Source organism: Pelecanus crispus, chromosome 4, assembly GCF_030463565.1.
Source record: "Pelecanus crispus isolate bPelCri1 chromosome 4, bPelCri1.pri, whole genome shotgun sequence".
In the NCBI taxonomy this organism is placed as follows: domain Eukaryota; kingdom Metazoa; phylum Chordata; class Aves; order Pelecaniformes; family Pelecanidae; genus Pelecanus; species Pelecanus crispus.
Genome location: NC_134646.1, coordinates 49,219,445 through 49,796,160, shown reverse-complemented (window position 1 = coordinate 49,796,160; position 576,716 = coordinate 49,219,445). Strand labels below are relative to the sequence as shown.

Below are 576,716 nucleotides of genomic sequence, written 5' to 3'. Positions count from 1 at the left end.
AATATTACCAGTGAGAACATTTAGCTTTTTGAAGGACTGCTATTGTTGTACAAAATAGAATCCAATTATACTGTCTGGTTTTGCTCTTTTGCAATTTGGACTGGTAGAAAATAATTTCTTCCACTATCCTTTAATATTTTTTCATATGTCTAATATAGAAAGGCAGAGCAGATGTTCATAATGATCCTTTTTAGCCTAAAATATGCTATAAATTCTAACTAAAAGTAGTTTTGCAAGTATACCTCCTACATCTCAACTGATAACCTGTGTAGCATTTTGTGCTGACATTGTCAGCTGACAGCATACCACAGATTGTTTGGCTTAATTACATAAGACAGCATAGTTCAGAAGATGTAAGCATGCTTTATTCAAAAGACAGAAGGGTGCATATGAAGGAGTTGTCCAAAAGCATGAAACAATGTATCTATGGCATGATTTAAGTATTTATCAGTAAGTATGATAAATAACAAGATATGCTCAACAAAAAGGAGCTAATTATTCCTCTCTTTTGCTTTGCATATGCATATTTAACCGGTCTGGAGAAGTTCGTGCTGTAAGTAGTACATAGTTAAAGGATTGAGTTAAAGGGAATTAGAATCATAACTATTTTGTGTCTTTTCTACTTACTGTTATCAGCTAGGAGAAAAAACGTCTGTGTGAAAATTTGAAACACAAGTGTGGAAGTGGCTGAATCCAGAAAGTGGGTCTGCAGAGGCAAATAATTGTGCCCCATCACATAATGAGAAGCATACCCTGCTCCAGTCTGTACTAGTGAAGTTAATCTCCTGATACTCTCTGCTTGCTGCTTCTTTCACAGTAAATCTGTTCTTGGGGCTGACTGTGATCAAAAAAGGCATGTTTGTACCCTGTCCTTCCATAACAAGAGACTCCCTTAACTTGATGATCCACTGGAGTGACGTCCCGGAAGAAATTTACAGCTGTTACAACTCTAACATGTACTAGCCACAAATGGCTCTGAATCAAGAGTCACAGCTGTCTCCCTGCAAATCTACATAGTTCAGCCTCCACCGCTTTCAAACAGAATTTGAGTGCAGAATGAATTACGAAGTATGCTGACAGAATTAATTTCTAAAAACATCTGACAAAAACGTTTGAAAAATTTATATTGGTTATGTTGGGTTTCTTTAGACACATAAACACAGTGTTTATTGTTGTCAAAATAGAGACGAGTCTGAATTCACTCACATATAGCTACTCTAGAACTCTAAAAAATAGTATTTTCAGCATTAAAAATACTTATTTATTTAACAACAGTGAATTTTATCTGACAGCTGTGTTTTCAAAAAAATAGGACTCCTTTATGCTGTGAGATTTTTAGTTTTAAAAAGGATTTTAAAAGTCCTGTAAAGAAAAACAGTGCACACGTGTGAGGGAGGAAAGGAAGAGGAGTGCTACTTAATACTGTTGTCAGCTTCTGATGCATGTATACGTCTAAGAGTAAAAGATCTTTGAATAATATTTTTTCTGGTTGAATTTATGATGAAGATCTGCAGAAGCGATGGAGCCAGAGAACAGCTTTGATAATGTTTATGCTCATTCGGCTTTTCTCTCCAAAGCCTGCTCTTTCCACTGATACTCAATTGGACAGCTTGCTGCTAAAATAGGGGGTCCTACAAAGACTTCGAGAGTATCAGTGAAAAAGACCATACCAGGTTCTGCTTCAAATGAATATATACTAGCTTTTTTCAGAATTTTGGCCTTATTTTTGTCTTCAGGCATGCATAAGAGAAAGTAATGAGCAATTACAAATTTTGAGTCCTTACAGACATAATTCTAATCCTATAAATCTGAAAGTAAGTGCACAGAACTTTTAACTGATAGTTAGTCTGATTAAAAGTTTAGGGTAGGTAGAATGGAAATGATGCGGTAAGCGCTTTGCCTCAAACCTAACTATGGAAATGTGAGTAATGTTTTCATGGTAAAATCTTCTCAAACTCACCCCAAACCACTCATTAAACTAACTTAGCATTCGGTTCTGTTAACTGATTCATACTGCTGATATTTCTGTGGACAAAGAAAAAAGAAGATGGAGAATTTTGGTTGTTCCGAAACCCCTGGGATTGATGAGATCCTAATTAGCCTCTGAGGCATATTCCCACAGAATTTCTTGATGCGGCCTCGGTATGTTGTCTTGCTGTTACATCTTCCATAGAAACAGTCTCGCTGTATTTTTTAATATATCTCTGATGCTTGTACACACAAATTTAACTTTCCTACGTTTCATCATATCTGTGGAATTGTGGTGTCTATTCACTGCTGTCTAATGGCTTAGGAGAACCGCAAAAGTATGCCTGGTCAGCCAAGAAGGTTCCCAAGAGCCTGGTCTTCTCTTTTGGCTGTGTGTAAGACCAAAGTAGGCCAGTAATAGAGGGTTTCTGCTCATTGGCAGGGAGGGAAGAATGACGGAGTTTCTCAACAACAGCTCATTTGGTGGAGAATAGCAATTAATTTCTTAAAGTACTTAAGATACTCCATCAAGTAGTATACAAGTGAACAGGTCTACAGAGCTAATGCTTTTAACAGTCCGTCTCTACTGGTACAAGGAGTAAGTGCTCCCACCACAGGCAGAAGAAAGGACTTAATGTACATCTGCTGTGTTCTATCTAAGGAGGGCAACGGACGAAATACAAAAAGGAATGGTTTAGCAACAACATCCTGAAGTATGCTGCTTCTCTGTATCATCCGCGTACTTTCAGAAACACAGTGCAGTAAATGAAGTAGACTGGACTAACTGACTATTTAACACCTGCATTACAAAAAAAAAAAAAAAAGATCCTGATGATCTGACTGATGGAGAGGCTTAGGGAACCTTTCTTCTAACAAATAAAAAGTCTTATTTGAAACACAAAACAGGAACGAACCTGTCAAACTATAATATGAAAAAAATTGCTTCTTTTCTCTTTCACCCACTTTTCACCTCTTTTTTCCCCGCTCAAAAAAAGTACAGTTTATTTGCATGAATGCAAAGGACTTTGACTTCTATCCTGTCCAACAACAAAGGAGCCTCAATGCGGTCTTATTGCTAACTGAGGCTAAAACCCGTGCTGCGAAAATAAAATCTGAATCTGTGCAAATTTATGGCAAAAATGGGACCGATGCATCAATACCAAGATGTAGCACTGCTAGACTGCTAGAGATGTTGCTGACTTGTATGACTCATCCCATGGCGATTTTCATTCTAGTCTGGTTATCCAAAACCCAGAATCCCAATGTTTGCACTTTTCACAGGACTGAAAAAATTTAAAGAACACAGCACTTTGCAGTGGACATAAAAAAAAAAGTATTAAGTGACTTGATGGACTAAAAAAATATCTAAATGAAATAGGATAGGGATTAGAACACAGGATACTTTCAGCTTCTGAGATGAATTTTTTGAACTGCATTGTGTCATTTTTATTATTTCAATATGGGGTCTCAGAAATGCTTGGGGTAAGCTTTCTTATCACAGGGAAAAGATTATAATTCATATGAAAATTCCTTTTATTCAGTATCTCATTTCCAGGTAAAATGTGATGTATAAAAGTTATCAATTCCATATGGTCAAGCATATGTTATGAAATGCTTGTGTCCACATACAAGACACGTGACAATATTTCAATGGCACTCTCCCCTGAATTTCTTGGTGGAGAAACATAACAAAAGCATAAATTGTAGTTAGCTGTACTTGTGTGTTCATAAATGAAATACACTAATAAAGAAACAACCTCCAACAGCATAAAAAGATTATACTGAACAATAATTCAAAGAAAATAATTCAAAGCTAGGCAAAGACTGCAAAATTTAGGTATTAAAACATAATCCTTGGACTATGAAATGTCAGAGCTGTTGCCGATAATCAGCTATTCTGTAAAGGTGTGAATGTAAAGCCACAGGATATACAGTTGATGCTTATACCAAAGGAATCACAGGATGGTTGAGGTTGGAAGGGACCTCTGGAGGTCATCTCGTTCAACCCCTATGGTTAAGCAGGGCCACCTAGAGGTGGTTGCCCAGGGCCATGTCAGACAGTTTTTTTAATATCTCCAAGGATGGAGATTCCACAACCTCTCAGGGCAACTGGCTCTAGTGCTCGGTCGCCTTCAGAGGAAAAAAGTGTTTCCTGATGTTCAGAGGGAACCTCCTTGTTTCATTTTGTGCCTGTGGCCTCTGGTCCTGTCACTGTACACCACTGAAAAGAGCCTGGCTCCATCTTCTTTGCACCGTCCCATCAGGTATTTATATACATTGATGAGATGCCCCTGAGCCTTTTCTTCTCCAGGCTGAGCAGTCCCAGCTCTCTCAGCCTTTCCTCATACGCTCCAGTCTCTTAATCACCCTTGTGGCCCTTTGTTGGATTCTCTCCAGCGTATCATGTCCATGTCTCTCTTGTATGGGGGAGCCCAGAACTGGACTCAGCATGCCAGGTGTGGCCTCAGCAGTACTGAGTGGAGGGCAAGGATCGCCTTGGCAGCACTACTAATCCAGGATGCTGTTGACTGCCTTTGCTGCAAGGGCAGTTTGCTGGCTCATGGTCAGCTTTTTGTCCACCAGGACCCCCAGTCTTCTTCTGCAAAGCTGCTTTCCAGCCAGTTGGCCTGGAGCGTGTACTGGTGCATGAGGTTATTCCTCCACAGGTGCAGGACATTGCATTTCTCTTTGGTGAACTTCATGAGATTCCCATTTGCCCGTTTCTCCACTTCTTTAAAGAGCACAAAAGTGTTCCACATAATTCAAACATACCAAAACAGAGAAACTACTACACTGCACACTGGCTTCTTGAACCCTAGACCAGAGGTGCCCCTGCAAGCGAGCAGCCGGGTGTTTAGAATCAGTGCTGCTTTCCCTTTAGTCTCGCTAGACAATCAGAAGAAGAGGTAAGCCTCCTCAGGATTGCAGTCTCTGCAGCCTTCAGCGGTATCGTGGACGTCATCACTCACAAAAGACCTTGGTTCTTATATTAATACATGTTTCTACAACTCAATATGCCACCTTCAGCAATAGAACAAATAAAAGTGTTCTTTTATATAAAGAAGAAAAATGGTGTTTTCAAATACTAGCTCAGAAACTCTTTGATTACTTAACCATTGATACCTTTTTTTCAGAACATAACAAATGTGGAAGAAGTACGATACTCTTACATGGCAGCCTACTGCCCACTCCAGGAACTCAGAAACAATTAGTTTGGGCTTTTTTTCAGATTGCAGGATTAGGTCTTTCAACCCGGGGAAATAAAGTGGAGTGTATCTTCAAAATGTAGCGGAACAAGGGTTGGTTGTTCTACAGCTTTCCATCTAGTTTCGCCCCATATACTTAAACCAAGATTCACAGTAATTTTTTATAGATGACTGATGGGGGGGGGGCGGGTCAGAGAAGGTTGTGTTGCCTTTTTCCATGGCAGATGCTGGTGCCTGCTGTTTTCCTTGCCTTCCCTTTCCCACCTCCTTTCTTCTTACACCTGCTCTCTCTGATGCTCCCATTGCTCTGCAGCCCTCAACTCTTGATCTGCCAGGGCTGGAGCAACAGCAGAGCTAACAGTGATGGACCCGGCTTACTCCGTGCAGCTGGTGTGTCTCCACGCTGTGCTCCCCACTGTGTGCTGTTGTACTTGTATCAACCATGCTGCTCCCTTCTCCGGAGCATCCCGCATCCCCACTCCTTGGAACAGTCTTGTCAGTGGCTGTAGTCACCTCCATAGCTGTTGCTGTGAACAGCCAGCAAAGGACCGAACTGCCAACAGTGATGTCTGCTGTTAGTCAGTGGCTGGGGTTGCCACTCAAACCATCCCACTTTTGTGAGACAGAAAAATAGGGTCAAAGCCAGAACAGGAGTGCTCGCTCCCTGCATTCTGCCCGGGAAGGGCTCTGACTGGAGGGGAATATGCTGCCTGTCCTTTGGTGGCCTTGAAACAGCACCAATGCCTGGCTGATAGCCACACCAGCAGCTTCATCTGGTGACAGCTGGAAGAAGAGGCAACTGGAGGTTGCGAGACATCGTCACCCCTGGATTTGGTGTGCCTTCTACACTAGTGGCAGGGAAAGAGCCGTTCTCAAGTTATACTTAACATCACTAATCACAGGCTCTGAGATGCTGTTAAGAGCAAGCAAAGATCTGACCAATTAAATACATATCTTTAAAGTTGTAGGTGGTTTTCATAGATCATGAGCAAGCTAACACAAGCTTTTGTTTTGTTTTGGTAAGAGCAGGCAAAGAAATGCACTGGGGCAAGGGAGAAGAAGGTAAGGAGTTGTTTATGAAAAGAAGTTTTCTTGAATCAAAGAAATCCTTGAAGGAAATCATGTTTCAGAAAAAAAATCTCAAAAGGAACATAAAAAAGTCTCAAAAGCACATATATGCACATTTTGTGTCCATAACGCCACATGAAAGATTAATGCTTTTCTGTTTATCTCTTTAAAGGATCTTTTTCAATGTATCAACATAAATGAAGAAAAGCTAAAAATAGAGAAAACTTGTCTGCTGTAGTGAACCTGTAGTGCTACTCCTGTCCTTTATCCTGTAAGGCAAGAAAGAAAAAGTAGCGTACGCTGCCTTTTATTGCAGTGGAGGCCTCTTGCCAGTCGTGTTGTTTAATCTCCCTTCTCAGTATTCCACATCTGTGGAATACACTTCTCCAGCAATCTCATTTTAATAACATATTCTAATCCATTAAACTCACTCTGGTGAGCTTGCAGTGAACCGTGACATTTCCAAATCAAAGTAAAATCAAAGGCCTTAAACCAGACTGCAAAGCTAAAATTCTTTCATATCCCTTCACTTTATTTACAGAGGATTCATATGCTCAAATATACCAAATCATCATGACAGAATAATTATGATGTCTTGTCATGTCATATTTTTTGAAACAATGTCAAATACCGAAGGACCTGCAGAAAACTAAGAAATAGCAAAAAACCCCAAAGCCAAACAATGATGGATGAAAGACAACCCATAATGAGCATGTGAAAACTTTCTGTTTTCTCTGCTGCTTTACCTGACAGTTGATACTTTTGCAGCACCAAGTAAAGTCCTGTTAGTCCAATGTTTTAAATCCTTAACATGATCCCTGTTCCAAATGCCATCTAGCTGGGTACAGGGCAAACATTTCAGGGTATGACAGGGCTTCTTAACCTCTGCAAAGCCTTGCTTTTCCTGACCAACACTGGGATATAATCTACATGGATTGTTACACATGATTTCTGAGATATGAGATTGTCTCAAACTGTAGCCAGGCTTATTCACATTTTTAATCTGTGTACCTGTATAAGCAAATTGTTACGGGACAAGTCACAGGAGCAGACTTTCTTGAAAGCAGACACGTAGCAGGTAGGAAGAAAACTACATTGGTAAAGTAAGCAAGGATAATGGAATACCAAAACAAATAGAAAAAATAATTTTTAGGGTTGCCTCCAAATGATTGCAGGAAACCCGAAGAGCTGAATGTTAGTAACTGTTGAATTTTTATTTGAAGCAAGTCAAGCAGGTGATTTTTGCATCCTCTTCAAATATTGGACTTTAATTTTAGCACTCTATACATAGCAGAATTAAGCATAGCTATAGAAAAGAGGTAAGCATTTCCATGTCAGCATTCTTCACTCTTGTATTTTATCAGATGTGTTTAAATCTCATCTTGCACAAGTGGAAGTGACTATTTCTATTTTGCAAATGTACATAATATGATTAAATCACTTCTTAATCTCTTTTTTGGTAAGTTTTCACTATAAAGTTCACTTTCCAGTCTTTTAATCATTTTCATTTCTCTTCTCTGACTCCGCTCCAATTAAAGGAGATCTTTCTTCAGTTTGAAATATCAGAAATAGAACTGACTCCCCAGCAATAGTCACACTAATGTCAAATATAGGGTATGTGGCATCTGTCTACTTCTACTGTAGTTTCCACAGTTTTTTGGCCATGAATTGGATTAACTCCTTCTGCCACGGCACCTCACTGGGGTGTGCGTCCAAGGATTGCTACTGTGACCAAAGCTGCTCTTCTGTGACAGGGATTCCCAGGACTAAGGCCACTGTCCTCTAAAGATAACCTGCATACTTGTTTCCCAGATACATGATTTTATATTTTTCCTATTGAAACCCATATTGTTTACTTTTGGCCATCATATTCAAAAACTCTAATGCCTGTCCCAGTGCCATCACACCTGTTTTTTCACAATTTACTGTCAGAGCGGGAAGTATTTTGTCAGCATCATTTATTAATAGTTAATGTGCCTTTTCCCCAGCTACAAGACAGAAGTATTTCTTGAGCATGTCTGCTTTTTTCTGCATTATTTCTAATTCTGTTGTTACCATCCATGATTGGACCAATACCACTGAGGATAAGAATGTGAAAAGCTAAACTACACAAAGTCAAAATACAGGGCTGAAGGTAGACCTGCCTTTCTGAGCTCCGATGCCATCAGAATTATTCTATTGAAGTTGGCATACATTTTAAGGTTTTCCAGACAAGGATTTGTGTATACCTTTATTCTACCAGAGTCCATTTTGATTTAATTAATGTAGCATTAAAAATTAAAAGGGGATGATTTTTCTTTTGTCACAGTTTTTGGTATAATCTTAATACTTAATCCATTAATCTTAAAATCCATAAACTTTCTCCAGAAAGGCCACACAATTTCCTATAATTTTCAAAAAATAAGGGCTAATAGTTATAATAATAACAACAAAAATATCATTCAAGACCTTACTTTGCACTACTGCTCTTGCTTTATGTCATTGGTACTTTATTTCACAATGTGTAATTTTAGACTAATGACAAAACAATTTGGACTATCTGTTTATTAGTTAGTCTGGAATTGTTTTGTAAAGATACAATAATTATATTTTTATAAGGTAAATTTGCAACCCAAGAAAACATGCTCAAAACCCCCTGGGCTTAGAGAAATTCAGTAATCTTGAGTTTCTTCTGCTAAGGATCCCTTTGACATTTTAACAAGTCTCCTGAACACTTCCCGTTTCCCATCTATTCCTATTCCTCAGTCATCTTTCCTTCAGGGACAGCTTGACGAATCAATGCAGTGATAAAGGTTTATCACTCCTGGTGCCACTCTGACTCTCCCCGTCTGCCTGGAAGAGCCATAATAAGAGCACAGAAATGGACACAACTCCTTGCTGTAGCATATCACCTTCTGGACATGTACCTGCCGTATGAAATTGCGATTTATGGCTCAAATTAATGAACTACCGCCTCCCCCGGGGAGGGATTGAGAGGGACATTTTGGAGTCACCAGTCTGTGACATTGGAAAGCAGCAGATCCCTTTGGTTTCTGTAGGAGCAACACCTGGACTTCCTCTCCTTCCTGCTGGGAGCACTAGGAACAGCACTAGGAACAGCACCAGGTATTTTGTCTCCTGGACCATGGAAACGGGCAGCTTCTGCCTCAGCAGCCAGGCTGCATTGCTTCACTGAGCTGCCCTGACTGATTGCATCCTCATCCTCCTGCCGTCATCACAGTTCTAAGTAGGGAGGATTCTGGCATGCCTCTCCCCTCTCAGAAAAGCAGATTAATAGGACTTTTCTTGCTCAAGGTTTCATGTTTTCTACAGCCACAGGCAGACATTACAACAGGTATTAAGCCTATCAAGATCTACTTTCAAACTTCTTTTCAAAACACTAGCCTAGCCACTTAACAAATACTGATTACCATCTGATAATTTAAAAATCATAATAATATGACTCTGGAAGGCTCTAAAAGCAAGTTTATGTCTAAAATGTATGTAGGAAGGGGATGAATCAGAATCAATTTTGTTAATACATTAATTATTGTACTCGTATTAATAAATCAACATGTTCATATTATCATAACCAGGTTTATATTATTAAATCCAGAGGGGAAATAAGTGTCACAAACAGGTGAACAAAAGGTTTCTCCTGTCAGGATGAAACAATGCGAACCTAAAGATCCACAGTGTTTCAGAAGACTTGAGGCACTCTCAGAATTCACTCTTTTTAACTGCCTGTGCGTAAAAGATTCAAATCTGTTTGCATGCTTAGATTTTAAGATAACATGTAGATAACAAGTCACATGCAGGGATAGTAGAGTGTGTGGAAGAGCTGAACCTTGTAAATTAGCAGAAGCTTGGAAGCTTAGAAAAATATAACTTTAAGTTAAATAGCAAAAATAATGGTATGTGTATATATGTATAATTTGACAATACTTTAGGTTTTGCTATACTCTGCTAAGAATGATGCCTTTAATCTCTTGCTGCATCTGAACATTTATTTGACAAACATAACCACGATTTTTTTCATCAATATTACAGAAATTGTGCCTCAAATAAAAATATTGTTGTCGTGGGACAAAACTTTAGATAATATATGCAGAAGTTACAGTAGCATCCAGGAGTTCACATTTTGTAGCCATTTTCATTAGGGAAAACCTTTGTTAACAGTTAGCATTTTTTTCTTCAGCAAAGTGCTTTCAAAACATTTGCTAATTAAAACCTTTATATCTTTTAGACAGTCAAAGTGCTTTTTCCAACCTGCAACAGCTATGTAACTTATTTTATTAGTGGTTTAGTAATAAAGTCAGATAAACCTTTGATTTAATAATTAGCATTTATAGAGTGCTTTCTGCCTTCAAAGCACTTTGCAAACATTAACTAATTAATTCTTGCAACTCCTCTGTAATTTGGGGAAACAAGTACATCCGTACACGTTTGCATATGGTTTGGGGAAGAAAGTATTCTTTCAGACATTTTATGAAACAGAGAATTAAGACGTAAATTAAGTTATTCACTTAAGTCCACAAAGATGGAAACGTCAGAGTAGGAACTGAAACTAAATTGCTCTCCTCATCCTCTTCTGTACTCCGGTCACTCGGCTCTTTCACTGGAGAGGTCCAGCCAGGTCTGCCAAAGCAAAGCAAACCTTTGGATGCTAAGCAGGTCCTTCCATCTTCTCTTTACCCAGCGTCTCAGGCCCCTCGCTCGTGGTGCGTGTGTACCTCAGGAACACGTGGCGGTTCACACGACAGGTTTACCCATGCATGCTGGCTGCGGGCGTGCGGCCATCAGGCAAGGAGGGGGCCACAGCAGAGGGTTGCAGTGGGGCCCCTCCCTGGGGCTCCCAGCCCCTGCACCACACACAGGTGGTCACATCCGACAAAGCGGGCGCACGGGGCCGGGAGCAGGGAAGGGGTGACGCGCAGGAGCCTCAGTGGCAGGGTGCAGCACGGGAACCAAGCGTTAGACTTCATAGGTCTCGCCCAGGGATGCTCCTCTGGGCTTTCTGACCTCACTAATGAACTCTGCCCACTCTGGTCTGCCTGGTGTTGTCTCTCCCTGGCCATCACCACAAGACAAAGACAAAATTAAAAAAAGAAGCAGTATTCTCCTGCTTGCTTTATTTCTTAAGTACAACCTGCTACAAGTATTTATTATTGTAGAAGAGGAATGTTGTTTGTTCCCTTTCCTATGGGCTTACTGATTTGGTACCAACAATAATACAGCTTTCCCGTCCACTTCAACCCAGCTAGCTACGATGTTATACTGCATTTTAGTCCTATGATAGATGTGTACCTCTGCTTATGCTGCAGGTGAAATGAGGAGACTGCGAGCTGCAAGAAGGCTGTGCCATGGACCTGATGGTATCAGAGGACAATGAGGGGTGATTTGCAGTGTTTCGACTCAGCAAAGCAAGTAAGCTCTCTTGACTTACAGGCTTTAGGAAATTTCCTGAAATTAAGATACTTTTTTTACAGCAAGTAAAGGCCAGTAACAAGACTTCAAATTGAGTGGCTTGATTTCAGTGAATTTAAGAATTCTATCAGGTACAAAGGCCAAATTATTTATCATTCTTTGGTTTTGCTCAGTCTTGGGACTTAATATTACTGTGTAAGTTTTTGTGTATTTTTGTAAGAGTATTTTTGTTTGAATGATGAAATAGTAAGCCAGAAATTGATTGTATCACTGCTGTGTATCAGTTTCTCTTCAACCACATTTTAAAAATCCAAGAAACTTCAGGACATTTTTAATAGCTCAACTGAGCCAAGTTTTCGTATGTCGTCCTCTTCAAGCAAGAGAAACAGAGTGAAACAGCAACAGAGAGATATCTGCTAATGCACACTTCGTCATTACATTCAGATAAACAATACAATTAAATAATGTAGGAGGTCTGTAAAGATTAGAGAATTAGGGACTAAGCATTCATTGGTGATCAGCTATTTGTTAAATATTGAAGAATAACTCTTTATGATTCTGTTTCTGTAAGCTGAGTCTGTCAAGTGGAGACTACTAGAAAACAGAACAGTGCTGCATTTTGTATTTGGTGTGCCAAGCACTATTTCTCTATGGAGATGAACAGATTTTTTTTTAATTTGCTATTTTATTGTATTTATAATTAGCCGTCTGGAAAAAAAAAGTTCTCTTTTAGCATCTGCAGTGATGCATTGATTCTTTCATTGCAGCAAATACACATGACCCCCGGTGTTCAACTGTAAACAATAATAGTTACTGGCTTCATTAGGAAGCTAGCAGATGGCTTATAAGTTCTCATGGTAGCTTTTATCCATTTGAGGCTTGCAGTGTGCAAATATTTGTCTTTTAAACAGGATAAAACAATGTAAAAGGGACTCTGTGCTTTGTTTTTATTAGTAGCAATTCATTTGTATTGCAGATTTGAATCAGAGTATCTGAGCGCACTGTCAATTTTTCCTGGCTGCAGGTAAAATACTTGCTGGGCCTTGCCTCTGCCTCTGTGGCATTATCTGCACCAGAAGAAATGAGGTCAAATACCACTTCTGGAGCTTTGACAGAGCGGTATTTTTCTTAGTAGGACTCATGTTATAAACCCAACTCCCTTTCCCTTCCCTTCCCTTCCCTTCCCTTCCCTTCCCTTCCCTTCCCTTCCCTTCCCTTCCCTTCCCTTCCCTTCCCTTCCCTTCCCTTCCCTTCCCTTCCCTTCCCTTCCCTTCCCTTCCCATCCCGTCCCGTCCCGTCCCGTCCCGTCCCGTCCCGTCCCTTCCCAAATCAAGTGGTGCCCCCTTTCAGCAGAGAGGCAGCACTGCCTCCAGTTTACCCTACATCTGACTATGGAAATCGTTAGTGCCATTTTGTCATTCCAAAACATTATTTACACAGCCAAATTTTTGTGTACCGTTTTGGAATACCTGATGAATAACAGCTCATTTACTGTCACCGCCAGTCAGGTGCCTGGAGTGTGATGAACTTCAGGATGCTTCCCCGATAGGCTGCAGGCGGTTGCAATGACTGTCAATATAACCGCCGCATTTAACTGGGCAGAGCTATCTGAAGACCAGTTAATTTTCAATAACATTTGGTAGAGCACAATAGCTCTTTTAAAGCAGAACGGTTTAATTTTAGTCTGTGAGTCTTTGATGGCTTTTTCTCGTACTTCTAATACAGCCCAGGCTCTCATTACTATTTTCATGTACTCAATTTTGTTGGTAGGTGGAATCAAGCTACTTTATCAAGAAATAGAAGCAGAGGTTGTATGTTAAAAATGGTGTTAAATACCTTCAGTTCTCTTTGAAAGCACAGGCACATGGTGGTGCAAACTCCCTCAAAGTGTTGCACCACTGTGTTTCAACTGGATCTGCACATGGAGGAGTCAATAGATAGTTCATAGTTCATTCAGTATTGGCTGCTCATGGTGTCTTCACACTAAGGCATAAGCATTTGACTGGTTGATTTTACAATACAAATGCCTCTCTTCAGATAGAAATCAGCTATTTGTTTCAGAAAGGACCATCAAAAGTTAGAAACCTTTGTATAGGAAAAATCTTATTTTGAGGTCTTAAATGAACCTGACTGCCTGGGCCTTGTGTTTCCTTACTGTACAGTAAGGGCATGACTATCAAATTAGGGGGCTTTTTTTGAATAAACAGTGATCTAGTGAATCTTGAGGGTTTATATTCAGTTTTAAAGTTCAAAATTACTTTTGTTTGGAGGGGCATCTGTATCTCCCAGAAGAGATATTGGAATTTTGCTTTCAGAGCATGTATTTTCACTTTTTATCCTCTTCTGTTTTATTAAAAATAATATTTGCATAAAAAACTTCCTTTCTTCTAAGCACATCTGCTCTTGCTTCTACCTTACCTGAAGATCTAACCCTTTGCATGTGACATCTTCAATGAAGAATAAGCAGCAGGAGCAGATGAGCTTTCAAGAAATAAAGATCCTATTTTCATGCAAATGCACTAGTAATTAAAAATGATGGGAGAAAAAAAAAAGCAACTCAATATGCAATACTTTCAAATTTAATTTGAAGTATAATAGTTTTAAACTTTTCCATAAGAACTGCCAGACTCTTTAAGTGGTTTAGTTTTGAGAACAGTAGTAATTGTCATTCAGATTAATGGGTTAGTTTTTCTTATCAAAAGACACCTTTAAAATAAGTTTGGGGGTAATAGTAAGAAGTTTTAAAGGTTTTTTTCCCTGGGGTTTGAAATAAAGTTAATTAAATTCCTAAGTAAACTGAACTTCCATTCAAGTCTGTGGGTGAAGTATAGCTGTACTCAAAAAGCCAGCCTAAGGCCTCCTACAAGCCCCACATGACTTCCACTACGGAAAGAATGCCAAGCTGTATCTTCAACATTTACTGTTGCTTCATTAACCATCTCACCTTTCCTGAAGGAAGCATTTTAATGAAAAACAAAGATCCTGTTTTTATTAAGTTTTACCATTCTTTATTAATCACTTCAAAGCTTACAAAATCAAGAAGGGGAAGATACTTTGTATATCCCACAATTCTATCCTTTTAAAACCACTGCAGAAACTGAGAGAGATTTAACTTACACCTATTCTATTCTACTCTACTCTATTCTATTCAATTTTATTCTATCCTCTGTCTACAGTAAAATAGAGTTTGAGATCTTGAGCATTCTCAATTCTCATGACACATGAAGAGAGTGACAAGTGCAAAATTCACAATAAAATAAAAACATTGCCTAAGCATTGGACCTAGGTCTGTTCATCTTCGAAGTTGTAAGGTTGCAGAGTTGGGATGCATAAACAACTTCTGCCATTTTACTCTATGCTTTTAAATTCATTACTCAGTATATAGAATTAGTCACAGCTCCCAAATGATAGGTGTGCCTTTATTGATTAGAAATAATTTTATTTCTGATGAGTTTGGAAAGGCTGGGCATTATATATATATACATAGACACACATATGCATTTATATCTATAAAAACAATGGAAAGCTGCATAATTTAGATCCCACAGAATAAAGAAGTGAGGTATTGATGATTTATTGATTACAGCTTACATTTAGATGAAGAGATGCAGGAGCTGATAAATAATGTAAATATTTTAAAATTCTATCAGTGATAATCTAAAGGGAATATTGTGATTTGCAGTAATACTTGGAAAAATTCCTTCACTAATGCTTGCAACTAGAATTTCTTATACAGCAGGCTGAGGTATGGCCCATGGACTTCACAGGGACTTGGTAATACCCCATCCACATCAGCTAATTCTTTCTTCCTTTGCATTTCTGGCTTGTTTTTTGGTTTTGGTTTGTTGTTGTTTTTTTTTTTTCCCTAGGGGAGGGAAGTGGACCACAAGAATAAAGTGAGACAGCTCTATGGAAAACCATTACTGTAAATGTTATGAATAGGACCTACCACTACATTTCAGTGCTTCAGATTTCTGTGGAATTAAGAAATGGTGGAGGCTAATAGAGGCTGGGTGTAGCTATGATGGGTATGGCAACCCATGCTTTATTAATTTGTTTCTGGATAAAATTTACTCAAATATTTTAGCTTCAGTTTCATGCAAACTATTGGAACTTCATCATAGGTTTGCTTAGTTGGTGCCTTAGGCAGCTACACCACGTGTTTGAGTTTCTTGTGATAATGAACAATTAAAGCTAACTGAAAGTGCCTATATTTTTATAATTGATTTAGCAGTTGATTGTCTCTCAAGATTAATGATTCCCCTGTGCTCAGAAAATAATGTTGTCAGTTGATGCCTGAAGCCATATTATTTTTATTGCAAACATCATGGATGAAACATAATTTTTGTCAATTATGATTTGAGGGGACGAAACAGGTTGTTCATAAAAGTAGAGAATATAAAATACAATTTTCAAGACCACCATGTAGACCATAGCTGATGACCATTTAGTTATAAATGAGCTACCAATAAGTATATTTGATATATTAATTCTTCTCCATATAATAACATAAAGCAAGGAACTCGCGGTAAGTCCTTTTTTTTTACAGTACAGTAGTAAGATTGTTTCCATTTCTGCTTCTACCCTCATTTCATTTTCATAGCTTCATTCACTACATGCCTATTAAAAACATTATTATATTTCTTCCAACCTATTAGAAAGACTAATAAAAAATTTCTGGATGTCTTGAAAGCCTTGTAAAAGAAACAATTAAATAGAAAATTGTCCAGAACAGAATCCCAAGAAACTATTCGCAAATGCATTGGGCCTATTTGTATTCATCACTGTACTCACAAAGAGTAGGAATAATACCACTGATGCCAGTCGTGCTAACAGCAGATTGCTCTATTTTGCATATTCTACCAAAAATGGTCATTAGTATTGCAAAACTGAGCGTTCAAAAGTTAGAAACTGACAATATTATGAAAAGAAGCATTAGAGGATTGCTTTAAGGAGGGAGAATAGGGATAATTTGCATCTTAATGTGCAGATACAAAATCTGGAAATCTACCAAAGGTGGGTATCTGAATGTCTTTGAGGAAAAATTCTTTATGAAAATATTAGATAAGAAGTATAGATCTAAGATTCATCAGAGAGTTTGACAGTGCCTTTATATTTCCATCACCCAGTAAGATGATGGAAATATCTGAGATATGTTAAGAATTAAGCAAGAACAGCCATAGGCTAATTCAAGACAATCATAAAAGAAAACCATCACAGCAGTCTTCCAACAAGTACTGTCCTCTATCTGTATACTTCTTTCTAATTTTCTGAGAATAACTGGAAGATTCTCAGAGAAAGAGGAAAATTAATTTTGCAATTCTGTCAGTCACTAATGTGTCTGCTGGTGTAATTACCAGTTCACTGCACAAAGACAGCCAAACAAGTAAACTGAGGGAAAGAACTTTGTCTTCCTGGGACAGATTAAAACTAATATTGTACTTTTCAATTCTTTTCACTCTCCTTTGTACTTTGAGTCTGGATTTAGCATTCTCCATCTTCTGCATATAATTTTTGTCCTTTCTAGCTGCTGCCAGATATTGAATGGCTAATTATATTTATGTGGTATTTTAGATTCTTACCAAATGGTCTGAACATAATTTAATATAATAATTTATCTAATTACCAGATGTTTTAAACTTTGTATTAAACACTGCCAGGTCTTGGACATGCTCAGTACAGCCCATAATTTAGGGTATGATCTCTGTTATTTTTTTAACTTCCTTATGCTTACCTTTTTACATTTTAAATTTTCACTTCTATGGCATATACATATCCACTTTTTTCTGTTCAGTTTGGACTATATTTTCCTCCTTTCTGTTCATGACCAGTTGTTACCTGTATACCTGACACATCAAATTGCACACCTTGAAGCTCTGTCACTTTTCCAGTTCATTAGTATGATGAAGAGGAGGATCTAATGCTAAGCTCTGTGGTGTGGCATTTGTCATCTTCCTTTTACATTTATGGTCACTCCTTGACTTTGTAAGCAAGCCAGTTTGTTATCCAGTTGAGTATTACCTCCTTACCTTCTTACCCGGTTCATTAATAATGTATTTGGTACTGGATTAAAAGCTTCCTTGGAATCCAAGCGAATAATGTACACTTCTTTACTCGTGTCTGCTTTTATTGTCATTTCCTCAAAGAAATTAAGCTAGTTTGTTATGCATGATTTCTATTTTGGTAATCTTCACACTGAAATATTAAAAATTCTATTTGCATGGAAGGTCTGGGCAGTTTACCAAAATAGAAATGTTCCTCTTGTATTTTTAGATACCTGTCATAATGCCATAAGCAATATTTAACATTTTACTGACATGTAAAATGTAGATAAAGCAGTGTATTTGGTACTGTACCCAATGTAAAAATATGTTTTCACATAACAGAAAGAAACTACAGCCTAATAGAGAACAAAGTAGATTCCATCAAGTAATACTTTAAAATGTCATGAAACATATATTTTACACACAAAAATCTGCCAATCAAGTTTTTACATCAGTTACAGTTTCATGAAGTACCCTGGGGTGCAACTCTGTAGTAATGTGAAGACAACAAAGGAAATATGAGTCTGCAAAAATGTCACAAACACATTAAATCTAAAAAGTACCCATTGAATTTGATGGAAGAAGAATTACTGTTCCAACCTATTAGGCTGCTATATATTTAGAACTGGAATTCCTTTAAAATTCCTTGCCACTGAAACCCCTATGAATTCCCCAGGGATTCATGGTGAAAAGAAGTCTGATTTGAGACTTTTGCCGTATGCTGTTCTTTTGACTTCACTGAAAATTTTGTGGGCACGTTAAGGGTAATACAGACTTTTGTTAGCAACACTTTTTTTTTCCTTACATACTTTGTACTTCTTTTTTTTGTGCTTTATTGTCTTTTTTTGTGCTGATACGGATTTTAAATAATGACAACAGAGAAACAGAAAAATGTGAGCATCTTCTCTTTTGGCTGCATGAAATCAGAAGAACAAAGCCTGAGTTCATGACTCTCCATGCAGAGAGAACATAGTTGTGTTCCATATGCAAAGCATGGTCCCATACACTTGACCACTACAGCCAACTTCACAAATTGGTAGTCAGCCTCAGACTCTAGCTTAGAGGACTGGTTCTCCAGCCATTCATGTGACAATGCTTTTACCACACTGGCTGATGTGTCCCATTACTTCTTGAAGTTTTCTGGCCCCTGGTGATTGTCCATCATGACAACTGATATCTTGGACCATGCAAGCCCAAAGCCTCCTGAACCACACTAGATATATTTGTAACTGTGGGGCCAAATAGTGAAGTGACAGAGTTGACATCCTCCTCTATATAATCTTGGACCACTGGGTATCCTTGCTGGCATATTCTGTCCCTCCCTTCAAAGGTGAAACATAGTTTGTATTGTATGTTTAGGGACTTCACCAGTCTCTGGGACTGCAGCAGTTCCTCAGAACAAACCTTTGTCCCACTAACCATTAATTTCATGCTATCAGCAGCACACACTGTCATCTCATTATTGGCTCCCATTTCGAAGTAATTTATGAATATGCTAAAGAACATATCTCAGGAAGACGACTGTGAATTTCCACTTGTGACCTCCTCCACTATGAAAACTGACCATTTACTCTGATGCTCTCCTCTTTATCTTTTAACTAACTATTTATCCACGCAGAAAGCTTTCCCTATCGTTGTTTAGATAGGTTCAGGATCCCCTAGCCTAATGTTGTCCTTAAGGAACCTCTTAAGGCCTGCCCTCTACTCCCATGGAATTCCAGTTCGTAGTCTCAGTCCCACCACCCCTGTCAGGATTGTATTGAAACAAACCTTAATCATAGCCTAGCCAGAGCTCAGGTTCAAATGCACCAAAAAGAGTAATATAGCAGAAATTGTCTTGGAATTTACCTGTGAGAGGTCTTTTCTGTTTTTCTAGACATTTTCTTCCATGTTGAATCAAGAAGCACACTCTTTTCAACCAACTTTTCTGAACTTTGTTAAAGGCTAACGCTAGGCTCAGGCTGAAGCCTGGTAGCATGCTTAAGGCCCCTTGTATAATGTTCTCCCTGGGAATCCCCTGGACACCTGCCCTGCATTTCCTTGGAGTCCCTTTTCTACCATCAGTCTCATCACCCCTTGTAAGTTTTCTAGTTTTTCAATCCTTAACCCTAGCCCTTAGGACTAGCCCTAGCCTGACGCTGTATTCATATTACATTCAAATCCTGTTATGGGCTAAAGGGATCATGCCTTAAAACAGGAGGTAAGAATGTAGTGTTAGTCCTGTTCATGTTTTAATAGTCTAACGGTACAAATTACCCCATTAATACAGAAAGAATACATTAACAATACAGATAAAATTGTTGTATAGGAACTTCTTTGCTTCTACTTGGTTTCTCTGGTGCTCTGCTCACCTTGTGCATGTCCCACTGGGCCCTAAGGTCGACAACTTCCATCTTCCTTAAAAACATTGCATCAGAAATGGGGGTGTTATGAGTCATAGAATCATAGAATCGTTTAGGTTGGAAAAGACCTTTAAGATTATCCAGTCCAACCATTAACCTGACACTACAAAGTCCACCACTAAACCAATTAAGGGTAGAGTAGCAATTTCATGTTTCCTGGCTTGGTGGCTGGGTTATTTTTAATGAAAGTAAAAACTAGGAATCATTAAGGTTGGAAAGGATCTCTAAGATCATCAGTCCAACCATCAGCCCAACACCACCATGCCCACTGAACCATGTCCCAGAGTGCCACGTCTACCCGTTTTTTGAACACTTCCAGGGATGGTGACTCCACCACCTCTCTGGGCAGCCTGTTCCAATGCTTGACTACCCTTTCCATGAAGAAATTTTTCCTAATATCCAATCTAAACCTCCCCTGGCACAGCTTGAGCCCATTTCCTCTCGTCCTATTGCTAACTACTTGGGAGAAGAGACCAACCCCCACCTCACTACAACCTCCTTTCAGGTAGTTGTAGAGAGTGATAAGGTATCCCCTCAGCCTCCTCTTCTCTAGGTTAAACAACCCCAGTTCCCTCAGCCGCTCCTCATAAGACCTGTGCTCCAGACCCTTCACCAGCTTTGTTGCCCTTCTCTGGACATGCTCCAGCACCTCAATATCCTTCTTGTATTGAGCGGCCCAAAACTGGACACAGTATTCCAGGTGCAGCCTCACCAATGCCGAGTACAGGGGGACAATCACCTCCCTGCTCCTGCTGGCCACACTATTCCTGATACAAGCCAGGATGCTGTTGGCCTTCTTGGCCACCTGGGCACACTGCGGGCTCATATTCAGCTGGCTGTCAACCAACACCCCCAGGTCCTTTTCGGCCAGGCAGCTTTCCAGCCACTCTTCCCCAAGCCTGTAGCGTTGCATGGGGTTGTTGTGACCCAAGTGCAGGACCCGGCACTTGGCCTTGTTGAACCTCATACACTTGGCCTCGGCCCATCGGTCCAGCCTGTCCAGGTCCCTCTGCAGGGCCATCCTACCCTCCAGCAGTCATTGGCCTCCTGTGTCCTTTGCTGGAAAGAGTTTGATATTCACAGTAGGAGTTTCTTTCCCCTCTGCTTTGGGGTCTGCTTGAGTTTTCTTACTACAGTATGCATCCTTGTCATTGCTAATGTCTGAAATTTGCCCCACAGCCTCCCACAGCCCCTTTCAATGTAAAGAGCCACTGTTACAATGGGGTAGTTAGGGTTTTACCATATAAGTATCCACAGATCAAGCTCAACCCAGTTAGGCAATACCCATTTGACCACTAGATGATTGTCATATACTGAAAAAACAAACAAATTAAAATCAGCTCAAGTCAAGACAAGCCCAGACAGCTCCTGAGACCCTGCACTGTCAGGTCACTACAGAGTCTCTGGCCTTTTACTAGTATTGGCAAGATCATATTTACTGAGCTACATCTGAATGCACTGAGAAGAATAACATAGTGAATAGTGTCTTATTTTACAAGTAAGAGGTCTTTGCTTTTGGCCTTTTCCTCCATCTGGGAACATGAGCCACACTCTTTCCAACTACTTTTCCTCAGTCTTGCCCCAAGGCTAATGTCAGGCCAGGCTGAACATGATTAGGATGCCCTCCCATAACGTTCTCCCTGTAAGCCCCACCCCAAGTCCTGCCTTGCACTTCCTCGCTGGTCTTTTTTCTACCTTCAGTCTCACCATCCCTGTAGACACTCCAGTTTAGCAAACCCTAATTCTAACCTGAACTCAAGTCTTTTGGAAATCAGTAGACTGTATTGACATCATCACCCCCATATTACCCGTATCCTTTTTGGCTCCTTTGAAACACTTTTATCAGAATTGTAAAGCAGTATTTTCCTCAACAGAACGCTAACTCTTCCCAAATAAATCAGATCTATCCAGGTGTCCCCTAATTCCGTTTCTTGTCGTGGTTTCTAGTAATTTCTCCATTCCCCAGATTTTCTCTGGAACCTTTTTAAAGAATTGATGTCACATCTGCTGCCTTCCAGAAGCAAGGCAATTTTAAGCAATAGGTTACACCCTGCTGTGAGTAATTCAGCTCTTTCGTCCTTGAATTCCTTTAGAAATTTGGAGTGAATACTATACAGTCCTGGTGATTTTCACTTTATCTATTTATTCCATAATCTCTTCTACAGTAATTTCAATTTCAGACTGATCTTCAGATGGGTCCCCCGCCAAGAAGAGTTCTGGTTTTGGAATCTTCCTAGTTCCTTCTACAGCTAACACCAATGCAAAGAGTTCACTTAGCTTCTTTGCGATGACCTTGTCTTCTCTGAGTACTCTTTTATGCCCTGAAAACCAAGTGGCCTTACGATTCTGGCAAACTTCCTGCTCCTGATGTGTTTTGTAGAGAAAAGGATTATTAGTTTTGATTCCTTTGTTAGTTATTCTTCAGATGCTTTTTGGTCTGCCTTATTACGTTTTCACATTTAACCTGCCAGAGTTTGTAACTCTTTCTTCTTGTGTCATTTGAACATGACTTCATCATTTTCAAAGATGTATTTTTGCCTCTAACAACCTCACTTACCCTGCTGGTTAGTTACACCGGCTTCCTTCTGCCCTTTCTGAAGTCTTTCTTAAGAGAAAGTATGTATTTCTACTGCAGTATCCTTAAATAGGTTCCTTGGTGCCTGTACAGAGTTGACTCTGAGTTGCCCTTCACTTCCTTTTATCAAACTTCCTCTTTCTTAACTTTGTTACTCTTCTTTGAATTAAAACAAAACTGTAGGGAAGAAGTGCCTGGGTGTAAGCCCTTAGGTGTTCCTTGACCATGATCTAGTCTAGATGTTGTTAAAGGAGATTCCTGGCAGGGTTCCCTTCCTCAGAGCTGCATCTGTAGAGAACAAAGAAATAAAAATGTGGGGGGATATGGGGGAATATGGGCATGTGCTGTTCTAGGACTTTCTGTATTCTTACCTGCCCTTGCTTTTTCCCTGCTCCTGTGGGTAATTAATTCATGCAGCTGCCCTGTGCTTCTCTCCCTCATACCACTGTCAGTTTTGGTAAACAGTTGTCCCTATTTGTATTTTTGTGGCACTCTTACTGACATTTTGGGACCATGGCAGTGGGGAGTGACTGGGCTTCTCTGACATCGTATCTGGAATGGCAATGGTAATTGGAGTGATGCTCTGCACAGTAAGGCTATAGACAGTAGCATGTGCCTCAAGCTTCCCTGCTAAAGCAACAGGGACAACTCTTCACAGCATCTGTTCAGTGACCCAGCTGTTTGATGAGTCTTGCACACATAGGGTCAGCAGAACCAAAGGGAATGGCTCAGTACCGAGGCCTCTATGCAGAAGTCAGTTGTCAGGAGTGCAGTGAATGATTACAAGAGTGTGCAGAAGGAAGGTGTGGGGCTCTCCTCTCATCAGCCTCACATGAGGGACCTCGCTTGCTTCACGTAACTCAGCCGTCAGTCAGGCTCGTAGGAAGGTCCATTGCTCAGGGGATGGTCTGCTTGTCTGAAGTGTACTGTACCTTTGGGTACAGGGGAACTGACCATCTTGTCTGGGAAATCTGTATCATGGCTAAGACAGTCAATTATGGCATTCAAAATCAATGACTTTTCAAAATAATGAGGTGTAAAAATAATAACAGACTGTGATTCTTCTCTCTTCCTTTCTCTGGTACTTTTTCAGACTTCTATTCTAAGGTTCTTTACTACTCATGTTTCTCTGCAACCTAGTTCAGAAACCTTTTGAAGAAGAGCTGAGGAAAAGCTGAAAAGATTTCAGCTACAAGCTGAAATCCAAAAGTTAGAACTTTTCTCCATGCCATGACACTTTCCAAGTGATGGAAACCAGTGAGAAAATTGAAAGCTTGGGTCCTGCCTACACTTTAATTAAAAAAAATATTGTCAAATGTGAAAATAAACATGTAGGATTAACCCATTCTGACATATTCTAAATTTGGGATCAAAGAGATAAGCTTGTCACAGTGGGCTCCCACAGAAGTCAGGGAGATAAGATTCCTGAGGCTTTGATCAGCTTTGGCTGATCCTGAGCTGTCATTCAGTGGTTTATATCCCTGGAATATATAGTCATGGTTACAGTATGTTCCTCCTTTAGTATGCACAGATCTCTGCTCTGCAGAAAGTAAAGGATTTTAAGCTCTTTTGTAAGATCACAAAGATTAAGATCTTGCATAGCATAAATACTGTTTTATTTATTTGTCCTCTAGCAGTAAGGCACCACTATTATGGGTGGGATTTCTCCTTTACCAGTACACTTGCTGTATCCCATTTCCAGCACTATCCATTTTGAGTTATAGCTATCTTACTTGGTTTTGTTCTGTGCATTAGTACGTGCCAGCAGGTGGTCATGAGTACAACAGAAATTCTGTGCAAGCAGTAAGTGCTTCTGACAGGGTTTCTTGGTCCTACTGCTGTTGAATTATCAGGAGAATAGAGCAGAAAAACATTTTTAGAAAGCTGTGTTTGATGCCAAGTGGAAACAGAAGACTGCCTCCCATCAAGACACCTTTCTTTACTGGGTACCTGATGCACTACAACTTGCTAAATATAAATAGCTTTATTAATATTTCTTACAGCTTCAGGCTTTGAGAATGAAAGCATTAGCTCTTACGGACCACAGTAGTTCTCATATAATCTGCAGCTCATTTCAGCAGCCATCATCTTTCATTTGTCAGCTCAGAAAAATTGACAAACTCAATCCAATGTCTGTTATTGACTGCAAAAGCTGCTATTTTCCTGGTAATTATCTTAGTTCATGCCACAAGTCTGAATCTAAATGCATAATTCAAATTCTTTTGAAGTTATATGAGTCTTAGCTCTGTTTCATTCCTCTGCATTATGCTTGACAAATTTAGGTCCTATTTAACATTTCTAATTATTTTTTATCTTCAAGGAAATTATACTTGTCAAGCTATTCCATAAATACATTATTTTGGAGTAAGAATTTACTCATGGAAGAATATTTTCATCTTCACATAAGCAGAAATTATGGGTCAGCTCCCTTCCCCAATAAGTTAAGATTTTCCTTTAGTTGTCTTGTGACTTTAGAGGCTTTCAGATTCACTCAGTTCACTTTTTAAAAATAGTTAAAATTCACTTTTTATCTACAAAGTCTAGAAAAAATTTTTTTCTGTAAATGATAACCCACATTTTCACACTAGCATTTACTGGCTCAACCTTTAAGTACACCATCAACTATCAGATGATGGGAAATAAAATAATCAGAAGTGGTAATTATGAAAGCACCATAGAAAGAAGAGCTTTGATAAACTAATAGTATAATTAGTAACTGAGAGAGCAATGGAAATTAATGTTTGATAAATTGCACTTTAAAGTATGTCTGGAGTTGCATTTCTCTGCAAAATTGAGGGGAAAACTATTTTCTTATAAAAAATGATGATTCTCCGAACTTGGAATCAGAATAATGTCAGAGAGGCTGCTCTGATATTAAGAGACTGAAAAAGAGACTGCTTTTTTTTAATTATGTAAAATCTAGAAATGTAGCATTCTAAACACAGTAGCACTAGCCACTCCATAAGGTGAACTTTATTTGGATAAGAATTGAATTTTAAATGTATCTTGAACTTGAAATGTAGGCTTGTAAAATGTGGAAGTGTTCAAACATTCCTGCAAATAAGGGAGGTAGATGACATGATGAAAAATAATGGAATGGTCAGCTTAGACTAGGACAAAGTACAAGACTGTAAAACACTGTGGGTATTAATATAGTGTATATATATGTTACTATTTAGTATCTCTATATAATATGTAATGGTCAATTATAGGTTAGTGATAACTAACTTTTTTTTTTAAGTTTTAAAAAAAAGTTTTGAAAAGAGACTTTCATAAATTTTAATATTTTAATTAAATTAATTTAAATTAATTTAAATAAATAAAAACAATAAAAGTTTTACTTTGTGTCTGTAGTTGGCATGTGATTGTAATTGTAAATGCTTGGATATCAATAAGTATTATTCTCCTGACTAATAAAAGGTTAAGCAATGTAAAGGGGGAATAACCTGAAATGGGGTCAGCGTTCCAGACAATTTTTTGCAGCTGATTTCTGCAAATGAGTCACTAAGGAATTTATCTTGGAAGCATAGGAAATACCACAGACTACACAAATCTAAAGACTCCAGCATTCTACTGCCTGCCTACTGAAGTGAATGTAACCATTGTATGAGATAGATACACTAATGAAATAAAACATCTGTAGTTTCTTCCCATGCTCTAGGCAATTTATGTTTGTTTTACATCTTGACTCATGAGAGTTTATATCCCTCATATATTTTAATACTAACATAACTCTTGCTATTCTTATTATTCGTATAAAAGCGTAATATTTTTTAAGTCCTGTTTAGCTCTTGTCTCTAAGATGTCTTTCAGACATGAGTTTACAGGTTAATTATGTATCAAGAAAATATTTCCTTTTATCATTATTATGTGTGTCAATTTTTTTTGTTTCTCAGTGACTTGTATTATGAAAAAGGGTAAATAAGGACAAAAATTTTACATAGTCATAAACATTATATATGCCTGTTATCGCATTATGTCCTCTTGTCTTCATTTTCCCCCAATATGGAAGCATCTAATTGCCTTTGCTGCCTTCCATTGTACTGTTCCCCCTTCTGTTGTATCCTTTCAGATCCTGGTAACAAGAATACTGAATACAGTATGTAAGAGATGCTGATGGAAATGTGTCATCTTACAGTGTTTCAGAATAGCACAGAAAGCACAGATATCCAGTTTAGTTTTATTTTTAATAATGTTGTTCAGAGAATATGAATTTCACCATATGTCTTGGCCAACGAATCTAATTCTTGGGATTCTTCTCAGGACTGGGTTTATGTGCAATTGTCCACTAGAGAGCAGGCTGAGACCAAAAAATACATTTTGTTCTTGTCATAAACTGACTTTGAACCCAGGTGTCTTGATGTAAATCGTTAGTACTTTAAAGCACTGCACCTTCTAGCTTCAGCTGTGAGTATATATACTGCTAGCAAACTTGATGGATATAGCTTGTGAAGCTTAGTGACCTAAGGTGGTGATAATAAAGTATTCTGGAACCTGGATAACATTTTATTCTGTCACTATGGTTTTCTTGGTCTGGTGACATCAACTAATTTGTACTGCTTTACACGGAATTTCTGTATCCAGCTTTTTAGCCAGAGTCTCGGTTTCCATACACTGCTCTTACTCTCCTCTGTCAGACTGAATTTCTTTCAGAGACAAAATATTGCTCGATATTGATTCCATTGTGCTAGCTAATTTCAGGTTCTCGTACTGCAGATCAGCTGCAGTGCTGTTCAAAATCTTGAAGAATTTTCTAAGACAAAATGTACAAACAAAATGACCCATATATCTCCCAACAAGAATCCTCTGTTCTCTAATCCTTTAAAAAACCATTAGTCAATTTAACAGACTCTTTACATGGAAACATTTTTATCCTAAAATGTCGTACTAACAAGAGTAGCCAGCTTTCACAAAGCCCATAGAATTCTTATATTTTTTGCCCTCTTTCTTATTTTGCTTGTGTAAGACATTCCTACTCTGTGGAAAAATGCTCACCACGAAGGACGTATATACCAGTGGAGAGATTTGGAATTCCCCTCGTTACAGCCTCTATAGAACCCGCTGAATTTTTGTAGAAGTAATAGGGAGTTTTTTAGTTTAGTTTCCTGTAAGTTAAGAATATCACATTTCAGTTCCCTTTTGCTTCCTCAGTTCTGAAAAAAATAAAGTACATCTGTTATTTAATTTCTTCATCTCCCCAGGCTGCTGTGAAGGCTGGCCTCAAAAGACAATTTTTCTTCAGGACTTTGAACCCTAATAATATTCTGTTGTATTCTGAGAATACAAATTGGAAATATCTAACTAATGTTTGTCTTCCCTTTCCACAATCTACCCATCCGCCTTTGAATTCCTTAATGATTCCTGCTTCAAAGATCACATCCCGCTCTTTGCTGCCTTCACCTAATCGCCTGTTTTCTATACCATAAAGCTGCTGTGGCTCCATGCTAGAATTCTTCATTTACCATATACTGTCTTTGCTGTCTGAGTTGATGCCTTCCTAATGTGAATATGCTTCTATTTATAATGGTTTTAAAGTTACAATAGCATAAAAAAATATGGATACAACCTGAAAGATAAAAAATAATCTCAGTAGAAGCAAATGCTAAGCTTGAACAAATCATGTTTGTCTGATGTAGACAACAAAAAGCAGAATCTCATAATGGGAAAGTGCCAGGAAATCTTGAAAAGGAATCACGCTGCCAACTCTGCTTATGAAATCAATTAGGTTTACTAATGATTATATTTCCCCTCATATCTACAGAGGGAGCACAGAGTTCCTGTTCTTCGAAGCTGGGATGTCAAATGTATTTCCTGACAGCTCCAGCTCACTTTTCATTATTGATAAGTTACAGCAGCATGGCTGTTAGCTGCTCTTCTGTAATTAGTTCAATGAGTTTAGGAAACAGCCAGAGCTTAGACGGAAGAAATGGAAAGAAGTCACATATAATATGACAGTGGCACCTGAGCTCCCTCTGCCCTGCTGCCAAGCTAACACTCAGGATGTTACAAAATGAAGGCTTTGTGCCTCCTGTTTCACAGTTCTTTTGGTGCTATGTCCCAGGAATGGAGCAGTTATTACTGAGGAAGGAAAATGCCTTTGGTGCTAATGGGTATTTGGGGAAATGGGAGTATTGGCAAACCTGAAAGGCAAGGCGGTCAAAGGGATCTCATCGTGCTGAGGTGACATAGAGGACAAAAAGAGGGTGATTGTTGCAGGTTTTGTTTCTCTTAACTTAGTTTAATTTTGCTAGCTAAAGCAGTATATCTAAGAATCCCAAAATATTTGTCTTTTTTTGTTGTTTTTACCCCAATCCATGGGTTAGCTGAAAGGGTAATTCATCTCTTATCACAGAATGGATTTAGCACATTCACTGAAAACCTTCCATGCTAAATCCCATATAAAGCTGTAAGAAAATTATTCTGTATAGCAGCTCTTATATGAAGATTTAAGTATTATCACACTGTAATAATGACATCTAAAGATATGGCTAAGATAAATGACAGGAAATTATACATAAAAATAGGAAAATTCTCTGTAGAAGAAATCTAAAGCTTATCATAAACAAAGAAAAATTTGAAAGGAAGAAGAAACTTGGAGAGAAACTCCACTGAGGTTAAAGGAGACAAGCATAAAAGGAGTTTGTATCAGGAGAAGAAAAAAAAAAAAGACTACAAAGAGCAAACTAGTTGCCCATATATGAAAGGATACATGTATTCAAGATTATTTGTATGTGATGGAAGAGTAAAGGTTTCTTTGTTCAGAATGTGTCTGAGGTAGTGATTACAAGTAATATTATTGTCCAGTTGGAGTTTTTGCAAGTTGATACACTGCAACAGATTTTGGGACTTAGGGAAAGTTACGGAAGCAATGTGAAAAGCTACTGCATCATGATAGGAAAATCATGCTGAATCAGAAGGGATGGAAACAGAAAATAATATTCTTAGATATTAAAAATAGCCTTGAAAAATAAGGGGAAGGTAACAGAAGAAATAGAAAGCTGTGAAGTGTGTAGGCAGGTGATGAGTACAGAAGCAGCATGCCAAGAAAGTGAAATTTTATACTGAAAGCAGAAAATTTCTCACTTCTAATTAGGGAGTAGCTGTGATCATGATGAGTATGGGTGGGCAAAGAAGGTAATTAGTATTTTGGAAGAAAACACTAGGGTTGCCTTGCAGTTTACTTTCCAAAGGACAACTTAGCAAGATTATCTGGGATTTCCAGTTCTTGATGGAGATAGGATCACGTGCAATATCTTCTCTTTTTCTAGCATTTGTCTTTGTCCTGTCAATTGTACTAGCTTGCATAAACCAGGGAATTTGGAAGCAAGGGCAGGTATGAATGGAACAAGGAGTTTCAAAAGTAGAGGACTGGTCAAAGACATAGACACAAACATTAAAAAAACCCAAACAAACAGAGAAAGCATCCACAAATAACATACAGAAAGAACAAATCTAGCTGGAGAATATACTGATACCAAAGAAATGATGAGGTGATCAGGGCACTGGGATGATAATATTTGTCTATAACTAGAACCATCAGTATAAATAAAACAAGAAAACAATCAAAATTAGGAAAACCACCATATGTTCATAAAAATTTTAGGTGAGATGAAAAGTAGCTGTAATGTTAAAAATGGAACAGAAGACTGTTTAAAGAGTATTATTTATATACTCATTTGTGACCCCAGTCAGAATAAAGTGCAAATAGAAGACAGCTCTTGGAGAAAACTCTAACTGCCATTCACCAAGGTGAGAAGCTAGATTTAGAGAGTTCTGGATTTGGGGAGTTAGTAAACTGCAGAAATTCTGAGTCTGGAAGACTGAGAATGTGAAACTCAAAATAGTGTCAGACTTGGAAAGGAAGGAAGAAAAATTCAGCTCTTGATTCTAGTTTTCAAGGAGCAGATGCTATAGAAAGGTAAGGTAATATACAAGCCATCAAAATCTAAGAATAGAGAAGAGAAAAGGTTTCCATTAGGACGTGAAAATCGTACAAATACCTTAGTATTGGCTGGATTCTGTCAGAGATGCTCACCATGCACAAGAATTTCTGGCATTCAGTGTTTACAAATCTTTCAAATGCAGGCATCTAAACACAGATTTCAAAGTCCTGAATTTTGGCACCCGAGTTCGAAAATATTGGGTTTGCAACAGGCTACCATCTGCACCAAAATTACCATGATCCCATCCTATTTGGTTTTGATTAAAGGCTGGTAATAAGTTGCATTTCTTACCATCTTTATCAATAAGTAGTTCCAAAATTATATAGTATAAAGAGTTACAAGCTGAATTTAAAACTCCTGTAGCAATTCTGAAATGCTTATGCTCTCTACACAAAATGCTACAATATAAAAATCTAACAGTTTATTGCAGTCTATTAATGGGCTGGTTTACTAACAAGCTGCTGCAGCTAACCCTGTTTAGGTCTTCCAGCGAGGGAGTTCCATCAATAGGACTTTGTTCACAGAACAAAGCCTGACATTGCAACAAACGTCTTTTGATCAGTGAGGAAGCCATAAATTCATATTCTTGATTAAATTAACTATACAAATCGAGAACTGCAGCATATACCAGCAGCTGCAATTTGTATTTAGTATGTTCTTGGTGTGTAAGCAAGTATAGAAGGAAAAGATTACTCAAGTAGAAATTCCTATTTGGAAAAATATTTGGAAGATGAGACTTGCCTAAAAAATTAATCCCCTCCTCTAACTATGAAAATTATCCTGTCAGTGACCAGTTCTTCTCTGAAAGACAGAGAAGAACCAGATGTTAAGATAAAGACATACTGTCTTATTTATTTGTCTTTCTCTCCAAATCTAGTAATTAGTTCCTGAAAAAATCATTCTATTAGAGAAAAAGACAACAGCTCATTAACAATTTCTTTTTCACTTTTTCCTTAAGTTTTGAGAGTGATTGCATACTCCATATCCTGGCAAATAGCAAACATTACTCTCTGAGTGACAACTCATACATATGCTACATTTGGGGAGAGATCTTGCTTGCCAACAAAGTTAGAAGAGTCTGTTGGCAAGCAGCAAGAAAGTGGGGAGGGTGTCTGAAACCAGGGGTTTCCCCAAACTCAACTTAGTTTGCTTTTATCAAAATTGACAAAAGGTAGATGATGTAAAAATTTCATAATCAGTAAGCAAAAAATATAAGCATCTTGACAGATGGTTATATATTTAGCATGTCTTTCAAACTTGTATCACTTCTCATTAATAAGAGCATCTAAAATATTTGTAATCAGCTCAGATTGTTTATTGACATCTATACAGCAAGGTCATGATAATCAGCGCTCGGCACTTTTCACCTAGGAAATAAGAGACAAAAAAAAAACCTATAAAAGAGTACTGAGGTACTCCATGATTCTTCACATAAATCCTCCTTCTGTGGAATAAAGAGGAATGTGTAAAGACAGGGCTAGAGTGTCAGATACAAAATTAAAAGAAATTCAGCCTATTTGAGTGCATGCCTCTCTTAACAGGGGCTTTGAGTCAGAGCACTCCAGTTCTGTCACAGAGATCTGAATGGTCCTGACACAAGTGAAGGGTGCAAATAAGCTTCTAGATTGCAGCGTAAGACAGAGTTAATGGAGAGGAGGATTCAGACACCAGATCCAGAGGAGCAGCTACTTTTGCAAAGCATGCAGCTGCCAGAGAAGTCTTATGCAACCTACCAGGCAGCGGGACTTTGCCCCACACCTGTAGCAAGTCAAGCTACCTGCCCTCAGCGCAACCCTATGTTTAGACCACAGGATCCTGGCCTAAATGTCACCTAATCCAGGTGTAATTTTCTCTAGATATCTGTATTCACATAACCTACTTCTGATGTGTGCACGAAGAAAGAGGCTGTCGTGTCAGGTACCACCTCCATAGCACGTTGTCAGAAGAGCAGTCACAACTTGGCCATGAGAATTTTTCAGTATAATTATAAAAAAAAAAAAAACAGGAGAAGACCAAAATGTAGCTAGGTTTCCAGAAAATGTGTCATTTAGCAACACTATAGGAGTCTACTAACTAAAATTCCACTAAAAGTTTTCCTTCTCGGGGTCATATATCACTGCTGTATTATTAGAAATGCTGAACATTGTTGGTCTGGTTTTTGAGGAAGAACAAGATAGAAGAGTCAATAACCTTTGAAAAATTAAAAAAAATGATACATTTGCAGACTTAACAGATGGAGATATAAGAGGAGTTTCAAATCATTACAAAACTTATTTGCTAAGCATGACAGAAACATTTAAGTTTTGCATTTCAAAAAGAATATAATTCTTATGTAATTTTATAGAAAGTTGAAAACAGCACTCCAAAATTAAAACCCTCATTGCTTAATAATATAAGCAGTTATTTTGCAGTGTATATTTTTTTCTTCTATGATGGGAGAGAAAGAGAAGGGAGCAAGAATCTTAGTTTGGTTTCTTTTTAAGAAATGGGGATTGTATTATTCTGAATTTTATTCTGGCTGATTTATAGATATTAGCTGGAAAACATGATAAATTCAGAGGAAGGGAATAGTTTGTAAGAACTCCTAATCAGCGTTCACAGAATAGAAAATCCATCATTCACTGTGTATGATCAGCATATAAGCACTGCTTTTTAAAGGTTAGTAGTTGTTACGGTTTGTCCTCAGAATCTTAATTATGAAAAATAACAAATTTGGCATGGGTAATTGTAGCATTATTAATTTTAATTCCTATTTCAAGAGTGCAGAAACACATATATAGATAGCAGAAAACTTTTTGAACTGAATTACGCTAATTTTTTCTCCAGATTAATTAAATGAGTGCTCTTTAACTCTCTTCGTGATCAGCCATAATCAGGCCTTTCATTTCACCTTCAGGCGTATGCTTTCCTGAGTGTTGCTACTTTCACTAAATTTCTTTTCTTTTTCTTGCCTTTAAATTGCTCCTTTTCATTCTTTAACAAACCACACATGAACATTTGTTGTCCATATGAAATTGTGGTAATAGAAGTCTTGCAAACTGAAATAGCTATATGTTTTCCCACTCTGAGGGCTGGAAAACTTGTCAGTTGAAATATAACAGGCTGCTTTTGCCAAGTTTTCTTGTTACAACTGAATAGGATTATCTGTGAAATTAAGTAACATTTTCATACTTGATGGTTTGTCAGTTGTTTCAAAAAGAAAGCTAGCTAGCTGATAGAGCGATATAAATATGAAAACATATTAGCAGTGCGTTCCTCTGTTTTGATCACTGCAGGCTCGCTCTCTTTTGGCATAGCTTCAAGAATAGCTATGAGTGTGGCAGGTTCCTCGGCTTAGCTGTCTTCTTGCACACATGTTGGTGTACTAACTTACCTGGTGTACTCACTTGTGCAGTTTGCTATGCATACGGTCAGGAAGGGGGAACTATAAAGAAAGCATCTGGGATGGAACTACTATGTTCCCAGTTTCCCAAAAATGTCCTTTTTCCCAACCGGAAGCATCCTCCTAGATGAGGAGGAAGATTTTTGACCAGGCTGCAGGAAACCATTCTCTCAGCCATCTCTGTTGACCACGTTCAGATCAACGGTGCAGCACACGTGTGGCATGAGCTGCACGGCTGGCACGCACAAATCCCTCTCAGGGATACTCTCAAAGGCGAGTGTTTTCCTTTTGTCCATCGCTGCTCTCACTGAGTTTGTTGCACCTGTGACTGCCTCCAGTGGGAACCGAATCGGACACGTACGGCTGGGTTTGGGCAGGCTTCACCTGATGTCTCGCAGCCCCGTGGAGCGAACATCTGTACCTTGCTCCCATGCGAGTGCTTCGGTAAAGGCAGGCCCCCATAGCAACCAGCCAGCCAGCAGGCAGCTCCTCACAGAAGGAAGACAAACACACCACAGCAACGTTTAGTATTTATTATTATACCGCTTATTTTGCACTGTAATAGGCTATGTATCTATGTTCAGCTACCTGAGCATCCCAGGAGACTTCTAAAACCTGGCAGCAGCTGGAGGTATTAATAAACCGTAACTCACTTTCCACATCAATTTCATATCCAGAGAACAAAAACCCGATTTTTAGATATTTTAGTAGGTTAATGCCAAGCTTTAATAAATAGCATTTACCTCAAGAGCGTGAGCTGGACGAAAAACCCGCATGCTCGTGTCAAAGCATAACGCTACGAGCAGCATCTGTCAGAAAAGTGGAAAGCACAAGAACACGTACTCAGGTAACTCGTTTACAGCACCGCGGAGGCTCACGGACGCGCAGGGGCTCAGTTCTCGGGCACTGCAGAGAATTAAAACACGAGCCCACCGCCACCGCCACCGCCACCCCGCCCCCGCCTGTCGGGGCCTGGGGGCCGCCGGGCTCCCCGCGCCCGCCCTCAGCCCGGGGCCGCGGCGCGACATGGCGGCCACCCCCCCCCCCACCCCGCCCCGGCCCCCGCCGCCCTGCTCCTCCCCGCCGCCCGCCCCTTTCCCCGCCCGCTCCCGCGTTGGCGCCAAGCGGCGAAAGAGATCGGTGCCGCGCCGGGATGAGCGGCCAGCAGGCCAGCCGCCACGTTAACGGGTACGCTGCCCGGGCCCGGCCGCGCCGGGGCTCGCCTCCCTGCCGCCGAGGGCTGCGCCGAGGCGGATCAGTGGCGTGGAGGGGCCGCGGGTGCGAGGGGGGGCCCCGCGCGGTGCCGTCTCCAAGCTCTTCCCCTCCGTCAGCCGGCGGTCGCCTCTTCCACGTAGCACCGCGCTCCCCCTCGCAGCCCTGACTGACCGCACGTTCTCCCCCCTCGGCCGGGCCGCTCCCGCCTGCGGGTTTAAGCCCTGATGGCGGGGGGCCGGGCAGCCACGCCGGCGGGCCCGCGGTGCTGCCCGCCGCGGCCTGCGCCACGCGGCCGGCGTCTGAGGGGGGAGAGCGGCGGCGGGCGCCGGGGCCAGCGCCCGGCTGCCTTCGGGGAGGGGGGTGTCCTCCGGCCGCCGCGCAGCGGGCCCGGCCCTGGCTGGGGGGCTCTAAGCGGGGCAGGGTAGAACGGGGAAGGCAGCTGGGCGCTCCCCGTGGGGGCCGGGCTGTGCGGAGGGGCCGCGGGCCCGTGGCGGGGGCGCGGCGGGGGCCCGGGCACCGCCGGCCCTGGCCCTGGCCCTGGCCGTGGCCGTGCGGAGGGAAACGCCGCGACCCCGCGGGGAGGTGTTTCTTGAAGCCTCTGAAGGCCCTGTCGTGAGGGTATGGCCTGCTTGATTGATTTTTTTTGGTGATCATTGGGATAGGAAAAAGCGGGTCGGGTATCTTGTCTTCATTCTTTCCTGGCCGGCATGACCAATACGCACTGAATTAAAGTCAAAGAAGTGACGCTGTAAAAGCAAAATGCGTTCAACGAAGGGAAATATTCTTGTGCTGCTCAACTGGGGCTCAGTATTTCTACGAAGTGTTTATATTTACAGGTTTGGTGGGTTATCTCTCAGGAAAAAATTTGAATGTAGTTAATTTTCAATGCAGACTATCGCTTTTCTGTTAGAAAAGTTGATTTTTCTCTCCATCTCTCTCTCAAAACCTTACCTCCCAGTGAGGAATAGGTAATGACCATATGTCAGTACCTATATGTGGGGAAACATGGCAAGCTTCAAGGAGAGGAAGTGCCACGTTCATTTGATATAATAGCGATCATAAACAAAATTACGAGACTTAAAGAAGCAGCTAGTATTGAAAGTCATCGAGAACGCATATCCTGTTCAGCTTCTGGGGAGCACAAGCATTGCTGAATATGTTTAATCTTTATTTTTAATACATGCTTTATCTCTTTTTTTACGTTAAATTCTGTGAGTTGAGTGACAAAATACTGATAGTTGATCTTCAGTAACATACGATACTGGGGAAAAAAAACCTACTACAATACAGTTGGAACATAATGCACAAAGATAAGAAAGCAGAGGAAAAACTTAAAAAAGGGGGAGAAGGGGAAAAAGTCTGATACCCACCAGTTTTCCAGTTGTCCTATATTGTTGTGTAATTGACCATCAGAATTGTCCTATGAAAGATTTGAGGTGATGTATTCTGTTTTACGATTCTCAACTAAATTTTTCATGAAGACAGACCTTTTTTTAGTAGCAGAATGAAATTTCCTTTTTCAGATGGTGTTACAGCTTACTTGAAGCCTAGATGGGTGAAAGAGAACTGAGAAGAGAGGCACTGTCGTCTAATTGCAGAATCTTTTTCTCTATTTGCCTTTGAAATACTGTTTATGCAGACTTTTCTACAGGCTACTAATTGCTCTAGAATTAAGGATATTTTTTCCCCTTTCTTCTTGAGCAGTGTTATCTTCATGGCTTTCAGTTCCCATTATTTTTATTCATAAGCTCTTATGAGTCACCACAAGGATAAGCCTTAATTGCTTATTTTACAGCTATTTTCTAGAGTAGCTTTCATTCATGCAATTCTAGAACTTACAAATGAGCGTGAGGAAAATGATCAGCTGCCCCAAATCCATAAACTTAATTTTCCTGTGTGTGCTTGACTGCTAGCCAAGCCCTTGGCTTCTGCTCAATCAGAAATTAAGTGTTTTATACCCATTTCACACTCTTGTGTTCATGTGCATTGAGTTGAGGGAATTATCTCTCCAAACATGGTGGTGTTAAGTAGAAATAATTGAGTAAGGTTTTTTTTTTTTAATGTTCTCTTTGATGTAAGCCTTCTGCTTATTTTTCAGATGTTCTCCTCTCTGCTCATTTTTCAGATAGGCTCCTCTCTTTATGAAGTTGGTACTCAGAGGGACCTCCACTTACATACAGTTCTGTGTTTATGAGAAAAGTAAATAGTAGCTTTTGTTGTGTTTTGAATAAATAGGGTTGCTAGGGAATAATTTAACAAAAAGAGGTCTCACGATCTCTTAGTTCAGACTACTGTTGTCTTTCTGGAGCCCTTTCCCCAGAATGTTTTATTCGGCATAGTTCTGCATTGTGTGTTGTGTGCCTCTCTGAAGACATCACTGCAAATGTCACGTAGTCGGGAATGTATCAAACTGATCATTTAAAGTCTGATGGTGTTTTGGATTTTGTAAATCTGCTTTTGTGAGATATTTTAAATAATCAAATTAGCTGAAGCACTTTCTTGCATTTCAGTTAACCTGTCAAAGCTCAGTTTGGCATGGAGAGGGGTGAGGGCATGTCTTTAGTTTCTTCTTTCTGCTGTGAGCTTCTCTGAATACTTCTCTGAACACTTTTCTTTGTTAGCAGGATACAGCCCCAACCTTTTAGTTATGATGACTCCAGGCAGTTTGGGCACTCTCAGAATCACATACTTGATTTTTGTGTTTGCTTTGACAGTTGACAGTTCTGGGCACTATTCACAATGTTGTCAAAGGGTGAGAGAGGTATGCTGGTTACACCAAGAGTATATGCTTCTCCCTCCTTACATTGAGACGATGTCCTTAAAGATGATCCTCGCTCATCCCAAGAACAAGCCAAAATTGCTAACTTGTAATGTGCCATATATGAACTATTCAAATGCAACAATTTATCTTTGGTAAACAGCACCCTGTAGGTTTCTAAAGTACAATTTTATCATGTGCTGGCATTGTCTTCACTCAGATAGCATAACCTTTTTATGACAAGCTAACTGCAGTCCTCTAATACATGCTATTTTATGGTTTTGGTTATAAAAATAATAATTAACAAAATACTTGTTTTGTAATGTTTGTTTGTCTTCAGAAAGTGCTAGTACTAGAGTTGCTAGGAGATGTTTTGCTGCTTGCAGTTACCTATGATGTATTTTTCTGCGTGGCTGTACATTGCTAGGAGGCTATCGGTCTTAAGCTGTAGTCCTCGGTAAGAGGAGCCCAAGAAGAAAAGTACTGTGCCCCTTGTATTTTCATAGGATAATTATTGTATTTGAGATGTTCCATTGTTCTGGTTTTCAAGTGTAGAGTTTGGGGAAATTTCTTTTAATTTGATAATTTGATCTTTTCCTTGACATTTGCAAAGCTTAAATATGGGGGGGGGGGGGGGGGGGGGGGGAGGGAGATGTCTGTCTTTCCTCTCTTTGAGCTGAAAAGCACAGAAGTTCTCCTGTTGTGTCTTAACACTGTGCAAGCAGTCTTTCAGCCATAAACAGGCAAGAGAAAATGATGCATCACTTTTTTTTCCTCCCTCCTTCCCCCAAATAAATCCCCCAGTGCGGGGAAGGAAGTGACCTTTTGTGCCACTTATATATATCATATCTAAGGGAAAAGTTCTTGAACCAATCTCCTCTCAGTTTTTAGAAGGCTTTCATAGGACATAATCTCTTAGCAGGGGACTATCAGAATGGCTTACAGCCTCAGATATTTGCTGGTAAGTGTTGTAATGAGAGGCAAACTCGTGGCAATAACTGCAGGCAGAAATGAGTGACTGCACAGGAAGCTACCAAATAGAAACCTAGCGAGCGCTTGTCGTAGGCAGAAGTATAAAATAGCTTAGATTAGAGGCTTGCAGTTAGCACAGTCATCATAAAAAAGATTATGTTGTTTGGGTGAAAAGAATGCCAGTACATGATATACCTGAATCTTAGAAATATACAAGGTGTTATCTATAAAGGATAAATTGCTCTGTCTTTGAATAGCTCAGTGCTCTGAATAGCTCAGCCTTCTTATCTAAAACTGGAACTTGCAACCTCACTTGGGTGCCTTTCCCCTGAAAGGAAATGTTGCATATATAAGTTCCTGGAAAGCACATAACACTGATGGTTTTCTTGTTAAAATATTAGTGAACGTGCGGTCTTCTTAGCCAGATTCTGATCCTGGTTACTTTAAACTTGTGCATATTAACAGAATACAATCTGTAATAAGTCTAGCTGTGTGTTCCTTCCTGGTGGCTTTTTTTTTTTCCATGAACTATAGTTTCGGCAGTGAAGCATCCTGCAAAAAACGAGAGGATTATTTGGAATGGCCTGAATATTTTATGGCAGTAGCTTTTTTGTCAGCACAAAGAAGCAAGGATCCAAGTTCTCAGGTAAGAAGGCAACGTATAAGAATAAGATAACCTAATCTATATTGCACATTGCATCAGATGCACATGTAGCACTTTCAAAGATTTCTTATTAAAAGTTATTTCAGTATGTAGCTATTCATTTTTTAATACGGTCAGCACCTTTTGTTACAGAAATTCTCTTACTGGGCTTGACCTTATGTGTATAATTCTGTGTGTACATTTGCAGCTTGGAGTTTTGTAAATCTTCTTTTCATCTAGAGGTTAAAATAACACATGCATTTTCTCTCCTTTTTCCAGTAAATATAGTTACTGTTAGAGGAGGATATAAGTACTGAAAGTTTTACATTGTAATTTTTTAAGACACAGCATTTTACAAGTTCCTTTTCCTCACCTGTAAGAGTATAAAAGTTTTGTTTGTTCTTGGGTTGACTGGAGTTTTATTCTAGTTTGGTGCCTCCCTCAGGTTCCCCTTCTGCCTCTGCTTCAGTCTGTCCCCATTCTTTGCTGCTTTCATGTGCCTCTTGAATATTGGTGTGAGGTGATTGATACATGTCCTGAAACATGCTGTTCTGCAGGACCCAGTCTTCCTGTTAGGCTTCCTTTGTGTGAAAAAGTTCAGGAAGCAAATCCCAGCTCCAAAGCCATGGAATAAAATGCATATTAACAGTCTGCTCAATTACCCTCTGGCTTCTCTACATTATGGCTCGTAGTTCTCTGAAGGTTATTCACTTTTAGGGATAAATTTTTGTTACCCAAGAGCTGGTTGATAAACACATTGTGTGAATTAAAATCAGTCCTTTTGCCCTTTCAATAAATCTAAAATATGGACAGAAAGCATAAAAAGGGGACACTTCATCATTCTATAAGAAGGGTCGCTGTGCAGTGCAGGCTTGGATTTAAGTAATGAAGGGTGGGAGTTAAAAAGTCTGGTACTTTGGTGCACCTTTGCATAAACAAGCCACAAAGATTTGTGAGCCTATCTCTGCCTTGGTCAACACTACTGCATTTCTGTTCCATCTTCCACACCTTCTCTTTTGCTGCTGCTGCTCATGCTGCTGCTGGAAACACTAGTTTGGGGAGTTGAACTGACAGAAAACTTCTGTTTAACAGGGTTAGTTCAGTGCCAGTTCTGCTTCCTGAACTAGGTTCACTTCATATTTGGACAAGGAACAATGTTGGCAGGCTGGGATGAAGACTGCATGAGCAGAGGGGTAGCAGGGTTGCACTGCCCTGGTTTATTTTAAAGCTCCGCCAGTTAGGTACAATTGTAGCCTTGCTCACTAGATGGTGTGACTTAATATAAAGTGAAGCTTGTATCTCTTAAATGAAAATTGTAGGACTAATTTTTCAGGTCTCATTGATACGTTGTCGATACATTGTTTTGCATGCCATTGGTACTATATAAATCTGATTTTATTTAGGTTGGTGCCTGCATTGTAAATTCAGAAAACAAGATTGTTGGAATTGGATACAATGGGATGCCTAATGGCTGCAGTGATGATGTACTACCCTGGACAAGGACGGCAGCACATAGGCTAGACACAAAATATCCTTACGGTAAGGCTTCTTGTGGTTGACAGGTCAGACTTGTGATGTCTGTATATGTGAAAGTTCAGCTGGTAAAATATCAATCAGTTTTTCTTCCACTCACCTGATTTTGTTAATGTGCTCATGTGTGATACATCAGGATAAAAATCACAGCTCTGAAAATAAATTAAAACAATCTTTATGAAGGACTGACTTCCTGGTGAAGTGTGTTCATAAATGATTAGCCATTTTGGACTGTGTAGTGAAAACTTGTAAATATAATGCAGCTCATTAGCACACAGTTACAGTGTATGCAGATGATTGCTGCTTATAGAATCATAGAATCGTTTAGGTTGGAAAAGACCTTTAAGGTCATCCAGTCCAACCATTAACCTGACACTACAAAGTCCACCACTAAACCAATTAAGGGTAGAGTAGCAATTTCACATTTCCTAGCTTGGTGGCTGGATTATTTTTTAATGAAAGTAAAAACTAGGAATCATTAAGGTTGGAAAGGATCTCTAAGATCATCAGTCCAGTCATCAACCCAACACCACCATGCCCACTAAACCATGTCCGAAAGTGCCACGTCTACCCATTTTTTGAACACTTCCAGGGATGGTGACTCCACCACCTCTCTGGGCAGCCTGTTCCAATGCTTGACTACCCTTTCCGTGAAGAAATTTTTCCTAATATCCAATCTAAACCTCCCCTGGCACAGCTTGAGCCCATTTCCTCTTGTCTTATCGCTAACTACTTGGGAGAAGAGACCAACCCCCACCTCACTACAACCTCCTTTCAGGTAGTTGTAGAGAGTGATAAGGTCTCCCCTCAGCCTCCTCTTCTCTAGGTTAAACAATCCCAGTTCCCTCAGCTGCTCCACATAAGACTTGTGCTCTCGGCCCTTCACCATCTTTGTTGCCCTTCTCTGGACATGCTCCAGCAACTCAATGTCCTTCCTGTACTGAAGGAACACACTTCTGTGTGTTCGTCTCCACAGAAATTATGGAGAGCATGTATATGCAGCTATATGCAAAGCAAATAATTGGGTCTAAAATACAGGTATTAAAACTGTAAACTCCAGTCGTTGTGGGAAATTCCAGTGTTCAGGTGTTGATGGCATAGGCAATACATATTTATGAAGGAGCTGAATTTTGTTTATCTTGAAGTATTGCATTCTGTCATTCCATGCCATTTTTGCCTCATCTGGGGTGCAGTGGATCTACCCTGCTATGGGTGAGGTGACTTCCATTGTTTATTTCAGCCTCCGATTTGATTCACATTTACTAAATAGGCAAAAGGAATGAAGAGCAAGGACGGTTTCATAGTAAATGTGGCTGAGTGCTGCTTTGGATTCTGTCTTTATCTTTGCAGCGTGCGTAGTTTGGCCTTCTGCAAGCCTACTTGGAAAGTTCCTCTGTGAATCTTGGTGCACCTATCAACAGGGCTGTGCAGTTACTCCTCTGGGCCAGGTGTGGTTTGCAGGAACCAAGGAGATAACTTGCTGGGCTGCCTTGGGCTTCATGCCAAAGTGCTGGGCGTGGAAATGGAGTTGAGAGCTGCCTTTTGGCCTGCAATAGCTGATGTTTTGGAAGAACCGTGGTTAGGACTGATAAGGAAGGGAGGAGCGTATGCTTTCTTAAATCCCCTTTCTTCATCTTTTCACTTCCACACCAGCTCCTGCTGCATCTCTGCAGGGTGAGACGAATGCAGCAGAAGCCATGGGCACAGGAAAAATGGGTTTTAGGAGCTCCTTCATCCTCTGCTGCATCTTGGCCTGTCCTGGGCTCAGGAGTGGCAGGGGGAAGAATCACAAAACTGAACAAGAGCCCTGAGAAATTCTCCCTTCCCCCTGCATGGGTGGGGGGAAATGAGCGCCAGAGTTCAGCTTTTGCAAAGAGATGCTGACTCTTTTCCAGTGTACAGTATTTATCTCTGCCTCCTAATTCTGTTTTTTACTTGTAACTTCTAACAATTGGTCTGATGCAGAAATTAGACTTGCGTGAGTTTTGCCGTTCCCTGTGTTCACCCAGAGCTCCCTCTAAAAACTGGCATTACATTTTCTCGTTTCCCACAGCATTGAAGTAAAAGATGATATGCGGTGGTTCAGCATATAATTCATCAGTTTCATATTTGAGTTCTTAAAACCCCAGTACTTTGTTCTTGTTCACTTTAACAATTTATTATAAAGCCTCTAACATTAAGCTTGAGACAGTTTCATAGTTTCATATTATTTTTCATACGAAATGTATTCCTGATACTAGGGCCAGCTCCTGCCAAATTTTAATTCCACTCTGAAGTACAGAAGCACTGGTTTTACATATAATGAGAGTACCATAATGGTACAACTTGGTATGACTGCTCTTTATTTACAGGGTGAGGAAACAAATGTTAGCCCATTGATTAAATACAAAGTACTGAAAACAGAATATTGATTTTGGTTGAATCTTTATGCTGCCGTAAGGTCTCAGTTCTGAACTAAGATCAGTGTCGGTGGTCTCTGGGACCTGAGCGTGTTCCAGGCACTCAAATCTAAGCTGACCAATTTAAGCTAAAAATGCTGTATGAATTTGTGAGGAATCTTTGTACAAGATGACCTGAGAATTTTTTTTTTTTTAATTAGCTCTGACTCCAAAAGATGTAGAGTAAAGTAAAAATTTCTAATACATGATGTTTAAAAAAATGCACTAACCAATCTAACAGCCTGGAGAGATGAGTTCATTTCTAGGAGCTGGTCTAACTACTGCCCTTCCCCCTAAGAATCCTAGTCTTCACCTCATTAAAAAAATCACAACTTTGTAACATAAAGTGTCTGCTGTGATGAATAAACGACCTATTTTGTAATTCACAGATCATTTAAACTCTAGCAGTTTCTTATTAATCTTGATAGCACAGTTGACAGACCAGACAAGTATATATATAAAAAAAAATCTTCTGCTTTAAAAAATTCTGGTAGATGCAGAGAGACACATAGAATTGCTGCTAAAATCTCATTAAACTGTCATGTTTTCCTTTCTGCTTTTGCTAATCATCACAGCATTTTGTAAGTTGAACTTTTTATCCTTGCTTTTTCCTGACTAGCTTGTTCAGAGACGGTATAATGTTACTGTGTGCTCCATTAGCTTATCATGGGAGTGCTGGCACCTTCATCACTAGAGCTGCAATGTAGCTTATTAGGTAAAGCTGATGGTAATGTACCACCACACTAACTTGGAAGATGTCTTCTAGAGTTACTTCATGCATCTGCAGTGCTACAGAAAAGGGCTGGGGGTGGATCTGAACACTGACCTCCTGGTTTTATGTACTGTTGTAGGTTAGGCATAAACATTAGCTCACTTCCATCTGTTTTGGAGCACTCTGACTAGCTTTCTCCAGAACAAAGCCTGAGTATTGCTCTGCGAATGGCTCACTCAAAGGCTGCTCTGGAGGGCAGGGTGGAAAAAAGGCTGCAAGAAAACTCTCATCCTGTACAGGCCCATAATGCAAAGCCTGCTGAGATGGTATGCTTAACCCTCCTCCCTCCCTCAGGCCATACTGGGGGATATGCAAGACATACTCTGTTTCATGCTGTGAAAATACCACTCTGGTGGGCTGCAAAGAAGTCATCTCACTTCTTTATGCACTTTGAACTGAGACATACAAAATAAGCATGTGGTGCCGTGGGACTCTTGAGATGTGGAGCCTTGAGGAAACCCAGGGCCAAGTGCTGTGTAATGCTGATGGAGCCCTGAGCAAGATGAACACGAGCCAGTCTATGCCGGTTGGCCTCAGGGCCAAGGGTCAGTCCCTGTCCCTGTCTGTGTTTAGCAGCATAGACATAGCAGGGGATTGGACCCAGAGGCTATCTTTGCAGAAGTGTGCTAGATGATCCTATAATAAATTTATTGAGCTCCAGCAGAACAGATGGATGCATTGACCCCACAGCTCTGATCGGATTCACTGTTTCATGGCTAGAAAACGTCCGACTTCCATCCTGAATTTATTTGTGGTTAGTTTATACGTTCTTGTGTATGCTGGCATTGTTCTTTTAGCTTTTCTTATTCACTGTGATTAACCCTTCCTCCTTTCCCCCCTTCCCCTGTGCACTTACTGATAACAATAACCTTCTGAACTTTTGTTGTAAGGCTAAACAAGTCCTGTCACTCTTAAATTTTTCTGTATCTTGAAACTTGACGGCTTGAAATTCACCAGTGTCTGAGTTATCTATGTCTGCTGCAATATACTGTACATATCTAACCTGCACCCTCAAGTGTGGGTTCTGCTCAGCTCAGTGTTACAGACAGGGTCGTGCTTGGTTAAAAAAACTGTATTTACCCATATCTAAGTGTAACCTGAACTGCTACTGAAAGAAAGCATCAAAATGTGGTAGGTGGTGCTCACTTTACCTTAGACGATGCAAATGTTTGCAAGGCATTTGGATGTTACAGGAATAGTGATGTGGATCACCTGTCTTGATACTATGCATTCCTTATGAGAGTCTTGAAGCAGATTAAAACTTTTTTCCTTCTAGTTGTAGTGTATATTTGAAGAGTTTAGTAGTATAGCCTTGTTATGTCAGAAGGCACTGGGTGTTTTGCAGAATGCCATTTTTCACAGCACAAAATCGGGCTTTCGTTGCTATGTTGGAACTGGCTTTTTCCAGGCTGCCAGTCAGTGACAGGAGCGGCAATGTTTCTGCACACATGACAGAAATGGAAGGCCAGTTTTGAATATCTGCTTTACTAAGATGTTATTAAAAGCTCTTCCTGAAGCATTGTGTTCAGTACTGTGTACAGAAGCTTCGTAATAATTAGACAAAATTCTGGCTTTCAGAGTCAAAAGCGAGTGCCCTCTGTTTCTGTTAGATGAATCCAAGGATTTGATGATGCTCAGTTTCCTCTCACCCATCATTTAAAATACTACATTTTTCTCCTATTAACGCAAGTCTTCCCGCTAATGCTAGTTGCTGTGCTCCTGTTACACCCTCTGTCTCCACTGTAATCTAAGAACATCCATTTGACAACCAGTCTCTAATTAAGAGAGTTTTAAATTAAAATGACTGGCAAATTTAGAAACCTCTGAGCAATAGCGAAAATATTGAGTAAATATGCTTACAAATATTTATACAGGTTCAGATATGATAAAATATGTGCTGTGGCAAAAAGTATGCTCTAATTGAACAGTACCTGCTGTGTAAAATGAAACAAACTGTTATCAACATTTCCTCGTGTTAGGATTATGAGCTTTTCGTCAATTTTTTAGAGAGGAACACTCAAAGATATTCAGGCAAATGTTACTTTTGTAGAAGCTGTTATTTTGACAGCACAAAACTTGATAAGGCACTATGAAGAAGTGTGATGCTCTCTCTCCAATTGGCAGTGCAAAGCTGAGGCTTCAGCTGGGAAGGGGATCTATGGGAGACAGTCTCTGCCTACAGCTGCTCACTCTCTTGTCCTGCATGGATTTCTGTCCAATTCTGGTGTCATACATCAAATCTCTAGAAAGTTTGGAGATTTGGCAACACCAAGAATAATTTCTCTCGTTCTGCTTGCCCACTAAGAAACACCTGTGTTCTGCTGAGAGTAGAACAAACTTGGAGCAGGATGGGAGGAACTGGGAAATGGGGTGGATTAGCTAATGCTTCTCAGGTTTTGAGAGGGGCTTCTCTGCTTTGCCCCCGGCAGATCTTGTGATGTTCACAAACGGGCTGAGTCGTTCCCAGATCTCCTTTTTCACAGAAGAAAGCAGTGCAGCTGGGGCTGTTCCCTTTTTCTGACTGCAGTCTGAAGAGGCTAGGACTCCAATGAAATCTGGTGGTGTTATCCTTGCCTCCCTGCCCTGACCACAGCAATTGTTATCCCTTCAGCACGCAGAGCGAGAAAGAGAGCAGCGGGAGTGGCTGAGGGCAGTGTCAGCCCAACATCAGTGTCCTGCCTTCCTCTAAATGCAGTGACCAGCAGCCATCCCCACGCTTTCACAAAGGCTGAAAAAAGATTGATGTCATTCTGCAAATTCCAAATCCATCAACCACTGTCCCCAGTGGTTGTTACTCCAGACCCCATTCCTTTCAATAATATTTCGGTCCCTTCCATGAGCCTTGCTGTGTCCAGTGTCAGGGGTCCAGTGAGTAAAAGATAACTGGTAGGTGGAGCTTGGACAAAGGTGGGATGGACAAGGGATGAACAGAAAAGGTGGAGATTTTACCAAAAGACTGAGAAGTGGGCCAAATTAGAGAACTCCCTGTATCCATTTCTGTGCCAGGTTTATGTTGAAGAACACTGTACTATTACCATATATCTGTATTGGGAACCCGTAATATTTGTCAAGTTGGTTAACCTGGCAGTATAAAAACTTGTGTTAAATAAGTAAGTCAAGACTTGCTGTGTGACAATCTGTATGCATTGAAATGTGTTATTTTCAAATGTAACACCATATTTAGTGCATAGCTTCTCAAAATTCCTGGTCTGGCTCAGTTAATAATTGATCACATAGGTCACTCCCCCCAACCCCTCCTTTGATTGCTTCTTAAAAAGTGACATGTTCTGGTGATCCCTACTCCAAGCTCTTCATCAAGCATGTAAGCCTTTAAACAGTATTAAGAAACACTTTGACTAGTCCTTCATTCTTATAAAATCGCTAGTCAGAACGCTTTTAGTACGTGGGAAGAGTACTTCTGACTCTGCAACTGTCGTGGTTTAACCCCACCTGGCAACTAACCACCACACAGCTGCTTGCTCATTTCCTCCCAGTGGGATGGGGGAGAGAGTTGGAAGAGTAAAAATGAGAAAACTTGTGGGTTGAGATAAAGACAGTTTAACAGGTAAAGCAAAAGCCTCGCACGCAATCAAAGCAAAACAAGGAGTTTGTTCAGTACTTCCCATCGGCAGGCAGGTGTTCAGCCATCTCCAGGAAAGCAGGGCTCCATCATGCGTAATGGTTACTTGGGAAGACAAAGCGCTGTAACACCGAATGTCCCCCCCTTCCTTCTTCTTCCCCCAGCATTATATGCTGAGCATGGCGTCATATGGTATGGAATATCCCTTTGGTCAGCTGGGGTCAGGTATCCCAGCTGTGTCCCCAAATTGTGCGGCCGCAGCCTACTCACTGGTGGGGCGGTGTGAGAAACAAAAAAGGCCTTGACTCTCTGTAAGCACTGCTCAGCAGTAACGAAAACATCCCTGTGTTATCAACACTGTTTTCAGCACAAATCCAAAACATAGCCCCATGCTAGCTACTACGAAGACAATTAACTCTATCCCAGCTAAAACCAGCACAGCAACCCACTAAGAGCATGTTCATGTTAAGTGGTTAATCCTGAAAAATGACCATTAATAGGGGATGTAGGGGTCTCTTATTTACAAGTGGACTTAAGGATGAGTGCTACCTCATATATGCAACATGAAGCAGTATGCAATGGGAAAAGATAGAAACACTAGCAATTAATACAACCAGTAATGAAGCAGTCATTCCTCTGCTTTTTTGTTCCCCCCTCTCGTGAATATAGTAGCAGGTGGTGGGAATGTCAGCACACACTAACTTCTTGTAGCATGGTTATTTCTGCAGCTAATGAAGCCTTTCGAGAATACTTTTCAAGCCACTTTTCCAGAATGGAAACCAGTGTTGCAGACTTAATATTATGTTGGCTATATGTGAATATTATTTTTTTAAAAAAACAAAACACTGGGGCCCCCCATAGGGTATTGTAAAAATTCTTAGTTTTACTAGTCTATTTAAATGTACAGTTTTCAGAGTTCTGAATACTGCGCACCTGTGAAAGGTTATTTTAAGTTAGCTTCTTATTGTCTGAGAGAGAACAATACGTAACTATTAGTAGGAGCTCTTAACAGGTTAGAAAACTTCACAACACCCCAAATGTGAACTACTTAGTTATTAACAGGAGGGATTCTGGACTCCTGGATTTGTTTTCTATCTTTCACTAATGCTCTGTAAACAGCTGGTTAGGTCTGTAAGAAAAATCTGGGGATAATAGACTGTCTTATCTATAAATCGGTTAACAGTCAGCGCCTCTCTGCCAGCGAGGGGGGAATATAGAGGGAATGAAGAGTGATGGGACAAAGCCTAAAAATATTTGATGCCTATACCTTCTTAAGGACCATCTAGCATAATATCCCTTACAGGGGCCAGTAGCAGATGTCTAGGGAAATGTATAAAACAAAGGCACGTGTAATGATAGTTTCCCAGAATATTCTTCTATGTTCTAACAACTGAGCCAAAATGGTTTTGTATTTAATAGTCCAGTAGACTAAAAAAAAGAAATATTGGAAGGAAAAAGATGACTTCTGGAATCAATGCAAACTTCTAGTCTTGTACTGCTTTCTGTAGTAAGTGCAGTAAAATACTCAGGCTACAGAGTGCATGAGAAACCTACCTCCTTTTGTTTTTGAAACAAAAGCCTGTTGGTTTTGTTGGAGACCCCACTACTTTTTGCCTTGGAATGATTAGTCTCTATTTCTTCCTTATGACTGTCTGTGTGTCTTCTTTCCACACTGGAGAGTTGTAATTGTTCTTAACTTCAGATTATGTTAAGATGATCAGGAGGAAAAATTTCTGTCTTCCCTCGCTCCAGCTGATTATCTTCTGTAAGTTATTTTTGGCCTGAACTTGTTTTTGCTTGGGAAGAGGTTTGTTGTTGAAAGTTTGTAGAAGTCTGCAGAAAGAGCCTTTCTTTCTCATCAGTGCAGGAAGGAAACTTGTTGCAGTACTAATAACGAACCTTGTCTGGTTTTATGGCTGAAGATTTCTGAGTTTTAGTGAAGGAAAAATATTTAGTAAAGGAAAAATATTTACTGAAGGAATTAGGGTTTTTTTTTTAGTTCTGTGAGCCTTTGAAAACATTCCCTCATCCTTCTTTCTGGAGGCCTTCCGTATTTTAGACTGCTGCCTAGGACATAAGTATATTGTTCAAAGAAACTTAAAAGTGATGTTTCTGTCCTGTTGAGATAACCTAGTTCCAGTTGCGGAAATAATCACTCTTTTTCACTCAATCCTCTGTAACCCCAGAAAAATAATTCTCTGACTGTTTATTGCGAAGCCTACATAAGATTAGTGCAACTCAGTAATACACTTGGAGTTAAATGTATTTTCTGGATTTTCTAAATGTATAGGTTCATATAATTGTGTATCTTCTGCACTTAATGGCATATGTTTAAAATACAGTGTGACTCAATTACAGTGCAATAGAAACAATAATAGTAGTAGAAACCTTTATGTGATGGTGCTTGGGTGGTGGGGGTTTTTTTGTTAATTTCCTATTTTTTATGTTACTTTCTGGCTTCACTGTTTATGAGAACGTATGTGGACAGCATGGTCATGGTGATGCTGGGGACTGCTTGTAGGAGTCGACACTGAGCTAGCTTTAGCAAGTGTTTGGTCCTTTGTGACTTGTCTACATGGGAAAGCTTGTGTGCTGTAAGTTAGGCTGTAAATTTATAGTGCGTTAGCTGTTATATAGAAAATTCCATGTAGACATTTAGCACATACGGAAAACATTTCCCTTCAGCAAGGATTCCCTGCGTGTCGAAGGTGCTGCGCTCGGTTATTGTTTGTGCAATGAGATCATTCACACAGAGGTCAGTACATAGTAGAAGCAAGTACACTATGGGCTTGTGCTCCTAACTTTGCCTGTTTTAATTTTCCCATGTATTCAAGGGAAAGGAAAAGTTTGTTGGGTTTTTTTTTTTTTTTTATCCAATCTTCAAAACAAGCAGTGGAAAAACTCTTAATGTTGTCTGCATGTGCAGGTCTCTAGATGAGCTCAAACCCACACCACACTTCAGCACCTGTTTATGAAGTAAGTCAGGGCAGCAGGCAGTTTCTTAGAAGGCAGGTATATAAATTATGCAACTTGCTGTCATTCCTAGGAGTAAATAGGAAGTTCTCGCAGAGATCCTAATGTTTTTTTCAGAGGTTCATGGTGGATGACACAGAAACTGTGCTCTTCTCACCTGTGTTGGTAACACACTAGATAATCTGCTGATGTGTACAGCATAAAAACTTAAACCCTAAGGTGCGATCTGTCCAGAAAGAGCTATTGTGTTACAGTGGAATAAGGCAGGGTAGTCTGTTGCTACCTGGCCTATCTCAAATCCATGGAGAAATAGAGGACTTTGTTTTCGTGCTTGGGAAGTCTGGCACCTTTTAATGAGCAGTAAACTCACTTTAATATTAAAGCTGGGACATTTTTATGGTTGAGTGTGTCTTGTGTATTCTTGGGGTGAGAGAATCATGCAGCAGCGCTGAGCCGTTCCGAGACCCAGAGGACAGAGCTGCTCGGTTTTACTTCGCGATTCTCCTGCCTTTAAGAGTGCACAGTGCGCTCTTATAACCATAAGACTGTTCCTATCTGTGCATGTAAACACATAAATGAGCTGTTTTATACTGGCAATTAGATACTCCAGAGAGTTGTGAAGCTGTGAGATATTGCTTCACTTAGGGTGGTTGCAGCTACTTGGCCCACAGCCTACGGCTTTGTTGCCTGCAATAGGTGTTAGCAAATGGCAATGCTAATGTGCTTAATGATATCATTACTAATCGGCAGCCTGGTCAGAACAATTGACCTTCATTGATCTTGGTATTTCTGCTTTTATTTCTTCCTCTGCCCTTTATGACAAGCTGTGCAAGCGTGCAAGCTATTTGCCTTTGAAAGGATGTAAGCAGATATATTATATTGTAACACTTTAATTTTAGTTTGACTGATTTATTTTAATGAACGGTATTATGAATTGTTTCTTTTTTTTTTTTAAATCAGTGTGCCATGCCGAATTGAATGCCATCATGAACAAAAACTCAGCTGATGTGAAAGGCTGCAGCATGTATGTTGCCTTATTTCCATGTAATGAATGTGCAAAGCTCATCATCCAGGCAGGTAAGGAGTAGTGCCAGCTTGATTTGTCAGGGTTGCAGTGCTGCCTGCTCGTTGGTATCTTATCACGGATGTATTTGATGTTAAATTGCTGCTGTTAGATCTAAATTAATTGCAGTGTCAACTTCATAAGATGCTACTTGTGGGGTTTTTTTGCATCTGAATGGTGCCAAATTTTTCCAGTGCTAATTGCATCTTTGTGATTCTAAGTGTGCTCCTAATTTAGGTTTGTAACTTCTTAGACCAAGAGCTGCCAAAGAACAACACAGGCTTTGCATATAATTACTGTCAATTTTACTGTGCTCTGACACATTGAATAGAGTAGGGCAGAAGGAAATAAACTTCCGCATGACAAAAGGTCTGTTGGGAGTATATACATGAAATTTTAATTTGAATGTGATGCATGGTAGATATTTGAAGATTTTAAAATATCTTTGCTCATAAATGTCATAAGACTTCTATGATCCTACTTTAATTATGTCTTTCATTACAATTGTTATAAATCTGTGCCACTGCAGCAAGTGTGCTGGCCTAAATGTGTCGCCTTTTTTCAGATTAGGCGTATCTGCAGTAGGCTTCAGTTCTGTAAAAATCTCTGCTTTAAGGTAGCTTATATTTTGCTCACTGAGTAAAGTCTTGCAATCCTAGCATGGCTTGCCGTTCTGGGGAGTTTCTCTCACCACTAATGGCCACGGGAATCTAGGAAGAAAGTAGCAAACAGAATCCTTCTTTGTTTTGGTCAGTAAGGTTTGAAATGAAGAGAGGAAAGGGGGAAAGATGATGGTATTCTCTGTTTGTGCTACATTTCTCTGATTTACAGACTCAAAAGCAAATGGTCTTCAAGGTAGATTGGCTGCTTGTTTGCAATGTAGTCACTCGTCCTTTTCCTTATGCACTTAGGTCAGCACTAAATTGCAATGTATTGATATTTATGTTGTCTGGTAAATACAGTAAGGTTTTGATAGGCTCTGAGATGCTTGTAACTGCTCTTGGGTCAACCTTTACACTTCTCCCCTGCCTGAGTAATTCAGGTATAGATCATTCAACAATTTGAGACAGCATGCATTTATGAGGATTTGAACCTGGGGCTGGGAGTTATTTACAAAACAGAGAACAAAAGGAAAAAGCATCCTTTTATAGCTATGCATTTGGAAGGGGAATGGGATTTGGGGTGTAAGTTCTTTGTGGGGAATTTTACATATATTAGAGAGGTAGGAAGGTAAGTTTTCAACTACTTTTGGAAAAATGCTTTATTTCTAGTCTGTCTATCTTGTGTTTTTGCCTGCGAGTTTTTGGTTTTCTGAGTTAAACTTGGGTAAAAGTGGAGAAAAACATTTTCCAGCATTTTGGAAAGAACTGTCTTCCAGAACAGCTCTACCTTACATAGCCTTGTTCTCAAGTACAGTCTATAGTATTTTGGGAAGTAGGGGTGTACGAAGGAGTTCTAGAGTATGTGGTTGAATGCTGCCTTTTATGATTTTGTGCACCAGTTTTTATATGACATTACTTTTTTTTCCCAAGTGTAATTCTAACATTTGTTCTGTATGCCTTTTTTAGGCATAAAAGAAGTTATTTTTATGTCTGACAAATATCATGACACTACAGAAATGACAGCTGCACGGCGGATGTTTGATTTAGCAGGTATTATATACAGGTAAGAGCACTCTGGATTAACTTTATTTTTATTTTTGAAAGGAAGATGGGGTGTGAAAGAGACCAAATTTAGGGCAAAAGGTTTTCTCCTTTGCATCGTGCAGCGTTTTATTCTTTGGTAGTGTTTGTAGATGGCTTGCTCTGTATGCCTGCCAAAGATACTGGATTGACAGACTGTTGCGCTGTTCTTTTTGTCTTGTATATGGTTAAATTTCAATTACTTAACGTTTGTATGAGAAAATGGTCCATTTGGAATATTTATTTCATTCCTGGACTGCAAGTGAAATTGCAAATGTGATGGTTATTTGTTACATTGTACTCTGGAGAGTCATCACTGACCCTGCTTCGAGAAGGAGATTAGACTAGATGACCTCCTGAAGTCCCTTACAACCTGAATTACCCTATGATCATATGAGTTGGGCTGAGTTAATTTTTTTTTTTTTTTGATTACCTGATCCTTATTGAAACTTTAGTATCTTTTTGTTGCAGTCGATTTGGGAAGGTGTCAAACCAGCCACCCATGATTAATTCTTGGTGCCTGTAGCTGTCCAGTCTTTGGTCAGCTTTTCTTGTGAGAAAAGGATAAAACTTGGAATATTTGCCTTAAAGTAATGAGAATCTGAAAAACGTTTGAAGAGTGGGGTTTTTAAAGACACTGACAGGGATACCTAAAGACAATCTGTTTAACAGCTAGTTTGATAGCAATAACATGCTGTGGGTGAGGCTAATTATGCAGTCAGGGAGGCTTTGCAACTCTAAAAAGTTTTACAATATTAATATAAAGGCTTCGAAAAATTTGCAAACATAACAATTCTGACAGATAAAATTTTAGGATGAAAGGTACCTACTGGACTAAGAAACATCCATGAAAAAACACAGCAGTACTTGAAATTCAGTTTTAGTCCTTCAGTCTACTAAGACTATTTGACTAAGAAGCATAAATCATTCTCTTGCAAGTCAAATCTTGTAACTTCTCCAGGGTGAGAAATGTTTCTTGCTTTTCAGATTACTATTCTGGACAAAGCATTTGGAGTTTCCGTTGTCAGCAGCATGTGCTTTTCTGTGTTGACTGTTATTCATTCTTGTATTGATTATTAAGGATGTAGGTGGTACTTAATGAATCTCTTGAACTGAACTGCAGAGCTTAATTAGGCATTAAATCCACACCATTTGCATAATCCTTTGTTTACTGGTAGACTGGAAAATATATGCTCAGTCCCCAAATATCTTCCTTGCTAATTGCTGTAGCAGATGCTCTAATGATAATAAAAGGAAACATTTTGTGGCAGTATTGATTTTACAGTTCTAAAGTTACAATTTTAAAATGACTCCCTCTTAACTAGTTTGGTTTTTCCCCAGTATGATGCATAATGTCATCTATTCCCCTAGCACAAAAAATATTTTAATATACTGAGGCAAAGTTTGAAAGTGTTCTTTGAAAACTTGGCAGGAAAAATGTGATCAAAATATTTATCAAAATATATTCCAAATATCTTTGATATATACATATGTATACATATATGTGTATACACAATCGATATACAGGATATTAAAATATTTTTATGGATACATATATGTGTATCTATATCTGTAAATATATATTTGAAATACTTGAAATATAAATATATATGAACAAAAATCCCAGCCCTGGTAACATGATGCCACCACCTGCAGCTAAGTTGTTAAAAGTCCTTTGACTGCTGGGTAATTTATGAACTCCGATAGCCGAAGAATGTACAGGCTATCCCACCCCATGTGTCTTTTTTGTCTTAGTCTTTCTTGTCCAGGTTTCTCTCAGTGTGGTGCACTATAATTGGCTCCCATAGAGATGAAAACTATGTGAATCCAAGGAGGTGATTTTTTTTTTTATTGCTTCAAAAATTTAGCTGGAGCTAAAGCAAGCAAAATGTTTTAACTACTCACTAACTAATATCTGTGTTTTTCTTTATTTTAGGGAATTCAAGCCAAAGTGTAACAAGATCATCATCGACTTTGATTCAATTAACAGCAGACCAAGTCAAAAGCTTCTGTGAATTAAGTCTCATTAAGTCTCTAGAAGACTGTGATTATCCTTTTCTAAAAAGCTGCTAATGCCTTTCATCTTGAAGTTACTTGCAACTTTTTAATGGCTTCTGTAGCTAAAGTAGTCTTCTAAGAAATCCAAGGCATAAAATGTCCCCCTCACTTCATCCTGTCATGTGGAATCTAAATCTACTTAAAATTTCTTAATGCCTTTATCAAAACTGCTTAAAAAGTCTAGAGACATGTAGATGAGACAATATAATGTATGTAAAGAAAGCTGTTCTGATTCTTGCTGTATTCATCACCACATGCTCTGATAGGCTGTCAGCATTGATTTGGACTCAGTTTAACAGTAGTACTTATAACCAGTAGTACAGTGGAATATGCTAATATATGTTGATCTCTCTATTGGGTATGTGGATCTAAATAGTTGATCCTAATAAAGGACAAAAAATGTTATCCATGCAAATACTAATCTTCCAACTAGCATAACACTAATATTTTTAAAGGTTACACAGCTTAAAGAATGTGTGATATTCTGCATGTGTTATCCAACAAATGAAATACTGATTTTTCTTTTAATTGCTACCTAACACTGTCATACATGGGGAGGGGTGAGAGAGGAAGTTGTTCTGAGAATGGTCCGTGCCAGACCAAGCTTTACAGGTGCTTTCAAGTTCTTGTTTTCCCCAAGACTCCGGAATTGGAGGAGGTTGAGGGAGTAAATCATTTGGCTCTTTACCTTTGGGACTCTTACATGGAGTTGGTTTTCATGTGTAGAAGGAAATTATTTTATTGGTCTAAGCTGTTTCTAGACAATCCAACATAGTTCAGTCTTAAAATCAACCTGTAAGGTAACTGAATCATTGTTTGTCCTCAGAGAAATTGGAGATAGTCAGCCCATATCCATATCTGTGCCAAAAGAGGTAATTATTGTGTTAGCTTGTTTCCCAGTGCTGGCGTAGTACCTTCATTTTCATAAATGTTGCCTAAAATAATATCCTTTTTAATTTTATCTTGAGATCTGGGAATAGATTTGAGTTCCTTTTCTCTAATTTGATTTTTTAAAATTAAATATGCCTAATGGCTTTGTTTAGATAACATTGGTGGTTGGGTTTTTTTTTTTTAAATGTGGTTATACTTCAATGAGCTTTTATTTTCTCTATAAAAGCTTTTTTTCATATTTTGGGACATTATGTAATTTGGCTTCATACCAGTATTATTAAAGTCTTATTAAAATCCACTACACTGAAGTAGACTCATTATTATAATATTAAACCATGTGCTTGGCTCCAGAGTGCTGCTGGTTTTGCAATCATATGCAAAGCATATTTTGTGCATTTGTGATACTACATAAAGTGTAATGTTTGTGAACCATTTGGCTACTAAAGGGAGCATTGTAATGTATTATAAGATGTGTCCATTTATAAAGTAATTTCTGACTTTCTCTTTTTTTCCTACAACTGTTTTCCACCTCAAAATTGGTTTGTGGCTTACTGCCAGAAGAAATTTGCACATATGTGGAGGGGGAGGGTAAACCTGAAAAATTACTTTAATAAAATGTTACTAAAACAGCGTATGCACATCTTTTTCTTTGGTCTGAATTAGTAAGTAGAAGCATTTTGAGTTATACTGGTCTGACAATGGGACAAGGGGAGAGAGGAAGCAGAATTTTTGGTTTTGGCAGCAAAATTGCTGTTTTCTTCATAGATAACTGCTGATCTAAGTTCAGACTTAAAAGATGTATGCATTGTGATTCTGATTCCGTAAGTATTTTTATGTCAGGCCTTGGGTAATGGGAGTGTATAATGTGCATAAAAACTCAGGAGTTTTTTGAACCAATGTCCAGGTGTTTTTAGGAATGTACTATTTTTTATAATGAGTTTTTTTCCCTAGGACTTCCCTGTTTGTGTAACAGAGGAGCAGTACTGGAGAACATGGTAGGATTTTAGATTTCTGCCAGAAATCAGATCAGGTTTTGATCTGATAGAGCCTCATATACAAGCCTTCAGAGTAATTGTCAGTTGACTCAGGCTAAGTGGGCTCTCTGATTTCCAGGGCAACTTTATGGAAAGGGAAAAAACCACATGCACACTCTCAAGACAGTGCATTCTTCATTTGAGGTTAATGTTTTAGAGCAAATCTTAAAGAAGGTTTGACCCTTAATTTGTGTGCATGCCTAGAAATCTGTATGCTTCTGGCTTTTTTTTGGAAAACAGGTGAATGTAATAAGCTGTGTTTCTGCTCCTGAAGCTCAAGTTCAAGATGACTAGAACCGTTTGGGCTGGAAGGAGCGCTGGGGGCATTTAGTCTTATCCCCTGCTGAAAGCACAGTTGACTTACATGTTAGGTCCAGTTGCTCAGGCCTTGTCCAGGTGAGTATCTCTAAGAACAGAGATTCTGCAGCCTTTCTGGTCACCCGTTCCAATACTCGACCCACCCTCACTGCATCTTTTTCTTTTTTCTTCAGTCAGAATTTCCATTGCTACAGCTTTTGTCTGTTGCCTCCCATCCTTTTGCTGTACGTGTCTGAAAAGAGTCTGTCTGACTTCTCTAGAGCCACCCGTTAGGTAGCTGAAGACAGCGGTTAGGCTCCCCCCACCTTTAACCTTCTCCAGGCTGAACAAATGCTGTGCTCTCATCTTCTGTCATGCATCGTGTGCTCCATCCTCTCACCATCTTAGTGTCCCCTCACTGTCTGTCTCATATGGGGAGCCCAAAGATGACGCTGCTCCAGATGTGGTCCTGCATAAGCTGAATAGAGGAGCACAAATAATCACGTCTGTTGACCTGCTGGCTACATGCTTTCTAGTAGAGCCTGGTATGTGGATAGCCTTCTCTGTTGTCCACCTGGATTCCTGGTGCCTTCCATCCAGTGGGTACCCAGCCAGCACGGATTTGTTCTGTTGCTGGTGCAGGACTTTGTCATGTTTCCGTCACCCCATTCCTCCAGCCATTAGTAACTAGCCATTGGTACAGCTGGACTTTGAACCACTGACCACTGCTGTTTGAGCCTGATGGCTGACCAGCGCAAAACTTCACAGGTCCCATGGTGGCCACTGGCACCACTCCTGTGGTAAACCACCTCCTCAGCCTGCCCGGGGAAGGGGAGGTGACTGCAGGCTGAGGCTCCACTAGGGATTGCTTGAAAAACGGGGTACAGGAAGCTGAAAGGAGACTCTGGGGAGCACTTTGGTAGTTACTTGAGCAGCATTAATTGGAGGAAGAAATCACATTCAAATAAAATGCTGAGATCCTATCCAGTTCGATATAACTCAAGGTTAAGGTTCAATCTAAATTCTGCCATCATCTAGATTTTCCTTCTAAATATTATTCCGTTCCCCTGTCAAAGAATCCAAGGAACTGGCAATCTTATTTACATAAATTTCATTTAAGAAGGGGTGGTTTCACAGGCTGGCATACTGAATGAGAGCATAATCTCCATCTTCAAAGCTTTGATCACTGACTGAGCATTTTATTGCTTTGTATATTAGGAATATTTTCACGAAGATAACAAAAAGTATGCTGCGACCAGTACAATTGTTCTGATTTCCAAAATAGCCTATGGTAACATTGGCAATAAAAGCTCTTCTGGCGCATCACTCAGACTGAAAGCTCTATGTGCATAGCTGCAGAAGCTGCGGTAGTTCGTCAGCTACCAAAACAAATCTTGGGGGGATTTTAAGCTGTTGCGTACAAGAAAAACAAAAATTCTGACTTGCTGCTCTCGGCTTTTCTCTCTGAAGCTGGGTGATGGGAGTCTTTATGCAAGTGAGGTGGGACAAAGCGCAGAGGCCTCACCTGATGGCCCTGAAGCAGCAATTACAGCGGGCTAGGTCTCACCCGGGGGCCTGGGATAAGTTTATGAGGTGCGGCTGGGGCTGCGGGGAGCAGGTGGGCTGCAGGGAGCCTGGAAGCTGCCGCCGAGCGGTGTGGGACTCATGAAGGAGCAGCAAGCAGTACTCTGTAGTAATCCAACAGGGTTGGCTTGGGTTTCTGCTACGCTGGGAGCACTTAAGGATGAAGTACAGAAGTGACCACAGCTGAAAGGCCATTTATTTGCAGCTGTTTCTTCTCAGTTGTAGGTAAGAGAAGGATTTATATAATACAGGGCTGAAAGTGTGAGGTACCAACTCTTTCTCTTCAGTGGTGATAGCTCAAAGGGTTTGCTCCACTAAAGCCTCTTTTAGCGGATTTCTCTCTTCCTTCCCTTTGAAATCTAGGTTTATCTAATGTAAAACTCTCTCTGATTTGAGAACAGAGGGGTAAAACTTGTTTCAAGTGCATAGTCTGCATCTGCTCTGTGTTCTCAGCCTTGGGAACTACTGAAAGCCACACAGTGGAAAAGCATTAAACAGAGCTGACTCTCTAAGAAACCATATATGAAACCTTTAAATCCACATTCCCTTGCTTTTACACTTAAGTCACCTGTTTACTTTCTCTGGCTTGAAGGAAATGAAGGAAAAAAAGGATTTGTGAACTGTCTCTGCCTCATTAAAAAACCAAAAGAATCTTCCCAGCATTTACAGCTCAGTTAAATGGCAGCAAAAGCTTTAATGAAGCATGTGGTTAATCAAGCTGTGGAAGAGTGCAGCATTTGATTTTATTTTGCTGGAGTAGGAGCTTAATTGCAGCAGCTTTCTTCCTAACGCTGCTCATCTTCAGGAGCAGCGGATTTACATCGTCCGAATGCTTCAAACACGTCGATGCGGCTGGGCTTTGAACCCCTTCCCTGCTGAGGAGGTACCCCAGGAGGAAGGTGCCTTGGGCAGCTCCATGCCTGCGAGGTACCACCAGATAATTGTGGCAGGAGGGCTGCTGCCTGTCGCTCCAAATAACGAACAAGAAGGGCACCATCTTTCTGTGAACTGTGCAGCAGAAGGGCAACACTTAAAATGGAGCTATGTGTGACAGTGTACATAAATTCCAGTGATTTGGTTAGTGACTCTACCTGATTTTTTCTTTTTTAGGAAGAGTTAAGGAGTAGGGGCATAGGAAACTGCTACTTCTCTCTTGTACGTTTTAAGGTTTGCGCTGGAAAATTTGGCCTGTGTCAGGGCACTCCCTCTCATCCAAATATGAGGCAAAAAAAAGAAAAATCAAGCACGACGTGCTGGATTTTTAGTTGTTGACATTATTTACTGTGCTCTTAACAAATGGTGCCCTAAGGAGAATGAGAATAATGTGCTCCAGCAGCAAAATATGCATAATAAAGAAGCAATTGCCTACGGTTTCCTGGGATTTCTTACTCCGTGCTCTCTACCTCCCTATTCCTTCATTGTTTCAAGCTAATGTGTATTTCAATTCTGCCATGCAAATATGCAGAAGGGCTCCCTGCACCAAAGGAGAGGAAAAAAAATACATTCAAATCACCGCTTCAGTGGCATAAGTTTTGTCTTGGTTTGCCAGAGACTTGGGTACATTCTTTAGTTGGTTGTATAACTCTGCTGTTGCTGCTTGTTGACTCGTGCTGAAGTCTTATGTGGCATATCTTGTTGTGAGCAGGGTGTTTTCCTCCACTGTTCAATCAACTCTGACTGCTAATCAGAATGTTGCTGGGTAAACAGGACTGATTAAAATTAAAATTTTAATTTTGTGTTGTAAACAATATGGCACTTTAATATTTGTACTGTTATTAAAGATACTAATAATAATGCATCTAGTGTTTTGTGGTACGGTTTTCATATTTATTTCTTGAAGCACTGACAAGTTTTGCTAGCGAGCTTCACATTCAGATGCCAGGATTTTGTATTCCATGTATTCCCTTTTTCACGGGTGACTACTTAATTATATTGGATACGGGTATCCTATTTATTCTTTCTGGTTTTAAATCTCATGGGGAAGAAACATTTCTGTGACAACTGGGAACATTACACTGTAAGAAACAGCCATATCATGAATGCCTTAGTCTATATGAATCTACTCGTTGCCTTTAATGTTGCTTATCTATCTTCCAGAGGAGAAAAAACAAGCTATTTAGGCATGGAAATGCCTTAAAAGGGTGTTGGCTGGCGCTTGGAGACTTGCCCTGAGGAAAGGGACAGGAGAGACTAGAAAGTCCCCAACAGCAAAACAAATTTGTGATGGGATGTTGAAGTCTGAGGATGAGAGGAAGAGAGAAAAGGAAGTGCATGTTTGCACAAGAGCTCTGTTACCTATAAGGTCCTTCAAGGCCAAAGGAAGCTGTCTGGAAACAGGGAGGGAAAGAACCTTCCTGTGATTTGGAGAAAAGAACTGGACTAAGAAGGAGGGTGGAGAGCCTGCGCATGTCGTATGACCCTGTTCTAAACTGAAGGAGCTTTTCAAAGTGGCTAGGGAACATGTATGCGGAAAATCGGTGTTTCTCTTGTGCTAGCTGGAGTCATTGCCTTTTGAAACTGGTAGGCTTCATAAGTGCTTCTAGTGTGCCTGGCCACTGCAGAGCACCTGTGTGGTTAGGTTATGGGAGTACACTGAAATGACTCTGTAGGCTTGATGCAGCTGGACTACAGCTTCTGCTCCAGGGAGTCCCATGGACAGCCAGTCACCTGGGGGATTGCGAGGGAGGGTGACTGTATCCTACTGAGTCAGCATCTCTACTCTGAAAATAAAACTTACCAACAGCTTTCACAGTGCAGTGGCTCTTGGGGATTTCCAGGTGTATGTTTTGACTGCTGCCTTCTCCTCCCCTCCCTGTTCCCTTGCATGCTCTCACTGTCTCTTCTTCCTGCAGCCCCTGTCATCTCTCCCGCAGTCTCTTTCCCTCCAGGCATTTGCAGAGATGTGAGCAAGAGGGCTGCATGGCAGAAGTGGCATGAACATGGCAGAAGCAGCATGGGTCATCGTCCACCTGGCAGGCCTGTGCGTTTCTGCTCCTTCCACTCCCTCTCCCTGAAATACGGGGTCTTGGAGCACTATAGCTGCCTCCCCAGGGTCACGTTGTGTGGAGCAGAGTGGGAACCATGGTGTCTCCATCTGAGGGATACTTGTCCTCTCCTGAGGTGACACCATGGCTGGTTCAGGTAGGATGGCTGTGGAAATACAGTGTCCCTGCGGCCCTTCCCCTCATTGCTCATGCTGGCTCATCTCCCTGCCTGGAAATCCTGCTGCATGAGCACAGGTGAGCCAGGTCAGTGCCCGGCAGGATACATGTCCCTGGGGTTGGGCCTTGGGGATCCTAGACCCCCTAGGACTGACTTAAGCCTGCATGTCTGGTCACTGATGTCTGGGATGGTTCTTGCTGTGAGGCATAATAAAATGGTACCTTCATACATTTGGTTTGAATAAAAACCTTAGTAGGCTGATCCCATTGTTTACTTCTGGCCAGTTCCTTTTCTGTTGATCATAGCTTAGAGTGCAAGAAAAGCTGTAACCATCCTTTGCAGTAAGCTGGTAAGCCTGTGTAAGTAAATGCGTGTATTCCCCTTGCAGCTAAGGTGACTACAGTACTACATATTTCCTGTTCATGACAGAATGTAAAATATATGCTTAACTATCCTTTAAGTCAGTGGGGCTAAAGCTGACGATGTACTCACATCCTTTCCTGACCTGAGGTCTATAAAGAGATGGACCCTGATGTCCCTACTGGCATTCAAGTAACGCCTTCCTGACCAAGTCTGCAAAAGCACGGCTTTACAGCTCAGTAATAAACATTCCAATTTGAGATTCTGCCCTCAAGTGGGGGCCATGCATTATCTGGATTTTAAATGCACTTTTAGCTCAGACTGATGTAACTAAGGTGTTCTTTTACATATCCCATGTGGGGGAGGTAGGAATGGACTGGGGGAGAGCAAAGGAGAGCTCTTTCAGTTCAAAGTCTTCTCTAATGAGTAACTCCCTATAAAAGTCAAAATAACTGTGTGGTACTGGAGCTTCACCATATTTGTTTTATTTTATAAGGTTAAGGGATAATTACCAGCATCAGGCATGCAGAACTGACTGCCTTCACCTCAGGTGGACAAGGAATATGTAGTAAGATGAATGATGTTTCTGAGATCTGGTGTTCAAGAGAGAGCAGGTCACACGCTCACACACCCAAACATGTTTTCTTTCTAAGGAAAGATCTCCAAAAGAGAGGGCAGATTCTGGTAACGTCTGCGGGACTTTTTGCCTTTTCTTGGTTTCATTTTATTTTTTCTACCATAGATATCTTCTGGTCTTGGTGCTTAAAACTAGCTGGCAGTAATGTTTATGAGTTTCCTCACCCATGTCATTTTTACTGACTACAGAAAAAGAGGCCTTTCCAAGGTGCATGCCTATACACAAGTAGTAGACACCTCTCGTCCCCACTCTCCTCTGCTGTGCTGCCCAGGAATGCAGGCAGGTTGGGTAGTAACATTCAGATGTGAGCAGTGAGCACTGCAAAAAGCATGTCAGCCTATATGGGTTGTCTGTTCTGATTTGAAAATATCTGTTGAAGGATGCAGCAGGGGAGACTGGCTGTGGAGAGGAGCTTAGGAGACCGACATCTAAAAAGGGAAGCCTCTCAAAAGAGCCAGGAGTTGTGTTTAAGGAAGGCAGATTGATCTCCTTGATGTCAGGCAATGAGACTTGACAGATGAGCAAAGTTTAAAAAAAAAAAAAAAGTTTATATCTACCCCAGAGATAATGTTAAAGCTACTGAGAAGTAGAGAATCAACAGAAAATACATACTTTGAGCCTTGCCGCTGTGTGTTGCAGGGGTATGCATACTTTGGATTTCAGTTTCTGGAAGGAGACTACAAAATTGAAGGACACTCTGCCTGCCCTCGGGGCTGAGCAGCAGCCAGCGTGTATCACCCCAGCCTGATATTTGCATTGAACCTTCGGTACCAGAAGGGAGGATGTGAAAACTTCAAATCGCTCTCCCTCAGCTGTGCTGAGGGTTAACATCCATTTCTCAGCTAGTGAATGGGCTCGCAAGGCAGGAGCCTGCAAGCTACAAGCAGGTTTTTTTTGTGGTTGCCCCTCAGTGTGCTGCCTGAGCCTGTGATAAATAAAAGCAAAAGTAGCAGGGACTCGGAGAGGCTCAGTCACTTTTAGGTGCTGGCAGAGAATTTTGGTTTTGCTTACAAAATGTAACTAAGGAGTGACTTGAGAGATGCTGGGGGAGAATCTATTAGGGCTTAGAGAAACACAGAGAGTGAGATGTTCCTGGTGCTCCCAGCTGCCATGCTCCGACCACCCTTGGACCAGAACTGTGCCTCGGTGGCTAGTGCTCTCCTGTAGGACCTCTCTCTGTAGTTCTGCTCTCAGCTCTGCCTTTGACTTTGGCCAAGTTTCTTGATCTCATTGTGTGCATGTGTTTCCTTCCCTGTGAAAAATCTCCTTCCCTTTGAGATATTGGAAAGAGGTATCATAGATAATGGTGAGGGCTTTATAGCTATGACTGTCTTCCTGCATCTCTATAGGTGACGCATGTTACCATTACATCAAAATATTGCAAGGACTTGCCTGCGAGTCACATCAGGGTTCCCTGGATGAACAGAGTCTACAGTTCTCTCTGTCTACTCCACTTCTTTGATCTGGACATTTCTCTTCTGAGCTAAATTGAAATCCCTGGGTCATAGCCTGATCAAGCTTATCTGAAAAATATTTTTTGTATAGTTACAAAATGAGAAAACTTGTTCATCCAAAACCTGTTATTAGAAATGGCTTTAAACCAAAGATAACATATTCTTCAAATGATTTCTAACAAGGCACAGGTATCAAAATCCACATCAGACTGTGAAGTAACTCAGCCTTGTATAGCTGTGCAGGCACATTGCATTAAATTGCTGTACCAACTGATGAAACAAATAAATTTTGAAACTTGGTGTTTTCTTTGTTATTTCTTCCCTCCTTACTAGATAGATTTTTATTATATCTATAATTCTTTGATGCTAGACATTTTACTGAAAGTAATACATTACCAAGGGTTGGGTTTTTTTGGGGTTTTTTTTTTTTTTGAGAAAACTACCACTTAAAATTCTCAATTAGCAAGTTTTAAAGTGTAGCTTAAAAATTTGTAAATGAAAATGGCTTTTGTTTCTGTCATTCTCTGAAGTCCTGCGTCTTGTTCTCATTGAGTAGCAGATAATATTTGAAAGGCTGAACACATTTAAATAAGTGAGGGCATTTTTGCCAAGAGGGCTTGGAAGAGAAAGGGTCTGAGTGGGTTATTTGTGTGGGTGATGAATCAATTAGATAAAGCTTTAGGTTTTGTTTATGGAGTTGCCTAAAAGCATAGCCAAAGAATAAAGCAGTTGATTTCTCTCTTTCTTATTCCTTATCCTTTAGTCATATGCTTGCAACATCACATACAATTGGTATCCATGGAAATTATATCATAGCAGGAGCAGCTGATGAACTCTTGGGAAATAAAGATCCCATTTTCATGCAAATATTCTAAATAGCAGAGGTGAGGAAGAAAAATGATTGATAAATAGAATTATTTCTGTCTTAGAATATATTCCAGTATTTTCCTTGAGGCAGCAGTAGCTTTTTGGATTCGTGTTCTTACTGAACACAAACTTCCCTAGATCAGTGTGTGTGTATGCAAGTTATGGTGAAGAAAGCAAAGTTTAAAATAATGCACATTGATTTTGTGATGAAATACTCTAGGTACTCCTTGTGTAATTTAACTTTATTGTTGGAATACAACCCAATATCCTCAGAAAGAGCAGGCACCTTTCTTTTAAAAGCTAGATTGAAAGAGAGATTAATTGCTTGCTAGGAGCTGGACACTGGTGATTGGTTTCCATATCACATGCAAGCGGTCTCTCCGTACCCCCCCAATAATGCACTAAAATCTTTTTCTCTGCTCTTAAATGAGAGCAGCATAGTATTCAAAAGACTGGCCTTTCTGTAGTATTTGTATTCCCAATTTTAGAATTTACCTGCACTGATATGAACACTTGCTTTCTGCCCTGCTGCCAGCACGTTTTAATGCAAACTCCTGAAGTGGGATGGTGCTCCAGTCTGTGTTTCTGCACAGGCAAAGATGTAGATTAATTTCCTAAATTGGGCTTCCTGACTCCTATTTCTCTTGAAAACTATGAATGGAAGCTTCAGTGAAGTAGAGGTTATTATAACACCTCAGATAGATAGCAATAGTGGGAAACCTGCCATAAAGAAATGCAGTTTGTTGACAAAAAATCCCTCTAATACTCTTTTGACACACACATAGAGAATGCTTCCTTCTTTTTTTGTTGTTGTTTTGGTAATCAAGATCCTCAAATCCCTCCCTACGCCGCTTTCTAAGAATGCTTATAAGACAGAAACACGTGCACCAGTTGTATGAGCTGGCTCTCCTCCTAGGTCTCTTAAGCAAGACCTTAATAAAAGTGTTGCAATAGTCGCATACATTAACCATCTCTAAATAAAAAAAAAAAAATTATAGAACAAAATTGTTGCCCCGTAGATAAATCTGTAATTACCTCTGTACTGTGGTCATTAGGTCCTCAGTTACTAATATGGAAACCACTGTGACACTATTGCTGAAAACAAAGGTAGTGCCTGAACACGGAGAGTTTGATGCCAGTCACTAGAGCTGATGGGGTTTTGATCCATTTGGTAGGCAAGACCTTCATTAGGGGAGTTGTCTGGAACATTGGAACTGTCTACAATCTAATCAAATACACATATGGTCCATTTAGCTGGATACTCTAACAGGGATCAGCACTGTATTCTTCAAATCAGTGCTAAAACAATCCTAATTTGATGATCAAATATATAACAGCATATTATGAGGATTGTCTTCCTGGAAACTCATGCAGATACTGTTTGGTTCATGTGCTGCATCACAGTTGTTTGTCTCTAGATTATGGTTTGGTGTAGTCTATTTAGGATGTACCCTAGTCACCTGAAGGTAAAGACATTCACAGATGATCCTTAGTAGCAAAAGGAGACAGGGAGGGAAAGAGGGTTGTTAAATCCCATTGACTTTTTTCTTTCATGTCTTAGACTGTGGACAAATCAAGGTCAAACATTTACTAACCAAGGCGCTACATGAAACTGATGTGGCTGAAGTGTGATAGTTTCTCTCATCAGTTGTGTCTGAGGAAAGTATCACATTCAACTGTGTTAGACTTCCCAGCATGAATGAGGAGTTAGTTGGGTTGATTGGATCTTGCTCCAGGCTCACATAGGTAATTGGTCTTAAGACTGGGTGCATTGCAAGATGCCTTAACCACTCTTCTGCTATTCTCCACCTGGATACAAGAGAGAAAAGAAAACTACTGCATCTGGAGAAAAATAATCTGAAATACAGAAAGTCCCTGAGGGGGAGAAATTTTGGAAAAAGTTACTAAGAAGTGTAAGAGTTAGTAGTACATAACAGATGAATTTGCAATGCAATACAGTAGCTCAAAAACCAAGCATGACTTTTGGACTGTGTCTGCCATGGAGAAGAGAGAAGTTATCCTTCCTCACAGGGCTGTTCTGCTAGGTGTTCTGCACACTGGTAGGTGCTAGGGTCCTGTCTAGGGCAGTTTCTGCTTTGAGTAATACCGGGTCTGTAACAATGATTAGGAACCCAGGGGCGAGGGCAAAACTTGAAATGGGTAACCTTTTTAACTCATGCCTACAATGGCACTGAGGTGTTTCCAAATATTTGAAGTTATAGGGAGGGACTACTCAGACTGTAACTAGGGACAGTATGTTAAAATAAAGGAAGGAGGAAAATTAAACATTTGGAGGAATTGTGCTCTGATAGCATCACTGCAACCTGTAATGGCAACAACACAGCTTTGGGGACCAGACCATTGTTGAACAAAAATCTCTGCAGTTTGATTTGTGTTCCAAACTAACAGATACTTCAGGGTTTTTTCTTTTTTTTCTTCTCTTTTCTCTTTTTCCTTTTTCTGCTGCTGTTCAGTGAAGAGCAGTGATGTGCGTTTAGAATAGAATAGAATAGAATAGAATAGAATAGAATAGAATAGAATAGAATAGAATAGAATAGAATAGAATAGAATAGAATAGAATAGAAATTTCAGTTGGAAGGGACCTACAATGATCATCTAGTCCAACTGCCTGACCAAATCAGGGCTGACCAAAAGTTAAATCATGTTGTTAAGGGCATTGTCCAAATGCCTGTTAAACACTGACAGGCTTGGGGCATTGACCACCTCTCTAGGAAGTCTGTTCCAGTGTTTGACCACACTCGCGGTGGTCTTAATGCTTCCTAAGGCCAAGTCTGAACCTCCCCTGGTGCAGCTTTGAAGCACTCCCATGCATCCTGTCATGGGATCCCAGGGAGAAGGGATCAGCACCTCCCTCTCCACTTCCCCTCCTCAGGAAGGGAGGGTGCTCAGGAGCACCTATACGCTATATATCAGGCGTAGGCTGATATAACAGAAAATGTTGGCATGAGTATTTGCTTAGGAGGGATTTTTTTTCACGCCATATTGACTTGTCCCTGCTACGGTGAACATGTTATCAGGGTTTCCACTGCAATCCACATCTTCAAGAGTCTGTAATTTGTTGCAATAAAAACTTCCAGTCTGAAATTTCCCTCCTGTCGTGCGAGCCCTGTGCAGAGCAGTTGTACATTTAAAATACTTATTTTAAATGCTTTCTAAACTAGACTACCAGGACAACTGCTGATGGTTGCACCTGCAAGTATTTTTCCTGGAGAAGAGTTTGAACAGCGTGGTGCTTGTGACTCATGGTGGGAAGAGGCAGCATTGTGACACAGGGATGCCAAATGTCACTGGTGTGATACAGGTCAGAACTATTGAGTATTTAATAAAAGAGCTAAATTGCCCCAATTGCTTTGATAATAAAGTAACTGCTGAGCCTGCCAAGTAAATAATTAATTTCCAGTACATATTTGGCTCTTATGGCCGGCAGCCACCTTTGTTTCATGGACCATAACTGGTTGGCACTATTAGGCTAAGGCAGAAGCCTTTAAATAGAGATTAACAGGCACATTAACTTTTAGCACGTAAATTATCTGCATTCTTTAAAAGGTTGTGTGTGTATTTACGGAACAAAATGCCATAGTATGCCCTTCTAGCCCTGCTTTGCTAGTCTTTCGTGTACCAAGATCACCAAGGCCTCTCTGCGACCAGCATTTGTAGTTGTGGCGAATCTCCCTACCATTTTTAAGAGCTGGTACAACAGCTTTCTATTGCTTCCAGAGAACAACCACACTCAGTTGTTGGGCAATACTCAGTGCACCCCAGCAGGGATATTTTTCTTCTTTTAAAGAAGAGAGGTAGGAGTGAAAGGGTAGCATTGAGGTGTTTTTCGGGTCCCTCCTCTACAGCTTCAGCCATGAAGAGGGAAGGGCCAGCACAGCTGACATAGGCAAGGAAGGAAATGTGTGCATGTGCTGTGTTTGGGTTTTAGTCCCTTACCTGTAAATTGAAATAGTACCAATTCTGCTTACTTGTGTAAAGAGCTATTTTGGTCAGTCCTACCCTCCTTTTAATTTCAAAACTCTTACAAACAGGTGTCTAGGGTTCCTGCCACCATTGTCAAATACGTCACTGATTAAAAATAAAACAAAAGCAAAACCAGCTCCGCTTCCCAAACTCTGGGATCTGATGCTCTGTCTTTTCCTTACCCCACCCGTCATGTGCCTGCAGATTCACAGTGCAAAGTCAAAGGGGAAGAAACAAAATGATACTGAAGACTCAATAATAGCCACCTTGCCTTTGACTCTCTTCACGCTCTGTCGCAACCCTAAAGTAATTTAAGACACCTAAGAGGTATTCATAGATATGCTGGCTGGTGCTCAGAATCTTAGGGAGCCTTTTAAAAAATTTATGAATTTGTAATATAAAACAGGTAGTTGTGTGAGCCAGCTAAAGCTGTGCTTACTTTATAATGGAGAAGTGGCAGTGAATGCAGTATAGCTTGCAATATCCAAGAGGGATATGTACTCACCTGTGATTAACCTTCCTTGGCCATTAAATGTCACAGTTGGTGCGTACACATGGAGCAGAAAGAATATGTATTTGTCAGTAAAAAGGTGACTGAATGAAAGAAGTCATGAAATGACATTTTTCAGTAGGTTTGTCATAGCTGGAGCGTGGAGGAAAATTGCTTTCTGTAAATCTTGGCCCAACAGAACAAAACACACATTTCTTTCCAGTTGGGAAGCCATACTCATAGACATAATGAAAGCATTGTGTGCTCTGACTTTTGCAAACTCTGATAGAAACCAATCTGCAATCTTGACAGACATGATCTTTTGCAGGATGCACTGTTCATTTACAGCAGCTAGAGACCTCAATTAATTTATGAACGAGGACAGCAGGCTGTGAACTCCCCAGCTCAGCCTAGGTGGAGATGTCCCTGTCTGAATTTATGTTCTGGTAATTTAAAAAGATTTATACAAAGCTTTTCTTTCATTTTGAGAGTAGATTAAAATTCTAATGGAAACCATTTGTATGCATTTGTTGAATTGAATAATATTTATTGCTGTATGAAAAGAGGAGAGAAAAAAAGAAAGAAATGCTGAAAAACTTTGCCAGCAATAAAGTTAGTGAGGCAGGAATAAATAGGTACAGAGGCAGAAAGAGCCCAAACCAGAAAGTAATACTTAGTAGAGCCTGTAGAAAACCCACTGTTTTATAAAAGCGTAATGAAAGCAATTTACACCTGTTTCTGAACAAATAGAAAACAGGCTGCTACCCACTGTGCATGGTCTCTCAGTTCTTTAATTCATCTGGTGAGATACTTAATGCTTAAAAAAAACAGCTTCATCATGGACATGTTGTTTGCAGCTCAGAACAAGCACTCTCGGTCTGATAGGGCTGTGATTTTTTGGGGGGGGTGTGATGGTCACACAACCTATTTGTTTACTCCTGGAAAGACTTTTTGAAAGCTCCTAGATTACATTAGAGCAGAAATCCCATTGAAGGGGAAGATGTTATTAGGACTTATGCTTCTAGACCTAGTTAACTCATAACCTTTGGTCCAATATGACTATTTTGGTTGGGGTCAAGCTTTTGGATTTCCTTTGATGGAACAGTTACAAGCACCACACATGACACAGGGGCATGTGCCAATACAACATGACTACATACAGGAGGAGGAATAAACTAGAATACTTATCCAAGAATTACTATAATCTTACTTGGCAGTTGTCTTGTCTGAGCTGTGATCAATAGAGTTAACCTGTGAGAGTTTTGTATGAAAAGGAATATGTAAATATTTGAGCTGTTCCTGAAAAGACTTCTTTGTGAGAGAAATTTACTTTTATTAGCTGACTGGGTAAAGAGAATGCATGTAATCCTAAAGCTATCAACAGTGCACACAGATGCAAAATTATTCTTCCTGAACGCCTCAGAGCTGGGATCCTGTTTCCACATCTGAATGTAGAAGGCCAGGCAAACTGTTGGCATTACACAGATAGAACAACGCAGATAAGCTAAAGTAAATATTGGTAAGGACTGCAACAAGTTCAGCTAACATGCTGTACAGCCATGTGCACCAGAGTAAAGGAAGGGGTGTCAGAAGGGAAGGTAATACTGAGGAAAGGGCCAGCTCTCAGTGGGATGGGCTGTGGTGGGCAAGAACACACTGATAAACTAGTAAGATTTGAAAACATTAATTCTCTATGGTCTTAAGTTAGTCTTTATGATGCATATTCTCCTGAAATGCTCAAACATATCTGGGGAAACCAATATCAGCTAATAAATTATTGTGTTTCTTTGGGCATTCCTCATGCCAAATCTGTGAATTTAATTCCATCGCTCTCAAGATAAAGTGACCCTTGATGATAAACATCTGCAATATAAATGAAGAACTAATGCAGGATGTTGACATCCTAAAACGATCAGGGTTAGATGTGATAATGTGTTTTAAAGGCTGACCAAGTTAAACTTAGGACCAGTTTCTGACATTTTTATTCACATTAAATAGTATCTAGTTTTAGCTGTAATTCCACTGATGATCTGTTAATTTCTAGTAAGAATTTCATCCATGAAGAACAGGGGTCACAGAGCATAAAAGAATAGGAATCAATAATATTTTCATTAATTTCTAAAAGACATCAGCCAAAAAGATGAAGTACCATCCTTTAAAGTGTATCCATATTTTGATAAACTTTAAAAAAGGTGAAAACTGGGCTCATTTTTGCAAGTAGTTGAGCATCTAGGCCAGGTTTTTCAGAGGAGCAAAGTGGCTGAAGCACAGACTCAGTTTGATTCCTGTGCCCTAACTCAGTACATCTTAATAGCATTACTCGAGCAGTTGCTAATTTTGAAAAGGATAGAAGAACTGAGTCCTTGATAAATTACCAGCCAGCCAAGCTATCTAAAAGCATTTCTTTTCTGGGCTATCCTATGGCAAAAGCATGCATAAATCACTATCCCTTTATTGTATGGCCCCCTGGAATGTAAATCTTTTCCTTCTGCCTTTTATCTTAACTTACATTTCATTGAACTATACAGTGAAATTTTTTCTGGGGGGTGGTGGTAAATTAATACGCCACATTTTCCTTCCACACACATTCTTCATTGCCTTTAGGGATTTCATTTGACAAAGGCCTCGCTAATGGAAATGCAAATTTTCTACCTGTCATAGAGTACTTTTGACTCTGCTGTTTGTCAGAGCAACACATTCCTCAAAAGCGACGTTACTTTGACTTCTGAGAAGTCAGGGGAATTGTGTCTGCACCTACCAGGGTTCTGTTTGACCTAGCAGACAGTAAAGAACATATTTATGTAAATTTGAATGAGAAATATTAGCCTATTCAGTTCTCGGCTATAAATAAAAACCCACATAGATTGAAAGCCTTATTAAGCTTTGATTTATTGTAGCCAGTCATCTATTTTCTGTTTAGTAGTTTTGTTGCACTTTAATAGCAACTTCTCCTTTCATTTTCTAGTGATACATTAGTGATTCTAGTTCTGATAATATTCCATCTAATCTAATCTTGTCTTTTGAGGGTTGTAGAAAACCATGTGCATAACAGTGGAGAGATCCTTGGGCTATGTGATTTAGCTTAGATTAGAAAATGTCCTTTGTCCTTACTGTTCCACTCTGAATAGAGCAGACAGTCTCACCAAACTTTTAGTAGTGAATTGCGCAACACAAGTACACAAACTTTTAAGGCAGGGAATAGAGAAACAAGCATCTGTGTTGTCATATTAATATAAGAACTGAAAAAAAAAAAATGCTTTGTATCCTCAGCAAGAGAAAACCTTTTCGTTTGCTTTGAGATAATTTGTGCTTTTGTCACTATCTAAATCTCAGTGGCCACAAAAGGTTCTGTTTAGGGCAAAACAGTAAGGGAAATCCTTATGTCTTTTAACTAGTCTGTAAAATTCCCAGTGACTAGGGAGATCCAGGAATTTGTGTGCCTTATGTTAGTCCAGCTGAACAATAGTAACAGTATATTTTTACATAGCTGACATGCATGTTTGACAGCCTTCCCTAGTGCACTTTCTAACCTAAGCAATATGTTTTCCAAATCTTCTCCCTCTGAAAGCAATGCCCTTGAGTAATCACACTTCTTTTTTTTTAATCCTGCCCTCTATTTTCTCTTTTAATTTTGTCTAGTTCTTTTCTTTCCTGGAGGGCTCTACTCATTCCTGCGAAATTGTAACATATCTTCATCTCCACTGTCCTCGAGTCTTTCTTCTCTTCCTGATCCACTCATCCTTCACTAGTGCCCCTCACAAAGCCTCTCTTGCTTACCATCTGTGCTTCATCTCAAAGAGGTCCTTTCCTTCCCTTCTGCAGTTTGGCTCTTGGATGAAAGAAGTAGTAGGGAAACTCATGGCTAGTGCTAATACCTCACACCAGTAGCTTCTGCAGTTCACATTCTCTGTGTTCAAACCAGGTTCCTGTAGGGCCATTTAGAAAACAAAATGCCATGGTGTCATTCCTGCCTAAACAGGCAGGTGTTTCTTGTTGTCATTGACTAGGTTCCAGTTCCAAATTTTAATGACTGAAGAATAAAGGGAAGGAGCTGAATGCCTGACATATGGGCACAGGTCTTACAGTACAACAGACAGCAAAAGATCACTTAACTACAGTTTTTGCATGATGATGATCTTCACAAACATAGATTCTTCCCTCTGCACAGACTGGAGGAGACCGGCAGCAGCCAGAGCTGCTCTTTGTGAAGGCAGACAGTGGTTTCAAAATGTTCCTTTCTGCAAAGAGACAATTCTACTGAAATGGAGGATGCTTTCCAAGGCTGGAGTTGCAACAAAGTATTTACTTAGCTGTAGAGATCATAATGTTCCATGGTTTATTTGAATTATTAAAATGCAATACTGCACAATAATCATTATTGCAGAGCTTCGAAACACTTACTGACAATGCGGTCTTGGCAAAGTAAGTACTAGTCTTTTTAATGGATAGTTATTGCAACAGAGAAGGGGAAACCTGTGTTTCAGACTAAGCTGTGCTTTCTAAAGGGGCAGAAGGTATCGATTGTAATATTGATTCCATACAGATTTTTGTTGTTGCTTTGTGTTTTAAAAATACCCCCCCATCCTCTCTCAACAGATCAGATGTCACTTCACTTTTCTTCCCTTGAAATAACACTGGAAGCAGATTGTTGACAGCTTCAGGCTTCTGCACAGTCAGCATTATAAGAGAACAGTATAGACGTGAGCAAAAGTCAAATGGTCTCCTAGGAGCTCCAACCCATTAAAACAATTGCTAAGGGCGCAAGAGCACAATAAACATCTGCGGTTTGTCTCCCCTGCACACCACATGCCTTTCGGTTTGCCTCTGCTTGGAAATGGGCTTGAGCTGTCTGATTGGACCCAGATGTGAACTTGCAGAGTTCAAGGCTCTTCAGAGCTTGGCTTTTGGTTCCAGGCTGAGGCTGGGAGTCACTGTAAAGTTAGGTTCCAGATCAGCATTCCCTCAGATTTGACAATACTTTAACAGTACTTTCTATTTTTGGCTCTGCTCTGCTAGTAATTGCCTCTTTGCAAGCTTCCTGGTCTACTGGGCAGTCCTCATCGGAACCAAATACTGCAATGAAGAAAGTAAGCACCTTCATAAGGTCCCCTGCGCAGGCTGTCTTCCTCACTAGTCACTATCAGTCGCTGTTTTTAGCTAAATTGATATTAAAAACATAGGCCTTGCCACATAATCATCAAGTTGCTGCTACAGAACATTTTATTACCTTGATTTTGTGACAAAATACATATTCATATTTTATTTTAAAGACAGATTTTAGCAATCTAAATTACACCAACCTTGACGTACTAATTAGAAAACAACAATTTTATATGGAAATGCTTATCACAGCCCTATGCTTAAATGAGAAACATCTTTCACTTACAGAACTATAATGTCTCTATTATGGCCAGCCAGCTATCATAAATAGGTTCAACTGGTCTTACAGTGTTTTGGTAACAAATGCCAGTCATTGGTAAATCAGCCTCAGGGATGAAATGTAGTTTAGAGGGTTAAGCAGAAAGGAAACAATTGACTTTTTACTTTAAATTAACTAAAACTATTTGATCAGAAGAGATGAGAATTAAGACATTGCAATAACTTAATAGTATGGTAAAGGTAAATCAGGCAGTGCTCCATTTATCTGTAACTGTGTGCTTGTGCATTACAATGGAGAATAAACATGATCTTGTTAGCAATAATGATATTACTCTTAAGTCTTTGCTTAAATACTTAATGGAGAAAGAAATGAGAGACAAATAACATTCTAAATATGTTGGAATAGGAAGCAACAGTTGTAATTCCAAGTGCCTCACTCTATACCCACTTCCATTCAGAAAGTTCAAAGCAGAAATCACAGAAGTGAACACAACCCCTTCCAAGTTGGCATTGTGTTTATTAATTAAAAGATTGTTTCAATGCATCACAATCACAAGCCTTTCTTCCATTGCAGCAGTGGCATAATTTGCCAGACAGTCACTCCGGTGTGCAATGTAATGGTGACTGAGAACACAAAATGCTGAGAAATGCAACAGGAATAATGCAATGCAGATGGCAAATTATTTGCATTTAACAAAAGAAGGCACAGTTCCTGTAGCTGAGGAAAGCTTATCTAAATGCACCTGTGCATACCTGTATGCGTGGGAGAATGGTGGAGGGAAGGAATGGCCCCATGTAGGATTTCTTACAGGTAGAGTAGATAAGGCAAAGATATTAGGGACAGAGCCAAGCTCTGTCCTGGAGATGCTCCAGGAGAGTGTGGGTGGAAGCTGGATGGCTATGCTGCATGAACAACATCACAAGAGGTATCATCCACTGGGGGCATAAATAATTTGAATAGGGAAGATCGGTGTCTGCCAGTTCTGAAGTTGCACACTCAGTTCTGCCAGGCAGAGCCAGTATATCATTCTGGCTAGGGACTGGAGATGATGCTGGCTGGTGCTGGAAATGAAATAGTGAATAATCCCAGAAGCAGGCAGAGCATGGGTAGAGGGAGCAAATCAAATGAACATTATCTTTTATTCTGCAAAGTTCTCAGTATAGGTATTGTTTAATCACAGAGCCGATTCCTGATAAACTGTCATCAGAAGAGGACTAGAAATAAAGAAAAGAGATCTTAGGATTGCTTCAGGATGCCCAGTGCAGAAAAGAGATGGGGGCCTCTTCCTAACTCTGCAATGAGGGGCGAGGGGGGCCTTGTCAGCACTGCTAGGACAAGTTTAAGAGGACGTGAGCAGGGAGGATAATCTCAGCACTCTGGCAGGTGGGAAGGCATTGCAATAGAAAGGATGACCTGCACAGAGTGAGTTACTGCCAGATGGCTCCCAGCTGGGGGACTTAAGGAGACTGTGATCTGGTCTAATCAAATGCCTGGCACCTTCTCTCCCTGCAGTGTCCAGAAAGACAGCCCTCACTGCCGGCTATACAAAGGATCAGGAGTGATGAGACTGCCTGTTACAAATACAGTCTGGGCAGTGCATGTAATTCTTTTTGTTGGCTTTCTCTCAGTGGCATTACCTTGAATATGAGGAAATTAAGGAGAAAAATTGCTATGAGCTTTGTAGGTCCTTTATCGCTTTAATCTCCTCTCCTCTCTGCTTTCTATTTTCCTGTCTTTTGTCATCTATCTTTGCAGAGACAGTGACCAAGTTAAGCTAAACAACAATTTAGATTTGTTTGCGACTGATTTGATTTCTGCTTTCAGAAATGGTTTGAAATTGTCTAAATGTATTATTTTAACTAGGACTAAATTTTCAATGCAAATTCTGGGATTGCCAGAGCAAGAATTCAACACAGATCTACTGGATTTAGGGAAGGGAGAAAAATACCTGGCATGTCTGTGGGGTGGAAAAGTAGACAGTACGATTTCTGGGATTCCCTTTAGAAGGACAGAGGGAAGGGCAAGAAAGGCTGCATTCTGGATCATGTGCCCTTACAGAAAATTGGCATGGTGGTTGTTAAGGTTTGGTGTTGCAAGAGGCTCTAAAGTTACTGGTTGAGCCTTCTGGATGGTTAGTGCAGAGCCTGCAAGGGCTGTTTGTGTTAAGTTGTATTGATTGCCTTGTGTATAATTTAATAAAGTTGAAGCCTGCTTTCTTTCCTCGCAGCTATACACTGCATCTGTCCTTGTTGGAGTGTTCCCATGGCAATTGTGGGCTGGATTTTTATTAGTTTGATTTACTTGATAAATAAATAGAAAAATAAAACAAGATAATTACCCAACAATGAATAGCTACCATATGAACACAGTGAAAACTACACCAAAGGCCACTGGCAACAGGCAACACTTCTAGTTTAAAAGTAGTGCTGAGATTCCCAATGTAATTTTTTTGACCTTCATTGGCCCTTCCTCCATTAGGTGTCAGGCTCTGTTGCTTATATGAGTTTCACTGCATACAAAATGTCTCTCCTGGCTTCTCATGTTCATACCAGTGTTATTCCTGTTCAAGCAGTGGCAGCAGCTTTTGTGCTCTCTTGCTACTTGGTCTGAACAGTTACATTTGCAAGGAAGAAACTTTCCTCTTCTCTCCCCAGGGAAGTGGTAGAAAAACCTGTGCTAATGAAACAAATATCTATGCTTCAGCTGAGGTTTGCTCTCCTACCAGACTATTACATGAACATACAGGCAGGCTGCTAACAGGCCCCCAAATCACTCAGGAAGCCAGCATTGCCAGGAGGTGTGGGGATCTGGCTCAACTCCTGATAACCTCAGGGCAGACGGAGGCATGACACAGGCGCCCTTTGCAAGGGGTATTGCAGCATAGCTTCTTTTATGGAAGAACAAGAGAGGACTAGTCTGCAAGTTACTTAGAGGACAGGAAAACGTTGGTAGTAAGCTCATAAGGAAATCACATCTGATGCTTAAAATATAGAAGCATATGTCACTTTTACAATGTGGTTTGAGTTGATTTTAACTCACTGTTCATAAATACTAGGAGCCTAGGCTCCTGCTATAGCGGCACGGCATTTGGTGTATCACAGAATGGGCGAGTCATAAACATGTCAGTGCATTCAACACTGACAATAAAATTTGACTTGGGCTTCCCCAAATACTTGCTCTAAGCTCTGGGAGCTGCTGATAGCTAACCATTGCCTGGCCACTCCAACAACCAGGGCCAGTGGAAAACTAGAGGATCTTTGCCGTGACTCCTTGTACCCTTGGGACAGAGAGCAGGAGCGACTGTTTCTGAACAGAGTCAGTCCAGGGCTGTTTCTGCTGACTGCAGGATACTTGTGTTTCAGTCAAGAACCATTTAAGACCCTAAACTTCATATAAACTAACAGGACAAGATAAATATTTCTTCTGAATGTTCACTGCACTGCTGATCAGAATGTGCTATGCAGGATGCACCCAGTGGTGTTCAAGCAGCATACTAAGTTAGACTTTTAATCAGAAGTACATGCTGTTATCCCTTTGAAGACCTCCTTTTTCCTCTAGAGGATCTCACACAAGTGCAAAACTTCCTAAGAGCATCTGCCAAATGGCTTAAGACATGCCTGAGTATGAAAATCTTCTAAACTCATGTTTGGAAACTGGATTGAATGCTCTTTGAAAGGCAGCTGTAATACAAGCTAACATTTGAGGCTCTTAGAGGGAAGTGTGGATCCTGTTTCAAATCTCATTTCCATGAGAATTACATCAGCACTTAAGTCTTCTACCACTGTTGGTGGAAATGTTTTTAAAATTAGTGCTAAAATGTCAGTGCCTTTGTGGAGAAACTGTCATTACGAGAAGATTCCCATGACGGCAGCCTGTTCCCACCATTAGACCTGTAGAAACTGGGTGACCTGGGGTCTGTTTCTTGACTCTGCTCCTGGCCTGCTGTTGCCTGCAACTCTTATAATCTCTCTGTAAAATGGGGATAAAGCTTGGCTTCTTTTGTACAATGTTATGAGCACTTCAAAGAGTGATGTTTCAAAAGAACTAAGTTTTATTAAGAACCTCTGTTGTTCTCACCTCCTCCTCTCCCCTGCGGTGTGAAGTATTACAAGACCCGGGGCCTTGGAAGGTGCGTAGGCTCTCTCATGAGCCTCTCGCTGCTGTTACTGAGGCCAGCTTGCCTAGTGGGAGCGCTGAGCAGTGGGCCAGTAATTGTATAATTTCACCCTAGGAAACTTTCCACTTCTGCCTAGGGTAATACCCTTGACAGATACTGCTTTAGAGTTATTACAGCCTGAATCAGAAGTCTGGGAGGGAGCAGAGTGAACAGTTTCACCTTGGCTTTCCCCAGCAGAGTAATGAGGGAATATGTCCTAAAATAAATGGGAAGAAAGCTCTTACCTGATGCTTCTCAGTCTGAGGAAGTAATATGTGCTCTCTCTGGGCACGTAGATTATCAAGATACCATTAACAAGGTTTATTTGCTGGTCTTGTGAGCATGTGGTGCGTGGGTCTTCTCAGGCATTTGCAAAGCACTTGAGGGAAAAGCTCGGTGGCTTGGAGATGGGAAGAAGGACCCTGCCACTCTGGCTGAGGCTTGGGGTGACTTGGAAATGACAAGCAGAAGTTTGTAACCCTGGTTAGAAGGTGGGACAGCCCCTTTCATTTCAGACATCCCTGGCCTTCAGCCTGTGCCTATTCTTCTGACTTGTGGAGACATATTAGGGAGAGAAGACAGCATCTGAGGGGCAGATGGAGAGGAGGTCCTGTATAGTACATGTCTGTGTGCAAGATCAGGGCCTTGAGCCTTCTCCCCTGCTCCAACCCTTGTGACATTGGCCTTGAGCCTTCTTTCCTGCTCCAACCCTTGTGACATTGCCTCCCCTGTGCTACACTGAGGTACAAAGGCTTTCTTCCTGCTCCTTTACTTGCTGCTTGTGTTTTATTTAATCAATGGTCTCTTCTTTAGCTAGTATTTCCTTTTCTTTTTATTTGTTTTCCACTTTGCTCCCCCTCTCCTATTCAGGACCTGATCCTGCTCCACCCTGTGGAGCCTGCAAGTGTCACTGGTGTTGGGACACTGGCTGCTTTGGACCTTACCTGCGCTGTGATATAGGCTTGGTACGTATGCCACAGCATGAGCCTGAGTAATGATTTTTGCTCTTTCCAGACAAGTCCCTGAGGCAAATTCGCAGGGCAAGGTCTTTTGAGGTCCCAAGCCTGTAATGTGGTGCAGAAAAACTTCTCCCCCAGGCAGTGATGTTAAGAGCCACTCTGGGCAGGGAGCAAAGCTGGGTGGCTTTCTGCCTCCTCCAGCTCTCCTTATGTGCAAGAGGCTTCTGGTCTGGAAGACAGTACAAAGCCAAGGTTATGCTGTTTTGGCCATCCTCTCTACAGCCTCCGCCTTTCCTCCCTATAAAAAGGTGCTCACACTACACATCGCTCAAGCACTTTCGTGGTGGGGGTATTGAGTTGGGATATACCTGGCCACTAACCACCATACTGTTCATGTTAACTGGTAAGTAATGGGAGGTTTTTACTCTAATATGCAGTTGGTTTTGTTGTTTTTTTTTTTTTTTTAAATTGCTAACCCTGCAACATGATCCAGGAGTTTCAGTGGAAGGCTTGTCATATCCTAATTGGTCTTACAAATTTTGTACAGTACAAATGTTTTGGCAATGGAACTGTTTTGATCAAAGGTTGTACAGATCCCACTAGTCACAGCAGCTGAACCTGTGTGAACCCTCTGAAGGGACTTGTATCACCTCAATTCCTATGGTACCGTTACAACCTGCACCTTCTCTGTACAGATATGCTTTTATTTGAGCTCCTCTGGCTGCATGTTCTGGTGGGCTAAGGCACGGTGTGATCTGATGCAATGTGTGGGCTGCAAGATCCAGGCTCACCAGCCTTTCTTAACTATAGGTTGTCAGCTCCACATCCCCTTTTGTTTATCAGCTAGTGTCACATCCATAGCATTTTGAATGTTTCTTGACTGCTCTGACTGAGGAAAGAAATAGGACTCTGGAAAACAAATGGTGCTTCTTTACTGAGTCACAATGATTTATGCACATGCCAACAGGAACGAGGAAATGCAAATCCCTTCTGCTTCCAGACATTTCAGGTTTCTGTTTAATAACATCCCAGGCCAGCCACTTTGAGGGCACTGTTCTCTTTCTTGGGTTGTTGAACTCATTTGGCCTTGTGCCTCACAGCACCACATGGGGTATGTCTTAATAGACCTGAAAGGTATGACACGCTGTGACTTGATTTTATTTACATTTATGTAAATATCACCATGTTTATTTTAAAGTGACTGAACTTCTGCAGTTGCAGCTCTGGGGTGGTAAAGGTCGCTGAAAGGACAGTTAGGTTGCTATCATCTAAATCTGGAAGACTTCACTTAAAAACATACTCACTGTTTGCCATTTCTTACTTTGCTGAGCTCATCCAGTGAAACTGTACTGGTCTGTTGTCTGGTCTGTACTGGTCTCCCGCTTTTTTTTTTTTTTTTTTTTGACTAGCTCAGTGACTCTGGTTGGATTTCCAATGACAGAAGTGATAGCTATCATTTCTCAATAATAGGAAAAAATATAATTCCAACAAAAAATTGAACGTTGAAGTATATTTTCTTCCATTTAACTGAAACTCCTCAAGCTCATAACTGACTGTCCCGGATCCCTGTGTCCTAGCATCAGAGCTTCATCTCAAAAGGACAACTTGACTAGCCAGAAAAAGGAGCTCTAAGGCACTGCAGGTGTAATGAGATAAGTCAGTTTCTGGCTTATTGTGTAGTGCTGGTCAGGAATTTTCTGTCAAAATGTTTTTATTTTCTCTAGTCAGGAGCCACTGATTTGACAGCTGTTAGTGAAAAATGTACCTATCAGTTTTGGCAGGCAAGTCTTATGCAGGAGATGGAATCTCTGGAGCAGGGCAGATGCCTGTCTGCAGAGCATCCCACTTGTGGCTGGCAGCCCTCCCTGGGTCCTTGGAGACTGACTGCTTCCAGTGCTCTGCTGGCCTGGAGACTTACAACCTGGAGACTTAAATCCCATCTCTATAGCCCAGATGGGGAGAGCTCCAGGCTGCTACTGCTGCTATGAGGTACAGCTTTCTCAATCTCGAGTTAGTTCTATTTTGTGTTTAACTAAGTAATTAAATATTTATTGGGCCAGGGAGGGAGCAGGTGACTGAAACAGTTATGGGACAGCTGCTTAAGCTGACTCTGGTCAGTGAAGTCCTGCCCCTGTCTCCCCTTCACACCAAGCCTGGCTGTGTGTTCCTATCCTCTGACTTGGGTCCACAGTCATGCTTGTCTCATTGCTGCCTGAAGGCACACCAGAGATCGAAGATCTGTGGAGAATGAATCTCAGGAGAGCAGGGCATTTAGGTCCTCAGAGTGGCTCACAACAGGGTCAGATGTATGTAAGTGCTGGCACAAGTGATGGGAAGCTTTGGATGGGAAGAGGTGGGAGAAAGGCATACAACTATCCATCCCTTTGGACAGCAGCAGGCCATTAGAATGGTTTAGCTATAGCCTCACTTGGTACCCTGATTTCTGATCCTTACCTGGGATGTATACAGCTGTATACTGATGTTTTCATTCAGTCTCAGGGGGATGAATACATATATCACTGCTGCCAGTAACCAAGTGGTTAGCATGTGACCTGAAAACATGTAACACTCAGGCTCAGATTCCTGATTGTAAACTCATAGGTACCAGCAACAGGCCCTAATCAGTAAACAAATGGCTACTTTGTTAGTAGTCTTGCTTTCTCTCCAGTGATTTCCCCCAGCAGAAGAACACACAGATCTCTAGGTTTCATCCAGGTGTAGAATCAGGAGGTCCATCTTCAACATTGCCCATGGCTACCTCTTTGCTCCCTTGTCTTCTGCAGCCCTCTTCCTCTTACTGCTGTTCTGCTGCTCTCTCAAACTAAGCTAAAAGCCTTGCAAGACCAGGAGACTTGCAGACCTGGCAAATGGCTTTGCACAGGTGCTTCCCCACAGGCTTCAGTCCCAGGAGTGGGGTGCAGCTGGCCTTGCCTGGAGCCAGCAGAGCCCATTCAGCAGGACTACTCCCAACACCTTATTTGCAGCAACGCCTGTCCCCCACCAGCTGAAAACCACTGTTAGGGACATCTGGTATGAGCTGAAGTCTGTGCCTCCCAGCTCACAATGAGTTCAGTGGGCTTACTTGTATTTGTAAGACTGGTGGATGCTGCCATTTTAAATATTTCCCTTTTTTTAACATTAGTTAAGTGAGATTTTTATTAAGTATATTCTACATGTGAAGCTGAGAGCCTCTCTGCTTCCAGGCACAGGGTGCAAGTGACCGCTGAGCTGCTGCGGAAGGTAGCAGGTATTTTGACTGGTTCATTGCTAATTATTGCTTCAGTAAACAACAGCTGTTCAGATGCAGCTCAGCTTCTTGCTTTGAAAAGATTACAGTGCCCAAACTGTAGTCTGGTATTATTGAAAAAAGAAAAAAAAAATGTTATAATCATTTCACTCCCCTACTGCTACAGATTTTATGGGCCTTGTAGTGAGGTGTTATGTTAGGCATATTAATTGCTAGTGAGTTGATGTTAAGCAAATGAAACAGCTTTGTGCAGTGTTTGGACACTTGGTTATAGACAGTTTAACAGCAGTCTTCTGGAGAGACTGTGCATTAGTCTTAGATTATTTTTCAGCACTAGAGGAACGGCTCTTTCAAAGTAACTATAAAATGAACCATTGCCGCCATGCAATAGCAGTAATAAGCTGTTAAGGTACATTGCAAAGCATGAGGTCAGAGGCAGTGTGTTCTTCCAGCCACCCAAGAAGTGTAATAGCAACTAATTAGTGCAGCTCCTTCAGAGGCTATTGCTATTGCAACAGCAGGAAAGAAAGGCAGAAAAGTGCAAGGGGGGCCCAACTGTTACTATCTGCCCTTTAGATGAAGGAGTTGTTGGTATTAACTTAGCAGAGGGTGAAGGCCTGACCCAGCGCAGCACTGTCACTGATGTGCTCTTGGCACTGAAAAGAAAAATAGCCCTGTTCTCTACTCCGTACAGTTCCTGGCCTTCTGCTTTCTTCCTGAGGAGCAGGATTTATAGGGGCATCTGCCTTGATTTACTGAGGAGCAAAAGTTACAAATTAACTTTCAAGGCACATGCATGCACATGCTTTGCTGCACAATACCAGACCAAAGCCTTCCCGTCGGCCCTCCCGGCCGAGGCGGCTGTCGCCCTGCAGTGGCTGGCCGAGCTATCCGCCCAGTGTTAGTATCAGGCTGCGGCAGCGCCCACGGCCACGGCCAGCCACCAGCTACCGTGGGGCTGCCTCTAGCCAGAGCATGACCCCTCCGGCTAAGCTGAGAAACAGGCTGCTCTTTGTTGGAAGCAGTTGGTCTCTACGCTGTTGCATTTCACTGGCTGCAGATGAAAGCCATCTGTAAATATCTTTTGTGCAGCTAAAACCAAAAAAACCCCCATGTATTTTACTAAATGCATAAACCAGCAGTCAAGCTGGCACCCTTTGATTGCATTTGAAGACCAACAAGGCGGTATTAGCTCAGATACCCATCGCTGGGTGCAACGAGTTGGGCTGAATTGCCAAGGAAAGGGCCCTGCTTTAGGACGGCAGACCGGGCCCCGCCATTGCAGCTGGGCGACGCAGCAGGGGCCGGGGTGAGCGTGAGGGTCAGCGCCGCTGGCCTGCAGGCAGCCGGGCTGAGGGCAGCAGGCAGAGTCCCACACTTGGTGCTGCCCTTCCAGAGCACCTGCCGCCTCCTCTGCAGGGCTGCGGGTTACAGGGAGAGGGAGCAGAAGGCGGCGATGAGATACTTTATTTCTGAGACATTTTACTTCTAGGCCCAGGAAGACGCGCCAGGCTGCCTGCCCAGCTTGGGTCCGCCATGCTGCGGGTCAACATGAGGTGCTGCTCTAGGGGACACGGCATCTTAAGGTTGTGATCTTTACTCATTTTATTTATTTAGTCATGTTTATTTTTGCTAGAACCCGGCCTCGGCGAGCTGCGCCGTGGAGCAGCAGCAGCAACACCCCGCTGCCGCGCGGGCCGCACCGAGCCGCTAAAATGGCGGCCAAGACCCCCCGGGCGCTGGGGCCGTTGCCCGCGGCCGGCCGCTGCCGCCCCTCCCCTGCCCGCCAGGGGGCGCGCGAGCCACGGCCGAGCGGCGCTGAGGGGGCCGGGGCGGGCGGGCGCTGTCCGACCCGTCGCGACCCGTCCCGTCCCGTCGGCGGGGCCGCTGCCTGCCCCGGGGCGGAGGAAGGGACAGCAGGTGCTGAAGGGGCAAGGTGAGCGGCCCCGGCCCCCTGCCCGAGGCCGGGCTGCCGCGTTTGGGGGCTCGGGGAGGAGGGGGTGTGCGGCCTCCCTGGGGCCCTGCTCGCTGATGGCGGCGGGGCCGAGCGGTTGCGGGAGCCGGTGTTCGTCCCGGCCCGGACACCGTGTCGGGCTGCCGTGCCTGGGCAGGTAGCGGCACGCTTGCGGCTGGGAGCGCCCTTGAGTGCCTTTGCCCTAAGCCTGAGCTTCCTTGTGAGGTGGGGCAGGAGCCGGGAGGGAGCAGTTTCCCTTCCCTGGGTAAGGCAGGGGCGGTAGCTTGGCGATCCTCGCGTTCTGGGTGCCAGCACAGCAAGCCCGCCCTGGCGACGCTGCAGGCAGCAGCTCCCCGTTTTGCACCGAGTAATGACTCGATACTGTCCCACCTTCACCGGAGCTGACAGAGCATGAAACACCTGGGAAGGAGCAGGGAGAGTCGGTAATTGAGGGCAATGTATGCTCTGGGCGAAGTGCAATCGCTGTTGGTGTGGACGAGGTTTTATTTTTTTTTTTCTTTAACCTAAACACTTGCCTGTGGATGCCTTGGAGACATAAACATAGAAGCATATTGGCTCCTACTGTGCTCACGAAAAGAGTTTAATAGAGAATGAGGAGGTTTATTTTAGTTAGTTTTAATAATCAGCTGCTATAAAAAGTAATAGAACAGTGCATCTCTGCTGTGGAAACCAAGGGATGTTTTTAAAATGCCTCAGCCTTGCCCTGTCCGTTTAAAAACTCAGGGCTTTTAGGGTAATCTTTGTTGGCTTCAGTCTGTATCAAATTAACGAATCTGGATATTTCAGGATTGGAAAAGGGGAAGGGATAAGGGGAAACAAACCCAAACCCTCGGCCCGGCATTTACCAGAGTTACAAAGTTTTCACTTTGGTGACTCCTGTGAGGCTAAATGGACGGTGCCATCATCTGGTCTAAACTCCCATCACCAGCATCCATTACATGTAATTCCAATAGCTACCTATTTTGCCAAAAGCTTCTAGAAACTACTTCTCCTGTAGTTTGTTCTAGCAGTCATGAAGCAGAGCTCCCCCCACCACCATTCTTTTTAGTACCCAATTTCTCATGTGAATTTTATCAGAATTGCATTCCCACCCACTGCCTCTTCCCTCCTCCCCCATTTAGAAGCACTTTACTACAATGTGGGGTTTTTTTCTGCAAAGGCACTTAGAGGCTATTGTCAAGGCACCCTTTGGTGCTTTTTTTTTTGTTTGTTTGTTTGTGGTTTTTTTTTTTTGGGGGGGTGGTGGTGGTGAGCTGTTCAAATCTCTCCTTGCAAAATGTTTTTTCTGCCAAGCTTCAGATTTATGTGTGATGTCTCCTTGTGCACTCTCTTTCTGGGGTTTTAACAGCATCTTCACGATGCATTCACCAGGACTGTATGCAAGAGCAGTGTTGCCGGTGCCATATGCAGAGATGACATTGCTTTCCTATTTCCCTTGTTTAACAAGGCCAGTAATCTCATTAAGCTTCTCCACCCCTATAAGCTCTTCATTGCCACCACTATTGTACTGGAATCTTGCAATGAGTTATTTATCTATTATGTGCTCCTCATTCTTTCCAGTCATTGCTTTCTTGCAGACGGCTACATACCTTTCATAGCAAGATTTGCATTTCTTATTCTGAGATATTTTACTTCTGGAGTTGCCTGTATTAAAATGCATTTTGTTTGAATGGGCTCAGTTCAGCGAGTGATCCATATTGTTCTGTATGACTGCTCTGTCCTAGCCATTATTTGCCACTCCATCAATTTTTGTCATCTGCAGATGTTGGCGTTGCTAATTTTTTTTTTATATGTGCTTCCCCATCACTGTGGAAAACAGTGACTAGCACCTGGTCCTAGTGTTATGGTCTTGTACACCCCCAGCTCCCCCATCCCATTTTTTCCCCTAGTAGTTCTTGTCAGCAAACACTGGATGGACTTTTCTACAGCATCACATGCCTATAGTTACTCTCAGATTTGAATTCTTAACTCATTCCTTCATTAGCTTTCCCTGTATGTTTTTTTTTTTTTTTTAACTGATGTAAGGTTAATTAGTTCATTAGATAGCCATTCCTGTAATTTCAGTTTTAAAATGATTCCTGGGTTTGGAATGTGGAAATACTTCATTGCACTGGGATAACAATTTCCCACGTGCCTCTCTAATGCATGGTGCTCTCCCTGCTGTCTCAGACAGCTTAAGTGTGATTGAGTAACTAGAGCCAGTTGAAACACGTTGTCGCCTTCCAGCCCTGTTCTTAGTTTCTGAATTTCCTCCTTTTCCTCCTGAATCCCAAAAGGCTTTATTAAGACAGCTTTGTGGGAACCATTAACTCTAAGCTGCATAATTACGTTACTATGAGCTTTGACTTAGTTTATAGTAGGAAAAAAAATGCACGCGTCTCTAGAAATTTATATTCCTCAATGACAGAATTTTAACTTAGTAAATTAAAAGGATTACTCAATTTACCTAGGAGGTTATAGTAATTAACAGCAAGAGAGTTTACCTGCAGAACTACTAAATGCAATAAAATAGGTTCTGTGAAAACATGACACTCTAATGAGCTGCCACGTTACTGCGCTGGTTCTTCACTTTCCAAATTGCATGTAAGACTCTTAGGTACTTAAAGAAAGGGATGGTGTTGCTGTTTAGCTTGTTTTGTTTTGAAGTGGGGAGCAGTATTTAGCATATTCATCCTTATTTAGGGATGCATTTTATGGCATCCTTGCACAGCTCAGAATTGTATGCATTTGTGATGCTAGAAATTAGGCCAGTTTATGTTTTGTTTTTTTCTAATCTTTTTTTAAGGCATGTGTGCAAAGAATAGTGCAGTGAAGATAATCCTCATGCCAGTATTTGTGCAATACTGTGTGACTTCACTCTCGTTGTTGCATTTTAGACCACCTAATGACAGGCCTCCCCCCTTTCCCTCTCCCTCCCCTGCCATCCCCAGCACATCCCCTTACTAAAGCAGGACAGACTGCGCCCAAGCGTCAGACAGCATGTTCTTGTTCCTCTGTCACCCTCACAGTCCCAACTGCAATAGCCAGTATTGTATCTTGTGATTAGGAGATGGTGTGAGAAACAAACCTTTCCACCATCTTTTCACCCTGAAAGGCCTAAGACAGTTTTAGTGATCTGCAACAAATATTCAGGTTTCTGGGATGGATGAACAGACAAGCTGCATTTTTTCAGATTTTGGTGGTCCACTTAAATAAGCACTGGCATCATCCTTATTTATGTTACTCCTCTTGAAAAATGGGCTGGGGGGGAGGAGCAGGTCTTTATCTGTTATTAGTGTTTTGACTTTTTTTGTAGGTCTAGCCTAGGCACTCACACAAGTAAATTTGCCTCATATGGTCACTCTGCCACAAAGCTAAAAACTTCAGAGGTAAAACTGAAGTCCTAAGCTCTGTCTGTCAGCATGACAGCTATAGACCATGTGTTCCTTTTTTTCCCAGGGGGAAAAAAATTGGCACCTACCCATCAATTAACTGGGTTTCATTTTGGCTTTTTTTTTTGGCTCACTGAGCCCCAGCAACTTGTGTGTGCAGTCAAAGATCAATTTAATTTTATAAGCATTGCATATTTAGTCCTTAGCACTAATTGGCTGTAGATGAGAAGCTCATCAGTCTGGTTGATTTGGATGTGGCTTTGCTGTTAGGGGTATGATTTCACTGTGCCTGTGCTGTTCAGTTTATGCTGTGTGATGCTCTCTGCTTTGGCTTATTTTTAACCCTGGCAGCTTCTAATAAGTGTCAAATAAGCAGCTTCTAATAAGCTGCTTAGAAGCTGTTTCTAATAAGTGTCTTTACTTTGTGTTTCCCATCCCTGAAGAATTACACACTAGTCTCTTCGTCTTTTTTTTTTAAAGGTTCTCAAGCTGCCCATATGTATAGCTGTAGCTTGCCATTCTGGAGTTAGCCGTAAACCAAGGTATTAACACTTCTAGAAGATTTTTCTTTTTTTTTTCTGAAAACAAAATTCAAACATTTGTCATCTCGGATTCTCTGCAAATGCAGCCTATTCTCTCATAGGCAATCATTTTAAACTGTTATTTTATGCAGTGTTTTTTCTTTTACAGTCTTTCAGCCATCACTTTAAAAGTGCCTCTGAAGAGTGGCAGTGGTAACGGGCATTTTTTTTTCCCCTTGTCAAATGCAAATCTCACCTCCCAAGTGTGAACATACAAAGCTCTCTTACTGGCTCTTTTTTTTTCTTTTTTTTAATAACAGAATTAGGCCACAGTTAGCTAAGCAGAGTGACCTGATTCGTGCTGGATCAACATGTTATCAACTCGAGGTTGTCACTACAAAGTAAGTGTGTTGAAGCCTGCCTGTTCCAACTAAAATCAAAGCAGTCTCTTGACACATAGCAGTGCTGAAGTCAGCAGTTTCTGCAAAGTGGGTCTAAATGCAGATTGAAGGATCTCTTCTGTGTATATTTGTAACTACCAGTGCCAACCTAATTATTTATAATCAAATACTTTTTGTCGTATTTTTACTCAGGAGGACATGAGAGAAAACATTTCTGAGTGATTTTTATTTTTTGTTCTTTGGCTTTTCCTTATCTATAAAAGATTTTGCTTTGTGAGGTATATTTAATGTTTTCTCTAAAATAGGCCACCTGAGAGATCCCATGGAGTAATTCACTTTGCTGAGTTAGCAGACAAGGCCATTGGATAGAGGCAAAAAAGATACTGCCAACTGTGAAGCAAATGAATCAAATTAATCAATACCAGTGCAACTGGATCAGTTTGCTGCTTCTGTTATGACGAGAAAAGCAATAGCACATATGCAGTATCTGACATACAGATTTAAAAAACAAATATAAACACACACACACACACACATTGGGTTGGCTTTTATTGGAAAGCCTAGATGCAATCTATAGTTACCAATTTGTGGAAAATTCAGGACACATATAAAGTTAAGAAGGCAAATTAAAAGAACAATACAAATCAGACGAAATATACATCTCAAAATATCAGGATAGCATTTTGACTGGCATTGCCTAAAATACTTAGAATCTCCTTTTTTTCTTTTTTGTAATATCCTTCTTTTAATTATACATATTTTTTCTTTAAAAAGATCTTTTGTTTATATATTCCCCAAGGTCACTATTTCCTGCAGGAGCACGTCCAGATCACAAGTCTTTTTTAGCAAGAAATAGGCTCATTATACCTACTAACAAGGCCACTAATTGGCTTGATTTGACTTTATCTAAAATGATCACCAACCGATACTATAATTTGTTGTTTATTGGTGCCAGAACAAAGGAGAAGGAACTGGTACGCGTCAAGTAGAAGATATATTTCATTGTTGACATGTTATACAAGCTTTTCATATTCAAACAGAACAGAAACATTTGACATAATTTAGAATATGAGCCTATTTCAACAGAGAGCACTTACAGCATGCTAAATACAGTGCTGTGGAAGAGCCACCCAACAGAACTGCAAACACCTAGCATTTTACATCTTTAAAAAGAATACGGAGATCAATGACATGCCTCTGGGGTCTGACATATCATCCTCTCTAAATTTAGGGCCCTCAAGACTTCAAGGGTAAGAATACTAACAACTAATCTGTGCTTTCATTCTAATAGATGATTAGCATTCATTATATGTGTAATTAGTTCTGTATGCTCTACCAAATACACACATACAGTAATAGCACTGATACTGTAGATTCGGTAGTGACTTGGCTGGGAGAAATTCAAATCTGTTTATCAAACAATCCTAATGTGCAATTTAGAGTATGTAATACCATAGACTCTCAGAATACAAAGCAGTTAGAAAACTATTTTTATTACATCCACTTGAACCATTCATAGTTAAGACACGTTCACTTACTATGTTTTGTCATTATAATACATGGATAGAAATACTGTGTATATTTCAATGAACATCAAAAAACCCCAATTTTGTCTCATCTTAAAAATATTGATTTTTGTGGCTGAATTTAGTGCTCATGAGAGTAAAGCTCTAAGAATGGTTTCAGCCAAGATGTAGAACAGATGCCATAGATGCCACCACAGGCTTCCTATAAGGAACCAGCTGCACACTTCAGTTCTGTCCTGCAGCAAATATACTGGGCCTTGGAGCAGAGCATGCCAAATCTATGCAGTGGTGTGGAGATGCAGACTAGGCACTAGAATTGGACCTTTGCCTCCATCCCCAGGTTCAGTGTTCACAGTAATGGGATTTGATCTGCCAGCTCAAGGCCAGGAGATGAACCTACTGAAGAGCCTGCCTGCCTAAAGAGCAATTCTGTAGCATCAGGTCAGAGGTACGCTTCTTCTATCTGGAGTTATAACATCTAAAAGAGCTGTATTATACAGAAGACAAAGTTGACATAACTGGATGAAACTACATCATTTCTTCTTCTTCTTCTACATACAATTTGCCAAGCACCTGAGACACTATTCTCTCCATTGTGAAACAAAGCTTCTAAAAAAACAACAGAAACCCCACCTGGTATGAATAAATGTCCATTTATTACATTAGGGCTGGAAAAAGACAAGGAAAACCCAACCTATTAAAGTCTTCCATCATAATAAACAAGACTTATTTGGTTACTGTGCCTTCTAACAATGACTGATGAAGTGGCACTGGCCTGGGTGACAGGAGAGGTACGGGAGGGGGGGAGCTGCGGTCTGATTCAGCCAGCCACTTTGGAGTGTCCCATCCTATCAGCAGAGTGATAGATGCACAGCTTTAAACCTAATACAAAAATATTAACACTTTTGGACATTAGTCATCACTGTTATATCTCTACAATATAATCCTTTATACTGTACAGCTATAACATAAAAGGTGCAATTCCTTTTTCTTTAAAAAAATCACACACAGCACATGTTTTTATCATTTTATTTTTAAGTATAAACTTTTTTAAACACTTTACATAAATTAACTCCTCTGAGGCTAATATTTGATGTACAGTAAATTGTAATTCATATAAAAATCCATAAACAACTTGTCTCACATAATTTACAAAAAAATCAGGGTTTCCTTTGCTTATCTGCAACAAAGATTCTACTTGCCATTTTCCCCCCAAGGCAAACCATGTTAGCATTGTAAAATCCATTATTAAATTCCCATAGTAGCATAAGTCACTTGTGCCAATGTCCTTTTAGAAAGCAGCACAGTTTAAAGCAGTTGGGTTGTCTATAAACAGTAATTTTTGCCCCACGTTTTAAAATTAACAGATATATACCACATCCTATGCAGTGAGAAAGGGAGAGAAAGAGAGAGAGAGAGAAAGAGAGAGAGACTACTTCTTGTAAGCAAAGGTCAACAATTCAGTAATATTTGGAAACACTGTATGGGTCTGTATCTTAATTAAATACAGTGCCTCAAAGGAACAGACAGCCTGTTGCAAAATCTGTAGGCCTTTTTATTTTCTTTTTTTCTTCTTTTTTTTTTTTAATACTTTTCAGTCCGAGTGCAGCGATATGCATATGTAAACATATTCTTTAAAGCAGATCACCTTTAAGGTCATTGAGAAAAAAAAAAGTTTTGTCATTAGCAGTATAATTCTTCTGGAAGGCGCTCTTTTCGTCACAGAGTCTGTTCGGATTGTGCTACAGAAAAAATCTGAGCAAAGATGTAAGCTTAGGCTCAAGTAGTAATGCAGCAAAACAGTTTGGTCTCCTTTTTAGAAGACACTGGTACACAGTCTCTTTGGCAGCCTGAGCTAAGCCAGTGTGTTACCTCTTTCCTATCTCACTTTGTCTGAGGAACTGTATATTGTTAGCGCTGTCTGCTAATTCTGGATATTGCTCCACAGAGAGTACATAGTACCCATCGTATCCTTGTACCTTTCCAGCACTTAGCAACTGCCTCTTTTCTCCTTCTGTCCACAACCTGGCGCCTTCCTCTCCATCTCTTACTCTCTGTTGTTCTCTGGCCCAGGCACTGGAAAGAGCTCGTTGCCTGGCTTGCTCCAGTATTCGGGCCTTCTCCTCATCAAGTGTCATGCCATAGCGGACGTGAAGCGCTAAAGCACCGTATTGCATTTCAACATCAGCAAACCTGCGAGTCCTGCCATTTACCACAGTGGTCGACTGGGAAACAGTGACATTAATGCCATTCTCCAGGGCCTTCCGCCCACTTGTCAGCCTCAGTGTCCCAAGGTCACTCTCGGGGGAGGTGGTCTTGATAAAATAGTGCGTGTCCTTTCCCTCAACGGTGAAATGCAAGTTTTCTAGGTAGTAGGCGTTGTTCAGAACAGCTGCCACTTTTATGCAGTCCTCATTTGCAATATTGAGCACGTTTGTTTGCACTTTGCCTTGATTGACAGCGAGCATCACCCCTTTTCCAATCAGAGACTTCACTGTAGCAAACCACAGCCATGACTTCTCTCCACTGGATTTCCGTCTGCTGACCTGCACTTCTGCCATCCTTCCCAGGGAAAGGAAAGCCTTTGCTTGTCTCGCCACTTGTTGTTGCACTCCAGAAATTGGCTGTAAACAAGAACAGACAGAAGTTTTACCAGCCATCTGTAGCCCTCTAGATGCCAAACAGCCAGGCTTTCTTGGTGTGCTGCCCGTGGATGACAACAGGATATGCCACAACTGACAGTGCCAAGGAGTTAATTAAATCTACATACTGCTTGTTCTGCTGAGTTACAAGACTATTTTGTTGGATACTGTTCTGTGCTTTTTCTCTTTGTCTCTCCAAGAACCTGCACAAAATTAAGATTTACCTTCAGAGGCTACTTAACCGGCGTGCACAGGACCTTTGCAATACTAATACTTAATACGGTAAGAGCTATCTTACTACAGTGCCATTTCATCCTCTGAGCTTGTTCGACTATGATTCCTGTCTACCACAGGTCCATCCAAATCGAGGAGATTTTTGCAGGTCATGAAGCTGTGCTTTGGAACAGGAACAAGCCCTTCTTTATGCTGAGTCAGGAGACGGAGTCTCCGGTAGCTGCAGCCTGAGACCAAACTGCAGGGAGGCTCTCATAACCCCTCCAGCTGCTAAAGGAAGGGGGGAAATCAAACTGTAATGATAGTCTTTACAGTAAAAGAGAAGGAAGCAAATGGTACAGAGCAGAGGGGCAGAATACTGGGCACTGACACCGTTTCTTGCAAATAATTACATAAACTAATAAAAGAGGATGTGTGGAAAAGCTGCGGCCAATTCAGTTGTGTGAGCTTCCATTTCACTCCCAAGTATCAGCATGCTGCCTAAAAGAGATGAGCAGCTTTTCTCCCCAAAACTTCAGAGGGGTGCAATCCTGAATACAGCAGAGTGCTTTGTTGACAGCTAGCAAAGGGAAGGGGCAATGAATGAAAAGAACCAATGGGCAAGTCTAAAATACACTTGCTTGGTATTTCATGTTTCACTGTATCTGGGGTGTTCTTGTTGAAAAGGTAGATGTGCTATAAATGGGAGGAAATAAGACGTGCAATTGTGAGGTGCAAAAGCACAAGATGGAAAAGCTAGGATAGGAGAATCTGTTTAAAAAGTTTGCTTGACTGTTAAGAGCTTTGTGTGGCCCAGTATGCCAGATGGATACTGGTAAAGATACTTGGTAAAGAGAGAGGGTAGCTGGGGAATGGGACCTGGCAGCATTAACTGCTCTCAGCTAGAAGAGCATAGCAGGAACGGATAGCTAGTGCAGCTAGGTAGTGGGGCAGCTCACATTACAGGGTCAACTGTGGCTGGGGTGAGACCTTACAACTGTGCAGAATAGGCACATCTTATCTGTCTAACCCTGGGTCTTAACCGCTACAAGCTGTGAATGAGCTAGTATTGACGGAGGTGGGGAGCAGACAGCTGCCCTAGCAGTTGTCTCAGCAGGAAACAAAAAGATTGATTTAAATAGCTTTGGCTGCACTTTTGAAAAGGAATACGTAGTTTCTGTAGATGATCCAGTTTATCTTCCAATTGACCCCTTCTCCCTTCAGTAAAATACTGTTTAACCCATTTGATTCATTGCTGACAAATGAGGCAAAAGCCTGTTTAGTTTTCTCAAATTTCTGTGTGGGAGACCAAGCAGGAGTCATTAACAGACTCCTACAACCTTAATTCAGCCTTGCTGCTAATCAAAGCCTAGCAAAAGGTTTGCAAAGGCTTCTCTGCTCTGCCAGGAGGGCAGCTTTCTGGAGCGGACGGTTCCTGAGGGAATTATGAATTGACTTGGACTCTCAACTCTTCTTCAGTGTGGCAGATTCCTGTCTGTGCTTGCTAACAAGTATGGATTTCAGCTGTTGTAAATCCTACATGAAAGCTATTGAGCACAAAATATATTCTAGACAGCACGCTCATCAGTGGGAGCAGCAAGATGCTATAGCAACTTCATAATGACAAAGTTTGTTTATTTTTAACATGTATCCTCAGAGCTCTGAAGCAAAACCTCAGAGCTCGGTAAAGCTCACTCACTCCAGAATGTTTCAAAATACTAAGTGGTTTGTGTGTTTACTTCTGCCTCCTGGTTGCATTTGCTTGTTCAACGGTGAATATCATAGTCACAGCTTCTTCCTACCTGAGAATTTTGAATCTTTGTGTTCCTGTCCCACTTCTCCCTCTCTGTCATGTCACATGCCACTGGCACTCCTGAGGTTGTTGAGCTCTTTTGTGAAGATTTTTACAACTAGCTGTCTGCTCTCATCTATTTGACCAGACCGGTTCTTCTCCTGATATGCCTTTGCTGGCCTTTAGTGGATAATTGCATTCTTTAGCCTTTGAGATCTAAATAAACAACCTCTGATAGTTCTTCACAGCCATGCCTGATGACAGGTCTCTTATCTCCTGATACAACCACCTTGCCACAAGTACTTGAAATGCTCCTCCTTCACTGCTTCTGCTGTTCATGGGAGATGCTATTCTCATGCTGTGCTCTAAGGTCTTTTCCTGTTACTCAGTCCCTGGCTATTAAAAAAATAAATATAGCAGGTGACTTCATGCATGCAAAATTAGCTTCCATATGCTCCCTTCTGCTGGGCCCCCCTTCTAATGATTTTTTGTCTAAATTAAGTTGTATGGTTCTTCAAGATCATATCCTCTTTTAATCTCATAAAGCATGATTCTATTAAAAAGAGATCTGGTTTTGACTGCTCACAATGGGTTTACCCATTTTAGTATGTCTTAACACTTCCTTCTTAACTGAGAATTGCAGGATTTTTGAGGGCATAGCTCTGATCTTTGAGTAAGTTTGATTTGTAAATATAATTTTCTTAAATAGCAGATTTAGATTTTAACTTCCACATTTATTTCTTCCATAATTTAAAACTGCAGCAGGTTTTCAGGACTGAAGTTCATTTTTTTCCTCCCAAAGAACTTCACAAGCACCTGAGTTTTGGTTTTATGTAATGTAATGGGTTTTACCTCAGGTAATTTCATTTTCAATATTTTATCTTTACATATAAAACATGGTTAATATTAAAGACAAGTAAAATTGTAGTGGTGCCTGGTATGCATAATTTATATCACCTGTTCTTCTGTTTATTTCACAGTCTATTTTTTACTACAGTGTTCAGGTTCTGCCTTCAGGCAGAGTGTTAGTACAAATCTAATCTCTGCAGTTTCTGCTACGAAACTTAGACATCTTTAAAGGGTCTTAAACTTCTTTTCATTCATTATTGTCTTTCTACATTTTTATTATTGCAGAAAGGAAACAAAAGCTTACCTAACTTAGCAAATCTGTAAGAAAAAAACACCATCTATAATTTCTTAAATTCTTTTGAAAGTAGATATAATTTGAGGTTTGAAAAGCACTGTTCAGGTTCAATTTAGGAAGTAATCCTGTCAGGATTAGCTGTGCCTAATGAGATCTGAATAGAAGGGAACATTCTGTCTTGTTCTGTTTGTATGTTTAGTTTTGTTTCTTACTGGTATGTCCTCCCATTGTTGGCTCTTCACAAGTTCATAAGAAGGTTCTGTTAAATCAAATTTCGGAACAGGGAAACCAGGAATGGCATTGTGCAGATGGAAGCCGAATGTCACCAGCCAGCTGTTAACATCTGAAAGAGAATTATTAAACGCCCCCCCCCCCCCCGAAAAATATTAGAATTGTTCTGTATTTTGCAATCATCCAATTTTTACATGCAATAGTTTTTTGGCATAGTTGGTTTCCTTCTGTAACATGAAAATTATTCAGAAGTCTTCGTTTTGACATGGATGGATTTAGATTTGTACTACAGCTAGAATAACAAGCCTATGCAGTAAACTTGAAGTTCTAAACTTAGAAGAAAACTTCTGTTCTATGTAAGAATTGCACTATGCTCATTTGAAAGGCATTGCAGGTTTCAGCAGTTCTGAAGGCCACAGTGACTTCCAGAACAACTACAGGAGCACAATCAAAGTGAGATTTCCTTCTAATATAGCCTAAACTAATTGGGATTTCATGGTCAGGCTGGACACGCTCTATGTTGCACCTTCATCATCAATACATAAAGCAAGAAAGAAAAAGTACTGCAGAGCACATCCTGTCCTTTTGTTACCTATGTGTTATTGTAATGTCTTCAAACTACCCCTGAAATAACACCTATATGGTCAATCACTTTTTAAATGATTTGACAGATATTTTATGTTGATTCAAGAGATAGCTCCCCCTCTTCCAAGATGAATTTGCACCAATGAAATTAAAAGCTAATGTATCACAGTAAGCAGACAGGATACTAAATTAGCATTAGATAACATTACTTATGATACATTTTATGTTCTGTTAAAAATAAATAAATTAGGGATGCCAACAATTAATTAGTTAACAATTGTTGGGCAAGAATGGGTGATCTGCCGTGTTTCTGTCTTTCTACCCTATCTTTCACAAATACTAAGCTTAGCAGAAGTTGGCAGAGTGCTCCTTACCAAGTCTAGTAGTTTTCATTTAAGGAAACCCCAAATAAGTGGAACAAGGAACCAAATTTTTCCAAATGTTAAAAGAATAAAAAATATTTACCTTAAAATAATTTCTAACCTTTCCAGATAAATGATACACCTCATGAGGCTCTGCATCTAAAACTGCCAGTCAGCCAAATTACTCATTGTAATGATAACCTTATATGAGTAGTGTGAGCCTATGTATTCCATACATCAAAGATTGTAAGAAAAGAACTACAACTGTATTTTGAGGGCAATTTTTGAACTAAGTGCATCATTTTCAATGCCACAAAGAATCTGATTGCAACTGCATCCCCTACAGCACATGCTGCTAAAAGAGGACAGATTCAAAGGTCTGTTATTATCCTTGCTCCCAGGCAGCCCGTTAGCAACCCTGTTAATAGCTGCTGTTTGTTAAATTAATGCAAACCCACTTGATTCCCAGGATGCTTTTCTGAGTGGTAGTCTCACAGCCTGTTAAGTAAGTGGGGCTGAGCCCCTCCTGTAGTCTGGCACTGTCTGTGTAAAATATTTCGGATTATTTACATCTATTCAAATATGAAAATTCAAATGTATCTGAGCAATGCTTTTTTCAGAGGCTTTTGGTGACGTGCAATCAGATTTTTTTGTATGTAGAATAATGGAAGACACTACACATCACTAACTCTAGACCCACAAAAAGCATATAGGTTCCGTTAAGAACTCAGTTATACAAGAAGTGGCACATTAGCAGCTTTTTGTTGCCAGAAGAGAAAATCACGCTCCTTATTCTATATCCTACTCCTTCCCTGTTCCTGGCTGTGTACTCATTACTTTGTGCTGGCCCTGGAGCTTATTGGACTTCTCTTTCTTAGCCAAATTACATTAGTAGCCTTGCAAAAACCTACCCTGGATGGAAAATACCAACCAATTACCAGTGAATATTTACTGCCATGTTAATGAGTTAAATTGGTCACAGAACAACCCCTCTTGCACTTGCTACCCTACCGTCTCACTCCCTCTTGTCTTTGGGCTTTTTTGGTCAATGAATATCACTTTTTACTGCTCAGTAGCCCAGAGCCACGAAGAAGCCTGACTCTAATCCACACGTAAGGAGATTCTCATGAACGGTCTTGAGGGGTTCTTACTCTTGTACTTGCTCAAGGAATCTATTTTTTTCATTAAAAGAGCTCTGGGTAATACATAACAGTATTGGAAGGAGAACCTAGGGCTCCTCTTTCCTCTCCCAATGCACTGAGATCTCTAGCTGAGGCACCTTGTGTTACAGTTCAGTCAGTGGGAGAGGAAGAGATGTATTCCACTGGTACCCCAAAATGTACTTTGGAAAACCCAATCCCTCTGTATACTGAGATGCTCCGAATAATGTTTTTGGGTCAACAGTCCAATATTAAAGCACTGTAAGGACTGTGTAGGACACAATAATAATTGCAAATAATGGCCTGTGGATCTTAATCTCTTACGCAGGTACCTAAATCAACGTCTAAAGCTAAATGAGATATTTTCAAGATCTCCCATTTGCTATTTCACTATTCCTGGTTAAGCATGTTTGCTGTAATTATTCTCATTGTTAAGTGCTTAATGCTTCCTCATAAAGAACTCTTCTGCATAGGACATATTTAGGTACTTCACCAAAATTGTGAATTCCAGTCTAAATGGGATGACTATAGGTCCAGCACCCCAAGCTAAAATCACTTTGTTGATCTGGTTCTAAACGCCAAGTACTTTTCTGAACAATTGTCTTCACTCAGAGTTTCTTTACTAACCTTCCTCAGAAAATATCCTCAGCCTATAACCCAGATAATCAGATTCCAGATTATGAGAACACAGAAAGGTGAATTTTTGAGCAAGTGGGAGACAGTCTTGCAATTAAGTAACCTTCTTTTACCTGTGATATAATCCTTCACATCGTGTATTTTACTGGCTGGGTTGTTATTTCTAAACATGTACAAATTAAAAGGAGCCGGATCCTTCCCAATTCTCTTCCAGATTTCAATATCGGGTGTCGTCCACCGGCCTGCCAGTATGTCATAATCTCTTTCTCCAAAGTGGACTAGCTTGGTCAGTGGGTCATATAAGCCTCCGTGGAATCCTATTACCAGCTGGAAGTCAAGGTTAGAGTCAAAATAGATCTCTCCATAAGCAGTGTACTGAATTTGTTTAAGCATGAGACCATTGCTACTAAAAACAGCCAGTGGTGTCCCTGTATTGTCTGATGCAATGTAAAACTCATCTCCACTGCTAATTTCCATGGCAAAAAGGTGTCCTTGCAGATCATAGTAAAGAGATGTGATTTCAGAACTTGAGTGGTTATATACATGAGTTATCCTGGTTGGGTAGGTAAGGTCTGCGTAAAAGAACTGGAGATGCTGTCCAAGGCTAGTTTTACTGGAAACTCGTCGTCCAAGTCCATCGTAACGGTAAATCACCGTCCACCCACTGCCTTTGCTATAAACTCGAGTAAGAAGGCCCTTTGAACTGTATTCAAAGATTTCAGTACCCCTCTGACGCAGAAATCCATCTTCATCTAATCGGTACTGAACATCACCTAGTCGAGTTATTCTGTCTCTCAGGTCATAGCGAAGTGGTGTCAAACGGGCACTGCTACTGGGGTTGAGCAAGTGGAGGTTGCCATTCAGGTCATAGTTGTATCGCCACATTATTTTTTCATTCAGATAAACTGTCTGGAGCTGACCATCTACATCATATTCATAAGCGTATTTCGTGGTGTTGGCAAATGGCCCAATCTTAATTTCTCTTTTTGTCACTCGTCCCATGTTATCATACTGAATTGTAATCCAATACATTAATGACCGAAATATTTCATATTGAATTTCCTTGATGCGGCCATGTGCATCAAAGTGTTTTGTGTAGGTCATTACAGCTGTCGAAATGATCTGGTTAATATCATAATATATAACTCCAAATTTTCCAAATTGTTCAACTTTGCCAGAGATATCATCAAACTGGTAGAGATCAATAGGCAATGGGGTTTCATTGATGACACCTTGCATGCTAGTCACTCTGAAGCTATTGTCATAGCTGTAGTCAAATCGGGCATTTACCATTCCATCCTCACTAAAGCGGAAAATCTGTCTGTCAATCAGTGGGCCAATTTGCCTGTATCTAATGGTGCAGATAAAACCATCGCTTTGGAGGTTTACTGTTTTCAGGACTCCTGCTGTCTCATCATAAGTAAAACTAACTCTTGTACTATCATATAAAATTTCTGAGAGCTTGGTCTGCCGTCTGTACTTGAATAATACTCTTCGGCTTGTCCCCAGGAACGCAGTTTGAAGGAGCTGCCCTTCTTCATTGTAGTCCATTATAACAGAAGCATTACTTTCTGGGGGGTTGTATATATTCCGGTAATAGCCAATGGAGCGGATAGTCTGCATGGTATGACGAGCAACACTGGGCATGGTGACAGCAGAAAGCCGATCCAACAAATCATATTCGAAGATATACTGCCGTTGGCTATGAAGCAGAAGAACCATTGACTGAAAATTAAGAACAGATTTTTACCATGTGACAAATGGTGGAGTACTTGGCCCCCCCCCCCCCCATATACTGATACTGTTTCTTCACAAAAATGTGACATTCCCACTTGAGAAAATTATCTCCTCTTTAATTGAGTTATCCTTGACCTTACATGTTGTTAACATCTCCCTGCCTAATTTACTTGGATGCTTAATTGTAAGGGGTTCTGTAATTAGTAGTTCCACATTCATAATTTGCTACTTGTTATGACTGTATCACTCTTTTATCAAGCACTCACAGCTAAACAGCAGATTGTCAATGGATTCAGATAAGTCATGTTTAATATGGGAAGAAGTAAAACTGTCTTAAAGCCATTAACTCACGAGAAGAACAACATATGGGAGATACAATTTCTTCCCTACAATTAGAGATGATTTTGAAGAATTTGAATAGCCTGAGATCCCTGAATACTGTGTTCTTGTTCTGTAGGCTTTTAAGACATAGGCAAAACAATTGTTTGATTATTTATATCAAAAGGAGCTACTCAGAATTATTCTGACATTTTTCTGATGCGTGGCTATTATGTATCATAGGTCTTGATTAAATTATGTCTGCAATGACTAGTAAACAGTATTTGCTGAGCAACAGCTTCAACAGAAATATATTTAAACCCCAGAAAGAAATGTATTCTCTTTTTGCATAGCAGGCAAGAGATCTCACAAGGGGGATTTTCACAGATATTTCTAGAGGGAGAGCTATCATTCAGCAATCGTTGTATATAATGAAGATTCCTGATCTTTTGCCTATCATTTATTTTGATGCTCTAACATACAGCAAGTACAAATTGAGAACTGTAACTATTTAGAAACAAGAGCTTTTCTTGGTAGTGAAAAAAACAACAGTGAAGAATTTACAAACAAATTATTTTCAACTGAATTACACTGCAGGGATCTAGTCCTTGTACCTTATTTTAAGTGTTAAGATAAAAGGTAAATACAGATGCTTCTTGTTAGTCAGTGGCCTGAATAATTTAAAAAGACATCAATTCCTAGCAATTAGCTACAGTGTGATTATGTATCTATTGTATAAAACATTCCCCTAGGAATTACATGTTGATACTTAGAATAACTGAAATGTGCTTCTACTACCTGTTTTTGCTTTGCATGCAGCAGTCAGATGCTGCAGAATTTCAGCACTTTCAAAGCATTTTTTTAAAACCTGAGTGTTCTTTACCTTTTCCAAATATGTGTAACTCCAAGTTTTCCCATCAGCAAACACTCTAGACACTATCCTTCCCTGTCCATCATACTCTATTTTTTCACTAGTTGTCCCTCGCTGTATGCTGCCTATTTGACCTGTGGATGAATAGGTAACATTGACAGCCATCAGCTTGCTGCTTGGTAGCCACAGGGTGGGGTGCCCCGACGTGTCGTAGGCAATCCTCAGCAGAAATTTACGGTGGTCATCGTAGATCTTTTCTGTCTTTGTGGTTCGATCAAAGTCAACTGAAAGGAGGTTTCTGCCATTAACCTTTTTAAAGCAAACAAAATGACACAATAAATCATGCTGTTCAAACCCTAGCCACTTATTATTTCCACAAAGCTAGCTATTCTTTAAATACCATTTACAGTGATTGATTTGCTGTGTGCGTAAATTATTTCAGCAACTTCTTGGTATAAATGTAAGGCACTACATTAGCATCTACTTTAGAAGGTCTCATTATATGAAGAGATGGCCGAGAGTTTGTTGCAGTGTGTTCTTTCTTGATGCTTAGTCAACTGTGAAGAAAATACTGAAAGATGTGCACTGAAAACTTCTGTAATAAATGGGGCCGTTTCAGTGAACAAACTACTTCTTGTGTAGGCAGTCCAAAGCATTTCTGTGAATTGTCAAAACATATTCCCAGCAACCACTTGTCCAGTTCGTAACAATCATGCTAAGAAAGAACCGAATCCTAATCCTCCACAGCAAGTATTTTTCAAAACGGTAAATACAAAATTAAGATCTTCAAAAGCATGTTAGATCTTCAAATGAAGATTAAATAGTTTTTAGAACACAGGCTTTCCCCTTTGATCCAAGTGGAAGTTTCACTCAGTATACCATCCACAGCTGCAATATGTTTATGAGGCTGAAATCCTTAGTAGAGGATTATGTCTTTTGCCTTGTTAACTGACCACTTAAAGCCATAAATGACTGGAAGACTACTGAACCACTGAAAAACAGTTATAAATGCTTTGAAGTTTATAACTGTGTTAATTTGAAATTAAAGCCTAGGCCTAGATACATTTATGTTGAAAACTGTATTATTTATATATGTGAACTATAGTGGTGGGATAGTGATTTCTATACTTTTGCATTGAAGCACCTCCCCCCCGTGCCTTTAGTGTTCTAAATATGCTAACTTTCAGTTTCATTGAATTGGCTCTCATTTTTGTATTTATGAAAGGAAAATGTCTGGTTTTCTTTTCCCACCTTGGTATCTTTGCAATTCTTCATTCCCGCTCTACACTGAACTGTTTTTCAGTGTTCTCAAACAGGCCTCTAGGATTTCTTTATTCATCTGTAAACCATTTCTGTATCTGTGACCTTTTAAAGTTATTCCAACTGAGGGTGAAACACTGATAACTAAGATTTTTCAACACCATATTTTGCTAACAAATGGGAATTAGGGGACAAATGGACATATAGTTATGTGTAATAGGATTTTTTTTTTAAAGTTCCTTTTCAAGTACCTAATGCAGACGTTACAAAGAGGTGAAGAAAGATGGCTAAATAACATTCAGAAAAGAACAAGAGGATATCCTGACCAAAGAAATGACTGGAGGATCTTTGCATTTTTCAGGCTGCATGTTCAAAAATCCAGATATCGTGGACATTGGTATTTATACCTTGAGGCTGATAAGCTTCTAAAAGATCGATATAAATTAGATCCTTTATTATTGATGTAAAAAGTATTACAGTGCTAGTGATGGGTCCTAGGCAAATATGAAAAAAAAATCCTACAAATGCTCAGTTTTGCTTATATCGGTTGGTCTGTCTGTCTATCTATGTTATCTTTCTCTTTTTCAGTATGAAATCACTGGCATGAGAACAATCTGCACTATCAGTTTCAGAACAAAAATCATGTTTTCATGTAAATCTTCTAAATAGGGAACACAAAGTCTAGCAGATGCAGCATGGCTACTTTATATATTTAATGAGCCATCAAATGTTATTTCAATATACTTTGAAAAATTAATGCTACAAGACTGATTGTAGGTTAAACTTATCTATGAAGCATTCCCATTGACTTCCTTTTTGTCCTTTTTTCTCACTTCTTCATTTTCAGGTAGCTTTTGTTTAAGTTTTCCAACATTTAATATTAAATCATTTGCCTAAAGTCACTCTTAAATCTTGTTTATCTCTGGCTTTTATTTCCCAGCCTCTCCCACACATGCCTGCACTCATCTCTGCATCTCCCTGCCTGTTTTGCTTCTGATTTTTTTCCCTTCCTTTCTCTACATCTTCCCTTCATTATTTCACATTTAATTATGATTTTTATTAATTTTCTTGTCTACCTCTCAGACTTAGACACTGAAATGAGAATGGGCACTTCTGATTTGGCAAAGAGGGAAGGGTGGTTAAGGCAGGTGTCCAAGCTATTGTGGTTGATTTCTTGGCTAAGCACATCCTTCCGGTGTAAATTGCAGCAAAGTACTTAATCTGGCTGTCTCACTGCCTTATCTGCTAAATGGGATAATAACATCCCTTGCCTTCTCACTTTCCATCTATCTGGTCTGTGTGAGGGCAGGATATGAGGGGAAAGAAAGGAAATACCTCTTTCTCTAGCCAGATTCATGCATCCAGATTCTGCTGACAAGAGCTCTTGCTTTCAGACATGTGAGCTTTTGGTGAAATTTTGGCTGTGCTTGCATAATCTCGTCACACAGATGGCAATTATAATAACAAGTTTTGGTGATACAGCTTCTTTCATTGGACAGTAAGGGGCTGGAATAACATGTCAGCTAAAGTACTGCCTTCAACTGAAGCGTTTCTTAACAACAGCTCTGCTACCAAAATGCTTTTACAGCAAAACTTGGAACGTTTTTATTGTGCCTAAGACAGTCACACTCCAAATATATTTGAAACCTCTGGGTTTCATTATGATAAAATTAAGTGGTGGGTTGACCCTGGCTGGACACCAGGTGCCCACCAGAGCCCCTCTATCACTCCCTTCCTCAGCTGGACAGGGAAGAGAGAGTATAACGAAAGGCTCGTGGGTCAAGATAAGGACAGGGAGATCACTCAGCAACTACCATCACAGACTCAACTTGGGGAAAATGAATTTAATTTATTGTCAATCAAATCAGAGTAGGGTAATGAGAAATAAACCCAAATCTTAAAACACCTTCCCCCCACCCCTCCCTTCTTCCCAGGCTCAACTTCACTCCTGATTTTCTCTACCTCCTCCCCCTCAGTGGCGCAGGGGGACAGGGAATGGGGGTTGCGGTCAGTTCATCACACGTTGTCTCTGCCGCTCCTTCCTCCTCAGGGGAGGACTCCTCACACTCTTCCCCTGCTCCAGTGTGGGATCCCTCCCATGGGAGACAGTCCTCCATGAACTGCTCCAGCATGGGTCCCTTCCCACGGGGTGCAGTCCTTCAGGAGCAGACTGCTCCAGTGTGGGTCCCCCACGGGGTCACAAGTCCTGCCAGCAAACCTGCTCCAGTGTGGGCTCCTCTCTCCACGGGTCCACAGGTCCTGCCAGGAGCCTGCTCCAGCATGGGCTTCCCATGGGGTCACAGCCTCCTTCGGACATCCACCTGCTCCAGCGTGGGCTCCTCCCCGGGCTGCAGGTGGATCTCTGCTCCACTGTTAACATCCATGGGCTGCAGGGGCACAGCCTGCCTCACCATGGGCTTCACCACGGGCTGCAGGGGAATCTCTGCTCCGGTGCCTGGAGCACTTCCTCCCCCTCCTTCTTCTCTGGCCTTGGTGTCTTCAGGGCTGTTCCTCTCACATATTCTCACTCCTCTCTTCTGACTGCTGCTGGTGTTGTGCAGTTTGGTGTCCCTCCCCTCGCCCCTTTCTTAAATATGTTATCACAGAGGCACTACCATCATCACTGATGGGCTTGGCCTTGGCCAGCAGTGGGTGCATTTTAGAGCTGGCTGCCATTGGCTCTATTGGACGCAGAGGAAGCTTGTAGCAGCTTCTCACAGAAGCCACCCCGCTACCAAACCCTTGCCACACAAACCCAATACAAAATAGTAATTCAGGAAATTTTCAATGAAGAAACACTTAATGACACAAAACTGAGTCTCTTGACAGTCCCTATCTACTGTCCTGCTACATTTCAGTAATTTAGGTGTCCATCTATCCTATTCTTTAACTCCTGTTTTTCTTTCCAATGAGAAGCATGAAATCTGACTGTGACTCCCCCATTAGGAGTAGGAGTAGGAGTATATTGCTGTGCCTTACAGAGAGATTCAAAAGGTAATGTGAAAACTGGGGACCTCTGCAGAGCTTGAAGCATGTCAGGTCTCAGGAGGAGGCAGAGCAAACTCTTCCTGTGAGCTCCCTCATCTATGTTACCCGTCCATTCTGGGTGCACCCCTTGAGACGGAGCTCATACCAGTTCCTTTATTTGAGACCCTTGGGAGTGAGGGTCTGTCTGGCCTCAATACAACTGCCCTAAAAAGGCTCCTTCATGTAGAGGACTGTCAGGACCTCTGCCAAAGGCCAGCCTACAGACCAAACCTACAGGTCCAGGGACAAAACTAGCTTATTGAACAAATACGAAACAAGTCTGAACAAAAGTAAGATTGACAGAGGATTGTTTAGTTAAGGGATGGTGACATAATTCATTTCTTTATAAAGACTACTAGTAGTGGGTAGAGCTACTACAAGATAGAAAACCAAGAGAGTACCTGAGAGTGTACTTTGTAACGTTAGATACTGCATATATATAAAGCTGTGAAAGTGTCATATATGAGTACATTTACTGGCAATACATTTTGTCACTGTTTTTTGTCTAGATTTTTCGGTTTTTGCAGCAAAATGTTACTGATGTTATCTGTAGATGGAAAGGATGAGCTCCCTAAGTTATTCCTGTTCTTCTTTCTGTTGTTTTCTTTCTCTGCTTTCCTACATCCCCCCACCCACCCCCGAGCGGCATTTCTGTAATATCTTCCCATGTAAATAAATTTCAAAAAACCTTCCTTTTTTTTTTCCTTTGCTGACAAGTTTCTTTACTTTTTTTGAGGCATTTCTCTCTTATTAGCCCATATTCTCCACCTGCCCTACCTCTCCCATTTGTATATACACTTTTAATTACTACTATTTTATCCTAATCTATCTGTCACTTTTCCCTCTGCTTTGTTAAATCTTTCCTTCTTCTCTGCTGTTCCTTTTTTTCTGTTAACTCTTCCAAGTTAAAGTGGCCCATGACATTTCTTTTACCTCCTCTGCACTTGAATGTCAAAATTTTGCTTCACTTTTGAGAACTGGACTCACAGCGATTTGTTTCACTGCCAAAACCAAATGCCATTAGCATGGTTATTTTATTTTCTCTTGGGCTTCTTTCACAAATGAACTTGCAGGTGTATTATCCCACTGTGCTATGTAATGACATGCCTATGAACCAGAACTACAAGGATGAGCTCCAGAAGCATGGCCTCCTTTTCCTCTTCCTTAGCCATGTAAGACAGCTGCCATCGCTAGGTACAAATATGTTGTTCTTAAGCAGCAGCTACTGTGCATAATCATTCTTCCTTCTTGGAAAAAATCCATTCTTCTTGCAGAGCAAGTGGTAGAGAAGAATATAAGGTGCATGACAGCATTCCCTCCTTCTCAGCCCGAAGGAAGATATAAAATATTTTAAGATTTAAAATGGCATGTTACCTCTTAGAAGTCGAGTGGTCTGAAATTACTTACCTTCATTTGATATACTGCCTAGGCCTTATTTTAAAGAACCGAGTTCAGTTCTAATAATAGTAAGTCAGACCTCTGATGTGGTCTTGAAATGGTCTCCTGGCAACCCAATTTTAAATGCTTAATCTATGTTGTCTTTACCAAATGGCTGTCATAAATCATAGTTTGCTTCCTACTTATATTTCACTCACTATATAGGAAGAAGAAATGCCAACAAAGTGGTAAAGACATATGTTAGAGGAATATGCCGTACACATGCACACCATAACCCTTTCTACCAGAAAATTTGTTCAATAAGCTAAACCCTTTCTACCAGAAATAAGTATTAGTAACATTTTTATTTAAAATAAAAAAGAAAGAAGATCCTAGGACTGTGCTAACTTATGGTAGCATAATTTAAAACAAGATTCAAAATCGCGTGTGTGAATTCAGTACCAGAAACAAAAACAGTGAAGGAAAGCAGAAAATTATTCTTTTATCCTGATTCATTCCAATGCATTCCAGGCTAAAAACAACAGTTTAAAGTCCACAGAAAAGAGCAATTAATAAGGAAAAACAGCCAATAAATGAAGTAATAAAAGCAAGTACTTCCAGCTCTATAGTAAGTGTGTGTACGGTAAATATTCTGTGGTTGTTGGATGGCAATACCTACAGGAATGTATTTACATTTCCTCTCACTTAATGAGAATGCAGTAGATATCATGCATGCATGCGTGCTTACCCGAAGCTTTCGGCCAAACACGTTGACTTTTCCCTGGGCTTGCTCTTTCCGGAATCGCCACTCCACCAGGTTCTGCCCGTTCTCCCCCGGAAGGGTCATGTTTCTCTTTGCCACTGTTGGGTTGGCAGTGCCAGCCAACACGTGTGGCTCTGTCTGATAGTGTGAGTCCAGGCCGCTGGCGTACAGGATTCTCAGTGAGCCATCATAACCAATCTGGTAGCTATTTCTTAACTGATCTGAAAAGGCACGAGAGAGATGCACAGGTTACCTACATGGGCTAAGAGTCTGCCTTTGTCCTGCACACTTCATGCAATATGTGCATGTAACATCTTGACTTCACATAACTGGCCCAATGGTAATAAACACCCAGGGTGAGATTGGTAAGAATATCTGTATCACATGAGAGCACAAATGCCTTTGGGACCCATCTTCAAAGTCGCTTAAACACTTAAGAAAATCCCACCCTCAGAGTATATTCTTTGGACTGGCACAAAACACATTTTCTGCTGTTTCATTAGGCATTTTTGGCCTAATCCTAAGCCTACTGTGACTGCTGACTTTTGCAAGGATGTGGCTGCTGGGATGTCACATGCTATTTTAAAGCTAAAGTCTCACTTCATGCTATTTCTGCAACTATTTCCCTTTCAATCCATTTCTCTCTCCTTTCCAAGATTCCCTTTTAATGCAAAGTAGGTATTCTGATTACTTCCCATAGCTGTTTACAAAAGCTATTTGGTTAGGAAACACATTTAATTCTACTTTCATTGCAACTCCTTCTTTCCCTAACAGTTCTTTCTCTATATGTATAAAACTATGTATGTATCACCCCTTCCTCCAAACACTATGCCTCTAAAGCTTCCCTCTAACACACCTGATTGGAGCTGCTTGTACAGTAAGAAAGCAGCTTTCAGGTCAGTATCTGCTGAGAAATATTTTGTTTACAGTACCTTGAACCATGGTATAGAAAGAATCAATTGACGATAAGTTGGAAGTGATGCTGACATCTTCTTCTCTGCTGGATGACTCAATGTCCACTGTAATGGCCCTTTCCATTTCCCCATGAAGGTTAGTGACAACTCCAGTTGGGAATGTAACGTTTGTTAGACGGCCCTCACTATCATAGCTAAAAAAAAAAGACAAAAAAGAGTCTAGAAGTGATACATAGCAGGAACAAATTGTTTTCATTTACAAGTAAAATGAACAAAAATACCAGCTACTCATATTGTTAAGGCACGTTTGCTTTTTGTGCATGGGATAGGCACAGCAAAGACTTCAAACGTGCTTTGAAGTAGTCAAAAAACTGCTTAACATACAGGAGCCTCAATGGTGATAGCAAGAGCCAGCAGATGGATCTTCAGCTCTGCATATTATTCTTTGAAGTGTGACCAGATCCTGCTGCACATCTAATTCACCATTTCAAAGGGAGCATATTTATTGGTGCTAAATTCTGTAGCATTCTGTACTCACTCCCTGTCGTTGGACTAGATTTTGCTGTTATTGTAGGAATCCTCAAAATTTCATAAAACAGGTATCTCAATAAGAGTGTCTCTTGGGCCCTTCCTATTCAATGATTATGCAGACCACCTGCCCTCCTGTTCCTGAGTGCTTAACATCCCTTGTATTACTAAGAGAAAGTAATATTTAATCTACTTAAGCTATTCGTAGCTGGAAATCAGAAGAGCTAGCATATATAACTCCCTAACTGCCTGTGGATGATAGTTGGAGAACTGTGGCATAAGCCATGCAGGAGATACTTTTTTTTTCCCTGGCTCCACTGAGATTTCTTTAAATCAAAGGCTATATATCCATTTAATATGAATAGGTAGATACAATTTCTGCAATTGAAGTAGACCTATGACTTCTAAACCATGTCTTTTCCTATGCTGTTAGGTGTACTCCAGCTATTTAATGCCATTGGTATGAGACCTGAGACCCGCGCTCATATCCAAACATGCATTGTGGTCACAGTATAGAGAGGTAAAGCATTATGTGAGCTTCGGGTCATAAAACTGCCTTTTCAATAGCTCTTCCAGTACTACAGCCTGGACTCATCAGCCTAGGTGTTCAGCTGAGGCTCCTCCTTTAGAAGTATAGCCTGCCTGTACCTGCAATGGAGAGAAACAAGTATCCAAAGGGTGATTCAGCCCACCTGTGACCTGTTTGCTCCCAGGAGTTTTCCATCCCTCTCCTGTGACAGTGTAGGGGGAAGCTGAAGGAAGCTTTAGTCTCTTACAGTAATTAGAACATGACCCTGCAGGTCCACACAGTGAGTGCACTAGACACTTCATGCTTACAATTGTCATCAAAATTGCTCCTTCTGAGAAAGAAATGCAAAACCCAACAAAACCCCCCAAAAAGCCTCAAGCATATCACTGAAGCTACAGAAACTCTTTTTTCTTAAACTGAAAGAATTAATTCCGAACAGTTTTAACCCACAACACGCTTTCTCTGAACAGCACAGTACTGCACAGCATTGCTGTAACTGAAAGGATTAGGTTAAGAAATGTTTTTTCCAGTTTGCTTACTCTGTAGATTTGACAGCTTTTTGCATACAGTTATTTCCATCCTTTTAACACAGTTGATTTCCTTTGTTTATATGAGACTTTCACTTAGCAACAGGAAAAAGAATGTTTAAAAATCAGAAACCATACTGCAAGCCAGGGAAATCAAGTGGGGAACCTTATTTCTTGAAGTTAAGTACATTTCAAGATAATGGGGTTTCTTCCAGTGTGTTTCTAGCCCTAATTTTGGCTCTCTTTCACATACTGGACTTGGCAAGCCAAGATACTGCATTTATGCGGGAAACCAAAACAAGCATACCAACGTTCCTTGTGCATTAATGTGACTGCTAGCCTATGCATGACCTTCAGTCTCATTCCTCAGTTCCATAAACTTATTTTCTTTTCATGCACAACTTCCCTTTTCAACTCCCAGCAGAACGTATATTGTCCAATTAGTGTCCTTTTCGATTTTCCGCTTTATGTTTGAAAATGGTATCAAATTATTTTGTTGGGCATTACTTGCGTCCTTTGATTCCAGTAGCCAAGTACGGGTCTTTATTTCCAACAACGCTTACTAAAGCCAGAGAAGGTAAGATTTCCCCGTAAGAAGAACTTTTCACCCTTTGAATCACAATATTTGTGAGAAATTCATGATCCTATTTCTGAGTATACCACTTGAGCTGGAAAATGCTACACATCAGTAGTATTCAGTACAGTGTGTGGCTTCACTCCGGTATGCAGCACTGAACATTGCTATTCTTGTTTTATGCATTCTTGCTTCAACATTATTATTTTTTGACTCGGTGCCTATAGTTCCTGAACTGGTCTCTTCTTTCACAAATGCATGAAAGCACATCATGAGCCTGAGATAAGCAGCTAATATTTTACAGTGGGGGAGAGTTCAAAGATCAGCAAAAAATCATGCTACGCATTCATGTTCTTAAAAACATGACTTTAAAGCTGAAAGAATCTTAAAAGCCATGATTGCTTGGTTCAGGCATGCTAGTGCAAGAAGAAAATGTGACTGAGATGTAAAAGGTAAGAATAGGATTTCTCATACTTTTATAGCCAGGAACAAAAAGAAAGAAGGGAAATTGGTCTTTCTACAATTTACTACATATTCCATTTTATGATGGATTGTAATGTGTGTCCTTCATTTTGTTCACAGCACATTGAATACTGAACTTACTTTATACTTGGTATCTTTTTGTCCACAATGAAAGCCTTATCAATGCTCAGCATAGCAACATCACTCATACCTTTGGGCATTCCTCTGCCATTTTTCTTATTACATCCAAATATCCTTGCATTCTGCTGCCAAGGTGAATTTATTCATCCAAGATTGCCAGTTTTAGACTGAGAGATTTCTTTTATCTGCCTAGTGTTCTAATATTGAAATTGGCCTAAAAGGACTGAGATCTAAAGTCTAGAGGGCGAGTGCCTATATTTGGCATTTCACAGCCTCTTTGATCTTTTCATCCAAACACAAGCTCAGGCACATGTGTTACCGTGGCACCCTCTGATCTTTCTCCTATGCCAGGCTGCACAGCAAAGCCATTCAACCAACCTCTTCAATTCCTCAGGAGCAGGTTGTACATAAACTTTTCCAGAATCTAAACCGGAAATTTGCTCACGGGGTGTGACCACACGTGCATTAATCCCATCGACTCATTTCCATCCACATTAGTGTAACGATCTTCGTGTTTGGTCAATAACTACAGAAGACAGCAGCATGGGCAGCTGCCATCACCACTAGCTGAAGTTCCCCTTAGATCAAATTCTTTTTCTTCTTTAGGATGATCTGCCACTGCCAGACAGTTTTCCCCTTCCGCAGTGAGGATTTCTTAGAGATAATGATTATCAGCTTCCCAGATTCTTGACCTTTTGCTCTTCACCTGCTGGAAGTCTCTCTTCCATTGTTCATCTCCTTTAGTTTTAATTACATTCCTTCCCAGACCATTTTCTGTTCTAGTCTATGTAGGACACTTCACTTTGCAGTGATAAGTTCCTGGTAAGCCTTGTCACAGATGGAAATGCCCTACTTTCTTTATTTCTGACTTGTTTCTCATGTGCATTGTATCTTAGTTTGGCGCAGACTTAGCTCAACCCCAACTTGCAGAGCTTTATTAACGTTTTATATGGGAAGTTACTTCAACATCAAATAGGGAGCTGTAGAAATGAATTGTATGGTAAAGGTTGCTGCTAAAGCCAATTGCTAAGTTGTGACTGATCTTGTTTTTCCACAGACCTCTGCAGCATATTCCCTTAATAAAATAAATTCTGTAAATTTTTTTTTTTTTGCTACTGTAAACATGTCAGGTTGAAGAGCAAGGCATGCGGGTTCCTGCACATTTCAGATAATAAGACATACAGTGCAATCGTGTATTATGTATTTCTTTAAAGACTGGTTACAGATTATGCTATTAGTTGGGATACTGTAATAGAGAAATGAGGCATGAATGCACTTCATAATATAGACATGTAGAATTTTGACAGTAAAATGAAAAGTACTGTTACATTCTCACTCAACACACACCAGGCATTTCCTTTATGCATCTCAAATTATCAAGAGTGGCTAAAAAATTTATGGAACATTACCCTACTTGTTTCAAACTATTCGTGGGAAGCCTTATGTACCAAGGTGCTGCTTCTTGGCAGGTGAGAACAGAAGGTTCAAAGTTGACTTTCAGAAGTGCAGTGTGCCGTTGTTTTAGGTGCGTACTCACTGTGTTGACACATACTGAAAAATCTGTCCTAACCTGGCAATGAAATGTCTCCTTCAGCTTGTTGAGGCCATTAAGTTCACATTTACACAGAGGACGGTTGTCTTTAACATTAAGGAATGTTGGTTTGAAAATACATTCTTTCACTTGTATTCAGCCTCCTGTAGCACACTGCAAGTTTAGTCCCTCCCAAATAGTGAATTCACAGCTGGAAAACTACCGTAAAGAGAAGTCTGCCTTGCTAGGATATCACTGAATTGCTGAACCAGTAACAACAGTTATCTTGCTGATCAAAAGGAAACAAAAACATAGTTTATGTACCATCACTTTTATTATAATTTCATCACCTGTACAGAGCTCTCCTGTCCTCCACTGGTTTAAAATAGGGCACAGCAACTTACTGGGAGCTCTAGTTCTGACCATCTTTAACCATCATGTGGGTTGTTGAAAGAGAGGAAAAGACTCTTAACTTCAACATAATGAAATTTATTTTTTCCCCTCCATTTAATTTCATTTGCTTCCCCCATTTTGATACATATTTTTGCTTTTTATTTGTCTGAAGAATGACTGAATGTCCCTGTTGAGAATGAACAAAGTGAAAATAACCTACAGATGCATGGACAGACAAATGATTTCTCCCTTTTTTTTTTTTTTTTTGGCTTTTATTCTTTAGTCTCATTACATACTTCAGTGCATCCATAACTACTCATTTATAACCTGGCTTCTTAAAAATAATACTAACTGAAATACCGTATGCATGTATTCCTTTTTTTCCCCACACAGTTTATTTGACATCTCAAAAGGTTTAGCATCTTGCTTGTGAATTCACAGTACATCAGGAATCCCAAAATATTAAACTATACCTTCCTTTTGAGATCTAACAGATAATTTTTTAAAAAATGGAACCATAAACAATAAGATATCTGTATGTCTTGCTAATATTGTTTTGTTTTGCTTAACAAGAAGGAAGCAAGTATGTCATAAATGACAATTTGATGTATGTTAGTAGGCTTGTAAATTATGGCAAGCGGATTGATTTTTTTAAACTTGACTGTTGTCTAAGAAGGGTAACATTTTTCCTTTCTTCTTATCTGGAATATTGTTAAGCATGAGAAAAAAATTCAATATTCTTTCCAGTCTTACAGAATTTTAAATATATGGAAAAAAAAAAAAAAGCTTACTTCCCTTCTTTTCCCTTTCTCTCCTGCTCTACTACTTTTCCTCTTCCCTCTCCCTCTCCTTTTCCCTTTCCCTTTCCCTTTCTGCTGTGCCTAGCTCTGAGAAAACTGTGGATGAATAGGAATTAGAGAAAATAGGTCCAGGAGTGATTCTAGGAAGGAGCTAAAGCAAACTGCAGCCCAAAGTCCAGTTCTGGACAGGAATTTACCTACTTGGTCTTTTAATGGAATTGGGCAGCAAACTCAGAAAACCACAGAGGCTGGAAGGGCATTAAAAGTATTAGCATCAGCTAAATTTCTCTGTCCTGCTCAACCAAGTGTCAGACATGTCAAGCTTAAATTTGAGCAGCTGGTCCGTTATTCCTGTCCCTTTATCTGAAGGCTGCCTTCCATGGAGAAAGGATCTTTATCCTGTTTTCATCTGGGAAACTCAGGCAACTGTTTGCACAGCTGGCTAAATAGTTCAGGTAATAGTCTTTTATCTTAGCAACATGGACAGGATGGATTTTTCAGCCCAGGTTTAATGAAGAAATTTCCTCAGCTGTAAAGTGATCGACAATTTCTCTTTTCACCTTCTCCTGTTATAACTGCAGCTTTTGAGGCTTTTTTTGTGTGTCTATTTTGTCGTAATGTTAAAAGGATAGTTTTCGGTCTTTTTTTGTAAACTGGCATTCAGCATACCAGCCGTGAACAATTCACCTAAATAGGCTATTCCTGACAGCCATAACTCATCTACAAAACAACAGGCACACTCTAAATGAAAATCACTGCAGGAAATGTGTCTGTTGGAAAGGGAGCTCAGAGAAATGAAGCAACACCTTGCCCCACCATAGCTCGCTCACTTCTGTACGGAGAAGTTTTTGATGCTCATTTTCCACTTCATCGCACAACCAGGCAAACAAGCACGAGTTGAGTGCCTGTGCTGCTGTAAGACTGACCACCTCCACGGCCTAATCCAAAACGACTTCCAGAGACAGGTATTTGCGGGGAGCGGTGCTTTGCAGTGAAAGAAGCAATACATGAATTTATCATGCTGGGGCCGCTTCTTTACTTCTTGCCAGAAGACTGCCAAACTTTTCACTCATTGCTGTACGGTGTTGCAATCCTCCCACACTGTGCTCTTTGCTGCGATAAGCACCTGCCATGTATATTCTCGTTAGGATTCACAAAACCAAGAATTCTTTCTAACTTGCATTTCTGACACACATATAACATGCACAAGAACCTGCACAAATAAATACGTTAATGATGACGGTGCTTTCTGAAAAGCTGGAAGAACAACTCTGGTGTATGCACAAGGAGGACGAGGTGTGCTGGGAGCAGTGGGATGGAGGTGGTGTGGCTTAAATGAGAGGCGTTACCTGGGGATGGAGCAGCTTCCCAGGGCTGGGGTGCTCCTCAGCAGCGCATACCCCTTTGAACGGAGCGCAGCCAAGTCAAGACCGATTGAAGGCTTGTCCTTACGAAGATGAGACTAAATTACAGTAGCCAGGCTTTTATCTACAAGACATCAACACTCATCCCCCTGCTTTTCAACTTCCCTCTAATGGGGATTCACTGCCCCCGAGCCCCACGGGGTCCGCAGGGGCCAGACTCTGGTTTTTGCCAGGGTGTGCAGAGCCAGCTCCGGCCCTGCAGCAGCTTCCCGCGCCGTGTCTTTAATCTCAGGGCTCCCTGAGGCTGCTGGCTTGTTTCTGTATCACACCCCGCGCCCCCCAGCCCCATCCTATCTATTACTGCACAAATAAACTGTGTGCCTTGTCAATATAAATACCAGAGTATGGCCTTTCAAAGAAAAGAAATGTTGCTGTATCTATACTTTGTATGACAGATTGTCCCTTGCTGTAAGGTCTGCTTACAGTATCAGAGCTGAGTATATAGGCCTTTAGTTAAAAAAGGATGTAAGGCTGGTCTGTTTGGCCAGACATTTTGTTCCGAGAATAAGCTGTAAAGTTGCTTTTTTCCCCTTAATTATTCTTTTTTTTTCTTTTTTTTTTTTTCTTTTGAAAAGTAAGAACTCTATGAGGGTGTTTTTACAGGGTCACAAAAAGAGGACATCATAATGAACTTACTAAATTGCATTATGTTTGAAAAGCAAATTTAGCAAAAGGAAAGCAAATTATATGGGTGTGGTGGTGGGTTTTTTTCCCTTTTAGGACAGTGGAATACCAAGATGGTAAACAAATATTGCTAGATTCAGGTTCTATGGTTAATTTAGAATGACATCCTTACTCCTTCAGAGCATGAGTCACACCCAACCAATGCAGGCTTCAGGAGCGAGAGCCTCTCCCCTCTTTGGAGGGAATTAGGTAGGACTTTCAACTGCATGTGCCTTGTAGGCTCCCTAAAGAGCTGATCAGTCTGGTCTCACTGGGGACATCAAGGAGGACCAAATATCTTGATGTGTTCGCATACAGCATGACTGAAAATAGAGCCGCTTTTTCACATGCAGTCTGGAGCTGCCCTTCCACCCTCACCACACCAGCTTCCCCAGGAAGTAAGTGTAAAGAAGAGCAAGCGAGCCTGGCTATAGCCTCCCTGACTTCTGTTTGACAAAGAAGATTAACATGGGACAAAAATATTAACATGTCAATAACTGAACAAATGGTATTATTAAGTCCCTGATAAAGCCAGCAGTGAAACGGAGCCTGATCAGAGCCGACTGGATTGACAATGCAGGACATTTATGGCATTAATAGGAACAATACTATTTTTTTGCTGAACTATCTTTACTTCTAAGTGCTTTCCAAAACCACAGAGACATGACATGCTGATTTTCTTGACAGAAATCAAAGCACTTCTTCCTTTCTCATACACGTAAGATGTAATAATGTTGATATGTATCTTCAGTGTTGCTATTTTGATACTATTACCTATTCAATGGTTTCTCGGTTCTGCGTTTTTTACTTAGCCTAGTTCTAAGGACAAGGAACAGTAAACATTGAAGAATGAAGAAATGGGTAAATGTCTACTGGATGAGATATACTACTGATATCAGAGCAATTAGGGGACACACTACAGTTCTGTAAAAAATTTCATACTGATATCTAATCGTATCTATTAATGGATTATTTTTAACGTGGCTGCTTTGTTATTAAGCAGAATGAGTCTGAAACAGCAAGGTTGTGTGCTCCGCTGTCAGCACAAGTGTTACAAGACTAAAGTATATAACAGCAAGTTGTATTATAATGATGAAATTTACTGTAGAGTTACAGTTCCAGTTTAGAAAATTGTGAGATCATAACCTCTATTCTTAGTAAAAGGAAGTTGAAGTTAGAAATTTAAAAAATGTGTTTAACGATTTATCTAAAGAAGAAACATGGTAAGGACAGTCATCAAGCACAACTGTCACTAAGCTCCTCTCAGAAACTGCACGTTGCGTGAAACGTAGTTACATGTTTGTGTAGTATTGATGTATCTAAGGGAAGGTTTAAAAAACCCATGTCATTGTTCATCTTGTGGCCATCCACAAATCGAACATGTCAGCTCGGTATTTTCCGCTACAAGTTCTCTTTGGGGAGGGGGAATACTGATCTTGTTTGACTAGAGTTAAGGGTTTTAATCACCTTTTGGCCAGCCTTGCCTCCATGGGTCTGTACGAAATGGTGAGAGAGGGTTATGCCTACTAGAGTCTCAATTTGTGGCATGTTGAGAGGAGGACAAGCACCAAATCTTGACTAACAGCCAGCTAGTCCCTGAAATGTGCTTTAAGAGAGAAATGTATGTATTGCATGCTGGATCGAGAAAGGCAATGTGGATAAAGAGGTGCTTATGAAAGGACTGGATATCTCAGAAATATTCCCAAAAAGACAGTTCAGAGACGGTTAAGAATGAAGGGAATATGTCTTTTGGTGCTTGAGCAAATATAATATGGGAAGATTTAAGACACTGCACTTGTAAGTCACGGTTTGCAACCAAGGGCTTGATGCCACAGAAGTCAATGCAAGAATATGAAAAATTGGCTGAACAAAACTGTTTCAATGAGTATGGTTAATTACTTCACAGGCACTATGTTTTAGACTGATGAAGCAAGAAGCAGCAGCACTAAAAGCAGAAGGTATAGAAGGTTGTTGACCTTAAAGGGATAAAAATATCCAAAAAGCACTATGATACCAAGGACATTCAGTGAATGCTGTTTAGAGGTGATAAAAAATCCAGATTACAGTTTTGTACAAAGTTCTGGCACTTGTAAGAAAACCAAATCAAATTAGAATGAAAGCCCCAAAATTGCAAGAAAAAAGACTAGGCATTTTTAGATATTCATAGTACTGAAACATAAATGTGATAGAAAAATGAACACAAATAGAAACACAAATGTTACAGGAAATGGCATAGAAATATTAATTATTAAAACTGAATTGTGAACGTCTTAATATACATTAAAAGTGCAAGTAAACGGACACTACTATTGGGGGATAATTTTTATTGATCAAAATGAACTATTTGCTTTTATCTAAATGAAATCTTTCAGTAGAAGTTCCATAGACTTTTTTACAAGCCAAATCGCAGTATTTCCAAGTCAGACTCCACGAGCAATGCATTAAGATGAAGCAAGAGGAAAACTGCAAAATATCATCTGTTCCCTGTTGCCAAATGCTGACAGTTACAGATGATGTGCCTGGTACGTGGGGAAACTAAACAAGTCCAAGCCAGAGGCAGTATCTTACTCTGCATCACACAGTTTGAAGGAAACCACAGCACTGAATGCACTGTTAATAAAGGCGTAATATGCAAAGGGCGATACTCGGCAGCACGCAGTGAAAATAGATTTTCACCTGCAATTCTCTCTAGTCTATAAAATTATTGTAAGGATTTCACATTCTGTGTGATTTCACCACCTTTCCTGAATGGCTGGAAAGCTCGTTAATTTAACTGTGTGAGCAAAGTAAACTTGTAAGGGCTCTGCTTGCTAATGTCACTGTCTTTGATTTCTGTTGCATTCCCTTGGAGACAAGAATTGAGCGGGAGAGGGAGGAGGGGAAGGAGAAGACAAATGAGCTCAGGGCATGAAGTGCCGGGGGAAACATTGGATGGACTGTCAAGAGATACAAGAGGGGATTGAGAAGAAATGCACCGCTGGGAAAAGGAAAAGGCAGGGAAGCCAAACACGCCTTAGAGAAGTGATGGGAGACGTGGGAAGGAGCAAGATACAAGGTAAGCAAGTAAGGAAACATAGTAGGAGGGCAAGGTCTGGAGAGCAAAAAAGAGACGGAAGAAAGGCAGTGAATTTGCAGGGAGGAGGGGGAGGCATCTTAGTCTGGATCAGATCTCTGCCTGCTGATTCTGCTCCTAAAAGGAGAGGAAGGCAAGAGGAGATCAGGCAGGAAAGAGAGAAGAAACAGCGGCTCTTGGAATTGATTCACGGCTAGGGGAAGAAAGTTATCCGAGTTTAACCAAAGGGGTTAGAGGAGGCCAAAGGAGAGCACATGCAGCCTGCACCTTCCAGGGGAGCTGTGAGATGGAGGAACAGTTGTCTCTTTACAGAGGAGCGTGCAGAAGCACCTGGGCTGGGACCACAGAGGGACAGATCCCAGACGCCTGACACTGGGCTGACCACGCTTTGTCCTAAACCTCCCCTAAGGACTATGTGGCCGTCAGAGACAGCACACCAGTGCGCACGCAGACTCCAACCGCAGCAGTGCAGCCCAACCTCAGCAGGTGCTGCCCAGACAACTAAGGCTGTCGTCTTGCCCTGGAGGGATCCTCCGTCGCAGAGCAGCCTCTACCAGTTCCTCGAGGAACCTGAGGAGCACAAAGCAGCCGGAGGCGGGCAGGGCAGCAGGCCAACGATTCTACTGAAGGACTACCCTGTAACGTCCCAGCTGAAGTTACACGAAGTAGTTGTGGAGCAAGCTGAAGGAGAGCGGTGAGGTCATGACAGCCACTCAAGCGTGCGCTCAGCTTCCAGCAGCTCCCAGGGCGTGACTCGGGATAGCGAGATGATTCAGAAGTGGGGCTGAACAAGATGCTTGGGACCTTGTCAGAGGGCTGCCTTACGCTTCTGGTCAGATTACGTATCATGAGTAATAGCAGCTTTTTCTCTGGAATCATTTGCCTTCTTGAGCATTGTCAAACATTCAATTAATAGTGAGCTTTTTACCCGTTTTCAGCTGAATTTAAAGCCTGGCTGGCAAGTGCTGGCATGCCAGGGCTTTGATGGAGACCTGACATTGCAGGCTGGGGGGTGGTGGTGGTGTCTGACTTCCTACATGACTGAGCGATAGCACAGGGGCACGTCAGGGGTTTTTTAGGAGTTTACTTTGGATACTTCAAAAACTTAGGTCCAGAGAAAATGCTCCTTCTGTGCACCTGGCTTAGCTCTGTGTGTGTGAAAGCAGAATGGAAACTGCTGCATAAAAATAATGTAATATAGGCTAGCTAGGAAGTGTTACTTCCAAAATGCTAATATGCATATAATTAGTTGAACTTTTAAGATTTATCTCTTTAAATGTTCATATTATGCATATGTAATATGCAGTTATAGTTAACAGTTTCCAGCTCAGATATTTCACAATTTTAGAACAACAGTATTTGATTAGCCTGATTACTCTTATACCTTGTTTAATATTATAATTTCATTATAAAACCTCCTCTGGAGGACTTTCAGCTTCATATGGCTCCACTGGTTTTTTAGCATGCGTGTATTCTCAATCCTTTTCATGAATGCTCTGTTAATATCTTTTTTATTCAGCAAGTTTTTAGACCTTTGATAACAGATTACTACAAATTTTAGTAACTGTACTTTACAAAAGTACGCATTCTTGAAATATAAAGTGTCAATTTTGATCAGCAGACTATAATGCTTAAAAAAAGAGGAATTTAGAAATCCATTTTGCCATAAAGATGTTTAAAAAAAAATCTGTAAACAAATACAGAAAAGAGATTGTATGATATCCTAAATAATTCAAGTTAGTACTTACAATTTTCACTGTAAAAAACACAAAGAGTGTAAAAACCGTATTTCCTGTATGTCAGTCCTTCCCTTCTTCAGGCAGAGTGGAGACTAAATAAAATAAACTCTAGATTAATTAGCGTCCAGACTAAATGAAATAAAAAAGTAAACTTCTTTTGGATCTGATATTAGTGTGATTTAGTCTGTGGAAAAAAGCCATGAAAAGAAACACGTCCAAATGCTTTAATATGTGCCAGAGCAGTGATTGCCAATTTTTGGGATGCAATGTTTTTTCAAAGATTTCCTCTTTTCACTAAGAAGTTGTTTTAAGAAAGGAAAAAAAAAAATTAAATAGCTTTCTTAAATCTGCTCTCAAATCACTGAGAACTCAACTGAAATGATCTAAGTTCTTTGGATTCACACTCCAGTTATACAAACAGATTTGCACAAGAGAATAGTTAACGAAGCTATTACTGAATTGGCTCCAAAGACTGATCTTTTTATTACTAAACCCACAGTATTTTTTACTCCAATGTAGCTTCTGCCATTTAAACAGATGTGTGACAACCAAAGGGTGAAACAACCCAGTCATGCTCAGAGTTAATTGAAAAATGACATTTCTAGTCCATTGGAAACTCTTAACAGTTGAAAAGTTTTAACTCTGAGTGGGAAGAAAGTCTAAATTCAGCGTGGAATATAAATTCTATCCCTTTCCCATAATATGTTGAGAATCTGGATAATAGAATGGAGTAAATAAAATACATAAATAAACTCCGTTATTAAAAGAAAATGCATCCAGCAATGAAACAGAAATATTTTGCTATGACTAAAATAGAACAAGGAAGTCAGAATGATTTCTTCTCCTAATTTCTTACTCTTAACCTGACGGTCGAGGGAAACCCTCCTGTTGTAACAAGGCTTAATTTTTTTCAACAGAAGACTCTTCAGCTGAAAATTTTTTAGCCCACGCTACCTACAAACATGAATGTGCAAAAGCTGGGAGAGAGATACACACACGTACACCATGTCACCACTACGAGCCCTTACACCATACACATGGTTCCCATCCATTTTGGCAACAGTAGCAGAAGCCTCTGGAAACCCAGCCTAGTCAGAGTTAACGTTACAAATCATCAGCACTGAAAAGCAAAGTCATAATAACGTTTGCTGATCCTAGGATAAAAAATGGCAAAATAGTCATGTTTATATCTACTTTTTCTTCAAAAGGGAAATACGCAGACACAAATTTGGTGCATGGGGATTTTATGTTAAAAAGAAGCAAGCAGCTATGATGCCCGATGGATGTTTTTCAGAATGCTGTTTCGGCAAGAAAAATAACACGGTGCCTTTTTTTTCACTTATTCCCTGTAGCTTTACATAATCAGTGCAATTTTTTATTTTCGGTATTAACTTGTACAGAGCATCACAGAAAACATGACTGGAAGGGACCTTGAGAGGTCATGTGGTCCAACCCCTACCCCAAGGCAGGATCTGCTCGTCCTGCGTTAGTCCTGAAAGATGCCTAATCTGTTCTTAAAGACAGTCTGTGAAGGGCAAGGGGTCACTATCGTTGTCCGTCTGCTCCAGGGCTCCAAAATCTTCACCGTGAAGTTTTTCCAAATGTCTAATCTGAATCTTCCTTGCTGCAATTAAACAGATTACTCCTTCACCATGGCTACGGGGAAGAGATTAATATCTTTGCTTCTGCAAAAGCCTCGTACACTTGCAAATTCGGGGTGAGTGAAATTGCCTAGCTTTCTCCGTAATTATTTCAGCTTGGGAATTCTAACGAGACACTGGTCGGAGGCAATTGTTTAGGAAGTGCATAAACAGCAGCTTGGAAGTAATACTAATACTTACTGAGGGGAAGAGCCTGCCCTTTGGGTTCTCTGTAAGCCAGCTGGACATAACCTGACCCAGACCAGAAAGTCTGCATGAAAGCAGGTCAGGTGTGAAAGATGGCTGTTTACAGACTTGGCAAATAACAATGTACTTCATGACACACAGCACCCTAAGTTCTCCCTACGATGAAAAATACAGACCTACCAACCACTTAATAGTGAATATAATACCCACTTTTTTGCAATCACGCAGACGCCATTAAGATGCACTCAGGAGCCATCAGCTACTTCTGCAGTGCACCACAGTAGGCTACACAAAAACTACAGGCATCATGGTGAGAAATTACTGCCCTGATTAAAACTCTAGGTCCTCAATTAGCCAGTATGAATGCCAGCATGATTTAAAGTGCCTGCTGTACCCAGCAGATGCCTTCATTTCAGTAAGGGACTTCATTATCCACCAAATTGACTGCCTTGCCCAGCTCGCCTGGTGGAAACAAGTGGTTGTGTGTGTCACAGTTAAACACCGCTTTTATTCTCTGTGGAAATGGATGACTGTTCCCAGCCCATCCGAAGCTGTGCTTTGGTCTCCCAGCATACAGGACAGGGCTAACTCGTGAGAAGGAGAACACACTCCCTCCCTCCCGAACAGTTTCTCATTCCTCTGCGTAGCCTCACTGTGCTTCTGTGTCCTCTTGGCAGGACCTGAAAAGATATGCAGCGGATGCACCAGTGCACAATTAAATATTACAGACGTGCGCTAATGCTTTGGGAACGTGCCCGCTACTAAAGCCCTGCCAATTTACAGATTATTGCAAGAATACCTTAAAACTGGCAGCGCCGCCATTCCACCTGCTGTCTTTGTTAGGGATCAGCATTTCTAGCCCCGTCTCCACTTCAAGACACAATATGCAGTGGAGCAGCACCTGCTGCTCTCGTGTCTCTGACGGGCATATGTAAAGGCTGGAGAGTAGATACAGGTGCTCAGAGTCCTCCGCACATTGCCTCAGCCAAATGTACGCTGACAGAAATGTGAAGTTATCTCAGAACACAGATGTTTGGCTTTGCTGCCACTGCCTGACATCGGCACTTTATTTTCTTTATCATGTGTGTTGAATTGAATGCTTTTTTTCAGGCCCTGACCTTGGCAGCAGTTGCTACTGCATTTCATCATAAAGATAGGAGAAAAGAAGATGAAAAAAAGAAGAAAAAGAAGAGGGACTTACTGGATTTTCATGATGCCCTTTGTAATCCTGAATACTTCAGCTGAGGGCCCTCTAACACTTTTACTTATCACACTAACTTTACGTCTTCCACCCCTTCATAGACACATTTTTACCCAACCTTAGCGTGCCTTTCATGTGATTTAAAAATGCACGTATTTTTCCAGTTGACAGAGATGACTGAAAAAAATCTGTGTTAATTCTATATTGATCTTTTTTGAAATAAATCGTTTGTGTTTTGAGCTGCATTTTTGTTACATTTTGTTTGGCGTATCAGTTTGTAGTTCAGCTCATTTGGGGATGAAGTTGCCTATAAAACCCGCACATGACCTCTCAGGTTCTACTAGTTGATCTATAAATTGTCATGACCTTCCTTAGTCAATACCATTGAGGATTCTGTAAAACGTTTTGCTAATGGTGGTTATGAACAGGCATTGATGACTTAATGACTGTTACGCAGGGTAAAGCAATTCACTGAAAAGATTTTTTCTGCGGCTGGTAAAATTACAAGCCCTACTGTTCCACTAATACCTCTCGCTGTTGTGCTCGCACCTGTACACCACACGTTGCTGGTGGTCTCTGTGTTTTCAGTTTATTCCTACAGGAATGACATTTCACCCCACAGCCGACATTCCTTTTCTCAGCTTCCTCTGCCCGGCTCCACCTGTGTGAAAGTCTGCTGTGTAACCCAGGAGATCCTTCCTGCATATTTGCCACTCAGTGAAGCACAACCTTTTACAACTTCAAAAAAGATACCCACCCAGCCTTTTTTTTTTTTTTGGTAAAAGACTATGCCGACATGTTTTTACTTCGAAAAAAGAAAGAAAAAAATATTGAGCACTGAAGACAAATTTCTTGTCAGTATTTGCAGGAGAACAATGTCAATCTAATGAGCAAATGGGATGAAAATCTAGTTTTTGATGCAAATCTACAAAATCGTGGTTGTCTGAGTTACAGCTTTCTTGACAAGAGGGAGACGTCTCACTATTATTTCAATATATAAAACAGAAATTCAAAATAATGAATTTAAAATTATTCAGACCCAATGTTTAGAAGTCAGACAGAGAAAGACAGCACAGGAAACAAAAAGTATCTTTGTGTGCTTTTTGTTATCAAGGGCCATCTTTACAGTTACTTCATCAGTCTCCAGAAATATTTCAAATGCTACTGTATAACTCAATAAAACTATACGACATCTTGACTTTATTACTTACTCAAAAAAAGTGGTCCATCCAGTCTCATCGCTTTTAGTTGCCAGAAGTCCACTGTTGCCATGGTAGGTAAATAAGACAAGCTCCTGCCCTTGCGCAGTCATGCTTTTCAAACATCCGTTAGTGCCTATCGTCAACCAGATGACTTGGTTATCAGGAGAGACCACTCTTACTGGCATCCGGTTGGGATCCCGCCTGATACGAAGAGTGTTCCCATTGCTATCCGTTACCGCAGTAATATCATTATCATTACTGTAGCTAAAATTGTACAGGTAGTCTCCGGTGACTAAACTCACAGTGTACTGGTGAGTACCATTGACATCAAAGATATAAAGCTCTTGGTCAGTTGGAGAAGCAACTTCATAGAAGTTCATTGAATTCAGTAAGGGTTTGTTCTTTGACACAGCCCGTATCCTAATATTTCCCAGATCAGCAATATACAGTGTGCCATCTGGAGACACCGCTAAGGAGGAAGGGGCATTGAGTTTGGCATCTTTAGCGTAGCCATCTCCATTTTGGTAACAGTCACAGTTGACATCATTTTTGCAATCGCACTCTGAGGGTATTCCAGCAACTAATGAGATCTCTCCATCAGTTGTGACCTGTCTTATCCTATTGATCTTTTTTTCATCCGTTTCTGTAATGTAAAGTACCCCACTGTAGGACACGGCAATGGCAGTTGCTGACTCCAGCGTGGTCTGTACGGCGTGCTTTCCCACCACGTACTCCACGCCAGGAACCTGGCAATGCATTGGCCGCCCCGCAGCGATGCGAACCTGACGGTTTTCGGTGATCTGCAAAACTACGTTGTTATCCAAAACATAAATGGAGTTATCCATTGGGTTGATAGCTAAATCTGTAGGCCATTCCAGACGAACCTTAACAAAGAGAAGTGTTTTATTAAACAGTTAACCAGTGCAGATTAAATTAATTCACCTTAGACACTGCTGTAAGGATATTTTTCATCTGCTGTAACCAAGCACGACAAAAAAACTTGTATGAAAATACATGCAGCAAACTAAAGCTTTTCATGGATGCAAGGGGAACAATGTTCAGAGATCTGTTTTATTGAAAAAAAGCCAGTTGTATTGGACCTATAATACAGGTTGAATTTCGCCTCCAGTAAATACTATACTTTTCTGTATCACAAATGCATAAATAAAAATAGAGACAGATATCAAAGTCTAAATATGTACTTGAAGGACAGTACTCATCTTTTATTCCTGTAATCGCAAAACCAACTTACTACCTTCCAGATTACGAAACACTGTACCGTACTCCATTTTTAAACACACCACTAGTGACGTGCCTTCTTACCTACACAAGCTTCTTGAGACAAATAGAAAAATACATTCTTTTCTATACATCCTCTCATTCGCTCTAGTAGGCTAAGGATGTTAGTGATTCAGCAAACATCAACATGCCAAGATAGTTCTAACAGATCTGCCATTCTCCCAGTATTTACTACCAGACTTAATGTTTCCTGCTGATAGTTTTGCTGTTCTAAACTAAACAGAACTTTATGGGCAGAAGAATTGAATACAGCAGCATTTATAGCTACGAGAATACACTGTGATTCATGCCCTTGGAATAGGTTTCTTTCTCTCCAAATTCTGCTGTTAAATATCCATTACGCACTCACCCAGGTTTATTTTAAGGGGCAAGAAAGCTGCATTTGCATTTCTGGCCCCAGCTCAGCTTTCCAAATTAGCAGCAGCTAAAACGCACCTGGCTGATGTGCATGCTGGTATCACAGGTCAGAGGTCGTGCTGAGGTCAGGTCATTGGAGCCAAGCAAAGTGGATATTATTCCGTTTGGATCCACTTTTCTGATCATGGTCCCATCAACAAAGTAGATTAACCCATTCTTGTCGATCGCTATTCCTTTAGTGAAGAGAATAAAAATTAGTTTCTTGTGCTAGCAGTGAATATATTACCCATAACTAAGGGCGTAAGTGGTATGTATCTATTGGAACTTAAGGGCAGAAAATATGGTCAGGCAGTAGGTAGTAAAACAGCTTATAAACACATTTTGCATAATACACCCATATTCAGTATGAAATCTACTACTCTTGCTCACATTTGCTGTTCATTTGCTGTTGTGTGTTGAGAAGGGCCTAGCTTTTAAGTTAACCTGAAAAATGGGATAAGTGGGACCAAAATCAACACTGATTTTAAATCTTCACCATTGCCTGCCAAACACATACTCTAAATGAGCATTTAAAAATGCTCAATAACCATGAAAGCCGAATGTTCCCTAAAAAATCAGCCGAGGCCCCCTGTAGCTCTCTTCCTCAAAGGTCTTTCCAGTTGGAAAAAATTACTCAAAACCACATTTTTGAGCCAACTACTGGGTTCAGGAATTAAACACAATCACGCCCCCAGCTCTGAACTTTCGTATTATTTTGAAAGTTACGGAGTGATAACTCATTTTACCTTTAGGGCTCATGAGAGTTGCCTCCACCGCCTTGCCTCCATCACCACACCTTGCCTCATCAAATGGTAGGCACTGCTCCCCTGTTCCTCCTATTACCTCAGCATTTTTGGTCAGGTCTTTTGCACCCGTGAGCGACTTGGGCCGATAAATCCTGCGTGTGTTTGTGTCGGAAACGTACAAATCTCCCGTCACAGGGTCAGTTGCGAGGTAGTATCTGTGAGCTGGGTTGTTGCTGTAAAATGGAATTATACATTGCATGTGCTGTAATTAATTGAACCTAACATTGGATCGAGAAGAAAAGGCTTCAGTTCATACGCAGTGTGCAGTAAGGCATAAATAGTTAAAAACCAGGGTGATGCTCTAGGCATATGCAGCACAGGTCATGGGGCCCCCAAACCCTTCTTGGTTCTTATTTCTTGCCTGTGTCACAGGCAGTCCAATCTAAACTACTCGTCCTTTTGCGACAGAAGGTCCATTTTGTCCGTGGTGCTCACAGGCCTGTTCTATGCTCTGTAATTAGACACAGCTCCTGTCTCTGTAATAGGCCAAATCAAAATACTGGAGTCTAAAAACTCCCAGGCTTCCTGGGAACCTTGATCCAGTTCCAAACTTTGCAGCAGGACCCCAGCCCTTGCTTACACTTTGTTGCTGTTATCATCCTATCTGTTTTATTATGATTTCTATAAGGCTGCTGGGGTGCACGGTTTATATAATTCATAAACAGCTAAGGCAGAGTTTGTATTATTAGTTCACAGGCAAGAGATAAGACATCCTTCATAAGTATTTGTTTAATCCACTGCTTTCAAAGATGTGATACGCATGATTTAACGCATTAGGAAATGTCATGTTTTCCACCAGAGCACCGAGCGGAGCTTTTCCGTTCTTCTTAACTCAGAGTCATATTTCAAATGACTGTACACATTGGCACAAAACCGCTAACTATGCCAACACAGTCTTTATTACAGTGAAAATATATATTGCTAACCATTTTCCCAGAAACGTACATTTTGCCTCTCCACTGGTACCACATAATTGAGAATTACTGCCTTCTCTCCCCTGCTGGTGAAAAAAACAGCCTTGGAGAGTACCTTTTGGGTTGATACATTATGATGTAGAAACTTAACCCACTGCAGTTGGGATTCCTGACCTAATTTATGGTACAAAGAGCTGAAATAAGGTCATGTAAACACAGGAGGTAATTTCAGATGCTCTCCTAATGGATTGAAGCAGAGTGTCAGAACAGTCAGTCCCACTCTGGATGTTTGCAAAAGCGCTGCTTCAACAGATCTACCAGTCTTGGTGATAGCCAAACATCTGTTCCCAGAATGCTATCCTTCACGTTTGTAAATGCATAACTGTGCTAATGTAGCACATTTTTATGTACTGCCACTTGGAAAAAGCAACAAGAGACCAACAGGAACAACTTGTGAACAAATTATGTCTTTTAGCAGGGACAGATTTTTATAGCTATCCAGTTACAAAAACAGAGAAAAATGTGTTACATAAATAGGATTTTCTTTGGTTTTAAGACTTTTAACATGTTGGTTCAGAACAAAGAAGCCAATTGAAGCGGACTAATGAAATCAAATACACAGTGATTAGCACCTCTTAAAAGGCTCTGCTATAGAGCTGAGTGTTGTACAGCATGTCTGAAAACAATTAAATGTAGGCTTACTTTAAACTTCTGTCCATTATAAATCTATTACTGCCAATGTGCGAAATAGTTGAAAGGTATTTTCGAAACCTTAATTTACGCAGCGATCATTTAATATGATCACTATGTAGTATACGAATTATTTATACCTCTATAGACTGCAATTAAACTATACCCATTTACGTGATTACTTTGGTCTTTAAGAAACTTTGCAGACGCTTCAAATATAAACGCATTGCAAAATGTGAAATGTGCAATTAAATTTTACTTCATCGTAATTTAAAATAGTCCTTTCTTATACTACTAAAATCTAAATTAAAGTACTTCTCTTCAACTCATCTAACACTGCCTCAATCTCATTTTTCAATTGTTGCAATAAAGAGTCATCAAATCAATAACTAAGTAATTTATGCCTAACAATTACTTCTTTCTAAAAAGAATTTTTAAAGCTGTTTTCTTCATAATTATGAAAACATTTCCGTGTTTTAATTAATTCCAACAAAAATTACAAAGCTCTTCTTACTTGGGATGAGTTCTCATAGGGAGTAGTGTATCCTCATGAAAACAAAAAAATTCAGCTAAGTTAAGGATGTTTTCTCATTTTATAAAAAATCCTCCAAAGTTTGGGAGTGCCTAGGATATTACTACTGAATCAATATAAACTCTCCAATTTGTCATACGTAGATATCTAATGGCTCCTTTCTGAGATAGTACAACAGGCTTAACTTCAGCGTTTCTTTTCAAGTGAAGGTAAAAAGCTGAGGTAGCTGTAGCTGATAGAAAAACCTCATTAATTCACAGGCGCAAGGCACAATTTGAGGAACTGAGTAACTGTCCAGTGAAAACCACATTTGTTTTCTCGCCAGAAAACATCTACGTGCACTATGCAGACCTCAAAAAAGAAACGCGAAGTAAAATCCAGACTGTGACTTCTTGACTCGTTCAGCGTCGCCTAATTGCTGTCAGTAACTTGGGAAAACATGCAGTTACATACCAACATGGACTCCTATAAAGACAGATGACTACAAATTAACTTGTTCTGTCTACGCCAAATAATAATAACAGTGCTTCAGATTTGAAGAAGCATGCATTGAAGAATGCGCAAATACATGCACAGCCGCACAGAGTTGTAACGATCTATTTCCCATTGCGTAATCTTACCTTGCTTACACCGATCTTTTAATTCTTCAGCTGTCAGATCACCTGCATTACTCTCCATGCAGGGATTTTTAAAACATACTCTTCCTGCTTCAGTCCCCCTCTCTCTCCCATTCACTCTGTGCCTTCTAAAGCACGTACCCTCAAAGCTGGTTTTAGGTTTTGCTAAATTTTTTTCTGGCTCTATACAGACTTGGGATACCGCCATAGCCTACAAATGACTTCCCTGTCTTCAAAGTCCTTCTAAAAATTACTTCTTCCATGAATGCCTATCAGCATTAATCACCCACAGGCAGCAGTGTGTATAAAGGCATCAGTTCAGCTTTGAGATTGAAAAAAATGCTAGGTCACTGGTACACAAGAGGATAAATTTGATCTGCATTGTCTCTCTAATTTAGAGAACAGGCTCCTTGAGGTGGGAGGCACATCACACTGTGCTGAAGCACTGCGTTTATAGGCAAGGAAAGTTCAGTGCTTGAATAGATAATAGATCTGAACTAGTATTTAGCCTTGTTCATTAGTTTTACTTGGGGAATGCGTATTTTAGTGCATTTTCTTAGTTTTGGTACCTAGTAATTATATATTGCAAAGCGGTCTGTTGAGGGCTGTTTTCCAAACTGCAGTTTAAATAGAAATCTCCTCAGCGTTTCACAGGGCTCTGCACGACTTCACCCAGGCAAAAGAAGCCATTTGGTCTCATGGTGTGTCCTTAAGGTGGGGAACCCATGGCCCCAGGATTTGGTGGATCCTAAAAGTTTACATGTGTTAAATAAAAATCAGCTAAATTAATAGAATAAAAAGCTGTCAGGACATAGAATAAGAGAATCGTTTAGGTTGGAAAAGACCTTTAAGATCATCCAGTCCAACCACTGACGTAACATTACCAAGTCCACACTAAACCAATTAAGGATAGACTAGACTAAACCATGTCCTGAAGTGCCACGTCTACCCGTTTTTTGAACGCTTCCATTATTACTTAATGGAATTTAATTTAATTAAAATTATTTAATGGAATTATTTAACTTTATTATTATTAAGCATAAAGATGCCAGTCTTGGCTTAGGAAGACCCTGAGCAGCAAAGCCCTAAGGCTAGGAGTGGACAGTGGGAAAATGTTGCATGGTGGGAGTGAAAACTCAAACTCGTAGCAGACCGTGTCAGGCTGCACACTGGGCTCCACACCTCCTGCCCACCAGCTCCACAACCCCTCCCGCAGAGCCAGTTCTCCACAGTCCTCTCTGCCTCTTCTGCCTCAGGAGGAACCCCCACTTCACAGCCCGTAGACGAGCCCATGAAAATGCTGTTACACTAATTTGTGCAATATGATTGTATTTCGCTACCCGGAGCTTCCGCATGTGTAGGCATGAACAAAGGAGAAAAGCTTCAACGTTTTCCCTCACCAACTTTTCTTACATGCAGGGATCTAGTTTCTGAAACACCGCAGTTGAGCCTGTGACCACAGTTCTGCCAGAGGTAGAAGAGGGCATTGCTACTAAATTCCAGCAAAACAAACCTCACTACTCGTCCCTTCCTTAATCCCGTTTTCCATTCCAAATTCCCATTTTGAGTATTATTCTGTATTCCATACATTTGCCAAGACAGCATCTTATCCAGCTGCAATCACAACTTTGTGATACCACAAGGGATATAATTCTTTTAAAAGTAGTGGAACAAATGCAAATTACACTTAATAGTGAAAACCTAAAACCACCAAATAGAAGAGGCTGCCTCTGAGTCACACCTGGAAAATAACATAAAACCAGCTAGACTGTGCATCAACTCCCAATTCTGATCATTAGCGCCGATGCAAACACTTCATTTAGCTCTGGAATTTTTTGCCTAACATGTTTGAAACATACTTTTTTCAACATAAAACCCCTCCTCATTAAGAGGTATGTCCAAAGCAAAGTGAATTTAAAAAAAAGGAGAACTGAGCTATGACTCTCTGGGATTTGTTTAGAAACACGGAGGGAAAACGACTGGCAGCAAAAACTGGAGAGAAAGGGACCAGCGGGGCTGCTAAGCCCTGTACTTAGCAGTTCCACCACAAAGTCTTGCAGGGTTTCATGCATCCAACAAGATTTTAGCATAATTTTGGTTTTGCCTCCTTATCAGCACCGGCTGCTGTGGCACAGCAATTTAAGCATCCACCTTCTTCGCTTCTGTTCTTGCCACTATTGTAGCGATGCCAGGACAGATGAATGCTGTACTGCAATCCTTCTGATTACTATTGTTTTTATGACCGGTCTTACGAATCTTGGCATACTTTAAAATCTGAACTCCTGGAGTTGTGTTATTACGGGACAATTTCAACTTTCATTATTAAGAGAAGTTCACCTTTAGAAACAAATCTGTTAAAATGTGAGCCTGAAAAGACTCAACATCAAAAGGCTAATGAAATAAACTCGCTTGATACTTGTATAATTTTATTAATTATATGCCATTCTCATCGTATTTGGGGTATCGGATTAATGAGTGAGTTCTGATAAGATCAGCAAAAGTGCTGCAAGCAAGGAATAGGAGTGAGCAGAGATGAGGGGACAGCAAAGGAGGGCATAGATGAGCATAAAAAGAAACCTGACTGTGGACAGAAAGTGATGAGAAAAGAGGAACTCGTATCCGAAAGGACGATACAGCCTGACAGCTGACATAACTAAAACATATGAACTCATTATTTTTGAAAAATACTCCTCTCTTCTAATAATACATCTCAGAAATGACTTCTCCATTATAAGCATTCATTTGTTAAAAAAGAAAAAAAGAACAGTTAGAAAAATATAAATCTTCTTTAAGGAATGCTTACCTATGTCTAAAATCTTTATTTCTTGGTGGGAGCAAGTAAAAAAGAACAGAAAAACATTATTAGAAAAACATTCAGAAAGGATGTTAAAAGAGGAAAAGAAGGCAATATTTACATCTGTCATTAGTGAAGTGGTGAATGATCGTCTTTTGTCCACTCATGTCGACTACACAGGTTAACTCTTAAAATCCACAGAATAATTACTTTGGGTAGATTAAACTCTCACAGTTTAGATAAGCATGATTAAAATATTTTACCAGGGTGAAATTTTTTCATTTTAGTTTTAAATACTTTTTCAAATGTATTAAAATCTTTTGACTCAACTTTTTTGTTCCCAAAAGCGTTTGGAAACTCTAGCTTACACAAAGTCAGAAATCTGTTCCATACTTTAGTTTGCAATAGTAATTCACAACTCCAAAAGTCCAAGGTGAGAAAAAAACATACCTTAGCTCCAGAACACTGGTTACATTTCCAGATGGGAATATCCGCCGAACATAGTTGAAATCCCCCACATAAAGACTGCCATCTATCCCACAAGCTAAGGCAACCGGAGCCAATAATTTATTACCATCGGCTTGACCGTTACAACTTGGACAGGAGATGCTGCGTCGTCTTCCATTGCCCATAATGCTACTAACAACTGGGGGTTGCTGAGATATAAATTGATTTTCACCATTTCCTTTGTAGAGGATTCCTGGCAGGTAATATAAAAAACACAAAATAAAACCGGTTTATAAAAACTTTGAATGTATGTACATAGAATCACAGAATCGTTTAGGTTGGAAAAGACCTTTAAGATCATCCAGTCCAACCATTAACCTAACATTACCAAGTCCACACTAAACCAATTAAGGGTAGAGTAGACTAAACCATGTCCCGAAGTGCCACGTCTACCCATTTTTTGAACACTTCCAGGGATGGTGACTCCACCACCTCTCTGGGCAGCCTGTTCCAATGCTTGACTACTCTTTCGGTGAAGAAATTTTTTCTAATATCCAATCTAAACCTCCCCTGGCGCAGCTTGAACCCATTTCCTCTCGTCCTATCTCTAGCTACTTGGGAGAAGAGACCAACACCCAAAATGATAAAATGACGCATAAGTTTTATAAACATTCTTTTAGTTGATTAATATAATTCAATGGACTTTTGTTTCACCACCATATTTTTCTCACTACAAGTAACAGAACTTTATGAAAACATTTATAGTTGTATTTAAGTCACAGACACACTGAAATACACAGAAAGCATTGAATTACCTTGTCCACAAAATGTAGTAGAAACACTAAATGTACTAGCATTTAAAACCCAAACAAGTTTTCAGTTGTTCTTATTTTTAAATGTTAATAATTTTAATAGTTATAATTCAGAATAAAAACTGTCATGTTGAAGGAAACGCAAGGTGTACTGAATAAAATCAAGGTCTCTGTTCCTAAATCCTTACAGTTTTGAAATTCCCCAGAAATGACTGAAATTCTAACTGTGCATATATTGTAAAAAAGAAAAAAATTATATTTGCAAATTGTATTCCTAAAGTCTTACTATAACTAATTATGAATATGATGTCAGATGTAATCTAAAGTGGATTACTGCTGCAAATTGTAAATATTAATTAAAGAGCTACTTCAAAAAGTTGGAGATTGCCTCAATTTTACATTATAAAAGGCTCTTTACTCAGCTCACAATAAAAATGTACCTCTGGCAACAAAGTCTGCCTCAATACCATGTCTGCAGTTATAGGCAGTTATTAAAAATGTCAAAACAACAAAAAAAATGTGGTGCCAGGCCAACCTGCCTCTTAAACTTAATTCTGCTTTGAGGCATGAAAGGAACAATAATTTTGTGAAGACAAAGCAATGTGCCAGCAGTATTTTTCCTCCTTAGCCTCCATAGGAAATCTGAGAAGAAAAATGCATGCTTTATGTTAAATCTTTGGTCTTAGGAAAAAAAAAGTGTGAATTTACAGTGTGTTACAATGTTGCCAGGACCCTCATTATTATATCTGTCAATGAATCCATCGAGGTGTACTCTACAAATGGTCAGGTTATTATGGTTTTACTCCTAAGTCACAATATGTCTTTCCGTGGTGTAATCCACGTAAACCATGTCACTTTGTACTTCAGAGTGATCAGTGTTTTATTGATTGTGTGCCCAGAGTTTCAGAGGCAGTTGGGGGCTGAGGGATACATTTCTCTTTTGAGATGTTTAGAAGAAATTCCAGACTTATTCCTCTTTCTCCCCCCCGAGCCCCCCCGAGCACTCTTTATACTGAAAGATATGAGAAAAAATGCTTTTGTTTTCCTCTTTAAATGTTTTAGGTGTCTTCACTACTTTTTAATGTTATAAAATTCAGGAGATTATAAATGTAAAATCAATATACATGACAAAATCGGGAAGAATGGAAATGGTTTATGGAAACCTAATGGCAAGTAGTCTAAATAAGTAATCTAAATCAAAAGAGGGAGAATGTATTTTTCATGAACAGTTAAAGCCAGAATGCATTAACAGTATACGAAATTCCCCCTCCTATGATTACATCATTTATGACAATCATGGCACCATAATTTTGCCTGAAATAGCTGAGTTCTATAATTTTCATCAGAGGAATTCTACAAGTCAGCACAGTGCACTATTGCACCTGATTTATTCTGTCATTACCTTGAAAAATTGGTCCTTCACATTTCTCCTCTATTATCACAGACTAGAAGATGCACCTTAGACTATTTACTGCAGCAGTTCGGGATGTCCGTACAAACACTGTTTGCACTCTCCTCTGAATAAATTTCTCCAGCTCATCCACCTTGTCATTACAACTCTCCACTTTGTTTATTCAATTAGACACACGTCACTTTGAAAAGTCATTACTTGTCAAATGTACTCTTGAACATAATTTAAAGCCACCACCAATTTACCTTGTGAACAGAATCAATCTTATATATATATTTGTAATTATAGCTCTTTACATTTTTAGATGGATTACCTTACAATAATTTGCACAGGGTTTTTTTGACATTTTAAATTAGGAACAATGACACCTTTTCCCTTGATTTGGTTACCTTGTTTTTCTACCAGTCAGAAGCAATGCTTTAGGTGATGATTAGCATATCACACAAAATAAGCTCCTGTACTAGTGGGAGACCTCCAAGGGACACCAGGTACTGCAGAAGTGACATTCTTCCCACTGAATTACTTCTGGGCGCCTCCTTTGCATAAAAATCCAGTGTGACCAACTCCCACCTGGAGCCACAGGACTCTGCTTATTTCACCTTTCTCACATGCTTCCAGCCAAATTTTTCCAAATTTCCTCCTGTGCAGTTTTGAGCTGGGGTTTCCTTCGCATGGCACCCTCCAGACAGTTGCTGAGTAGCACACCGGACAAATTTACCTTGGTGCCAAGGCACAGTTCTTATAAATGTGTATTGCTCCTCATCTTTCCACTGAAATGAAGGAAGACTTGCTCACTAGCAACTGGGCTCCGTCCTGAAACAAGGGGCACAAGTGCCCTCGCTGACTGAAGGCAGCCTCGTTTGTCACCTGCTGTGTGCTGAGCTGACCACAGCATCCTTGGGAGGATCCACCTCAGGGAAGGATTTAAATGGGAGGAGGGTGTAAGTGAGTGCTTATCCTCCACAAGAGATGGTACCCATGTGCTAACTGCTCCCATGAGCAGCCGTGCTGGGGTTGGGCGTAGCGTGACATGAGAAGGAACAGCTCCTGTATAAATGAGGGATTTAATATTGGGAAGGAAGAGCTCTCAGTTTGGCAGGAATGTCTCTTATTGCTGTTTAATTTTCACTCCTTGTGAAAACTGGAAGCGAAAACATTGTTCAAGATAGTGTTAACATACAAACAATCCCAGTAACAATGCTGACAGGTACAATTGCTTTAGAAATAGCGTCTCCTTAGCTTCACTCAATTTTTAAAAACAATTTCAACATTTTTTGGTTGGGTTTCTTTTGGTAAGCATATCTAACACAGGCTGACAGTGTTAGATGAAATTATTAATGCATATGTATTTATAGGATGAAGAAACATGACATACACTGTAAAGCTCAAAGCATTTACCATACGCAAAACATTTCATAAGTCCCTTTTTTAAAACAACAAAGCAAATATTTGAAAAGTTAGAATGAGATACCTAAAGTGCAGGGCAGTTGAGTATTAAAATTAGCAAGAAGAAAATGAACTCCTTACCATTCTGAACATCCAATACATGATGTTTATCCAATGTCCAGCCACCCATGTTGGAGGCATCCAGTTCATAACCCTGCAAAATGGCAGTCCGCTTTTCCCAGAGAGTTAGATCCAAGCAAGACTCATATTCATAACCTACAGACACTGAAGTAACAGTAAATTTCCTCATTAAGTATAGGATCTTGTTCAGAAGAAGAGTTTAAAGAATGTGGTTTCCTTAAACTATCTACGTTCTTCTGCTCTCCCAGGCTACCTGAAAGTCCCTATGGCTTCCTTAGATGTATTGAAAATCCTAAACAGAATTCCAAAAGCCTTTAAAAAGCAATCTTGGGTTATTAAAATAATTTTAGTTATTAAAAGTAATTGGATTAAGACAGGTACAGAGGAAAGCCATTTTGTGAAGTACGTCAGAATGCTACTGTGCTCTGAAGTACAAGGAGCGTGCAGACTAAATACCATACTGTATTATTAGGCTGAGGGCTACTTCCTGAGGAAGAACTAGAAGTGAAAAATGACTGTGGTCTCTTTTTCCTTTTGAAGGAAATTTTTTCTTATAATTCAAAATTTAGATTAGTATTTTCTAATATATTTTAATATCCACTGTTATTTCTCATCTTACTCTGCTAAGCATTTTCTACTTAATGGATACAAGTATTTGAGATGTGCTTCCCTACTTTCAAGACAACAGTAAAAATGCAAAAAAACTCCATAACACACATACCAACAGCTTCAGATAATCCATAGACTCTCTGGTTGTACGCATCAGTTTTATCCCATATGAAAGTATAAGCCAGATTTGGGGATGCAGGGAACCATTTTTGGAAAAGTCTTCCCACCACTGCCACCATAAGATGAACCTTCATTAAATTAAATGGTATAACAGATTGGGTCATAGTAATCTTCAGAACAGATTTATATCCTGCAGCCCTGGAGCTTAAGTATGATAACTTCAAATCAGTTCCTGGTATTGTCGTTTCTTCATGAAGTACCTATGCATTGGTAAGAAAAAAAATACAGTATTTGAATGATTTTGGAATTAAACAGAACAATGCAGCTATCATGAAAGGAGGCCTGACATGATGCTACATGACAATCCATTAGCAAGTATCATCTAAATCCAGCCTTCACTTAATAATGTAAAAAATACAGAAATAAATAACATCTCACCTTTTTTTCTGAAAAGCAAAGTCTAAATTCTTTGTTATATTGAAGCTGCTTAGTTGACACTTTCTGCTGAAGGATTTCAAAGATATCTCTGTTATTTTTATGTGGGGAAAGGAACCACGCAGGAGAGGGAAAACATTCTCAACTGCTTTTTTCAAAAGAGGCAAAAAAGCATCTTCCATCAAAGTGAAAATAGCCCCTTCTTATGCTGCCACCCATGTCCCAGGTATGGACACGTAATGATGGCAGTAGAGCCTCTAAGCACCGCAAAGCTTCAGATTTGGGTTGGGATGTCTAATTGCTCCTGAAGGAGCAGGAAGGACTTTCAGGTGGTTTATTATTTGCATTACCTGTGGATTGTAAATACTTTGAACTAGAGCATTCCTCCATTTATTCTGAAGACAGATAAGTAGGATGCCTCAGGGAAAGCTTTTCCATATTTCCTGATCAATATTCACTACTCAGACATCAGCTCACCACTTTCTCATTTCAGAGAGGTGCAATGATTCAATTTTATTCTTAAAAGGTTCCTCCCCCCTCTACCTTGTCTTTTCCTCTGAGCTGAGGAGTTTTTGTTGGTGATGGATGGATGGATGTCAAAGGTTTCTGCGCAACATGGATGAAGACAGCCTATACTGTCCTATACCCCAGTCAGGACATAAACACTGAGAGCCAGCACTTCAGGTGAACAGCTACCAAGCATCACAGCTTATTGGAAAAAAAAAGAAGAAAAAAGTATCTAGACACACTTATAAAAATAATGCTTCTCTGGTGGGAAGAGAGGGCAAAGGATGCTGAAGCACAAGCCCAGAGCTTTGGTGGTGTCAAAGGAGCATCTTGGGGAAGTAAATTTGGAAAGCTTTATTTTACTTTCCTGTCTCCTAGTCCTAAAATCTGAAGACCAAACACTAATTAATATTAGTCAAAAGCAGACTTCAGGGAAAGCATTGTCACAAATATTAGGCTTGAGACTTCAGTGGGATCAAAAGCTGGCTACTAAATAAGTGCTAAGTTAGCTCTCTATGCGAGAGAAATCCTTGGACACTGCTTTTAAACAACTGCCTGTCTGTGTTGAATAGGGGCAAATAATGTGGTTTATGCTCTTGAGGAGGGCAACAGGTGCTACACCATCCTCTGTGTTAGCACTTCTGCTGGGACATAAGGAAAGATTTGTATGGTATTAATTGTATCTATCTCCTTCCCAATAACAGTAACAAAAAATCAGAAATAGTATTTTGACTCATTGTCTGGCACCAATGGTTATTTACATCTGATATAAGTAGGCATGCAACTCTTCTTCTCCAGTAAGACTACCACAGAGCTGTAGGAAGTAAAGGAGGAATTGGAAGATACTGGACAAATTAAATTCAGGTTTAAAAAATCTCAGTTCTTAAATCTTCGAATGTTTCTTTTTTCCCCACCAAGAACCTGCCATCACTGAGAAGAAATGACAAGCAGTACCATCACTTGGAAGGGAGTGAGAGTGGCATAATTTCTGTTTGTAAGTCTAGTCTGCTCTCCCTCCGTCCAATATATGCACAGTATCTAAGCCAGAGAACAAGCAAATCTCTTCTATACAAACAAACCCCACCCCGCCTCTAGAGAGAGAAATGATTGTGAACGTATTCCTTTTCTTAGACTTCGAAGGAAAAACATAAACCAGCTAGGACCAAAAGACAAATTCCTCTTCAAGGCATCAGCAGGACTCTCATATACTGCACATTAAAACTAGCCTAACAGATGGAGGTCTCGGTAAGCAAGAGGAGAAAAAAAATAATATGCTTGTAACAGGACACAATTTAATGGACTTCAGTGGTCTCCTGTTACGACCGTTGCTTCTTTTACAACTGCAACTGTGGAAAAGCAGGGTTAAACACTTAGGTGGTCTTCCAGTACTCTTGGCTGAGATAACAGGCAATAAAGAGGACACCTTGAAGTTTCAATTTCTAAGAAATTCCACTGTGTATTTGGATTACTATCAAATTAGAAACTAGGACACTCATACAGTTCTCCGCAAGGTTTAAAACAAAACCCGAACCCCTATTATTAGTTTCTGTAGAAGCCTCAAATATCTGCTGGAAATCTGACTTACAACTTCCTTCTTTCCATAAAATATCCCCTGTAGCAACTTATTTTCTTGAGAACTGTAGAAATGTAGAGGTAAGGTTATGCATCTCAATCTCTCTCCCAGAATCAAGCATTACAGAAAGAATTAAACAGTTTAATGTTCATCTGAAAAGTTAAATCATCAGGCACAGCAGAGAGCATCCTATGGGAGCCGTGACAACACATCAATTGTAAAGCAATCAGGAAAGTCACTGGGTATAAAAGTCACATCAGGAATCACCAGCACAACCAAGCTGTCTGTACTTTACCTTTTCCAGAAACTACCTTCAGAAAGGCTGATACCCTAAGGGCACTGAGTTATAGCCCAACCACCAAATTCTAATGCTTGACATTTTATTCATGGATGATCAGCCTTCTCGGAAGGACAGCTATGAAATATTTAACCTACAGGACTGAGATAAGGGTCACCTCTATTTTCACAAAGACAGAGGTGGTTGTCCCGAGAGTTCAAGCTGGTTACTGAGTCACATAAATTGTGCAGGGCTCCTCGTCGCTGCTGGCCAGCAGGACTAAAGCTGTCCAGGCTCTGGAATGCTTTCCTGCTCCAAAATGCAATATGATTCAGGTGACATGCTCCGATGGTATTAAGAACCCTGAATAAGGAATTTAATTCAATTGGGGGGAAAATGCCTGCTGTATCGCTGTGATTTTTTCTGCAAAATGAGCAACCTCAATAGAGGATTTGAGAACAAATTTCACAAATGAGTGCAAACTTCAGTCCTAATGTCAGAAAAAGGTTCTTTGCTGAGAAGTAACAGCTGAACTGCTGCATTAAAATGTAACATCATCTTGGTTTGAGAGGGGTAAAGATGGCACTTTTAGATACAGGTAGACATTGGCAACTACTGCTATTACACAAAAATTGAAACCAAGGAGTAGTAAAACTATACTTCTTTAAGTAGAAGCTGAAACTGCTCGTTTCAAGATGGAACAATCTTTTCCTTTTAAAAAAAGACTTCCCCTATAATTGAGGCTCTTAAATGAACTTATAAAGAAATAACCTTGAGTTAACAATATAAAGCAAGGAGAAATGAAAAGAGGGAAAAAATACTTGTTTTTTCTAGACTTAAAACATTGGCTGAGATACCACAGAGAAGAGGGATAGGAAATAATCATACACGTGTAGAAACCTAAAAATATGTCCATAAAAGAGGTGTCTATAAAGTTTCAAACAGAAAACAGAAGAGAAACAGAAAATGTGCTGAAAAACAAGGACACATAAATGGAGATATTTGGCTCTAAGAGTAATCTCCATTTTTTTCTCAGTACAAACTTGAAGTTCTGGAGAGTTTAGCTAAGTGAAACTAGGATGCGGCATCCATGTAATACTGGAATATCTAGACATCCTATTATACTGCCCTTTTAAATGATAAAATAGGTTAATATCTTTGCTGAAAATCTGGCCACCCTGAAGTTACAAACAGTTGGTTTTATTAAGTCACTGAGGCCCGATTTTACCCTGAATTCTTCTGGGTAAATAAATTGTGCCAACTTCTGCTGTCCGTATTGCCAGTAGTGAGAGAGAGTCGGGGAGAGGGGAAGAAAAAAAGTGGGCAACCTTGAACATATAATTTGAAGGAAAACTTTTCAGTCTTCATTCTCCCACACACTTGAGGTGATGGAAACAAGCTGCTTGGGACCTGCCGAAGGCATCTTGCAAGCGTACATAACAGTGGATAATAGAAGTTTAGGAGAAGGAAAGCCTCAAAAACTCAATTTCAGAATTGCTCATTGTGACTCACATGTGGCTTTCCGCCAGACCACACTGCAGTATGTCACAAACAGACATTTATTGTACAAGGAAAAAGACAGCAATGACATTACCTAACATATAAGCAGCTCCAGCTTAACCTGATCTCCCTCATCTGCATGCTGTTTACTGTCTTGTTCCAAGCTGATTAATCTCAGCTAGTTAAGTCTAGGCAGAGCATGCTAACTTGCAATTAAAAGTAGATAAAGTCATGCCTAAGTAGTCCAAATTTAGTTAACATGTTATTTATTATCACCCCTCTTGAGTAACGATCTGTGGGTTCTGTGACCACCCCTTTACCCACTGTGTTTGTTCCTGCCCCTTGCTTGCCTTCTTTTTTCAGTTTTCTTTTGTGCTGCTTCTTTGGTACAGACTTTAATTCCCCCTCTGATCAATTTGGGATTCATAAGCCACTAAGTACACTCTTTTGGAAACATTATCTCCAAGGCATGATGAAGCACTTCAAGGGATGATGATTACAGCAGCACATCGTTTTCTCCTGTAGTACGTGACAGTGAGTGCTGTCACACCACACGAACAGGGTGACTAATACTGACTGAAGGAACGCGGGGAACGGTTTCTTTCTTTGTGCCTTCACCCAGCCTCCCACACTTTAAACTGGCATTGCCCCTTTTTTATGAAAAGATGTACAGCAGTTCCTCTGGAGCTGAACAGTTTGGAATGGAATCTGGTTCTGCCCATCTTTAATCATAGTAGTGAATTTTTTGGGAGACAGACTGTTGATCATTATGCTTTTCCAAGGGGAACCTGACCCTAAAGGGGTACGTCCCAGGCACAGCTGTGCAGCTCCCACTTGCCAAAGCAGGGGATTACATGTGTGATGAGCAAAGAATATAGAAGAAAATACTCCTTGATGTTTTGTTTTGGTTTTTTTTTTTTTTTAACACAGTACCGGAAACAGATTTTCGCATACATAACGACAGTACTATTTTTACCTCCTCATAAATGACCCATCAACACCAACTGCCTAGGATCCTCCGAGAATACGATCTTTCCTTCTGGCTGGTTTTCTACGGAAGTCAACTTGACCCAAGAGTCCTGCCTGTCAGACCCCCCACCTCACTACTTTTGAACCTGAGAGCCAATTTCAACCACATTTGAAACAGTAGAAATCTCTAAAGATAATTCCTTTTATATGAATAAATACTAGTATTTTAATAAACCTCTAGGATTTATTAAGAAAAGGGTTCAGGTAGAGAAGAAGTAGCCAAGTTGGTACTCCCATGAGAAAAAGGCTGAATGCAGTTTGTGGGGGAAGGACTGGATGTGGCAGATAGCTGGAATTATAGCAATGGGTGGGAATTAGTAGGAATCCAGACTTCATCAGTCCCACTGCTCATGAAATGACTTGTTTACCTAGACATTACAAGTGTTTTTTGAAAATATGTATTTTCTGACATTCTTCTATTATTACTTTTTTCTTGATTTATACCCCATCTATCTAAGCCATTTTCCATCACTTCAGGAACTGAAGCTATCATCTGTTGCCAAAACAAGTAAATCAGAGCTGTTTTTCAGTGGACTGTGTTTTGCAAATACTTTCTTTTAATTGACTTGGAACTATCAAAGGCACAGAAATGATAGTGAGGATAAAAGCAACAATTTTCTAGTGCAGTCTAGATTTGTATGTGCGTTTAATTGTAATTTCCTTACATCTTTACTTTAAACCTGCTCCTACCATGAATTGCTTAATGATTTTGCTCTTTCCTTAAGAGCTCTGCATGAAAACATTTGAATACATTTTCTCTGTTTCCCTTAAAGAGACAAGGACATTTCTTAGTGAATGGGAAACAGAGTGCCCTATGTAATTATGACATTGTGAAGGTGGGGGAGAGAGAAAGAGAGAGAAAAGCGAGAGAGAGAAAGGAGGAGGAGAGAAAGGAGAGGGAGAGGAGGGAGAGGGAGAGAAAGAGGGAGGCAGAAAGAGTGCTGTTTCACTAGGAAAAGTTTTATCAGAAATCAATAATGAGATAAATATTACTTCTTGAAATGCAACTTGGCTTTAAGAGTTGAGGAAGACTATATTATGATTAGTTATTTGAGATGGAGGAATTTAATACATCTATGTTAGAGAAAAAACATTCCAGTCACAGCTTTTTTCATTTAAAGCAAGGTTTTGATGTTAAGTCTTACTTTCGGTATTACAAGTTCTGAAGAAGTAGATTAACACACATGGTCATTGGCTTGTAAGCCTGTCCGCAGCATTACAGAGAGTTCTTCTAGTTCATAAAAATCTGAGTGTCATGCTATTTATTAGGACTAAACAGATAAATTGAACTGTATGGGTCTTTCAGACATAGTGGAAAAACACCTTTCATTTTCAGTTTCTGAGGTGCACTTCCAAAAAGGGGGCAGTCAAACAAGTCAGATGTACTATAGTGTGTCCATTTTGATGGGCCAGTGCCTGACTGATGAAGACATTCTGTAAATTAAATGATGCAAACAAATATAAAACCCGATACTGGAGTACACCAAGCTTTCTTAACTTTTTTTTTTTTTCAGATGAAATTTTAAATATCATCCCATAGAATAAATAAATCGGTCTGGAAATAATCACATGTTGCAAATTCTTAGCACTTAGTCAGAATTATTTATTTTTCAACAGTAGTTTGCACTCTTTTCATTATGGTTGCTTAATACTAGCCTGTGATAAAATGCTATTTATTTGAAGCACACTTTACCTGTGTCTCTGGGATGATAGGACTATCTTCAGGAGAAATTCTGAAGAAGGTGGATAAAGGTGATGACACGATAACAGGGTTTGGCCTTACAAATCCGCTCAGATCACAACTAGGAATGTCATTCTCTTCCTTCTTCATGACCAGGGTATCCATGACATAAAAGACATTCCAGGGAATCCATACCGTGTGATACTGTGTCAGGAACGGTGATCGCTCAAACACCAGTGTCAGAGAGGCACCACCATTCGCTACCAAGTCAAACCTAGAAAAAAAACCCAACAGGGCTAGCTAGTCAGCAAATTCCCAAAGCCATCCACAGCCTCCATTTTATGGATGATTCTTCATTCCATTGTACTGCTCTGAAGGCAGAATGGCTCTACTGGGAACAATGGAGAAATGAATTAAATTATATTACATAATACTTCACTAAGTGAATGGAGAGTTTGGGATGCTGCATTTAAATTAAGCAAGCCCTTCTACTCCTGAACTATATAATCAGCATGTTTTACATTTGAAGAATGTACAAAGTACAACTTTGGTCAATCACTTTTTTCATGTCTTTGGTTTCCATTATTTTATTATTATCTTATTTTTACAAGCAGCTCTTCAGTAATGCCTTCGCTGTCTTTATGACTTAGAAGTGATTCAAAGGGAACTTACATTCCATCTTGGCGAGTGATTGTATATCCATAGTCTGGATAGTGTAGAAAGGAGACATTGACTCCAATGAGTGGTGTTCCATCAGCAGTTAATACTTGGCCCCTTATGACGGATGCAAGACTGTGAAAAAGATGCAGGATCAAATTACAGATATGCTTTTTTCGTTCTCTTTTGAATGAATAAAAGCCAGCAGAGCGAACACACACACACACACACATCCTTACATGGCATCAACTACCATTAAAAAAACATTCCTGAGACTCTAACCCTTTTACAAGTTCACATAATTTACACTGCATAAACAAATGCCTTGACATCTACAGATAATAATTTTGTTTCAATATTGTTGATTTTACTTTGGTTCATTTTGTCCGTGCTGAGTTACTAAGACCAGAAATTCACTGAAGAATTTTAAGAACTTGTAAACTCTAGATGTTCCCACTGCAAGTCATACCTCTGGCAGACTCTGAAAGAACAACGTACTTTTCAATTAGTATCAAAGCAATCTGTAAAACTGCAGGGACTATGAAGTACAAAATTTAAAAGAGCAATAAGGAACGTTTGTGCAACAACTTTTAATCAACTGCTGTGCCCAAACACATTAATGCTGTTAAATTACTGCAAACACAGTAGTTCTAGTGTAAATCATCTTCTTTCACTCAGTGAGATCCCAGACACCTGCTTCCTGTTACTGGTTTATTTTCAGGTCATTACTGCTTCGTAGAGCACCAGACAAATAGTTTATGCAATTATACTGTCGTGCACTTAACAGTTCTATTACATTAATTCATAATTTATATTATTTAGTGAGCTCAGTTTAAAAAGTGCAGCTTTGCTTTTCCTTCTGAAGTGTTTTCACTGCTTTGATGTATTTCCAACTGTGCTAGCCCCAATCAACTGGTTAAATAAAGATTTATTTAATCATGAGTGAAGTGCCCTGTTACAATACAGGCACTACGCATGGCAAGTACCTTCTGTAACCTCCTGGCACTGGCAATTTGAATTTTGCAGGACACGAGAGAAAATAAGCAGTTTGATATGTTAAAAGGTCTCTGCTCAAAGTCCATGCCATGAAATTTGTAGTCACAGTGGATCTTCTGCTAAACGTGAATGTCACACACTCTTCAATTTTTTTCGTATTCATGAATAAATGATGAGTCATGCTCACCTCTTATTAAAAGGACTTTCTCCAGGTATGACATGAGTGCTGTCTGCTCCAATGAGAAAACTGATCCGGTCATAAAATGCTTTGGCAGCTTGCTGAGATGGCGACTGTTGGCTTTGGCTGATAATATCTTGGGGATCAGGTAGTCCACGACAATAAGGCTGGTTTTGGCAAGAACTCTGCAAACAGCAGTCAGGATCCATACAATCAACTAGCCCATCTGTTGGCAGAAAGTCACACAAATGAACAAACTCTTCCTCCTGCCCCTTTGCATGTGAATGAGCCAGCCAGCAGAGAGATTAAAAAAATTATGTAGTATGAAAGAACACTAATAATTAACAGTTTAATGAATTCACTTTCAATTAAGGAAAGAGAGTTTGTTTCCACTGAGTTCTTAAAATCCTATGGAAATCTGTGCAAGCTGAATATACTCAGTATCGTGTATAAATTAAACCTATTTATTCGATACTTTTCTAAAAACGTGCTGAACAAACCAGAAAATGAAGGCACTCAGGCTCTGCATGCACTGTTAACTTATAAATATTAAACATTTTGGGTGGGTCTAAGTACCCCCAGCTTTTATCTGAGGTTATTTGGCTTGCACTAGAGAAAAGAAACAAGTAACTCTCACTCTGCTGTTTTCCTGAAGTTTTTTAGCATATCTATACTGCAAGTAGCTTTAAATATTTCACAACATTTATCAAGGTGAATTCCTGTATACGTTGGCAGACAGATTTTGTTGCTAGTGGCAAAGGCAATTTCCACCACTATTTTGCATGAAAATGTATGAGAGAACACAATCTGTATTTAACATTTAGATTTTTTTCTCCCAAGTAACAAGCGATAGGACAAGAGGAAATGGCCTCAAGTTGCGCCAGGGGAGGTTTAGATTGGATATTAGGAAAATTTTCTTCACCAAATGGGTTGTCAAGCACTGGAACAGGCTGCCCAGGGAAGTGGTTGAATCACTATCCCTGGAGGTATTTAAAAGACGTGTCGATGTGGCACTTAGGGACATGGTTTAGTGGTGGACTTGACAGTGTTAGGTTACTGGTTGGACTCAGTGATCTTAAAGGTCTTTTTCCAGCCTAAATGATTCTATGATTCTATTTTATTCTGAATAAACTGATGAGGAATGCTGGCCAGTATAAACAAGATTTAAACACATGGGTGCTTTTATGCTTATGTGCTGAAATATTCACATGTAATGAGCATTAGATCTGTCACATCACTGGAAATCTAATTTGGTGAAAGATTAAAATCAAGATCAAATTGATAACTACTAATTTGCTGTAAGTAAAGTCATAAGGAAAATGAGCCTGGAAATGTCAGCTACAGAAAATTTCTAGATGAATGTAATACGGTATCACATCGCTGATAATTGTTTCCCCAAAAGAACAGCAAGACTGAAATAGCTCAAACATTTTATTATTCCATTTAGATTAGAGAGGGAGTTTGCTTGCTGCACTAAACTGAAAAATATACCAATGCAGCACTCGGAGGAAACCCATGACTGCTTCTCTCAGAAAATAATCTAGCTTTAGAGTAAAACTTCTTTCTGAAGGGAAAAATATCACCCATTTTTGTTCAATCGTATGTTGACAGAGTGTAAGTAAACAGAGATCTTCTAAAGGTATTCCTCTAAGGATTGCTGTGCTATGTGGATCAGTTAGAGGATTGGCAAAATAGTAAAGGACTGGGTTTTCTATTCTTTTGCACATCTAAAATTCTTATTTAACTTGGCTGACATTGAAGTCAGTTCAGGGAAAATAAAAGGAATGAAAAAGTCATCGTTAAGTATATCAAAGTTTAAACTTTTTTAAGAGAAAAGGAAGAACATTGATTTTTCCTGGGATGAGGATATGTCAGAGGGTTGTGTTGCCATTCAGATAGACCTCGACAGACTGGAGAAATGAGCTGACCGGAACCTCATGCAGTTCAACAAAAAGAAGTGCGAAGTCCTGCACCTGGGGAGCAACAACCTCATGCACTGGCACATGCTGGGGGACAACTGGCTGCAAGGCAGCTTTGTGGAGAAGACTTTGAGAGTCCTGGTGGACGCCAAACTGAACATGAGCCAGCAACATGCCCTTGCAGCAAAGAAGGCGCCAGTGACATCGTGGGCTGCATTAGGAGGAGTTTTGCCAGCAGGTCAAGGGAGGTGATCCTTCCCCTCTACTCAGCACCGGTGAGGCCACACCTGGAGTGCTGTGTGCAGGCTGGGCTTTCCAGTACAAGAGACACATGAACATACTAGAGAAAGCTCAGTGAAGGGCCATGAAGATGGTTAAGGGCTTCACACATCTCTCCTACAAGGAAAGGCTGAGAGAGCTAAGACTGCTTAGCCTGGAGAAGAGAAGGCTTGCGGGGGGAATCTCATCATTGTGTACAGATACCTAATGGGAGGGTAGCAGAAAAGACCACCTTTCAGTGGCACCCAGCGAAAGAACAGGAGACGACGGGCACAGACTGAAACACAGGAAATTCTGTCTAAACATCAGAAAAACTTTTTTTACTGTGAAAGTGGTCGGACACTGCAACAGGTTGCCCAGGGAAGTTGCGGTGTCTCCATCCTTGGAGATACTAAAAACCCAACTGGACATGGCCCTGAGCAACCTGCTCTGGTTGACCCAGCTTTGAGCAGGGGGTGGGACTAGATGATTTCCAGAGGCCTTTCCAACCTCAAATAGTCTGTGACTCTTGTGATTTTCTAGTCTCATTCTCATACAATATGAAACCCTTTCCTAGCTGAAGTACTGACCTCCCTTGCTGGTTTTAATTCTAGAAACCTGGATCAGTGTCAAAGCTGGGGGTACTGATGGTTAAAAGCATAGTTTTGGGGTTTTATATCTCTGTATGGTCTCCCAGGCAATATCTGGTGCAGTTGCCAAAGAAATACTCAAATTTCGTCATTCATCTTTGTTAGTTTATAAAAAGCAAATGTACATCTGGAGTATAGTCTGCAGGTCATAAAACTCCATGAGATTGACACCTTCTGAACTAATCAGCTGGAAATGCATTTTTACAAGCCTCTCCGCTAACATCAATCAGAGAAAGAATCTCATTTTCACCAGCCAAGATACAGGGATACGCTGTTTGTTATTTTTCTGTGGAGTTTATCAGCAGCTTGCCCTGGCGAGTGACGGATGGTTATGAATCTGGCTCCTTATAACTTGAGAAAACATTTTTCATTCTTTCTCTGTACTTATGTGGCTAGAGCTATCTAGTACCACTAAGTTGAGTAGTCTATTGCACTGTATGAAGCAGAGTAAAATTTCCTTTCTGAAATGGCTCTGCAAAATTATTGATGAATTTTGTTTAGCCTGAAAAATGTGAGATTTAGCTCAACACTGGCTTATCAGTTATATCACTCCAATACGATACAGAAATTATAAAGAAAACAGAAACTCCTACAGCCAGCTGGACAATCATTATCAGTCTCAGAAGGCTACTTTGTATTTTTTTGTTCTAGATGTAAGTGGTTCTATATACAGAAGACGCAATGACTACGTTATTGTTTTTTTTCTCAAAAGCTACAGTCTAGCTGTAAAAAACCCGACTAATGTTACTTTTCTCTTTGTTGCAAAATGCACAGAATTGCAATGGAGCATGTTCTGTTGATAAGATTGCTTATTTGAAGAGACTAATAAAACCACCAAAACATTAAATGAGTCAAGACAGGATTCCCACACATATGGATGTCTAAATAATAAGATGTATCAGTGGGCGTGTTTGCTTTTGAATGGAATTTAAAGGGTATGTATAAAACTGCTGGAAGGAAGAAAAATAGGGGGGACAAATTAAGTCCTGGGCACAAGTTCTGCCAGTGTCAAGGGGAGATTGTGGCCAAGGACCTACATAAATCACATTTTTGGTAAATAAGTTGATTATATATTTAAGCAACAAAAAAATCTCCATGAAGTGAAATTCAGTGCCTACATAGGAATAATACAGTTTTGGAGCTACAGTGCTGGCCATCCCACCAGGACGGTTTCACTGACTGTGGCACATTAAGGCAAGAGGCTGGAAAGGACAGAAAACTGTATTAACAAACCTCAGTTATCCTCACATAGCTCAATTTTACAACAGGCTATAACAAATGGACTAAATTATAGACACAAAAAATGACTGCCTGTAGGAGCAGCTGGTCGGAAAAGCCACAAAAGCAGAAATAGCCCTTGATTTATTCTTGAGCAGTTCACAAGGACCTTGTTCAATGTTACTGCTGCAGTATCTCTACAAGCATACCTATAGCATACTCAAATTCAACATTCCTGGTGGAGTGAAGAAGCCTAAAATATAAAGTGCTGGGCTCTAACTGAGCTGTCACTCCAGAAGGAAATCTTGGAGTCACCGTGGATAAGTGCTATGGATATATCAACCCAGGACTCCCCAGCAACCACAGATGCAAACAAAAAGCTGAAGAATGATGGGAAGTGTTGGAGCACAAACCAGAGAACATGAGCATGCCACTGTATCAGTCCTAATTCAAGTACAAACTTCCTGAAATTTCCTGAGCTTGGGTTATCTTTGTACTTAGTAACCCTTCTGATACTCAAAACATTCTGTGGCAGTAATTTCCTATTTTAATTAGCAGCCTGCTAGTATACCAAAGAAAAGATAGGTTCACATTTGTCCTACTATTTTTTTTTCCTAAGCATCTGTTATTAGCCACTATCAGAGAAGAGGCCCTGGTTTAGGTAATCGTTAGGCTGAATTTGTACTACCCTGTGACAATGCTTATCAGGAGCGGGCTACCCTAGCCTATAAAGTAATTACAAAAATACAATAGTGCTAAGTACTCTTTGCTTTATTACAGTATTTATTTTCATTTTAGTAATAAAAGAATATTAATAATCCCTTAAATCCTGCTGGTGGAAACTGTAACTACTCTTAATAATTGGATAGGAACTAATAAAAAGCGAACTTAACAAAGGAATCTGTTCAGTAAAGACCGACCTAAACTAAAGAGTAAACAGCTTATTCTTCCTACAGTGATGACAAAACATGGCCCACTTTGTTGAAGTATAATAGTGACACATTTTTTCCCAAGTAAAGAAGTTAGGCTTATTCCACCCATGGACGACTCTGACACCCCCTCTCCCCACAAAGTCATTAGGAGTTTAATTCAGCCTCAGGTCTGCTTGTTGCACACACATTCCTTGTGGGTTGCTAAAACATAAAGAAAATCCTGTATTTTATTATCCAAATCAAACACATGGAAAAATAAAGAGTGATCCTTAAAGAGAAAGGAAATGATCTGCAAGACTCTCAGAAATCTGTATTAAAAGGAAGATGAGTAATAATCATCCCATCATATGTCAATAGTATCTAGACGGGAAAATGATCAGGTATGCCTTGGTGTCATTAGTATTTCCTGTGGAGAATATTCCCATTGAGGTCCTTGGGATGCTCATGTTCACAGGATTTGAACAATCAGTCCCAGAAAGAGCTAAGCATCAAGGAACAGCAGACACTTATTAATGAATTTTACTCATATTGATATATGAAATATACTTTATCCAGTGTAGGATGAAACACAAACATTAACCACAGCATATCAATTAACTAACAACCAAGATAACTTTAATTATATAACCACTGAGCCTAGTGTGATGTAAATCACTCTACCTGCAGTCACCAGTATAAATTCAGCGTAAGTGCTCAGATAACCTAATCTCCCACAATAAACAAATACAGCAGAGGCGTCCTTGTGCCATTCCCTGTAGCTGTCTGGAATTTGAATGGCTTGCTCTAGAGATTAGTGGGCTGATTGCAGGTACTCTTGGAAAGGGAAGAAACACTGCTTCTCTTTCCAAGTGGGTTTCTGGCAAAGACGACTTACTTTTCCTAGTTTTGTTTGGTATGCTTCCAGTTTTTACTTTCATTTAATTGTTATATTTTAACCCTTTTCCTCAGCCACTAGTCAAAGACTGAAGTGAATATGCTCTGTACTGAAGCATATAAATTAAATTAAGGTCCACTAAAAGAGAAATGCCAGTGACAAACAGCATTATATAGGTCAATCATGGCAAAACAACTATTTGGCCAACTCCTTCCTCATACATAGCTGCATAAGGTCTGTTTGGGAAATAATGAAAAAAAATGAGAAAAAAAGCAACAAAATACCAGCATTAGGCTTTTTTTTTTGTTTTGCAATATTGTTCTTTCTTCTTGAACTGTAAGTCATCCTGTTAGATCCTTCTGCTCCAATTCCTCATTCCTTTTCCCCTTTCCCACACAAACAGCTATTATTGTTTTCAGTCTGAAGGAGCATCTTCTTTTCCCTTGCTCTGCTTATGTGCATTCCTGTTCACCTTGCTCCTCTTCCTCCCACTGCTCCGTTATCTGCTCTTGACTCTCCCTCTGATATGTCATGTCCTTCTACTATCTTTAACGTTTTCTGGATCTGTTTTAGTCTATCACTGGGCTTTCAACTTTTTTCTCCTTTTTTTTCCTACATGATCTATTTTTTTCCTCCAAGTTGTTTATCCTCTAACCTAGTTTCTCTTCCTCCTTGCTTTGTCTCCTTTCATGCTTGCAGGTTTCTCTTTCTTCCTTATGTTCATAATCCCCTGGCTCACCTGAACTTAATTGCCCAAACAGCACACCTCTGCACGGATGTGCTATGGCTAATTGTTCCTCTGCTCCCTTCCTACATGAAGAAATTCAGCTTCACACTAGCTCAGATTGCGTATACCAGACTGCGTCAGATTCTTCAGGCCCCTGAATGGGCAAAACTGACTCAAAATATATAATGTAACAGAGAAGGATGACAAATCAAATGACGTGTAAAGCAATAAACAGCAGCACTTTTAGCCGTGTTATTTATTTTCCTCGGGAAGTAAACGCTGCTGTTATTTATAGTTTGTGATGTCTCAGGTCCCAACTGCAGTTGGGATGTGAGAGCAAACAGCCAACCAGCAATGGCAAAGGCATACGCAGTCTAAAGCTGAAAAACAAAGTCACAGATGACTTTATCATCATCCAGAGACCCTAATGGAGTTTCTTATCTCTGCTCCAAATCTGAAAGTATTAAACAAAAAAAGAGTTGACAAAAGAAGGGGAAGACAGACAGACAATAAAAGCATTATGCTGATCTAATATTTCACTGCATTCACATTTAATCTTGTTTTTCTGTGTTTTTTTGTGTAATTCTGTGGAGTCATGACGAAGTCACAGCCTCTCTACCTTCCCTACCCTACAACGATGATTGCAGATTGATTCCTTAAGTCAACAGTCCTGCCTGCGTCTCGCTGCAGATTGTTACCTGTCACCTGAATGACAGACTGCGGAAAAGCAAGCCAAAAGAAAAAAAAAGGACTTCTGGGAGCAACCTGTCAGTCATCTGAGCATTCACAGGTTGTTGAGGGATAAGATCTCTGTAGACCAGGCAACCAATCGTTTCCAGCAATAGTATCAGAGGTCAAAACGTAAACTCCCTGTTTGGCCTTCTCTCTTGGCATAATTTCCTTGTGAGGTCACTGAAAATTTGAACTCCTTCCTTTTTTTTTTTCCCCTCCACTACAGTTCACTGAATTGAGACTATGTTTTATTCCCATATAAAAGAACATTGCAGGGAAACTAAGGTGACATCCATCATTTTCTAAGTACGTAACTCACCTGTCGTAAGCATCTTGCAAGGCTTTGCTGATACGCCATATAAAAGTACTGAATACCGCAGCGTATTCTTACAGGCATAAGAGCTAGTAAAATGAGTGTATGGTTCTCACGGCAGTATTTCATCACCTGACTGTAAAATCTCCATTCCTCAACAGGTTCTCCCCAGTGTTAAAGATCCAGTTGGTACACCTTACCTCCTTCGTTGTCCTTGCTGTCTGTGCAGAGAGTTTCCATGGCTACGTCACAGCCCGCTCCCCTCCATCCCGGCTGGCAGACGCAGTGCCAGCCATTTTGGTCCAGCGTGCACCTCCCGTTGCTGTTGCACAAGCCAGGGCAGCCCTCTGTTGAAACAGACAAAGAAGAAAAACCACAAGCGATTTAAATATTGCAATGATGTAAGAAGAAAAAAAAATACAAACAAGGGACACTTACTGGGAACAGGCCTTAAGAACAGCACAAATACTGTAATTGCACATGGAGTGGAACAGCAACATTACCTGGGGAACATAATTCTTAACAAAGTGGCATCTTTGATTGGCCTGACACTTGAGACACCACTTACCTGTACAGGCAGGAAATAAATGCACCAATCCTCTAAATACCTGCAGGCCAGACAAAATTAAGTTTGTTTTTTATTTTTTTTTTTTTTTTTTTTTGGCAAAGTAACAAGAGATGAGTGCGTAGTGCAAACACAGCTGTGTAAAATGATACATTTTTCTGTGCTCATAGAATAGATCATTATTTGCTTTATGCAGTATTGGTTACTTACTGGCACAAATGTTTAAGCTCCCTGTTACTATGAACAAATCCCTCCAAATTCTTAAGTAGGAAAATGGGTATGATTTTAAGCACATAATAAAAGAGAACGTTAACTTTATCTGGTCTCAGAGTTGCCGTATATTCATGTGAAATTACAGTGCGTTAAATAATTGCACAAAGTATAGGCCAGTTTTAATGACTATACTTTATGCCAAAAATACATTCCTTTTCACAGAATAAGCAAAGCCCAGGAAATAGTGAAGCAGCTTAGCATCTATTCTAACAAACATTAGGATTCAGGCTGCATACGGATGGGACAGGACCAACAGGATTTCCAACTAAATGTAATAGCTGTGCGTATTTGATTACTTAGGACGGACAAAATGAAATACCATAAGGACCACAATAAAACATTGATAGACTGAACAAAAACACGGTAGTGACGTGCTTCAAGACAGATAGCAGAGAGTGATTTTTTGTGACAATCTCCCTAAGGCTTTTGTGCTGTTACCTTTATATCCTATCTTGTCTGCTTTTATGGCCAAGGAGGGAAAATTTGGGAAACAATTAAAATAATTTAATATATCCAAAATCGATAATTGTTTTCAGTCTAACATTGCATTAAAAAAAAACAGTTATCTGTCACTTCCTAGTGATGAAATCTGGCATGCAGCCAACATGATCTGTATGAGATGACAACATTATAAATAATGTAGATTTTGGTGTTCCTTATCTATGACTATGATAAGACACTGACAGAATCAAGTACAGATATGGCACTAAGTATTTCATGAGAAGGTGGCTACAAATCAGGTATTTTTGGACGCAACAATTTTCTGTAAACTTTTATCCAAAAAACCTAAGTAAGTGGCTAAGCACTTCTTCACTGTGTAGACCTACTACCTCCGTGAACTAATCTACTGAGCCGTTTTGGTTAAGCTTAGTTAAGCTTAAGTCTTTCAGAAGTAATAGTCTATTTTTTTCTTCTAAAGACTTTTGAAATTACTGACTCCTTTCAACCATGTAGCTCCAAATTACACACATTCCCAGAAAAAAGTTATAAAGGGTGCTTAACTCTTGTCAAATTACTCTTAGAAGGCAGAGAATCAGGACAACCTCTTGTGAGGAAGTACGGTGGTGCTACAGTTATAGATATTGTGCCATCATGCCAGGCTGAGATTAGTCTTGCTAGTCTTACTCTTTCAGACTGTAACTGCTAATAGTATTTGTTGACGTACTGAGAGCTATTTTTTTCTTAATCCTTCTTGTTTAATTTATGGAAGACTTACATATTTAATTGCAATACTGACAGAGCATTTTAGGAGTCAACTGGGTACACTCAAGACTTATTGTGTGAAAGCCTGGATATTGCCATGAATATTGCCATATTCTAATGAAAAAAACACAAATAAGGAATAGAGAAAATACTCAGGGAAAGAGGGGTAGGAATATTTTGAACATTTTTCTAAATCAATTTTCCACCATAACTGAAGATACCAGAATCTTTGCTGTTTCATGTTAGGCTTTTGCATCCTTGAACCTTTTAATTGAAAATGTTGCATACAGTATACAAGCTTTTTCTAGCTTCAAACACAATACAAGTCATAATTTCCCATAGATTTTCTACATTCAGATAACAAAAGCTTAAAAGCCTGGGGTATTCTATTGATCTGTCTATACACAAACACACACATATCTGTAATTAATCTGTTCTTTAGAACTAATGACACTTGTTCTGTGACAAGAGTATCCCTTTGCTTTGTTTCCTAAATATTTACAGTTTTGTAAGTAGAGGTCCAATGACAAAACTAACAAAGAAAACGCACCAAACAGCAAATGAATACTATCTTCAGTTTTTGGTTCAAATAAAATCTAATACATGTATACCGTTTGTATATAAATGTATAATTACTGATAAAACATTGATGTATATGTATAACATAAGCAAGATTTCATTTTTAATTTGAGATGAGTTGAAAGTCATATGAGTTAAATCTATAATCCATGGAATGTATGTAAGAGAAGATTCTTTTGCCCAGACTAGTATGTTTGTAAGTATGTATTCGTATAAAAAAAGTACATGTAGGTATAGGCATGTCATCAAAGAGCAAATATACAGTACCTTTCACTATCTTATCCAAATAGTGAGCTTGAGGATTAAAAAGAAAAAAAAAAACAGACAGACATTTCAGAAGTGTCACATAAAACAAGAATTGTTCAGAATTCACATGCAAATCAAGCAGGTGCACCTGACGAGAGATCTTACATTACAAAATGAAAATGTATTTCAAAGCTTTTAAAAATGCAAGAAATTCTTTTCAGCAAACGTCGTCATGATTCAATGAAACTATTTTAGAAAGGAGGCCTGCAGAAGAAAGAGAAGCTACCTTTCTGAGACTACGTTTTTCTTCTGACTTCTCTTCACATGCTTTGATTTTTATGTATAACAAAAATATAATCAAAGCTAGTTTAAAAATTCAATTTTCAACACAACGTAACAGTAATTACTTAGCTTGTGAGCTTTAAAACACTGACCACACTGGAAGATCTTTGATTTGCAGGTCACGTATGACTCTGGCAGCATAACCAGCACACTATCTTAATTTCGACTGGATTAACAGGATTTTTAGGAGGAATAGTTTTTTTCTGCTTCAATTCAGCCACAGTTAATTCTTCCGAGCACACACACCAATTATGTAAAATAAGTTAGATGGTATATATGGGGTGGAAGAGGGCATAGTGGGGTTAGTAGCGTGGTGATCCATTTCAATTGGAAAAACATGAAAATTAAACTTAGGCTTTAGATGTATAAAATAAATTACATGGTATACCCAAGAATAGCAAGACTTTTTTTTCATAAGTTATGACACTGAAAATTTCACAAAAAATTTGAGGAGGCAGATGGATGAATGACAGACAGAGCACAAGATGGATTTAAAGCAGCAGGCCCTACTTTTAATACATGAAACAGAGCAGAGATGGATTATATGTTCCCTCCTTACTTTCAGGAAATAGACATCAACTGCAGTTGTGTTAAAGGGGTTAACTTCATATAGCAAAACCATGCAGGACAGGCCCATCGCAGGCTACCAAACCCAGCCACCTGCACATAAGGTGACGGGATATTACAGACTATTGCAGTGGGGACACGCCGAGCTGAGTCAACAATGTCGGATTCAATCCCCTGGTTTTGCTGTGGACAAGGTCTCTCAACAGAGTGCTCATGGGCTCTTTTACTTTCAAAATCTGACCTTTTCTAAATCCCTGCTGGATGATGGCCCCTGTCTGGCAAGTACTCTGTCACTTGCTATTAACCCTCAACTTTGTGTATTGGATGGGTAAGAAAGGCATTTCCAACCATGGCATGTCCTCCAGTTTGGATGAACGGGAAAAAGCTCTTCCCGAGCCCAAGGAGGGAGGTGACAAATACGTAGTCTCACAGAAGCCACAGTCACTGCTACAGCTAAGAGGTGGAAACTTTCTAGTCCCTCTCTCTCTTGAAGAAGAAGAAAATGTCAGGTGTCCACTGCACAGTTGTTGGTGTGGTTTTTTTTTTTCTATAATGTTAAGGTTAAAGGGAGACAAAGCAAGATGAAAACATCAATTACAGAACATTCAGAACAGCAGCAACAAACTAAGTAGCTTTCAACATCAACCACAAACAAAAAGAAAAGTGATACAGCTGCATTTCAGGGTGGATCAAATTCTTCTCTTACTCATCCAATATAATTCCTGTTGCTCCTACAGAGCTGCTCTTAGAACACGGTGTAGTGGAGGAAAAAATCAAGCTTTATTCCATAAAATGGAAACAATTAGGTCTGTCTGGGGAATGCATCTGTCCAGCAGTGAAACATTAAATGCCTCTACAAATGCAGGGGTAGGTAACAAAACAGAACATAACCCCGCCCCCCCCCCCCCCGGCAACTGAAAATAGTCCCTGCAATCCCAGGCCCCCACATGCTATTTCCTTTCAGAAATCCAATCTGCATTTAAAAAAAAAAAGGATTAAGAAAATGCTCCTTAAGATTTTTTGTATCCAGCAGTCTTATAAGAAGTCAATTTCAGACCATAAACCTATAATGCTCAGAAAACAAGTTCTACCTTCCAGCATCCTTTTACTGATGGTCAGCTGACATTAAGGACAATGTTAGAAACTATTTTGGTTAACATGCAGCATCCTAGAAAAATCAAAAAGCAGAAAACGAGTGACCAAAAATAGTACAAACTTTGCAGTGAAGTTTAACTAGCCATGCTGTCTTCCTTAACTTCACGGCACTGCAAACAGGAATGAACCCAGGTCTGTGTGGAAGTACAAAATGCAAGCCTTTCCCCCCCTGCATAGAGAATTCTAGGTGAGATCTGGAGCACTTCAGTAGGATGGAGCATCTCAGCAGGTGCTCCTTGGCAAGATATTTACACATCTGGCACATGCGGGTTATGTTAAGTCCTTAAAAAGTCTAATTATAGACCAGACAATATACCTACAAGGGTTTTCTTGCAGGGTTTAAGACCGTGAAATTTAAAGTCTTGCTATTATTTCCAGGAGTAGAGGGACTCCATATACCTCCAAATGGAATGAAGAAAAATAAAAATGAAGATACAAAATTTGTACATTTTCTAGGATAGGCTAAATTCAAGGAGATGTAAGTGGCATTCAAAATTCATACAACGTAAAATATAAATGGTGTTATCAATGTGTGTGGATATTTATATAAATATGTGGCAGATAAATGTATTTTACAAAGAACTCGTAACAGTCAGGCAAATTCACATTTAACATGGCATATTTCATAACCAGTCAGAACCCAGACTTTTTATTTTAATTTAATGTCTCCCATTAGTCTCCTACCAGAGATGTAAGTCAGTGTCTTCCTTAGATTATTCACATGCTACTTCCTCCAGGTACGACAGAATAGCCACAGAATAAAAGTACATATTAAATCCATTTATCCCAATCAGCTCCTGTTTAAATCAGCATGAGTCACATACCCATTGATTTGATGTTCCTTAATTGGTACTTATAACACTGCTTTATTCTGATTATTCTGTCATAAAGGATTGTAACGCTGACATGCTTCTAAATACTGAATAAAAATTTACATTTCTATTAGTTTAACATTATTATTCTTCACCAGACATCTTCACCCATCATAATCTTTGTAACCTGTACACTAGACTACAACATGCCATATATTTTTGGAGTGTATATATAGTCCCATTACAATGTCAACTCACAACAGCTCCAGTGGAGTCATGAGTTACTTTGCCATAAGAGCAGAATCTGACCTCACAGCACCACCAGACGTGAAGCAAAAATACAAAAGAACCTGACTAAAGCCACATTGATCAAGGTCTGCCTATATTAAAAACTACTTTTAAGGTCTTTTGCTTCCTCCACCTTGAAAGCGTGAGCTGAACCCCTGCCTCCTCTCCACTAATAGTATCAGCTTTCTCCCTTCCTTACTGCGTTACAGCCTCTCCCTCTAAAAGAAAACAGAAAGGAGAAATTAGAAAGAGAGAAGAGAGCCAAAGGGTGGGAAGGGAAAAAAAAAGATGATGAAGAAATAATTTCGGTATGCAGCCACAATGAAGAACACTCCTCTCCCGGGAAGCTCAGCTTTGCTTATTCTCCTCATCTCCCACAGCTCAGTACAGCAAACCCCATTCACTGGGGAACGATCGCATACGTATCTCTGCCGCTAACACAGACTTCATGCTCCCAGACACAGATCCACGGGAAGATGTGAACAACATATCTTGCATCAGTCGTGTTCACACTTCTGCATAACTTTGCACTAAGTGTCACAGAAGCAGATAACAGGTCAAAATGCCATCTTAATTTCTTGGTAGAAAAACTGACTGCAAGCAAACTATGGTATGTTGACATTATATTGTTTACCTTAAGCTTTCTATACATTTGTCTATTTCTTTGTAGTTAGAAAGTTTTAATATCTTCACTTAATGTTGTCATTTGGTATTTGCATAAAGCTTTGTTTACGATCCACAGGACAAACAAGCTCCCCCACATTACAAGAATATCATGAGAGTGGCCAAATCAAACATGCCAAATTTAAGCAATGCTGGGTTTACGGGCTACCTGTGCAATTTTTATACCCTTCTTCCTTTGTCAATGTACAGAGCTGAGAGTCCTCATTCAGCACTCATTCTGTCATGAAGAACAAACGGCTGATGCCCTAGTAGCAGGCACACCATGCTAACCTAAACAAAGTAACTTACTTTTCTTACAGACTTTTCTATCATCTTCCTCCTAAAATCAAAATACTTTAGAATAGTATCTTCACACTACTGGTGTGAGCAGAGAATGTATTCTTATCTCATTTTACAGTTGGGTAACTAAGGCATATAGAAAGATTAAAGAAAAAAGTCTCCACCCATTTGGCTGCAAACAACTATGATGTGATTTTCCAGAATACTTATAATTATCTAGGATTTCATACACAAACTAGCATTTTAGCAATTCACACTTGCTAGTAAGGTCCGCAGAAAATAAAGAATGGTCAGAGGACACTCTAAAGTTTGCCTTTATGATTGACTAACAGAAAATATGTGGTAGAAGCAAGGGTGGAATCCAGTTCTTCAAAATAATTTTTAACCAGGAGATCACCCCCCTGCACCAGTCTCTCTGAGAGTTTCATTGCAAGCTTTAGGGAGAATGCAGTTTGTGTAAACAGGTTTTTGTCCTTGTTTTGGGGGAACTGGTACAAAAAAACAGAGTTGATGGCTCTGGCCTGACCCCTCTAACCTATTCAAGACTCAGTCCATGGTGGTTTACTTCTCCTGACCTGGTTACCAGATCACCCTTACATTCCTCTTATTTCTACCCAGCCAAAGTTTAACTATCCTGACAATTAAAACATCTTTTGAATGTAAAAAATCAAATATCCCTTGTGATATTTAAATCCAGTATTTCTTATCCTACCCACAGCAGACTTAGAGAATAGTGTATTGATTCCTTTAAGCAACTGTTTCAACTCTCAAAGAGTGACAAAAAAAAGCCATGCACCCGTATGCAGTTTCTGAGGAGCTCCATACCTCTACCAGAAAACTTACAGGAGTCCAGAATTCATAAAATTTTAAAGCCACTGTTCTAGCCTGTCTTTGGAGTGGTTCACTCATGCCAAATTCATCATCCACTACAGCCTTTTCTGAGTCTCTCCTGCCTGGCAAGCTGCTTCCGAACTTGAATTTGTGCAGTTGACAGTGCACGGAACCCACCATTTGTTGAATTGCACCTTATTTTTCTGCATAGCCTGTGCTATTTGTTAAAGTAATTTTAAATTCTTGTCCTGTCTTCCAAAGTGCTTGGGGGCAGCAGGCTTTGGTATCATTTGCAAATGTAATTCTCTCTGTTCATCACGGAACAGTACTGAAAGCACATGTTCTTCCACTGTAAGCAGCTCATGGTTGTCATCCTTTCTCTGAGTTTATAAGAACCTTGTCTTAGACATACCATATGTTCAGAGCATTGCTGCCAATAGAGGAGGATTACAAACACTCTTTCCTTTTGATACTTTTTTACTCCTAAATTCCCATCTTGCCCTTCTTGTAAAGGAGAACACATGGATGGAATAATAGTTGCAGGCAATTTTCTTTGTTTTCCTTCCTACATAGGCCAAAACATAATCCTTACCCTGAAATCACACCTTCTTCATCATTTCTGCACTCTTCTCCACTGTCTGTGCAGACCTGCAGCAGAGATATCTGCTGCATACGTTTCTGCAGAGACACCTGAATTCACTGCAATTTATCCTTTGCCAAAACCGCAACTGCTCTTTGCAGCAACCATTAATGGGTTTTTACGTACGAGGGCACATGAGCCCACTATCCTTCAGATTTTTTGTTCTGGAGTCCATCCCAATTTTAATATAAAGTAAGATTTCTCATCATTGTTACTGGAAAGCCACACGTATCTAAGAATAAAAGGTTCAGTTGCTTCATAGGAAGTTTGGGACTGCTGATACGTTCATGAGCAGTGTTGTTTCCTGTTTAACATCCATTTAGCTGGAAAAGGATTTAGAAGAAAGCGTATATGCCATTAAGGACATATAACCGTCTCACATGTACAGGCTGAAAAAGTTGAAATACCCTGAGACCTCTGACAAACTCGCAAAGACCTGCCTCGGACAGATGCAGGTAAAACCTGACACTTACATTAAGAACTGCATGAAAGATAAATTTGGCTTGAAAATGTATTACAGGATGGAATGGGACAGGGAGCATCATTGTTTCCACCTTTCTTCCTGACTGGAAGTACTTTCAGAACGTGTCTGAGCAGCATGCAACTATACAATGTACAAAAGCACTTACTTTCTGGCCACTTCAGCTCAAGTAAGCTTTGCAACATGCTTTAAAATTCTTCACATCTCAGAGGATTCTGCTGTTTTCTGAAAATGTGCCTAACTTGAACTTCACATGTGGTCCTCATCTAAATGCGAATCAACCAATTAGCAGTTTAAAGTATGCTAACATATAATTTGTATTTGAGATACTTGGTCTTGAAATGTGTTCAGGCCTGACCAATAATTCACTTTTTTTCACAGCTTCAGATACGCACACACTATCTTAAATTTACCTGGTAATTGAATATCTTTATATTTACCAAATGTACAAGTATTTTGGATATTCAAGGGTTGGCCTGGCAAATTAATAACATGCTCTTCAGGCACAGGAAAGAACAAAACCATAATTGTACTAAATTTCATGACATCTTGTTAAACTGTGGTTATCAGTCCTCCGGGTGCCAAGAAAGTCATCTTCGCTTTTCCATGAATATTTTGCATTGAGGGTACGGGTATAAATATTGTGGTGAAATCCTGACTCCAATGTAGTCAGGTGTTTTGAAAGTAGGATTTCACTCACAATATTGTGGTGAACTAATTGATATTTGATGTAATTAGTTTTCAATCTTTGTTCAATTTTATCTGAGAATAAACTGTTTGAATGTCAAAGGTTATACCTTCATTCAGATACAATCTTACTTTTAATATGAAATTTGTACTGAGGTATAATTCCGTGAACTCAAAACCAAGGAAAAACATGAATTTAGAAATTGTAATAATTACAGAATAAATTAATGCAGCAGTAATTATTCTAATTTGAAGGACAAAAATTTCCTTCTGATCAAAATTCTAAAATCTCAAAAGAATCTTAAAATTTATGAGGAATTCTCAGCATGTATGCATTAAGTTACATTAAATACCTGACACATTAAAAATACTATGAAATATGAATATTCTCAGTAATTTAAACTTTGGAGAAAATTAAACCATGCCTGGCAACTTAGCATCAGTACTAAAATGATGGTGGTCATCATAATACCAGTTACCCTGCTCTCCCTCTAACCTGCCAATGTGTAGAAGATAATCAAGCCCTCAAATTGGTGCGTAACATACTTTGTCAAGCCCATACTTCAAAAATATATAGTGTAGTGATACAGAGCCATATCAAGTTTTCTATAAGCACTTCCTTTAATTAACAGGAGGAACACATTTGTCTTGACTTGCTCTCTGATCTTATAAAGAGATGAAGTGTCATTTCTCTGTAGTCATATTTGAAATCTGTATAAGGAGCCCTAAGCTAAACACATGTTGAAGAGAGCAGGTGCAGACCATACAACTTAGTGGAGGAGATTACTTCTTAGCATTCCTTGACACTAGCAGTACTTCTGAGCTTACACTGCTCATGGTCACATAGAAAATCAGCCCACAAATGCCTCTGCACTTGCCCCTAGTCAGAAAACCATTTTAACCAGCAACCAGGACAGAGTCTATACTAATGGAAACGCACTTAGGGAGTGTGCTCTAGACGTTATTTATTTTTTTCATAATTCTGAAAATCTAAACCAGATGACTTTCCTGTTTTTCTAGCTAAAATAGCTGAAACTAGAAATCTCTTGCTGAAGAAAATTTATTTTTTGTTTGATTGGTTTTAATGTCATGTTAATGTCATTTCATGCAAAGAAAAAGGTTAAAATAAATACTTTGCTGTCCATTGTTATTTTTTTCTCAACTAAATTTGAGGGGAAATTCTTAGAAGATAAACCAATTCTCACTGGAATAAAAACATATTACAAGCTGTACACTTCTACAGTGGACTACCATTGGATTTCAATTTCAGTTCTGTGTACCAAGTAAAGTAGTTTCACGCAGCACTCAAAAGTAACATGAATGCCATGATGCTAACTTCAGCCCTCCTGAGGGATTAATATGAATGCTTAATGACATTAATCCACATTTAGATCACTTATGTTTAATGACATGCTTTCCATGCATACATATATAAATATTAATTTTGGACTGAAAGATAATCGTTCAACACGATAACAATTAAACAGCTGTAACCTGTCTCATGTGTTAAGTAATGGAGCTGCAGGCAAGCTCCATAAACAGATGGTCTTACCCACCCATGCTTAATGTTAAAGACTTTTTAAAAAAGAGGTGTTGACAAATCTGAACAAGAAGGCATAGTTTTAATGCAAATTGGCCAATTTGCAATTTAGATTACTCTAAAACTAATTTGGTCTATAGAAAAAATTAAGCTGCATTGTAAAACTGAGATGTTACACAGCACATGGTTATAGCAGATTCCCCACCAACATAATTATTTACTAATTTCATTCAGCTAACAGAGTTTAGTGGAAAAGCAGCTGGAAAAGTATTCATATTTATAGGCTTCCTATGACAGTTACTTAATTTACTCGTGGTACATGCCAGTTATATCACAAAAAATAATAGACTTTCTGAAATAATATCTGTTCCAATCTCACAAAACAACTACTCAGACAGGAGAGGGTCACTGAACTCATTGCAAGCCAGGACAGAAAGGAAACAAAAACGTATTTTAGCACAACTGTGTTATGAAAAGTTAATTACAGAGCAAATTTTCATCCAGGCTATCACCTGGGCACCAGCTGTGCATGTGCGGTCTTGTATCACACTGAGATGCAGGTTGAGCTTCACAAAGTAATACATGGATGTTCACCTCAGACTCATGAGTGTCATTCCCAGACCAAATAAACAATTGACAGGTGATTTTCCACAGCTTTGCAGTAAACTGTTGATTTAACCTGTTCTCACATGGATACAGGAAATGGTAAAATATTTCAGTTCCAGGAGGGAAAAGACACTAAGCAATTTAGATGCCTTAAATTGCTTAGTATTTGGAACATATATTGCCAGTGTTTAGTTCAATCCTGTAAGATGCTAAACAATAGCAATAAATCTTGAATTTTGTTAATTGTCATTAGATTCATTTCACCACAACACTGAGCATGTAGTTATCTGCTGAACATCTTTGATGTAAATCTTTGGAAGTATGTGTTTGGAGCAAAGCCAACAACTCACAAGTGTGGTCCATATCAGGTGTGGTACTGAAGTCACAGCTACCCTGTGCCAGAGATGCACAATGGAACAGTGGGTATCAGCAACACACATCAGGTTTACCACATTAGTCAAAACAATCTTGCTCACCTTACTACACACATTGCTTCAAAAAAGAAAAAAAATCTGCTTTATTTATTCTGTTCTCCCTCACAAATCAAATGTATATAAAATATATATGTGTATTATTTCCCAATTCGTCTTGTGATCTGCAGCCTTAGGGCTTTGTTAAGATGATGATTATTAATAAAGGTATGCTAAGAAGCAGATGTCTAAATTTTGTCTGAACAAAAAAGCAAGCATTTGCAATCCTCTATCATCTTGCTTCCCAATGTCCTGAAGAATAAACAAATGGTCTCTGGAAGATTACAGCAATTACAATTTCCTTTGGCCAAACTACCACTTGAGTATCTTGAAGCATACATAAAAATCAGCATAACTCAAGAAGCAATCTAGGGTTTAAAATATATTAGAAAGGAATAAAACCAAGGACTACCTTTTTTTAATTAAGGAGAAAGGTTTGGTTTTTCCTTCTTTCTACCCTTTAACACATGTAAACTAACAATACAAACAGTGGGCTAACTGAAAATGAGATTGGACAGATAGCATTTAGAAATACATAAAAATCCTTAGATGAGGTGCAAGACATTTTAACCATTTTAAACAGCATTCACTCTGCATTCACTCTGGCATAATTTCTTTGATCAATTGACTTGTGGATTTAGATGATTCACTACACATTCCAGTTAGTGCCCCTGTGATTAATGCATACATATCTACTCCATTTTGTGCATCCAGGTAGAGATCTGGTGGGCTATTCCTCTCCCAAAAAGTGATTAAATGCATTGGTCTTAAAATTTACAACTTCTTTGGAATATTCCTTTCCCAAAGAAGTTATAAATTTAGGCCACTGCACTTCATGTGACTTCCAGCTAATAGCTGCATCAAACAAATATATCTGCATTTCTGCAGTGCTTCACACTACTGCAGCTAAATGCTTAATGAATTTTAGAAATAAGAATGATGCAATTGTTTATTTTTAGACATACAATGGGAGAGTGGGAGTCCTTCATACACACAACACAAGTTACGTAAATATTCTGTTACCAAGCTGAGAGTTGTAAGTAGCATAAAAATGCCTGGGTTACAAATAGAGGGTGACAACAAAAATACATGGTCTTCATGGAAAAACATTCTGATGTCCCTTGTGTTTTTAAATGTATTGCTCAGAAAGAGCTACTATCTACTCTAAGGCAGGTGAGAGAAAGGCAAATTGACTCTTCATTTACCAAGCTGAGGAAGCAGCAATTTTTACTCCACTAAGTGGAAATACTCATGGAAATGAGCAATAAAATGACCTGGTTTCTCCATAACACTGGGCTCTTGAAGAAAATGGCTCTAAGAAAAATAAATATAACAGCAGGCTAGATCCTGTACCTCATTACTTGTCTTGGAGCCTGTAAGGGCGATATAAACAAATCAAACTATCTTTACAGCAGCAGCTGCAAAGTAAACACCCATTTAAAGAATAAACAGGTGGGAAGACAGACCTGCTCACCCAGTGCCGAGGAAAAACTTGTTTGTGCTTAATACGTTGGAAAAATTGTTCAAGAGCAGTTCATCCGTGTATAACTACAACCCTTGAAATGCTGCCAAGGTCAGTGAGACCAACAGCAGAGCGATCTGCTGAGTAATTGCTCGTTGGCAAGTTAAAGCGGTCAAGGAAAAGGCTTTATCCTACTTCCAAAGATTTACTTGATTGTTCAGAAAGCAGTTCTCTCCCCACCTCTCTACTCTCTTTTGTCAGCAGGTTTTCTGGAAGCTCCTCAAAAATGTTAACCCTACTGATTCTCCCTGGGATTCTGCAGATGAACCTGGGTTCCCTCTCCCTCATATGTCTGAGCAATCTCATCAGTAAACAACAACAACAAAAAAAATTGTGATTTCTGTAAAAAATAATTCACAAATCAATCTTACTACTTCACACCTGTCTCCCTTCTACAAAACAAAACCTTGCCTCATCCTCCTGGTGCAATGATGGGGGTATCAGTTAATACAGCTGTAACAGGCCCACATTTTCCCTACCCTCAAAGCTCACACCACTGCTTCCTGTGACCACCAAGTGCAGCACCACCACCCACCTCCCAGTCAGGGCTGTACGCTACCTGGGCACGCAGCTTGGGTTTTACTATTTTCTAGATACTCATGCCCCAGTGATGGCTTGGCTGTGCTAACACATTCGGAGTTACAGGCCTTCCAGAACATCCACGGAAGTTAAAATTCTCCAGCTTCGTTTTAGCTTGTGGCAAAAGCAAATCACATCCATCAGCTCTACAGTTATTAGACTTACTGTCCTATCCTGTTGCTTTGGCTACATGACCTCTTTTAACTGACTCTCCCCCATCTCTCCAAACATAAAACTCTTGGGGTTTTTTTACTTACTGGAATTTTTTTGGACTATTCGGATTATCCATGATTTCCCCATCACTCAATGTTACTCTTGCCTTTGACCTGTGGCTACCTCTTTCGTTGTCTGTTCAATCCACCTCTAAGCCATGATGCTTCTTACACTTGGGAGATGTGCCCCGTAAATACCTGCAGAGCCACGTTGTTACCCCTCTCACAGCCTTTGCTGAGCTTTGTGCAGTGCTCCCCATACACCTAAATACAAGCTAGTCATCTCTTACAGTTAGACCGTTGCCAGTTCCTTTGTCTGTGCTTCCTACCTGTTGTCACGCAATAGTTTCTCTGTGCGGTTATGGTGAGACAAAAATTGTTTCGATAGGACCCTCTTCCTCTGTTACAGACCTGCAGTGTCTTGCACAAAGGGGGATTAATGTAGAAGGGAGTTTCTTAGCACTACAGCTATACAAAATCAATATAAAAATGATAAACCCTTTTGGCAACTCCTACTCCGCTTTTTCTTAGTCCCCTTATTTACATGTGTAATTTCTCATGCTAGCTCACCGTCAAGCCCTGTGCCGTGGAGAGGAATATCCTGCTGTATATGGGACATATAGACTGTAAAAAACTGAGTAAGAAAAGCTCCACTGATAAAGGCACAGTAATTTCCAAAGGTTTCCAGGTGCTAGAACTGACTTGATTACAGAAACATAGAAGCAGTAATAAGGATGGCTTCTTCTCAATCAGCTATATTAAATTGCTGTTACATTATTTACATATAAGAAATTTGATATAATTCTAAAATAGAGCATTATGTTGACAAGAAGATAATTTTGGGCAGCTAGATCACATTTATTACAAAGTGGAAGTAACGTTTTTGTGTAGGCAAGTCACTTTTTAGAGCTGCTTCTCCATGAAAAGAAAAAAAAAAAAAAAAGAAAAACAATGGGAAGCTTCATTTCCGAAAGACATAAAGGTATCACATAAAAATAGAAAAGCACAAATCAAATAATATATTTACAGTTTAAAATAAAAGAGTAAACCCCCCCCCCCCCCAAGCAAAAAGGCAGTTAAAGGGAAAAGATTGAAAAGGAAATTCTTCTACCTCCTTTTCAGGGCAAACTAGGTATGAAATGACGAGCCATTATATAACCATTTCCTTTCTTAAAATACTCCTTTACACAGACTGACATGTGCAAATATTCCGTTTGAACAAAAAAGCTTCAAAATAATACACTTCTTATTCAGACGCGGCCAGCAGCGCCGGCTGTTTGAATTTTGCAGCGAAGACAGGGTAAAGCATAGCCAGCCTACCAATGGTACAGTGCTCTCCGTTCCATCCCTGGCTACATTCACACTTCCCGTCTTTACAGGTGCCATGCTCCGCGCAGCGGGGATGGCAGGCTCTCTGGTTGCAGGCTGCGCCGGTCCAGCCTTCCTCGCAGCGGCACGTGCCACCCATGCACACGCCATGTGTGCCGCAGTCCACCGAACAGATTTCTGGATTTGAGAGGAGAGGGGGGGAGAAAAGGAGGCAGAGAGTGCACACGGGAGAGAGAAGGTATGCATTAATTAGCAGCGCTACATTTTAATTCAACATGTGAAAAATAAGAAAGGCAAAATCTTTGAAAATGAAATCAAAGGAATTCACTGTGAAAGGCATTTTCAGGTAGGACCCAACAGAATACGGAGTACAGAGTTTTAGCTCTATGCTAATGCTCACTTAGTTATCCAGCAGACTTAGCGGTGCTTAAGTGTCCACAGCCCTTCTGTTAGCTCTGAGTAATTTTCAGTCATATTTTTTGTGACCACATACTTCTTAAGAGTAACCTTTTTTAACTTAGATTATATGGCACTTAGACCTACTAGAACTTACAGTGTACTCCTAGTGACTAAATGTACCATATACTTAGGTCATTTTGTGTTGTGAGTGAAAAATCTAGTATTAATGAAAGTTCATTTTAACAAGGTTTCCCCTCCCTACCGTGCTCCCTGTTTTCTTTCAAAGTAAAAATGTGCCATTTCTGACACATTTTTTCATTATAAAGAATCAGCCTTAGTGAGACAAATTAGTACTGTGCTGACATACTGACACATCTGTTAAATATAAAAGATAATTCTCTTCTACTTTCAGTAAATTTGTATCAGTGACAGCTATGAACAGTCTGGTTTAAATAATAGATTGTTAAAAAAAATAAATCAACATACAGCAATTTAACTTGTCATTTACATACAGTAACAGGATCTTGTAACTGATAGAATAATTGAAAAATATGTTAACAGCCAAAGGTAGTCAGAGGCCAAACAACGCATGTTAAGTCTCAGCTAATACAAGATGATAATTTAGACTGCCAGATTTTGCATTTACAGTTTTGGTTCATTTAGTCAGACTCCAGCAAACTTTACTTCTGCTAAGCAGACAACAGAAAAACAAGAGGAGATACAATACAGCCTGAGGGACTTCTTTAGTTCCTTGGCACACAGCTGGCTGTAACCACGTACTGGTTCATAGAAGTACTGTATTTAGTTTTTGTTTTCTTGTGAAAGACAACAAACGGTTTAGTAATAAAAGACTGAAATTATTTTCAACAGCAGAAGAAAGAAGCATTCAGCACAACAAAGGTTTCCAGTTTCCCACTCAACAGTGTTGTTCTTCCCCTGTAGAGTATAACCCTCTGTCTCAAAGTGCTGAGGAACATTAAACATGGAATCAAGGAGCTGTGATATTTCCCAGAAGAAACAGCCCAAAACCTTTATGGAGAAAGACAGCTGTAATTTCCCCTCCTTTTTTTTTTTTTCCCTATACAGCATTTTGTATCTACTTTGAATTAAATTTTTGATTAAGAGATGCAAGATGGTTTGATTAACTTTAGAGTCACAAAACATCAACGCAGCTCCAAGAAAGAAAGGTTTATTTCTCTTCAATCTAATCAATTTTTCATTAGGGTGAAGGTGTTTATCAGCTTTTAGCACACTAGCTTTGAGCAAGGTGCGTCAATCTTTGTAATGAACTTATTAATTAGAGTTAATTTAATTGAAGTGGAATTGAAGGGCTAATTAACGGACAAACTGCTGATGAAGATAGAGGAAAGCTCTGCTGATTTCAAACCTATAAACCCCTCTGATGGAAATAACTCATTCTTTTTTTATCCTAGCAGCTTAACAAAACGTTTATGGGTAAGATTTACTTTTTTAGTGTACCACTCTGAAGGTCATTTTGCACCACTTCAGCAAATAGTCTGTGTGTATTTCTACAAAGCTCTTTCGTGAGTTTGACACTTTTGAAATATTTTAAAAGATCGGAAAAAATTTATGTTATTTTAATGACCAATCATTCCTTGAAACGTAAGTAAAAGATGGAGCGTAACTGAATCATCAAAAATAGCATAGAGGACACTGTGTCAAGAAATAGAGGATCCATGTTTTGCCTGAGAAGTAGGTCTCAGAAATAGCCATTTTTAGAGCTAGAAATGTTCAGAGAAGAATTTTTTCTTCTAAAGAAATTTAACAGAAGACAACATTTTCTTCTCTCTGCCACTTTTTCTTGAATGTTTGGAACTCTGCCCTATCACTCTGGTATGCATAAACCATTATGGAGTATCACAGATCCTGGTCAGGAAGTACATTTGTTTTAAAAAGATGGTTCCTCATGAAAAAGTTATATTTATTCATAAGCTGGCATAAACCCAGCTAGCCCATGTGTTCACTTTTCATTAACAAAATCATCTGAGTTGTTAGATGAACTGTTTTAGACAAATATATGTCTCACAGTTAGACATGATTTCTCTTTTGAAATGTGGCTACCAAACAATATTCTAAAAACTCGTATTTGTCAGAAAGCTGCTGTCATACTTTATAAATATTTAGATTCTGCTCTCTGTGATAGTACCTCCAGTCATTTTCTCCTTTTGTTTCTAAGCTCAGACTATGGTTGTAATAAACTCAGTTTCAAACTTCAAGAAATCCCTCTGCTTCTTCACTCCTACCTACTCCTTCCACCTTGGCAGCCTGCGCCCTTCCTCGAAAGCTGTTTAGGATTCATTCCTGCATTCCCTTTGTCTTCAAACTGGAACACTGTTTTTCAGGAAAAATACCTCCAATTAGTTGGAGAGATTTTTAAAATGTGACTTGTCTCTAGTTTCACTAGTGTAGTTGTAAGTTTCTAAATAGGTGTTTTAGGTAAGATGTTACTTAGATCCACATATCGTACAAAGAACATTCTGTACGTGTATGTGAAATACCTGAAGTTACCAGGTGAAGGCAGCTAAAAGATACCAACAAATATACTGATTTTCAAATACTTCAAATTCATCAATTATTTCGAACCTTTGAATCAATTCACAGTTCATGCTGAAGTCAACTCAAAGACTTCCATGAGCTCAGCAGGTCAGGTCCTAACGCAATATGTCTTTAAAATGCTGCTATTCAAGATGTCGTCATTTTACAAAATGTGAGTGCTTTCAACCCTTACCATTGGAGCAATCTGGACCTGTCCAGTTGGGGTCGCAGGTGCAGGTTCCACTCTCTTGAAGGTAGGTGCCGTGGCCAGAGCACTGGTCAGGGCACATAGTCTTCAGGATTTCACAGTTGTTGCCACCCCAACCCGGGTTACAGTGGCACTCGCCATGGATGCACACACCGTGGCTGGAGCAGGCTGGATCCAAGCAATCCGCTGCAGGGAGATGAGAAAGGTCAGCTTAAATTTGTCCTTCCTAACAACAGTAATCAACCCGTAGATGCTCACAGCACTTTTGGGCTTAATCCACATTTTAAGACCTTTGTGAAATAGGCAGCATTGCACTCATCTTCAAAGTAAACATTAGTAGGTTGATGCTGAGAAGTTCACCTTTGTTTCATTGCAATGAGTGGGGAAAAGACAGAACAGACCAAGGTATCTTGGTGCCAGCCACGCTTCTCTAGCTACAAGGTAAATCACTCTTTAGCGTCACTAATTGCATAGCAGCAGTTTTCTTTGTAGAAACACCTCGCTTCCACATCACTTTCTAGTGTTGTGAAATTTGTGTGTGCACGTAACTGACATCAAGACATTTACAGGCTACCACTAAGTTAACGGAGAACCTTTCAAGGTTTGCTAATTTTTCTGAATTACAACAAGACTGGCTTTGGGTCTTGGGCAACTGATCTCTGTTTTGCCTAATCGCAGCGTAACAAGTGTTGGATTCCCTGCAGCATTCAGTATCAACTGACCTGATCCACTGCTACAGAGTTTTGACAGCTGTATAGGACCCTCAACTTGCTTCAGAAATAAATGAGTTGCATATTGTCTATCTGTCTTAATTCACTTTAATGTGCTTTAGATGACGAGATTTAATTTAGCAATTTGACTCAATAAAATGTTACACTTGTAGGGTCAATGGTCTGAAAATTTAATTCCAGAGACTTAATTGCATTACTTTGTACGTGGAGATCAATAAAATCAATTTGATTGAGGAAGAAAATGGCGCTTTTTACTCCCTAAAAAAATAGAATGGAAAACAAACTGCACTTTGCAGCATGCCAGTATGAATATTATTATGCACATCTCTGGAATACAAAAATGATGCATCATTTTTCACTCTGATGCATTTGAATCAGCACTTTCCACTATGTGGTTGGTGGAAAAGATCACTAACAAATGCAATACATTAAGGATTTATTCTATACCCTGAAAATTCAGTAAGTCTTCCTGTATTCCAACATCTATTTTTTGTGTGCTTTCTTCTTAGCTGACCTCAGCCAGACAAAATAAATAAAAATATACTGGGAAGCAAAAAGGTATCACACATTATTAAAAATTTTCCCACTGATTACTTGAGAATAAATAAAGTATAATAATTCTGTAGAATTCAGTGATACTAGTGATTCCCAAACTTGATTTTTAGTATTCGAAAATGGTTTTTGAAGAAACACCATTAGTGTGTATGATCTAGATCTAGCAAAATCGATAGAGCTGGATGTGCCAGCTGGAAACCTGACCAACAACAGCAGGCGCTGGGGTAAATATTTACTCATTTACCTTCTTCACAGTTTTCTCCTTTGTATCCGGAGTTGCAGGCACAAGAGCCCATGATGCAAATGCCCCGGCCCCCACACTGGGGATCGATACACTGAGTTGTAGGCACATCACACTCGGTGCCCTTCCAGCCGCTGTAACACAGGCAGCGTCCTTTGGAGTACTGCCCATTGCCACTACACAGCACCGGGCAGGCTGCTGTGAAATAAAACACGGCAGAAAAATTAAAACCCCGTTCTTCACCAAAGCTTTATAAAGAAGAACATCTAAGAAGCAAGTCACATGCCAGTTGCTTTCCTGATGTATTTGTCTTCGGGCTCGCTTAAACTGACTTGAGAAAAGCATTGAGTTGATTTACCTCTCGAACAATCAGGGCCCAGGAACCCAGGAAAACAATGGCAGGATCCAGAAACACATTCACCGTTACCATGGCAATTTCGGGGGCATTCCACCACAGACTCTAAAGGGAGAAAAAGGAGGATAATTCACAGACACCCACCACATGAAGTACCTCTCATTTGAACCACTACTAACTGACAGCGTGCTCTCGCTCCGAGAGAAACGTTTACATTTGGTTTGTTTGAAGAGCACGAATAGCTGTGATTTTCTATTGCTGATGCCTCTAGTATCTTAGGACATTACAATTCCAACAAAAAGGCTCAAATTATAATGGTAAAACCATATGAACTCCATACTTAAAATCCAGCCTTGTGCCATTTAACAAATACTTCAAAACAGTGTCCTCCTTTCAAGCACTGTTTTACAAGAACGTACACGCCTTATGCCTTAGACCAAGTAATTAAAATATATATTCTGCATTTTATTCTGAGCAGCAAAAGAAATACTGTGAATGGAAAACCTGTGAAAAAAAGTCAGATCATTTAACTACGAAAACCTATCTCTGTATTCATAAAAAACCTGATTGGAGGCTAGCGTTTGGTAAGAGCATTCAAGATTATGCTTACCTATAATTATGGTATTAAAAGACACCTGCTCTGCATTTTTCCCATCGTTATAAAAGGCCAGGTGCCAGATGCCAGAATCCAAATACTGGATAAAACCTGCCTCATGGAGACTGACAGACCTCGCCTGCCGCCCCGCTCGCTCCGACTCCAGCAGGTTGCGTTGCTCCCTCGCAATCAGCCGGCTGCCATCCAGGAGCTCCACAAAGTCGTACTGCAGGGAGGAACAGACAGGAGCTTGACAAGTCATGGGATGACCCATGGCCCCACCAGCTTCCCCACAACATCCTGACAATATGCTTGTATTTTGACTAAGAGTTTCCCTTTGGAGCAGGGAAGCAGGAGCTGAAACCAGCCCTTGCTTATTTCTTTGTCCCTTGCTAAGACTTCAAACAAAAATACCAACTAGTCCTCATGCTTCTTAGAGTGTCTTTTTTGGTGACAAGTGGCCAATGAACCTATTATATATATTGGGGGGAAGAAAACATCAGTTGAAATGAATCTGCAGTCATGACTGCCACCTGAATTACAGGTGAGAGCTAGCTTTCAAAGTGTGCTATATGCATATGGGTTAATAATAATATCCAACACCAATAACCTACTTTGCTTTTCATTTAGTTTCAGATGAAGGATTAAATTGCTTGATCCCCCTTTTGGACAGTCTGGAGTTCTGGAGGAAGGAGAGCAAGAGCTTTCCTTCCTATCACAGAAGCCCAGCAGAGGAGATGGAAAGCGTAAAACATTGCAACTGCTGAAAACGATAAACAAAAAAATACAGTACCTCAGCTCAACAGGCAGCACATAGTGTTTTGTTAACAACCATCAGTGGGGCTTGGAAAAATGTAGCAGCATCTCAGCTGATACAACAAGCAAACTCACAACCCAAGATGTTATGCATGTTAATCTTAACTAGTGCTAATAGCACCTGGAGGGCTAAATCTGCTCTGGGCCCTGCGCTGATTTACACTGTCTGGCAGTCTGCTCTCATGGCCTGGAAGATGTCTGCTGCACATTTATGACGTAAAGATCAATGTGTATATAGCAAAATTGAACAGGTAGAAAAATCAAAGAGCATTCTTGCTTGGGGTAGAGAGTCTCTGCTTTTCCTGCCGAGTCTGTTCATGGTTTCACTTTTACTCTGAGATGTGTCTATGGTATGAAGTGAATTGTAACACGTAAACCTTCAATCTTCCCACATGTTTGAGATATCTCTCTCTAACGGAATTACGCCCAGGACCTATTAAAATAAAGACCAGAATATAAAACCGCTGATTCACCCGAGCTAGGATAACATTGGTTACTGGGACCAGAGAATTAGCGGTTTTACACCCTGACTTGTGACTTCAGAAACTGCTCGCGGGACAAAAGAAGACGATAGCCTTTGTCCCGGAACAAGGGCTTAAGTACTTATGTTCTCTTCTTGAAATTGCCGGCCAAAATTCACTGCTATTGTAAGAATGTTCCTGTCCAGTAATCAGAATTATCTTCCTACCATTCAGGATATGAAGGAAATGCATAGTTGATATGCCTCTATCAACACCTGAGACACTTCCAGCTATGTGTGAACCAGCAGAATAGAACATACGTGATTAGGATGTGCAGAAACCAGTACCTCGGTATCCTGTCACTTTGAATGTACGTGCTGCACCACATGAAAACGAATGCAACTGTTTTGGGAGAGCACCAATTCTTCAAAACCATTCAACATTCTCATTTGTCAGAGAATTAAATATTTATCTTATTTTGTGTGAGAGAGAAAAACAATTTTAGCTGGCTTTTTTTTCCTCCCACCTGACTCAAGAACACTTCTTTCTGGTTGTGTTTTTCACTAATATTTTAAAAAAGAGAAAGCTCACGGAGTTTTGTGTTTTAACAAGTCATTTATGGACATTAGGAGCGACCCTGTAATTTGCATACTGCAGAAGATCATTTTTTGTAGGAGGACAATTTCAGATTAAAACTGTAGTTTTGATACAGGAACAAGTGTTTACACTACTTGATTGACCACAAGGAGTATACTAATGGCTGACAAGCATGGTACAACTAATGATTTTGTATTTGTAATGTAATAAGGACATGTGCTGTTACCAGAACACCATTTCAGACTATGTTTTAAAAGCCATACAGAGGGGAATTTACTGTTCATTCTGTCCCCCAGCAAAACCCAATAATTGATCTTAACCCTGTTAAAGGCTGTTTTTTTATATTTAGGACATGGTAACAGAAAGAGACTGGAAAAACAATTATCTTCATAAGCAAAAAACATACTAATTTTATTTCCCTCCTATGAGGATAAATTAATTACCTTTATATTGAGTCTAAATGCACTGATTTGCCCTCCCATTCCATTCAGTTTTGCTTTAAACCAAAGTCCTTTTTTTATTCTTAAAGTCTCTTTAAATAAACATATTGATTCTCTGGCTGCAATGGAACTGACATTTTTAGAAAGTGTCACAAAGACTTTCAGGCTCGCATTGATTGGGTTTTGAATGGACAGCCACCGTCAATTATTTCTGGTTGATTTATTTATGATTCCCCAGAAACAGAGAACTATGCATCTCAGATCGGTCTGTGACACACACATAGTGGCTGTGCTTGAGACTGATTTTGGTACCTAAAGAGCATACAGAAGCACAACCAAAAATTCTGTCCTGATTGCAATATATCAAATTTTCTACATGCTGTATCCCTATTATTTCGGATTATGGGACAGAAGGAGAGTTAAATTTGCTGCATTCTGTTATTATTTTATGGTGAAATGCTAAGCAACTGAAAGGAATGGTTCAGATACAGTCGATCCTGTTCCAAGATGAGGGTGTAAACTAAAAGACTTCTTGAGATATCTCCCAAGCTCATTTCTATCATACTTTCATTATATCCCTCGCAGTGGTAGGATACTTGACGTCAGAGGTTGTACAGCTATGGAAAGACAGACCCCAGTTTCCTCTTACTTGCTGTCTGGTTTTAACTGCATACAAAAAAGAGGTGGATAAACAGGCGAAGGGTCCAGGAGAGAAGTGGAGAACAAGGTGGCAAATGTAATATACAAGTTTTGCATTACAGCCAAAGGTGACATGGAGAGAAGGCAGATTTTCATAGGAACACTGAAGCTGTAAGGTGGGAGCTAAAGAAGGTGGTGGTGTGGTGACACATGTAGGGTACCATAGGCATATGAGCAAAGATATTGGAGGGGGACAGCTGGTAAGGAAACTTTACAAATGTTGGCAGAGTGCAGGTAGTAATCAGTTCTCTATTATTTAACATAAGATCTGAAAATTCAAATACTGACGTTTGAGACACAGGCAGCAGTTGCTCATTTGCATAAGTTTTGTTAATAGCACTTGTCACTCTGTGACTAGGAGATAAGGGCAGATAGCATTCGAGACGCAGACATGAAGTGATATATATGGGCGAGATCGTACTTTTCAAAGTCCTCATGAAACAACCCTAGCTTTACACATCCAGAGATGGGCTCTGAGCCAACTTTTATCATTCTGGGATGAGATCTTGGAGCTATGGTAGACAGATATATGGAAATATCAGTTCTATGATTAAAAAAAAAAAAAAAAGCAGACATCGTTAAGGCAATGTATGAAACCACAGTAGTTAAACACCTGCTATGGTCTGTGCTGTTCTGGTCTCCCCATCTCAAAAAGGTTGCAGTAAAACTGGAGAACATTCAGAAAAAGACAAGGATGATCAAAGGACTGAAGCACCTTTCATCCAAAGAATGACGAAACAGAATGGAAGAAATATAACTCAGTGAGGACACTACAGATCTATAAATCAACGGTGGCATGGAGAAGAAATCAGTAAGAAACTCTCCACTGCCTCTTCCAAAACACTACCAACAGAGTGTCAAACTAAAACTACCAGGAGGCTGCCTCAAAACACGCTTGAGGAGTATAGTGTGAGATGTGTAGTTGTGAAACTGTGAAACTCCTTGCTGCAAATGTCATGGATGCTAAAAGCTTCCATAGGTTCAATGGTGACTATGCAAATTCACAAGGAAAAAAAGAATCTATCAAAGGTTGTAAAATTCAAAGACAGCATCTTTGACTCAGGAAGTCCTTCAGCCTTAAAACACCGGAAGCCAAGAGTGTGTTGTAGGAAGAATCACGACAAATCTGTCATGCTGCTATGTTAATATCTACGTATCTGCTAATGGCCACCATCACAGACAGAATGCTGGGCTAGATGGGCTTTGACGAGACCTAACATGGACATTCATGTGTTTTTAGTATGTTCCTGTGACACTTGGAGCTATATGAGTAAGCTGCCTAGTCCAATGGAAGGATATGCAGTGAAGCCCGGAATTACCTGTTAGTCTGCCCCTGCCAGCTATGCCTGGCTTGCAGTTAAGAACTTTTGTCAGTACAAGCCGTAAGGGTTAGGGGAAATAAGAAAACAATGAATAGATTTATGCTTGCAAAACCCCTAGTGTTCTCTTTCATCAGACATCCTTTTGCCTAAATACCTTATTTTGTTTATATAAGCCACTTTGGTAAAATACAGATTTTACCAGTACAAGTTGTGTCTTCATCAAAGTCCTGTGATTAGGACTTTGTGGCAGAAAGGCCTAAACTGTTGAAAAATATTTTACTCCATTTTCTCCTCCCCTGTGCAGGAGCACAGTCACAAAAAAAAGCCCAACTGCTCACCGGAACTGCATTTTTAGGAGATTATGTACATACTTTATCTCAGGTACCTAAACCAGACATCACTGGGTTCAAGGCCATATAAACATTCTGATAACCCCGCACCCTTGGGAATCTTCAGCAGCCCTAGAAGTTCACCAGGGCATTGATAAGTAAGCATGCCTAATTTTTCAAGGTATCAAGTGTCAGTCAAATGGTTTGTAAAAAAACCTCTAATTATATACCAGGCAGAAATAGGACAAGAGAGCTTGACCTATATCCTGGGAACAATATATCCAAAATGTCACAGAAACTACAGAAGATACAGTAGCAGGATTCGCATATGATTGTTTCTGTTGTATCATACTTAAACATGAATAAGCGCTTGGGTAGTAGGAATCTAAAGGGAAAGGAGTCTGTGTAACACAGATGATGGGAAACATTTAGTTATCTTCTTTTCCCGAGCTTTTGCATAAAGGACACCCCGATGTCAATCTTTTGCCAGGATAAGGAATCAAGGAAGGATCATTTTTCATAGACGTATCTACTTGCATAACTTCTCATATAAATGCACAGTCCAGATCAGCTTCTGCAGTTTTATTCATTCTTGCAACACATGTATTCCCCTAGTCCTGTTATTATTGTTATCATTGAGATGGTATTTGTATTCCAAACTCCTATTTCCAATGGCTGATAACTTTCTGAATCAATTTTCTTTGAGCTAGAATTTCTCATGCTTGTTGTCAGCCTGAGGGTAGGTGTTCATATGTGAAGGTCTGAAGAAAATCCATTTAATAATTTTTATGAAGATAAAATTTTTAAACAAACATAAGTGCATTTTCTGCATTCATTAAATTGCTTGTAGTTTAATGGAAGCTAAACTAAAAATAAAGCTAATGTAACATTCTGTGATTTTAGCTGCATGAAACTCCTTTGCTGACCCTAATTCTTCCTCTGTGGTTTGCAACTGCTAAATAGGTGATCTTATTAGCAATATTTCTATGTTCTAGGTCTTTTAAAAGTTATGCCTGAAGAAAAAGCAAAATAAATTTAAATAATGCAGTAGCATGCAAATCAAAATTTAAAAAATGCAGGATTAAAAAAAAATTTGAATTTTGCAGTTATGGAATTGCTGTTGCAACTGCGTATCAGGCATAATCAGTCAAGCTTCATTCTAATTATATCATTAGGCTGATACACTTAGAGTTGTGTCCAGGGCAAATCCATGTACTTTAAAAAAATATCAATCCGTAAGATGACGTACAATTCTCTGAATGGGGTAGAAGAGCATGAGCTCAACTCCCTTTCCAGGTGGAACAATGGTTCAGAGCCAGCACTTGGACAAATATTGAGCTGAAAGAAATCTAAACTAGGAGGGTCTTAAATCTTAAAAACAAAATCTGAATACAACTGATTCTAAAATACCATCTTAGACAATGATTCTCCTTTCCTCCTGCCAATCCAGAAGACTATTCATTCTTTTATACTTTAACTTTTCTGTAACTGTGCGCAAACAGTGTTTCTTTGTTACTAGGCAAATGCATGAGCATATGCAATAAAAAATCTCCTTAGAAACCTTCTGAGGGGTGGAGCAGCATAAATCCTCTGGGACACTTAAGAACAAAGTTTCAAGACACTAAATGTCCAGTGAAGACTGACACTTTTACAGCCCCAGTTCATTGTATCTTTGCAGACACGTATTACCTATTTTTTCTTTTATGTATTTATTTGGTGAGACACCAAGCTGTAAATACTGTAGCATTTGCTTGTAGAACAAACTGAAACTTCGTTAAAAAAGTAGTGTCTTCTTGCTTGGAAATTTGGCAAACGTAGTCTTTGCCTGGCACTCTCCCACCAGATATGTGGCCATAAGATGCTGTATTAGTTTGCTTAGGTTTTTAAAGATATGTCTATATACCACAGAAGGAAAAAAGAAGCTATAAATTCTGCATGAAACAACTCCATATCTAAACCATCATCATTGCTCATGGCATTCAGAACAGCTCATAAATAAGAATTCCCCCCACCCCCATTTTAGATGCCATCACTTACAGTATTATAAATGTTTTGGACATCAAATTAGATCAATAAAGTAGAAAGAGTAAAAATAAAAATCAGCAAAATGGAGAAGGATGTAATCCTGAGAAAGAAAAGAGATACAAAAGATACAAGCTCACAGTTTATGATAACGTGTCCTACTTCCAATGCAAGCAGTTCTCACCTGAGTGTGTGAAGGTGGTAAGCCTTTTCGGCCATATACTCCAATCAATGCATCTTTCTGAAGGGATATATTGAATTTTAGAAATTGTGGCTGATCAATGAAGAGTTGTGATCTCCAAAAAATCCCAGGGGGAACTTCTTGTATTGCTCTTCGGCCTATATCAAGTTCTCCAGAATCTATAGTGTTGTTTTCTTGTGCAAATCCCCCTAATTTTCCTGACAGGTTAGAATAATAAGAAATAAAACATTAGTATTCTTTTCTTGTTTTTAATCATCCTTCATATAAACCATCAAATATTTAGAATCACCTCAGATAAAATGTTACCTGACAATCTTTCTGAATATAAGATCCCAGGGAAATCACTGATTTGGAAATAAAAAAGCAAAGATACCACAAATACCTTCCAAGTAAAAATACTGTAACTTCCCTAAGCACTAGCATTATGGAAACTGTTTTAGTATCTACATTAAACTATTTATTTTTTCCCCCAAGTATTTTAATAGGGTTTTCCAACATAAAGTCTCACACTAAAAAAATTTAACATAAAAGCAAATGCAACATACAGATTTTAAGAATATTAGACACATAAACATAAGCAGTCAAGAGAACTAATATACAGTCTTCTCTACATTAAATATCAGAGCATTTATACAGTACTAACAATGCCTACAGCTCTGGTTTCCTACATTTTGTTTTTGCATTCCCCAAAAAGAAAGGCAATGTTTCTTGCTCCATTGTGACTATGTCCTTATGCCTTTACTCCCCATAATGCCTGCATCCTCTGCACTCCCTAGCCTCAGCCTCAAGCTTGTTATCACCTCCTTGTCCACACCGTCTCCTGAATAAAATGTATTACAGCATGTCAAAGTCTGGTACTTTCACTATTTTCTATATCATGAATATTTATTTATCCTGCAGGCCAGTTACTAGGAATAAGAACATAGCACCGAAGGGCATTAACGATTTTTCTCTGTGAAGCATTTGTGCAACTATCAGTTAGCCCTAGGAGGCCAGTGATGATGGCTTGGAAATGCCTAGAAGAAGCAAAGAAGATGCTACATGCAAAAGACACATGATGTCAAACTCTAACACTGAAAAACTGGACTATTGCTTGTGGCATTAAGAACGAAGACATAAACTTTAGATACCCTCAACAAACTTTTTCTTCAGGTGGGTAAGTCCAAACAACAGAGACTGAATCTACAAGGCAGCTCGAGTACAGAACAGTATCATCCAATCTCCAAGGCTCTGTGCCATCCCAGTGAAGCACTGTCAAATAAATGAAAGGGGTAAAATTGTTCCAGCCCAAGCTGATGACCCTGCAAGGCACTGGGCTGGACACTATGGACAGCACAGGTCTGTGACAGCTCTGAGATCTCCACACTGCCCCTGGCTGTACTGCACAGGCACATGCTAAATCTGGCAAAGATTACAAACCTTTCTCAAAGCTCATCAGCAGACAAACTGTGTTTTAGTTGTGGCAGTGTATTCTACCTGCCAGATTCATAGGAAACAGAGCTACTAAGGCTGATGCACTAAAGAAGCGGTTTGCACAAACCGTCACCACCCAACTTTAAAATCTGGGATGGCTTAGATGAGTTTGCATCAAGTCTGTTTGAGGCCAAGACTCAGATCTGATGTTCAGGCACTAACTCCATGCCATGCAGCTGGATATAGGCAGTCTTGGAAGCTGGTGCCAGGGTCAAAGCCTACTTTGATCCGATGGAATCAGGACTGTCAAATCTAGACTAAGATGCAAAGATGTGTGTGAGAACTTGCTTACCAACACGTCAACTCTGGAGTAAGCAAGTAATGCCACATTTAAGCAGCTGGCACATCAAGGTGAGCCTTGAGTGAAGCAATATAAAGAAAAATGGAATTGTAGTTACAATCTTACAGTCTGCTGTGTTTTTATCAATTTATACTCTTGTTTTCAGCAGCTAGTCTATTATAAAGATTGAACTAAACCCATCTGAATGTGATAAGCATGTTCAAGTGATGCTGACTTGTCTGTGTACAAGGGTTCTGAAGAACTGACAACACTGTTGCTACCCTGTCTGTTATGTTCAAATTCTACATTATTCATCATTTGATGGAACAGACTGACACAACCTTTTTGCAAACATTTAGACTTTAAAAAACTAGATTAAAATCTGAAATGCCAGGTGAGGTCACAGATTGATCCTCGCCACTTTTTGTGCATCCAAGATGAACAGAGACTGCTGCTGAATTAAACAGGTACAGAAGCACCATTGAGAGGCCTGGAGTGGGGGCTTGTATCATCATCAGAGCTGTGCCACAACAGTGTTGCAGTCACTGAAAATGTCTCACAGGATTATCATATTGATCAGTGTTCTGCTGAGAAAAGACAGTGAAATATCTGATCTTGGAGAAACCTTTTCTTTTACACTTTTCAGGATGAGTCTGATGCTTTTCTACCTTTGGACTTAACCTTTCACAATATTCGTATGTTATTCTAGAAGATGGATCTGTATTCACTACTTTGGTTCATTTAAGCATTTGTTTCTTACCACTTCCTTCAAATTCAAGCATGTTGTGTCGTATAAATTCACACACTGGTTGACTGGTAATCACTAAACAATAAACACTTGTTTGCAGTATTGATCTGCAGCTTCCCCTATTTCTACATTTGAAATGAAAAACAGCTACCTCTTACTACTGAAAAGATGAACTAGACAGCTTGAGCAGGTACACTTTATCAAACATTTTGACCAACTTGCCAGGAATGCCTGTTACTGGGCTTCAACACTTATCCTTAGCAGATAATGATCCTACGGACTCCCATTTTCTTCACAAAAAAAGCGGTAGTTTTACCCTGTAGCCATATAGCTCTTTAATGCCACACCACCTCTCAAAATCGTCACTGGTTGTTTGCCCTCCTAAGAACAGGGTGTTAACTATTCTTTGTTCTCTGTTGTATCTCAATGGGCATAAGACAAATCTTAGTAGTGTCATCATTTCCTTTTCGCTTTCTAAACAGTAACAATTCTTATGCACAGCTTTAAATCAAATTAGGAAATGTCATGTGCATTCACACAATTCCGTAACGACGTAACAGTCCAAATAAGAAACCAAATTCTAAAATACCTAGCTTCCTGAATATATTCTCTTTCACTATATACTTCTTCTCTACCCCCAAAATTTCTTCTTTCACAGACTGTCCCCAAAAAACAATAACACAAATACACATAAATATTTACAGGTAAATAATATTTATATCATGATTTGTACTTATATTGCTAGATATACTATTATTTAATTTACCAAATACATTAATTTGCTGTATCACGTACTATCTAACATATGCAATCTTTGTATGATGCATTTGTGATACTGATAATCCAATGCATTATGGCTAATTAATAGGTATAATATTTGTCATATTTAGTATTTGTAAATTGTATTTTGACTGTCTGAGGTTAGGGTGGAAAAAATCCTGAGCTAAACAAATATTTAAAGCAATAAACAATATTTAATTATTATACAAGAAAAATAAAATATCACAAATATCACTAAAAGGACATGAAGCCAAACTCCCTCTCCTTATCTGCAATAATTCTATAGATTAAAACACAAAATACACTGTGAATAGCTGAGTATCTGTAACAGAATAAAAATGAATGCACAACCAAAACACAAAAATGCTCAACAATAATTGCTGTATAGTGTCACGCATAATATAATTTTCCATCCTTCAAAGGCAGTACTAATTAGAATATTAGGTTGCAAGGCTGGATTTACAGACAGTCAATAGCATGTTCTCCCATTCAATTGAATAACCTTGTATTCAGATCTTCTTCTGTGAGACATCTGCTATATACCCTTCTGCAACAAGCGGTTCAAGAAATGAAGTCAAAATCCTCCTTAAAAACATACCTTTTTAGGAAAAAAACCCAACATGACATCTAATTAAGATGTTACTATACCTTTAATTAAAGTGAGATACTGTAAACAAAACAAAAAAGCTCGATATGTATCAGTTAAAGCAAGTATGAAGTATCTTAATAAGAATAATCTGAAAAAGTGCATCTAAGTAAGCCAAAAGAAACGCCCCTTTTCCCACTCACTTTTTTCTTCTCTTGCATTTTTAAAAATCTGCAATTAAGCATATATTATTATACAGTATTTCTGAATTGCACATAGATTTTATATGACATAAAATAAAGCCAGCAACATGTGAGATGTGACCAACTGCTAAAACACAATGGTTAAACAAGCTCTGTTTTTTAACCTTTTCTATCGCCTAGTTATAAGAACAGATAAAGCACTGATGCACCTCAAGTAAATGTTTGTATTTGATTAAGCATGGCTTACAAATTACTTTGCAGAACCTAAACTGAAATGGCCTATAAAATTTGTCATATCTATAGAAAACACACATTCTTATGCCGCCTTATGCAGCCCTGAATCATGCCTGTCTAGACAAGCAGGTGATACGTTGCCAGCAGTTTACTGTTCATATAGAGAGAAGCACTGGGAGAGGGGAAAAAAAATCCACAAAAGAAACAAACAAAAAACCTTTGGAAAAGGCTTGTTCAGAGATTCAGTCTTCACTTAACAAATGATTTGCATTTAAGGATGATTTAACATGCTTTTACTGTCAATTTATGACTCGCTATTTCCAGGTAAACCACAGCTGAATTTTCTTCTGAGGTCATAAGGATACATTTTCAAGTTTAAGCTTTGCTAATTCGTCACACAAAGTACCTGTACTTCTGAATGGCAAATGAATACCTGGGATCTAGGACACAGAGGGCTATGATTTTCTGACCAAAGCAGACCCAGGATTATCCAAAGTTTAGAAGGGAGAGACTCAAGGGAAATGCCTGGCCCATACAACACTGGGAATTTCTCCCCTCTAAATCAGAGTATCAGGATATTACCAGGGGGATAAAGAGAGGTAGTACTGAAAGTTGTACAGCTGTCCAAGTATCCAAACCAAGGCAGGCTTTATTGATTCTTCCTTACAGTTTTCAGTAACTAGTATGCTAGCACAGGTGCCCCCTCCTTAAATTTCACATCTAGTCATCACACTTTCTCTTCTGTTTAACTTCCCTTCTGAGGTTTAAAATGTGTATTCTCTGGTCTGTCTGTTGTTTAGTATTGATGTATGCCGATAAATGACCACTTACCATATTTTGCAGAGGACAGCATTTTAACAGTGGATAGAATTAACCCTGTTCTCTTGTACAGTATTTAGGGACATAAGGAAGGAAAAATGGGATTTGATATATTTGTTATTTCCTTTTATTTTTGAGGCAAAGTATAGCAGGCTTTAATTTGTAAAAATAAAAAAATTATCAAGGGAAAAAGAACAATTTGTATTTATAAAATATTTACAAAAATACTTATATACTTACATATATACACTTATATATACTTATATACTTATACTTACATACTTTTATATATATATACTTTTTTATATATATACTTATACAAGATAATATATCAGCTACTCAGGGCAGAAGACAGCAGGATGATGAGCTGTCACTGCAGCATCAACATCCATTAACCATACAGTAGCTTTTTGCTATTCACTCAAACAAGTAAGAACACAGAAAGAGATAACGAATATCTAAGTGCAAAAAAAAGGCAGTAGGTTAAAGGAAATGAAAAAAGAAGTAGTCCTGCTGGAGAAGTTTCATATGCTTACAAAGACAACAAAAAGAATGAACTGAACTGTATCTTTTCTATAACTTGGAGCTGCAATAACTTGAAGAATTTTCAAGATGTCAGCTGCTGGCAGAGGCTTCCTCCTCCTCAGTGGTAAGGAGGTCAGCTCTACCTTGTGAAAGGAAGAATGGATTTTTGTGTAATGAAGCAAACACCGCATTCATCAACCATTTAAATCAAGTCTTCTATTCAAAAACTATTGATTTTAAAGCCTCTGTTAGCCAAAAGTGCACAGCCTCTTAAATGTTTTGAGAATCTTAAAGGGCAACATGGAAAAAGGTTGATAAAAAATAATCCTTTTATGTAGTTTGTATTTTAAAAGTTCCTACAACAAAATTAATAAAGTTTTGGTTTGGGGTTTTTTTTTTTTTACGTTATATATTGGTTGGATGATTCAAACTCAGTATTATATGCTAGAGACTTTGAGAAAACAAATGAACATATTATACATGACCTATTAAATTTCAGACAGAAATTAAGAAAAAGAAAGCATCATCATCTGTAGAGAAAAACACAAGCCATTCCACAGTGAGGTCATCATGCCATAGGAAGCTCCTTGATCATGAGCTGCCTTTTAAACACAGATAAGAAAGAAGCTTCAAAAATATGCAAAACCTCCCTGAAGTGCCTTTTCTGGTGCCAACTCTTCAGAAAAAGAGATTATGTCCACCTTGTCACAGACAAGGCTTTTGTCTGAAAACTATCCAGAGCTCACTGGGATTCCCAAAGACTGAATCTTGGTGTCAGGTCCCCCTTATGAAATAGTGTGTCCTGTCACCTTGGTCTCCCTGGCTTTGTTGTGGCCATTTCTGCAGCATGAGACCCCAGCCAAGCAAGCCCCTCAGGCAGGATGGTCCCAGCCAGCCTCAGCACCATCCTGCTACCTCCGAGGACCCCACAACAATCATTACTTTATCAAAGATTTTAGAGTAAGTGGAGATTCTGCTTCTCTGGATGCGATGAGAGCTTTTCTATCCTCATCAAATATTACATGTCAATTCCCATGAGGAATTTTGGTTGACAGCCAGCTTTCCTAGTAAGATCAACATTATCGCCCAGGATTCATCACTCCCTTCACATGCTAGGTAGGAGGAACAGTGTGCTCTTTTCAACTGAAATACAAGTCCTGTTTAGTATCTACATGTCTATTTAATATTATTATTACTTAGAAATGCTCTGTACTTCCATTAAATATAGAGTTTTGGAGGAAAACTGTTAAAGTGTGGCCATGTAAGTAAGACACAAAGAAAAGGAATGCTCCAAAAGAAGGAGAGAAACTGGTGCCTGTTTCACTTACCATTTTCCCCAGCAGGTACTGTTACAGGATGTGTTGGCACAGTATCAGAATTCACTTTTCCATTCTCAAATGTATCATTTTCAGTTTGCTGCAACTGCCAGTTGAGGCCAAACAGATGCATTGCTGGTGGTAAAGGATACAGGTTATTTGATGCTCTTAGCCACAATGACAAATCGCACAAATAATGGCTTTCCATGCTTCGCAGCGGAATAGCAACTCATACATTAAAAAATTAAATTACAGGAACAAGCATTCACAGACTAATAGTTCAACTTAGCAATGGCACTAAGCAATTACTACCACTGTCCTTTAATGATACAGTGCTGTCGGTGAACGCAGTTGACAGAACGCTCACCAGCCTCATTTTGAGTCTTTTACCGGTCCCAAATCAATGTTCAAAAGGATAGGCAGTAATTACGTCCTTCTCTCTTTTTTCATTTTTGATCCTTCTGAAGAGACAAATCATTTAAGTGAACTCCTAAATGACCTACTAAAATAAATTATTTCACCAGCACATGGATCCGTTCTGGTTAGCCAGAAAGGGAAAAGAAACAACGCAAGAGGAGAGAAGGGAGGGTGCTGTGGGTGTTGCAGGGCTAACCTAAGACATGAACACTCCTTTCCATGCTATCACCAACACCCTGCGCAACCTCCAGTTATGTGGCCATTCCCCACGCTAGTCTACAGAACGAGGCCAAGACCATTAGCAGAGCTGGAGACACTGGGGCACTTTGCTCTGATGATAGTGCATAAGCTAGGTTTCTGAACTACTTAATTCTCCACAACCATGTTTATTAGAAAGGTGATACCATGTTAAAAAGATTAGCTAAGCTAATTATGAAAGACAGAGTCAACCTTCCATGGTGTTAGGGGGAACTACTTAAAGAACCTTGATATCACCAGGGATTAATGAATGAACCCCCCGTCTAAACTTTTAGAGCAAAAATATGGAAAAAAATCACCTTAATGCTATACCGTGATACACATAACACATGCAATTTCTTGCTCTCTGTGGTGTACTTCCTTCTCTTCCAACGACTCTATGATAGCAGCAAAATTAATTTTATCATAATCACTCTAATCTGTGTTTGGTATAACATGGGTTTGTTCATTTTACGACAGCAGTTATCTCCAAAGCTAAAACAGTCTTTCAGTGCTACCAGGGAACAAAAATACACTGGAAAAAAATTCTGTAATAATGTATTTTAACTATTAGTGCAAAATATGAGGAAGATAATTCACTCTATCTTGTTGCTCCTGCTCCTTCTGTCTCTGAAGCAGATTACTGCTATAGTCGATGTTATTAATTTATTCATTCCTTCCATCCAAATGACAAACAATTCTTCATCCCTTTTGGTTTCATCTCTAATCTTTCACTCTCTCTGGATTGACCACGGCAACCCTTACTTAAGACAAACAAGCATCAGTGGAAGTTGTTGAGGGAGACAGTGAACACTGCAGAATGAAGATGTTCTCTGCCAGGTCTTTGCCTTCAACTCTCCCCCTTACCCTCAACAAAACAAAAACCAGAATGCAACCGAAGTCCTATTACTGAATGTTTCAAAGACCGAAATGCTGAAATATAGATGACATATTCTCTTTGTTCCAAGTCTCTGACTCTACTATTACTCTTCTTTCTCAGACCTTAAATTGCCTGTCAAAGCCTGATAATGTAGAATGTTCCTTGACCCCAAAACCTTATTTCTTTTTTCCTTTCTCATCTCTTGTTAAACCATAAATCCGACCACCACCATTTTTGGCACATCACTAGAATTAGCCATTATTATTTTGGCCCTACCTCAGCTGAAATTCTTATTTATATATTAATCATCTGATGATTGTATCTGTTTTAATATATTTCATCAAAATCTCTAGGGTCAAACTCTACTATCTGTTATACTATTTCACTTCACTGGCAGCAATGAAAGACTGCAAATAGCTAAATATTTCATGATTCAAACCCAGTACATTTCTTGTCTTCAGTTTGGAGGTCTAATCGCCTCTCCTAACTTTGCTGGCTTCTTATCACTTTTAATACGCTTCAGGAGAAAAAAAGAAAGTGACATTCATTTTGTAACTCTCAAGTGCATCCCTTCCAAACACATGAGTTTAGAACATCATTAACAGCTCTGTCTGGTGGTGCTATGTAGATGCCCTGTGCCTCTTCACGCTCCACTGGGAGATCAGAAGGGGAAGCTCTGACATGACCTTCTAGCCATTCCCTCATAATTCAAAACAGCTGGAATTTGAAGTCTTCAAAGGCAAGGACTGTGGGATCTATATTGATTACATCTCAAAGAGCCATGGTTACTACAAGGTAAGTGACAATTACCTTTTCTTTGTGTTTGTACTGATGTGAGTCCCACTGTAGTTCACTGTCAAAGATGGTGAGTAATAGTTGTAGCCCTCAAAAATACTATTGCTCTCTCAACTTTGACACTGAACTAGCACAAAGTTCAATAAACAATGTTTAATAAAAATGAATAGGTGGATACATGGAGCTGTTTCACAGATTGTGGATATTGGAATATTTTTGAAGCAGACCAAAAGCGTTGCTTGACAACTCCAGTGACAACCCAAAACTTACACTGTGTACTAATACACTAAATAATTCAACTATGTAATCTCTCTGAGACAGCACTATGGAATTTAGAGAATTCTTTCACTACAAACATATGAGAACAACGTGAAAGAATTAGGCTTGCTGATACAGGATCAAAATACAAGGCACACTTTCTTTAGAGATGGGGAACATGGGTAAATTGACTGATTAAGACAAATTCAGGCACTATTCTGTCTATTAAGATTGGTCTCTTCTCAGCCAGCCATCTATATAAAAGCAAACTTTAAGCCCTTATCAGTGTTATAAGGACAGCGAGGCACCTGTTAAAAATTCTTGATGCCCCCATGAGTCTGATAAGCAGCACCTGGTACTGGTAACTACACACTGAGAGCACACCTCAGTGGTGGGGGTCTGAACCCTTCAAGTCAAATGTTATGAACTAGTTCTGGATTTCCAGAGGGGGAATAATGCACGCAGACTGCAGTGGCATATATGTTTGTTTGATTTCCTCAGTTCTAGAAAAGGATGAAGACTTTCTTCCACCTTTGGGATGGGGATGTCAGAGTTCAATCCCCTTCTCTGTTTCTATTGTGTTCAGAGAAATGGTAGGTTTACTTTTTTCTATAAAGAATTTGATATATGAAGCAAAACTAAAGCAAAAACATATAAAGAAAAATATATTTTTCTATGCTCAGCTGCTATTTTAGTCCCAAATCTAATGTAAAGCAGTTTCTTGACTTTTGGATTGGATATTGCCTGTCAGGTCTGATTTATTCCCATTCAATTGGCATTTATTTGGTATTAGACAATGACAATGAAGACAAGAGACCCTTCCTAGAGTAACTAGTTCTGAGTCTGCCAAATCTATGAGGGTACTAACATTGGAACAACTTTCAATACTGGCATATCTTTGATGGCAGCAAGGACTTGTCTGAGAATGCCAGATGCCTCTAACCAGAAGGCATGCAGCTTGTGATGGTTGTGGTCACGGACCACAACAACTCAATCCAAATAACCCACAGCTGCAAGCATGGATGAATCCTCAGGGGATGGGAGCAAAGACGGACTGCCGCAATTCCAACAAAAGCCTCCTTTCACTTGTATCAAAACTGGGATGATTGCTCCCATTGTGGAACAGGATGACTTTTCAGACAGAGAAACAGATGATGATATCCTCTGCCTATTCTGCTGTTTCCGTCCCGATCTCTATTCTGCAAAGTAATCTCTAGCTACCAACAGATCTTCACTTGCTGGAGTTACGATAGCATTTTACCTTGGGACTGATGGAGTTGTTTAAGGTGGTATTTGTACTTCTACTGGACAAATTATCAGCATTATGGCCAGCCTTTAGAGTGCAGTGATGGTTTAAATGGTGAGGACTCCATTCCCTTTAACAGAGTGGGAAGAGAAGCATCAGAGAGGACAAAGTCCTCTAGGATCTGTGCTGGTCTTGGCATGAACACAGCACCAGTGCCTGGGTGGTGCTGGTGGATATGGCTGAATTCTCCAGAATGAATCTCAAATATACAAGCAGTAACCAAACTAACAGTTGGGTTTTTGCCCCCTCCCTTTATACTTCTGCAAAGCAGAACATGCCAAATGGACTGGGATATTCAAAAGATTCAGAGCTCCGATTAAAGGAGTGCATTTATACCTACAGTAGCATTGATGTTAACACAAAAATGCTATCATTTGTTACAGGTTGTCAGGTAACCTTACCGTCTGTCACCACACAGTTCACTGAGGAATTTCTGAACCACCTTAAACTGCTTTTTCAAGCCTAGTTGATCTTACCTTTCACTCTGTAATTAAGGCCTAGTTATTTTGGTTTGTACTCAGTCTACAAGACCTTCATTTCCACTCAATAATTAAAAGAGCAACTAAGAATACATTTCACAGCAAACGCTTGAAAAAAATATTATGACTAGTTTACACTGTGTAAAACATTTTACAATAATCTGCTTCAGGAAGAAGTTGCTGCTATCAGGCCCTTTCATTCTTTTAACGTTGCCAGCCCATTTGCCTTGTGTGCTTGTTTCTCAAGCTAGTATTGCTGTGCTTTATGCATTGTCTTTACAAGGAACTTGTTCTTGAGCAAACACACTGTATTACCACTTCAAACCCCTCTTTGAGACTTTCTTCAGCAAGCCAAAAAGAAATCAATCCCTTTATTAGTAGGTGGTAAGAGAGATGGATAATTTATGTAACTACGTGGCAGAACTAGAACTGTGAGAGCTGACAACTACCTCCTTGCATTTGACTGGGGAGCGCTTTCCCTTCACTGCCTTGCTCACCGGCTCAAAGCTCTCTTCTGCCAAAGTTATGAGAAGCACAAACAAAAAAATTGGACAGAAAACCTATTTACGTAGCTGTTTCTCCATTTAGCAAAAACTGGGCTTGTCTGGATTTCCTCCCCCCCCTACACTTGAATGGTAAGAGGATAGCGACAGCTAGTTGATAAAGAAATTAGATGGGTGTTAGCATCCCCCAGTATCCAGGATGTAGCTCTGAACAGAAAACAAAGTTTGCACACAGATGTGAGTATACATACAATGCTGGGGCTTATGATTGCTGTGAGAAAGAAAGAACATTTCTTTTCTTGGTAGGAAAGAGTAGCAATATGCAATAAAAACCAGAGAAACTTATTTATTGTTCTGGTCAAAATTCAAGGGCGTCTCTATCGTAACTCACCAGGATCAACCACATCTTTTTTTAAAGTACTGTAAGTGACAAATAGGCTCATATGAAAAACAAAGGGCAGAGCAAACACCCTACAACCTGTGCAAGTGAAAGCATTAAAGATGCAGGTGATAGGATGAACAGGTAAAACCATATGCATATAAGCAGAGGCTTTATTCACAGAAGTAGCCCTACAGTAACTGGAGAAGTAACTGAAGTTTGAGTCTGAAGTCTCTTAAGTACTGGTCAGAAGTGCCAGTAATTCAACAGCTTCCATTTTGAATTTGGTAAACCTGTTTTTTGCAGTGAAAGAATTTTAAAGGTTACACTGTATTTCAGGGGAACAAGAATTCACAAATAGGAGATTCTTTTAAGTAAAAAGAAGCAGAAACAGAGTTGCCTGAACTGGAAAATGGACTTCTAACCTCCAGGTCTTCTTAGAATAACAACAGATGAAAAATTAACACTAGACAGCAGAAAGAAAAAAACACCGGCTATCTCTAAGTAGCAAGCATCTCCCCAAGACCTCTGGAGATAAGGCCTATGGTGTGTGTTCTACAAACACAAAGAACTCGACACTGTGGGGAAAGTTGGCAAGAGGAACTGAATGATGTTGGCGACCCTCCTTCCTTTCTCCCATGCGTTTTACAAGGTATGGTAATCAAGTCTTATTATTCATGAAGCTGTACTTGAAGATGAGCTTCTTGCTAAGATATTGAACTCATCTTCCAGGACTGCTACCGCTACGTATTTCTGGGTGCTGGTGCTTTCAAACCATGATTTACAAAATTGCTTCCCTAGAATTAATAGAATAATATATATGCATACTTGCACATAAGGAAAAGTGAATATAATTTATATTTAAAGCAATGCAAAAAGATTATAATTTAAACTAAGCAAATTGCAATTATTGCTCAATCTTGTTGAAGGATTATCTTCTAGTTCATCTCCCTGTTGGCAATACATTTTCAAATGAAATATTTGAACACTGAAGTGGTTTTTAAAATTATCTCCCATATATTTTTCTTGCAGCTATAATTAGAATCTAAACCTATTTTATTCTGAAGGACCTGGAGTGGACCAGAAGATGTGCAAATCAACTGTCAGTGATTTGCATTCATTTGCTTTTTTCTAACATAATAGGATGCCTTGGATGTTGCTGCAGATCAAATAGTGAATTAAAAATAGTTAATTAAAATTTTAAATAAAGTGAATTAAAAGTTACAAAGACAAGTTCTTTATTACTGTTTTTCTCAAATTAACAAAAAGCCTGTTATTTCTAAATTTAAACTTAAAAGTACATGCTTTTGAGCATCTTTAAAAGGTTAGCCACCAGGAGCATCATATAAAAGTTGCTGAACCTATATTCTGAATGTACAACATTTCAGTATAGCATTATATGAAAAACTTAGCAATACCTATCAAGACCAATACAGTAACTGAAAAAGTGTGGTCTCTTTCCTTTTATCCTGAACTGTTGAATGGGTCCATTGATTTTACTGTCCAATCCAACCTTTATACTCTATTCCTCATTTTCTCTCGGAACCTTAACAAAGAATTTGCAAAACACTTCACAAAAGATTGCCTAGAAAAAAATATAGCAACAAAGATATATCAGCTATCTACTATGGATAAACTTACCTTCTCTGACCACTAATCAAAGATGATTATATGCCATTTTAAAGTATTGTTGCATTTGAACTTTTAAGAAAGATGTGTGGTAGTCTTGGTGTAATTATTTTTACTACATTCACCCAAAAATGGAACACTTATTCCTCTGAAAACTTGTATGGCTAGATGTCTTATTTTAGTTGTCAAGCCAGGGACTTTTATATAACAATGGTCTAATTCTGTCAACAGCATTACATGAGGCACATTCAAAGCTTAAGGGAGAATCCATGATTTCTTAAAACAGAAACAAAGATCATTATTCAGTAGCCTCTTATTTAAATAAGATGTATCTGTTATGTCTTGTTTCAGATTTAGTATTATCCTGGGCTTTCTCCTGAACATAGCTTTTTTTTTTTCTCCCCACATAATGTTGTTTACAGTTAACAAGATGGTGAAAAATCATTACAGGTACAGAAATGATGGGGAAGTGCATATTAGATTGCTGACTCCTTTGAGACAAGGGTTGTTTTGTCTCTTTTAGTTCATACAAAGGCATGAAAAACATTCCATAAATTTTGGGTTTCTATCTAATAAAGTCATAATCAATGATTTTGTTGTCAAGTGTTGTGGGGGAGAAAAAAAAATCCCCTGATTTACACTTTTCAAGACTGGGTTAAGACTACAGGATAATTACTTCTCTGTATTCCTTCAGGCATTTCTTTACTCTCTTCCTTTTCAATCTTTAACTCCTTCCCTTTCCTCCTTTAAACTTGCTTTCTGGAAAACAGCTGAGGCTCAGGTTTGTACTTATCTATTTTAGTTTTTTTCCACAACTCCAACAGAAGTCTTGCTCAGGGCGACATCCTTTAGATCGCAGCCCTCATAAGACAGAAGTGTTAAGAAAAGCAATGCCGATGTAACGTCTTAGAATTCATTGGAAACATCTATCTTAGGCAAGAGCATCAATGAACGGGTCCACCTATTTTTATAGTTCAAAAGCCTTATTTATTAAAAAAACAAACCCAAACCCAACAAAAACCCACAAATCTCTTGAGGGATATAATAATAATGAAATGGCACTATATGATCTTGCATAACCTATTTGCATGTTGATAGTGCAGGCATAAAGAAGTGCAGGCTGATGAAAAGATTTAAGAACCAAAGGAAAAAGGAACAGAGGCCAATTAATGTGATGTTCAAAGGACACACCGAGCTGGGATTTTATAGTATATAGTGAAATACTTGTGTTGCATATTTCCATCTCATGACTGGCTAAAAAAGATCAAAGGTTTTTTATTCCATATTAAGAATGACAGAATATTACAGCAAACATGCAATAAGGAGAAATGTAATAAGCTTTAATAAAAGATGATAATAAGGTTTGATAAGAACTTTTGGAATGTCACCAGATCTGGAATGTAAGATGAAAGCATCTGCATGTAGAGATTGTAGTGTGTTATTTGGAACCCCACGGAGCTAAACTGTGATTAGAACTACATATTTTTCCATAAATTAGCTTTTGTTTTGAATTTCCTGCTGAGATCATATGCAAGTTGATTGAATGTGCAAGTCAATATATAGGTTTTCTAATCCTTTGCTGTTTGTTAGGCTTCATGATATCTCGACTACAGCGGTCCACTTGTAGATCAAAGGTATGTGATTGAGGCCAAAACAAAATAACCTATAACCTCTTTACAAAACTTCTTCATGGAGATTTAGATCTATCCATGATAATTACCACTCACCTACCTGAACCGTGCAATTATGTGGATGCATAAACCAACCACTTACATGCAGATCAACTTGCAAACCCACAGAACTTCCACTTAAATCCGTATTTAAAAACAGAACGAACATGCCGAGTTCACCATCAAAGGGGCCTTTTTACACAACTCTACCTTACCTCAGCACCTCCAATATAAACTTGTCAGTCATTAGCTAGCTGCGTAAGCAATCTTGTGCAAATCTTTCGTTCAAAACAACAAGGTTTAAGTCAGCTCAGTGACTGCAGTCATCCCCCTAGTGAAACCTCTCCACCACCGTCTGTTTTAGCGCAGTTCCTCACAGGGACGTAGTTCCTCACTACATCACCAGGAATCACAACTGCCTAAGCAGTTGTGTGTCTGGGCCAGAGACACACGGGAGGGACTAGCTACTAGATGGAGCATCCTTTATTATATAGCCATTAATGTGTTTTACGTGCATTGGAATAACACACCATGTACCTCCAGAGGCCTCACTAAAGTGAGATGTGGCTTTTATGAAACTAATCCTGTGAGCAAAGAGATACTGTAGGTACCTGAAAAATATTACTAATAAAAAGCAAACAGAAAAAATAATTTATCATATATGATTTATAAAAGCAACCTATGACATAAAGACAACCTTACTGTTAGTTGTTTCTAAGGCCAGTGATTTGTTGCTTGCAAGCCAGTTTGAAAGCCGCTTTGTATTTTTTAAGTGTTATGTAAGCCTTGGGAAAAACAAATTAGGATTACAGTTTCACATTGATTTTTGTCCCCCTTAAAATAAAATCAGCCACGACACTGAACTATAAAATCTTACAGGTGATATTAAGAATAGGCAGTCTTAGCTCTAAAGTAGCAATCACTTACAAAATTGATGAAGAAAACCAACTACTCCTTTTACTGTGTGAAAAGATATTGGATCAGTAATAAGGATGTGTTTTAAAATTATCCTCTAGTTTTGGCTCCAGCTGAATTGATCTCTCCTTTTCAAACATGTGGATACCTGCATATCATGACTTCTACTTGAGATTACTAACAGGAGGGAGACAGAAAAGAAGCTGCTGGGGACCAAAACCCTAGCAAATAAGTTGAAAACATAAAGAACTATTCCTTGGCAGTGTGAAAAGATTTGGAGCGAGTCAAATGAGGACCCACTGTCCAGCAAAAATGCCTCAATAAAAACTGGTGTGAAACTTGGCATTTCAAAGATGAAAAGAGAAGATCAAACAACAGATGAGTATGGAGCTTTCACAAGTGAAGATAAATTTATTGTGCCCAGTTATTGTGTTACACCTTGTGAAACTCATGTGAATCAGTGGTTAGCAAAGGGTGTTAACTCTATGCAGCTGGCTGTAGTTTTAGAGTTTTTAATGACTATTATTGAAATAAAAATACGATGCTTCCTGTACCATAGTAATGGTAACTTACAAGTATTTTTCAATAAAAAACATAGGAAATGTATCTGTTTCTTTACTGAAAGGTTTGTGGAGCTAGCTAATTTTCCAAATGGCTGATGTTCATTTACAACACCCCCCCCCCCCCATATTAATCCTTTATAAATCCTTTATATATAGAGTTATTAAGAGATGCTTTTGTGTGATCCTATTTCATCAAATGTTGGCAAAACCACTCTGGTTTTGTCTGGTTGGTTTTATTATTGGGGAAAATGAAGTATTTCAAATGCAAACATCCACATCATCTAAACAGTTGTAGCACATTTGTTTTTCCTGGATTATAAAACTACAAATGCTGTTATAGGTGACGATTCCTAAGAGACAGCATTTTTTTTTTTTGTTTTTGTGAATGAAGCTGTCTGAAATGGCATCCATGTGAAAATGAAGGATCTCGTATTTAAAGACTCCTGTCTACTTCAGAGGACACCTAACTTTCATCCATAATTAATCACTGCAGTGGGGTAATTACACCTATATAAAACCCATGTGTTCTTGTGATCTCAGTCATAAATGTAACATCAAATGATATTGCTCACAGCAAGTTTGGACACATGTACTTGACCTTTTTATTCTAAAGTGCTTGTGTATGGAGAGGTTTACAAAAATTTCATCTAAATCAGACATTTTTAACAGCATGAATTTTTTAAAGCATTGAAAAAGAGACCAAGCAGTTCTTTTCACAGAAAAGATTCAAGAAAAGATTGCAATTTACAGAAAAGATGCAATTTATAAAAGATGTAATTTATGCAGAAAACTACCAGCTTTAATACATGTATTATAATTCACGTATCACAGCAGATAGCACATCTCTAAGGGCTGGCTTCTTTCTTCATAGACATGAGTTAGAAATTAATGGAAAGTACCAGCAAAGAAGAGAAGACTGTAATCCTATTTCCACAACAACTTGAGTAATCACCTGAGTAACTTCATCTCTGCTTTGCAAAATCTCTTAAACATTAGCATACATTTGAAGTATTACATCTGCTTACATACTACTGAAATATACTACATGTTTACCTCCATTGATAAAATAGGAACTACATCTCTAAATTAAGCTTGCTATTTATCCAAAAAAAGTAGCTGGTGTAATTTAACTTCATTTCTCATTAGACTGAAAAATTGCTACTATTTGGGGGCGTGCCAGAAGATTACAGGAGAAGTGCAGAAGGGCCCACATCTCTACATAACGTGCTTGCAAGAGATTTCAGTATTCCTGAAACACCATCATAGTGCATCACAGTATGATAGCAGAATGACACAGTGTGGGACCTATGGACAACGACATCATGTCATCTTGCAGTTTATTACTACACCTGTTATATTGCCAGGATTACTGAGTTTCAATTTGCTCCACTGGGCAAAAGTGGAAGGGTGACAGGACTATTGCCAAAAACCTTGTGATAAATCTCAATTAGAATACAAGCCTTTTTCGGAGCAGAGGTGGGTATGCTCCTTGACGGATTAACTTTTTTAATCCCTTGAAATCTTGTCAAGTCTCTTTTAACCTCCTGACTGCCAATTACAGGTTCTTATATCCTTCTGCGTGAGGATTATCTTTCTCAATGAATGTTTTACTCTCAGTGCCACTAACAATAATAGCATGTGACATCCACACCACCAATCAAATATTAATATTGTGCACTCCTGAAATAGTAAATATTATATTATGCTTTGCACTTAGTCTGAAGCACAGCAACAAGATCTTTGCTTAAAAAACATCAGCTAAAGGCATTATCTATAATGGTATTCCTGCAAGAGACAAGAAGGTATATTTAATATGTTTATGCTTGATGACATAGATGTTCAACATGTTTAGATTTTGTACCATTTCAATGAAAGATGTTAAAAACGTTTTCAGCCCAGTTCAGCCCAATAAGGTGGTGAGGCATAACAATTTTCTGACTAGTTGTTCTCCCTTTGTCTCCCAGTTTTTAAAGAAAGAACACGGTAAGCATAAGAAATTACATTATTGTTTACAAAATATTTCCACACTAAGGAGGCACAATGAGCTCATCAGCAATGCTGTAAACATTATATGAAACTCATACAGATATCTAAAAGTCATGGCTATGGGATAAGGAAAATAAATTTATCTCATGTTAGACATAGCTGAAAATCTCTGCAATGCGGAAAGTCATGGAAGTACTAGCTGTAATATTAAGCTTCATGTTAAAGCACAAAACCAGCATGGACAGTCACATGTGTATCTGAATACTGCCATTTACAAAGAACATGTCAGAAATGACTGAAAGGAGTTGCCTGAACCGATGTTAGTAAGGCATGGCCTACAAATACCAATTATCCATCTTTTACAGTTCTGGTTTTAAAGGTTCTGAAGTACTGAAATGGAAGTAGGAGACTGGTAGTTCAGACTTCGAGGACTTTCCTAAGGTCCACGCAGGATGCTAAAATCCTTTAGAAATTTCAGGAGTTGGTTTCTACCTGTTAAATAATTGTACTGTACTGTATTCACCAGGTATATGATCACAACTGAAGGCCCAAGTGAAGAGACTACAGACCCTTTGGTCCTGCCTTGTAGTCAGACGACATACGCGCTCTTCTGTCAGAGAAGAGCAACACGTGGCACCGATGTCTAAAACAACAGGCAAGCAGATTCTGCCGGGCGCAGAGCAGAGCCACACATGCTGGGGAGGCAGAGCCCTACGCATGGCGTTGCCATCAGCGGCAGCCAGCTCCTGGCTGCCCATGGCATTTGGAGCTGAGTGAGACCTGGAAATGTCCATTCTGGACAGAACCAAGAGATTACTGTGTACCTAATCCACAGCTTCTTACTCTGAGAGGCAGCCACTTCCACCAAGCTTGAACTGATACCAGAAACCTTTAATTTGGGAAAAGAAAGAATGACAGGGAACACTGCTGCTGCCTCCAAATGCACTAGGGACACCCGGAACCTTCCCTAAAAGCCCCATGGATTGTTAAAATGAGAAGTTGCCTACAACTTTTCAAGGAGTGACGTACTTTCTATAGTGCTGGAGACACTGGCTGCCTTCACAGCTCTAGATATAAGCACACATTGAGCAAGAACACGGGACACTGATGTGGTTTGCCTAGGTGCTTGGTGCAATCAGACAACACTAAGAAGCCATGCTTAGATAGCTCATATGCCTTCTCAGAAAGGTTCATAGAAGAGAAGTTTCTCTGCTGTAGATTTTTGGATGGTAGTTTGAATACATTGTGATATGTAGATTTGGTAAACTGTAAATTCTCAGAGTTTTTTCTAGAATCATATATAAAAATGTATTAGTATACCTCAATGCCTCTAATTTGATGGAAAGAGAAATAGGGTGAGAGCATAAACCTGGTAAACTGTAAAAATCTGCCACATATCTGCAGACAGAGAACATATTTCCAACCCATACACCTCAGTGAAGCTCCAGTCATAGCTAAGGTCCCAGCACAACCTACGGAAGCAGACAGAAATGGGGAGAGAATGCAGAAAAACAAAAGTTCTTGATGAAGCTCTCAGTGACAACAGCATTACAATACTCAAAATTAAATGCAGGTCAAAGAGAAAAACAGTTTCTATAAACACATAATGAAAGTAAAGGTGATTAATGGCATCTAAACTATAGTCTCCCTCATGCCTGTTAATTACAATACCTATGCTGGGTATTGTAATAAAAATTTCATTTAAATGGCATTATTAATTAAGTTGTTTTCCTCATTCCTGGCAGTAATTGAGCTTTACAGACAGCAGAATGGTATTAACTTGGCATTGCAATCAGAAAGAAATATTATATTGTTCTCTACTGATAAAGTAAAATAGATTCTTTTTGATTACAGGTATATTTAGTCATTGCTTTAGTCACAAAAATTCCGTTCTATAATTGTCATGGTTATAAGTCCATTAGTTTTGGGGAGGGTGGTTCTACCCTACTATGACTTCTACCGCTGAGCCCAACAGGAAAGGCATCTGATCCTCTGCAGTCTGGGAATAGACGTGAATGCCAGCAGCTGTCACACTAAATCCTGAGTAATATGGGAGAACCACAGACAACAAACTTGGAAACAGCACTGGAGACATGGAAAGTTAACCTCAGTCTGCAGAAACAGGCAATTTTCTAATTTTTAAGGATTAATTAAAACTCACCTGCAGGATAGTTAATTGACCCTCAGCTGTAATTTTCACACCCTGCATCCTCCTGTGTCAGTCTCCCCTAATGGTGAAACTTGTTTGCTATTTTTCCTGGCTACCTCCTTCTTTCTACTTTAAAACCTCTTATCTTAAGTTGCTCTGTTATTATTCTCAGCAAGTTTTTGAGACAACTCTGAAGACAGTTGTCCATTATTAGAAATCTGTTAGCAGATAAATTTTCAGCTTACTTTAAATATCTTGAGATGATGATAAACCAGTAACATTTTCGGATAGACAAAAAGCATGAATGCACAATATAATAACCACAGAGTAAGCACAATGTATCTATTTTTATACAAATGTGGAAAATATGAATTATCTGTAATTATCAAACATGGCTTTCAAGTCTGGTATCTCTTTTCCATTCACATTTCATTTGCAATTTGCATTATGACTGCATGGTCATCTCTGTATCATAGCAGAACAGCAGTTTTTCTACTGTTTCTCATAGAATGAAATACAAACTACAATAAATGTTTTCCCAGAAGATGTTTCAGTTGTTAAGTCTAAATGTTAGCTTTCTTTTCTGTCCAAAATGGATTTGCTTAACTGTTCACAGCAAGCAGTAGTGATAAAAATAGTCCTGTGGCCTTTTTAATTAAATAAAATTCCTTTTTCCCTTTTTTTCCCTACAGAAGATATGTCCTTCTGTTATCACTGATATTTAAATATTTGCTTTATCACAAAGAATAGCTGGCTGGTGTATATTCTTGTCCTGACCATTGGCTGCAGAGCTAAGGCCAAGATAATGATCAATCCCAAGGTACATAGAGGGTAAAATGCTCAACAGATTTGGAAGTATGACAGATTGTTGTGAAGAAGTCGGGACAGCAGAGGCCTGACTAAATAATTCCGGTCTCACTGTATATTGAAAGAATGTTTTATGTTAATAGAAACCTGTTTAGTAGACATAAGACAACATTCATGACAGATGCATGCAATCTTTCAGTGCACAACTCTTCAGGCTTAGCTGACTGAATCTGGTACTGTGTAATTCCAGCACTGACTGAGGAAAACTGCTCACCTCTTCAGTTCCATACACAGTGAAAATGGCACTAACTTCTGGTACTGACTTAGACAATGTCAAGATAGTGCCATTGGCAATGGAGAATCAATTGCCAAAGCAATTCCTGGGGAAGAAAGAGGGGCCCTGGTGTGCCCAAATTCTCATTAATTTCTTCTTCTTTCTCATTTAATTCTCATAAAGTTGTTGAATCCACACTAAAGAAGACATAATTAGTATACTACCAATCAGTTTGTTAATATAGCTGGTCAGAGTCTGTGCTATGCAACAATGTATTGGAAACAACTCCTCCTGATTGATGCAGTTCTCTATAATTGAACAGTGGATTTTCTGTTAGGAAAAAAACACACCCAAGAACAACAAACTCCTCCCCTTAGTAAAACCAAGGGCGGACAGAGAAGATCCCAAAAGGTAGAACTAAAAGGTGGAGGTTACGTACGAAACCTTGATTTGACGCCCACACTTGACCTAGGTAGGAGTTGCTCTGCAAAACTTTCCTTCATTCTTTCACTGCATGAATGAGCCATGGGGAGAAGAAGGACAAAGTTCTGTTTTGCCTTGCACATTGTAAAGCTGGACTCTATTTCTGGCTCTGACTCAGACTCCCTGTACAAAGTTTGGGTAAAACTCTTAATGCGTATACAGAAAGAGGTCAAACTAAGGCAACTTCAGAGTTCTACTCTTTCATGGCTTAAATTTAATACTGCTCTTCCTAGCCTTCCAAACAGGGAGAAGGATTCTAAAGTGGTCATGTTGGAAAAAAATTGGTCGTTTTCTTCCTTGGTTGCAAATCTGATTATGGATAGCAGTTAAGCAAATGAGCAGCTTGAAGAAATTCCAGTGTAATCTTGATCCCCAAATGAGGCAGTTTATATTCTTTATTCCCCATCTTTTAAACCCATTATTTCAGGGAGCTTTTCTTTGAATCCTTTAAACTAGAGATATTTTTTAATTCCACTCTTCTATATGTTGCTGCACTATCTTTTGGTTCAGCACTTGCATGTTTCTGTTGCTTAATTCCTTGTTTCTCAACCATTTAACAGTAGACGAAGCCTCTAAACAAAGGGCCAACATCTTCCAGAATTGACTTCTATTTTCCCTAAAAATTAGGTGGTCTCATTGACAAGAATGGTAAACTTAAGCATTCTGTACATTGCAAAATGGTTGAGAGAGACCACGAGGGCTAGAAAAGCAAGAATATGTGGGGAGGCTAGACGTGAGACTTTCTTTCCTTTAGACTGAAATAACATTTTCAGGTCCTTTTGACCCCCAAGACTGCATTAAGTGTCCTTACAATGCAGCATTTGCTCTGGTCTCTCCCCATGCTGACCACCTCTGCTCTCACCTCCTCTTTGTAGACTTTGTAAACGTAGGAGTCTTTCCTGTCAGAGCGATGGAAGAAGTGCAAGACAGACCAGACTCTTGATGCAGCTCCTTCCTCTGGCTGGGCTAATTGACAGAGCAGTAATTGACTGAGCAGTTCTGGAAAGGCAGACATGAAGTCTAGCAAACTGTCTCTTCTGCCTTATGTTGCCTGAGCAGAAGCAGCGGGATCTGAAGTCACTTTCTCTACCCCATATCCACTGCAACTAAAATAAGCCTGGGCATGACACATTCATCTCTCTACCTTTCTGAGAAGGGCCTGGTTAGGCCACCATTCACCAGTGAGCGGTCCTATTAAGTTCTTCAGTCTGCAGCTGCCAGAGTCACACAGTTGACATCAGCCACGCTATGTTCCTTATCAATGTGTACTGGCATATTTTGCAGCAAGGACTGTAGCATTTTCACACTCATGGCAATGTCTCTCTATGAAGTTCAAAACATGTCTCAAACTGGTTTTACAAATGTGACACGCCACCTCAGCTACTGTAAACCTCAGCAGACAAGCCAGACTGCTGTGTTAGAGGCATGTCATGGGAAGCCAGAGGTCACACAATACTGTAGTCTTTCCCATCTTTTTATGTTATGACCAATTTCCTACTTAGTCATTTCCCTTTCACACCTATGCTATGAAACAGTTAACCAAGATGAAGGACCATTTCCATCTTACATTAATGATTTCCACCGATTTATACTTGGATGGCCTATTAAATGGAGAGTATTTCTGATATTACACCTGTAGAGATGGGAAAACCACATATATGAATGGGTGTAATCCATTCATGGTTTTATGGACCCAAAGTTCTCTAGAGAGCGTCCCTGAGTGCTGGATTTTACATTTAGATTGCTGAGTTAGCTGAAATATGTGTAATATCACCAGCAGGCAAAGAGCTCCCTATTGACTATGGGCAGAGGAAGGCCCTTGTGCATTGTTTATTTCAGCAAGGATGTGAGCTGGCGTGGGCCCATGAAATGTTGTACAGCTATATTTGGGTTTTTTTACAGGGTATGTGAATAAATGATGTGTGGAGCTGAAAGCTCTCACTCACTGGAAAGCTCGGCTCTTTTTCCCGAATACAGGAACAGAGGCGCATTAGACATGCTTATATTTCTTAATGTGCCTGTGGGAGAAATAATCCAGTACAGCTATCTTCTTGTGCCCCTCAGATTCATAAGTAATCTGGCTCTTTGGGGCTAGCAAAGTCTAGAGCTCAGCTCAGAATCAGGTCTTCAATATTTTACTATCTGTATGGCTGTTTTTCCCAGTTCTTGACAGCGATACTTCATACTGAATTCCTTCTTTCCTATTTACGTATTTATTTAGTAGCAGATGTTTTCTTCTGATGACTTATGAGGCAATATTATGGAGACTGAGCAAAATTAATGTGTTTTATAAATGGGATTATTTCCATCCCATTTTAAAAAAGATGTAGTGTCAAAGCTTAACTCTAAACCACACCTTTATACTCCTGCACACATTCACACAAAATAACCACAAATCCAGTGACTGAAAGGGGCTGGACAGCAGTGGCGAGCCCTACATTTGCATACATGCCTTTTGTTCTTTGGGGCTGGCAGCTGAGGTGGAAAGGGTGCTCAGGGAGCTCTGCTTTGCCAGCGCAGAGAGGAATTTCTCCAGCTAACCAGTTTCTTGCATTGTTCACAGGAGCTTCAGCCCAGTAAGAACTACTTCAAAGGCTTTATACAGTTTACGCTGTGCCTTGGATTGAAATGTTTCAACAAAGACAATGGAGATTTAAGGATCATATAGCCTTCTGGGCTTTATTATTAATTTACACTGATTTTAAAAAGAGGGAGAGAAGGAGAGATTGACTTGCCTCTTTCTATTTTCTTTCCTTGACTTCTTAAGACTCTGAATCTGAGTGCAACCAACACCAAAAACCAGACCGTTACACTTATATTTCTGTAACTGTGGTGACTTAAACTTCTAATTAACAAAAAAGAAAGTCTTTGAAGACCATTTAGGGACTCAGAGGTGAAAAAGTCTGTAACCTGGACAAAGTTGCAGAAGAAGCTACAAGCACAAAAAAAGCCTGTTCTGCTCCCTTATTAAAGTCAATGACATTTTTCTCACAGACAAGCACTGCCCCCATTAACTGCCTAAAACTCAGATTATGTAATATTTATAGTGAACATTTGTGAAATTAAATAATTAAAGAGATGAAGAAACAAAGGAAATCCTCTAAAATAAAAATTGGGAAATGGAATTTAACAAACAAATAGAGAAAAGAGAGAATAATTAAAAATAAACAACCCACAAGAGAGGAAGAAGTCTCCATCTTCTCTGCATGTTGCTCAAGCTCTATACACAAACATACGTGTATGTAACAATGAAATAAAGTGATAGTTAGCATTCCTAAACGCTGTATTACTTATATTTCATGCAAAATGAGAGGAAGAAAGTTCCATGGATATGCTGCAAGTTATATTCACATTATGGAATTTTTACAGCCCATATTTTACACAGACTTTTATAAGAACTAGACACCACATAGCTTAATTGCAGTTCAAATACTTCTTTGAAGTTAATTCACCCACTATCATGCTGCAGAATGCTTGCAAAATATTCAAATTTTCTGTTTCCTCTAAACAATTGGGAGTTTTCATTAAATCACTGGTGTGGTTTCTACTGTTACCAAAAACTTTGCTAGTTAAAGGTTAGTATGTCACAGTCCGTATACAAACCATCAGATATCCCTGTTCATGGTGACCATTATAAAAAATGGGACTCACCTATAAAGTAGGACAGCAGTATTGCCAGCAGCACTGAGACCCCTACAGCACAGAGTGCAGTACATTTCCAGCTACAGTACTTCGAAGACTTCTTGAATTTAAAAGCACTTCTGGATAGAGTGTTCCTAGGTAGTGGCCGAGTAGGAGGGGAATAAACAGAGCCGGATGCCATTGTGTACCCTGGCGTTGCAGTACTGAACAGCGGTGTGGTCCCTGTTCCTGTTTTGAATAGGAAATGCCTGTGGAAGAAAGAGTGGATGGTAACGTATAAAAGTAAATAAAGCTGGAGTACAGGCAGTCATACCTCTTTTGTTTAATGTTGCCTATGTTTCAAATAGCTAACAACATCCAATCTACAAAGGGTCATAGAAGCAATGCTTGTCGCGACACTCACACATTAAAAAGGCACTTACCCTTTAAGAAAAGACTGCCCCCCCCAACATTAGTAATACACTGGTATCCAGACAGGAAACAGAACTACCCAAAATACGGTATGGTAGGGAGGAGGTCTCTCAGAGTTTATCTGACAAGTAGGGACTGGCTTTCTGCTGCTGTTTATTTTTGTTGGCTTCCGCTACAGACTACAGGGAACTCCATTAAAAAGTCAATAACAAGCAATCTGACTATAGCCCACACTACTTATCACAGCTTTCCTGGGTTAAGTACAAAGAAAACAGCAATCGCTCAGATACAAACTCTTGGCAACTTTGCCAAAATTAGTCAGTTAAAAGATTTTTTTCTGTCCTAAATACTCAGTTCACTAATTCATATCTCCTCAAACATAATCTTACCATAACAAGATCTGATTATGGATACAACAGCTAGTTACAGCCCAGGAAGCACTCCAAAGAAATATAAGAACCGCAGCCAGCAACAGAAATGAAAAGCAAAGCCAAAGTTAAGACACACTCTGTGAGTTACCAATAAACTTAATTTTGTTCAATTAAAATTTCTAAAAGAAATTTAGAGCCTGTCTACAGTAGAATCCTTTAATTTTAGTTCATGCAAGCATAATTATTTTGGAAAAGCCTCTAAGCATGGCATATACTACCTGGAGTTTTTCTCCTGACACACGTATACAACAACAAAACCTCAGCCAAAGAAAGATGTTTGCACCAGGGTTTTTTCCACCCATTCGTTATGTTGGCAACTCTGTAGTGTAAGGCTTGGCCTTACCTAATAAGGCTTTGCAAAATTAATACATTATAGCTAAAAATGGTAAGAAAGCACAGCGTGGAGAATTTTGAACTTACCAAGTGCAGGAACAGCTAAACAGAACTAGAGAGGTGTTTGCATTTTTTAATAGGTAACAGACACTCATGAATTGCTGATATCCAGGTCCTCCTGAAGCCAAATGCATGCTTACACTGTGTTTGCCTACTGCGTGCCACCTATACGGCATGGGTAGGAGGATCTAGCACCAAATGAGCTAGCTGTGGAGGGGAAAGCCCTCTAGCTACACCATGTGGCACTGTGGACTGCTTCTCAGCTGATGGGTCTTTCATCCTCTGGGACCCATGCTTGGATCCTTGCATAGTAATGGACCAACCTATACAGGTGTAGTGGCTTCATCAGAAATGCGCTCTAGAGACACTAGAAATTAATCTGCCCCACTGCAGCCTGAGAAAAATACCAGCAGTTGATAAACAAGGCTTGCTATTTGCAGGTGATTTTGCTACGGGAGGTTAACAGATGAGCTAGAACATCTTGGCATAAGCCCTCTCCTTGAAAATATTTGCATTACAAACATGATCCCATGAAATATGCTACACAGGTTACTTCATTTTGAAGAGTATTAAACTTGCTGGCAGTAACAACAGAAGCATATGCACCAGATCTACCAATGCACAACAGCACAACCCAGTTTTTCTTGGCTTCTGAGCTCCGAGGATTACCAATGACTGCAAAAGACAAAGCCCTTGTGGTTTAAATCCTTTCTAAGAAGGTACGGCATTAAAAGTTGTGACGTTTTGTACGTAGCAAACACCAAAATAATAACTAGCCCTATGTAAAAATTTTTTTACACTTCACAACACCATTACTTTGATTTTACAGACTCACAGAAGCATGTAGATTCATTAAGTCCTGATAAAGCGTCTTATCCACTTGACCTTTACTGCTCTTTCATTTCTGGCTACATATGGTAAATGCTATGTCCAGGTATGTTTCACAAACAATATCTACATAGATCTCAAAAAAATGCCAAACACAAAGGTGGCTGTTTCAATATGCAATGTGTACTGTTTTGGGGGACTGAAGGAAAGCCATTCAGTAGACATAATAATACTCCTCCAAAACATCAGCTTCCATGTTAAAAATATGAAGCTGCCTGACCAACGTGCAATTTTCACATCCTCCTGCTCTTGCCGCTAGGCTCAACAGACTAAAAATGGAAACTGGCTTTATACGAGCACTTAAATGGAACTCCATATACTCTAAGCTGTAACAAAATAATCATAGAATGGGTTGGGTTGGAAGGGACCTTTAAAGGCCATCTAGTCCAACCCCCAATGCAGCAAAACTGTCAGCCTCTGATCTTGTCCTTTTTTTTTTTTTTCCTCAGAGAAAGTGAGAGCTGAGACATTGGCTTTGGTACAGCACAGCCTACTAGAGGCTGTAATCCATACTCCCAAAGCCTTTGAGGAGTTAATCCCATAGATAAACTCAGGAGATGGCCACATATCTGTAGTGGTATGAGCTGTCATAGCTCTGAGAGTCCACCTCAGGCATCAAGGCAATGAAAGAAAATTGTAACTTTTATATGTGAATTCAGCAGTGTGTAGTCCTAGGCAGCACACAGCATGACTCCTCACTTTAAGCTATTCCTCCTTTGCTTCGAATCCCGTGAATACAATGCCAGAGTGGTCGCACCAGCTGGCTGGAGAATGCCGAGGGAAAAATAATGATAGAAAACCCAGCCTGGCATCTTCCTCTGGGTTAAGAAAATTTGTTTGGATATCTCTATTCCTAATGAGTGGAGTTACTAACAAAGTTGTCAGAGACTATCCTGCTACATTAACTCTGAGTGATAAGTATTTAAAGTGTAACGCTATCAGACTTGCACATCTTGTCTGCCTCACTGAGCCATGCCAAATGGTCTTCTTATGAGACGCTCGGAAGGATATGGTATCTGACAACAAATCCAGGCTGCTTCCAGATAATGCTGAAATTCTTCCGCTCTTGAAATATAATCTATCCACAAATGATTTTAATTATCTATATATCCATCTACCTTGTCTTTTCAAACCATGGAACTCAGATAGCTAATTTCTAAAGCCTAAACTGTTTGCACTGCTTGACCAGGACTGACTTTACTGGCAATTACACTGTGCTTCATCTCATAGGGAGCTTAAGCATCTGCAGTAGTGTATCTTCCATTCAAAACTGAACATCCAACAAGTACTTGCTAGACCTTCATGTAAGCAGCACTTTAACTATTGTATTAAGCTTTAGAGTACAAAAATCCAGTGAATCATGCTAGTATTTTACAAGACAAGCTAACTCTGTTTTTATTAAATAATTCAATTAACTTTTTAAAGCAAATAATCTTCTACTTTTATGTTTATTCAATATATATTTCTGTCTGCTTATTCAACAAATGTTTCTATTAAAAAGTGCAGCTAATCTTAACATTTTAGAGGGAAAGAATTCAGTACCTAACAAACCTAAACTACAGACCAGTAGCAAAATACAAAGTTACGTCTTAAACTAATCCTTGGATGCAAAGAGAGCTGGGAAGTCCCCTTATTTCACACATTGTAGGCATTTTACTTAAGCTTCCCCCCTCAAAAGACAAGATAGAAACACATATGCAAATAGCAAACACAGCATCAAAAACTCAAAGATGTCAGCTCAGAAAACAGAAGCATATGAGTAAAATAATCATGCTTTTAATTTAACTCCGTACTCTCTGAGCACCCAGTGCTGGCGTGCACCTGCTGACATGCAGACGATTTTCTTCCTCCTCAAGCTGGGGGGAGGATTCACACCAAATAAGATTTTCTCTGGGCTGCCACTTCCTCTGTGGAAAATAAAACTCAAGCACTGTCTATTAAATTCAGTAAATGGGAAAGCAGGAGGGGAAAAAATGTGATAAACAGCCCACCCCCGCCATGAGTTGGGCAGAAAGAGGAAGTTAACTGAAAACTGTGTCTTTAGAGAAATGGAGATAGCTTATCAAAACATTCAAGGACACTAAAGCTCAGACCATAAGCCCAAATACTTCTGATATACGATAGCCAGGTGTCCAGCAACAGAAATGTGATTTAGAATAACTTTCTTTATGAAAGGAGCTGTGAGAAAATCTTTTGACCCCAGTTTAGAATAAAATGGATACTATGCATCAATGAATGCAATATTACATAAACATGTCTGGAAAGCCCTAAACTCCAGACTGCCAGAAGCATAGATACTATACAAATAAACTATCAGCAAGCAAAAAGCAGCATTCCACATTACTTTTAAATAGACTGGTCTCAATTTGTACAGAATTATTCCATAATTTTAACATTCCTCATATTTTTTACGTTAGATACATGATGACTTTTTTTTTTTAGCTTATGCTGAAATTGCTTCACCTTGCAGAAGATTCACTGCGATCTGTAGCTATGATTTCTCTGGTTTTGGGCACCATATACAGAATGCTTTGCATAATCTTGGAAGACATGTGAAAGAGCCTACCTTATCATTTCCAACAACTTTCTTGGCAGCATTTTAGTTCTGTTTTAGCGTATTTCATACAGCACAAGCACACCAATAGAGTGCTGAATCCCATGGCAAATATGTCACAATGTATTAAAAGTCACACAGGACTTAAATTCCTACTAAATAAGGAACTGCGAATAAGGCCCAGCAAAATTCTACTGAACTTCTCTAAGCACCTCAGAATATACATCATATTTTATCACCTTGCCAGTGAGATTTAAAGGCAGCTATTGTTATTTTGTGCAATGTTATTATTTAGATGATGACTGCTGTCACAGAATAAAGGTCAGTATCACTAGGCCTTATGAATATACAACAACAAAATACTCCTCACCTTAAGAGCTACAATACCATTGATCCAGAATAATATTACATTTAGAATATATGTGCTTAAAAAATCCTAAATCCCTCCCTCACAAACCTTTGAATCTTGCGTATTGTTGTATACTACCAGCACCTGAAGAATCTGGAGCAGAATAAATCTATTAGTTTGGTCATGTTTCTGAATGGAGAGAGTCCACCGTGATCAGTAACAACTGTCATAGTGCCATTGCAGTACAGGTTTTCTTGCAGTACTGTCTCCTATACTGTCCAACATGCAGTCTGCTTGGCCAGTTCCATGATGGTGTTAATGATACATGGCTCTTCAGCTCATTACAGAACACTGCCGGGAGACCGCTCAGGAAGAACAAGTATAACACTCAGAAGACTGCACTACAAAAGGCATTCAGTGTTAGAAATTATCTCTGACCCGGACTTTTGAAGGAGGTCTCTGTCTAAAAAACAGTGTAAGGGGTAGGATTCTTGCAAGCATATGCGGTACAATGAGCAAGCTAGTTCATTCCAAAAACTGTGGAGGAGGAGGATAATCTTATTTGATAGAGAACAGTTACATGTGCAAAATCTATGTGTAGCTGTAACCAAATAAGCACAAACAGGAATTACCGCAGTAGGGCAGATCACCAGGAACAATACCCTGTCTGAAAGTCGCCAGTACAAAGGGAGGGGATGAACGCCTTCCAACTACTTATTCACTAACAGCTCACTCTTTCTCTAAACAGTCCAAATCTCATGCTTTCACTGATGTCTTGTGGCGTTTTGTTCTGTAGGCTAAACACGCATCGTGTCAAAATGCATTTTCTTCTATCAATTTCAATTTAAATTCAACTGATTGTTCCCTTGTTCTTGTATAATGAGTATGTACTGTTTGCCCTGCAGTACATAAAGACAAAATTTTTACAATATTACTATATGATTCACTTTATTTTTAGGGTAAAACATACGAAAGCATTAAAAAGTAATTGCCTAAAGCAAAAAAGCAAGATTTAGGCTCTTTATGGGTCAGGCAAAGGCAACCGTGGAGTTGAGGAAAGCTGTTTTCAGATACCTGTTGTTTCAGTGCAGAATATAAAAGAACTGACATTTGGAAGATGACAGAATAAAAAGTGACTTGGGGAGAGGTAGAAGAGGAAAGAAAAACTATCCCTAACATTTTTTGCATTTGTTTCTTTTACCCTTAGGTACCAAAAGACCCTCATTGCCATTGCTGTTATCAAAATGTTCCCAGGCACAGCAGAGTAAGATGATAAGCAGTACAGCAAGCAGCGAAAGCAAGAAGCAGCCACTAACGAGCACTAGGCTAACACACAGTAAGGCAAGCAAACCCCATGGCAAGCACAGAAGCCTGCCCATTAATAGCTAGACAGCAGTAACAGCTATAAATTCGATCTAGCACATTCCAATCAAATCTGTTGTTATCTCAAACCCTTCGAGCCCCACGCTGGGCGCCAAAAAAAGACTGTCGTGGTTTAACCCCAGCCAGCCACTAAGCACCACACAGCCACTCGCTCACTCCCCCCTGGTGGGATGGGGGAGAGAATCAGAATGGCAAAAGTGAGAAAACTCGTGGGTTGAGATAAAGACAGTTTAATAGGCAAAGCAAAAGCCGCGCATGCAAGCAAAGCAAAACAAGGAATTCATTCACTACTTCCCATGAGCAGGCAGGTGTTCAGCCATCTCCAGGAAAGCAGGGCTCCATCATGTGTAATGGTTACTTGGGGAGACAAACACCATCACTCCAAATGCCCCCCCTTTCCTTCTTCTTCCCCCAGCTTTATATGCTGAGCATGGTGTGGGTATGGCATATGGTATGGGATATCCCTTTGGTCAGTTGGGGTCAGCTGTCCCGGCTGTGTCCCCTCCCGACTTCTTGTGCACCCCCAGCCTACTCGCTGGTGGGGTGGTGTGAGAAGCAGAAAAGGCCTTGACTCTGTGTAAGCACTGCTCAGCAACAACTAAAACATCCCTGTGTTATCAACACTGTTTTCAGCACAAATCCAAAACACAGCCTCATACTATGGGCTAAGAAGAAAGTTAACTCCATCCCAGCCAAAACCAGCACACTGACTCATCTGTTCTCCTTGCAATTTGAGAAAAACCCTGGACATGTTAGCAATTATCAGTACAGGGGACCACTGTTGGCTCAAAAAATCATTGTACTTGACTCTTCCAGCCAAGGCAATACCATTCTACCTTCTGTAATCACAGGTTAAGTACTTTATGAAATGAGCATACCAATTTTTACTTTGTGGAACATAGGTTAATCTTCCCCCCAAAACCAACTCAGTACCTAACTCTATTAAAAATTATGTATTTGCCTCTAAGGAGTGTTGAATCTGTAGACATTAGTATATGAATTAAGCTGTTTGCAAGCAAGCCCAGGTAAATGTTCTTATCCATTCTGCTAAGGTCCTCAATCTGTTATGCTGGATTCACTCCAAGGCACGAAGTGGTAATATCTACACCTTAGACATCCAGAATTAGGAACACATCAATTATATTCTCCTAAGCTTCACGAGGTGGAAAAAACTTCTATCGAATCCACTTCAAGTGAATGCAGGTTGAGAGAAATGTAAATTTTAGTGAATTTATGTTTTGGTGACATATTTACCTCCCAGGACCAATACTTCAGGAGACATGACTTCTCTGCTTGGAATTCAATAGTACTCCTAATGACTTGGTTTTGAAGTCTAACATAATGGTGTTACTGAATTTCTGGGAATAAAACCTGTAATTATTCTGTTTTGTAATGAATACATCTGTGATGATTGCTCACCTGAACTAAAAATAAAATACCAGATTTTGTCCAAAAATGGTCCTGATTCAAAATGCACCTATCTGGAGACAGCAGCAATCTGCTTTTCACAACTGTAATGGCACCTTCTACAACAGTTTGGCAGCACCATGAGGCCACTGTAAGCAAGCAAGACATAAGGGTAGCTGCAGCTTTATTTTCTTAATTCCCTGATGGTCCAAAGGGACATAGGAAAGTCAGACAAAAGAGACTTCTGAGGTTTGGGAGCTCTCATTCTCTACCTCAAATACGTCACTAATGACACATGCGGAGATAGCATGTGCTTATCTCTGTGTGAAGACCTAGCATTTTATTTGCCATTTCCATACAAAGAAATTAATTAATCTTAAGAATGTAACGTCAAGAGAGCATGGATATATCCAGTTGCAGCTATTTTAGTTTGCTCCAACTTCTCTCATTTACGTTTTTGTATTTATCTCTCCCTGACTTTCCTTAATGCAAACCAGAAGAATTTCTCCCTCCTGGGAATGGGTTATCATGCTTTCTGTTTGTTTACAAAACCCCTACCAGATACATTAACTGTCAGAAGCAGAACAAAAGCATTAACTGTGGAAAAAATGGTGGTCTGAGATCGCAATCAATCATTGCACTGCATCTACTGACTGGTGTGCTGTCTCTCTGCTGACAGACCCTATTCACGCTGGATTGAACTGGGTTCTCTGAGTGAGACCATGACCCTCACCTGCCACTTGACATTAGATAGCTCTGCCTGGTTCACTAATGGATAGATCACATCAATAAATCTGATTCTTTGCACTGAGTTGAGGAAGCAGATGGAAAGAGAAGATTAATCTCTGCTGACTGATGTTATAGGGAAGATGTAAAAGATAACAGAAGTTACTGGCTAGGTCTCATATGAACTCTGGTTCACTGATGCAGAGATCAGCTTTCCCAGTGGGCTCCAGAAGGAATTGCATTTTTGTTTCTCCGTGAGCACTTTATGCCTGTCTTCATCTTCTGTTAACATTCTTCTGAGATGAAACCTTGTAGCTGGTGGTGTTTGCCCTTAGCACAGGCTTACAACTGACTTCCACAGAACCATATGGCTGCATTTAACATAAATCCAAGGCAGCACAGAAACTACATTATGCTGTGAATTTGCCTCAGTTTATTTTCTGTGCAGAATTGCAATCAAAAAATTGTGTAGGAAGAGATAAAAGTGGATTTCCACTTCCTCAGAGCCAATATTAACACTACCATAATCCCGGAAAAAGCTCCAAGATCACATCAGATCAAATGATAATCGAAGTTTGGGGGAAAGAAAGAAAGAGAGCTATTATCCATATGCAAAAACAGAGGAAACATCTGTGCGAACTGGAGATAAGCCTCTTCTAACAGCTTATTCAAATGTTTCAGAAAAACACTTTACATACGGTAACACTTGAATTTGGGTGGGTTTGCACTGAGGACCTGCTTTCTTCACAAACTGAAGACGGAAAGCCAAGAAAAAAGAAAAATACTACTAGGGCTGCAAGTGCCTTCCTTACTGCTTGTGTGTTCTTTCACATCTGGCCCCTGGCAGGTTACCGCTCCACTGCTGGCTGCTGCTGGAGAAAGACTGGAGAAGTCAGGCACAGCCACCTGCAGCTGAAGCTTCAAACAGCATTTCAGACACAACAGTATCCCAATCTGCTGTGAAAGCTACCAGGACATGGTGACTTGAAGGACTGGATACTGACAAAAGCTCCAAACTACCTCTCTGTAGGTGTGCAAGAGTAAATCTCTTCCTCTGCAATGAACCTACCCTCTTGATGGTGTAAGAAAGAACATACTGCTACAGCATGCAGAGGGCACCCGTAAACATCCTATTATTTTTTCCTCCAAATTCAGATTCAGGCTGCTAGCTCTCTCCCCCAGAGAAGGAGGAGTTCACTTCTGTGATATGTATACACATGTCTTAGGATCAAAAGAACCAGTATAATCAGCTGTTTCTGCCCAGCCTGCTCTTCTATGCTCCTCTCTGCTATGCTGCACTCTGAAGATGAGCAAGGGAAACAAATAACGCTAAGCCACACTTTGCAGAAGTGAGCAGGAGAGCCGGTTGCAAAGAATGGCTCATGGTGCTGGGTGGGCAAGCAAAGAAACCTGCCACAATTTTAGTTACTCATACTCTTCGTTGCAGGATTGTCCCATTACCTACCTTCCAGAGGAGAGTGAAACTAGACTTATGTATTGCTGAAAAATATCAGGTGGCTCTGTTCTCCTTACAGGCTTCTTCTGGGTCTCTCAGAGGACTAGTACTTACACAGACTTCCATATAGGTTACAGTAAGTGACTTGGCTCTGGATATTGTTGGTGATACCCAATTCTGAAGGAGGCAGCAGTTGGAGTGAACCTGACAGCCCCTTAGTGCACTTTCTGATACCGACAGTGTTCATGCTATTCCAGTTCTCTCTCTAAAAGAAGAGAGAGTGGAAAAAAGCATCCAAATTTTGCAGTAAGGACTGGAAATGCTCATGTGAGCAGTAAGAATTTATATTACAATTACTTATCCTGTTCTCTGCTCTTCTGGAATCATATCCCTACCAAGACAGAGAGAGAAAGAGAGAAAGTTGTCTCTGAGATGAGGTATTCTAATCTTGGCCAGTTCCTGTCTTGAATATTGCATAAATTAAGCTTTCCAGGGAGAAAATCAAAGAAGAAAGGTAGGGTACAAGTACTCCTCCAATCTCTTTTACTACCCTTGCTGTCTTCATAAAACTGAAAGAGCACAATTGCTCTAAATGTCTCAACAGGCACATGGAGACGATTTCAAAAAGCAAATGTGGTTTAAGAGAGACTCAGAGCTGCATTATTTACCCAAAGATTAATTCAGAAGTTGGAACAAAGACTGAAATTTCATCTGCAGCTGAAAGACCTGACTGAGCTACTGGACATTTTAAAAGGAGATAAAACCAGAGGGAAGTCAAAGAAGTGAAGTATTATTCTGCCAGTGACTGATAGGATCTGATTCTGCCTCAAGCTGCAAGCAGGCTGAAGTCTCCATCATAATGGATCTGTGAACCTTAGCTCACTTATTGATGTCCATAGCTGACAATTCCGAGTCCGTGATAACCCATGATGAACTCTGTGCTGCCACTACTACACTACCAGCAGTCACTCAGACAGCCAGATTCATGCCACTGCAGTGACAGCATTGTCATAACCTCTGAGTTACAGCCACTACCACCAACCTGGTAACTGTGCACGTACGTGTGATGCAACTGTCATTCCTGTTTTCCAGTCCTTATTGTTCATTGGTGGAAACTTGTATACCACACTTGCATACTTTCTCATATGCAACATGCCAAGATGTGCAGACTTGAGAGACGACCACTCAAGGATTCAACAAGGCAGAGGGTTACACCTTGTGCCCAAAAGAGGGTGATGCTTTATCTTTAATGGTACTCATTTCCACAGATGCCTTTCTGGAGTTGGACTTCTCTTTGTGCAACCAAAATTATCAGAGACGCTGGATGCTGGCACTATACAGTCATCCAGGTCTTTGCTTTGTCATGATGTTTGGTATTGTTTTCTCATCTGTTTGAATGTGACAGAAAGGATCTCCAGAATCTGTTAAAACTCCTTTCTGGTTCAACTCAAGCTACACTTACTGGGATGGCAGGCTTGACTGCAGCCATGCAACTGTGGAAAAAGGTTAGCTTTTAACCTTGTAAATTTTGCGTGCTTAACTTTATGGCATTGATGACATTCTTTTACTCAAGTGGTTTTTTGTTTAACTTGCGATTTTTTTAAGCAAGTTTGAAGAAACTTCAGAGATCGCATCGAAAGGCTTCTTATCAACATAGGCCATCACAGATACAAAATCTGGTTTGATTATTTCTGGCTTCTGTCACTAGTAGAGCATATGCCAGAAGCCAAGCTTTCTCATCATCTTGAGTCAGTCCTATAGCTGATGAGGTGCACATTATTCGAAGGGACTTCACAAATAATCACAAGCAGTAAAGGACAAGGAATACTCTTTGTTTTCATCCTAAATAATCAGTCTCTCTAATCCTCTAGCATTTTATCTAAGTCCTACCTTGCCTAACCAACCACTCAGTTTCTCCTTCTGGACCACTCCATCTACCCATTTGCACACCCACTCCTACCCCTTTTGTGCCCAGTTATTTCCAGTTTTCTCCTCTCCACACTGCACTCCTGACAGCCTGGCCTCTTTTAAACTCTGATCTCCTGAACTTTTTGCCCAACAGATGACAAAAATCCCCAGCCAATCTCCTTGCAAAGAATTCTTACTTAAATACAACATGAAGTTTTCGAACCCCAACCCTGCAAAAATACAAAATTTTCAGAAAATGAGGAGATTCTATAGAAATAGAAAATGCTAGGAAGCTTTATCTATAAGAAATATAAACATGGTCATTCTCTAATAGTGAATCTTACTTTTTTTCAGATTTTGACATCTAGGTAACTTGGGGAGAGGACTCTCAGGTTAGGTAAAAGAAAACAGACTTTATACTTCGAACTAAGCTGATTTGTCAACATGTATACCAACATACGTTTACATATTAGAGAAAAGAATAGTGGTACCAAGTAAGCCAACAATACATACCATTAAAATACTTCGAGATTTCCAGCTGTCTTCTGATAATTAATGCACTGTGCACAAATCTCTTGAAGCGATAAAAAACTATTCTTTAGGTCTAGGCCTATGAATCATTAGAATTTCTATGCAAAATGTCTATTTCTATTATCATTATTAACACTAAAATTGTCAAATTCATTAGATTAATATTCTCTCCGTAAGCCATACAAACTAAGAAATAGTGTATCATAATGTAACACACGCATGACATGAAAACAAAGAAACAAATATACAATGATTCTAGCTGTGACACAGTATGTTAGTGAGGTTGATAAACTGAATCTTCATGCTGATAGCATGTTGTAGTTTCAAATCTATTATGCTTTGGAACTGATGTGTTATTATCTCTGGACAACTTTCACACCAGGAGATGATCCCTGCTAGCATATTTTTAAAAATGAAGGGATTACAAGCAAGATAAATTTCATTGTATTGTTACCTGAATTAGTATCAACTAACAGGAATTTCATATAACATAGTCCATTTGCCAAAATACTTGCATTTGGTGGTCCCATTACAAACATATAAAGCATAAACCAGGCACAGTTCTATTAACTCTACTTCAGCAATTATGCATCTGAATCAGTATTGTACGGTAATTGGTCTACAAGGAACGATAATATTTGGTTTTGTTCTTTTTTTAATACAGTATGGTTCTTTTTTAATACAGTATGCTTATATTTTTATTTTAAATAAAACATATTAGGGTCTTCTGGTAAATATCTGCAGTATCTTTGAGTTTGCTGATAATGATGAACTAATTGAATTTAACATACCATTCTCTTCCTGCTGTTGATTTTAATTTGTGGCTAAGTGAAAGTTTAAGAGCTTTTGGAACATGAAGCAGATCAATGTACAGCGTCAATATATTTTACAGATGAATTAGTTATTAACGGGCAGATGCAGATCTCATTTAATCAAGTAGCACCTTATTCCTTTACAATGTTAAGAGTTACAATTAGCAAAACAGAATTTGGATATAAAGCTCTGATTTTTACCATAGTATAAAGAATAAAGAAAAGGTAAATTTATTATTAATAATTCTTTACTAAATTTTAGCATACTGTGCTGATTAACAGGCTGGAACTCATTACAAATGGTATTGCTTTGTCAAGGTGGGTTTTTTTTTTTTTGTGTGGATTAGAAACCACGTATACTGATTTGGCACAAGAATGCCAAAACATAGTTCAAATATAAGACAGATATTAATAACAAAGTTAGTAGATATGGAACAGTTCTATAATAGAAATTTTATTTAAACAAATTGAAATATTAATTTATGTGGAATTCTTTATTGCCAGTTATATATTTGTCAGCAGTTCCGATTTCAAACTAGCTGGTAAAAAATACTATAGATTAGATATATAATTCTTCTTAACTTCCTTGATTGGTCATTCCTTATGCTACGTTTATATGTCATAATATTTCTAAAGCAAACATTTGCTAAGTAGTAAATATATTACAAACTAAGAACCAGATCTGGCAAATGTGTAAGCATGCAAATAGTTTGCAACAGCTTGCAGAATTAGGCCACAAAGAATTAATACAACCTCAGTTGCGCTCTTATTTTCTTAAGTGAAAGCAAACAAGATTTGGCAGTCAAAGTTTACCATTTTGTATTTACCATGAGTCAGTATGAAAGATTATTTGAAATACAATTTTTAAAAAATCAGACATAAAGATGAGGAATTCTGTCCCAGATGTTTTTGACTATTGTAACCAAAATTGGTTTTTTAAATCACATTTTTTCTTCTGTGTCAACAGTTAGCGTCATGCAAACACTTAGAGTCACATACCCATAACTGCTATCGTGATATGTTGGAGAAAACACATCCATCTCTATAAGGTTGTCATGACCATTTGCAAGGACTGCTTGATTTCCTAATTCTCTATACACAAAGATACAAAAACATGAAATTAGAGTGGCAATTTCAAATTAAAGAATGGGATGATCCCACAAAAAGAATATACTAATTCTGTTGCTTAATTTTCTTTTTTCACAGATGTGCAAAACTGCAACTGCATTCTGAATGTGGGATTTATCTGCCTTCCATGATGTCCTCTGAACTACACGCTGGATTGTAACTTGAAGACACGGTGTTACAAGGCTACCATTAGGTGGTCACTACCCTTTGGTGACGCCTTATTTATGTGCAAGTCCTTGAATAAAATTCCTGGCTGCTGCCCATGGCAAGACAGGCTTAAGGACTGAACAGTGCATAGTGGGGGATGCTGTTTACTTGATGAGGCTGGACCAGAGATGAAGTAATATACGTGAACTCAGACTACTAAAAGACAGTCTCTTGCTGGCTATCTGGCACAGCCAGTCAGCCAGTAAATGTGCAGAGGACTGGCTACCAGGGTGAGTGGAGATCTCATGTCCTGCAAACGACACTGCACAGCAGCTGGGGAGGGAAAGGAAGGACCACAGACTCTGGCTCTCTCAGGGAATGGCGAGAAAATGAAGAGGGAGAAATGAAGCTAGGCACTATTATTTTGTTTAGAACTGCATATTTCTTTTGTCCTATCTAAACCAGCAAAAGATTAGTTTTGGGAAAAAAAAAAAAAAAAAATTGGTTCCATGCTTGCTTCAATGACTGTGTATCTTTGAAGAAGGGAACGATAAACTCAAGGAATACTGTGCAAATACTACTGAATTCTGGACTATCCGTGCTTGCCTAAGAGACAGGGGAAGAAATACACAGTGTGGTCAAATTCCAAGTATTCATGGTGACAGCAAGGGAAGCGGGAAGGATGCCAGAGAGATCAAGCAAAAATCTAAAGTAAGACGCTAGTCACACCAAAGGAAACTTTTAAGCATATGGGCCCAGTGTGCTAGGATTCAAACACAGATGCTTGGTGAGCGCCCGACTGCATGAGAATGTCAAAAGAAAACAGAACTTTTTGAATTCAACTTTAGCCTTTGAAAACAATACTGCTTGTTTGACTTAATGAACATGTCTAATGTGTGTAGATACTGACCCCACAGTTATGGCATGTCAATCTTTAAAAATGCATTCATGCTGTCAGCAATCTAAGTGGAGTCCTGTTTCCTCCACTTGCAAACCACCAATGTGGCATGCCCACAATGATACACGGGGTCTTCAGAAGAGCCGGACTTGAAATCCATCCCCAGTTTCTGCCTTTATTTTGTATCATGCCTTCTCAATATATGTAACATGTCTAATCAAGTCCATGTGTGAAAACCTGGAAGACTTACGGAATGGCACAATTTTGAATTTGATTAAAGCAGGCACTGTTTTAGTGGGTAGAATGCATAAAATAGCTGCTTTGAGCAGACTTTAACCTCCAGCAACACTGTGCTTTTGCAGACAATCAATCAGCTTCTACACAAATTGATTTAAGACTTCCCTGGAAACTATCAACACCCTTTCCACACCTTAATCAATACCGAAGGCGCTAGCTTCATTGGCAATCCACCCCAATAAAGACATACGGGTATGTTCATCACACTTTAGGAGTTTCTACAATCTTTGCATTCTAAAATGAAGTTTGGATCAAGCTTGCAGAATGGTTCTGAAGTAACACATTCTAGGAATTGTTTTGTCTGTACCATTTTATGATTCTATGATATCTAAGGCATTCTAGCACTTTAATTAAATCCTTCAAAATGCTGAAATATTTCGCAGCCATCAAGTATTTCTTCAACAAGTTCTCTCTTTCTTCTCGGTAAAATTAGTAGGTGAGTAACTTTATATGGTAAAGGTCCTACCCACTCTATTGTTAAGTGTAAGTTAGGGGTAAGAGAAGACTAAGCAGTATCAGTATAGAGTATGAAAAACATGTTAGTTTCTTGGATAGTTTCTATAAAAAATTCACAGTCCACCATACAAAATACAGCAATCTTTCAAAAAATGAGCTATTTTAGACAGCAAATCAAGTAAGAAAAAGCAAAGCTCTTCTTTGATTCACAGACACGCTAGCACAGATTCTGAATAGTTATATAATATTCTCAGAGATTTATTCCTTGACTGGAATATGTAAATTTCCCCTTGCTGACAAATTTCTCTTAGACATTCAATGCCTAAAATTAATGAAATATTGCCTGAGAAATACACTAAGAGATGCTACCAGCTTACTTCTATCAACAAATTTACGAATTCTAACATACTTTTCCTCTGCACATCTCTAACATACATAATTGATTGTGCATTAGAAAAATACTGCACATCCAAATATTTAACAGACAAAGCATTTAAAGAAGTGATTTACTAAGTATTTTTAAATATCAGTAATTTAGATCCTACTAGAATGCAAAGCCATGAGAATGTAAGTAATGATCCTGGTGCTCAAGAACTCATTACTAAAACTAGTAGGTGAATAAAAAACTTAAAGACCAATGATAATAAAAAAACCTACTAATATTTAATTATTTAATCATAATTTATAATATTCAGACACCTGACATGTAGTAATGCATTTGCATGATTTTGGCTGTCCAACCAGTAATTCAAAGAACAAAATGGGAAGCTATTCATATAGTCCTGCTTTTTCATTTCTTCCAAAGTTAATATTGTTCTGTGGTGCTGGTTTCTCCAGCAGATCTATTGCTTCTACAGCTAAACCTAACTTGCAGCAGGTTGGGGAAGAGTCAAATAGTAAAGACGGTTAATGTCCAATGAAAAGGTCCTGCAGCCTGCAGGACATCAGAGGAAATCTGCAAGTAATATTTTCTTACTGTCTTGCCTTTTTTTTTTTCAAACGTAGATTTTACTGAGCCCCAGTAGAGTGAAAACAATTTCTGCCACTGCTCAGTAACCTCACTGTCATTTAAAGATGGCATCAAAGATGAAAGAAGCACATATAATCAAAGGTAAAGTTTATAAAATTTTAAGCAAAGAGTCTTTTTATATTTAAAAAACAGAAATGGAAATTCCTGTTGGACATTGTTGATCTGTCACCTCAAAGTTCATCCATTTAACCAGTAACAGCAATGCTTCACACAAAAGTATTAACTCTACACAGAGCCAATTGCAGAATATTCTATTAAATATACAACTGAATCCAATATTATGAAATATATATTTCAAAGTCACTTCCATTACTACTGCAAAATGATAGGGACTAAAACCTCCCTCAGGCTTTGCAAATACATCCCTCTCACCCACATGCACATACACAAAACCAGCCTATTCACTATCCAGCTATACATGACAGCAAGTTATATGTCTTTTTTATGCCACCCATCACCAATATGAGCCTATAGAGATATAAAGATAGCTATGTATATATGCTGACATTCACATTCTGTGCCTCTAAATGGCCATCATCTAAGTCAGATAAAAAAAGAGGGGGCGGGGGGAAGGTGACTATGAGCATAAGCTAAAATATTGCCAAAGATGAAATAAACTTTCTTTTAGGCTGAGAAAAGGATGAAGGAAGAAACCTATCACAAAGTTGTTAATATAGTTGAAACTGAGCCTAAGAATCACACTCAGTAGGGAACCTTAATCAAAAAGGGAAAAATCAATGACAAATAAGATGGGTTCTTCACCTCCAGAGTTCCAGCCAAGTGAGACTATTAGAGAAACTACAGTAGGGCTCTGTCAGTTTTTATGTGAAATTTTCACATCTCAGCTCATTCACAAGTGTTCAAAACTTGAACACTCAAATACCCTTAGCTTTTCATCAGGAACATGTAAAAGATGAAAAGATTCTACTTGGCAAAAAACATTTACTCCAGGTTGGAAGTGGTATTCTCATTCAAGTCCTATGTCTTTTTCTTTATAAACACAATAAAAACATACATGGCAATAGAAGCAAACATCAAAGACCTTACCTGTCTACTGAAGATTAACCTGTGTCTGGAAAACGTCAAACATCTTATTCCCACTACAAACTTACTTGTTCTATATGAAAAATCTTTCTTAATGTACTAAATTGTCTGAGTATGACGATGAATTCCCTTCAGTGGAATCCTATTCCACAGTGTCTATGTCTCATAGGCAATACAGGAGGGTCCAAGAAAACTTAAGAAAAGGAATAGCCATTCCCAACAGCCTGACAGAAGAGTTGCCTGAAACATCTATGGGGACAAAACTACCTAATAGAGAATCTTAAGGTCTTGTATGTTTTAAATTAGCCAGAATCAGCTGGACTATCTTTACTTCACTACAAAACATAATTTAAAGGGATTCAAAGAATGAACTGAAGGGATTTCATAAACATTTTCAAGAACTACTGTCAGCTTCAATATAGTTATAAATGCTCAGTTTGATAACTAAATTGGAATATTATGGTTTTCGTTAACAAAAAATTAGTGCTGATTGAGTGTTACATGAGTATTAATTAATCACTCTAGGTAAATTCAGCTCTGTGCCAGTAAGTCCTATAAATTTTTTTTATAGATCATTCTGCATCATACATCATTCTGCATCTAAAGAAGCTAGTGTCACCCTTTATATTAGCTGCTTCTTTCCTAGAGTCAGTTATCAATTCTAAAAGACAAAAAAGAATGAGGACAAATTTATCATTATATCAGAACGAAGTGAGTACTTTTGTCTCACCAAATCCTAGACGAGTTTAATAAACACCTATCCTCACATGGGTGTTTCTTTAAAGGGACCAAGTACAAGTTAAAAAGTATTACTGAAAGTTCCTTGACATTCAATCTGTATGGCAGTGTACATTTGACACATAATGTATCTGGCAAGCAAGGCAAGAAATTTCTTCAGTCAAAAGTCACAGGTTATGAACAGGAAGGAAAATGCTTGTCTGGAAAAATTAATATACTCTCTGAGTTCAATTACTCTGCAATAGGCATTGTAAGGGAAAAGAGTGTTGTTGCGGATTTTAAAGAGAGGATAGATTTTTTAGTACTGAAAAGTTTTCAGGTTTGTTTGCTGAATGACAGGAAGTATTAGCTGCTGGTCATCCTTCATCAAGTTCTATGTTTTCATTAGAAGTGTCACAGTCTGTAGTAGTACCTAAGTAATTACCTGCTTTCCAGTGGCGCATTACTGCCAAGGACCCAGCTGTCCTGCAGCTGGACTGACTCAGGTGTGGTTTGCAGCTCGGCGGGCAAAGCAGCCGGCGGGGCCGGACTCTGATTCCTCCTATTTGTCAGTGAGTTTCTGTTAAGTGAGGTGATGGATGGGTGATGCTGTGCTGAATGTTGCTTGTGAGAAGGTGGCAAAGGCTGCAGGGTCGACTGGCCTTGGTTATTTGGAGGTTGTTCTAAGAAGAAAGAAAATTAAAGTTCGTTATACACCATCTTAGCATTTGCTACAACCAAAGCAGAATGAGAAATTCAACATAATCCTATCATCTAATATATTTGCATATTATTCTATTAGCAGACATTCAGTGACATTCTCTAAGAGCAAGTTTACCCTTGATACACCAAGTTCTAATTAATATACAACAGATGGTAAAATTGCTTTTGGTTTTAATTTGTTTCAGTTTTTTTTTTTAATCTGGTTTTATTAACACCTACAGAAAATAGCATCTGACAGATCCCCTAATGTGCCTTTAGATTTCAGCTTTTTTTAACAAACCAACCCTGAAATTAAATGGGTAATTTCAGTAGAACACAAAGGTTTTCGAAATGCATATAATCCCTATAATTATTTAATGGAGTTTTTTAAGCTTTATTTAACTGCAATAAATTATTACAAGCTAGCTGCTAAACAGCAGTAGACTACTCTAGTTTAGTGCATTTCAAATAAGGCAGATCTGCACTATGATCTGCTAATAGATGCTAAGTATTCTTTAGCAGAAGGTCACTCTGTGAAGCAGATGTTGCTTCATGGATATTTAACAGACTGAATCACATCTGATTACAACGTCAGAAGACTCGTATACTTAATGACCGTCACATCCATTAGAACACAACCAGAACAGATTTTCCAATTTCACACTATGCAATATAACTACAGTTTGGAGTAAGTCACAGGTGATCAGAGAGTCAGGCCATCAAAACAAAAGGAAATATTTTTTGACTTAACCAAAGCACGTAACACCCACAAAGCTTAAAACCAAAACCTCGAAACAGCAAAATCCACAATCACATACCTCCATCAATGTTAGGTTTTAACAATCTGTTTTGTAAAATCAGTAGTAAGTCATAAATAGAAGACAAACCTTGGCATACAACACAATGAACACAAAATTAAAAAAAAAAACCTCAAGACACTTCATTTATCATGATTTAGCAACGAGTGATGACACTTAAAAATGTAACACTTAACAATATGTAGTTCAAATTGCAATTTATTTCCTAAACTAATGTAGTAGAACATACTCAGGAATATAAATGCAAGTCTTAAGCAGAGCAGAAGATACAGGGCCTGCACTTTGCTCACAGTATAAATGCTATCACATAGTTTTTAAATTAGTTGTTTGATCTTCATAAGCAATTCCCTGTTTGGAACTGTTATAACTGCAAACTGTTACAAACCCAATAATAATACCTCGGTACAGAGAACACAGGAAAAGTATTTCTGTTTAAACAGATGGTTCCAATAACTTACAGGTGACTACTATAAAAATAACTTAACAGTGAGTAATTTATCATGTCGTGAATGTAAGAAAAGTTGAGAATGCTAACAAACAGACGTGCTAAGCTTACACAGAAAATCCAGCCTTTGGAATAATTTCCTTTCCGAGAACCCCATTCTCCTTTCCAGTTATCTTGTGTGGTCAATACGACTTTTGTCACAAACAGCAGCAATGCTGAATCTGTCATTAAAACAATGACAGCATTTACATTGCCAATAAGGTTTTCAACACCAAATCCCTAATACATTAATGAAAAATTACCTTCCAGGAAGGATACAACTGATCAGCTTCGTCTTTACCAACACCAACACAAAGGCTATATCACTGCATGTGATTACAATCCCTGTCAAGGGCTTCAAGCCACGTTCCAACAAGCCAGCTAAAGGAAAGTTAACAGACTAACACTAGCAAAAACTTTTTTTTCCCATGTCTACTTAAAATTTTACCTGATTTAGATTACAAGCTATTTATCAACTGGTGCAGAATTAACTGTGGCCCTATATTTTATAAAATATAGGTGTATGTGTATATATAAATACATATATGCATGCACGTGTGTCTGTGTAAATATTTACACATGCATGTGTCTATATATATGTATAAATGATTAAATACATGACAGAAAAAATTACAAGTGAAAATAACTAATTTTCATTCATTTATTTTTTAATCAGATAAATTACTTAATCAAAATTGTCCTAAGGACCTCAGTTTTTGTCTTTGTTACTCCCTTTTTTGACTCTCCTACCTGCCTAGCCTTGTTGAACAGTGTTGCCATGACCAGTGCAACACCAGCCTCCTCTGCAGCAACTACTGGATGAAACATTATTCTGACATCCCTCTTCTTCTTCTTGTCATTTAAAATCTCAGCTGAAAATCAATCTTTTAACCTATCATTTTTAGTACTAAAGATCTTGCACCATCCTCTCCTAAAGACAAAGCAGAGGATAAAATAATGTTCTCTTGCACAAAGGAGGGTGTGAGTAAGGGGACTATGCCAGGCCTGCACGCTTGTCTCAAGTAGGTATCAGACCTTCCCACACACTCCACCAGCGAGGAAGAGAGATAGTAAAGGCTCTGTAAAGGATATTTATGCACTCCCCAAATAAATGCATAGATGTAGTAAATACACCGATAACATACTGGAGGAGTGAAACTGTATTCCTCAGCCCATAGGCCAACTACTCAGGCCACTTGTTTGGGATTTACATTATTCCTACAGTACTAGGAACCTACAAAGCCCTTCAGCTATACAACGTATAAACATTACTGACACCAGAACTATAGAGTAACATAAAATAAATGAAGAGTTGCAGTATGAGCTTGTAACTGTAAGGCGCAGGCTAGAGGGGACCTAGAAGAGCACAGCAAGTGCAACTTCACAAAGATCACACATCCTCGAAGCCCACTCTCTCTCTCCATAGGATGCTGCCAGGTGACATTTTCCAGTGTCCAAGGGCGACTTCAATTGGCAGGGAATCTACAGCCTCCACAGAATCAGAAAAGCCTGAAAAATCTGGAATGATTTATTCCTCTTCTAATTGTGCAAGAGCCACAGGTAGAATTGAGCCTAACAAGATTAGATTTTCCATAAATCAATAGAGCTAAAATCTATATTCCTCTAAATTTCCTCAGTCCTATACTGTCATTCTGAAAGAGAGATCACTAAGGACTGCTCTTTTGATCTTTTCTTCAACCTGCCAGATTTCCTGAATCCACAGTTCTGATTGCCACGCAATTTCTAAAAGAAACATCAATCTTGCATCACTGATTTCTGAAGAAGACATAATCATCACAACAGTCATGTTTTGAATGCTGTTCTTATGCTGGAGCCAGATTCCCTTTTTTTACTCCTCTTTTAAGGAGTTAATAGCTAACGAACAGCTTTCAGTATTACTGCAACTTTCACACAAAGCTATCAGTCTTACGTAGCAACTAAGCCTCTCGACATCCCTGTGACACTATGAAAATATTCTCATTGCACATGCAGGGAAACTGAGGTGTGTATGTTAAATGACTCACACCGCCTCCTGAGAAATCAGCATCACAGCCAGAAAAGTACTGTTTTTTTGCTTTTCATAATTAAATAATTGATAAAGACAGTGGGAGTTTCTTATAGACTATCAGGAAGAAGAAAGAGCATTCAAATCTGATAAAGCACAATTATGTTGAAATACTTAAAAACTATTGAGGAAAGCTACAGTTGCTTTGCTTTAAATTGGATTTTAAATGCTATCCTAATTGATTTAATCTAAATGAGAATGTCTGGTTTACACTAAAAATAAGCAGGTATGGGTACAGGTGGGCTTATGTCTAACAATGGTAAGTTTTAATTAAAACTTTCTTGTTCGATCTAGACCTTACTGACTGTAGAGCAATCCCATTCATCTTAAAGAGAAGATTTCTGCAGCAAGAAGCAAATGTAAATTGACCCAGCAACCAGCCTGTGCATTCAAGTTGTTCAGGTGCAACAATCAGAGCCCCACATTTTTGAGGCATTTGCTGCATAAGTCAGCATCAGATAATTATGCATGCGAACACATGTACGGAACTCGGAAAAGTCACAAGAAATTGGGTAGAAAGCTGTCTTACTACAGTTATACGAATTTTTCAAAACATATTTAAATTGTTATTTACCCTAGGGAACTACAGTGAAGCAAAGCAGCCATTTCAATTGTAGAGGTAAATTATATGCACTCTGTAGCCTTCCACAAAACCTTTTTCTCTTTTCTTTTCAATAAGTAATTTACATTTAATTAATTTTATCATTTAATTGTTACAGAATTTGAACAGCACATGAAAGAATACAGAAAAACGCATATGTAAAAGTAAAAAGTAAGGAGAGACATTTACTGCAACTACTGCCATTTGGGGGAAAGGGGTTAATTCAGAAAGAGAAAAGCAGACCAAGTATCCATGAAAAAAAGTAATTTGTTGCACATTTTGTGTGATAGCCTTTCTATAACAGACAGATCACTGAGACCTGTCAGCTAGCTACTCATCTAGGAAAAAGAGGCGATTTCCATTTGATAAGGATTAGGCTTTTTAATAGTGTATAATTAACGTTAACTTTGAGTTTCCATGACAAACACAAAAGTGAAGACTTCCATTATGCTATAAACATTTCCAATGTGAACAGAATGTAATTCAATATCTATGTCTGTGAGAGTCTTAACTCTTTCTAGTCAGGTTGCTCCTTTTTTCCTCTCTCTTTAGAAGAGTCTCTCCCATGGTAAAGCAAATATCCACAATATATACCAGAAGTAAGCAGCTGGAGTAGAATGTTTTAGAAAACTGGTAACAAAAAAGCTAACCGTTCATTTCCAGGTCCCTGGTCCCTGGTCTGCTAGCCCCTGATTGCTAGAAGTCAAAAGTAATTTCTGTAAGAACTGGTTTGATTTCCTCAATGAAACACTTTGGCGGACTTGAATTTTACCTAACTGACACAAGGACGTATCTCCAAAAGCACTGTAAGAAGAAATGGGATTTACCTTGGAAATCCCTGCAAACTGAAGAGCATGGGCATTATGGCTTAATTATTCCTAGAGCTCCCAAAGGAGCTCTTTTTTTTAAGTCCCTGCTTATGGAGGAGTAAGACAGGCTACACGCACCCCTAGGGCCAGGGCTTCAGTGATTCTGCAGGCAAAACCATTCACTCCAGAAGTCTCCGGTCTGGGAGCACCTTTCATGAGAAGCTGTATTTAAATAATGACAACAGAAGGAAGGTTATGGGTTTAGAGAAAAATTGCGTATTTAACTGGTCATTTGTAATCAGGCAGACCTGTCTTTTGAACGAACCACTGCTTCAGTGTACTTCTTCTGCCAAGTTTCCTTTTTGATCACTTACTACAAGCTATAGTAGCAATCCAAGATAACTAGCTGTATATGCTCATTTTGTGGTTAATCCCAAGTATTTGTTTAATCTTATCCATGTCCAAATTGGCTCCCCCTTGCCAGCTGCTTTAAGGATCCAAAACAACACACTCAACCCAAGGAATGAGGTGACACACTGCCTACCACCACAGGAGAGCCCTTTCACTTTGATTTGTTGTCAGCCTGCACTATCCCTTTCTGCTTGCTTTACAATTAATGGACATACAGATGGACACAGAATTAACCCACAGCCGCTGCTGTCGACTTCCTCTTGAAGCACTCTCTGCTTCTGTGCTACCTGTGTGGTGACAAGAATGCAGAGAAGTGACAAGGGCACTTTGATCAAGGTATGCCTCTTTTGTGTGTGTGTAATACTATTATAATAAAAATGGGGAAAAGGTCATACAAGTAGCTTGATCAAAGTGGGCCAATGCTTGTCTCCTCATCAGTACACGGCCTGTAGGGTCTGACAACCTGTCAAACAACCTGAGACTGAGAAACTACCAGCAAATTTAACTGCAGAATATGCTCTGAAAGATTGCATTGCCTCGCTTATGCATCCTAAGTTTGGAAGAAATGATGTCCTGGTTTCGGCTGGGATAGAGTTAATTTTCTTCGTGGTAGCTGGTACAGTGCTGTGTTTTGGATTTAGGATGAGAATAATGTTGATAACACAGGGATGTTTTAGTTGTTGCTGAGCAGTGCTTACACAGAGTCAAGGCCTTTTCTGCTTCTCACACCACCCCAACGAGCAGGCTGGGGGTGCACAAGAAGTCGGGAGGGGACACAGCCAGGACAGCTGACCCCAGCTGACCAAAGGGATATTCCATACCATATGACGTCATGCTCAGCATATAATGCTGGGGGAAGAAGAAGGAAGGGGGGGGATGTTCAGAGTGATGGTGTTTGCCTCCCCAAGTAACCGTTACACGTGATGGAGCCCTGCTTTCCTGGAGAAGGCTGAACACCTGCCTGCTCATGGGAAGTAGTGAATGAATTCCTTGTTTTGCTTTGCTTGCGTGCGCAGCTTTTGCTTTACTTATTAAACTGTCTTTGCCTCGACCCACGAGTTTTCTCACTTTTACTCTTCTGATTCTCTCCCCCATCCCACCAGCGGGGAGTGAGCAGGCAGCTGTGTGGTGCTTAGCTGCTGGCTGGGGTTAAACCACAACAAATGATAAAGAAAACCTGAATTTTGTTATTCACATTGCACATTTTTCTTTAAATCTCAACATTATTTTACTTTTTAAAGAGAAATAAAGACTTCTGCTGTAAAAGGGAAGAAAGACTTATTTGATTGTGGAGAAACTCAAAACGGTCTCATGATGTACATACACATGGTTAACTGTCTGCCTAAGTTCTACCAGATGGCAAGAGGAGAGGAATATCAGGAGCTCCCTGGAGGGCAGTAGGACAGTAGGATAGTCCCCAGCACAGAACATTAGTATTTTAAACCACAAAGTACATGTTGGTAATTTTCTATATCCTATAATACAAGGAAGCTGTTCTTTACCAGATAAATATACGCTGGAAGACAAAGAAACGAGTCATGCAAAAAAATGCAATCTTTAGGAACGGAAGAAAAAATATTTTTACCAATGTCTTTCAGTTGTGTCTTTCAGATGTGCTATCTACAGGTGTGTTACTTCAGGTTAAAGGTACACCCGTAACTTTGTCTTTCCATTTTGCATCCATTTAGCAAAGCATTTCCCATGAACAACTTCATACTGATAGTATCTGTGCATGCTCAGCTATGTTTTATAATTCAGTTGTCCATAATGTTTTAGAAATCTTAGTGCAGCAAACAGAAACCATCAGTTACTAACAATCTTTTCACAAAAACTTTTTAAAGTATATGAACTAAACTTTAAACTTCCTTGAAAGGCAGATTTTTTTGTCCCTGGTATTTTTAGCATAAACAAGCTAAAAAGCTATATACCCTATATGATATGTGACCCTGTGAAGATAGATAAAATAACTTTCTATTTTATGGCATTTACTTTGAAAATCTGATTAAGATAGATGTCTCTAGTTCGTAATTCTTCAATGTCATGTTGTCATAGTTCCCATCAGCAAGATGCTTTAAAGGCTTTCGATTAATATTGCATGCCAGAACTGAAATTACATCCTTTGTCGTTTAGTTTTTAATGGTGCAAGTGATATCTATCAAGTAGTGTTTTATGAAGCATGTGTGATTTTTATTACAGGCTGTTTTCACAAATCTTCTTCAGGTTTCACAAAGACTGTTCACGGTTCACAACAAATATGCCCTGCATTTAAAATCATGCCAATTCTCAAATGCAAAATGAAACTCAGATTTTTCAGTGAAGTTTATCAATAGAAAAAACCCTCTTCCTTAATTTAAATCTGTATATAATAATCTTAATTAGCAATGCAAAAATATTACTCAAGTCTGCATGAGAACTGTATAGTAAAAAAACCCCAAACAACAACAAATGTAATCATGTATTATTTTCACAAGTAACAGGTTATGTTTGCCAAATTCTAAGTGCCTTGATTTTTAAAATAGAGGTGACACACAGATAAATCAGAAGATGTAACACTCCCCCGTAATCCAAGTACAACAGAGATCTTCACTTGCAGCACTCATCTTTGTAAAACAAGATGCATATAGTTAAAACTTCTACAATTTACTGGAAACCAGATAGTTAGGGGCAGTTGAGAAGAAATCTTAGGGTTGGTTGTTTTTGGCCAACCTGCCATTTAAACAAAAATGTACAAAGTCAATAAAACTTAAGTCTTAGAGGATGTATGAACAGAACTTATTTTTCAAATATTTTTTTGTCCAAAGACACAGAGAGCTTTCTCTTAATACCTAACGGAGTAAGGCAAATACTCTGCGGGAAGAAATACTGCCCATTGAGAAGAAAGCGGGCATTTCTTCCGCAGATGGTGGTGAAAGGAAAAATCAGAGGATTTACTTCTGAAAGGTTTATTAAATGTTGTTTCCACTCTCTGTTGTTCACTGTGGGAACTGAACCAGCTCACTTTTAAAACATTTTTTCCATTAACTGGAATCGATTCTTAAAGCATTCCAACATATCCACCTCCAGCCTGCAACTGCTCTATTAACCCCTTCAATACATGCGTAATATGTGGTCAATATTGCAGCAGGCAAAATCTATTTAATTTAAATACCATATATAATGATACATGCCTTCTTGTCCATGGTACCATATAAGAGACTGGTTAATGGAAGGTAGTTGCAAAAGCATATGGGGTGAAAGAGCTTAGGTTGGGAGAACAAATTCACCTGGATCAAGGAAAACCAATGATGACGCTGTCATCCACAGGGCAGACATTTTGAGTAACAAGGTAAAGTGAAACTTTGCAGGTTTTCAACTGAGTTGAGGATGGCTTAATCATCTTATGAAAGCTGAAACAGAGATAAATATTTCAGCTTCAGTGAAAGAAGCTATAGTGGAACTAGTTCAGCAAACAACCTTCCTAATGGTGGCCTCTTTATACCCAGAGGGATTTAAGAAGAAAGATGAGAAAAAAAAAAAAGTATAGAAACACTGTTAAAGTAAATTGAAATTTAACCTGCTGGGGTAACAGACATACGATCTTGCTTTACAAGAAAAAGAAATAAAAAAGATAACATAAAATGCATGATGGCAACTATGCACACAGAATGAACTAGAAGTAGCAGTGTACTTACAATCCTGCTGTCATATTACGCAAACACCATCTCCTTTCACCCCAGGCTAACCCACACAGCAGTTAGCAGGGATACTAATAGACATTATTTCTATTCTCTTTTTAGGTCCTGAGGTCTGTGAAACCAAACAGAACCCTCCAATGGTAAAATGTCATTGATTTATTTGCAACAATTTACCTGTAGATCAAACTGGGGAAAGATGCTACCACACAGTGAGAAATGACAAAAGCTTGCTCGCTTGAGACACAAAAATGACATTCAGCTTACATTATGCGGAGATTCAAAATACAATAATGCAACCTTTAGTGGTGTGCTCTTGGCCTGGCTTCCCCGCAGTGGGATTCAGATGTTTTGCAGGACTGTGAGCTCAGTTTTTTTTTCCCTGGGGGAGAGCTGTCTCCTGGAGCAATACTCCCCAAGCCCATAGCCTTCACTTAAAGTCACACTTGTTTCTATCCAGAATAGACTTTTCTGCATCTTCATAAATCAGATCACCCTTCTTCCTTGTTTAGAGTCAGAAGTGAGAAAGTTATGCAATTATTGCTAGCTTCAGACAATCATCTTTGCTGATAACTCGTGGAAATCAGTGGAGAAATATGTTTTGAGTTCACAAATTGAAGACTAGCTTTTTAACCAGAGAATTCAGGTTTTCACTGAAAGAAAACAAAACATGAAACAAAAATGGAGAAGTCTGGCTGAAAGACTTTGTAGGGGGAGGAAAAATTCGTCTTTCTAAAATGCTGACAGGGGACTGGAATGAATCTGAAAAATCTTTGAGAACATAGCCAAAACCTGCCTGTAAAACACAGGTAAAACGACATGGAGTATCCCATTTCCTGCTTTGCTCATCCGGCACCTTGTGTTTATAGCAAATACAGCCAGCCACTTAATTTGGACTGCAAAAACTGTGATTTATATATAAATGATATAAAAAAGAAGTACCCTGCTTCAGCTGTAAGCTGAGTAAGTTCTATAATCCTGATTCAGGCAAAATGACAGTGCATTAATATATGTACTCATTTCATACCACATGTTTAACTGGAGTGCGGTATGGATTGCGAAGTTTGATGTATGACTTCTTAATAGATTTCCTAGCATTTTCAAGTGTTAGATAATTTTGGTTCCTATCCAAAATCATTAATCCAAAGCGAGCTATGACTGTATGTTTTTCTTTGTCTTCTGATTTTATTTCTTAACACTTCCAAGAAAAACTATTTGCCAGAGCTATTTACTTTAGAAGCACAGTTACTACTGCACAGGTTAAAAAAACCCCCAAACTTTCAAAATACACTCACAAGACATGATTACATAATGCTTACAGCTGACACAACCAGTGCTGCAAAAAACCGCCTTTCTTCCCAATAAATAAAATAGCATCTAAAGGCTCTTTTATTACTTACTAATCCTGACTTTTACTGACATATGGTTGACATTCATGAAGAAGGAGCAAACCACTAGATTTCCCCGATTCCAAGAGCCAGGGGGAAAATTCTTCACTAATTAAGTCAACTGAATTTTTGTCATGGATTTGTTAAGGTTAATGGCACTTCTTGAACTTTTTGTAAATTTACACATCCAAAAGTAGTTTGAAAGGCCCCCAAATTAGTTCATTATAAGCGATGAAATTCTTGACCAATTTCTGCATGCTCAGCCTTGTTTGGGAACACAAGGCCACACTAATAAAATCTGTGAAAGATAAGCTAGGAATGGGAAAACACAATATAAAACTTCTAAGCACAAATAGGTGAGTTTGTTTCATCAGATTTGAAAGAACTCAGATAAGAGAGATTCATGTTTTGCTTTGGAGGAAATGAAAAAGGAACAGTGGCAGTGAGATGAAAACAAAACCATGGGGGAAAAAATGGTAGAATTGCACAGAAAAGAGGTTGAATGAATAATACATGGAGGACACACAAAAGTGAACAGCTAAGAGAAAAAAATCTAAGAAAAATGAGAAAGCATATACGATTTTATTAGAAAATCATAATAACCAAACTTTTATGGAAAACACAGAAGTGACATGCTTACTCTACAGCCTTGACTTTTAAAAAAGGAGTTTAATCCTGGCCTCTAGAGTTAAAGGTAAAAATTCTTAGAGACTGCAGCTTGGGCCTTAGAGCAAGAGAAAAATAAAGCAGTAGGTCACCAGATGAATTTTTGTCTCCAGATCAATTAATTGATCTATCTGTTATCAAGTATAAGGAATATGCAGAGAGAGCAAAAGAATAGGGAACCAAGCTTCCAAAATAGCTTTTAAATACTTTTTTCTCCTAACTGTGTCAGGGAAGAGAAACGCCTAAGAGGGGGAGGCCTCCACAAGAGCAAACTGAGGAACTATTGTTCTCTAATGACTTTAAATAAGCTTTTTAGGCTTACATGTGAATTAGAATTTTGCTCTTCCTCCTTATGTAAAAAAAAAAACAACAAACCACCCTCTTGATTTTAGTAAGATATTATTCTATTCTAATGACAATCAAGTCTAGTTAGGTATCAATCAAAAGAACAAATCCATTGCAAAAGATTTCTTAAAAGATGTTCTGGGTTTCCAGTACAGCTGCTTCCTTTTTCAAAAGGAAGATAGAGTTATTAACCCTCAAATCAGACATAAACTTGCTAAGAGTTGAAACAAAAACTACCTTTCAGTGTGACTGTCTCAGTTCATGTAACTTATCAACAAAACTCTCCCATATCTAGCATAGCATTTGAAGTAAATCTATGATAATTGCAGAGGTATCAGTGGACACGGAGAATGATTTAATTAGACATCTGTATGTGTTCACTATTTATTCTGCAAATACAGTGAAGGACAGCAGTATGCTGAGCAGCTTAAACAGACTGTACTATAATTACTGATAATAAACAATTATGTCCAATAATAAACAAAAAGTTAGGGTGGAAATTCCAGAAATATTTTTTAAAATTTACAAAACACAGCAAATTATGAAAATCAGTCTCTCTTACATTTGAATTCCATATATATTTTCATAAATGACTGTAGGCTTTGCCTTTTCCTAACATATTTTCATTATGTCCTAGTTGTGTTGCTGTTCCAAAGCTGTTTCCAGCAGGTGATCTTTCACATCAATTTCTAGCTAAACTTTACAGCTTCTTGCCTGAATCAAGCTCCTTAAAAAACCATGGCTGATTCATGTCGTAGTAAGCTCTTCCTTTTCATAACACTGCTGTAGTTCTAAGACACTGACAGAACAGATAAAAGGGAGAGAAATCACAGCTCACAACTACACCCTTTGATTTAAGTAGCCAACTAGATAGTATACACATAAAGACCCAAAAAGAACAGAGCTAAAATACATGGTTTTGAAACAATGGCAAAAATACACAAATAAGCACCAAGTAATCACCACCATGGTGCAGTGAAAAGTGATGAAATCTCCCATATACTGTTAGCAAATGCGAGTTGAATTCCACAATGCTCCTGCCTTCCAGCCACTGCAGCGGCAAAAGAGACATTGCTGCTTCTTCTGGGGTTAGCAAAGGCTAAATAAAATGATTCATTACAATTCTACGTCCTTCTGGCAGAATTACAAATTCTGCATATTATTTAATTCTTAAAAAAAGATTGATTTGAAACCTCCTAATCTAATTTCTACATAAACAGAATTCGAGTTTCAAATGATTTAATGTGCAGAAAGTGTGTAAACTCCCTTTAAACCCAACAGCTGTCATTTCACCAGTAGCAAATTTGGCAAAAGCGTTTCTTGGTCTGCTGAGAGAGCACTTACAAAGACAGCTTCCTCACCACGTAACACTGCTGATTTACAAAGCAAGCTATGCCACAGTCAAGGGGGACAAGATCTTACACAGACATAGAGCCAGAGGAGATCCGAATCACTGGAGCCCCTGCAAGCCTGCTGCCTTTTACTCGCGGGGAAACACCCCTTTACTTCTAGCATAATCACGCCCCCTCTGCCTGAACATGTTTCCCTGGTCTGTCTTCTGGTTAAACTATCATACGGGAAAATGCCTTTCTTTTTGTCTTCTGCTGTAACCCCAATGCTGCTGACAAGCAACCTGCGTGTGGGGGTGGTACGTGCTTGCAAGGGAAACAGATGGTCTCAGGCTGAGAAGTCTGATATTTAACACGCTTTTATAACTACTACCAGGGGCTAAAACCAAACATTTCAGGAGGGAGAACTGTCTCGTGGTAAGACCGCAGCAGACTAAGTCAGGAAATCTCTTTTTTTATTCCTGGCACAGCCAGTGCCTTATGGCGTGATCACAAGCAAGCGAGAACCTTTGTACGTCCAGCGGTCTCGCTGCCGAAGCTGGTTAACGATACCTGCCAAGGCGCAGGGGGCTGCAGGAATCAATTACGTGCCCAACAGCTCTGTGCTGCTCTTGAAATGAAAGATGGGTGAAACTTGAACAGATACGGCAGAGGTGAGTAAAGGTCCTCCGCCCTCAGACTGAATTTACAATGGAAGGCACACGGACCAACATGTTTGCGGAGAGGAGGAGGAAGGGTACGCTTTGTGTTGTGCTGAGGGGTGACCCCACACCACTGCCAAAGTGGGGAATGGGAGGGGATATTCAGAATATCAGATTTTTTCTGATATATGTCAAGTTGCCATCACTTTTCCACAGAGAGCGTCTGTGGGTGGGGAAGTGTATGCAACCCATCCCGCCTGCTCCCTGCAGAACTCCCTGCACCCAATTTCCCTGGCTCCGCGCAGGTGTAAGAGTGAAAATTTCACACGCACACCCTTCCCCAAGGTGCGAGGTTTCACAGGTTACACGCGGCGTTACAAGAGAACGTTCTGTCTTCCACAAAGATAAACCAATGTCACAAACACGGTAACATTTTCAGCAAAAGCTACTGGGTCACTTTATAGTCTCAGGTGAATTAAATTTATTAGAGAGATTCACACTTTGGAAATACACATCTAAAGAAAACAAATACAAACAAACAGTGAAGACTCTGAGGTACAAAAAAATTAGCTGCAAAAATTACTCAGAAGCAAATGCTTTTAGAAGCCGCAAACACGGACAACTAGTAGCATTTCTGAAAGCTGAAAGTCTAAATAGCTGTCAGCAACTCCACCAGCAAGTGTAAGTTATTTACAACAGCAAACAGACAGATTATCAAGATAACAGAAGCACTGATTAATTGTGTAGCCTAAACTGGCAATAAAAACAGTGTAAAGCCCTGTATGTGTGAATACTTATTTTTAAATAGGTATGTTTTGGTTCCAAGTTTTCCTCTTTTAGTTGTTACCATTTAATAATAATCATTGAATCAAATTGCTCTTTTAATTTTTTAGAACCTTTAAAAGTAAAACCTGACTTTGTAGATAGCCTCAAAAAGACTTTTCAGACCTCTAAATACCAATGAGATACTTATAAGAGGCTAAGAGCTATTTTAGAGTTTGCTGCAACAGTAACAAAGGAAGATGCTTGCATCGCAATATTCTTCCATAACAGCACAAACTTCCAGCCTAGATTCCAAAATATTTTATAGATCTCAGTAAAGTTTGGGTGAAGGCCTAATGAATTTTGGTAAGTATGGACTTCTTCGTGGCATGTTACATGTATTATATACTCTTCTTTAAAGACAACTGGAAAATCTGAAGAATTTTCACATTCAGTGATTTATATTCGGAACCTTTTCCAACTGTACAGGACTTCTCGAAAAGACAAGGAATAATTTATCTTGAAAATACCTACCCAGCTACCAGCCAGACCTCAATATGCTGGAAATCTAGAAACAAGAAGAAACTTAAACCCTCATCCCATGAAAGATGACGGATATACTTGTTCTGGAACCCAGCTGGCTGTGGTTGCTGGCACGCAAAAAGTCTACCCTTGGCCAACAGACAACTACACGGATGAGCATGTCCCGGTTTTGACTAGCTCTGACAATAACCAGGGGCATCGGTCAGACTGGTAGGAAAGTATATAGAAGGAAGGCACTTGCAACGCCCCTGGGCCCCGTGCTTCATTCAAGCTCAGAAACCTGACATAAATCTTCTTCATTGTTTCTTTCCAGTAGGCCCCTTGTAGCTTCTTTAAGTAAATGCCAGTTGATTATTGTTTATCACGTCTCCAAAACATGAAGTTGCAGAAAAGCATCACATCTGCCAGAGGCATGATTCCTGCTTTATGACTGTTTATATTCAATCCTCACCCAAATGTAGGCCATGGGGACACTACTGAATATTCCTCATGCTATGAGAATACAGATGAAAATCGTTTGCTGGGCCATCAAAGTACGTGACTCATATACTGAAGTGAGAGATGATGGTAGCTCTTCTCTAGCAAATCCCAAGAAAGAAATTTGATGACTGATGCGCTGCTGCTCATGCCAGTGTGCTTTTCTGTAACAGTTACATGTACATCTAATCTCGTGTCAGTTTTCATAGTCCCAGCTGGTCAACTCATCAGGTTTGTGTACAATGGGATGTGTGACCGCCCCTACATGATTAACTCTCCAGATATTTCAAGTTGCATTTGTACTTGCTACAGATCTTTGCTGAACGTAGGCAAAGATGCTGGATTTACTCCCTCTAGAGTCAGTGCTCAGGTGTTTAATGGCCAGGTCCTTTGCTAATACCACTGGTCTCAGTGAGCTTTTTAATAGTTTCCTCTTCCTGATAAAACCAGAGGAATTCTGGTTACTGGTATACATGCCATAAAAGCCAACCCCAGTGGGTGTGTCTCTCTTCTAGATCAGAAACAATTTTCACTGAACAGAGAGATGCATCTTGAGTCTGCTTTTGATTTGTGCATGCAGAACAAGAGGGAATGGTGGGCTAGTTTCTATGCGGACGGGTTTCTCCCCACTTACAGAAAGTATCCTCAGTGTCTATCAATTAGTTGCTTAAGGCCTTTTCATTAAGGACTGAGCTTAACCACATCCGCCATTCTTCTACTGTATTTACTTATCTTTTTTGGTGGAGACAGGGAAACACACACACAGAAAAATCATTACTGAGCAAATAAAAACTTATTTGAAAAGCAAACCTCAAGAAAGCGTATTCAGGAAAGCTACTAGGTTCAGTCTCACTGTTATGACAGTAAGAAGGTCCCTCTTGACTCACAATTTTTTTTTTTGCCCTTACATAGGAACACATTGAGGACCATGCAGCTCTAAGAAAAGCACCTACTCTTACAGAATAAAAGAATAATTTGTGTTGTCTTTGATATTTGCAGCACTGTTACAGCTCTTGGAATATTAATACTTTGCACTATACTCTAGGTATTTGTGCATATGCATACAAAATTACATTAAATACGTGTCAGAAGAAGTACATTTTAATATTACTTTATTAATATCTATTATACTTGTGACATGTCCTTGCTGTTTTCTAGAACTCAAGTGAGAAGTTGCTGTGTCTGGTGCTGCCTGTGATAATTTACATCTCCCTAGGGATAAGGGTGCTAATCATTCTTCAAACCACTTACTCTTGGCACCAAAACTGAGCAATTACAGCTACGTCTCACACTTTGTCTTTTAAGGTTGTGGCACGTTTATTACTTGCAAGAGGAAAATGAGTCCTGCAATTGTGTTATAAAATCATTGGGTTCAGACAAAAACCGAAGAGCTGGCTATAAATGACAAACTTAAATTTGGATACATCTCCTATCTCTATGGCATGTAAGCACAAAAGCCCCAGGCAGAAAAGTATTCTTTCCCTGCTCTTTCTCTTAGCAGGACAGAGGTACTATAGAAATTTCAATCAACAGTTTGGAAAACTTTCCACAGACATTTTGCTTCTGCACTTACAACTACTGGGTATTGACCTAGAAGTTATTGTTTAAAATTCAATTGCAGATATATGGTGCAACGGTAAGTCGCAATTTCCAGAACTACAAGAGTAGCTAATGGAAGCTTGTTTTAGACTCATAACTTGTAAAATCATAGACTCAGTCCTGCATTGCACATGCCTAACACGTAACTGCAAAATTCACAGCAGCTTGGAAAAAGACCTCAAAACACTAAGAACAAAACCAAAACTTCAATAACCAACTATGTGCATAAGCGTCATGAGGAAATTGGTCTTTAGCTGGAAAACAAAAAATGTAACACTGAATGTACAAAGCTGTCCAGTAAAATATATTCATTGCATCAAATGAAGGATATGATAATTACAAGTACTTTCCATAAATCTGAGAAGTAATGTAATAGAAAATAAACAGCCAATAAAATATGAATAATTTGGAAAAAAATAATTCAAGCTATTACTTCTGAAATACAAAATTATATTGGTCTCATTAATCAGTTCAGAGTGTTGTATTAATGAATGGAAATTACTTCCTTGTAAGGTGTTTCTTTTACAAGGTAGTTTCTTCTACAGAGACAGTGTGTCTCCTTTCCACATACCGAGTAAGAAAACAACAAAAGAAAATATCTGTAATTAAAAAAATTAAAGGGGTATACAGATTTGAAGGATTATAATACTACATATGAAACCCACTGGTTTTTTTCTCTGTTTTCATTTCTTTATGTGATTGATTGTAAATCTTAATATACCCTGGGTAATTCGCATTGTTCTGTTACACAGTATCTTATTGCACCATACATGTAATAATGACATACTGAACATATGGTTGAGAAATACGACTGAGAAATTCCTAGACTGATAAACTGATAACATACAAGAAAAATTCTCACAAGTTTCTAAAATATGACAGGAGATGAAAAAAAATTGTAAGTTATTTTCCTTGTGCTTTAAGAAAAGCAACTTAAATATTCCCCCCACCTTTTTTTTTTTTGTTTGTTTGTTTTTTGAGAAATAATAGGCTCTAGGCAATGAAGAAGTCCCTTAAAAATACGAACATCTGGGAAAGGAAAAAAACAAAGCACAATGGCAAATGTGTAGAGACAACCACTCAGACATGTCAAAGATGTTTCTACTAGCATACAATAGAATTAACAAACACTGAAGGAAGAATGGTGAAGGATGTTTAAAAAAGAAAAAATGGAGAAGAAAGACTGACGAAGGAAGGATGAAGGCACCCAAGAGGAACTTCTGCCCTAGGACATATAAGCAGCAGCTATCCTCTTTTTGCAATTCGCTTCAAAGAGCAATTCTTTTTTCTTCTGTCCACGCTCACAACTATACTGCCTATATTTTCTTTCCTTTAAAGTAGACTGGTCCCAACCACACTACTAGATCATCGGAAGAGATCCTGGGATCAGTTATCTATGCCACAGACATTCATCTGCTCTGCGTTACGATGCCAGCTAATTCCCTCTGACCACTCAAGCCCTTTGGAAACCACCAGCACAACCAAAGAGCTGCTTTGCAGGACTGCCATACTCGTGCTCGGAGGGTATGTGGCTGAGGGCACTGTGCGCCCCAGAGCCGATGAGAAGGCACGTCAGGCCCACTCAGACACTGCTGGGTGACTACTTAGTGTGCTGGGAGCACAACTATTGATTTAGTTGCTGGGCAAAATTAACTACTGAGCTTTCTCTGAGGAGATACATAGCTTTTTCACTCCAGAAGGGCTCTCAGGTGTGATCTCACTTGCATGCAACGTGGGAGTCACCAAGGCAGCAGCGTGTGTCTACACACAGTAATTTTTTGTAATAGCTTCCATGCGCTAGATAAAATGCTGACTGTTTTTCCCAGCACATCTAAACTCTTTTTATCCATTGTCCACCAATTAATCATTCATCTCACATGTATGCACAGATGTGTCGCTGCCATTGCAGTCATATCCTGATGCCACTCTAATATTATGATCCTTCCACTTATGCAAAAAGCATCTTTTATATACAGCAATGCTGTTGAAGTCCTACTTGCTGACTGCCTGTCACCTCTTGAACAAAAATACTTTATCTAATGGGACTACTTGAGGATGAAACGCTACAGAGAACACAGTTCCTAATACTGCTTTCAATAATTCCTTTATGTCATTAATCTCTGCAGAGAAATCTGCTGTTCCAAACCTGACTTTTGTCTGCTGAAAATCTGACTTTTAAAATACCATCTAATAACATTAACAAAATTCTGGGGGAGAAAAAGTAAGATCCTTATTTCTAAGACATATTAATTTCTATACCAATCGTTAGCTTTAGCTACTTAAAATGTAGCTGTTTGCACAATGCTGTGCATTACGAGCAGGAATACAGAACTGTATAAAGTGGAAATAAAAGAGATGGAGAAAATGGTTGGGGAAAAGCATAAATCCAGATGTTAACTTTTGCACAGTGAGCATAAAGAGCCACTTGATATCAAACTCACATTAAAGACTGTAGCATTTCAGGTTAAGTGGGAGCATCTCACTGAGAAGTCTAAAATCGGCTACTCTCTATAGCAAAAGTGGTCACATTTCTGGAAATTAGCGCCATTACTGATACCAACATCTCCTTCATTTCTGCTTTTAATCCTCTTATAAGGATATTAAGGTATCCAGGAACACGTCAGTTCCCTAGGGCAGGACAAGTAGCCCAGCACCCAAAAGGTTAAGATTATCCTGCACTGTTAAAACCACCTGAGACGGATACTTTTCTGTATCTTTATCTCCCATTGTCCTCTCTGCAACTGCAAATTCCCCCAATAACCACAGCAGCCATCAAGAGAAAAGTCTGCTGGGTTTTTTTGATCAATTTTCATCCTTTCTAAGAGCTTTCCTGCCGCAAGAGCATAAGAGGGATCAGAAGCAGGCAGGATGTTAGTTTTCATCCCCAATTATGAAGGAACGAGACTTCTTATAAGCGTTCATGTTTGTGTTTTTTGCTGACCCTTCTACAGATGGCTGGAATATTCTCAGAACAGAAAAGAAGGGTTAAAGAAAATTCTGGATAATGATGGCTGTAATATGGATTAGAAGCATAATTTTTATTTTTTGTTTCACAAAACTTACACACTGCATAGCATTCTATTCCTTTAATGTGAAGACACTAATATTAAAAAAGAAATACGACATGGTTATTTTAATTATGTAAAACTGTAATTGGCATTTATTGCGTAGGGCTTCAGAGGGATAGGAGCATGGGATGGAAAGCTGATTTTTTCATTAAATAGCTGCCCCAAGGCAGATACATTCTGAACAAAGCACCTTTTCATGAGATATACCTGTCCCATGGAGAGAACAACAAAGGGAATGAGGAAGGGGAGGTAGGAAGCCTGAACAAGGAGAGAATGATATGAAAAGAGTCCATTAGAAAAGAAATAAAAGGATAAAAGAGAAAGTAGGAAGTGGGATGGAGTGGCATGGTACGGTCTAATAAAGGTTAAATGACTTAATCAATAAGAAAAAGAAGCCTTCAAAGGAGAAAGGGAAAAAGAGGGAAAGGAGGAAATTAAAAGAGCACACTTAAAGGATAAGAAGGATTAAAACTAAGATGGAACAAGAGAAAAAAAAACCAAACCAACCAACTCTCCAAAGAATGGGAAGGAAAAGGCAAAAAAAAAAAAAATCACGTCCATGCATACAGATCACTTCAGGGAGCAAAAGGCTCGTGCCTGCTTGCATCTATTGTGTCGTACATTTGACTATACAGCATTCCTCACAACTTTTGACTGCTTAAGGAGCATTAAAAAGATGAGTCATCAGGGATGGAGGTAAGGGCAGATGAGTCCAGGATGATCTCTACTTTCTCATCTACACTTACCCCTTCCCTGCTTTCCCTCAAGGTGGCTACCAGCAGTTAGGCTCAGAAAGAGCCCGGAAAGAACCTCTCCCTGCCTATTTTTAAGGGATGGTATCAGAAAAAACTGTCCCCGAATCGGTTGCATACTCTCCTAATGGAATAGGGGATTCATGCCTGCCTCTCTGTAAGAGATCTTAACATTTGACAACATCAGAAATTGAAACGGGGTGGCGTATGAGCGGTCTCCATATTCATTAATTTACTTTTCCACATGGGGGAACTGTGCTTATGATGCCTGCTGACACTCCACAGCAGTAATGTAGCAATGGAAACCATCATTCATACGATGGTAAACAATGAATACACCAAGAACAGGGGATCTAATTTACTAGTGCCTTCTGTGGATTCCAAATTAGAGGCTTTGATGCATCACCACTTGGCTTTGCTCGTATCTCAGAGTCACTATTAACAGACAGATATGGCAAGGAGCAACTTCTTTGCCTCCAGAGATTCAGATAGTGTAGTGGAAACAGCACACCATTTTAGGATTATTAGCCCACAAAGCAGCAGCAGAGCTTTGCTCTTGGAGGCAGAAATCATGGCAAAGAAGCTGCCTGATACTTATGTCAGCAGAGAGCATGTTTTTGCGTGGTAGAAATACTGGACCTCCTGCTATTTTTTTCCCTTGCTACTCAACATCTCCAAAGGAACCAGACAGAACTAGATCAGCACTGATGAGGCAGCAAAAGAGCACTGAATCCTGAGGTGCCCGTACTTCATAACTTTTAAGAGCTTTTCCCAAAGGCCTTCTGCAGATGCCACTGAATTGTTCCAGTCTTTGTAACCACAGGAATATACTTTTCACATTACTTTAAATATGTTTTAAGTTCTGTTGTAATCATGGAAGTACGGTAACAGGAACCAGAAACATAAGCATATGGTAACTACAACTTAATTCTGCCAGGATTTAAGCCTTTATTTGCACCTGTGTAAACTGAGAGTCACTAACCATCATCACCAAGATGAAAGGTTAGTGCACTGATTATAGACTATTTAGTATTCACGTTATTATTTCTGATCAATGTCAGAGAAAAATTCTATGCCACTAACCATACACAAAAAAAAAAGGTAAAAATCTTTTAATCATTCTCTTGATTTTCTTTCTGCCTTCAAATTTCTTGAACTTTTAGTGGAAGCAGCATCCTATCCATCACTCCAAAATACATACATAAATACCTGCTAGTATAAAATTCCAGGTGCAAAATTCATAGTCACTGTCTGCTCCTTTAAGATATGACAGAACAGATTAAATCTGGGGCAGAACAGCATACAAGAACATCAACGTCGCTAAAGCATGCATGAAGGATATGGAAGTTTCCCCAAGTTCCCTAGCATGGAACTAATACTACCGGGTACTTACTTCTAGAGATGTGTGGTTAAAATGCTTAAGTTGAAGCATTTTATTCTTTACTAGCTTGCATTTTAACTCTCTTAAGGAATTTTCCACACACAAAGGGGAAAAAAAATCTGGTCTGTTGTGGCCATGATCATAAAAAGTTATTATACGGTAATGAAGCAAAGCCGCATGCAAAGTTCAAGACTGAATCAAAAGAACTTCCAGATAAATTTATTTAACAGAAATGTTGATCTATCTGAGTATTGCTAATGATAAAGCAACTGGACAAACCGGGGCAGGCTGTAATGTTTCACTTGGCTATTATTCTGCTGGTCTTTCTCTATAACACTAGCCATTCTAATGTCTAGCTAACAGTATAAATAACTGTAATGGGGGAAAGAGGAATTTCCCTTTCAGGCTCAAAACAATGTCAGTACACCGGCTGATTCCTCCGCCCCGCCCAGGAATGTCCCTCAGGGCCTCCTGTCCCAGAAGGCTTGCAAAGCAGTTTATTCTAGAGGGCTTTTTGGAAGCTAGAAAGGAGTTTTAAAAATATCTAACCCATCCTCCCTCTCTGCCTTCGGGCTTGCTGGCTTAGGCACACAGTAGCCAGAATTCACTGCAATGAGGGGAGACAATAAAGACTTTCAAATGGGAGACTAGTTTAAAATAAGAAATAATCCAACTTGAGTGAGGAAGAGATCCATACGTGATGCTGCGGAGCATTCTGATGCCAATTATTTTGAGTTATTAACACAAAACTGTAAACAAACAGAAAAATATTCCATATTACAAGCCACTGATTAAGGGCTTTGAGGGAATAGATCAGGAAGGGCATCTGAAATAAAATACTGCAGTGAATTTTAAGAACTATACATTACAGCGCATAAGTAACAACTTTATATTGTATCTCTTGAAAAATGCATCATAAAGACTTGAGAAAGAAGTATTATCTTTGAATTAGCCAGGTAAATATGCCAAAAATGATGCATACCTGGAGACACATAAGATCTAAAGGACTTGGAAATTGAAGCTTACAAGGGACCAATTATGCTATCGGTGGATACTTTTTATCTAAGCATTACTTTTATATTCTGATGTCAAGACGATTAAAATGGTGAAGTGCTTCTTTCTAATTTTTCAGTACCAGTAAAAATAACTTCTAAGTTAATTAATGAAAAATAGATCTTTGGACACTTACCACACGTTCATAATCACAAGCAACTTCTTTACTAGTACACTGCTGCTTTAAGAAACTGTATCGGTCGGCTTTTCCATTTTTATCACCCCCATCTAGAGTGCCTGCTGGCAAATCAGCAGCGTGTCGGAAACGGGTGAAGAACATGAAGATATACAAGTGTGAATTTCATGAAGTCTGTTGCTCCCACTATGCTATATACTTTTGGCCAGTAAAACAATGTAAGTACTTAGCTCCAAAACCCCATGTTGCGCATCTCATCCCGGTAGCAATTACAGCAAGAGTCCAGCTGTAAAAACCTTATGGAGCTGCTGTGCAGATTCAAAGAATCAAGAGCGCAATTCATTAGAAGTGCTTCACTTGCTTTCTGAAGCATTTTTGATGCTGGTGTACACAGAAAGAAGGGTGCAAGGTCACCCCTGTCCTTGCCTTTTCACCGCTCAACAGAGGACAAGTTACCAGAAAGCAACCTAGAGACCACACACAGTATTTTAAACCTTTCCTGAACACACTGTTGGACACCACTGAGGAGAAAGAACGGAGCATGCGACAAAAAAACCTTGCGGTCTTTGGATTTAATGAACAGAACAACAAGTCCCCTTACACCAACCATGAGCAACAAAATCAAGGGAACGCTTTACCCTTCTTTGAAGCTTTCTGAATGAACTAAAAGATTCAAACCGCAGCAGCTGATATTTCACACTCAGTGATAGCCAAGTCAGCCTTCTGTATATTCAGCTATCATATGTTTTTGTACAAACAAATTCTGTTACATGTTGTTTCAAACAGGTACCGCAGCGTTAAATTAAAGCTTTAAGAAATGCACATAAAATAATATTTAAGAGAATATTTCATGTGGAGTCTCCAGGTTATGGCAATGATGGGATAAGGTTACTGCTGATTGCTGCAAAACAGAGTACGTATCAATGCAAAGATGAGTGGGACCGATGGCAGAATTTACAGTAACTGACTTCCTTTCAATTTCCAAGTCCTCTGCACTTACAGTATTTCCAAACTGAGGGTTTTTTTATGACAACAAAGTATCCTGTTACACACACAGAACTGTTCTTTTACACTGTAACTTGCTGCTAACTGTTATGGGATTTATCTTCAAGAGAAGAATAGCAATAAAGAGGCAAATTAATTCAGTTTTCTGTAACCGTAGCAGGGATACTAGTGTAAACATAGAGCATTCCCATGGAGAGAATGTTTTTAGTCCTTTGTAATAAATGATCAGCAGCTTAGCAGACAGAAACATCCTTACATTTTTTTTTACCTCCTGGCTCAGAGAATGCATCTCATACCTATGAATTCTAACGATTAAAATAATTCTACCAATTACTTTGCTACATTCCAGTATGCATAGTCAAGTATGTAATGCAATAAACTATGCCTGAATGGTCTGTTTACCCCACAACAAGTTACAAGGAAAACTCCTTCCCCTTAAAGGACTTGTCTCTTTAGAGCACGCAGGCTGGCAAAAAGCCAAGGGAAGCTGGTGCTTAAGCAACCAAGACTGAGCAGTGCCTGTGTGCATTGCAATCTCAGCCAACCGCAGTAAATGTTATTGGAGTTTTTGTGCTGTAAAATTGCTGCTTTCATGCCCACTGCATCTGACAATAGGAATCCTTGGCCTTGCATGAGAGAGGAAGGCTGATGTGCCTTCTAGTCAGATCTCTGTATCCTTAAAAAGTAGGGTTACTACTCCTGTGTACTCCTAATGGGTTAGTGACAAAAGAAATTCATGTCAATGCTATGTCCAGACACAGAAAGATACTAAATGGAGAAACCTTTTGTGTATGAGGTATAAGAGCAGAGAAATTATGCTTTCAGTGTAGTCCTTAAGTTTTTAAAATCATTGATAATATTTAAAAAGGTAAGTGATGTTAAATTCAAGGTGGCAACTGTTTAGCCTTTTACTTTCCAAAGCAACTCTGAGATAAGCTGTTTTCACAATCATCCAATGCGCATCTATTTATATTTTGCTTAGTGACTCAAGCGCAAAATCCTCAGTATTTCTCCTATGAAAGACTGCAACAAACATCTGCCAGCAGAATTTGCGAGAGTCCTGTTTACTTCCAGCGAGCAGCATGTTTAAAGCACTAAAACATTGCTCTCCAACTTACAGCTAGCCAGAACAGAGTTCAAGTGGAAGCCAAAGCCAATGAGGAGACAAATCATTTTTTTTTTTATCAAATGCTCCTTTTTTTTTTTTTTTTTTTTTGCTACAATGACTTTTTCAACACTATAGAATAAAACATGCTTGCAGTTGCATTACAATGACTTGACTCCTGTGTTAACCCCCACGGGCCACTTCCATTTAATCCAACAGCAACCTGGCTTTCCTCAGAAGTGCAGAATCAGGCCCTAGCAATCATCAGCATTCAGCAGAATTAAGGAATAATTTAAGTATTTTATGTATTTGCACAGCTCTTTTTCTTCAACTGTAACTAAAGACTCAGTCCCAGCTGAAGGAAGAAACTTTTCCACAATCAGTAGGACAGGACAGTGCATGTTATCCTTACTAAATTTATACATTTCGTACCAAGCTAGTAGACATTTGGTGCTTTCCAAAGCACCAGCTCCTTACAATGAGCATGACTACATAACTAATTTGAATTCAGCTAAAACAAACAAAAAATTAAATGACTGACCAAGCTTTCACAGCTGGGGAAAAAACATGACTTTTTTTTTTTTTTTTAAAGAAAAACAACCCCCAATGAGAGCAGCCTAAAGACTAAGAAACCAGAAGATTTAAATAAATAAAATTAAATAAATAAATAAATAAATAAATAAATAAATAAATAAATGAAGATTTTATCAAAACTTCACAACCTTCAACTCATTCTATGTTTCTGGAAGAACTTTTGTATTCCTAAAGCTATCAAGGCTCAGTGAGTGTTAGAGCTGATAAGAAGGGCTTGTGAAGCTCTTGTGTGATGAACAAATGGGAGCATGTGTAAGATCTTCAGTGCTCTCTTTCTAAACAAGGCTTTTAAAAAAAAGATTTTGTATTGTGGTACAGAGTTAAAAATACTAGACCTTTCCCTGAAATAAAATAATGAAAAATCATAAATAACAGAGTTTAATGTGATGGTGCGAGACACTTGTGCCTGATCCTGACCTCCCACAAGTTACTTGCTATGCACTTGCACACCGTTTGTACCTCTGGAAGTCAGCTTAAGCAGCAACTGAGTAAAGTCCTAAGCTTTGTAATTTATAACGAAAATAAACTCTCTATGTGACTGATCCGTCTCCTTTTACCTTCTGAATCATAAAACAACTTCTACCATAAATTTGGTAGAGCCTACTTTTTCCCACAAGAGCAGTACATCCTTGTTCCTGATCGTGACTTCAGGGTTCTTCTGTTAACAAACTGCAACAGAATTTAAATTCAAGCTCCTTATCTTGCAATTAGGAATGTCTGTTCTGTAATCAAGCTAGTCAAAGGAAACAATGTGTGTGCAAGCACTGGCAAGCAGGGAAGGGATGCATTTTTGACTCTCATGTTCATCTATACTGCCAGGTACGTTTGTTCATTTTAAACGATCTGACATTTGGATGCAGCTTTCTTCCTTCGATAAAACTATATTCTGCTTTTATATTTCACTGTATTTCAGAATCAATTTATCTTCACAGATTTTCTTAACTTGCAAGATTTTTTGTAATATGATTTTTGATGGGGAAGGGAGAGGGGAAGAAATGTCTCTACATCAGATCATATCTGCAGTACGATACACAGTTGGCAGGTTGTCCCATCTGGCATGCATTCGAGTATAAGATGGATAATTTGTCACTCTGAATCCTTTGATTTGTGAAGAGGCCGAAATCATCTTTGGAAAGATATTTTGCAGCTAATGATACAGGAGGTGTGGGGGAGACTGTTCTTTGAAGGCTACAAAGGCCACAATCTGAGGAGAAATAATTGGTCTTGGCTCTTCTATTAAGTAACAGAGATCGAAAACTACAAAAATCTTTATGAGAAAAACATGCCTTACAACAATCAGATATGAGAACTAATTGCCCACCACTTTGCAAAATTTGATTTTGGAGGGGTGAGGGTGAGATTGGGGAACTGTAATTTGCTCTTGGCAAACAGGCTGAATGCTTAATTAAACTGAACAAATGTACATTTTTGTACATTAAAGGAACAATGTTGACAGAAGTTTGGCTTAAAAACCAAAGAAAGAGGATAAAAAGACGGATTCATGAAATTGAAATCAAATATCAAAAAGGGATCAAAAATAAACTGGCTAGCGTTCAAGGCACAATTTTTTAGTTTCTAAAGCAACTGTATTTGCCCCAAGCACATGGAACAGATAAATTTGTCGATCTGTACCTAAAGGGTATTGGCCATCCCGCACTGTCTGATTTTTGACCGTAAGAGATTAAGTGCTTCTGTAGCTACGGAGGAAGCCTGCAAGCACTGCTACACAGTGGTTGAAATGTAACAGTCTTCAGCCTCAGAAAAAAGTCAGCATGTATTTTGATAGCACGAACTTACTCCGTATTTACAGAAAGCTTGTCAAATACCTCTATTCAGCATCACGGGCATTTTGAATCTATGGGCATCAAACATTTTTGCTCACGAAATAGTTCCAGCTCAGAAGACATTGGCAGTTTTCACTGAGAACAGGCAACCTTATTTTGTAATTTTGCAGGATATAAAATGGTCCAGCAAGTGGGAAGGGAAAGTATCTGTTTTGCAAATGATTTATTGTGGAAGGTGTGGACAATTTCAGAGTCAAGTCTGGGCTATGGGACAAATTCTAGCTTTCTGTTACATTTCAACAGACAATGCATTGCAACGTGCATGCTGCTAATGAAACACACTTACCATAGCTTAATATGATAATCTCTGTTATAAACTACAAACTCACGTATACCTAATTTGAAATGCACACAGCTATTACTGGAAAAGCACCAGGAGGTTATACCTCAGTCCACCTTCTCCTAAGCGAACGTAGGTTTGTTCTCAGCAGTATGACTGACATTTTTATTTATTTTAATTTCATGTTACAAAGTGACAGAGGTTCTGTCACTTCCCTTAGGATAGACTTAGATATTTCAATACAGTTCACTGTTAGATAGCTTTTCCTGATAACAAGCCTGATCTTTCCTTTCCTTATTTTCATCCTGTTACTTTTAATTGCATCTCTACATGATGTACAACATGCTCTATTCCATCTTGGGCTATTGGTTTCCCCTTGTCAGCACTTAATTAGTGCTTAGGCTATGTACTGAGTCAAAGTTTTATTCTCTTACCTATTCCCATATATTAAAAACTCTAACCTTCTAAATCTTTTCATCCAAATGTATCTGAACAGTAGAATAAATAGCAGTAATTCTAGAATAAATAAGAGAATTTGACAGGAACCTTGAAAAAGCAAGAGGCCCAAATTCAAAACTTATATTCCATTGATGCTATGTCTATCATTCCCTCTTTGCTGATGTATTTGTATACCCAGCTCAAACTCTACTTGTTAGTCAGACCATGTTGCAGATTTATGTCTGATTAAAATTATCTACCAGTGTTTCTCCTCAGATTTTTCCTGAATATTCTGCATCTCAGACCAGCTTACTTTTTTCAGTTCTAATTTCACTTTATTAGGTTCTGGCCATACAATTAATGATCTTTCCTTGTCCTTTTCTATTAACATTTTGTCCCCAGTTGGCACTCAGAACTCTCACTATTTAGTATCATTAGGAAATTACATTAGTGCCATTTTTACTCCTTCATCCACATAACTAATGACGATGTTAAATAAAACCAAGATTACAGCATATCCCCATGATGTTCTTCAACACAACTCCTCCCAGTTTGATCTATTATTCTTCATTTATTATCACAGGCTATTTCAAACCAAACAGGTCTGAATTCATTTTTCAAGCAACACATCTTAGGACCAGTGTCAGACCTGAAGACAAATTGTATGTACTGATACAACAGTGACAAAACTAATTTATCATGAATTATGAGATGAGAGATAAAAAAAATCTTATTAGACAATGTGTAAGATGACAATGAAAACAGGGCGTGTGGATACCCACAGAGTTTCCAGGGAATTCAGATGGATTTCCAGTTCTCAGAATGATAGAGAGAAAAAAAGCAAATTTACACTTCACCAGAAAAAGCCCCAACAGCTTTTAAGCATTCAACCTCACACCATCATGTTTGCATTTCTTTCTCCACTAGCACTTCTTACCCCAGTCCTTTTGTTCCCCAATAATCAGAACTAAACCGCTGTTGATCACATGGCAGGTGACAGCCTGGCTGCTAAGTTTTAGTTCAGTAACACATGCAGTTTCCCTGAGGAAAACATAGTGGAGTAACTATGGCAAAGCAGGGATGGAATAAGGCCCGGGAAGTGTTTTGTAGGCACTGAAGCAGGACTGCCAGAAAGTTACATGAGGTACTTCCAAGATGTTGGCTAGAGCCGACCTAATTTGCTGTGGGTCTTCTCAATATTCACAGGTTATTTCCAACCTTCTCACAAGCCAGTAGGGTATGAAGGAGGAAAATCACACTGTCCTCTTCCTGCTCTCACAGGAGCAAGTGCAAGAGCTGCAAAGGAGCAAAAGATACCTTAAAGTCACTTGCCTCTTCCACTAACTTTTAACACAAATCCCTGTGTGTACTTCCACTCACACTTCAATTTCATGCTTCTGGTGGGAAAAGGCAGAAGTGGGGAGAAAAGGAAGTGGCAGATTGCTTAGTTATGGTGGTTATACATTCACTCAGATATCCAGGCAGAATAAAACATGAGGGTTGGAGGGAAAGTCTGACTTGTAACAAAAAAAGCCCTAATAAAATTCACACTTATGCTTTGCACGTGTATTGCATCTGGTCATTACTGTTGCCACTCTTGAGCATTTGGCCTCTATTCTCTCAGGTGCTTGGACAAAAGCAGAAGGTTCTGACTTTGGCTTCTTGACATTGTGGTATGATAAAATAGTAATCACTTCTGTATGACAGATACTTTTGTATAACCTCTCCCATCAAATTCTAATGAGTCATCATGAACTAAAGTCCTCAAATTATCTTTATAGGAGAATTATGCCACAAGAACATTTGTGTCTGTAGAGTGAGATGTCCTACAATGAGACCTCTGAATATGAAGAGTTCTTGTATGTTATCAACCAGATAGATTATTTTTTCTCTTTCACAAATTAAAATTCAGAATTGTGCTCTAGATTTCCGAATTTTTTCTCTTTATAGGAAAGCTTAGCCATTTTGAACTGAAAAGCCCATCAATATGCAACTCGCATGTGGCTGGAACAAAATTTTGTTATTGCGCATCACCTGGCAGATCCTTGGTCAAGGACAACTGAAAAACATTTTACATTATACTGAATGTTTTTTCAGATCTTCCCAACAGATGAACTATCATCACAAACTGTTATTAAGAAACATGAGAACCTCGTACAACTTCAATGTTCAAATACACTGCATAAATGCTGCTGTGAAATATATCTTTATTTTGCATTTGATGGTTCTGCCATGTTGTTTGCAATTCAGGGAGTAAATATCCTCAAATCGGAATTTCTAATTCAGACTCTTCATCTCCACTGTCATGCTAAAAAGTGTTAACATTTAACTATACCTTTTCTTCATAGTCTCTGCTTAATCTAAGAATTTAGCACTGTATTTCTCATTATAATACATGTCTGTGTTGAAAGATAAGCTACTACTAATTTCAATAAATTCCCCTCCAAATTCTGACTAATCTATAATTTTTGGTGGTAAAAGATTAAGAAGCTTATCAGGAAGCTTAAATACAGACTTTACATGACTTCTATTGTTTATAAGCAGACTTTATTACATAAAGAAACCCTCTCCACCTTGGCCACATTCAAGAATCCTCTCCTCTCAGCTCCTAGTTCACTCTCCCTCTTGCTTAAACAACTGTTCCTCTTCCCTGCAGACATATTCAGATGCCCCTGTTTCTTATAAACCAGTTCACACTTCTTTCTAAAAACAATAAAACTAGTAAATTGTTCTGAAATCAGTAGATAAATAGGCTGACTGCTGGAACAGAGTCAGTATACTGAGCTGCACCACGGAGAAGAGGAACAACAAGTAGAATAATTTGGAGGTGCTATGTAAAGGAACACTGTTATGGCTGATGGTTCAAAAATTTATCTCCTGAATTTTACAACGTATTAACACTCTGCTTTTAGAGAAATTAAATGATTCCTAGCAAACTGTCCACAACAGTCCTCACTTGATCTGAATTTTTAAAGCTAGTAGCAATACCTCCATGAAGACCTTTTCTTCTCATGTGGCAAGCATTTGATAATTGGTTTTAGTAATACTTATTCCTCTTTCAGCTAATTCCTCAAATGAAAGCTAATTCCCATTGGTCAACAAAACAAACTAATCAAACCCAAAGGCTTAGATTAATATAATTCTAAATACATAATCAGATCCTTTAAATTTTGAGGGAGTGGATCAAATAAACTACATTGATCAAATGAACTCAGACTAAAGGAAAACAAACAGACGTTTGCATAGACTAAAGAGAGGGAAATTTAACTTGCTATTCACATAAAGTCAATATAACTGAAAACAGTTAAATAATACAATTATTTTCAGGCAGTACCTTTTTCATCCTAAATGCTTCAAAAGTGGTCCCCCACCCAAATATAAACCAATTATAAATTGCCAATATAAACATTGGACAAAGTCATCCAGAATGTGGCACTGGAGTTATTTTGCACCCATTAACATTAGGTAGCATGGAAAGCTTCTTTTGCATCTGGATGAATTAAGACAACTGGTGAAAAAAAAAACCAACACCTTCCTTCTGTGAAAGTGCTACAGAAGCTGTATTACTTACCATTTTAGCTAAAGAAATTACAATATTCAAATAAGACTGTACCAAAGGCCACGATTAAATGATATTTACTTTCTAGGGTAGATTTGGAGAGATCCACATACTGGTAAAAAGGCTACACAACAATGCAAATCATCGCATAGAAGAAAGTTGTAGCTAACTCAGAAATTATTAGCTTAACTGTTAAATTCTGCTCTTTCTTGTTTTACAAAGAACATACTTTTTCCCATCAATAGGCCAACAGTATAAAATATGAGAAACAAACCATGAACAAATCAAGTAGATATTCGAAGCAATATTCATATACATGCTGGATGAAAGCATCCTTTCTTCAAGTAATGCAAACCGTGGTCCTGCAGCTGGCTGCAGGGATGGAAGCCCGCTACCAGAACACCTATGGTCTTCTCCTTGTCCAGCAAAAAAGCAAACCCCACTTAAATTATGACAATCACAAATACAGTATCCGTGGTTAACAAGTTGAAGCACTTCGAAAAACAAGTCTAATCTTGTGGAGAGGGAGAAAGATCATTAACTGTATTATACGACCGCCAGCACTACTGGATTATGAGTGTATATGTATCATTGATTTAATTCTTTGACAGCGGGAAGCAGAAACTGCAAGCACTTCTATTGCACATATACACTGAAGGGGCAAATCTCAGACATCTGCAGATAGACGAGACAGGGGAGCACAGCGGGAAGAGAGAGGGGAGGAGAAAATGGACATGCACTTAAAGAGTATGCTGGGTTTCCCTTCTGCTTAGCAAAAGTCTTACCAAGAACAACTCTCTCAACTTACACCACCGTGTTAACTTCTGTCCTGCTTGTCATCAGAAACCCCCTTATTTTGTCCTGCTAAAAGGCCAAGACTTGACTTGCCATGGGACCAGCTGGAATTATTTTGGCTAGTCTGGGGTGAAAGGGGTTAAGGAACATTCCTCAAGTTTGGCAAACTCAGACTGGCAAGCAACTGTTGAAAATTTCAGAAGCAGCAAAATGCTAAAACCTATAGGAATGATGAACACTTATTAGCTTCCTAAGAGGCTAGGAGGTGTAAGGCATTCATTCCAACTATTCAAAAATTTCAGCAGCTTTCTCTTGCTTTTGCATTTTTCATTTGTAGAGGAAGGACTGGTAGATACAGTAATCTAAATGTATTGACTTATTGAACTAAACCAGGCTACCTTTTGGATAATGCATACATTTTCTAACAGATTTCATATTCCTAGACATAAAGGAAAGGAGACATCTTTGTAACATACCCAGATTCTGACAGTGTATTACCATTTTTTTTGGAGTTCTTCACAGATTAAATATTGAGCAAGTTGAACATGCCAAAATAAAGTTATCATTGTTAATTTTAAAGATCTTAATCCAAGCCCCTAACATGGTAAAAAAAAAAAAAAAGGTAAAAAGGTTGTCAAATTCAAATACACAACTCCTCTTAGCAGATTGGCCTTTTAGACGCAACACCAAAGTTGCACTCAAAGCTAGGAAGAGAAGCTCAAAGCTCGTATTTTTGCTCTGCAAAATAATTCCATCCAACCAACTGATGTGCAATCTGTACGAAAATATTTCTCCAAACCCCCTCTAGTGGTTCATCTGTAGGAGAGTTCTTTACAATCAAAAGACAGAAACAGTTCCTAGAAAATGAAGAGGCTTGTTCCAAGCTTTGCTGATCTACTGGGGAAGGGCTGTGAATTCACAAATTATTTTTCCAGTCTGCCTACCTCAAGAAAATCTATTCAATCATGCAACAAAAATGGAATGGTGTGGCTATTATTTTCTAATGTTTAAAAAAAAAGTAAAAATGTGATTTCTTATGGCATGATGTATAAGTGGGCACTGGTGTTTCAACTACATGTCACTCCTGCTAGTTACTCGCACTGGTTGGGAGGATGAGAAACATGGAAACATACATCTCAGGAGCCACCGTTGCTCTCACCACACAGCTCTCTTCCTCTAGATCTCTTTCCTCCATCAAGAGTACCCTACCCAGTAATGCACAAATCCCATTCTCCTGCCCCAGGGAAATTAAAGGAACAGCTGGAACCTGCTGAACTTGATGAGGTAGTAAAAGGTAACTTTTCAGATTATTCTGAAGCTAAACATCATGACCATCTAACCAACTTCAGCCTACCCTTTAAAAAGTACAACTAAAGGCTAGTCACTTGCTACAAATTACATTACATAACAAATCATTAATGGCTATTGCTTCATATGAATATTACATTTTAAAGTAACTTAAATGAGCTTTTATATACTAGAAGTTACTTTCTACTCCTGCTTATCCTACAGTAAAGTAGAAACATTATTTGCAACATTTAAAGGAAAATCAGTTTAAAATACAAAGTCATTTTGATATTTTAATTTTTATTAGGCAATTTTGTAAGAGGATGAAAAATAGAAGGGTATTCAAACTATGGACAAAGTGTCCTCTTCTTACCATGACCTGGGACAGACACTGAAACAGTACCGGTCTGTACTAGATAAGAGCTGGCAGTATAGTCCTCATCTGTATCAGAATCCTGAACTGGCTGGCTGGCATTATTACTTAATAACCACCTCTGGTTGTCATGGAGATTGGGTGATGGAGGAGGGGAGTGTAAATGTTCAGTAACTGATGGACTAGATGAGGAGGATGGCATGGGAGGACCTATGAAAAAAAAATAAAAAAAAATTTAAAATATGGGTCAAGATATCACATGAACAACAGATCATTTATTTTTTGCATCACTGAAAGGCTAATAGTCTCCTTCAAACAACAAAAAGAGATGGACAAAGAAAATATGACAATAGCATGTAATAAACTGGTTTAAGTGCTTTAGAAAACGTAACACAGTGTCATGACTTGCTATTTCAGTGGACAGTGCCTGTCGCTACCTGGAATTACAACGTCTCTGCAACACAGAATAACAGAGGAACAGGTGCCAGCTGAAATGACGTATCTGTTGTACAGCCATTTGGAAAATACAGTGTTTTCTATTTTCCAAGTCTTTAAGCAGAACAGAAGTACTGAAATATATGGCCAAATACAGGGCTGCTTCTTTCAGTGGGACACTCCTGTCTAAAATCTACTTATGGAAGAAGATAAAACAGATAAGCAGAGAAACAGGAACAGTTTTCCAAGCTCACACATACAGGGAAACTCAGAGACCTAAATTTCTGCCGTATGAGTTATTCTGACAGGTATTTAAGTTTTTAGCACTGTTTCTCAGATATATATACTATTTAAAATCTATTAAAATGTTTAACCTGTCAAACTTGAGTCCATCTGCACAAGTTGTTTTAAAACATGCATACGCAATGACTACATCCCATTTCTACATCTTGAAAGTATCATAAAGGCATCACGGAGGAAGACAGATTTAAATAAAGCTTTAGGATATCACTGCAATGCATTTAGTCCTTCAATGAAACAAGAATTAAATCCAGTAAGCAGGAGAGAAAGGGCTACCTAATTTACCCTGTGAATATATTGGTTCTTTATAGTATTTAGTCAGCACAGATCTCTCTGTGAGAGTAGGACTGCTGGACTACTTTTGAATAAAGTATTATGTTGCCTGTAGGTGGGGAATTGTACCAGAAAATGAAGCAGCTTTATTACATACTTTATGTTAAAAAAAATTAGATTAACCTGCATGGATACCATTCATAACTATGAATCTAAATTTAAATTAAAGGAAAAGAGGGTTTTTTTTTTTTCATCATGTAATGAGTTGTTTTTATGGTACTCAGTAGTACAGTTACGCTGGAGAGGTACAGCACCTCTCAATGTTATATTTAAGTTTAATACAATAGATCATATTGGCATCAATAGCTTGAACTACCTTCCCTCCATCTCCCTCGTACACTGCCAGAATCATACTGATTCTTAAATTTTTTTTTTTTTTCCTTTCGTATTAAGTTTATTCCATCACATAGTATCTTAAAGATCTCTAAACCATGTTGCTAAGTAGTAACCAATTGGATTCCCTGGAAAGAAATCTGTGACAGCCTCACCACAAACTGTTGGCTTAATTCTTTCACATGTCATCTACCTCTCCTCAAACTTGTAGTGAATGGCACAATACATATTATTAGCAATTTTAAGACTCAGGTTTGGTTCTGGAAGGGAAGTGAGCACTTACTATCACTGAAGTAACTCCTGTGTGAAACCCAAGGTTTATAGCCAGGGAAATAACAAGGATGGGGGAATGACATTTTACACGGTTCAACCTGGGAATCTGGAAGTACAGAGTGGGCACATTTTCAAGTTCAAGATAAAATGCCACCGGATTTTCTTGCTACACCTTGATTTTTTACATTGCTTGCTTCAGTAACCTGGATTTGTGGTTATTTCTTGATGGAGTATTTAATGCATGATTTATGATGTACCAAAACCAATTTAGATAGCCATTATATTTCATTTTTTGAATAATTCCAATAATAGTTTAACAGTGGTTTTTTTCAAATACAAATTAGTTATATGATTTTTATTTTTCTTTTTTAGCTTAGAACAATTTGCTTTGGACTTCTCTGACTAGAGAAGAGCTATAGTAGTATGTTCCAGATGTATACAGTCTGAAGCAAATCAACATCTCAGTAATACCTATGGAGCTTATGCACAACACTGTTCTCAATATGCTTCCTCTCTCCTCAATTTACACTCATTAACTTTCATACACAACAGAGCCTTGATTACACAAACTGTAATCATACAAAATATCCTCTTGCCTGAAAATGTGTCATGTCCACGGTCCTTTAATTATTTTGTAAATTCCCTCATTTATCCAGATTTATTAATTGTCTCAGTGCTACGTGGCTAGTTGACACTGCACTGCACTGATGAGCAGCCACCTGGAAAGAGCATCACTTGGGTGCTCCGACGTACCAAGTTTCTCAGTTCAGAAAATGCCGTGTGTCAGGTGTGCACTGGAAGCGTGGGGCTATTCGCAAAGCTCCCACTACTACACTCAGTGGGGACAGATCTCTGCTACTGCAAAAAGCAGGTGATTAGAGCTGTAATACCACCAGGAAATCATGCAACTTTGGCGATTTAATTTTTATCAATAAACCTAATTCTGGCAGGCAGGTCTTTCTTGTCTCAAAGTTACATGGTTTGCAGAGAAAAGGGAGCTGATTATATGAGCCAATTCTTCACAAGAACCCTAGGCCAGCCAGCTGGGATGTGTATTTCCGTACAACTTCATCCAGCACTGGCAGATTTCTGCAGTGAGTTCCTCTTTGATTCCAAGTGAAAAGACAGATAGCTATCTATACTGCCATTTATAGAATAAGCTACATGTTAAGGAAAAAAAAAAAAATACTTAACACACTAGAAAGAGGGATCGTAAATGATGTGCATATTCCTCTCCCTTTTTTTTTTTACATGGAATGAAAGCCATTTAAAAATATTTGGTAATATCTCTTATTGAAGTCTTAACAAACACATTTATAAATCACAAAAATCATTAAGCATGACAAAAGCCAATTACATTGATTGTAACACTTTTTCCATACAGCTTGGAGGCACACGATGATGTAAAGAATATTCCATTCTAAGGAAAACCAAAAAAATACAAATATTGATTCCCCCCCACTCCGTTCTGGTTCTTTTGGTATACATCTAGCAAAAATTTCTTTTGTTCTGCTTTGATTTTCTTGCCCATACTTCAAAAAAGCAAATGTTCTTGTTTTTACTATATGACTTTGATTATAAGATAGTAAGCTATTTTTCATGAGAAAGTATACTGGGCTTTAGAGTACTTAAACTTCATCTTTTAGGTTAGTTATGAGGATAAATACACTTTTAATTTGTTGGCATTTTCATAATCAAAAATACATGACTTCCAGTTATCTTTACATACTTCTGAAAAATTTATCTCACATGAAAATGCAAAAAAGATTTGTGCAAAATATAGGCAAACTCCAGCAGGAACAGACTCAATGTTGTAATATGTGAAGATGTGAATAAATTTGCTAAGGAAATAATATGAGTCCCCAAAGAAAGTAAAACCCAAAGAAAATTGGTTGCAAGAAGAACATTAACAAAGAAATACACCTGAGCTAATAATGGATACATTAAATACATATGTACAAGGTAATTATGTTAAAAAATTGTACTGTTCTGTGCAAAGATCAGCGCTGATCTAAAAGACGGTATAAAATAAAAGTTGGAAGCAGAACTGATGTCACATATGCAAAAGCTGAAAGGGACTAGCATGATAAGTGCAACCCATAAAAAGACAGCAAATAAACAATGGGGGAGACTGCCATCAATGGACTGGTAGTAAGTAATGGGAAGCATAGGGATGCATGGGACTTTCAATATTAAGTATATGAAGGCTTAAGTAAGTCTAAGGCTGAGCCTCTGGCAATTGCTGCTGCCTAACATGGTGGGTACGGGAGCAGGAATGCGAGGGGGGCTACCGCAGAGCGTGGGAAGGGCCGGGGGGAAGGAGGGGGCAGAGCGGTGCCTTCAACCCCAGAGCCTCGGGGACACTGCCACCCGGCCACAATCCACAGCTTAGAGTCGTGTACAGGTCACCTACACCCTTTCCCTTAAAAAAAAAAAAAAAAAGCCATTAGCAGCACTTAAGCTTATTTATATCATATTATGAAGAATGAGTCCAACAACTGCTCAGCTTTCATCTTTTATCTGTCATCACATGCTAAAGAAGCACTTTGCTTCAACACCAATGGGTGCGTAGATGAATTACACACTGCATCTTCACTAGATGTATTTTAGAGAAAATAGTTTTGGACACTTTTGGAACGTGGCGTTTAGGAGAAAAGAAGGATGGAAGAGAAGCAGTAGTAACGATCTCCTGCTGTTGCAGGGTGGGCGGGCTGGAATAGATGACCCAGAAAGTCTCTGCAGAGCCCTAAAACACATGCACTTATGAAAACTTTCCAACAGATTCAAACTCTTAAAACAAAGACATTTTGCTGGCAATATGATACCAACAGGAAAGGAAAAACCTTGTTTATTTTCTCCTGTAATTATGAATCTACACATTCTTAAGATCATGTTTTATTTCAGGGAAGTCTTTGTTGCTTCATGAATTTCTTTAACACTGAACTTCTGTTCATATATCTAGATTAATTCTCAAAACCCGGTATTATCAATTCACTTTGCATAGGATGTATTGCGAGTTACGCACTTTGCAAAAGTAATTTCACCATAAAAATTTGAAGGGCCATTATTTTCATCTCAATCAGGATGCATAAATCCTACACCTAACTCTTCCGTATAACTTCTGATGGCTGCTTAAGGCAATACAAGAGTAGACAGCTCTGTTTAGCTATGGCAGAACAGTGCATTTTTCCTTTCACAGTCTTGGCAGCCCTTGTCACTGAGACTAAAGAAAAAAAATTCCTCTATCTGCACCTCAAAGACAGAGGGGAAGAGTCTTATTTTGAAGTTAGTGGTAGAGAGTACTTACTGACTTCAATGTCAGTAAGAAAATGCTATTAAATTACAAATTGTAAGGTAGATACCTCCTTTCTTTACTTAAATTAATAGGATTTTTGCTGGTGACTTCATGGAAATGAAGATTCCATGTTATTTTAAGTGGCACTATTATGTCATACAAACCCCAAAACATACCACATACTGTGGAAAAATGTTATACGTATAATGGCTCAGTAACAGTAGCTATATATATCCATTTTGTACTTCGCTCCTCACAACAGGAAAAGACAGGTTGCTTTTTTTTTTTAAATAAAACAGTTAGTGGGATCTTTTAAAACTGGGATCAGACAGGCAGTGGTTTGTGAAGGTCAGAAATAACGTGTCTTCTGGCTAAATTAATTAGAAACCAAAACACTTTCCAACAGGCAGAAGGACACTTATAGCTCTTCTGAATCAAGCTGAGATGAATCTTCGCAATCTGTTCTAGGACTTCCCAGCGTGCTGAAAGCTGTAACACACTCTTGTTAAACAGGGCACCTATACCGTCCTAACAAGTTTACTGATCGCATCCCAAAGTTTCAATTTCCAATGTATCACATGTAGATTGACCCAAAAAAGCCCCCTAAAAAAACGAGAACCCCACACCTCGTATGAACAACCCTAAGCAGAGTGCAGACCTCTTCATCTCTGCTTACAACACAGTAAGTTAGTAATAAGTGAGTTTTAATTGTAAACCCATTTTTTATTATGGACTCCCTGTATGCTCTACAACCTGTATGACTTGGCGTTGGCATTTATCTCTCTGCTGGATACTGCAGCCTTCTGCAGTCAACCTGCAGTGACAGTTATCTCTTAATTAAAACTCTACATGCAAATAGAACTACTGAAAACTGTTGTGGCATAGCACACAAAGAACGATTATTTATAACCAAACCATTTCTTTTTTCCTACTTATACCAGAGTTGACCATTGTAGCTACCGTGAAGGTCTCCCCAAGGAATACACGTGCAGACGGTCTTTCAAATATATACACATGCACATATAGACATATATAAATAAGACTGTATAAATCCATCTATACTGAAAAACAGTCCAGTGAGAAGAACTATGTGCCAAGAATTCTTTTAAAAATAAATGCTTTCAAGTGCATAAAAAACATGCTTGCAATCTACTACGGGTTTTCCATTTAATTGTTTTTGTTTTGCTTTGTTTGTACACATAACAGATAATGACCCTCTTACCCCTGAATTGGGAAGTGTATTTTCCAAGCTTCAAATCCCTCTGAGTGCTGATGAACTGTGACTACATCTCAGATGCAAATCTTAAATACAAATAACATCTACCTTTGCTGGATTTCCTTGAAAAGTTATTACTTCTAAACAAAACAGATGCATTATCTTGACATGTATTTCAACTCTCAGAGTTGCAACTGCTTCTGTAGACTGTGAAAGCTGAAACTTTCAAGACTATAATCAGAGGACATTGATTTGAAAACAAAAGGAATCCATTAGAAAGCAAGAGAAATGCTGGCCTGAAATATTGTAATTTGGGGTTTGGTTTTTTTTTTTCCTTCATGGAAGTGTAGTATAATAATCACAGTCTGTAATATAAAGCTTGTAATTGTCTTCGGAAAAAGAGAAAGATTTCTTAAGAAAAATGGTTATGCATTAGAACTGACACTCATTTCTGAAGCAAACACTTTGTGTCTTGAGGCATTTTGGTGGTTTCGGAAATTTAACAGCTGCTGCTCAGCAGATTGCTAAATGAAAAGGAGTGCCCTGTTCTTACAGGGGTCAGACTGCATGATCACAATGGCTCCTTCTTCAATCCTGAGTTCAGGCAGTGCTCATCTTCGCTGTAAATGGGAGTTTTGTCTGTAAAGGAATTGCGGAATCTGAGCCTTAATTGACAGATTATCCTAACTGAAGTGCATTGCTCTCACTACCTTTTTTTATTTTTTATTATTATTATTTTCAAAAGGAATTACCTTATAACATGAGCCAGGTGCAGAGCAAAGGTCCACTCAGCTAGGCAGAAAGTTCATAAGCTGAACTAAAAACTCAAGCATCTCTAGCATCCACGATTTATTTTTAGGAGCTATTCTGCTCAACTCAACTGAACTCTCCACTTTATTTCCCCCAATATTAATCAAAAGTGGGCACATAAAATGTTGGAAGGGGAACAGAAGGCTATTTCCAGAAGAATGAAAACCCTCATTCCACTCAGAAAATCATTTTATGTGACAGGCCTCCGTATTTTTAGAAAAAGATGCCTAATTCTTTTTTTTTTTGAGGGGGTGGGGGTTTTTGGACAGAGACAAACTGATGAAATCAACACCAGATTGCAGAACGTTTCGATTAACTCGTATCTCCACTTGAGACGTAAAAGTTCTCACATGAAAATGTCACCTCTCCATTTAGAGCATCTGCTGGGATTCAGGCTCCTCTGCCTTGTGACGAGAGCCTCATCCAGCACAGCCAGGACAGGGAGACACCAGCTCAGCCACCGACTCAGCTGTACAAGTCGCACGCTCACAGTTTTGGCCAAGCCACTACCGCTTGCAACCAACTTGCAAGCCCTGGCAGCTGTAGCATCGCGGCCAGGAGGTCTCCAGGGACACACAGCGCTCGGACTGTGCAGGCAGCGGAGCTCCCGGGGTCTCCATCTGGACCCTGCGTGGCTCGGCCACAGACCTGGCCCCCTCCTACCACAGCCACCGAGCTGGTGCCTGCTCAAATCCGGCCAAATGGCAGGGTGTGCGCAGAGGTGCACGGTCTCTCTGCATGCGGGCACGTATACACAGCTGCGTACCCATGCAATGCAAAAGGCACCCATTTGTGGCCAATGACTTCTGCCTCAGTCACAGCCCTGCACCGCCTGGGCTTACGGCTTCACTGACCACTACAGGGGGGTGGGAGAGGGCAGGAGAGGTCTCCTGAGCGGAGGCGATGTGCAGCCAGTCGTCCTCTCTACTCCCTATTCACCAACTGACGTGCAAAACAAACAACTAAGTCAGCATCACACAGTGCTGCAGACAGAACCCAGCCCTTCTCAAAAACCTGCCAGGATTTTCACGTTAGAAACCCCCAAACTATAAACCCACCACAGACACAAGCAAAAACCAGGAAAAACACCCCACCAAATTTTTTTTTTTTTTTTTACATTTCCAGAAATGGAACAGAGCATCAAAACCAGAGCTGCTGGCATATACTAGAATTGGTGTATGGAGGATAGCTGCTCTCAGTCTCTATGTGTCTTATATTCACTCAGTGATGAGGCTGAAGAGTTTACCAAGTTTCCACTCTCAGTCCTGACCTTTGTAAAAGACTAATTCTTCTGGATGCTGATATTCTTTCGGATGGCAATTCATAAAGAGTAATCGCCTAAAAAAGTAACCTTTGAAGAAATGCTTCTTTATTCTTCCTATCTGTGACTTTTTCTTATTAGAGGTGAAATGGATTGAGCCACGTCACATCTGGTTTATCATTCTTCCAGCATGACTCTGTGGTAGCCTACGTACTTCATATTTTCAAAATTGCTTTGGGCTAAATTAAGGGGGGGTAGAAAAAGTCTTTTTGGAATAGGACAGGAAATGTATCTTGAAGAGCACACAAGGACTTGGGGTTTTTTTTGGAAGGGAGTGGGGGAGAGGCTTGTTAAAGAGAAAATAAATCTTCTCAAAATGACTCACAAATCATCCAGTTTTCAGAATCAGGTAATTTCCCACCCCCATTCCTCCCACCCCAGTAAGAAGTAATTGAAAGAAAAGCAAAATAAATACTCATTAACTAAATATGGTTTTCTTAATTCTACTGGGCCCTACGTGAGAAAAGCAGTCAAAGCAGCGGTAGGGATGCCAGTTTTGCCTATTTTTCCTACCAGTGTGGCTGCTGCCTTGCAGTCTGTTATAAAGGGAACCGTATCTTTGAAGCAAAGCATCCAGCAAAGCTCTTAATGACATCGGATTGACTATGCTTGCACACCACAGAATATGACTTGTTTTCTTAGGAGGGAACATGGCAATTTACAGAGATTTTTGACAGAAGCTAACAAAGAGCAACAAACTGCTGGAAAAGTGCTCCGTAAAGCTCATCTATAAAAATAATATCTTAGTTCTCAATATTCAAACCAGTTACTTCTTTTAGTGCGGTTATTGATATCCCTGTTAGCTGCACTTTTTGGACCGTTAGCTATTTCAGAAGATGGTGGCTTTGGCTTAGCAGAGGAGGAGGAGAAGGAGGGATGAGATGACTGCTGCCATCTTCACCAGCTCCTGTTGGAAAGCTGCCCCAGGGACTGGCACGTGCCCCGCCGTGAGCTCCACGTGCCTCCTGGCACAGCCCCGCAAGGACCAGCACGCTGTCGGGCAGCCACGAGCAGTGCTGCTGCCAGAGCCTTCCATACGAAAGAAGACGTCGTGCCGCTACACCCTGCGTTTTCCCAATAAAATACAGTAAACCAATAAAACTGCCCATAAAACTAAGGAACCATGCGACGCTTACAGAAGTGTAAGGTTAGCAACGAGAAAGGAGTCCTGCTAACAAAACATCAAACTTTTCTAACCAGCAAAGAAGTCTTGAATTTCAAAGGTTTCGTATGCCTGAAGGTAACACAACTGAGTAGGTATTTTTGTTAGCTCTTCATCACTCCATTTTCAAAAGCCCTTCCCTTCCTGCTGCACTTTCAAGCTTCATTCCTTGTTGGAGCTTTTTTCCTGCGATATTAAATGTAACTCCTTAACAAAGGAATTTTGGGGAGGGGAGGAATTAGAGAATTACCAGAAAATTATCGACTGTTGTCTCACGCAGTACCACTCTCACAAGCAACAGGACATTTACTGGTCATTGATGTCTCATTACATCTAGTATGTAATTTATTTCTCTGCTGGAACAGAACTTATCAGCTTTGCCCATGTGGAGAAAATGTTTCTACCTTAGAAACAAATAGACTACCACAGGCAGGAAGCTGGAAAGCTTAAATGAAAACCCGCCACATGATCACCGAAGTTAGCTCGCTACTGAAGCTGCTAAGGCAGCGGTGTTGAAATGGGCCAGAGGTGGCATTTTGGGGCCAGATTTTTGACAAAGTGTAGTCTCGTTGAGGGATGATTTAGAAAACCGAGAACAATAAAAACTGTTGGGTACTGAGAACTCAGAGAAAGCTGGACTCTTTATTTAGGGGCGTCTGGAAACTCAGCATTAAACAAAAAACCCATATCAGCTAAGTCCCTTATATTTGCCTGAATATATAAACAATAATGTTTTAACTGGTGAGAAGATTTATACAGTATTTGTAAAGCACTACAGAGTTGCACATTTTTACTCACTCTCTTCCACTGTAATAAATTATTGCAATATGAAATAAAATACATTTTGACTAGTTATATAAACCCCCTATTTGATAGCTTTTAATTTTGTAACATTTTATCTGTGTTTATACATGGCAGGACTGCATTGTGCTCTAGCTATATGTAGAATTTAGAACTATAAATACGGTTAGTTAACCATTCAAGTTCAGAGGAACACAGACTTAACATTTCTTAAAAAAAATATACAAACCCATCACATTAGCTTAGGTAGGTCAGAAAATGCTGAATGGAGGTAAAAAAATCCCTTTGCCCTCAGACTAAACATGGAAAATTTCAGTCCAGAAGTGTTTTTCATAAAGTTATGAGCTAATGAACAAAAGGGGGTTCTAATAAACTTTCATGAAATCTTAGCTATAAAATCCAGCAGTAATAACATAATCTTTATTTCTTTGCCAATTTGACCACTTCAGAATAGTAAAAACCAAAGTAAAGTAAACCACACCGGTTACTTCTAAGAGGTTGTATCTCAATGAAAATAGAAAAGGCCCAAAAGACTAGGCCAAAATACATATAAGAAAAATTCCAAAATAGAGAAAATACTTGTTTACGCCTGACTGGAGCCAAGGGTAACAAACCCTCTTTACCAACTGCTTCCAGAATCCTTGGGCCTTTGTCCAAGGACAAGGGAAATGCCAACTGGGTCATCCAAATCTGCCGACAGACAGAGGTTATCCATCTCTTTGAAAAGAGATGAAAGGAAATTCTCGTCTGAGTGCTTTGCAAACTCTGAAACAACTGCTCTTCATCTAAACGGTAGGATCGCCAGCAGATGATGTATAAGCCTCTGAGTTCCCAAAAAATTATTAATGTTGAAGCATTATACTTTCAAGATGCACCTCTCAGTACCTGTAAAACCTGCCAGATAAAAGCCAAGTACTACAGAGAAAGCATTTAAAGGCATCAGGCCGGAAGCCCGGCCCTGTAAAACTGAAATTCCCCATATACTTTATTGCACATGCTTTCCAAGATTATCCACTCCCTCACATCAACCTTCATAAATCTCTAGTGCCAAAACATCTACCAGAGCACTTACTGATAAGAAAAGACACGAACAAATTTCTTATTTGACTGCTTTTCTTCCCCTCTGAAAAAGACACTTTTTAGCAGGTTCTTGGCCAAGATTACATTTGTATTCACAAAATGCTCCTTTTATAAAAAGAAGTAATGCAACCAATTATGAGAGAAGCCCCAGAAAAAGCCAATTAATGGCTTGACTTTGTCCACATTCATATCAGCAGAAAGTAACTGATTTTATATGATGCTTGATACTGCAGCACTATGTAAGGAAAAGATTATGCAGGAACACTTACAAGCTAAACATACTCATTCTGAAAGGATCAGACCATATAAAATGCAATTTATATACGCCGAGAAAAAGAGAAATGCAGAATTGAAACTGGGTTTACCCACATTTCATTCCTTTTGCACTTTGGCATGTTTATGCCTAACACATATGTAGTTTTCTGATGCAGTTGCTGTTATTACATAGAACTTGATTGAGCCTCCTACACTCTAAATGCCGTGGTATCTACATGAAGAGATAAAGACAAAGGAATAGTCTTAGCTCTCTTGCTCAGTTATCTGAGAAGCTTTCTTTTCTTTGTGTTGTTTGTATTTGTTATTTATTTTTGAGGTATCCTAGTAGTCCAAATAATCATTCATTATATGTTTTCTGAAGCAGTTACCATTCATTATGCGTTTTTTGAAGCAGTTACAACCTACAAAGTCAATTCTTGGTCAGAATTCTCACATCCACAAGTAGAAAACAAATCACAGGATACTTCAAAGTCAGATCCTGTCAAACAGAGGAGGATGTTAATCAATGCAGTTTAATACAAACCCCTCTGTCACACTGCTGTTAAGATTGTGTGTTGAGGTGAGCAGGCAGCGGTATTAAGAACCATACACAAATTTCTTTTGAATAAAAGCGATGTATCAGCCTGTAACGTTCATCGGCCCATGCAAACTCTCAGGAATCCAACTTTCACTGCAAGTGTCTTTTTAGATCTGTTTATTTCAGAAGATATGGTATGAATGATGGTATAATAAGTTTTACTGTGTTTTAGGCATAAATTACTCGTACATCATTTCATTTGAAAGAAAAAATCCTAACATACAAGTACAATATGTTACCGCAGCTGCTCCATGGGAACAACAACATATCCATTTGGAAGAAAAATACATTTATGAAAATGCCTGATTAGCAGAAAAAGCAGAAAACAATACATTATAAACAATAATATACAACACAACTGCTTTATGTGACATTTTTATGGTTACAGTCTGTTTTCATGGAATCTATTGGATTAAAACGCATCCAGCTCTTCCCCTCCCACCCCCAGCTCAGATTAGTCTTCATTGATGTTATCCATAAAAAAAACCAAAAAAACCCCTTTACTTTTCTATAAACCAGGCTGTGAAGGAGGGGCTCTCATGCTAGTTGAATGTGAAGTTGCTGGAGAGAGTGCACCAAATTATCTTCTTGCTTCAGGCATCTCCTACCAGGATCCCAGTTTGGGGGCAGAAACGCATGTTCCCTCTCCTCTTTGCTTTGCAAAATACTGTATTTTTATCTTGCATGTCTCCTATCCCCTGCAAAGGTTACGAATTGAATGCTGCAAAGCTGGCAGGCAATGTACCTCTGAGGACTGCACAACATATATAAAGTCAAGGCAGTTCCACCTACATCATGGCGTCTATAACCTCCTAGAGACAAGGCTTCCAGATATCCCAGTCTTCCCTTTTACAGCCAAGGAACTTCTACCTCTCTACCTTCTTCCATCTTACCCCTCCTTGCCCTTTTATTTCCATACAACCTTCTTATTAATGGACATATTTTTTAATTTCCCTCACACTGCAATTAAAAAGCTTCATATGCTTCTTCTGTTACAAATTAATTAATTTATTGTAGAAAAGGAAGGGAACTTCCACTAAAAAATTACCAAGACAAGAAAATGTGGGAGTGTTGAATGTAGCACTAGTTAAGTAACTATGCCATTTAATGTAAACAACTGGCATACCAAAATATACTTAGAGATCATTTACACCATTTTGTGACACATACATGGAACAACATAAATACACAGGTAATACTGGTAATGCCTTTATTTCTTTTGATGAAAGCAAACTCAGGCATGTTTAAAAAAAATGTGCTAAGTGGATACAGTTGGGCACTTCTTTATGGAGTATCCCCCAACCATTTACTAAAAGGAACTGCAGAGTCTTCAACACGAGAAGAGACTCAGAACTACCTTTATAACCACGTGCTACTGGCGAGGCATCTCAGATGGTTAACCCTACTTTTGGTCAACCTAAGAGAAACAAGCGGGCAGAGACAGCAGCTAACCAGAGAAAAAGACACTTGAATGTTTTGCCTGATTCAGGCCAGAGAATTAAGACTGGTCTCCCACCTTCCAGGTGAGTGCCCCAGCTAATGAGCCCTCAGCTAATAGCAGAGCAACTTGTTTTCCCTCTCTTTTTTTTGGTTTTCATTAAAATCTCTAAAAGAACTGTGTTTAGTTCCTCATCAAGATGAATGCCAAGCCTGCTAAATTTTTCATGACACTGAATTCTTGTTCTCCTGCCAGCCCTAGTTATGTGTGAACATTTTAGGCTCCCTCAGGCATTTATTTTACTACAGAGTCCTGAAATACTTAAGTCTATTAAGACCTAAAATAAACACGCAAAAAGGAGGAATCTGCTAGTTGTTCTCCCAGTCTACATTTTAAGAAGGCAGTGCCTACACCAATGAAGTCTGGAAATTATTCTCGGTGTCGCCAGTGAAATGATGGTACATTTGGCAACAAACCCATCAAGCTGTGTCAGGTACCGCAGCGGGGTTCAACTCCATGCCACGGCAGGAGCAGCACTGTCTGCAGGCTGGGAAGAACTGGCCAAATGGGGCTGAGCCTGGGAGAATCAGCTGGACTGCAAGTGCACAGCTGGAGCGGAAGGCGGAACGCTTTCCAGAAAAGCTGGTTTTACTAAACTCACACACAATGACTATCTGCACGCGCATTAGCCCTGGGTTTGTGCCCAACTGAGTCCCTGCCTGCTCCCTTGCTGCCAGGAAAGAGGGCAGCTGGGAGCAGACCATGACTGAAGAATAATTCACACAGCTTGGCCTTGGTTACCCCCCTTGCCAAAGCCCTTTCTGGAGCAGAAAGTGTGCTGGCTGCAAGCTAGGCTGACGTGCTGTGCATCAAAGTAGTGGGAGCTTGAGACAAGGAGGCAAAACACCAAAAGATTTCAGCCAGGCCTTGAAAGGCAGCAGACGACTGACTGACTGAACCACTGGGCTGCAAATCTAGCATGTAGGCTATGAGCTGTGTATCCCTGAACTACAGAAAGGAGCTGAAAGAACACTCAGAACAAAACCCCTACACAAAATATCTGGATTTAAAGTCACCCACTGAAATAATTTTATGGTCATTCCTAGTTTATTTATGCATTCCATAGCTGCTCTCTCCAAAGAAGGTCTGGAAATAGAGGTCTCTTATTCCCCAACTTCAACAGCAGTTCCACCCACAGTGTTCCATTATTATTGTTATATTCTTGATATTACATAATTAAAAAGGAAGCACAAATGGCCAATTTGTGGCCAGAAAATGCCATGTCTGATACCAAATCTGAAGTTCAACAGTGCTGTCTTAGACACTCCAGGCAGGTGTGAAAAAGTTGGACATGCTGGATCAATGGGCTGAGGCCAAGTGTATGAGGTTCAACAAGGCCAAGTGCCGGGTCCTGCACTTGGGTCACAACAACCCCATGCAACGCTACAGGCTTGGGGAAGAGTGGCTGGAAAGCTGCCTGGCCAAAAAGGACCTGGGGGTGTTGGTCGACAGCTGGCTGAACATGAGCCAGCAGTGTGCCCAGGTGGCCAAGAAGGCCAACAGCATCCTGGCTTGTATCAGGAATAGTGTGGCCAGCAGGAGCAGGGAGGTGATCGTCCCCCTGTACTCGGCACTGGTGAAGCTGCACCTTGAACAGTATGTCCAGTTTTGGGCCCCTCAGTACAAGAAGGACATTGAGGTGCTGGAGTGTGTCCGGAGAAGGGCAACAAAGCTGGTGAAGGGTCTGGAGCACAGGCCTTATGAGGAACGGCTGAGGGAACTGGGATTGTTTAGCCTGGAGAAGAGGAGGCTGAGGGGAGACCTTATCACTCTCTACAACTACCTGAAAGGAGGTTGTAGTGAGGTGGGTGCTGGTCTCTTCTCCCAAGTAACAAACGATAGGACGAGAGGAAATGGCCTCAAGTTGCACCAGGGGAGGTTTAGATTGGGTATTAGGAAAAATTTCTTCACGGAAAGGGTAGTCAAACATTGGACCAGGCTGCCCAGAGAGGTGGTGGAGTCCCCATCCCTGGAGGTATTTAAAAGACATGTAGATGTAGGGGCATGGTTTAGTGGTGGACTTGGCAGTGTTAGATTTCCAGTTGGACTCGACGATCTTAAAGGTCTTTTCCAACCTAAATGATTCTATAATTCTAAGTACATGTGTGGACATACAGAGTCTTATATTGGAGATGCTATGTGCACATCTAAGGCAATGTGGACATCTAACTCAGCTGTCATGACCTGCTGGTATGCTCAAGCCCCCTCATGCCTGCCCCTGGCATATCTTCATAAAGTTCCCGAAGACCAGACCACCTTCTACATAATGCCTCTTATCACCCTTACTTAAACTCCCATTTTGCCTTTTTTTTTCTTTAAAAAAGTAGTTTCTGTGTTTTCTTCCATATTTATTTTATGTCCGAAATAAACTTTCAAAATCCTCTTGTTAAACAGTTTCTCTCCCACAGTTTTCAAATGACTATTATGTAGATGTTAGCAATCCAGTCCTCAGGAGACCAATGCTCAAGGTCCCTGTAATGAACTGGATTTAACATGGGTGTAATATGTCTACAGAATCCTAGCAGCTGATCCTCATTGAAAGCACAACCTAAGACAAAAGGCCTCAAAGTGTTTTGCCATTCAGACCCATGAGGGATTTTTGATCGCAATACCAAATCTGACAGCTGTATCTTGCCAACATCCAAACAAATTGGAGTGCCGATATCCAACTTGTTCCTCGCTCTGTTTCTGACGCTCCCAAGATACTTTGCCAAAGAGATCTTTTTGAAGGCAAAACCCAGAAGCTTTCTCTACAAATGATGAATACGGTGGGGAGGGATGGGGGGAAGCCTTCCTGAAGCCTGTGATTCTGTAAAGTGCAACATATTTGCACTTATCATCATTAAAAAAGTTAGGTTGCAATAGAATTTGGCAATTCTTTTACACTGTTATTTCCTTATGCTGGCGAAGAATTATGAGGGTACTTCAGTTTCCTGGTCTGTCCACAGTAATTGAAAAAAATGAAAGAACAGGAATGAAATCACTATCAAAATCCCCATATAAGCAATGCTCAGTACTATAGGTAAATTTCCATTTAATCTTTCCTGCCAAACCGTTTAAGTTAAATGCACATCATGTTAGTTCCACGTCTTATTTGTAATTCATTTTACCTCATTACCTTGTCATTTTTGTCCTGTTTTTCTTTCTCTTCACTTTTCCTACCTTCATCTTGACAAACTGAAAACTTATCGATACAGAAATTGTTTCTTTCTATAATTGGCAAAGTCCTTAAGCGTAACTGGAAAAATGTTGTAATCCCAGTTACAATGGTATTCTTTTCTCATGCCTCCGATAAGAGCATGATGGAGTATCAGACTGAGTGGCATGTCTGTGATGAATCATACCTCATGCCCGTGAACGCCCATGGCAGAAGAAAAAGAGAATCAGTCATTTCTCACACTGAGGGCTGACAGGACGTGAAATACAGAGCAAAGTGAAGTTGGAGGGTCAGAGCTGCCAGTTTTTACATCACGTGGGACCCTATAAAGGACCACAAAGCCTATTTCCTTAAAATAAAACCACAAGAACAGACAATCTTTTGCTCTGCCTCCCCCCTGAGTGGGAGAGAGGCTGCTTCAGCTAAGCTTTGCAGTAAGATGGTGGCTACGCTTCTGCAGACACCTGCGGAGCCTTATTGCTTTTTGCTTTCAAGCAGCAAAAGGACCTGCTGTCAACATTTCACCCGCAACATTCTTTTGCCTTGTGGAGTTGGAACCCCACTTCAGGGAGTTAAAAGAGCTCAAAAACCTGATGGATTCAAAATTTACACCCAGTGTGACTAAAAACCAGTTCTGAATCCCTAAAACCAGAATATATAACACAAACATTGACACAGCTTTGTCCAAAGAAATGGTAGATTGTGACCCCAAACTTCTCCTTAAGTCCTTTTTTTAAACAACTCGTAACTTTGCTCAGCTGTGTAACGAGGAATGCCAAAGGAATATTCCGCAAAATTGAAACATCACAAAAGCTTCACTCAGAGACCAGGCATGGCGCTGGTGCACATTTATTATCCACAAGCTAAAATTTGACTAATGTAATTTAAGATTGATAATTACTGATGGAGGCCATATGTGTTTTTATTAAAAGGAAACTGTCAAGTTCAAAATACTGCTTCCATCTGACTTTTTCTAGAGTACCATGGTTTCAAATAACATCTCAGATTTATATAACTGAAATAATCACTCTATGTATTTTCAGGATTTTTACAGTCTCATTCTCTGTAAATGCAATCTTGCCCTTTCTTCAGCCGTTTGCACTACTCTTTCAAACACCAGTAAGGGAAATGAAAAATACACAAAATCAAACAAAACAAACCAGAATAGTACATTATTAAAACTTGCAAATAATAGTAGAAGCAAGAGTCACATTTTTTTAACTCAGTTTTTAACAACTGATCTGATTTTAACTGATGACTATTATTACGTTGGTGGGCACAGGGAACTCTGTTGTGCTGGGTGTTACAGAAGTGTAGAACAAAAAAGCCCCAGTCCTTTCTCTGTATGAAGTAACAAATGGCTGGCACCAGATAGCATTCATCCGAGAGTGACAATTCAAAGGTAGAATAGCTGAATTACTAATGACGATGTGTCATCCCTCTCCCCAGTGCCTTGCTACTCCAGGTCTCCAATGTGGCTAATGTGCTGCCAACTTCTAATGCAGGTTCCAGAAAAGCTCCAGGGAGCAGCAATCTGCAAGCCCGATGTCTATATGCTAGATAAGTTAATAGAAACTATAATAACAAATAGACTAAGTGGGCACAAGTCTGAGAAGAGTCAAATTTCAGTCTTCATAAAGTGAAGCCCTGTACAAAATTAACCCAATTCTTTGAATAGCTCAAACACATGCAACCAGTGATCCAGCCAATGCAGCCTACATGGATTTCCAAAAGGCTTTTAACAAGTACTTCACCAAAGGCTTTTAAAGAAACTAAGCCCCCATGGCAAAATAGAGGTCCCTGCACAGCAACGTAACTGATTAAAAGACATAACCAGAAATTAGTGGTAAACGGTCAAGCCTGCATAGTGGAGGAAACCTACCAGTGGAGCACCACAGGGATCTGCACTGAGACCCGCTCCTCTTGCCATACACACAATTGATCTGCAAAGGTAGCCGAGCACTGAAGCAACCAAGTTTGCAGATGTACAAACTTATTCAGGGCAGTAAGGATGAGGGGAAGTGGTGAAGAATCACAGGACCTTATAAAATTGAGTGACTGGACAATGAAACGGTAAATTAAATTCAGCATGGATAAGTGTAGAGTGATGCACATGGGAAAATACAACCTTAACTTCACATGTACAGTGATGGGCTCTGACCTGAACATCCGCTCAGGAGCGAGACCTTTGGGCTACAATACATAGTGCCATCAAAATGTCAGCTCAGTGCTCAGCTGCCAAAAGCAAGCAGCCCAAATATTAGCTGTTGTTAGGAACTGAACAGGAAGCAAAACAGAGAACACAATTATGCCACTTTGTAACGCCACCCAGTTCACACACTGTCTGTGCTTCCAGCACGGAGGAGTTTAGGGGACATGCTTCAACACTGAGTATTTTGTGTTTACTTTTACAAAGGTAGGAGTGACAGAAAGAAGCTTAATGCAGAAGAGTGACCTATAATTAGCGGGACAAAGACAGCAGTTAAAACTGCTGTCTGAACCTCAGTTTCATAAGCTTTCTCTGAGACTGTATCCAAAATTCAAGGAGACAGCGCCTTCTAGATTCTTGTTGATAAACCATGCAGAAAAGAGGTTGACAAATTACACACATACAATCAATGAGCTCTATTAAAAAGCATTATTACCGTGTATCAAAAGTTTAGCTATTGCTAAATGCACAAGCTTTACTAGTATTTGAAATAGTTGGGAAAAGACAAGTTTGGAGATTTGCCTTCACTCTAACAGTATACAGCCAGCTAAAAATCACTTTGCCTGTGCCATTTTGAAGCAACTAAAGGTTTTAAGCCTTAAAGGTAAGCACAAGTGCCTGCAAAAGGGTAAGTGGAAATAAATGAATCTAAAAATCTTTTAAATCTTGCCCTTCTTGTTGCTCTCATTTCCTCATTTTCTTGCCTATCAGCTAGCCTGTTCAAGGTGCCGCTGGAATCAGACTCTTTGGTGCCTGAACAACACGCCAATGTTTTTACCCACTGAGGTTCTGTAACAGGGAACAACTAAATTAAGTCTAGGCCTTCAGATTTCTAGCTAATCTCTACACGTCTCTATGAAAACATCTACTTCTTGCTTTTATGAGAAAGGATTTGCCTGTCTGCTAACAGACTGATAGTACTCGTATCTTTGTCTAATTGCATGAGCCACGAGACTGCTCTGGTTTTCATTTGGATTTTTAAATATCAGACACAGAATTTGGCTATCAATACTGGCTACGCACAGTATACGCTCTACTTACTTACTTGCATAAATACTGTCTATTCACTTCACACATGTATAAGAGAAATACACTACCACCACAATCTCTAAAAAATCTATACAGTAGCTTTGCCTACTGTGTAATAGAATAAATACAGAAAGGTAGAAAATACATTGGAAGAAAAAGCAGAACTGTGATGCATAATTGTTCTTTAATGTTAAACTCATAAATGTATCAAATACGAACATAAGTATTTTTCAACAAGAAATAAAACTGTGCAGGGTATTTTATTAGTTTAAACTGTTAGCTAAGAGCTGCTACAGGAGAGTGCAGATGGACTAAGACTACATGTTCTAAAATAGGCCACGTCACATATTATTTTTTGTCTTTGTTTTAGCTTTACATTTCATTTAAAAAATCACTTAGGAGTTATTTAAATTCAAATGTTACAGTATTCCATTACGCAATAAGGAGGTTTTCTTCTATTCTTTTCCTAAAGCTGTAATTCTCTACCGTTGAGCTGTAATTGAAGTTTCTTTCTTTTTTGAAGGCTCACTTTTCAATTTGTCCCGTCCAAGCACGTTTTTATGACAGGTCATGAAGGACACTCAGCAGGAAGCGTTCTGGGAAAATAAGTAGTCCTGACTAACAAAAAAGCTTCTACAGGGAATTAGCGACATGATTTTAATTAAAGTAGAATGAAGAAAGCAAAGTAAATATTAGCTGGTAGCAATGCACTGAGATTCTCAGTCACCACAAGTAAGGGGAAGTCAATCAAAGTTCTCAGAGAAATGCCATCAGTGTTCTTAAAGCAATGCACAGAATTGGTGAAGCTGTGACAGGCAGCAGACTGAACGCAAGGCAGGCACATCAACTCACTAACTAAAGCTCTGCGTCCTTCTATCAGACGAGACGACTTAGGTTTCAGCACAATGACAGTCACTTGTGTTAACCGGAGAAAACCAAACAAAAATCAGGCGACCACCTCTCCCCTCTCTTTATTCTGCTGTTCACTACAAATTAAGTCATTATCTGTCTCCCGAAGTGAGAGAAGAAACCTTAATTAATCACAGAAACCCTTGGACTGCTAGATAAATTGTTCCCTTGACCTCGTGTTGTTTTCAAAGGGCAGGGCTAAGTTGCTGCAGCTACAGCAGCTGCCTTCAAGCACTGGCAGTAGCACTGGGCAGCTACAAATCACCGATGCAGAGCAGGTGAAGTGCAAAACGTCCCCTTTAAAAGTCCTGACGCACCCTGAAACTTTAATTCTGTCACGCAGTTAGAAAATGCTGAATAAATGAAGTTTTTCGGAAAGCCATTCTAACTGAGCTCCTCATTACAGATCTAATTACTAGCTATCTTTATAATGTACACCTGACGACATCGTGTAAAGCACTTCGCTTTAAAGGTCAGCAGAACTAAAGAACAATTTTGCTATTTATAGTAAAGGGTGAACTTTTCTTATTTGGCTGTTTAAGCAGCCAACCCTTGAGTTTAATGTAATTAGGGAGGGGATATTCAATTTACAGTATCCACAAGTAATGATAATTACACTAGTTCAAAAAAGCTGTTGGTAAGCATAAGAAACCTTTGTAATTACATCCTGTTTCCAAAACGACTTGAGCGCCGTGAACTCAAAGCCATTTCAGCAAATGAAGGCCAAGGCACATAAAAGGAGAGCTACGGCGCTTTAAAAGCTGCACTGTTTAACATAATGAGCCGCCCGACCGGAGGGAGATCGCAAAACGCGCTCCATAACTCACCCCGACAGCCCATGCCATCTCCTTCCCGCTCACAAACATCCATTAAGAAAAATGTAAGCTGGCTCCCTCATCACTTCCTTCCCGTCCTTTGCCAGCATCGCTCAGCCCCCCTCGCAGAGCGGACCCGGGAGTCAGCCCACGAAACTCTGCCGGGCTTCGGGAGCCCGTCTCAGGCTCCAGCTGCCCATCCTGTCACGTTCAGGAGGTGCTGGCGCGGTGAGCAGGGAAACGTCGCCGTGTCCCCCCCGCTGCCGGCCCCGCGCGTGCGGCAGATTAGCTAGGTCAGCAATCCGCCAGGACCAAGGTGAAAAATAAACAAATAACCACGTTCGCAGCAGCTGCGGCGATCACTCTCCGGAAAATTATTCAGGCATTATGAGGGAGACAGTATTAAACGCTGCCACTTGCAGCTTCACGGCTCTCTGCCTATTTGCATCAGCCTGGGATGAGCACTTAAGGAGTATCATCGGAGAGCTTGCCCAGCTGAGCATCTTCCATTAAGTTTTTGTCTTAAAAGGAGATAGCAGGAACCTCTCTGCCTGATAGGCAAGAGGCTTGTCATAATTCATTAATAACACAGCCTTGCTCAGGTTTCCTTCAATGAGATCAGGCAGGCGGCCTATGAAGAAAATGCTGAGCGAACAACGGCTTCTCCAGAGACAATGCAATAAACTTGCCACTACTTGGCATCACTTGGTGTCTGAGACAAGGATGACCGACGCTATTTGACAAGACCTGTCAGAGCCCCTCAAGGGCCCTAGCGAAGAAACCCACGAAACAAACAGTAATTCCTCAGCAGGATGCAATTCACTGCTTGGAAGTGAAAACTTCACGTTTTAGCTGCCGATAAATGTATCGGGCTGCTTTTCCTATGCCCAGGGCAAAGCTGGCAATCTACTCTGATAAACCGCTTGCATCCAAACGGTAAAAAGCTAAAAGAGGTGAGGTAAACTACAGTATCAGATTATTGCAAAAATTAACAGGATTATCACAACTCTTCCATCAGATTTTAAACTCATCTGAAGCCTCATTTCCTTCTAAGTAGGAAAAACAGAAAATACAATTGAAGTTATCTGTTAGGTAAGGAAACAAGCTCAGGCTAACTGTCAAGATAAAGTCATTAGGATGGCATCAAAGTAGGGAGGGCAGAACACGACTTTTTTTCTTTGTCCAGTGCGCATCCGTTCATACAGAGCTAAAATGCACCCGTTATGTTTAATTTAGTCTTACGTACTTCCTCCTCCAAGATCTGTTCATCATGAAGAAATGAAGAAGAAATGTACTCTTACTGGCATTTGATCCACTAGCATTTCATCTACACAGCACTGCTTCAAATGACAAAATAATCTAGTAATATAGTAAGTACCAGCCAGTTCAATGCACAGCATTTGTTACAATCCAAGGTTTAAACAGTCTTCAGCATAAAAACTAGTATTATAAATCTTGTATTTACTATGACAGGGTTTCCAGGTTTGCATTCGATTTTTAGAAGATTCTTTATCATCACATAAGAGAAGCAGTCCAAATATATAAATTAATTTTGTACATTTAGAAAAAGCAACAAGTGTACTGAAGATGGCTAATTATTGATTTTAGAACACCTGTGTCACAAAATCATCTTTTGCAATAAAGTAGGTTCAGGTAATTTGCATCAGCGTAATAGTATTGCTTCCCTAAGCTCCTTTGTGTTTCATTTAGGCATGATAATTTATTTTGAATGTAATATCTGTCTTCAAAACTATGGTCTATAAACATTATTCGAAACAGCACTATTAGCATGTCTAGAGATCGCTGTATGCCCGCAGAATGCAATTGATTGAACAGAAATCAATAAAGGTATTTAATGACTTCATGAGAAAAATAAGTGACCCTCACACCCTTAATGGATTCATGTCACTTATGTGCAACACATTGCATAATGCTGACACAGAGCCACTCAAAGCAGCACCACTTTTCATGTGAGTGCCTTAAAACCTTATCAAAGGGAAATTGTGTTTTAATGCTATTTCAGATGTCATTTTTGAGAGGATTTTTACAATCCCATTTTGTAAAGCAGAAAGCATGATCTGAATTGTTAAAAGTAGCTTTTGTCATTGGCACATGTACTAGGTCACCCTCTGAAGCTAGCTGGTGAAATGAAATCCTGAACACAGAAGGAGGATAACACTTTGAAACATTACTCAAACAACTTGTTTACTGTCGGCTTTCATCTCTGAGTACAGCTTTATCTATGTATCCGAATCTTTAATTAATTACCAACAGCATGCTTTGCTCGGGAAGGGAAACTGCTCCTCGCAGTCAGTCCTACAGCACGAGATAGATGGGATGCGCAGCTCCCCAGTACGTTACCTGAGAATCAAAATGGGAGGAGGGAGAGAATATAAACGAAAGAGTACTATGCCATTAAATGAATCCTTGCCTCTCAGCCACAGAGACTATGACCAGGTCTCTTAAGAATATGCGTGTCTGTCTGTCTATCTTCAGTACACTGCTTTTGTATCCCATTTTACATCTATTCACTGAAATGCAACTGTGGGTCACAGCAAAGCGTTCCATGCTCTCATCCCTTTATTTTTACTTTAATAGACTAAATTTGGAAATGTGCAGTATCTCCTAGGTATCTCTTTAGTCACATGAAGGCTCCTTTTTGGGAAAGGAGCAAGTCAAATTTAAGATGTCAGTATGCATTGTCTAAGCAGGCTTTGCCATCACCAGGCTGCGTTTACAATTCCTTTGGAGTAAACCCAAATGTAACTGAGGGGAGCTGATGTTCAAGTTTTGTGTTCTATTTGCCACATTATCTACCATAATTTTATGCTCAGCACAAAGAAAAATCAAAGAATTTTAAAAAAAAAAAAGAATCTTTTTCCTAAAGATAATTCGGTCCCAGCTTTCATATGCTGTTTTCACCTGAAGAAATAGGAAAAAACTGCATTCAGAGTAAAACAAGGAAGCAAATGCAAAAGCTTTTTCTGACTGACTTGAACATTTCCTTATTCCTCCCCAAAGGATATAAAAACTCCTCAGTAAATGTAGCATCATAATTGGCTATAATTGACTTCATCCTTCAATTTTTAAGGCGATCTATAAAATATGGATCATTTTGTCAACTGGGAGACAATTTTGTGACACCACACTGTTTATCTCGTTACAGTGATCTCAGCTGCACTCAATACCATTTGTTACCCCTTAGACTACCTTATTTGTGCTGTAATCCTGTACCTCTCTACATTTAATGCACTGCACACTAGTTAGCTGTAATACCAAACATTCTGAGTGCTACCAGAAGGAATTACTCGCTGAAGATCATTGTAATAGGGGATAACAGTAGCGATGATTTGGTAGCAGGTGAAGTACAGCCATCGTATTTGGACAAGTGAGCTCTGTTCCAATACATCAGTGTACTCACTAGTCCATCCCACAACTTACTGCACATGAATCAGAGGGGATGAAGGGCGGGGGGGGGGGAAATCAAAGGTTTAACCACTTTGCTGCTGTTTTTCCATTACACCTGCTGTTCTACTGCATTTGCAACATTTTAAGGCAAACTGGTAACACTCTGGCTGTACAGGCTGTTACCACATCATGGTAGCTTTGCAACATACTCTTAGGTCACAACAATATGATGACTCGAGAATGGGGATGACTGCACCTGGCCATTTCTATTAGCTGAATAAATGCAAACACCTCATAAAGATACCGGCTTCAAACACAGCGTCGGTACGATGGAATTGGCTTCTCTTTTTTTCCTATGTCTTCCAATAATTATTCTTATTTATACACCTCTATGTGCTGCAATGCTTCAATTGAAAACTAAGTAGAAGGAAGACAAAAACTAAAACCTTAAAAAAAAAAAAAATCAAAGTACCAAAAGCCACAAAACTGCAGCAAATGATTGATAGAAACATTGATATAATCCTGTCCATAGCAACAGTTTAATTATGAGCATCTTGGCAGTGAGCCTGCTCTATGTGTTGATTTTCCCCAGCAGAGAATGCCATATAATCCATCTTTGTGTTATGTGCTACATGACTACATGGAGAGGCCAATCAAAGGGGAACAAGGAACAGAGAAGTTGTACTAAATTACTGGAGTGATACAGGACTGAGTACATTGGCCATGAATAATTTCACCCCTGAGGATAAGCAAGCCTGAGAAAAAGGAGGGGTAGAAGAAAATACCAAGAGGGTGTTACCCACAACAAAATAGTACTATAGTTCTTAATCACAGTGATTACAGCATACAACATGAATACTCCTCTATGATGAATGGCATGAATTCCCGGTATGCATCTTCAAGTGCCCGCTCTCAAATTCTTGTTCCCAGGATCCCGACTGTTGTCCCCAGCACTGACAGGATCAGAGAAAGACCCTGCTATCCTAGGCAAGCAGGTCTCCCACCAGGGACGCAGGGCTCACGGGCCGCGGCTACATGAGACATTGTAAAGCAAAGCATGCCAACAGGAGTGGATCTGCTGGGTGGAGCTGCTGCTGCCAAGACGCTGAAAGCCACATGATTTCGTATTTTAAGGGTTTCGCTTCAAGCTAGCTGCAGCATGGTCCTGCGGGCAGGAGCACGTGCGCAGCTGAGGACGGGAAGAGCATTTCCGGAGCGCGTTTTCCAGCTTAGCACCACCCAGCAGGAATCGGGGCGCGTGCTCGGGTACCACTCCTTGAGACAAATCAAAGTATGGTAAGCCGGGAGATTTGCTGAAAGGCCACGCTCTCGACCCACACTAAAACACAACTAGAGCAGGCACATCACAGGGGAGGTATAACATCATCGGGGAGGTGCAGAGTTCACTCCAGTAAACTAGAGAGCAGGGCAGCAATAGTGGCAACTTTGTAATAAGGGTACAAGGGGCAGGGACCTCAAGACGAAAAGGTAGTAGTGCAGGCTTAGGCGGTTTTTAAGAAATGGTGAAATCTGACTCTGACTGTTTCTCAAGATACTTGCATGTAATTTCCAGACAGGAAAGGGAAAAAAAAAGCAAAAAAAAGCATGTTTTATAATTAACCTTACTTCCAATTTCTCTGTTGGAAAGTGTTTGTTTAAAAAAAAACCAACCAAGTTATGATGCAACGAATGAAATCTATTCAACAAAATGAATACAATAATATTTCAGTCTACATGGTACATGCAACTGCAATCTACAGAGTTTATTTACACAAAAAATTTCCCTTAAATTCCAGATCTATTTTTTGAAGCAACATTTAGAAAAATCTCTCTGAAATACTGAAGCAGCAGTTTAAGATTATACTATCTGCTCTTTAAGGAAATGTTCTGGTAATTTTTAAGTGTGTGAACAAAGGTTTTGTGAAATCCTGTTAGGCTATTACATGCGGTAAGAAAACCATCCATCATTTCTGCAGCCTGGTGTCCACATTCACAACTTAACTCAATAAAGACTGTTTTTAGTTTCTATTAAGGTATGAATATTTTATATATGTAACCACATAAATCAATGAGAGTACTCATATATGTATATATATGGATCATACCATGTATATGCTTCTCTGAAAAATGCACTGAAAACAATTAAGAAATTTGACATAATGGCACTCTAAAAATGAGCTTCCTGAAGTTTATCGAAATTACAAGAGACATATTCAAATCAAACACATAATTTTGAACTTTAAGAGTTAAACATGCCACACCACTGTTGTTCCACTCTACATTTTTAATTTGCGGATGTGTGACTATTTCCGTCTCCAAGACACTGTGGCTGCATCACAACATGAAAACAACATTTTTTTTTAAAATACCAAATGTATGGGCATGCTCTATTTATTTGTGCATTACCTGTCTGACAAATTACTTTTAAACACAAAGTGTTAGAATCTAGAAGACTCTGCTTCACCTTCAGTAGTTCTTCCTCATTAAAATTTACTTAGAACACTGAAGAAAGGGGGTTTTTTTGGTGGGTACAAGCTAATGTTCAGTTCATTACATTATAAAGTTCTATTAAATCACAGAACTGAAATTGGATTAGTTATTCAAGCTTTGAAAGCTTAAGATACTCATCTGCGTTATTCCAGATATCGTCATTTTTAGCTCCGAATTCAGGTCTCATATTTCAGCTCAGAGCACTCAAGAGGTACTCTGGTTTTCTAAACAACAATGTACTAAGAAATGTCTGTACTTGATAAAAGTCCTTCTGTGTATCACCTCATTTTTTTCAGCATCCAACATGAGTTTGCCAACAACAAAAAATTTATTGTTTGATCATCTCTTTACTGTAAAGATTCTCTCATAATAAACACAACATCTTCTAAAAGACCTATGTGACTGTACTGATCAAATGATTACTTGAATAAAATACCCAGCTGATTACACTGAATATTCAGTTAACTTATTTACCCTTCAACAGCTAGAGAATACAACGAAAGAGAAACCCACAGGAACTCCTGGTAAAGATACTTTGTCAAGACATTAATCAAAGCTAGAGTAATATGAACAGTTACATCATTCCTTAGGAAGTTCACCTTCTATTTCCACAAAAAAGTCATTTGCAAAATCTTCAGAAAAAAAGAAAAATGACACATCACTGTGTCATGCCAGGGGTTGTGGGAGTGAGGGAAAATGGGAGTCTGCTCTCAGGCACACGGAAATACGTAGCACATACTATGCTTTTGATACAGGTCTTTTAGTTGCACTTCTTACTTGTGAAAGAGAACTTTTAAATCCAAGAGTGATTGTGCTTTGTAAAAAACTTTGTACTTGGAAACGCTTAATGGCAGCTATGACACAGAGCACGTAAAAGTTTCGCAACTAACAAAATAATTCTGAAGTCCCAATACAATTGCAAATTAATCAAATATATATATTTTAATGAACCAAGAACTGAATTAACCATTACAGAATACCTGAAAGATCTTAATGACTACTAAATCTGACACTGAAGTTTGTGGCCATTTAATCTTTTATTACTTTTGGCACATTACTTCAGATCAAAGCACACAAATCTGGCTGAAAGTATTTTTGCTCTAAGATCCATATCACAACTCTTTTTCCCTAATGGAAAACCTAAATAAAAACCCTGAGATGACTACATACCAAATCTCAAAGAGAAGAGGATGATTTGCCATTTAAGAACTCTTTACTATTGGAAAAGGCAGCAAAAATCCTCTAGTTCGGAATAGTTATTTTGGCCATCTCCCACTGGGCAGAGTTGGGAAGTTAATGAGATAGAAGCCTTGCGGAGGACGTTCAGCAATATTCAGCTTGGAGGTGTGCTCCTGACAATCTTTGCTAAAGTCAAGACACAAAACCGTCCAGTTATCAACCGCGTATCTATGCAGAAACAGTGGCTCAAAGTACAAGGGCAGTTCAGTGAGAAACAAGGTGCTACTCCACGTAAAGAACTGCAGTGAAATTTGGTGACATTTTCTTTAAAAAAAAACCAAAACAAAAACAAAACCAGAAAAATAAAAAGCCCTGTGCTAGTGACTCCCAGTGCTTAGGTTTTATTCATTGCAGCATTTAGACTCCAATAGCTTCTTTCTCCAAAGTCTCAGAGCCCAAAGGGAGCGTGCAGAAGATGTTTCAGTTTTTATTGAAGCAGTGGAGAAGACTTAAAGCTTGGAAGGGTTTCCTGAGCGACTGTCACTCACCGTACGCTTCTGATTACTCTGCCTGGGTTGGTTTTGATTAAAAGGTTCAGAGGTATCATAGCTCAAGTAAGCAGGAGACAATTGTAGTAGCTGACAGATGAACACTGATTTGAAACTAACCTTCAAGACACCTCTCAAACCACGCTAATTAAGTCTGACAGTGAATATGGAGCTTTTCATTAGGAACGCACAATGAACACGCCCAGCTGTGGGCTTCACTTATTTCACCCTGCCACCACAGGTGACACTTTCCTGGGCAACTTTTGGTTTACAAGATCAATCCTTTAGAAAATAAGTACTTTGTAAGCAGCTGAAGGGACAGATTTGTATTTCCAGATGATTGTTTCACAATTAAACACTGCTATATGACAAAGCTGTTGCCCAATTTTAAAACTTGAAATACTAATACAGCATGTCCACTTACCATAGAAAATATGTTAAGTGCATTTTGGCACAGAGCACAGCCAAGATTCTCAATGAAAAAAGCGGGTATTTTGGACCACAACTGTAAAGAAAGCTTTTCACAGTTATTTACATGAACTTGAATTAAATATTAAAAGGGAAGGGAATTTTCTCAATAGGCTATAGTTGTCTGAACTATCTCTGATCATTTCTATAGCACAGAGGGCTGCAGCACAAACAGAAGAAAACCTATTTGAGGGAGCCAGCATATTTCTACAATTCGACGCAATGCCAAATGTGCAAAACAGTAGCTTGCATCTTGGGATCAGTTTAACTACCTCACTGCAGTACTGAGCGCAGGCTATTAAGCCTTGCTTCTGATTATCTCAGGCACTGTAGTGAGTTCACATGGATGCATTGATTTTGATTTGGGCAGTAGCTTGGGTACCTCTACACCAAATTCTTTGTGGATTAAACACACACATATTTGGATCTACCCAGAGTAGCAGTATCTGGAGAAGTGGCATCAAAACATACATGTTCCAAGATTTATAAATGAAACTAGCTAAATTAAAGTAACAATCCTAAAATAAAACAGACAAATTAATAAAATTAACTAAAAAATAAACCAAACCAGAATAATGGAATTATTTCGTTTACAGCAATTATTACATTAAATAAGCAAGTAATTTCTTATAAGAACTGATAATATCAGAGACTTGGACCTTGTTTAGGCACTAGTCCCTAAATGAGAGGGTATCATAAAGCTCTGTGTGAACTGAAATTGTGTTCCAGCTAACCAGTGAACATGAAAGGATCAGCTCATCTCCATTCTAAAACAAGTACTTAGATTGAGGGTCTCATGCCAATTATGGAAGCCTGCTAAAAATACATCTGATTAGATAATAAGCTTTTTTTCCTCCCCTTCACAATCAGATATGGATAAAATAAGCCCTTCCTGCTCTTTTCAAGACGTTCCGTCTTACTACATTTAAATTCAAAATCAAATCTGAAAGGAAACCTGTTTGAAAAATACATGTCTAGGATATGTTGGACAGAAAAGACATTTTATAGGCTACAAACTATTATATTGGGACTGTGCTCAGAAGAAAAAAAAAAAAATCTGAGTCTGGCTCTGCACATTCACACACTACTTGACCATACCGTCAAACAGCAAAAATGCTAAAGGAGATATAGATATCCATTAAAAATACTAAAAGAAAACAAACTTAAACAGTATTGTACGTAAGCACTATGCTTGTTGCTATTTCTGAATTTTAATTATGCTTCTGGAAATTGGTATATTTGACAAGATTAGCCATTGATTTTTTTGGCCCCATTAATATCAATGGAGCATTGGTTTTTTTAAACCACACACTCATTTGCCAGATACCTATCCACTTCAGAAAGAAAAGGATGCACAAGTCTTACAGCAAGCCTGGTTTGCCATATGACCAGAGAAGAAGGCAAAGCTTGAAAAAACAGAATTACTTTTTTCTTCATCAGGCTAGGAAGCTTGCCTGCTTCTGCCCATTCACTTCCCTTAGTCCAGAAAGCCAGAACACAACAGTTTACTTCCGAGGCCTCGTTGGTTTGGATTGACCATTGTAGAGTGTACTCTGAAAATACTTTATGTTTTAGACATTTACAGCCCATTTAACAGAAGCCAACAGAAGTTCTTCACAGTTTTAACAAATTATTCTTAAAAACAGTCCAACTGGGGGGGGAAAAAAAAAAAATCTTTCCAAACTCTAAAAAGTCAGGCATAAAACTAGGACAAAGACTGGAAAGAAAAAGCCTCAAAAGTGGTACTGCCTCAGTCACCAGCCAAACAATTCTTCTCTGTTCTGCAGACAGACTTGAGATCCCATTTTATACATAAGCACATTCCATATTCCAGTCAGCAGTTCAACTTTTAACAAAATTTCTTAACACAATAATCAAGATAAAAATATTGGATAATCAGAGTAAAACTATACTGCTCTCAGAAATCATGAGTTTGATTTCTGTTTTCATACGTAAGCCTACCTGCTTCACCTTAGCTTACATGCTCAAAGATCTTGTTTGTGCTCACACAGATTATCTTCTAACCAGTTAATTGTAGCTTTGTTCACAAGACCAGATAACAGTTTTTTCTAACTTAAAGAAAAAGGAATCCTGGGGGATGTGGGTGTGAAGCACAGACAAAGAATATGAAAAAAAAAAACCAGTAAACAAAAATGTAGAAAGAAAAAAAAAAACCCAACAGCACAGTTTTAACGTTGTTTGTTTCTATGTTGATTTTCATTAATATAACTAACAGTCTTCTAACTGTGGCTCAATCCCACATTTTCCTCCATGTGGGCAGATCTGTATGCCTGCAGGGAACTCCATTTAATTCAGTGGGTTACACAAGGCTGCAGCCATTTGCAGATGTGCTGCCTACATTTTTTTCCTTTCAATGCATTTAAAAAAAAAAAAAATTGCAATACAAAAGAAAACCCTCCCATTCCCCACCTTTCTGCAAGCCCAGCACCCCTGCCTGTTTTAAAGCTGGGCTCTATGAACTTTCCACTTACTTCCTCAAGTCATTTGCCAAAGATCTGGATTTGGGAGAACTAGCAAACCATTTGCAGCACCAGGGAAAATTCTCAATCACTGCTCTTGTGAGAGGGTATAGTGAATTTTAAGGATTTTGTATTTTGAAAACAGTAGTAATTATTCCAGATTTAAATCAGTACTCTCAGTCTGTAACCCTTCATTCTGATAGGAGTGGCTTTGCTGTGAACCTCACTGCTTTCTTTACTTTCTGTGGCAAATAAGTACAGCATGTAGTCTGAAAAATATTTTTTTTTTTTTTAAATTAGAAAACTTACATGTATGAGAAAAATACTATTAGACAGAACCATTTCATTGTCATTAAAATCCCAGAAGCAATAAGCTATAACCATATAGCCAGGGGCTCCATTCAATTAGAGAGGCACAGACACAGGTCCAGACAGACCTGCTTCCTTTTTTCTTTACAATGCAACATGGTTAACACACTAGCTTCTACCAACACGAATCTGAAGATCTGTTTGGCAAAGTTATCAAAACTGAAAACAAAGGTTCAGGTTAGCTAAGTTACCTGGGCTCGATCAGCTTTGCCTACAGCCTTGAGTGGAAAAGGTAGAGACGTGTCTTTTTAAACGGAAAAACAACTCCCTCTGTAACACAGCTGACAAAAAAGCCAGATATTAAAACAAAGCATGCAGCCTATAATTTTAGAAAATAACATACTTTACATTTATCTACCTGTAAATCATTATTTTCAATATTGAACAATATTGTGCAAGTGAAAAAAAAAAAAACAAAAAAAAGAAAAAAAAGTCAGTCGGTCTGGACTAGTTTCAGTCCCGACTCAGCCTGACAGGGGTTCCTGTGGCTCCGCTCAGCACCTCAGGTGCACGGCAATTCAGGCTGATGCCGCTACGCTGGGACCGTTCCCCGAAGCCACAACAAGCCAGCGGCCTGCAGACATACCATAACCCTGTCGGACAACACGGATAAAATAAGGCAACTGTTAGTGCAGCCTCAGTAGATCGTAACACTGATGGGCACTGGTAAAATCTTGAATATGAAATTGCAGTAGTACCCTCTCTTCAGAGAGGAGAGTAGCTTTGGTAGAAAGAAATACCTTTTCCTCTTTTCCCCACTCTTTTCTTCTTCCTTCAGTAAAACAGAATTTAAACAAATAGTCCATTTTGTTATATCCGAAAGCATGGAAAATGCTTTTGGTTTTAAACATGCATGTTTTGGTACACAAAAGGAAATTATGCGATGTTATCCTCCCATTTATAATTCCAAAAAACCCATCAAAATTATTCCCTACATGGACACAAACACACGCTAACAGAAATTTTGCTTCAACCTTTGAAACTCAGTCTAGTGTGACCCCTCTAAGCACAGATTTAAGCATTACAAAGGGAGACACGCTAACTGACAAGTATATGAAATGAACGGATCAGAATCCTTTCCTCTACCTCAGCATTTAGTCGCGGTTTCTGAAGGAAACATGCAAGTGTACACCTCTCACATAACACCACCTTGTTAAAAGTAATCTGCAACAGCCAGGTAAGATGGGGATTGCTTTTTGCATTGAAAAAGTCCAAAGGAAAGATGAGGGAAGTGATGCTGAAACTATGTCGCGTGCTTTAAGAACAGGCATTTTACTTTAGCTCCATTTACTATAATTTTATGCCACTGCATTTAGAGCACTTAGATATCTGAGTAAAAAATGGGGGGGGAGCAAAGTAGAGGGAGGGAGGGAGGGAGGAAGAAAATCCAATTATCAAGTTTCAGTTATGCAACAACATTAAATATGCTTGGGGTTTTTTTTACAGAGTACGGATCCATTTCTGTGTCGATCAACCCAACGCCACCTATTCTGAAACAATATTTTGTAAATCTGTAGCTGAAGACAGCATGTATTTTGAAATGCCGTTATACTGAAAAAATGTTTGTGGTGGTGTAATACTCCTATCCCATTTTTTGAATCAAACCCCTCTTCCCAAAAGGGATTTAAAAGTCCTGAATGCTATACTTAAAGGCTCCTTAATTTTGGAGGAAACGCTTCACTTGTAAAGCTTTCTGGAGACACTACAAAGATGTGCACTCCAAAGCATTTCCTCTGTGATCAGTTTGAAATATCTCCGAAATACTCCTATTTGCCCATTTAAAACATATTGATTCCAAATGTAATCTAACCAGCATTAAAAGTTATTTTATATAGTTTAAATCTAAACAAAGCATTTCAAAATTATCTTTGGGAAATGTTTCCAATGAATTACAGTGAAATTGTTGTGGTTTTTTTGTATTGCCAATCATGAAAATTTTGAGGACTTCTAGTTTGTCCTGATTTGGAATGGGAATATTCCTCCTTAAACACTAAAGCTGTTTTTTCTTTCGTTCTATTCAGAATATTTATGCAGATTATTTCTGTTGCCTAATGAGCATGCAACATACCTCAAATTGTAATGAAGAAGGGGAAAATGAGCCATGGCATAGTCTGCTTACAAGTATATACCTCAGGTACACAGTTAAATCACAGTTAAGTCATCCACCTATACACCTGGCAGGACTGGGTCTCAGGTGAGAGCTGTAAAAACTCATATGTACTTACAACGGGAATTTCTGTGCCCCAGTGCAGGAACAGCATCCAAAAAAACCCTACCTTACATGTCTGAGAACTCACAGAGGTCCAAGTTTTCACTAGCAAAGCTGCAAGAGTGTCTTGAATTCTGCTGCTGAGCACTCTCAGCATTAACTTATCTTACTCTTACTGAATATATTGCATCTCCAGGCCATTCGCTACCCACGAATGAGACTGGCCAAAATCCCTTGAGGCTCTTGAGTCGTAAGAAAGCTCTGACTGCCTAAGGCCATCGTCAGATGTGCTGCCCTGGATACATCTGAGTGGGGTGAAGAGGTTATTGCTCCCAGCTGCTCATCACCGGGGGGAACATCACCCCTTAACATCACAACCACGCAGTCGTTTCCTAACCCCCTGATGTCAAAATGACAGGCTGAAAAGGCTTTGTTACCAGAAAGGCGTGAGGGAATGGGACTGCCTGGACAGGCCAGGTGAGGGAGCAGCCACCTGGGCAGTCAGCTGGCACGCGTGGCAGGAAGGCTGGGACAAGCAGCTGGCAGCGGAAACCCCTTGCGTGGCTCAGCCGCTGCCAGCGGGGCTTGTCTGACTGCAGCCCTCGCCCCGCAACGACACCGAGCTCAGCACAATTCCCTGTTCATTCAAACCAGCACCAGGAGAGAAAATATGACCCTTTTTAATTATTAAAAGAAATCCTTTTCCTCCTAATAGAAGCTGTGGCACTTAGACAGTGCTAAATGCAAAATCTGTAGACCTTGAAGTGGCAATAAGGCAGAGCGTGTCCCTGCTGCCAGGGACACTGGAGAGACACACCAAGGCTTGCGGCTGCTTACCTAAGCCTTTGGGAGGACCAGAGGCTAAACAGTATACCTCAGGTCAGACGTCACCTGGCAAAAGAAAGTACCCTAGATCTGAATCCTGGCCCGCTCCCCAAACCAGAATTAATCTCTCCTTTATTCTCCCATTTTTGCAAGAATGTAAAAATTATTACATAGTTAATCCTCATCAAAATTAGAAAATATTTACAAACGGGTAAGCACCGAAGTCAATGTTAACAAGTATTAACAGCGTTAAAACACACAAACCAATTTTACATGCACTGACTATTACGTGACAATTCCACATTTTATTTCTTAAATATGAGATATAAAATCTTTACAGACAGGCTACAGTTATGACCAAGTATCTGTCAAGATCAGAGGTACATGACAATGTTACTATTTAATGTCTGCACTAATTTTTAATGCAACACTTCCCTAAAAATGCCATATGACATTTTGTTACTGTGTTTACGGTATTATGCACAACACGGTCTAGAGACACTGCAAACTGCAAAATACTGTAAATTCTGTTTCTTTAATGATGGTATACATATAACAGAATAGAAAGTGGGGGGGGGGGGGGAGGGAAAGGAAGGGGAAGGGAATAAAATAAAGATATAACTGTGAAAACTCAATTATACATTCCAACAGAAGAAAAGCTCCCAAACTTCATCACAAATTGATCAGGGAGATGAAATAACATCTCGAAGATTATTACATAACTTATCTAACCCTTGTATAAGAGCAACAGACACACATATTATATGAGGCATTCTCTAAACTTACTTGTACTTGAAAATTAGGGTACATTCTGCCACCATTTCCCATACAGTAAGATAATCTTTTTCCAGTAATTACCTGAAAATATGGCAGGTGGGATTTGAGCAACTGAAATCATACTTTTGTTGCCTAGAATTAGCAGACCAGAAATTCAATGTATTGCTAGAAAACTCCCACACTCTCTTTGGGCTGTAATACTGCAGTGGCTAGGGAGTTTTGACAAAACAGGCCCATTATTATTTATTTCCCGGAAAATGCAATTTAGAAGATGAAAAGAGGACAAAGAGAGAAGGGGAAAAAACTACACAGGTTTGGTAAATATCTTGAGATTTACTTTATAGCCATTTTCCACCCGAGAAGCAGATATAGATTCAAATATTTTGTGAAGCTAATACAGAAACGGTTGCTAAAATGTGCTTTCAAAGAAAAACAACTTTACAAAACAAACTGTTGTCCCCTCTAGGCAGCAGCTCCTCTCGACACCTCCGATAATCCTACAGCTCTTGTTCAATAGCCCTTCTCTCACCTTCGAGCGGGAAGCAAATTGTGAAGTTGAGCGGCACTGTTATGGGACACTACCTGCTGTGCTATCAGCGGACTTAACAAATAATTAGAGCTGCCTGCAGCCATCCAGGACCGTAAAGGCTGCCGATGCACCAAGTCATGTCGGTGGCATTTCCCACTAGCGACTGCGTTGCTAAGAAAGGGGCAGCTACGTGAGGTTTCCAGACTACAGTCCTCTCACCTTGTTCGGAGCATGTTTCAGTCACACTAGTTAAAATAACAACAGTCCCTAAGGTCTCACTGACCCTGGTAATGCCACTCTTCTCTACACCAGTGCAGCACAGTCGTAGCAACAGTGGGAGTGCAAATGTCTTTATGTAGAAGGAGACAAGTTTTTCTTTCATTACTCCGTATGAATTGCACCAGCATCTAAAGCACTGCATTTATTTGCTGCATCTAGAGCACATTCAAACACGTACAGAATCTATTGCCAAAGGTCAAGTTATGATTCTTACTTTTAATGAGCATGAAGTTGCTCAGCCCTCTAGGGTAGGACTCCTTCAAAGGAGCCATTCAAGTCTGCTGTGCCGAGAACACAGGACCTAATTCACTCCTAGCCCTAAGTTGAAGAGCATTTTAAAGTCCTGTTAATTTAATTTCACCCATGTACCACCAGATTAGAGAATTTAATGACTCAAGCATTACAACAGATCTAGACAACAACTCTGGAAATAAATTTTCAGCATCAGTAAAGGTTCTGGTAAAACTCTGATAAAGTTTCTGTATTATGGCCACTGTCAACATTCACGACCCATGAGAGGGGAGGAAAAAAGCGGGAGACGCACCCAAATATTTCTGATAACAACTGCTGATGCTCGTTTTCTTTATTTTTTGGCCTCAGCTTCCTTCTTCTTCAAAATAGCTGACAACTGAAACTGTCTTTCACAATTTCAGACATACAACTTTCTCTGCAGGTTTCTCTGACAAGGATTTTCCTCTATGCAACATGTTTTGGCTTACTCGGAGAAATCGTCTCATCTACTTGCATTTTAGTGTGAATTTCTCAGACAAGCTACTCACTGCATTTTCCACACAAAGCAGAGTATCAGTCATCAGAATAAAATAAATTCATTCAAATAGAAAGTAAAAAAAAGATGCAAAGGATCAGTGTCATACACATGAAAATGTCTTTTTTGAGTACAGAAATAGTCAGATTTTAGCCAGTCTTGAGAAAACACAATGAAAAGTAAATTCTAGTAGCAATGTTACAGAGGATAGAAGCACAGCAAATTACTTAATAGTTGCACTGCATAATGATAGTAGTTTGGAATACAAAGACGTTAGATAAAAATATGATCAAAATGTTGTGCTTGTCACTTAATAGAAAGGTTCAATAGCAATACTGATTAGAACATCAGAAAATGGAATATAGTATTTCAAATCAAATATACAGCAAGCAATCCTCCTGACAAAATCAAAGATACCGGAGCATGAAAAAACGTCACTAATTTTGAGCCTGCATCATAAGAAGCAGTGGTTGCATACTGAACCCTGCATACATGTCCTCTAACATGTTTTATAAGCTTTCTAAAACAAAGCTAGAAAAAGACCACAAAGATATATAAGAATAGCTTAGGAAATGGAAAAGCCAGAAGATCCAACACACAGTAACACAGGAAAAACAGACCACAGCTTTCCACTGACCCTCAAAAGCTAAAGAATACAGAAAACATAATATTCGTATTTCCCTCTGTGGGGACAGGTTAAAAAAAATCTTCAGTACATATAGATGTTGCTGGAAGACAAATTTAGCTCCTTCTTGCAGCTAAGTTCCAAGATCTGTACTTTCACTTCTCCATCTGGGTCAGAAAGTACACTGGGATATACTGAGGCTTAGTACTTTTTCAATACATAGTGACCCAGAAGGCAGAAGAGCAACGCACTCCCTGCCAACACAATCTAGTCTGCAATGACGCTCAACACCAAGAACAATGTGAAGAGCACAGGAACCTGCAAGTAGTAGATGCACAAAACCAGGTATCAATCTCCCACAACTGAAATCCTTTATCCAGGAAAGAATTAGACCACGAAGGGGAAATGCCTCACTATGTTAAGGTTTAAACAGCATTAATAACGCAGACTAGAAGGCTAACAACAACAAAACCCCAACAAAAAGCCCAAACCCAACAAAAAAAAAAAGTCAAAGAGCCACAAACCAAAACACCAGAAACACCCCCGAATTCAGATACTGCAAAGAATAATGAGTTATGAAAGCCAGCTCATACTTAGGCAAACAGAATCTAAACAGCTCACACCCAGAATATTTTCCTGCAAGACTGCAAAATGCTTAAACTAAAAGCAGGTCTGCTATGTCCAACTCACTAAAAAAAGATTGACCTTCCCATTGCAGCTTCACAAAAAGGCATAAAGGCAAGTGGATGTGGTGATAAGGTACTGTGTCCCCTCTGAGAAATATGACAGCTGCAGGAAAAAGAAGAGAGCATACATAAATACTTAATGAGATGACCAAGTCCTATATGCCATAAGAAGTTTAGTGATTTGTGCTGATCCTTTGTTGCTTTTCAGTGGTTGTAGGTCTCGAGACAAAATAGTCTTTATGTGTCTGATTAACTCTGAAAGGGGAAACAAAAGCTCCAAGAAGATATCCCTTAGGGCACTAGTGACTGAGCGAATGTCAAGAGCACAAAGTTCACTTGAATTGTTTTATAGCTCCCTATTCCAGCTATTTAGCAACTATACAAACACAAAGTTCACATATTGCCAGGAGTGTGGAAAGGGGCGGAGGAAGACTCCACGACGGAGAAAGCGCAAGAGGCAGCAAGACAAGATGTAAATAATATTCGGGTGAATCAATACCTTGCGTCTCAACAGCTACAAAAGAGCGATGGCTTCCAGTTAGCCCTGCCGTACTTTGTATTGCTCAGGAACACTAGTTTGTGCAGAGATGAGAACAAAGCTGGAAACACATGAAGGACACCATGGAATTGTATTACATTGTAGTAGTAGGACTAAAAAAAAAGAGCCAGAGAAGTTGGACCATTCACATTCTTAAAAAGATTATAAAATGATGATGATCAGTCATGGAAACTGAAGCAAAGAAGCGTGGAAGAAGAGTGACACCCTGATGAGCTAAGTGTGGCTAGCACACTGCTTTGCTGGACAGCGTGGCCATGCCCATTTTGCTTTGAGAAGACATCAGTTTGAAAACATCGCAGTCCTATTTGTCATCACACAGATTTAAACCTTATTCCCATTCATTTATTTTAAGGACTGTAGCAGTAAAAAAGAGACCACAAAACTATAAGCTTTGTACGCATGTAAGTCAGTGCAAGACATCATAAAAACACCTTGTTCTCATGTAATCAATCATAAGCAAACAGATTAGAAAATGTGTAACACTTAGAAGCCCCAAATAAGCAAAGCACTTAAACACTAACTGGTGTTTTCATGAAGTAAGAGACTTTATTTATGAACACACAATATGAAATGCTGACATACATTTCATATAAAAAGAGATCTTGCTATGTAGTTGCTATACATAGGACAAGATGACTGTTTTAATCTTAAAAAAAAGTTAGATCATTAGAAAAACCTCAAACAGTTCAAAGGCGGAGACAACGTTAGAAATACTAATATGTGGAAAATACATCGTCAGCAGCTAGAGTAAGACATGGTATTTAACATATCACGTTTTCATATTTAGGCTTCACAGAAAGCAGAAACACTTCAAGAAATTATGAACTTCTACAGCACTGATGCAACAGGTTTAAGTTAGTGGGAGAAAATGAATTAAAAAAACCCGCATAACACTAAACAGAGCATGCCGAAAAGCCAGAAGCATGGATGGATTGGGTCCCTTTCTGATCAAAAGCAAAGAGGCTGGAGTGCCATACAAAATGGACATGCCTGCCAGCAGGCCAGGGAGACTGGTCAGGAACTTTTGATACCATCATAACAACACAAAAGGAAACATGCTGTATTATTGTTAATTTTATGGAGCAGATTGATTCACTCTACTTTATAATGGGGCGGGGGAAGAGTTCTGTAAGGAAGGAATCCCAAGGAAGAAGACACAAAAGGACCAAACCTTCAAAGCCACACACACACAGAAGTAGACACAAGCATATCTGGACTAGACACCAAAGTCAAATTAAGAAGGCTAAAACACTGAACTGAATCATCTACCTGCCTCTAAGCAGCACTCTTACTGGGGTGGTGTATATATTGCTATTGTGTGTGTATTTTGTATGAATGAACTGTGCAGTTCTTCTGCGAGAGAGATCCTTGGTCATCAAAGTGCATTGCTGGGCCTTGCGTATTAGGGACTGTAATAATCCTCACAAGTCCTTACAAATTAAAGAACTGGTCTTCCCCGAGCCACTTCCGCTCAGCTGATACTATAAAGAAAACAGAAAACACTGGCTGGCCTCAGGTAATCTTACCTAAACAACAAATTTTCTTCCTGATCGCTGCAACTGCAAGCAACCAGAGCCCAGCTTCTGCCCGTCCCCCCTGATGGGCAGAGCATCCTCCCGGATGGGGCTCTCCAAAGCCCCAGATCACCAAAGCAAGCCAGTTTGCAGACCATCCTGTCACAGCGTCCTCCTACTGCCGCCTTTCCCCCACGGTCACACATGGCATAGCACAGGCTCCCCTTGGAACAGTTTACTTCACACCCTTAAGTCACCCAAATTAACACCTGACCACCAAACAATGACATTTTATTTCTAGTTGTTAAATGCAGTAATTTGAACCAGCATCTGTTATTCAAACAATTACAAGAAATCTGGATCCCGGGCCTGGAATCACTTTATACTGTTGTCAATTTGTCTAAAGACTGCAAAATTTAGCTGTAAAAGGTGTTTTTCTAGCATTGGGGTATTATCTAGATGGTAAAATAGGTAAAATATAAGACAGGAGCAGAGTGACCTATAAATTTCATTCTCTTTAATCTTTTTGAGTATTCCATCTGAAATTATTTTTTAAAAATTGAGAAGAGAAACTACAAGCTTTTATGAATTACAGAAATGTGCAAAAGTATGAAGGAAGGACAAGCAAACCCAAACCCACATCTATTTGCAGTTTCTCCTTCCAAATCGGCCAACCAACAGCTAGGCTGAAGAGAAAATAGGAACATTTGGTGTTTTACTCACAAATTAAAATCAAAATATACAATACAGATATGTGACTGAGTAATTCTTCCCCATCTTTCATACCTCCTTTGTTTTATATTAAAGGCTCTTCAGGACAGGGGTTGTGCCTCTATATTGTTGAAAAGTGCTTAGTACAAAGAGGCTCTAATGATGTGTGGAGACTTGTGTGACTACTAAAATATTAATATTTTATACTTAATTTTAATATTTAATATTAACAATATCAAGAGCAGCAACAAATATCTCTGTGGGGCTTTCATAGGTGTAATCTTGGCAAGGGAGGGAAAGCTCAGAAAGATGAAAGACTGGATTTTCAGCCACTCATGCCTGTGGATCCATCCAAGCTACATAGAGAGGGCCCTCTTGGCATCCTACCCGCTGTACATGGTAGCTGCTTTTGAGTATCTTTCCCACCACAAAATGCAGGCTTGACAAGGTCTGCATTGGCACTATGCAACTTAAAAAAAATTTAAAAGGAAAATAATGCCTATACTCAACTGTGATCCGCCATGTGCTCCAGTGCAAGGGTTCTCATACATTTCATGTTCAGCTGAATCTCACTTACAGGCTACAGCTGTAAGTTAGAGATAGAAAAGACTTACTAAATTATCCCTCGCCTCTCCTTGCTTCTATAGGTGTTATTTCTCAGTGCTGTATGTAATAGCCTCTCACAACAATTCTAGGACTTGGATAACTTTCTCCAGAGAAATGCTATGCTTATTTTATTCTCCAATCTATGTATTTTTCTAACATATATATATTGTTATTTCCCCCCTTATTTCTATTATTACTGGATATATATAACTTTAAATAATTTTCTTTCCTTTTCTGCTAATTGTACCTCTCTGTATTTGCCAGTTTCTCCATACTAGCTTGTCCTCCTCCAGTGTACTGACTTCTGGCAGGAATTCCTCATAACAAAACAAACATCCTCATGCTTACACTGAAACACAAGGCATCAACATGAGGATCAATTAAACGATTATAATTCTGAATTCATAAAGCCGTCCTTAATCCCAAAAACACTTAGGAATAATCATATTCACCATGAACCCAAAATGCACTAGAACTATAAGCCTGAGTTAGAATACATTTTACCGAATTCTTAATTTAATTTTATAGCAGAAGACCACTATTGCTGCATGAAGAAGAGTGCGCTGGCTTTGCCTTACTAAATACAGGGTACAATTTCCTTGTAATCAAACACAACCCACCAAAAAAGAACTATTTCTTCACACATCCTGTACTGAAGAGCAACCTTTACGAAAATGATTTCCCAATATTCCCTAAGGGTTCCCCAAATGCCACTTTATAAGCATAATTAGAGAAATAGTACAAAATGCCTCAAGGTCAGACACTGAAAAATATACAAGAGAATTAAAATTTCTGGTGGTGAAGAGGATAGGTCAGGATTTGAGACAGGTCTAAACCCATAAACTTCTGTTGTGTCATCTACATTTATTGTAGGTTACATCTAAAATCATACAAGTATGTTGGCTTTTGTAAATTTAAGTTGACCAACCAAAACCTTAATCTTCCACAGAAAGTGCAACCTTCTCAGGATATTAAAGCATACTTATACAAGGTTTGGTATTTGGAATATGTGAATAATCAAAAGGACACAAGTGGAAAGCTGCACAAAAGATGGAAAGGTGTTCACTGAACAAATGAAAAGAGAGGTAATGGCTGAATTCCATGCTTTATTATCCTTGTTTTTTTCTTTGTTTGTGGTCAGCTAAAATAGTTGATTTTAACTTTATTCTGCAGTTCCTTGCCTAAAAACCATCACTCACTAATTTTCTTTATGACTTGATAATAGAATGAAGAGTTTTCAATGCATGGATATTCTGTAATCAAGACTTTGGCCTTTCCCTCACAAAGCAATGATGGCACATTTAGAGAGCAGTATATTCAATTCTGGTTTTGTTGTTACACAGAAACCCTCATGAAAATGAAAATAACAATAAAACCCCAAGTTATAAGTAGACATGGAAAATAAGCATATTTCTTTCAGGCACAGATTCCTATGTTTATTTATAAAGAATGTAACTATGCCAAAAATAATATTTTTAACATCACAAATGAGGAATATTACTTCCATTTCAAAAGAAATGCCTCCCCCAATGCTTTCTCCAAACATTCAAATCCCAGCTTAATATAAACAAATGGCATCCCTCATTTCTTGAAAATTGCATATTTGATATCCAAAGGTTTGCTGTTCTAACAAGATACAAGCACTCTGAAATCCCACAATTATGTATTCATGTGCCAGAAGTCAGACACAACTTTTTTTGCCGATGTGGGTGAATATAATAAATGTATTTGCAACTCTAAAATTTCAAGACCTTGCTTTTGAAGCATGAAAAAAGCATAATGGCAGATATTAAAGGCCACTGGAAACATCACAAAACCACTGTAAAGGCGAAATCTTATTCCCTTGGCATGTAATCTCCACAGTCATTTGCAACCACTTTTAGTAGCAACAAGATACTAACTCATTTTCCAGTTATGTTTGCAATCTTATTTACCTACAGGTGATTTCTTACAAGGAAAAGAGTTTGAAGAACAGCTCCAACAGCAAGTAATTGATGTTTCAATCCAAATTACAAATACTGTACATTTCAAATAGCTTAAACACATGAAATTCAAGATGTATCACAGGAAAACTTCGCACATCCTGCTTCCAAGAAGTAGTAAACTGAACACCACAACTTAAGCTGCACATGGTAGTCATTCACATACAATTAACCAGCCAACTAATTTAAGGACTCTAAGAACCTATGTCTTAAAGTGACTTTTCATTTCCAAAATGACTCAGTAAAAAGCAAATGAAGAGCTATTTATCATTAATAATTGAAACTGTATTGAATTTGCCAGACTACAAGGGCCAACGCCTTTTTTATATATATTATAAAGTTTTACTAAGAACGTCCCTGAGGCACTTTTTGTTTTTCTTCATTTGACTGCTAGTTGCTAGGTGGTAGTCACATGTGCCTAGATCTCATGAAGCAACATTTAGAAGGAAATGACATTAGCTTTCAGTTCATCAGTGAAGATATATTTGGAATTTCTTACTTAGCAGCATTTAGTGTCACAATTATTCAGAAGCAAGATCTTCCCTATCACAGATCATTTAAAATAATACAATAGTATGAGGTGTCCTGAAAAAAAAGTCTTAATTTGTTTCGTATACCACTTAGGAAAATAGTTAAGTATATATTTGATAGCAGCTATTTAGAATAAGAAGACTTCTAATGTAGAGGGTCTGGCAATAACATTTACATCAGACATTCTCAACAGCATGTATATATTTAGCAATATGAGATGATCACCACCAGCAATTTGAATTTGACATTTAAGACGACATTAATAGCAACACCAGAAACATGACAAACCTTGGGCAACAATAACGGAAAAGTAAAATGATGCTGTTATAATTAGGTTTCCAAAAATAAGCCCATCTTTCAGTCATATCCTTCTGCCACTGCACCTATAAGCCCTCCATGAAGCAGTACAAAATTTTTTGACTATTGAACATGCCACAAGTAGGGCAGTTAAAAGGAACAAGACCAGAGCTGCCCAAATCACTCAGTGTACTTTGCCTGGGTACCAATATATCATTTCACTCCTGCACCATAGCGACAAAAGGGCCTTCACTGAACACTGCCGGACGATACCTCCTGCCACGCATTTTTCTCTCTGTGGATTTATGTCATGACAGAGCATTTTAAAGATTTAACTTCATAAAGTACCGAATTCAACCAGGTGAATGTTGTCATGGTTAAAACACAAAACAATTTCAGAATATGTGAAAACATGAAGGTTACTTACCAAAATAAACTTCACAAACCTGCATTGCTGAGCTTCTGTGGGGCCTGACATCTGCACTCTTCAGCGCCATTTGGGGCCACAGCGGCAGTAACCGTATGGCAGTATTTGGCACACAACATAAAAAATAGGCCCATCAAGGTATTAGCGCTGTACATTGCCCCCCCCAAATGTCCTACTGCCAAGAGGTGAAACAGAGAATATTCAAAGCCTTTTGAGGCTTCAGGAGGCTACGGACACTGCCTGTGGGATCCCAACCTCTGGCAGGAAAATGTAAGGAGATTTTGCTGATCGGTAACAGCCTTGAAGAAACGGTTATCTAGACGAGGACTTCCACCTTCTGTACAATATGGTCTATGCCACTTTGAGGCTATGAAAGCTTCTGATCCGGTTTAAAAAAAAAAAAAAAAAAATCTGGGCTGACACAACGCCCAGTGATCCCTTCCACAACTGCCATTTTATGGAGATGGTGCATCCCCCTCAAAATGGAGGGCAACCTCTGTTTCTATGAAACTGCTAAGGACCAGCAACGAAACCACCTGCAGCACGTTAAGACACTAGCATGGAGAATTTGGAAGATTACTCCCCAGATTGCATCAGGTTTGGTTAGAAAAAAGTACAATAAAACTCCCACGTAGAAATTTAAAGGGGCATTGGCACTTATGAAATGCTTCCAGTAGGGGATTTGGGAGCATTTCTGAAATACTGACTGACAAAAACTCCCCGTACGCCAGTGAAAGGGCCTGGTAAGAATTCATGGATCCAGCAACCTGCACCCCATGAAATGGCAACCAGCTTTTTCATGCACGGTGCTAGCCCGGAAGGAAGCCCCAGAAATGAAAGCATGCTTGTTTGATTTAACTTGGTTTCCTAATCTACTCTCAGCAAATATTAAGTACAAGGCAGCAGCTACTCTGAACCTGCAATTTATCTGGATTATCTACTCTCTTTACAAGTATCTCCTACCTTACTAAGAATTAACTTTTACACATTGAGTTGCCTTGTTCATCCTGCACTCTCTTAAGAGCAAGAGTTAGCATCTCCTGACTGCAGTTCTCTCATCTAGTGAGAAACAGAGTGGATGATTCACTATAAACCCATAGTCAAGTACAAACAAACTAAACAAAAAATAAAATGTTAAAAAGAGATTTAAAAAAATCTCTTTGCTTTTTTCTTGTCTCTTAATGTTTCCTCCCCTCAGCTGAATCAAATTACGTCAAAAATTCAATTTTTGAAAGCATTTTATATTAAAATTGGGAAATGAAGAGTATTGTGAAAAATATAAAATTTTATCTGCTGATATTAATCTTAGCTTTATCGCTAAACAGGTACCTCTCTGTGCACTAAAGCTGGTGTTTATCTCCCATCTAATTCTGCAAAACAGTTCAGCATATTCTTAACTTTAGGCTTTATCTGAATCTCAGCAAAGGCAATGAAATACATCTATTGCACCAAAGATACACTGTACCTTGGTGCTTTGCAGAAGAGGGATCCACATCAGACATTTCAATGCTTTGCTCAATATTATTAATATGTTCTCTAAATAAAAACTAGTTAGTTTGCTGCCGTATCACACACTCCCCTTTACTATCAGTAAAATTAATTCAATAGTAGAAGCTAAACTATTATCTGAAGAAATAAGCTTCTTAGGGCATTGTCTGTTTTGAAACAAACCGAACTTCAAGATGGAGACATTCATGCACTCGTTCAAAATTCAAGCAAGCTTCAGAACAACCACCAGTACAGGCTCCGCGATGCCAAGGCACTGTGCTGTCCCTACCCACTGGTCTACAGGTGCACCCATCAAGAGCACGTATTCCTGTAACACTGGTAACGGGAGCTCTTTTAGCAGGGATTTGCTGGCAAAAAGGCTGTACAGCCTCACGTCACATCTCACAGCTCTCACCTAACAAAACCAAGGAACAAACCTGACCTCTCAAGATGAGTTTTAAATCAATTAGCAAGAGCTTGCAGCAAGACAACTAAAATGCAGAATGACCTTTCAGAGATACTGTTTATCAGATAAGCCTTATTTCAAACAGCCACGGTAGGTTGGAGCTGACATTCTCCACTATTCATCTTCTCTTTTAAATATCCACTTGGTTGATAAATAGTAAAGCTGCACTACCATAAATGAACACACCGGGAGCGCACGCATTCCTTCTGCCCACCCTTTCCTCCCTGGCAGGCTACGGAATTAGATGATGTCTCTTCCCTGAATTTTGCCCTCTCTCCATCTCCCTTGCAGACTTAGAATCATAGAATCACAGAATCGTTTAGGTTGGAAAAGACCTTTAAGATCATCCAGTCCAACCTTGCATGAAATGAAGTGCTAGGAGAGAGCAGGGATGACTCAACATAAACCCTTTTGTTTATTAAAAAAAAAAAAACCAGCAATGAATTCTTTGTTGGTTTACTGTCCAGTTTTGCCCATCACTGCCCGGTTTTGTCCAAGAGATTTTAAAATCACTGTATCAGTAAGGTTGAGGGGCCAATGGCAAAAAGACTCATATGTTGAGAGCAAAGCATCTTTTTTTTATTTTTAGAATAAAGCTTTAGGCCATTCATTTCTTATTCTTTCAAAATACTTCCTCATCATCTCCCATAGAAATAGGAAACTGTCTGCTACTACAAACATGCACAATTATGAGTAGCAAATAATAGAAATACACAAGTGGTACCTGAAGCCAAGCAATACAATTATTCTTTTCAAGGAACAATAAGCAAATAGCATTGCAGTTATAACAAAAAGCAGCCGCCTTATAACCTGTGAGTAACCAACTGTGGATACTGTATGACACTTACATGGCATCTAGCTATGCCGAAGTGATTGCAGACTGTCATTTTTCCTTAGGGGTGTATGCTACAGAGGAACTGGGCAAACATTCAGCTCTGTGAAAATCAAGAAGTTTAGCTCATCTCCCTCTGCTCTAAAGACTAGCTATTGAAGGAGCCATGTTATTTAAAAGTGCTTGCCTGCATGCACCTTGTGCAGCTCTTTGAGAGGTGTTTTTAAGGAGGAAATAGTCCCTGAAAGCAGGAGGGGGGTGAGACTGAGCAGCACGGTTTTGGGGAGAGGACCAACTGCAGTCCAGATTGTACTGCTGCATGTTTTTCAGGCAGAACCGTGCTCTTGTGCTGCCAGGGCACAGTACCAGCAAGCCACAAAGTGCAAACTCACAGGGCGGCTGGGATAGACTCCTTTTATTTTTCTGTGGAGAAAGCCCCTACAGCTGCTCAGGTTTATGAGTCTATTGTAGTAATTTTTTCTTCACAGCTATTGCACAAATGTGCACAGTAAGCATACTGAGGCTCAAATAAGAGCAGGACAAGTTCAGTCTCATATCCCACTGGGTAGCCAGAAAAGTAAATAAATAGCAAATACACTGCAAGTCAGCAATGAAACCTTCACTTTCACTCATACTGCAACCATCAATGTACATGCTTAACTAATACGACTGTGCCCTAAAGACATTCCAAGTGCAAGGAAAAAACCTTAAAGAACAAGAGATTGAGATGGGGCACAAAACCAGATACCACACTGCAGTAACTCAAGCCATTCTGTCACCACGAACGCCTTCAATTGAATGCTACAAAAGATGCAAAATAGCATGCAGGTTTTTAGAAGTTCACAGGTATTAGACATCAGCACTGCAAACACAGGCTGAAGTTACAGTTGAAGGCTGAGCTATCCTCATGGTCTGCCACCGAAAAGGGGACACACCGCTCTACCTTCCCCCTGCTCCAGCCAGCCATTCCTGCCTGCCGACCCCCCCCCAACCCTGCTTTACTACCCAGCTATCTGCATGGGGAGCAGATTTGACTTGCCAGCCTAACAGAAAACTATACCTTTTTCTCCCCTACCTGTTTTCTTCTGGGATTTTTTTGGCAGCAGTGAACTGTTAGCTCAAGATTAGCTCAAGCCTTAGAATGTGACTCTACTCCAAGATTTGGGGTAGTAATGGGGGGAAACACTTTCCTTTCTTATCCTCTCCTGTCCCTGAGCAGAGACTTCTTTGAAAATCTTGTCTATTACACTCATATGGGGAGCTCCTATATAATGGAAAGGATTTGAACCCTTGTACAAAATCTTGTTCTACTTGCAAAAACTAATCCCCTGCAAATTTGGGTTAGTGAAGAACTTGTCCGTTCTAGCACGAGACCCTATGGTTTGCATTTCTTACGCTGCCGGTGTAGGTGGGGCCTTTGCCAAAATTCTATTGACATGAGAAGGAACTGTACTTCATACCTAATATTATCAACTAGCAGGACAGAGTAATAGGGCAGTGTTTGATAAATGTAAAGCCTTGGGTAGCCTGCAGGTCTGCCGAGCAGCTAGAAGCAGCAGTGTGAGCTCCTCTGAAACTCTGGGTGACAAGCTTGAGAAGCAGTTACGAGTAAATGGCAAGCTAGAAACTCAGAGAAAGCCACCTTAAGACAGTATCCTCAAAGATACTGGAAGTATGACATTTTTGTTCAGATCTGTGCAGCACTGCAGTCATTTGGGAAGCAAACAAAGTTCAGTTCGATATCTTCATTTTCTCACACCACCCACCTTTATTTACAAACAAAACCCAGTATTTTATTTTATGCCAGTCATCCTATGTTCCTGGTCAGGTTTTGAAGCCAAAAGGGAAGTAATAATGAAGTAGTTCTAGAATTGGATACTGAAATTGATAAACTTCTCAGATATACATCAATCATTTATGATTTGCCCTTAATAAATACTTTCCTTTTAGGATTCATCTTACCTACTTCACAGACACAGACTTCGTGCAAGAAGTTTGGGTTTGTTTTTTCATTGTTTGAGGAAGACAAAACTAGCCAATTACAATGCCAAATATGTAGTTCTCATAATCAGCCACAACCTCCATGGTATCTCTTTAGAGGTGCTCACAGGTAATCCAAAAGCATTTTGAAGCCAAGAAGTATTACTAATTGAAACGTTTCAAGGTTCATAGCTTTCCTTTAAGAATGCAAATTTAATCTTAGAGTAAGTTACTTAATAATTATCTGAAATTTGAAGAGGATTTGATCCTTCCTCCCACATCAACTTGAAAGTGCAAAGCATAAACATATAGGTTCCAGTGCAAAGTGCTGAGGTCCTGGTTCCTCAAGATAGCAAGTAAGCTACCTTTCATTTCCTAAATCAGTATTTTCCAACCTTGCCGCCCACACCAATACTGACTTTGGATTAGGAAAGGCCAGGACTGAGCAGAACAGCAGTAACAGCAAAAGGAGATGCACCAAACACCACATCAGCAGCTGCTATGGATTAAGTAGCAAGGAACTTCTTTAAAGTTAATCCTGTAACCAGTCCTGCTCTTGCTGAAGCCAGTATGTACAACTCTCACAGGACAGCCTAAGCACAGTTTTTTCTCTCTGTCTGGTGACACTTATTTCACCCAAGACAGGATCTATATGGAAATCTGCGGTCCCATAAGTGAGTACATTTTCTAGCAGGGAATCGAACTGAAAGGCAGTTTAAGGGTTTTTTTTTTTTTTCTTCCTAAAAAGGAATAGAGCCTGTCCCATTATCTCAAGTTTTCACTGAGACTAAACCAAACTAACAAAAAGGTGATTATCAACTGGGGAAGAAAGTAGGGATGGAGAGGAAGGCTGGAGGAGGAAGACATTGCTGCTCACATCTCCCTGAAACTGCAGAGGTGCTCCAAGCCTTCCTCTTGCTCTCCCCTTTAAACCAGCATATATTGCTTCAAAAATATGTCTAGTTGTCAAGCCACTGGTCTGAACCAAAACTAAGCAGTCTGGTCCAGTCACAGATGAGCCCAAGCCAAAAGCACTGCTGGCTCCAGTGGGACGGAAAAGAGGTGCCAAAAAGGAGCCCAAGTCTGGGGCAAGGAACAAAACACCACAGCTCACCGACTAACCAAGCAACCAAAAAAGCTCATGGGGGAAAAAGGAAGTAAGCAAAAAATCAGAGCAGATAGGAAGGAAAAGAGATAGGAAAATCAAGAAGGTTTCAGAACAAGGTGTGGGAAATAACCATGCTGCCTTTCAGGCCATTTCAGGTGAGCTTCCAGCACGAAGTACGTAGGGTCGCACCTCTCCTCTTGGGGGTTGTCCCCCCATGCCAGTAAGCATGGGTAACGCAGACAACAACGTGCCATCAGGGAGTTGAGCACGGCTCAGAAATACACAACCAGCTGCCCCTTAGTGAAAAATCACCCTGCCCAGTACCGCGCCATCAAGGAGAGAGTGTAAGAGAAAACTGCACCCCAAACGCCAGAGGCGGGGGAAGGAGGGGGAAGGCGTTTGCTCTTCCTGCTGTGTGCTATCTGGCAACTACTTTGTTCAGTGAGAGGAAAAAACAGCAGTTATTTTATTTGATCTTTTTTATACAGATGGTATTTTTGTATTAAATTAATGAACGCATAGCACATTAAGATATTAAATATAAACTGTATGCATTGAAAACGTTTCAACTTGAGGATGTATTGCTATTTTCTTCTCATTTTAAACATATTTTAAGCATATTTCTGAAATAAATACAGACCAGCTCACTGTGCTACAAATAATTATACAAACTCTAAAACAGCACCTTGTTCCAGCTACTTGGATTTGTCCTGGTTGTTGGTTTTGGTTTTTTTTTTTTACAACCATGATTTAAAGAAATCAAACACAGACAAATCCTGCCAGAAAATGTTTTCATACCAGACAAGTAATGCCTACACCACACCAATTACATCTGAAACAAGAGCTTGTCATCAATGCCTCTCTCAGCCATGCTAGCCACCCTGAGAAACAGCACGTACTACACAAAGTAGTAGCACAGTGTCCGTGGATCACCATTAGATAAACTTGTAAATCCAGGTATTTCACCCTTGTTGCAGCACAGCAACATGAACTTTCCTCCTCCTCCTCCTCCATGTTCCACCACCCTCCACACCATCCCAGGCAGCCAGCTGAATCAGAGTTAAACCAGGATTTAGCTCAGAAGGGGATTTTTTGCACTGAAAAGCTTTAGGGACAAAACTTAGTTTCAACTGCCAATATAGTGGAGGTAAGACTTTCAGGGCTGGATATAACTGTAATAGCGCATGCAGGAGAAAATGTAACATGCAAAAGCTCGGCTTCTCTCTGCAAGCACCTGTTTTAAGTCACTGGAGCGCCCCTTCAGCAAACTCACTATATTTAAGGAGGATAAGGTAATACTTCTTTGGTTTAATTGACAATGTTTGTGTGTGCGGCCACTGTCAGTATTTTCTTGGCGTAGCCAATTCGTTTTTTTCTTGGTTTAAAATACCTCCACGAAGTTCCCAGGGAAAATAATAATGTGAAATAGTTGACAAAATATTTACCACTGAGAGAATATTATTTGTTATAAAGACTGCAAGAACCAGATGAGCATACATGCTATGGTAGACTAGTTTTTCCTAATAGAAATGAGGAAAAAAGTAATGACACCTCTAAATAAACACATTTATGCCCCTAAACGTTCTACCATAGATACAATTATACCATCAGCAGCATCAGCAGCAGAACTCAGTTAAAACTACAGAAGCAAAAATTCTTTCACTGCAATAACAGATGCTTCTACCGCTGTGAACGGGCAGCAGGGCTTGCTGATACATCTCTGCTGACAAACATTTTGGGAAAAGTAAGCCCGTAATGTGTGTTCCTGTAAGAGATACGGTCTATCAGAAGTATGAGCAAACAGCTTGGTTTTTTTTCGTTATATCCTTAACATGTTTTATGCAGCAATTCTAAACTTTTAACCTCGCACAAGAAGTGATCCACTGTTTCATTCTGGAAATCCACCTGCAGTAGCCAGTTAGGATCTTTTACAGTTTAAAAAAAAGGTTCCATGGTTTTAACATATTCTTGGTATTTACAGATTTTAACTTCGTAATCAAAATGCTGTTACTCCACATACTAACAAATGCATCATTTTACAGTATTAATGTAAATTTACACAGGCTACTAAATCACAGAATCTTCAACAATTTTAAGATTGGTTTATGCTATATTCAAGAATCCAGTGTCCGCAATTCCTCTCTCAGCTCTACAGCACGAAAAAAAAAAATTGTCTACTCCAAATATTTCAGCTGGCTAGTCTGACTTTCTGACTAGTTGAATTGTATACCTATTTGTGCAGGAATTTTGGCATTAAACAAAACACCTTTTAGAAATGACAAAACAAACACATTTTTCTCATCCTTGGAGACCTACACATTTAAATTCTGTTCATTACTAATGAATGTAATTTTATTACCCATTTTCCACTCATATTAGCAAAGATTATTTATTTTGTTGGCTACAGATGTGAGTTTTAACATCTTAACATGTAAGATGCAAGTTTTAACATCAGTCACAGACAAGTACGAAAACTACTACTCAGATTATGTTTAAATTTTACCAGGAAATATAGGAGGAATGTGCCTTATCAGGATCAGGCATATCCCATTATATTTGGATTTCTAAGTCTCTTGGGGTGAAACTGTTCAATATTCTCTAAGGGATGGCAATGACTACTGCTTTTACTACATTTGTTGTCATAAATATTATACCTATTTGTGATTTGAAACGTAGGCACACTTGTAACCTGCTGCTATCCAATAAAATTAGCTTGCAGTCAGCTGTCTGGTAGCGTTGGTAGTATTTTATTACTCATACGTTACGAAGAAAATAACGACTTGAAACATCCTTTTCCTTTATGTGAACGAAGGAGTTTAAAACATTCCCATTACTCCACTTCCTGCAAAACTGCTTTCCAAATTCTTCTTTCACGAGTGTTTCATGACAGGGGGAAAAAAAAACCCTCAACACATCTGAGTGCTTGAGATCAGTTATGAAGTACGAAAGACAGAAGAGGATGCCCCAGAACAACAGTAACAGCTCTCAGTAAATGGCTTTTTCCCCTTTGTCAAAGCTTTCATAGAATGAAAAAGATAACAGTCTTCAAATTCTGACCATCTGAATGGCACCTGCAATTAACATCACCATAACCTGTAAAATAAATAAACATACATTTTGTTACCTTATGATTTTAAGAGTTCCTGACCTGAGAAGGACCAAGCAAGGTATTAGACACATTAAACACAAACAAGACATCTGTTTCAGGGAACTCTACTCCAGTAGACAGCACTTCAAAGTTTACAGATGTTTCTAATAAAGATATAAAAAAAAGACAAAAAGCTGATTGCTGGTTTCAAATACACTACCTCTTTAAAAACTGATTTACTCTTGTAGGCATGTGAAGACCTGCTAGTGCTGTAGCTGTAAAAATCGCAGGGAATTTGTCTACAGAAGCAGTGCGTCTCAGTCATCATCTCCTTCTGAAACATGAAAATCTAAAGGTGCTTATTTCTGATTTTACTGCATTTTAAATATTCAGTTATTACAGCAGCTCCTGGCATTCCTGTGCTGGAGCTGTCATTTCCACTATGCACTCTGTTTCTCAAGCATTTGTAACTTAGCAGTTTTAACTCACATCTGGCTGAAATTTGGTATACTAGTCAGCTTGCATACAAATCGCCTCTGAAAAGGTGGTGGTGGGGGGAAGCTTCAGATTTCTTCCAGCTTGTTAACTTTAAGACTCGAAACTTTTAAAATAAATGCTAATAATATTTCAATTTATAACAATATTTTATTTTAATGTTTAATGTCTCAGCCTAACAGTCTGGATTAGTGGTTTCCAACCTAAACTGTACCAGAGGTATGCTGGCCCTGGGCCGCCTTTGGTAGCTCTGCGCCGCCGCACGGAGCTGGGGACCAGGGTGTCTTTGCAGAGACATCTCAGTGCAATAGAGATGAATGCTCTCAACTAACTAGCTCACGCTATCTTGGTGTACTTCTGGGGACCACTGATCCCAATTTCGCAATAGGAGCTAGAAACACCACACATTCACACTTCAGATCCCATCTGTGACCTCCAACAGGTTTCTTAAATTTAAGTTCAGGTTGCACAGGGAACTTTGAGTTGTCCCTTAACACCCAAGCATTATGACAAAGTCTAATTACCCATTCCTCAAATAACTCTAGCATACCCCCAAAGTCCAAACACATCTATAATATGTTTTAATAATGTCCATCACTTTGTGGCTTCGAAAGTGAGTTCATTAAGCTCACTGGAATGCTTGGTGTAGTCTGAATGACGTAAGGACTCCTATCTTATGAGACTGCATCTAAATTACTTTCAGGTTTTCTGTTAATAGACACACAATAGCTCACAAGAGTGGAGATTTTAAGTACGGGTATCTGAAGTTACAGGAAACTAACAGTATCTTTTATGGTCTTCTCTTTGGCACAACTCAGGAAATTACAAGAATAAAATATCAGAAAAACAAGTATATGCAGTTAAAACATACCTAAATTTTACACACATCGATTTGGTATCAGTTTACTTATACCACAGATATGTACTTACACTGATTCTATAAACACTGTATATACCATCAATATTGAATTCTAAAATTTTCTATGCACTTTATTATAGACGAAGCTTTGGTTCCTCTTTGACAGGATTACTATGTTCCCCTGCATCAGCACATCAACTTACACTACATATAAAGGAATGAAGCAAGTTCACCATGATGCGGAAGAACACAGCAACTTCATAAAATTTGCTTCTTGTGTGGTTTTCTCTTCTTGTTTTTTTAGAAAGCAATAAAAAAACCAACCTCATTATCCTAAATTAAGAGCTATGTGACAAAGAAACCTGGAAGCAAAAGCATACTTTGGATGTCCCTAGAGCTGGAAGTGAATCTGTGGAATCAAGAGTTAGTAAAGTGGAGATAACCTCTATGTTTTAAGAAAAGGGGGACATCTGCTCCAGCTCTGTCTGCGTGACCACACTGAAAAGGGTTCCCCGCCGAGAGCCCCATACAAAAACCACCAGGGAGAGAAAAAGAACAAAGAAATCCAGATCGATCTAACTGGGATGGTGGTGTGAAAAATATTCTGAGACAGACGTACTGTAGTTAGGTTTGCACTGTTATGCTGGAAAGTGTTAACGGCTTCTGTCAAACACAAATTAGTTTAGAGCAGACAGGTGTGTCCCTGCAAGGGCCTTTGTTTTACTCTTCCTCTCTTATCCCTACCAAGAGCCCGAGGCTCAATGCTCACATCTGTACTAACTCAACATGAGCAGTTTAATGCAAGCTTGACTGCAAGCACTGGCATACAGTCATCAATAACTGGTAATTGATAGTGGTTTTCCTGCCTTAATTTTGGGCTCTGACAAGCACTGCTGTCCCAGATAACATGCACCCAATTCAAGGAAGCGTATGGACTAGGGACTGCTCCCAACAGGTCGTACGAACGAGCTCCCTGGCCTGTTGGTGAAGGGCACGGGCACACCAGCGATGCCCGCGCCTTGGCAGCCAGCAAATGGACCTTAGCTTGTTCCCTTTGCTAGTGCAGACAAAGGCTGTGTATCTGTCTGTCTTCCTCTACGATCTAATTTTACTCCCTACAGTGAAGAAGAGGCACCTGGCTGGTCTCTTCTCTCCCTTTTCATTGCCCTCTTCCACCACATCGCAGGATTTGGGAAGCCTGAGAAAGGAGGGAATGCTTCGTGGCTGTAGCTGCTAGGAAGCAGCACACCACCCTACAGCTGCAAGCAGTTCTCAGCAGACAGACAGAGCTGATACTTTCCAATACTTCTCAAGTATTACTGCTTTGCCAGGCTTCTGGATTTATCAACATCCATGGCCTTTTACGTACTGAATTCCAGGACAGTTTTTAACAGTTTCTGGCAGCAATCAGGTATAACGTTAAGGAGTCGCTGTGTTACAGCCACGAACACAAGCGGAACATCAGCCAGCTGAGTGTAGGGGACTCCTTCCCTTGGCTAAAACGCAAACCTACACACATGCATGCATATGCTGTTTCAAACTAACAGCGCTTAGTCTACAAATTACATTAATAAAGTTTATAATTTCTATACCCCAATAAACCTACTTCCATAGAACTATGGTAATTCACAGTCTGCTAAAATAGGACCCACGGTACATTTTCATATTTCTTAGTAAAGACTCCCATGTAGTTTGTCGCATACAAGTTTAACACTGACCACATTTGGCACAAGAACACACATGGAAACTCCACCCACATATAAAATTGCATGCAGAAAGACGGGGCGGGGGAGGGAACCACCCAAAGAACAGATTCTAGTACAAGCTCTGCTCTATACTGCAGAGAGAAACCAAACACTCAGAAAGACCAATTTGTTACCTTGTTATTTTGTGGGGTACAGTCACACTACAGGAAACAAAGGCAGACAATACACAAGCGAGAGGAAGAATGCTCAGCTCTGCCCAGTTTCACTGAGATCACTGCAAGCAAAACCAATTACCTCAAAGGCAAAACCATAACTTTGTCTGATGTAGGTTTTTATTTTTATTCTTTTTTTCACCTCATGTAACTGGTCCTGCTGCCATGGCTCTGATCAGCAGTAAATTAGGATTAGGTAGAAAGGACTAGGATGAGGGAGTAATGTAAAAGCTGGAGGGCAGGAATGAGAAAAGAGAATTGATAGATAATACACAGGTCTCTTCTGTGAAAAGCTGGCAGAGCTGCTGAGGAATAACTGGAAAAACAATCCAAATTCCACTGATAGAAAAAATCATCTGGGGAGAAGGGTTTACATCCAGAGAGGAATCGACTGTCTGAAAAGTCTGTTTGAGATTCCTTGACCTCGGGGGGAAAAAGAGAGTGGTAAATACTGGGATCTCGCACAAATGAGGAGTAGCAGGGCTTGCAGAAAAAGACTATTTCAAATGCTCTGAAGATGCCTATTTAACATCATGAACCTTACTGTATGTTTCGGAGAAAGGACAGCTGTTAAAAAGAAAGTCTCCTGGCAATGAAATACGTGCCTGGCTCCATAAACCAAAATGGTCGATGGAGGAGCAAAAGAAAAGGAAGACAGGGGAGGAAAAGAAAAATTCTGAGGTACTTCTAGGCTATGAAAGAGACTCAAATATTGACAGTGCTTTTGGCACACTTGTCAAGGAACAGAAAGATCCTCTTCAGCACAAGATCCATCAGCTCACTGCTTGTCTGTTGGTTGATGGGAGAGATCTTAAGATTCAGTATCATTACAAGACAACGGACAGGCATATCTGTGCGGCGACCTTCCTGGAGTTATCCGATGGAAAAGCGAGTTTGACAGAGGGAGAAGGCAGAATTACATTTTCAAACTCTGACTCTATGTGTCTGCCTTCAAAAGGCTTGTCTTCCAGATGGGCACATGGAAACACATACACATACAGATAATCCTCCCGCTTTATGGCAGAACATGATTGGTAAGTACCAGAAGAGTGCTGAGGAGGAAGCAAGAATAATTAAACGGAAAGAAAATGTAAGAAAACTCGGTACTACAAAGGTGAAGGGCACTTCCATCATACAGGCGAGTAGATCAATAGGGCAAGTCTGTGAGGAACAAGGGAAACTTGGCACGAGTGAAAAGGGAGATTCTCTCTCCATCTGGATGATGCTTCATGCTGAGTACACACTCTGACTCTACAACCCAGGGCTAAAGAGCACACCAAAACATTGCTGGCAGCTGGCAACTTTAAAATCCTAACTGACTGAAGCAAAAGGTCTCAGAAAAGTACTGCATACCCAGGGGTAATGTGCTTTCTTACTGCTATACAAGTTGTAGGGAGACACAACTGTGAGACGCTTTCCAGCTCCAAAGACAGAGGTGGTGACAGGAAGAACAACCCTGCTCTCTTAGAAGATCACCTATATGTTGAAGAATAAGAGATCATAGGTCACAAAGTGGAAGTTAAATACATCTACCCTCATAATGGCAACATTTACTCAAAACTTTGGAACAACAGGTATAAAAGCCACACTCCACACTCTGCCATAAAGCACGTAATATTTGTTCTTTCAAAAAAATGGGACTTCTATCAATTGTGCTGAGATACCTTCCATAACCTCCAGGATGTTACCATTACAAATGTATCTTGATATGCAGCCGGTATTTTTCTGGTCCTTAAATTAATTTTGTTGCATCTAGATATACCACCTCAGTCCACACGGTCTTTAAAAATCTTGCAGATGGTTCTTCCATCAGCGCAGATCTGTCATGTGACTATGCTATATATTTTTTCTTTCTTTTCATCTTTTCTTATAAATCATTCCCTCTAGTCTCTAATCATTTTTAATGCTCTGCTGTGAGTTTCACCCAATTAACCTATATCTTAGGGTGCTCAAATTTGGATCCAGTCTTCCTGATACTGTCTTCCCTTGTATTTTGTACATTTGTTTTAAAATTCTGGTAATAATTATGCCAATGCCTGTACAGAGAGCACTATACAAAGTACAACTAGTACAGAGGTCTTTTCAAAGCCAGAAAATGTAAAATGACACTGTTTGTTCCAAATCAGTGTAGTTTTACACCAAAGAAAGAAACCATTTTTGAATGAGAAAAGACAGTTAAAAAGGAGGGAGGGGAAGATAAGACACTTGAGAATACTTTGATTAAATACTTAAATTAACGTGCAATAGCTGAAATTTTACTTCTGTAAGCTTTTAAGGCATCGGTATTGACTGCCATCACACAGCGTAAGTGACACAGGAATCTAAGCATTAGTCATACGTTTTCTAAACTATTTGTTTCCAGCTTATCCACAGGCCTCACATGGTTTGAATATCTTTATAAAAACATAAATACACACATATTAAAACAAATAGTGTCCCTGCTGCTAAGGCTGGAAGTTGGCTTGCCTGTCCTCATCGTTAACTTAAAAAGAGTTTAAAAAGTAGTAGAATAAAAGCTTGTGTGAACAGAAAACAATGATTATCATTAAGAGATCCTTAAAGGCAGGTATATAGTAGTCAACATTAAGGTCCCCTTAATATTCAATTAGAGATATTTCTACATCTCCCAAGCCAAAAGATAAACTCTTAAGTACTAAAACTTGCCATTATTAGAAAAGTTCATTTCAATGTTCAGCCTCCAACTCGTTATCTGTAGTTAAGAAAAATCAGATTTCAAAGCAACAAGAGGAGACTTTGATAAAGCTATCTAAAGTACTCTCTGGCAGGGATAAAGCCAGCAGAGAGGTGGCTGTCATAAAATAGCCAAATGGCTTTTTCCACCTCCATCAAGGTCACTTTACTGATGATGTGCTCAATAAGATGATAATGCATTTAACCACTTTCCTCGCATCTGACTTCGACCTTATTGCAAATCCAAATGGCCTTGTTTAACTACCCTGGCCTTTCAACATTTCCCTGCGCAAAGATAATTAAGGAGATATACTGCCCCCTACTATCACAGGAATTGAAAGACAAATAAACTTTTAAGAGCACAGCCAGGTGTCTATTGCATTAACGTACAATCTTTAAGCAGGGGGTAAAATGAAATAATGGTTAAATAATTATAAAAGGTTAACAAAGTTAACTTTGTTACATAAGGCAATTCTGTTTTATTTAAAAGAAAGAACATAAAAGGCTTTCCAGGCTACTTTTTACAACTCCCTGGACAACAGTCTTTTCTTTAACGCAGTTTCTGACTAAAGAGGAAAAATGTTCTGCAAAAATTAACAACTCTGAGATTTCTGCAGATTTGGAACTGGCTGTATTTCATACATGGGTACAATAATGTTTTTTGAAAAAGCAGGTCTATATGATTAAACCAAGAGCTGCCCAATAAAAGCGTTCCCGTTCATTTTTTTTTCCTTTGTGTGTGGTCAGCAACTACACTAGAGATGCAAATTAAAGTAGTTTAAAGATTAGTTTGGCAGTTATGACAATTTGGAAGCTTAAGGTAATGCTTTCTCATGATTTATACAACAATGAAAAATGATCAAATAATACCATTCTATAATAGCTGTTACTTTCGTCTTTAATTTTTATTCATATATTCTCTTGCATCCCAAAGCATTCTCCAGGACACTAATTCTTCTTCATACCAAGAAAAAAAAAACCAAAAAACCCACGTCGATAGCACTTGGACTAATAACAGCTGAAACAGGATAAAGAGAATAAAAAAGCAGGCAAAGCAGTTAGACGTTCTTTTTGTAGTTGCAAGAGATCTTATTTTAGATTAATCTTTCTTTCTTGTAAATCTGTTTTTCTTTTAAGCATCTTAGAAATATTGTTGTATAGGTCTGAATCGTCTGCAAGACCCAGAAAGAGGCAGAACAGCAAGTTGTATCAGAAAGATAAAAACAAATAACTCACTGTTGACGTGATATTAGATATGTGAGCTTACTGCTACTGCAAAAACTGCTGTTCCTTAGCCACAGAAAAACAGTATGCAGAAAACCTGTTACACGTATTTAATTAGAGTTTTACCGTAACACAGATCTTCAGAAATGACAACAATATCATTTGCCACTTTGTCATGCCACTATTACTTCCGAGCTGTACACATAGTTTGTCCAAATTTCAAAGCATTCGAGTATTTGGCTAAAGCTTTTGCTGTAACACTTCTTAATTGACTCAACTCCTGAATTCTGAATACACCAGACTTTAAAACTCCTATAAAGAGACCTTCTACTACCCAATACAAAAATCAGTGCTTCCACCATCACTGATTACCACATCCAATACCTGAAGTTTGCAGTGATTTGTATACTATTGCTATGCAAAATCCTTTCTGCTGTGTATATAACAAGTCATAAACAAGCCTGTCACTCTGAGCTAGGTCTCAAAATTGTAACCCTGCGTTTTGTTTCCCACGTAGATCCTACTAGAATGATCTACTGTCTCCAGCTATGAGAACTCTACCACTTTCTTACATTTAAAGGACTTGCTTCATAAACCATCTACTTTATAGCAGTTTACACAAAACAATTCTTTCCATTTTAAGTTTGGATAAATGGTTGCCCTAGCCAGTCCCAAAAGAAGACTATGCAGCTTATTGTTACTCCCAGTCAGTTCTGAAGGTTTCCTGTACAATTGCACTTTCAATTCTTTCAATCTTGGGCAAAGAAGGTGAATGGTTATTTTCCATTCATTCAGAGCGCTGCAGCCACCTACATATTCTGTTCAGAGTTTAACACGGGGGAAGCTTTCTAAAGGAACACAAGTGCCATTTTTTTTCCCATTTGTCCCTAACATTTAAAAAGCTTAACTTACTTAAGTTGGAAAACTACAGAAGCATTTTATTAGTACAGTTACTTTATTTCATCCCGATTCCTTATTTTGTATAAAACCCTTCAAGTGTTCAAACCTGAAAGATGTATACATCTTCAAACCATTAGTGAGTTCACCAACTCGCAGCATCATCTCTCTATACATCACTGAACATACAGAAGCCCTCTTGCTATTCTGAAATGAATAAATCTGTAACTACTTCTTGAGAAAGACTTTCAAACCCACACAGAGTGAAGCCTACAGCCATATTTAGAATGAAATAACCAGCAATAAGATCTCTGTAGACGTGCAGAAAAGACAGGAAAGCTAATGTCTTTTCTCATTCAGAAAACAATACAGCACAGTATTATTTTCTGCTATCACTGCTCAAATGCCTACACTGTACAAAGCGTACATATTGCGACCTTTTATTTTCCCTTGTTTAGTTCAACAAGTGAACTGGGATGCAAAACAAGTTTCAGAAAGAAAAGTTGTAAAGTCTGATCTCATAATAGCTTATCAGATCATTTCAGTAATTTGCTAAGTCATGTTAAATCTTCATAGATGCACATCAGAAATGCAAGAATACATCTCAAGACAAATTCTTTAAGTTGGGTCAGTTTGCATCACACAGTGATGGGTGCTTACCAGCATTCTTATCATGGAGCCCTAAGATGAACACGTACCTGACATGACTTATTACATTTTTTAATAGCATCAATTACCAATTTTTTAGACAGCTACCATGTCAGCTGCTTTTCTTCAAAAAGAAAAAAAAAAAAGTATCCCATACTGCATGGAATGTATTCCTTCACGTGTTTTCAATTCTACTACAAAAAGGTTATAAAGTAAAAATGACAAGTAAGCCAAAACCATCTAAACATTAAATGTTTTTGTAAAGGTTCTGCTGTTGTGGGTTTCTTGCTAAGCTGTAACATAGCCATAGCCTTTTTACAACTCCTTGAAAAGAAAAAACCTTATACTGTGACACAGGTGAGGTCATTCTCCACACAGAGTTGCAGAGTGATTAATCAAAACATTCTGTAACATCTTATTTGGAGTTACTGAGCTGCTTGATGGTTTTGAGCTCCACTCTGATGGATGAAAAAAATGGTAAGCTAGATTTTCTGTTCTGGTTTGAACACTTTCCCCTTCCCAGGTTTTACTCAAATACTTCCACCTGAACTTACTGAGGATTAAAAGATTTACCTTTTGAAAGAGAAGAGGGAAAAGTGAACTACGTCGGCTACATGCACACCACCAAGAAGTTCAGGGAAATAAACCCGGCCTATCTAGTACCATTATGCAAATGTACAAACTCTTATCTTAATGATAACCTGTATGCAACATCAGGCAATCAGATCCTTGTGACTATTAAGCAATTAATACACTTGCTAACGGATGGGGGACTCTTGCCATCTTCAGTAACTTTTCCACACATTTTTCATGAATTTATTCTCCAGATTAGAGAGCTTAGGAGAGAAGGTGCTCCCCTTCCTCTCCCTCCATTGTTCTCTACCTTCAAAGCTGGTAACAAACAGATCGAGAGCAGCTCAGTCTTTGTCTGAGGGTCTGGTAGTTCACATCCTAAGTTTCTCTCCCCATCGCTGAAATACTGGAAGGCAAGGTTTCTGAAAGCTTTCCACAGTAACGGCCAAAAACCAGGCACAAAGTTAACAAAAGGGGAGCTATCACCGCAAAGTGTCAGGTTTGTTTACTGAAGCAGATCGGTATTCCCCCCAAATCTTGAAAGTTCAGATTTTTTCTTTAATAAACTGTTTAAAAAAAAAAAAGGCAAATAGGCTAAGTAAGGTGAACATAAGCTAAGATGGTTTAAAACAAAACAAAACACTCTACAGACAGATGAGTAGTTCAGATTCAGTTTCACGTGAATTAACAGGAAAACTAAAACGTAGTGGGCACAAAAGCTGCAACGGTATGTTCATGCACTGGAATACAGACATTTTAATTTTAAGTAAATTTAATTGCTGACATACCTTTCTCGGGGTTTCCCCCCCCCAATCCTTCCTTAAAGTCTACTCTAGCAATTAACAAACAGAGGTCTCCGGATGGCTCACTGAAACATTTAAAGCTTGGGAACAAAAGGTTTATTTTAAAAATGAAAACCTTGGCTTGTACAACTCCAGACGTGAATCTGCTTTCAATTACTGAAAGTATTTCCACTTCAGTGAAAAAGGATCAAATCTTCAACTACACCATCTTTAGGCAATGAATTTGATTATATTAAGCTTTAAGAATACAGAATGACTTTGTGACACAGCTGTATATTCTACACGTATCATTTATTAGGCATACAAAAAAAGAAGGAGCTAGCACTTTAAATGAGAAGCAGACAGAAATGTGGCTGCTCACAGCAGCACTGTACTTCCATACCACAGCTCTGCTTTAGGGTTTTTTTTGTTTTTTTTTTTTTTTTTCCAGGTGCCCACACAAATGTCAAAGATTACACTAAGCTTTAAAGGAAGGATTTTACAATCCTTTAGAAACGAACCCAGGCTGATTTTTTTTTTCATACTTTTATTTGCATAATTTGCACTGTTGTAAAGTTACATTTTTCTTTCTAGACTTTTGAACTAGCACAATCCCTTCCACATTCCCCCCCCCCCCAGTACAGCAGGTATCGTAGCCTCTAGGAAGCACCATAATTACAAGCACTTTACACTTTTCCCATTATAGAAGCACAACAGAGTTAGGCGAGGGAGCTCAACGGCTTACACTCCGCAGCCAGACGCGACACCTCAAATGCAAATTATGCAAAAACTTCTCATTTCTTACATCTCCGATTCCGCAAACCGATCCTACCGCATCCCAGCCAAACACCGGGTCGGGCTCTTTTACCAGCAAGGCAAGAAACAGGAGAAAAGCGGTTACCTCTCGGCTTAGCAATACTACAAACACAAGACCGGCAATCCCCGGCTGCCCGGCGGCTCCTCGCAGGGCTGCCCGAGCTGCGGAATGCGCCAGCGCCGCCCCCCCCCCCACCCCCCGCCCCGCCCCGCCCCGCCCCGCCCCGCGGGGGGCAGCGCCACCGCCTCCCGCCCGCCCCCCGCCCCGCCCCGCGGCCCACCTCGCCCTTCCCTTCCCTTCCCTTCCCTTCCCTTCCCTTCCCTTCCCTTCCCTTCCCTTCCCTTCCCTTCCCTTCCCTTCCCTTCCCTTCCCTTCCCCCTCTCCCCCTCTCCCCCTCTCCCCCTCTCCCCCTCTCCCCCTCTCCCCCTCTCCCCCTCTCCCCCTCTCCCCCTCTCCCCCTCTCCCCCTCTCCCCCTCTCCCCCGCCGCGCCGTTCCCCTCTGTGGCCAGGCCGTGTTTCCTCCCCGGCGAGGAGCGAGGGCCGGGCCCGGCAGCGCCGTGACCCCGTCAGGGCCGCGGCGCGCGGTTCGCCGCTAAAACGGCCGTCAGCGCTTACAGCCGGCGGCCGCGATCGCCGGGGAGAGGCGGAGGGCTCCTTCCCGGAGAGCAGAGCGGCTCCTGCAGCGCCCCTCGCCCGGCTCGCAAAGCAGAGCTTTCCCGTGACACAAACTTCGATCCGCAGCGCTCCTTCCCGCACAAGGCGGCACAGCGGTCCGCAAGGCGCTTCCGGCAATGAGGGCGTCGGTGTTCGCCGAAGGTGGCCTCAGGCGCGGACGCGCACGCCCGGTGTCTGTCAGTGCGGGGGGGGCTGGGGAGAGCCCCTCCAAACCAGGGCCCGGACCCAAGCGCGGGTGTCGGCGCACCCCGCCGCCTCTCATCCGGCACCGCCTGGGCTTTAACGGCAGCGCAAACGCCTCCCCCTCTGTTTCCCACCTTAGGAGACGCGGAGTTTCCCTTCACATCCCTATGGGCATGAATATAAAACCCCTGCGACTTCCAGCTACCCCACTCGACAATTTAGAATCAAGTCGGCTCCTAGCGAAGCCTGCGGAGTTGCAGCCTGATCTGGCTGGACGCAGAATCGGGCCCGCAGCATCATGCACCACAGCTGTCGGATAAAGCTGTCGAATAATAGACGCAAAGTAGAGTATTCCCGTTACTCCCCATTAATTCCTGAAATACTGTAGAGAGTCAGAACAACTAGATGTCTACCAAGCTATGCAGATACAAATGTACTCATTCAAAACAGAAAAGCCTATTTTCAGCGGGTAATCAAATTTAAGCGAGTGCCTCTGTCTTGAGTAAAAGAATCAGATCTGTAAAAAAATATTACTAATTTTGTTTTAATTACCGCCTTGCGGAACGCCTTAAAGTATTTGTGGGAATGATACCTCCACCTCCATTCTTAACATCGCTACACAAAGAACCTTCTGAGTTGACTTAAAAAGTACAGTGGTACGTAGTAATCCCTACAAAACTTCTCATACCATGCTTTTTTTTCACCTTGGACCTTTGCTAATACCGACTAACCTTAGCTCTCCCCACCCTGTTACAAGATCCGTTGCCGACACAGGCCAAGTTATCACAGCAGCTACCCAGAAGCCACATTTTGCCAAAAATCAGATCAAGATATTGTTAAGGGCTACACAATACTTCTGGGGAAGATAATACCATGCCAGAATACGTTTCAACACTGTTATGTAGAGGGCTGCAAAAAAAGCACATATTTTAGATGTATTATTCATAAGAAATATAATAATATTCAAAAAGCTTACACTATTAGTGCTCATTTGCAACTTCTAAAAGAAACAAAGACTATACAGACTGAAATAGCAGAATTCTGTGAAGTGGGGGAAAATAATGAGCTAAATAGCCAGGCCCTGATGAGGGCAGTCTTGGCTGACAATGGGTGAAAATGCTGAAGAAATGCAGTAGTAATAGCACTAATACTACATCCTGAAGTGAAGCTCTTTGAGTTAGATATGCAACAGACTACGTGTGCTTTGACTTAGCACAAAGGAGGAACTGTAATAGTCACCATTAACCGATCCTTTGCTCAGACTGGGGGTTTGTGCTGAAAATTGGAAGCTTTTTGCAGTTCAAATTCTGGACGCGCTCTCACATCTGTGATAGCTGCAAGACCAGCCAAGAAGAGAGGTATGAGATGAAATCATGAACTAATATAGTCAGTTAAAGAAGCAAGTCTCTAGTAATGCCACAGCAACATTCATATTCTCTGTGTCTGTTCCAAGAGGTCTAGTTGTAATAAATGGGGTATTAGATCATGCAAATACTATTTTCCAAACTGCTTGAATGGGGTACCTATGGATGAGCACTTTCTGCCATTAAAAAATCTACTAAGTAGGTAATTAATTCAAGCATATATCTTTACAGATCTTGAAAGGAAGAGGAAGGGGAACCGGATGCTTGGAGTTAGCTCATGCAGAGCTCCAGAGCTCTTCTGAGAATTACTGCCCTCAGAGGGCACCTGTAATTGCACCCCCTCTACAGAAGGCTGCCATGGACTCGTGCAGGAAGCAGGACATTGGGTCCTCCAAAAGCCAGATGCTATAGAAGGCAAGAGGTATTTAGACAATCCCTCTTTCCAAAAGAAAGCTACCTTGTCGCTACCCCCTTATACGTTCTGTACCATTTTTCTACAAATACATACCACTGTATGTTCACCATCTGAGGATTCCAGCCTATCAAAAAAGTAGGATACTGCCTCTGCTAATTACGCCAGTGCTGACCTTCTTCCTTGACCCGTCTGTCCCTGATCTCTCCATCCAGGAACAGACCTGGATGTCACTGCAGTGTATCCTCTTTTCATTTTCAGCCAGCTGCAATGGAATTTTCCTTTGCTTTGATGCCCCCTGTGCTGCGATTCCCCTGTCCCATTAATGCCAGCACAAATGATTTATGAAATCTATTAGGTGCAACACTGAAGACATCTGAAACATAGATGTTTGCTTAGCAAAATATTTATATGGAGTAGACAAATGTGGGTGAAGCAAACTCCAGCACAGACACCACACTTCATGCCAACATTGCTCACATCCAAACAGCAGAAAGATCAAACAAAACCGTGGGGGTGGAGGCGGGGGGATAGCATGGGCCTTTCATTCATAGGAAAAGAGAGAAGCACTTTTTTTTTTTTTTTTTAATTTGGTCAGGAGGATTATTCCAGTAAATTATGCAGAGCATTAACCATTGAATTTGAACCCGCTTTTAGTCTTTCTTTATTAATAACTCATTATAGCCCTTTTTCTTAACGTGGAATAAATTAGAGCTGTGTTAATCCATGCAGCTATCTGCAGGTACATTTATCACTACGGTAGCCACTTTTACTCTCCTTAATGGAAGCTGCATTTCACGGGCAACAGAGACTCATCCCCTGCTGAACTCAAGTCACGGTGGCCTTTTCAGGTCACTGGCAGGGTCACCTGAAAACTTACCTTTTTTTTTAGAGGACTGAAAGGTACCGCACAGCTGGCCTTGACAGGTATGAAAGAACGTCTCTTTCTCTCTCTCACTCTTTCTGTTGTATTGCCACAATTTAGATCAGTGAAAACAACTGAGCTGGGGCCTTGCTGGTATAAAAGGGCGAGGAACTGCTAACAGGATGTTCTTTGTGGGAATTCAAAGCTTTTGGAACTGATTCCTCTTCCCTGATCCAGAAGAGCTCAAATTTTATGGCCTTCATAGCATGTTGCATAGTTCGTATTTTTCCAGAGTATATGAAAACAGGGGAGAATTGTGAATGCGGTTAGTTTCTGGAGGCAGGGCTTTGTTTCAGCTTTCAAACTGGCTGGTTTGCATTTGGTTGAGGAGGGAGGGTTACTGCAGCTTAGTCACGATGATTAATTTTTACATTTGCATTTGAATTTGTGTCAGGTTTTCAGGAATTTAAAGGTAGTAACAAACAGCCATACTCACTCTCTGTAAAAGATAAGTATTATCACGGAGAACCGACACAGCAGTAATTCAATCACTACAAGCTGATGCCTGGAAAGGACTTAAGAGGTTTCTCTGGAGGTGACTTTGGATAGTCATTAGACTAGGGAGTCCCAGGTATGAGTAGCTGTGCTCCTTGCAGCACATAACGATTTAGTCCTTACTATTACCTTCTCTGAGCACCGTCATGCCAAAGTAGAAAACTTTATTATGCCTATTTTTAACATGGCAAATGGAGGCACAAATTTGACATGTCAATACCACAAAAGTAGTGCCACTGGAGAGGGAAAACCTGATGCTTTGGATAGTCTTCCAAGGCCTATCCTAATCGCTGAACCTTTCTTCTTCTCATCACCGAGGCAGTAATTTCAGCTATTTATCAACATTAATGATGACCAGTGACTTTTATTAAAAGGGAACAAACACCTTTTTAGCCCAATACTAATTCACTTATTTGAATAGTAGTAGCCTAAGTGCCCTGTTAAGACATCCTATCATAAATAGTTAATTAGTGTTACAGCTACTTGTACCGAGAGGCTAGGTGTACTTTAAAGAAACACTGTTGTCTGCATGTGCGTTACAAACAAGCATGAATGCAGTAGCTACACAGAAGCCAAAATTGCACAGCATCAAGTACATCGCTTTGGAACCTGTTTTTCTTATGACCCTACAAAAAACCAGGGTATTAAGCTGTGACATTGAAACACTGCCTAAGAGAAAGATTTTTGTCAGATAAGGTATCATTTATAACAGCAGCATACATTCTCATGTCTGTTTTACAAAACAGACTTAATCAAGTGAAATATTTATCATTTAGCTTTCCTGTTCCTGCTGGAAGTGTATTAAAAAAGGCAAAATTCTTGTCTAGAAATAAAAGTCTAAGAATACTATCTGGTATCAAGAGGATTAATAGTATAATGTGTTCCCATGAGAAAGCACGTGCACAAATATATTTACATGCAGAACATCTTGTAGTTCTTAAGCACTTAAATAGTACACTACATTGACTAGATTTTTCTCACAAGTATAGATTAAGATGAGCCATTTTTCATGCAGTAATGATGCTGATTTAAATGAGAACAGACTAAGACCATGATGAGATCACAGATTCAGTGTTCAAATCTGAAAACAATAAACTTTTTTTTTCCTCTTTCATTCACATAGATAAAGCCTAACTCTATTTGTTATAACCCCTTCCAGGACTATATTAAGAATTTTGCAGTTTCAGATCAGCATTTCACTGAAAATAGAAGTGGAAATTGTAAGCAAGTAGATGAAACTGGGGTAGGGCAGGAGTTACAGCAAAAATACAGTCCTTTAAAAAAAATGATTGAATTATGACACTTTTCTTGAATGTAAGTGGATAATATAGGTTTGGGTTTTTTTTCCCCAAGAAGCAACACAAAACCACCCAGTGTGTATTTGTACTGAGATTTTTGAGTGCTGTAGATTAATATATTGAAATAAATAACATTCTGCTGCTCTTTGACAAATTTCCCAGTGAGCTCAATGTAGTATCAGGCCAGGTGAAAAATGCAAAATATTTTTGTACAACAATACCTAGAATTTTACTGTTCAACAGTACAATGCCCTGCTTAGAATCATCCTACTCTATACTAATTTATGTCATAAATAAAGGCTTAGGAAAATACAAATTTACAGTTATTATATAAATTGAATATCCTGGTCTCCAAAATCTGACTTACTGACGACACAAATATTGATCATGATGCTTTTCATAGTACTTAGATAGTTTTGGTTACTTTTTCACCGATACATTCCTGTGTTTGAATGCAGACAGTACCAGTCAGCCAGCAGACTAGAGAGAAAAAGGACACATATGGTTTGAATGATTAACACAGTTCTTGGAAAACACAAAGCATACGTGCTTTCCGTATCTTATAGTACAGCTAAATAATAATGAGGAAGACATTTTCATGAAATTTCTGGGGGATTAGATGATGCATCAATGAGCCCTTTGAAAGAAATAGTTACAGCCCCTCCCCCCAAAAAGAAGGTTAATCCTATTTGTTTCAGAAGAACTGCTACATGAATAACAGTAGTAAGATGAAGCAATAAAAAAATAATACTCTGATGTTTTCAGGTCATTTTACCTAATTTTAGAGGCAATTTTAAAGGCAATAGTATTTTAGGAAAAAGTTTAAACCCTTCACTGAAGAAAGAAAAACCCAACTATCGTCTGAGCCTTATATCTCTCTTTAAACTGAACTCACTATGAATTTGAATCCCATTTGTATCTTGTGAAACTCACTTGGGCACATCATTGCACTTCAGTACCCTAAAGAGAAAACTATGAAAGATCCCGAAACATGCACAGTTGTGGCACCTCCCCCCCGGCCTTAGTTCTTCATACTGCTTTCCCATTTTTTCAGTAACCTCTATGAGCAGCTGCTACTCACTGGCTTTCATCTGGAAAAGAAGGCAAAGAAGCAGTTGCTTGCACAGCTAATGCTCCAAACTGGAGACTGAGTGTCTAATCTTCATAATAAGCAGCTTCCAACTGACTAAGTTTTGACTTACATTTAATACTTGGGTCCACAGCTCTAAATGCCTATGGATTACTGGCTTTTTTTTTTTTTTTTAATTAAAAATTTACACTTTTGTCAGAAAGAAAGAGCAGAAGATATTTACTGCAAATGAAAGTGACATAAAAAAGTAACCAGCAAGAAAAAGAGGTCAATTCGGTATGTAAACTCATGACATATAGGACATCTCATAAACAGGGTATCTGTTGGCTGTCTGAAACAATCTGTTTAGAGTAAAATAGTTTTCTATAGAGGTCTGACAAAGAGAATTGGCTTTCGTGAAAAAACTACCCTATTGTGAATCTCTTAGAATTGGTAAAGACCACCAGCAGAACAATCCTATCAGTATAAGAGAACAAGCTCTACAAAAAACCACTCTTGTTCTTCTTAATGATGAACCTGGAATCTCATACCTCTAGAAAAGTTTAACTTAAAAAAAAAAAAAAAAAGTCCAAGGTAATTCTCCGAAATGACATCTTTAAAAAGGTATTTTAAAAAGAGGCACCAAAAAAAAAAAAAAAATCAATATCCATGTGGTTCCCACAAAAAATATTTCACATATTTCTTGGAATAAGCATTATACTGATCGTGACAGAAACTATGTGGCCGGGACTGCGGGTTCAGCTGCTGCTGTCGTTCATTTTCTATTTTGTCCTTTTATTGTAGGGTAGATGACTGAAAACTTGCTGTATCATTTTGGTCAGAAATGTCTTTTTTTTTTTTTTTTTTTTTTTCAGTAGAAAGAAACCATTTCTCTTCTCCTAATTACAGCTTCTCCTCCCTCCCTTTACATCATAACTCCTTGGGGAAAAAAAAACCCAACCACCAGAGCAAATTTCCTTTTTACACAGTTGCTGCTTTGGCAAGATCAGAAAAAAGTGTCATCCTTTGGGTGAGTCTGTCAAACAGATTTCTAACATACAGTTTGAGAATGTTCATCTAAAAGTACTATATCTGCACTTGTGTATGCTTATATGACATTTATTGCCTTGGAAAGGTGGCATAAAAATTATTTCACACTACTCTGACACCTGGTGTGAGCCATATCCCTGCAAGTGGTCTATATACAAAATGGTTATAAAAATTTTATGTTTAAAATATATGCTTTCCAAAATATTAACTTGGGTTTATATTAAAAGAAATGCATTGCAGGCTGCTGTTAAGTAGACACCTTATCACCTTTTCCAGGAAAAAAAAAAAGAAGAGATTTTTCATAAACCATAAGAATAGGCTTTATATACACTTTATGTACACTTTGAACCGCGTGTACACGAACGTGGTACATGTTCAGGCAGATGATGAATGCCTGGTGATAGGTGGGTTGTTAGGCAGAAGACTGTGCTGTAGTACATCTAGAATTGCATTTATGGCACACCTTCAAGTAATTTATTAGATATTAATTCTGCTGGAGAGCAGGTGATCATTTTCCACATTCAACCCAACACACAATATTTGCCAACATGCCAAACTGCTAGTGAAATAATTTTACTTGATACCAGCAGACATGGCATATTCAGAAACAGGGCGTGGACACTATCAAGAATTTTAAGTTACCATCTACTTAAGAGGGGAGGAAGGAGAAGAAAATATTTCTTCATTTTATCCATACTTCAGGATTTCTGGATGCGCTCACTACATTTTAGTGAGCCTGTTCACCTTGTGCTCACACACAGAGCCGTGAGTCTGCAGGTCTTAGAACCACCACTTGGGCTCGACTTACTTCAAGCAAGGCTAACCATTGCACAAGTTTCCAGAACAGTGTATTATGTAGAAGTTATCACATCTAATAGTCCCTAAAGTCTTTCTTCCCGCTACCGCTTCCCCGTACTCCATTTATCTGCTTGGCACGCCACTGCGTAGATGTCAGACCGCCACGGATCCACACTAAAGACCTTCCCACAAGCACTGCCAGATTAGCAAGCTCTGGTGTTATCTGCCAAGAGAAGGAACTCAAAGGCCAGCTGAATTCTCTCGTACAAGAGCCCTTAAAATGTGAGCAAGTAGTAGAATATTCAGCATAAAAGGTATTTCTCAAAGAAAATAAAGAAACTAAATATAGTATGTATATACTGAGGGCACACAAAAGCTGATGGCATGACACAGGAGTTTTTAGACTGCTGATAAATCGGCGCAAGTCACAGGAAAGGGTTCCCACCTGCCCTTCTTCCCACCCACCATATGCTTACACTTTAAGAGCAAAGCATGCAAAGTGAAAGCCTAAATGAAAACCTACATGGAAAACTGGAGCCCCATTTAGGATTGAAAATGCCAGTGTGACTAGATCAGTTCTGAGGCCAAAAATCTATGATGGTCAGAGCCGAGCCTGCTGGAGAAGGATTCAAAGATAAGAAAAGTATTCAGTAAAAATGCAGCTTTTGTTGCAAATGTCCTGAAAATAATCAATTTTATAGAAGCTGTCCATAATATTGGTAAAAAGGCAGATATAGCATTACCAGTGTCTCAAAGAGTTCACTCTGCTTTGTACAGCAGTGTTTCCTAAAGTATTTCTGCATGCACACAACTTGCCTTGGCTCCCCTGCCATCTTGTACACTGCAAGAAGCATCGTCAGCCCTTTCTCAAGGATCTGGAAGTTCCCATGCTTTGGGATTACTCTTCCCTCCTTCCCATTTGCTGGGGAAGCATGTGCTTCATTACAGTCAAAAGACTCATCTCGCTGCATTTGTTCAGTACTTGGTTTAAGTGGGCTCAAAATAGTAGAAAAGTATGGAAAACAGCTTGTTCTTAAAATTGCACTGAAAATGTATGCAAAAAAATATTAATTTCATTACAAAAAAGATCTCTATTCCACATTTAGTGTCTCAATCCGCTTTTGGTAAAGAAGTTATTCTCACACCCCTGCATACACCACCGAGACACACAAGTGCTTTTTCCTACAATGAGGATGATCTACGCATACACAACTCAGTCATCTATCTAGGCAAAGACAGTGACTGTTGAAAGATGAACTTCAGGAACTGCTGCCATCAGGTCATCCCTCCCTCGCCCCTTCTCCCCACCTCGAACTGTCCTTTCTTATCTTGTCCACCTACCTTTGTGATAACTTTGCAGGGGGAGACAGAAAGTCTCCAGTAGAGCTCTGTCCTATGGAGCAGAGTACTGATACTGGCATCCATTTTGAGACAAGCCCTCAAATGCGGTATACCAGAATCCTAGCCTGTAGGTGTTTGAAATCCTCTTTTCTACTCATGTGGCCTCCCAGAAGTTCTTCTGAAGTTTCCCAGGAGCCAGGGCTTCCTGCAGCTGGACCACAGACACTGAGAAAAGTTCTCCAAGGGCTATGCAAGGGCACACTGGCTCCTATTGTGATTGCTGGGCAAATGTGCAATGGACTTACTCCACCGAGAGTTCAACTGGTTGTGGTTCTCACTTCTCTATATAAAGGAAAGGGATCTGTCACTATTCACATTACACAGGAGCTTCGCTAGCTAGCGAGTGCTTAGGCATGTAACAACATGATTTCAATACCTCATCTACAACTATTATACTCTAAAGCCTGGCGCGGGAATTTATCAGATGAAGTCCATCAGTATTCTTTGCCTTTTTGATAACATGCTAACACCCAGCACAAGGGTCACATTGCTATTTAAACCTCTCTTGCACCAAAGTAAACAAACCAGACACAGATAGATTTCCTGAACTACCCTGAGGCAGAAGTTGTTTCACAGACGGAGGGGGAAAAAAAAAAGAAAAGGCAAAGGAAAAACTGCTTGAGAGAGAGAATTTTGCTCCAGGTTTTCTAAATCTTATGATCTATATTTCGTTCTGGAAAATCCTCCAATTAATAAAGATATTTTTACTATTATAATAGGTTTTTTTCCTGAGTATTCAGAAATTGATAAAGTTGGACCTTCTTCTTTGCTGCAAATTTTTGCATGCTGATTAAACACGTTAAAAACATGTCCCACTACAGAGGAACAAGGCAGTACTAGTAGTAGCAGAGTATTTTAAAAGAAAACAACAACATCCAAGAGAAAATCTATCATACCAGTGTCTGAAAAGCTGAAGCACTTAGTGATGAATGTGTAACTCCCCCTAATGGAGGCATATTTGAATTTATCTTAAAAGAAAATGTCAGTAACTTAAATCCTAATGCTCAAAATAGTAATAATATTGTCATATCAGTTTCCCCTTTCTCGCTTTTTAAGGAATCTTTTAAGGTATGCATCTGTGATTTACACTAAACATTGAACTATTATCAACACAATTTTTTTTTATTTTCTTAGTGGGTTTTATTACCTAAAGTAAAATCTTAAATATACGTGTACTTCAGCATAGTTCTATGGTACACACTAGCCATTAAAATTCCCTTAAATTATCTTCTGTCAGTCATTTCAACTGCTGTTTTAGCTAAATGTTTTCCTGTTTCTTAAAAAGTCAGCAAATTGCTATAAAAATGACAGTGACAGGCCACAGTGGTTTTGGTTGTGTGGTAAAAAGAAACACTTCTTATATGCACAGCTGCTGGTAATGAATGCAGCATGTTTGAGGCCTAATCTTGGAGAGTTTCCTACATTTCTGAGTGCAGTTTCCTTGGCAAGTTTTCTGGGACCATATTATCTATATCTCCCAGTATTTCAGCCAAAACTTTTCAATACAGGAGTTTGGCACTGCACTGGTGGAATGGCTTTCAAAAGTCTGTCCTCCCAGAGTTAACAACTTTTTAGGAGTCTTTGCCCTAATTCTCCTCTAACTCTTTTTGGGTGGGTTTTTCTTTTTTTTTCTTTTTTGTTAAATGTATCATTTTCTGCATAACAACCCTGTAAGATATGGCAGACAGAATAAATTTTTATATAATAAAATCACTGCTTGTGAAAGATGCCAGATTGACAGCATCAGAGACTAAAATTACATTTATCTACAGCCCAGCTACAATAACAGCAGCGGCAATGCAGTTGTTTTCAGAGCTCTCAAATTTGAACTACTGCAGCTTCGAGTGTAAGTGAATAGCTCTGGACTTTGTTCTGCCCAGACTTCTGACAAGCCTGGATGTTGTTATAATTGGTCTGGTGATACCGTAACTAAGCGGTATAAGTAGGACTGTGATTAAACACTGCATTTTACACAGGTCACACTCCCTGAAGGAGGCATTTAACCTATCTCCTCATAGTGGTGAAAGACTCTACATCTTACTCCGCTACCAAAACTAGTCTTTAATCTAAACACATGGATACACAGGTTTTCTCCTAATACAGAGAAAAATGCAAAAAAGAGCAGCAGTCTGGAATGAAACTATGGCTGTAATCCCAAATGAGTTTTCCTAGGTTTTGATTATGTATTGGAAAGGAAGTTTAGGAAATTTGGTGCTGAAGAGTTGTTCTCTTTCAGTTTTTTGGTTTAAATGGGACCGTATATATTTTGTTTTTCTTTGCAGGAAGTAGTTCCTAGCAAAATATGCTCTTAAATAGGACTTACCCAGCTGTCAAATTCTACTCTGTAATACCAACAGAGTGAGATTCAAAACTATGGATGAACATATGTTTGAAGTAATTACATTGTAAGGCAAAGACAGACATGTTCTTGGATAGCAAAAAGGACAAAAACAAGCTCATAAGCAAGAAGGAGGACATAGATAAAATATGTCTACCTGCACCATTAGTCATCATACAGAAATATTTCTAACATCATGTAAGTACATGGAAAGTTAAAAATGAACTACTCAGAAGCAAAGATCTGTGTTACAAACCAGGAAATATAGAGAAGATATAGGGGAGACCTAGAACTATAAATGAAATAGGATAAGCTACAATTCACAAAGTGAAGCCTGGCACAGTAACAAGAAAGAAATAAGAGCAACAATTAAGAAAGTACTTAAGAGAGTTAAAAGTTTCCCAAATATTTTGCTGCCCGGGCTTTTTGCTGATTTTGTTTTTAAAAGGGAGCTAAAACTAAACAACAGTAGCTGTATAGACGACAAAAAAAAAAAAAAAAAAAAAAAAAAAAAAAATCAAATTTTTACATGCTTAATCTTACCCTGGTTTATTTAATGTAATTTTCAAAAGTCTCTGTCAATAATCCTGTGACAGAATAATTCCCCCCCCCCCCCCCCAAAAAAAAACCCACAACAAAACCATAACAGACTCTCTGAGCTAATGTATTTAACCAAGAATCAGTGTAGCCATGGTTATGGGTGTTGAAACAAGTATTTTCACACCTGTCTGATCTGGACAGTCAAACTGTAGGGCCAGCCAATGATAGAGATTTCCTTTCCAAGTTCCTTTTCTCCCCTAACGGAAAGTATTACTGAGATTTGTTTTATATGTTTGACAGAGAGTAAATTACATAGATATAGGAGATCCTCTGAAGATTTGTGATCCTTGTGAAAGAGGTTAATGTGAGTCAGGGAACATCGGAGTTTAGGATATATAAGTAATACAAATGCCATCAGTCATTGCCTTAAGATGATAGCACAATTTTGTTTGTTGGATTTCCTTGAAAAAAATCTTTTATATTACTTCTGGGATTGCAGTTCAACTCCAGTACACAACCCTACTGATGCCGTGTTCGTGCTTCAAAATATGTTCAATTATGTAGCTGGTTATTTAAAACCACTGCTCACTGTTCAGCACTAGTTGGTACAATAGCAGTTTTGCGTTGTGGGAAACGTAAGAGAGAAAATGAATACTTTTTCCCATTTTCTTTGTTTCAAAAAAAGGGAACATCTCTCCCTCCCACCCCTCCAAACCCTAGTACCCACACCATATAAAGTACAAAAGAAAAAGCATACACATACATAACTAAAATGCTTTAACTCTGCTAAACATTGCACCAAACCACAGATGTCTTTATCTAAAATAAATACAATCTCATAACCTATTTAGGACATATACAAGGACTACATAAATCACAGGTTTAAACAATGTATATGATAACACACACAGCATAGCACTAAACAAAGTCACATACATTACCCTCTTAAAATACTTTCAAGGTGATGATTGTAGAAAAACATCAAGAATTTGGTCCCTCCAGCTCAAGCTGGATAGAGTCTGGTGCAGAGCCACTAGGATGATTTAAATATTGGAGAACTTTCCACATGAAGAAGGGTTGCAAGAAATGATTCATGCAGCCTAGGGAAGAGAAGGCTCAGAGGGAGCTAATGACAGTCTCCCAATGCCTAAAAATGGTTATGGAGAAGATGGAGGTAGTCTCTTCACAAGGGTGCGTGGTGACAGGACAGGAGGCAATGGGTCCAAGCTGCTTCAAGGGATATTCTGTCTGGATATTAAAAATACTTCGCTACAAGAACAATTAAAAATTGGACTAAGTTGCTCAGATAAGAGGTGGGATGTCCCTTGGTGGAAATTATTTCAATCCCTGCTTAAGACATAGCCCTGGATCATCTAAGTCTAAGGCCCTGCTTTCAACAGAAGGTTGCACCTGATGAGCTCCAGGGATCCCTTCCACCCCCGGCTTTATGCAAGTCCACATTCTCAGTTCGCTGTGTTTTGTAACTACAGAAGGTAACTACGGGAGAAAAGGCCTCCCAGCTGAATCACCGTTTCTCATCCCCAAATTACCGTATGTTCTTAGAGTACCTTGCCAAACAAAATACCATCCCACACATACGAGAGAAAAGAGAGATAAAAGAGTTCAGTCATATTGCTGTCAATATTCTTTATTTGTTTACCTACATACTTACTTTTACACACATTCTTGCGGTGCCCAAGTGATCCTAGAAATGAAAACTGATGGGGAAGTTCTGGTTTTTTAAAAGATATGGTGCATTAACAATCCTACTGTAATTTGTGCCTAGAGCTGCAAAATAAAGCAAAATAAATCTAGTTGTGAACCAGTAGCCTACATGCAGATAAACCTCCAGAACGTCCTAGATTCACCTCTATTTCTTTACTTGTGCTTTGGTAAGTTGCCAGTGAAACGTGGTAATTTTGAAGAATCATAGAATCTTTTAGGTTGGAGAAGACTTTTAAGATCATCAAGTCCAGGCGTTAACCTAGCACTGCCCAGTCCACCGCTAAACCATGTCCCTGAGCACCACATCTACACATCTTTTAAATACCTCCAGGGATGGGGACTCAACCACTTCCATGGGCAGCCTGCTCCAATGCGTGACATTTCAATGAAGCATATTGACTGTAATAATCTGACTGTTCATTTTATTTCTATCTCTATAGAATTATATATATGAGTAACAGTGCATTCCCTGATGGGTAAACCTACGTTTCCTGTGAGTAATATAGGAAGCAGGGGTGGAAAAAAAGGGCATATAGACAAATGTAGAAAACTAATGACAAAGTATGATTAACTGATATAAACAGCTAAGTGAAATGCAGCATAAATTAACTCAGCTCTACTGGTTTACAAGCACATACAGGTGCACAGCATTTGAGAAGAATTCTTACCTCCTGGTACTGAGAAAGCCCAGGAGTACCCATACCTAACCAAGTACAAAGGGAGCTCTGCTTGCTTTCGAGAGACTGCTGCAATTCCTTTCCTCACTGAATTACATCATCTTTTCTCTTCTGCTATGGGAAATATACTTGAAGCAATTCAGTACTAGCAGAAAAGTCCTCCCACATGAAAAGATGTGCGTGATAGGGCCCTATAACCTCACGGCAAGGGCAGAAACTCTTCTGTAGGTATAGTGGCTCAGGTCTCAGGCAGGGGTTGGTGAATACAGGACCCAGAGAAAACAGCAAGACGATACAGTTGCGCTGGACATGCTAAAGCAATTGGCTGCCGAGCTCAGAGAGTGAGCTCGGATTTTCTATTCCCTCCTAAACGCTCCACGACAAGATAAGGAGGATCCAAGCTACCCCAAGCCTTCATATGGTGCCTGGACCAACTGGCAGGGTCTCACCCGCGTGAAGTCCTTACACCAATGATATTAACAGTTGTGTAAGTAATGAACATACATCACTTTAACACTTTTGCAGAAAATGAAATGTATGAAGCAATAATATTTAATTCTGGAATCGTAAGAGGAAAGGTTATATTTGCAGCAGTGTCTTTATTCATGGATTTGTTCCTTAGACTGAAGATGAAAATTCATCACTAGCTGAATCATATTTCATATTACTATTTACATTACTATTTATATTACTAATATAAATATACTAATTTGAAGTTACTGATTTTCTATTTATTAATTTTGAATTTCAGACTTAAGATAAATGGAAGCATTTAATTCTCAAGCACACAGAGCTAGAACTTTCAGTTTTCTAACTACAAAACCTGTCATGGTGTCAAAACTTAGGGAAAAGGCAAGGATGATTTCAGGTGAAATACAGGTAATTATTGTGGCTTGACAAAACTAGCAGAGAAGAAATAATTTTTAACATTATTTCTTTAGTAGGACTCTGGAGAGTAACTATTATCTTTTAAGCACAGGACTTGGTGCACATCCCAGCAAACTCCACAAACCCACCAGTAAAACTGTTTGAACAGAGCTTACAGAAGGACAAGTTTATTTTTAATTTGATACACTATTTGTTCTCAGTTATAAAGTAAAATTCTTATTTTAACATAATATTGACCATTAATTTCTAAACCTGGGCCTGCAATTCCAGATACCTGAAAGTACAATTACCAACAGGTACTCCCTCCTTACTCAAACCTGCAACGAACAATGAAGAAAACAAAGCAACTTTTATCAATCTCACAAATCCCATGGCTGCTTTCAGATGATGCAGCACTGACTCATAATTCATCAATGCATATGGGATGATTACCTGTCCTGGTTTCAGCTGGGATAGAGTTAATTTTCTTCCTAGTAGCTGGTATTATAGTGCTGTGTTTTAGATTTAGCATGAGAATAATGCTGATAACTACCTGATGGTTTAGTTGTTGCTACGTACTGCTTATACCAAGTCAAGGACTTTTCAGCTTCTCATGCTTTACTGACTGAGAAGGCTGGAGATGCACAAGAAGCTGGGAGGGGACACAGCCGGGACAGCTGACCCAAACTGGCCAAAGGGATATTCCATACCATATGACAACATGCTCAGTATAGAAACTGGAGGAAAGCTGGCCAGGGGGCTGCTGCTCGGGGACGGGCTGGGCATCAGTTGGTGGGTGGTTAGTGATTACATCATGCATCACTTCCTTTGTATATTCTTTTATTATTATTACTATTTTATTTTATTTCAATTATTAAACTGTTCTTATCTAAACCCATGAGTTTTCTCGTGGTTATGTCTGTGCTGCAGCAGGTATACCTCTGAAAGGATTGTGGCCCAAAGAGAAGTCTGCACTGGAGAAGGTACACCTCAAAGCATCTGTGGCTGTGGATAAGTCCAGGCCTGCAGTGGGGACACCTTGAAGCATCAGTGGCTGTGCATGAGGTCATGCTGGAACACCTCAAAGTGTGTGGCCATGGATAAGCCCACGACACAGCAGATACCCACGGCTGCAGTCCCTCCAGGAGCGTAAGGCCATGTTGGAGGAGGTTTACTTCTAAAAGGACTGTTGTGGTTTAACCCCAGCTGGCAACTGAGCACCACACAGCTGCTCAGTCACTGTTAACTCTATCCCAGCCAAAACCAGGACACTAACGTATAGTTACCTCACCTCTAAAATGGGTGTTCCAGTATCTGCCTAAGGACAAGGAGGTGGTAATCTGGAAAGCTACAAACTTAAATATTATAAGCTAAGTATTAAAACCTTCCTTAATAAGGAAGAAGTTAATACCATAGCTTCCAACGAGTCTATATTCTTCACCCTCCCTAATGAAAGATTCTTTTCCGGATAACCTGTTCAGAAAGCTACATTATACTAGACGAGGCTGAAGCCAGTCACTCTCTCCATGGCTTGAAAATTGTAACTGCACCCAGAATAAACAAGCTAACAGCATGAGCTGCTTTTCCTCGGATCTGTCCTGACACCGTCAGGTTTACCTGAAGCAGACCAACTCTTCCACATTTCAATGAACAAAACTTGTGAAGTCCCATGCATTGCTCATACATACGGGGACATCTGGATAGCTTGACAGCAAGCCCACTCAGCTGGAAGCCTACATGGACATCAGCAATGCTAAGAAAGCTTGTAGAAACAAAGGTGTCGTTCTGAAATATCTGAATGATGGTTAAACAGACACAAAAGAGAATCAGTAAAGGAAAGAGGCGAGTGACACTCTGGAGCAGGAATAACTTATATCAGACATGACTGCCGTGCTCCCTCCTGTTTAATGGCCCTTACCTGCCTGATCCAAGCACCAGATCAGAATCTACCTCTTCTCTCTAACTTGAGGCCCGGTTTCTGAAGCCTAGGAAAATATAGGTGGAACAAATAATTGAACAGACAGTGAATTCCTGTTATGCCTTGCGCCTTCTTAGGAAAGGGAGGTAAAATAAAAAGATAGAACAATACAACAACCTATGCATACTACAAGAGGGAGTACAGGGGTCTTGGCGACACTATCAGGATTCAAAATAAATTTACGTTTAGTTTTTGAAGTAGGTATTTTGACAGGTTAATTATTTATAGAAAGTCCTATTTGCACTTTTAAATTTTGGTTTTGAATTAATTTCTTCCTTTCTCTACATTACAAAACTATTTGTGAGGCAAATATGAATTGCAATGAATGATGAGAAAGTACACACAAGCACAAATTAGATGATGTAAAACTGAATTAGACACTTCCAGATTCTTCAGTAAACCTTAAGCAATTTCATATTACAGCTATGCCAGTCTAAAGCTGCCAAAAGGGGAGTTCCCGCTTCCCACCCCTTGAAGGCATGGATTCCTCCTCCCCCTTTTGTTAGATCAGCCTGTGCAGCTGCAGGGTCAGTTGGTTCAGCTGGCTGGTGATGTAAGATAATTTTTTTCAGGGTTAGGATACAGTTCCATTAAAGTTGACATGAAAATACTTAGTGCTGCGCAGTTACGTCCATCTTCTCCAAACCCTGCCTCCTGTATTGTGTCAACTGTGTTGTTCGTCTGACTGCAGGGAGCAAGTACAAGCTACTAAATCTTCAGGAAACTACCCAAAGAAATTAGCGGTAGAGGGTGTAGGGAGGTGGAGAGAGGAGCAGAGAATAATACTCTGCTGGCTCAATGGCCTCAACTAGATCATTAAAAAATTGGATGAAAGCCTGCCCCAATACAAAGAAATAACAGCCACTGCATAGCAAGACTCACGATCAAGGCAGTACCAGCATAGTGTACGCTGGCATCGACCATCACCCCTGGGTCATCCACTGAACTGACATGCTCTGTGTAATTAAGTGCTAAGTCTGCAAAAGTAATGGCCACAGCATCTGGCTGGAGTCAAGTGGGATGGGATCATCCCATTCTGATACATATGGATGTTGGATTGGCTTACCTATCATATAAAGTCTCATCCTTAAAAATGAACTGTATTTTCCATTATAACAATGTAGTGGAAAAATCGTTACATCAATAGATCAAGAAAACATCAATATGCTTCAATTCAGCTTTTTTTTTAATCCTTTGAAGCAGAGATTTGGTATGTTTCTATTTTACTGGGAGAAGGGGTATGGAAGAGTAACATCAAACAGCTATTTGTTGGAAAAAAACAGTGGCCTTAAGAGTGTTTTCTAATGAGGTCATATTCATTTATTCAACTGGAATCATTTTATAATTATTCCAATCGGGATTTATTAACCCGTGTCTGGCACAGGAGTTAAATGCCACAAATAGCTAAAAAAAAACCCCAACAGAGAATCAAAAGAAATATTAAACTGAACTAAAACAATCCTGAGACAGCTGGATCATGAAAAATTGTTCAACTCAGACAACATTTAAAGGTTAGAGCTTTATTACAGGTAAAAGAAAAAAGATCATAGACAGAGAAAAAAAGATTAATACAGTGAGTACCTAGTCCTTCTTTTATTCATTTCATTTTTACTGTAAGGCCACCATTTTGCAGATGGTCTGAAGTATCACATTCGTTACCATCTCAAAAGGCTTTATATCAATTATTCTAACTATGCCTCTAAAAGAACAGCCTACAGACAGCTGCTGGAAATAAAATAGAGATTACAGAAGAGGTTTCCTAGTATCTTCCTTCAGGAAGATTTTAAAATAAAGAATGCAATTATAACATGGTGTAAACCTGCCAAGGTTTATGGTCTTGCATATCTTGCACGCTACAAATGGAAGTCAGACTCGAAGATACCACTGCAAGCACGCAGAACACTGGCCACAGAACTACCATTAGTTACATTTCTAGTTTACTTGATTTTTGGAGAAAAGATAATGATTAAAACTTCTGGCAATTGAAAATGTTCCATAAAACCATAGAGATTGCTTCAGTGGTTAATTAGTCTTGATACAAAAATGCCACTGAATGTTAAATGTTAACGTTAAAATTCACATGGATGATTCCTGCATCAATCAGTCAGTTACTTTGCCAAAAAACAGTCAGCCTTGTAAAATTATACATGGTCAGTACAGGGAACAGCACTATCTTACTTTCTTTTCTTTAAAAAGTTTTCCAGTGTTAGACAACTTCATAGAAGTCAACATTAACAACTGGTAGAGCTCTTCAGCCAGCTCTTATAATATTATGAATGGAACTTTACTACAAATTGGCATCAGTGTTTGCAGTCTTAGCTCATCTGCTTTACGTCTATCTGTTGTTTCACTACAAATTTTTGCACACATGAATGAAGTTATCTGGCCGTAGCGCTTGAAAAGATCCAGTATTAATAGCTACAATTTAATATTTCCATAGGAAAAAGTAAATATTTTATCATATGAGCTACCTGCCCTCTTTGCCTCCTCTTCCTCCATCTGAGTACAGCAGATAAATATTTATTGAACACTTCAGCATTTTCTGCCTTATTCTGGGGAATTCTTCTATTTTTACCTAGCTTTGATTAACATTGTTAGGATTCCTTTCATCCCTTTTCATCTTAACGGCCATAACAAGAAGCCTAACAACTGCCCCATTAAAGGAAAGAAAAAGGAAAACCCACAAAACTTACTGGCCATGGATTTCTCCCTAATTTGTCCTCCTGTCCCTTCAGTTTTCTGAATTTCTTAGTTGATACATACTCATTATCATCAAATTATGCTCTCCTCCAGATGTTTTTCAATACGCATCCTCTCAAACTGATTTATTTAACAGGGCTTTTTGTTTCCTCTCTAAGGCAGTTTTCAGCAAAAACTTGGAAGAATCATTTCAGGTTTTAGATTTGAATTTTTGAGTTTGTAAAATGGGTTTTTAATTTACTGAGAGATTTTACATTACAGTTTTTCACACAGAGAATATTTCCTGGTTTTCATTTTCCTCTATTTAACAAAGTCATAAATTAATCTGTTCACTCACCTAAGCCAACATTAGCTGTAATTTTTTTTCCTTCTTTTTTAGCCATCAATATGATGTTTAATAAAGAATTTATTGCACCAATATTTTAGTTACCTATGATTTTTTAAATGTCAGAGTCATTTTAGCACTGACAGCATAAGACATACAGAATATAGTCTCCCCATTGAAATCCCCATGATCATACAATTTTTTTCCACTTAGATATTATAGGTAGGTTTTTAATGAGTCACATTGTCCCTTGGTGTGATTTTATGTCATAGATGCTCGATCAAGTTCAACATCGAGCAGGTTTTCAGAACCAACTCCCAAATACTTTAACTAATGCCAACATGCTCTATTAGGTAGTGACAAAAAGGGGGAAGAACCCACCTTGACCATACAACGCACTCTTTCAATGGAAGCACGTTATTTGTTATTTAAATTGTGTAAACTGAAATAAAAATGACAACAACAAAATTAATCTGGTTCAGTGTAGCAGTAAATTTAACCAATGTAATAAATAAATAGTCTTGCACCTTGCTACAAATATTTGCACACTGCACTGTACGTTACTTGATGTATTTTATAAACAGATTTTAGTCCTCTGTAAGACACACTCAAACTCAAAAGTATAGATGTTGCTGTAATAATGTTGTTACTGAAATGCTGTTTGTACTCTTAGCATCTTCATTTTTCTTCTTAAGCTTTATTATCTTTTTCTTCAGCTTTTATTTGATGTTACTAAAGTGTTTTTATTTATAGACATTCCCATTTGCAAATTTTGGAAATGTTTGTCATTTGTCTTGCATGTATAATGTAGGTGAATTTTATTTGTGACTTCTGTTGGGTACATTAGCTTCTATATCCCTTACTGAAAAAGTAATGTGTTTAAAATACACGTTCCCTACATCTTCAGACATACCGGAATATCATTATGACTACCAGCATGTATGGGCCTAGTTTTTGCCTTCAGAGGTCTAATTAATTGCCTTAAACTGTTAACAGTTCACGTTGAAGTAAGACATGGCTTTCTTATGTAGTCCTTCTGCAACTATTGTGTCAAAATATATTTATTTGTATTTACCTATTAGTGCAATAAAGAGAATTCTAACAGAATAAATCAAAAATAAAATGCAAGATTGTATTATTATTCAAGGAGTTGGGAAGTGAATGGAGAGATGAGCACTTCTCCCCCCAAATTATTAGCAAAAGTCATTTCACATCAATAATTCACTGCTGTTGGAAAAAAAAAAGAATGTAAAGACATTTTCTCTTCCATTTCTCACTTCCTGCTTTAAAAAAAAAAACCCTACACGTTAACACATTTCAGACAGAGTCTTAGCATTCCTTGCTGGCATCAAACAGATCACTGCCAAAATGATGAGACAACCGTGCAGTCAAATGTGCCATCAGGCTTGAAAATCTCTGTGGTCAGCAAACTTTGTTGTACAAAAAGGCTGACCTTTCCTATCATACTTTATTTTATTTTTAAAGAAAGGTTAATTTGGAGATCTGTTACCTCACACAAAATCAGATTTAATGAGGTCTTTCATGTTTCTGGACAAGACATTGATTTACGGGTTGCCACCAGTAGGTGCTGAACAGAAGAGAGCAACTTGTTAACTTGGACAATGTCAAACAGCTTTAAATTGAATGAAATGACATGAAAGAAGTTAATTGAAAGGCTACGGATTGTTTTACAATACTTTTTCACAACGCATTATTCACTAGTAATGATTTTAATGACCAGAAAAATATTATATACACTAGCTACATAGATGCTAATATCAAAATGTTGTATCACTTGATAAAAAGAGTAAGGATGTTTTTCATTCTCCCTTAGTATTTATATGCTAGCTTTTATTAAATTTCTATATGGAAAACAAATCTCATTTCTCAGTAAAATCAGTGGGATCTTAACAATAATTATCATATAACCAATATGCAAGTAACTATGGTAATGAGAAGATAATAAGAATCTGCCGCTTGCATCTTGATTCTTGAATTTCTTGATTACCCTTTGTTTTCAGAAACCAGAGCAGGTTTCAAAACAAGCGTGCTTAACAAAAAAATTACTTACTTTCAAGTATTTCCTACTGATTCTGTAAAGTAGGGACATGCCTTCCTTCCATTTATTACAAAAATATTTTTCAAATTACACATCTAAGGATGGATGTCTACATACAGATGGTAAAATACCTGCCCTGGCAAGTACGTGCGTACCTCTGACCTGTGAAACATCAAAGCGTGTTAGCGCTATGCCATACCTCTTGACGAGGTCTGCAAGTCTGGGTGAAGCTCCTGGCTAATGCAGACAGACTTCTGCACCCAAAGTGGCAAGACTGCAGAGTGTTGCTTTTTCACATGCAGATCTAGGAGCTGGGGTCAGTAGAAACTGGGACGTTTCTGCTCTTCATTGCTCCGTGTAAATAAGCCCTGTCTTCTCACTGGTTTCTCTGAAACGCTGCTACCTTTATTTTATTTACCTATTACAAATATTATAGTGACGAAGACACAAATCAGACTTGAGGAAGTGTTTGATCTTAGACAAACACCTAACAAAATAACCTGTGCTGGAATAGGTATGTTTCAGGTATGCTGAAATAGGGCAAACTGAACCAAGATAAGCCAGGAACATGCAGGCTAACCTCACTCTCACTGCACAGAGCGTAGAAAAAGCTGTTGCTGTTCTTTCTTCTTTGTCTCTTCCCTGCTTTTCTTTGGCTTCACATTAAGTCTGGCTTATGTAGTTCCATTTCAGCAAGTCACCTTTGACCTTCCGATTAGTAACCTGCTTGCTCTGCTATGACATTAACAGAGCAAACCCATGACCAAAGACAGATATAATGGCCCTAGTGGGGAGGAAGCTACATAAATGCTTCCACATTGACTTGCTGCCTGAAAAATATGATGAGCATATTTTCTTTCCTTTCTTGTAAAGGAAAATGAGGTTTGCAATTAAACACAGATTTTTCTGCAATTTGCTAAGTGTATGCCTGGAATTAACAGCCTGATAATACTTGGAAAGGAATAATGTTTCTAAGTTGTGAAATAGCAGTCCTTTCCAGTTTCAAAAGTAAGTTTAGCTGATTAAATCACTAAACTAATTTGAAATCAAAACATTGAAATACATTTTTCCTGACTTCCTTTTCACATCCTTCAAAAACACAAACAAAATAAAACAAACAAACAAACAACACACTAAAGATTTTTTTCCTGCTGTTCCTGGGGGTCAGAAAGTTGCATTAGAAAAGGAGAAAGAATACCATGCTGGCTCAAGTCTAAGGTACCCTCACTTTTCAAAAGCACTTAAGATTTTAAAGGGAAAGAAAACCAAACCGCTTTCGCTACTCCACTGTACGTATTGTTCCCGCTCCATATACAAACCCCGTATCCTTCCCCCGTGTCACAGTAGCCTGACCTCTTGCGTCCCAATGACACCCCCACAGCTTCCTGCAAGTCCCCGCAGTGCCGTGCACCCACAGCCCAGCACACCCTGCAGCATGTCCCCTGCACAACCTGCCCTTCACGCCCGCATCTTCCCTTAGAGCACCATGGAAAACCATTCCATCCTAAACGTCATTTCTTGGCCCAACCCCATATGCTCCCCCACTCCCTCTTTGAATCAGGGTCACACGCAGTAATAAGTGCTGCAAATGGGAAGCAGCTTCTCTGAGCAAGGATCGCCAGATATCCTGGTGCTTATATCCATCTAAGACAACCTTTGGTGTCCTGGTGCTAATGAGGGAACTGCACCACCTTAATGCTTGATAATGCTCAGACTTGTACCCACCTCGGGTCCCTAACTTTTCTGGCAGACTGGACACGCTGTGGAGTGGATGCAGGGTTTCTTACCCAGTAGTACACAGAGTCCAAGTCTCCTGAAGCTTATTAAGGGGTAACTTAGCAAATCAGCAGCTGTATCACAGTTGACAGATACACAAAAACTGGATTTCGGAGACCTTAATTTCTAGAAGAGCAACAAAAAAGTCTTCACCTTATACTCTAGTTCACATATCTTCAGCCCTAACAGACTAGAGGACTACACCACATAAAAATAAAATTGCCAGAATCATCAACCATAATGAGAATATAGATCTCCAGTGGAAATCTGTGCCTTTAGGGAACTGCAAGTACTTCAGATATAGGCAATTTGATTGGGTTCACAAGGGAAAAAGATTAACTAGGTGCAGATAGGTCTATAAAATTACATGATAAAAACGTGTAGCAGGGTCTGGCCCTCTACTAATCGATTAGCATGTTAAGCAGTTTAAATATTAAACTTTGAGTACAATAAAATGAATGTACAAAAAGCCAATTAGTTAGAAAAAATAGCTGAAAATTAACGGAAGAAGGGAAATAAAGATATTACTTTATGTAATGTATAAGCCCCTACTGCTCCTGACAGTGAACAGAAGATCTTAAAAGATGACTTATGAGTTCTTTTCTTTTTATCAAATCAGATTTCACTTAATAAAGATTTTGTTCACACAGCTTGGGACAAACATTTTTAACATGATGTGGTACTATATTTAAACTGCTGTGAAGGGGTCTGGCATTTGGATCATGCTTCAGAACCTCTCAGATGTCTCTCTTGGTGCTTCACACAGTCTTGCAATGACCATTTCTGTTCAGGTCTTTCAGGAGTGATAAGCAGGTGTGTCTGAGGGTATCTAAGTTCAATTTGTAATTGCCCCAGTTCAAGTCAGCCATATATACAAATGGTAGCAGCAGCAGCATGGTGGGCCAGAACCTTTGGTGACCAACGCTGGTGGGACCCAGAGAGTAAGCAGGTACAAACACCGGGTGTTACCGCGTGAGGCGGCTTTCCGAGCAAGGCAGATCAGGCCCAAGTGACAGAGGAAGGGACGAGGCCATAACGACTCAGGCCCACAGGCTGCCAGCTGTTGGAAAAAACAACTGCAGAGCTTTCTGTAGGTGGGAGAATTGCATGCTGGCTACACTTACTGATGTCTGGGAATATATTACTATTTTCTAGACTGTTAGGGAAAAACACTACAACTCTGTCCGCTATAAGCTGCAAGCTGCACTTCCTGCAGCCTTGCTCTCAAAAATACATACTTGCATTTTGTAAGAATAACTCACATGGGGAATGGCTGGAAGAGACAAACTGGGAAAACAACTAATGGAAATTAATTCCAGGTAACCCCTCTCCTGATACAGGTCAGTACCATCTCAGTAGATTGGGCGCGTATCACCATCGCCATCCAGAGTTGAATCTTAGCTGCAGCCACTAAACATCACAAATGTTAAATTAATGCAAACTGTATGCCACTATTAATATTTTGCTCAGTTGGTAACTGGAGCACTCTCTCCCTCACGCTAAAGGGGAAAGCAGAAGTTCCTCATGGCCCAAATCTGATTTCTGGCCCCTCCCTGTATAGAAAATACAGATTAGCAAATATATTAAAAAAAACCCCAGTATATAATATTACTACAGTAAGGATTGTGTTTCAATATGCTTACAAATATGAGTAACTCTACTGGTGTAAGTGTATATATAGGCCCTTACAGAGGTAAGAAATCCATTCCGATTAATACCACTATATAAACACCTTTGCATAGTGTCTTTCTCAGTGAAGATGAGAAACACTTCCACTACCCAAATGCCACTATTTTTGCTTCTAGTTTTCTGTATCTGTAAAATCTGTTCATGTCACTAGTTTAGAAGCATCCAAAGGATATACTCCATAAACATGGTACTACATACACAATAGTTGTACAAATATTTTGAGCTAAAACAGCAGTTCTTATATTCATCATTTTAAGAATGAGAAACCCATAACTGGGTAACAGCAAGGGAGACAACGCGTGTTTCAGATACACAATGTCTCATCTTAAGCCATCAGACGCACAAACATGTGTTACACATTTTAGAACAAACTAATGTCTAGTGACAGCTTGACATAAATTCATATAGGATGAAGAAACCTATAAAGTGTGTAACTATGTAATAAATACAACTCTAATAACCTACCAAAGATTCTTTTCTTCCACCTGTCAAAGGTTAATGTATTCTGGTGGCTAGAGGCCAGATGATTTTTTTTGAACTATCGTGATATAAGTCACTTTCAGAGAAGGTATGTGTAGTTTTCAGCGTTTTGTTTTTTTTGGTTTTTTTTTTCTTTTCTTTTCTTCACAGAGCCTTAAGAATTTTCCTGTGAAGATGAAGATCCCTGTACAGCAAATTTAATCTTGCCAAGCTCAATTTTCTTGGTTACCTTTGCCAGGTCCCTTAAAAGTCATCTGTGGCCCATAATTGAAAACCACAGACTGTCAAGCGGACTCAGCAGTCCTGAGGGGTATGTTCTAGGAGCAGCTGAACTATGGGAGAAAGCCTCAGCTGGCTTTATTACAACTGGACTTTCAGAAAATAGTATTGTAAAAACAGAGCTAAACCAGACCTTACCTAGTGCGAGGGAGTGTTATGAAGGAACCACACCTAACGATGTCTAATTACAGCACACCGATGAACACACAGAAGGTGGTAAACCAGCACTGGACAAAGCTTGCCTGGTCACCATGTGCCTGAAGCTTCATTAACATCCAGTCTGGTTCATATGTCAAGTTACACTACGGAAAACTTCACTTCCCCAGCAAACTCCCCAGACAATAGATTTAAATTTCACTGGTACAAAGGAAGAGGGAGAGAGAGGAAAGGAGAAGGGATCTCACTGTAAGAAATGTGCAAACTACACTATGACATGCAATGTCATTTCCCATTTGCTCCCATATTCAGCTCTATGTACCACACATGAACAAATACTAGAGAGCAACAAACTTAGGTATTTGCAATATAATAACCCACTGTATACTTGCCCATATTGACAACTGAGGGTTTTAACAAGACAGCAGACAGGAACTGCAAGCTAGAGCAATCAGAGGTATCTTAAAACAGACACACAATACACATATGTACACACATATTTTATTATGCACCTACTCATGAATGGCAGCTGTCCTTATTTAGGAGGCACATCAAGTTATTTTCAGGGGAGTATGGACAGTAATTCTCTGGACTCTCCAAAAAGGCTGTTAGATGTCTTGTCTACTCAAGATACTTGCTAGGAAAAACAGTATGGGCATGTGTCTGTGCATGCAAGGTGGAGTTCAGGCATTTGAAGGAAAACATGAACTGTTTCTAGCCTATTGCTAGACAGCAACAAACTATGGAAATGTAGAGGAGGAAGAAAAACAGTTAGTTTTGTCCCTATCAAATATTGTCACTTTTGACACTTTCTTGAATAAGACTACTTTCTTTGCCAGCTGACAGTTGCCTCTTGATCTCATTATATTCGCATTGCCAATACTCCCCACAAGCAATGCCTCAAAATCATTTAGCTTCAGAATGTCTTATCAAAATAATGTTTCACAAGTACTTGCAAGAACCTGGTCTACCCCCTGGTATTTACAGAACTTCAACACAAAAATGTGAGATGCCTCTCAGAGAAAAGAGCTACTAGATTTCATGCACAGAAAGTTGACATTTCTGAAGCTATTAAATATACTACAGGCCCATAATCCTCTCCCTTCAAGGCAATAAATCAACCTGTCTTAGAACACTAACAAATGAACAAGGAACCACTGTACTACCCTGTGAAATAACAGACCCCACTGTGAAACAGCAGACTCACTTCTCTTTGGCCAAAAGATGGTGTTAAACAGCATCTGAAAATATGGTATTGTGCAGGCTAAAACCAGTGGTATGGTACAATTTATAAACAGGCAAAACACCAATTAGCTGCTTCTGGTAAAGTATGTCAGAGTCCTACCTACATAGCACTTAAATACTACTATGATAGAGCTATCTAATATCTGCATATGGCACTACACACTGAGCTGAATCTACAAATCTAAGCCTCATGAGCCACTGAATACTTTACAGAGAAGTTGGTACTTAACACAGTTGTGCACCACTGACCAACACATCTTTTAGTTTAAGAGAAACCATCTTTCCTAAACCTCTCAAGAGGAAATTTTGTGAGTTTGAACTGTCAGGTATTCCCACATCGATCTATGCGAGTGAGACACTTCACGTTCTCCTTCCTACTCCGAGTTTAATAGTGCCTTGAGGTGGGAGTACAGTCCTCTACCTTGGACTTTGCAAGCAATCTATCCATTCTCTTTCATGTAAGAAATTTAAAATATGGCACTAGCCATGGATACATTTGTATGCTGGAGAACATGTTCCACACAAACCTTTTAGAAGCTCTCTCAGGTATAGTTGTGGTTCTCACTGATTGCATGCTTTGGAATATGGAAAGATTATTTCCTCTCCCATTTGCAAAACACTCTGTGATGAGGAACTCTTCCTTCCCCCACGCTTTTCCCAAGATCTTGGGAAACTGCTGCTAAACTTTGGTGAGACTCCTTTAAATGCTGATAGACAGCTTTGCAGTTGGAGATGGTGCCTGTTCTCCTGGTGCAAGACTGAGCATGGGGGTTCTGGATGTAGTGATAACACAAATACAGGGAAGTACTTTGCTACCAAGACTCACTAATAAAATCCAAGTTGCCTGTAGAGCTTTAAACCAGGGAAGAAATGCTTGAAGAATTTCAGTGCCTGACATTGAATCTCTCTATCAGATCACAAAGCTGGTTTTATTGCTTTAGCTCTTAAATTTACTAATTGACATTTTATGTTGCAATAATGAATGCAACTTATGACTGCACACGTTCAAGTCCTGGACTTTCCCTGGGTAAAGATCTTTCTAGTTAATATTAATGCTTTTAAATAGATGATAACAAACTAGATGTTATAGTGACTGAAAGATGTGTTATGCCCAAAGGAATAAGAATCAGGAACTCAGACCAGCAAATACAAATATGAAGTATAACTGAGTGACCAAATCAAGCATCAATATGACCCCACGGTTCAGACAGAGCTCCACAAATAGTGGACTTCAAAGCCACTCTGACAAAGAACTATCAGACATGTCAGAAAAAACTGTCTGGAAGTTTTTAGCTTTATAGAAAACCATATGCTAGGCGAAGATTGGCCCTGCATCAATAACTCAGAATTGAAGACTTCGGGCCTTGGTAAAGTCTGTGTTCGTATTTGAAGACTGTAACATATGAATAAAAGAGAATTCCATGAGCTGAAATCAAACGTATTTTTCACTATAGAGTCTTCAGTTATCTAAACCCAAGTAATATGTACAACATTAAATCTATGTGGTTGTAAAATCTGATTGCAGTCTCTTACAGAAAACACAACAATCTTGTCCTATTGGAAAAATAATAAAATACAATGATGTTGAACATTTATAAATGACCTTCCCATTCATAAAAAGCTAGGGGTCTCAGAGGAATCTTGCAACAAATTTGCATATAAGTTTATTTATAATCCATCATGGCAGAAAAAAAACCCTCCAAACTAAAACCCTTCGAGCTGGGAGAGTACTACTCTATTCCAAATCCAGTGGAGCAGAAGCCTGTATGCTCTAGCTGTAATATTTTGCTCCACCAGAACAGCAAGCTTCTCGTCATGGGTCACATACGTTGCTTATCAACAGAGGAGCGTTGGTTCACATTTATATATATAAGAAGTCAAATCTCCAGACCAGCGATGCTTTTCACTTCCAAATTTGCACTTTAAATTTTATGCCAATGTAACAGACAAAAATGTAGAACAATGAAAAATAAGGCTAGTATGTGATAATGGGGTTATTAGTTTTATAGTGCTAAAAAAAAAAAAACTAGACAAAGGAAATGAGCAGATTAAATCACTTTGTAACAGAAAAATCAAGATTTAAGTGAAGGCGGGTTTTTTAAAATAAAGAAAATTATTCCAGCCAACTTTTCATGTAATTAGTGATTTTATCACCCTGCAGATTTAACTGTAACATGCTGTTTTTCTCATCATTGCTATTTCATCTTCAAGCCCAGGATAAACATTTTCACAAAAAAAAAAAAAAAAAAAATTTCTTGATAATTTGCAGTGTCCTCACCATGACGCTTATGCAGCAATTTATCTGCAATCTATGTTACAGGGAAGGATGTACTTAGGGAGGACATATAAGAAAGCCCTCATGCGGGATCTAATTGTATCAGAAAATACTCAAAAAAAAATATTTCAAACACCAAGGAGAATTTTTTCTTTTGAATCTGAATTACTACATATTCTGCAGTTGATTCTGATGTGTCATCCTCCGTCAGATCAGAAGGAGTCTTGCACGACGATAGGTGGATAGTATAAATAATAAATCTACAGCACAAATACTGAACAGACTCTTGATCCCCAAAAAGGATCTTTTGCTCGTATTTTATGTTGACTTTGACAGTATTATGATGTCAACAACAGCCAAATGAATTAAAATATTCCTTTGGTACAAGCAGGGACAAGCAAGAAAAAAAAAGTCCTAATAATATATATATTTTTTTTTTTTTCAATCCTATGCGCAAGAGTATTTGGGATTCTAGTAACAAATCTTTGAACATAATCACTTCACTTGACCAAATTCAGAGAAAACAGGATGCCAGTTTTTCATAACTAAGACAACTATTCACATCCACATAGAAGTTGCTTTTTCAAACACACATGTGACCAGCCATAGAGTATTTCATACATGGTATTTTCCAGTAAAACACATTGCCAAGAAAGCTTTCATTATACTGGCACTAGAAATAAACAAACACATAAGCAGTTTAAAGCAAATGTAAAAGGTGTTGTATACAACAAAAACTGGCATTAGGAAAAAATATTGAGTATCAATAAGCTTCAACTCTCAATTCAACTCATTCAATTAAACAAATATTTAAAGTTCAAATGTATTAAGATGGTCACTTTAAAGAATCACTTACATGGAGAAACTGCAAAGAAAGCAACAGTCTTGTTAGCTAGCCTGAATATCTACAGACACATGAACAGTAGCTGTACATACAGAGTAACCATATCCAGACGAGATTTTGGCAGGCAGACAACCAGAATTCATGCATCTTAATATCTATGTAAGTGCAACATGGTAAAAAGCACTAATTTAAGAACCCAGCCTAGCATATATTTTTCATGCTGAAGACCACAACCCAAATTAATGGTTGAGAATAAACCTTAAAAACAATTTTGTCCTAATACCTCTAAGTCAGCTAGCTTCACTAAGCTCATCTCTTTAGCAAGTCAATAACTTTTGTTTTGAAAAGTGCACCTGGGGTTCCCTTACAGACACACACAGACTGAATCACGAACAAGCTAACGAGAGGATCCTTTCTATACCTCTTATATGGCACGAGTGACCCAGAATCAAATCCTCCTGAAGAAAAGTGCTTGAAAACAGATCTCTGACTTTCAAGAAATGTGCTCTGGCAGCCAGCCACACTGTATTTCTTTGGGTAGGTCTCCTTCAGCCTTCTTTCTCTATCAAAACTGTTTTTCTTGCATAAGCAAATTTTAGTTGGATGTGAGACTTGTACCAGACTCCTCCATAACCCAGATGACTACCAGAACCTACTGAGACTCCAGCAGTCTCAAATGTTCCTCATGAGATGAGATACCTGGGTTCAAATTGTTCTGGAAAGAGAGGGTTTTAAGACATACCTGTATGAGATACTTGTATGTATGTATAGGTAACCTAATCATCTCTAGTTAGTTTTGGGGGATCCCAAAAGACCCCATTCACAGCAGACATTTCCTTCTAATTATGCAAGAAAGCGCAGACATGCTTGGAGCACTCAAATCCAAAGGAGGAACTCCTTTATTATGAAGCTGAATGTTCAGGTGTCGCCTTACAGCCCAGGGCGCAAGTTCCATCCCAGGTATTACTTCTGCAATGCCGCCTTCTTTGGCACTTGCTTGGCTACATGAGTGATGCCGCAAAATTGCTCAGCTTTTGTGAATATCAGTATAAGACATCTGTACAGGCAGTGTAATTAATACACCTTTAGGAAGTGTAGGCACCTAACCCGAGGCTTTTAATTCCACCCAGTGGCAGAGTACCCATAAGTCAGATGTGGGACTGAGACTGGATCTCACTTTTGTCCCAACTCATATGTAACACACGTTTAATCATTAGATACAATTTGGAAAGCAAAACTGCATAGTAGCTCTGGAGCTACTTCTCACTTGCTGAAGTTAATCATGTGCTTTTGAAATCCAGAGGCGCTCTCAACTTGCAGATAGATTTTACAGAAACCTCCATAACATACAAAATACAATGCCAGTTTAGAAATCTTATATAAAAGAGCACCAAAGTTAAGAATCTATAGCAACTCATTTCCTTCCTTCAGCTGGTTTGTACTACAATCATAATGCTAGTTACAAAACCTGCAAATGCACCTACCTACTTCAACAGCTGTGCTGCTTTTCACATTCTGTATATAATATTCTTTGAAAACACAGAAGGTGTTTATACAGTTTGTACAGGTGACAATCATTAGAGGCAAAATGTTCTTGCTCCTTTCACCAGTGCAGAAAACCAAAAGCTTTGCAAAGCCTACGCTTGCTCGCTAACCGTAAGAGGAGAGCCGTAAGGCAAAGGTCTGCAGGGGACCTTGCACCTTCCTGGGGGCTTTGGAGCAGAGCCCTGCAGCGGGGCAGAGAGGAGCCTTTCTGCGGGAAGCCGGAGGCACCGAGATGGGAAGCACTTCTCTAGCTGAGAAGTATAATGGCACAGCCATTACTGTAAACAAGGAGCGTGGCGTATCTCCAGACTATGATCTGGTCTCTGGGGAAGAATCCTCCCTCTTACCCCGTTCTTGTTTCTTATTGCCCAGCTTTGCACGAGGAGCCATGAATCTCAGTGTAAAGGTTTAAAATTTTCCTCACTAAGCTTTTAATGGTTTAATTTTAAATATGGATTTTTTCCATAGAGGGTTCAATTCCACATTCTCCCTCCTAGGATGCTGAGTATTTGCCAAGCATTTATCCATTTGTTTCAGAAGTGTCATATCAGGAATAAATCGATGTGTTAAGAATTGCCTGATAAAGTTGTTGTGGGATTAATCTTACAGAATAGATCGTCGGCACGTCTACCTTTGGCATTCTGTGTGCACATCGTTCCATTTTAAGCATGAAAAGCCTCCTAATGCCAAAGTAGAAGAGCCACATATTGAATGATCTGCCACCATTCAATATTTAATCCTGCAATTGAAGCCACTAAAGGGATACAGCAAAGTAACAAGATGAATGAATTGTGACCTTAAACTTGCAAAAAGACAACCCAAACAATTTATCTTTCTGGCCTGTAGTGCATCCTGTGGCCAATACTCCTATCCCTTCTCCGCAGTTCGGGGTCTGTAGATTGATCAATGCCACATTAGCAAAGTACCTGAGAAGACAGTTTAGCAATTCAGACAATCCACTGCATATGCTTTAAGAATATTCTGGGTCAATCTGGCTTATCTGTAGCCAAAAAATAAAGGCTCCTTAATGAAAAATCAATTCCATTTTCACAAATGCACTTCTAAGTAACAGTGGCAAGGTGACTAGAAATAAAGCTTTTACTAATCAACAAAACACAAAGAAAATACTCTGAAAAATCAGATCAGCCCAAATAAACCATCAGATTGATGCCATTTGAAGACTTGCTAAAAGATTATTTTGCAATTTAAGTTTCAAAATAGATGTATTGCTGCTTCCTTGCAAAAGAAAAAAAAATATCAATATAATAAGTACATGGTGATACCAAGACTGATGGGGCTGAAGGCCATTAAGACCTCCAAGGCCACCAACTAAGTAGACCCAAATCTTTTGCTCATGCCCTCTGTCACAACCAAGTAATTTTTCAAGGTACGTGCTAGGGTTGACATGGTAATCATAGCTAAACTCATATACTAGCAAATATTCCATGACGCACTGTGGTGGGAGACACACAGAAAATAATCAACAATGAGTATCACCTATTTACCTCCTAAGAGTAAGTCTCTCAAATCAGAGATAAAACATACAGCCATGCTTGACTTCAGGTACATTTTCTGTCCATTTATTTCATGGTACCTTATTGTGCTTTGGAAATTTAGCATCCCTCCTTAGGAACAATACTTTTCCTGACTGAGACTATTGCTATTTACTAATAAGATGTCAGTAGTATTTATTAGTCAGTATAATACACAAATTCCAACCAGTCTCAGCAAGGAAACATTCTGAGATCTCTTAACATAAAAACTGGTCATGAAAGGTCTGGTATTTGGACATTACTGCAGGTACTCCATCCACCCTGTCTCACTAGATTAACTGAAATAATTTAAAAAAAAAAAACAACCCAGCAAATAAATCTTAAACACGGCTTCTAAATTTGTGATTTTACAACTGTGTTTTTCTTCTTGTAATAATTCTTGCGCATTGGACTAATTCAATTTTTTATCTGAAACTGTTGTGGTAGTAGAGTAGGTAAGCCGAGCAGCCCAGAGATGGCTGCACTTGACTGATTAAGATGAAAATGTTATTTCTTTTTCATGAGTGAGTTTCATTTCTGCCTGGTTACAGATCAATGTATCAGAAATGAACAGAATTAAGCATGCCTAAATCAAAACAGAATGTTATTAAAAATGACAAAACAAGAACAACTTCTTTGGTTTATAGTATTGTAATGCTGCAACATAAATAAGAAGGGACCAAATTATGTTGTTGAGCATATATTGATCGCTCCCACAAGAGACAATGAGAATAGTATATGTAGACATATCGAGGCATAATATATTGGTTAATGCTTACAGTAGTGGATTTTTTTTTTTTAAATGAATGCAGAATACTAATTGATACTAATTGTCTGTAGGTGATATAACAAACTGGGGAAAAAATTAGTTTCTTAAAGAAATGTATCATCTATTTCTATAAAATTTTCTCCATAATGTCACATCTCTAAGGAGCTCAGCTAAACAACATCAAGTTAGGAACATGATCTAAAGTCTATTAAATTAATGAAAGTCATCTTTACAATGAGGTGGTGAAGCACTGGAACAGGTTGCCCAGAGAGGTAGTGGAGGCCCCATCCCTGGCAACATTCAAGGTCAGGTTGGATGAGGCTCTGAGCAACCTGATCTGGTTAAAGCTGTCCCTGCTCACTGCAGGGGGGTTGGGCTAGATGACCTCTAAAGGTCCCTTCCAACCCAAAGCATTCTAGGATTCTATGATTCTACTGAATAAGGTGAGATTGATTTACAACCCTTACAAAGCCACGTGAGGAAGTCAGTTCTTCCAAGATTTTAGGCTTCTCTAAGCTAACCTTTTTGTGCATAGGTAAATACATATCAAACATACTTTTTCTTTAATAAGACAGCACTTTTAAAGTAGTAAAGCTAGTGAAGCAAACAGTAGCTTCAGGGAAAAAAAATTACTTCCCTCTTTTGTTTTTTACATGCATCTACATTTGAGAGTAATCATTCACTACTTCCATCCATTTTGTCTGTCCAACAATGACCCTGGGAAGGTAATCCCTGATCAGCCAGCAGTTCCTCTTATAGTTCAGTCTCTACTGTACATCCACATTTTTCTATTTTAATATGGCCTATTCAAATAAGAGAAAATGAGTAACCACTGCTTGCTTTATAAGGCTCAAACCAAACTTGCCTCAAGTTAAAAAATTCTTTAAGTTCACAAAGGAATGAGCTCTTCAACTGTGTTACCAAGTTTATATTTGACTTTGTGGATGTGTAGTAGTGAGACACATGCTTGTAGGTGGTGTCTCATCTGAAGTCATGTTTGTTCCAACAGTGTTAGAAGTCTATTAAAAAAAAAAAAAAATGCTGGCTTGTAAACTCCATTCACAAAGAAAAAGGAAGTTGTTAAGTTTTGAACACAAAGAACAAATACATTAATAAGTAATGATCTCTTCTGCAGTTTTGTATTTTCATTTGGATGCCTGTAAAGCCAATTGTCATTTTGGAAACTGTGGGAACCCACAGAGATACAATCTGAGTTAAAAAAAGAAAAAGAAGATGAGGTTATTTCATTTTGAAGATGCATTGCAGAACTCTGTATTAACTGTGCTTCAATAATTTCTGTGCTGGATTTGTTGCCTTTACAAAGAATAAAATCTCTTTATAGCTGCCAATGCTATAAACTCCTCCTGGATCTAAATCAGATCTGTTCTCAGTGGTGAATTCCACCTCAGCTGCATCAGTGAAACACCATTGTGAACACATTTGGGAAAGCAACGAGGGGAGGAGTTTGGAGATGTACTTAAAGTTACCTGATTTTGTTAATTTACAAGTAAGACCAGGACAGACCAGGACACATTTCACTAATCCAAAGCTATGTTAACTTTGCAAGACCAAAGGATGTATAAATCAGCTTTTTCATTACTAAACAGAACTGTAAATCATCACAGAATCCTAGAATGCTTTGGGTTGGAAGGGACCTTTAGAGGTCATCTAGCCCAACCCCCCTGCCGTGAGCAGGGACAGCTTTAACCAGATCAGGTTGCTCAGAGCCCCAGCCAACCTGACCTTGAATGTTGCCAGGGATGGGGCCTCTACCACCTCTCTGGGCAACCTGTTCCAGTGCTTGACCACCCTAATTGGAAAAAATTTATATATAAATACATATAGTTTATAATAAATACATATAAGGCTCCCAGCAGTTGAGTGAGAAATGGTCATTTCCACAGAGCCTCTTTTCATATTAGAGCTACACTTCAAACCTCCACTGGAAAACCTAGGCCTATTCAGGGAAATCTTGAATGCCTCTCAACTGTAAGACTTGTTCGCTTGCTTTATCTAAAGAAAATAACGTATCATTCTTTACATTAGGAACCAGTTCTGTTGGATGTTGATACCTATCAGGTTTGGTCTACCCTTTTTCTGATATGAAAAGCTTTCACAATGCTCTCAGCCTCTGCGGAGTCTAAATGCTGCTGAACAAATGAAAAATAATTCATGTTATCATATCTTGATGCTCAAATTAGCATAAAGTCTGCAAGTGCCATATAATCATTACCTCAGCTTTTTAGTAATGAAGCGTTGGTGATTTCACAGAAATAAAAGCAGTAACATAGCATGTCAAAATCTGCACAGCATCATCCCCAAACTTGCGGGACACAGACAGAGAGTGAACACCCTAGCTGGAGTTGGCAAACTCATCATATCAGGATTAACTTCTATGAATTTATTCTACCATACTATCTACCACATACTTGCAGGTATTCAGATATTTTTTGACTGATTTCCACAAACCTAAAAAGCCTATTTGTTTGGCTGCTTCTGCAGGAAGATTGTCCCCTTGCTTCCCAATACCTATTGGTCCCTCCATGGAGTTTAAGTAGAGTCCTGACAGAAAAAAAAAGAGAGGAGGCACCAAACATTACAGAAGTTTCTAGCTGGCAATCTTTTTTTTTCTAACAAATGGATAAAGAATGAAATGAAACCGTATTTAAAGGCAGTCTCTGATGCCTCTGTCCAAATAAGTATTTTACTGCTAAATTGAAGGAGTATCCAAATAGCAAAATTTTTATTTGAAGTCAATAGAAAAGATTTTTCACTTAAAACCTCTCTTCTTAATAGCTTACTATTCATACTTATATTAATTTTTAGTATTAGAGGCAATTAATATTTTAAACATACAGTAACTTCTGCAAGCTCGTATGTCTTAAATAAACCAAAGGAAATAGAGGAAGTCTGTCTTCTCTCTATTCTGTTATTCTACCATGAAAACCCCTCATGACCTCTATTTTTTTGGTCTTTATGTTAAATATCTAAACAAAACTATTAGATTTTTTAATTACAGCACTATACAGGTTTTGTACCTGATCAATAAATATTGCAAAGGTCCTAATTCACTACTGTATTACTCCAGCTTCTAAGAGTAATAATATTGAAAATGGTGATATCAAAGTTCTGTAATTCTGTCTTATAACTCTTACTCATAAATATATAACAGAAAAACGGACTGATATTTAAATGGATATCATAAATCCGTATGCATGGACAAGACTGCATTATACTTTGATTTTCCAGGAGCAGACAGTAGAGATTAAAGAAACAAGTGTGAAAGTGATCCATTTTTAGCCATTTTTCATTGTATTTATTCAGGGAACCAGACGACAGAATTTGATTTCTTCTAGCCAGGAAATGCTGAAGAAGTACTACTGTTTCTTCATCATCTTTTTCTAGAGTTGTGGAGCAGGTGGCCTTAGGGAGATTTAACAGCTTGGCAGAAACCTACACTAACATATTACAATGCACAGGTGATGGAAAAGAATATGTTTCCTGAATTTGAAGGGAAAGAGCTGATACATGTGCACACTGTATGCTGAGATAGAGATTAGAAAAGGCTGATACCAGCAACAGGTTGAAAGAATATCAGAAGCTAAAAATGCATACAAACAGGAAAATACATTGTCATTTTGCTGTTAATTATCATTATTTTGAGGAGGGCATGATGTTAACAAACTCAAAACATGTTTCAGCCTTGATTTAAAAAGCAGAACTTTTTTTCTTTCGTAACTAGGTAAACCTACAATAAATTCTCAGAGGGGTCCTTGGTCAAAGACAAAAAAAGAAAAAAAAAAGAAAAAAAAGAGGGGAACAAAGAAAGAAAAAGCTTTGGCTTTCTTAAAGACTGTGCACATGTTAACTTCTATGTATTTACACTTCTCAGTGACTCAACAGCATCACACAGATAAAGCCCAAAGGAAATGTAGCAGTTAATAAATTATTAAGCTGTTCTCCTTTAAAACATCAGCACTGGGCAGTACAAAGGCTTGGCATGCCATGTCAGATGCAAAAGGATCTGCAAATTTGAAAGAGTTACCGGAGCTGGGGAACAGCTGGCTCTGCAGATCCCAAGGCCCACCTGGGATCCACTTACTACAGCCTGTCATTCTCGCCGAGTTTAATGCTTATACAGTCAATGAAACATTAGATGAAGCTAAAGGATACATCCCCAAAGAATCTGACTTATGCTTTGGGAAATGACCTTTAAGCAGTCACCTTCTGACAGAAAATTAAACTACAGCTCCCTGCATCTGCAAAAATACCGTGATGCTTGTGATTTGTTCCTAATGGCATACATGCATTACGTTCGTACTCCTTCTACTGAACTACCATATAGGTATATATATTTATTTGGGTTTTCTTTTCATTTTATATTTTCACACTTCAGCACACCAGGTATTAGCTGCTAAAGTGATTAACTTAAAATTATTGTAGTCAATGGTTTTTCAGTGCCAACTGAAAGCCCAGAAATTAATTTGGCTTGTTTTAAAAACCAAACTTGCATTGCCTGTGGAAGCATTTTCTTAACTCTTTGTTTTACCAGTAGAACAAACACACACATTCTCTTATTTTATTAAAAGAGCAATAGCCAGGTTTTGATGGCTACTATCATGAGGAACACGATAAACAAACGATTCTTTTTATGACCTTGATAAAGAAAATTTCTGTATTAGGAATAGGCCAGAGTGAAAACTATGTGCATGATACAGGAAGAAGTATGTGTTTGTGAAATGACGTGGAAAAATGGCAAAAAGATGCAAACTAGCTAGAAACATACTTTAAAGCAGAACAAGTGAAAATAAAATCTTAACATTGTGTTTCCAATAGACCTGACTCTTGCCTATTGCATGCCTAAAGTTATTTGCAGGAAAAAAAAGAAAAAAAATTGGTTTATAATATTGGCATTTCAGAGAGAACTCTTTCTCAAAGCTAAAGAGCTAAGAAGTTGTTGGCCATACTACAGCCACAAAACCCCCACAAAACCAAATTACGTTTAGCATTCCCCCCGACCCGTTCTTTCTTAGCTTGGACATAATGCACAGGCTTCCAAATTTTGGCTGCTTAGCAATTACTACCAGAGGAAAAAGAAGTGTGTCACATCCTGCCAATGCCGGCAGCAGCAGCAGCACATGTACTCATGCAGGAGAAGACCTATGTCAAGCCCCAAGTCCCCCTGTTATAAGGAAGTGACTGCAATAACCTTTCTAACGCTGTTTAGTATTTACATTTTGTAAGCGGTAGAAACCAAATCTATTAGAAATATTGCTCTAATAACTGTGTATGCAGATGTTAAAGCTCTAGTATGTTTATTGGTCTTCCAATTTTTACTGACACTATGACAATTCCATTCCACCACTCGTAAAATTGCATTTAATTCTATTTGAAAGAGGGCCATCAACATTACAAATAGTATATGGAAGATAGTGGACCACAATGTTAAACCACTGCAAATTTTGAGACTTCATACTAATGACTTTCTTTGAAGTAATCCCTGCCTGAATTACAGTACATGTGAACACAACACGAACTTGAGGCCATTTGATACTAAACAGTAATTTAAATTTTCTGTGCATTTTTTCAGAGGTAAGAAAGTTTTATGGAATTTCAATGCCTGTCTGCAAAGCTAACCCTTGCAGGAAAAGTAGAAGAAAATTTCTGCAGGTGGGTTTTGAATAAATTTATGCATCTAAAATAGCTTAATTGATACTAACTAATATTGCCACTTTTAAAGCTAGATGCTATGAATTTTGTAAATACTATCAGTACACTAAATCCATTGCAAAGCCACATAAACACGTTTTAACTCTACATCCCTGAATGGAAAAAAAATTCACCAAACTAATTTCTCAGCTTTAAAATGGTGTGTGATACCATGGTCTAGACTATTTTCTGAGGGGTGAAAAACTGTTATTCCCATATTCTGTGCTATGCACAACATCTGTGGCCCCTATAATATGTAGGCTGAGCTGGAGAAAAAAGGCAAATACACACACTCCTTCCCCCCCAAAACAAGAAGCATTTAGGAAGTAACAATTTATAAGAAGAGCTGTATTGGATTAATGGGTTTTCTTCTTTGTTTCTTTGCTATTTTGCATATTTTGCTTTGGAACAATTACACTTTAATGATATTTTTGTCCAAAAATATCCATGTTCTCTTCAGTATCAGTACCACCTGAACCCTTTTTTTCCTTCACAGCCTTCTCAGTTTTGTTATCAATGGTGGCTGCTGTGGGGAGGAGGACTGTGGTCGGTTTGTTTGGGTTTGCTGCACTGTGTTAACAACGGGTTTATTCAACTCCTTTAGTATAATTTCTGAAAAATCACGTTTTCCCAAGTAAACTGTAGAGGAACTTTTTGTCCATATAAGAAAAAGAGGACAGTTTGCACTAGGGGGTGGAAAAGAAAAGCCTATTTCTTTTAAACTGACTTAAGATCTTGGCAGTCCAGACATACCACTAACTCAGGTATAATGCTTTTTAACACTTCCTCTACAAAAACACACACAGTTACGAGCAAGTCATCTGACATAACCAGGGCATCTATTTAGGCCCCAAAGTACTTGAACCACATTCTAGAGTTCCTCTCCCTCGATTATAAAGGGGATACAGACATAGACTCCGTTCAGACAAATCCTTCCCATGCTAACTTTGACAAATAAGATTGACATTGGCACGTGCAGGACTCAGGCTTGTAAAATACTCCTAGATGTGAAATCTTAAAAATCACTGATTTCTTTGAAGTAACACAAAACAATGCAGCAATAACCATAAGAAAAAAAAAGCGGACATAAATCTAATGACCAAAAAATCATCAGTCTGTTTTTTTGGTAAGGATGGAGCCTATAAAGATCCCAGTTCACTGAATACTCATACAAAAGAAAAGAAAAGGGGGGCAGGGGTGGAAGTGATTGCCTTAGAAGAAAATCTGCTGAAGAACACAGAAATGACAGAAACCTGCAGGGAGATTAATCCCACCTATACCGACACTTTAAGTCAAACAGAATTCACGCATCTGTTTCAATGCGTTTGGAAAGCATTAGTTCAGTAGATTAAATAGAAACACCTATCAGAGGGACTGTGCTAATATAGACAAGATCTCAGGGAGCTAGAAAAGCAGCAATAATGCAGAGATGCTGTGAGAGAATGAGACGCGGTATTTAGAAAGAGTGGAAAAAAGCAGTGTAAAAAAACACAAGTGATATCAAGCACACATCACCTTTACTGACAACACCTTAAAGCTTAAAAACAAAGAAAATGCAGACTACTCTTACACTAACACATTCCTCAAGAGAAAGAATAAAGGGGGAAAAGAAAACACTCAGTGCTGCTTTTATTTTCAAGGCAGTTTCACTAGCACCTTAATAACACTATTTCTTAAGGGAATCAGGAAATGCACAAGATCTATTTGTATGTTTATTTATAACAATATATGAAAACATATATCAAGAAGACATAATACCTGCATCTCAATATTCCTTTTCCAGCCTCAAAATGCCAAGTAAAGAGCAGTTTATCCTTTCAATAGGCAAGATTATTTGTTATAGAAGTGATTTTTACACATTTTACTGACAATTTTTGAGGGACACTTTCTGTTTCAGAAGCTGGATACCAAGCGTATACTGTGTGCTGAATTTGTAGCAGCTTTAAGTGACATAAAAAAAAAAAAGTATTCACTTAACTGCCAAACTTTACATTCTGAGGTCTTAAACTGGGGTTATGCCACGTCCCTTATGCTCACTAGAGCTAAATTATATAGGATAGGGTGTGAGAAGCCCAGCTAATTCCCCTACCTGCACCTCACTCCTAGTTTAATCTTGTCTTCTCTGCGTTATATATCTTACTGTTCTCACCCTATGGGCCAAAAGAGACTCATTATCCACCTGAAAAGCAAAAAACACAGCACACATCTAAATCTCAAACTGATATTTGCATGTCCTTGTTATTTCAACGGGAGCTATGCAAATTGATTTCAAGGATATAGTTATAATTTGAGAATTTCCAGGAGCTCCCAGCAGATGTGACATTACATCTCCCCCGTTCCATGGAAGTGAACCAGGTTGGCAAAATGAAAACAGCTTTAAGCCTCTGACCACTTGCAAACTTTTCTTCTAATTTACATCTGCTGCAGAAAACATACTGTACGTTCACAACCAAAGCAGTAATTCTCACTCTATGTGTTGTCATTGTAAATGACCTCACCATCCAATTTTCAGTCCAATTACTGTCCACCTACTGGCTACCAAAACCATCCTGCTGCTGAGGAGTTGCAGGAATATACCTCAAAACCCTGCAGTGATTTTCACTGATTTTTTTTTTTTTTTTTTTATTGGTGATAAGTGAATAATCTGAGATGAAATAAATAGTTTCCCACTCCTCATAAAGCCAACCCATTTCATCCAAGAACCAGATCTTCACATTTATCTTCACATGTGCCTTCCACCTGTCCACGTACTACTTGATAAGCAATTCATAACTCCTTAGCTGAAAAATGCAATACTCCTAACTACTTACATACTTGCTTTCCCTATAAGAAACGCTTTGACTGACATCCTTCAAGAAAGAAGCCTGGATTAAGCCCCAATTAGCAAACCAGTCTTTAGATTTCTTCTGTGCATGTGAAGAAGGGCCATACCATCATCCACTTCGTAGAGATGTTGTTGAATTGTGACACTTTAAAAAAAAGTATGAACAAAACTCACAGATAAAAGGTATGAAACAGAAAAGCTATGTTTGTCACAATGCAAATTTGGGAAGGGAGTTTATAAAGTAAAACAATCTAAAAGTTGTAACTCATGAAACACATGCCAGGACTCATACAAGCCAAATTACAGGAACGTACAAGGGGAGAGGAATGGTAATGCAAGGCCGAAGTAGGGGATCATACCATTTCAAGAGGTTTTCATTTGCTGTAAGGCTCTGCTATGGGATCCTATGCACCAAATGCATCAGCCAAAGCATTACGGTGCCATAAGATTTTCCAGCATTGGTGTTTTGTACAGGGGACACGTAAGCAGTGGCAGAGAAACCTTAGTGAGGGAATCAGTCTCCCACTGGAATCATGAGACCTGACAGGTCTGATAAAAGCAGAGTCCTAGTGCTCATGCCAAAAGAGACCAGGGGGAAATGAAGGCATTTCCTCACTTTGAACTTCTTGTAAGGTTTCCAGGAGGCATGTGAATGCTACAGAGTTATTATAATGCCTTTTCAGGGCAAATATCCTTTGCATAGCAACATGAAAGAATCAAAAGCATGCAGATTCTTTATGCTGGAGGAAGAGCTCAGGTACAATTAACATGTAGTACATAGAATTTCAAGCACATGTTTTACAGAGAATTATATTGACTATATTGAGTAGCAAAGTGCAAGTAATTCTTAATGGATGACAAGGAGATAGATTGTGGCCTCTGTACCTTAATTCTGACCTTCAAAATACACTGAACACATTTTAAAGGATATTATAGCTATGATCCAGCTACTGAGTCTGAGTTCATGTCTTATGTAAGTTAATTTTTTTATACATGACTAACAACTACAGCATCATATAATATTGTCAATAAATTGAATGCCAAGTTGTTACTCCAATTTCTTTTTAGTAAGAGAATTGTCAACCTCCTTATCTTAAAAGCATGCTCAAGTTGCCTCCTTTGTTCAAAGACCGTACAGACTTAAAACTTCCTTTGCCTCAGTTCTGAATCCACCCCATCCTTGCTAAGCTCTTCCACATCTATGAGCTCATGCATCAGCCTCCTTTTTGCCAATGCTCCAAACCACCCAGCAACATTTCCAATTAATTCTCTCCCTCTGCTTTGTCTGCACCCTGGTTTCTCAGCACCAATCTCCCTGCCCCTTCCCCAGTATGGGATTTTCTGAATGGTGGCTGGGATGAGAAAGAAGCACTGGAAAGAAGGTGTGCCAGTGTGAAGAGAAGCATGATTGCAGTACAGGTAGCAATTCCTGCTCTAGCCCATTCTCTCTCTTCGCGTTTCGTTGTGTTTCCCCCTCCAAGGAAGGAAGGGTGCTGAAGTTACTCATTTAGATAACTGTAGACTGATGCTCATTTGTTAGGTTGTAAAAACACTTCACAGTATTTTCATATTTGCCAGTAGAATCCTGTAAAACATTTGCTGATCTGGGGTTATTTTTTCTCATCCTAATATAAAAGCTTGGGCCGGAATTTAAAGTACAGCACTGGGATGTTAGGAAACCTGGCAAATTCTCAAGCTGGCAGGTATTAAAGAAAATAAATAATCAAAACAATTCGCAACAGTCCAGCTTGCAAAAGTGTTAAAAACAACAGAAATGCATTGTTTTTAAATACTATTTCAGGCCAGCTAAGCAACCAAGGTAAGTGGACAACACTAAACATTTTTTGTCAGCTTTCAAAGCACAACTTTTCTTACACATTTATAGCAATCTGCGGGGACCACAGATTCACAGGAATGAACGAGACAGTGAGAAGGATTATCCACTCTTAATAGAACACTAACTTGTTCTTAAAACCTCTGGGAGACAGATTTCACAGCCTTCCCGAGACATCTCAACCAGTACTTAGCTACCCTAATGCCTAAACAAAGTATCTCTCTCAACAATTAGCACAGTATTTCTTGAATTACTGACAGGATGGCCCACAAAGTTGTTCCCTGCTCCTTACCATCAGCCTCGTATGTACCTGAACATGTGCAAGGTCTTTCCACCATTTTCCCTTCTTTAGAAAAAGCACAGTTCGGCCATTGTTTCTTCAGAGGACACAGTCTCCACTTCAGATTTCAGCTAATTCTGGTTTTTTTTCCCATGGTCTTGGCTCCAAAACTTGATTTTTGAATCTCAGTGGTAGACGGTACTATTGGCTGAGAGATGCTGAGAGAATTACTTTATGACTGTTTCATATGACACTCATGCTTACACAGCCCCACAGATATTTTTTCTTTCCCTTCACAAAATGATTACTTGGTTGATTCACACACTATGCACAATCCCCTGCAGTACTTAGGTCCTTTCCTATAGAACTTCTGCCCCGTAAGTGGTTCTCCCATCTTGATGGTGTGAGCTAATTATTGCTACTCCAGAATTGCACCTGTACTTTTTCTTACTGAATTGCAGTTTATTTGCTACAGGTTTTTGCTTACAAGTCCAATGTCTGAAGATTGTAATGCTAATCACTTAGCAAAAGTTAATAAAAATACTCCAAACATTCAAAACCTTGATGAAAACACTGACCAGGAGCGGAACAAAGATCTTCACAAAGCCTCAGCCTTTGGTTGTTTAGCTGGTAGGTCAAGCAGCCCTCCTCTGCACATACAGCAGTCTATAATTCTGTTCTTGTTGTATTTGCAGTGTACAACAACATGTAATGGGAGTGAAAGGCAGGGGATACTCCCAAACTTATGCCTTGATTTGCTAAGAAACAAAATAAAATATTCAGTCCCTCATGGGTTACATAAAATGCTCTTCTCACTAGTGTGCCTGAAAATCCTAACACTGTGGATGCTTCTGTTTTTATGACATGGAATACTCAAATTGATTGAAACCTTACACCAAGCCAAATTTATGAGAAGTTTGGTTTGTCTCCAAGGCTGTATTTTCAAAAAACTTCACGATGTTAATAAAGGTGCAAGTGTTAATGGCGCACAACTCAGAACCGGTAAATAGACAAGGGTTGGAATTACACATCCTTAGATGTAATGGAAGCAGGTAGCTTCTGTTTTCACTGTTTGGTGACATTAATGCAGTAATACTGAGTAACTGCTGACAATTAGCCAGAAGATGGAGCAGAGGTCTTGTAAGAAAATTACTCCCTGGTGGCAAAATATTGAAAATTCAATTACACTCTGTTTATTACAGGCCTACATTAGGAACTGCATTCATAATAAAGACCTTAATAATATACAAATTAATCGCAGCACAGGGGAGTGCTTTAGTAACTTTTTTACTCCTTGATGTATTCTTCGATATTAAGTTTTTAATATATCCATAGACACACTGAAATGCTTTCTATAGAGCATTTCAACTAAAATTCCTTAAATACAATAGCTTGATAAGTAAATATTGTTCTGAAAGACAAGATAATTTCTATTACAGTTTGTTAGAATAAAACAAGGTGTAGATACCAATTTTTAAATACCCTTTAGGTATTCTCCATATCTTAAGATTCATATTTGTGCTTCTATGAAGTATGCTGTTGTGCAAACATTGGTAAAGTCATATATGCTACAGCCTCACATAGTTTTCTGCACATACTCACATTTACATATGTGAATACTTTCTTTCAATTTAAGAAAAGCCAAGGACTTGGAGGTATGCATATCCAATTTCTGCAGATATTGCAGATCAGTTTGAAGCAAGATGGAATAATCTAGTTCTTAATAGTCAGGTTGTAACAATTGTACAAAATGCTCCCAAGAAGAGTAGCTAGATATAAATTCATGCTATGACAATGTGTATTGGATACTGTTGAATAATTTAGTTTCTGAATGAATTTAGTCAGCAGTTTGTTTAGCCTTTTAATAGTCTATTGCCTACTTTAAAGACTTCTAGTTGCAAGTTCTTCAGCACAAAGGCTTTAAACTGATGAATTTCAGATCTAGCTATATACTTACTGATTTTAATTGTATTTTGCCAGTGAAAGCAGTCAAACCTGTGATACCTCACTGATTCTGAAGTGGAATAAAAGAGTCCATTGCCTTCATGTTTAACTTAATCTTATATGTTACTTGAAAAATGCAAAACTCCAGAAAAAGTACTGAACACATGCATGGTATTCTACAGGTTAGCTGTCTCTAATTTTGTTTGAGAGAGATTCCTATGGAATTCTGGTGCCCGAGTTTCATTACCCAATACTGCAAACAAAGGCTTGAAACTTGGTCCTGCCTGACTAGGCTCTGTGTTACTGAAACTCTCTTTGAATCCAAATAGTCTGAGTCTCATTTGTAAAATTGTTCCACTTTAACAAAGTAATTCTCATGCTATCTGCTTTGTAAAGGAGTTCCCTGAATCTGCAAGGTGCAGTAACTCTTAGTGGTGCTCAAGCCACTGACATTCAAGATGAGCCCCAATGACTGGATCAGATGGGACCTAGGTTCTACAAGAATATGCCCTGCATAGGACATAAGATTGCTCAGGAGGTAACCAAGGATAGCTCTGGTATTTGAAATTGGCTGGAACAATAACCCTGCAGCCTTGTCCCAGCTAAGCCTGGGCACTCCTCCGGCAATCAGGGGGAAAAAAAAAAAAAACCACAAACAAACAAACAAACAAAAACCAATCCCAAAAAACCCACAAAACCCCAACCCCACAGAAATGAGTTTAGGATGATTAAAAAAATAAAGGTATCTGACAATAAACCCAATTCACAGTGAATCAGAAATTACGCATTTGGTATTCTCTTCTGTGGCAAATGAATCTTTCACAAGTAGGTCCCTCCCTCAAACTGCCCACACAAACCCCTTCAGCAGCCACTCCTAAGTTGTCATCTGACTACTTTGGAAATGCTCTATCACTGCAGAACCCATGGAAATAGAGAGTTTATGTGATAAGATCTCCTCATGAGACAGACTGCTTCCTGGCAGACATGAGATGAATGAGTGTCACATCCTTCTAGCTTTCGAGTGTGTTGTTTTTCAGGACTTGCTCTCTGAAGTCAGGCACAAAAATGAGACGCAGAACAACACTGTGTGGGACAGTGTGACAAATTTCAACTCCAGGAAGAAAGACTAGGTAATCTGAGTTCATACCAACATCACATTCCTTGTATCTGCAAGTTACTCAGTCTGCCTGGTGCATTTGATGTGAATAGTCACAAGAAGGAAAAGAACAAAGTCTCCACGTGCTCATGGGATTCAGCCATCAAGCTGGATCTTGCTCCATAAATCAGTCTGATGCGTAAAATCAGTCTGTTCAGGTGGTACCTGGAAGGGCAGTACACAAACTCCAGCCAAATCTGTAGATGTAATGAGTGAAGTCTTGAAAACAGCATTACATATGCACATACGATTTAAGATCTCCAGCTATGCACACACTGCCTTCATAGGACTTTTAAAAAAAGCCCATCACCTGATATGTGATGGTTCCAACCGACTGTATAATCTAGAATAGTGCTGCAAGCTGATACATTACAGCTTTCATGATATCCTAGTTGATGCTGCAGGCTTTACGTGACTTCTGACAATGTCAGTCAATTTGCATATGGTTTGGTACCTCCTCAAGTGTGCTTCCACAACTGATAGGTACATTGCAATACTTGGCTGTCTGGAAGATCTTTTTATTGGTATGTTACAGGCCATGCAGTGAAATTGCAAAAGGAATACTTCTTGCAGGTTCTTGCAGGTGGCCAAATGTCTTGCAAGTTAAAAAGCTGTGTACCAGATGAGTTTGAAGAATGGGAGCACCAAAATGAGAAAGGCTAACAAGAAACCTATGGATTTCTTGCATCTCCTCAAATGTAGACACCTGATAGGCTAACGCCATCCTACATTTCAGAATAAGGAAATAGTATGAACACAAGCATTTTCCCCTGAATTCCACGGTGTCATCATCTATGGCTCCTAAACAAAGAAAACAAGGCCACTTCTGGTTACGGTAGACTCTAAGGAGGGACGGGGAAGGTACTGCATAGAAAATACAGCGTGGCAGACAACATGTTTAGCATGGTGTCAGAGCACTCGGTGAGGAGAGCAGAGCAGAAAAAGGCAATGCTCTGACTAGACAGGGCTGCTGCCTGCGCTATCAACACTGGCTTTGCTCTCCACAGTATCAACAGTCAAATTTAGGGCAGCGATTTCCTTATACTCATGAAGAAAAACTGATCTCGGGGAGAGACCAAACATGAATGAGCAGCAGTGATACACACATGACCGGTACACGTAATGGCAGGTGTTCCATTGCCAGCTGCTGCTTCAGCTATGCCGGTCCTATGTGGCTAGTAAGATGCAAGCCATACTGGACTTTCTGCCACCACTGGAATTTGGAGGCATCTTCTTCTCCCTCAAACACTGCAGGAAAGGAGTAAAGCTCCATCCAATGCCTCTGCATGGTTGAGCATGCTCCTTCGTACCCACCTATGGCGCCAAAAGTGCAATCATCTGCCTCCATTTCCACGAATAAGCAGTTGCCTATACTGTGGCATGTTCATTTTGTGCAAGAATAGCTTGTCTACGTGATGACAAACTGTTCCCATGGTTTTGGTGGGATGGGAAAAGAGTGGAGGAAAGGCCATTGCTTCATTTAGATTTGATGAGATCAGTACAGATAGTTCCAAAAAGTTGATTTCACCTCCTCTCTCTCACGCTTTGTGCATCCCACGGGAAAACATCAAGCACACTAGGCATGGCAGTATATGCAGCTCTCCAAAACAGGAGACTTGTGCCCATTTTCTAAAAAAAGAAAATTAATCTGTTACTGAATGGATAGAATTTGAAGCCTCAGGTTGAAGAGCCCTGAACAGGAGATACAGGAAAACATAAAAATGGTGTGAAAAATGTCAGTACTTGATCTAAGAGTACTGATGTAATCAAAAATCAAAAGAATCACTTCGGGAAGCTCCTAGCAACTTAGCCAAAGCCTGGACAAGAACACTAGCTCAGCTGTACTCTGCTATAATTGGAGGTGGCATGTAACCAAAGAAAGGGCAGTAACATCTTCTATGCTTTGTCACTCTTGTACAAGTAGAAAAACAAGACATTTCCAGTAATAGCAATTTGACATACACTTTAAGAACATACAAAACTACTTGCATTTATTCAGCATATGCAAAAGCAAGTATCTTAAAGCTGCTTACAGTTTGTGCAGTAGTTTTACTGCAATCTCATCTGAAATTACCAGAGACTGTCTAGGTTTTTGCAGCCACCTTATTTTTTTAATTGGATAAAATTCAGTGAGGTTATTTGCAGGATTCAGAAGCCCTTCTGAATTTATAACAGTTATGCCCTTTTTAAAGTTACTGCAAATGAATTTTTTTTTTCTATACACACACACACACATATATATATATAAAAGATACCCAATTTTCAAATTATTTAGTTCAACAAGGTAAAAAAGGTAGAGTTAGGAAGTTTGACAGAAAACAAGCATTACAGTTCCCATTTATAAGTAGGAAAAAATCAGAAAGATGAAGTAATGTGCAAATGCAGAGACAGCAAATTAGTGACCAAATCAGGATTTCAGTGCAGAATCTCTGACTTCAAAGCAAATACTCTGAAGGCTTCCCACATGTAAAGTTCAGAAGAAACTGGTAAGCAGAATGAAAGTCACTGCAATTGCAGTTTAGCCGAGCTAACAGTTGCGCTTTAGTAATTACAAGCGATCAGGACACTGAGTCTAACCTGAACTCACAGCAGAATACTCAGCACTGATTCAATACTAAATTTAATGGACATAATGAACCATTATCATCACATCCAGAAGTGCGGTACATTTTCTTTGATTATTTCCACAGACTATCCAAAACTCAAGTCCACTTAGCTTGTGAAGTCTGATGAGAGCACAGCCTGAGGTAATACAGACACAAAAACAACTCATAAAAGATTAGGTCAGGCTTGACTTAACAAGGAAAAATAAAGTAGGACCACAATGGAAGAAAAGGTTGTGGGTTTGTTTGGGTTGGTTTTTTTTTGTTTTATTTCTGTTTTGGGTTTTTTTTGTTGTTGTTTTTTAAAGAATTCTTTTAATTGTTCTTTGTTTCTTAAGGCAAAACAGAATAATCACATATTTTGCATAGAACTATATTACACTGTCTGGCTTTTTTATAGGTTCTGGGGACAAGAACCATTGCTCCATAAAAGTAGAATCAGAGAGTATGATAAAAAACATTCAGAAATCATTTCTTTTTTGGATATGACTATGAAATATTTTTTTCCATATCTTTTACTGTACTGTATTCAAACTCTACTTTAAAACTTTTTAAATCACAAGGAAAACTGTATTTTGAGATAATCAATAGTACCATATCATCTAAATGGTTACTTCAAATTCATATTAGGAATTCTGGGGTAACCAGAATCAGCAGGGAACCATGTAATCCAGTCCCCCAAGAGATATTGTCTCCTGTATTTACCAAGCATAGATATCTTTCTCATTGAAAACAAACCAGAAATCTTTGAGTTCAATTAACTCTCTGGCCTCAACAAAAGTGCATTGCAGTAGATTCTTTTTTAAAGGAATAATTTATCAAATTCTCTTTAATGCTTTTTTCATAACATTGAAATACCTCGGAAAAGAGGATGAAAAATTCAATTGTGTAGAGCTGATCAGAGGAACAAAAATCCACTCTGAACAAAGGTAAGCCGATTAACTTTTTCATAAAAATCAATATATTTGATACTGCAAAGAACAAAGAACTTGTAAGAAAACAAGAAAGAAATGAATTTGTGGGGTTTTTTTTAAAGCCAATTGCTAACTAAAAGTACATGGACTCTGTTGCCATATTTTCAATATTGTTATAGTTGTTTAAATGTGTTCCCTAAGTCCCAGAAGTGCAAAGATGACTCTCTGGAAAAGGAGAATGTTATTAATGTACGCAAAGTAGACACTTCAGCATTTTCTGGGTAAGTTCACTTAATAGTTTTATATGATATGTTACATTTGAAATAAAAGGTAAGAACTCTAACTTATCTTTTCAAAAATGTAGCTGGGCATTTGTAACAACTAAAACTGACTTTCAAAATGCATATACATGTCACAGCTATGCTTGACAAATAACACCTAGTATCACGGGGACTCCAACATTATTCTAGTTTAGGTAATGATGAAAAATAGGTATCTTCCAAGTTATTAAACTTTATGACCTCCTAATTGCAGGCAGCAGACAAAAGAAATATTTTTACCTAGATGTTTATGAACCCAATTAAAAAGCTGTTACATGGCTACACCTAGATTGTAGCAAAACCCACTTTTTCAAGACAACAGGTTCTTGTCTGCTTGAGACTTGGCATTCCTGGAAATAAGAATTGTAACTGCTAGAGTAGCAAGAAGAGTGGTTTTCCCCATAGACATGAAAAAGTATTTCAGCCTTTTTCAGCCAGTAGTTACAGGGCTCAGCTGGCAGGTACGGCCATCTTCTGGCAACCTAAAAAACAACAGAGGAGTGACATAACTACATAAAACTGCCTTGGCAACATCAAGATGGCAGAAGGAAATGGCATTGCAGTCAGCCTTGAAGGTATAAGCAGCACTAGGAGCGGGTAAGTATCCTCACTGCCCTGTGAATAAGAAATTTATGAGTTGGACAAAGAGTTAGGTGAACTTAAGGAAAATATTGAGAAAGTAATAAAAAATTGAATTCTTGAGTTTAACCTCTGGCTGACAGGTTGCCAACAAGCAACACTTAGGTGCAGCAGTCACAAGTCATTCCTTCCACACTGAGAAGGCAGTCACTTTGACTTTATTTGCTCCCTGTATGAAGTCAAACACTGCTGCATTTTTTATGTCATGGGGATTGTGAGATAGGAATAGAAACAGGCATATGAACTTTCTCCTTGCTTATTTCTACTCACAGCCTAATGGCCAGCAGATCCCAAAACATTCTAATAAATTGCATTTTGGAGTAAAACAGGAATACTCTTAGACATTGAAGAGATTTTTGTCTCAAAACCAATACTCTTACAAACAGGCTTCCAGAAAATTACTAGCACTGTACAAATTAAACCAAAGTCTGCTGAGGAACTATCAGATCCTGAAACCTTTAAAAGACATTTCCATGTGTATGAGGAACTGATGTTAAATTTAAACAACCAGCGTAGTTATTTGGCATCTTAGCGCTTTTCTCTTGGAACTAAAAAGCTAGTGGCTATAGGTTCTCTCCACTCCACAGTATTCACTGCTGTATTTTGACAGAGCAAACCTCAATTTTCAGTTAAATACAGAAAAGGAATGAGAAGGAAGTTACAACCGCAAAAATGTGAACCAATTTATCCATCCGTCTATTTCTTCTCTACAACATCTACACACCACAGGACAGATATAAATTCAGCAAAAGCACTGGCAGAACAATTCTAGGGCCAAGATTTCTGGTAAGATCCCCCATCATTTTTTGCAGCTGCAGACAGAATCAATGAAAGACAGCTGAGGCAAAATACAGCTAATCTAACGAGCAAATGTGAGTCTGGGAACAAGACTTCTACACTCAACCCACTTCTGTATCACGTCTTTCTGTGAACGTAGTCAACATTCTCTATATTAATTTGATTTTTTGGGGAAAGCTTTTCAATAGCACTTATAGGATTTAGGAGCATAAATCCTATTACAACTCATGAGGACGTGAGCTCTAAATCTCCAGGGCACTTTTCAAAAATCTCGCTCTACCTGTAAAATGGAAAAACAATCATTACTTTCTGCCTTCTAACTACACTGATACAAGGACTAAAAGGAATATCCAGTACTGTCCCTGCGTGAACTCCTCACTTTTCCAAGGCTCGAGAGGCTAATATAACCTTAGCATGACTTCAGGTCAAAAGATTGAGTCTAATGGACCAATGGAAGGAATTAATTTCAGAGCTCAGGACCTTTAATTGAGAGCAGATGGTGCCTAGTCCCTATAAATTTAAAGTCTGGGGCCTGTTAACAAAAGCATCTAATCTCATCTCAATTGCCATAAGCAGCCAGAACCCAGCAATATTGAGTTTACAAAACAATATAACAATCTCCTAGAACTCCACTGAAAGCAAGCAAGCAGCAAAGACAGTTAATGAAAAAGACGTCATATGTTCTCTGCAGCTAAAGTACTTAAGGGAACAAGCAGCAGAATTCCCCACTGAGTGCAGCTTTTAAGCAATTTTAAATAAATCTCCTTATAGAACATACAGCAATCACGCAACGAAGAATTTAGGAGCTTGAACAATTGTGGTTAACTCTACATGGAAGGAGACTGGATACTATCATTTAACCCAATAGTGATGATAAAGGCCATTCCTTTCAAGTAATTTTGACCTAGATATCTTGGAAACTCTGAATATTCAAAAGAACTTCAAAGATTATAAACTTCTTGATACATTCAATATCCATCTTCAACAGCAGGCAGAAAAGACAACTCTGAAACCTTCTCCAAGAACTAACTTTTGCCAAAAAGGATCTTTGACATCTCATTTCTGCTATTTTTCTACAAACTGCACAACTGACCAATACAGTTTGGTTCAGTGAAACCCACTACAAAAAGAAATTCAAGTTTTGTACAGAGACAAAGCAACCCAAATTCTTTAGGCTGTCTGCCACAGATGCAGACTGAGACTCCTGAGCATTAGTCATCAGCAATTATACAAGACGTTTTATTTGTAACTATAAAGCAGTTTATAGAAGCATTAAATTTATAAAAACCCAGCAGCTGGGGGTGAAAAAAACCCCCAAACAATCTTTCTCCAGCATACAGTAGGTCAGTGGTAGAGTCTGTAACACCAGAATAACTTTCCTTTGCCTACGCTCATGACCGCACATGGGTTTGCTGTGGAAATGCCTTAAAGTTTCTAAGTCATTTGAGAAGCAGAAACCAGTCTTCAACCCTGTATGTTTAATCTGTAAGAAAACCATGTGTATAAGCTGTGAAAACAAAACTGTTTAAGAACAGGTCTTGTAAGGATAGCCATATATATGCATACACAGCCATATACACACATTTATGCACCTATTTCACCACAAAGGACAAAAAGCAATCATAATGTAGTCAACCAGAGAAATCAGCCTGTTGTCAGTCTTTACTCTGTTGTGGCCTGACAATCCGGAACAAGGGTTTCCCTGGTCAGCTGCTTGTTTTTCTGCTGTGAGTACTGCACCAGAGGTGGAAACGCTCACATTTTGTCTCAGACGTACCTAGTCAGCAGCCACAGTACCCCAGGGACAGATTCGTCAGCAGCAGCACAAACCTGGCACAGCAGCTGCACAGAACCTTCAAACTCCAAGAAAACTGTTATATATTATAGATACTGTTACAGAAGATATGACAGATATGCCTAATAACCATTTGCATATTCATAATTTAATCCATAATTCATTTACATTGTTACCCCTCATCTTTCCTAACTTGATGCTGTGGGTTCACAATTGTGAAATTTTAAAAACAAACAAACAAACAAACAAACCCCAAAAACCAAAAAAAAAAACCCAAACCAAAACAAAAAAAACCCCAAAAAACCCCAAAAGAAAAGGTAGGATATTGGTAAGTATTTTGCAAATTCCCAGGTACTATATAAAAACCTTCCACTGAAGGTTTTCTAACATGGAATGAAAAAAAAATGTTGTTCTCCTTGATTTCAGTGTGCAAAAACCACACTTCTCTACAACATACAAGTGAAAGCAACAGATAACTAAACACAAACCCTATATAATTTAGGAATAAAATGGTATACTGAATGAGGGGCTTGAATAAAAAAATCCAAATCACAGATTCTTAACAAGCATTTCTTTTCCTGAGATTTGAGACCTCATCTTCCCACCTTAAACCAAGAAAAAAAAGCTTAAATTTTGCCAACAGATCAGGCAGCTCATTATATAGACCAAAAAATGTTCTGATCAGTTCAATCCACATATTGTTTTAATAATTGTAAAAGGAATTAATTTTCAAATTTGACTTGAAACTTAATTTCAAACTGAATTCTCATCTGAATCAAAGAAATAGAACCTTTTATCCAGAAAACATTACAATAAGTCTTTACATGGGTTTAGTAAGAGTTAAAGAACTGTCAATTCCAAAAGCCTTTGCAGTTTTTTTGTAAAAAAAAAAAAAACCAAACAAAACCAAAACTTGACAAATTTTATCCAGCTGTTATTTGATCAGCACACAAAGGCTGTCACCTGTAATTATTACTGATACTCTGACAACAGCACAGCCTACATGTACTTTAAAGACATATTTAATTATACAAGTAAGTACAATTAAAATCTTATTTCAAATCAAAATTAGATGAAGCTTAAAAAACACCTTTAACACAACCGAATATGAATAAGCCTACTCTTTATATAGAACTAGTATTATTTAGACTTTACGTCTACCATTAATTTGGTTTTGTCTAATGAATATATAAATGTATGTGTGTGTATGTATGTATATATGTACACACACATCCCTATATCTACATAACTATACAGGAAATGAATCACAGAATCATTTAGGTTGGAAAAGACCTTTAAGATCATCCAGTCCAACCATTAACCTAACATTACCAAGTCCATCACTAAACCAATGAAGGAAGCGGTGGCTGAGAAACTTGCTTTCAAATGACAACAAACTAAATAATCTCAGAGCTCTGACAGATTTCTTTTTTTCTCCTTTTTATTCCAGTGGTAATTACATCAATAAACCTGATTCAGCAAATCTGTTGCTAATTCATTAATTAAAACAATTTACTGCTACCACTGTGATTTTTCAAGGACATCAAAACCACATTCCAAATCAAAACAGCAGAGATCATCAGTTTATAGATGTACAAAGCATGCTTTGCTTTCATGGCGCAATTAAAACACAGCTTAAATGAAAATGAGCTGTTTTCTTTAAGCTTTCCTTGCACAAGCATGTCCAGAAGAACACATTTTGTTTAGGGGGACTGAATGGCAATATTTTTATATCAAACTTAGAATGAGGAGAAAAAAAAAAAAATCTATGAAAAGTTAACCATTTTCAATTAGAAAACAAGATATAAATATTAATATTATAGTAAATTGCAGAACAACATTTTTATAACCTTCATTTTCTCAACACGCTTCCTGCTCTTTAATTTTTGGGTTGAATAACACAGTTGAGTCACAGAAAACAAAACCAGAAAGGAAGTGAAGAATTTCTTTTCTCCATCCTCTCCCACAAATCAAGACTACCAGGAACTACACCAACATTTTAGAACTGTTTTGGAAAATATGTTAGATGATGAAATATTCGCATGGTCCCCAGCAATCTCTTTCACCGAGTTGTCCTTGGAAGGCCATTGTCTGAGCTAATTTCTACTTTTTGCTATTTGCATCATAGAATCATTTGCTTCTGGTTGTATTTGCCACACGTGGCCTTTGTAACAGCAGCAACATCCAGACAGAACATGCTAGGCGCGCAACAGTCTGAATTCTCCCAGTCTCTTCTAGTTTCATGTGTTTAAAACATCTGATCATTCTTGTTAAGCTTTCTCTAGGCCTCCGGTTGGCTGGGATTTTCCTTAAAGTGTAGTCCTAAAACGAGTCACAGAGACACAGTATTTGTCTTAGCACTGCTGAGTGCAGTAGTCAGGTTATTTCAGCGGTGCTGTATACAAAAGACACGTTACAAGGCTGTGGAAGAAAACCTCATGTACCACAGAAAACACCACTGACAAATAACCACTATAACCTGCAGCTGATGGCTACCCAGGAGGAATACGGAAACGTTTCCTGGACATGCAGGATGGGGGATAGGGAAGCCAAAGCTCAACCACAGTTGGGAAGCCCTACTGCTGCAGAGGAAGAGCGAGCTGTTAGGCACCACTTACACAAGCTGGGCATGCTCAAGTCCAGGGGACCAGACAGGAGGCATCCACAGGTGCTGGTAGAGCTGACCAATGACACCGAAAGGCCACTGTGATTCCTTGAAAGGTCATGGCAATGGAGGAAGGTTCCTGATGACTTTTTAGAACATAAAGGTCATGTTATCTTCAAGAAGGGCAAGGAGTATGTGGGGAAGAAGAGGCAGTCAGCCCCACTTGAGTCTCCTGGGGAAGATTATGAACAAATACTACTGGATTATCCTTCATATGCCTGGACAGTGCTCCAGGAAAAGAAAGTGATTGAGAACAGCTAACATGTATTTACCAAAGGCAAATCACACCCAAACAACCTGATTGCTTTCTATGAACAGATAATTATCTCAGTAGACAAAGGGAGAGCAGTAGATGTTTGTTTTCCTTGACTTTAGCAAGGCTTTCAACATAGTCTCCCATAGTACCCCGGTAGCCAAGCCAGAGAGAGATGGACTGGATGGGTGAGCTACAAAGCACTGTTTGTGGAAAACTGGTTGGATGAAGAGACGGAATGAATAGTGTTTTGTAGCGCAAAGACCAGCTGTTGGACAATATTAATCACATTCCTTAAGAGGCTAATATTGGGGCTGATGCTGTTTTATGTCTGTACTACGTTTAACATATTGAGAATGAATAGGATGGAATGTGCCCTCACCAAGTTTGTGGATGACTCCAAGCTGGAGAGAGTGATCAAGACACTGCAGGGCAGGATTGCCTTTCAGAGGGATCTCAACAGGGTGTAAGAATTGGCTGGAAAAACCTCATGAATTCCAAAGGCAGAATAACCTCATCTAACAATACTAGCTGGGAGCCCACTGGAAAGCAGCTTTGTAGTAAAGAACGTGGGGAGTCAATGTGGACAACAAGTTCAGCAGTGTGCCCTTTCAACAATAAGGCCTAACCACATACTGGGTTGCATTCAGAAGAATGGAGCCAGCATACCCTGGGAAGTGATTCGTCACTTTTATTCAGCATTTGAAGACCACATCTAGAGTACAATATTCAGTCTGGGCCTTGCCAGTACTCATACAACATTGACAAAGTGGAATGAATTCAGTGGAGACTGACCATGATGACTGGAGCACTGAAGCATACAACTCGAGGAGAAGCTGAGCAAGCCTGGAAAACGCAAAAGGTGGAAAACTAACTTTGGTCTTCCACTACCCAAGGCAGTGGTCACAACTGCAGCAAGGAAAACTCTGATTAGATACAAAAGGGGGGAAAAAAAAAAATCACAATGAAGTTGGTTAAGCACTGGAACAGTTGCCCAGAGATGATGTGGAATCTGTCTTGTAAATTTTCAAAACTCAACTGAACAAGGCCTTGAGCAACCTCATCTAAATTAACATTAGCCCGGCTCTAAGCAGATGGTTGAACGACACAACCTCAAAACGTCCCTTCTAAGCTGAATTATTCTATGATTTTCTAAAGGACTGTGATTCAGCCACTTGTCTTTCTCACATTTGGGAAATCTGATTTTTCTCACTTAAATGTAGGTCTTTGCACTTGTATTTACCGAACCGCATTTTTGTCTATGGAGTTATTTCTCCAGCTTTCATCCTGTCCTACAATGTGTATGTGATTCTTTCCAGGTTACAATGCTCTATTTGCATTATGCAAGTCATTAAGAAAGTCTTGACACACTATGTGGAGTACTATTTAATTCAACTTGCCAGTTCATGAAATACTGATAATCATTCTTTACGGATTTTTCCAATAAATTGTACATTTATCTTGCAATAATGAACCTAGACGCTGTGTCTCTATTTATGAGTATGTCAGGAGTGAGGCAGTGTCAGAAGCCTTACTAATACCAAAATACCTATTACTGTTAGCATCTGCTCCTTTTTCCTTATCAAGGAGTGGCTTACACTATCACAGAAGTAAATCGGTATAGCTTGACAAGACTCATTTAGTACAAACACATGCTTATTGTTATAAAGCATAAACTTTTTACATTTTTTTTCTAGGACGTTTCCTGTCTAACTGATCAGGCAGGTTCCTCCTCCTCCTTTTTGCCCCTTCTGAAGTTGTCCTGTTTGTTTTTGCCTTTCAGAACCATATCCAATCTCAATGATTTCCCAGACATGAGTCACACAAAGCCCAGAGGCTGTAGACACTCTATACATGCAGGACAAATTTTTTTTTTACCTAAGTAACCTCTAATCCTTTATTTAATAGTATAAATATTAGCTCTGTGATCAGTTACTCAGGTAGCAAATGCTGAAACAGAAACAACCAGAAGAACACATATCAGCAATATATTACCAGTCTTCCTTCACTGTTAAGTAATAAATCAACTCCCTCTTTTCCCTTTTCTTAGCATTCATGTTTCTGTACAACTCTTCACTTTTTTTCTGATTATGTCTCAATTTTATCTGTATGTCTGGACCTCCCCAATCTCACCTTTGTAAGTTCCTCCTCAGAAATTTGACCTTCCTTCCATTTTCTGCATGGTTCTTTCTTGAAATTCAGATCTCTGGAGAAATCCCGAGGTATGACAGTTGGTCTTTGAACACCTCTTTCACCACTCCTTAACTTTAGAAGGATTTATAAGCTTAGCAGCCAAGAGTGAATTCTCTGAAATTTTCTTCTTAGATTTGTTTTTCCTTGCAGACCTCAATTCTAATTTTATTGCTGTCAGCTGTTGTTAAGCCTACAGTTCCTGTGCATCAGAAGATTTGGTTAAGTGTTTCCAAAGAGCATCATCCTCTGGCCTGATATTCTGGACCAGACTCCCATCATGAAAGCATCGTTAAGATGGCCCTTGGAATGTCATGCCTTTCCTCAACACCAAGTTCAGTGACACTCAAGCCTCTGAAATCCAGGAGATCCCAAAAAGTTACTGGAAAAAGGTCAGCTCAGCTGTTCCCTCTGTAGCTACCACTAGCCACAGGAATTTTCAACATGATTTTCAATTACATTAGCAGTGAATGCTAGGAAGATTTACTGAAATATATCCACAGAACTACAATCATAATATAACAGAATCTGAAAATTGGCATAACTACAGAAAACTTGTGATAATATTGCAGAAAACTGGGGACGACTACTTTTGTGTATGGACTTCTGTTCCATGTGTCTGTAACCAAAGAAAAATTTCTGTGCCTGATAAGATATTAAATATTATTTCAGAGCTGACTTCTGTCAACTATAAACCAGACCGATTTCCTGGTCATGAAATTTCTTAGCAACAAAGCAGGATTTAAGAGATATTGGCATGCTTAATGAGGGGTAGATAATTGCTAGATGGAATACTGTGGGAAAGAGTGAAAAAGCTGTAAATGGTGGTATGGCAGTAAGATGAATATTAATTCATCAGCTATGTGGCTGGTTTTGATCAGTAGGCTCAGCATTTGGCTAGCAGGTACCAAGCAGCTCCTATTCAGTAGAGTTCATCTAAGTCAAGTTTTGCCTTAGCATAAAGAAGGATGTTAAACAGGTGAAAATGTGTAACACTACTTCCTGAATGATGTGCATTATTTAAGAATGCAGAGTTCAAGTATATGTTATAGATGTACTGGGTTAGAGAGAATAGATTTAAAATGTCTTTATAAGTATCTTACCAATGTATTTCTTGGTTTTCAGAGATCTGAATGCCAGTAAATTCACCATTCTGGAAGGACAAGAGAGTATTAGGTTCACAAGAATGCTATCTTCAGAAACTGGCTAAGCTAGAGAGGAAGCAAGCAGGTGCCCATGCAGCTGATAAACTGATATCTTCTCTTTACAGAAATCCTCAGCAATGAACGTTCTACCAGCAATATCTACTTTTCTGTATCTGTGAAAAGTGGGTCCAAGTTTCAGATCATTTATCTAACCAATTCAGAACAACTGCCTGAGGCCATGATGTCATACTCCTCTCCCTTTTTCTTTTTATTTTGCTGCATCACGATCTCCTCTGGTCTTCTGACAAACTCCCATCAGGGCACAACTTTCACTAAATAAGAAAATAAAACCCCAAATTCTAGCACCATCGGAACTATTTTCTATACACCCAGCTAGTCTTTGTGGCTGTGGGCAGAGTCAACTATCCGGGTATGCATCTTTCTGGAGCGCCCAACTCTTTTTCAGAAGCACTGTCAATACTGCTTCCAAAGGGATAGAAGGTGACATGGACTTGCTTAAGTCTTAAATGAGTAACTTTCCAGTCACAATCATTGCCACAGCCTGAGTTTCAGTCCAGCATAAAAAGTGCATACAAAACTAGTCATATAACTTTATAATGAATAACTAAGCTCCATAAGGAGCTGGACTTTAGGAATAACTCGCTCAATTAACTTTGATGTTTGGCTTATTACCTTTCCGATGTCTCATGAAGTCAGGGATTGCAGTTCAATGGATTTAAAAATAATATTTAAATCAATAAGTGGATTCTAAGATACCTATAAAATAGATTGACCCTTTAAGCAAAAGGGCCATTTGAAGCCTAACTATAACTTCTAGCTCATACTCTGCTGGAATATTTATCAAGTTTGAAAGACAAGCTATAGTAATCTTAGAACAGCTTAACAACATGAAGTTACTGGCAAGCATGTAAAAGATGGGCTGCTTGTAGTTCAAAGCCACAGCTCCTAGAACAATTAGTAACAAATTTCCTGATGCAGCATTTATGAAATAACTTGCAATGAGAATGGAGAAGAAAGCCTGAGGAGGCACATGCGTGCTCAGTGTGTTCCAATTGATACATCATACTGTACGTGACACTGGTAAGTTGCCCAGATTAACAGATGCAGGTCTTCCTTCAGGGAGGCTGGCATGACAAATCTCTCGGAATACGATGCCAAGAGTCATATATGGAACTTGAACGAGCTCAAAGAAAAATATTTCTCTTCAGAATGATTTACTGAGCAGTAACCTGAAACTTTGATGTGACAATACATCTATAAAACCTATGTTTGGAAAACAGTTCTGATGTTTTCTTTAAAAAAAAAAAAAAAAAAAAGAGAACAAGCAAAAAAACCCCACAAAACCAGAAAACAATCTGCTGGCATTCATGGTATGTTATTAGTATATTTAACAGTTTGCAATTTAGTCATGTACAATATTATTTGTTTAAAGAAACTTTTAATCCTGCCAATATTATTCACAAATTTAGGTTGCTTTTGTATTATCTTAGAAACATAATGTTGAGACCTCAACAAATAAAAGTTAGTATCTTCAACAAACTATTTCCACTTATTCATTGTGATTATGCAACAGAACCTCGAGTTTTGCCTTCCAGAGGGATATGCAATCCACAACTATTTCAGAAGAGCAAATACACACAATGGTTACAAGGAAGGAAAAGAAAGCATGTTTTGATGCCAAACTTCTCTTCTTGCCTAACTGGCGAGAAAGCAAACCCCAAGTACATTCAACAGAAGGTTAATACTGAGTTCATAAGCCTGTAGGCTAAGTCAGTTTTAATCATGAATAGTCCCATTACCTCCAATAAAGTCTGCTTATGGTAATAGGACTATTTAAACAGTGAATAGTTTTACTGGGTAAATAGTGGGACCACTCAAAAACTGAGGCGTTAGGTGAGGAGAGTACAATCTGGTGTTGTGTTTTGCTCACCATAACCTATTGCTCCTTATCTACCTTAGAGGTAAACATGCTGCACAGAAACGCATCTACCTGTAAAACAGTTCCATCAAAATTCAGTCAGGAAGCTTTCACACACAGCAGAAGGGGACGCAGTACAGAGGACTCGTTGTAACTCTAACTTTGGTTTCAAAGCCTTATCAGATTTGTCAGATGTTAACAGTACACTGGCACAGCTATTAACTTCAGGCCATAAATTAACAAAACTCACACCTGCAGTTTGGTCCTTTGATTACAGCACCTGTGCCTGCCAGGACAATATGGCTTCCCTGGCTTTAAATTATATTTTCTATTCTACTGTTAGCATTTAACATACTGAGTTCCAACTAGGTGTATAAAATCGTTTCTCAGCCAAATCTTCCATGTTCAGTGGAAACAAAAATCCAGAGAAAAATACCAAAGAAGATTAAGCTTTTCAGCACTTCTGCAACATCTCCACTGAAATGGCAACCCATGACATGGTCCGAGTTACGTATGTTTCATAACCCTAGGGGACTCTCAAGCCATCAAAATTTCATTAGCCTCACAGCAGTCCCAGTACCTTCTTAAGTTGGACTGCTGGCCTCCCTATCAATAAATAAATCAGCTGTAATCCTTTTTAGTGACTAAACTCTTCTTTGAAGTTGTATCAAACATCAGACATTCCTTGCATAATTTTAACCAGTGCAGAATAATGTCTATTCTAACATATTCACAGTCTTCTCACACATGAAAAAATAAAATAAAACTCTAATTCTAAACTCACAGTGGAAGTTTTGGCCTATTGTAATCAGGCGTTTTGCCTTTTTTAAAAATTGTAAATATCAAGTTTATTAAAAAAGTATACCAAACCCATTATAATTCTGAAGCAGCCACCTCTTTGTAATGTAAATTACCGTAATGTAAAAATACGACTATCTAAGGAAATTGTGTGTGTGCATGCGTGTATATATAAATATATATTTTCAAGATCATTAAGCTAGGGTTTTACGAAAGACTCAAGATAATCTGTTTCAGCATAGACTTTTCAAAAGGAAAAAAATCACAGTACTGCTCAACAGTGTATTCTAGATTGCTTCACAGCTGAAATATTGAGCCATCCAACAGAAACTCCACTGCCAAAAGGAGGTAGGCAAGTACTCCTGTCCTCCTCTTACAAAACTTGCCTCCAAATCAAAACAAATTTTCCAAGCATGAGACAAGACACCTGCGAACACTGAGAGCTGTCTCCTCAGGTACCACACAGCATTAAGTCCAACACAAAAAGGAGGATCCCATCTCAGACAGCCATCTTGCACAGGCATCTTCAATTAGAAGCAGCCACCAGAAGAAAGGCAACAAGTGTGAGTAATACCAAAACGTAGCTTTGGTTTTGTCTTCTCAAACTGAAGTTAAAACAATAAATAGGTAGGACTAAACGTTACTGCTTGTAGTTTAAAATAAAACTGCTTTTTTTTTTTTTTGTAACAAAGGATTGCCATACATACACACCTACATTGCTGTTTCCCACAATGTGTTACAGCTATTGCCAGAGGATAGAAATAAAATTGCTCTGACTTTTGTACAGCTGAGCAGACAAGTTTAATAAATTAACAAAATGACATGTAGACATGCAGGCAATAGCCATCACTAATTTTCATTTTTACTCATTTTTCTTTATTCCTCTTTTGAATTTGTCATGTAGAAAGTCATGAAGTTAATAGAACAATCATTTTAATTCTAGTAAAGCTGAAAATCTTCTGCAAATAAAAAGAAGTTAAAGATGAAATGTTTTCTAAGATTTGTGCATTTAGCATTTAACACCACATTAGGTTCTGTTCATAACCTCAAGTGGAAGAAAAAAAATTTTGAAAAGCTTTAAAAATGAATCAGTCAATTTTATTAACCTCTTTTCATTTAAACACTAAGCCTTAATATACAATGGTCATACCCCACATCCTACAAAGTGCTGTTTAGATTTTTTTTGCAGATTTTAATTGCACAGTAATCCAGTCCCCCAGGCACATCAAAGGCCACATGTCCCTCTTCACCATAATTCCAATTGCTCTCATCAAATAGGAAGTTTAAAGCACAATCAAATTTGTTTTCCAATCACATAAGCCCTGTTAATAAGCTATTCTTTGTGTTCATTCATCCATTCTAAGATCCTGCAACTTCTCCAAGATGTCTTGAAGAAGAGTTTACAATGAAACCTTTGATTGCAAGCAGGCCTTGGGGATCAACTTTATCACCACTTAGTTAGCTGTTCCCCAAAGGGTAACAGGTGACACGGCCTGAGATAAAACAGAGCTAAACTTTTTTGTGATTAAACTTTTTCAAAATTACAGCTAAAACATCACACTCAAAGCTTGTATTAGTTAGGACTGATACTGAATATTGACTTTTCTGGGAGGAGGAAGAAAAAAAAAAAAGGCAAATAACACAAGGCCATTCCTTTAATGATTTAAAATTATTGAGTGTCAACCAAAACAGCAAATGAAACATTGATTTATATATGGGCATATGTGCAAGAACTTACCATTTTCACTGTCGGACTTGTTTTCATGTTCGGTATCAGTCAGAGTGAGGGCTGAGTTGGAACGGCTCGACAGACAGGAACTGCGCCCTGATTTGACCCCCCTGCCCCAAAGTCTCATGGCATGCTCTGGAGACATCACTCCTTCATTTTCAGTATCAGCATCTGACCCTGCACTGATAGAGTAACCTCTGTGGGGGAGCCCCATTTCCGCACAAAATGCCAGTCCTCGACGAGTTGCTGGTTCACAAACTCCTAACTGCCTTAGGGTAAAATTCTGTCCTGATTAGGGGAAAAAAAAGATAACAAAAGGTGAGAATTTTTTTTTTTTTTAAAAGAACCTAAAAGTAAAAACTCTTCATGTGTATAATTGTCTCACGTATCACACAAGGTGTTTTGTCAAAACTCCGCATGTATTACAATCAAGTGGATTCTTTTGTCTCCAGCTCTCTGTGGTGCCCCTTTTCAGTCATACTATGCCTTAGCACTGTTTTGTCAACTGCTTAAACACAGCAAAAGTGCTCCTGGGTAGGAAAGAAACATAACAGAACCTGCAAACTAATAAAAGCCAATTCAGCACATGAAAGGATTAAAAATAAATGACAAACTTTTTTTTATTTTTCAAAGTGTGAAAGCAGTAACAAGGTATTTGTCAGGAATTTTTTTTGCCCCCCCTGGTTAGAGGCCAAAGCAACAGGCTATTTTCCCTGTATAGATGTCACCTAAAGTGGCAATGGAAAAACTAAATGTGAACCAAATTCACTTGGTCTTTATTGGATCTCTCTGCCCTGCTTCAACACAAAAATATACAGAAACAGGAACACAGCCACCCGTTACCTGCAAGGACTACAGTAAAGTTGTTACTTTTTGTGTCTCCGTATTTTGAGAAACATTTTAGGCTTTTACTGCTGAAGCAGAGTCTGTGCATTTTACAAAGACCTTTAGCCTCTGTTTTGGGGCAGAGCAAGAGACATAAGTGAATCCCAAATGATTGTATTAATAAATTAGGTGCAATAAACTCGTGACACTTCAATAACTTAAAGTGTCTAAATTATGCGACACTCAAAAATGACTGCCTTTTTAATGGCTGTATCTTCATCCTACTTTTATGTCCATAGATTTAAGACATTTTATGGTATATAGACACTTGGCAAGCTCATTTGCATGCCTATACCCATAATGCTTTTCCACCCTAGCCCACAGTTGTTTCATAGCTCTGGGAACAAATTAGAACACACATTCAATTTTTAGATCTGACAGGCATCTCAATTTCTCCAAAATTTAGTCATTTAACATAAAAATACGTAAGATAATTAAAGCTTATAATACAACAAGAACAGAATACTACCAATCAGAAAGTAATAGAATTGCAGAAGTGTGAATACAGAAGTGTAAATAATTCCTGAAATATGAAGAATTAATGCCCTGGCCATTGACTTGTTTTAAGTGAGCCAGTTAATTATTTTATTGCTGCGGTCATAGGAAGTTGTCACTGTTAAGTTTCTTTGCAGCCAGAACCATAAATGAATTCTGACAATGACTTCCATAAATAATGAAAATCAGTTACTACAATTAGGTACAAATCAAACTGTATTTATTATGCAGCTGCGAATAAATATTTGAATGAAAACACAGCTGGAGAGGTAAATATAAAAGGAGTAAGCATATCTATGACTATGTTTAAACAACGCGAAAGGTATAAGCACAGGGGATTACCGTGCACACTGATAGCATCTTGTAATTTTTTAAAGCTGTCATGCCATGTGAATGTTCAGGCTTTGTGAGAGTTAAAACTAGTAAGAGAAGCAAACAGGCCAAACAAACCGCCCAGTGGTAATAGGGTCAGAGCTGAAAGTAGTGAAGTGTCTAAAATGCTTATTATTTTGCATTTGGGTAAATACATGCTAAGGGTGACGGTCTAGAACGCTGGGTTTATGTGTTTGGTACATTATTACGTGAATCTGCATTTTCAAACAGCTGCCTGAAGTCAGAACCAAATACAGGAGAAGCCCACGTGCACGTGTGTGCATACAGGTGTGCCGACACACATGAAGCGGCCAAGGTGTATACACAGCTGCACGTGCAGCGTCTTACTGGTTCTTTGGGAGGCAAAATGGAAAGAGGTATTTTTGACTGAAGACAGGGCTACTTGAGTCAGTAACAAAACCGCCGTTGACTTCAATGCCAGGAGGTGTCACGCCTCTGGTGCCCGCACCTCACAGCGCTGAGACCTGGAGGTGAGGAAGGATGCGGAGCCACAGCCAGGCCGGCTGCATCGGGCGGGCACCGCACCCCGCGGCTCCTCGGGCAGCCTGCACCGCGCAGCCCTGCGCTCCCCCGCTGCGCCCCTTCGCACTCGGAATCACTCAGGGAGACGTCTGTGCAGACACGTCAATCTGAAGAAACTATTTACACACGCGCACACTTTTCTTCCCTCTTAAGCAGACTATTATGTTCAAGAGAAACTAATACAGGCATCATGTAACAACATCCTCCATGATCACTTTCTAGGAAACTCCGCCTCAGGCACAACATACCACCTACCATCTATTAATGGATTTTACTTTTTACTTCAAGTTTACAACAGCCTACCTCCACGTAAAATATTCTCTTCTTTTTTCCCCTCTTATGAATGGTAAGAAAACCAAAATGGTATGTCACAGGGCCAGAACAGAAAAGGGGGACAGGTCTGTATATTGCTCTCCCATCACATTCAATATATTAGAGCTTTCCACTACACTGAGTTTTACAGCATAGCCCAGAAATGTTGTAGCAGCTTTAGAAACATCAGGCTAAATCATCTTCTGAATTAAAGCTTTCCTAAGAGCTTTACTAAGAGGATTGTACCTTGTGTAAGTTGCCTACACAAATGAAAAAAACCAAACAAGCCCCCCCCCCCCCCAAAAAAACCCAAAACCCAAACCAAAAAGTTGACATAGAAAAATGTATTTGCATAGGTATTTATATCCCAAAGGAAATCATACATACATGATACAAAAATTTTACATCATCTTAAGATTCCTAAACAATGAGAACAGGAAGTGTTCCAGGATCCAGGGGAAGCTGAACACGGCTGGGATGCAGACCCAGCAGGTAGCAGAATAGTTGGGGGCTTTTACCTGAAAATGAACAGTACTACGAAATAAAAACTGAAAAGGAGGTTGTAGGAACTCAGTGGAAAAAGCAGTATGAAGAGAGGATGTTCTCCTTCTGGTGTTCTTAGTGTTTCTAATTAACCTTTCCAGAATTGCTTCAATGTGAGGGATTTAATCATCAGTTTCTTACACTATACGCACATTTGCAATTTCTCCCACTGACAGTAAGTGCCTCAACAGTTCATAAAGACTTAAAAACAACTTGGTCACTGTAATGAACTAATTCCTGAGAAGAAAATGTAGATACAGAATAAACAGAAAGGCATAATGCTTTGTGGTTTTTTTCCTTTCCTTTAAAAAATATGAAGTGTAAAATAGAAAAAAATTAAACACCACGTTTCAAGGAGACTTGTTCTAGAGACATCTTTGGGGGTTGTGGACTATTTGGGATGATGTCCCATGAGCTTAGCTTTTAAAAATGGACAACAATGCTGTTTACTACCACTTTACCATTAGATACTGCATTTCTCTTGGCTAGGAATATCAATTTATGGGTAGCGTAAGGAATGCTGACACCCTCTGTTTGTGCAGACAAGAACAAAATTAATGTAATAACTCTAAAATAACTTTCAGGAGCTTGTGCAGCAATCACTGTTAAAAACACAGCATTTGCCAACAGTAACCCATACACATCTACCTGTTATGTTGCAACCGCTTTCTGTGTAAGCAATGATCTACATACGATTGGTGTACCTCCTTAACTACATTAGATAAATATATGCAAAAAAGTATACCAACATAATTTTAATATATATGTTTTTGGGTTTTTTTTTTTTAAAGCGAGAGAGTGTGTGTCTGCCAGAATCACACAGGTTACGTTGTCTAGAAGTGTAAATTATTTTTTTTTTAGTTTAATCAAATACTGCATATAAGCAAGTCTGATGTATACAGAAATGATGTATTATTTCAGAAAGTCAGAAGTTAAACAGCTGGAATTAAATGGAAACCTACTGCACTTGTGCCACATTTTTTTCCCTGGCCTAAATTGGGGAAGTTATTCAAAGACATCCACAGTAACTTAAGCTTCAAGTTGGAAATGTTATCTGTGGAAATGGGTTTTTGAAGAGGACTACCAAACAAAAGAAAAGGCCCCGTGGTTCTTCAGTTATCAGTCCTTGCTCTAAGTTTGATCTACACTAAATATATACACAGACATATTCTCTTAAAACCCATGAGAAGGGGAAAGAAACAAACGGAATGAACAAAAAATATCCAACAGAGAATTTTCCAGCATCTCCAGACATCAGCACTGACCTTAGTAATTCATTAACCACTGATAAGTCAACAAATCAGGTTTTAGCAACAATAGGCTATGTTGGAAAAAAGGGAAACAAAAAAAATCTGAAAAGCCTCCAAAGCATCTGAATAGCATAAAAATACATCCACACCCCTACCTTTTAAACCAGAGGAATTATAGATTCAGTGCGCCTTTGCTGACTTTGGTTTTGTCATAACAGGATAGACATAGTACCAAAAAGGCAGAGGTCCCAAGCCCATCCAATTCCATACTCAAAATTCTGTTTAGTTCAGCCCTTGCTTTTGTTTCTGATGAAGTTTCATGCCATGTCTGCTGTCTCTGCATCCTTCACTACTTGTCAGTCCCCTTTCTAATCTATTGTTCCTTTGTAGCTTGTCGTCTTCTGTCTGCTTATAACACTCCCGTGCCATTCAAAAATCCAGCACATTTTCCCTATGATCACTCTGTGATAACACATGACAAAAATACTAAGTTTAGAAAAATTGTGAAACAACTAAAGCTATACAGATGCAAAACTATGATCATGGTCCTTAGGAGAACCAATCTTATCCCTTACATTTCCTCAATTCCCTGCTTAATCCTGATCTTTTTTTTAATTAAGTCTCATTTATTTAGAAAGCAAATGAGGAAAAATATTTTTCTCAGGTTTTTATTTTCTGTCTGCAGACTACTTCATACAAACATGTCCTCATAGCACAGCGCTTACCGTATAAGCTTATTGTATAAGCAGCACTGATGTCAGAGTGTTACTGCAAGGACCATGCTGTTTTACTGCAATACTGATATACAAAAAGTACTTATATCCTTTTGTATCCATGTTTAGACACTGTATAGTGGGCATGTTTTTCCTATTTAAGCTCCTTACCTGGAGCTCGTTCTCAATACCTCTGAACACCTTCTGTAGAGCGGAAGCCAGTACACAGCTGCACCACATCTTTGAAACACTTCATCATCTCTGTACAACCGAGAGCTCAAGACTACTGACCTGATTCAACAGTACCTTGCCTTCCTAACTCATACACATGACAACTATGATGGAATAGCTCTGTTAACTGCAAATTGGCTGGCCTGCTCACTTTACTAATTCCTGAAAAATACAGAGTTCGATTATGTGCTAGTCAAAGATGGAAAAAGGAGCTTTGTCCTAGATAACAATAGGCAGCAAAACTGCCCCTTCTGTTCTCAGGGCACTAGCTAGCCACTACAGAACCACTGAGAACATGGGGTAGATGTCATCTGCCTAGATGGTCAAAGCAGAACTGGGATAGTTTAGCAAGAATTCCACACAATCCTATGGGATCTTAAATATCATCTACTTTCAAGTGTCAATTCCAGCTGGTTTCTTAAGGAAAAATATGTAAGTTCTTTGTCAATAAAATACTCTTTTTTCCATTTACTGGGGCAAATACAGTGCAGCACGTTTACAAAGGTGGTCCTTTATAAGGAAAGGTCTTGAGAGGAAGGACATAGAACTGGAAGTAAATGTACAGTAGGATAACAAATTTTCTGGAAATGAAAGGACAAAGATTTTAAAAAAGAAAATAGCAAAACAGAGGCCTTGGATGCTCTATAAAACTCTCATAAGAAGAGTACAAATGCTGTCTCCAGAAGTCAGAATGTTAGGTGGGTAGAATACAATTACACAAAAGAGAGCACAAGTAATAGATGTGATACCATCCATTCTGTCACACAAACTTCACAATATATTTACGAAAAAGGAGTTTTCAAAGCTGTACTTGCAGAGTTGTTTGCTAGGATGCAAGAAATCTCAGAGAAGACTGACAAGTAATGAGCTTTGCCTATGTTAACATTTTTTCTTTCTGATTTGGCATAGTATTTTGTTGTTATTACTTCAGCCTGATTTTCTCTTTTGTTTTTGTGAAAATTATCTGTGAAATTTAAACCATCCTAATCCACTGTATCACATTTTCCTCCTGTTTTTAATTCCTATGTTTTTCTCTTCACTCATCACAACCTTTTTCCTTGTCACCTCTTAATCTCTCCTTCTTGACCTTTCCGCTCTATTCACTTTTCCATCTTAACCTCCTTTTCTTGTCATTATCTGATTTAGAGCAGAGCTGTGAGATACATTGCTTCTCCAATATATCCAGTAAACTACATAATAAAAAATAGCATTAGTTTATATTAAATCTTAGCAACTGTGCATATAATTTTCAAGTGCTCGCTATTCTGAGCGAACATTAACCACACCATTCTCCCATTCCTTATGGGCTTTCAAAAGCATATGGGGAGCTAAGTAATGGTCTCAGTGACTTTCTAACACCAGATACTGTGAGTTCTCTGAGCTGCACTTACTGTGCCACTCTTGGTAGAAGAGCTTTAAGTAAGACTCAAAACCTGAGTCAATTCTACAAAAAAAAACCCCACACTTAATTGTTTTGTGGGAAATAAAGTATCTCAAACCTAATATTTAAACCAGCCATGTATTTTTACTAGCATTAAACTACAGAATCACAAGAAGATACTGACTGAAATGCTAGCCTGGGAAAGTTTTTATTTTAAGAAATAGAGCAGAATCAATGCGAATGAATGAAACACATATCTTCCTGCCACTGGTTTTCCAAATGATGGTTCAAACATGCAGACTCTTCTGTGCAGTATGGGAGACTTGTAATTTTATTCCCTGTTAGGCTTGAAGGTAGCAGGGGATCCACAGTACTAATCCACAGACTAGAACATAAGACGCACTTCTTAATCCAGTATAAGGATAAAGGACTGTTCATCAAGCCCTTCTGAAGTTACCACAGAGCAAGATTAAAGTCAGCTGAAGATAATTTCACAATTGCACAATTCAAAGCTTCAAGCTACAGCATCAGCAATCATGTTCCAGTAAATGAATTAATAATTTAAACACTACGGTTCCAAATTTGGGGATTTTACATAAAAATCTGGTTTTATGACTATGATTACATAATATACAAACTAAATTAAGAGAAACTAACATGGCTGTCCAGATCACGGGCTGCAAGGGGGGGGGGGGGGGGGGGGGGGGGAAGGGGGAATTCTGTGGATTTGAAAAAGAAATACAACTCCATGAGCAGCAAGGAACACAAAGTCTTGATCATGACCAGAATGACAGTATAGACATTTTAGGCCTCAGTCTTTGGATCCTGGGACCGAATCATCAACAACTCACCATCCATTTATTACAAAATACAAATAAAGCCTAAATTTGATAGATGTGAAGAAAATATGACCCAAGGGTAAGCAATGTAGAGATGATGGATACCCAGCCCGCAGAGAGCCTACAACCACAGATCTGAGAGGTATGAACTGGCACATTAAGGTCAGTACAATGCTAGTGACATGACATACGGCTTGAAATGGGGAAAGAAGGTGAAGAGGAAGGAGGCAGCATGAAGAGAAGCATGCAGAACAGAGCTCAGGCTCACTGCTGTTCCTCCAGATGTGGAGGACAGAAGACTTTACCGTTATTTCTGCCTTTCCACGAGGGAAAGGCATGTCTGCCACCACAAGTGAGTGGCTAGATCCACAGAGTGATATGTCTCACAGCATCGTAGAAAACTTGATAATTCCAACAGGCTCTGAACTGGTATAAAGAAAAAACCCAACACACCTCTTCAGAGTAGGCCCATACATTTCTATTTATAGGATTTCCTAAACAAGTATCCCAGACACATGGGAATCAGCTCTGCAATGCATGGACAGAACGAGGCACTCGGACCATCACTGTAGGTAAGTGCAAGAAACAACAAAGAATACAGACCCAAGGAACTCACACTTCCATCACCCCCCGCCCCTAAAAGGGTTTCCATTCTGTAAACCCTCATAATAAATGTAGCGTAGCATTATCTTAATTTAGATTTTCTAGCAAAGTGTCCACTGTGCTGAAGACAAGAAAGGATTTATGACTCACATATTTATGGCACTGCAAAGCAAAAAAGTAGAAACACAAAACTTGCGGCAAATGTGTTCCCGTGGCTCTGCCATTTCCTCTTTCGGCTTTGGTAAGCTCAGTAATGCTGAGCACTGGCTCCCAAGCCAGTAAGTTGTGACATTTTACAAACTAATTTCAGAAAGTACCAAGGAACTTTCTGAGGAATTATTCCTATTTTACATCTCTGGTTAGCTTTCTGCATTTATTTGCCAGCGATGGAATAAGCAATCAGTCACAGCTTGGCCTACAGCCCTGACTCCCAGCCCTCAGCACTAAATCAACAGAGGGGACCGACAGGACTCCTCAGCCTCTTTCGTTCCTCCCCTCACCCCACCTCTAACCGCACACTCTTCTAGCTTTATCCTCTCCATAGATGTTAACAAGCTGAAGTCATCTTTCATAGCCATGCATGTGATCCATTTATCTCCCCAGCCCTCAGTTTAGTTTTTATTATGAACAGGAACAGCACATACATCTCAGTATATGAGCTACGGAAAGAGCCATTACGGACCCTCTACAGTATCTTCCTTTCCATGAGGCTGAAAGTCCTTGTGAAGGCCCCTTGCTCACCTTATAAATCCTTAATCATCATGATCAAGAACTTAATTCTCTTATGTTGCAACTGGACTAGTCAAAGACAAGGTTTTTACTCTGTGGACCAAAGCTGTGTAGAAATGCCTGATCAAGCACTCTACTGCCAATAACCAAGGTTGATTCTTCCCTGGAGAATCACAATTGCCCTTTGTCTCCAGATCTGTAGCTCATCTACAGACCATGACCCACAAGGGGCCAATTTCAACTAGATGAATACCTTAGAGCAAGTGTGCGTATCACTGAGCGTGAGCTAAATATACTCCTAATCAAATAAAAGTGAAATGTTTTTCTTAGTACCACTCTCTAGCTAATAGAATAACTTTAAAAGTCAACAGATCCTTATCACCTGGAACCTGAAAACCAATTAACTTCTTATTGTTGCTTTAAGAAATAACTAGTATAGCAATGAAAGATGATAATATTACTTAGCACTTGCAGCGCTTTTCATCTTCAAAGCATTTTGCAAACATAAACTAATTAATCTTCCCAACATGCCTGTGAGGTGGGTAAGTGTTATTATTCCTGTATTACAGAGGGGGGAAAAAAAACAAAACCAAAACACCTCTGGCAGAAGGTTATGCGCTTAGCTCAAGGCCACAAAATTATCCAGAACATACTGGCACTGTATGCTGCTTACAGAAGCTACCCACTCAAATCAGGCCGATACTGCAGGTGGCCGTGTTTTAGCAGAACAAAAAAAAGTATCTGTCATGATGACAATCAGGATACATCTTGCGCTGCAGTCAGGAACATAAAACACTAATTCTGATAGCTGCCTTAGATTTTCAGAGACAATACTTGCAGTGTCACTGAATGGTGATTAATTTGCTCATCAGGAGATCGCAAAATCTCTTCTATACCATTTCATACCTTCTTGTAAATAATCTGCACAACGGGCTGATTCAGTTCTGTTGAGAGTCACTTGCCTACTCAATAGTCAAAATCAGCCCATCAATAAGGCACAGGTAGTGGAAGGTCAAAAATGGTCTTACCTAGCTATCCTTCCATTGCTTCAGACAAGTACGTTTAAAGTACTCGAGCTTTAGGTTTAAAAACGTGACCACTTAAATCCTTTAACCCTACAGTTGACATTTATGGTGACTGAAAACATTAATCATTTTGCTACCCAAATAACTCATTTTGAGCAGCTAGTATTTAAAAGCAATAGACTTTGGAGTCATATTACATTAGGATAGAAGTTGCAATTAATGTTTCAGGTTTCTGAAGTCTTAAAAATGTATCCCTGACAGTGTTTAGTATCTTAAATAATAAAATAAAATTGTCAAAGCATATGTATCACTGTTTCAGGTCCCTCTTTCACTGAATGATGAGATTTTTCTAGCAGCTAAATCTAATTGTCACGGGAGTGTCAGCTGAACGATAGCTACGATACATCCGCACAGTGTAACGTACTGTACATGGCTTTGCTTTTCAGCAACCTTGTATCAGTGATACAGCATATTGTGAAAGTAATAAATGCTTTTTCTTTGCTTGTTTGGCAAGTTCAGCCCCTCTTTTTGCAGGTCCAAGGAGCTATTAAGGCACCTAATCTAATTTAGGCATTTAAGTGTTCCAGAAGAGTAAAGGTACAAAACCATGCATACAAGTACTTTCTCCTGCAAAAGTGAAAGAGGCAGCATGAAAATAAATTGATGCTGAGGCTTGGCTGACAATGAATTGTTCTGATTGATAAACACGGTAAACTCATTCTCACTGCCAGCTAGAAAGACTAAATATTTTTACCTGCAGGCTAAACTATAGTTGACTCAAGCTTTCAAAAAGTAAAAATTTAACAAAACCCACACTACCTTATCGGGACTTCTATTTGCAAAAGGTGCCCTGCTGCTCAGCTTTCCATTTCACACAGTGTGCGAACAGTGCTGTGACTCTTTTGTATGAAAATAGGAACACACACAAATCTGCAGTGCATCCTGCCACCTGTGCTCGTGGGTCAGCCTCAAACTCCTGTGCAAAAAGTCACTGATGTGATACGTAGATCACTCTGTAGGATCACTATACTGTCCTGCAACAACAAAATTCTTTAAAATGAAACGGTGACGCCTTAAGAGGTATTGCATATCCCTCTCTTCCCTTTAGCACATATCTGATGGTAAATAAAACACCATTTTTACATGCCTGTATTTTTCTTACTAATTTAATGCATCTGTTTAAAAAGTTTTTCAGCTCTTGTGAGTCCAGGTTTGATTCATGATCTCCTTCAAACTATTTTCGTATTGTTCTATTATTACTTAAAATTATTTTTTCCAAATGCAATTTTAAAAATACTGCTTACTTTCTATATTTCTACTATCTTTCCCTCCCACTCCATAGTCATGTCACACTTTCAAATATTTCTGCATAGCAGTCTCCTATGTACATTACATCACTTCACACAGCAGTTTAATTTTGTAAACACAGGAATTTCTCTCCATACCACAGCAAAATTCAACTTTATATAGCCAGCTTTAATCCCGAATTCAGCAAGATACTTGGGCATATTCCAAAATGCAAGCATTTAGGCTGCTGAATTCACTTAAAGAAGTTGTACATTTAAATCAGGCTGCTCATTATAGTTGGATACTTTGAAGCATAAGAAAATATGCGTTGTCTTCCTCCCTAACATATAAACAATCAGATCATAACACCTTGGAGAGTAAATAGTCTTTCATGATTCTTCATCCATTCTCAAGGATGAGATTAGTTATCTTCTCAAACATGCAATATAAAATTCAGTATCTAGCTTAAAAATACTTTTAAAGATAAAAAAAGCTCATGGTCTTCATTTACATGGCTAGGTGCTGAGTTTAATTATTCAATGGCTTACCAATTTTCTGAATCTTATGTGACGATTAACAACAAAGTGAAAATAAACAACTAAATTAGAAGCTCTAAAAATAGTAGGCTAAATAATCCTCGTCTAAAGAGTTTAAAAACAAAACCAGTCTTGCAACAGATGAAGGGGTTTGAGAAGAAGGGAAGGAGACCAGAGCAGGTTTTATCTCTCTTTGATGTTAACTGAAAGCGTGTTGCCTAGATGAAGTTACAGTTTCCTAAACAAGCATACCCACTCCTCCAGTCTTGCCAACTGGGTTTCAAAATTAACAAGATAATCCCAGTTATGTAATAATTTCATGTTCAAATATTTTCCTATATGTTTTAAATGCTGTTTTTAGAATTACAGTGACAGACGTATGCATTTTTAGGCTCTTATTTCTATTAATGCAATTAATCTCAAGGAACAGAAATTCAACAGAGAAGGAAAAAGATTCTGTGACTGGAACTGACAATTGTAGAACTTCCTCTCCACAAGTGAAGATATCCTGGGATAAAGCTACCACTGAACAGGGCACACCTATCTCCTACAGCAGCATCCCTTTCTGAATTCCTACCACTGGATTTTGGGAAGCAGGAAGCACAAAGACGTGTACTGAGACAACTGAGAAGAGGTGGGAAATAGCTGATCCGTTAGCAGAAAGCTTTGAAGAGCTTTACCCCAAAATATCAGCCATAAAAACAAACTGACATTTTAAAATTTTGCCACATTTGAGAGACTCAAGACACTCACGTAACTGCTCCAGGAGCTTTCCAGCTGACTCTGGAAATCTGATACTGTTATTTCACACAGTCTGGGGGGAAAAAAAAAAAACCCCAACACTGGTTTTATTAATTTTAAAAATTAATTTTGAATTAAAGGTAGTTATTAAAACTTGACTTTTTTGCTTATAGATTTATTTCCTGTTGATTTAGCAGACTAGAATGTAATTAGATTGTCAACAAAGCCACATATCTGCACTCTATTTCTAGACAGAGGGGGAAAAAAATAAATACAGGGAAGCACATGTTATATATTATTTAAAAACCTTTGGAATGACCTTGAACACCTTTTCCACAAAATGCTTCCCATGCCAGAAGCAGTAAAGTCTCTCAGTCAAAAATGAATCAAAAGGAACACACCACGTAAGACTGCAAAACAAGCCCTTTATAACCTGACCCTATCAAACCTGCAGGTAGTCCCCAAAGGTGCTAAACCATCACGCATTAGAGGAAGCCAGTAAGCCATACAAAGAGAATTGAAAGGACAATGAGGAAAATCAAAACAGGCAGAGATGACAGTCCTGAGACCACTGAAAGGTGAAGATGACACTACACATCCCAAATGGCCATCTTAGACCTACAGACGTGTAATTTCTTGCATATTGGGAAATAAGTATTAGCTAAATATTACGTGCTTTTCTGAAGAAAATGAAGAGGGGAAAAAAAACCCAAGCCACAGTGCGCCATCATATGTGACGTGCCAAACTACATAACTTCTTCCATTTTGCTATTGCTATTCAAAAAGAATAGTACTCTATTCAGACAATAGTTCATAAATTCATTAAATGAATGGTGCCTATTTTGATATAATTTTGTCACTAGTACTAAAAAAGTGTCTACAGCACAGGTCTTAGAAAACTTCCTCTTGATTTTACCTCATTAAAGTAATGCAATCAAGGTGACTAATGACTTAAAAACTAGAAGTACCGATGACCTGAGGTTTCAACACATCACAAACCTGAGGTTTTTCACACAGCAGAAACCAAAAATACACAGCAGAAAGCAGACAGACTACAGTAGCAGCAAGCCTTAGTTACACGAGCCGAAGAGAAATATTTTTATTTCTCTTGCAAACATTTGTAGGCAAAAAAGACAACACCATCTGCCCAGCTCTAATTCTAATGTAAAGTTATTCTACTTGGAACAAAGAAAAACCACCAATGGGGAAAATATTTTTAAACATTTCTAAAATTAAAACTAAGGACTTCCTCACAAGGACGAAACTTTCTTTTTCTACCCCTAAATCTATTCTTGTTTCCTTATAAAAGAGAAGATAGCTTTATACAGAAGACTGAGGTATAGGTTCAAACAGCTCTTGCCCTAGCTTTACCCTTTTAGCCAGCTGGGCTGCAGTACTCCACACATTCCATAACTGTTTTTTTCTCTTCTTATATTAAGTAGTTTAGTTGTGGAAATGTAGAAATGCCAACTCCAGAGACTACAGTTTTGAATCTAAAAGTGATGCATAAGTGCTTAACCCTAACTAGAGCCAGGTGCTATCTCCTAGAATCAATGAGGTCCAAAGGGACCTCCTGAGATCATTTAGTCCAAACCCTCTGCTCAAGTACGGTGAGCTACAGCAAGCTGCCCAGGACCACATCCAGTCAGGTTTTGAGCATCTCCATGGATATTTAGATCTCTCACGTCTCTCAGTCCTGGACTCAGAAATTCAACAGTGAACTCTAGCAACCTGTTTGTGTCTAGTTAGATATCATAGATAGTCACTAAAAAAATTCCCCAACAAACCCAAATGCGTTAATCGTGAACTAACTCACTTTACTCACTGTACAGTTCTCCATTACTGCACTTGCAAACTAACAGATAAAGGCACTGAGCTAATGCATTATTCATATCCTCATCCACACATACTATGTTTCCCCAAACCTATTCACAGGGCTTGGCCTTCTCGGAACAGTTGCATTTGTTTATTGTGATTAATTTTGAAGCTATTTACATTTTAGGTATATTGGCGTGACAAACTTTTGGGCAATCTGTTAATGAGTTGAATTTATGCTGGGGGTCTAGTTTTTAAACTGTAAGGCCTGAATACTTCACACTTGAGTCTGCAATGTTGTCACTGATCCATTGCCCAACATGGGGCATTTACTTAACTTTCCTGTGCATCATTTATTATTTATTTCAAGGATGGCACACAATGCTTTCCCATCTTTGTAAAGCATTTACGGAGATACAAGTGAAGTGTACCGTGTGTGTAGAGTATTAACTAAAACTGATGAAACTGGTATAATAACATACTCTTCCCACAGCAAGAATGCCTTGTTACTCAGTACTAAGGAATTACACACTTTGAATTAAACCATCTTGCCTACCTTGTCTGGTATACTCATCTGCTTCTCTGTGGACCAAGTCTTTTACCCGGTTTCCATACAGCAACCTAGAGGAATCATGATCAAAAGCTTTCAAAGTTTCACTGGAGCTGTAAGACTTCTGTGTAGGCACTCTGCACTCCTCATTTTCTGTGGAAGAATTTGTATAGCGCCGTTCCTTGTCCCGTCTGCTCTTTGTCAGGGAGCAATAAGGCCTACGTTCCTTCACATCCATACTTCATTCCTTCTCTGTGCACATCAGTCCAGCTTATTTGGAAGTCTTCTCTACATTCAGCTTACATTCACCTATAACAAAAATCAGAAAGACAACCGCTGATGTGTTACAATGTTCTCTAATTGCTGTGATTGCTTCCTAACTGTCTGGAAGAGAAGAAAGAAAGATCTGATCAATGATGGGCGAGATGCACTTCCGGAACATCTGCAAGACTTCCCGGAGTTTCATGCATGAGCTCCCCTGATCAAAAAAATTAACAAAGACATTCTACTGAACGACAACACAACACTTCTCATTTTTGTACAACAGATTAGAAGATCAAAAGCAGACTGAGAACTGGGCATAGCTTTTCAGCTTTAAGAATGTGTTACTCGCCTGAAGTCTGTCTGTCTGCAAGTTGTTTTCTCTTTTTCTGAGAAGGATGCATGCTTTAATGGCAAGTCTGACTTCCTTCTGCTTGTCAGGAATTTCTGGTTTTAATGCCTGGTTTTAATATACAGACTTCTACAACTTCTCATTGTCATTTCTATTCTAAGAAAATTGTTCTCATCAAGAACATATACACATAATTTCACAGCAAGCTACAAAAACATTATAGGTGATATGCAGGAAGACTTCTCCAAGGCAGTATAATCTATATAACTTGTGCTACAAAGCAAGTAACTATTTGATTTGTAAATGAAAGTCAGAAATAGTTTTTCCTTCCCTCAAGTTTTTAAGGAGTATTACAATAAGAATCTTATTTCTATTACTATTTATTTGTATTTACTTTTTCATTCCACTTAGGCTTCTCAATTTCATTTCTTGGGTCCTGCACACTTAACCAAAATATCTACATTTCTGACAAAGTAAGAAATAGTTTGGAAATTTTGCTTTTGTTTTTTAAAGAAAAGTGCTGAAATAAAATAAAGAATATAATTTGTATCTTTGAACAGCTGACAAAACATCTAAATGAAGAATAGTTCAGATTATTTTAATACTTTGCAACTGCACCTGTTAACTGAGGCCTTGGTATTTCTTGTTTAACACCTTATATATCAGGGTTCTCTCCTTTGTCTCAAGGAGGACTTTCTCCTGGGTGCTCCCCTTAATTTAAAGTACTTTAATACCACAACTGATTATTTTACGAAGTACTATCAGTCAAGTCCTTTGTGATGTAGAATTAAAATGACAGTTTATAGCATGTATCACAAAGCAACAGCCAACTCCATTTGCACTCTGTTCAGCAAAACCAAGGTTGCTTTAGAACTCTTCACCTATTTCATTTTAAACATTTAACATCAAACAAACTAATTAGTTGTCACTTCTGAAAAGATTTTTAGAGATTATTTAATTTATTACAGAACCATATTTCAAGTTTGTGAATGGCAGCCGGTCTTTTATCATTCTGTATTGAAATTCTCCGAAAAGCTCTTGTATTTCTTAGTCTGTGTGAATCTCAATTTAGACTACAAGACAAAGCTACGAAGCCTTGCATTTAAGAAAACTCTCCATTTATTATATTTTCAAATGTTAAGTGGTTAAAAAGAAACTGAAATATTTGTACATGATCAGAAAAAACAAAGTTTTATAACAGAATAGTTTATTAAATTTATAACTAGATGTCTGCATGCCTGTATAGCACATCTTTTCAATTTATATGAAACAGATTTTAAAATATTTGATTGACTAATGAATGCAAGTTCTTTCCATGTAAAAACAATTTTCTAGACATTTTATAAACTTTGTTTTTTATTAACACTAAACTGAACTGTGATTTTAAAAATCATTATCAACAGATACACACAGGTATTCTTTTGCAGCGTAAAGACTTCATGTGGAAGCACATCTCCCCTTTCATCTAAGCGTTTCAAGACTTTAAAGGGCCACTAATTCCTAATGTCTCTAAATTGTGCCATGGGAAAACTGACATACACTACTCATCAAAGATGAAATAATTTTGATTTTTTTTCAAGTTTCCAAGCTCCTTTATAATGTAAAAAATCCCAAAACCCAAACCCTTCTTTGCACAATACTTTGTTACTATACCAAGCTAAAAATCCTTAAAGATTTAATCTATGCTGTAGCATGAGGAAGTACTGATCTGCTTCCCACAGCAGTGTAAATGAATTCAATAAAACTTCAAAAGGCGGTTTTCTGGGTTATCTATTACCTCTCCAGGCAAAGAATGAAAAGGTTAAAAAAATACAAGCCATTTAATAGCACCACATTATGGAGACACTGTAACAGTGAGTAACTGTTACAATGAAGACCAGTGGATTTTTTTGTGGGCATTTGGGGGGCGGGGGGGGGGGGCATCCTGTAAGATTGAAGAACCCCATCTTTTTGAATCTGGCATTATACAAAACACCTGTTTACCTTCAGTAACCTATAACTTTAAAAATTAATAGTATCTCTGAGCAAGTTTAGGAAACACTTAACAACCTCAGGCTCATGCCTTTGAAATTCTTTCAGCAGTGAATTAATACACATATCTGAGAGAAGGAGACAGAAGAAAAGCTATCTTAAACATCTGTCTACATATAATTGCTCTCTACCATGATCAGAACACCAACAGAAAGAACGAACACCAACATATTTGCAGAATGCAGAAATAGGTATCAGCGTTAAGATTTAAGTAGTAAGCCAGCAATTGCAAATCAAACAAAGGAAAACTTGCAGACGGCTTTACAAGATCTGAACCATAAGTCTTATTACAGCAGTGGGATGTTTTACGGTCTCAGGACTGTGCAGGACTTACTTGTCCCATCATGAATTCTGCCTCCCCCCCCCACCCCTACCCCCCCCCCCCCCCCCCCCCCGCCTTTTTTAAAAACACCCGTCACCCCCAACTTCAGAGAAATATTTTCAATTATTGAGAAAAACATTTTAAGGAAAAACCCAAAACTGTCAGTTACTGCATCTGCTCAGCTCCTTTCTTATAAAGATCACTGTAGTTAAAATATTAACAAGTTTTCCCGATCAAATCTTCAGATTTAAATGAACCACTGTTGCACACATTTGAACACATTTCATTTTTTCTTCTCCTCTGTTTCCTGTAACATGAAAGCTGCATCCCAGGGGGAGTTACCCAAATGCACTGACTAGCTTTCTTTTACTACGCCTTAGAAGAAGCTGAGATGAAATATTGGTAATGAGTACAATACAAACTCAAGGGAACACAGCAACTAATTTGATGCATGACCAGTTTTTTTGACAAATCAGATTAAAATTTTAAACCAAATAAAATTAAATTTATTTTGTGACATGTTACAAAAACACTTGCCTTCATCTGCAAGTAATTTTTGCCCATATGTCAATATTTATGGTCCATCTAATAGCTTCGCTCCAGTTAAATGAAAGAAATTTCATAGAGCAATATTTACAAAGCTATTGAACTACTAACTCACCCACTCACAAAAGGATGTCAAAGCAGCTGTGCTAAATACTGCTACATGTTGTATTACAATGCTAACGTGAAATGGCCTGCATATACTAAAGAAAATCGAAAAAGATTTTGCTGGTGCATGCCACTACTTCAAGTTTCTGCCTAATACTTTTCTAAGCATAAAAACTGAGGATGCTCATCTGTGTCACTGAGCATTGGGATCTCCTGTGACCTTTTCAGTGATCTCTCCAATGTTACAGGCTCCTGGCTGGATTAGACAGGAGAGTGTACGCTAATCACCAGACTGACGTGTCAGCTCCTACACAGTCATGCCCATCCCATTTGTGTACATAGCTCAGCTGATTCCAGCCTCAGTCAGACGGTGCTTTCCCAGCGTCACTCCAAATTTTAAAAACAGTTCAAAACCGTAAAGAGGAGACGCCCGTTTTTAAACTAACACTTACATATCTCTTATAACTTAATTTAGAAGGGAAGCAGGAGAACCAGAGAAGCATTTCTTGTACGTGACCAGCTCATTGGGACCACAGCTCATTCCCTTATTTGCCAGGCTACTTTGAAGACCTCTAACATCATTAGCACAATTAGCACAATATTTAATTACCAAGTCAGATAAGGTACATACAAATAATAATTAAAACAAGTAAATTATCAAAATTCTTTCTTTTACTCTAGGTGTTGCAGAAAGCCCAAGTGTAAACACCAAAACAGAGCACAAGGCATATTCACACACAAGTGTCAAAGCTACTGTGGGAGCTTCGATGACTGAAGTCTCAGATACAGCCAAGGCTGACTGATGCAGTCGTAGAAGTATTACACTGTATTTAAAGTTCCCCAGGACAGCCTTTCAGCAGTTCCTCTTAGTCACCTATTGCAACATGAAATAAAGTCACTGTAGTGAAAAGGAAAAAAACCAGTTACTTACATTTTTGCAATAAAAAAGCCTCAACACTAAAGCCCTACACTGCAATACAGGAAAAGTACAACAGACATAAAATGTAGTATATATTTTAATTGCCAAGATGTAAACGAGGCTTTAGGGTCATGCTACAGAGTGTTATCTAAAACACCCAGCTCCAACTTTAGCATGCCTGCAGGCCTTTTAAACTGTTATAGAAAATTATTGTATTTAATTCAGCAGCTTCAACTCCAAGCTCCCCAAAGGGTTATTACAGTTTGGCAACAGGATGGCAATCCTGCCTAACACACGCAGTGCTCCCTCCCCATCTCTCAACCGAAGAACCTTCTTCCAACATTAAACCTGGTTCAGTGAACACCACGGTAACAGATTAAAAAGTCTAAATATAATATTTTATGCCCTTTGATATCTAAAAAGCTACGTAGGTGCTAAGTAGTAAAAAGGTAAGAAATAAAAGATGTTTGTTACCCAAATGAAGAGATAACTGTACATAAAAGATTGTCACTGCTTGGGTCGATTTATGGATCTACTATAGTGTGTATTATATTCCCTCTCAATGTGTATATCCATGTTAGACATCTCAAAACGTACAAAGCAAAAATGGAACTAGTTCTGAGAATAACAAGAGTCATTATTTTAATATATACAGTGCTGGAATAGAAAAGGTTTCAAAAATGAGAGGATAAAACTAGGCATTTCTTTGTTACAGAAGAACGGTAACAGAGTACGCAATACTGTTATAAGGAAGGCCAAACAAGACCTCTCCTACTCAGTCTCACAAGGAGAAGGAACAGTAAGGAAAGCAGCACACTGCTCAGAGCAGAGCCCTTCTTCCCTCCCTGAGGCCAGCAAAACTGAGCCGGGGAAGGAACTTACATGTTACATATCGCAACCTTCCCTCCCAACACCTAAATCTAACAATTTAGGCATTCCTAGCAATGACAGCATTCCCAGCTGCATTCAAAAGCCTGCATTATTACTATTGAATTACTATTATATTTATTACTAATTACTATATTACAAATTAAGAATCATTGATCCTTCCACATCGATCCCTTAATACAAGCACACTCTGAATGCTTGCTTAGATTGGGAAGAAATTTTGCTTCATGATACACTACTACATAAACACAGGCAGTAAAAGTATCATAAGACTTTTGGGAAAAGAAGCAAGCTTGAACTTCTGTCTGAAATAAGAGCAGAGGATTTTATGGGCTGCGAGTCAAGACTGTGCCTATTCTCAGCATTGACGACAGTTGTTGAAAATAACATCTAAGTAGTGCTGCTGAATAGATACATTACTGCAAGTGTCATTAATTTAATCATAATTTCCTTTTAATCTGTAATTGTTTACTAATGTAAATATTACATTAGTTACAATTTGCACTAGGTATAGTACTTGCATGCCTCTTAATAGCAAAAGAAGAAAGCAAATTCAGCTGATACATGTAACGAGTAAATTAAAAAGCCTAAGTGCAATATCCAGAAATTAAGAAAAATCTCCTGTCCACAAAAAATACAATTCACACAACTAATCACCCATAAAACCTATTACAAACAAATACTAAGAAAAACTCAAAAGGCATAAAAGAGTGATGAAATTTCCACTTCAATGGCTGATAAAGTGAGATATGTCAGAAATCAACTGAGCTGGAAAAATGACACTTTGAAGAGGTGCTTAGGATGATCTGTAGCCATGGTGTACCATTAGTCAAACTGATGACTCTTAATACATGGATATTTCAGGTCATCATATCTAGAAACTCACTTCTTAATATTAAAAGTCTGTCTTCCAGCACAGAAACTAGAGAGGATGCATCTGAAGTCAGCATTCTTAAGGGGGAGTGGGAAACAGATGGCCTGTCAGACAGGCAGTTCACAAACTAAAATTTAAAAAAAAGCCTCCTTAAGTCACTAACTAACCCTACGTTTTAGAATAAAATTACAAATGAAAAAGAAGGGGGAAAAAAAGAAGAAACATAAAAAAATATTGCATATTCTTCAAGCATTTTTCTGCATCAGTCAGTGGAACAGAACACTCATATCTACCGTCACTACAGGATGTAATGTTAATAAAAAGTCGCTTTACATTGTCTATCTAAAAATCTCAACTTCATTAGAGATAGAACAAACAACAAATGAATGTACTCTATGTTCATTACAAAAACTTCTTCCAATAAGAGTTAGGAAAATTAGCAGGATAAAGAGTTCTGCGGGGTCCTGGTTAGTCATAGAGGTTGATGTTTGTGTAACACTTTTGCTGCCATTACTTAAAACTGAAACCCTTTGGGGGGGGTGGGGGGGAGGAGAGGAGGGAAAGAACACCTCATGCCTTCCCTCTATAGGAAGAGATGACGCACTCTCTGTAATGATGGGAGTGGAGGGAGTACTTCGCTGGATGGCGTTTTCCTGTGAGGGTATGAAGACTGTACAGCAGTATTTGAGATGGAGCTACAGCTATTTCTGCTTGCTGGAAGCCCTCCACACAGCAAGGCTGCAAACCTTCGGAAGAGAAAACTGAAAATAGCCGTAAGTTGGCTATGCACGCATACAGCCTGGGGCTGTGCTGGCTATTAAGCTGGCAAGCAGGCCCTGCAGAAAAACGTAACTTGCAAGGAGGTAGAGGTCTAAGACACTGGATAAACTGCTCTGTGAACAAGAACAGCCTCTTTGGAGGGACTCAGTACAGGGTTACACTGACAATTTCTGTTCCTCCTTGGGAGGAATGGTTTGCAGGAACTGTCATGAACTCTGATCTTGAGAGGAAGCGTCTCCCTCTAATTGGGGGGATTTGGATAAGATGTGTTTTATCCTGAAGGGCCGAGAGAGCTAAGTGAGAAAGAGAACGCAAAGACCGAAAGAGTGAAATAATGCAGTGTGCTTCTGTAGAAAGACTGAGGGTGAGAATGTGTGATGAGAAGATGGAGATGCAAAGGAAGTTAAGAGTGCAGAAATGCTGCAGCATAAAGAAAAAATGAACACCAAAATGAGCTCAGGACAGAAAGTGGAGGGAGACAGAATTATTAGCACTCAGTATGGCAACACTGGGGAGGAGAAGTGACATAGCAAGCCTAGAAAGACAGAAGAGTTTAAGAAGAAAAAATGAGCAGAGGAAGAGAACAAAGAAAACTTCAGAAGGGAGAAACTATGTGCCTCATTTACTTCAGAGCAAAGTAATAAACTCAGAGTCAGCAGTGGGTAATTTATTATTCAGCAGCAACTAAAAAGGCCTAAATACTTTCCTCCACTCCTTTAAACTTGAAATTCATCCTTTATGCCATCATCTCATCTCCTCCCCCCGCCCATCTCTTACACATCATTTCCCTCCGCCCCGTGTTGTTACTCAACCTATCTCAATGGTCTCCCGATTTATGGGAGTACAACTCCTTCTTGAATAGTATCTCCCAAGTTTACTTTCGCACCTGCTCAGAGCTCTTCCACATAGTCCACTTGTGTTCTGGAACAAAGCCACGGAAATCTAGGGATTTTTAAAACTAAAACAAGTGGGATAGAGAACCCGACACAGATACAACATGTAACAAGCCATGAGCATCAGCAAAGGTGCAACAGCCCTCGAGTCCCCAAGCAGAGAGCACAGCACAATGGTTTCTGCATTTCTGTTTGGAGAACAAAGCTATCCGTATGTCAGCTTCACCATCTGAACAGGCTGTTGATCATTCAACTCCCCCTTCAACAACTCAGAGTTAATTTCAAACAATTTGACAGTAGTGAGGTTTCAAAAATAACACATCTCTCAAGTCACTATAAGGGAAATGAAGTATATTACATGTGACATGCAAGAGCTGCGCATACAGTCACAAGGCTGAGCAGAAAATATCATTGTGAAGGTGTCTGGAAATGAAGGGAGGACCTGAGGAAACTGCAATGAGGATGTCACTGAGGACACACAGGAGAGGGAAGAAAGCATAGCAAAGGGTAGGCGCTGAAGCTATTGCTGTGGTTGCATGACATGGGATATACATGCACCATCAGCCTTAGTTTCCATGTACAGCTTCTCATAGTGAAAGCTGAAATTCCACATAAACAGGAGACATTCACAAGAAGATTTTTCTTTTCACAATGATCTGACAGGTAACCAGATTTTTCAGGCCCAGTCACATTATAATTAGGATACTGTTGCAGCCTGGAAACCTGGAATTATTTAGTGGCTCACCTCAGTAGGCAGTGACTAGTAAGGTGTATAAGGCATGTGCCAATTTTTTTTTATACTCAAGAACTCTGTTTTCTTCAAACTTATCTCCTTGCCCTCCACCGACTTACTTTCTCAAAACAGCAACAAATCAAAACCACAGACAAAACCAAGAAGAATCCCAAACATGATGAAAAATCCCCACAGAAGCATGAGTAGTGTATACTCATACTGTCACAACATTCATTTACCACTCCTAACACAGCACTGTGAAAATTTATTAGCTAATGCCTACATAACATGTAGTAAAGCACTGTTTAACTTGATTAAGTTTACATTAGCAATCCCTACTACTGCATTTAACTATCCCATCTATTCAGACTGTAACAGCTGTCATGTCTTCCTCTATACTCCACAGGTTCCTGCTTCCCTCTCTGCACAAGCTGTGTCCTCTTGTCACAACCTCTAATTGTCTCTTCTTCAGCACTATCCAACATCAGCAGACAGTAAAGGCTGGAGGTTGTTTGCCCTGCTGGATCACTTCCTTTCTACAATCCCTGTTCTAACTCTCTTTCAAACCATCCCTTTCATAGCATCAGATTTTTAACCTTACCTTAAAGGTCATACAAAAACTTTTTGTCCTGTAATCACTCCATTCCACTCTTACCTCCCAGGTTTTGTCTCCAATTTCAACAGAACTAAGACTTTGATTAGGGCAAACAAAAGAATAATGCATTTTAAAATATGTTCTTTAGCTAACTATGTGAGACACAAAATTTCCCACAGTACTTAGCAATTTTGTTCAAATACCATGTTTCTTTCTGAAAGCGTCCACACAGCCTGCTCTGGCATGGCTCTAGCTGACTACCGACCAAGATCCTCTCTGGTCAAAGTACTTAAAGAACAAACAATTAACCTTTAATAATGCAAAGCCTCCTTCAGGAAACTGAGGAAGTAGGACAAAGGACTACCTCCTGCTGACCTCCTCTTCCACTGGTGTGTGTTACCTGTAGGTAAGGCACCCAGCTGTGCTTCCACATGCCTCCAAATTTCTACCACAGGGATGCAGCAGAGCTGCTGCTGGCAGAGCCCAATGACAGCACCTGGTCCACTGCATTCACATCTCTGGGAGAAACCAGTCTCAACTTGTAACAAAAATGCTTCATTGTTAGAAGATTCCAATTTTGCAAAAGAAGTGCAAGCTTTTACAGTAAGTGTTGAGCAGCTTCACATTATGCTTTTGGAGGGGAGGGAAGTTGCTTCTTTAAATCCTTTACATTCCCACTTAAGATAATACTTAGAATTTCTCAGTACAATCATTGATTAAAAATCCTTCTCACTAAAGTAACAATTCATTTCAGCAACAGATCTGAAGGTGATCTTTAAAGGATGGGCAATTTCTATCCTTTAAAAAAGTCTCTTAATGAATGAAAGTTGGACTCCAAACACATAGACAATTAACTATAACTGAATAATGAAAATATTTAACAATTATCAACGAAATCCTTTCTGATCTAATATGAGTTTGTAGAGAAGCTCCACAGTTCAGCTACATGAGAACTACACTATATGTAATTGTATTTCTTACCAGGTAAGTTTATCAAGCACAGGTGCAAGACTGAAAGCCAGGAACACTGCAGGCTTCAGCTCATTTACAAGACAAGGAAAGTACAAGCAGAACAAGGAAGAGAATCTTTCCCACAGTGACAGTCAAGATGCCTCAGACAAGTCCATATGGACTACCTGGGTGGGTGAGCAGGTAGTTTAATTGCCATCCTGTTTCAAATATTTCCAATTCTGTTTTAATATGAAACATAGCGTGGAAGTATCAGTAATTATTTATTTGGATGGCCTTATACCTAATATGAAACTATGTGTGATTTTCTTACTCTACAGTTAAGGACATAAATGTCATTCCAGTATAGGCTCTTCCAAGCGTTAACTTCTTCCTGAATTGTCTTGATACTTGACATATTTTTTGTGGGAATGGAACAAGGGCACAAGATGCATGAGAAAACAGGATCTGGAAGGTTTCTTGATCTACACAATGTAGCAGAGGGGCTCACGTCCATCCTAAAGTGAAGGACTCTATAGCATAGCAGGAAGTCCGAGAAGTTCCTTCAGCTGGATTAGCTACCTTCAGAAGTGTATAAAATTCTGATCTTTCTCTCCTACTCCTGAGGGGTGGGCCAGGACTGAAGAAGTGCGGGAATCAGAAAAGGGAGAAAATGCCCAGCACTTGTACTTGAACTTGGTGGCATCAAAATCTTGTGTCCGTATTCGCACAGCTGAGGAGCACACTTAAAAATGCACAGTACTGAGAGATCCAGTCTGTACTGAAAAGTTTTGCCAACATAGTTGAATTTACTAGAAGCCATAGCTTAAGCTAGCAAAATTTATTGTGCAGATGCAGCGATGCTGACAGAAGAGTGCACTTTTCAAACCACTGATGTAGATAAGCCCTGAGACTGGAGCCGGTCTGATGAATATCACAGGCTCTTAATGCATCCAGGTGAAAGGATGAGCACACCCAGCAGGGTGAATGAAGGGGTTCACACCGCTCAGCTATCATCTCCAGACACACTCATCTTCTGGGGGGGTCTCATTCACCGGGGAACAATGAATAGGCTACTCCACGCCTCCCATTCATGCACAGACTGCCTTGTTGTGCTGCACAGAGCTGTCGGGCAGGCTTAGCGATACAGTTTGTGTGCGTGTCTAAGTTAATTGGGGCTTCCAAGAAGCAGGTGTCAGAAAGAAAAAGATTTAACATAGGATATATGCTGGTATTTGGGGAGTTTATCTTTCAAACGGGGGAACAGGAGGAATAAAGGAAATATTAAGATTCCTTTACATCAATTAGGATCTCCGTATAACTGAATTTAAGTATACGTAATCAAAGAATTCTCACACACAGCCAGCCAGTAGTGCAAACCAAACCAAACCAAACCTAAACAAACCCACAAACACCAAGCACAGCTGTAATTGAGAAAGACAGACTTGCCCAGAGAGTTTGAAACATAGTGATGGAGACTAGAGCAAAGCAGGTAAAAGAGAGATCGGAAAGGTGAGGGGACATCTTATAGCTCTGTGGCCTGACTAGGCCCATAAACATCAGGTCTTAATTGATGTGCAGATTTTGCTTCCCTAATGCTTAAAAAGCTTAATTGAACATTAGGAAAATAGCAAAATGTGTATGTGTGCATATAAATATATATACATAAAAATAAGTGCTACATATATCTGTGTGTGTGTGTATATTTATGTTGTGGTTTAGCCCAGCAGGCAGCTAAACACCACACAGCCATTTGCTCACTCTCCCCCTCCCCAATGGGATAGGGGAGAGAATTGGAAAAAAAAAATCCAAAAAAAATCCTAAATCCAAAACACAGCACTATGCCTGCTACTAGGAAGAAAATTAACTCTATCCCAGTCAAAACCAAGGGGCGGAGGGGAATATATAAAACCACCTATGAAGTACATATTGTGGGGAAAAGTATTATTAGAAGTTATGTTCTTTTGAATATAAAACAACAAACAATACTATGTAGCTAACTTAAGTCAAGCCAGCTTGGGAAATTTATGTAACTAATTTCACTCCCTTACTCCTTCAGCAACTGTATATTCCAAAACACTTTAATGCTGATAATTCGTCTCTTCACAATAATTAGTTCTTTATGGTAAAAGTGACCAAACCAAGACAACCAGGGAGTACTGAAGGAAGGGGCAAGGCAGGAACATTCTCATAACTATGACAGTTCAGTTTTTAAACATCTCTTCCCCCTCCCCTGAAAATAACAGGGGAATCTCTCCCATCCAAATAAATATGGGTGGAAATTCTTAAATTTAGGTGACAAAGCAATTAGTCAAATGCGCAAAATGCCATCATGGAGATAAATTCTATGCTGCTAGAAAAATATAAAACTGTAATTGCCTCCAAATTCCTTTTATCTATTTATTCAATTAAAATGAAATTTATTATGGAAACAAAACCAGCATCATTAATAATAGCGAAATATTGCTAACTATGTATTGCTCTGTATTGTCTTACTTGTTATACCCACAGGGCTATGTTCCTGTGTACCTGAAGGAGAAATTAGTAGCTTTTGGCAGAGGTGCCACATTTATCAGGAGCTGCCGCCTCAGAGAGGAAAAGTCCTGTCTATCAGCAAGTCAAAAGCATTGCTGCGAGGCTGCATCTTCCACTTCTTACTTAAGCATTTAGTTACCTTTCACAACAACGTGACAACAGCAACAAAAACACTACTGGCTGGTATGTGACTACGGTTTAAAGGGCACTGACGTCCTGCAGAATTGTTAAATTAGAGATTGTGTCACCGCGATTCAGTAACAGCTACAATATAAGGAACTAATGAAGTAGTATCTTACCTCACTAGGATGTCAGTCCTGAAAGCTCAAGCATACCAGTTCAGCGTGCGCCACGCTTGTGACAGGACACAATGCAGTTTTCTTAGAAAGCAATCTGTCAGTCTCAATTTCTGAATGCCTTATCCATAAAATCATGAAGCAGGCTGGCTTTGTCAAACGAGACATAATTCAGATTCGCAAAGTACCATTTGCCAGAAACCCAGTGATAAAACTCTAGAGTGCAGGTTTTCATGCAACAACGGGGGTGGGGGGAAGAAAAAAAAAAAAAAGACTTGGGAGTCTTTGAGGGAGTCTATGTTCTCCCTATTGACTGATGAGGAAGCCAACAGGATTTGGCAGATGCTTAGAAGAAATTAAGTTTAAAACTTACTTAAAAAAAAAAAAACCCAACACACAACAAAACCCAGCTTTTCTTGTTTTTTAAAAAAGGAAGACGAAGGGCAATAGCAACCATAACAGTGTTCCCTTCTCTCCTCCCCGCTTTGCAGATGCCCTCACTCAAGCACTCATCCAAGAGGAGCAAACCTGTGCTCCAGCGCTCCACAACTGAACAGGCCTGAACGCGCACGGGCCCATCCCACACCGCTCCCGCCGAAGCTGGGCCTTGGTGTGCCATGTAGGAGAGTCACGAAGGAGGAGTTTTATAGGGTTTGGAGAAAACAAGAAGACTGCCTTTTCTCCTTAGGCAGGACAGCATCAGCTTATTGCTTGTATCTACTTCGTTTTATCATTTAAAAAAAAAAGAAAAAGAAAAAAAAAAAGAAAAAAATCTTTTTAGCCAGGTTTAAATAAGAAGTTTCTGACCTGCAGCTATCATTTCACTCAGTCTGTTTTGAATGCACTTGGTATCGTTGACCAACACAGCTCCCTCAGACAGGAAATATAAGCCAGATGCTCATGATTTCAGAAAGCTTTAATCTAATTATATTTCTATATAGAAAGTAGCCCTATAAATATGATTCTTGCCAATGCTGGTGAAAGGCAAAGAGGCTTTGCACTGACCTGCTAGTGCAGGGTCTCAGGAGCTGTCTGGGGTTGTCGTGACCTGAGCTGGTTTTAAGAGTTGCCAGGTGGTCGAGCAATTATTGCCTGGCCTGTCCCTGAAAATACCACGGGGAAAGTCTGATGCCCTGCAGTAGTCACTGGGTAACAGAGAGAAGCCTTTTACGTCAGCTGAGGCTGGGGAAGGCTTTGGGGCAACTTTCAAAACGTGAGCTGGGAACTGATGAGAATAAAGCAGGCTACGAAAAAACAGATAAAAACAGCCCCACGTGGCCCCAGATTAAGACAGAAGCCAGCCCCACCATGAACACCATGCTCCCTGTGGTGGAGGGCAGGGAATGCTGGTGACTTCTTCGAAACGCCCCCCGCCATTTTGTTTCCACCCTCACAACCCAGAGCAACACTGGAAGGGTGAGCGTAACACCAAAAAAAGGGGTAGGCACTTGGAAGTTCTGTTTAACAATTTTAAGTGCATCATTCAAGAGGCTTTTCTACATTACTATGGGCTATTAGACTGTTAAAACATTAACTGGACTACTAGGAAATTCTTAGTTCTTTATCTATGCCATATGCCCTTTTATCTTAAGAAGATCCAGAGTGTATCAATAACGTGCATCTTCCCATCCACAAGGAATAGCTTTTAAAAGCAGAGGACTGTGAAAGCTTTCAAAGATTTTAAAAAACTTGGGTTCCTGAGAGCTGTAGATCATTAGCTCTCCTGCCACTTTCTACTGCTTTTTCCTTACTCTTCTCCACATGCAAAACCTTTGTCTTTAGTAACGGGTAGTAGAGAGTAGTGATAATAATGGATGCTGCCACACAAGCTCTCACTTGGGCAACAGCGTCTGACTGACAAGTGTTTGTCCAAGGACAGTAATGACATGCATGTTAAATCATGGCATAGTTATTTATTACACACTGCATCCAAGTGCTCACTTACCAAATTCATAATAAGCATCAACAGCTTTCAGGGGAAAAAAAAAAAATTAGAGAATATAGTATTAAATTTGACCTACTGAAACAAAAGAATTTAAAACAATGTGTCATTAAAAGCTAACTATTTCAAAGAAGCTATCAACAGTCTGTATTTTAAGTAGGCAACTCTACATGACATCAAGAAAAGTTTTACCTGCCACCACATATCAGTTATAACCAAGACAATCTTACTGCCTATCTTTGTTTGAAGTACATTTTATTACTACAGGAATTGGTTTATTTGTTTAGATGGATAGGTAATTTATATATGTAGTCATTATATTATGGATTAAAAGATCTGCTTTATTACTAACACTGTAATCGACTCACAGAGATTACTCGCTGAAACAGCAAACCCTTTTCACAGAGCTTCTTTGTTGCATTACTGCATAAGACCTGTGATAATACTAACCTTTATTTCAACACAAATCCTTACAGAAGTAAGAAGAAAATATTCTCTTTCTTGATCCTTTGGAAGAAACTGCCCTCACTCCCACAGACCTTAAATACCCAAATTCCCAGAGACAGTTTTTTTTGAAATGAACCCTTTGATGAGCTTCAGAATCAGGCATTTTAACAAAAAACCCCAACCCCTCTCTCTATGCTCTGCCACTGCCATCGTGGCTAACGATTATAAGCTTTCAGTACTGTGAATAATTCAGAAACTCATCTGTTCCTTTCAGTGTAAAGAAAATGTTGAGAGAAAAAGGTCACTTTTTTCCTCCTTCCAACCACTGACTTTTCCATCCCAGCACTGGTCTGATCGCATGATACACCTAGCGTTTGACGTGCATCCCCCAACAGCTCCTAGCAGCAGTTAGTCTGTTTAGCTTAGAGTACAAAAATAATAGGAGCACAAAGGAATGACAGCCTTCAGCGGTGTTACACACAGTACCAGCACTCACGTTTGCGGTAGCTATTTCAGATACTTGATGTACAGTAGGCCTGTATTCAATTATAAAGTAGACAGATGTCAGCATACGTATTGTAACCAGACAATCTGGTACTGATGCACAGAAACAGTGGTACTTGAAAAATATCTATTAGAAATAAATATGAGCAGTATAATCACCTGTTTTCCAAAGACTAACACTTGAGAATACTCCCCTTCAGGCCTTTTTGAAAAGACTGTAAATTCCCTGCCACTTCCTCTTTAATCTTGTGATTAAAAAGTGCACTGGGCAGCTGTCAATATATACACACACAATATGCAGTTTTATTTGAAAATGGTATCTGTCAGAGCAAGACAGATTTATGCAACATAGTATTTAAGGGATTAATTACTTGCATCTTCTCCTCCCTTCACTTAAATTAGAACCATTTTTTAGGCCAAGACAGCTTATTTTAAATACGTTTGCAAAGGATCTGTATTATCTATCTGCATTATAGAATGCTTCATTTTCCAAATAAAGATGATTGGTTAAAACTTTTTTAACTTGAAATTTTATTCAACTCTAACATGCACCCAATTGAAGGTTTCTACACTGAACCATGAGATTGTTTCTACACATGAAGAAAGCTACAGTATTCTTTGATACTAAAAAAATCTGCCAATTAATACAGCAGAGCATAGCATCAAAGTCTTTTTACCCATCTATTTCATTCTTTTCTTCCCCTGGCTGAAATCAACTTGATGGTCAAGGAAGATGACCACCTAAGGGAGGATGAAAGATTACGATGCTTCCCCTCTCAAAAAAATAAAAAACATTAAAAACCCAAACCTTCTCTGCAGGGAACAAACCACCCCACTCCCCAATCCCTTGTGTTTAAATAAGGTCTAGCAGGCTATGGTTTGTTACCTCACATCTTTTCCGCGTTTCCTTCCTTCTCACCAAATAACTTTAGATATATCACAAAATGTCAAATTTGGTCTCCTTGGTTTTGCTGAAGGACTTTTCAATGTCTTCATTATTGAGATCAATGAACTGCTCTCTCAGACTTCAGCAGAAAGAACAAGAGCACTCTATCCTGAGGAGGGTAACCTTTCTCCCAAGCGTCCTTTACTCAGAACCACCTCCCCACACACCTCCCCAAACATGGCTAAGAATGAGCAATTTCACACACACCGCCCAAGAAAACCCCCTTACTCATCTGCTATAAATTTTGTTTTAATAATTTCTTGAGAGAAAATACCAGAAATAGATATTTATCATTCTGAGAACAGGACAAAGTCTCTGTTTCTAATTTAAAAGCTCCCTGAACATCTCAATTCCATACAGGCTGTCAGAAGCACACTGCACGAAGAGTCAAAAGTGGTTATAAACTTCCCACCTCTCAAATGCTGCACATCTGCAATCTCCCACTGCAAACATCCTGTGTAAAACCGAGTAATGCAGACTGTCGTAGTGCATTCTGAGCTCTTGATCATTTTGTATGACCATCTCTGCATCTCTAAAAAAATTACATAAATACCATGTGTAGGTCTAGAGTATGTCAGGTACTAAAAAATTCTAATAAATGCGTAGGCTCCTTTGCACAATTCTAGGGTAACAATATATTCTTAGGTGTCTGGTAAAGGAAGCAATTCAGGCATCTGTTTTTATGGTAGAATTTACATATACTATACCTATTCTAAATGATACATTAATTAATTTTTTGGTTGGTTTTTTTTTTTTTTTTTTTTACTTCAGGCAGGTATGCTGCCTGTATATTTGACAGAGAGGGAGAACACTGGGAACACTTCAGATGAGCAACTGTTAGGCTACTTTCCCACCAATTAACAGAGCAGATACCGCACTTACACATGGGAATGAGCTGTAGTGCACAAAAGGCAGCTGCAGGTTCTCCTTAGCCACACAACCTGTAGAATCATAGAATCATTTAGGTTGGAAAACACTGGTAAGATCATCAAGTCCAACCTTTAACCTAGCACTGCCAAGTCCTCCACTAAACCATGTCCTTAAGCACCACATCTACAAGTCTTTTAAATACCTCCAAGGATGGGGACTCAACCACTTCCCTGGGCAGCCTGTTCCAATGCTTGATAACCCTTTCTGTGAAGAAATTTTTCCTAATATCCAATCTGAACCTCCCCTGGCGCAACTTGAGGCCATTTTCTCTCATCCTAAACGAACCCCGAAGTCTTAGAAGCCAGCCTGCCTCTTCAGAACAAAATACCTCCCCAAAGGCCGTGACAGAGTAAGATGGCCAGCATACCGGAGACATATCTAGAAATTCATACTGTAAGTTAAGCAATTTGCTGCAGCTATTTAGCTTTTATAAACAAGAGACAAAAAAGAGTAACGTAAGCTCAATATAAACGATGTTCAACAGATCAATAGGTACAGTAGCTCCCATTTAGACCAAGACTTTTAACTAAGAAATTGTTAACTCCTTTATCCCAATGTTTTGCCTCAAGACAATATCTGTACAATTTTTGGTGATTTTCCTTGTTGGGAACAGAGTCAAAGTTTGGTCTTCTTCCACTGCTACTGGTGAAGCGTGGAAGGAAACTGAGCAGCAGAGCAGAAGAGGGATTTCATTCAATCAAATGAACTTAAATAAATTTCTACCAGCAGGTTTTACTGTCCAGCTGAGAGCCCTGTCCTTCTGGGCTGCTACAGTGGACACCAACAACCACTGCTCATGAATGCTAATTTTTTTTGCTGGACTTGCTTACCACCAGTATTCTTCATGACATACCATACTGAAAAAGGAAGGCAAACAAAAATGAAGAGCTAAGAATTTCTCTTCAGCTGTAAACAAGAAATACCAGCTGGTATAATGACTGCCATGTACAATTCATGTATTGTCTTATATCCCTCATATGAGCAAGCACCAATGTACATTATACTAAGGGGGGGGGAAAAAAATCAATTAAGTATTTCTAATTTCTTGTTAAAACACAGCCAGTACATATAACAGAAATATTAATGTAAGACACTACCAATTTTGATACGGTTTTTAGTTTTTCACATCTCAATTGTTGCATTTTTGAAAGAAACATCTAGGAAATACGTACAACTGTCAGCAACGACTCAAACCAAGTAAAGCATCTCAGTTTAAGTTTCATTCCTAAGCTTTGAAATAATTTGAAAACACTGATGAATGATGGAAAACACCTATATGGAAGATTTGCATCATTAATTGCTTTAAAGTTTAACATTCAGTGAATGCATTATCAACATAAAATCTTAAAAAATACTTGTATTTAAGTTGTTATTTATCAGATCCCCATTGTCTCTCCCTAATATGTTCACACTTCGAATTGTGTGCTGAAAAATGGAAGAATTTCAACAAATTAATTGCTTGTCTCTTTTTACTAAGACCATTAAAGCTTACTGGTAGCAGTAAAATCCATTGTTCATTAATTTTTATTGGAGCGGGGAGGAGGGAGGAAGAGGGCACTATGGTCCAGGCTCAGAGGAAAACAGGCATTAAATAAAAAAAAGGTAACAAATGGATTTTTGGAATGCATACACAGCCATATGCTGCTAAACCTGCTAATGCTTACATATATGCTTGATCTTACTACAGCAAAAAGTCTAATGTCTGGAACAAAATTACACATACAGTTTTCAAGAACACACATTTATGTATATGAGTTAACCTATCACTGTGAAAAAATTGTCTTGCTTGCTGAATGGTTTACATTCCAATATTCCAATTTTAAATAAGCTTTGACAACTCACCTTCTAGTGATTAGTCAGAATCTCAGAATTCGTGAGGAATATGATCAAAACATTGTTTGTAACATACTGTATGGAAACTAGCTATAATTACCATAGCTGTTTCTTTCATGGCTATTTAATTGCCTCCCATAATCATTTACAATCCACATGCAACTGTGCATTCTATACAAAAAAAATCTTCAACAGAATCGTATGAAAATGTCCAAAGCACCTAATACAAAGCCCTTAATATTTTCCTATCTAGCTGTTCAGGTTCACATGGTGCCTCTCAAGAGTTTTCTAAATACACTTTTTCACGACAACAAAGCAAACCTAATAGACAACAGAGATTAAGAATTAAGAATTATGACAAATTTTCCCCTTTTTAGAAGTTATATTACAAAAAACTACATAAAGAACACATAATAGCAAGCTTATTTAGCACAAAAAATACATGTCAGTGAAGCTCCACTGGTGCGTAATGTTTTGAAACCCATGTTTCAAACAGAAAACAATCACAAATCACAACCTTCAGTAAAAGATAAAACATGCAAACTATGGCTTGAAGCACTCTCTTGGGAAATGTAAACTATTTAAATATATAAAAATTTACCTTTATGTGCCAAAATAAGCCTGTCTCTCCCAGTCTTGGAATCTTTATTGATTTACACACCTTCTTCACTGATTTTTCTCCCAGCAGGAGCCGGCAGCAGTTGCTGGAGGAAGCAGAGGGTTTCCCTCCCATCCTCCATAGCAGGTCAGGGTTTGCTACAACCCAGAACCCCCAAAGCCAAGCTTACAGCAAAGGGGCTGCGAGCATCCTGTCTTCCTACAGCTCTTCCCACTCCATGTACTCTTCAGGTTTCACTGCTAACCACTGAATTTAAGTCAGGCAAAGAGAAGACGACTTTCAGGCATATGTTACGGACACAGAACCCAATGGACTCGTTAAAAAGGTGACTTTTGTATAAAGGTTTTACAGAGCTGCTGAATTAAATATCCGTCACTACTTCCCATATAAAGCTTGCTCAGTTTACAAAAATGTGCGCCTTCTCATTAGTGATCATCAAACTTTCCCTGCAAGGCAAATGATCTGAATGATCCCATTTTGATCATAATCTGAGAAGAGTAACACCATGGGTAGCTACTGTGTGTCATATTGGGGGCAAAATGTGACTTCTAAGGTTTTCCACCAGTTTGTTGAGAACAGAGTTGAAGACAAGACCAGCTACATGGCCCTGACTATTCTAGGTAATTCAAAGGATGTAAAACTTTTTTTCCTTCATTCAAAATGTTGTAATAGCAAAACAGCAAATATTTTACAATGCTTATGTTGGAACATTTTCTAAGATTATAGTATTACCCTAGAAAAATCTACTTTCTCCCTACACACAGCAAGACCGGTACTCCTTGCAAAAAAAGAATCACAAACAGGAATGATAATTGCAAGGGGACACAAGATTTTTTTCATCCCCAGTTTTACAGATGTTGTCTTCTAACGCCTCCAAACTGAAAACTATTTCAGAATATTAGGAAGTCATAAGAATGTAAATACAACAAAAGCACAAGCATGGAGAACAACTTATGGGAATGTCTGAATTCATCCTCTGGAAGGATTTTTCTTCCCCGTCCCCCTGCCCCTGGGGAACTACAGGCCTGTCAGCCTGACCTCGGTGCCAGGAAAGATTATGGAGAGGTTCATATTGAGTGAACTCAACAGGCAAGTGCAGGTCAACCAGGGGATCAGGCCCAGCCAGCACGGGTTTATGAAAGGCAGGTCCTGCTTGACCAACCTGATCTCCTTTTATGACCTGGTGACCCGCCTGGTAGATGAGGGAAAGGCTGTGGATGTCACTTACCTGGACTTTAGCAAAGCCTTTCACACAGTCTCCCATAATATTCTCCTTGGGAAGCTGGCAGCTCATGGCTTGGACAGGCGTAGTTTTCGCTGGGTAAAAACTGGTTGGGTGGCCGAGCCCAGAGAGTTGTGGTAAATGGAGTTAAGTGCAGTTGGCAACCGGTCACGAGCGGTGTTTCCCAGGGCTCTGTTTTGGGGCCAGCCTTGTTTAATATCTTTATCAATGATCTGGATGAGGGGATTGAGTGCACCCTCAGTAAGTTTGCAGAGGACACCAAACTGGGTGGGAGTGTCGATCTGCTGGAGGGTAGGATGGCCCTGCAGAGGGACCTGGACAGGCTGGGCCGATGGGCCGAGGCCAAGTGTATGAGGTTTAACAAGGCCAAGTGCCAGGTCCTGCACTTGGGTCACAACAACCCCATGCAGCGCTACAGGCTTGGGGAAGAGTGGCTGGAAAGCTGCCTGGCCAAAAAGGACCTGGGGGTGTTGGTCGACAGCTGGCTGAACATGAGCCAGCAGTGTGCCCAGGTGGCCAAGAAGGCCAACAGCATCCTGGCTTGTATCAGGAATAGTGTGGCCAGCAGGAGCAGGGAGGTGATTGTCCCGCTGTACTTGGCACTAGTGAAGCTGCACCTTGAACAGTATGTCCAGTTTTGGGCCCCTCAGTACAAGAAGGACATTGAGGTGCTGGAGTGTGTCCGGAGAAGGGCAACAAAGCTGGTGAAGGGTCTAGAGAACAGGCCTTATGAGGAATGGCTGAGGGAGACCAGCCGGGTTAGCTCAGTTGGTTAGATCATGGTACTAATAACGCCAAGTTCACAGGTTCAATCCCTGCTTACTGCAGGGGGGTTGGGCTCGATGATCTCTCAAGGTCCCTTCCAACCCAAAGCATTCTATGATATGATATAACTGGGGTTGTTTAGCCTAGAGAAGAGGAGGCTGAGGGGAGACCTTATCGCCCTCTACAACTACCTGAAAGGAGGCTGTAGTGAGGTGGGTGTTGGGCTCTTCTCCCAAGTAGCTAGCAATAGGACAAGAGGAAATGGGCTCAAGCTGCGCCAGGGGAGGTTTAGGTTGGAAATTAGGAAAAATTTCTTCACAGAAAGGGTGGTCAAGCATTGGAACAGGCTGCCCAGAGAGGTGGTGGAGTCACCATCCCTGGAAGTGTTCAAAAAACATGTAGACGTGGCACTTTTGGACATGGTTTAGTCTAGTCTACCCTTGATTGGTTTAGAGTGGACTTGGTAATGTTAGGTTAATGGTTGGACTGGATGATCTTAAAGGTCTTTTCCAACCTAAATGATTCTATGATTCTATGACATATGAGAACAATGTCCTGGAGACATCTGTCAGACAACTGCATCAGGGAGAAGAGGTGCAGGTCTCAAGACTCCAAAGTAGCTCAGTAGCTCATTGAATTGCAATGATCAAATTTGGATTTATAAAGAATAACAGTAGCTGTCAAGAAATGTTAAAGGCATGGTTTGTCTATCTATACAAACACATACAAGATATACATAATACCCCATTGATGTAGTGGAGAATACTCAAATGTCTATAGAAGTTGTCTCTTTTAGATCTTCCAAATTTCCAGAAGATTTTTTTTTTTCAGAAGTGAAATGAATACAATAAAGGAGACATTTGATAATGTCCCTTGCAAGATGGGCTCCAAAAATGTAAGTTGCTATGGTGTAACAGGGAAAATATTCCCAGAGACAAACCAACAGATGATAGCAAAATAGGGTACAAATAAATGTTTTCTCTGTGGAGAAAGGTCCCACAGAGAGTTGTGCTAAAAACTAATGAGAAATGAATAGCAAGGCAACAAAATTAACTAAAACTGAGGACATGACTATTCACTGTCTCTTTACAACTCAAATAATAGGGATTTCTTCCTATCTTTTCATGTATGTGCACAGAAGGAAACAGGATATTAAGCTAGCTGAATGCTTGGCCTGAGCAGTACGGTTGTTCTTATACCTTTATTTTAGAATAACCCAGCAGCACAATGCTGCAGCATTTCTTAATTCAAACTACCAAGAGACCACTGCCAAAAGTGGTTGTCCACTCCCCTTCTACCCAACCCGTGAACTTGCAGTGCTTTATCTGGTAGTCGTACATCAGGATGAGCTAGAAAAATCAGCCAATTGATTCTGCTGGGTTCGTTTTTCATGAGTCCACAGCGGTAGCACGTGATGAAAAAACCTTGCTGGTTTCCAGAAAAGGAATTGCACAAGTTCACACGTTCACTTAGAAGAAGGTGTTCTCCTATGGAGAGTTGAAAGATACGCAAGTAGCAAGAAGGTGGTCAGAAAAAAAGAGTTGAAAAATGGGCAATTTCATAATTTTAACCTTACTGCAAGTAGATTACAAACACCTTTTTTCTCTCTTGCATGGCTTTTTTTTTTAATCATTATTTTATTGTAGCAGTGTTTTATTTCTCAGGGAAACCTACAGAAAACTCTCCTTCTGCCCCGCCATGAGGAAGCTCCTCAACTTGAAGAAATAGGTTTGCACGGGGTCAGTGAGCTGAAGCATCTCACCATGCTGAATACCAGAGCTGGTGTGAGGAGTGAAAGACATGGCACAGCTCAGAGAAGGGCCTCTTTTGGTGGTGGTGAGTTAGTTTGGCTCCGCTTTCTTACACTCCCAATGTGCCTGCATGCTAGTTTATGTAGGCCAATGAGTGTCATCAAGCAACTGGTAGGAAATAAAAAGGATATGAAGCACCTAATACACCATAGAGCATGCTTGGACCTGGTAGTCCAGGGGGAGTTTGTCTCACAGACTGAAAGTGCTGGTTTTAATAAGGCATTTTCTGTAACAGCTCAAAGCACACTGCAGGGAATTTGTTAATTCTCATGCCCCCACCATTAAATAGGAAAAAAAAAGGGGAAGAAAATATCTCCAACTGAGACTACTCCCTTCTGGTGGAAAATGGTGTTTTAGCAAGGGGAAAACATAATTTGTATTTTTTAAAAGGCATTAATATGGAAAACGTGTTTTTTTAAATTGTTTTTTGATAGAAGAACTCAGTGAAAGCAAAAAATATTACCAATAAAGTAGTTACAACTACACTTTCATTAAGATCCAGCATTTATGCAGCTGCTGCTGCATAACTCAGCATGGAAATCCATCAACATTTGTCAATGCTGGTATCTTGAGGTCATCCTTATGAGAAAAACACATGAAAAAACAGTAGGTTATCTGTGATTTTCTTTTTTTAATGCCCTAACATATACTTGAAAAAAACAGAATACAGGCCTGAATCAGTGTATATAAAAGAAAGAACATGTTTAAATATTATATTAGCAATATTAATATAGTTACAAAACACTCATTTTTCTGGATAAAGTTAGCAAAAGCAATGAAGACTTGGGAAATAAATGGAAAAAAATTGAAAACTTATAGGTAAAAAAATTGAAAACTTACAGGTAAGTGAAGATTTTTCACATGCAGAAAATACTTTGTTTAGCCTGAAAAGCATATTTATCTAACACACAATGTTGCTGGTTTACAATTGTGTACTGCTCATTATTTGAGACATACAGAATAAAAATAACTATCATATCCACTGAAAAAAAAAAATTTCCATCTCCATACTTCCAAAATAAAATCTACTGCTTATAATTTCTTCATAATATCTTACTCTTCAAATCTAATTGTGTTTTTTTTAAATATTATATTTTTATCAAATATTATGTTCACAACAATTGTCCTAAAGACATAACTTCCATCTTACACATTTTTATTTACAGCAACTTCCAGAAAGTAGAGAATTTTACAAGGAATGTATTGATTCCAAGATAATAATAGATAGTAGCTGTGTGATCTAAGTAGTTTTTCTTCAGAAAAAGGATCAAGTGATAAAGTAGTGTTGTGATTTGTAAAGGTCACATGCTGGCAGATCAAATCAATCTTAATTTTGAGATTGGTGTAAGAATAGAAAAAAAAAATCAATTTCTAAGTGCTATATCTTATCAATGCCTAGCTTTAAAGAGACAATAACAACCATAGCTCAAATTAAGATATTTTGATGAATTCGCTGTATTAATTCCAACTTCTAAGGTAGCAAATACTGTGTTGAGAACTACCTGTTTGCAGTAAGATTAACTTTCTGCTCAAATGCCTTCTATCTCTCTACCTACCCTAGCTGCAAATATTTTTTTCCAATATTGTATTATTTTTACTACTAATGCAAAAAATTGTACATAAAAAAAATCACACACAATTCAACAAAATCTATTTGCATTTGGATTTAATCTATTTAACAATACTCTGCAAAGTGCATCTTGAACTTTGGAAAGAGGTTTTAAAACTAAATCTATAAGCTTAAAAGAGAAATTTAGTACAAGATAAGTGAAGGACAGAGTCCTGGTCTAGCTCATTCATTATCCCTGCACAAATATGTTTCAAGCTGAAATGCAATGGAAGCAGACAAACAGAAGACTACGGTTTAACAGAAATCCATATGTGTCCTGTCCCTTTGAAAAGAATAATCCCTAGATTTGGGGAGCCAAGTAGAATTTTACCAGTGTGAAAAACGTCAGTTCTAGTTTCTTCATTTCATGAATATTCAGAAGAACACACATCAGAAGCAATGCTTCTTTGGAGATGTCTATTTTGTATGAACCATCTAGCAAAATACTTACATTACAGCAGCCTTACAGGCAAAGAATGCATAGACAGGCTAGGTGAAAGCACTGCACAGATTTCCCAAGCTTACAGATTCCTCCATTAGTTTAACAAAAATATTTTGTTGTTCTTTAATAAATAAGTTTACATCACTAGAAATATTTGCTACATTTATATTCTGTATGAAGCTTGCTGAAGAGCCTGCATGAGTCTCTTGCATGAAGACTTACACCAAGTATGGTGGCAAGGGAGCGCAAAGAAAAGCAAAAACTGCTTATGGATGAGTAATAGCATAACTATGAACAAAAGTTATCACCCAAGTTCCTTTCCCTTTAATAAAGTTTTATGCTTTCCAGGAAAATACTAGATTTTAAAAAAAATCTTCTTCATAGCAACACAAAGTGTCTGATAGTCATTGATCTTGGTCACAGTACCAAGAGCACTAAGATTACTGGCATCCTCTTGTAGTACTGTCTTGCCCAGCCTGGAGAAGGCTTATCCCTCTCGCTTACCTGCGGATCCCAGATGCGCAGATGTGGATGCCAGCCCTTCAGCCTCCACCTCTATGTCACCGCCATTTAGCACTTTTTGTGAATGTGAAAAACATTGAAGTGTCTTTAGCTAAGAGCACTCCAAAGTAACACCTGCCAAACCCTGAGCATTGTTCAGAGCACGGCTGCTGGACACTTCTACAGCGATACCGTTTAGGACAGCATCTTCCAGCAGATGGAAACACATGCAACATATACAGCTGCTAGCTGTAGGAAAATCTCTCATCCGTGTAGTAGAAAGTGAAGGACAGCAGCAGCTACTCTAGAGCTGAGAAGACTGCTTACGTTTTTGATGACAAAGTGATGGCAAGTCCCAAAGCTTCGTACTTGCAGCCCTGCCACCTACAAGCCAGGAGGAAGGGAATGTGTTCCCAGGCACTGGGTAAGAGCAAGACAAGCAGCCACGGGAGCTAAGCATGCAGCACTGCATCTGAGTCCCACAGTAAGAGGGGGTTACCTTGGTGTGTATGATGTGCTACGTGGACTGTCTAGAGCAACTATCTCAGGGAAAGAGCAAGAATGAAGAATGAGGAGAGAAAAGAACTGTCTTGGACTTGCTTCTTCATGTCTGCAGGTTGTGGCTAGGCAGCCTGCCTCTGCCCTGCACGTAGGCTTTGCAGTTTGTTTCCTGAAATACTGGCAGACAAGGCTCTTGATCATCATTTCATGATGAGAAATGGAAACAAGTGATAGGCAGGAGAGAGGTCAAAGGGATGGAGAGGGAAAAGGGAGTGGAAAAAAAAGACAGACAAGTCTTCCTCCCCCAAATCTGCAGCTTAATCACTGACTAGCTGGTCTCTCAACCAGACCATCCTTGTGCAGGGTAGTGACAATGGACCAAGGATATTCTTGGCAGTGGAGAAAAGCCCCTTTCTGGAGATGAAAAAATATCATCACTTCTACTTAGCAGAGGACTAATTGTTCCCACCAGAAACGAATACATTTTAAAAATACCAGTGAGCTCTTGTACATGTACAATCACACAGGCACAATGACAGTAAGAAGTAAGCACTTGCCTTATGGCCTTATGTACGTACCTGCTCGCCTTCCAGCAGAAACAGATCGGAGTGCTGGAAGTTCCTAGTTTCCCATGGAAAAGCCCCCTACTGCTAATGGCCAATGCACATCTGTTGTCCCTCATCAAACGGGGTTGGCACAGACGTACATGAAGATGGCTCTGTGCATCCTTAAATCCTGAACTGACTGGGATGCATCAAGTCTGCAAACAGTTTTCTCCCAAACTGTACTTTTGAAATGGCTCTAGAACTGACAGTAAACTAGAAACATCAACTCTACACCCAGAACTCTTAATATCATATCTCATGGGAGATAAGCGTTCTGCCTAGTCCCTGCTCTTGCTCTCATTCACGACCAGCAGCAGATTGCTCTGCAAGCGGGCCAGCAGATACATGTATATGACGGCATCAGAAGCATCATAAAGCTCCAGTGTCCAGTGTTGCTTGAACATAAAAGCTCCGACTACAATACAAACTAGACATACTGAATCATCCCTGCTGCTATAATCGATGTCCTGGAAATGACGCTTTGCCTGGCATTTCCCACATTTCCCTGAAGCCTTCTCCAGGTTTCAATGACTAAGCCACACACACTGTAAGACTAGCCTGCAGCGTATGTCGTTTTGAACAACGCAATGCATTTTCTGACTGCCTCTGGTATCGGAGACGCATACCTGGATTCAACAAATGCAGTGCCTGCCAAACTGCCTTTCACACTGGTAGCTGAAGGGTTTGTGAATTGCCACCCCAGTTACATACCCCGAGTTTCATACCTGATACAACAACCGTCCACACCGGACATACTTCAAAGACACAGTTACTAGAATGAAAGTATGTAACAGCAATCTGCTTTTCACAAGTCTACACAACCTGTTTTGAACTAGCGAATATCAAACCAGACCTAATTTCTCCTAAGTTCCTTAGTGTAACCCAGAATTTAAAACAACTAAACCGAAAAACACTTTAAAAAAAATGACACAATCACATATAAAAGGGAATTCCTGAGATGTTCCAATAAGCTACAGTGCTTAGAAAACACTAAAAAAAAGTAACAGTTATACCTTACTGTTCATATTTTAAAGCTGTGAAAAGAATCACTCAGATTGACCCTCTGAATGCATTTTAGAACCATAGTGCGTATTATTATCCAGTTTATAAAATTAAACAAGTAACTTTAACAGTAGATTCGTGGCATTTTAGTGAGTATTGTTGATAAATGTCAGCAAGAAAAATAAGGCAAGTTCTAGAAGCAATATACTGTGCTTCCACAGGGACAAACCAGAAACTCAGTAGTGTTGGGGTGGGGTGGGGGGGGAATCTAGTTCAGAAAAACACCCAGGGCTGTCACTGAGAAACAGAAATCAATTTCCACAAAAGAATAAGGGAGGTGTTCAGCTAATCAACATCTACTTCCTCTAGACCAGTATTCACATATATAACATCCCCTTCTACACAAATGGTAAGAAAGGAATGAAGTGAATAGTTTTTTTCCCCTTACCCCAAAATGTAAAGTCAACATACATAAGCCAATATTCCAGATCACAATAAGAAACTATTTTAATCTTAGTTGTAAATTAAACCTGAAATTTTATTTCTACTAGAAGTCATTATTATAACTAAGCTTAATGAAAATAATAACTATATGCCTACACTAGACAGAGGTATCACAATTTCATACTCATATTATGCCATAAATTTTTGATCCCCAACTCCTATTCCAAAACAACTCTTAAGGATGTCTTATTACTCTTGGCTTTATAGCTAAAGGATAAAAAAAATTCTTGTCGAAGCCTTGCAGAATCTATGTTAAAGGCACTTAAACTACTTTTCTGTTTAAAAGGAGGAAGAACATTCATTCTGCCAGTTGGAAGACTAATCCCAACAATAAATTCTCCTAGTAATTACCTGCCTGCACTGTGGCTACTAAGGAGAAACTAAATTACATCTGAAAAAACCCTACAGACCTCTGCATACTCCTAAAATATTAAAATACTAAATATGGTAGACAAAACATTAAAGGAGAAAAATGTTTCAACAAAAAGGGAAATTTTAAACTTTCAAACAAACTAGGAGAGATAAAGGTCTCTCAAAGGCTTCTGGGGAAAATTTGGCTCTTGTATTTGTTTGCTAACATTCTGTAAAGCTTTGGAAAGAACTGACTTCACAATGTAATGCCTTTCAGAGCTACTCTCCGGTCAGTCAGTGAAGTCTAACTGAATTTGTCATGACATGTAAACACCAGTTTGATAGGAACTGATTCTCCTTAGTCCGCATTTGAAGTTAAAACATTTTGACTGAAACAAACACAAGCCTCCAAATACGCTGTGACCTTTGCATAACTGATCACCTCTTTCCAAGTTCTGCAGCTGTAGCCAGCAACAACATACTAATGAACAATTTGCCCGCATTCAAAAAATCTCCAAAATGCTTTAACACCTGACATTTAGGAAGAAAACCACACTTTCCTTTGGCTCGAATCTGACAGTAGGAACTACTGCATGTCTGGAGCATTAGATCAGCTCTACAGTCAATCAGCTCTCTGTCAATATAGGTAAGGCTCAAGTTCAGAGCTAGAGCTGCTGTTGCTGTTCAGCAATAAGGGTGTCACGCAGCACCACGACTTGGGAGTTGTCCCCTTGTCTCTTGCACCTTGCTTGTACAACTGGCTGGTGCTTGTGGTGAAAGCTGCCAGCCTTCACCGCACCGCACAGAGGCAAGGTCTTGTTTTCACAAGAAGCACCAGCTTCTAGCTCCCACCAGTCCCATGTAAATACAGAAGTATGGAGAACCTCTTGGTCAGGCAGACTGACTCTTTGAATGCAAATGCAAGCTGAAAATGAATTTTAAATTAGAAAAGACACCAAAGGGGATATGAATCAGTACACAAAGCAGTCATGAGGAGTTTGTACACTGGATCTCGAATAGTTTCCTTCGTTACCGGAGCAAATCAAAGCAGATTGCAAAATGTTCACTTGTCTCGGGTCTGGAAGATAGCTCTAACAGTAATTCAGTGATCATTCTGGGCAAAGAAAATTCAGGGGTGAAAACAGGTGTAGTAAACATTGATTTAAAGTCAGAGCAAAATCAGCTGCAGTCTTAACTGTGAGTAGTCACCACACTAGCCGTCAGAGCAGTCTTCCCAGGCTGTTCAGCAAGTAGCACATGCGCAAGTCTAACAAGGCTGTTCCAGCACAACCTCTACAGCTTCAGAAGTGCTTATAAGGAATAGTGTGATAAAGGACATTTGCATCCTGCCCAAAGTGGATTCAAGCATCTGGAAGCTTTTATACAGAGGAATGTAGAAGCTGTAAGTAATACACCCTTTATTCTCAATCACTAGACCTCTAGAGCTGCTAGTCTTCTAAGAGACTTTCTAAACCAGTCAACTAGCCAAGGACCTCAGCATTGGACTTGGTAATATAGGAATACCCTAAACAGCCATCACAATAGGGGGAGTTTGGTTTTTGTTATTGTCCAAAAACTGAAGGACCGTATGCAGCACCATGTATGAATCACGGTAAGTATACTTACACTTTGAAATCTAACAAATGAAAAGAAAACAACCCCAAACAACTTTAAAATTAAGTTTTAGGAAAATTATACACCCAAGTAACATGATATGGTAGCTGGAAGAAAACTAAGACGACGACTAAAAATTATCTTGAAGCAATATATATGGCACAAAAGCTCCTATTAAAATACACCCGACTCACGTTAACTAAGATCTGTGCTAAAATGAAAGGAAAACACTGAAAGCAAAATATATGAGATGGCATATTTAGATTTTGAGTGAGAGAATAGTTTCACATTGATCACTGAAATTAAGTGGAAGCTAGCCAACTTATAGGACACTCGGGAAAAGAATGAATGTTTCTTTCACACACAGCAAACACAGAGACAAAGGAGGAATAGAGAAAAATGAAACTGTCAAGAGAAGTTCAGGTACTAAAAGAATGCCCATGTTATATATAGCAGATGAGATTTGCAGGTAGAGGAAAGGTATCAGTTGAGAAGTTCAGGATCAAACATGATACCGAGGTTATTCACGGAAAGTCTAAACAGCAACTATGCAAGCAGAACAGTTGATTTGTCCCCAGGAGAAACACATCCATGCTAAGTATTTAGAGGGAAAGTCAACACAAGCAGGCAAAGAGAACAGAGAAGAGTCATTAAAGGTGTCAAGAAACAAGTACAGCTGAGAATCACGAGCACATAACTGCCAGTTAGCAGTGTATTTTAGGCACGGTATATACGAAAGAGCAGATGGCCAAGAAGTGACCCTTGTGAGAGGGACTCGAGAGAGCAAGGGTCTTGTCACATAAGAAGAGAACAAATACACACCTCCTTTTATTTTTTAAGAGGCGTGTAGAAAAATGTCCACAATAAAAGGATAGGGCAGGCAGCTGGATGAGAGATTTGTAGAAACGTAGTTGTTATATAAAGAGGAGAAAATGAAAGAAATACCTGCACACAGAGATTGCGCAGAGTTCCTTAAGGCAGTCATCATTATCCAGAGTCAGGTCAATCTCAAATATAGTTTCTTAGCAAGTATTTTGGAAAAGACTGTGAGTAAGGTCTAACACTGAGTATCTTCCCTTTTCACTACCAAACAATTCATGATAAAAATGTTCCTTAGCTTGAGGATTTTATATCAGGCCTTTTATAGACATGACATTTAAATCTTTTATTAACTGAACAATCTAAGCCAACTCTTACAAAGCAAAGCAGCAGGTAGGCAAGCTCACTCCAGGTATTGGGTACATTTACCCATTTATTTAAATTATCTAACTAGATAGAATTGTAAAGTGAAAATATCACTTGTCAGCACATATCAGCTATAATTGGTGCTGTACATTTCACGAATAAACCAAAATTGAAGACTCTGTAAGCATGTGACTAACTAGCAACTCAGTCTATGCCAAACTTTCTTCTCTCAGACCCTGAACAGTTTCTAGATTATCTCCTTGCTTCTCTCAAACTAAGGGTTTAAAAAAAATATGCTTGCTACTTGAAGAAACCGAATTTTCATCATAGGAAACACTTATGATATAAATAGTAAGTACATATTGGTATAATGATATATGGTATATTTGGTATAATGATACAATAGTATAAAATGGTTAATGAGAAAATGGAATTATATCAACTTGCTCAAACCTACTGAAAACAGTAAGACAATACTATCAGTTTTGTTAAGAAAGAAGTGTTAACTAACAGCAAATTTTTGTAACATTGCTTTATTTTTTTACCATCTAGATATTGGTTGAACATTGGGGGATGCTTAACTCCACAGCGTGGAGAACAGATGTAGGTTCTAAGCTTCATATAACTCATATGTCATCTAGTTACGGCATATGTATGTTTGGTATGTCCTTCACATGGGCTGGAGGTGAAAATGGGAGGGTCCTCTCCAGTATCACAGTTTTTGCACGAATTAAGTAGAGGTCATATTAACAAGCAGGCCTCTAAATCTGAAAACTCCTGCATCCTTTTGCCAAAACTTTGCCTTCCAAACAAATAAGAAAATGGAATATCAAAAGCTGCCTTTTTATTACTGAGATCATGAAAATGGGAATAAGAAAGAAAACTAGGAAGATAAAAGAATAAATGAACATTAAGATGTTTTAAATCACAATGATGCATCGTATGCACATAGTTACAGAGCACATAAAAACATAACGCCCTAATATGATTACATTTAAGTGTTCTATGAGGATATGCATACGATGTATTGTTGTGATTTAAAACATTTCATTTCTATTGAAAGCAGCTCTACAGCTTTAACACCTACTGCAATTTTGCTTGTCTGTTGCCTTTTACATTCTTCAACATCAAATGACAGATTCTGCTGAATATTTACTCACTAAGAACCTTGGCAGAACTTGCAGACCTTGATTTTATTGTAGGATTGTAACTCTGTATACAAGTTACCAGACCTTCTGCTTAGCATCATGGCATGAAGAACTAGAGTAATCTCAAGCACAGTTTTCGTTCAATTGATTCTTCTCACTGACAAGACTCCTCTGCTTAAAAATCTTGATGATTTGAAGCATCCAAAAATTGTTAATGCTCAGTACACAAAAGGCACCTCTGCTGCATTGTCACACCAAGGCTCAACAGATAAATCAGAAATACAGATACTTTACAGACATACAGATATTTATATTTTACAGGACAGATTTCTAACCCTGCTTCAACTGGTATAGACAAACACATGCTAAGTACTTATGGAAAACCCTACCCATCAATATATAAATAAATGTTCAAAGACATACACTATACACATACCTATAAGTTACACAGGTAGCTACACAGACATAATGGTCTAAGAAACCTTGCAGTCTAAGTAGATGAACAAGTGAATGTATGAATGAATATTGCTTATTTTCAAGTTTTAAACAGTGCAGGTTTCCAAGCCAAACATGAAAGCTGGGAATGTAACATATTGCTTGGAAAACACTGAATATACCAGCAAAGAGAGTAAAGTTTGTTAAAAGTACAAATGCTGTGATGTGCCACAAGTGGAACAAGTAGTTTTGCCAGTATTTGAAAAACAGCAGCACAATGACAAAAAACCCAACCCTGCAACAAAACAAAGGTTTCTTTTGGTCAAATACTATTTCAGGTCATCTGATCTTGAGAAATCAAAAGATCAGCTCAATTATCTTAGTGTTCATTCTCAAATCACAATGGAGAAAGATCACAACTAGTAAGAAATTTAGTAAATACATGAATCACTTTATGTATCACTAGCAATAACTCAGCAAACCTTCTCTATCCATTATAAGTGCACAGTGTTAACAATCCTTTCATATTCAAATTGAAAAGGTTACTGCAAAACAGAATAAAGAATACATCTAGCATCTTTTCACTGATTTTATTTACACGGTTTCTTGGTGACGAAAATGTCCATGTAATGTATGCAGCTTTGCTATTAATATACTACAATTCTCCAGTTTCCTTTTAGGAATACTAATATTGGTCTCAAAAAACCCCAACCCAAGACCCCTATTTTGTACCACAGTCTTAACAGGTTCCACAGCCACAAAGACACTGAAGAGTCCCCTCTTCCATGAAAAGGGCTTGAGGAAAACTAGGGACAGCAGACATACCTCTCTTTCATCTTCTCTTCATCTCTGATTTTCATGAAGTCCTACTACTAATTAAATGACATGTGCAGATGGGCATAGCCTGTTTTCTGGGCAACTGACCTGCATAACAGCACTTCTGTAAAAAGAGCCGGTGCTAAACCCTTCCCTGCTTCCTAATGTGAGCATCAGGTCCTGTGGTTGCAGCACGCCATCCATGCTGCAGGACTGGAGGTGAGCAGGAACATGCCCAGTCCAGCTCTCCGGAACATGGCGGCTTCACTCCACTCTCACAACATGCAGCGCGTGGAGTGGCAATGTGAATTAAGAACTGGTAGCATCCGGCTACAAATACATGGATTTCAATTGCTGATGTGAAGAAGTCAGACTTAGGGAAAACTGAGGAGACTGAAGCCCACTAGCTTCCACGCATCCCAGTAGAAGCACGTGCATCAATATGGGAAGGATGACTAAACTGAGTCATCTGAAACACAACTCAGCTTTCACTTTCCATTGCTCCCTGCAGAAGAAAAGCAAGTTACACTGCAGTCCTGAAAGCTTTAATTGAGGGATTTCACAGATATTTGTATTCTTTTAGTTAGTTTAGTGGGGTTTTTTTAATCAAAAACTTTCCATCAAAACAAATTGGTAAGTTGATAGCAACATGATTCTGTTCCAGTACCACAACACCACTTTGGTTGGTTGACTGGCAGCCTTCACAAATTTCAGTTATTCAGAGAGAGGCTAACTCGTTTGAAAAATGAATACATTGGTAAGAAACAAACAATTGCAGGGAAATAAAACAGAGCCTAAGAGGAGGATGGCATTTTCAAAGGAGGCAAGCAACCCACAGAAAGAAATCTACTTCAATAACTACATTTGCCAGAAAGCATGGAATTAATTATTGTTCCAATATGCATAATGTATTCAGAGACCTCAAATAACAGACATTACTACCTGGCATTTCAGGCACAGTGGCTGAAGTATACTGATTGTAAGCATAAATGTTCATATTACGAAACAGGCAGATGGTCTGCTTCACCAGAAACATTACAGTCTGACATTTGTTATCAATTGTACTGATTTAATACTAATGAGAGTAAATGGAGACAGACTTGCAAAAATCTGTCTCTCAGGAAGATGTATGCCTGCCTTTAAAAATCTTTTACTTCAGATATATCATATTATGGTACCAAGAGGAATAATGATGTATTTTAATATACAGCACCACTCTGAGATTTGCGCAGAGCTTTCAGGCCAGTAACCAAAACCTACAACTACAGGAGAATAAATTTATTCGCGAAAAGAAGCAGAGGTAGTGCTTCAGGATCTCTGCCATAGCAGCAATCAAATAAATTAAGATTAAACTTACTTTTTATGGTATTATAAAATACTGTTATACCCATTACTAAGACTTTTATTCACAAGTAGAGCAATTATAAGACAAGCACAGTAAGGGTAAGTTAAAGTTGTTCTCCAAATGCCGACGTGCTGTGCAGGCAGGGGAAAGCAGAGCAAGCCACCAGGCACCCCCCGACACGGTGAAACACCGGGAACCCAAGATGGGTTGTGCGGAGCAGCCTGCCCCATCACACTCACTGGCTGCATTAGGAACTACGGTATAAATCAGAAATCCAAACTGATGCACATTAAACAACGGGCATAAATTATCAGCACTTTCTCAAGCCTAACACTTCTCCTTAGACTTGTTCTACTGTATGCAATTACTTTGGGTCTTAAGTAGATACTGTAGCATGCGCTTCATTTGACACGGTTTCTCCAGAATCAGTAAGGCTACATTTCTCATAATGATGAAGTGCTGAAAGTGTTCCTTGTAAGTTAGTGCCTAGCTGCCAATGTTTCTGTAAAGCGACCACATTAATATCGCTGAGATTTCTGTTGTTGATGAATAAGGACAAAGCACTCCAAGTCTTAAAAGCATCTTTTCAAATATAAATTAACAACAAATACTGTGCTCTTGCAAAAAGGTGCTGAAAGATGGCCAAGTCACTATTTTAGAATTAATTCTTAAATCTAAATACGGTGCTGTCTAATAGCAAAGCAGCGAGGCGGGCCATTTAGTGAACTGCTGACCCTCAAAACATTGGCTAGATACGTAAGAGCTCCCCAGAGCACTAGCATTCCTCGTCCAGCAGGACGCACCGAGGCAGGGACGCGGAACCCCGGCAATGGGCTACCACAAACCGACACCACAGAAGCCCCTTGCTAGCTTTGCTCCCTTCAGGCACTTTCCTTTCTGTTCTGTTTCTTCTGCAAAAACAAAGTAAGTGTCATGGAATACCCAGCGACTTGTTACCTTCTCATTAATTACACTGCACCAGTTCCATGGAGATTATGAGTTCATTCAAACCACTTTGAGTGCAAGCACAATTTTAGACTGAGGTGCAACAACACAGCAGTATGTAACAATTTACTTATTTCATTTCAATTTATGTCAAACACCAAAACCTGAGGACTGATTCAGATGGACTGGATTTCTTCTTCTCTACTCAGAACTTTAAACGCTATTATTTACTCATTTACTATTTCATTTAAAGCTACTGTCTATTGTCTGAGGATAGATTACTATTTTTTATTGTGAAGTCAAAATGTATTGTTTCTAATCATCCATACACTGTATCAAATTAATACAACAGATAAAGAGGTGTTAAAAATAAGTCTTTTAACCAACTCTGTCTATAGACAGAAAACAGATTTTATTGTATGTTTCATTGCCTGGGAACACTGATTTCAGCTAAGATATTCTAACCCTATACACTTGTCCTGGTTTCGGCTGGGATAGAGTTAATTTTCTTCCTAGTAGCAGGCATAGTGCTATGTTTTGGATTTAGTAGGAGAAGAATGTTGATAACACACTGACGTTTTAGTTGTTGCTAAGTACTGCTTATGCTAGTCAAGGACTTTGCAGCTTCCCATGCTCTGCCAGGTGCATAAGAAGCTGAGGGGAGCACAGCCAGGACAGTTGACCCAAACTGACCAAAGGGCTATTCCATACCATATGACATCATGCTCAGTATATAAGCTGGGGGGGGTTGGCCGGGGAGCAGCAATCGCTGCTCGGGAACTGTCTGGGTATCGGTCAGCGGGTGGTGAGCAATTGCATTGTGCATCACTTGCTTTGTATATTATTATCATTATTATACTGTTACTATTAGCATTACTATTTTACTTTATTTCAATTATTAAACTGTTCTTATCTCACCCCAGGAGTGTTTCTCACTCTTACTCCTCCAGTTCTCTCCCCCATCCCATCGGGGCAGGGGGAGTGAGCGAGCGGCTGCGTGGTGCTTAGTTGCTGGCTGGGGCTAAACCACGACAACACTGACGGTCAGGCATTAAATATTACATTTCCCCAATTTTGTAACGTTTTATAGCAAAGACCTGGTCATTGCCAGCAACTTCTAAAATAAGATTAAACCCAAGATTCTATTCCTTGCACAGATTGCTGTATTAGCATACTGAAAAAGTATGTAGAGTACTGTACTTCAAGCCGAGATAAAAATGCCTCTGGTATAAAGTCAAGAAAATTTAAAGTAAACTCAGCTGCACACACTGTAACACACTTTCTCTGAAGCTTCTCCACTGGAACACTGGAACACAAAACACAAATTAACTATCATGTTTAAGCAATTATCTCCTATCAAAATGATCAAAACCCTAGTTTACACAAGAGATACAGAGGATGCCTTTCCAATTCCCCCTCTAGCCTCCCTGAGACAGTGTAACTATTCCAAACTAATCCTGTCGCTCACTTTATGGGGGGGGGGGGGGGGGGGGGGGGGGAGAATGTTTTTTAAAAAATTATTATTTATTTTTAAGTAAATGGAAGAAGCATGATCTTGCCTGTAAGGAACAGGCTGGAAGTACAAAAGATATGCGAGTGGTTGTTTTACATATTGGCATAGTCATCCAGATCAATATCCTATTTTTTTTAATATAATTATATTTTTCTCACAGAAAACTGATAGCACAAACAGGTACTATTTGTTTTTTCAAACCAGCTTTTCACAGGGCAAGGAAAAGACTAAGCAGACCAAATGAATCTTGGAGTCAGACTCCTGGAACAGGATTTGCCTTTTGCGACCCTGAGCAAGCTCCTGCCTCACAAACACTAGCATCTAGAACAGGAGCAACACCAAAACACAGAAGCAAATCAGTGTCACTTAGCAAGGGCAGGGACTGGACACCACAATGACACAGAGGGAAAGAGCAATAATTCTTTTTTCCCCCCTTCATTCTTTCTTAGACATTCCTGTGGATCTACAGCAGTGGAAACTTTTACTCACTTTTGGGTTTTTTTAGAAGTACAGGGCTAGGTCTTATTTGTACAATTCTAATACTTTATTTTAAGTGATTTATTGTAATAGATTAATATACTTACACACACATATTCTTCGTATACTCTCTCTCTTTTCTGCACACAATATGCAAATTCCACTAAAAACCATTGCAAATACCAGAGCCTGATTTTGAAAAGTAACTAAAAAGGCACAGTATACAAAAGACCAAAGTCTTTTTGTAACTAAAAATATACCTCCTGGAGTTATGAACTACTTTTCCTCTTGTATTTTTTTTTGTTTTTTCCCCACCTCTTCACACATACAGCCTTCTATTAGCACTGCTACGGAACCTGGGGCACTTTGACTAAGGAACAGAATACAATGGATAATTTCTATTCCAAAAGCCAGAAAACAGAACTATTTGTAAATTATTTCTTTTAAATTGAATTGCGCTCTCAGACATTGTCATATGCAAAACAGTAAGTATTTTTCTTTTTTTAATTACTGAAGAGAGACAACAGGCTTTTGCTCTTAAAACAAAACAAACCCAAACAAACCACACCCCCTAAACATTAATTCTCCCCCCCCTCCCCTTTACTGTGGCTGTCCTACTGAAGCACTAATTTACCAGTTTGAAGAGCAATCATTCTGGATCAGCTAGAAGAGTCTGATGCAGCATTGCATGAAAACAGTGATGGACCAGTACAACATTTTATAGACCTTCAGCTTTAGTTTGGGTTAGAAGCTAAAGCATGTTCACTGATACAAAGGCAATAATAAAATAGGTTGTCTTCTCTAGAAACCAAAGTAAAAGCAAAAATCCCCAAGTACCATAACAAATTTTACTTATACCAGTTATTAAACAGTTAAGAGACAAAAATCATTACTATGAAACCCATTTTGTTTCCCGTACCATGGTCAAATCTATTGCTAAAATCTGAATGGTAGTCAGTGGTTGTCAGAAAATCTGTCCCCGTTTGTTCTAATACTGAGATACACTTGAACCACCTTCCTTGGAGATGACACATTAGCAGCATACAAATTAGCAGCATGCAGGTACTTGAACTGGGAGTAAGCATGCACGGTAGCTTCTGCTTTGGACACACACAACAGCATTTCCTTCCACAGTCCCCAAGAACTTCCCTTGGCCCATAAAGCCATTTGAAGAAAGATGTACCTGGAAGGACATGGTTCTGGGAAAACAACAGTCAAAAGTTCTGAAACATGAAATAAAAAGTTTCCATAGACTTCTTAAATTCCTTCACACTTCACTGGCTAAACACACAGCAAATTAGTTATGACAATCTGTGGCTAACTTTCACTATATCCTCAAAATACAGAGGTTCAATTTTGAAATTTGATCGATATTCATATCATATTACATACTAAGTTAATTGGTAAAAATGCTGCGATATATTCTTTGAGCCATTTCTCAGGAACAGTTTAAGTATTTGTTACCCAATGTGAATAAATCTCCCATTTGTGAACATTGATGATGGTTAATGGAAGTATTACATTGTTAGAAGGGTTTCAAAGTGACTTGTATGAGGCATGCAAACAGGATAAAAATAGAACTAAACATATCCCAGTGAAACCATGAAGGCATAATTTAGATACATGCACAAAAAGCAAAGTCCTTTTTCCTCTCAACAAGAGGAACTATTAAAACCACATGAGAGTCACATACAAGAAAGCAGCTTTAACAAAGGACTGACTTTGAATAGTTTTAAAAATCAGGACTATTTGCAGCAGCAAGATACATATTACAAGCGCGTATTCTAAAAAGGTCTCTATTTAAAATTTGGCTACATAATTTTACAAAGACCTAGCAGTCCTCAGACTGCACGTGTAATTAAGAATAAATGTTGCAGACAAAAATCTAACAAAAATCTGGGCAAAGACAACTGAATCAATTGTACATTTTTATATATTCTTTAACTAAGACCAATCACCTAGTTTATCATCTATAATCCCGACAAAACTCCGGGATTTGCACACTAACAGCACATGCACGTCAATCGCTGTCACCTTCTAATCCAGAAATCTGCATATGTATTTCTGTAACAGGATTAATATTAGTTTGATGAAAGTTTACAGAAGTACAAACCCACAGTAGTCCTTAAAGCAGTAACCCTGTGTTCTGCTGCTTCTCCTCAGGACTGAGCATCCCTGCCCCTCATCCCATCCCAAAGATTGTGGTTTCCCTGTCACTAGAGCTCCCCCGAGTTAAATACTCCTTTTCACCAAGTCGGCTTTAACTCGGGTCCGTTCCCCAGCCCGTAACCGCACGCAGCCACCGCGACGCCTGGGCGGGCAAGCGGAGGCTGCAACGCAGCAGGCACCGGCAGGGACACCTGCGGTGTTCATGAAACCATGACCTTTACCTCACAACCTGGCTTCATAACCTGACTCCAGCAAGCGTTACACGGTGAGCTACAAACCCATCCACACCCGAAAACTACTTCTGACGCACCAGTCGCTTTTTGCTGAAGTACTCATCTTCTCCTAGCAAGGGCACCATGAAAATTTAAGGAGGCCGGAGAGCATTGCTCTTTCTCTTCTTGTCTACTTCCGCTCTTCTTTTGCGCTGCCGACCTCAAGTATTTACCAGTGACAGCTCAGGTACAGAATTCAGGTTTCCATATAAAAATCACGGGGGTTTGCAGAATTTTGGCTCTCGGTAGCTAGATTTCTGCCGCTTATTTCTCATTCTCTGCTTTACAAGCAAAGCTAGGCATCACTACCAAAGCCATTGCATCTGTACACATACAAGCTGGAAAATGTCGTATTATCATACTGGTCTGAAGCTTAGGTCTTGCACAGAATGCTAAATAAAAATTTAGTCAAAGGTAGGGAAGCTGAACAAGACAGTAATTGCTGGCAAATATATACGTATATATTTGCCACCCCAATCTGAACACAGTGGCGAAAAGCAGAAGATGGAGGAAATAAAAAAGAAATATATTACCGACCGCGTAAAAAAAGTGCACCTTGGGAATAGGGACTATGGAAAACAAGCTCACTAAAGCTGCCAGCAACTGTCTGAACGTATTTTCTTCTTTTCACATTGTAAAAGGTGAGACAATATCATAGGCTTTCTCCCTGCTGAAAGGCCACTAGCAGTTCGCAGTGATGAAAACCCTTTGAGAGAAGGGAGTTGTGAGTGCGTGGAATTACAGGGAATCAGTGGTTCCATCTCTGATATAAAACTGAACTTCCTAGTACTAAAGTACATTCAGGTTTTATTGGGTATGTAAATTCATAAAGGGAATTTAAGGGACAGTTTTAAACATTAGAAATCAGATATATACATTATGCAGTATCCTCTGCCTTAAAGGCAAGAGTCTTCTTATCTAGAAAAAATATCTCAAGTTATGTTTTATGCTGTCCAGTCACTGTAATTATTACAATGATTTCCCTTCCCCTTTTACTAGGGGGAAAAAAAAAAACCCACCCAAAACCAAGCAAAAAACCAAGCTACATGATCTTATTGGGTTTTTTAAAGAGAAAAGACACCCTGGTGCCATCTGATTGTTTTAGCCTGATTTTTCCAGGAAACTAATGTTATTACAAGAAGACTAAACACAAAATTATAACATTTGAACCATGTTGTTCAAGTTCTATCAAATCTGGCAAAATGCTAGATACCTCAGATATGAACTTCACAGAAGTTAGAGACCTTACAGAAAAATAAGAGCCAGCACAGTGACTCTTGAGGGAAGAGTAGCTATAGTTTGTCCCTTTTCCCCTGGAGAGACGGCAATCTACTAGCTAATCAGGATTCAGGTACTACCTGTTGAAAACAGAAGTGCACTGTTCCTAACCCAGCCAAAAACCATTGAGAGAGACTGAAAGGAATGGCAGACTTTAGGGACGTGGCAGGGAGCTGGGCATCTGACAGTGCAGACTAAAATACATAAAAAATGAACCTAGAAGAAATTCCAGTTTTAGTTCCACGAGTAGTGGAACAATCTGATCCATGTTTATGGAGTATTCTCAAGCCATAATAATTAAGAAAAAAAAAAAAACAAACCGAACAACAGCAGATACATATAAAACATACACATGGATAATTTGAGTAAGTCAATACCAATTAAATAAAATGGATGAAAAACACTGCAATTATTATTGTGACTGGATAGCTTTAACTATCTTGGTAGCATGCAATATAACAATGTAGATTTGTGCTGAGGTGCCTAAACAAAAGACAGAGCATATCTCTTTTTGTCAAAATGCCTGAGTAATATGATAAACATTGAAATAGAACAGTGAAAAAACCTCCCGCCATTTATTCTTCATACAACTAGATGTTATTTGTATATGTAGGCTATCAGGCACACATGCACCCTTTTAAAGGCCTGGTTATCCAAGTAGATTTGGGGTTTTTCTCCCCCTTGCTCTAAGAAGAAAGTATCATTGAAAGAAGAAAAAAATTCCAATAAAATAAGAAACAGAATAATTGATGCCCCCCAAAATCTAGAGCAGATACAAATTATTGTTGGCTCCTATTGTAAATTGCCTGTCCACTACAAGCTTTCAGAGTAATGTAACAAGGAAAAAAATTTTTTTTCAATCTCTGCCATCTATCATCTTGGTAAACAAGTAAAATGTATATTCTGCCATCTGCTAGCTATTAGTCTGTGTAATCATAAAATATCATGTAATGTAATCATAAAAAACACTATTATTACCTACTCTTTCAATTTATAAGCAAATATTTCTATCTGTCAAATGATTTCATGCTAGCATGGGGCTTGAACCTTCTGCGCTGCTTACCATCAATCTAGTCGTCAATCTAATATAAGTCTGTCTTCTGTTTGGTTCTCCTACATTTGGAAAATGCTCAGCATGGCAGTACTCTATTTGATCCCAGAAGAAATCATGTGAAGAGAAGGGTCAGTAAATGATCCAGCTGTCAAGGACCTGAAGAGTTCAACAACAAGGGCTACAAGACAGTCACTGCTCTTGTTCAGACTTAGATGCTGCCAAGACAGGAGAGAATTCTCATTTCTGAGATTTTTTTTTCTGCACCATATTCTATTTAGTTTTGATACTTACCATTAAACATATTTGTATAAGAAAGACCCCTAGAAAAGTTACAAATTTCTCAAATTACATCTTTAAAGGTACAGTAGAAACAGCTTTATTCTGAAGTGCTTAAATCGGAGAATAAATTTTTTGTTTAAAAATAGATTTACAACCAAAATTATCCCTTAGATAGCAAACACTTTAATTAGCAACTCTGTGCAGGGAAACTGGTAACATTCTTCCAGTGATATTTATTACTAAAATATTTTTAGACAATGGTACTGATGTTATTCCCAGTCATTTCTCAATAAACTGAAAAGCGAAGGTCACATAAAATGACATTTGCTCTTTTCACCAGCTCACACAACTTGCCAGAGTTATTACACCATCAGACCAAGCACAAGCCAGGGTCCAGCTGTCTAGAGCTCGCACACCTATGCCTCATTACATATTTTTAATTTATGGCAGAAGTCAGGGAAGACTCTGCTTAAGCAAAGTCTTTTTCCCCCAAGCTAAATACCCAAGACAAAGGTAATGGTGTTAAGTGACACATAAGCCACTATTTCAGCTGCACGTGACTCCTGTTTGTTGATACACATAGGTGATTCCTCGCTGACTTTAGGGCTAGAATCTGCTCCTGCAGTGACGGAACAGAGTTGAGCAGCATACCATGGGAACACCCGAGGTTCTGGTGGCCTGCCAGGCGTCACTATAAATTGAATAGTAACTTTTTAAAGAAATAGCAGACCCACTGCGCGTAGATGGACTTTGAAACTCTGAATGAACACATCTCAGGCTACAGAAGTACCTCTTCCTTCTTCAGCGCAGTCATTTCAGCACCAACTCAGTTATAACCTGTCAAAACGCTCAATTTTCTTTTGTGTCTTGGTCAGTAACATTCTGACATATTCCAAGAACGTATCAGCATACCCTAAAGGCATGGTCCAGGGGCCCAAAGCTATTAATAGTGTAAAAACACAGCCAAAAGACAGGAGAGAGATTCTGCTCTAAGAACATGAGCATGGGGTCCACGCTACTGAAGACAGCAACCCCCATGCCACTGCATTGCTTTTTTGGGTGAACACCTGAGTCCTGCAGCAATCAGGATTTTATCTGAGGCAATAGCCACTCAGTCTGGCATATGGTGCTGCCAGTCCAGTTTGGGAGCCCTTTAAGGAACAGAAGTCATTCAAACTCCTGAAATAAGGAGTGAACTCAATCAGCTCTCTCAAACACATCCATCTCCTAAGCCTAATGCGATGGTCTTATCCAGCTATTTGTTAAATAGTTCTGCAGTTCGTAAGGCAGACACTGTTCCAATGGTGAAGAATTAAGAGTTCAAAAACTGCACTTAAAAACTACACTATCCACACTGCAAAACTGATCATTCAGAAATTATGGAATGAAGTGCATATGATAGCAAGTGAGATTTCCCATCTAAAACTAAATACTAATACATAAAATGAAAAAATCTCCTTTTAGTTTTATGTATTATGATGCAATCTTTAATTATATAATTGCAGATTTGCTACAGAGCCCATGACTGTTTTCCTGTACATGCATCCTACGGTATCAGAAGTAAAACTGTATCTGCACGCATCAATCTCTCATTTTCTTAACTTCCTAAACTTTGTGTGTCTATTGTACTTGACTTTGAAATCTAAATTAAATTTATTTTTCATATATATATATTGCACTTAAGAAATGTACCAATTACTGCTGTCATAAAAACATGTACATGAAAAGCAGAAATGAGATAGTGATATTAAAGTGGTTTTCAGTCTGGAAGAGGTTTCGTTTCCTAGGATGCATCCTATAAGTCTAGCCAACTTGACCATTAATGCCTCTATCTTTACATCATTGATAGTGAAAAATTAAAGGAAGTCTCCAAAAGCAAAAGGTACTTCCTTTTTTCTGGATGAATTCTGTAATTATGCTGTATAGAATATGTCACAAAGAAAGGAATGAAGTGCTCTACAGAACTTCAGTATAAAATTGTGCACTATTTCTTCAGTTGGGCACAGGCACAAGAAGAGAAATCAGTCAAAAGTCTTCTGGACTACTTTCTCAATTTCTCTCTGTGAAATTTTAAACCAGAGACCCTTCTCCTAAACATTACAGCAACATGCATCCTGCACCCTTGTAATAATATACAAGGAGGGAATGCCCCATGAGAGAGACACACAATGGATATGTTTTTTGTCAACCCAAAATAACATTAGAAAATCAGTGCAAGAATTAAAGAATGTTTCATTTAGTTTTTAGGTTTCTTTACAGTAAGAAATAAAGTTGAAAATTCTGTTCAACCAGAAAAGTTTGACCTTCTTATTATTAATACTTATATTAACCATGTCTCCCAAGTAACAAGTGACAGGATGAGAGGAAATGGCCTCAAGTTGCGCCAGGGCAGGTTTAGTTTGAGTATCAGGAAAATTTTCTTCACGGAAAGGGTTGTCAAGCATTGGAACAGGCTGCCCAGGGAAGTGGTTCACTCCCCATCCCTGGAGGTATTTAAAAGACTTGCAGATGTGGTGCTTAGGGACATGGTTTGATCGTGGACTTGGCAGTGCTAGGTTAATGGTTAGACTCGATCTTAAAGGTCTTTTCCAACCTAAATTATTCTATGATTCTATGTGGTTAACTTGCAGAAAAATCATAAAAGAGTTTGCTATCACCAATTCTACACTTTTACAGAAAAAGGTTTCACGTAGTTCTTTACAATCTGTCTCTTTCAGTTTATCTAGGTATTTGTTTTCAGAATTCGTAACATCTGACCACTTCAGAACTTCTAACATCAGATCCACAGAATCTAACCCAAAAGTTTAATTCAGTTCAAAGCCTTTGCTGACGGTTGTAAAGAGAACGCAGAAAAACATGTGCTTGACAATTTTCCCTCTGTACTAATAGCCATCTGTCGATGGCTGACATGATAAAACTGTCAGCACTCTAAAAATGTTTACTAGGCTAACAAGGCAGTGATTCCACAATGATGGCAGCAGAGATGAGCACTGCTCCATCTAACAGTACTAATTTGACCTGAAAGATTGGGCCTCGACATACAACTACTACATCACCAAACTAGCCAAAGAGCCCTGAGTCAGAACGATATGGATAGGTGACGTGATTCAACGTAATATCTGCTCATACGAGGTGAATCAAGAAAAAAAACTGGAACAAAACAAACCAGAAGAGTGAATGAATACTGAGTCAGAACTTGCACTGTATGGGCATTTTCATCTGGTACTGGATGCTCCAGGGACTGATTTGTTGCACTGTTAAACCAGAGCGTATTTTGAAGATGAGGAAATGGAGGTATCCGACCGAGAAGGAAAGCAGGACACGGCGTGCAGAGCCCAGCCGCTACGTGGGGCTGGAGCCGGGGAGAAGCCACAGCAGCAAACAGGTGGGCAAGCCCCCAACACCGCAGCAGAAAGGCAGCAAGGAGGTGGGGTTGAGATGGACTAAAGGTAGCTAAAACTCCAGTTTCTCCCTCCCACGCTGCCCAGTGAATCTCCAATAAATTTATGGCTTTTTATGCACACAAAGAAAAACCTACCTTAATTGCCACTTGGCAACATGTATCTGCAATAAATATCAAAGTACTATTTTCTAACAAAGAAAAGGCAGCATAACCAGAAAGTAAATTATAGCTATTAATTCCCCACCCAAATTTCTGATGTTATCCATTATATATCTTTGTAATTCTATTAGGGCTATGAGTTCATGACAGTCAGATATTGTTAGAGCAGCCCACTACTTTTAAATGACAGCTCTCTCACTTGAGATATCAATTAGAGGGGGGGAAAAGTTAATAATTCAAGTAGAGTTCAATTTCTTGCTATTGCAGTCAACATTTTAACTCTCTGTAACAAATGGCCTTACAGGATTTTAACTCTATAACAAATGACTATGCAGCATTTTAACAACCCATAACAAATGACTATGCAACACAACAATAAAGTATCTTCCCTAGTTTTAGATGAGTAAATAAGGAAGATGAATATGAAGGAGACTTGGATGCAAGATCAGCACACCTATTCATATTTTCAGGAAACATCTGATTGTGAGACCCAAATTGTGCATAAATTGAGGATTTGTTTGCATTTCTAATGCATACTTTTTAAGATACGAATACTACTATATTATCAGGAAAAAATGTTGGTATTCAGCATTTCAGATTCAATGATGTCTTTAGTAAAAGTTTAGTTAATAGTGTACTTACTACGACTAACTAAAGGAAAACTTTGATACAGCTAGATGTTAAAATCATCAGCTGTTTTTGGTAATACATACTCCACCTTTCTCAGCCTGTGCTCACACAGCTGGCTGGAGGCCCACATGTGCTAGATTCATCTTAATACTCTGTATTCCTAAGGCAAGGACTATTCATCTCTGTGCAATATGCACTGCAGTAGAGCCCCTTCCCACAAAGGGTCTATTGGCAAATAAACATGCTAGGTAGAGATGCTGAAGCATTAAGGTCACGTATGTCAGCCAAGGTCACCAGGGAGCATAACAGTGTAATTAGACAACAGATCTGCTAGGACACTAAGTCAGCGCAACAAGATCTCTGGCAATCTTTAAAATGTATTTTATTAACACTTTTATTATTTCTTGTACAATATTCAGTCTCAAAGAGCAGATATATACTTACTTACATGACAAAAAGTCAAAATCAATAGAAGACTAGTAGCTGGATTATTAGAAATACTTAGGGCCCTTCAGGTATTAGAAAGGTGTCTCCAGGTATTCTCAAAAGTCCAAATGCTTAATTCCTACCTAATTCCATACATACAAATAGGGTCTTAACCCTTGTCTCTTGACAAGAGATTCTTACTGAAACTCAGAATAGGGGCTGTGCTCCCATTTTCCAAGGCTGGGTCCATGCTTGGCAATTCACTTCAAGTGCTTTGATTTCAAGTGGCTTTTAACAGGATCAGAGACTGACATAAAAATATAAGCGTACCAGGTGCACAGCTGTTATTTGCTTTGTGCCTTGCAATGATGATCCAGTGACCTACCAAGTTAACCTTAGGTGAACAGAAGTGCTGTAATATTCCACTAAATCAGAACGCATTCCAACTTCTAGGTTTATATTATAGAGAAGTATCACCTTTCCCAAGCAGACTTGAAGAATTTCTGATTCTAGTATGTGCAGGAATTAAGGGAACTTAAAAAAAAAAGTCTTAGAAAAATATACCACAAACAATTTTCTCTCAAAAGCTGTAAAATTAGTCAAAGAAGACAGCTTAGTTTTATTTGCAGTATGAAATGTCTATAACTATATGTTAGAATATTCCTTAAAATATTCTTTATAACAGTTTCTCAGTCAAGTGGTCAAAACTTCCAGAACATGGCACATGGATGCATTTTTCTGGCATGTGTTTGGAATGACCGGCATAATTCACCAGTAGCAAGTTCCCTTCGCTCAGGGAACACAAGTGCCACATCTGTGCCAAACATGCTGGCTTTGCTTTAAAACAAAATATGTTCCCAAAATACCTACCCCATGATACATTTTTGAAAAGATGTACAAGACAGACTACATAAACACCTCCTCTCTCAATGTTTTCATCGTAATTCACAAAGACAGCACCTTAGACTTTCAAAGACACTTGCTATGAGATACCAGGTAAACTAACTTCTCATTCCTGAAAATACCGCTTACAACAGTGACAGCTTCAGTTCCTTGCACTTCATTACACTGCAGTTGAGTCCCTTTCTTCAAAAGACAGTAGTGTTCATACTGTACAGAAAAAAATAATTTCCACAGATGTGAAGAGTGATAAAACCTTATGGATTATCTTGCACCACCTATTTAATTTTTATAAACCCCTGATTAGCTAGAGGGTTGTATGAGAAAAAACCCTACACCTTCCCCCTTTTATTTGCCCTCCAAGAACACATAACAGTAATTTCATTACGCTATCTACTACTTTCAGATCCTTTATTCTCTTAGGAATATTACCATTCTCAAGCTATGCAACCTGATGCGCACACCACAACACTATATTTTTTCTGAAGCCAGCTGAAAATTGCAGTACTGTATACAGAGACAGGTGCAAACTCCCCATCTCAGCATTAGCACAGAATGAGGACTCATATTACACATCTGAGAAACAGAAAATAAATGTACGTAAACAATAGAATCATAGAATCATAGAATCGTCTAGGTTGGAAAAGACCTTTAAGATCATCCAGTCCAACCATTAACCTACACTACCAAGCCCACCTAAACCAATCAAGGGTAGACTAGACTAAACCATGTCCCAAAGTGCCACATCTACCCGTTTTTTGAACACTAAATGTTATAAGGCAACAGAACTAAACATTTCAGGAGTTACAAAACACTCCATAGTGGCTCAAAAATATCAAAACAGACACAAACAAGTAAAATCCTAACACTGATTTAAAAGCAATGATGGTCTATTACCTGACTAATCTTAGAGGGCATCAGTTAAACACTCTAGGTCAAAACAAACAGGCTTGGTATATTAAATTAATCTGCGTCTTACCCAGAAGGGAAAAATGGGACACCCAAATCAGAATCAGGATCCAAAATCTGCAAAATACACAGCAAATTCCTTCCTGCAGCTTCATCATGAGAATGGTTAAGCACTGGACCTACCTGCTGAGAGCGGCTGTGAAATTGCCATCCTTGGGGATTTTCTGAGCTTGACTTAACAAGACCCTGAGCCACCTGACTCCACTTTGAAGGCAGCCCTCCTTTGAGCAAAAGGCTGGACTAGATGACCTGAAGAATACCCTTACAACAGAAATTGTTCCCTGATTTACCTTACCGTACACTGGAGAACCCCTTAATAAGACATTAATGAGAGCTGTTAGAACTGCAAAATACACAGTCAGGATCTGAATGGTTTCCCAAACAAAAAATGTTTATATTGGTATACTACCCTGAAAAGGTGATTTCTGGTCAAAAAAATCAATTGGAGTGTCTTCAGGTAAACTAATGGAGACATACTATTTTGACAGAGTTAGTAAAAAAGGACTGCAGGTCCCAGGAGCTTAAGGCTCCGTTTGAAGAGGCTTTGGCATGGCCCCTCTCCTTGGCCTCACTGGCAAACATCCTCATCCTTCCCACATCATCACAGCGGAGATGATTAAGCCTCCTAGTAAGAGTCTGACCTCATGAAATCCTGTTCACTGTGTGCACAACCCTTCACAGGGCTCTAAAACTTGAAGGCATTCTAGATTAACAGGTCATACCTCCAGGAAAATGAGTGAAAATGATGGCACCAGAACACAGTGATTCCAAAATTTGGTTTTTAACTTCAGCTACTGTTAAAGCAAACACATGCACTTGCAAACAAAACAGTGTAAAGGCACATTCATTTCTCTGTCTCAATTTCCTCACCAGTGAGAACAAACTGCTCAAGCCAAAATTATTCTGCATATCCAAACTCCTCTTAACGTAGCTTTTTCTTTCCATCAGGGAATTTCTCGGCTCCTTTGAAACCAGATTGCACATACTCCTCCTTCCCCCAGGCTGTTCCCCAAATGCTTGGGGAAATACTGCTCCCACTACAGCTTTCAGTTCCCTTTGTATGATGACCCATAGATGAGACTCAGAAATGTCTTCAAAACCACTTAAGACTATTAACTGCTTCCGAGTTCAGATGTGAAAAATCAGTTTGCGTACCCAGTAGCTACTCCTTTGCTAAGGATGCTCCCTTTAAAAATAAAGTCAAATACTAACATCATTATTAGGCCTATGCCAGATGAAAGTTTTGCACACCACCACCTGTGGGTTTTATTTCCCCATGGTGTTTTCAGCCCAACATTTGTACATCTTCCACAGCCCGGTATCAAACAATCAATAGGCAGAAGACACCAGATTACCTGACACATCACAGCATCCTTTCAGCCACACACTGATGAGAATCCCAAGCACACCAGAGTCTAATGAAGTTAATGAAATTTTGCAACAATTTAAATCAATCCAAGTCACTACTTCTGTTGTGCTCCCCTGTTGCCCTGTCCACAGAGTCCCTCCTTTGCTCTGACATTTTAATGATTGCAAGGTGCACTGTTTCAGAAAGTAGCCACAGTACTGGAGGAAATAAGAGGATCTTAAGGTTAATATTTGCTCTGAGCAGCTTTCTGAACCAGCCTTGCATGGTTTTATATAAACACCAGCAACGATACAAAAGAACAGTGCACCCCTGCCTTACTTTTGCTTAAACAGCAACAGAACACCAACCTCACAAATGTGAGTTATAGTTAAAAAAACAAAAGCCAAATATTTCTTGCTGTTTTCGATAGTCTTAGAAGTACTCAACACACCTATATTGGCATCCCCTTCCTGAAATACAAAATCATTGGATATTGTGCCTTCCCAATTTTTTCTGTAAGTATTTATTCACTGCCTAAACACCAAATTTTTTGGCTGAATTTCAAGGCAGCTGCTCTTTCCAAGTTGAAATGGAAGTTTAACCCATTGGTTTACACCAGGAATTAGAGGTCAGGAAAAAATAAAATGTAAATTTATTTTATCTATCACACAGAGCCAAACTGAATGATTACCTGTAGTCTAAGACACGAGAGTAGAATTTTTCCTGAAACCTCTAATAATTCTGAGGCTTATTTTTAAAATATTTTCAAATACATTTTTAGAAAGGAAACTTAAAAGGTTAATGTCAATCCCATTATTTCAAATAGTCTTTACACAACTTAAGAATGTAAGACATTCAGTGTTGCCCACAAATTTATTTAGTCTCCAAATCAGAGCATCCAAATTACAGAAGCACCATAAAATCCACTGTGCTGCTAACAGCATGCTAGATGATCAAGTTTGTTATGCATTTTAGGAAAAGTTAACTCTCATCTAGTTTATATCGTACTGTAGTCTGGTTCCCCCTCCCCTGCCCACAACCTAGCTTGCACAGAAATTCTTCTTTACAATGGTACAACTACAACTATGAAATCCCAATTAGACCGAGTAAATCTGCATGTGATATTTTAGCACGTTCAAGAGATTGAAAACATTCTTTAAAATACTCTGCAGCATCATATGGTATTTTATCCAAAGTGTCATCATTTGTACAAAATAGCTTGCAGTGATTTGTTACATGATATTCTAAAGTACTCTGCAGCTGTAGTCTGCAGGTCTCTCCTTTTTTTTTTGATTACTTATTAGGATCTCAGGAACTCTTTAAATAAAAAGCTTAGTAGAAGATCCACTTACAAGGTTGTGAGGTTCTGGACAAATCAGCTTCTATCGAAGAAGGAAATGGTCAGGCAACAAAACGTTAAAGATGAATGTCTACAAAATTAATTTTATTGTTTCTCTTTAGGTACCTGCAGCTCTTGGAATACGTTAAGAAGATGGGTATCACCTTGAGAGATTAATATGCTAGGGATTATGTGCAAACTTACTTAATTTCATTAAACGGGATGTGTTAACACCTCCCAACACCACCACCATTTTCTTCATTAAGAAGTGCAGCCAATGACTTGTATTTGTTTTAGCGTTCAATGCACATTCGATGCATGTGTTCAACGGCCTTTATTTTTAAAAAAAGATTAGCCTAACAGAAGCTCAGTGTGAAGTCCCAACAACAATGGATTCAGTAAGAATCTTCATTAGAAAAGTACTTTTTATGTCCTCATACACAAAGGGAGTTGTTTCTGCTCCACCCCATTCACTTATCCTTTCTGTTGCTGCCTTTGCAAACAGAAGCATGAAATTCCTTCCAAGATTTATTGGGAGTGGAAAGTGTTCTGTATTGCTATTACCAGGCACCCCTGCATGTTGCTGCATGCCACCTCCAAAATGCTACGCACCTTTTTCCTTAAATACAAAATGAAAGTGCTTGGCACCATGGAAAAAAACTGACATGTCCTAAACCCAGCTTTTTTAGATTTCAGTTAGGTTTTTTTTTCTCCTGTCTGTGCTGTCAAGTTTTATAGTCAATGTGATTTGCAAGCCATAAGGACATTGTGGTTTATATAGCAGACAAACCTGGGCAGGTTAGCAACTGCAGTTTAAAGCAGTACTGCTGCCTGACCTCTACGCCTCTTCCCTGTGCTTGAACATAATAGCCCACAATAGTAACAGAAGCAAACATACCATGGCAAAGCTACCACAGTTCACAGCCCAAGATATCCATTCAGAACTTTAGAAATTTTCTAAAATACCGCTGAATGAAAATGATTCCTTGATGACAATGCAGTCAGTGCGACCCTGTACCACATGCTATAATATTACACAAGCTAAAAGGCCTATGATTTTTTTTTTTCCAAATTGGAAATAATACTCTCCATCATCTCGTTAAGTCAATTTAATAGTCTCACAAGAGCAATATGAGCTAGTATGAATTTCTTCGAGGTAATATTGATATCAGCTTCTACATGAATAAATCATTCTGTAACCATATAAAAAACTAATTTTGGATACTTTCATTAATGCTACAAACAAGGTACAGAGATGAAAATGAGAAGAAAAATGAATACTAGTGAATATATCTGGTTAGAATATAGTTTGCAGGGAAGGTATCTAAGCGCTGGCTATGCAAGTTGCAGATACAGAGCCTTACAAATACAATGGTAAGGATGGTGGAAAAATGCTGTTTAAAGACAACATAGGGTCCTAGAATATTAGATGTGAATACATATAAGTAAAAAAAAAATGAGTTTATAAACCTTATCAAAGGAATCTGAGGTAAAACAGGAAAGACAGAATGTTGTTTCAGGTATTTTTAAGATTTGTTCAAACTCTCCAGCATTCCATAAATTAAAACAAAGCACACATTCCCTCTTTATTAGTATGCTATATTTGGCAGTCATGTACTTATTCTAAAACTAACCTAACTCTGCACGACAACGTGTGTAAGTGTGGTTACATTTTCCAGTGGTATGAATCCTTTGTATCTACCAAGCAATGAATGAATCTCATTACTATAGTGATAAAGCTCATGTATGAACCTTCAAAAAGATGGATGACCACTTTTTTTCCTCAAAGAGGAGTTCCACTGTTACAGTAACAATGACTGGCAAAATAATCATGCCATCAAAAGCCTTAACTGATTCAGCTGGAACTCAAGATCTGTCAGTAAAGCTGCTCGCAAGGGTTACCGAAAATCCTTATGATCCTGGCAAAAATGGCATTAGAAGATGATGATAGCTTTTCAGATAGCTAATAGCATTTCAGAGAAAGTTAAGTGAAGTTAGGAAAAAAAAAAAGTGAGAAAAATTTTCACCTGTTCCATACATACTGAAATTTGAACTTCATGTAAAAGTATGTATTTGTATACTAGCATCAAAAACTGATAAATCTTTAAGATCTACATCTGGAAAAAGTATCTAGCAAGCAGTATAAACAACAACAATACTTGTTTTAAATGGACTGCACATTCAAGTCTTGAAACATAACAGTTAAAACCAGCAAAAAATACCATGCATTGGTTCTTCTATGAGAGAATTTATTAGAATGGCAAATTCTACCAAGCACAGGGTTTTTGTGTACTTGGAACAGTATTTCCAAGGAACACTCACATACAGATTAAAGATCCACCCACTGCATCTGAACACTCACAGATCAAGGAAATGCTTGCAATGGTGTTACAAACAAATAAGAAACCTGCACAGCAGTTACTTACAATGAAACATAAAATATCCCCCCTAATTTACAAGTATGAAAAGACTCAGTTATAAGTGAAAATACCACATACAACTAAGCAGAATACTAAAAAGCTACTTTATATGTATTATTAACAGCAATATTCAGCTATTTAGCATTAAAGAATAACAACACTAAACCCTCCCTTGGAGGTGATTATTTTCATTGTTGATAGGTCAGTAACTAAGATTTCAGAAGTTAACCTCTGACTAAAAGACACCAAGTCTTTTTAGGTCATGAGGTCCTACATGAGGTCTCTCAGAAGACAAGCGTAAAAGCCCTAAAATAACAAGCACACACAGAGGTTTCTCTTAATTTGCCCTGTTGGATTCCTATAATAAGTGCTTAACAACTCCATCCCCAGAGCAACTCTGCAGTCATCAACACGACCATTTACCACATGATTTAGCAAACATATTTCCAAGATTTTCACTTACATGTGCTACACTGAATTGGAATAGGAATTAATGTAAGGCAATTTATGAGCAATATCGTTCTTGCCTTCACAGTTCTTTTCATACCAGATCCAAGAGGAGAAAGAAGCCGAATTTCCGGGAGGCACGCAGAGGTTGTAACGCTACGGGACCAGTCTCCTCCTCTCCCACTTACTGTGTTATAGGCAGCCAATCAAGGATTGTGCCCTTTCTCTCTTCCAGCCCAGGATTTGGGTTTGAAGGAAGACGATGAAAAAAAATTTTTCAAAATGTAGCAGCATTCACATAAAACAGTGGTGAAATTCACGCTGTTCCTAACATTCACAATGAGGTAAGGCAGCTGTCTTTCACAAAATAAGCCGCTTTGTTTTCTTCACCCCGCATTAAACTCCCTAACGGGGAATACGAGAGCCACGCAGACTTTTGCGAAAGAGCTCAGCTAATTGTTAGCTTGCCTTCGCTGTACCGCCGCCCGTGAAGCACTCCAAACGGCATGAAGCATAGATGTAAGGTGGCGTGCTAGTTGAAAACACAGATACCCAGAAGATCAGAGACTACATTTAAACCGACGGATCAAAACTCTTTGCCTGCCCTCCCACTCGCGCTACCTTTTCCACAAACTTGCATGAGGGGGAGAGCCAGCCTGCAAACTGAGAGGCGGAGCAGGAACCCAAGGGAGGGGGATCCTAGGCTTTCCAGGAACAGCAATTCACATCTACTTTGGCATTGGCTCGACACATCCCCTGCTCACCTTGTTCCACCAGGAAAGATGGCATTCTCTTTAACAGAGCTGATGCAAGACTGAGGCAGAAGTGACACTAAATGAAGTAAATAAGCCGGATCCCCAGAGCCTGAAACGTTTTGCAATGACTTTACTAGTATTTGATTACTATTTTAATGGCCTCTCACCCCCCAACTTCTCCACACTTAACAACTACATCTGTCCAGATAACTTGTTTGTGACCGCACTATTTCTTGAAGGACTATGCCCAACAGAGAATACACAGCTCTAGCTGAAGTCTTAGCAGTACTGATTAGTTTACAGACCTTGCGACATAAACTTCAGCTTAGCCTTGGAATTGCTTGCATTTTTTTTTAATCTCCCCTCAGCTGTAAGGCAATGGGACCTACTCTAACCCTATTTTTCTCTACTGAAATGGTAGCATCAGTCAGTATCTGCTCACCATCCTGTATTTAGTTAGTTTATTCGTCCTGCCCACCAGCAGTAATTTAAATGTATCCAATTAAATATGTCCACACAGAATGGTCCACTACTCGGAATAAAGTGTTTTTTGAACAGCAAAATCCTCTCTTTTACCACACTGAATGTCAATTCATTCTGTTAAGATTATTTGATTCTTAACCTTATACTAAAGCACTGATAGCAAAATTTAGAAAAGCTTACACCATCTCATGAAAACAAACAAAAATTCAGTAGTGTTGGAGGTCACCGTACAAAACCTAACTGGATAGAACCTTCTGTGTAGGTAGCAAACTGCTGACAATTACTTGCAAGTGAAGTTCTCCAAGCAGTGCCGAATCCACCTGGAGTAGTTTTTGCTGCAGGGGTAGGTTGTTGTTTATTGTTATTTCACATAAGAAGTCATCAAAAGTCTTTAAAAACCCACACTGATCAAAAGGATCCAACATGGGAGGAAGTGAAGTTGGACTGGCATCGTCTCCTCCCAAAAAAACCCCACCCAAGCCTTCAATTCTAATTTGTATTTTAGGCATACTCTTATTATTAGCACCATGCTCTAACCAACTGAGCTAACCCGGCTATCATCTTGACATGTGTGTTTCTAGAAACAAACTGATTTGTCTATGCTAATTTTTAGTCTTTTGGTACCTCATCTTCCACCAGTTCTCAAAGACCACTCATTACAGCTCTGAAATATTTATGACTAGGAAGAAAAAAAAAATCAAACCCAAACCAAACCAAACCACAAAACCCAAACATGGTTTCTGTTTTCTCAGAGAGCGTGCACGTGCACGCGTGCACAGGAGGTAGGAAGTTACAGCTTAACATCAATTAACTTCAGTTTCCAGAGAAATATGGAAGTCAATAGTGCGGGATGGATAAATGACTGAGCTGCCATCTGCTTCTGTTCTCAGCAGCTCTTTGGAAACACAGCTACCTCAGTGAAGCATTTGCCAAATACTGGAGTAAAGTGGGCAGTACATAACCTGAGGGGAGCAAGGCAGTGAAGTAAAACTTTGAAATCCACTTGGCTGTGGAAGTAACCTACATCCATCAACTTTCTAATTCCAAACCAGAGAATGTCTTCAGATAACATAAGCGCCATGTGCATTCTGGATCTGCACCTTCCTGTTTGATGCTCCGACACTTGCTGGTATGCAGAACTATTCAAACAGAGTATTTATTTGTCCAGAAACGTTCCTACTACCTCATTAAAATAACATCAACCTGCATGGAGAAACTTTTACACCTTTGGTCTGTTTCAAGCTCCTTAAAATGCGACTAATCAGACTACAAACAGACTTTAAAACAGGTTAATTATAGACCAGAGAAGTGTAAACTGTAACTTTCTTTTTTGCAAAAGTATTTTTCATCTACTTCTGTGATATATCTTACTAGCTAATTTACTACATGCTCCATCCAGAGATGTCATTGCAAAAATTTATTATTCTGGGTACAAATTCCACTCAACCGGCTGCCACCTTAATAATTGACAGATTAAAAAAACCTAACAATATTTTATTCACCCATCAGTTTCTTGCAAATGGCAATTGCCCAAAGAGCAACCTGAATCACTGTTGTAACTTTAAACACTTCACAGTTGTGCATATGGGCTAGTATTTCTTACCAGTTTTTGCTCCCCACCCCCAGCCCCCCATGGTATGACTGCAAGAAATCCTAACACTTCAGGAGTTATGAAACACTGCTGAATCAGCAGCATCGTAGTGCAACAAACATGCACAACACACACCAAAAAAGAAAAAAAAAAAACCAACCCAACACATTGAATTTTTTTCCAAGGTCCTATTAAAAAAACCCTAAAAATCCATCCAGAGGCATACCAAGTTAAAAAAACAAAACAAAAACAAGCAAACAAACAAAAAAACCCTGTAAAAAGTAAACGCAGACAAGAGCTAGGAAAAACTGTTAGCACATACAAGCACAGCCAGCAGAAATAGGGCAGAAGCAGCTTGATTTCTTTTGCCTGTTTTTAAGCGGTCATATACATCAGAGCCTCCACATCTCTCACTCAGAGCTCCTTCTCCTTTCGCACCGGTCCTCAGATTCCGGTGAAACACAACTCTTCTGTGTTTTGTGTTTGTTTTGGTATAAAATATATGAATACTGTACTTTAAGCCAAACATGCAGGTGACTTCTGTAATTTACACTAACTTCATGATCCAGTTTATCTCAAATTTCAATGACCATAAGAATTACAGTTTCTGAATACTGCTTATTCACTATTTGTGAGGCAGTAGTACTTGATGCTCCCTCTATTTTTTCTAAGTAAACTATACAAAAGAATACTATTTAAATGTCTAGTTCAGAAACAGTGACAGAATTTCAAGACAAGAAAAACATGTTGCATTTTATTTTTTGATCAAAGAATTCTAATACAAGAATTACCTTTCAGTTCTAATTATTCTCTCCTGAAAAGAATTAAAATTTAAAAAGTGTCTCTGTTGGGCAGTTTAGTTCACTGACAATTTAGTAATATGTTTACAATGTATACAGTGCCCTAAAGGAAAATAAAGAGCAAATAAATCCATCCAAATAATCCGATGACACAATAACAGCTCGCTATTCAAAAAATCCACCAAATGAGTTGCTATCTCAAAGCCTTTCAGTTTAGTTGCAGTTAACACTACAGAAACATAGTAGTCTTGGACTGCGCTCACCAAAGCTTCTAAAAATATGCTTGAAATTATCCTTTTAGCCGAAGTTTTCAAGAGGAAACTTCTTAGAATGAAGCGAGTGCCAGCAGTTTTCTTCAGCTATTCCTAATTTGTAGAATAGAGGTAGAGATACTGTGCAGTAATGGAATATGAAGATGAAGTGGGTAACTACGGTGAAATCTGCATCAGAGGAGAATGAGACAAATGGGCAGAATGACTGTCAAATCACCACCTGGATGCAACTGCCCAGGAGCAGAGACGGATCCCAGGAGAAACCCTGCCACAATCACGAGAAAACCTCAGCTGATCAGCACCTCTCATTCTCTTCCTACCTCCAACTATTGCAACTTAGTCTAGAAGATCAAGATTTTGGGCTTGTTTTGTAAAACTGGCAGACTATGATACCCTGGATGATATCCAAAACCAACACTTTTCTAAGCTCTGAGAGTACCCACCATGTGTCCCCCAATATAACTTCAAATACACTGAAATGTTTATTTCAGTATAGAAGGTGGCCCCAAATAAAAGCTTGATGACCTCAGAAGGTGGATGTCTGTCTTTCTGAACGTAACACAGAGAACAATGTGCAAAGTTTCATACTTGCATGCAACAGCCTCTGTAAAACAGATGTCACTGCGAAGTGCTGGTGAGGACAATTATTACCCACCTATTTGCACATCTCATCTTTTACCTTCTACAGTAACTAAAAGAGATTAAGGAATTTGGGGTTCCAGAATTAGAACAAGAAAGCATTAGGCCTTAAAGAAAAAAAAGTATTTCCGAGGGCATGTCAGCCCTGGAAAAGCTAAATGCTGAGAGGTCAGCCTGAGGTCAAGACACACACACCTCCTTCTCTACATTCCACCACAGCAGAAACAAAGCTCCTGGGCTCTTCTTCAATGACAGACAGCTAGGGCTATCAGAGAGACATCTGCAGAGCTCTTAACAAAGAAACGGATGTAAATCAAACACCCCTGGATGCAAATGGAGTGTTAAGTCAGATAACTTATGTAAAAGTTCTAAATTTATCATGGAAAGATAGCAGCAGCTTAATTAAGACCAGCTTCCACTACGAATATTCGCTCTCAGCTCTCCAGTTCTCACATCACACACCTGACTTGATTTAGCAACTAATACACATTAAAGACAGAGTTTGATACTTGTAGGAAAGTTACGTACAAATACACGTTTGTCAGGTTCCAATTTTCATCTCTTTTACCGTGAATTAGTTGTTTCTTCAAGTAGATTTGCACTAAAAAAATTACTTTAAAGCACACTGCTTTTGATAGTTTGGGTCATCGGTGCGTCTACTGACCTAAAAAGGAACATTTAGTTCACAAAGCCATTCACTGATAGCTACACAAGTTCGTTTTATTAATTTAACTCCAAAGATTTCAATACCAAGAACCAAGCATTGCATTTGTGAATATCTTGCCTTTTATGAAGTTACTAGTGGTCATGAAGATTACTACTGTGAACTTTCTGTACTGACAGTTATTGAAGACCTTCCTTTGTTCTGCAGATACCTGAGGTTCGAGTGTGAACAATATTCTAGCCTGAATATTGGTAATGTACAGATAATTGTTAACCTGCTTCCTTTAGCTGAGGTTAATTTTATCCTTCTTGAAGTCAGCCTTTTTTCCACTTTTTCTGCTCTATCTTCCTTACTAAGAAACCCAGATGTTTTCAAAAACAGATTACAGCTTAACACAAATTTACACAAATCTTAAAAATGTTCAAAATATCTGACTACAAAAAAGGCAGCTTGAAAATTATTGCGATTTTTTTCTTCTTCTCTTATAGCATTTTTGCGTCCGTTGTGTGAAACACACGAACTTAGCCTCTGAAAAACCAGTAGGCTGCACGAGACAACAACAAAAAAAAGTACTAAAAACCATTAAGAAATTATCATTACTTGGAAACCAGACACGATGCCCCAAGGTGACACTGAAAGTAGAAAGTCAGCGGGGGATGTGGCCTGTTCTATCATAGTCCTGCTGTCAGTAGATTCTCTCTACGACCAAAGAAAGATAAAGGTGATGTATGGTTGTAAACAGGGAGCTGTAGCTGACAAATACTTTCCATGTTCCTTACACAAAGCAAGCCCCAATCCTTCAAGTTGATCTATGAAAGCCCACAATCCTTTAGGTGAGTATACAGGTTCTTCTTGCACTGAAAAATTAACATGCACGAGGTCACATTGTAGTCACGCGTTTCTTGCAATGTTTTTGCTGATATCCTTTTAACAATTTTAAAGCTTCCAAAAGAATATGTGTATTCATCTGCAAACATCATTAGCTGTATCAACTGCCATCACTGTTTTTACAATGTAGTAGTTAAAATAGACAAAATGAGCATGGCAAAAGCCATGGGGAGGAAAGGAAAAAGAGCTTTTAGAACAAAACCAAACCAAAGTACTTTTTAAGAAGCAGCTAGAGCTACCCAAGTGAAGATTGAATACTTGCTCATCACATCATTTACAGATCTCTAAAGGAAACAATTTGCCACTGTCCAACAACACTGAGCAGTCGATGATAACATCTATATTTAGGCTAACACTTTCAACTATAAAAGATGGTGGCTTTTTTTTTTCCCCCCCTGAAACGTTCTAACAAATTCATTTTTTGGAGAAGGTTATTACTACTCAATAGGGAGAAAGTAGTAACGTGCCTTTGCCAAGTGAAATTATCACCATATTTGTCAAAGTTAGAAACTTCCCAAAACATTTCTCTTCTGCCATCTGCCACACCAGAAAATTAGTGAGCCAATGAAGACACTAGCTTAATGTGGTCTTGCCAACAGAAGGCAGGACCCATACTGACTTCAAGGGAAACAACAGTGGTGGACAGAAAATCTTGAGAGACAACCACCCCCTGAAAGGCAAGAACAAGACAGCTGTCCTTGCTATTCTTGGTAACTGTCACAAGATCTAGCTCGTGATACCTTTAAGTCACCTTTATGTAGAAAGCCTCACAAAACAGCCTACACCTCAGACCCAGAAGATCCTATACCATGGAGTAACTGCCTCCTCCTGGTAGTGCCTAATACATCCAGCCCTGCACTGAAGATATCCTTTAGAGCTTCACTGTCGTGCCTCATTGGAACTACAGCTGTACAAACCAGCACCTATTTATAACCCCTGCTCCCCGTCCCCCCCCATGTCAGAAACAAGGCAAAAACCTAGGGCTTCGCATATGCAAAACTACACAGTAAGACAAGAGCTGTAGGTTGTAGCCACACACGAAGAAGTTAGAAAGGCCGAAGATTCCTAGGCAGTCCTGTCGCCTTAAGTACTATCATGCATCTGCATTTATATGTACACAATGTTTTTCAAAAAAAAAAAAAAAAAAAAGTAGCAGAGGAGTTCTCAGGAACATAAAACTTTACCACAGTTCCCCACCCAGCTTGGGAAAACTACGTCAGGTTTTATGCTGCGTTGCTTTTTGCAGCCAAAATGAGGATGGATTCAAACCACTTTGCTCTGTTCTGATCTCCCTCTGTTTTGAGGGTTACAGCGGAGATCTTACAAACTGGCACCTGGTAGTTACAGAATTACACAGAATTTTTACATCTCTGCCTGAAGTCATGTATTTTTTTTCTGCTTTATTTTAAGGTTCAGGTAAGTCAGAATACAGGTGAAAACTGACAATATATTATTGGAGTATTTAAGAACGTTTATAACAACACATAAATAAAAATCATCCTGAGGAGCCTGAACGACCGGGGGCGGGGGGGGATCTCTTCAATGCTTAAAAATCTTTCCAAAGTCTTTGGCTTTTCTGTGTAAACAAGGGAATTAGAACATGTATTCTATGGAACATTTCATTAAGGGCCAAAAACATTTATTTCTTAATTTTTTTTTACACTGGCATCTTCTTTTCATTCTCAGCAAATATAGCAGGTCTCAGCAAGATATTTAACCAGGCTAAGAGACACCCTGATTGAAGTTTTGAGAACAAAAGCAGGCTGAAAACATGTTCCATTCTGTATTAAAAATATTCACTTCCATCATTGTCTTATGCAATTCATAACCAATAAAAAAAACTCCAAAATTTTTAAAATACAGAAAATTTTCACCATGTATTTCAAAGATTTTTTTTTAAATAAAAATATCTGATTTAATTTTCAGTCTGTTTAATGAATCACACCAGTTATTCATACATTCTTTATCATTCAGTTTGGCTACCAATGAAAGTTCCACTCAAGAACAAGGACAAAAAGCAAGCAGGATTAGGAATACGGTTTGATTTCCTTACACTAACAACTATCATAAATTATTTACTGAACTTCAAAGCTTTGAAACTGATGATGAATATGGTGGGAAAAATAAAATGTGTTTGTTTACTATCAATTATTTATTGCATATGTTTTACAGTATCAGATATGCACAAAATAATAAAAATGTATTATGTTCATTTCATTAAAATTTACTGTTCTTTCCATCCATTCAGAGATTATGAATGGTCTATTTGGTAACTTTTCAATAATAAGAGATGCAAAAAAGCTGACATCTTGAGAAAAAAAAAAAAAGGATTACATCCATACTTTGCAGTAAGAAACTTATATGCAAAACATTACTCAAGACTAGACAAAATGAAGTCTTGAATCAAAATAAACTACTTACATAAGCCAACTCGAGTAATAAAACATTTAGAGCCTAGAACATGAGTGATAGCTGAACTAAATTCATACCCAAACCAGTCAGATCAAAGAATTAACATGTCAGTCCTTCTAACCAAAGCAGGACATCAAACCAGTCGAGCAGTTACAGATCCAAATTTTCTTCTGATTAAAAGTAAGTCTGGGATGCACAATTGTATGCCAGATAGCTACTGGTTTTCATGTGCCTTAGGTCAAACGTGGTAAACTTCACACTTCTAACCAGTGCTGTTTGCAATAGATTGGATGAAACACTTTTACAAAAGAATCAATAAATGTAAAGACTGGAAAGAATTAGAGAGGCTTGCAGGCTTGTACCTATTGTCTGGGGGAATTAGATGTCAGTTTGAGTATTATAACTCCAACAAAGGCTTCCTAGCTTTAATTTACTAGAACACATAATGGGCAATGTAGAAGCTGGGAAACACTAGTCAGTCTGAATACATTACTTAACAAACAGTTTAATGAATGTTACAAACATTCTTATAAGTCCTGACATACCTTCTCTGCTCATTCATTTTTACTTTGCAATCTTATCACGAAAGGACATTTCTTTGTGAGGCTGTTCCACCTAAACTTTTAAGTCTCAGAAGCAAGAAACACTACAACATGTTCAAAACATGGATCTAAATAAATTGCAATAAACAGCGATGCTAAAAGCTGTATAAATAACTAGTGATACACAACTTTCCAGTCTGTCTCACACAGACAGCATATATATTTGCGTAGCTTATGCACTTTACAGGTTAGCTATACTACACATCCTAAAGATATTTTAAGAAAATCTTCCATTTGTAAACTAATGTATAAAACCAAACATACAAAAAAGAGATGAGTAAATAAACATAGGCCACAGTGGAAAAGGAAAAAAGGCACCAGCACATTCTTTAAAACTAAAAAGACTGGCTTGTATCAGAAAACAAAGCCCAAGTCCGGTTCACACGTTAAAAGTAGTAATAATTTCTTTCCTGAGGATGTTTAATTCTTCAGGTAGATCTTGTGAAACAGAACATCCATACCCTTTCCTAATTAAATATTTCACAGTCATCTGATTTTTAGCCCTGAGTTCAATCTGACTTTAATTCAAATGTGCAACCTAAATCAAAGGCACAACTTCTGCATTCCAATAAAATAATTACGACATAGGGTGTAGTTTTACCCCTTGCTGAACTTTAAGGTTTACCTTTGGTTATCACAATGTATTTCTTCACATTATCTGATTCATAAAGTAGAAAATGAGGAAACAGTGATGAACAAACTATCCATAAGCTTTTCCAGATAAACCATATGGTCTAGTGTTCCAACAGACAAAACGAAATTTTAAACACACAATAGGGTTGTTTAATGCCATATTCCACTGGGTAAAATTGGATACAGAAGGTTGGATTTCTCCATCCCAGGTTCCCTCTTCAAACCACAAACTGTTCATGTGCAGCTGATAAGTACAGTATCTCTGAAACTCCCTTTATAACCCAGTGCATACATTGAAACAATCACTGGAGTGCATTTTTTCCCAGGGAAATGTGTAAAGAACCCAATTTCTGAAGACAGAAATGTATTCTATCATAGGGTTTTGAATAACAAGTTATTGAGTTCTTCTACTGTGATGGCAAAGCCTCGCCTGGGACTTGTTGGTTCATATGACAAGAAGCTGCTATGACCATAAAGAAGGCGGCATACACACATCTGCATTACGAAGAATGTCCTTGTTACCGAGACAGACTTTGTCGATATTACTACCCCCAGACAAAAGTAAATATAACCTGTGTTCATTTTTATGTATTAAATGCTTGCATGTTCAGATACAAGGATGTTGGTATAGATTGCTCCACTGTACTGCTGCATGGTATTAGCTTTGTTTTCTATCCTGTCAGCAACAAACTGTGTGGATAATACGCTCACGTGTGCTTTAACTAGTATGAAGTATTGCTAGTAGCTGCACTACATCTACAGCAACAAATACGCATATTTGACATTCTGCTTTCTTCTCATTTAAATCTACTTAAACAACTTGAGAGCCTTGTCACTTGGACAGCCAAGGTCATGAGTTTTGAAGAAGGTTCACTGCAGGCAAATCCCAAAGGGCTATATGAGTCTCTCTTTGTCTGGTCACATCAAAAGGAAGTTTTAAAAAGGGTTAATCATCACTTTAAAGTAAAAAGGAAATGCACTCCACAACAGAAGCTGCTGTTTATGCTCCTTTGGGCTGTTCATTGTGGAAATCTGGTTGACAGAAATTGGGATGAAAAGCTTAGAAACAGCTATTCCTAGAAATAGCTGCCTCAGAAAAAGAGGACACCCGATTAACCTTTACGTATATCATTAGCCTAGTAAATTGTAGCATTCCATAGTGCAGAAACATATTATGCAGTTCTTTCTCTGAAAAGAAATCTTACTCAAATTTATATTCCAGCATATTCCTTATATTTGTGTTATTGTAGAAATTAAGTATTTTAGATGTTAAAAAAAAAAAAAACAGTAGCTCACTCTTGCTGGTAGCCCCCCCCCCCCATGAACTGAGAGTTACTACAACCCTTATACAACTGATGAGTTCTCAGCTTTTAACTTAGGGTTTAAAAGGCACAGCAGTATTTTGGAAGCAGGTGAAACACATCTTCAGTCAATAAAGTTTCTTCACTGTGAGAAACTTAGGGGAAATACTTTCCTGGCAAAAAGTATGATTCACCTTGCCTCAGCCAAAAACTATATCCCCAGGTATACGCTCATTTAAAAATCCATTCTCATCGTGGTTAAATAACTGAACAAATGGCCAGAGTATTTTTTTTTTTTACTGGTAGTGAGACAGGAAAGAAGCATACCTATTTAAAACATACGTTTGCCAACTCGAGGTAGGGTAAGGAGGAAGTTCTGCATTTCAACAGATTAAGGGTAAGATGTATGTAACATCAGTAAAGGACGAGCAGAAATATTACTTGGTTACAGGCATCCACAGAAAAGGGCAAACTATTTTTATACATGGAAATGTCATCTTTCTTAAACACCATTCCTAGTGTTCCAGTTTCCTCTCACTTCCCTTCTGATATGACACCAAACAGGACGCTTAACGACCGCTTACCTCTATAAAGTTAAAGGAATAGTTGCCTGATTGCTGCCAGTGTTTCATAGACTTTCTTTCACCTTGCAATAGACTCCTATGGAAAATGGAAAGCCAATTATTGAAGCAGAAATCAACTAGGAGAAAAAGCATGCTGTTTCTCACTGACACACAAAACTACAAGTAGACTATGTATCTTTTTAAGTACATAAGCATAAGAAGCGTTCCCCTCCGTGAGGAGGAGCAAGCACTCTAGCAAGAGGTGCAGTACTAAAGCAGCTGCTGTGGTTTATGCGCAGGTTCAAAGAGGGAAAAGGGCCAGGGGTCAGCACCAGGAGAAGTCAGTTCCTACTTGCTGGTTCATCCGAAACCAGTAAGTTTTTACCGTAAGGATGGGCAAACACCAGCGGAGGTTGCTCAGAGGGGCCAGGGGGTCTCCATCCTGCAGGTCTTCAAGACTCAGCTGGATGCAGCACTGGGCAACCGGATCTCACCAGGCCCGCTCTGAGCTGAGCGAGGAGCTCAACGAGGCAACCTCTGGAAGGGCCTCCCAACTTAAATACCTATTCACATACAATCACAGAATAATTTAGAACAGCAATTCTTTTTCCAGTAATACAACCTCTGCATCCAGGCTCACTGTACTCCTGCCATAGCAAGTAGCCTGAAGAGTACGGCATCCTTCAACATCTATGGAAAATCAGTAAGTATTCGGTACGTGGCAGAAATCGTAAATTTTAGAATTTCTGAGATTACCACCCAGAGAGGTAACACCCCCTAGGACACCTGGCATATGCTCTCATCTTGTTGATACAATAACTATTTCTGATTTAATTTCAGTAAAACACACACACACACACACACACACCCCCCAAAAAAAAGACAAAGCAGTTAGTTTCATCTTAATAGGAGGGAAGGCTCCCAGTGTTCCAGAAGCTTTTACATGCTCTTCCTAAGAAAGGAGAGCCCTTCCTTAACTCATCTTTGTAAGACACCCGTATTCTATTTGTAGGAACATACTTCAGGGAAAGCCCTACGGCAACATACTCAATTTCTTTTGTGAACTTCACAGCATATTCTTCCATGGTTTATAGTTGTTAGAATAATCCAGATATTCCCCCCCTCCTCCTTCTGTTTAATTCCTTACTGGATACAGCCTTCCATACTACAAAAGGAACAACACAACTTTAATTTTGTCCTGCCACATTTTACAGGAAAGTTCCAAGCCAGTATAAAAACAGCTTGATTGCTCTACCTAATTATAAATTTTAGGGCATCATTACATACCACCACAGAGAATATTTCAGTATTTTAGGTATTCCTATGTAAATTCCCTTCCTCCCTTCCCCCTTATGAATCTGTATGTAGCACTTAGTTCTGCTGCAATTTTTTATTCCAAAGTAGATTTTCTATGGGCATATCTCCACTGTTAATCTAGACTACGAAGGCAGAGCAGAAGGATCACGCAGCTAACAGACAATACCTTAAATTTAGCACTGACGTGCCAAGTTTTTCTTTCACAAAATTAAACCTGTCAGTCCGGACCTGTTCATGAAGAGGGAAACAACTCAGTATTCCAGCAACTTCTATTTAGCTTTCAAAACAAACGACTAGGCTTAATACACTCATCTCCAGCACACGAATCATTAACATAACCTATCTCTTGATTCATGAACATCACAGCAGGCAAGACATTACTTTCACCCATTCTAAATTTGCAGTTGATTTTTCCATGTTTATGCTATTCGGATAGACAAGAAGTACTTGCATGTTCACCTGCAGGTGCCTTCAGAAGCAGACCTGACAGTCCTTTAGATTAAACACTTAGTACAAGTATCTGTGTGGGATACTTCATCTGCCACACAGATATCTGTAAGAACATACTACTATTAAGACATTAATATAGTTCAGCCTATTCGAGATCTCTTTGAACACTGGTGCCTAAGCCATTTATCATGCTACAGATGGTACTGCTACAGGTAATCAATAGTATTTGCAACTTAGCAAGACTGAAAAAGCAAGCCTACAATTCAAGATGACAAACAGGTGGCTTGCATAGGCGCTCTCAGTTATGAGAAAGGAAAAGAAAGAAATTTTTTGCTAATGATGCATTAACAAGCTATTCTGTTTGTTAATGCCATGCAGCCCATGTAACATTAATTAGTATAATCCTCACCTGAATTGCTGACATCTTTTACATAAGAGAAGTACCACGCTTCATAAAGGTGTAACTAAAATTTTAGTGCATTTTCTTCAGCGAAATGGCACATTCTATTTTTGTCAATTACACATACTAAAAAGAAGGAAGCAAATTAAGCCACACTAGCAGGGAAAAAAAATAATCCTCTTATTGCCTTTATAACGTTCAGGTAGTTTCTGTGCCATAGACACCACAAATACAAATGCCAGATTTTCTTAATTCTTTTTATTCTATAGAGATAAAACAGCCAACACATTGGTAGCTGTCCTAAGGAATCCATTTCAACCTCTTGACACAAAAGACTATGCACTAGAACGTTTAGCAAAAATGTAACTATACTAAAAGACATTTCAGCTAACAAAGGTGTTAGCCTTTCCCATTTATGTTCCCATTTTACAGCTTTCGCAGCATTTTAAGAAATTGGTGGGATAATCCTTACTTTACTGTTTTTTTAAATAAAAAAAAAATCTGAATGAGCCAAAAAACTTGCTTGTAACAGTTCCCAGGGTGATCCCCACATCCCAAGAACCCTTCAGCTACAGAAGTTCTGTCAGGAGCCTGCAAATAACTTTCTTTAGTGATTCTTTCCTGATTTGCAACTTATCACTGTTTGTTCTTCCTCAACCAAAAAGCACCCAAACCTGGGGTCTTATCCATGAGTCCTACTGTATAAATTACTGTGACAAAGACTGAAAGATAAAACCGTGTCACTCATCTACTCACACCTTTAGCTGTCTTACAACTACAATTCCTTATCACACAGCTCTACACAGCTGAAAGACTCTACGTGTACAAGAGCAGCAGCCCAAATCAGTTAGTAACTAGGATATCAAGTACTGGATTTTTCTACCTAAGAATCCCAAAACCCACTCCTCAACTTGGATACTGGTTACTCTACTTTACAGCTAAGCAACAGAAACAAGGATATTCCTTAGCTCTCCTGGTCTATGTTTTCAGTAACTGATTTCTGGGAGGCCATGTGAGAGAGTGTGGGGGGTTTTTTGTTTGCTTGGAATTTTTTCTTTTTTTTTGGGGGGGGGGGGGTGGTTTTGGTTGGTTGGTTTGGGTTTTTTTTAATTAAACAAGTCAAAACCTTTTACTTTACTGGGAAAAAAACAATTGTTTAAGCACAGCTATAGTTTTTCCTTCCCATATTAACATGTTTTAATCTCTTCCACTATTATTTGTAATATGGTCATATGTGGGGAAAAAGAAACTTCAAGAGGATTTTCATATTTTTCTGAAGTTTCTCATTTTTTTCCTACAAATGCCTATCTTTCACCTCTTAGGCATGTCAGTGCATATTTCTTTTCCCACCAATATGACTCTTCTCACAAAGCATGAAAAGAAGAAAACTCAAAGTACTAACACACACACTTACTGGAAGTTGTTTTCAGTTTAGTTTATTGTTTTAGAAGGTTAATACTGACTGGGATCAAATTGGAAAGTTATTTGTATTTCCACTTGCTAAAATAAAGCATCAATAAGAAGCAACTGAAAGATAACAGATTTCTGAACGCGAGGACTGAGGTGTTAAAAATACATAAATTTGTTCAAAATAGCAAGCTACTAATTACCTTTCTGATTTATAGAATTGTGCTATATGCATCACACGATTATTCAGCAGAGGACATTCTGCTGATCAGATATTACGCCGAGGCACGAGCCCCATTTTAGCCTTAAATTTGTATACAGAGAAGCAAAATAGAGTGTGTAGCCAAAATGAAAAAAAAACTGTCCTTGCAAATATATTCTCCTGAATGAATTCTCGATATCATAGTGATAGTGCTACTTATAACACAGAACACACACACAGCAAATTTATCTTCCACAAGCATCAGAGCACTTGACCAGGACCGGGACTATTCCTGTTTCATAAATGGAAAAACCACAGTGAAAGGTTGTTTTTATAAATTCAGTGGCAGGCATGAAAAGAATCAAAGTCCATAATTACCACACCTTTACTGTATTCTATAGATCAAATTTAGTATTTTTAAATAGTAATTGTCTGATTTGTAATATTAATACTGATTTCAGGGGAAACATGCTTAACTTTACCCAAATAACTAGTAAACAGTGCTTGAAAGCTGAAATTTAATATTCCTTTCTGTGTACCTCAAAACCAAGAATGTACTAGATACAAGAAATACAGCATCTTGAAATTGCACACTCCACTTTTTGAAATATAGAGACTTAAATATAATTGATATTTTTTAAATATATATATATATATAATATCACCCATATCTACCTGAAAGGGCTAACATCTGTGAATAGTTTAATGAAAGTACAGAATAAACAAGCTGCCCAGTACATCTTAGGGTATGTTTATATCATCATGAAAACAATTTAAAATTGGAAATAATGTTTATTTACATCATCATTATTCTATTCTAGATTTTTGTGGCCATGTTTTTCTTTTAAAGCCTCTTAGAATACTTTTGAACATTTGTTTCACTCCCCTCACCCCCTTCGATACCTGTACATTTGGTATTTCGTCCCCAGAATTTTTCTATAGTAACCCTATTTAATTAAAGAACACATTTTATTTTTGTATCATCTACTTAGCAAAGAAACATGAACTTTGTTTCCTACCTCACATTAACTAACTAGGTAGTAGCAACATTTTAGGCTAGAGATTGGTTATTCTAATTATCCTAGGATTTACAGCTCAAACAAATTCTTAACTCATGATGAAACCTCCTGTTTTCTTGCAGCAGCATGTATTGAAAGCATCGCCATTTTTAAAAAATAAGCCAAATAGAATATTTTTGTGCATTTGCCATAGACAGATAGTATTTTCTTCCAAACAACTTGATCTTACACTGGAAATTGCACACACAGTTACCAAGGTGTACGTTTCACTCACAGATCAATTCAGTAAACAGAAGCGAGAAATTTCCTGAAAGGGAAGGATTTTGCTTCCCTTCCTCCAGCCAAGATACAGCCAAGATCTTCCACATCATCTTTTTTTTTTTTTTCCCCCCCCTCACTTACTTGGTCAGGAAAGATGACTGGATGTATATAGCATGTGGTACAATTCAGTGCTCTCCTTTTGAAGGGTACAGGGTTGTCAGCCCACGTGGAAGAGCAATAATGGAATTGCAACGATACGCACTCTGTCTTTGGGAGCCCACTCAGAAAATATTAACTACCCAGCAATGGCTAAGAGGCCTTTGTGTCTCAGTAAAAATGAAAGTATTTTTGCTATCTGAGGATTTCACTCAAACTCTGACCTTATGTTCTGAAAGTCAAAAGAACCCGTGTGACTCAGTACCTTTGATCAGGTTCATGATACGGTCTCCACAATGTATCACTGTAAGGCTGTAAAACACTTTCTGGTCAAACACTCAAGTGTTTGTACAGATTGCGCTGTCTATTCTGCTGTACCATCAATTTAAACCTTATTAACCTCCAATTAACAGCGGAAAATGAAAAAGAATAGACATGAATATGCTACATGGTTCATGCAATCAGCTGAAGAGAAGGCGGTGAATAAAACAAAGCATTGTAGCATGCACTCTGGTTACATTTTTAAACCTTTCAGTATTAGTTTTCATGGAAAAAAAAAGAAAAAAAGGCTTTTATAGAATACATACCAAGAACTGTAGCTCAACAACAACAAAAAGTCCACAGAGCAGTCTCCTTTATTCCACACGACTGACTCATCTTAGGTATAAGTGTGCAATTGAGATGCCAGCCAGCCAATTCAGACATACAACTTTCCAATATTAAAAAAAAAACAAGTTGTGAACAAAGGGGTTTAAGAAATGGAAACTGATAAAAAGCTCCTAAAGCCAGATATTCCATACCCTAAGCTAGAAGCTCAGCTTAGTTACATGCAACCATTGGCATTGCAAAACTCTGTATATAGAAAAACTGGTAGCAGTAATATCTAATGCATAGCAGTGCTAAATCCAGCAAAACCGACAGTGTTTTCAACAGAAAATCCTGAGATAAGGTCAAAGACTTTTTTGTAGAAGAAAAACACTATTAATAGTAGAAGTATGTTTTGTATAAAGTAAGGAATTATACAGATAATGAAAATAAGGCAGTTTGTTCCAAAACAACCTTGAAGTTATATCATAAAAGGTGCTTCTTTGGTCCAGAAAATACACCAGCATGCATACACACAAAAACGACTACCACGCCCCAACAAGAAAGCAAAAAAGAAAAACCTCAAACACTAAACAACTTATCACAAAGGATTTTAGCTTCTTTAAAAGGCTCTTTAAAAAAAAATTGCCTAGCAAAGGTAAACAGCTAATCTTTATACCTCTATAGCTCAATACTCCCTATTCCAAACCAAGAAGCACATGTTATTTTTCATTCATTTAACTTTATCTGTTCTCTTCTTGCTTCCTTCCGCCTGCTCATGCACAGCCCTTAATATCTGAGCTCCGTTGTCACAGCACAGGTGAGATTCTAAAGGACCAAAGGCTAAACCAGGGGATATTCCCACTACAATTTTTTTTTTTAATTTTGAATTCTAAATGGTTTATATCTAATGTGGTAAGATGACAATTTGCAACTTTTAGAAATAAGAACTGTTCTTGGAAAACAATTTATTTGACCTCAGCATGTTAGATACAGCTTGCTGCAATACAGAGCTTCAAATTCTAAAGGGAAGATAGACAAAGTGTGTTGAAGACAGTGTAATAGACAGCAGATGACTTTTTTCCTCCAGCCAAGATACAGGTCACACACCCTTAAGGACAGTTATTAATTATTTGTCCTACAGACTAAATTAATCCTGTCTGAGGTGTCCTGAATATACCACATAGCATTTGCAGAATACAAACCACCCTCAATGCAGTAATCAGACCCAACTGAGCATGCAAAGCTGCATAAATACTCAAACTATTGCTTAATTTAACTACTATGTAATAGCTTCTTGTCTGTTACTACGTATACTCCTACTTACATACTTACAGAACCAGTAATCCTATCAACTGCAGGATATACGCACTAAATCCACACTTCTCTGTACTTCCCCTACAACCAAAACCAGCTTTTAACTTGCTGTAAAATAAGACCCAGACTTCTGCAGTAGAGATAAAAACCCACCCATTTTTTGTGATGTGAGTCATGTATTAGATTCAGTTTTTGATTCTAAGAAAGATCATTACTACTCCTAATCTTAGCCCACGCCCAGCAAGTCACGAATAACCCAACTGTTTCGATAGAAAGTTGAACGACTTGCACTTGCTCAAAAGCTACCCAATTTTGATTTTTAAAAGTCCACCTCTTGAAGGCAGTTTTCCACTCTCTTGCAATACCATATCAATGTTTCATTACCCATATGGTTTAAAATTTGCAGGTTTCTGTCAGTGTGATTTTTTTTCAAGGTCAGCTTCACACATTATGCCTCGAAGTATCAGATATCATATATCTAATGGTAGCCTTTTTATAGTTCTCCTTGAAGAACTGGATTGAACTCAAGTTTCTACGTGGAAGCCATGACTTCCAGCTCCACCCCTTCCTCAGTAATTGCTACACAGCCTCAACACCAGCCAAGAAAAACAGTTAACAACCCAAGCCTTCTGGAGCTTGGCTACTTCCAGGATTTCTCTGTTAGCAAGTTCCTTATGTTTTTTTCAACTCAATACCTATTGTCAGGATAATCCAAGCTCAATTTTCTTCCACTTGTCCCATTGTTGAATCTGCTCTTGATACTTAGGAACTGAAAAGGTGCCAGTCTGTAGCCCCAGGACAGACCATTAAACCTTCCTGTCTTATCCAAAATGCATCACAAATCTCCTCCATATGCAAACTTAAGAAAATGTCAAAACTGACAGTATGACTCAAAGAACAAAAAAAGGGGTGGCGGAGAGGAAGTTTACATGCCTTATTAATAGGTATTTAAAAAACCCTCTTGTTATTGCTGGGTTTTGTGTAGCACAAAGGAAGAATCAAGCATTGTCACACAGTCTGCTAAGCAATTTTTATACCACCAAAACTGCAACATGCTATAATAAATTTAATTAAAAAGACAATTCTTGACAGATAAGAAGTCAATACAGATGCCTTTTGCACATTGTTAATTTAAAGCCAATACTCTTATCACAAAACATACCTTTTAACAAGAAAATCTACTATATCAAAATCTACAAATGTTATTTGTTTTGCACACTAAAAAACACACCTGCTTAAAATGTTTAAAGTTCCACACTTCATTTGTGTGCCTTTCAGCCTTTTAAAACAGGTCATTTTTATATTGTGGTCACAATGGGCTGGTGTCAGCTTTGTATATAAGCCTTCTGCTTATAACATATTTACATCCTTTGAAGTGATTAAATCAAGGATCATGCCTTACCACACTGAAAATTGTTTCACAATTTCCAATAATAATGCTCTGTAACCTCTAAAAGAAAATAACAGAAAACAGAACACTTTTACACCTCATTCTTCTGGTTTTTATTTTGGATTATTTATAAAAACCAAAAATCAAACAGTGTAGTTGTCTTTCAAACTTCAAATGCCAGATAATCAAGCAACAATAAACAAAAGTAGTTAGTGTCTGAACCTTAAGATAGTTCTGTCAAATCCCAAATATTTAGAAAGCAAATCTGATTTCTGTTAAATATGATTCTTTCAGCTAATCTCAAACCACAAAACACTTACTCAAAGTCACAAATTTATTTTTTTAAGTCACAACTGTCTTTTCTTGAGGTTCTGACTGAAGAGTTTTCATTGAGTGATTTAACAGTGCTTCTGTCCCCAGAGTCAGGCTAAGGGTATCTAGGAGTCTGTGCCAGATTAGCAACAAAATCCTTCCCCTCTCCCCAAACACCTACAACCTAGTTATTACTAACTATTTCCCTCCTTTTCATCCCCCCACCCCCACCCCCTCGATTTAGGATTTAGTCACAATGGTTTGTCTTTTTCTCTCCGATAATGACCAAACTTTTGTCTGAGTCCGTTCCCTCAGGCTATCTTCACAAACTCAACCTTTCCTCTTGGACTCCACAGCAATTATTTCCAACTAGGCTAAGTTCAGAAATTCTTACTTTTAATTAAAATATGCATTAGTGAAATACACTGGAAAAAAAAAGCACACCACTTTAAATTTCATTCTGAAACCAGGATTATGATGTGTACCATCAACAACAAAATATGGCCACACAACCAAATTTCCAAGAGTATTAAAAATTTTGACTTTTTTTTTTTTAAATGAGTTATTCTCTAAGCTTTCTGAAATGGCACTGAACATGTTCTCAGCACTCACCTTCTGTTGACACACTGTCAGCTACTTGTATTCGGTTTTTTGCAGAGGTTTGCATACTAAGATGTGTCAAACAAGCCTTCAACCAGTGCAGACAGGGAAGAAAAATGTAGCAGAAATGATAGGAGGAGTAAAGTGCCTCCACATTATGTAAAACACTGCAGGTCACATACCAATTCTGATGACAGATGGTGACCTTGTGATTGGCAGGTGGTAGTGAAAAGGGGATCTCAGTATTTACAGAAGTAAATGGAAGGCCCATGGACTATTTGTGCTGGACATGTGGCCAAAGCTGGTGTAAGCCATCACCATCATGCACTAGAAATCCTCCACCACAGTCCATGCCAATTGCTCTAGACAACTTTTTTCAGGAGCCACTGGCAAAGGGGAATTATTTGGACACATTGGGCCTCTGAATACTCAAAAGTATCGTGATACTAACAGATATTAAAGTGTAGGCCAAGAGGTATGCTTTGAAAGGCAAAGCATCCCTCCTGCCTTGGACATGAGAGGTGCATCACCATCAAATCTTGACCTCCATAAGTTCAGTACTTGCTCTTAAATGGATCACTGCTCGCTCCTAGTTTGCTAAGTATGATAAAAATATTAAGATCCCAAAGGTTTATTTTGTCATGCAGACATTTTTGGTGTTGACAGGACAACATTTGAGATGGGAGGTAGTTCCTTCTTGAAAGGCTCTCCCTTTCAGTAACATTAAAATCAAGAACGAGCAGAGTAATTTCTTTAGTATTTATCTTTCAGATAAACCATGGTGTGGTAAAACAAGGGGAAAAAAAATCTAGAGAATATCATCAGGGATCCCAATATCCTCTATGCTTTCCTCTCTACACCACAGCAAACCAGAGAGAGCAACGTGATGTCCTGTCGTAACAACAATTCCACCAACAGATTATGAAACTTCCACCTAATAAACACTTCTTTTCCACAATATACACTGAATTTTTATTCCAATCCTTTCTTCCAATCCAATCTTCCAATTCCAATTTCTTTTTTTTATACCTGTTATTTCCTTGTCACTGCTACCCAACTTTTTTAACCATAGCTTTTAATATTTACCACCTTCACATTTCTGTATTTATAAACACTTAGTCCCTATTTATATTTCTTCTCCTGATCTATGTTAAGATTTGTAGTTTCTTCTTCTTAGCCTAACCATTTACTGTAATAGAGGACCAAGACCCATCTGGCACCAATTTCATACAATTGTTGTCCCCACATTAGATATGATCAGCTGTTAAATCTAATAATTTATATGCTCTCTTCCTTTTAAAAAGAGTGTATAACTTTTAATGTAAGTTCACTGCGTATATATTTCAGAATTTTACAATAAAGTGTAGATAACTAATTGTAGATTAAACAGTGCATTCTTATGCTATTCCTGATGAATCTTTGCTTTATTCATATGTGTAGGGCACAAAACCAAAATCTTAAAATTCTTACAAAAACATAGCAAAAGTTTCCAAGTTTCAGAAAAAAAACCCAACTTTAAAGGTGACAAAGATAATTCAGGCTCAAAAGAAAGCAACAGAAAATTGAGATTTTTGTATGTGTATTATTGAAATATCTATAAAATTAAAAATTTCAGGTCAGACATTAGTCAACAAGATACTTTAGAAATGGTAGTAAGATGCAATCACTATCATTTTGAAGTCATTGAAGGACTATAAACAATAGCATGGTACACTAAGAGCAAGAATAATCTCATATCAACCGTTTATTAACACAGTACTCCAGTCTAAAGAAATATACAGATGTGAATTACATACAGAACAAAGTACAGGAAACAACTATTTGCTCATTAGGGAAATCAAGTAGTGCCATAGTGGCTAAGTACCAACAATATTATATCTAAGTCCTGGAATCATTTGATTATTCAAACACTGTTTTTTTCATGTTAAAAAAAAAGTAGCAGAGACAGAAAATATTGCAAAAATAATGGCCTTCTAATATATTCATACTAACTTGTATCATTCAAAGCAACTTGTGACAGGAAAGCCTATCACTAAGTAACAGGTATTCTAAAATTTGGCTCTTTTACCTGATCATTTTTATTTTAATAGAAGTCCGTACTTTGTTTACTCATTGCTCAAGTGCTCAACAGGCAGGAGAACTTGGATCTCACCTCTAATCAAAACGACCACTAATAATACCATCTGTTTGCAAATTCAGCAGCGTGAACATTGTGAACAAACACTCAAAGCAGGGCTCGCTATTTTCTGCAGTTGTTCCTTGCACTCCTAAACTGAACCGCGTCCCTGTGACCCACTTTCAACAATATTGAGAAGGACTCTAATAAAAAGTAATGCCAAGGTATAAAAGATGGCAATCGGGATTATCACAAGAGGCCAAAACAAGAAAGAAAAGAACAAAACAAGAAACCAACCTGTAGTTTGATATGCTTGCATCAAAGGATAACAAGAAATCTGGGGTTTTTTGAGTACTGGTAATTCAGAACTGCATTTAGAAAATAGGACGCTTTTATTAAAGTGTTTCATTTAGCGGAAACAACGCTTTCAGAGTGAGAAGCTGATATAACAGAAAGACATTGATGTGGTCTAGGTAGATCTGTTCTTTGTATTATGGAAAGCATTTTGGTACTGGCAATGTACTGTCATGCCACGTATACACAATGACATTTTCACCCTGATATACCCTGATATTAGATCTATACTCACACCCTTTAAGTAGGAGCACATTTTTACACACTGTTCTTCAGTTCTTTTACACAAAGATCAGCAAAGACCTCTAAAAGTCCCTCCGTGAATCAGGAACCCAAAAATGCCTTTGCAATATTCTTCAGTTTTCATTGCAAAAAGGTGCAACATTTTAAGTTAAATTCAGTAAAAAACAGGACCATGCTACTGAGCTGCTAAGGTTTTGGTTCAGCTTGGCTGTACATTGCAAGTGGGTTTGACTGAGCAGGCATTATGTAAATGGATGGACTTAAATAAAAGGCAGCTCTCGCGTATTAATCCAAGGCCTGGGGTGCTTTCAGAGTAGGCTGGAGACAATCCCAGGCACCTGGCTTTTGAAAGACCACCGAGGGAATATGCAAGGGCAGAGGGGGGGGGAACGTCGGTAAAAGCAGCCTGAAGTGAAATTTAACTAAATTCAAGCCTGTCTTAAAGCATCTGGGTCAGCAGCCTTGAAAAAGTTTCTTTTCAGTTGTCAGATGCTGCAATATACTTCTCTACCTTAAAGACACAAAATGCTTTCTGAAGCAACACGTATTACATACTTCAGGATTCAGCAAGTAGTACTACCCGGAAACAAGAGGCATTTTTAACCATATAGGTTCAAAATGCATTTTGCCTTGGCAGCTTCAATATTTAGTCTCTACCTTGGCGTGGTTAAGCCTCTCTGGAAAAGAGTCAAAAGCAACTGTGCCATTACGAATTGTGGAGATGCAAATCTGAAGAGCACAAACTTGGCTAGCAATTGAAAAAGCTACTGCTACATAATCATGAACAACCAAAGGTTTAAGCTAGACTGGACAGATGATAAAACATCAATATAATCAGGTAGCCAATACTCTGTTTCAACTGTCCCTTCCATCTTCCCGCACCAGAGCCTAAAGCAGGTTCTCCAAAAAAAAAAAAAAAAAAAAAAAAGAAAAGAAAAAAAGAAAAAAAAAGATTAAATTTATTTTCTCTTGGATTCCTTCTCCTCTTATGGCTAGCTGTTCTCTTTGTAATGTTTTTTTTAGGCGTTTTTCTTGAAACTCCTGAAGTAAGTAGGAGCAGACAGAACACTTGCTATTTCTTCTTTCCATGATTTTCTTTTCCTCAAACTTATTATATAGTCTCCTTACCTATATGCTTCTCTATGTTACTGCCCTTCCACAGAATTGATTTTCAGTTATTTATCCCTTTTTAATAAATTCCTGACTCCTCCTTCCTCCCAATTATTTTGCTGTTGTCTTCTCACTTAGCACCCTACACCTCCTACATATTCCTCATCTGGTGCAGACATTTGGTTGCCCCCTTGGTTCTCCCCTCTAGCAGCTCTGGGGAAGCAGCCAGCAGACATACGTGCTAGCTCCTGACCAACAAGCCAACGAGCACCTTAACAGCTCCCCAACAATCACAGCATCTGCTGCCTCCCAAATAGCTGACCCAAAGCCAACACCACCAAAACCAAAGGACGGACAAGTGAGAAGCTACTGTGGGGACAGGATGTTGATGTCAATAAAACAAAACTTTTGGAAGCCTATCAGACCTACCTGATGCATTCACCACCCATCAACTATTAGCTTGTTATGGGAAAAGGGTGCCACCTGGTGCCCAATCCACCTTCCTTTAGCTAATCACCTAGCCTGCTCTTTTGGCTTTTCTGTCCTTTGTTCTCCAGAAGTTCACGTTCTTCTCTACCATGAGTCCCCAAAACTTAACATACTCCTATCATCTCTTAATCCCATGCGAGTTTTCAGACCTTGAAACGTTTTCCAATTTATTATACCCTGAAAGGAACAACAAAAATGCAAGTAATGTCACAAACCAAACCCACACACCTAAACAAGTTACTAAGTAGGAAATTTCCAGGTTGCTTATCCACCAGGGACCCCATATAAATCAACCTGAAGACTTCTTGCTCAGTAATTAATTAGACAGTAGGGCCAGGATCATGTGTTGCCTCAAATGATGGGGCGAGAGAAAACAAGAATCACACGATCTTTGCTCTAGAAAACCTTTTTAAAAAATGAAACATTTTTCCTCTGTTATTTGCTCTTGAGCTCTACTACACTACATCCAGCAAAACACTGCTTTTATTTCCTACGGTGCTGTTCACTGCTACCCCAACACAAATGAAAATGAAGGTACTTATATTCTGATTCCTTGAGATGGATATTTAATAATTCCTTGTCTGTATAGGATGCTTCACCTTGTAACTATGTAAAACATAAGGATCATACTCAGTCTGGAGTTTCTGCCTCTGTTTATCACATGAGAAAAATCCCAGATGATTTTTTTTGTGGAGATCTGCAGCGAGTAATAATCTGTAGGAAGTGCCCTAACTGGCTGCAAGACCCTCTGAGACTGTTTCTGAGTTGGGGAGGAGATACTTCCCCTCATATTTGCCCTTTTCTAATTCCAAGCATCCAGTTGAAATTCAGGTTTGAGGTGCAAATGTTTTCTATTATTCTAGATTTTCACATCTCTGCTTCCCTCAGTCAGCTCAGTGGCTGTGGCCTAGAAAATGCACATAGACTCCAATGATTGGCAACTTTGATCTTCTGAAACTGTTTAGTACTAAATACAATATTCATATGTTTGGGTAAAACACGGTTAGAGGAACAAAAATAAAATCCTTCCTTTTATTTATTTCAAAATGGAATTCATACTTCATTTGTCACACTGAATTGAATCACTTTTTTTTTTAAGACTCCTTTCAATTTAAAGAGAAAACATTTCCAAGTATTTATTTTATACTTAGACTAGTTTTTGTTGTAAAGCAGCTGGATATTTTGTGCCATTTCTACATCCATTTTCTAACTACAGTATCTTGAGCTATAAACAGGAATACATTTGACTTTTGTTCTGATTTTTTTTTTTTTACATTATGTTATTACAAATGAACTTCAACCCAATGATGCCAAAAGAGTGCTTTTTTAAACCAAGCTTTGAAGTAGCCTAGATACAAAAAATAAAACAAAAATATACTACTACTCTACTATGTATGTTTTGATAACTAAAATATTTTATTGGTTAGTTTCACTGGGGGGGGGAACATGACAAACCACCAAGAAAAGTTCTATTTTCCCTACTGCTATTCCAGATATTAACACTAAGCTAACAGTGATTTTGTTAGAGCTTTCAATAGTCTTTCACTGAAGCCTAGTATAATGGTATTTAATAAGTGGGCATGTGCAAATAAAACATTTTCAAGTTTCTATGCAACTGTGTTCTATATTTTTAGCTTTTAATTCTGTATTATGCATATATTTACATATTTATACAAATAGTATTGAGTTCTATAATTACATGTAATACCTGCACATACAAGTATTTATACACACACTATCATACATGTAATAATACACACTAAATACACTGTGCTTATAAGAAACTTTAAAAATATGCCAGTAATATCAATACGAATGCTCTGAAAAAAAGTGAAACAGGATTAAGAACTGTACCCTACTCATTCTTCTAAAATAGAAAGCCTAGAAAGGTGAATGACAAGTTAAATCCCATGATGTGCCTGCTAAATTTAACAGAAATATCTAAATTTTTTGAGTGTTGTAGGGCAGGTAATTGCAAAAGTAGAGAAGGAACTGAAAATCCTATTCCCTAAATATGAAGCAATTCCTGCCTAGTCTAAAGTACATACTCCTTTTTAAATGTCAATATCTGAATATCTCTTTCCTAGTTGTGAAGTCATTTATCCCTCCTAATCAGACCATAGAGCTTCCAAAAGACAAATATCCATCAAGTATGAAGCTTTTTATTCAATAACTTAGAAAGTGCCATTCTCTATGCTCTGATTAGTCATAATTACCTGACCTATAGACTGATGAAATGATCAGCAGAGAACAAGATGAGCCCTTTTATGGAGCAAACATATAAGAACCTTAATATTAATAATACAGATTAAATTTAAACTAGAACATTACTAGCAAGTGATATTTTAAACCACTGCTAGTTGTGCTATCCGCAAAAAATAAGCTGGGTTGGCCTGGAAGTGAGAACAGAAGCTCTGCTCCCCATTACTCCACTGCAGCTAATAACATGCCAGACTCTCTGCATTTATCTCTTGCTGTAATGCTGTTCCCATAAGGAAATCCATAGGCAGAGCTGACAGAAGATTCCATGGCAGGGCAACTTCTTTAGAAATGCCAGCCAGACACAATCAAAAGACAGAAGACACAAGATATTCAGGTGGATGTTCAAAAAATACCCATGAACCATTATAACACCTTTTAACAGGCAATAATATTTGTGTGTATATTATGAGATTTACTATATATCCATTCATTAAAATTGAAGGATTACTATTTCCACACACAGAGCGCCCAGTTATATTTGATGAAAGCTAGAGCTTTAAAATTAATTTTGAAATAAAAATGAAAAAAGCTAAGAATCAAACAACAAATTGTTAAGTTTGCCAAGAAAACCCAAAGCATTGATTTTTTTTCCCTAATCATCGAAAAAACCAAGTCCAATATAAAACATTTTTCTGTATCTTCTTCATGCAACACATAACAAGCATCAGTGAAAACACTGCTTCAGTCACTTGAAGATTTACACAGTCTGTAATACGGTTGACTAATAAGATTCTATCATAGCTACTGACTGAATACATCTAAGAGGGTTCTTATTTTTTTTTTAAACTTGGAATAAGATCAAAATGCTTGCAGATTTCAGATTGCTATTAGACACAATAATTATATGCTAAACTAATTACAACTAAAGCAAAACCTGACTTACAACTAATTAAATTTTATTGCATGAAAATAAAGCATAGTCCTTATTTAACACAGGGCACAGCTATGTTTACGAACTCACTAGTCTGTGTATTTATTTCAAGCAAAATGTCTAGGTCACACTGACAAAGTTGGAACATGGCATGATTTGGACAACAACTAGCCAGCTTTATAAAGTCATTCATATGCAAGACGATTAAAATCAGATCAACATTCCTAAAATTGTTGCTTATACTGCTAAGAAGGAAACCTAAATGAGAAATTCCCCATTAACATCCTATTTCATTTTCATATAGATCTTCATTGCAGTTTTACAACAAGGATCAGGTTTAAATTTCAGAAGTAGATAAGCAACTTAGGAGCTTAAGTTCAATTATCAAGGCTTAGAGCTAGATCTTTTTTAAAAGCTTATTCAGACTTATAAAGGCACTGACAGGAAGCTTCCACAGAATATGAAGTTAGATATTGTAGTTTAAAATCCCACTGCTTGTCCAGCTCTTATATGGCAACGGTATTTTTAATTTTAGCAGAACACTAGCATGCTTGTACAAGCCGAAGTAAATAAATCAATGCTTCTAGTAGAAGAGAGCAAAGCAAGAGGATTTAGACATCAAGAAGGAAGGGTGAATATGATCTCAAACAGCAGAGAAAATGGAGGTTGAAAGAACCAGCTGCGATCACCAGACACTCAAGTTAAGCAGGAACAGCCTACAGCTTTCTTGTGGTTTTACAGACTCTTTACAGAATACTGAAAAGTGTTGTTCTCATTTTACCATTACCAAGCTATTTCTGCTTAGTTTTTTCTGCTAAATTTTTTCTTGCCCTCCTCCCGTTAGGAACCAAGGGCACCACTACCATACCAACATTTGCTTGTGTGCTTGTTGATCTTGTCATAAAATCCTAGATTTCTTAACAAATGCTGCATAATTCAGAGATTGTCTCAATGTAACAATTTATGTGAGAATTTAAGATTTCATTAAAGAATAAAAAAACCCAGTAACATGCTTCACAAGGATAAAGATGATCTCAAAGGCTCAAAACCTAAATGCAAACTAATCTTTCACGTGCTCCACTTCAATTCTGTCCCATCCACTCCTATCAATCATACAATCTCCGTGTGTAAAATGGCTGACACTGTCCATCCCTTCAAATCACCTACCTCTCAAATCAGCTCCCTACCAGAAATGTCTTGTAAGTATACAAATGTTTTAGGACATGAAATTATGAAAAGTATCCTGCGTCCCCCTGCTCACGTAAAACTTCTCATCAGATGGCACAAACAGAAAATGCCAGAATGGAATAGAGAAGGGAAGGGGCTAGCATTTAAGCAATTTTATGAGCAGCGCAGTTGATTAACCCTGGTTTGCTACAGCTACCTCTAGTCTTTTCTCCTCTCTCCATATAGCTCATGCTACAGGGCACTGCTAAGGTGCCTCCCCTCCTCTACCAAGCCACCTGGACTCATGAACATTATGGGACCTCCATGCCTTAGGAATCTTTTTCCAGCTCTCATGTTTGCTTGAAATTGGCTAACAATTTCAAAGGTTCAAATTAGTACAGCAGGACTGACGCACACATGGTAGGATCATGTAAACTGTGTTTCTTTAGAAAACCCAGCTAAAAATATAGAAGGAAATAACGAGCTCAAGGAAGAATAAAACAGATGAATAAAGGAGAAAAAGAGTAGCTATTTGAGAAGCAAAACATCATACAGAATGAACAAACCAAGGAGGAATAGAAAAAAAGAACATAAAAACATGAGAAGAAAAGCGATCGCTTAACTGCTCAGCCACACCTCTGCATTCTGTGTGCATATGCTTCATATGTTTTATCACATTTCACTGAAAAACATGCTCGTTTTGTCTGAGCAGAAGAAAGGCATCTAACTACTGAATAAGCAGAGAAGTTAATAAAGCAGATATTCTGGAACAATTTTATGCATCAATGCACTTGTATAACTATCTTTTAAATATAAGCATGATCCCCTCCCTATTGAAGATTTTCATCAACTTGGTTCAACTTAAGTTATTTGCAGCAGCCAGAAACCATAAGGGGCTTGCTACCTTAACTTTAATTTCCTAAAAAATGTTTACTTTCTTCCAGATGGCAAGATTAAATTACATAAACACTGTCAGCAAGTTGAATCCTCAAATGTATTCATTTCCACCACAGAAGCTTCAAAACCATCTATAATTTTGTTACTGATGTTTGGAAACAGCTGTAGCTGACATGGCTATGTGTTGTGTATGTCAGCGTTAAAGGATTAAATATTCTTAACCCCCGACGGAACAAACCTGCTCTATTAGCAAGACATAGTGTAAGGTACGTCAGAGACTATTACTACAATAGAGATGTCTTATTAGTTCATTGATAAACAAAAAAGTTAAAGATGCTGTATTTGGCTTTCCTTGGAGAAATGCCGGGGGAGGGCTGGAATTTAAGACATACTGGTATTTTTAAATGGTTCGAGGGATGTATTAAGCTTACTTTGTGGCTGCAGAAAAATCTTTTTTTAGATAATTTTATGCAATCAAAAGAAGTGACATCGTGCAGTTCTACAGTATGAACTTCAGAAAAAAGATCTTTCATGTTCCATTTTCTATACGTGCTTATATAAAAACTAATTTATACAAATGGTGTATCATATGAGTAAATCAAAGCGCATACTTATGAATAGTCTTCCTCGGGAAGGGTCCTTGATACGACTGAACGCCCCAGGTACGTTACTGAAACTAAGAACCATGCTGATGGCAGTTGTAGCTCCTGATACCTTCACCTAAGTCAGAAAGGCCAAAGGCCAGGAATCAGTTGCAAAGCTGTCTACTTCAGTCTTGCGGTTAGAGGACTGATGAATGGAGTGACAACTCATCGTCATTAGGAAAGAAACAAGCAGTCTGATACAGCCAGGAAGGAAGTTGGCCATCCCACCTTGCTGCGACAGACACCTGCCCGCTTACTTGTCATCTCAGTGGGGCTGAGGGAGCAAGAACAGCGCCAACTTTGATTGTGAATGGAACAAAAGACAGCATCTTTATAAAATTATCTTACATAGATTAAAAAAAAATATTTTATATATAGATAAAAATACAAAAAGCTGTGGCTTTTTATACACACACTACACTTACACACTTTCTGTACACTAAGCACATACACAAGTCTCAAAGCCCTGTTCTATACGCATTCCTGACCCTACTATTTCATAGCATTTTCACATTAAGATGAGTAGAAGATATTTATAAGTTATGTTGCAATTTCCTTGTCTACATTTGTTTAAAAGAATCTCCTTTACTAAAAGTGCCTGATCCTAAATCGTCCGCATAAATGGAAGCCTTCTCTCCAGCTTGAATGGGAGCAGAGGTACATCCCATTGCTGTGGAAAAATGGGAAGCAGAAGGAAAAAAAAAAACACCTACACACGGGCAACATGATTCCTGGTACCTTATTGGACTGCGGTGGGTTGACCCTGGCTGGACGCCAGGTGCCCACCAAAGCCGCTCTGTCACTCCCCCTCCTCAGCTGGACAGGGGAGAGAAAATATAACAAAAGGCTCGTGGGTCGAGATAAGGACAGGGAGATCGCTCACCAATTACCGTCACAGGCAAAACAATTTGCGGAAAATTAGTTTAATTTATTGCCAGTCAAATCAGAGTAGGGTAATGAAAAATAAACCCAAATCTTAAAATACCTTCCCCCACCCCTCCCTTTTTCCAGGCTCAACTTCACTCCTGATTTTCTCTACCTCCTCTTCTCCCAGCGGCGCAGGGGGATGGAGAAGGGAGGTTGTGGTCAGTTCATCACACGTTGTCTCTGCCGCTCCTTGCTCCTCAGGGGGAGGACTCCTCACACTCTTCCCCTGCTCCAGCGTGGGGTCCCTCCCATGGGAGACTGCTCCAGCGTGGGTCCCTTCCACAGGGTGCAGTCCTTCAGGAGCAGACTGCTCCAGCGTGGGTCCCCCACGGGGTCACAAGTCCTGCCACCAAACCTGCTCCAGCGTGGGCTCCTCTCTCCACAGGTCCACAGGTCCTGCCAGGAGCCTGCTCCAGCATGGGCTTCCCATGGGGTCACAGCCTCCTTCGGACATCCACCTGCTCCAGCGTGGGCTCCTCCCCGGGCTGCAGGTGGATCTCTGCTCCACCATGGACCTCCATGGGCTGCAGGGGCACAGCTGCCTCACCAGGGGCTGCACCAGGGGCTGCAGGGGAAGCTCTGCTCTGGTGCCTGGGGCACCTCCTCCCCCTCCTTCTTCACTGACCTTGGTGTCTGCAGTCTCCTCTCACATATTCTCACTCCTCACTCCAGCTGCAGTTGCTGTTGCACAGGAACTTTTCCCCCTTCTTAAATATGTTATTGCAGAGGCGCTATGACCATTGCTGATGGGCTCGGCCGTGCCCAGCAGTGGGTCCCTCTTGGAGCCGGCTGGCATTGGCTTTGTCGGACACAGGGGAAGCTTCTAGCAGCTCCTCACAGAAGCCACCCTGTAGCCCCCCCCACTACCAAAACCTTGCCATGCAAACCCAGTATGAGGGAATTCCGTGAACTCTTGCAAAAATCAGATGATGAATCAGGGCTGCCCTAGAGAGTTCAGCATTTCAGCAGATCACATGGAAAGCTCATTGGTCTTAGTAATACCAGAGATATTTTCTCCTTGCAGATGGCACAGCATTTTTGTTTCTTAAATATTTCCTGAGGTACATTTTAAATTCAACATGTTTTTTCATTAGACTTTCATGTCTTCCCTTTTTCCCTTGCTTTTCAATTCAGTTTTGGCTGTTGCAAGAAAAGCTCTCCTGTTCGTCTGCTTCCACCCTCCACTGAACACTTCCAACCCCTTTCAGAAGGTTGCACAATAGGGAGGAGTAAGAGACTCACCTTCTCCCTCTTTCAAGCCCCACAGGCATTGCCAACCCACTTAATTCCAAATCTAAATGAGATTTAAGATTTCATTTCCTCACTTCAACACACGAAGATCCAGGCTGTTCCTTTTGTCCCATCAATTTAGGGTACGCTCTGGCAGCAGAGACACTGAAAGCCATATTCTGGGGCATTGAAATGAACGTCGGCAGGAACAGACTGTTCCATCAATTTCGCCACCACTTTCCCACAGATGCAAGCTGTTCAGTGCCCTGCCATTGGGAGAAAGTTGTCCTGTGGCAAAATGCTATATAAAGTATAATCACTATGAAAAAAAAAAAAATCTGCCTTAACTTATTTGAAATTTGGGGTTTTTGCATGTCTGATGTATCACATCCCAACTGTAATGCACAGTGACAATTTAGAGGAAGAAACAGGATAGCAGAGTAGTGGAACAGGTAACTATAAAATTACTAGTTTTCTTTGTAAATGTTTATGTGCCTATATAATTGCTTGCATGCTATATGAATAAGCAGAAATATTTTCTTAGTGACATAATACTCTAAAAAGAATAAGCTGGTGATTTACAAAGACTAGCTTTGCTTCTTTTCAAATCCAATATAACCATATATCTCATATATTTCTGCAATCTAAGGTAAAAAATGATGTTTACACAAAGTATTTTGAAACAGAAAAATGTGGACTCTGCAGAAGGCACAGGCAACCTGATTTACAAAGAAAACAGCATATAAAATGACCCCTGTATCAAAGTTAGAGCAGATGCACACTCGCAAGGTCACTCTACCACTGCTGTTCAGACTAGGTCAGCTTTTGAAGACATATTACTTCAAGCACGCTTGTTACCCTGACACAGACCTCACAGGCATATGTCTACCTTCATACTAGACAGCTTAACTAAAATGTCCTTATTGCTTAAGAAGGACACAGTATCCTACACTGACAGTCCAATACTTACACAGACGCACAACAGCAATTTCAGTTGGCAGATACTCTCAGACTTTTGAGTTACTAAAACAATCAACGAGCCAAACACCTCGATTCCTCACCTAGGGAGAAAAGCCTTCCGTTTCACTAAAATCGTGGGGACTGGGCTGCATCATTATGCTTCACATAGATGTCAGCAGACACAGTCATCTGGTCCTCAAATCTGGCAAAGTCTGAAAAAACATCTAATATAATTGCCTGGCATCGGTACCAGAACCGTACCGCTTCTCTTGTGGCCCACTGCATTTATTAACCCCGTGCCAAACGAGCAAGCTTTTACCTCCATCCTGAACACACCCAGTTCTTGTGCAATAAGCAATAAAAAATTCCAGCTCCAGTTCATCGTGTGGAGTGCAAAGCCCCTCTAGGCATTTCAAAGTCTAAAACAAGAAGTAACAACTACAATAGCTAAACACGATCACTAAGTACGACATGTCTTCCGGAAACATGTATTACATTAAACATTTCAGCAACGCTAAAAACTCTAGTCAGACAGATGTTCTGTACATCACTTCAAAATAAGAAGTGCACGTAGAAATGAGAAAGAAGTAAAAAAAAAGTCACACTAAAGAATGGCAAAAAGAATAAGGATTTAAATCAAACTGACACTGAGCCAGAGTAGACTACAAAAGTTAAGCTGAAAGAGCCACAAAATAATCTAGCCATCCTTATAGACAAATCAAAACCAACCATCTCAGACAAGTACTGCAAATCATTAATCAGCTGACAGTAGAAAAAAGAGAAAGGACACTTCTTAGAACTGAAATCCAATTTTCTGACTCTTTTCTGGAGGACAATGCATTCACTCCAGTGCCTTCTGAACACTGACCCACAGACCAAAGCAATACGCAAAGCTGCGGTTCATGATTCACAGTTCACCATGGGCAAATGATTCTCTTCCTAAAGACGGCTTAAAAAAATCTTACTTCTCTAATCTTACATTTCCAAGTTGTTCCAAGGACATTGCATAACTGAAATCAGAGGAAAGGTTATGGATGAAACATTCCCTCTGTTAAAGTAAGCTGTCCTTAATCTCACAAAGCACCGGAGACTTTGGAGACTAAATGTTTTAAGCACTAAATGAGTATGCCTTTTTCATCTCAGTTGTTGTCCGAGAACTTTCTAAACATATGACGAATGCATCACCCGATCGGGAAGTCTCAAAAGATGCTTTTTCCCCTGTAGAACAATAACCCCTTCTGGTGAGCTGCATCCTCCATCCCTAGCCTTTTCACACAGAGGGGTGAAGGGGGCGGGGGGGGGGGGGGGGGACACGACGACACATACAGATTACAGACCTAAAGATGCTGAGCGTTGCACGCAATCTTCCCCGGGCTCCCACTCAACTGGGAGCTCGACCACCTCCATCCAGCCTCTTTCACCCCAGCACAGCTCAGCCACTGTCTGAAACCAGGTTAACATTAACTACTCCAGTGAGTAAACTGGTAAGAGAGGGTAAAAAACAATTAGGACTCAACAAACACGCACATAGACTAGAACAACACCTGCTCAGCCTGGGTTCACAAGACAAAAAGGAGAAAAATTCCAGAACTATCATTGCTTTATTAGACAACACAGGTTTATTCTTCTTTTGAATAGGTAACTCAGACTGGTTCACGGGTGGAACACGCTGCTCTACATCATTATCTTTTCTTTCAACGCTCCCTTACAGACAATCATGCTCAGGCTTCAAATATTGTCAGTATCTTTACCTTTCTAATGTTTCCTTTCCTTGATAACTACCTCATGAGACAACATCAAAATTCTCTTAAGTTGCAACTATAAATATAAAAGTAAGCTTGTGATCCAGAAAGGTAACCTAAGAAATTATTTTTAAAATTTAGTATTTAAATTAAAAGTTCATTATTTCTTATTACTAGTAGATTCTAAGTCATACAGAAATAGGTTCATATAGTTGCTAACGCATGGTTTTATACTTTTGAGGGAATGGGGGGAGATAAAGTTTAATTTTATACTCATTTTAACTGTGATCTATACAAATCTGTGAAGTCAACTACCTCATAACAGTTCTGTAACACCAAAAGAACAGACTTCTATTACTCAAATTAAAGGATGTTCTCAGTCAGTGACTAGATACAAAACAATTCACCTCAATGACTTTTTCATCTTTGGTTCATAGCTGCATAGGGTAAGATGCAACTAAAAAAAGCAACAAATTACATTCAGAAGATGCACTGTGCACCTTCTTGGGAACATTTCTGAGACTACTTAATTTAAGGCCATGTCTGTGCTACCACATGCACTTAAAAACATTCACTGTTTTCACTGGTGGCAGCAGCAAGAAACTCACAGGATTAAAATGTGTGAGCTGCTGAGACTGTCACCTAAAAACATTAACAATGTGGTTAGTCAGCACCTCATTTCTTCAAATATAGCCAGCAAAGCTTTGCAAGGAAATTTAATCATACTGGAATTGGGAAGCAGCAGCGGTTGGTGATTTTCAAACCAAAGGAATTGAATGAAAATGTCTTCCGCTTTGAAGCATGGACATATTGGAGGACGAGCAATTCAAAACCACAGCTTGACACATTGTCTTCGTTCTGTACAGAAGCATGTGTGACTGCTTCCAGAAAACTGTAAGACAAATTAATGCACCAAGTCAAAATTACGGGCAAGCCAAAAATAAGCCTATAAAGAATATGAACCATCTTCCATACAGCCTAATTAGGAGTCAGGTTATATGAGGGCTCTGCTCTAAGTTCTTCTGGTCCTACGAGCAAATCATCTTTCATTGCCTCAGCGTTCAGGTCTGTAAAATAAGGGTAAACTTCATAGGCTTTATCACACCTAATAAACTCCACTGGTAACTTTTATTCATGAACAACTGCAAAGGGTTTGTAGTGACAGTTGTGTTTCAACCTGTAACGACAGCAATCATTCTGTTCTTACTGGGGGGAGACAAGCACACACGCGCTTAGAAGGCGAGCCCAGGATATCCGTGTATACAAGAAGAATCTGCCAAATTACATCAGAAACACTGTGCTGCTGCCAACATGAGAAAGAAGGATTTTTTTTTTTTTTTAATCCACTGTATTTAATTTTGGAACCATTTACTTCGCCACATTACTTTCATTTGATATTTCTTCCCTTTGCATGCACAAAACCAGCCCCGTGTGATCCAAATCTGACCCAGAGCTCAAATCAGCAACCATTCCTCCAGAGAGGAAGACAAAAGTCAGATTCAAAATGGGACATGCACACTTAAACTCACATTCAGGCTAGGAAGTGGGTAACATCCCTTACAAGCAAGAAGTGCCCACACTCTGCCCATCCTAGCTTTTTTTTTTAATATATATATACATATATATCTCTCGATCGTCATGTTGTAGTTACACACTCACTTTAATCCCATAAAATCCCTTTAAAAAGTGCATTCCCAGCTTTCTTAGCAATTTCTTATTCCCAGCTTCAGCTACTGATTCCTTCTTGCGTGCCAGCACTAGCAACTGTACCACGGCACCAAGAGACAGTTTGCAAATTCAGCTAGCAAAGACTAACTCAAAAAAAGGAAAAGAAAGATTAACTTCAGGGGAAAAAAAAAAATAATAATCTTTCAGACAGATAAATTCTGGCTCAGCCTAAAGGCATACCAGTACTCATGTCAGCACCAGAGCAGTGGCAGCAATGAAGGAAAAGGACACTTCTGGCAGGTTAAAGGAAGCTGCAAGTTTTCCCCTTCTCAGATGCATGCCCTAAGCACCAGGCTGCAATGACACCCCTCCCCTTCTCTGCCCTCTTCTGACTCAATGAATCTTCAAGTTTTTCATGGGAAACAGAAAAACGTCAACAGGAAAAATAAAAGCATCAGCATTATAACCTATAGCTAAGTGACGATGACCTTCTCCAGGAAATAAAAGGAACTGAACTGTGCCGCCTCAAAACAGCAAGGCTGCACAAAGCGTAACCGTAAGTCCATCACAGGACGCAGAATTACCTGCTGTCACATCAGCTGGTACTAAAGGGTAGGGTTAAAGTGTGCAAACCCCTGTGATCCCCTTATATATCCACGTCTGGAAGGAGAAATAGGTGGGCAGAGGGAAAAGCTACATAAATAGCTATGTCTCTTCTCTTTGCAACCCTGAAGCCCAGCTCTAAACGATCAGCAAAGACTTTGGGGAAAGCTGCATTATGAAATACAGTTCTCTTTCAGGTTTGTTTCTCAGAGAAAATAACCAATTTGAGGTTACTCTTTCCTTGAAAACTTCTGAGAGGCGCAAACCACCAACACGAGCATCAATAGCATTGACACTATACTGACAACATCCGTTTTTTTAAAAAAACAAAACTTGAATACAGAAATGCATGGTCTAAAGAAATCAGCCCTCCTATGCTCTCTGTAAACGAGCGCCGATTGCTGAGACATCCCTTCTGCTGCTGGTTGAACTCCTGGAGAATGACTGCAATTCGATTACAGATCGAACAAGGGAATCTCAGTATCATAGCTTTTCCTTCTATAAAACAGTATATATGAAAGAAAAAAAACCCTCACATGTGGCCCTACTGTATGCATGCACACATACCGTTATTGGAGGGGGAAAAAAGAAAAAAGGTAGTCTTGTATTTCAATTTCCTCTCTTTTATTTATGGTTTCTCTTGGTTTAGCCTAGTCCCAAAAGTTTTCTGCTATGATGCTGAGTATGAAACAAAGCAATTCACAGAGAGGAAAAACATTAAGTTGCAAATCCATTTCTAGGAACTCCTTTTCTCCTGTAGGTGTTTCTGATTTAATAAGCCAGGAAAGTGCGGGTGGTGTGCTACTCCCTTTTTTAAAATAATAAACTGGAAAAAGGCAGTCCTGTCCTCCATATACTCCTGCCCTGCACCTACACTACACTGTGGCTGCCTGCTGAACTGGGTCAGTGAGCTGACTACCAACCTGGCAAAAAAGAAATAAAAATAAAAGAATAAAAAAAAAAGATTCTGAATGATTATTTTTCAACTGTACTGCTGGTCTGAACTCAGTATATGGCCAAGCAAACAGTTGAGCTTATACAAGGGACAGGGCAACAGAGCAGAAGACAGGCTGTAAAGGGTGCAGGATGGCAATTTTTTATTTTTAAAGTAAGTACTGGCAGCTTATGAAAGCTTAAAATGTTAATCAAACCAAAGCCTTACTGTTTTTTAAGACAGTTATGAACCACCATAGAAGAGACGAAAGAACAAGCAAATTCCTGCTCTTGTCACACAAAAATTGTATAAGCCATCTTCTGGAAGTAGAAATCGGTATCTAACAGCCGTTTTCAGCCATCAGGGAGAAATATAACAGGGCTGAGTGAAACAGTCATACGAATGGCACAGTAAAGGAGGAAGAAGAAATATTAAGACCAAGCTTTCAGAATCCCTAGTACTTTTGATTTGTAGGATACAAAATTAAACTAAATATGTTGGTAATGTTATTGGGGGGGCGCGCAGGAAGTCTACAGCCATTGTCTACTTACACTTCTGCAAATATCCATGAGCTAGAAGAGTTTTAATAGTTAAATGCACTTAACCCAATTTTTGCACATTTTCTAATTTAAAATTCTTTTAGTTGCATGTAGCAAAAATACTCAAAATAGCAGTAGATACAGTGCTTATCAGTTAATCTCTTTATAATGAAATAATGTATAAGCTTTTTTTCCCCTGAAACAAAATCAAACTAAGCCAGAACTTGAAAAAAATGTATATGGAGACTTCCACATATTTGCAGGAACATTTGTTTCTGATGTACAATGTATGTTAGTGTAGAAGTCAAGGTCTTATTTAGACCTGGAGATAATACTCAACCTACAAACCGATGATGAAACAACAGTTTGGAAATACCTATAATATGGTTTCAGTTATAACATGAAAAAAAGCAAGCAAAACTGAAAATAATTATTTCAGTTGCAGTTAAAGGAACCCTTAACATCCACACTATTTTTTCAGTGCTCTCATAGCTGTCGATGCAGTTTTGGCAGAGGCAGTACGTATGAAATCCGGTCTGTTTAGCTTAGTTCACTACACCGAGCCTACCCTTTAGGCACCTCACAAAGCAGCACTACTGCAGTGAGTGTCCGACTTTCAAAGCAATGGAGAGAAGGTCATGACATGCCTTAAAGACCTTCACAAAGATAGCCCGTTCGGGTGCCTAACCTCAGGCAGACAAGATCCCTTGTAGGTTGTTTCATTTCTTTTCTTCCATCGAGTGGGTATGAAGCTGAAGCACTGCAGAAAAAGCGCTTCATAAGGCACCTGCCTTCAGGTTTCAGTGAACGGCTCGTGCCGAGTGGCCTACAGCCCACACTGTTTCCAGTTCACTTACCTAATTGCTGTTCAATTCCATGTTAAGTAAATGCTTTGAAGTCTAATCTATAGATTGTGTTTTTACATCAATGTGGTATCTATTGATGGAGCTTGGGTTTAGGTGTTATGTGCTACATGTACGCAGAGCCTCTTCGCATCCAAAAAGTTGAGTTAGTGAATAGGGTTTTTTTTAAATTATTTATTTCATTAATGTTAAAAAACCAGCGTTGTCGCTTGTTACTCTTGTCCATTCTGTAACAAAGCACATGAAAGAAATTAACTTTAGAAAAAAACTACAGATTTGAGATTCTCACATCGAATCAGTATCATCTTTAATCCAATCTCATAATAAAAACCTCAACAAAAAGCCGTTAATCTGGGGTCCATACATGACATTGCCCATAAAAACTAATGCTAGCTATTGTGCACTTAATATAAACCAGTAAACTTAAATTCTGTCAGTTTAACACTGTGCAATAATTAGCAGGTGTGTCTACTAAAATTAAGCTAGCTTTTTCTTTCTTAACATTTGAATTAATTTTATCAAGTTTCTAGTGCAGGGCAACTTACTGCACCTAACAACAATTCTCGAGTTTAAAACAAGTGCTGAAAAAAGACTTTTTAATAACAGTTCTTTTTTGTGACTAACATATAAAAAAAGAGTTAACTTCCAAAGGTAAAATAGCTCTTCTCAAGAAACACCTTGAGGTTTCTAACACAGAGTGTCCTCACTGTGCTTGTCCATTCCCACAAATCCTCTTGATGAGTTAATAGGAACTATCGTACACAAGCAGGGTGGATAAAAACTTACCCCTGCAACAGGTTATAAAACAGTAACATCGGTCCATTAAAACAGATTAAAACAGGGACACTACGATTTTAATTCCGAGCCCATTAAACCAAACTATTCTTGCAAATGTGGTCAATGTAATTAGCATCGGCAACACTGAACTCGTATGTGATGCCCAACTAGTAAATTCAGTATCCCCAAGAAGGACTGCAAGGAGTGCAGCCAGGAGGCGTGGAATCACAGAATAATTTAGGTTGGAAAGGACTTCTGGAGGTCATCTTGTCCAAAACCCTGCTTAAAGCAGGTCTAATTAAATTAGATCTCTACTAGTAAAAAGTCTTCACCTCTAACTCGCAAAGCTGGAAGCAAAGCACTTCTTGGGAACGGTCCCAAGAACACAGAAGTGCAGAACCATGCCCAAGAACTGTTTGGGGGAACATGAATCGGTACAGATCAAAACGCTATAAGGATGCTCTTTAAGGACTAAGCCATATAGATGATTCTGTCCCAGCATGTGGGAAAGTTACAGCGTGGTGTTTAATACAGTAGTATAGGCACCTCATCGTGCCCCCATTTGGACAAGGTGCTCTTTTGCGTGATCCAGCAAGTAAACAGTCATTGGACTTGCTTATTGGAAATGCTGGGCGTGGGGGTGGAGGGGGAAATTACCTTAAATACATTTAACAGTAAGGTTTGACTGAGGAGCAGAGTGCAGGCAGACCACTCAGTGCTTTATGGTCTCCATAAAAACTGAATGTTCATCAAGTCATTTCTAGTCAAATATTTATTAAAAAAAGCAACGCAAAGGTAGACTTATATCAAAGGTTATGGTCAGGGTGTGTAATCCCATATCAAGAAAAAAAAAAAAAAGAAGAAAACCCATGCTGATTATTCTCAAACTCTCCTCGTCTTAAACAGACTATCCTCTGAAAGCAATGAGCCTAAGCCTATATTCCACTGATCACAGGCACAGTGCTTATTCCCTACACAACCTCATTGAAGTCCCTGGAACTACCAACTGAATAGATTATTCAGAGATTTGCAGAATTAGACTCAACAAACATACATATCAAAACCATCCAATTTCCTATTTCTGTCCGAAACTCACACTTAAGCATTCAGAAGCTGAGTTCAAGAAAATCTGTATGCCCTGTAACTCACATGATAAAAACATAATACTTGTAATTTAAGAAGAAAAACTGAGGTACTCACAGGTAAAAAAAATTAAATAAGAAAGTCTTGTATTTTCTGCTTTCTTTGAGAACTAAGGCTTCCAAATGAAAAATCAAGATGATTCTACTGGCATTTTAACTCTCCCTGGATATACAAAATCCGAGAAAATAACTATCACAGCAAAGCAAGCAACACAAAAGTTTGCATCGAATAAGTAAATACAAAATATTCCGCCCTAGATTGTTGAATGAGTGTCACCATTTTGGCCAAATGAATTTGTTATTTTGGAATTACGGAATTCTACCTCCTGATGACAACATATTATGGGGAGAGCAGCGGGGAACATCACCACTCACATCCCGTTCTTAATGACAATGTTTAAAATCTCTAAGAGAGTTAAAACATCTTGTTTCAAAAAAAATGCTTATGTAAAACACTAGAAGATATTAAATTTCTATTACTAATTCTGCACTGAATAACTGAGAGTTGACTTATGCAGCTAATATTAAATTTAGAAATTAAATACATGTCCATATTGTATGCAGCCTAGCTGGAATTCACTAGATTAAACATACTAATTAATTTGGTCATGGTGTGTTTTGTATTATAATTCAGCATTTATTTATGAGGCCCACATATTCAGTTTACTGAATGTAATGACTGCACTGTTCTTAAACATATCATTAGAAGTGCTAACATTTTGTATCATTAACCCTGTATCATTCCACAATTAACAAAATTATCAATAGAATAATATAAGCAGCTATGCATTATTAAGCCACTTAAAACATTTCTAAATGTAATTATAAGTATTTCATGCTAAGAGCTGATACTCCATTTTCACTCTAAGATATTCTTCATTCAAGAGAGAAAATAAAACCCCAGTTTTTCTGATCACTTGTTACTTTTAAGTTTCCTGTAGAGCACAGTCATTCATAGATGCATTTCTGGGTTATCACACATTTAGATAGACTGCTACCTCTTACTGACTGCAAGAAATAGGTGAAAGATGAAAACAGGCCACAAACATGAATACTTCATTACAAGGGGGGGTCTTGTTTTGTGGTCTAATAATACACAAATGACTGAAAAACTTTCTGAAAAGTGACGAGCGTTTCTACTCCCAGCATTCACCGAGATGTCACTACGGACCTCAGAACCTAAGTGTTTCAGGGGTTTGTTGACATCTCCCAACATATTGGCCTCTGCTGAAATCACACGCTTCTGCAATTGTCAGACACCAGGGGAAAAAACAAATCCTCCTATAATTTTGTACTGTAGTGCTTGCTATGTCAAACTGTATTGCATGGTCAATGCATGCGCACGCACACATATATTTTTAAAAGCTTTTCATTCATCTGCCAGCAATTTATATCAAAATCAAATTATTACTTTTGAAGATTAGACAATTAAAAGGGGGGGGGGGGGGGAGGTGTGTATTACCATTGCAAGCAGCAAAGCTAGGTATGGAAAAGAATCCTTCTTACATCTATACAATCTCACTCACACACGAAGTCATCTCTTAAATCAGGCCCAAAACAAAATGAGAAACTATAACACTACAGGGCTCTCTGCTGCCCAAAGTCTTAATATTCTAACAAGTTATGGATGAAGGAAAATCAGATTTGAAGACTTATCTTAACACCCATCAGTCTGACTTACCAAATGCAAGCTGAAACTCCCCAGCATTCCCAACTATGTCTTTGTTTGTTTGGTCTAAGCTCAGACAATCATTTGTGAAGACCCAGTATTTCTCAAGTTCCACCATTACTTTAAAAATACAACTTTTCTGCCTTCCGAAATGGGAACAACAGCAAACAAACAGCAATTTAGTAATGAACGCTAAGACTTCCAGTGACTTTGCATTTGATACTAAAGCAATACACAAACATTCACAACATGTAACCAAAATTTCAACCAGCTGATTTGTTGGAATTTCAAATCTTTCCTTGATCCCAGTTGCGTAGGTTTGGACGACGCCATTCAACCTTTTGACATTGACATCAAGCATCTCTCTTGAGGGGAGTAGGAAGATATAAAGAGCTTTATATATTCAGTAGCACGAATAAAGAATGTCTTCCTAAGAAAAATGTATTTAATAACATGAATTATTTTCTGCTTTGCCAAGTTCACTAACAGAATGTTTTTTCTTCTTTTAATGGAAAATAATGTCTGAGCCATGGTTCTCTTCAGGGGCACGAAAGCCTATTCAAATTAGCAATGTATTTTATAACAGGGAAGACGTAAACTATTGACCAAAAAAAAAAAAAAAAAAAAAAGAAGAGTTAAAGTGAAATCTAAATTGAAAGCATTTCATGAGCATTAGCCCTACACTTCATCATCTGCAAGGTAAATGACAATGTCCTCACTGAGGTGAGTAGAGCTATGCTGGTTTGCTTTAGCTGGGCCTGTCCTAGCTTTACAAACCTTAACACTCTCATTCCTAAAAACAAAACTACTCCACCTGCCCAAGCTTTCTGAATGTATAGATGGTAACATAGCTGATAGGAAAAAATATTATCAATACAATCTGGCTTTAGATTTCTGTTGGACAACTGTGATACTATTTACTTTTAGGAAGCTGCTCAGCACTCATTAGTCTCATAAGCATTACATCATTAGGAAAAGAGATTTTTAAATAAATGAACAATTTACTGTGACAAGTAACATTTGGTATTTTTGTGTTAAAAGATGCTCCTGTCATTAGATTACAAACTTCTTGAGACAAGTGCTGGTCAGTTTATTTATGTGGCACTCTAAGCATAAAGTTTCGGTACGATTTCTTTAAAAAGGTCAGACAAACGTTCAAAGAATTATAATGAGAATGGATGAGGCCTCTGAAGGACAACGCAGTCTTTCATTTGCTAATCTAAAGTACCACTTATTAGCAATGATGATTTTTTCAACCACTACACGGTCACCCCACTCCATGACCCAGACAAAGTGTATCAAGGGCTTCTACGATTTAAGAAACTATTGTTGTATTATGGTAAATCATGTGCTGATGACATTTCCCCCCCCCAAAAAAAAATTTAAACATGCAGCTTTCTATTACAATTCCTGCCAAGAAAAATATTTTAAATCTATATTTCACCAATTTTACTACTGACACGAGTTTTCTTAAGACACCAAAAATTGCCAAGACTCAAATAAGGAAATAAGACACATTAGTTCCTTTGTATGTTGGTTTAACTGCTGTCAAAAGAGACTTCAATACAATGCTGGAAAATAACCCCAACAGCACTACTTCTTTCAACACGACACATTCCAAGTTCCACACCAACAGAGCTTTCACAATAATATTTGTTGTTTTTCTGAACATTTTTCTATGTTGTCACAGGAAAAATTAAAGGTGTAATATCTTAAGATTTTTGTAAACTGCTATTTTACACTTCTGTAATTCAGATGCAAAAATACAGATGCAAAGGTTAAATTTTGAATTTAAAAGATTTATAGATTTTAGACTGTCATTATAGAAAGATATTCTCCTTCCTTTTAAAATAAATTACTTGAAAGAGTAAACAAAGGTGGCAAGCCTGTTTTGCACTAAAAATTTCTCCAATCATTCCACTGTTTTGCCAGGGGGGGAACAAAAAAAACCAGAGACTATTATCACACAGTGATGATCCATAGCTAACACATGTTAAGATTCTCTTTTTAAACATTTACCAGAAGTGTGTTAAAGAAATAAAAACCAGGAAAGTCAACAAAAATAATTTAACATGTCTCTTCTCATGTATAAAAGAAAACAAAAACAGATTTCAACATGAAGATTGCATTTGCATTCATGAAAGCCTACTGTAAAACTAAACAGAAGTTGCTACTGTAACGTATAATGCACATTTAACATATGAAAAAAGATTTTAACACGAAGAGATACTACAGGCTCCCAGTTCAGTAGTACATAGAAATCCAGGCAATTTGCTGATTTCAGTAGATTTGCAGGGTACGTTAAACAGTGCTGAATTTAGTACAGCACATTCCAATTTCTAGTTTACTGGTTTGCTTTCTGTATTTCTAGGCACTGACGTTTACAGTTAACTTTTTTGCAGACACAAACTTACACATGAAGTATCGACAACCTCGATCTGTTACACAGACACAAGTTGCAAAATTTAAAATAATTAGGTCAGCTAGGCTTGAACTTGTGTGTTAGATTTCAGTCTGAAGTAGAAAAGCGTACCCACTCCTTTGCAAGACCCACAGCATATACCAGCACAAAACAGATCCAGGCTTAAGCTACTTTCCTATCTTGTGTCATCCAAGCATCACCTTCGTGTAAAAAGTATTTTACAACAAAAGTAAATACGCTGTAGGATGAAAGTATGTATCATGCGGACAGACCTCCGTCTAGGAAGGTAATCAGAGATACAGTTTGGGTTGTATTCTCTATTTCAGAATACATTTAAAAAATTATTCCCTTTGTATTAGTTCAGTAGCAGCTATTTCAGTTACAGTATTAAAATGAACCTGTACTGACAATGTTTCTTCCACAGCAAAAGGCTGAGCTAAGTGGTGCGGAGCCCTTCAGCCTGGTATTTGTACACATTTTGTAATTTATTAGCTTCTGATCTGCATAAGACCGGAAATATTTTTTACGCAACGCTTCAGCTACAATGTTCTGTATATTGTTTACATGCACACTTAAACTAAAAGACTCATGTAATTAGTTCAATATGCAAACTTAAAAAACCTACTGAATGCAATTAGCATGTCTTGCAAGAAATACATAAATAAGTACAATTTAAACTGAAATCACTATCCTGATAATAGATGCACACACCTAAATGTGCTCAGAATTGTGTTTACTATTTGCAGAGGTTGATCGTCCTTTTTTTTTTTTTTTTTTAAAGTTTGGGGTTTTTTTAACTTATTTTTCTTTCACTATTGAGAAATCAGTTTTTCCTGAACTTTAACTATTTATGCATCACACTCAGCAGTAGCGTGACCATATACTATTGGTTAAGAAGGAAATGGTGGTGAAGCTGAGACCAGAAGGTGCACAGAGGGAACGTGCAAATATTTCAGCAGACAACAAAACAAGCACTCTCCTTGCTACTTGCAAAAGAGAAAAGAAAAAAAAAAAAAAAAAGAATTAGCACATCTTTCATTACCTACACAGACAATATACAGTAGATGTACACCTTGTCATCTGAAACTGGTCTTGTCAGTTTTGATTTCAAACACTAAAGCTATTCTTCAAAACAATCTAGTAGATGTGCATTGTTACAGTACGTAGTGATGCACGAAGCCACTATCTGTGCATTACACCTGTCACTCCAGACCGCATGTGAACATCAATACCGTAGTTTAAGGAACAGCATTCAACACAGGTGTAGGGTTTTGGTTTGGGGTTTGGTTTTTTTTTCCCCCCTCCATAAAAGCACACCATTTTTTTCTGACTACTCTGTCGAGCTTCAGTCAGGCCACAGAAAGGGCACCTGAGTCGCCTGACCCTGTACTCAAACTCCTGGAAGCCGTAACACTTGTTTTGAAACAAATCACCTCTGGAGATGGAGCAGGCTTGCTATCAATCACTAACAAGTTAATTCCACATAATAAGGCAGGTTTGGATGCAGACTGATACATTGTGAAATGCTGTATCTAAAATTGATTAGAACAGCACTCAAAATGAATGCAGCCCTCCAAACCACTTCTTTGCTCAGAAACATTAATCTCAATTATACGGAGAGCTTCATAATGGTAATGCTTGGTATGAAAAAAGTATGAAATAAATCAGGTTTTATAAGACACAGCAATTAATCAGTTTTAGAACTAAGAAAAGGAAAGGTTGTTAAAGCAGCACATTTTTACAACGGTGTTCTTTAAAGCCTCTGTAACCTCCAAAAAATTATATGTTTAGGGTTTTGTTTTGATTGCTCAGCTGACAGTGCTGATACCTACCCGAACTTTGGGTTTCTGATATATTTTACCACAAGCTAAAACTCTTTGCAAATAATACTACACTATTACAAAGTCAAAGCATTTATTTTAAGGTCACAAGATACTCTTCAGCCTGATGAAGAAGAATCGCGTGCAAGCATCCTGAAAGAAGTTACTTATTTAACCACTTAGCCTGGGGAGAAAAATTTATTTCACCAAACCAAAGTCTTTATTATAACACACTGAAATTATTTCTGATAATCTTTTGTGCAGTTGATGCTGCACAAACTTGCAGGAGCTAAAGTCACGTTATCACTACATTTGTTAAAACAGTAAACCTAACGAGTTTACATGTATTCATTTAATAGAACAGATTATACAGTAATGGTATTCTTAAGACAATAATAATATTACAGACATACATTAATCTGATTAACAATCTCTAGTATGTAGTACCACAGTTCAAATCGGCCTCTGAATCTTACACAAGTGCAACTTACTTGCGTAAGATTTTGAAAAAAATATTTTGAGAAAATATTTTGAGATTCTCTTTAAGAATTTTGTATTTTCTTTTCTACGCTGCCAGAGAGATGAGTTGCTGTAACAGAAATGCAACATTCAGTACAGTAAATGCAGTAGCACTATAAAATTAAAAGTATTTCTGACCTGAAGCCTTAGCATAAGTCTCTGGTGTTTTCTTTGAAGTCTATTTAGCACAATGCCCCTTCACGAACAGCACCTGATCCTCCAAGCTGCTGAGCACTCTCAGTTTTTATTGGGCCTAATCCAAAACTGATGCAAGTCAGTGGGAGTTTTTGCATCAATCTGCATGGGCATCCGTCTGCATAAGACTCACTGATTTCAACTGGAGGTAAAGGGACTCGGTATCTTACTGAGCCGAGCCTATAATCTGTTAGTTGTCGGGGCTAGGAGATGACAAAAACGTACTTTCAGGTTGATTATTATTTCATTTTCTGGTATTTTATGGGGTTTGTATCAAATAGCTGCTTATTAAAAGCAGCTATTATGGACTGATTTGTAACTTTAAATCTAGTTTCTATTACTAAATCCTTTTTTCCCTTTTCCATTTGAACAGACAATAATTACTCCTGGCTCAGAGAGATTTGACTGAAGTACCAGTCTTAACTTGCTAACTGGATTATGAATGTTATTCTGTATTTTTTTTCCTCCAATAAGTATTAATCAAAAGAATCTTCTTAGCGTGGTCAAGTATTTCTTCTACAAACAACATCTTTCATCTCAGTATTCACTCATATAAACTCATTTCACTTTTTAATCTGATGTATGCTTCAGTACTGTTGGCTTTCTTCCCTCCCCTAATTTACCAGACCATCGAAAATAACCCAGCAAGTTCATAACGGCAAAGCTAGGAACTGTTAAAAAAAAAAACCACCAAACTATTTTTCTGAACCTGTTGTACTTTCCCCAAATTTAAGTGATATATTTTTAATATATTCATAGCAATATAGGACCCATTCTTCCTAACTATTCTTACATTACATCAAAGCACACTTTATGAAAATCTTTCCTTACATACAATATTAAACGAAGCTCCTAGTTATGAATGCATTAATAATTCTGAATAGCGCTTGGATTATTTTAGAAGGGAAGAGCAGCTGTATTTTTCACCAGAGAGTGTCTTTAAGTGTCTTACAATTAACTCTTCTATAAGATAACTGACCACAGATGAGCAATCTTTATATTTCAATATGCTCCTTACCAGACTGAATTTTAAGATGTAAGCATCCACAAAGTATTATCGTAACTCTTCAACGGAATGATACAAAATCAAAATATATAAAATGCAGCAGGTTACAGCCAAATAAAACCAAAACAAGCGTACAACTAAGATGGCTTAACGTAAAGGGCGCATGATATTTAGAAAGTACAAAATAAAACTGCTAAGGCGTTTTTTCTAAAAAAGTATTTTAAATCTAAAAATTTAGACGAGCCTAGAACTACGTGATCTCTTACAGAAACAGCTCCTATTAAAACTTTTAACGGCATGCGAGCGCATAACGATGTTTTTGTGTATTTTAGCTTGCTACATTACTTCGCTTTAAAACAACTTCACAACATAAAACTTTTAAGCCCGCAGAGCGATGGACCCGCTTTCCACATCCACGTAAAGAAAAAAAAAAAACCCCACCAGATGCCAGAAACGTTTGTAATTTCATGGAGGAGACCCCCCCCCCCTTCCTCTCCCCACGCCACAGCGACACGCGCTTTCTTTCGGTCACCGCGCGCTTTCGCTGCCGCGCCACGCTATTTTCAGTACAATTTATTAACTGAGTCATTAAAGACGCTCTCCGTGATGGTTCTCCTGACGGCCCCCCGCTCCCCCACCAGCGGGGCAGGCGAAGCCCCCTCGGCGGCACCTGCGGAGCCCCCCGGCCGCGCCCGCCGCCGCCTGACGCAGGCGCTGCCGCGGGACGACGCAGGCGGAGGGAGCGCCCCGCGCGCGCAGACCCGCGGCGACGCCGAGGAACTTCGAAACCCACCGAAAACTTAACTGGGGCCGGCGCCCCCGCCCCCGCGCTCCCCGGACGGAAGCGCGGACGCTTCCCCCCCCGCGTGTCTCCCGAGAGCGACGAAGCCGACTCGGGCAAGCACCGAAATCGCCGCGCGGCCGAGCCCCCGCCGCCGCCCCGCGCCGCCGGCAGCGCGCGCACGCACACACACGGGGGGGGGGGGGGGTCCGCGCTGCGCCCCCGGGCGAAAAACCCCGCTCCCCCCCCCCCCCCCCCCCCCCCCCCGCAGCCGAGTCGCCGCCGAGGCCGCGCAGCGCTGCTGGCGGACCGGGCATTCCCCCCCCTCCCCCCCGCGCTCAATTTTCCGCACCCCTCCGCGGAGCCTCCCGGCCAAGCTGCGCGCCCAGCCGCTCCCGCCAGCCCCCCGCGCCCGCGCAGCCCTACCTGGGGCCGCGCTCCGGCCGCGGGGCGCCCCGCGGCTGCCCCCCCCCCCGCCGCCGGTCCAGCCGCCAGCGCTGTCACCGCGGGGGGGGGGGGGGGGGGGAATGGCCGCGGAACCCCCCCCGCCGTCCTCCGCGCAGCGGCCCCCAGCCCGCGCCCCCGGCCGCCCCCGGCCGAGGGCCAGCGGCCGCGGTCCCCCGCTGCCGGCCGGCCGCCCCCGCGGGCAGCCCGGCGCCCCACTTACCGCGGGCGCGCTGCGAGCCTCGCCGCCTCCGCGCCCCGGCAGCAGCGCGGGGGAGAGCGGCGCACGGCGGCACTTTGTCAGGCCGGGCGGGCGGGAGCGGAGGGCGGGAGGCAGCGGGGGGAGGGCCGGGGGCCGGGCGGGGGGAGGGCCACGAGTTGCTGCCCGCGCCCCCCGCCGCGGGGGCTTACGCGCCCCGCGGAGTTCGCTTTCCCCACCCCCGTCCCCCGGCGGGGCGGGCAGGGAGTTTGGCCCCTCTTGCTGCGGGGGGCGGGGGGGGCGAAGGTGCGCGCACAGCAGCGTGCGGGGCGGGGGAGGAGCGCGGGGAGGAGCCGCCGCCGCCAGCACCCACTTGCGCCGTAGCGCGGGGGACCCGGCCGAGGGCCCCGCCGCTCCCCCGCCCCGGGACGGGACCCTCCGCCGCCTGCCCCCCCCCCCCCCCGCCCCCGGTTCGCGGGGGTGCCGCGGCGCGGCCCCCACGCTGTGCCCAATCAGTGCCTCCGCGACGGCGGCGGTGATTTAGGGGTCATCCGCGAGCAGCACTTGAGGCTGATGAATGGCTCTTCGCAGCTTTCTGCCCTGATGAAGGTGCCTGCGTGCTCCTGATTGCAAACACTAATGAACTTACACGGCTTCATTACGCGTTCCCTCCTCCCGGCGGAGGCACAACGCTTCCGTCCGCCGCGTTTTGTTTTCCGCGGGGACCTAGTTATTTTGGGGAGGGGAGGGGAAGAATTTGGGGGAAAATAAGCGGCGCCTCCCTGCAGCGCCGCTCCAGCGGAGCCGGCGCCGCGGCCGGCCCGCCCGCCCGGCACCTCGCCCGCTGCCGGCAGCCGGGGCACGGCGGCGGGGGGGCCGGGGGGGGCCGGCGGGGCTCCCCGGCCCGGCAGCCCGCCCCTCGCTCGGCAGCCGTGGGGAGCCGGGGGGCTGGTGGGGCTCCCCGGCCCGGCAGCCCGCCCCTCGCTCGGCAGCCGCAGCCCCCCCCCCCCCCCCCCGGCTCTCCTCCGCGCCCCGGTAATTTTGGGAGCGAGGCGGGAGCCGGTGCGAGTGACCTGATTACGCCCCAACATCTGCTTTTACGGCCGTTTCGCCCTCGCGTACAAAGGCGCTTCTGCTTATTTTCCTCCCCGACTCCTCAGCATCCTCTCGACTCAAAGTAGTCGCTGTAACTTTCCACACGCTGAGACGTTGCCTATCTAGCTGTCTAGGACCGCTCTCTTCTTTTTTTTATTCCTTTATCCTTCCCTTTTAAACTCAAAGGCGTTTCACACACGAGATGCGAGACGCTCGGGGAAGTTAGATAGATGAGCAGCTTTGAACGTTTAGCAGCCTGCCCGCTGGAGTACTTTGATTTTCCAAACTTAGATTTATCTGCCGCATCTCCGACTCCGTAATGAAAGGTGCGCGACTGCGCTATAGTCTTAAACGCTCCCGAGGAAAATCCCTGTATTCCTCTGACCCGAAATGACTGGCAACACCTCCCAATCACAGAAACGTTACTGCAGATGCTACCGACGAGCATCGCTAAGGGCGTATCTACGGTCCGTCCAGCGGTTTCCTCTCCTACGCGAGTGTTGGTTTATCCCTGGGTTGCATTTACCCCGTTGCATTTGCACTTTGCCGGGCTCGACCTGAGAGGCGAGGTACCTGGGTATTTAAACCGATTCGACAGCGCTGAGATCAGCAGTCGGGAATTGCAGCAGATACCGCACGCACACACAAACACGCGCACGCACAACTCGCCAGCATCGCAAAGCACCGTTGTGCAGCAAGTGTAACAGAAAACCACAAATGTCAGAAGCATTTTTAAGTGGGCAGCCAATGCGTAATTCATAATATTGAGCATCCAGAAAACAAACCAGGTATTTTATAAGGGGAATAACTTGTTTTCATCCCTAGGAAAGATGTAATATTACTAAGTAACTACTTTTAAATACAGTTTGGAAAAGTTCTTTTGAAGATACCAAAACTAAACCGATGGGATGGAAATGAATAATCTGCACTGACTTAGTGGTAGGATTTCATTTGAAAAGGTAGGAGTCACGCAGACCTCTCCAGACAGAGTTCTGTACAGGTAAGTGCCCAGACGACATAGGTAGAACTGGAATCGTCATGACCTTGTCTTTCAAATAAAATATCCTACAAAGGTTTCAGTCCTTATAAGAAGGCACTCAAAGTGTGAAAATGTGAATTGCACAAAATTCTTTGTTACAAAACATATATAGCTAGACAAATGTGAATAAGCTTAACCCAGAACTTACACTTTTAGTTCTGCTAAACTAAAAGCAAATCTTGTAGAGTCAGGGCTTTATATATGGTTTACTTCTTTTTGACTTACAGTCCTCTAACACAAAATTAAGAATTACATTTTGCAAATGCAAACATATGAAGTGGTATATTTTTGCACTACTACTTCAGCCATTTGCATTACCTTAGCTAATTCCATTCATCTAGTACTAACTTGAACTTTTACTGCCTCCAAATATAGCGAATTAAGATGCTCCTCTATTATAAATAGAAAGATTATGTAATTTCTTCCTTGTGCAAAGCCCATCGGATAAACAACAAACGTCAACTACTTATTAATACACATTTGAAGTTCAGAGTAAGTTATTTCGGTGCTCTTAACTTGAACATAACTGAAGCAGCATTACCAGGCTTACCGAAGTTTAATTAAATTTCAGCCTTCAGAGTTTAAACTAATTTGAAGTGTGCAGTCACATTTGTGTTAGAGCTTTGTAGGAAAGTATCTTCCTGATGTCAACTATTAAACGGGACTAAACCCTCTAAAATCACAGCCCAGCCCTTCCTTACTCTTCTGGATTGCCAATAAGCTTCCTGGTTTAGTGGAGAAAGAACAGAAGGGTGTGCATTCCTTATCGACTTTTTTTTTTTTTTTTTTTTTTAATCAGTAAGTGGTTTTGGATGGTAGGTGTTAGTGAAAGCAGAGAGCAGGACGTCCTCTGATGCAAGACATGCCGGCCTCTGCACTAATCTACCAGTAACACCAACAGACGAGACAAATTCAAGACATTGCCACGTTCTTTCCAAACTTCTTAAACTGCTCTTAATGTGTCCTTCCATGCTTGAACGGTAGGTAACCCGGGCTTCGCCAGGCTTATCAGCACTTTCTGCTGCCAGGACTCCACGCTCTTCAGGATACCCGTGCGTCTGAAAATACCAGATCTCAAAATCTCGGCGTTGTCGAAGGTCCTTGACCTACAGCTCATGGAGGGACAAACTGTGGCCAACCACCCATTTTCCCTCGGGGTAAGCGGCAAGGCGCGGTTTAGCGCAGCTAGGCAGGGATTGCCTCTACGTGATGGAAACACCTAGCAACGCTACCCTGCGCCAGGACACTTCATCATCACAACCCTAATGAAACAAATGAGTGCTCCTTTCGACTCTGCCACCAGTCTTGCTGGCTGAGCCTAACACGCCAGCAACTGTTCCCCTTTGCTCCCCACAGGATTAGCTCCACGGCTCCTGCCCCTCTGCGAGCCCCGGGAAGGGGCCGAGTTCGCAGCTGCTCGAGTGGGCGCTTCGGGAAACGCGGCGGGGCTGTCCCCCTTCCCTCCCCGCCTGCCCGCGCAGCCCCCGCGCAAACCCCGCGCAGCCCCCGCGCAGCCCCCGCCGCTCGCAGCGCAGCGCCCGGAGCGAACCGCGGCGGGAGGGAGGGCACCTGCACCGGGTCAGGAGGTGATGAGCTGGCCATGACCGCGCTCTGCCGTAATCCCTGGCGAAAACCGCATCACACACACACCCCCCCACACCCCCCCCCCGCTCCCCCCGGCTTTGGGGACGGGGAAGCTTTGGGGCTGCGGGCTGCGCCGCTCCGCCGTCAGGGGGGACCCCCCGTGCGCTCGGGATGCGCCAAATAAAGAACTGAAGAGGTCTGGGGGACACATGTGGCTAAAACGTAAAAATCCCGCGGAAAGAGGCGTGCTACGCCTCGCCGGTTTTGACACCAGCGTGCTCCGCTGCCAGAAGTAGATCGAGGAAGGCGCTTTCCCAGAGTATTGAATTGTGGTAAAATTGTAAAACAAATATTCTAATCTGATCACTGACAAAGCCATAAAATTAAATAGCTGTCTGCAGAGGGAAATATGTCTTAATTACCTTAATTAAAGCAAGATAGGGCCTTACACACATTCATTTTGAAGCCACTAAATGTACTGATTATCATACAAATCAACCTTTAAATGGGGGTCATGCTTTTCCACTACATTAGTTTGTGTTCCACTGCATAAAACAAAGCTATATGGGAAGCTGACCTCTGGTGAGGATGATGCACTTCAGCTGCACACAACTGCTGACCCTCTTCATTGGGTTCTTAGGAAAGAACCTGAAGGAGTTTGCATATGATTTGGAATACAAAAATGCCTTTCATGCGGTGTTAGTACTGCGTTAGGAACTACTGGCTGAGCTACGCTTACGGCCTTAAAATCAAGCACGTAACCATTTTAATCACCTTGTATTCGTAAGTAGGAGCCATCACAAAAAACGCCATTATTGCCATCAGTGTGAATTAGTACACAAGGCCATGAAAAATTTAAGATTTGTGTTTGCTGGTACAACACTTTCCCAGCAAGCTATAGCTGGGGGTAACCACCCATACTTTCCATTAACAGGAGGAATGCAGAATGTTTATAGTGGTTCAGAAGTCAATATACAGACCTTATACGCGCATGCAGAGGTTTATGTAAGAAAGTCACATTTATTCAGAATTTAGGATTTTTGCAAGAAGAAAGAGGCCTTGTTTTAAAGAAGCTTCATACCCATAATTACCATTTTTTTTCCCCTTTATAGCTTTCTGTCTGAAAGATGTATGGAAAAAAAAAAAATCATTATAAGAAATTCCACCAATTAACTGTTCAAATAAAGGAAATCTACAGAAGAGATTATTTGAAGAAAAGGAAAGATAAGCACATAGAATGAGGAAAAAAGAAACCAAATGTGCTTTTCTGTTGTCAGTTTCTTTCTTTTTTCCTCCTCCCCTGCCATGTACTCCTCCTAGTAGAAGACATCACTAATAAATGCAGTCTAGGAAACGTACCTCTCTAACTAAAAGCTCTAATGAGGGACAATGATCTGCTCTTTTATTTTAATAATTTGGATGTTAATTGCTCTGTCTGATGTGCCTAAACAGAGATTTTATTAAAATATTACTCATTAAAAAAAATTTCTTAGACTGATGGTAGTGAAATATGCTGTATTCAAGATGCCTGCTTTCATTCCTGGAAGACAAGAGTTCAGGCAGTAGAGTGGTAACAATCTGTGTTTGTTCCTGTCTGCTCAGGAGAACTGTTTCTAATTGATCTGGCATGGAATTTAGTTGGAAATGTGTATGTTGCAACCTAAGCACAGTCCCTGTATGCTTTGTAAAGTGATCACCATATGGGCCTTATTTGAAACATTTGAAGGTTTTAGCCATTAACCTTGTTTAAACTGAGCTGTAAATTCAAGTCTCCAAACTGAACAAGCTATATAAGAGTGTGTGGATGAATACCTATCTATATATGAATATATATGTGTGTATATTTATGAATATAGATATACATCCACACACACACATATATATGCAATCAACACACATCTACAGACATGCATACACACTGACCATCATTAGGTAGCATGAACATGTGTCAATTATTTGCATATTATTACTAATTAATAAAGGTACTAGTTGTATTTTTAGAAAATCTGTTGAGTGAAAACAAATGTAGATCTAAAGAGGAAGTTGCTGGTATTACAGAGACATTTTCAATAGATGCCGTTTTAATATTTGAGGGTTTGGTTTGGGGTTTTTTTTTGTGGAGAAAATACGCTTAGGTCTATTTCCACATATCAGAATATTTTTTAACCACTCTCCTGATGTCATGGAGATTAAATTAAGAAAGGCCAGATAAACTAACAGCAGAGCTGTCTGAAGTTCCTGCACAGAAAACTTTTAGGAGATAATGGTTAACTGTGATTCTTTCAATCGTAGGGCCAATTATCAGTTTTTAACCCTCTAAACTCTTAATAGCTATTTCTTGTTCTGAATGTAAAATGAATGGCTAGGCTTTGTTACAGGTAATAGTGCTAAGTTATGAATGTTGATGGCTGCCTTGTACAGCCTTAAATTACATTGAAAAAGATACAGTTTCTTTAATTAAAAAAGCTGCACTGAACTAATCCCTCTAGCTGAAAAAAAGAAAAGTTTTAAGCAATCTCTTTCTGCTCTGGGAGAGAAAAGCAGACAATACCATAACAGATCAGAAACATAAGCTATAGTGTGCAGCCAGGAGCACAGCAGGGAACTGAATACTGCTCCGACTGTGTCATTTTTTAATCCCCCATCCCAGTTTTCCCTGTCTGACCTCATGCTGAGATGAAGTTATCACAGAAGACAGCTTTACTCTCACCAATGAATCCAACCCTGGATCTGTATTATCCTCAGCAGATCAAAACACCGCTTTCATCAAATAGCATTATCTGCATAAAAGGCATGCAATTGCCCGATAATTTCACCCAAACTATGCTATTCATTTAAAGGACAAGAAGAGAAACGTAATTCATTCCTTTTTTCCCCCTGGAAAAGCTAACTTATACTTCACTCATGGGAACTTTTCTTTTTTTAACGCAAGATCTCAAGAAGAGGTCCATTAAAAGTTTCCCCCTGGTTTACAATTAATTGTTTGAGTACCCCTGTGCCGCTTGAGTGACATAAGTGTAGTTATGCAGAAAACTGGCAGGGAGAATACACAAAGCTTGCTGTAGCCGTGATACTGATTCCATTAGCCATGGTTCTGCTAACCCTCAAAATCAAATCATATATGGCATAATTGTAGCAGCCTAAAAGTAAACAGTAGCTGAAGATATTTACAGGAGATTTGAATGATATGGTCTTTCTTACAAATAGAAATTTTAAGTCTAACCGTTTTGCCCTAGCATAGAAAAGCTGCACCGCAAGATCCCAAAATATCCTCACTAATGTATGTGTTGTTTATAACAAACATGCACATATATTTAAAAACTCATGCTGGTGCCTTGTCTTCCAGAAAGAAAAGTGCATGATGCTGTGGCTCATTGGTTTTATTGATGTACACTACAAACAGTAGAGTCATGACAGAGGTGGGCAGATTGCTCCACATGAGTGCCATTACAACAGCTATTGTATTTGGACTAGTCCACGTACTCTGCAGAAAATTGTTAAAATATTCTTGGTATTCTTCTGCTTGTAAAGGGCTTATGCATACCTCATGTTTCTTCCACAGAAAAATTATAAATAATGGGGTTTGTTTTGTTTTGTTAGTACTTGTATGAGAGAGTAAAGATTATTTTATGTTGGAGTCTTGTGCTTTCTAGGTCATTGGTAAGAGGTGTTTTTCTTTTCTGAATGGCAGTGTGGATGTTCAGCACCACAAGCAAGTGCTGATTTCTAACTGGCACAGGGAACTCTCCCTTTCTTTTTCTAATAGTACAAAGGCCTTAGCATGTCATGGGGCTGCAAATGCTAAACTAAGTACTTGTCCTGGCCTAAATATTGCCTACTCTATACAATACTCTGCCAGTTACTTTTCTTTAGGACCACTGGACAGGTACTGTTCTCTATTCAGAGGATAAAACATTTTTTTTCCAGCATGTCTTTGATACTTTTTAAAACAGGAGTTCTTTGAAGTGGCTCAGAGGTTTGGAATCACAGGAGTTGCCTCAGAAGAGCTGGATTAGTGAGCCTAACAGAGGCACATCACACATTTACCATGGGGCTACAATCTCTCTGTGTACATGCAGACACTATGGAACTTCGTATTATAAAAAAAAATATCAGTTTAGTCCACAACTTTCTTGGGTCTTTCCAGCCTCAAGACAGAGCTCTTTTTCCCCCGATTTCACGAAAGCTTTGGACGTTCCAGTGCTTCTTTATAAAATTAAAATATGGAAATATATATGTATTCACTTTTCCTGTCAAGTGAGATCTTATTTTTTAATGGAACAGTTTCCTATCATACCTGATAGAGGATCCTGATGAAGGAACACCATATCTGAAAGCTGGAGTCCTTTTTCCAACTGTATCAGCTAATCAGAGAAATAACTGGTTTTTACAATCCTTGCCTCTCACACATTCTCAGAACATCTCACTTACAGCAATATAAATGGTGTATTATTATTGAGGAACAATGTATGTAAGTCCAGTTGTTTTTGGACCTGTGTTCCTAAACATTATTTCCTATCTGAACTCTGTTTGTAGGGTTTTTCATGTGTTTCCATGGCAATGGAAAGTCACGTCTTAGTGAAAGTTTCTTTTTTAATTTGTTGTTGTTGTTGTTGAAATGGGTTATACTGCTAGGTATTCAAACCAAGATTTTTGTGTGAAAGAAACAGCATGAGCTGAAAATGCTAATTTCCCATATTGGTATGGTACTATGCTGTATATGTTTGTATCATCACATGTGGAGCCCCACATGCCGTTGACAAGTCAGGAGCCCTCTTTCTGCTTATCAAAAGCAGGGCAATCTGATGATGGAGGAACCCAGGAAGAAGAAAGGTGTTAGTTGGGAAGCAAGCTCTATGTTCCCCTTCCTCCAGACTTCAGGGATACTTCCTACCTACTATTTTGTGGAGCAATGACGTGGATGAAGAGTAGGTCAACTCTACAACCATGCTACTGTCCAGGTATCAGATATGAAGACGAAAGAGTATGGTGACTCCAGTAGTTTACTAAGTAGAGATCTTTTTTTTAATCCTTCCATCTGGTGCCAGACTTGTCATACTATGGCAACTATAATCAAGAGTTCTGTTAATATGCAGGCATGTTAGCTGCGTCGTAACCTATCAGCATTACCTTTTAAAAAGTTACAAGAAATATAATGCAGAAAGTCAATCCTCTCTAGAGGGACTTCCATTTAGGAAAACCAAGGAAGTGACACAGAAAAACAAGCATTCATATATACTAACAGTGCGATCAGAAACTTTACCACACATGCTATATTGATGTCCTTGTAGCAACTTTGCTAGACCAGAATTTGTTTTTTTTAACTTAACATTTATGCTATTTCAGCATATACAAATTATCCTCATTCTGGATTTCCAAATCTTTTCTGTTCAAATATGTTTATTTTTCTGGCTTGAGAAAAGCTCACAACACATTAAAAATACGGATTTTTTTTTTTCCCCCTTAAACAGAAATAAATTGAATTGAATATATAGAGTTCTCAAATCACTAGAAACTATATATGGAAAATTCCAAATGTCTTCAGTGAAAATTATACACAAAAAGAATTGTCTACCAGATAATTCTGCCCTCAAATAGCAGTTCTGAACAGAATTGATTTCAGTCACTTAGAGTGACCTAAATTTAGATTCTATGATATTCATCTCGTATTCAGAACAATGTGACTTCTGTATGTGCATGCAGAAACATAGCGGCTTGAGAGGGACTCTCTACTCTTTTACACATCTCACCTCAGCACTGGAGAACCACCAACTGTGGAGACAGTTTTGGCACTGATATAAATTTGGACTGCCGCAGTCCTTTCCATCATATGCTGTCAACCTCCTGTTTGTGTTTTCTTTCAGCTGTCTATTAAATACTGCGTATATTAGTTAAGGTGATGTTGAAACACCCATAGCTTCTGGATGCATGAGTTCTTTTGGGGGGTTTTTTTCAGTAATTTAAATATAGATAAATGAAATAGAATGGAGGAGGAAAAACAACATAAAATCACTTCTGTTTTCCTTATCTTCATTTTTTCAGCTACTGCTACTTCAGCTACTTCAGCTACTACCATATCAGTGCAACATTTGCGTTGCTAATTTCATGGCAGTGTAATTGCACACAGCACGTCTGATTCTGCATTACTTCTCCTGAATTACACTGGATCAAGACTAGATCTGAAATAGTGTATTCATCAAAGCTTTCAATAGAAGATGAATAACAGCAGGATTTTTTAAAAGCTAAAATTGTCATCAGACCACTGAAGACTTATGATGTGTTGATGATATCATAGCAAGCCCCTGGATTCAGACAAAAGGGTGGTATCTTAGAAAACGTAAACCCTAGTTCAGCACCACTGCCAGCTCTAACATTTGCTGACTCAGAGAAAAGCTGTCCCACTATTTTGGGAACAGGACTTGCAACAAGGCAAAATGGAAAAGCAAATAGTTCTAACCAGCTTCATTTTACAACATAAATCTTTTTGGAAGCTTTGTAAAGCACACAGATATAGTTCCTCTTTCTGAAACATTTGGCTTTAGAAGAAAACTAGTGAAACCCTTTGTATACGTACACTGTAAAAATACAGCTTTCCTGGTTTTACACTAATCATAAAGAAATGGAAAATCATAAAGAAGCAGCAGCAGAAATCTATAACTCACATGCTGGCAAAACTAGAGCTTTACATTTGTATTTTTTGATTGTAATAAATAATTCTCAAAATAATCTCAGAACAATAAACTTGTAATGTCTGTCAGAAGGAATTCTACCACAGAAAGTAAAAGAATAGCTAAAGAAATCCATTGATTCAGTTTTCTGTGGCTTATAACCTTTCCAAATGTTCCTGCAAAGGTTGTATTTGTACAGCCTGCCACTTTGGCCATTTCAGGCACTGTGGCAATAGCACTCTTTTCCTCTGGCAGCCTCTTCTCTACTACCGAACTTAAGCTACTTGTCTTCATCTTAAGGATTCTCCCATTGCCCTTTCCCATCCTGCCAGTCATCGCTTCCTTACTGTCAAGAGCTCAACACCCATGTCAGCCTGGCATATGACGCCAGTCGCTGTTGCCAACTCTTAAAGTTTGAAATACATCTCTGCTTTTTTTCCACAATTCCTCTCACACTTGGAAGAAATTCTTTGTAAAACCCACAAAGCTAGCTATCACACTTGTTTTCTACGTGCTTCTCAGAGATCTTCTTTCCCGTGATACCTTCGAAAAGCTTGGATGGTATTTGCGATTGTGCTGACCAACACTCCCGGTGCTGCCGTGTGCCGCCATTAGCTGCATTGCCTTGTTGCTTTTGTTTTATGCTTAGATAGTAAGTTCTCTGGAAGCAGGAAAAGTCTCGTCCATTTATGCTATGTCTAATGCAGCGTGTCTGAGAGCTCTCGCAGTCTGAGTGCTCGTCGAAGCCACGGCAATACAAATAAGTAACAACATTGGCAATAATCAAATTCACACACCACTTCCTTTGGTAATTTGATAATAGGTTCCATGTCTATGCTGATAATATTCCTCATTTTTCTGTGTTTTCTGTATGTGTAAGCACTCCTTTGGCTTAAAGAGGTGCATCTGCACGTGTTAATCCTCATGTAAATATCAGACTATTTTAACACATTATTACACATGAAAATGAGAAGTGGTATGCAAAGAGGTTGCTATATCAACCAATCAAAATCAGCCAATGTCATCAATAATCAAGGCTGCCTGTGTAACTGTAATCCAGTATCCTGCTTTTAGATATAAGGATATTCTCTGTAATGATCAAATACTTAGTTTTTGTAGAGGCCAGTCTTATTTAGAGGAAAGGTAGTTAATCACTGTGCATTTTTATCCCGTACGATCAATAGATTTTGCCTGATCCTTCTTATTATGTGCCACTGGAATGATGCACTGAATAAAAACATCATTGGTTCTGTTGTAGGCAGATCTGTGGTACCGAGGGCATGAGTTTTTAGTATTTTACACTGGAAATAAACCTATTGGGGCCTAGGATGAAAGCTCTAGAATCGTCTGACTAGTCTAGAAATTTTGGGTGCCTAACTTGGAATACACAAGGAGGCTGAAGACAGAGAGCATTGCAAGGCAGAGAGCATTGCACCGCATAGTATTGTAGAAGTTTCTAGAGAATACCTAACCCAGAAGCAGAGCCAACTGTGAACATTTGGGCTTGAGAGACTTGCCCAGAATCATACAAAAAAATTCTGTAGCAGCGGCAAACTGGTTGCTCGGTTCTTCAGGTGACGTGTAATGTTTCCTAACCACGAAAATGCCTTTTGCCTTGCAATCCATCACAAACACGCATTCCTATTTTTCAACTACAGAAGAACGGGTTCTAAGGGAAGCCCATTCAGTAGAGACTGGTGATTCATTTCTGTAGGAGGGCCACTCTGTGCATGAAGCGATCGTTTAATTAAACCATGTAACACCACCACAGAAATAATATTTCACAGGCACCCCACATTTTGCTCCTTCCTTACTTGTAGAATATAGTTTTGCAAATTTTAATATTAATTTACTTTCTTCTTATAGTTTCTGAGCAAAAAAACATGAAAACAAAAACTATATTCTATGGATAAACATTAGCTTTCACAGCAGAGTACTCAGAAATTTTACCCTTTGGTCGACAAATCTTTATCAACTAATAAATTTGTACGACTGGTAGCTAGTTTCTCTGTGGACTAAGTGAAGGGAAAATCTCCCCATTCTCTTTCTATTCAGTTTCAGCTATCAGTTTCTTTTAAATGAAAAAGAGAGTAAACATTGGATTTTTTTTCTAGGTCAACATTTTGAAAATGAAATGCTTAACTTTGGAATATGTTAGAATTATAATTAAAAAAAATCAAATTGCAGTTTGAAATGCCTTAAAAAAAAAAAAAAAAACAGCTTGAAAGCAAAATGCTAAAGTTAAGTAACTGGAAATGAAGGAAGACTTCATTTTTGATGTGAAAAAAATATGTTTGCATTAGCAAACTGATTCCCTCTCTCCCCAGTCACTTTAAACCTCTCTATTACTCTGTTTCAGTTCTACTTGAAACTGTCCTCTCCTCCTCTTTATTTTTTCTCTTTGGACATCAGACTAAATCAGTGATCACTCAGCCAATTTCCCTGGGGGCATTCGCTAGCTTTACCCATGTACATCCCCTACAGTTCACAGATATCAGACCCAAATCCACCTTCCTTAAGCTCCGGACTTTTTTCCACAGCTTTGTCCACCTCACATTCCTCTCAATGCTCTCTCATACTGGCAATACTTCCTCTTCAGTTTTACACTTTAATTGACCACAGGAGATGTGTGGGCATCGACTCACTAAAATATGACTGTGCTGGGACTAGTAGTGGGAAAAGAAAAATCTTTTTGTTTTAAATTCCATTGCTTATCATCAAGTGCTCTTTCAGGAACAAGACAGAATGACTGGGATGAAATTCCTGCAATTTTTAAGTAGGAAATATTTAGTTCAGTCAGTATCTTCAGAAACCTTGCCTCCCAAAGAGGACATTTCCTTCCCAGCAGGGAACATTATCCCAAACTTAGCTCCACCGTACCTCTTCACTGCTACTAGTTGTCAGCCGATAAGGTTTGCATTAAAAGACTTTTCTACACTGTACCAGTATCACTGAAGTGATTTAGCTTAATCTTGGGTCATTGAGTAGCCCTTGTGGCATCATACTAACCCATTTAATTCAGAATAACCAGAAAATGAGGGGAAGATTTTCTAGGACCATTTTAACCTTCACTTAACTACACAGAAGTGACTTAAAATCTTTCTCTTCTGCACTTACCCTGAATGTTGCAAAAATGGAGGAGCTGGTCTAGTAGGTTTCATTTTTAAATTTAAATCTCAATGAAAGGTAAAGAAACAGTTCTAGGGAGAGAGACAGATTTTTTGAACATCACATTCAAAAATAGTTGGTTTTAAACCTTCTTTTTAGGCTATTTTCTCATTCAGCTGTGCCAAGCATTTAGTACTGAACTGATAGATGTGAGACTGCTTAATTTGCCTAATATAATCTCATACTTTTTCTAGAAGATGCTTTGTAACTTAGCTCACCAAATGATAAAAGAAATTACTCTTTTGAAGCCCGGATGTAGTTGTGGAATTATGAAATGTTGCTACTCTGCTATAAACTTTCAGGAGAATATGTTGTATGTTCAGATGGCTGGCAGGCGCAGTACTCCCATCCCTGTTTCTACAACTGGTAAAAATTAGAAAAAAGAAGAGTACATTTTCTGTATCATTGAGAAAGTGTCTGGAGGAAGACCTGAATGAACAAGAGGAAAAATAGCAACAATGCTTACAAGCTTGTAAACCCGTAATGAATGTACCTAACCAATTGTTCAAAATGCTAGCAGTTGATTGTAGAAAATGCGTATCATTGACCTCCTTCTATCTCCTATTACTTTTTAGTCTCCTGATCCTCCTGCCTTGTTTGTGTCAAATCTAGCCAATGGTTTCAAATGGCCAGATTCTTGCTTTGCTATTACAGCTAGGGCCCCGTGCTTGCAAAGGAAGAGAAATGGGAGGTTTGCAATTTCATTACAGGGCTTCCTTTGATTAGCGGTGGTAACTTGGGATGCTGAGCACTTGTCATACCAATCTATGCACAAGTAATTGAAGAGATTAGAGGAAGCATTCCTTGTCATAACCAACATGCTGGCTAATTTTCACACTATATTGAAGACTCTTAAAATTCTGCCTCCCCCCACTTATGGCTGAATTTCCACATTATATGTGCTATAGCTTATAGTAAAACAAATAGGTATCAGGATAAACAGCAAGGATACGAATAATATCTAATATTTGTTACAAAAAAATGCTCCCTAAACAGAAAAAAAATACATTTAGAATAATTTTTTTAAAAAAGCCCAGCTTAAGAGAAGACTAATTTAAGTTAGTTGAGAATTTCAAACACTTATAATAAAGTAGCATGACTTTACTGATTTCACTTTGTACTAGTTACTAATATGGACCCAATTTTCTAGCAGCAGCTTTTAAAAGTATTTAACAAAACTCTATCAAAAAGTTGAGCAGTGGAAAGAACCAGTTTTTAAATTTACCTTGCAAAAGCGCCATTAAATGTTTTTCCTACTTCAAAATTTTTTTGCTAAGTTGATGGGAAGGAATTAGTCACCTTTCTTTGTTGCTGTTGTATAGAAATGTCATTTACAGCTGGATGCCTTCCATCAATGCATTAATAACTCGTGTTTATGTGTTTTTATAGTATATATTACCATTTTATAATGAAATGTTAAATATTTTACTTGTATTTGTATTTTACTTTGATTTGTACTGAGTACTGAGCATTTGCAGTATTTCTATTCACAAGAATATTTTATTAAAATGAATATTTAAAATCACCCATTGCTTAAAAAGAATATTGCTATATTTTATAATAATTGCCTTCCTTTCAGTACTGTGACCAATATTTAGTCTGTTGTTGTCTAATATCATGGATAGTGTAGGACTTTACACCACCTTTCATTTTGTAAATTAAGGACAGGTTCCAGACCACTCATTGTTGGAAGGCATCTCCATTCTGACTGTACCATCAATTAGTGAACTTCTCCCTTACAGAATAACCATTTTGACGGTATCTTCTCAGCAACTGCTTTTATTGCTTTCTTTTCTCCAGCACATTCTGCCACATGTATTCTTACCTGGATCCCTCATATTCTACCTACTGCCCAGTAACACAACAGAAAAGAAAAAAAAAAAGATATGGACAAGGAAGTCTTACTGAATCACTTCTCTTGACATATGTGAATTTTTAAAATCTGAAATTAGCTGTTAAGTGGAATTATGCTGTTTTACTTCAAGCTACACCCAACATAGGATGCTTGCTTCTATGCTCTCTCATAGCTAAAATATATAGAGAGTGTGCCTCCTTGGCTCCTCTTACTGCCAGTGCATAGTTACGATCACCCCTCAGGCAGCCTTTCAGCACTTAGAAGCTTAAAAGGCTACAAACCGTACAAACATATAACGCAAATGCCTCCCTTTGGTATTAATAATACTCAAGATTTACTTAGAATTTTCCCCCTCTTATTATTCAATGTACTTGTCATTATATATGATATTTGTTTATTGTTTGGATTTCTCACAACTTGGGTAATGAAAGTTAATAAAGCGTTGCCCTTGTATATTCTTTCTAGCACAACATTAAGATTTCATCAATAAAATATGTGATTAAGAACAACTGTTTTTACTGGTCCAAAAAAAAGATGGGAATATTTTTGTTGATTTTGCCTTACACTTGCATTTTGTGTGAAATACGCTCCTAATACTACTATCAACATACATTTGGCCTGACACAGATTTATTTTTTAAACCCTGCATAAAATCATTCTCCACATTAAAAATGATCAAATTTATTGTAAGATTTTCATTAGACAATAGGTGCTTATATTTTGTACAAATTTGCCATTTCTTCTCACTGTCAGCAGCTGCTGCCCATACTGGTATTTCCAACAGAGAAGACCAATTAATGTCCACTGTCGTTTCAGTTACCATATTGTGTGGCTACTTAATCATGTTCCAGCCCAGAGATTCTATGTAATTTCTCCTCCCTGCGCCCCTCCACGGTAGCTAACTCTGATGAAATTCTCATTTGGTACTGAAAATTGAAAAGAGGACTTAAGAAATAGTAGCCTAAATCCATGTATACTTTCTTCTCCGGTACTCTCACTTATAGCATAGGTTCTTTTACAACACTCCTCACCACATTATCTAATCCAATTCTGGGTCAAAGTGCTGCCAGGTTTTTATTTTATTTTATTTTAAAAGATTATAAATTTAGTTGACCAAATCCAATCACAAATTCATCACAGTATTATTCCTGAAGGCAAAAGTCTATGTAATCTTACAGCTGTGTTTTTGAAGATGTGCTTGTATTTCATAGGACAAGTGGAGGGAATATTTTAAAATCAGATGCCGCAAGATCAAGAGATACTGTTCATTCACATCTATGATTTAAAGTGAAATCCCATCAGCTGACTTCAAAAGTCAAAAGACAAAGGTGGGTGTTTGGGTAATTATGGTCCAGGTTATACAGATTCTAGAGACTCATAGCAAAGTAAGGATACATGACATGTGCCACCTGAGTGCTATGAAAAAAATGCTTTGGCTTCCTGTTGTTAAAACCAATAACAAGCCTTTCCTTTGATATTACTTGTAAAATATTTTCCAGGGAAGTTCCACCGATAATATATTTTAACAGTTCACCCTGGAAGCCGTAAAGACAAGTTTTTTGAAATGTCCATATCTAGATAAAACCTTTACATATTTTTTCTAGGCACATGGTCCGGTATACTGCTGTTACATGCTGTGCTTCGATCAGTTGCTGACCAGATCCTAAACACTCTTATTGGTTCCAGATTAATTAACCTGGAACCACTTCCCAACTGTTAGAAGCTGACATGCAACTAAAATGACCAGTGCCATTTGAGTTAAAAACCTACTTTTCAGATGTAAGAGATTTATCATATTTTATCTATTAAGGAGAACTGTAGGTCATATCTTAGAAACAAATTATTTCTCTGTAAACTAATTCATCCATCATATCTACTTTTTGAAATATCCAGATTTGTAATTTATGAGTTCTGAAATTATACTTCATTTACATTTTTCCCAATGCTTGTACCTTGATTTGAAAGTGGCCTGGTGACAGATACTGAGAATCAAATTCCTTGGTCACGAAACCCCTCAGAAGGATTCGGAAGAGAGATGGTGGTTTTGTACAGAAAGCTTGGGATCGTCGTATCTCAGAAGAACGGATTGGTCACCTATGCTGGCAGAGCTAAGGGATTCTCTGAATATCCTGACTTCCAAAAGTTCATTTTCATTATCACAAAAAATATTTTCATACTGAAGTTGGAATTTCTCTTACCACTTACCACTCAAGGAATGGAAAGAAATGAGCAATACATCCCGGCCCTGTTAGCCACTTAAGGGATGAGCTGCATTCTATGATTGCTGTAATGGCTATAGAAGTTGTTGACGACTAGATTAAAGCAGATGTGTAACTAGTAGACATATGTAACATAGGACATGAAGTTAGAGACATGTCCCGCGCCAATAACTGACATAAAACAGCAAATCTGTGACAGAGCCAGAAACTGGACTTGCTGCTCCCTACCAACCACGTTTTAACTGCACATCCTAGTATTCAAAAGGCAAAATTAAAATCTTAATTTTAAGACAAGTGGTGACTGCACATTGTGGAGGAAGTATAAAATCAAAGATGGTCATAGTTCATTATCACCTGAAACCTCTGCGACTAGAACTCATTAATATATTCCATGTATATTTATAGACTTACTCTTTGTTATTTCTATAATCTACAACCTTAAAAAAACCCCACTGAGCTATGAATTTTTTTGACGATAGTGAATAAGTATTTTGCACTCAAACCTACAAGAATATATTACTAACTTGGGGCTAGTAGACTCATTTTTACCAAATTCTACTGTTAATTTTTATGGAGGATCAGCTGAGCAATTTTTGGAGGTCTGCTCAGCAGAGGGTAGAATACAAAGCCCAGTTCTGCTGGCTCAGCCAGGAAGATGCTTATTGCTGCTTGTTTTAGGGATGTGGCAGCACCCTGCAGATTCTCCCAGGATGACGTCCCACAAGAATGCGCAAGATTTCAGAAGTCTGGGACTTCGACTCATTCAAAGCAATATTTATATGAAGTCTGGATTTGACATGAAATTCTGTGAATGAAACAGCCCTACATTAACAGCACGTTATAGACAACCAAACAAAATACCAGACATCAGTATAAAGCAGTTCCTAAAGTTGCAAGTGACTTTAAATCCCTGGTTAACAAATAAACAACAAAAAAAACCAAACCACTGTTGCTGGGTTTGGTGGTTTGGTTTTTTTTTTTTTTTCCTTTTCTACTAGTTTGCTTATTCTTTAAGTTTTGCTTCATGTTCCAAGCATAAAAAAGCAAAATGAATGGATTAATAATGTGGCTCTCTGCAGCATAATGTCTATATGAACAAATACATTATGTGATTTCTGCTGCACTAAAATCAGTTTAACTTGCAAGTCTGTGGGAATGCACAAAAAGTGATCTTGCCCATTTCCCAAAGATTCAGCAGGCAATGTGCTGTGGTAAGATGTCCTGTTACGCAAATTTTATTGTTTTATAAAATATCCCGTAAGATGTTTTTTGCAGGTATGAAGTATTATGAACAATTAAAACTAAACTACATTTGTCAAACAAACAAACTACATTTGTCAAATAAAACCTCCTACATTTCGTGATACACTATCCTTGCATCACGTTTGCCTGCATATCCACTAATTCACAAACTCAATGATTTGTGATTGCTCTTCACGTTCTTAGTGAGAAATAGTGAAGTTGAATGGCATAATTATTTACATCTCCGCCACTTCTCATGTCATACTTACTACTTTAGACAGAGCTAAATTTTGTTTCTTTATGGTTGGATTTATAGTAAGCTATCTACCTCCCTCATCAAAGGATGTATATATATAAAAAAAATATGTAATTATTCTTTCCTCAATAGCTACTTGGAAAGTTGACGCAGTATTTCCCCCCCAGATTTCTACAACTAGGCCATGGAAGTAATTCATAATTTCCCCCAATATAACAAAAAAGGTCTCCAAATGTAGGTCAAACCAAGGAGTTTAACGCTAATTTTTTTTTCATTATTTAGGGGAAAAACCAATGTTAATTTTATTATTGCATTTTTTAGACTGGTCTTTTCTTTATGTTTTATTTAAAATGTTAATGGAGTGTATCTGCAATTCAGATAATTTATCTTTAAATCACTGTTCTCCAGAATAATGCACTGTGAGCACTGTAATACACGGGCAAGTCCTCTTAGAGAACATGCATCAATTCTCTTCCCTTCCGAAGCACACTGCAAATGCCCTCTAACAGGGCACAGCAGCATTACATAAATCATCTTATATGAAAAATTAACATGACATCAAATATTTATAAATATTAATGTGTATGTTAATATAACCAAAGCTGTAACAAACAATCATAACCTTGCCAAGTTTCTTAGGACAGGCGCCGCTGATAATGATATCCATTATCTCTGGAGGAACGCGCAATTATGAAAGTATACATGGGATGCTATATTGTTATCTGCTTTTAAGTTCATCCATTAAACACTCCACCTCACATTGGATGTTAACCCTCCTCTTAGCTCTTTGTCAGGTACCATTATTCTGTGTATTTACACATCCATGTGAATGAAAAACGAACAACTGTTAAATGTATACAATTTCCCGACTTTGTTAACACATGTATTTAATTTCGTATCGTACATTCCTTTGCTCTATGGCAGTTATACCTTAGAATGTCTGATACCTGCCTAGCTACCTATCTGTCTATCCATCCATCCCTCTATCCTGTACACAGCGTAGCTCACATGGGAATTTGTGAACTCCTTTGGTTTATCTTTTACACGTGCTGCATTTATGCTATTATGATTAAAGCTGTGCCAGTATTTACAGCAGAAACTTTAATTTTTGTGACTTAATAATTATTCTATAAAAATTAATTTCACACAAACATAAAATACAGTAGAATGCACTTCATCATGATCAAATTTGTTCAGTTGCTATGATTTTCAAGCACTTTTTGTTACCATCACTTGTCTAACATTGTAGCGATGGGGAAGAAAATGTTGAGCCAACACCACAAAAGTAACCATCCCTCTCCAACAGACATGACTACAGGTTTTACAACTGTGCTTAGCACATGTGCAAAAGAGATTACGTCCCAGGAAACTTCCTTAAAGGTTTAAGATGCACACCCAAGGCTAAGTGAAGCTGATTACCATTTACAATGAGGTCTTCACCTCAGCTGAACAATGAGTTGTGCCTCTTTTGTAATAAATAGATTGAAATATGTATGAAGACTTCTTCCTGTTACTTATTTTTCAAAAAAAAGATCGAAATAAATACAGATTCAGTAAAAACAGTCACTGAAATACTGTACACTGTCAACATCCTCTATCATTCAAGACAAATAAAATCAGAATTAGCAGCTTCACGTAATAACATTCTCTTCTCTATGATTATTACCAGTACTATTATTAGGTATGAATATAGTGAAGCCCATTTCAGAAGTTGTTCGAGAAAATAAGCTTTAAAAACCAGGCTAGGCAGCTGGAATATTACTGTCTTTACTCCACTGAGGACCCAACCAAAATGCAAAGTAGGCAAAAGACTCACCCAAACTGGGGAAAAAAAAAGAAGTGTGTAGCTCAGCCAGGTAGCACCTGGCAGAATGGACTGCAGTGAAACCACCTTCCAGTGCTGCTCTGTCACACAAACCCCATGTCCTTACAGTGTGCTTACTTCTAAAGGTGCGTCTACGAAACTCATATAACTTGCACATGATAGTTAAATATCAGTCTAATGATTCTGCTTAGTTTTAAAATTAATGATATTTTTAAAATCTGGAAATATTAGCATTTAAGTGATTCACCCAGAAGAGCTAGCAACTCATAAGTCAGGAAGTGAAAGCTGCTTGCTTTTTAAAAACTGTCTAGGTTTGGATGAGTCACTTAAGATGTGTTCTCAGTATTGCATTGATTACGCTGATATTCCAAAAGCATGAAGAAATTTTTTTTTTGGGGGGTAGGGGGAGAAGCAAAATAAAATAAAAATTCACAGATTTTAAAGAACCTGGCCTGACTAATTTTGCCACTTCAAATAAGAACATAGCCTGTTTTAATGCTTATATTCCATACCCTTTTTTATTTGATTGCCCATTGTAAAATAGGGAAACCAATACTTTCTGTTACATGTGAAACAAGACAAAAACAAAAACTGAGCCTGAATTTAGAAAGCAAAAAAATGTACAGAAGACACGCCTTTTCCAGGGAATTTTAACCCTTAAATTTGTCTACCAAGCCTAAATGACAGAGTATTAAAATTCCTAAACCAATGCTGGGAGATTTAGAAAAGTTTCTCTCTCTATCCCACTCCCCCCCTTTATTTATTTAATTTTTAAAGGAATGGAGGAGGGACTTGTAATATAAGCTTCAGGATTTAAAGAATTTGATTCAGTTACAGATGATATCCCATACCCTGGACAATCAGGATGGTTTTTTTTTCCCTGAGTTTTTATTAATAAATGGGATTGCTATCACTTTTGCCAACATAAAAGCTCACTTACTTCATGTTTATAGAGATACTTTGTAAGTCATCTCATTTCAAGTCTTTAGTAACCATTGAAATTGATTATATAATTATGTAAAAATAAACAAACTAATTTTTTGTAAGATAATTATTCATACACTTTATGATTTTAAGCTTGCAAATAAGAACATTAATTCAATACACATCTCTGAGATTAATTGTATTATACCGGTCAACATCCCTTTAGTACATTATGAATAAATGTATTTTTTAAATAAAAAGAAGACTAAAGAATCAGTCATTATTGTGTGTATGCCTCAAATGTAAATCGTGACATAAATCAAAGTATGCAAAAGAGTAGGTGCCAAAACTAGATGCTCTTGTTTCCATTTTTGTCTCCTGTTAATATCTGAGAATGCCAGACGCATTTGTCTTTCTGGTATTACTACTTTTTTGTTATAACCATTCAGTCATTTGCTTATAATTGCTCTTGTTTTTTGCAAAAAATGGTGCTATTACTGTATTTGTAGGTTATATGCAAGGGATTAAAATTTCAGAGCCCATGTTAACTCTCAGGATCAGAAAACAACATGGACGGAGTGTGAAATACAAGCCCTTTTCTCACACAAAGATGCCAATCTGAATAGGACCTTTTTGCATATGCAGTTTTAATCTTATAAAAAATCGACAGTTGTCAAGTAAAAATGTCACTCTTGACTGAGGTTAGAAACAAGCAGTGTATTTTCCCTATTACATAAAATTATCAGTACAGTTTTTCTTAGCAATTACCTTTGTATTTCCTACCCTTTCCTTCAGAATACTGTCAATGGAGAATCAAACCTCTTTGACGATACGCTTAGAATAACTTCTAATCCTCACAGTTAAACAAGAGAGCATGGATTTAGTAGCTCTCACATGTTTCTGTGGCTTTGTGAAAGGGCTATAGTCCAGTTGAAGTGATTTGGTAATTGCTCTGTATCATTATAGAATAAGAAAAATTCCGTGATATTCTTTCTTTTAATCAAGCCTCTTTTAATGCCACAGTCCTCCACACTGATTTCCAAGTGAAGAAATACCATGTTCCTGTACTCTAGATACATGTTCATTAATGCAGACATCTAGCTTTTTCATATGGAAAACCTACTCATACCCCAAACAGTGGTTTGGTCTTTAATATTCTTGTATTAGTACTAATCATGTGGAAATATAAATGCTTTCACTAATTTTACCAATAAACTTGAAAGTTCTTACATAAAAAGACTGATTGGAAAAGTATCTATTTAAAGAACAGAGGTTAGATTAAAGATTGCAAATTTTCTTTTTAAAAAGTTTTGATCCCTTTCTTACCGATGCAAAGATGACAGTTACATTTCTGATTAATGTACAATTCTCTCTGGACAAAACTGTGGTATTTTAAAAGTATATCCTGTATATCACTCGTACATTTTTTAAAAGAAAAGCTACAAAAGTGACAGTTAAAGATACACATATTTTCTGATTCCTCTGCAATGTCTTTTCCTTGTAGTATTGAAAAGACTGAAGCAATTTTTATACAACTACGCACCATGACAAAACCATTGGAAGTTCCTACTGAACTAAAAAGGCTCCTGTGATACTTCACAGATCCTTCAGAAAATGCCACTGAAAGTATGAGCTTAAAAAAGAGAATAATTCTGGAAGTACATATCCTTTTCAAATGTGGCCAGTGTGGTACCTGCATGATTTAATTTAGGTACGACAAGAAAACAAATTATTTGAGGCATGAGGAGAAATATGGGTTTTACTTAAATGACTGGAGAAACAGCTGGTCTTGTGCCATGGTGGACCGTATTCAAAAACCAGCTGAAACTGGGTTCAGGAATGAATAAAGGATCTAAGGCTGACGGAAACTAAGCATGTTACCAAGGTGACATACTTCATCTTGGTGGGACAGCTGTACTATTATTGAAACATCCTAATTCAAATAACCTATGGTGCGCTATTGCTCAAAAGACAACTTGCTTTCTCCGCTTGAAAGACACTAAATTGCTGTAATTGCCAACAGAAATAATGCAAGGAGCAGAAAAGGATGTGTGTTTTGCAGAATAAATAATTAGGATAGGGACGAGAAAAGAAAGTTATAAAACCTAACAATATTTTTGAAGTTTTGCTCTTAATGAAGATTACAAACTAGTCAGCTAAAATTGTACTTCTATATAATTACATTGCTAATTGTAAAATAATGCTTACAAAGTCCTTAACGCCAAGGAATCAGCTTCAAGAGGGAGAGTGTTTTCAGAGTGACATGAAGGTGTTAGTAATATGGACTACCCGATGAAAGAGAGAGCAGCAGTTGTTATCCGGAAGGCAGAGGCTTTCTTCAAGTGGAGTTGGGAGGCTGGACGTAGGCAGTGGGAGAGTTCTGTTCCAAATAAGAGAGCCAAGGGCTCTATTCCAGCTGATTAGCACGTATGATAGCAATCTCTCTCTTGTTTATAACTTTTTTTTAGAATTTTAGCTGTTGCATTCCATTAGCGCAAGAACTTTGTTAAGCATATCTATATGGTTAAGTAGGGCTCTAGCTTTTGTATACCCAAGGAAATAACAATCAGACAAATTATATGAGATCAGAATTCATGTATGTTCCTTCCTTGACCATTTCCAGTTTCTCTCCTTTTCTCTCTTTGTTAGTATTTACTTAACATGTTTCAGGCCTCAAACTTACTAAGGTAATATCTAATACTATCACTCAGAACATGACAATGTTTGGGGTAAGTATACATGACAAGGTATTTTGTGAATGATGACCTTTCTCAAGGCATCCAGAATGGATCTTTGCACTCACGTTCCTGCTGTATGACTCACAAAACACTATCTAGATGTGATCGACTGATTTGCTGACTATTTTTTTGTTGGTCATAAAAGTGAGCAGATTGCAGATAGAAGAAACAGTCCAGAGAGAAATATCGAGAAGTTCTTTTGATGTAGTGTATCTGAAGTTAACATGGTTTTAATTTGAAATGCCTTAAAATTAACAAAGTGAGGGTTTTTTTGTGGTTTGAGCTATATATTTACCGTTAGAGCATGCCTAAGTTTTTCAGCAGATTGGAATGGAATGAAAAGTGATACAGAATACACAAATTTATCTGCTTCTCTCTTTATCAATGTTAATGATATTTCACTTGTTTCCTTTAGATCTGAATTTGTCTTTTGTAATCTAGATCTGTTCTAGCCCTTAAAGATATATATACAAAATATTTTCAGTAGAAAAATATTCACCACAGCTCTTGCTGACTCAACCCAGGGAAGGGCGCTGCCCATCCTCCTACAGTAGAGATGGTGCTTCAGGAACAGTCAAGTATCCTGGCGAGATGATGAGTTTCAAAACAGCATTCTCCATCAGCCAGCCAAAGCAGCTAGCTAGAGTCCAGATACTAAAGTAAACAGAAATATTGACAAAAAAAAAAAAAAAAAAAAAAAGGAGGGGAAGCTAGATTGGATCTAGAAAGTAGCATTAATAATGCATAAGAGGGAAAATACACACAGGGAAATTTCTTCAGTGCCTAGCTATATCGCCTAGTGACAGATTCATAGTTACAAATAGGGCAGGATTTACTCCCTACCCTGGAAGGTCATAGTTTGAGTTTTTGCTGCAATCTGGAGTAGGACTATGTTCATATTTCCCCACATCAAGGGGGGAATATTAACGCTGGGGACAGGGAGGGGTTGTGGCAGTTGAAAAAAACAAAGACAAGTTCAGCTGTTGTGAAAAAAAAAAAAATGTCTCAGGCTAGGACTGGGATGAAACTGGAAATGCAGTTCCTGGAAAGCTGGGAATCTTCTGGAGTGCAGGGCTTTCAATGACTGTTTAACCATAAACCACTACAATTTAAGTTACTATGCTGAATAAGGACACAGGTACCTCTCAGGCTGCACAAACGCAATGATGTTGATGGCTGCATGCAAAAAGCACATGCTCAGAAAAGCATAACTAGAAATGTATGCATTTAAAATTGCTAGAGTAGCTGTATACATGAAACAGTTTTGGGAAAGAAGTGAGGCTAGCACACTAAATCTTGGTTCAGGGGATAAATGCTTAGCCCTTCTCTTATGCTCACTATACTTTGCCTGCAGCTTTGCACAAAGATTACTTAAACATCACTTAAAAACGAGGACTTGCCTCTTTTACAGCCTTCTTTACAACAGTTCATTACCTTGTGAATTACAAGTATGAATTGTGAAGTATTAATATACTGTAAGTATGGTCATTTCCATTGCTATACAAACACTAAAATGAAAGCAAGCTTTTGTCACTTTTCTGGGACACTCATAATTATTCACAACTTCTCTCTCTGGCCATGCAGCATCCAGACAGAAGCTTTATAAAATGGTAGATGTGGAAGCTACATTTAAAGCTTCATTGGTGTAATCTTAGAACTGAATTAAACCAATAGTATTTTATATGCAGTTTTTTCCAACCACAGAGTGAAAAAAAAATGTTCTGAAAGTGTTGCAGCTCTTGAAGCTCATGAAAACCTGTAAAGCAGACCTGTAATGCATCGAGAGTTTAGTGTTTTTAGTGTTTTTCATCTCCAAGCAATTTCTCAGTGTCTAAAAGTATAAACTTGATCAGCAGATGAGTAATTCTTTAGTCGCTGAAATCTGTTGGGACTATGTTGAGCCTTAACAAAAATAATTATTCTGGTGGATGTCCAAAACCAAGTTGGATCCCGAGTCAGTATTGCCTTTATGAATAGGTGAGTGTATTAAAAGTACTAATTTTTAATACAAAGCAATAAACCACATCTTTTCCCTAATGACCCTGACAACTAATTTTCTATAGATTTACACTTGAGATCCCTGGATGAAACCCTTTTGCAATCAGTATAATGATATACAAACAGAAAAGCTCAACACTTCTTTCCCCTAAAGCTCAGCAGCTCGAAACACTGAAGTTGCACATGAAGCACCGGTAATATTTCTCTATGGTTACATCAGATTTAACATTGCTGCATAGGTCAACTCAGAGCATCACAATGACCACGTACAAGCTTATTGTACCAAAGGTCACGCAAAACTGTCCCTGCATTGAGAGCTTTTTTGTCCTCCTTGTTTATTAATGCTGATCTGTCTATACTAATGGATTTAGCTTGTAGGGGGCTGGGGAAAGAATGAGAGTGACTATATCTCAGCTTCCATTCTTCATTAATATTAATATTGTCTTCCGCTATAGCATACTGGTAGGGTACACACTAGGAACTTATAGGACAAAGAGCTCCAGTGCTTAACAGGCATGTGTATTCATTTTGAGAATCAAATACACTCTGTAATGTTATTATTCTGAATTATTAACTGTGGCCTTATATGGTAATGAAGAACTTTGTTTCAGTAACTTCTCTTCAGACTTCATGGTCTGAATGTGACAACATAAGGTTCGATGTTTACTACATGAAAAATAAGTTTCTTTTAAAGCCACTGGTATATTTAAAACAAAAAGAAAATATGTTTAGATATCAGTAATGCAGTTTGTATGCTTAAAAAGCTTCCAGTTTATTTACTACGAGTTTGGCTACAGAAATGCTGCAGAATCAATCCCAAGTCCCACAAGAAGTCCCATTAAAGCAGTAAAAGTATATACATCTGTCAGGAAAATCTGTGCAGATAAGCATCTCAGGCTGAGTTCTTACTTTTGTAAATCACGGTGATCTTTGCATATGCAATGCTCTGCATTCCTGTCGCTACAGCTAAGTAATTGAATTTACTAGCCAAACCCCTTGAATGTTCTCACAGAAATTCCCAAAGCAGGAATGGTAGTTCATCATAAAATTCCTAGTGTAAATCCATATAAATTACATGTTTAAATGTTAGATATACTTTGGGGACACGCCCCTCCCCTGCCCCCCCCCCAAAAAAAAACCCAACCCAAACCAAACCCCAAATACTTTTCCATAAATATCTATTAATACATAAAAAAAAATAGTGATACTCAGGGATCCCATACACCTGGGTAGCTACATTAGTAGAGAATAAACTCCAAAAGCTACCACTCAATCCCAGTAACTGCATATAGGCAATATCAGAGGAGAAGAGCTCTCTCGGGGTGAGAAAAGTGCTGGAGAAAAAGAAAAAGGAGAAAAATATGAAACTATATTAATTAAGGAAAAAAAAAGATAAGCCATTTGCTGAGATACACTGAATGGTGATTGTGGAAAAAACATTGTGTCTGGATGGAAACCCACTAAAAGCAACCTGACATTGCATGCAAAATGTGTTCTATTAAGAGAAAAGTAATATAATATGTAAAAAGGAAATTGTCATATCAAACGCATTGCACTCCTGAACATTATAGCAGTGGTCCTAGATAGTCTTTTTCTAAAAAGAAAAGTTCCATTGCTGAGAAAAATTAAGACAAGATTGAATGTTTAATTTTAGGTAACAAAAAGGTGCCTAAGGAGTTAGAAAATTAATGAACAGAATGCATAGAATCATAGAACTGTTTAGGCTGGAAAAGACCTTTAAGATCACCCAGTCCAACCATTAACCTAACATTACCAAGTCCACCACTAAACCAATTAAGGGTAGAGTAGCAATTTCATGTTTCCTGGCTTGGTGGCTGGGTTATTTTTTAATGAAAGTAAAAACTAGGAATCATTAAGGTTGGGAAGGATCTCTAAGATCATCAGTCCAGCTGTCAACCCAACACCACCATGCCCACTAAACCATGTCCCAGAGTTCCACATCTACCCGTTTTTTGAACACTTCCAGGGATGGGGACTCCACCACCTCTCTGGGTAGCCTGGTCCAATGCTTCACTACCCTTTCCATGAAGAAATTTTTCCTAATATCCAACCTAAACCTCCCCTGGCGCAGCTTGAGCCCATTTCCTTTCATCCTATCGCTAACTACTTGGGAGAAGAGACCAACACCCACCTCACTACAACCTCCTTTCAGGCAGTTGTAGAGAGTGATAAGGTATCCCCTCAGCCTCCTCTTCTCTAGGTTAAACAATCCCAGTTCCCTCAGCCGCTCCTCATAAGACTTGTTCTCCAGACCCTTCACCAGCTTTGTTGCCCTTCTCTGAACACGCTCCAGCACCTCAATGTCTTTCTTGTAGTGAGGGGCCCAAAACTGGACACAGTATTCCAGGTGCAGCCTCACCAGTGCCGAGTACAGGGGGACAATCACCTCCCTGCTCCTGCTGGCCACACATAGTTGGCTATAACTTGATTTAGGTAAATAATGGTGAAATAGTTTGTTAGAATAAAGTCACTTCAAAGAATTTTCATCTCTCTTTACTTTGTTCTAGTTATGCTAAAATTTTCTATTTACCTACTAATAATTTGGGCCTATCTCTAGTTTATTGTGTAATTTTCTTATTTTAATTTTACCCTTTATCTGAAGACACACAGATGTTGCATATTTAAATTGCTTCTTGTTTCACTGTTGCTTGTTGACAACAAATATTCTCACTTAACTCATGTTGAATATATTCCACAGTCAATATTCTTGTATCAGAAAGCTTAAGTTGATGATAATGTCTAGAAACTTTGGTAAAATTTTAACAAGTCCATGCATTTTAGAAATTCCTATTGCAAAACAGATAAAAAAGAAAAAAATGAAAATGTAAAAAGAGGAACAGCTTTTAATACCACATACAACAATGCAATATATGTGTAGAAAATAAACACTTTGTATGAATTAGCATTTCAGTGTTTTGTGAACTAAAGTAATATATGCTTTTCATTATTTTGGTAAAATTAAAGAATGGGTTTACAGCAGTATCTTTAAAATTTCATATTGTTCAAGCTTGTTTAGGCATGGCAAATCATTTCAGCATGATGAATGCCTATGAAGCAAGTATCAGAGATACTTACAGATACTGCAATACTTCTTAAATTCAAAACTAAGGGAAACGGATACTCTCATTTTTATGTAAGCCATTATTAGAATTTACTTGTAAGAAATCTGACATACTATATGCTATTGCTTTAATATAAGCTATATATTAGAAAATATTTTTTCTGTATTATGGGGGATTCAGAGGAGCAAAAGCAATTGCATAATATGGTGAAAGCACAAAGATTTATAGCATGTATGCCAGTGAGGGTGAAGTGAAAGGTATTTTGACCTACACTTGGACAATCTAAAGGAAAAAGTAGTAAGCTAAAAGACCTTGGGAAATCCCATTAAAATATCCTTTGCAAAATGTTTTTAAAAGCAGTAACTATTTTTACTTGAAAGCCACGTAAGGAATTTTGAGTTGCAGAGCTTGTTCCTTCATTGCGTTAGTCCAGCTTTACATCAGGATAACAGCATTGATTTCACTGGAATTTTCACCAGCGCTGAACTTAGCAGAGAGGCGGATAAGGACTGTAAGATACGTGGCATTCATCACCAAGGGCGAGCAGCTTACAGCTAAAGTGAAAGGAATTTGATTACCTGTTACAGATGCTGGAATTTCAGAAAGCACTGCAGAGCCATAACATATAATTCTTTCCTTCTTCTCATTTGTTAAAAACAACCCCTTGCATTCAGATTGAAAGAAAAAAACCCTCCAAAATGATAATTCCCTGGAATAATTCTTCATGCTTTTATAGTACACTAGTGATTTGAAAGTTACTCCAGGTTTGGTCATCTTCGTAGACTGTAATGGGCTTTCCAAGCTGGTCTGTGCTCCCAGAGACTTCTACCTTCCATTCATTTTTTATTGACAAATTTATGAGATTTTATCTGTCTAAAGAGGGAAAACATATACAAATGTCTCAATTTTAAATGAAGGCGTCTCTGCATTTACAAGAAATAAACCTATGCTTATTTTCATAGGCTTCCCCGAACCTGGTCTCAAATTACCCACAAATGCCAAAGTATGCTATTTATTGTGTCAGGTGTTTATTTTTCGTTTGTTTGTCTGTTTGGTGGTGGCGGTGTTGGGGTGTGTGTGAACACCAGCATCACAACTAGCAGTTCTTTGCTACATGGAAAAATTATTATAATTTATTTCAAATACAAAAAACTAAGAAAAAGGGAGAAATATTAAAGTATCAAATATTTTGGGGGAAAAAAAAGGATAATGTTGTTTGTTTCTTTGTCAGTAAATCTTAATGTTAAACTAATCATCAGGGAGGAAACTTAAGAATGATTGCTATGAATTTTAGAAGCTCTCCTTTTACAGAAGCCAAACTGACATCATTTGTTGACTCTAATCTTGATGTCAGCATAAAGAATCAATTATGTCCTTTCTTTTTAGTGGACAAGCACTTAGAAGTATTAAACAGGAGTGGACAGGCCCTCTCATCTCATAAAATAATTATTTCTCTGAGGGTGGGAAAAAAATTTCATTTGTATGTTTGCTTTTCTCTTTTAGCAAGCAGTTAGAAACAAATGTGTGACACCGTATTTCTCTCTGAAAAGCAACTCTTTTTCTAAGTAATGGTTCGGGAGAAGAATGCATTCTCAAGATGAAATAGAAGATGAAACCCTACGGGATACATCCTATTTTGAATGTTGCTGGAGTGCCATCTTGATATTTTATTACCATCACATATTTTTCCTAGAGCTGAAAACCGTCTCTTTCCTCTGCCATTATCAATAACTTTCCTTACGCATTTGTGTGTTAGGTGACAGGGATGACTGCTCTATGGTGCTGACACTGACTTTTCCCAGGAAAAAGTGTTCAGATGGTGGTTCTGTCCTCTGTGGTTAGCCAAGGGATTGACGGTAGGCTATGTGATTTTCTTCATTTCAAGGAAGCAAAGCCAGCAAATGCACAAACCCCAAACCTCTGCAAACTGCAAAAATTTCTGCTGTTCACTATCCAGCAGTTCCTCTCTTGAAACAGTCCCGCGTGCTGCTAGAAGTGAGAACACTACTGCACGTACATGAAGTTGTCTGACTACTGAATCAAATTTCTCATAGATACTCAAAGATCTGCCTATGGTTTTCAAATATGAATTACTATGCTATAAGCTGAAACCACACAGAGTTCCTTTAACCATTGTATTTTCAATAAACCTTGAATCTCTAGGAGGGATTGTAGGAAATTTGCCAGTTATACTAGTGAAGTATTTTTATCCCTTTATTTTAAATTCAAAGAAAAATAATTGAAGGATTATTCTAGTAAGATAACATAGAAACTCAGAAAACATGATCTTAAAGGTTGTATCTTACTATAAAAAAAAAAAAAAGGCATGTAAAAAGATCTTTGTGAAGTCGCGTAATGGTACATAAACCCCAATAATACACCTTTTGCAATTTTAAGAGATATCAGCATACCTGAAATACATGTCTATGGACATATACATATTGCGTGCTACTTTATCCTCTCTAGCCTTTCCCCCTCTCAGAAATTCCATAAAGGAGGAGAAATGGATACATTTTATCCACGTATTCTAGTTGGGACAATACTGATTTTTTAAGTTACAAATATGAAGGATATAAGCAAGCCCCGATGCAAAACTCTTCTCATCATTAAGCATAACTGTTCAGAATATTGCCCATTAGGAAATAATTCATCCTTTCATCTTGTTCACTGGCTTTTTATCTGACTCATGCTAAACCTGTCAACTGCTATGCGTCTAAGAAAATACCATCATATGCATTCACCAGTATAACAGGACAGAGTGAAATGAGTAGTTTTTGATAATTTAATTCAGTTGTAGGTTTGTTAATGTAATTCAGTAAGTATGTGAACTTTTAACTTGTGTTAACTCAATTTCCTCATGCTTTCATTTACCATTTGTTGGGGACATTACAGTGATTAGCCAAAGCCCTTCCAGCTCTTAATGTGCTCAATAAATTCTGGTTTAAATTGACTGTCACTTTCTCGCTATAATAAAGTAGGTATTTGACATCTCAGAAGGAACCAGACTACTGTCTATTACATTTTTGTGAAGAAATTTTTTCTAGTTCCACAAAATCAACAGAAGTACAGTTATACTAAGGATTGCAATGAGTAGCCACAGCAGGTAGTTGGGCTGGACAAGTACATGCTCAGACAGTTTCACAATTCTAATTCTTTTGGGAATTAAAATGATGCTGTGTGCCTTTCGTTTGACAAGCTAAATAACACTATATTCATATTTAATTGTTTTGTTACCAAGTTATTAGCAGTGTCTGAACTCCCTGAGAAAAAACAAAATATCCAGCTTGTCAGCAATATATATCCACTGTGCTGAGATAAAAAATGCAACAGCAGTGTTCTTCTCCTGCTAGGTTCAAAGATTAGTGTGGGCCAAGTGCCTCGAAAGCCAATCTGCTAAACTGCAAAATGGCACACTAAAAATTCTGCAAATTTATGTACAAAAAGTCTCCAAAGGCTCCTTTTTTTTTTTTTTTTTTTTAACATTCAAACAATTCTATGATATATTCATAACTTACTTGGTCAAGCAAAGATTAGGAATGACTAAACAGGAGATTCATAGCCCTAAGTGTCTCAGTTCCTTATAATACTATATATACACATCATGGACATGTATCTCACAAATAGCTGTATTTTGTAATCATGGCCTACGCAGTGCTCAAAATGTGTAGGCAAATAATAGTGTGCTAGACTAGCATTTTTTGCAGATCAAATGCTGCCTTCATATGAACTCTGTGTACTGGATTTTTTTTTTTCTCACTATGGCATTTTTTTTCTGTCTATTTTGGCTCCCTCTCTGTAGACTTCCTTGAGCTCCAGCACATCATGATCAGGTTTTCCCCCACATTTTGTCAGTTGCGGCACTCTTAATTAATCTCTGATTTATTTTGCAAGACAACATTTTGAAAAGTGACAGTCTCCTGTCCCTCCTTCTTGGTAACTAGATCTGCTTGGTAATACCAACTTAACTCTGGGTTCTCCATGGATTCAGATAAAAAACATAGCTCTCTCCTGAAACAAGTCCTTCCTCTACATTTTATAGTGCCTTATTTTTTTATATTGCCTTATTTATTTAGATATTAATCAAGAGTCACAAAAATAGGAGCCTCCAGTTAAATGTCTGTATTCGTGCTGAGGTTCTTAGAACCCTAGTGTTCTAAAATACTGATCTCAAGGGGAAATCTTGAGTGTTAAGCACGTTTCAAATATCCACTCTACTATAAAGGGTTTGAATATGGATTTAGACCCTAAACTCAGGTTGCTATTTTATTTTTAATTTTGCCCTGACCTAGTTTTGCCTCCTAATATTTTTCTTGAAATAGTACTTTGACTTTGGCAATTTCTGAATCATTCTTATACCATTACCCATTCCCCATTAAAAAAAAAAATCCTGCCCTCCCACAAAAAAATGTTTTTATATTCAGTATTTTTATAGTTCCATCTTTATTTGTTTTTATGTGAGCCATTTTTCTTTCATACCAGTACAAAAGGAGCTGCCTTCTGACTTCTATCTTCTTTCATTCTTAGCTTCATCAATAATAAAACTCGTAATATTCTGTATGAATAAAATGCAACAAAAAGAAATGGTCTTTTATTATGTCTTTTTTCCCCTTTTTCTATAGTTCATTGCATCATGCAGCTCTAAACCAAAACCAGTACTTATCCAAAGATTTTGATATTAAGTAGCTGAAATCTCACAGAATAATTACACAAAGAAGGAAAACACTGTTTTACATTACACTTGTAAAATAAATTCACAACATTGACCTAATTTGCATATATATTTTTCATAATAGTAGACTTTTCTTTGGGAACATACATGTCTTCTAACTATCTGCCTGCTGTATTATTCCAATAGAGTGAAGGAGAGTTAGACTCTGTAAATGCTTCAGAATGTTGTATTTGTGCATTGAAGTATTTAGTACAAGAAGAAAGTACGTAGAAACAGGAGATTTACCTGCAAATGCAAAGAAGGAATCGCGTTAATGTGAGCTCGCCGCCTAGCTGGGATTTTTTTATTTGTATTGGAACTTTCATTTTGGCAGGATTCTCAGGCTCAGAGCATATATAAAAATACAACTTTTTTTTTTTTTTTTACATTAGGTCAAATTTGGGATGTGTTAAAGGTTGACAGTGTGTCTTAAGCTTCCTTACTGACCTTATATATTTATTTATTTTATTTAAATCCTCCAGGATTAGGCAGAGTGCAGAATTTTTACTTGCTATATATTTTTAAGGGAACTCTGAAAAATAATTTTTAAAATTGCTTGGACACAGGAAAAATGCATCACATTTAAAATTGTTAATTGCATTAATGGACTTAAGCTACTGCTTATTCTGCTTTTCCATTTTTCCATCACGGTCAGTTCTGTCATTTCCATTGTAGGCAGAAATAAATCGGCATATCAATAAGTCCTATATTTTCATTCTCAGAATATGCACTGCAATAGAAGAGGACTCAGAGTAGTTTTTTGGCCATTAGCATGTCATTTGTTTACCCGGGTGGTCCATTTTATCTCCAACTCTGAGTGTAATTTTCCATAACTTGATATACTTTTAAAGGAAGAAAATGACCTTTCCTGAAAACCAAGAAAGCAATAAAGTATGTAACATCTGTGAAATGATTCAAAAGTAGTTAGTTCCCTAGAGGTATGCCTCCCACAATTTCCCAACAAGCAACGACAAGAGGATAATAGGAAAGGGATGGGAAGCTTTCTGCTCCTCGTGACCCCAAAGTCTGGGGTCTGCCCAGGGAGACCTTAATAATCGAAGGGATTCAGACTGATTTCTGAGAACAGAGTTCTGATGCAAAGACACCAGCGCTGATCAGTGTGGAGGGAACAGGACTTACTTTACAATGGGAACTAGGTGTGAGGCTTTGGGAAAAAACAACCACCAGCAAACAAAAAGTCCTACATAACCCGTTAGTGAAAATGTCATACTTCAGCTTGGATGACATGAAATCCATGGGTACAATGTTTATAAAAGAGGAAAGTGCTATTCCTGCACAAATGAAAAACTAAATTATTAAATCCTAAGAGGCATCAAGTTTTGCACCAATAACAACTCAGCAGCTTTCCTGGTTATATGCAAGCAGAAATAGATAATTAGAGTTATTAGAAACAGTAGAGAAAATTAGAACCATGCATGAGATGAAGGATATGCTTGAAATACTGCTGCATACAAATCTGATCCATCTTTCACTGTGAAAATATTGTTAACGCAGTATGGCTGGCAAGTCTACAGCTATTCCTGTATCAAGGAAAACGATAACGGCGCTGAACAGCACTATCCCTGAGCTTGTAAACAATGCTGTCAAAGACCTGTCCTTCCCTTTATAGCTTCCAGGGGGGTTTGAATGGGTATTTTTATATATATATAAAGGTAGAGTATACACCTTCTTCGATATTTTGAGGCAAATCTTGACGATAAATCTACCAGAAAGAAATTACATAAGTGTAACACACCTAGAGTGCAATATACTGTTTAACAACACCAATCTGTCTGTGAACAAGAAGGGAGGGGGAGAACGAGTTCTTTCCTCAGGTTATAAGGAAACCAAGCTTCTTTCAAAAATTCAAGTAATTTTGTCATGTCTGCGCAATACGTATGACATGGGAAGGGAACTATGATCTCTCAGGTCGGTTTCAAGACAGCTCCATCTTGTCTTTCAAAAAATGATGGACTTACTATTACAATCCTCTAACAAATTTGTATACGTATCTGGCTTCTGCTATGCTTCCTCTTACCCTCCTGACATTTCAAGAGTTCTCTGCCAGATCGTACAAATGCTCTCCACTAAAAATAACTGCTGACATTTGCAGGTGGCATGCACTAATCACATTCAGAATAGGATTTTTTACATACACTTATTTGTGTTTTATATTTTTGTAAACCTTGGCTCTGGTTGTTAAAAAAATAATGGTGTCAAATACACTCCATAGCTGCATTAAAACAAACAAGTTAAGCTATTATAACGGAAATACTTTGACACTAATATATTACGTGGGGTTTTGGATTGCCTTTTTAAAAAAAAAAAAAAATAATAATCACTTGCCTATCCAGTTTTCAGTGAGGGAAAGCAATGGCAGTCTGCCTCATATGAACAACTTGGTCTCTAAAGGAGAGAATCATGCACACTGAGTTACTCAAAACTGGCTCCTCCTGAAAGATGGCCTCACCTCTCCGTCAAAGGGGAACAGAGGCTCATTAATTCATATACTTTGTTTGTCATTTAAAATTCACCCTCGGGCTTCAGAAGCCACTCCTTATAGTTTCTTCACCTACTCTGACTATGATGCTGCCGTAGGAGCTCTGTCCATAGCTGTTTGTGGCTCTAACCAATTGTCACACCCAGGAACAGGGAAGAGTGTTTTTCCGGTAAACTCAAATTGGTTTCAGTTTGGCTCAGTTCGGATCTTTTTGTCTTACAACATCATTGAAGTGCAGAAACATTTTTTTTTTTCCCCCTTAAAATGGCTTTTAAAGAGTATGGCTGTTAATTAGTCACCAGGAGGCTGAGGTTTATGCTCACTATGAATAAAATTCCAGTTGGTTTTCTCCCAGAACTGGGAATTTTCAGGCATTCTCCTGGTGGACCCTGGCCTTTCAAATCAGAGATGTGAATTCTTTGCTAGCCGTAGCACCTAGTTTGTACCTTCCTTACCTGTCACAGAGGAGAAAGAGGGAGTGTTCAAATCATTGACAGGTTGACTGAAGACACTATGCATTTGCTGTGGGATTTTATGGTGGGAGTCCTGTAAGTCCCTGCACAGACCCCACTTAATGTTTGGTATATTATGTTAATAAACTTCTGACCTGCTATTCAAATCCATCCCTGTTTTCATCTCAGTCTTCTGTATATCTTAATCAGTGTTTCAGTCACAAATATTATAAACAAGATTCACGAATATTGTATGTAAAAACTTAAACACTGAAATTAAAGAATCATGAAGATGTTTCTATAAATGTTTGAACAAATCTGCCTATCATTTGTAAAAGAAAAGCTACATTTTTTTCCTTGCAAAGACCTTTTAATTCTCCTTTAATCTCAGAAACCTTAGATCAGATAACTGCACCAATACTAGGGTGAACAGGGAAGACATCCAGTGTCATCCGACAGGAAAATTCCTACTCCAGGTAATACAAGGAGGCCACAAGACATCAGACTCCATTGGGGTGTATTTCGTCAACGATACAATGACTAGTCTGTTTAAGTAATAACTGATTGTCTGTCTTAGCCCAGAGGAGGAGGCAGTGTATGTGAACTACAGGTTACTTATGAGAAAGATACAAATATTTTACGCCTTTTCCCCCAGCCCATTATGCTTGCTCTTGCGTGGCTCTGCTACTGTTGTGGCATCTGACTGTCTAATACTCTACTGAAATCATACAATTTTCAGTATGTATTCAGAAGACCCGAAAACTGATTGATAATTATGATAAAGGTGTTTGCTTCCTCTTTTTTTTTTTTTGTTAAAATCAGGCAACTACAGAACACATGAAAAAGGAATGTCTACACTTGTTGCATTCTTCTGATAAACACTTTCTTTTTACCATTATTAAACAAAAAAGAAACCTTACTATTACCTTTGTCTTAAGTTAGAGTTCCTGAATCATAATACCTCATTCACTGCGGAACACATATCAGTTACCAGTTGAGGTTCTGAAAAGTAAATGAATTAGCACATTCTCAAATGGAGATATTTTCCCAGGTGATTCATACACCTTACCTAGCTTCCTTGTCCGTAAATTTAGGATACAGAGCTTCCTTCCAAGCTATGCTTCTTTAAAAGAAAAGATATGGGCTGGTCAGTCATGTAAATAAGATGTCTTATTGCTGTCTGTTATTTGAAAGTGTTAAGAACAACCATAGAGAAAGAAATCTGTCACAAAGAGTTAAGCTGGAGGTGAAAAATTTTATGTAGTCTGGAACATAAGAGACACCATTTCATTTTTATATCAGATACTGTCTGTTCTGTACCAACAAAGTTTCGTATAAATGTAGCTAAAATGCATAGCAATTTCAGTTGAGTTCAAACTGGAAGAATCTTCTTGATGGAGCTTATCTCAAAATCATTTGAAGTCCAAAGTGTCTATGCAAAACCATTAATCTCGGAATGTGTCTAAATACTATCCTGGAGACAGGCTGCAATTTACAGTTCTCCGTGACAGGCAAATCACTGGTAGAGCCCTGTCATTTAACCCCAATGATTTCTTCAGTATGCATGGAAAGAAAGGTTTTCATACTACCCTGTCATAGAAGGGCTATGGAATATGTCAACACTGTATAACACTTTACATAAAATTTAAAGCAATGTGCAGGTATTTCAGTCATGAAAAAAGATCAGCAAGGTGGGCTTTCAGACCAGTGTCATTGGCAAAAAGTTGCTACGTGAAGTATAAAGAGATCTTATGCATTTTCAGGGGAAAATACATGGGAAAAATATGTTTTTCTTGTGCATCAGGTTTTTGTTCTGCCCACTTTAAATGTAAGATGGAGCTCTCTAGTTTTATATAAGCTCACAGTATGATTTCAAACTCCAGTTACCTAATGGTACATGTTTGCTAGAAGTAGAGGACACCAGAGCAACGATCATGCTTATCTGCCCAATACACACAAATCTTGTCAAAATTCTGAAGGGCCCAGCTGGCTAAAATTTGGATTATGCATATTTAAAGAGGACACACTCATTGGATTTACAGTTTAAGTGCCTCTGTTTAATATGTGTTTCACCATCACAAATCAATCTCTTGTAACCTAGAGCCCATCTTAAAGTTTACAGGTATTTGCAACACATTTTCTATACAGTTTTTTTCAATTGCCTTCATGCACATCTATTCAGAAACTGTTTAGTAAAACACAATAAACCAAACTGATATTTGTTTAACTCTTTTGCACCTGGTACATTACATTTTCATTTGAAAAATTTGTTTCAGGGTACATAACTGAGAAGTCATATTCCGCACCTGCCATCACTGCAACCTTTTCTGTGCAGTGTGCAAAGCAATTGTGTTCACATTATGTACAGCTCTTTGTGTAAAACTGTGTTTCTGGAACATTATCTAACAGATATCACTGCTGGGTGACGATAAAAATGAATGCTAGAGACACACACATGGAGTTACCCAAAAGTCATCTGGTGCTTCCTAACTTTACTTGCCCTGATCTTCCTGCAGAATTACTTTCATTGGTTTTGAGGGATATACGGGAAAGTTATGGCATTGTATTTTCCTTGCAGGTCAGAAGAAGTGTCAGTGACTTACCAGTAAAGGAAATTGAGGGGAAAAAAAGAAGGCATTCCTGTACGCTCAGGAAACTGGGCAGCCTGGCCTCAAGAGCAGCTGTAGTTACAGCCAACCCAAAGACACAAACTGAATGTGTCCTAAAAACCATGCACCCCTTCCTTACACAAGTAGAAACCGGTGAAAGGATCAAGGAATAAACCAAGGTAATGGATGATAGGAAGAAGAGAAGAGACCTTTAGCTATACTCCTCAAAGTCTGCGACTTTCAAATATATTTTGATTTTTCTTCTTTACTACCTGCAAACATTTGCAATCACAGACCTGGCCATCAACACACCAGCACCTGCATTTGCTGTATCAACACCTTGGAAAATCCTACTGGACTACAAGATTCACCACCTTCTACTCAAGCTTTGTCAGATGCTAGCAAAAATGAAATAATTCTAAGACTTCTTTAGATTTAAACAAATGAGCGTTGCCCACATGCTCACAAATGTCAGTATGGTTTGACTCATTTTCTAACAATTCCATATTTCTCTCATATGTCAGGGGGACACGTATGGCAATGGAGCTCCTATTAGTAATGATCTTTGGGAACTCTCCAAGATTGATGAAGTCTGTCCCAATTATGAATGTAAAAACAGACGAGGGACTTCATCCAAAACCCATGAAAGCAACAATGGCACCAGCGGGGGGACTGGAGTCAATATGTTTGATGCCATATCTGGGTTTGGTAGACAGAGCGAACTATTCGAAGGCAGAGTAGATAAGGAATAACATGCATTTTGTAGGCACATTTTTAGACTGCAGTGGCACATAAGCACATAAAACCCCTCCGATTATTAATTCATTTGCATCTGCTCATTCAAAACTAGTTATCCTTGATGAGTGATAATAGTGTATTTTATGCTGGTTTTGAGGTGCATTAAGCTATGTTAGAGGGACTGATAGCACTTGTTAAATGACATAGCTTACAGAAGGTGGCTATCAGCATTTCTGTGCACTGGTTTAATCCAGATACCTCAACTTTGATTATCAACACCTCAGCATATTCCAGTTCTGAGCCTTCCCTATGAAAAAGCACTTAGTTTTGCTGAACTCTGACAGAGTATGTACTGATTCACTAATCTGGACAAATACCCATTAGGGCCAGGACCTCTAAGTTCTTTTAATTTTGGTTTTGTAGCCTGTAACTCCTGAGTTCTATGCTTCCATTTTCCACAGCTTCAGGTTTTCTGTGTGCATGAAATTCCCCACCTTAACCTTAAATTATTCTGTCCTTCTGGTGTTCACTGACAGTCTCTGAGGCTTGGGCTTTATTCTCCTTCAGGGTTCATTCTTCTTCTAAATACTCATCATCCATTGCATTCTATAAAGAGAGTTCCCAGCAGTAGTTTTTAAAATAAAAGATAAAATGTTCAGTATCTGAACATTTAAGGCTCTAGTGTCAGTACCTGGAATGCCTCCTGTTGACAATGATGGTTATCACTGGGGGCAACTGAAATCTGTTCATTCTGAACTGTCTTCAGAAATCAGCCTTATCTGATTGTTCTTTCAGATCAAAAGAAATAGGAAGACAAAGTAAGCTGTGCATATTCTTTCACTCTGCACTTTGTTGTTAAAAAAGGAGGAATCCCACTAGGACCCATAAACCACTTTTAGATATCACTAATCTTTGCTATGGATTTCTATTTTTTCCATTTATTGCCAGCTGACTTATTAGATTTTGATATTTTAATGACACAGAGCAGCACTGTTAGGAATTATTGTGAAAAACATATAACAAAATCTAGATAGACAAAAGAGCGTTCATTGCTCGAAGGGAAATGACATGTAATTCTCAGCATTTACAGCTGAGATTAGACCTTTTTTCCACATGATAGATATGTACTCAGAAATAGGAATACTTGCAAAGTCTCCAAAATCACACCTGGAGCTCCTGGACTCAGGCACAGTTACCATATCTTTTAGACATTTGTGGAAGGTAACTTGCATTGCCTCTTACATCAGGTTCAGTCTTAGTGACCAAAGACATAAGTACCCTTGTCAACTGTGCAGCAAACAGACTAGAGGAATACTATCACTCACTTTTAATATTAAAAAAAACCCAAACCAACCCAAACAGCACAGGTAACATTGTTGCTCACAAAAGGAACAGGAAATACTATGTATCAAAGCTTCACTGAAAAAAACAAATTGGAATGGGACTGTGTATGGTACATCTCAGGCCTCACATTCAGCTTCACATGTGCTGGAGTAGCAATTTTTGGAGGCTTTCCCAAAACTCAGCACGACCCTGTTAAGGATCCCTTCTTTTATATAAACAGCATTACCCATGTGATTGATGACAAATGAATAAATGAAGCATATATTTTACACTGTTTTATAGTCTCTGACACAGCTATTATCAAATGAACTAAAATTTTAACATGGAGCCTGTATCTTACATCTGTTTTTTACATCTGGATTTTGGTACTTATTATTAATTTATATACTGCTGAACTTTCTGCCTGTCTTACTATAATGCTAAAATGAGTTTTGTGAACAAGTTAATATGTACAGTAGCCTCAAGCATACTGAGGCAGTGCACAGCCTCTTCTCAATATGTGTCAGATGCTGGAGGAAAGGATATGGATGACAACTGAACCTGAGACCAGTTTGCCATCAACTCAGAAGTGTAGCATGCATGAAAATGTCCCTTTCTATCACTATTAACTGAACAAAATGTCTCAAACCTCTTCAGAACCCCATCAGAGTAGATCTGGAGGTCAGGTCTCAGTTTCCGGAAACTCCACCCCTCCCTATAGAGATCATTAAACTCTACTTCAAACCAGCACAAACTCACATGTTGTTTCTTATTTTACACAAAACATGCAGAAATTACAATTTTTAAACACAAAGACAGAATGCTGGGGAAAAATAAAAATCAATCAATTTCTTTGTTCTTCCAGCAAAAATTCTCACTGACAAATTGAGCTATACCAACTCCTGGTTCAGCTTGAAGTATCAGCTTCAGGTTTTCTTGATTTCTATTCTTCCTGACTTATCTCCCTCAGGCTATTCAGGTTAGATGGATTCAGTAGATTAAATATAAAAATCACAGTACAAAATCTATCACAGATTAGCCTTAAAAAGGAGTTCAAAGAACCATAACAAACCACAAGAAAGGGTTTATAGCCTCTTGAAGGGAAATAACAAAATGGTTTTTGAAACAATAGTTCAGTGGCTCAAAAATAATGGAGCATCTTAAAATAACAGGGCTGCAATACTTGTGGTAACTCAAAGCATCAGCCAGTCTACTTTTAGACATGTTATTACCATTCTGCAAAAGTGAAACTGTCAACATTATTTAACATTTTGCTTAAGAAACCAACAAAATCTTCAATTTTTTTCCTTCTTTTTTGGCATGCAAGTGATAAATAATATGAGCAAAAGAAAATGTAAAAAAAAGGAAAAAAAAAAAAAAAGGAGACTTATTAAAGGAAAAGTCCCTGCTTTTTTTTATCTAATGAACTACTCAAAACACCCACACCCTAATTAGTTCAGCTGTATTCATAATATCTGCCAAAACCCAACTTCTATTTTGCTGTAAATATTTTTCCTGAAAAAAACCCTTGGTTTTCTACATAGAAAGTAAAACATTACTATTCTACTATCCAGTTAGTATAAAATTTTTACAGACTAGAAATGACAGTATCTTCTAGAATTTATCACCTAAGATATTTACTCTCTGATCCTGGATTGAACAACATCTCTGTTAATATCAACAAGCTGTAGAACTAAAAGCAAGTTTTGCCAAACACTAAAGGATCCTAAAAGACAGTACTGAAAATCCTGGATTGTACTGATGTAGCACCTTCCTAGGCACAGTGTTGTTCCCATTGCTCTGTACTCTGAAAGGGAATCCATGATTTTGTCTGTTATCTCTGCAAATGCTCCAAAGGAGAATCCTACCAGTAAAGACAGAAATGATTCCTAAGGACAAAGGCAAGTTTTCATTGATTGAAAAAAAGCTCATGGAATCATAGAATCACTGAATCGTTTAGGTTGGAAAAAACCCTTAAGACCATAGAGTCCAACTGTTAGCCTAACACTACCAAGTCCACCACTAAACCATGTCCCTAAGTGCCTTGTCTACAACGTATGTATTTCCCAGAACACTTCATACTGAGTCACTTGATGACCTGTATGCATTAGGTCAGCCCTGCCTAGATGAAACAGGGCACAAACTCCATAGCTACCATCTCTGGCTTGTGGCTATGCCAGCAGGTTGTGCTGAGTCTCAAGAGTAAGGGCTAACTTCTACTTTCTGCTGGAATCCCAAGAGGTTTTACTCATGTGGCAAAACAGGAGTGTGTTTTAGCAGACACTTTCCACTTGAGGCCATCTGCGCTTTACAAGGAGGCATCTCTTCACTTTATTCTGCTATTAAACAGGTTAAGTTAGATATGCTCAGGAACTGTTTAATAGCCTGACAAAATTGAGCACATTACTGATCAAACTGCTCTGGCCATTTCTGATTAAAAGTATGATGTTGATTGTGATGATAACAGACTAAAATTTAACAGCTTTAATATCTTCATTGACTTGAGAGGTTGTATTCATAAATTAATACATCTCAAGGATAGGTTTTAAACAGGGGCTGTACACTGGGGGTACACCGAATTCCTGATGACTAAGAATGTTAGAGACAGAGACATTTCCGTTGATAAGCATATCAGAAAATTATGGAATTTTACCAGGATAGGAGAGTCCTGGCCCTAATCCATCCTTCCAGAACTATTTACACAAAGCACTGGGCCAAATAGTGATCCTTCCTCCTAGTGCCATTTTGTGGCTGGTCTTTAGGGCTACTGCTCAGAAGCAAGATACGTGGTTTTGAGAAGGACCTAGAAACAGAAGTTTTTCCAGTTTCAAGGAAACCATTTTCCAAAGACAGGAACTAGCACCATCAGTAACCCTATCCTTGGATTTTAAATGGAAAGAGTGAAAAGTAGTCTGTACAGAAAGGCAAATAAATCCAGGAATTCAGACCTGTGGCTCCCAGGCTAACCTGATTTGCAGCTCAGGACTTCAGACAGGGACCTCAGCTTTGATGGCAGAGAAGATTTCAAACTCATCTTTGCCACTGCCTACTGGTGGCTAAAGTATCTTTTTTGAGAACTCATTTCTCAGATTTACAACTAATATGCCAAACAATGCAATTTTGTGTAAACATGCTAGAAGTGTCTGCAAATATAAAAACATCCATCCAATAATGCAGAACTCCATAACTGACTGACTGATTGCCATGAGAAGACAATAGTTCAATGATTGAGTATGATACCTTTTCATTCTATTGAGGACAACTTGAAAAACTATTTCTACTGGCATGCCTCTCTACAGCTCATAAATATAGGTAGCCCGACAAAGATTTGATAGTAATGTGGAGGACTCACACCAGTATTTAAACAGTAATCATAGAGGTGCATAACTTTAAAAAAACCCAAACCAAAACAAAAAAATATGTGCAGTACCAGGGAGGCGGGCCTACTATCAGCTGGGAATTCAGCTCTGATTCCTGTATCAACCACAGAAGGACTCAAGATGCTGTGACATTTAGTGCACAGAGTCAAGTTACAACAGAAGAGACTAAGTCACTGTAATCTCTACATACTAAATGAAAAGTTCCATGGATGTCCAGAAATATATACAACACCACGGAAGCCATAAGCTTTTTGTATTGGGGTGAGAACATTGCAGTCTTACTGACACTCAACACTCTTATATACATTGTCATGAAAGAAAAAGAAAAAGCAAAAAAGAAAAAAAAGTTGTGAAAGTAACAGCTTCTGCCACAAAACAATATCATCAGGACATCTATTAAATATAGAAAACTCTACTAAAATACCAACCTTTAACACAGTGTACAACACCATTTGACTGTCATGAATACAAATTGAAGCAAAATGCTAGCATTTAAGCCACACAAGAGAAGTTGAAAATAAATGATCATTAAAAATGTAATGATAAAAATTGTGAGAAAAGACTTTCATCTACCATCAAAATTAGTAAGTTTTGTACAGGTTTATTGTTTTTAGCTTATTGTTTACAGTAGTAAATAGTCATAAGATAATGGTCTGGAGGGGAGCTAAAAGTATTTAAAAATTGCTTTCAGTAGAGACCCTCTTGACACCAGGACCATTTGGGGTTTTTTATAGCTATAGTTGAGATCTACTGAGGACTTGCACTGTTGCAAACTGTTGACAACTGTAAGAACACAGATCTACTGAGAACAATGCTACAGGGCTTACTTGGTAAATGAAACAGACCTGGAAGTCATTAAGGAAAATATAAAAAAAATCCAAGAAGAACCAGATGCATCACCACTGGGACTCCTACGGCACCAGCAGCAGGAGTACTGACTGGTCAGTCACATCTTTCAGGACACACAATGTTTGAATAGCGTACCAACCTTGGGAGTCATTTGAGAACACTTTGCCTATGGCTTCAAGTATACTTATGTAGAAGAACAGAGGAGTTCAATTAACTGATTGCATTAAAAAAAAAAAAAAAAAGAACAAACCAAAACACAGAATAACTGTATATATCCAATGCTAGTTTTGTGTAATAAAAGTACAATCCATCTTCCATATGAATATTTGTGAGATCAGGTATGTGAGCATTTACTTAGCACAACGTGCCAGTCAGATGGAAGATATAAAGGTCTGTTCTTATTCAGAAATCATAAAAATTTTTAAAAACTAGCTTTTGGAAATAAATGCCGAGTGTACTTTAGTATTAAGATGCATGTCTGTATGAATATGAATAAGAACTGGAAAGATCTGTTACTGTATTCATTGATCTTGATTATTGCTGTCCCCATGTGCTCTGAACTGAGAAGGATTTGAGTACAGTAAGGTACAGTTGAATTAGTGAAAGCTGCGGTAGTGGAAATTTGAACTTGTAAAATCAAACTGGTAGAATTACTGGCTTCCCTTAGCCTGTCATAGCTAAATGGGCAATGGAAGAGAACATCTTACATTGGTTAGTTTTACAAGCACATGCTAGTTTCAGCTCGTAAGTCTTATCCAGGGGTACATTTGTGTTTCTACATGAAAGCATATCCAAACAGCAGCAGGTACAGATATTACAAAAACAGCCTTCCAGTTTCTCTCTTGTAGGGACACTACAAAACGCACATTCATGTTGGCTATTTTAGTTTAAATGCTTAGGCCAGGGTAAGGGAGGAGCACCTTTCAAACGGCTGAAAAGAATTTGAAGAACTGCCCCCCTGCCCCAAGTTTGACATGTTTTATTAGAGTAGCATTCATACATCCCTTCCAAAGCAGAAAACAGACTAAATTAAAGGCTAAAAAAGCAAAGCAGCAGCAACAGTGTATTTCAGTAGCATAGGCTTTGCCTTTGTATGTGTGTTGCAACAAATAGTCAACCAATAAATACTGTTAGGTACTCAGCTGAATACCAAAATTATATATACAACCTAGAATAAACGATATATATCTACAATTCCCTATGGGTACTGAGCATAAGACAATCTAGTAGTTCTCAGTCACAAACCACATTCGATTGAAAACAAAATAAATATAAGAACATATCTGTAAATGTATTTAAAACTATCTGTAAAAATTGTATTCTGGACATTTTTACTGCTTACTTCTCTTATGCCCATAATGAGCGCAAACTAAGATTAACTTTTTTTATTTTGCTAGGAAAATCACATCCTGAATCTACAAAGTTTTGTCATTAAAAGCTGCTATACCTACCAATGCAAGTCCCAAGCTATGTTCTGAAAATAAAACAATAAGGAAGACTAATACTGCATAGAAGATGTACGTGGAAATTCTCCATTCCTTCTAGGCCTTTATTTCAGTGTTAATTAATTAATCTTTATAAAAAAAAATTAACTATAGAGCTTTATTATCCCCTGCAGGGGACAAGTTAAAGTGCTGAAGAGGGCTACTGAAGAAGGCCATTGTGGTCAGTCATGTTGTATGGAACATTAGAACTGCAAATATCTTTTTTAGGTAATATCTCTTATGCTCACAGTTCCATGAGTGAGATACCCTACTGCTCCTTACTTACCCTGTCCCTTTGTCAGATTCAAGAAAAAACTGTATTACTCAGCAATTACAAAACACATTTAATTTAAATATGACAACATAGCTAGGAAATGAGAAAGGGATAAAAGCCAGTAAAAAAAGTCTGATACTGAAGACTCTAGTTCTGGTGACTAAGTGATACAATATCTAAAGCCTTTTCCAGGTTATTGAGGTTTTTATTCTTTTCCATGGAGAGAGAGCAAGCGAGAAGGGGGAAGGGGCCGGGGAGGGGGCGGGGGGGGGGGAAGAAGAATCTGTGGTCTGTAAATGATCAGCACAAAAAATAAATTATGGTCAAGTAACTGAACTTTTCTGATGTGTAAATTGAATCATTCCCACACGCTGGTGTTTTATAATTAAAAGACCCTTTTCACTGTGGGAAATTTTATTGAATTTTGTATTAAAAGAAGAAACAAACCATCAATCAGGAGGAGGTAGGGGAACTCAAAGAGCTCAACCCATTAAACTTGAAGAGTGTAGTCGAATTCTGAATGACTTGCTCTAGGAAACTGGAGCTCTTTTAAGGCAGGATACTGTACAAACATTAATGAGCAGAACGCGTATCTGATCGCTGTTCTAAAATCTTTTGTAGTCATATAGAAGAACACACTTCCCATTTCGTGTCACAAGATGCAGAATATGGTTTTAAATGAACTCTTTTTGTGAGGTTCACAAGCTTTAAATTACTTGACTTTGGTTACCATTGAGAAAAAATCACTGAGCTAAAACCAAAGGAATCAAAAAAAAACCCAGGTACTTGTTCAATTCAGTACAGTTGCTATGTAAGTACTGATCAGACAGATTAAGGTTTGCTCACAGCCAGATCGCTGCCAAATACAAACAATTCTGAGTGGGCACCAACAGCTGCCATTTCAGAGCTCTGGTACCTTACGTGCTTTCAGCTGAGTCGAGGTCATGGCTACAAATGACATTTGCAAATTAATCTAAAGAGAGGCATCATTAAAAAACATCACAATATGGCATACGTAGGCAACAGTGGTTTCTTGTGGAAACTTGAGAACTCTCACAAGAGATTTAATAGTTCATTGCGAGAATTTCATTATTTATTCAATTATGTTCTATTCTTGATAAGTCTGGTAAAGGCAAAGAATTTATCACCCTGGATCTTCCTTCCTGGATAAAATACATATATTTGTTAAAGTTAGTGCCACATGAATTTATTGCATTTTATATTTTGACCTGCACTGTTATTGCAACAACAGTAAATTAGATACAGCAGCATAAATTATTGATAGTGGGTAAGTCAGTAGAACATTGTATACTGAGCACATACTGGCCTATAGTAATTTTGTAGTTTGCTCTATTCTGTCAGTTAGACAGCTGTGTGTCATTTAAAAAGCACCAATGCAACATACAGGTCCCACCAGAGCTTGAGGCTGCAGGATGTTTCACCTTACCTTCTGCTTCCTCTGTGGTGTTATGGCGGTGGGTCTCTGATGATCCAGGAATCTGCAATGAGAATAGATTATGAAGAATCTGGTCATCAAACATATTATTATTTTTTTAAATGCTTAATTATTATTACAAAATACCACAGTAAGTTCAAAAATCAAAACATTAGATGATTTTTTTTTCCTGTACCATCATTTTCCTTTTTGCATTGTGATATACATGTTCATAAACTGTGTATCCTTCCTAAAGTCTAAATGAGATGCAGATTATCTGTAATAAAATATTTATTATAGCTGCTGCTGGACCGACATGATACTACACTGTAAAATACAATTTTGTCTGTTTGAACCGTATGGAAGTGCTGATTGTATGTTGAATATTAAATGTAAAAATGGCATTTTGGAGACCCACGTTCATTGTACTTCATTTACTTTCACATTTGGTTCCTTCAGGTCATGCACGAAAAGGGTCCTTCTTTTCTGCTACTGTGGACAACTGATCATGTGTCCTGACAATTTAATATAAATTTTAAGAGAAAGGTCTTCCTAGCTTTAGCACAGATGATATGAATTTTCAATTGCAACTTAGTAATTTTGTTGATGTATGCACCAGCAAATATATTATAAATTCCCCTGCCATAGCTTTGCAAAGCCAATGTATTCAACAATAATAAACATAAAACATATGCAAAAGATAATGATTATTTTTTAAAGAAAAATAAACCTAATGGGACTTAGAACATATACAAAGAGCTATTTTCAGACAGTATTTTTCATAAGTATTACAAGCTTAAAGTGTTCTGAAGTTAACTATAAAATGATTTTCTGTTTTAATAATCAGGAATTTGGGAGTATTCCACATACAAAGACTGCGCATCAATAAATTAAATGGTTCCATGGAATAAAGCCCTTGCCAATAACAATGGTATCTGAAAATCATGTTTCAATCTTATCTTTCTTACATTCCAATTACGCTCACATTGTACTGTCTGCCAAAAAGGGAAGAAAAAAAAAAAAAAGTACAATATGTCTTGAATGGCACAACAATTTTTTGTTTCTAGAACTTCTCTTCAAACAAGAATCCAAACAGCCTACACAATTTTTCTCTGAGCCTTTAATAATGCTGTGATTTTGCAAGTGATAATAACAACTTACGGTGATGGATCAAATGTGAAAAAAACGTACACTTCCTATATTTGTGTAAATACTTTTTCCCATGACAAAATGTTTTCATTTCACTGTGCTTTCAGCATTTTAAAAATGTAGTGTGAAGGAGCACTTCACCAGTATTTTTTTTTTTTTTTATTTCAAGCAAAATAGGTGAAGTGTAAAAGCTCAGCATTTTCTGGGATTTTTTTTTTTTCTTTCTTTTTTGAAAGGTAGGCATTGGACTGACTGATCAAAGAATCAGAAGAAGGGGTATCAGTATGATCCAAATAATGGTAGTGTACTTGTTTAGGTTGGGATAGAGTTAATTTTCTTCATAGTAGCTTGTATGGTGCTGTGTTCTGGGTTTGTGACCAAACTGGTGTTGATAACACAGGGATGTTCTAGCTGTTGCTGAGCAGCGCTTACACAGTGTCAAGACCTTTTCTGCTTCTCACACTGTCCTGCCAGCGAGTGGGCTGGGGGTGCACAAGAAACTGGGAGAGGACAGCTGACCTCAGCTGACCAAAGGGACATCCCACACCATATGAGGTTGTGCTCAGCAATAAAAGCTGGGGAAAAGAGGGGGAAGGCGTGTTATGGAAATTAGGCACGCCAGCCACCATAACAGGGTTCGACTCTAGGTTTCTGCATAAGCTGAAAGATAGATTCCTTTATGAAAGTACTTTTTTTTAATAGCTATACAGTTTGAACTGGGTGCCTCTGAAGAGGAACCCCAAACAAAGAAGTCTCTGGGCAATTATACCCTCACAATCTGAGTTCCCCACCCCTCTCATGATAGTTCAGACCAATAGTAATATTAAGGTCAGGGGTCTTGCTTTTTATTGGTTTGATTTGCTTGCTCTTTCATTACTATGTGGTTGCTAAGTAGTCATCTTCTTATACAATATCACATCCTCTTAGGTTGGTTTTGGCCAATTCTGTAGTTAGCTATTGGATATGTCGTAATACAGTTGTTTCAGTTCATATACCACAATCTACAGGCTTTGTCTACTCTAGCTATTAATGTTTAAGCTGCTAGCTTTGTCTACTCTAGCTATTATTAATGTTTAAGCTGCTAGCTTTAAGTTTCAACTAACTTTTCCTACAACAGCTCAGAGTAATGGTGTTTGTCTTCCCAAGCAACCATTACACGTGATGGAGCTCTGCTTTCCTGGAGATGGCTAAACATCTACCTACCGATGGGAAGCAGTGAATGAATTCCTCATTTTGCTCTGCTTGTGCATGCAGTTTCTGCTTTACCTATTAAACTGTCTTTACCTCTTGAGTCTTCTCACTTTTACCCTTCTGATTCTTTCCCCCATCCCACTTGGGGGCAGTGAGCGGGTGGCTGTGTGGGGCTTGGCTGCCTACCAGGGTTAATCCACAACAACCAGGAAAGTAATTCTTAATATTGTCTTCAAACTTCTGACAGACAGAGATTAAGAAACAGTATAAGAATCCTATTTTTAGCTTCTGGGGAAACCAGAGTGCATACTACATTAGATCATAATACTGACAGGCTCTACAGTCTGAAAAAGTGGGTGGATATTGAATCTGTGCAGCCATGTTCTATCTGAACCATGAAAGGCATTTCCTATGGTATCTGTAAATACAAAACTGGATAATAAAAGTCAATGCAAACTCTCCCACATGGTACTGAGACACAACATGTCTCCCTAAGTTTATGCCCTGGACTGTAAATGAAAAAAAAAAAAACAAACCCACAACTGTGCAGACATATATAAAATTAATAAATAGCTTGACTGTACAGTCAATATAAAAATGAAAGAAGCTGAAATACTAAAATATAATTGTAGCAATATGGGAGCACGGTACTGAAAAACTAAAGGCTCAATATTAAAAATGCTCTAATGCATAGTGACTAGTTACCAAACCATTGATTCACACCATTTGAGCACCTGGCTCCATAAACCTACTTTTAATAAGGATTTTATACCATTAAATGTATGATGATTCCATTTAGAGGTATTGCTCATTACTTATTTTCATCATCTTGTGGGTGTAAAGTTTGTTTAAGAACCAGATGAAGTGAAACTTCTGTGATTGCATAGACCTGCTTTATTTGGGGTCATCAGTAACATTAAGTCCTCTGGTTCATATACAAACCCAAATACTACAGTGTTTGCATTTTTTATTTTACTTCTTAAATTTTAAATTAATCTTAAATTTTGTGTGTTTTCTATATGCATTGTCAGTTGCAGGAACTTAATCTTCCACCTCTGGAGGGCGGACTAATGAGTTCTAAGTAACGACTTCACAACTGTCAAGAACAGATATTTAAATTCAACAAAAAGCAGGAATTCTTATTGCTCTGCTCCCTTCAATATTTCCTATTTCTAGATTTAGGTGACCCTGGGCTCAAAATTCTTCCCTTTGTGATTCCATTTCTAGGTGACTAACTGTCCTGATTCACTTAACTCATATTTCTGTATATATTCCTAGCATTGCACACTTGAAAGTCAAGCTTGGTGACACTCATTGCCAACATATTTAACTCCCTTTGATGCTCTGTTCTTCATTTACTGGAGCATGATCAAAGAGTGCTGCCCGCAGAAATTTGGGAAGGAAAACTGAAAATAGCAGCCAGTTAAAGTCCAACAAAGAGCAATAGAGACTCATCCCAGATCAGCTCCTCCTGAGGTGCTCAGATGTGGATTTTTTCAGTTTCACCAGAATCAGTCTGATTAATCAGTCTGCTGGTTTAAACAGGAAACATACCATTCAGCAGAGTGGTTGCGATCAGGGCATTTTATAATTATAAAATTGAATTGTTAATCTGTAGTAGTTTGGCTCATGCACAAACTCTTACAACAGACCTGGGACAAGAATCCCAGCATCTTGAAAGGCACTGCTGTATAAGAAAAGGAAGAGGAAGTTATTGTTATCAGAATGTGTAACTGCCAATCTTCAAGAAGAAAATTAAAATTTCATCTAATTGTTCCTAACTAGCTTCTGGAAGAAGACAATGGAAGGTCATATATGATGACCCTAGTCCAGACAACAAGGCAGCAATACAGCTGCCCGGCCTCAGCAGCCTTTCCGGGAGGCAGCAGGTCTCCCATAGGCCCTAATCTCTATGGGACAAGACACACATGGTTAGACAATAGCATCAGTTTCTAGCAATCCACCAGAGATACCGATTCTTGCTTACCACCCACACAAAGTCAGTGGCAAATTTATTGTATGTACTGAGACGGAACCTTTCATCCCATAAAGAAAATGCAAAATAGAAGACACAGTAAACCATCAATGCTATTTTATGTAAAAGTGACTCAAAAAAGCTTATAAAACTTTACTGTTGCCTGCCAGATAAAACACTGAAATGTTCCGTCACATCCTATTTCTTTGACTATCAACTTTAAAGGTCTATTAACTTGGAACTTGAGTGATTATGTTGCTATGTTAACATCTATAAGAAACCATACGTTGATTTGAATTGGGGAAGAATACCTTGCACACCAGAAAAATAGTTTTCAGTTTCAGGACACTGAACTGGAACTTCATCTCCCGCTCAGTTATATGTCAAGATGGTAAAAATGGGTAGTGAGTTTTTCCATACATTCTCTCTCCACCTTTGTTGGTAAGGACTCTTGAAAACCCTAAGTAACAATCACTGAAGTGTTTGTAAATCAAGAAGGAGCTGGTGTAAGGCAGAGTTGATGTTGTTAACTAGCAAACAACAATTTATGGCACAGAAACTAAACAGGTAAGTAGCTTCTCACAGAATGGGACCCTCCACACAGGATTTCAATAAAAGTTATATGGAACAGAATGGATAGGGCTAGACATTTATCATCATCTCAAAAAAGCATCATGGCTACTTATGTGAATAGTGCTCTTTTGTAAATTGTATTTAAGCCAAGTCCCTAGACACAGCTGGAAAGAGTCCGGAGCCAAAGATCATGTAGGGCATTTTTATTTACTAGTTTATTGAGTTGGATCATTGGCACAATTGATCCAAAGTTCTTGGTAACAAATGAATTAGAAACAGCCAAGAGTTGCAGTTCTATGGAGAATAAATAATGCTACGTTCTCAGCACCAGCCTCATTCAGTATGAATGAATGGGCCTTGCAGCCTACCATGGTAAGCAACAGTCTGCTACCATAACCCCAGCCATGCAAGGAACCAGAGACCACAGTGTTTGGACTGAGAATAGCAGCTCTGATGTAAACAACTAACTAAAACTGAAAGGCTCAGTGAGAACAGATTTCTTGGGTCCAGGTAAATCCACTTGGGTACAATTCATGTAAAAATAAAATAAAATTTAAAGAATATAGTTATCTATATATGTATGTATATCTATAACTATCTTTTATATATATGTATAAAATTATAATCTTACATATAGTTTATATAGAATGAATTTGCATAGAATATGTATAAAATACTATAGTTATGTATAACTAGTTATATATTTGTATAAATCTAAAGTTTTATACATTTTTTTATTATATATAACTACACATATAATTGTTCTGTACAAACTTGTTACATTGTTGCTTGTGTGACAAAACCAGCACACTCTATACACATATATTATATTATAACCTTGTCACAGTAAAACCCAACATGATAACTGTATATTAGTAATAAAGATTCACCTCCTTCTACACAAGCACGTATTTCTTATTTAATTGCAACAGGAATTTATCTATATGGTCTCTACAGA

General features: G+C 39.0%; 2 protein-coding genes across 10 annotated transcripts; one reads left to right on the top strand and one right to left on the bottom strand.

Annotated features, from left to right (window-relative positions):
* The first annotated feature begins 35,147 nt into the window (after positions 1-35,147).
* Positions 35,148-55,638, top strand: DCTD (dCMP deaminase). The gene is made up of 6 exons (XM_075709654.1): positions 35,148-35,182; positions 39,474-39,585; positions 40,986-41,121; positions 51,839-51,955; positions 53,510-53,606; positions 55,560-55,638. The coding sequence occupies exons 1-6, from the start codon at positions 35,148-35,150 to the stop codon at positions 55,636-55,638; spliced, it is 576 nt and encodes a 191-aa protein (XP_075565769.1).
* A 38,207-nt stretch (positions 55,639-93,845) lies between these two features.
* On the bottom strand, positions 93,846-413,846 carry TENM3 (teneurin transmembrane protein 3). 9 transcript variants are annotated; one of them, XM_075709610.1, is made up of 31 exons: positions 413,615-413,846; positions 398,768-399,046; positions 265,795-266,004; positions 231,239-231,476; positions 226,076-226,168; positions 211,837-212,075; positions 192,468-192,590; positions 185,474-185,688; positions 178,619-178,829; positions 178,012-178,113; positions 177,657-177,851; positions 176,112-176,312; positions 172,955-173,140; positions 159,961-159,987; positions 157,274-157,420; positions 149,460-149,676; positions 148,292-148,411; positions 147,632-147,893; positions 140,610-140,877; positions 139,889-140,032; positions 136,142-136,391; positions 135,701-135,721; positions 130,085-130,317; positions 129,378-129,532; positions 127,653-128,527; positions 111,028-111,203; positions 110,081-110,316; positions 103,681-103,977; positions 100,856-102,467; positions 97,981-98,111; positions 93,846-94,601 (listed from the first exon to the last, which is right to left on the bottom strand). In XM_075709610.1, exons 1-31 carry the CDS (start codon positions 413,844-413,846, stop codon positions 93,846-93,848), a joined length of 8,451 nt encoding a protein of 2,816 aa, XP_075565725.1. The 9 variants fall into 9 exon arrangements, with proteins under 9 accessions (XP_075565725.1, XP_075565727.1, XP_075565728.1 ...); XM_075709612.1 differs by lacking the exons at positions 135,701-135,721; positions 159,961-159,987; XM_075709613.1 differs by lacking the exons at positions 226,076-226,168; positions 265,795-266,004.
* Positions 413,847-576,716: the final 162,870 nt, after the last annotated feature.

What these genes read in the sequence shown, in the direction of transcription:
- DCTD (XM_075709654.1), top strand. Translation starts at nt 35,148, where the DNA reads ATGAGCGGCCAGCAGGCCAGCCGCCACGTTAACGG. An exon ending in AGACACAAAATATCCTTACG is followed by an intron (nt 41,122 to 51,838) that starts GTAAGGCTTCTT and finishes TTTTTAAATCAG; the next exon opens with TGTGCCATGCCGAATTGAAT. An exon ending in AAAGCTCATCATCCAGGCAG is followed by an intron (nt 51,956 to 53,509) that starts GTAAGGAGTAGT and finishes TGCCTTTTTTAG; the next exon opens with GCATAAAAGAAGTTATTTTT.
- TENM3 (XM_075709610.1), bottom strand. Translation starts at nt 413,846, where the DNA reads ATGGATGTGAAGGAACGTAGGCCTTATTGCTCCCTGACAAAGAGCAGA. An exon ending in ATCACTCGCCAAGATGGAAT is followed by an intron (nt 147,894 to 148,291) that starts GTAAGTTCCCTT and finishes TTTTTTTTCTAG; the next exon opens with GTTTGACTTGGTAGCGAATG. An exon ending in AACTCTCATGAGCCCTAAAG is followed by an intron (nt 129,533 to 130,084) that starts GTAAAATGAGTT and finishes TCTTCACTAAAG; the next exon opens with GAATAGCGATCGACAAGAAT.